We start from the raw sequence: 576,716 nt of genomic DNA, 5'->3' as shown, positions 1-576,716 counted from the left end.
TGGACAATTAGTTACATTTTGCCCATCTAAATACTCTCAGAAGTTTCATCTGGAAGTTTCTCTTCTCATCCTTCCTAAGCTGTAACCTACAGTTGCTTTCTACTGTTCAACACTTGGGACTAGGATAACGAAGTGTTTTAGGTGCCTAAGTCTAAAATGTAGTGCCTCAAAAACCCCACATAACCGTGGAGGCCTCTAAAGTCCTACATGCACCTGCATTTCTGGCAGTAAGCATGTGCAAAGCTACCTAAGTCCCGACACTTGAGCTGCTTGGTGCCTATCTCCCCTGCTGAATTCTCAAACTAGGTATTCCCTTGCCCATCTCACCTGCACAGCTTGATGTTAGAGTTTTAGCTTCTGTTATTTAATGGAGACAAATCTCTGGTCAGTCACTAATCTGTTGGGGATCAAAAGGTTGGTGAAGAAAATTGAATTCAACATCAAAACAGATCTTCTGTGAAATTTAATTTTCCCCTCTAGGGGTTCCTTTGAAGCTCTGTGAATCTCCCTCCTCCCCTTTCTTTCTCTCATTGTAAGACCCATACTGTGATGATGTGTGACCTTCTGGATGCGCAAGACTGGATGTCCAGAGCTCAACACTGAAAGTCAAATGAGTCCTTTCTGTTCAACTACAAAAATACTTCCCAAGACTGCAAAATTTAAAACATGTTTTTTTGCTGAACTTGGAGCTTTATTTCTTTGCTACTGAAATAGGTGAAGGACCTGGTGTCACTAGGCCAGAACCAGACAAAGGTGCGGCACTCTGAGCTATAGCTGCGGCTCTGAAGAATGCTTTTCTTAGAGCATCATTAATCATGAAAATTATTGAAAAGCTGAATCCAAAAAACCCAAAACAACAACAACAACAACAAACCAATTGAGCACCTGAACCTGCAGCTGTTTCACACAGTATTCTCAGTGAGAATTCAGTATACTTGTTGGTTTAAGATTCAGGCCTTGAAATTATCTGTCACAGGAAGGCAAATGATCTAGTTAATCTTTCTAGATACTCCTTTATGTAAACCAGAGCTTTGTCTCCTTTGGAAAAAAATGGTCCGCATTAAAATACTGAATAAGAGCCATACAAGAACCAGTGTGCTCAGATAAACATTGTATATAGTAAAAGTAATTCTTAAACTACCTGTATTGCTTACCCAAGAGACTACATAACCTTATTGTCTTCATGCTTTGCTCTCCTAACTCCCCCTCTCCCAACACACTCCATGCCTGGGGTTTTTTCTGTTGTTGATTTCTGTGGGACTACTTACAGTAGTAAGCACTGATGGTAAGTATCTGCAAGATCTAGCTCTCAGCTCTGATGAGAACAGAAGAAAATGACAAATACAGGGAGAGACTGAAGGTGAAGGAGGAGAAGAAAGACAATAAGAGCATACACACTCTCAGAAGAATAGTGCATTGGTTACAAGTCAGATGTGCAATGCTTAATGGATCTATCACCTCTTAATTATAGCTTTTCCACACTATTTTAATTATATGTCATTTTTTTCAAAGTAAGTAGAGCTCTCCACACTCAGATCATTCAGTTTGTTACATCATGTAGCAATTTCAGGACCTAATGCTTCAGTTTTTGTAGTGAAGCCAGTTGTACTACTCATGGTAGTAAATGTCAAGCCTGCTAGTATTCATAGGATCAGCTTGTTAGGCTATTGGGATTGAAGTTAATGGGACTATTTGTATATTTGAAGTTAAGCATATGCATAAATGCTTGCCAGATGAGGGCATTGGACTGTAAACTCTTAGGGCTTTATAGTCAACTTTATAGCATTGTAAAGTGACAAAAGGTGCACCTGGGGTAAATAATCGTAACGATTTTTTATGTTCCTCTTCCCTCCTTTTTTCCCCTCTTTTTCTTTTTATGCTAACATTCTCTCAAATTTTGCTGATGAAAATGTTCCTTTCATGTAATTTAGAAATGTCTCTTTTCTAAAAATGTATGCTGACACAAATATACTATCAGTATATGTTTCCATACAATCTACATCCATAAGATTTCCTAAATATCTCTGCCAGATCACCAATACTTACTCCTTTTCCTGAGATGAACTTGCCAATTGTTCTGAACTCTGTCAAACACTGGACTATTGAAATAATAATAAAATAGTAATAATTATAATCTGATACAGACCCCAACTGACTTACTGTTTATCAGTAGAATTCTTCTTTTGGTTACATTCACATTAATATTTGACAATTTGAAAACACTAGGGACAGTCCTTTATAAGTCAGAGAGAGAACATATGCTCACTCATACACATACTCTCTTGTTCTCTCCGCTTACACTGTTCTTCCTCTCCCCTCTTCCATGTTCAGTAAGGGATAAATCAATTCTTTTACAACAAAATGGTTTCTGATTATTGAATTTATTTTATGTTCTAAAACATTTGTTAGATGAAAAGACTTGAACTGGAAATTGTTTCTTTGAATTTTGGCATTTCATTTTTAGATGGTGGATGGCTCCCTTTGATAATCCTAAATGCTTTTTAGACATGTACTTTAACTGGCTTTTAGCACTTCATGGGTTCAGTAACCTAAGTAAAATGAGTGATCAAGTAACATGATGATTTCCAGTTCACTTTGTCTCACCTTCTATGCCAGATGTAGAACTTGTTATAAATCTTATTAGTGACAGTATTCTTATGTTTACAATTCCAAGCTTTCTAAATATTTATATATGTCCCAATTCCACCCAGATAAACTCCTACCATTCAGTTTCATACTAACAGATTCTTTTCCCCATCCTGTCCCACTCTACCACATCTCATTACTTCTTTTTTCCAGATGCAAAGAGCCTTCAGTGATGAGCAGTAAGCGAAGGCCTGCACAGTAACATATATTCCATTAAAAATATTATTGCAAGAGAATTACAGCATGCCAAAATGAAGTTTGCATGTGAAACCTTTATTCTGTCCCCATGTACATATATTGCTATATAGTTTTAATTACATTATCACATTTTATTTCTAAAATAATAAATATACATTTCCTATACATTTTTAGATATTTGTGTACTGTGTGCACACAGTCTATAGACATACTGTAGATAACACCTGTGTCTGTGTGCTGATGGCTACTTTGCTCATCCAGTCATGGTTTTTACCTTTAAATTATAAACCCTTCAGGAAAAGAATTCTCTCTTTTCTGTGATCATATGGTGCCTGCTACAACGGAGCCTTAATCCCCATCTATTACGTACTTCCAAATCAACTCACATGGCACTCTGACAACCAATCTTATCCAGCCACCTGCCATAAACTGAGTTGCTCTAGCCAATCTCCTCTAGTCATCTGACATTCAGTGATCTTTCCCTTATATCTGCCTTTTGTTCATGCCGTTTCTCCAAAGCTCTGGGTGGATGAGTCTGTATCTCACTTTCACATGGTCTCTCTGTTTCACTCACAGAGATGGGAGCTGAATCAGCCACAGTTGTGCTGATTCATACGCATAATGCAAAGCAGAGTCCACAAGGAAGGTCCTGAAGGCTGAGCTCCCGCTGCTCACTGAACTAATTGAAAAGATGAAGAATGAGTTCAGAGAAGGATAAAATGCAGCAGATTAATCCAAGCCTGAAGTAGCACCAAATGGCTTTGGATCATCCTGAACAGAACAGAGCATTTAAGCTGCTAGGAATGAAATGAGGGCTAAAGTTTACAAGATTAAAGGCTTTCTGCCTGATACAAAATCAAAATGAAAAGTCTTTTTTACAGTACATCCTGGGAGCTAAACTGGACCAGGCATATAACAAGGCAGGCTTCTAAGTTCCACCTCCTCATGTCCAATATATTATGGAGGACTATTGTGCTCAAAGAATTAGGAAGATCAGTCAGAATGCCTTGCTCAGCATTTTGGACACAGAGGGTGTGCTCAGCATGATGTAAATGAAGGATGATCAAAAACACATCTAGTCAATAACACATAAAAGCTATCTACCTCATGAATATACTGGGTTCATAAAATGTGCGAAAAATATATGCAGTTAAGCCAATATTTTCAAACTAGGAGCCTAAAGCTAGCATCCTGATTACAGCATCCTACAAAACATTGAGCTTTCAGAAATTTTCCCATTACGCATTGGGACACAGAGACATTTCAAACTTTTTCACAAAAATCAAGAGAGAGAGATGGTGCAAACACACACAGTAACCTTAATGCTGGCTTTTCCTAACTTTTGAGTGCTTGATTTTGCAACCTTATAATGTTCTCTTAAGGTAGTTTAAAAAAAAACAAAAAAAAAAATTCCATCCTATTGACACCCACCTCATGAGTCATCAGAGTAGGAAGCTTTAAACCCTCCACACAGACCTATGCAAACAAATTAACTGATAGAAGTTGGTTGCCATCCTCTTTGTGGCTTAGCACTAGAAGGTGATTAAACAATTTGATAGAGGGATTCACTGATATTTGCTAAGAGCAGAGGAATGGTGAGACTCAGGAATTTGGGGGTCCATTCCAGGCTGGAAGGGAGTGTGTTCTAGCATGCATAGACTGTTCTGTCCGTTCCCTGCAAACCTCACCATTGTCCCTTCCAGCCTGTCCAAGTGCTGTATCTGTCCTATCCCTGGCTCTTTGTCCACTCTCATTCTCCTCACCTACCCTGTCCCAGTCTTCACTCCTCAGGATTCTCATTCTAGTCCCACTCTCCTTGCCCAGCCGATCCTAGTCTCCTCCTACACATTCCCTATCCCAGTCCCCTCTAGCTATTCACAGTTCCCCCATCCCCAGTTCAACCCTTGCTCCCAATCTCCTTTCCCTGACAGTCCCATTCTACCTCCTTGCCTGGCTCCCTGTCTGATCAGTTTCTCTCCCCAATGCACTGGCCTCAAGTCAGCCCCACAAACACATTCCCCATCCCCACCAGTTCACAGTCTCAATCTCCCTCCCCAGGTTCCTCATGTAATCTCAGTGTTCCTCCGACCCACTCCCTTCCTTCTTGTCACTGACTGGCCAAAGAGACTGTGCCAGTGTCCCCCCTGCACCTTGGTTCTTTGTCAAATCTCTCTTGCCACACCACACTTTGAACCCCACTAGCCCACAGGTTTCAAGTCCCAGTCACTCCACCTGACGACTCATCCAATCTCAACCATTCCCCGATCCACTGATTCCAGTCCTCTGCCATTTCCCTCTCAGACTCTGAATCTTCTTGCCCAGCCAGTCCCAGTTTCCCCACCATGCCCATTCCCAGTCCAGGTACCCTCTTCCCCCTACCACCAACCTTGGGTCCCAGTCTCTCCAACTCCCAAGCTTCTGTTCCAAACTACTGTCCCCACCCACTCCAGTGCTTGTCCAGCGCATTCAAATTAGTCAGCTTCCTTCTCCACATTGCCTGGGTCCAGCAGAGTGGGCACAGACAGCACAGGAGAGGCAGTCTCCTGGTTCTCAGTTCTGGCCCCCATCAGTCCAGAGCTGCAATTTGAATGGCACGTCCCTCACATGAAGATCATTTCCTTGCCACATTTCATGTCCCTGTTCCAGTACACTGGGGCAAAAGCACTTCTCAGAAAAAAAGAAAGCAGAAATTTTTACCCTAGGCAAAACAACGTATTTTTCCTCTTATCTTGTTCTTGGAAATTGTTGAACAGCATTGGCTGACATTTTCAACCAATCAGCCTGGGGCATGTAAAATTTCAGCCCAGGTGGCCATCGTTTGGTAAAGTTATACGCAACTAAACACAGGGTTTTAATGGGGAATGTCTGGCAACGTAAGTAATAGACAATGCTACCAGCCCCAATTATTAGAATAAGCAAGAATGATTCCATTTTATGAGTCAGAGATATTTTTACAGCTATATTATCCCTTTGCATGACTGAGTCCTGCTAGGTTTATAATGGAGGCTACAGTATACAGCATGTACCTTCTTTTATTATGGGAGACAAGTTAATATTGACTTTTGTGACTACTCCGATAAAAAAGGGTTCAACTGCCACCTTTTACTTTCCTAGCTCTATGGAGTGCAAGAGAAAGTTAACATGGGATAGGAGGTTTCCAGTTGATTAGGCACCCACATATCATCTCCTCAAGGCCCAGCGTATTATGCACCATATTAGATCCAGTGTCTGGGTTCAGCCCTCTAGATGTATGCAGTAAAATTGCACAGAATTCTACAGCAAAATGGGAATTATGGCAACAATGTTAACCAATACAAAATAATTTGACAAGCTTAAATATTATTTTTAAATAATTTAAAAAATACTCCACAAATAAAAACTCCTGAGATATACTATTATTTATCTGCATTGTTGCTTAGCAACCCCACTGGAGGGGCTGAATGTTGCCATGGAAACTCCTAAGGCCCACAGAAGTTGAAATGAGAGTTTTGGATGGTAGCTGGACTCACCTCCAAGCCTCCTCTGGCTCCCTCAACTGTTTAATCTCCCTTTATTACAGTTAGCTAGAGGGTCTTTCAGTGGTTCTAGCACTGTACGGGAGCTAAATCCAGCCTGAATGGCATACCGTCTGTGCAGAGACACCACCTCCACTTCCTCTGAGAGAAGCTGATGTCTGGGAATGCATGTGTTCCGGGGACAGATCTTCACTTCTGCGGTCCTTAGCGCAGACCCTGTATTTCAGAAGACCCTCCCTCTTCCTTCAGTCCTTTCAAAAGGCAGCAGCATGGGAGCAGGCACAGAACACCCACTGAACTCACTTTTGTGGGAAAGATTCAGATCAACTTTTAGAAAGCAAACCTGTAATTATGCAGCAGCTTGTACAAAAAGCTAAATCATATGGCCATTTGCATATGGTCACATAACTACATTATAATGTATATGGTACCCTGCAACCCACTTCTCATGTTACCATGCATGACAAGAGACCTCATCTATCATAAATGATTTAAGAAAAGAGCCAGTAAAGTATGATTGTGCACTTTCTTAAAATTTCATCTGAGCAAAACACATTTAAAAGTAATACCAGCATTCTAACTTTTAGCAGCGAGAAAGCAAGGAAAGTTGACATTAAGGCAGAACTTTCATCCAATAAAAAGAAGATACATAGGAATATTTTAAGTTTTTATTGGCTTGCGTACATTCTATACAATGCAGTGAAACATATACTATAAAACCAGTGATAGGATGCCCTCAATTATATCAGTTAGTGGTTCTGCTCTATCTCAGAATAGTAACAAGTCACACAAGTGTTAATTCTCTGTGAAGTTGAAGGTAATTTTTAAAGAAAAGGAAAACTGTTGTGTAGCTTTTAAAAATGCTGGAATACAGTTATATTAATAAGCTCTACATATAAGTATATGCCATGTGATGGACAGCTTGTCTTTAGAACAAAGAAAGAAAGTCCACATGGCAAGAGAATATAAAAAGCTGCTGCAGCTCCTCCATCTTGTCTTCAATCCTGCTTCTTACCTCTGGAGGGACTTTGCTCCACTGAAGCTTTGAACCAAGGACTGAAAGACCCATCCCAGCTGTGGATGTACTCCAGAGACTTGATATGAACCTGCAGTTTATTCTATCACTACTGCAACCCTGAACCAAGAACTTTGCCATTTCTGTATGTAATTGATTCCATTTAACCAATTCTTGCTCTCATCTATATCTTTTTCCTTTTATGAAATCTAAACCTTTAGATTTTAGATTCTATAGGATTGGCAACAGCATGATTTGTGGGTAAGATCTGATTTGTACATTGACCTGGTCTGGGGCTTGGTGCTTTGGGATCGAGAGAGCCTTTTTTCTTTTACTGGGATATTGGTTTTCATAACCATTTGTCCTCATAACATGTTGCACTGGTGGTGATACTGGGAGACCGGAGTGTCTAAAGGAATTGTTTGTGTGACTTGTGGTTAGTCAATGGGGTAAAACCGAAGTCTTCTCTGTTTGGCTGATTTGGTTTGCCTTGGTGTGCATAAAAACCCCAGCCTTGGGCTGTAACTGCCCTGCTTTAAGCAATTTGTCCTGAATTGGCACTCTCTGTTGGGTCCCAACAGAACCAGCCTCATAAATGTATAATCTGAAATATCAGTTTAAGGTCCCTCCCACCATCATCAATCAGTAGCTTTAAGTAAAATGTCTTGTACATCTGAGAAAAATTTCAAAAGAAAACAAATCAAGTCTATGTGAGACATTCCTTATCTAGTTATAACAATTTTAGACATACAAATACATGTCTAGTTTTCCCCCCATTAACCAACGTTTTCAACATTTAGCTATATGTAGTTTTCTTCGCTTTCTTAAAAATGAAAGATTTAAATACAATTTGAACCCTAGAAAATAAATTTTGTTACCAAATTCTGCTGTCATTTATTTGTGAGAGCAGAATTTGGCCCTATAATTTCAAAGCATCATTGGGCTGGATCTGCACCATGTATGGTCTACTTCTCAATGCCATCAAGAAAAGCAGAGTGGTTTCACAATGTGACAAGTACTAAGCAGATGTATATGTATAATGAACTACAGTGGGAGTTTCCCTAAGGACAGAGTAAAATGTGAATGAGACCTTAATAAGGTGCACAGATATTATGCACAGATAAGACAAATCTCTTATTTGTAGTTAAATAACGTTTGCTGCAGCTGCATACCTGAAAATATTTTTTCTTCGTGTGTGTAGCTTTGCATGGCATTACCACAACTTGCATCCTTGGAATCTAGTCTGAAATATAGCTCTGTGTGCGTCCAACTACATTGCTCTTTTCACAGAAGTCACTCCCTTTGATTAATTATTCAGGCCAAAGACCTGCCCTCTATCACAATCCACCTTTATTCAGTTAATCATTACAATCATCTCCAAGGTGCATATCTCTGGTAAGTCAAAGAAAAAGTCACCACAGCACTCACACCCACACATCGGAGGCGGGGGGCAGGGGGATGCATTCTTCTACTTTTCCATGCTATGGATTTTGGTGTAATAGCAATTCCTCTAATGCTTTCTACCATATTCACAATAAATGACTTCTGAGACTAAATGCCTCCATTTCACTTTGCTATCTGATGAATCTCAACAGCCACTTATTACAAGTACACTAGAAAACAACAGAGTTTCTCTCTTAAATCAGGAGTGATCACATTTTGAAGCATAGCATAACAAGTTATGAAAAGTCAGTGAGGCACACCTCACTTATTTAAATGTTTGCACTGAAAATACACACTGTCAGAGCAAACAGGATGGCCAGAGTGAGCAGACAGAACATGATTGGCTGAGCTAGCAGTTAAAAAGGAGCTGCAAAGACTGAACTCAATGTAACTTGAGTACATGCTTAATGCTAGTACCATCTAAGCATCTAAATCAGAGAGCAAGTAATGAGCCACATTTCTGAATACCACAGGCTTCTAATTAGCCATCCCTGCACAAATAATCACAAAAGGTAAAAGTCCATATTTCATACCACAAAAAATCCTTGCCCATACCCCTAAATTGATTATTCAGTATTTACATAGCCTCTGAAAGAAAACATTGAGTATATACTCAATCCCACCCTAATATGAATTTTCCTCCTATTTAAAGTTGATCTACAAGACCAACAAGTCTTCTTAGTTTTCTTTAAAATTATCATAAAAACACAGCGTTGTTTCATATATTAACAAAAATAATAAAATTAAGTGATAACATTTCATAGAGACATGTATCAAATACCACGTCTTTACCCTACAATTTCCAAATATAAGAGACATTGATATTTAAAAAAAAGCTTTCATGAGAGTTGTGGATTCCATCATTCTGTAATCTTCTTGGAGCAGAGCCCATCTTTCCTGAGTGTTTTGAAAGTGCCTAGCACATAGTGGGCACTACTGCAAATAAATAGGAATAACTATTCTTGCCTTGTCATACTGAGCTGCGGTGTTACAGTAATGGATTTGGCAATCCAGTGAATGCACACTCTGTCTGGCATAAAGGTACCTACCCTAACAGAAACTCTATCTTGCAATGACTATGCTCGGACCAAACTTGCATTCCTGTTCACCCCAAAATTCCCAACCAAAACAGGACTGAACCCTTATTCCCTCAGCATTCCATTGGAACTGTAAATATTTCAAGCATTAACAAGGAATACTTTGGCCAGAAGATTCAATGCAGATTTGTGTGATGGGGGGGCGGTTGTGTTGCTTTTGCTTGGATTTGCAGGGGCACAGTGGGAAGGGCTTGGGTATATTATACCTTGTGCTCACCTTGGGCGTGGACCTATGAAATGAGAGATCAAAATGCTCACCTCCTCACACAAGGCACTTTTGCATAATTCACAATTAGATCCAGAATCAGGACAGAGGTAGAGTTTTAGCTTTTTTATCTATGTAGTATTTAACTCAAAACAAAAAACAAAAATGTTTGACTTTTGGATTTGTTTAGGCTCCAATCCAGCAAAGTACTTAAACATATGATTAGTCCCATGGGTCTATGGGTCACATGTCTAAAGTATGTGTTTGAGTGTTTTGCTGGATCAGGACCTTAATTAGCAAACAGATTTTTAACTATACTTTTTAAAGTATTTCCTAGTCACCATGACAACTGTGTAACTAAAGCAGAACCTCCAATTACAAACACATCAGAAATGGAGGTTGTTGGTTACTCTGAAATGTTACGCTGAACAAAACATTATTGTTCTTTCAAAAATTTATAACTGAACATTGACTTAATACAGCTTTGAAACTTTACTATGCAGAAGAAAAATGCTTTAAACTATATTATTTTAAATTTAAAAAGCACAGAAACAGCTTCCTTATTTTGTCAAATCTTTTTTTTAAACTTTCCTTTTATTTTTTTAGTAGTTTACGTTTAATAAGTACTCTACTGTATTCGCTTTTTTGTTGGGGTTTTTTTTTTTTTTTGGTCTCTGATGCTGACTGATTGCATACTTCCAGTTCAAAATGAGGTGTGTGGTTGACCAGTCAGTTTGTAACTCTGGTGTTCGTAACTCTGAGTTGCTACTGTATACAAGTAGGAAAAAAAGTACTCCGAATTTTCCAAAGTCTTTCCCTAGTGCCCCCAAATAAAAGAGATTTTTAGCTGCCATCTGCATGTAGGTTTGCTTTTCCAGACATATGGCCTTTTGGAGGGAGATTAGACAGTTCTCATAGTTTTTGTCTTTCCATTTTTGTTGTATAAATATATCACATTCACTACAAAAAAAATTTAAAGAGAAGAATACAATAAAAAACAGTCTGTCTGCCTATATAAAACAAAAAATACAAACAAAATAGTTTGGCAATGTCTTAGTAAACATTTGGATGCTACACTTTAATAATGTAGCTATAAACGTGTCAGCTCAAGTAAAAGTGCACTGTAGAACAGTATATTGTAAGGACAATGAAAATGAATCCATCTTCATTTTCATCATACGAAAAGTGAAATTAAACCCTGCTTATGTAGTAAGTATAACAGCTGCTTTGTTGCTTCAACGTGAGGTTGATTATTACATGGCAATAGCTTAGAGTTTAAATGAGAAATCAAATTGATTAGCATATAATTAGAGATAAACAAGCAGGCTCATATAAAATCTAACCTCATGCTAGCATTATCTGTTCAGATAAGTAGGGCTCAAACTGAGCTTTCCATTTATAAACATAAATTGGACTTAGAAAGCTGAAAATTGCACTATCCTCAGTGATATGATTCAACATATTTGATACTCTGTCATTGTGTAGTGACATTTAGAGCACTGAATACCAATATGTACTATGACAAAGCTATTTTTGCACTGTTCTTTCAATATGAGATATGATCAGTCTGCTGAACTTTACATTTGTGACTCAAGCTAAAGCCTTTCACCTACTATTATAATAAGAAAAAGCTTGATGGCTTAATGGATAAAGTGCTGACCTTTCTCAGTCCACATTCTAAGCACTACCCCCAAGGAATGGTAGTCCACATTGCAAAAGCAGAACACACAATTCCATACTATCAGCAATTACTATACTGTGGAGACTGAAAACTAACCTAGCATTGAATATGCATATTATACATTCATAAGACTACTTTATTGCAATAAGGCTGCTGGTTTTTGTCATATGGTTTTATATAACATAGCATTGTTTCTAATCGCCACATTTACTTTAATAACTCAGATCATCACTTTGAATTTTGCCTTATTTTAGCGTAGAATTTTCATTTTGATTTGAAGAGAAACTTGCAGTTAGTCTGTGCAGCTAGCTATGGGCTCAGTCTTGCAAGGTTTTGTGCATGCTGGCCCTGATGCAGTAAAGCAGTTAAGCATATTATTTGACTTTAAGCACATTAATAGTCCTATTGGTTCCAACAAGACTACTCATATGCTTAAAGTTGAATATGGGCTTAAATGCGTTGCTTAATCAGGACCAGACTGCTCAGCAAGTTGTAGAATCAAGCCTTAGCTATATATGAGCTGAGATATTTTTGTTTGTTGTGTGCACACGCATAAAACACAGAAAAAATGAAAATTGCAGCTTCCCCAAAACAGCAACAAAAAAAGCCAGAACTTTCCTAATGGACCCTGTCTGTAGTTATTCTCCAATTAGCGTATGCTGAAAACATGGCATGGTAATCAAAGTAGGTACAGATAAAAGAAAAGTCAAGGATTCTCTTTTGGGGGTCAAGTTGGCATGCTCAATGAAATGAAAATGTGTAGTTGGTGCCACTATTGACTGGAGGATGTTTGAGTGAACAGGTTCAGCTCAAAACCTATGCACCAATTAAGTCCTACTTAAGTCTATTTTAAATGGGCGGTAAGTGGTATAGGCTTTGGGCTGGCCTGCTGCAGAAGAGCAAAATTCATCCTTTACCCATCCTGTGTTAATATATTTTCTGAGACAAATGCTTTCAAAATGAACTGCACAGTTTTCAGTCTGGGAGTGGGGACGCTACTTCTATAAAGACTGGCTTCATCATAAATCACTGCTAATGGCAAAATAGAATTTCTATCAAGTGGCAAGCAGAGTTGGCTCCAACTGAGTGACGTTCGATTATAGATCTCAAGTGTGTTATTTCATTCCGCAAAGCAAGTTAGTGAAGCAAAGAGAACCTGGCAGACTTAGGAGTTTAAATGGAATCCATTTTGTATCCATATATTCGCAGAAACTGGACTTGGCCAAGGAAGTTTAAACCAATTTAAGAGACATTTGATCAGATAATATTAGAAATGCAATTGAAGATATTCCCACAGACAGTGTTCCTATAATCTGCTTATTTGGTTTAAATACATTTAGTTTTGTCCTTGTAACTAAGTGAGAAAAAGAAAACACTTGTTGAAAATATCTTAAATCTCGTTTATAGTATCAAACCTCTTATAAAGTGTGTGTATACAAAATAATTAATATATTTTAAAATCCTAGCTTCATTCAACTACCTGCTCCCTCCTAGGGTTTGTAAACCCATTTATGGGGGCTCTAAACCAAGGAGGGAAGATGGGCCCTAATTTTACTTTGTTTAGCTGGAACAACTGAATAGTTAAAATTAACCTAACCTTTTTGTTAAATGTTAGTGATACCTGATGGGAAGTTTGGGGGCCCACTATTATTAAGTTAACAATTTTGTTTGTGAGGGCAGGTGTCATATTGATGCTCAAGATGCCATCTTTTGTTATGAATAACCTAACCAATTATCACCCAATCTTTAACCTATCATCTTTTGAAGACGGTTATTGGGAAATAATTATTGGAGAAATTCTACTTGCAGCTTGATCATAGAGGCAGTTTGGCCCAGTGGCAGGGCACAGGACTGGGACTTTGGGTTCTATTCACAACTGGCTGTGTCACCTTAGACAAGTCATTCTTCATCTCTGTGCCTGTTTCCTCTCATTCCCCTTTTCTGTTTTATCTATTCCATCTGTAAGCTCCTCAGGTCATAGACCATCTTTTGCGATGGGTACGTCTTCCACTCAGACTGGAGGTGTAATTTTGAGCTCGGACAGATGTGCTTGTGCCAGCTTTGATCAAACTAGTGCACTAAAAACAGACATATTACTGTGGTGGCATGAACAGTGAGACAGACTAGCTGCCTGAGTGCCTACAGTCCTAGGCAGCATTATATTCGGAATGGCTAGCCCATCCTGCCACCTGCACCACTGGGGCTACACTCCTATTGTTAATGCACTAACTCAAAGATAGCATGCCTACATCTCTCCCAAATGGAAATTCTCTCTCCTGTTTGAGTGTAGATGTACCCGACATATCTGTGCATTGGTAGAGGCCTCTAGGTGGGACTGTAATACAAATAGCAATTTTGATCACTTTATTAATTTTATTATAGATACAGATTAGTTGGTAGATATGGATCTGATACTAGAGTTTTGGAGAGGGTGTCTGTGGGTGATGATTGTCTGTGATTGATAATCTTCTAACACTGAATATTGCTAAAGTGTTCATGTGATTTTGTTATGTCTATTAGTATGTGTCAATACCTTACACCATGAGTCTGTGTGGATTCACCTGTGTAGTTTTGTAACAATGGACTGGGCTGTATTTCAGTCTAAGAAATCTAAACGTGAGTTAACTGGTGCTCTCTCTTCCTCTCCCAGAGTACTTATCTGGGGCTTCAGAGAATTCTATCTTCACTGGGGCAGTTAAGTGCTAGATTTTGATCTCCAGCATCATCCATATGAAAATGACACTCACGTCTCATTCAGATCTACATCTTATTTTCATCACACCAGATCCTGCCGTTTCTTCTAGAACTTTACAGAGGTTGAGATTTGGATGGGAATTAACTACTCGTGTTCATTCAAGAGAAGGTGGGAACAATAGTGACGGTGAGGGAAAGGATTTAGATGAATGGGAGTGGATCATCAGTGCCCCTTCAACTGAAGATGTTATGCACAGCCTTTGCCAACACAATATGCTGTCTTGAGATCATTCTGGATGCATCACTTCTCCTAGATCAGCTCATAAAGGCTCTGGCACAAAGTGCCTTTTCAATCTGTTTTACCTTTGACTGTTTCTCTCGAATGCAGAACTTGCCACAGTGATCAAAGATAGATTACTGAAATGAGATTTACTTGGGGTCACCCTTGTAAAGGGATTCAGAAGTGCAGCTAGTACAGCATACAGTGGCTCATCTTTTAGGTTGTGTGAATGGCTATGAGCATAACAAAAATGCTTCGTGCTCTGCACTGCCTATCTGCTTCCTTCAAGGTGCCATTCATAGCTATGGTAATGATCCCTCCGTAAAGCATGAACTATACTCTCAGCTAGGCAATCTCAGAGACTGATCATCTCTCTCTCAAATCATGCTTGAGATGTGATTTGGTTGGGCATTCTCATTGTCAATTCTTGGGTTAATCTCCCACTAGTCAGTGACTAAACAGTCTCAGTGGAGGGCTTAGAATTTTGACTCCTGGTTCCTTAGCAGTCCTCCAGATCTAAAGACTGGGAGCTAATAACTTCAGCATTTTCTTGCAATCCACACTCAGTTTCTCCCTTACTCCTTATTCAAGCAAAACTCTCAGTGAAGCAAGTGGAAGCTTAGCTTAGCTTATGTGAAGACTTCAGAACTTAGACCTCTGAATACCCAACAAAAAGTGAAATATTTTCATTAGCTGTATGGAAAAAATAGTTGTAGATACACATAACTAGATATGGAAAATAATGTTGATGCATTTTATTCTGAGAGGAGAAAATAGTACCCAAAGAATTATTTTTTTTTAAATTTTGCTTGGAAATTAATAACTTTGAGGAATGGATTATGTGTTTTCTTTTCACAGAGTTAATTTTGGGATGCTCTTATCCAGTCACCTGCATGCTGGTATCCAGTAGGGTCAGTGTAAACTGGTCTTTCTCTAGGGTTCAAAAAAGAACTAGATAAGTTTGTGGAGGATAGGTCCATCAATGGCTATTAGCCAGGATGGGCAGGGATGGTGTCCCTAGCCTCTGTTTGCCAGAAGCTGGGAATGGACGACAGGGGATGGATCACTTGATGATTACCTGTTCTGTTCATTCCCTCTGGGGCACCTGGTATTGACCACTGTTGGAAGACAGGATACTGGTCTAGATGGACCATTGGCCTGACCCAGTATGGCCATTCTTATATTCCTATGGTGTAGACGAAAAATAAAATCTCAGAATTGTCTGTCATAATAATAGTTTGACCTTTTGGAAACTCACAGCATTTGCTTTTAAAAGTGATGAAGCAAAATATCTGTACATTCAACATTGATCGATCCATTTATATTGTTTGAGTTTTGAGAGTCATACAGCACAGACACAGGTCACTCCAAGTTGTGCAACCCTTTTTAATTCAGAGCACTGACCTGCCAATTTTGATCTGTTTTTCTGCCGTGTCACTTCAGGGAGCGGTTAAAGCAATCAACGGTTGAGCTGATATTTTAAATTTTATGTCATAGTAAAATAAAAGTAAAGATGTATTCACTATCCATAAGACATCTACAGAGGTCTTTAAACTATCTTTAAGGGTTTTTTTCCCCATCCTTAGCATTTAAGGGGGAGATTTTCAAATTCATAAGCGGCAGGTAAGCATCCAATCCTCATTTCAATGTAAATTGGGCACCTAACCTCCACTTTTATATGAAACACTTAAAGAGAATTCGACTGCACAAGGAAATGTACATTAGTTGAATCCTGTTCTGTTTCAACCATTCATAACTGGAGTGGGGAGAAGCAAAAGAAGCCAACTGCAGCTATAACTCCGAGTCCTTCATCAACAATTTCCAAATTGCTGAGGGTAGAGCAACTATTGAAACAACATGTGTCATCCATGGAGCTTCTACTCCAAACTGTAATGACAGATTAATGTCACTGTCAGGTACTTGGCAATGGAATAAAAGACCCTATAGTAAGGGGGTGACGCCTTCCTCAGAGACTGATGGGGAGGAACCCCACCCACTCCTTGGTGGGTGGAGCCAGGACAACCATGCCTGCCCCGCCAGAAGCAGAGGGTCAGGACTGGAAATATAAAAGGCGGGCCCTGCAGCTCAGTTGGGCTGGAGCCGCTGAAGGAGACAAATATTTCCCACCACCGCTGGAGCAGGAGCCTGAAGAGGACCTCTGCAGCACTGAGGACTCACCAGAACTGCCAGATGACCAGGACGCTGAAGAGCTACTGGGAATGCTGCTGGCGGTGTGCCCCAGGGAGATGGAGGATGACCCCGAGATACAGGCACACATTGAGAGGAGTGTAGGAAGTAGCCCAGGAATACCCTACTATAGCCCAGTTTTGTTGTTGTCAGCGAATTTGGGCTGGATCCCTGCTGATCTGGTGGAGTTGGGTGAGTCCGGGTCCCTTTAACCCCTGCTGCGAACCCCACCCCTGAGGTGGCAGCCTCCCCACCTTAGGCCAGGAGGCCTGCATTTGTCTGCTATCTGCCAGAGCCAGGGCGTGAGACTGTTTGGTGGTCTGCCCTGCCTGAGGGCCCAAGCTGGTTAGACTGCTTGTTTCTCTGTCCTGCTTGAAGCCAGAGCCCTGGACTACTTGCTGCCTAGCTCTTCTTAAAGGCCTCAGAGATTGCTAATTCCCCGGTAACCATTGTCATACCAAGGCCCCGAGAGTGAGGGGGTGTGGTCTCCCTCTGAGACTGATGGGAGGGATAGCCCCATACACCTACAGCTCTAAGGTACAATGTCTGGTGTTTAAAACTCAATGATCTATTGTATTTATGATAGCTGAGTTTTACTGATACAACCCCTTTAATAAAGCATTAATAATATTCTGATATCTTAAGAAAACTTTCTCTGTTTCTGAAATTCCTTGCCATTCTTAGTGAAGATAGTAGATAGCTGCATGAAATCCACTAGTGTATTATTTTCTAGTTTTACAGAGCTTCCTGTTAGGCCTTTGATATCACTTCCTCAGAAGGCAAACACGGAATGAAAAGAGAAACATTGACAACTCCCTATACCAACTAGTGAAGATGCAAAGAGTTTCCATTCAATAATTTATATTCTTTTATATAACCTAGCACTGCACATGACCTCTTTTGCAGGTTTAGGAATGGCTGTGCTTTTGTCCAATACACTTAAGCACTGGGCTTAATTATCTCAGTGTATCATGGAGATATGAGTGTTCAGTTGTGAGTTCTAAACCATATTACATTTGCACTTTCCTTCCAGGGGCCAAGATGATAGGAGGGGATGGCAGTTTCATTTTATGAAGTCAAACTATATAACAAGAAGCATTGCCTTCCTCCCCATAAAGACTGCTGTCTCCTTTTCTGTTCCTGGATTGGAGAAGTGATAGCCCAGGAAAAGAGCTTGCATTTTCCCCTTTTGCAAATGCTCCGTAGTATTATACGTAAAGAGTGGTTACACTGAAAGCACTGTAGGTAGGTAGGAATTCCATCCCTCAAATGTAAAGGGAAAAATTGCTGAACTGAAATAATGGAATATGTGTAGTATTGTATCACTACATAGAACAAAATAGGGTTTGCTCTCCTACATAGTACTAAAAGCTCCTTGCCTTTCAACCATGACTAGCTGTATATTTTTGAGGATACCATTATGTTCCATGCACTTTCCTGCTGTTAAAAGTTATACCAAAATGCTGACTAGTACAGCTTTGTCCCTCTTTCCTTAGTTGTTTGCAGTGTTACTGGAGCCTGGTCCCAGGATATGAGAGAGAGACACGGGGGTGAGGTAATATATTTTATTGGACCAACTTTTGTCTCTTTCGCCAACAGAAATTTGTCCAATAAAATATTACCTCACGCACCTTGTCCCTCTTTCCTTATTAGGTTTGCCTTAGTTCAGTAGTTGTGTTCATCAAGTTCACTGCAATGACTCGCTGAACTATTGAACACGCTGTTTCAGGTGACCCCATACAATTTCTATGGGGCTGGTATCTCTCATCAGTAAATGTGGGAAAAAATAGCTAATACACTGACCAATATAGAATTGGACAATATAATTTTGGAGGCAATTTGGGTTTTGTATACATGTGCTATGGGTAACAAAACTCACTTAAGATGATTGTACTTAATCTTGCAAATATATTACAGCATGATACTATCAATGCATTGCCTTTCTCCTTACATCTGCAATTCTCAACACACAGTCTTCATAACAGAAAAATATGTTAATCTCTCACAATGTAACTGGGCGTATTGTCAATTAAGACCAGACTGGGGAGATTTGGGGGCCAGACTAGCTTGCACAAGAAATTCTGCTGCAGACAAAGACCCAAGGAAGGACAGTGGCAGCCACATAGAGAGCAAGTAGTCCCAGGGTTCCAGGAGTCTGGAAAAACTCTAGGCTGATGTTCCATATAAGCTTAAATCAGGAGCCTTGTAACGTAGAGAAGGACAGGACTCCCCATGCTCAGACAACCAGATCAGATTCTAGGCATGAGTAGAGCACATAACCTGCCTGATCCCTCATTGTGGTAGAGGGAATATTCTGGTAGGAAGGCAAATGTCTATGAGCCTGTCCCACAGCCAAAATCAAAATCAAACCCATTCCTCAAAATCAGCCCTCTAAGCATTTTAATACTGGCTGCAGGTGCCAATAGCAGGACATTACTGTGCTACAATTATTATATGCACTAGAGTCTCATCCATGTAGAACTTCTCTGTTTAAATTAATGTTTGTTCTGATCCGTCCTTTTCCCTTTATTCATGCCCCCAAATTAAAATGCAGTGCATATTAGACAAAAGGCAGAAAAACAGCTTGTACATAACATAGTTGTGCTGTTTTGTGTTGAAACCATACAAAGTCATGGTAGGGGTTATGCTGGGAGCTAAGCAGAGACACTTTTCACTTATTGCTAATGTCAACTTTGAAAAAAAATCAGAATTAAAGGAGTTCTTTTGTGAGAAACATTGTCTGTACAAATTGGTCACCACAGATTCCTTTTCTGTCAAAGTCCTGGTCTACACTAGGACTTTAGGTAGAATTTAGCAGCATTAAATCGATGTAAACCTGCACCCGTCCACACGATGAAACCCTTTATTTTGACTTAAAGGGCTCTTAAAATCGATTTCCTTACTCCACCCCTGACAAGTGGATTAGCGCTTAAATCGGTCTTGCCGGCTTGAATTTGGGGTACTGTGGACACAATTCGACAGTACTGGCCTCCGGTAGCTATCCCAGAGTCCTCCATTGTGACCGCTCTGGACAGCACTCTCAACTCAGATGCACTGGCCAGGTAGACAGGAAAAGAACCGCAAACTTTTGAATCTCATTTCCTGTTTGGCCAGCGTGGCAAGCTGCGGGTGACCATGCAGAGCTCATCAGCACAGGTGACCATGATGGAGTCCCAGAATCGCAAAAGAGCTCCAGCATGGACCGAACGGGAGGTACGGGATCTGATCGCTGTTTGGGGAGAGGAATCCATGCTATCAGAACTCCGTTCCAGTTTTCGAAATGCCAAAACCTTTGTCAAAATCTCCCAGGGCATGAAGGACAGAGGCCATAACAGGGACCCGAAGCAGTGCTGCGTGAAACTTAAGGAGCTGAGGCAAGCCTACCAGAAAACCAGAGAGGCGAACGGCCGCTCCGGGTCAGAGCCCCAAACATGCCGCTTCTATGATGAGCTGCATGCCATTTTAGGGGGTTCAGCCACCACTACCCCAGCTGTGTTATTTGACTCCTTCAATGGAGATGGAGGCAACACGGAAGCAGGTTTTGGGACGAAGAAGAAGATGAGGAGGAGGAGGAGGTTGTAGATAGCTCACAGCAAGCAAGCAGAGAAACCGGTTTTCCCGACAGCCAGGAACTGTTTCTCACCCTGGACCTGGAGCCAGTACCCCCTGAACCCACCCAAGGCTGCTTCCTGGACCCGGCAGGCGGAGAAGGGACCTCCGGTGAGTGTACCTTTTAAAATACTATACATGGTTTAAAAGCAAGCATGTGAAAGGATTACTTTGCCCTGGCATTCGCGGCTCTCCTGGATGTACTCCCAAAGCCTTTGCAAAAGGTTTCTGGGGAGGGCAGCCTTATTACGTCCTTCATGGTAGGACACTTTACCACTCCAGGCCAGTAACACGTACTCGGGAATCATTGTAGAACAAAGCATTGCAGTGTATGTTTGCTGGCATTCAACAACATCCGTTCTTTATATCTCTGTGTTATCCTCAGGAGCGTGAGATATAATTCATGGTCATCTGGTTGAAATAGAGTGCTTTTCTTCAGGGGACACTCAGAGGAGCCCATTTCTGCTGGCTGTTTCCCTGTGGCTAAACAGAAATGTTCCCCGCTATTAGCCACGGGGAGGGGGGAAGGTTGAGGGGTTAGCCACGTGGTGGGGGGAGGCAAAATGCGACCTTGTAATGAAAGCACTCGCTCTTTGTGTGTGTGGTTTTCGGAAAAAAAAAGGGGGGGTGAGAAAACCTGGATTTGTGCTGGAAATGGCCCACCTTGATTATCATACACATTGTAAAGAGAGTGGTCACTTTGGATGGGCTATTACCAGCAGGAGAGTGAGTTTGTGGGGGGGCGGGGGGGCAGAGGGTGAGAAAACCTGGATTTGTGCTGGAAATGGCCCAACTTGATTATCATACACATTGTAAGGAGAGTGATCACTTTAGATAAGCTATTACCAGCAGGAGAGTGGGGCGGGAGGAGGTATTGTTTCATGATCTCTGTGTATATAATGTCTTCTGCAGTTTCCACAGTATGCATCCGACTAAGTGAGCTGTAGCTCATGAAAGGTTATGCTCAAATAAATTGGTTAGTCTCTAAGGTGCCACAAGTACTCCTTTTCTTTTTGTTAACAGCAAGGTTTACCGTGAAAGAGTGTAGCCACTGTTTTATAAAATGTGTCTTTTTAAATACCGCTGTCCCTTTTTTTCTCTCCACCAGCTGCATGTGTTTCAATGATCACAAGATCGTCTCCTTCCCAGAGGCTAGTGAAGATTAGAAAGAAAAAAAAAAACACACTCGAGATGAAATGTTCTTCGAGCTCATGCTGTCCTCCCGCACTGACAGAGCACAGACAAATGCGTGGAGGCAAATAATGTCAGAGTGCAGGAAAGCACAAAATGACCGGGAGGAGAGGTGGCGGGCTGAAGAGAGTAAGTGGCGGGCTGAAGAGAGTAAGTGGTGGGCTGAAGACAGAGCTGAAGCTCAAATGTGGCGGCAGCGTGATGAGAGGAGGCAGGATTCAATGCTGAGGCTGCTGGAGGACCAAACCAGTATGCTCCAGTGTATGGTTGAACTGCAGCAAAGGCAGCTGGAGCACAGACTGCCACTACAGTCCCTGTGTAACCAACCGCCCTCCTCCCCAAGTTCCATAGCCTCCACACCCAGACGCCCAAGAACGCGGTGGGGGGGCCACCGGCCAACCAGCCACTCCGCCACAGAGGATTGCCCAAAAAAAAGAAGGCTGGCATTCAATAAATTTTAAAGTTGTAAACTTTTAAAGTGCTGTGTGGCATTTTCCTTCCCTCCTCCACCACCCGTCCTGGGCTACCTTGGTAGTCATCCACCTATTTGTGTGATGAATGAATAAAGAATGTATGAATGTGAAGCAACAATGACTTTATTGCCTCTGCAAGTGGTGATCGAAGGGAGGAGGGGAGGGTGGTTAGCTTACAGGGAAGTAGAGTGAACCAAGGGGCGGGGGGTTTCATCAAGGAGAAACAAACAGAACATTCACACCGTAGCCTGGCCAGTCATGAAACTGGTTGTCAAAGCTTCTCTGATGCGTACCGCGCCCTCCTGTGCTCTTCTAACTGCCCTGGTGTCTGGCTGCGCGTACCCAGCAGCCAGGCGATTTGCCTCAACCTCCCACCCCGCCATAAACGTCTCCCCCTTACTCTCACAGATATTGTGGAGCACACAGCAAGCAGTAATAACAGTGGGAATATTGGTTTCGCTGAGGTCTAAGCAAGTCAGTAAACTGCGCCAGCGCGCCTTTAAACATCCAAATGCACATTCTACCACCATTCTGCACTTGCTCAGCCTGTAGTTGAACAGTTCCTGACTACTGTCCAGGCTGCCTGCGTACAGCTTCATGAGTCATGGCATTAAGGGGTAGGCTGGGTCCCCAAGGATACATATAGGCATTTCAACATCCCCAGCAGTTATTTTCTGGTCTGGGAATAAAGTCCCTTCCTGCAGCTTTTGAAACAGACCAGAGTTCCTGAAAATGCGAGCGTCATGTACCTTTCCCGGCCATCCCACGCTGATGTTGGTGAAACGTCCCTTGTGATCCACCAGAGCTTGCAGCACTATTGAAAAGTACCCCTTGCGGTTTATGTACTCGGCGGCTTGGTGCTCCGGTGCCAAGATAGGGATATGGGTTCCATCTATGGCCCCACCACAGTTAGGGAATCCCATTGCAGCAAAGCCATCCACTATGACCTGCACATTTCCCAGGGTCACTACCCTTGATATCAGCAGATCTTTGATTGCGTGGGCTACTTGCATCACAGCAGCCCCAACAGTAGATTTGCCCACTCCAAATTGATTCCCAACTGACCAGTAGCTGTCTGGCGTTGCAAGCTTCCACAGGGCTATCGCCACTCACTTCTCAACTGTGAGGGCTGCTCTCATCTTGGTATTCATGCGCTTCAGGGCAGGGGAAAGCAAGTCACAAAGTTCCATGAAAGTGCCCTTATGCACGCGAAAGTTTCGCAGCCACTGGGAATCGTCCCAGACCTGCAACACTATGCGGTCCCACCAGTCTGTGCTTGTTTCCCGAGCCCAGAATCGGCATTCCACAGCATGAACCTGCCCCATTAGCACCATGATGCATGCATTGGCAGGGCCCATGCTTTCAGAGAAATCTGTGTCCATATCCTGATCACTCACATGACCGCGCTGACGTCGCCTCCTCGCCCGGTATCGCTTTGCCAGGTTCTGGTGCTGCATACACTGCTGGATAATGCGTGTGGTGTTGAATGTGCTCCTAATTGCCAAAGTGAGCTGAGCGGCCTCCATGCTTGCCTTGGTATGGCGTCCGCACAGAAAAAAGGCGCGGAACGATTGTCTGCCATTGCTCTGACGGAGGGAGGGGCGACTGACGACATGGCTTACAGGGTTGGCTTCAGGGAGCTAAAATCAACAAAGGGGGTGGCTTTACATCAAGGAGTATTTCAGGCAGGACTTCACAGAGGGTTCCAATAAGAAATGGTGCACCTAAGTTATTGTTCTTATTGGAACAAGGAGGTTAGTCTGGCCTCTGATTGATATATGGCTAGATTTACCTCGCTGCACCTTCCCTGTGAGTGACTGCAGTGTGACCTAGAGGAATGAGTCCTCTAGATGGGGGAGGAGGCAAATGAGTACAAAACAAATCTGGTCTATTTCTTGTTTTGATACACTCCTTCTATCTTTTACATCTTTGGCTGGCAGCAGACGGTGCAGAAGGACTGCATGCCATCCACATCTCATAGCTGCTCGGCAGAAGATGGTACAGTACGACTGCTAGCAATCCGTATCGCCTGCCTGCTCACCATAAGACGGTTCAATAGGACTGACTGCAGGACTAAAGAGAATGACCTGGTCAAGTCACTCCAAATTTAGTCCCTGCACCCATGTCTGCCCAGGCGCTCGTGGCCGACGTGGCCAGGAGCACCTCAGACATGACGATGACGGCTACCAGTCGTACTGTACCGTCTGCTGCCACAAGGCAAGGGGTTGCTGCTACTGTGTAGCAATGCCGTACCGCATCTGCCAGCACCCAGGAGACATACGGTGACGGTTACCTGAGCGGGCTCCATGCTTGCCGTGGTATGGCGTCTGCACAGGTAACTCAGGAAAAAAGGCGCAAAACAATTGTCTTCCCTTGCTTTCACAGAGGGAGGGAGGGAACAGGGGCCTGACAATATGTACCCAGAACCACCCGCGACAATGTTTTAGCCCCATCAGAGTGCTCCATTGTGACTGCTCTGGACAGCACTCTCAGCTCAGATGCACAATTGTTTGCCATTGCTCTGACCCAGGGAGGGGCAACTGAGGACACGGCTTACAGGGTTGGCTTCAGGGAGCTAAAATCAACAAAGGAGGTGGCTTTACATCAAGGAGTATTTCAGGCAGGACTTCACGGAGGGTTCCAATAAGAAATGGTGCACCTAAGTTATTTTTCTTATTGGAACAAGGAGGTTAGTCTGGCCTCTGATTGATACCTGGCTAGATTTACCTCGCTGCACCTTCTCTGTGAGTGACTGCAGTGTGACCTAGAGGAATGAGTCCCCTAGACAGGGGAGGGGGGAAGCAAATGAGTACAAAACAAATCTGGTCTATTTCTTGTTTTGATCCACTCCATCTATCTTTTACATCTTTGGCTGGCAGCAGACTTTGCAGAAGGACTGCTAGCCATCCTCATCTCTTGCCTTCCCGGCAGAAGATGGTACAGTACGACTGCTAGCAGTCCGTATCGCCTGCCTGCTCACCATAAGACGGTTCAATAGGACTGACTGCAGGACTAAAGAGAATGACCTGGTCAAGTCACTCCAAATTTAGTCCCTGCGCCCATGTCTGCCCAGGCACTCGTGGCCGACGTGGCCAGGAGCACCTCGGACATGACGATGACGGCTACCAGTCGTACTGTACCGTCTGCTGCTACAAGGCAAGGGGTTGCTGCTACTGTGTAGCAATGCCGTACCGCGTCTGCCAGCACCCAGGAGACATACGGTGACAGTTACCTGAGCGGGCTCCATGCTTGCCGTGGTATGGCATCTGCATGGTAACTCAGGAAAAAAGGCGCGAAACGATTGTCTGCCCTTGCTTTCACGGAGGGAGGGAGGGAACGGGGGCCTGACAATATGTACCCAGAACCATCCGCGACAATGTTTTAGCCCCATCAGGCATTGGGATCTCAACCCAGAATTCCAATGGGCAGCGGAGACTGCGGGAACTGTGGGATAGCTATCCACAGTGCATCGCTCCGGAAGTCAACTCTAGCCTCGGTACTGTGGAAGCGCTCCGCCGAGTTAATGCACTTAATGCACTTAGAGCATTTTCTGTGGGGACACACACACTCGAATATATAAAACCGATTTCTAAAAAACCGACTCCTATAAATTCGACCTTATTCCGTAGTGTAGACATACCCAAAGTGTAATAAAGTTATTTGCTTGCGTTAACATTTACCTGAATTGTATTCATACTTTCAATAAAGAGTTAACTTTACACTTGTACCTTTTGACTTTGAGAAAGGAGTTCAGACAACAGCACAAATACTAACTGAAGTGACTTATGTGGTAGGCTCACACTGCTGATGGAGCTTATGGACAGAGATACATTCAGCACTTCTTCTGACCCTGCCTATATATGTGCTTACCGTCCTCAATCTTAAATTGAGATTCACTATCATATCCCATTATAGTCCCAAGTATATCAGGGATCCAGGCTAGCGACTCCCATTGCATGATTGTGGTCTAATTGGGTCAGCTCTAATAGTGCTACATAAAAATAAGTTTTACCAATATTTTATTAAACGGATTAACATTCATTGAGAATAGGTCACAGACAGTATATATTTTGTTAACTCTTGGCAGAATGTTATACATACAGAAAGAGGCTTCAATGTAAGAATAAATCCTGGGAAAATTTCTCTCTCTCACTTAGGCTTTATGATGGTAAATGATTTAGAGACTTTTGTAAAGATGCCAAGACATGAAATAAAAGTAGTTTAGACGTGAGAATTTAGATTGACTGGAATGTCAAGGAAAATAGAATTCCAAATGCCAGTGCTTTCAAATCCATGTTCCGTTTTAAGAAAAACATCAGTATAATATAAGAAACATTATAATAACTATATGACTAATGAAACTTTCATCTTGATTTGGAGAGACAACACAGTTTACCAGTGGAAAGTATGGTAAAGGTACTGATTTTCAAAACTGTCATACGGTAAATTCTATAATCATTTTAATTTAGTTAATTTAATCCAAAACTATTCAACTTCTGAAAATAAAATAGTCTACATTTTGAAAAGTAGTTATTTTGGATGCCAAATTTGAGACACCTTAAAGAGAGCTAATTTTCAGAGAATTTGTGATCAACGCTTTCTGAAAAATCAGTCACTCTTTTTCTTCTTACTTCACACTATCAAATGGCTGAACTTTTTTTGTTAAAACTACATGCACGTGTACACGCACCCCAGAAAAGGGTTAGCCTAGGATCACTGTTTTGCACCTAAAAATACTTTGGCAATTCAAATTTGTCGTCCCCCCCCCCACCAAAAAAATTAATTACACTCAAGACTAGGAATTCTAATCCCTTTCTTTTGGAGGGGGCAGAAATGGACGAGGTTGTAGATACAAAACAAAATTGGAATTTCTTAGGGATGTTCATCCATCAAGAGAGAAAACAGGATTGTATGGTGTGATGTGGTCTAATATAAAGATTTTATTGGTATGCATTTGGAATGGCTGGATAAAATGTTCATATTATACTATGCTATCTTGTATTCTCTACATGCCAGATATTTAACACTTTTACAAGATCAAAGGCCCTAATTATCAACTGTTTGAGGAAGGGACCACATAAATATTATGACTTGTACAGCACTCAAGCATATTGCTGGGACTTAAAATATCAAATCGAATAGATCCATATTTTATCAAAGATTTGAGATTCTAAATGTTGGGGCAGATTCTAATCCAATGTAATTCTGCATAGCTCCATTTACTTCAGTGTAGTTTCACTTACTTACATAATTTGAGGGCACGGGTCAGTGTTTTTCTCCATTGAGTAACGAAACAGGTTTATTAAGATTTTTTTTTAATGGACAAGAGTTCTTAGATGTGCTTAATTGTTCACACTGATAAGTCAATTATATACTCATGAAATAGGGGCAGTGTAAGGCAGACATACTTCAGAGAGTTGTCAAAGCTTCTCACCATAGCTCTGTCAATGCACTCAAGTCCTAAATCGTAATACCCTGAGTCCATTAGTGCCAGATCTTATTATAAAGTGTTCAATATCACTACAGGGGATAGAAGAGATACGAAATTCTTGAGGCAGTGCTGTCTAGTGGATAGACCCCTGGACTGGGGCTTAGGATACTTGAACTCTATTCCCACTGGCTTCAGGCCTGCTGGGTGACTATGGCATGTCATTTCACCTCCATGGCTCAGTTTCCACAACTTTAAAATGGGGATGATACTGACCTCGTTTCTAAACTATACCTACCTCACTTTGATATCCGGTAATGAAAAGCACTATACAACATCTAGTTATTATTAGAAAGTTAGATATAAGCCTGTTTGTTAGACTGGGATAGAATTTTGGTTTTGACTTTTGATACCCTTATATCCTTACTAATATGTGTGAACAAAGAGCAAAGATACTGAATGTTACATTTCCCACAACCAGATGGGGTTTATAGTACAATGAGAAAAGATAACGGATAGAGTTAAAAGTGTTGCTGTACAAAGTGGGAGTTTAATATACGGGCATACACTGGAAGGCTGTCTGACTCCTCTCAAGCCAAGGTCAAGCAACCAGTTAGGAGGGGCAAGGAGGTATGGGGGAGAAGGTATAGGAAACACTAAAAGTCAAAGAAAGTCCTGGCTTTGGCCAGAACACAACCTCACTCCTTACCTCTCCTATGGGATACAAAAGAGATAGTATCAAGACCCCAGATTGACAACCCTCCAAAACGGAACAAGACCATAAATTGTAAGGGGTGGGACCAGGGGGTGTGCACTGCAGGTAGATCTGGACCTGCTAAGAAGGAGAAGGTGGGAATACAGAACAGGAACACTGGGGAAAGGCTCCGAGGCATCACAGCTACGGATATGCTAGCTTGAAATTAGCCCCAATAAATATCTCATTGCCTGCACTTTGGACTTCTCGTCTTCTGCTTTCTGTCTGCATGACAACAACCAGGGGAGTGGGTAAAAGGAAAGCCCCTAACATTCAACCAGGCCACTGAGTGGCAACAAGTCTATTTCACAGCTGCTATTCTAAAATTGGTGGAAGGCACCACTTTAAAATTCAGTAATTTTTTGTAATGCTGCAAGAACTTCAGAATGCCATCACTACTGCATAAATTGCAATCATTTTATATTTCCCTAATTGAATGCTTGAAAGTTATGGAACATTCCAATAGTGGTAAGAAATTAACTAACTATGTCTTGTATTATATTAGCTGTTTGGGGGTCTGACACCCATGAAACTTGTTTGACTTTAATGGAGTTGCTCCTGATTTGAACTGGTGCAAGAAAAATTATACTATGGCTCTTTATCTTTGAAGGGGGAGACATGCTATGAGCTAACCACCTCATCTGTATGCTCAGATTCCACAGCATAAAGTGATCACTTTTGCCAAAGGAAGTTCTGTAATGTTGCCTATCTTCTGAAATGTAATTGAATATATCTGATATAGTGCTTGTGTAGTATACAAAATGACATAGTAGAAGTGTGTCTCTCCTTGAATGCAATGTTTACACATTTTCAAGCATTATTAAAATCTCATGCTTAGTCCCGACATACTTCATAAAAATGAAATAGAGAGAGAGAGAGAGAGAGAGTTTTATTTTAAATCAGAATATTACTGTTTTAAAAGGCCCTCTAATGCTAATGAATATTATGTGGAATTATTTGGTATTTTTAAACAAAAAATTAATATAGAAGCTCAATTATAATTAAACCCAGATCATTATAAAATGCAGAACAAAAGGAGATACATAAAAGTAACCATTTTATGGGAATTAACAGAAAAGGCCAAGGAAATTAAATATGAAGCATCATCCATGCTTTTCAACACCATGCTTTTTCAACACCATGACATTCAAGAACAAGATGATATTTATTTGTTCAGAAAAGTAAAGAAATGGTAAAGAAATGGTAACTATGCAAAAATGAGAATATTATATTGTGGTAACCAGCCCTAAAGACTTTTTGATTGAAGTGAAAAATAACTGATCAGTTTGCTATGGTAATTTAGAACGATAAGATTAGCATAGTGAATATAATTCAATCTATAACAGCTGGATCAGTCTGAAATGCATTAAGAGCCAACCCAATCAACTGGTTTTACTTCAAAAAGAAATCAGTATGCAATCAGGATAGTCAAAAAAAAGTGTCACAGGTTTAAATTTAACCAGGTTTCTTCTTAAGAACAAGAGAGAGATCTCCTAATTCCAATACTGAAATTGAGTAGCATAGTTAATGTATACAAGAGAGGTTCTTTGTTTGAGAAGGACATTCTTAATTATGATCAACATGTTTGCATTTTAAATCAAAGATTTTTTTTGTAGAATTCAAAGTATGAGACCCAACACATCCTCTATCATTTTAACCGGCAGTAATGACTGCATCAACTATTTTACTGTCATTGAGCAGAAATGACAAAAGCCTAATGAATTCTTGAGTTTTCATAAACTTCAAGAAATATTTCTGGTTTGCAATATTAGTACAAGTTTACAAACCTTCTTGTTGTTTAATTTAAACTTTTAAATTTTTGTTTCATGATTGAATCAGGTTTCAAAGTGTTTCTAGCTAGAGAGAAATCTGGGTTATATATTAGGGACAGGAAAAATCGGCTGTGGTCATGTAATTAAAAAGACTCTCATCATGTGCAAAAGGAGGTCAAATTAAGGTTGCACTTTAATTTAGCATTTCTTAACTTGAGTGTTTGACTTTGCAACCTTAACATTCTTTTAACACAGAGTGGGGCTTTTTGTTTGTGCGTTTTTATGTACAACTGTATATTTACTGTGTCATATCCTCAACTGCTGTAAATAGACATTACTCCATTGCAGTCAATTAAGCTATGCCAATTAATGTAATCTGGGGATAGGGCCCACTTTACAGAGTATACAACATAGGAAAAAGCTGGTATAAGTGCATGACTCTGTCTTTTTTGGAATTTCTCTCTCCCCCTCTCTCTCTCTTCCTCTCCTCCGCACTCCTGACTCCCATGGTCCCTTCAACATAGAATGCAAGCCCAACTTGGAAAGTGGAAACCTTTACAAAATCACCATGTATATGTACCGTTTCTGTCTACAACACTAAGTTATTATTGGTATTATAGTGGTGTTTGGACACCACAATTAAGATCAGGACCCCACTGTGCTAAGTGACATTTAAACACATACTAAGAGTCCCTACACAGAAAGTTTATAATTTAAATGGAAAACAGTCAAAGCAAGCATTGTTGTCATTTGATACATGGGTAACTGAGCAACAGAGGGATTAACTGACTTGTCCAAAGTCACATATGAAGACAATGGAAGACTTGAGAATTGAACCCACATTTCCTGCACCCTAGTCCAGTGCCTTAACTGCAAGATCAAGCAACCCTCTCAAGTGTCTAGGTTCTGTCAGATCACCAGTATTTCACCGGACTGTCCTTCTCCCTTCTGGGAGGGACAAATGTCACCTTAGAAGGGGCTGGTGGTTGATCAGATTGTCAGAAGAATGCCCATCACCTAGGGTCTTGGTCTGAGGGAGGGCACACACACACACTTTCCTCTGCTCATCTCCAGAACATGCATGGAGATCACACATAGGTAGGGCCAGGGGAGTGGCGTGCGTGCCTCACTCTAGTCACCAAGTGGCTAATTTAGAGGAGTGAGGAAACTCATTGGCTCCAATAATCTCCACACCTCCATTTGTTTAATCATTCCTGAACATGCAGCAGTCATTTTCCCTGCTAAAACTGATGTGCCCTAGAATTACTCTGTCAGTGCTGGCTGTTTCCAGACTTGCTGTGGGTCTAATCAGATCATCTCTGAAATCAGGAACAAATGTGTCCCTCTGGAAAAGACTGACAGGATGTCCAGTGGGTTCCCCCCTCTCTCTCTCTCACACACACACACACACACACACACACACACACCCCTTCCTCCCAGGATCCTAAAGCCTGGTAGGTGAGGATAATAAGGATAAAGGATTTCTTTAAAAATAAATAGAGGGGAGTGGGAAATAGATGCCTGTAAATATAGTATCACTGTGAGCTGTCAATGTCCAGTGATGGTAAGAGGCTTAAAGGAGCCAGGTCCTTGGGGTAAACGCAAGCATGGAGGGACTAAGCCCTGTTAAGACTGTGGGGTGAAGAGGAACCTTAAGTCTGCACAGTCTGAGCTCCCCTCATCTGTATTCTCACTCCTCCTAACAGTGAGAGAGTGGTGGGATGTAGCAGTGGGCTAAATCATAAAATCAGAAGTGGTGGTTTGGTTAAGGGGACCAACCCTCATTCCTTAGTCAGATCCCATGTGGCCATTTAACCCTGCACTGTACCAAGTTAAAGCCTGATAGTTCAGGAAGAGGTCAACCAGCAGCCCTTAGAATTAAAGTTAGTAAAGTTGTGATCTTACTGCTTTAAAGACCTTCATTCTCCTGAGTGTCATCTTCCATTCCCTTTCCCCATGCTGTCTGAGTGGTAGTAAAGTTAACATGTAAACTTTGCTACTTTTCTATGGAGTCTTAATAAATCTTGAGGAGAGTTAATGACTGACAAATGTTAATTCGTACATATCCTAACAAGATGTTTCTTATTCAGTGGAAATCAGGATAAACACCTACTTTATCAGGAGTCACGGGCATTGTGGGCTTGTATTCAAGCACCCTCTGGTATTATGCTGGCCATAATCACTTATTGAAACCATCTGGAATAATTTGAATATCAAATAGATTAGCAGTAGCGTCTTTCCTCTGTTCACTTCTTTGTTTCTGACCTTCAGGTTAAAACAAAGTAAAGCAGCTTAGATATTGCTTGCCAGTTTCCAAGTATCATTCAGCATTTCTTTGAATCATTTACCATGTTTAAATAAGAAAGTAAAACACTAGTGCTTGAAACATCCTATCTTCATTTTAATTAGTACAGTCATCAAATTGAATGGCAAAGAAGCTACTATCTACACAACAGGTAAGACAAAACGAAATATGAAATCAGATACTATTTCATTTGTAAATCTGTACTGAAGTTTATCGACAATTAAATGCACTACACTGTCATAATTAAAATTTTCAAGTGATTTACCTTCACATCATACTAATACTGAGTGTCAACAGAGGAGGTTTTGGAACAAATTGATCAACTAAACATAATAAGTCACCAGGACCAGACAGTATTCACCCAAGAGTTCTGAAGGAACTGAAATATGAAATGCAGAACTAACAAGTGCCTAAATCAGCCTCTCTACCAGATGACTGGAGGATAGCTAATGTAACAATGATTTTTGAAAAAAGACTCCAGAGGTGAAACTGGAAATTACAGGCTGCTAAGCCTACATTCAGTAACAGGCAAAGAATTATCAGACACATTAATGAACACAATACCACTATAAAAATCCAAAGTATGCCCACACTTTGAATACTGTGTGCAGTTCTGGTCACCCTATCTCCGAAAAGATATATTATCATTGGAAAAAAGTACAGAGAAGGACAACAAAAATTATAAGGGGCATGGAACATCTTCCATATGAGGAAAGATTAAAAAGACTGGGACTGTTTCAGCTTGGAAAAGAGATGACTAAGGAGAGATATTACAGAGGTCTATAAAATCATGACTGGTGTGGAGAAAGTGAACAAGGAAGTGTTATTTACCCCTTCACATAACACAAGAACCAGGGGTTACCCAATGAATTTATTAGGAGGCAGGTTTAAAACAAACAAAATGAAGTACTCCTTCATACAACACTCAGTCTACCTGTGGAACTCATTGCCAGGGGATGTTGGGAAAGTCAAAAGTATAAGTGGGTTCAAAAAAGAAGTTCATAGATGATGGCTAATGATGGATCTAAGATGGTCAGGGATGCAACCCCATGCTCCTGTATCTCTAAGCCTCTGACTTCTGGAAGCTGGGACTGTATGACAGGAGACAGACCACTCAAAATTGCTCTGTTCTGTTCATTCCCCCTGAAGCATCTGGCACTAGCCACATTAGAAGACAGGATTACAGGGCTAGATGGACTATTGGTCTGACCCAGCATTAAGCTTCTTATGTTCTTAATATAAATCTTTCCTCCACCTCTGCTAAATTTGATCTTACTAGAACTTATACACAGTTCCACCAAGCTATGAAGGACAAACTCAAAGCGTAGTTATCAATGGTTTGCTGTGAAACTGGGAGGACGTATCTAGTGAGGGTCTCACAGGGTCCAGTATAAAATCTACTGATGACACCAAGCTGAAAAGGGTTGTGAGCACTTTGGAAGACAAGAGGAGAATTCAAAATGACCTTGATAAATTGGAGAATTGGTCTGAAATCAACAGGTGAAATTCAATAAACACAAGCACAAGAAGTAATTGGCGTAATCTGCAGCAAAGGGAGATTCAGGATGGATATTAGGGAAAACTTTCTAACTATAAGGATAGTTGAGTACTAGAATAGTTTACCAAAAGTGTATGTATAATCCCCCTGTGATGGGGTGTGCTCCCCACACTGGTCCTGCAAGAGTTGAATTAGGCCAGGTGGGCCCAACCAGCTAATCAGGCTGCACAGAGAGGACATTTAGGCTGAAGGCAGATATTCAAAGAGAAGCTCACCTGTGAGGGACAGGTGAGGCTTCTACAAAAGACCGGATATTGGAAGCAGAAGGGGCTGCAGGGAAGGAGTCTGTAGTCACTCCTGGGGAAAGGGGATATTGTTTGGGGGGCGCTGCAGAGACAATTTGGGTAATGTTACTCTCTGAAAAGAGGGAGTAAAGAGACTGGCAAACCCAGAGGAGAAGGGAGGGCCAGGAGGTATAGAAGCAACTCAGGGAAAGGCAGCAAGGACCTTGGATGTTGTATAGAGGGTCCCTGAGCTGGAACCTGGAGTAGGGGGTGGGCCTGGGTTCCCCTGCCAGTCACTATGGGAATGGCACTGTGAGGCAGTAAAGTGGAAGACTACCTGAGACCGCTGAAGAGCAGGAACCTTGATGCACTTCCCTTTTCCCCTCCCCCAGAAGGGGAAAACACAATGGTGACCTGTCCAGATGGCTGAGTCACAAAGAGGACAGCTGCGGCTCCTGAGGGTGAGAGAGGGGCTGCAGAGGAGAAACTGAACAGGTGTAGCCACTGGAAGGAGTGTAGTTGTGACCAAGCTAATCCCCAGAATTACGGGGTGGCACGCAGGAGGTGGCACCATCCAGCAGTGAGTAGAGCAACCGGTCATACCCCCTCATTGGAAATCTTTAAGAACAGGTTAGACAAACACCTCTCAGGGATGGTCTAGATATACTTGGTCCTGCCTCAGCACTGAGCGGTGGTCTAGAAGACCTCCCTTCCACACCTACATTTCTAGGATTCTCTTATTGCTATTGAGAGGAGCATTAAAAATATGACATTAAGTTAGTAATTCTTTGAAACAAAAGAATTGTCAATTGCTAGAACAATCTACAATAAAACGCACTATTGATATCATATGTTGGATGATTCCACTATATCAAAAGACACTTGGAGCCTTCAGAAAAACAATGGTTTGGATAAGCAGACTGTGATGCATGGTCCATTACTATTGGAACACGACTTATTTTATTAACTAAGATGTAGTTAATCAGAGTTCAGATAAATTTAATATTGAAGAACCTTTAATATTACACTTAGGTATCCACAAAATGCTTTATAAAGAATGAGATTGATTTCATGGTGGTACAATCACAGCTTGAACAAAAACGGCGGCGCCTACATGCTCAACTGTGGACACTTGTCTATTTCATTGATGGGAGAAATATACATCTGGCACCATGGGAATGGAACGGCCTCAGTTTTTCCAAAAGTATCTCAACCATTTAAGTTTCACCACGCCAACTACTGTACATCACCGTAGAGGGGCAAAATGGTTTATTTTAAAATCTCATCTAAAACATTGATCAATCACTGCAGCATTCCTTCTCCCTTTTCCATATAGTTTGCTTAACTTTATTTCAATATGTATCAATAGGGCAAATTTTCGTATAGGAATCTAAAGATGAGTGCTACAAAGTGAGTCTTACAGACACCTGTAACATGAACAAATCAATGTTTTCTGGAAATCACCACAACATATTTAATGATTGAAACAGAACACATTATGCATACAGTTTCAAAAATGTGTGTCCTCATTCTGGCATGTAGCAAGGTTTAATTACTATGGTCAGAAAAGTAGCCATGAAAATTAATAGCTCTGTACAACAAAATCTGGCTAACCTACATTTAATTTCAAAAGGAGCCGTTAATTTAGATGTGCTGCAGCAGGTTTAAAAGAAGTGTAACTGCGTCAAGTGTCTAATGCTGGTGGTGTGTCACCTGCCTGTGACAACTTTCACAGTAATGCTTAAATTAGACATATAGCCCTGAGCTAACTCTCATACACTTTAATATAAACAGAATAGCAAAAGGATACTGTGGCCAAGTTTAATATATTTGAATAAAAATGTTACACACATAGCACAGGGTGCAGACTCACAAATTTAATGGGTCATTTTCTTACGCAGCTGTGGGATATGCATAATTAGACCTACCTTTCAGACTTCATTAGGTTTTTTTATTTTTCTTAGCGATCTTACAATAGTTGGGGAATTTTGATTAGTCATGTCTAAATTAAGACCCACTCTTTGGCTTCCTTTTCCACGTATTGCTGTTTATAGACTTCAGGTCATGTAGAGGTATATACCAACAAGGACAATCACAGATGGACTCCCAGAACTAGAGAAGAGCATGCTGGAAAGGAATGGAAGGAATAAAACAGGAAAAAAGATGAACTCTTTTGTATTTGAATCAAATACAGAGTAATATATTGCTGACAAACTGAAAGAGAGAGTTTAACAAAAATGCATAGACTGCAAAGTTATTTTCTGGGCATAATTGTTTTTCCCCTTTGAAGTTCTCTTTTATCAACTCTCTTTTGTCCATGAATAAAATCCTTTTGTGCATAAATTTTGAACAACACTGAAGGGATGACACAAACCAGTTAACTATTCACCTTGCCTTTATGCTGTTTGGGAATTCTAGGCCACTGGTAGTATTGAGAGCAGTGCAATAGAAATCATGTAGTCAAGATTCCCTCTCATCCCAAAGAACAGTCCTCTAGAATTAAAAGATCCCACAAGGGGACTTGTGCTAAGACTGGCTTAAGCTCTTAGAAGTTTTTAAGGTCAGGCTTGACAAAGCCCTGGCTGGGATGATTTAGTTGGGGATTGGTCCTGCTTTGAGCAGGGGGTTGGACTAGATGACCTCCTGAGGTCCCTTCCAACCCTGATATTCTATGATTCTACGATTCTTAGCATAATCAGCTGTGCTTGACAGAATGATTTTAAAGAGGGAGTTTTGTACATGGAGTGGAGTTAGGTTACTCACTGTGCAAATCTACTGGAGTTTGGCATATTATTTTTTTCGAACAGGTAGTGTGAAAACATGTTCCCATAACTGTAATATATTTGTTATATACACTCTACAGATAGGACAATAGCATGGTCTAATGCAGCATTTTTCAAATGCAGCCACCAGAGGCGTTTTGTGTGGCCAGACCTTCTGGGTATTGATTGAGAAAGCAAAGCATAGCCCCCTCCTCCTCCCTCCCTGTTGCTCCTGGATGTGCCACCCTGCACCACCTCTGGAGACAGGTGGGCTTCAGCCCTGGCGTGGTTGGGTGGCAGGCTCAGGTGATGGGACTTAAGGAGCCTGGCTGCATGGACCAGGGCTCCAGCCATGGGGCTTTGGGTACCAACACTGGGCTCAAGCTGCAGTGTTTCGGGCACTGATCCCCCAGCTCTGGCCACGCGGCCCCATCCTTCAGCCACGCAGTTTCAGGCTCCAACCCCTGGTCATGCGGTGGCGGACTCCAATCCCCAGCTCTGGCCATGCGGCACCAACTCTTGGTGGTGGCCGCTGACCCCCAGCTGTGCGCTCCGACCCCCAACCCTGGCCACTGGATGCAACCCCTGGGCTCTGGTGGGTGCTGGCCCTGGGCACCGATCTCTGACCAGACGGCAGCAGGTGCCAGCCCCTGGTGCTGATCACTAGTCCAGGCAGGGTGGCAGCAGGCACTGATCCCCAGCCACAGCTACTGACCTCCAGGCCCAGCTGCCAGTGGTGGGTGCTGATCCCTAGCCTTGGCTGCTGACTACGGCTGCCGACCCCTGGTCCTGGCCATTTGGTAGGAGCCAGATCTGGGTGCAGATCTCTGATGCTGGCCACATGGCAGAGGGTGCAGATCCCTGGCAGCGGGTGCAGATCCCCACCTGCCTGGAGGCAGGCTCCAAGCCTCAGCTCTGGATGCCTACCCTGGGCACTGGCCATGCAGCAGCAGCCGCTGGCCCAGGAACTGATCCCCACCTCTGGCCACTGACCACAGTTGCTGACTCCTGGCCCCAGCCATTTGGCAGCAGGTGCCAGACCCAGGTGCAGATCCCTGATCCCAGCCACGCAGTAGCAGCTGCAGACCCCCGGCGGCAGGTGCCGAACCCCAGCCATGTGGTGATGGGCTCTGACCCCTGGATGCTGACCTCAGGCACTGGCCCTGAATATGACCCTGGGTGCTGGCCGGCAGCGGCCACTGGCCCCAGGTGCTGATCCCCAGCCCTGGGTAAGCAGCAGCAGGCGCTGACCCCAGGCTCTGGCGGGTGCTGGCCCTGGGCACTGACCCCGGGCACCAACCCCTGGCCCTGGCTGCGCAGTGACAGATGCTGGCCCTGAGCTCTGGCTGTGCGGCAGCAGGCTTTCACCCTGGGTGCCTACCCCAGCTCTGGCTGTACCCCCATTGCCCTGGCCCTTGCTGCCTCACCCTGGCCCTGCATCCATCCCCTGGGCCCCCGCTGCCTCCCCCGGCCTGTATCCATCACCCCTGCCCACCCCCGCTGACTCTCCCTCTGACCCCCGACCCAGGACTTAATTTGTCTTGGGACTTGCTGAGAAAAGTGATATTAAGAAACATACATGTATCATTTTTCACAGAATACTTACTAGCTGGCTGGGAGGCTGTAAAAAGTGATACTTGTATGTTTGTTAATAGCACTTATCACTCTCAGGTAGCTATTAAGTGTCCTGTGGAAAATGATATTAACAAACATACAAATATCACTTTTTACAGTATTTTTATTTTTGAGTCTGCAAAAAAACCCCTACATAAATAAATTACACTGATTTGGACATGGATTTGTGCCTATTTATTTATTTTTCCTATAGTTAATAAAGTATTTTAGGAAAAAGAGCGAGTGTGACAGGGCATCTTCCAAGCACTCTCCACAACAGTTTGGTGCTGAGGTTATAAAAGAAGATTTGGGACCATCTTAATATGTGCAAACCAGTCATATAGAGTTATCTGGATTGCTTGGTGCTGGGTCCATTCAAATAAAATGCATTTTAATATAGCAAAATGCAAAGCTATAAATCTAGGAAAAGTGATTGCAGGAAATACCTACAGAATGGAAAACTATATCCTGGAAAGCAGTGATTCTGGAAAGGTTTATGCTAACAACTCAGCATGAAGGGCTAATGCGATCTTTGGAAGTATGAACAGGGGAGTAGGTATGTGCTTTCACCTCTCCATACAGTATTGATTAGACCAATTGTAGAACACTGTGTATAGTTCTGGTATCCACATTTATAAAAGGATGTTGAAAAATTGGAGAGGATGCAGGAAAGAGCCACAAAAATGCTTCAAGAAAAGGCCTTAAAGAAACAAAATTTAGAGCTCAATCTGTTTAGTTTATCCAAAAGAAGATCAAGAGATATCTTGATTATGGTTCTGAAGTATCTACATGGGGAGAAAATACTGGGTATAAAAGTGCTCTTTAAGCTAGAAGAGAGAGACTTAAGAACCCATGGCTGCAAGCTGAAGGCAGACAAATTCCAAATAGAAATAAGGACTTTTACAAAATGTAAACAGTGAGATTGATTAGCCATTGGAAGAAATTACCAAGTGAAGTGGTGGATTTTCTGTCTTTTGATATCTTCAAATCAAGCCTGAATGCCTTTCTGGAAGATACACTTTAGTCAAACACAAATTATTGCTCTCAATACAGGAGTCAGTGGATGAAATATAGTTTCATGCATGGAGCTAGCAAACAGGAGAGTTTTGCAAGGGAAATCTCCAGGTGAAGGATGAGTGACTATGTGACCATTGGGGTGAGTTTGTTGTCTGTCAGTTTGTTGTGTGCTTGCTTGCTTGAAGTTTATAGGGTTGTGTGTGCAGGGGCTCTTTGCTGAGTTTTGCAGCCTGCTAGGGCAAGGCTGAGCTGCCTACTGAGGCTCGAACCTGCCATCCTTTGATCCCTAATCCCTTTAGGATCCCTTGGCAAGGGGGTGGGGCTAACACGGAGAAAATTGGCATGTAAAATTAAAAAAGTCAAAGAGGAGTTTTTAAACTAAGAGCTGGTGTAAAGCTGACAGGTGCAGAGGAGCACACAGTTCAGACAGAGACATCTCTTAGGGAAGGATTTATTAAAAGGGATATTCTATATCCTACTGAAAAGGAGAGGATGGAAGTTGATGGTGTACAGGCAAGAACTGAAGGGAAACAGTCAAACGAAAAAGCATTCCATCCAATTACATCACATGAAGGCAGACAACTAAATTTGACAAAATTATAAGTGCGTGTATACGAATATTAGAAGTCTAAATATTAAGATGAATGAACTTGAGTGCCTGGTATTAAATGAGGATATTGATATAATAGACATCTAGGAAACTTGGAACAATGGTAATCAATGGGACATGGAACTACCAGGGTACAAAATGTTTAGGAACGACAGAGTAGGTTGTACTGGTGGGGGAGTGCACTGTAGGTGAAACAAAGCATAGAGTCAAATATAGTAAAAATCTTAAATGAATCAAACTGTACCATAGAATCTCTATGGAGAGAAAGTCCATGCTTGAAGAATACGAGCAGTATTGAATGCAGTAGGAAAATATTGCTGACCATGAAGGTGATGGTGATTCTGAAATTCTTGGGGAGATTAGAGAGGTTACAAAAACAGAAAACACAAGAATAATGGGGAATATCAACTATTCCCATAGTGACATTTCACCTGAGGATGGGATGTAGAGATAAAATTTCTAGACACCATTAACAATTACTTCTTGGAGCAGCTAGTCCTAGAATCCACAAGGAGAGAGGTAATTCTTGATTAGTCCTAAGTACAGCACAGGATCTGGTCCACAAGGTGAATAAACTGAACAGCTCAGTAATAGTGACCATAAGATAATTGAATTTAAAATATTTGTGGGAGGGAGGAAGTACCAAACAAACCTATCACAGTAGCATTTAACTTCAAAAAAGGGGAACTAACAAAAATGAGGCAACTAGTTAAATGTTAAGTTAAATTATATAGCCGCTTGTTGGTCTAGGGGTATGATCCTCGCTTAGGGTGCGAGAGGTCCCGGGTTCAAATCCCGGACGAGCCCTGTTTTGGGGGGAGGGATAGCTCAGTGGTTTGAGCATTGGCCTGCTAAACCGAGGGTTGTGAGTTCAATCCTTGAGGGGGCCATTTAGGGATCTGGGTCAAAAATTGGGGATTGGTCCTGCTTTGAGCAGGGGGTTGGACTAGATGACCTCCTGAGGTCCCTTCCAACCCTGATATTCTATGATTCTATGAAATGGAAATTTAAAGGAATAGATACAAAAGTGAAATGCCTGCAAACTGCATGGAAACTTTTAAAAAATACCATAACAGAGGCTCAAACTACATATACACCCTAAAGTAAAGGGAGCAAACAGATGTTACTAAGGTTAAACAACAAAGTAAAAGAGAGCGTTAGAGACAGACATATTTTAAAATTTGGAAGTCAAATTCTACTGAGAAAAACAGAAACGACCAAACTCTGTATAATCAAGTCAAGTATAGAAGTATAATTAGGCAGGTCAAAACAGAATTTGAAGAGCAACAAGCAAAAGACACAAAAGCAAACCGAAATTTTCTTTAAGCATATCAGAAGTAGGAAGACTGCCAAAAAATCAGTGCGGCCACTGGATGATCGAGGTGCCAAAGAAGCACTCCAGGAAGACCAGGTTGTTGTAGAGAAACTAAATGATTCTTTGCACCAGTCTTCACTGTACAGGTTGTGAGGGAGATTCCCACACCTCAGCCATGCAATTCTTTTAGGTGATAAATCTAAGGAACTTGTCACAGATTGAGGCATCAATAAAGGTATTTTTGGAACAAATTGATAAATTAAACAGTAGTATGTCACGAGGACCAGATGCTATTCACCCAAGTATTCAGAAGAACTCAAATGAAATTGCAGAACTACTAACTGTGGTAAATAACCTATTTCTTAAATCAACCTCTGTATCAGATGACTGGAGGATAGCTGACAATTTTTTAAAAAGGCTCCAGAGGTGATCCTAGTAATTGCAGGCCAGTAAGCCTAACTTCAGTAACAGGCAAAATGGTTGAAACCATCATAAAGAACAGAATTATCAGACACATAGATGAACACAATATGTTGGGGGAAGAGTCAACACGACTTTCTTAAAGGGAAATTATGCCTGACCAATCTATAAGAATTCTTTGAGGGGTCAACAAACATGTGGACAATGGTGATCCAGTAGATACAGTGTACTTGGATTTTAATAAAACCTTGACAAAGTCTCTCACCAAAAGCTCTTAAGCAAAGTAAGCAGTCCTGGGATAAGAGGGAAGATCCTCGTGGATCAGTAACAGGTCAAAGGGTAGGGATAAATATTCAGTTTTCACAATGGAGAGAGGGAAATAGTGGATCCCCCATGGATCTGTACTGACACCAGTACTGTTCAACATATTCATAAATGATCTGAAAAGTGGGTAAATACTGTGGTAGCAAAGCCTGCAGAAGATATAAATTACTGATGATTATTAAATACAAAGCTGAAGAGTTACAAAGGGGTCGCACTAAACTGGGAGGATGAGCAAAAATATAACAGATGAAATTTAATGCTGATAAATGCAAAGTAATGCACATTGTAAAATATAATCCCAATTATATATATACAAAATGATGGGATCTACATTAGATGTTACCACTCAAGAAAGATCTTGGAGTCATTGTGGATAGTTCTCTGCAAACATCTGCTCAATGTGCAGCAGCAGTCAGAACAAGGTTATGAACCACTAGGAAAGGGAAAGATAATAAGAGAAAATATAATGCCACTATATAAATCCATGGTACGCCCACACCTTGAATACTGCATGCAGGCCTGGTTGCCCCATCTCAAAAGAGATATATTAGAATTGGGAAAAATACAGAGAAGGGCAATAAAAATTATTTGGGATATGGAATAGCTTCTATATGAGGAGAGATTAAACAGACTGGGACTGTTCACGTTAGAAAAGAGACAGCTAATAAAGGATATGATAGACGCATATGAAATCATGTGGATAAAGTCAATAGGGAAGTATTATTTATCCCTTCATATAACACAAGAGCCAGGTTCCCCCAATAAAATTAATAGTAGTAGGTTTAAAACAAACACAAGGAAGTACTTCTTTATACAACACACAGTCATTCTGTGGAACTTGTTGTCAGGGCATGTTGTGAAGGCTGAAAGTATAACTGGGTTAAGATTATCTAATTCTTTTTCCATGGAGGACAGGTGCATTGTTGGCTATTAGGCAAGATGGTCCAGGACAACCCCATGCTCTTGGTGTCTCTAAATCTCTGACTTCCAGAAGCTGGGACTGGATGACAAGGGATGGATCACTCAATAAATTTCTCTATTCTGTCCTTTCCTTCTGAAGCATCTGGCACTAGCCACCGTTGGAAAGTAGGGTACTGGGCAAGATGGAACATTGGTCTGATCCAGTATGCCCATTCTTATCTTCTTATAAAATGTAATGGCCTGTGATATACAGGAGGTCAGACTAGATCATCTGATGATCCCTTCTGGCCTTAAACTCTATGAATGCATTGAGAGTTACTAATGTCTTGCTAAAATGAAGCCATTGTTTCCACAGGAAAGAATAGCAACCAAGAAGTTTATTCCTTATACATTCATTTATACACATTTCTCTAAAATCACATAACAATTGAGAAGACAAACTAGTAAGTCACCACTTCAGTTTCAGTGGGTATTTTCTATTTTAGGCACCTACTTCTTACTTTATACTAAGCTAACTTAAAATAATCACTTTTATCCTTTCCCTGGCCATTCCATAAGATTTCATTTGTCTTGAACCAATTTTGTTCTTATTGGGGAAAAAAATCCCATACAAGCCTCCTACTATTTGTAACTGTGAATGCCACATTCACAACTATGGCTGAACATTTGGCTATGCATAGTGCCTTCTAAAATGGTGTGTTCCTTTCAGGGTAAACGACTTCAACAGGAGTGATGTTTCTGTATATGCATGATTATCACCTCATCATTGTTCATTTTATACACACACCTGTCAGGGATCTTCTAGGTTTGCTTAGTCCTGCCTCAGCACAGGGGGCTGGACTCAATGACTTCATGAGGTTCCTTTCAGCCTCATATGTTTATGATTTTTATGATTCCCAGAAATACCCCACACCCACACCAAAGTCAGAGTTTCTAAAGAATACAGACAGTGGTCTGGCCATTCCTAACAACGAAAATTAATTTGTCCACATAAATCCTAAAAACAGATAAATGGTATTCAGCCAATGGGAATGCCTCATGTTGGGTGTGATATCATCTGCTAGAAAATAATTGAAATTTGGGATGCAAATCACCCAGTGTGGACTCCTAACTGTGGACAGATGAATACAGATTAGGGAGATGGAGTCCGTTGAATTTTTAAGATGGAACATCTATTTCTATTAATAAAATTAGCCAGATATGGCTTCAGGAAGATTCATTAAATATTTAAATTCAAATTCTGGTTAATGGGGGCAGAATTTAGCCAATATTTTTAACCTAATTTTGAATAGCCTTGGGACACAGAATAAATTCCTGAACAGAATAATTCTGTCTTATCTGCCTCTTGACCCTCGTTTAAAAAGTGTATTCTAAATCTTGTTATTGACCAGCAAGGAATGATGGACTTTTGTATGTTCTCTGGGCAAGTGCACAACTCATGACAAGTACTCTGTGGTTCAATTTATCCTTTATTTTTCCACCATTCATTTTAGCACTCCAAATGGTCTTCAAATCATTGGTTTCTCAGCCAGCCGCTGCAATACAGCCTGTGTTATTGGCAGTCAGAAATATTAACGGGTTTTCAAATATTCATTTTTCTCACATTATTTTCAACAGATGTCATCTACTGAAAAGAGGCCTGTGGTGAAAGTGTATCAGTGGTGGCACAAAGGAAGGAATTGCTGAAAAAAAGCTGTCACTTTTATTATTTTGCTCACTGCCCATTTGCAGCAAACCTATTATCTGGCACCTATGCCTTTAAGCAAAGTCTGACCAGCCTATTAACTGACACTGTGCTATCCTAAAAGATGACATGAATGGAGGCAGTCTATTGACATAGTACGTGCCTCAATCTGGCTTATTGAGGGCAAGATTCCCACTTCAGAATGTCAATATGACTGTACATTCTGAAAATTAATCACAGTTAAGACATGTTGTTATGAGTTGGATTGCATATTAAAGAAGAAATACCTTTGGAAATTATGGGGGGAACTATCAGAAGATGTGATATTCAGAAAATTCAGAGTAGAACGTGAATAATTACTTTTGCTATATGAAATTTATGAAATGAAACCACAAATGAAACCACAGAGCTACTGAACATACTGTGCTCCCTCACAGCTCCTGTGTATGATCTGACTGCACACGCATCCTCCCCACAGAACAGCTAAACATGTTCCACCTTGGGCTACAAGGGCTCAGAAGGACTTTCCTCTAATGCCCACTCCAGGCTGAGGTAGCCTGAAGCATTGGAACTGAGAGCAGGGAGACTCTCTCATGTGATCTCAATCACTCGCACACACACACACACAGTTTGATACCCAGGCAGTGTGGAATAGGAAGCAGTCTGATTTGAATGTAGAGAGTACAAAAGATGGACTGGGGAAAGGGAGAGAAATAGATTGGGACAAGGAGTCTGGTGAGATTGGGACAAACTGGACAAGAACACAGGCACTAGGGGCCAGTTGTCTGGGGGTGGGGGTGGAAAACACAATGTGATTTGCTGAGGAGTTGAGCAGAGGAGGAGTGGAGATAAGGACTGTTGGGACAAAAGACTGGGACAAGCAGCCAGGAAGGGAGTTGAGGGGGCCTGAGATTGGATGAGGAACCCATGGAGGGAGATTAGGATTGAGATTCTGTCAGGGGGAGAAGACAAATCAGAGGATAGGCTAGAAGGGGAAAGTGGTAATGGCTGGACAAAGAGACTAGGTCTGGGATGAGAAGCCTGAGGAGTAGAGACTGGGATTGAGGAGGCAAGGAGAAAGAGACTGGAACAAGGACAAGGAGTCAATGGTGAGGAACAAACAGGACTGAGAGGGACATGTTGGAGGGATCAAGGCAGAAGGGGTCAAATTTGGGGGGGAAATGCGTAGAACCGTCTGTGGCCACTGGATAACCAGTCCTCACCAGTGCCTGTAATGGAATCCAAGATTCCTGAGTTTCACCATTCCTCTGTTGTCAACAGATATTTGTGAAACCCACTTGCATAGTTTCTGCTTCATTGTCCCTTAGTGCTGGTCCACATGGAGTGTGACAACCTACTTCTCTCTATTAGTTACTCCATTAGCTCAAGTGATAGAGGTCTGACAATACAATGCCAGATGATGGAATTTCTGTTTTTTCAGTTTGCTTTTATAAAAACCTAGAGCATGATGCACAAATAAACTATGTCAAAAATAATATGATTAAAGTTGCAAAAAGCACTCAAAAATTAAGAAATGCCAGCGTTAAGGGTGCCTGTGTACTGTCCCCTGAGCAGGTCCATCCTGTGCACTGACTGAAGCAGGGGTCCTGCAGACAAAGTATTATATGAACATGTAATTAAGGACTGTATAATAATGCATACACACACAGGGACCAAATAACAGTTGCATATAAAATGATAATTCTAACACTCACTAACTTTTTAGTGCTTGACTTTGCAACCTTAATAATGTCCTTTTGAATTAGGGGTTTTGTGAGTAATCCATATTTCCATAATTGTAATCCACGTAATTGTAATGATGTATCCATAATTTGTTTTTACTTGTTTTTGTGGGGGTAGAACTAGTAAAAGAGTTTTACATTAAAAAAAAATTGTAGAAACTTCAGCTTTAAAAAATACCAGCTTTAGGTGGTGCTTGGAGCCTTCAATTTCAGAGATAAACATATTCAAAATGTCAAAGTGAAACTAATTCAATGTCCCAGGTTCAACCTGCCCCATATTCAGACAATGTGAAATTACTTTTTGCTTAATTTCAATTTTAGTAGTTTCTCTTCAGAATTTTTTTAAATAAATCGGCTCTGAGTTTTGAGACGCTAACAATACCACAAACCAAAGAAGCCTCACATAGTCTGAGTTCCTTTGCAAGTACACACAGCCTAAAGACAACTCCCACTAATGCCTCCCAGGAACACTCGTGTAAACTCACATTTTAAAAAAATAAATAATTAAATAAACCTTTTCTGCCAATAGAGATTTTTCATTTTATACTCCTTCAAGCAGAATTAGAACCAATGGATTTTCTATTAACATTGTTCTTCAATCCCTGTTTGGTAGTGACCATAAATCATTTCTTTTTCTTTAACAAACAGTGCAGAATGAACTATCCCTGTTTAATTTCTCTTGAACTCACTGGAGTTACATCTTTAACAAATCCAGCCGCAATGACTACCGTTCTGTGAAGTTGCTAAAGAGTATTATAAGCCAATGTTAGTGAAGGAAGTTTTTCTTACACACACCCTCCACATAAAGCTATTTCCAGAGAGATCCATCTACCAACAAATAGATTGCAGGATCTCCTAAAACACTATCACAGAAGCTAGAGATGAAGTATTAGGTGATATGGTTCTCCACTGTTCCCTTACAATATTTTCTCTAAAAAAGAAAAGGAGTACTTGTGGCACCTTAGAGACTAACCAATTTATTTGAGCATGAGCTTTCGTGAGCTACAGCTCACTTCATCGGATGCATACTGTGGAAACTGCAGAAGACATTATATACACAAAGACCATGAAACAATATCTTCTTCCACCCCACTCTCCTGCTGGTAATAGCTTATCTAAAGTGATCATCAAGTTGGGCCATTTCCAGCATAAATCCAGGTTTTCTCACGCTCCGCCGCACCCCCCCCCACACACACACAAACTCACTCTCCTGCTGGTAATAGCCCATCCAAAGTGACCACTCTCTTTAAAATGTGTATGATAATCAAGGTGGGCCATTCCCAGCACAAATCCAGGTTTTCTCACCCCCTCACCCCCCTCCAAAAACCACACACACAAACTCACTCTCCTGCTGGTAATAGCTCATCCAAAGCGACCACTCTCCCTACAATGTGCATGATAATCAAGGTGGGCCATTTCCAGCACAAATACAGGTTTTCTCACCCCCCTTCCCCCCCACAAACTCACTCTCCTGCTGGCAATAGCTCTTCCAAACTGACCACTCTCCTTACAATGTGCATGATAATCAAGGTGGGCCATTTCCAGCATAAATCCAAGTTTAACCAGAACGTCGGGGTGGGGGGTGGGTAGAAAAAAAACAAGGGGAAATAGGCTACCTTGCATAATGACTTAGCCACTCCCAGTCTCTATTTAAGCCTAAATTAATAGTATCTTAATTTGCAAATGAATTCCAATTCAGCAGTTTCTCGCTGGAGTCTGGATTTGAAGTTTTTTTGTTGTAAGATAGCGACCTTCATGTCTGTGATTGTGTGACCAGAGAGATTGAAGTGTTCTCCGACTGGTTTATGAATGTTGTAATTCTTGACATCTGATTTGTGTCCATCTCTCTGGTCACGCAATCACAGACATGAAGGTCGCTATCTTACAAGAAAAAAACTTCAAATCCAGACTCCAGCGAGAAACTGCTGAATTGGAATTCATTTGCAAATTGGATACTATTAATTTAGGCTTAAATAGAGACTGGGAGTGGCTAAGTCATTATGCAAGGTAGCCTATTTCCCCTTGTTTTTTTCTACCCCCCCCCCCCGACGTTCTGGTTAAACTTGGATTTATGCTGGAAATGGCCCACCTTGATTATCATGCACATTGTAAGGAGAGTGGTCAGTTTGGATGAGCTATTGCCAGCAGGAGAGTAAGTTTGTGGGGGGGGGAGGGGGAAGGGGAGAAAACCTGTATTTGTGCTGGAAATGGCCCACCTTGATTATCATGCACATTGTAGGGAGAGTGGTCGCTTTGGATGAGCTATTACCAGCAGGAGAGTGAGTTTGCGTGTGTGGTTTTTGGAGGGGGGTGGGGGGGTGGATTTGTGCTGGAAATGGCCCACCTTGATTATCATACACATTTTAAAGAGAGTGGTCACTTTGGATAAGCTATTACCAGCAGGAGAGTGAGTTTGTGTGGGGGGGGGCGGAGGGTGAGAAAACCTGGATTTGTGCTGGAAATGGCCCAACTTGATGATCACTTTAGATAAGCTATTACCAGCAGGAGAGTGGGGTGGGAGGAGGTATTGTTTCATGGTCTCTGTGTATATAATGTCTTCTGCAGTTTCCACAGTATGCATCCGATGAAGTGAGCTGTAGCTCACGAAAGCTCATGCTCAAATAAATTGGTTAGTCTCTAAGGTGCCACAAGTACTCCTTTTCTTTTTGCAAATACAGACTAACACAGCTGTTACTCTGAAACCTGTCAATATTTTCTCTCGTGATTTGTTCAATAAACTAGGGGTCTCCTAACCCACCCTTCAGTGTTCCTTATCTTTTCTCTGTATTTCCCCAAGTTATTCCTTCCTTTAAAATAAGAGTATTTATATCTGATATCATTTTACAACTGGTTAGACTTTGTCACTGAGAAATTAATACAGCTTGATGCATACAAAAAAGCATTTGATGAAATGTTGAAGATTTCACAATTATGCCTTTGTAACACGCTGACTTGATTCAGAGGCAAGACAGTTGAGTTGTTTGCCTGCCCTGTAGTAGTATTTCAGTTGCTTGGCTCATCCAGGTATGTCTCTCTACTTTGACTGGCAACATTCTGCTATTGCAAAATGTTCACATCTTCCCCATAGTATGCTATGTAAACAGCCAACACCCACCATTTGTCCCCACGCTATTTTTACTAGTGTAGAGCTTTGGGTTCTTTATAAAGTGAAGACAGACTGTGTAATTTATCTGAGCACTGTCCTTCCACTATGAAGGAGCTGAAGGACAGAGTAAGTATTGTTAACCTCCCTGAACAATGTATGGGCAGCCTCACTTTTGACAGACTCTAGACTTCTAGGAAAAATGCCAGATTGCATAGTCTGCTGATGTAGTTTTGCAGTAATCATTTACTAGAATGTAAATCACTATCATCTCTGTCAAATAGCTATGACTAGTTCCCCAGGTCTGAAATGTTAATTCTGATACATCTATAATCCATAGGATTAAAAAACAACAACTTTGATTTCCTGGTCAAGTTTACTCACTGGTTTATCCCTAGCAAGTATTTTCCTTTTTATTACCCGCATACAAATCTGGGATTAATTTCTTTCAGTGACACTAAGTCAAACTAAGACATTGGTTGCTGTAGTTTTTTCACACCAATTAATGAGTAGGATAATGTTCTTATCACCTCTCTCCAAAAAGAAATTGCATCTGCCAAATCCATCTTTGAGACTTGCACTGACTTTATGACAATTCACTGCTGTCAGAACATCCTATCATGTAACCATATGCTCTGCTAATGGATTGGTAATTTGTAGGGGAGTAGCCTATGTGGTACAGGCTGCTTTTCAGTGAGCAGTGTCTATAAAGTTGCTTTTAGTGGAGAAATATTTTGTAATTTAAGGATAAATTTCTCCTCCTCCGTCCCTTCCCCCCCATTCACACATTACATCAATAACTCCCAATTTACCCACAAGAGATTACTACTGGAATTTCTGAGCAGCAGCACAAACAGGACAAAGCCCCCTTCACAGATTACCTCACGTGTACAATAGATTAGGGATTTACCTTTTTTAGTATATTGGTGACCCACTCTATGTTACTTTCTATACAGGATTTCAGGGATAAAGGGGAATTTATATACTGGCACTTACAAGACTCCAAAACCAAACAATTTCATGCACAAAGTTGCTAAGCGTAAATGTAGCTACTGATCACACACTGTTTACAAAACTCAAGCATTTAAAAACAGAACAATATAATCAGTGTCTTTAAATCAAATTTACCGAGAATGGAACAGGTTGAAAAAAAGAGGTATATGCCAACGATTATCAGTTTTCTGAAGTATGGACTATGCATGATACAAGCTGGGTTGAGAGAAGTCTATATATGTTTTTATCCAGTTCATTCACATTTTTCTTGGTAAATGTCACTGCCCTTCCCAGAAGCAATATCAACAGCTATGATCATATAATCTCTGGTGGGAATGCATAAAATTTCCTTCAAGATAGCAATGTCATTCCGTACCCAGCTACCTGGGGATGTATCCAATCTGGCACCTGAAACACCCTCCCCACTCACTGCCACAAACACAATGCATCAGACAGTCGGAACAGCAGAGATCCATGAATGCTCCTGAATCTTTAAGTCTTTCATTGCAGCACAAATCCACTGGGGCAGCATCAGACTGGCCCAGAACATTAACACGCTTTTCTGAAGACTAAGCCACAATGAGAAAAGATATCTGCTGTTATTTTTCTCTCTGTTCACTAGTTCTATGTTGCTGAGTGATAAGGGGAAAAAAAATTTATCATATTGTATTTTTCTCCTGAGTATTTTTTCAAGACTGCCCTTTATTCTACCCTATAATCCTCCCAGATAAATCAAGTGCTAGCAGAGGGGGTTTTCTGCGGTTTTGGTTTTTTCTTTCCTCACGTTCAGGTAACTTACAGAAAGATTCAGCAAAAAAGATTAAATGAAATGTTAAGTGGTTAACAGATGTGAGCATATGAAACTAGCTATACTGTACATGTGTTTCCATGTAACAGAGCACCAAGCACAGCATTATAATTTTAGGAAAACATGTGGTCTCTAAGGCAAAATTCTTCCATTTCCTCAGAGATTCAGTTGTTTCAGCAGCAGCATACTGCCCATTACATTCAATGCACTTATTTAATAATACTTTGCCTTGGTCAGTCACTCAGTTGTGAGGACTGGTTTTTTGTCTCTACATTTTTTGAATTGGATCTTCCTAGTCTATAGATACTGCTGTCTACAATTTAAAAAGTTGTTTCTGCCTGCCCCCCACTCCCCCCGAGAGGATTAACTAAAGGAAGGGGATCAGTGTGAAGCTCAGGACATATTTTTGACTAGATGGAGGTGTAATTAGGTCAATTAGAAAAGTACAATTAATCTCATTCAGGGCACACATTTATCAGTTGTCCAAACTAATCGAAACTATGCTAGTATTTTGGTTATCCCTTCTCAGTCATGATAATCTGTTTGTTGCATTAGGAGTTTGGGATCTCTTATTTCCAGGCCACACTGTGTAAAGCAGAGGTTCCCAAAGTGACCCATGGAGCAGTGGTGGTCTATGGAACATTTACTTGTAGTCTGTAGAGTAGTGGAAGATCATTTAGTGATTGAGCTCCATGATGAAGCAAAGGAACTTTCTATGGCTTGGTACAATCATCACATGAATGCAGGTGTCCTGAAGGTCCAGAGCAGCAAACCACTCATTCTGAGACAACATGGGAAGTATAGTTAATAGAGTAACCATCTGGAACCTCATATACTTCATATATTTGTTGAAGACTTTAAGGTTGAGGATTGGTCTCTTCCCTCCCTTGGTTTTGGGAATCAGGAAGTACCGGGAGTAAAAACCATGCCCCCTGATGTCCTGGTGGAACCTCCTCCAAAGCCAACAGAGAGCTGACCTGCTCGAGGAGCAGTATCTCATGAGAGGGGTCCCTGAAGAGGGACAGGGAAGGAGGCTGGGAAGGAAATGTGGAGAAGAACTAGATGGCAAACCTCCACCTGACAGTGTTTAGGGCCTAGTTGTCAAAAGGGCTCGAGCTCCAAGCTTTGTGAAACTGGGCCAGCCTGTCCTCAAAAGGGCAGAGGAATGAGGAGGGAGGAGCAACAACTGGAACAGTGCTCTGGTCTACAGAGTCAAAATGGGCACTTAGACAGCCCGGGGAGTGGGTGCGTGAACTGGCCAATCCCTGAGTCCCACTGCTTTCTCCTGTGGGATCTATCCCTCTTTCTGAGGTAGTCCCATTGCTTCAGAGGGAAAGGCTGAGAAAACATGTGCTGAAGGTGATATTGCTGCTAATGTTGGATGCCACTGCAGTGCATCTGCAGCACCAGTGTGTACACCCCACCTGCCCTAAGGGTAGTCCTGGAGTCCTAGAAAGAGGGCAGTGTGTCATCGGTTTTATCCAATCTGACCTGGGGAATAATTCCATCTCATCCCCTCACGTGGTGATCAGTTAGACCCTGAACATGTGAGCAAGGTCCAATTATTCAACAACCTGAGAGAGAGAGAGAGAGAGAGAGAGAGAGAGAGAATGCTTCATGCCACCTCAGAGCCCAGGCCCTCCCCAACCTGTATCCCTTCCCTGACACTTCAGAGGAAGGAGATTTTTAAAAAAAAAAAAAATAGAATATATTGGGGTGGAGGAATCCCTTTCTGACTCCTGCAGGGGGTTGGACGAAACCCTGAAGTATGAGCTTTTAGGAATATGTAACAAACTGGAAGTGAGCTACTGAGCTCTGCCCTCCCCCATCAGAAGTAACCCCATCATACAATCCCACTCATAAATTTGTCCAGCTCTCTTAAAATTAATTGTTTGCCTCCAAAAACCCTCATCCTTTTGATGGTTAGAAACCTTGTAATTTCCAGCCTGAATTTGTTCGTGGCCAGTTGATATCCATTTGTTCTGGTGCCAACATTGTTCTTTAGCTTAAATAGCTCTTCATCCTAGCCGCTATTTATCCCCCTAAGGTATTTATAGAGGGAATAATCACATTACCCCCTCAGCCCTTTTTTGATACACTAAAGATGCCAAACTCTTCCAGTCTTCTATCAAAAGATAGGCCCTTTGCTCTCCTGATCATCCTAGTAGCTCTTCTCTGCAGCTGTTCTAGTTTAAATTAATCTTTCTTGAATACGGGTGACCAGTATTCCAAATGAGGTCTTACTGGTGCCTTGTACAATGGCATTAATATTTCTTTATCTCTGTTGGAAATGCCTTGCCTGATACACCCCGGGATCACATTTGCATTTTCGCTGCCACATCACAATGGTGGCTCATCATCATCCTTCAATTAACCAACATAACAGGTCTCTCTCTTCCTCTGTTACTTCTAACTGATGCACCCCCAGTTTGCAGCAGAAATTCCTATTAGGCCTTAGGTGCATGGCCTTGCACTTTATACTACTGAATTTCACTCCATTTCTGTCACTCCAGTCTTCAGGGTCATTCAGATCTTCTGTCATAAATATAAGGGGAAGGGTAAACCCCTTTGAAATTCCTCCTGGCCAGGAGAAAGCTCCTCTCACCTGTAAAGGGTTAAGAAGCTAAAGGTAACCTCGCTGGCACCTGACCAAAATGACCAATGAGGAGACAAGATACTTTCAAAAGCTGGGAGGAGGGAGAGAAACAAGGGTCTGTGTCTGTCTGTATGCTGTGCTTGGCCAGGGATAGACCAGGAATGGAGTCTTAGAACTTTTAGTAAGTAATCTAGCTAGGTATGTGTTAGATTATGATTTCTTTAAATGGCTGAGAAAAGAATTGTGCTGAATAGAATAACTATTTCTGTCTGTGTATCTTTTTTGTAACTTAAGGTTTTGCCTAGAGGGGTTCTCTATGTTTTTGAATCTAATTACCCTGTAAGATATCTACCATCCTGATTTTACAGGGGGGATTTCTTCATTTCTATTTACTTCTATTTTCTATTAAAAGTCTTCTTGTAAAAAACTGAATGCTTTTTCATTGTTCTCAGATCCAAGGGTTTGGGTCTGTGGTCACCTATGCAAATTGGTGAGGCTTTTTATCCAACATTTCCCAGGAAAGGGGGGGGTGCAAGTGTTGGGAGGATTGTTCATTGTTCTTAAGATCCAAGGGTCTGGGTCTGTAGTCACCTAGGCAAATTGGTGAGGCTTTTTACCAAACCTTGTCCAGGAAGTGGGGTGCAGGGTTTTGGGAAGTATTTTGGGGGGAAAGACGCGTCCAAACAGCTCTTCCCCAGTAACCAGTATTAGTTTGGTGGTGGTAGCGGCCATTCCAAGGACCACGGGTGGAATACTTTGTACCTTGGGGAAGTTTTGACCTAAGCTGGTAAAGATAAGCTTAGGAGGTTTTTCATGCAGGTCCCCACATCTGTACCCTAGAGTTCAGAGTGGGGGAGGAACCTTGACATCTTCCTACATAATATTCTCATCCTCCTCTATATTGATGATGTTTCCCAACTTTGCATCATCAGCAAATTTCTTTAGCACACTCCTACTTTTTATATGAAGGTCATAAATAAAAATATTGCTAAGGATTGGCCCTAAGACCAATCCGTGAGGAACTCCAATAGTAGCCTCCCTCCAGTCTGATAATCACTTTTCAGCATAACCCCATTGATTTTTGCCCTTTAGCCATTTCCTTATGCACCTTAACAGATCTTGTTCTGATCCCCATCTTCCCTAATTTAACTAATAATTTCCCATGTGGTACCATGTCAAAAGCTTTACTGAAGTCCAAGTATATTAGATATTCTGCATTTCCCTTATAAATAAAAAACCAAAACCAAAACAAAAAAGGTATGTTCTCAAAAGAAATCAGGTTAGTCTGGCACAATCTGCCTTTGGAAAACCTATGTTGCATTATACCCCATTTTCCCTTTACCTCCATGAATTTACTTATTCTTCCTTTTCAATTTGTTCTAATGCCTTGCATACTATTCAGGTCAGACTAACAAGTCTGTGATTTCATGAATTGCTTCCTCCCCCTTCCTTAAATATTGGTACAACCTTAACTATTCTCTAGTCATACGGTACTACGCCTGAATATATAAATATAGATTTTAAAAAAAAAAAGTCCTTGCTACTAGTCTAGCGATCTCATGTGCCAGTTCTTTCAATATTCTGGAATTGAAACTATCCAGTTAAACCCCACCATTTGAGCTCATTAAGCAATGAGTTTTTCTTTCACCTCTAATTTCCATTTCTATGTACTCTTTTTCAACAGGCATCCTGCCTTCATGCCCACACTCCATATTATCATCATTAGTAAAAACTGAGACAAACTATTCATCTCATTTATAATCTCCTCCCGATGCACGCTGTATTGAGGCCCAATCTCGTCCTTCCTTATTCTCTTTATATTTATATAAATAAAACTCCTCTTATTATTTATTTTGATTTCCTTGGCAAGAACTAATTCGGCTTGACTTTTAGCAATTCCCACTTTATTCCTACGTTTTCTACCCTCCACAATGTAGCTTTCTTTGCTGACCAACCCCTTTTTCCAGTCTCTGAAGGGTCTCTGCTTATGCCTTATAACCTTTTTAAGTGGTTATTTATCCAGTTTGGTCTGGAGCCTTTCCCTACAAGTTTTTTTCCCTTGCTTGGGATGCAAATTTCTGACAGTTTTTATATCACTGATTTGAAGAAATCCCAAGCATTTAAGTTTTTGAATTCTTCAGTTCTGTTGACTTTTTGAATTAATTCCCCCAAAAGTCTGCCTTTTTGAAATAAAAAAATCATAGTTGACAATCTGATTTTGAATATCCTTCCATTTAATTTAAACTGAATCAGCTCATGGTCATTTGATCCAAAGTTATTTGTTATGACCAGCTCTTCTATGATGTTCTTTCCACTTAATAAAAACAAGTCTAAAACTGCATCACCCCTTGTGATTCAGTGACAATTTGATGAAGAAAACTGTCTTCTATCACATCTGGGAATAACTGGGCTCCTACGAGTATTAGTAGCATTTATTCTCCAATCTATATCTAGAAAGTTCAAGTATCCCATTATGAGACAATTCCCAAGCGTATGTATATGTCCAATCGTATTTAAGAGATCACTGTCCATATTTGAGTCCAACCCTTGGGGGGGTCTCTAGCAGACATCAACATAAACTCTTTTACAATTCTTCCCCAAAGTGATTTTGACTCAAAACATATTCTGTTTTAAGAAAAAGAGTACTTGTGGCACCTTAGAGACTAACACATTTATTTGAGCATAAGTGAGCCGTAGCTCATGAAAGCTTATGCTCAAATAAATTGGTTAGTCTCTAAGGTGCCACAAGTACTCCTTTTCTTTCTGCAGATACAGACTAACACGGCTCCTACTCTGAAACCTGTCATATTCTGTTTTGTGCACACTGTCATTTCTCATTTAATTTACAGGTAACCACTTCATGTTAAAAACCCATGTTGCATTACATCCCATTACAATGCTACCCCACCACCTTTACTTTTATGTCTCTCTCCCCTAAAGAACACATACCCTTCAGTACCTGTATTCCAACCAGGAGTGCTATTCAACCATGTTTCTGTAATATCTTATTTCACTTCCTGCACCAGCCATTCCAGCTCCTCCATTTTATTGCCCAAATTCCTTGCACTTGTGTACAAGCATGTCAGTAGCTGCTCTCAGATCTCACCCAGTTTTCTAGCTTCTTGTGTTCTGTTAATTCTTACTGTATCTTCATTTAGCAGATTTTCGTCCTCCTGTGTGTTGAAGCCAGGCATGGAGATTTCACAAGTCTCTCCCAACTTTCTACCCTTATTTCCTAGTTTAATGCCCTTCTTATCAATCATGCCAGCCTTAACCCCAGAATATTAATACCCCAGTACTCAAGTAGAGTCCATCAGTCAAGAAGTCTTCTTTCCGTGAATGCCTCCCAGTGGTTCATCGTCCCCCAAATTTTCCTCATAGCACCAATCCTTGAGCCATCTGGTAATCTTGATTATCTTGCCATGCCTTCTCTCTCCTTCTCAAGGGATTGGAAGTATTCTGCTGAAAATCACCTGAGCTTTCATTTCTGTAAGCACCTGATCCTGCTGAATGTAGTCACTCTTGATCCATTCTAGAGGGAATCTAACAGTGCCACTCATCCTAACATGCAGCACAATCAGTGGATTCTTCACCTATCCCATCAGGACCATTTTCAGCTTCACATCTACATCTCATATCCTTACTCCTGGCAGACAGACTCTTGAGTATGAGGTTCCCGGTCACATAGACCTGTCTCATCTAGATGTTGGTATGAATCAGTTTTGTGCCCTGGTGCAGTGCCCTGTACATCATCCTCATTTTCTCTTAAGCTTCAGTTCCTGGCTATCTCCATCATTTTCTCCTCTCTTCTGCAGGGACTCGCTTCCCTTCTTTTCCTCCTCTCCATCCCATTCTCTGCCTCTTTTTCCTCCTCATTCTCCAGTGCAGCGAGGCTGTTATTCAACTCAATTTCACCACTGCTAGCTGGTCTCTTCCTCTTCATGATCACATGCTTTCAAGGATCCCACTCCTCTTCTGGCAGTCCACCTTCCAAGTCGTTTTGTTAAGCAGGTGTCCACAAATCTTGAGTTGTCTGTATTACCTCCTCTCCTGCATTATAGCTTCAAATACCTGTCTGAATTCAATCGCTGTCTCCAGCTGCATCGCTAGTCCTTGAATCTTGCCTGTGATGAGCTCTATCAGGTGACATTTAGAGCATAAGTAGCTTCTATCAGATGCCCACTCAAAGATGATGTGCATCCCACAGCTTCTGCATCCCACCACCTTTTGTCTTCTCTACTCCTCAGATCACTTATAATACTATCTCAGTAGCCATCTTCTCTTCCTAGTCCCTATGGAAAAGAAAAGGAAGGGGAGGAGAAAAAATCCCCCCAAAACTCCCACTTAAAAACTCCTACTGGAACTCTGCTATTAGCTGCTAGTTGTTCACATAACCCAAGCCCATTCAGAAGACTATATACTAGCAAAAGAAAGCAGTTTGGATGTTAGCTTTAAGGACGCTTCACTTCTTTGCTCACTGTGTGCATGCATTTCTGCATATACTTCCTTGCATGTCTTTCTTCCTATGCTATTATTTTGCATTTAACAGTGTAACAACAATTTAACTCTGTAAAACATTTCCAGACTGAATTTTGTGAAAGGCGCTATAAAAATAAAGGTTTTTTTCTTTCATTTTTTTTCCAGAAATTTTGTCGTTTGGCACATTACCACTTTTCAGAAAGTTTAAAGTGCAGTCACCTAGAACACAGAATCCCCAACCCCACCTCAAACATCACAAAACAACAAATTTTAAATAATTCAACATAATTGTAGTAAAATAAGTAGAAAATATTTCCACCCATGCTTAAACATAACTAAAGAAAGTCTGTGATCGTAGTTTTGCCTCAAACTTGAACTGTTTTCCATAATTATATTTTGATTATTTTGCCCAATTTATCTTCATAAGTCTCTTTTCCCTATATAAGTGTGCTGGAGTCATCCATTTGAATGGCATAATATACTATAATTTGATCTGTGTGAAAGAATTCTTACTGTTGGAAACAAGCATGAAAATCATGTTTGTGCAACTTTATTAAAAAAAAGCACTTATTTATATTGATTTAGGGATTTTTTTTTTGCACCAACTTCTGTGGAAAGAAAAGCCAGAGTGAGCTCTTGTGTGTTAAACTGCTTTGTAACTTTCCAAACTAGAGTGTGTCCCTCTGCTTTCATTTCCTGTGCCTGGTCTCACAGCCTGGTCTCTGGATGCTGAGAAGAACAATCACAGGAAGAGTCCTGCTAAGACTCTGCAGTGCCCGGATGGGCCATGCCCAGTGTAGATGGACTCCTCAGACAATTTAGCTGCCAAACTTGTGCAAGTCTCTACTGAGCTCATGTGAACTGCAATTTTCAGAGGCTAATAACTTTACCAACTTAAAATGTTTTTCCCCACAGGCTCAGCAGATGGCAACCCAAGTGTTAAGCATCAAGTCCCTGCTCCAAAGCACAGAGGAACTAGACATTGACAAAATGATTGTAAATTTGTTGGATTTTTTTTAATATGGGCAAAAAATATTTTCCCTTAACCTTGTTCTAAGAAATGGCTGAACCATTTTTGCTGGGAGGAAAAATAAAGTAAAAAGACTGAAGCAGACACCCGGCATGTAAAATCTCAGCCCAAATGGTTAAAGTTCAGCAAAGTTATAAGGAACTAAAAAACAAGGTCTTATAATAGAAAGTTTTTGGGTACTATAGATGTCACTGTCTATAATAAGCTTTCTTTCACATAGCTCCAAAGTCAACACTATTTTAATATTGCCACTGATAATGGTAGATCCTTTAAATGAAAGTGCCTGGAAAGCAAGCAAAGCTGTTTTGAGATACTGCTGCACTCCATAGGCCTGCCTTTTAAAATTAATTTGTCAGGACTTAAGTTATTGCTGGTGAGATGACAGAGAGACAGAATCCATATGTTATTAGTTTGCTTTCCTTTGTGATGCTTTCTAAGTGTAACATTCCATTTATCTTTATGGCTAAAAAGCTGATGTAACAAATAGTAACTACGTGCCTATTATGAGCTCAGGAAAGACCTGAAATGGATTTTCAAGCTATAAATCAACTTATTGCTTGAAAAAGGGACACTTGCTATTGATTTTTCAAGGTAATTTTGTTCAGACATACATTGAGCTATAGCATCGAGCTATGTAACAGTCCATGCTGCAAAACTACAAAATTAAATATCTCTAAGACTGAATTTATCACAAACCTTCAATTTTACTTCAAACAGAACTGTTTGCATGTAAAAAGTATTAATTTTAAATTTAAATGACTTTTGGATTACCAAAATTATACTGCATTTTACTTCTTCAGCGCATTGTGCAGATAGCTACATAGCTAGAATCCACCTGGGATTGGAGAGTTTAAAAATATAATCTAAACCAGTTGCTTGTGGCCCTAATAAAGTAGGAGAAAGTGCCCAAATGATAAGTGCAAGTTTCATCAAAAACCAACTACGGAGACACCATTTTTAATACCTCCCCTCCATTTAGCATTCATCCCAAATAGATTTTAATGAAGATATACTACGTGAGAAAATACTATGCAATGGGTATGTAAAGATGAGTGAGGGGAACAATAGCCCATCCACCCCTTCTCCCTCACTGAAAAGCCAGACCGAGTTTCCACTCACCTAACTAGTTTGGGGCATCAGAGCTCCACCATGGCTCCCCTTCCTCTTTGGCTGGTGTGGCAAAAGTTCTCGCTCCTGTTCTCACATACTTTACCTACTGACTGTACCAGCCACAGAAAAATCCCATACTAAGGCCCGTATCCTTGACACTGGCTCAGCTCTGCTTGGTGCAGGACTTGACATGGTGGGTGGGTGCAGATTCCTTGCCAGAGAGCTGATACTGAGTTATGGAAGCCTAAAGCCACTGTGACATCAGACAGGATGTACGGTCACCTTCAGTCCACTGACTGTGAGCAGTACCCAGGTCAGAATCAGTATTTCTTAAATTAAGAGCTTGATACTGCTTGCAGGCAAGGATAGAGGTCTAATTCTGATATTCACAGAATCATAGAAGTGTAGGTCTGGAAGGGACCTTGAGAGATCTTCTAGTCCAGTTTCCTGCATTCATGTCAAGACTAAATATTATCTAGACCATCTAACTGCTAACCTGCTCTTAAAAATCTCCACAACCTCTCTAAGCAATTTATTCCAGTGCATAACTACCCTGAAAATTAGGAAGTTTTTCCTAATATCCAACCTAAACCACCTTTGTTGCAATTTAAGCCAACTGCTTCTTGTCCTATCTTCGGAAGTTAATGAGAACAATTTACCTCCCTCCTACTTGTAACAACCTTTTACATACTTGAAAACTGTTATGTCATATGAAAACTGTTATGTCATAGAATCATAGAATATCAGGGTTGGAAGGGACCTCAGGAGGTCATCTAGTCCAACCCCCTGCTCAAAGCAGGACCAATTTCCAACTAAATCATCCCAGCCAGGGCTTTGTCAAGCCTGACCTTGAAAACCTCAAAGGAAGGAGATTCCACCACCTCCCTAGGTAACGCATTCTAGTGCTTCACCACCCTCCTAGTGAAAAAGTTTTTCCTAATATCTAACCTAAACCTCCCCCACTACAACTTGAGACCATTACTCCTCGTTCTGTCATCTGCTACCACTGAGAACAGTCTAGATCCATCCTCTTTGGAACCTCCTTTCAGGTAGTTGAAAGCAGCTATCAAATCCCCCCTCATTCTTCTCTTCTGCAGACTAAACTATCCCAGTTCCCTCACCCTCTCCTCATAAGTCATGTGTTCCAGTCTCCTATTCATTTTTGTTGCCCTTCGTTGGACTCTCTCCAATTTATCCACATCCTTCTTGTAGTGTGGGGCCCAAAACTGGACACAGTACTCCAGATGAGGCCTCACCAATGTCGAATAGAGGGGGACAATCACGTCCCTCGATCTGCTGGCAATGTCCCTACTTATACAGCCCAAAATGCCATTAGACTTTTTGACAACAAAGGCACATTGTTGACTCATATCCAGATTCTCGTCCACTGTAACCGCGTAGGTCTTTTTCTGTAGAACTGCTGCCTAGTCTGTAGCAGTGCATGGGATTCTTCCGTCCTAAGTGCAGGACTCTGCACCTGTCTTTGTTGAACCTCATCAGATTTCTTTTGGCCCAATCCTCCAATTTGTCCAGGTCCCTCTCTATCCTATCCCTACTCTCCAGCGTATCTACCATTCCTTCCAGTTTAGTGTCATCTGCAAACTTCTTGAGGGAGTAGTCCACGCCATCCTCCAGATCATTAATGATGATATTGAACAAAACCAGCCCCAGGACCGACCCTTGGGGCACTCCGCTTGATATCAACTGCCAACTAGACATCGAGCCGTCGATCACTACCTGTTGAGCCTGATGATCTAGTCAGCTTTCTATCCACCTTATAGTCCATTCATCCAGCCCATATTTCTTTAACTTGATGGCAAGAATACTGTGGGAGACCATGTCAAAAGCTTTACTAAAGTCAAGGAATATCATGTCCACTGCTTTCCCCTCATCCACAGAGCCAGTTATCTTGTCATAGAAGGCAATTAGATTAGTCAGGCATGACTTGCCCTTGGTGAATCCATGCTGACTGTTCCTGATCACTTTCCTCTCCTCTAAGTGCTTCAGAATTGATTCTTTGAGGACCTGCTCCATGATTTTTCCAGGGACTGAGGTGAGGTTGACTGGCCTGTAGTTCCCCGGATCCTCCTTCTTCCCTTTTTTAAAGATGGGCACTACATTAGCCTTTTTCCAGTCATCCGGGACCTTCCCCGATCGCCATGAGTTTTCAAAGATGTCCCTTCTCCGTCTTCTCCTCTCCAAACTAAGCAAACCAATTTTTTTTCAATCTTCTGTCATAGGTCACGTTTTCTAGACATTTAATCATTTTTGTTGCTTTTCTCTGGACTTTCTCCAATTAGTTCATATCTTTCCTGAAATGTGGCGCCCAGAACTGGACACAATTCCCCAGTTGAGGCCTAATTAGTGCAGAGTAGAGCAGAAGAATTACTTCTCATGTCTTGCTAACACTCCTGCTAATACATCCCAGAATGATGTTTGCTTTTCTCGCAACAGTTTTATACTGTTGACTCATATTTAGCTTGTGATCTGCTATGACCCCCGATTCCTTTCTGCAGTATTCCTTCCAAAGCAGTTATTCCCCATTTCATATGTGTGCAACTGATTGGTCCCTCCTAAGTGGAGTACTTTGCATTTGTCCTCATTGAATTTCATCCTATTTACTTCAGAGCATTTCTCCAGTTTGTCCACATCATTTTGAATTTTAATTCTACCCTCCAAAGCACTTGCAACCGCTCCCAGTTAGGTATCATCCGCAAACATTATAAGTGTATCTCTATGCCATTATCTAAATCATTGATGAAGATATTGAACAGAACCAGACCCAGGACTGATCCCTGCAGGCCCCAATTAGTATGCCCTTCCAGCCTGACTGTGAACCACTGATAACTACTCTCTGGAAATGATTTTCCAACCAGTTATGCACCCACTTTATAGTAGCTCCATCTAGGTTGTATTTCCCTAGTTTGTTTATGAGAAGGTCATGCAAGACAGTATCAAAAACTTTACTAAAGTCAAGATATACCACATCAAGATATACCACGCTTCCCCCCTCATCCACAATGCTTGTTACCCTGTCAAAGAAAGCTATCAGGTTGGTTTGACATGATTTGTTCTTGACAAATCCATGCTGACTGTTACTTATTACCTTATTATCTTCTAGGTGTTTGCAAATTGATTGCTTAATTATTTGCTCCATTATCTTTCTGGGTACTGAAGTTAAGTTGACTGGTCTGTAATTCCCAGGTTTGTCCTTATTCCCCTTTTTATAGATGGACACTATATTTGCCCTTTTCCAGTCTTCTAGAATCTCTCCCATCTTCCATGACTTTTCAAAGATAATTGCTCTTTGTCAGCTCCATGAGCATTTCACCAAGCCCAGGTGACTTGAAGACATCTAACTTAAAGTAATTTTTAACTTGTTCTTTTCCTGTTTTAATCTCTGATCCTACCTCACTTTCACTGGTGTTCATTAAGTTAGATGTCCAAACTTTTTGGTGAAAACTGAAGCAAAAAAGTTATTTAACACTTCTGCTATTTCCACATTTTCTGTTATTGTCTCCTCTCCTCCCACCGCCCCATGTTAAGTAATGGGCCTACCCGTCCTCAGTCTTCCTCTTGCTTCTAATATATTTGCAGAATGTTTCCTTTTTACCCTTTATGTCTCTAGCTAGTTTAATCTCATTTTGTGCCTTGGCCTTTCTAATTTTGTACCTACATATTTCTGTTATTTGTTTATACTCCTCTTTTGTAATTTGTCCTAGTTTCCACTTTTTGTAGGACTCTTTCTCAGATCACTGAAGATCTCCTGGTTAAGCCAGGGAGGTCTCTTGCCATACTTCCTATCTTTTCTATGCAGTGGAAATAATGTCCCTTAATTATGTCTCTTTGAAAAACTATCAGCTCTCCTGAACTGTTTTTCCCCTTAGACTTGTCTCCCACGAGATCTTACGTACCAGCTTCCTGAGTTTGCTAAAGTCTGCCTTCTTGAAATCCATTATGTTTATTGTGCTGTTTTCCCTCCTACCTTTCTTTAGAATCATGAACTCTACCATTCCATGATCACTTTCACCCAAGCTGCCTTCCACTTTCAAATTGTCTGGAAATTCAGGAAGAAAAAGTGTTTTGAGTAGGAACACCCCGCTGAATGCCACAACGTGTATGTACAACTCCATACGCACATATTGCATAGTCTGTTGCAAAATCTAAGGGAGATGAAGCCATAAATGAGTGATAGACCAGCTTTGGATCCTCACTTTGGGCAAGAGGGACAATGTGGTGCACATTGGACAGGACTTTAGGAACATCCTGCTCTGCAGAAGTCTAACTTGATTTTTTGGGGAATTGTATATATAATTAAAAGAAACACGTGCTTTACATTTTGAGAGCAAGAAAGTGGTTTTGCATATTTCAATATGAGAAACAAGCAGCATCCTGGAATTTTAGTGAAAAGTCAAATGTTAGGGATATGAGATCAAGTGATATGTATCCAAACTTTCTCAGAGTTGAGGCATATAGGGTTTTGGCTTGGCCTATTAGTGAGATATAAGCCCGCTGTAAAGTTTAAACCTTTATTTGAACTACACTATAGGGTAGAATGTTTGGTTCTAGAGCATTGGTTCAGGTAATCACTACTACAAAGTTGAACACAATATTGTGTTTTTGAAAGGGCAGAATATTGAACTTCACGCTTCCTTCAGCAGACACGAAATCAGATTCATAAGCTAACTTCTAATACAACATTGTGCCTAGAAGGTTTTTTAAATTAGTCTGCATGCTCATGCCATAAAATGCAACATAGTTTGAGACAGGATTACAGAATGGATTTGATGTATCAGCTGGTTTGACTGCCATCATAACTCTAATCCCATTACTGAGGGGATTTTCGGGGACAGAAATAATGAGCCTTTGCTTGCTGTGCTGCTAGTTAATGAAATGCATTATGTCACCAGAGTCAGTTACTGCCTATTATAATCTCAGAGATGGCTGATCATTTTGACTGTCTTTAATTTAATAACATGCTGTTTGTCAGTTTGATGGGACCCTCAATTAGCATCTACCAGGTCCACTCAATTCCACTCTTCCTAAACAAAATGATGGTACCTTAATTAAAAAAGAACTTCAACATTTATTAGTGTCAAAACAATGTAAAAGCCTGGCACATTTTGGTTCTCAGGGTGTAAAGAAAACACCAAATCAATTTATCTTCAGGGACATGTAAAACCATCCCGCCGCCCCAGATGTGGCTTCTATGGCTTCTAGATTGGTTTCCCTAGCTTAGGGAAGACGAAACCCATGGTACAGATCCCAAACTTAAATTCAGTTATGTGCAATGTTTTATTGGACTCAGTGGCTTGAGCCTCTTCTGTTGTGGAGGAGGAAACAGCACAATGTGCTAGAAGGGGGACTCAGAATTGGATTTAAACCATCTACGTTCTCCACCAGTCCTAGACTTGCTGCTTTGCAAATCTTGTCTCCTATATAACAAAGCAACCCCAGTGCTGCTCTAAATTACACTAGCTGTCAATAGCCCCAAGGAATTTCTATGGCAGTCAGGGACCACTAGTGTACAGGGAAGCACCCACAGTGCCTCATTTTCCCCAACCACTGGGTGTTTTAGGCCACTGCAAAATTGCTTTAGGGTCATTTTGCATTAGTCAAGTGGTGCAAAGGAGCCCTAATGCAGCTAAGACTTGGGACCAAAATCTTTTCCATCACGTTCTTATCTAGATGGTTAACTTTCATAATATCATCTCGAGATACATCTGCTATCTGCCAATGCACACCTACGGTATATGCTGTGAAAATGAAATGATCTTTATTGCAACTTTAAGCGTTTAGCACACAGTTGGTACTATACAAGTGTTAATGAGGTTGAAATGATAAACATATAAAAGTATTTTATATGTCTTTAGATAGATAGGCTATAGCATTTGATAGTAATTGTATGTTATTTGAGCATTAATAAGACCATTCAGTAATGTAACCTGTATGTATATAGCAGGAGGGCAGAGCTACAGTTTTCAGAAACCTTAACTCCCCATTTACTGACATCAAGTAAAGAACAGTTTGGGGGCTCAATAATGCCTTATGGCCCAGCCCTGCATTGTGCACAGTGCAGTGCTATGCAACCCTAAGGAAGAGATTAGAGGAATTCTGACCCTGAGTTCCCTAGCACACATACATCTCCCTCGGCATATTCTCTGTAGAAATAATGGGGATAGGACTATAGTGCTCCCCTCTTCTTGGCTCTCCTCCTCCTTTTTGGGTATCTTGTGCCCCTGGTTGCACACGGAAAGAATAGGGTATATGTTCCATGGAATACAGGTACTTCAATTAAGCCTCACTGTTGCACAAGGGTGATATGAAGACTGAGGTTTTTGAATCCTCTAGCTACCCCGTTCTCCCCACTCTATGCACCTGCAGAGGAGCAGGACACACTCTGGCTCACTGTGAGAAACGTATTCTAGCAAGCATTTGAATTTGGAACTTGTTTCAACTTATAGAATAACAAGTTGTGCACAGGGGGAGTTTTTGCTTGTAAATTTGATTGCTTATCTGTACAAGTGAGCATATGCACAAACTGCACATGCATACAGGTTTGCATACCAAAATCACTATTGACCTAATGTAGTATTTGGCTTAAATTTACATTGGACAGACATACGCACAGTAGCAGAGATCTGAGTGTGGTTTGATCACTTATTCATTTTCAAGAACAAACTGGAAGGGTTGAAAATGTTCCTTAATCGAGTATGGTGCCTTCCAGAAAACACAGGCACAGATATTATAATGAGGCACAAAAGCAAGTGCATTAAACTTGGGCAGCCGTGGGTTATGTGCACAAGATCTTAACTTCTGATTTTCGTCTACTAGTGGCACTATTTTTTACTGGAAAATTAAGAAAACATATAACTTGGTCATGAGTATAGAATCATAGAAATGTACAGCTGGAAGGGACCTCAAAAGGTCATTTAATTTATCTCCTCAAATATACCTAGACCATCCCTGACAGGTGTTTGTCACCGTCCTCTTTATAACAACCCTTAACATATTTGAAGACTTATCAGGTCCTCCTTCAGTCTTCTTTTTTCAAGACTAAACATGCCCATTTTTTAACCTTTCCTCATAAGTCACTAAACCTTCACTAAACCTTTTATCATTTTTGTTGCTCTCCTCTGCACTCTCTCCAATTTGTTCACATCTTTCCTAACGTGTAGAACAAATTGGACATAGTACTCCAGTTGAGGCCTCACCAATGTTGAGTAAAGAGGCACAATGACCTCCTGTGTCTTACATATGACACTCCTGTTAATACACCCCAGAACTATGTTAGCATTTTTCACAACTGCACCACACTATTGGCTCAGATTCAATTTGTGATCTACTATTACCCTAGATCCTTTTCATCAGTACTACTGCCTAGCCAATTATTCCCCATTTTGTATTTGTGCAGTTTATTTTCCCTTCCTAAATATAATATTAATTTGCTCTGACCTGCACCTGAGTTGTACCCAGGAGCACACATCAAAGCACAAGTTCACCAGCCATATTCTGTGTAGGAGTTATTTGCAAAGCTAAAAAAACTCACTATACTACTGTAAGAAACAGTTCTGTCTTCATCTGCAGTAATATAACTACCCTCACTTGCACCCTGGTTTCCCACTCCTTTGAAAATGCCCAGCGGCATTTGTTGTATTTTTTTATGTACGCATAAAATCCCAATTGCACTCCAACTCTTTGACAATATATTCCTTTGTCTGAACAGTGTAAGATGTAGTTGACTACACAATACAGACACATGCTTTACAGATCCCTTTTTCCCTTGGAAGTTCTCTCCCATCCAAATACTGACCAAGTCCAGTCTAGGGTTTTTTTTAAAATAATTAAGAAAGATCAGGCATATCAGGGCCAGTACACCCTCACTTTTTCATACATGCAACCACTGTTCCCTCTAAGCTGTGTGCGTGTGCACACACACAGATCATAAACCCTGCGCACATGGCAAAACACCGCACGCACAAAAATTTGCACAGAAGAAATTTTTTGTGCACCCCGCCTGTCAAAAATTAGACGGAATATTGCATGCAACTGCTGCCTCTTAAAATGCAAGATGTGTGGCTCCAGTAGACTCCAGGTACATTTCCTATATCATTATTTGAGTTTGCTATCGCATTAACTTTAACATTTTATAGGCCACTGCACAGGTGACAATTTAAAAATTGAAATAAAGATTATTGTTGCATGTAAAAGATATTGAGTTGTACTCATCTTTTAAAAGAGGTACATATATTTGCTTAGTGATACAGAGAAGGAATGCCAGGTCTAAAGCACCTCTTGCTGCTCTGCCAATAGCACCTGATGAATCAGTTAGGATCACTGCCATCCACTATTAGAAGATCACAAAAAAAACCAAAAAACCACCACCGGCCACATACACCAGAAGGTTGTTCTGAAATTGCTTTTTGAAAGGCTATTTTTTCAAAACATGCCTCTCTGTACACATGCAATCCTTTGTGTTTATATACACAAAGAGGTAGAAATCAGAGATACATGAATGGTGTATATATTTTTATGCATATAAATATTATCATTTGTGCACACTAGTAATAACATGCTCAATGTTGTGTATACAAATAGAGACCAAGTTGAGGCCATGAGTCATATTACCTGTGAACATCTGTATCATGGTTTTACACTGCTTGCTGAACAGTCAGTCATGATCTGATAAAGCCCTTGCAGTAGTATGCAAAGCAAGGCGTGTATTCAAGGTCCTTTCTCTTTTGCGTTCACTGTGGTAGGGCTTCTCTCAGTTGCAGTCCTTGTGCTTCGGAAGTGCAGGGACTGCTTGCTCAATGCATCACAATACACAAAGAGGGCTTGTAAAGAAAGAAAACAGGCTGCATCATTATAAAGAAAGATACAACTCACTCAGCTCCCCCTGAAATCCAGGAGCGATTGTACCTCAGCTATACACAGTCTCACCTCAAATTCCCCATGAGGTGATGCAACTTTGCTTTGCATCAGGAAAGTAGCAAACTGACACAATCTGGCCCTAGAGTCAGTAAGGCCCCTGTAGATGATACTCTGTGCCTAAAAAGATAGAGGTATATTGCAGGCAATTATATAGATCTAAAACCAGGGAAGCATATTTCATATGGCTTTACACAAAATCCTCCTCTTTTCTTCTCTTGTCATTTCTCTTTAGGCCTTGGTGATATACTGCAGACAGAAAAATCAAAACAAAACCCCATAATGTATTCTCAGCTTGTTTCAAAGTGTTCAAAATCTTCGTCAGCCAGCAGTGAAGTCAAAGCATTAGGTATTTTCATTTACTTCTCTAATGCTCTTCAGCACAGTACAGAGACCATTCCACTCTGCAGGGGAATACAACTAACTAATTTAAGTCCCTACTGCAGGGTTACCATGAAACCAAGCTATTCCTTTAAAAAAAACCCAAACCCTCAGAGATACTCAGATTCCCTTGAACTCACCCATAAATTTGCTGCCACTACTGTGCTGCAATTTCCCATACATCTGTCAAAATACTGGCAATATACATACAGCAGGGCAATATGCTTTGGAAAGAGTCTCAGTGGAGTCATCAGTCTAGCTCAGTGGCACTCCAGCCTCACAAAGGACATGACAAAATAATGCAGAATGGCTGTACCTTCATTTTATAACTTGTGGGTTTGTGTAGTAATTCTAACAGAAGGTTCTGAAAGCTGTTTGCTTACTTGCAGAGGGACAGACAGTTAATTGTCACTTGCTTTTCCCCAATTCTCTTCAGTTATCTCAGTTGATTTCCTGCAGATAGCCACTGAAAATCTACAATATCTGGCCAAAAACCTCTAGTCCTTACTCCGAAAGAACTCCCATTAACTTCAAAAGCATGCATTTGCTCTCGATTATACAATAAAATTTTCCTCATAATTGGTTTCAATGGGACTACCTATGGAGCAAGGAACTGCTCTTCCAGCTGGTTGGTGGCAGAATCAGATGATGTACTTAAGACTTCATATACCGCTTTGAAGCTTGATTGTCAGTATGCAGTATCTTACCTTTGCTAAACCGACAATGGGACTACCAGCAAATGTTCTGTACAATGTCAGTAGTTGTTTTAAGGATAAAACTGGGGATGTGTCTTCCCACTAATTTGTGACCCTTCTTAGCTCTCCTCTGTATTTAAAACAAAAACAACAACAATTTTGTTCATTCAATGTTAAGTTAGTTATTAAAAAGCTACCTATACAAAGCTTATGCCAGTTAATTTTAAGAATTCTAAAGCAAAGGACCTCTCCTGTTTTTTGAAAAATCCATGCATTCCTTTGTCAAATGCATCCCATGCTCACATGAAAAATCTCAGCATTTGGTGGCTCCCTAGAAAGTTTTCACAAACCACTTGAGGGCTGCAGTTTCCAATCTAAGAACCTCTATGTCACCAAACCCTGTTGTTCCTCAATACTTCTAATGTTAATTCCCATAATTGGAATTTGAATTATGTTTCTCCTCCTTCCTACTGCAACTCTGGACCCCACATCCTCTGTTCTCACTCTCCAGGGTAAATTCCTTGATCCCATTTCAAGACTCTCTAACCCTTTATTACTAAACTGAAAATTCCCTCAAATATCTGAAACTTTGCTTGGGAAATGCAATAAATTAAGGTGACAACAAGGACCCGTGCAGAGTCTTGCACTTAGGAAGGAAAAATCCCATGCACTGCTACATACTAGGGACTGAGTGGGTAGGCAGCAGTTCCTCAAAAAAGGACCTAGGGGTTACAGTTAACGAGAAGCGGGATGTGAGTCAGCAGTGTGCCCTGGTTGCCAAGAAGGCTAATGGCATTTTGGGCTGTATAAGTAGGAGCATTGCCAGCAGATCGAGGGCCGTGATCATTCCCCTCTATTCAGCATTGGTGAGGCCTCATCTGAAGTACTGTGTCCAGTTTTGGGCCCCACACTACAAGAAGGATGTGGAAAAATTGGAAAGAGTCCAGCAGAGGGCAACAGAAATGATTAGGGGGATGGAGCACATGATTTATGAGGAGTAGCTGAGGGAACTAGGATTATTTAGTCTGCAGAAGAGAAGAATGAGGGGGAATTTGATAGCTGCTTTCAACTACCTGAAAGGGGATTCCAAAGAGGATGGATCTAGACTGTTCTCAGTGGTACCAGATGTTAGAACCAGGAGTAATCGTCTCAAGTTGCAGTGGGGGAGATTTAGGTTGGATATTAGGAAACTTCTTCACTAGGAGGGTGGTGAAGCACTGGAATGCGTTACCTAGGGAGGTGGTGGAATCTCCTTCCTTAGAGGTTTTTAAGGTCAGGCTTGACAAAGCCCTGGCTGGGATGATTTAGCTGGGGATTAGATCCTACTCTGAGCAGGAGGTTGGACTAGATGACCTCCTGAGGTCCCTTCCAACCCTGATATTCTATGATTCTATAAACTGGAGAATAGAATTGAGAAAAAAATATTTTTCTCCCTCTTAAAAATAATGAACGCTGTGTATGAGTAAGAGTTCAGAAGCATGGGGACTTTAAAAAAAAAGTTTACTTTTTAAGGGGTCTCTTAAACAAGTGACATTGGGAGGAGAGGAGATGGAACCAAAATGGAACCAGATCACTGGCACTTAAAATTAAAAAGGTCATAGAGCAGTTTTTAAACTAAGGGCTGAGGGAAAGCCAACATGTGCTGAAGAGCACATGGTTTAGACAGAGACATCCCTTAGGGGAGCATCTATTAAAGGAGATTTTCTATGTCCTAGTACAGAGGAGAGGATGGAAGATGATAAAATATGGGTAGGATCTGATGAGAAACAGTCAATGAAAAAGAGTCCCATTCAATTACATCATGTAATGGTAAACAGCTAACAAGTGACAAGTTCTTAAAGTGCTTACATGCAAATGTTAGAAGTCTAAATAATAAGATGGGTGAACTAGAGTGCCTCATATTAAATTAAGATATTGATATAAGCAGCATCGCAGAAACTTGGTGGAATGACGATAATCAAGGGGACACAGTAATACTAGGGTATAAAAGATATCGGCAAGTCATGCTGGTGGGGGAGTGGCACTATATATGAAAGAAAGCGTAGAATCAAATGAAGTAAAAATCTTAAATAAACCAAACTGTACCACAGAATTTCTATGGATAGTAATTCCATGCTCTAATAATAAGAATATAGCAGTAGGGATATACTACTGACCACCTGACCAGGATGGTGATAGTGACTGTGAAATGCTCAGGGACTTTATACAGGCTATAAAATAAAAAACTCAATAATAATGGGGGATTTCAACTATCCCCATATCGACTAGGTACATGTCACCTCAAGACGGGATGCAGAGATAAAGTTTCTTGACACCTTAAATGACTGCGTCTTGGAGCAGCTAGTCCTGGAACCCACAAGAGAAGAGGCAATTCTTGATTTAGTCCTAAGTGGAGCACAGGATTTGGTCCAAGAGGTGAATATAGCTGGGCCACTTGGTAATAGTGACCATAATATAATTAAATTTAACATCCCTGTGGCAGGGGAAACACCACAGCAGCCCAACATGGTAGCATTTAATTTCAGAAAAGGGAGCTACACAAAAATGAGGAAGTTAGTTAAAAAGAAATTAAAAAGGTACAGTGCCAAAGTGAAATCCCGCAAGCTGCATGGAAACTTTTTAATGACATCATAATAGAGGCTCATAGAATCATAGAATATCAGGATTGGAAGGGACCTCAGGAGGTCATCTAGTCCAACCCCCTGCTCAAATCAGGACCAATCCACAATTAAATCATCCCAGCCAGGGCTTTGTCAAGCCTGACCTTAAAAACTTCTAAGGAAGGAGAGTCTACCACCTCCCTAGGTAACGCATTCCAGTGTTTCATCACCCTCTTAGTGAAAAAGTTTTTCCTAATATCCAACCTAAACATCCCCCACTGCAACTTGAGACCATTACTCCTTGTCCTGTCCTCTTCTACCACTGAGAATAGTCTGGAACCATCCTCTCTGGAACCACCTCTCAGGTAGTTGAAAGCAGCTATCAAATCCCCCCTCATTCTTCTCTTCTGCAGACTAAACAATCCCAGTTCCCTCAGCCTCTCCTCATAAGTCATGTGTTCCAGACCCCTAATCATTTTTGTTGCCCTTCGTTGGACTCTCTCCAATTTATCCACATCCTTCTTGTAGTGTGGGGCCCAAAACTGGACACAGTACTCCAGATGAGGCCTCACCAATGTCAAATAGAGGGGGACGATCACGTCCCTCGATCTGCTCACTATGCCCCTACTTATACATCCCAAAATGCCATTGGCCTTCTTGGCAACAAGGGGTCACTGCTGACTCAACTTAAATGTATAGCCCAAATTAAAAAACATAGTAAGAGAACCAAAAAAGTGCCACCATGGCTAAACAACAACGTAAAAGAAGCAGTGAGAGGCAAAAAGGCATCCTTTAAAAAGTGGAAGTTAAATCCTAGTGAGGAAAATAGAAAGGTGCATAAACTCTGGCAAGTGAAGTATAAAAATACGATTAGGAAGGCCAAAAAGGAATTTGAAAAACAGCTATCCAAAGACTCAAAAACTAAAAGCAAAAACATTTTAAGTACATCAGAAGCAGAAAGCGTGCTAAACAACCAGTGTGGCCACTGGACAATCGAGATGCTAAAGAAGCCCTCAAAGACAATAAGGCCATCATGGAGAAACTAAATGAATTCTTTACTTCAGTCTTCATGGTTGAGAATGTGAGGGAGATTCCCAAACCGGAGCAATTCTTTCTAGGTTACAAATCTAAGGAACTGTCCAAGATTGAAGTGTCATTAGAGGAGGCTTTGGAACAAACTGATAAATTAAACAGCAGTAAGTCACCAAGACCAGATGGTATTCACCCAAGAGTTCTGAAGGCACATAAATGTTAAACTGCAGAACTAATTGTGGGTTTGTAACTTATCATTTAAATCAGCTTCTGTTCCAAATGACTGAAGGATAGCTAATGTGTCACCAATTTTTAAAAAGGGCTCCAGATGTGATCCCGGCAATTACAGGTCAGTAAGTCTGACTTCAGTACCAGGCAAATTGCTTTAAACTATAATAAAGAACAGGATTGTCAGACACATAAATGAACATAATTTATTGGGGAAGAGTCAACATAGTTTTTGTAAAGGGAAATCATGCCTCACCAATCTACTAGAATTCTTTGAGGGGGTCAACAAACATGTGAACAAGGGGGATCCAGTGAATATAGTATACTTAGATTTTCAGAAAGCCTTTGACAAGGCCCTCACCAAAGGCTCTTAAGCAAAGTAAGTAGTCATGGGATAAGAGGGAAGATCCTCTCATGAACTGGTAACTGGATAAAAGATAGGGAACAAAGAGTAGGAATAAATGGTCAGTTTTCAGAATGAAGAGAGGTAAATAGTGGTGTTCCCCAGGAGTCTCTACTGGGACCAGTCCTATTCAACATATTCATAAATGATCTGGGAAAAGGGCTAAACCATGAGGTAGCAATATTTGTAGATGATATAAAATTATTCAAGATAAGTCCAAAGCAGACTGTGAAGAGCTATAAAGGGATCTCATAAAAATGGCAGATGAAATTCAGTGTTGATAAATGCAAAGTAATGCACGTTGCAAAACATAAACCCAACTATACATATATAATGATGGGGTCTAAATTAGCTGTTACCACTCAAGAGAGAGATCTTGACATCCTTGTGGATAGTTCTCTGAAAATATCTACTCAATGTGCAGCGGCAGTCAAAAAAGCTAACAGAATGTTGGCAATCATTAAGAAAGGGATAGATAATAAGACAGAAAATATCATCTTGCCTCTATATAAATCAATGGTATGCCCACATCTTGAATACTGCATGCAGGTGTGGTTGCCCCATCTCAAAAAAGATATGTTGGAATTAGAAAAGGTTCAGAAAAGGGCAACAAAAATTATTAGAGGTATGGAACAGCTTCCATATGAGGAGATATTAATAAGATTGGGACTTTTCAAATTGGAAAAGAGACACGACTAAGAGAGGAAACGATAGTTGTCTATAAAATACTGACTGGTGTGGAAAAAGTAAATAAGGAAGTGTTATTTACTCTTTCTCATAACACAAGAACTAGGGGTCACCAAATGAAATTAATAGGCAGCAGGTTTAAAACAAATAAAAGGAAGTATTCCTTTATAGAACGCACAGTCAACGTGTGGAACTCTTTGCCAGAGGATGTTGTGAAGGCCTAGACTATAACAGCGTTCCAAAAAAGAACTAGGAGGACAGATCCATCAATGGCTATTATCCAAGATGGACAGGAATGGTGTCCCTAGCCTCTGTTTGCCAGAAGCTGGGAATGGGTGACAGGGGATGGATCACTTGGTGATTACCTGATCTGTTCATTCCCTCTGGGGCATTGGCCACTGTCAGAAGACTGGATACTGGGCTAGATGGACCTTTGGGTCTGACCCAGTATGGCCATTCTTATGTTCTTATGGTGCAGATCCAATTGAGGGAGTTAGAAGTTTGCCAGTGTGACAAAGGAGCTTGTTCAAAACAGACAAAACAAAAGTTTAATACATATAGTAGATACTAAAAGTAGCTAGCTCACACTTGCTATCACAACTGTTACAGAAGAGCATACACTTGTACTTGTCTGTTCTTATTTTTGGGTGCCCATGTCTCCATGCACAACCCAGATAAAAACTATAACATTGTCTTCTCTCATCATTTGCGACAGGATATTGCTTTGAAGGTGCTCGGATCATCTTGTTTGCTCACTTCTCTCAGTAAAGAGTAGTCAATTATAATTGACTTTTTTCTAATATATTTTGATTTGGAAGTGATATTTTCTTTTTCTGATCACACAGGAAAAAAGCATCACCTACATAAAGAAGGAGAATACAGAGGTAGTCAGCATGTAGCTCGATAGTTTGCCAAAAATCCAGCTTATGGTGCAAGGCAGAATGAGAACAACAAAGCGTGCTGACACTTCCCATCTCAGCAGCTGCAAGAAGATATAATGGGCTTGTTCTTTTCCTATTTCCCTGTGTCCGCTACACTTTGCATTAGAACTACTTCCTTGAGACAGTCAATGGTAATCTCCATACGTTGTTGTCATGGGACTGAGTAGCAACTAAATGAAATAGTACTGTGGTTGATCTTGTTTTAGTCCATTTAGGAACATAACCATAGTGATCAGACCATTCATCCATCTAGGCTGGCAACATGCCTGCATCTGCGGCCAGTACTTGATGTTTTAAAGAAATGACTCCACGCTACACCTAGCTAATTGTGAAATACTGTTCATGGATGGAAAACAACTCCTTCCATTACCTCTGCAGTGATTAGCCTCTATACTGAAGCATGAGATTTTAATAGCTCTGGGCTAAATTCTGTGGTTCTTCATCAAGCAAAACTCGATTGAAATCAAGTTTTGCATAAATGACCTGCCAATAAATTGCACGAGTAAGTAAGTAAAAACCACATTAGTAGGAAAATTAAAATGAAAATACTAAACTCATACAGAAAGCTACCGCAAACAGTATTACAGTCCCCATCATTGCTCTGGTTTCTACTGCCCGTGTGATAGCATCATTCCATATTTTTTGTGTTCTATCCTAACAAATGATGCCCTTGCCCCCTCCACATAAAAGTAACAGTTTGTGAAACTGTAGAATCACTGAGCTTCAAAAAGATGTAGAAAAAAAATCAATACCTCACTAAGAAACTCTTTTGCTAAGCCTTCACCTTCTCCATCTCCACTTATGAAGGAATCATAGAACCCCAGCACATCTGCACTACCAGGTTTCAGATTGGACAGGAACTGGAGGAGAAGACAAAAAGACCCTTCTTTTTCAAGTTTTTCATACATTTCTGAAGCTGTATAACAATTCCAGGAAAGGAAAGGAGTGGAATGTTTCATTTCAAACTCCTCAAAACAAATTAACTTTTTCCATTTTTAAAAATCATGTGCCCCCCACACACACACGCACAATTAGGCAAAAGTGACACAAATTAGTGAAATATTTTGATATATCCAAATCCGCATTTTTCTCCAAACAAAGTTTTGACCAGAAAGTCTCACCCAGCTCTGGTTTTAACACATTAGCTAGTCAAAATAAACTATCAAGATCCTAGGGGATATCTTGCCCAGCTAACAGTCCTAGAAGCCACAAGGGGAGAGGCAATTCTTGAATTCGTTCTAAGTGGAGCACAGGATCTGATGCAAGAGGTGAATATAGTTGAACCACTCTATAATAGTTACCAGAATGTAATTAATTTTGACATCCTTGTATGGGGAGGAGGAAATACCAAAAAGCAGCACACCACAGTAGCATTTTATTTCAAGCAGGAGAACTACACAAAAATGGGGGTGCTAGCTGAATGGAAATTAAAAGAAACAGTCACAAGAGTGAAATGCCTGCAAGTTGCATGGAAACTTTTTAAAAAATACCATAATAGAAGCTCAAATTAAAATGTATACCCCAAATTAAAAAAAAAAACAAACAGTAAGAAGAACAAAAAAAATGCCACCATAGCTAAACAGCAGAGTAAAAGAGGCAGTTAAAGGTCAAAAAAGCATCCTTTAAAAACTGGAAGTGAAATCCTACCAAGGAAAATAGAAAGACACAAACGCTGGCAAGTAAAGTGTAAAAGCATAATTAGACAGGCCCAAAAGATTTTCGAGAGCAACTAGCAAAAGACACAAAAACTAAACAGAAAAAAAAATTTAAGTACATCAGAACTAGGAAGCCTGCCAAACAATCAGTGGGGCGACTGTATGATCAAGGTGCTAAAGGAGCACACAAGGAAGACAAGGCCATTGTGGAAGATTTAAATGAATTCTTTGCATCGGTCTTCATTGCAGTTAATATGAGGAAGATTCCCACACCTAAGCCTTTCTTTTTAGGTGACAAATCTTAGGAACCATCCTGGACTGAGGTGTTAATAGAGGTGGTTTTAGAACAAACTGATAAATTAAATATTAATAAGTCACCAGGACCAGATGGCATTCACCCAAAAGTTCTGAAAGAACTCAAATATGAAATTGCAGAATTACCAGCTGTGGTATGTTACCTATTACCTTAATCAGCTTCTGTACCACATGACTGGAGTCACATTAACTATTCTACAATTTTTTTTAAAAGGTTCAGAGGCAATCCTGGCAGTTACAGGCCAATACATCTAATTTCAGTACCAGGTAAATTGGTTAAAATTACAGTGAAGAAAAGATTTATCAGACACATATACGAACATAATGTGCTGGGAAAGAGCCAACATTGCTTTTTAAAGGGAAATCATGCCTCAACAATATATTAGAATTCTCTGAGGGGGGTCAACACGCATGTGAACAAGTGTGATCCAGGGGATATAGTGTACATGAACTTTCAGAAAGCCTTTGACAAGATCCCTCACCAAAGGCTCTTAAGCAAAGTAAGCAATCATGGGATAAGAGAGAAGATCCTCTCATGGCTCAGTAACTGGATAAGAGACAGGGAACAAAGGGTAGAAATAAATGGCCAGTTTTCTGAATGAAGACTGGTAAATAGCAGGGTCACCCAGGGATCTGTGCTGGGACCAGTGCTGTTCAACATATTCATAAATTATCTGAAAAATGGGATAAACAGTGAGGTGGCAAAGTTCGCAGATGATACAAACTTACTCAAGATGGTTAAGTCCAAAGCAGACTTTGAAAAGTTACAAAGGGATCTCACAGAGCTGAGTGACTGGGCAACAAAATGTCAGATGAAATTCAATTTTGTAAATGCAAAGTAATGCACATTGGAACACATAATCCCATCTATACATACAAAATGATGAGGGTCTAAATTATCTGATCAGCAATCAAAAAACCTAACAATGTTAGGAACCATTAGGAAAGTGATAGATAATAAGACAGTAAATATCATAATGCCACTATATAAATCCATTGTATGCTTGAATACTGGGTGTGGTTCTGGTCACCCACCTCAAAGAGATATATTAGAATTGGAAAAGGTCAATAACAGTGATTAGGGATATGGAACAGCTTCCATATGAAGAGAAGTTAAAAAGACTGGGAAAGTTCAGTTCGGAAAAGAGATGACTGAGAGGGGATATGATGGAGGTCTATTAAATCATGAATGGTGTGGAGAAAGTGAACAAGGAAGTGTTATTTACCCCTTCACATAACACAAGAACCAGAGGTCACCCAATTAAATTAATAGGTAGTAGGTTTAAAACAAACAAAAGGAAGTATTTCTTCACACAATGCACAGTCAAGCTGTCTGCGGAACTTGTTGCCGGGTGATGCTGTGAAGGTCAAAAGTATAACTGGGTTCAAAAAAGAATTAGATAAATTCAAGGAAGATATGTCCATCAATGGCTATTGCCAAAGGTGGTCAGGGACGCAACCCCATACTCTGTGTGTCCCTAAGCCTCTATTAGATTCTGGGATTGGACGCAAGATGGATCGTGCAATAATTGCCCTGTTCTGTTCATTCCCTCTGAAGGACCTGGCATTGGCTACTGTCAGAAGACAGCATACTAGGCTCGATGGACCACTGGTCTGCTAAAGCATGGCCATTCTTAAGTTCTCAACATGTTAAAACTACAGCTGCCTTGTCTATATTAGAATTTTAATAGATGTTTGTTAACATGTTTTAGCTAACACATAACCACACTTTTTCCTAATGAAGACAAGTCCTGAGACTTGATAGCAAGGTCTATAATTATAAGCTTTATGAAATTGTCTACCATATTTAGGTATTCACCTCAACTGTGAATACCTGAAGGGTCATCTCAGCATGCATTATATACAGTGAAAAACCTTAGGAATGATTCTCTAGGGACATCTTGGGGAGGAGGGGCTGGTGGGGGGACGGGGGACTGGAGGGGGGTTGCAAACACCTGAACAAGGATCTGGGCGGGATATTCCCAGCACATTGTAGTTATATTATGTTGATTAGCAGCAGTGTGGCAGGGTTACTTCTGGATAGCACTGAAAGAGGCCAGGTACCCACAGCATTAAAGCTAAAAAATATTAAAACAGAGAAAGCTACAGCAGTATAAAAACAGCAGTTGTTTAGGGAGCAGCAGACACTGCTATCACAAGTTATGTGACCAATCCGCCACAACCCCTGTACAAAAAGTCTAACTGAGGCCTATATTTCTTCGTTTAGCTTATGTATATTAATTAAAATTGTAGCAGTAGTATTATTCTTTTCTCCCTCTCCTCTTCATATAATCAGTCTGCTAAGTAATAGCCCTAAGTCAATGTTTTAGGTGGGGCACTTAGTCAATGTTTTAGCTGCATTTGCTAACAAAGGGCATTTTTAAAGGCCTGACAAATGAAGCAGGTGTGGCTGCTTTGGAACCCAACCCACCCTAAGGGAATGTTATCATGTACTGCTTACTTAGTGGTGAATTCAAAAAGCTCCCTGTAGTGCGGCACTGCAGCTGGTGGGCTCCTTAAGTGAAACTGCTCAGCCTCTGCTTGCATACATGAATGGGTACATATACTCACTACTTACTGAGGCTTTTGAACATGTCCCTCGGAGCTCTGCTGTGGTTACCGGGTTATTCAGCAAGTCATTATGCTGCTTAGGAACTCCCTACTGCAATGTGCACTAGACAGCATAGGGTATGATTGTAGTCATTGCCCTTGAATCTTTCTTGTTGAAGAACAATCTGTTCAATTAGCAGTTTTTAACAGCATATAGAATTGGGATAACATTTAATTTAATTTAAACTGATTTTATTTTTCTCACTTGTCTGAGGAGGGTAGTGCAAGTCACTAGTCAATGTTCAGGTACTTGATTTCAAGTTAAGTTTAAAATGGTAAAAGAATAGTGATTCTTATTCAGGAGGGTGGTACACTACAATCTCTGTAGTTAGAGATAAGGAAATGATCTCTGTGTTTAGTGGCATCTGTTTTTGTTAAAGAGTCAAAGATATAGTACCACCCCATTTGTTTAGTGCAAGTCTGCAAGACACTACTGCTGGTATTATGGATAGCTTTTTTTTAATCTTGACAACTTGGTTTTACTGTGACTTGTTTCAATAAAAAGACAATACTTGCTGTCAAACATGTCCGATTATCACTAGACATGGACATCTTTTGTTTGAGAAAAGACAAGAAGCTCCCTAAATGTTGGTCCATTCCTTGTACCTAAACATTTATAGTTTTGGATTAGCTCACAGGGAGGCCCTCATTCCCACTTCTCCCTCTGCAGTCTTTCAGCCCTTGATCAGGTCCACAGCAACATCCCATTCATATGGCCCTCCCTAGTTTTCAGCTACATTTCCAAGAAAATTTTATACCTCCATGTTATAGACTCCACAGCACCTCTTCATGCAGAGACCCAGCACTGCAGTCCCTCTGCCTCACCCTCCAGATTTTGGTGTTCTATGCAGTGATTTGCCCTCCAGCCAGGTCACACTAAGAGTCCCACCCCTTCTGGGGTAACAACATCCAAACACATTAGGCTCAATCCTACGTAGACCCTTTTCCTTGGCTCTGTAAAGTTCTTCCTCACTCTGTGACAAAATGCTGTCTCCTGGGGCTTTCTCCCTGACAGCTTACTTCCACCCAAGCTGTTGACCCTCACAGTTTCTTCCCTAGAATCTCTTATATAGACTTATAGACTTTAAGATCAGAAGGGACCATCATGGTCATCTAGTCTGACCTCCTACACATTCCAGGCCACCGCACCTTACCCATCCACTCCTGTAATAGACCCCTAACCTCTGGCTGAGTTACTGAAGTCCTCAAATCATGGTTTAAAGACTTCAAGTTACAAAGAATTCACCATTTACACTAGTTTAAACCTGCAAATGACCCATGCCCTGTGCTGCAGAGGAAGGAGAAAAACCCCCAGGGTCTTAGCCAATCTGACCTGGGGGAAAATTTCTTCCTGATACCAAATACAGTGATCAGTTAGACTCTGAATATGTAGGCAAGGCCCACCAGGCAGATACCTGGGAAAGCATTCTCTATATGAACCTAGAAGCCTCCCCATTTTGTGTCCTGTCTCCTGCAGTTGGGGATTTTTGTTACTGGCAGTTGCCGATGGGCCAAATGCCATTGTAGGCAGTCCCTTCATACCATCCCCTCCATAAACGTATAAAGCTGTCTTGAAGCCGGTTAGAGTTTCCCCCCCACTGCTCCCCTTGGAAGCCTTCTCCAGAACTTCACTCCTCTGATGGTTAGAAACTTTCATCTAATTTTGAGCCTAAACTTGATGATGGTCTGTTTATAACATTTGTTCTTGTGCCCATGCTGGTGCTTAACTTAAATAACTCCTCTCCCTCCCTAGTATTTATCCCTCTGATATATTTATAGACAGAAATCATATCTCCCCTCAGCCTTCTTTTGGTTAGGCTAAACATATTTAGCTCTTTGAGTCTCCTCTCATAAGGGAGGTTTCCCATTCCTCAGATCATCCTAATAGCCCTTCTCTGTACTTGTCCAGTTTGAATTTATCTTTCTTAAACATTGGAGACCAGAATTGCCCACAGTATTCCAGAGGTCTCACTAGTGCCTTGTATAATGGTACTAACACTTTCCTGTGTCTACTGGAAATACCTCGCCTGATGTATCCTCGAACTTCATTAGCCTTGTTCATGGCCGCATCACATTGACAGCTCATAGTCATCCTGTGATGAACCAATACACCCAGGTCTTTCTCCTCTTCTGTCGCTTCCAACTAATAAGCCCCCATCTTATACCAAAAATTCTTGCTGTTAGTCCCTAAAGGCACTTTGCACTATTAAATTTCATCCCATCTCCAGTTTTCAAGGTCACCCAGGTCTTCTTGTATGATATTCCGGTCCTCCTCTGTATAGGCTATAGTTCTGATCTTTGTGTCACCTGCAAATTTTATTTGCACACGCTCACTTTTTGTGCCAAGGTCAGTAACAAAAATGTTAAATAAGATTGGTCCCAAGACTGTTCTCTGAGGAACTCCACTAGTAACCTCCCTCCAACCTGACAGTTCACTTTTGCATATGACCCGTTGTAGTCGCCTCTTTAACTAGTTCCTTATCCACCCAAGCCTGCTTTAGGAGTCGTCTTCTCCCCAGCTGCCCTCTCCTTTCAGGAACACTTCTATTAACCATATCTTCAAAAAAAGAAAAGGAGTACTTGTGGCACCTTAGAAACTAACCAATTTATTTGAGCATGAGCTTTCGTGAGCTACAGCTCAGTTCATCGGATGCTGTAGCTCACGAAAGGTCATGCTCAAATAAATTGGCTAGTCTCTAAGGTGCCACAAGTACTCCTTTTCTTTTTGCGAATACAGACTAACACGGCTGTTACTCTGAAACCTGTCATATCTTCAAAGGTATTTAGGCTCCTTTGAGGTTCTAGGCCCAAGCTCCTTCCTGCAGGCCCCTCTGTGGTTCCTTTCCTAGAGAGAAAACTTCAGACTTCCTCTCCTTCCCACACCTCTTTACCATACAGTCTTGTGTTCCCCACTGAATCTAATCCTTAATTACCGTATTCCCTCCAGGTGCCCAGAATGGGCTAATTGGGTTCTCCAACTCTACCAGCATTGTGTTTATACTCCATCAAAACCCAAATAATTGTTTTAGATCCTAATACTTCATTTTTGAATACCTATATGTTCCAGATTCCAGTGCATGCCAGGTCACACAAATTCAAAATGGAAATGCTGATACTTAGCAGTGCAGATACAGGTTGGCATTGAGATTTTTAAAGAACTAAGGGAAAATCCAATGGGAATATGGTCTGAGTGTTCTAGACTAGAGTAAGGGTAGAGACTGACTGTTGGCTGAAGAAGGAGCAAACAGAAAGCCGGTTGGCTTAGTCCTTGAAAACACCTGCAAAAGCTTCTGGATCTCCCCAAGGAGTACTGTTGTCACAAGGATGAAGGAGAAAATGTTCCTAGTGAAGAGTTCAGGGCAGGGGATGGTTTTACAAATTTGATTAGTTCAAATGAAGCTTCATATCAACATCCAGGCTGGGATTTTTAAAGGAATTTAGGAGTTAGGTGTCCATCTCCCACTGAGATTTGAATGCTGAACTATTTTAGGATCTTTTGAAAAATCTCATCCCCAATCTTTTGAGTGTTTCTATGAACCAAACTTTTGAACTTTTGCCCACTACAAGTGCCATGCCAGGAATCTCTCATGCACTATATAATCTCCCTCAGTTTACTGCATGTCAAGAAGGAAGCTGGCTGTATTTTTTTGTTGCCCACTGCACGTTGAACTTTTCTGTATTTATTGAGCCTCTGGAGTTAGTTTTGCTATAATTTTGAATCACAATACGGCATCTCTTGAACCTCCCTGTTAGTATCTCTAAGGGAGATGACATCGGATTCTTGACTCACTTGTTAGGTGTGGTTCTTTAACTCCAATCTGATATAAGAGAGGAAAGAGACCTAGGGCAGAAATAATCCAGGAGGAAAGCCATAGGAACAGCCAAATTCAAAGAACTCCCCCCGTCAAGTATCTAGCCGAGGCTTAGATTTCTGTGTTATTGTTTGGTTATAAATAAAGCCAAGCCCCAGGAAAGGGGTGAGTTTAGACACTGACTTGGGATGCATAAACTGTTGAGGATGTGGAGGGACTCAGCTCATTGACAAGGCCTTAATAACAACAATGGAGATCCTGTGGCCTAAATCATAGTAGATTACTATGGTAAAGCACAGCTATGGCAACATAGGTTGAAAACCTCATGTACATCACACATAAAATAAGATCCATGCTCTCCTCCTTATCTGTAGTGGATACTAAACAAATGCAAATACTATCATTTCACTGTACACATTAAGCTTGAGTTTGAGTGCAGCTATATCTTCTATTAAAAAAAATCCTAATCTACATTCAGCACTTATGAATTCTGTGAAGGGACACACAAAACTCTAATTGACAGTTTGTTCTTTTTATAGTTATCCAGAAGAAATATTACTTGAGATTTGTTTCTGCCTAATTATCAGCATATGCCAGTTTTGGTTTTGACCTCACCTGTTCCCCTTCCTATTTACATTCTTCCTTATTAAACTGCTGCCTGTGTTCTTCAGCTGACTGCATTTAGAAAGGTAATCTTTATTGTTTTCAAGTGTTTCCCAGTGAAGCATTTTCTGTAGCATACATGTATAATTACAACATTCGTTATTTATTTTAAAGCATTTTACTATTGCAACTCAACTCTTCATTCAGGTGCTCATTTTTTAGAAAATCTTGGCTGAGACTATTTTGATTCAAAGAACTAGTAATAGTGTTTGAATGGGGTGGGGTCCCATAATACTCTAAGCAGTTAGTTTTAGGAGAAAATTTTGCAGGAAAAAATTAGTATTCCAGGCCCAGAATTAAAAGAAGCACTGTGAAGTTTTGCTGTATTCTGTCCTTTCATTTCTAGGGTTTTATTTCCAAGGGTTTCCCCCCTCTTCCTTCTTCCTCTTTTTATGTTTGCCCAGTCACACTGACATTTTTCTGTAAACTGATGATCTGTGCTCCATTATTATTCCACATTAAACTGCTGCAGAATGCCAGTCAGGCATTATGATTTTTTTCACTCCAGCTGTGCTGAATCACAAGGAGATATGAAGTAATTGACCTTGTTGTTCACTGAATTGTACAGTGCTTTGCTACCTACTGCTTTGTGCCACTTACTTCATTTCACACATCTTCTAAAGTCACAACCTTTGTAGTGGATATTACTCTCCAACACAGACAAAAACCACCTTTACAAAAGTAAAGCATTAAACATGATCAGTCCAACATCCTGGGAAAACAGAGGCCAAGCAAACCTGCAGTACTAAGATGCAGGATTCCAGTTGTGAAGATAAGCATTTGGAAAAACTCTATTGGGCAGTTAATCCCTGGTACTCTTTGGGGGAAGAGACTATGCCTTTTGTTATGTTTCTAAACTATCTAGCCCCATTGTGGGTGCTACCTGAAACAGATAATGAAAGCATAATAAAATGATGTTACTCCAGTCGAAGATCCATGACTGAAGTCAGTGTAGTTACCTCAGGGATGAATTTGGCCCTAAATGTTTTACAACCCAATTAAAAAAATGTATGGGGTATTTTAAAAGAGAAAAAATGAAAAGAAAAAATTATTTGAAGTTTTTTGACATAAAAACAAATAGAAACAAAGAACTCACTCTGTCCCCTCATTCCTACCCTCCTCCTTTCCAAGTTCTCATCTTCCTTGCTCTAGTTCCAATCCATTCTTTTCCTATTTTCTCCTAGTTGGTGATAGCTCTTGCATCTTAGCTTACATGTCCACTCTGCCTTGTCTGATGCAGGAACATTAAAAAAAATAGGGCCAAATTATACTCTTATGAAGTTGAGCAGCACTGTGGGAGGAATTAGTACATTAGCAGAGCAGTGGTGACAGGAAGCATTCGGGCTGTTAAAACATACTACCTCCTGTGTACTAGGGAGAGCATTATTTAGCATGCGTTTCATACCCTTGCCTACTTCAAGAAAGCAAAAATAATGAGTCAGATCCCCAAAGATGTCAGGAGATTGGCACCACTAATCATGAGATATTAAAAACATGATCAAATCAAATTTGTAGTCTATCCTTTGACTAACTCCTGTCTATCTTCCGGCTGCATGTGCGAGATAATTTCAGGTTGAGTCAATCTTTAATGCAGGCAAAAATGCATGCCTGTACTACCTCTGATGGAGATCCCACATACCCTCTCCTCACCCCTCAAATGTGGGAACTGCCACCCATTTCCTATTATTGTCTTGACACCCGCCCCCCGGCTCACTCACCCCCTATGCCCCCAGGTTTTCTCCTCTGCCCATATCGCAAGTAGATGAGAAGTACCAAGGCAGCACAAGGCAGGAAAGATTTGCTGCTGGGTCCAGGGCCCCAGACCCAGCAGCAGTTTACCCCATCCTACCCCTCCACTGCCTCCTGCTGCCCCAAGTCCAACTGACTGTAATAGAACCATACACTGAAGGGATAAGTGGCAGGGCAGGTCTATGTTCTCAGTCATGAGGTACCTGCACACCAGATCTTTCCAGCCCTGAAAATTGTGGGATTGGAGAACTTTCTCATAGGATTGCAAGAGCTCTTCCTGCAGGAGCCAAAATCCTGTGATCCATCATTGTACGAACAGAGTAGGCAACACTGCCTTGCCCTGGCTGCTCAGAGGGGACTCCCCTTTCTCATCACTGCCCCCAAGCTGGGGGAAGCTGCCATTCTGTCCTCTCCATCTCCCACACAATCACTGTCCTCTGCATCCCCAGCCTCCCTCCCACAGACCCCAGTACCCGTCTCAGCCTTCCTCCTGCCCAACCCCCCACACATCTCCTGGCACCCTGAAGCCCCTAATTCTGCTCCCTGCTTCCCACAGTGCCCTGCTCACTCTCCACATTCACCTTTCATAGTCTGCTGCATTTTACAGTCTTTGTTCCTTTTCTAGCCCCTTAGACCATCAAGTGGCAGCCATTGTACCTGTGGGCATGGCTTCAATTTCGCTGAAAACAATGGGAGGTGCAGCCAGCTTTATTAAGGGCAGCCTGACTGTTAGAAATATTATTGGAGAGAAGCAGACCCTGTTATCAGAAATCAACAGGCACAAACTTATGTACTTTGATCACATCAGACGTAGATATGGAAATAATCTTGAGAAAGTTATCCTGGAAGGAATAGCGGTGAGTCATTGTAGTAGGGGATGACCAGCGAGGAGACTGATAAGGTGGAGTCTGGCAGATCACTAGAAGGTCAACTTGCTGAGTGTGTTGAGTTAGCAATGGATTGAGAATGACTCTGAAAATTCTGCTACGATGTCACCAGTACTCTCACACAAATAAATGGACTTTGCATTACGTTCACTTTCGCAAGGAGATAGAATGTTGGAAAATGGCAGCCAACTTGCTGGCTTCAGCCCTATTGAAAGTAATAGAAAATGGTGGCCATTTTGAATAAGGGAAACGTCATGAGGTGGCACCTTTCATCAGATAAGCAAAAAGACACCCCAAACTCACTAGAGTAGCAATAAAATCATGAGAGTTAGCATTACTGATTTCTTTTTTAAAAAGAAACAAATTATTTACCCAGGACAACCATCGCAACACTGAGTGGCTAAGGTTATGGCCCTAACCATGCCCAAACTTTGAGGGCTAGGTAGCTACTAGTTACCGTAAGTAGCATGGGCTGAACTAGTGCCCTTCCACACTACCACACACATGCTGCACACATAGCAGCCACTGCCCTCAGAGTGCAAGAGCGGATCCAGGCCATGATCCAGTCCTCTTTGTTTCAACCAGCAAAGTTGACCAAGCACAGAGAGGAACGGGATCTGTAATATCTCGAATGACAGTGGAAGGACCGGGCACTCTTGTGCTTCCTAGGGGGATAGTGCATGCTCCAGGCACCATATCTTCTGAAGCTCCTGCTCGGTTTGTACATTTCCATACTGCCTCCCACCTAGGACTGTGCCTCCCAGGCAAAATTAAGCTTCTCTGCTTAAAATAGTCATATCGGTCATGGGTGTCGGAGTGCTTTGGATTGAGACTCTCAGTATTCAGACTGGAGGAGTCTTGGAGAAAGGTGATGTGAATTCCCAGATTTAAGGCTATTCAAGCCTGTTTGCCAATCCATGTCATATAAATAGAGTCTCAAAGGAGACTGCCAAAGTTTCAAGAGAAGAAAATACCATTTGAGAAGAAAAGAAAGGAATTTACTTATAGAGTGAGAAGAAGCAGCCAAAAGTGAGGAAAAGAATAGTCAATATTTAAATATCTCAGCAATCAACCACACAAATAAGAGATACTAGAGTATCATCTTTTACCAATATAAGGTTCCTGGTAGTTTGAAAGTTTGGGAGAATATTTTTAAACCACTCCCTTCATATTTTGGGTTAATTAAAAATAATTTTAAAAGGCCTATCACTCGGTTTTAGTTCATTTTGAAAAACATGATTCCCAATTCTAACTAAACCAATGAATTTAGACAAGAAGTTTGTTGCTAGACAACAGCAAGCCACAGAGAATATATAGTCAGATACAGTGTAATAAGAAAGGCAGAAAAATATTAATGTATTCTTTGTTCAGAATACTACTGTATATGCTCTAAATCACACCCTACATGACAACATGGAGAAATTAATTTCAGATACAATTTGAAACTTTTTTTTAAAAAAAATCCTCTCTGTTCACCACCAGCAGACAACTATTATTAAATGCAAAAATAAGACTTTTCTTGAGTGGGAAAGGATGTCTTATTTAACTGCCTTTTCATCTATGACCTAGTTGATTCTATAGCACTGGAAACTCTAGGTGCAGTAAGTAAAATTAATTGAATGATCTCAGTCCCCAGAGGTCTGCATTACTTAGAAAAGATCTACGATCCATACAATATGCTAGGCACATTTGTCAGTTTCCTTTCAAAGAGACCCAGAAGTGAATTAATTAAGGAAACACAAAGGTACTTGAATTCTCCTTTTTCTCATTTAAAAAAAAAAAAAACTTGTATAAGATTTAAGTGTTTTTCTACACTAAAAAGTTACTTTGTATGAATGGCATTGGGGGTTCCAGGTTTATTGTGTCTAAATAATTTCTATATGTAGTGAGCTCAGTTAAAAGTTAAAAAATGTTTTTCCCTTAGTCTGCCTGCCCTGCAATCTAAACCTGGACTCTGAGAGCCCACCTGGGTTCTTTCCATCTCATTCACCATCACCAAACAAACATGAAGCACATGAAATAGAATTTCAATGACATCTGTGCACAACTTCATTGTCTTCAGTGGGATTGCACACATATAACTGACTGGAACATAAACAACAATCTGGATGGTGATGCACAAGATGAAGCAGAATCTTCAGTTCACTCCTAGGTATTCTGTCTTTATAGGCTGAATGAGTAAAAAGCAGCAAAAGCTTATTTGTCACATGTCAGGAGATATGACTGAAGACACAGAGTGATTAGTTCTGGTGCTGAAGATAGGGTGCCATTTTTGCACAGCTGCTTTTCAGAATAAAACTGCCCTTTCATGTTAAGGTGATGGCAAAAGGCACTTTAGAAAGCCCTAAATAAATAGATGGGATGACATGCAGTAGCAAAGCTTCCATGAAACACTCTTCAGTAATTTGTATATCAATAAAAAGGAAATCTGAATCCAGACACAATGTTTTGGAAATATTTTCCCCACAATCACTATACCATACTGCCTAACATATAGCCTTGGTTATTGTGACCTGTGCTGTTATTTAACTTTTCAGTATAGTCTAAATCCTAGGGAGGAATGGAAGAAATTGTCCTACCAGCATCAGCACACTGAGGGGATCCACACACAAGAGGAAAGGAGACCTATTTGGCATTGTTGACTTGACTTTCAACATATGGAAGGTCTCTGCAACTCCAGGTACCCATGCACACAAACAGGATGGGATAGGGAGAACAGGAGAGCAAGATCACCATGCATTGTCTTCTCCCTCCACTCTAACCCCTAGGGGCGGGCATGAAATCCTATCCCATACTGTTATCCTACTAGGGCTATGGAATCTCCTGCACAAAGATTTCCTGCCAGCACAATTCCAGGAGAAGCAAAGAATCGTAGTGCTGATATGGAAGCCCAGGATCCCCTGTGGACAGATACATGTCTCCAATCAAATTCTCAGATCTCAGAAGATCCACAGGGCTTGAGGGCTGAGAATATTTTCTTTGTGTATGAAAAGAAGGGGAATAAATCCTGTCACATCCAAAATGGAAAAATTTGGAGGCAACCCCACTAGAGAAATTGCAATGGACCACTCACTTTTTGAGTACCTCCTAGAGACTAGATACAGTACTGCAGACCTTTTCTCAGCCCTGCAGTGCCCTGCAGACTTCTAGATGACCTTGTGGGAGGTCTTCAGTAGCTTGGCCCTCCGTCCATGTCACAAAGTCCAAATGAACCCCTTCTGGGTTATTAAAGAGTCCAGCACCTAATCATCTATTTGCCCTTACAAGGGTCTTCAGCCCCAACACTGGGTCCTTTAAATTTGTCCCTTTGTTCAGGCTCCCAAATAAGACCTCATCCCTTCCTGGGGTTTATGCCACCTTATCTGTGGCCAGCAGGGGAATCCTGGCCCACCCACTACTCCAGGTTCCAAACCTGGGACCTTATACACAGCAGCCACATATCGCTTACTCCAATCCTCTGCTACTATCTCCCTGGGCCTCTTCCTACCAGGCTCTTTTATTTCCAGCTGTCTCTCAGGACCAACATTCTCAGGTCCTTCTTCCTCTGCAATCTCAGTATAAGTGCAGCAAGCCATAAACTCAGTCTACATGTCAGGCTCCTTTGGCTAGAGAGAGCCCGCTTCTTCACTCTTCTGGTCCCAGCCAGCAACTGACCTGCTAAACCCCTATGACAGTCTGTATCCCTGTATTCACCCCTTGCACACTATTGTAATAATCTTTGTACAAAATATGTCTTATGAGGTATCATTTGAAAACTCATAATTTACTGGTCAATATTGTTCTGGTAAAAAATGTGTGGCAACATTGTAAGGTGAAGTTATAAGATTCCACTTTATGGTATTATTGACACATGTTCCAAACCACGGCCCGGATCAGCAAACAGAAGGTGGCAAACAGGTCTGTCTCAAACAAAAGAAAGTGTGCTCTGCTTAATTTGCATTTAATCAGTAAACAGAGTCATCAAGAACAAAGGGAGTTCCAACAGGTAGGGAAACCAGAATGCAATATCCTCCCCTGTAGACATTTTGTCTCCTGAATCTCAGCTGGAAAGGTTTTCAAAGAGGGAGACTGTAGTGAGGCGGATTGGCCTCCCACAGACCCGGAGTGGGAGGGGCCACTCCCCCCAATGGACGACAGAGACGGACACTATAAATGTGAGGGACAAACACTCCAAGGTGTCCCTCCTCCCACTCCCTCAGTTTCTGTCCATTGATTGACTACACTAGAAGAAACAAAGGAAGCAGCAATTACACAGAAGAAGGGGTCCTGGCATAGAAATTTGGCTAGTAAGACTATTGAGAGCATGTGGTGAGAGAAACTTTGATTTGACTTTAACATAGTTTAAGTTAGGCATTAGTTCTGCTTTATCTTATTTCTCTTCTAAGCATTTCTGACTTTTATGCCTCAATATTTGTATTCACTTAAAATGTCTCTCTTTGTAATTAATAAACTTTTTATTGTTTTATCTAAAACAGTGTTTGAATTGAAGTGTTTGGGAAACTACATTTGAGATAACAGCATTTGTGCATATCATTTCTATTAATAAAATGACAGACTTCATATGAAGAGCTTGTATTGTCCAAGAGAGGGTTGGGCAGTACAAGACATACATTTCTCGGGGAAGTCTGGGACTGGGAGTGTGCTGGGAGGGTCACCCTGCAATTATAGGTGCCGGAACTAGAGGTGCTGGGGGTGTGGAAACACCCCCTGGCTTGAAATAGTTTTTATCAGATACAGGGTTTACAGATTAGTTCAATGTCTCTCAGCACCCCCACTATACAAATTGTTCCAGTACCCCTGCTGCAGTGTAATTCAGGCTAGTGAAAACCTGAGTGTGACTGGCAGGTTGCCAGTGCACACAAGCATAGCTGGAACGACTTACATGCTAGAGGCTGTTTGAGAGCAGTCCTGGCGTAGAGGCAAAAACAGCAAAGCAGTATAAAGAACACCCCAGGTTTGAGGGACTGTCACAACCGCTGCAGCTCCTTTTATCTGAGCCTGCTGGGCACTGACTGGCTGCTTCCATGAGGCCTCTCTAGAGAGACCTGGAGGACCCACCTTTGCTTCTCCTTTCCTGTCACTTTGCTGCTTCCAGGGTCGGGGTGAAGTAGGACCGCAGGGCCTCCTGCAGGGAGTCACAAAGGCCAGCTACAGTCTGTAATGGGAATCTTATGAAACAGTCCTCACTCCTACAGCTTTTCCCTCAGAGAGACACAACCACTCTCTCTGTCCATTCCCAGACAAAACCTCTATTGAAGCATTAGGTCCTAGAAGTCTACTTTTTATAAAATTAAAAAAATGTTACACAGGCATCTCTTATATCTTTATCTCTCTTTCAAAATCCTGTAATATTTTTATGAAATGGAATCCATCTTGTGCTTTGGGCTTTTGTAACCTGAGGCTCTATTCTACCATTCCACACATTTAAATATAAGGAATTAATAAAGATATTAGCATAAGAAACACTAAGCTGTTTATTGTTCACGCACAAACTATTTTTCACAGCAGACAAGCAATCCATTTTTTGCCACTAAATGGAAAGCATTCATGGTCCTGAGCAACAGCTGAATTTTGTGCAGTACTTACATTTCTTCTGTTTTTCTCACACAAAATGTTATAGGAAGTTAAGCCTTGGTTTTGCCTTCAAAAGGGCGGGGGGGAGGCAGGATGAGGACTCCATCTCCCACATTTGTAATTTGAATTGTTGAGCTAGTTACCCATTAATTTTTCAAGCATTCATGTAGTTCTGATACTGTTTGGGCTGTGACATAATTGGCTTTAATAGCCCATATATTCACATTGCCATTAGTACAATCTGCATTAATACATTAACATAGAAACTCTGGCACCCAGCCAATAAGAAGTCTTTAGGAAGTGAAGGATATGCAGTCCCAGGAGAAAGGAGCCCCCTCCTAGTAAATCCATCAGTATATTCCAATGTTTGGTGCTAGAAATTTCTGTATCATAGTAAGCTTACATACCTAATTTCTTAACTACTAATTGTATTCCAATATATTTGGAATTCATAAATGTAACATCACTAAAACATAACATTTTTTTTCTCTAGCATTCCATTAAAAAACCAAAACATTTTTACACCAATTTTGACTGTACTCAAAGGGTTAGAAAAAGCACAAACTGGACCATCTCCCTTTTGTCATTTACCACACACCAGAATGAACAAAATTGACATGCCAAGGCACAGGGAATTCAGAAGTGAAAATAAATGAGTTTCAAATAAGCTGCTGTGCAGAATAATAATGTCTTCAAAACGATCCTAATCTTTAAAACCAAAGTAGTAATTAAATAAAAAGTAATGCAATCTCAACAAAAACTGCACTCATTTCAAATAACAGCACTAGTACCCCTTGGAGTAATAGCTACAAAATGTCCATCATGTTTATATATGTGAAGTTTATGCCTCACAAGTGCATCTTAATATTGTTTATATGGTGTTTTGTTTACAAGGTTATAAAAACTGATAGGCTCTTAGGTGTTAAAAATATTAACTGGAAGTATATGGTATATCACTCTTTGGATTCCCAGATTACCTTTTTATTTGGATCTAAAAAATTTAGTGGCTTTTTAATGCGAGGTTGTGAGTGGCAACCTACTGAGAGGAAAAACAAATCAAAAGCAATTGGTTAATAAAAAATTTAAAATAAATCTGCTATGAGGATATTTTCTTCCAGTCATGCAACCCTTTCCCCTACATTCTTCTCACCAGAATGGAACCTTGAGTTAACCTCCTCCAACAGAAGAATTCAATGAAGTCTGCTTTCCATGTGCTTTCTATTAGGCCTTCACCTAAGGATCTTTTCCTGACAACTTTTTTTAAAAAGGATTAGAGGTCATATACAACCATTTTATTTATGAAGAGTACTGGTAAGTTTCTTCTTCAGGATGGGTTGATGAATACTGCTCTATAGATATTTCCACAAAGAATTCCCTTTTCCAAAAAGGCCTCTGCCACCAATTGTTCACAATAGCACTAAAGACAAACAATTTTCTATCAAGGAAGATGGTGACCCCTGATAGCATTAGAGGCCAATATATTCCCTGAGGATAGTTTGACTTTCTTTTCATTTAGAACAACAGGAGATGAAAGTCCTCTAAAAAAAGGGGGAGCTATTTATGGAATTCTTTGTAGAGGAACATTACTCACCAGTCCCCACTGAAGAAGAAATGTTCAGTTATGAAGAGTAATAGCAAAAATGTCTTTAGTCCTAAAGAATTTCAAAATAACCAATTGCACCACATCTACTCAACAGAGAGGGCAGGAAGGGGAGGCTACAGGGGCATATGCTCTCGTTGCTTTCGTCTTCTCTAGAGTGAGGTAAAGCAGCCAAAGCATACTGGTGATTCTGGGTCTAAAAGTTAAGATAAGGGAAAAAAATGAAGATTTAAGGTTAATACTGTATACCTTCCTGTCATTATAAATATTGCATGGTAACATTCCCTTTCATTTCTTATTTACTGTTCATGAATGACATTTATAATCATTAAAAAAGCAAGAAAATTCCCAGATAAAAGTTATATTAAAATGGAATTTGAGAGTAAAATAAGATGTTGCAATTATCCCAAAAACAAACATTATAAACCTACTTGGTTGATAGTTAATGTTAACATAACAAGAAGCCCAAATATATTCATGCATGGAAATGCACAGCTAAGGAGCTGAAATAACCTCAGTTCCACCCTGTAGTGAAACTGAGGGGAAAATATGAAAAACAAACAATTTAATGCAGCTTTAAAATACAATTTCTTCTAATCACAGTGTCACTATAGGAAGGAATTAAAGTTGTTTGAGTGCATTAACTGTGCATTTCCATATGTAAAAATGTTTGGATTTCTTTTAAGGTTAAACTTAATTTTGAATTTTCTGCATTTATAATTAGATCTTTTGATTTTTGGTTTTACTCAATAAACATGGACAAAATGCTCCCAATACAAAAACAGTGAAATTTGTTTTTATCCAAAAAACACCTGAAATGGTTACTTGTAGCTAAGGGCTTGTCTACATGGGAAGTGTGATTTCTACACAGACTACAGGGCGTGTGATTTCTAAAGCGCACTAACATGTTGTGCATTGACTGGTACATGTAGACCCTACTAGTATGCACTAACGGTTCCCTAGAGTGCTTTAATGTAGTGCTGTTTGAAACAGCTACATTAAATTGCACTAGAGAATATTACAAAGATTACTCATTACAATATATACTACTGTAATGAGTGTGTATATAATGTACATTACTCATCACAGTATATACAAAAAGAAACCTCCAAAACCCTATTTTGGGGACTTCAACATAAAATTTAAAAAAAAACTCTGAAAAATAAAATTAATATACCTCCTCCCCCAAAACAGAAACCCTATTATAATATTCGGCATGAGGACAATCAAACAATCCTGTAAGGCAGTGGTTCCCAAACTTGTTCCGCCGCTTGTGCAGGGAAATCCCCTGCCGGGCTGGTTTGTTTACCTGCCGTGTCTGCAGGCTCGGCTGATCACAGCTCCCACTGGCCGTGGTTCGCTGCTCCAGGCAAATGGGAGCTGTTGGAAGCGGCAGCCAGTAAACTGCTTGGCCCGCGCCGCTTCCAGCAGCTCCCATTGGCTTGGAGCAGCGAACCATGGCCACTGGGAGCCATGACTGGCTGAACCTGTGGACCCGGCAGGTAAACAAACCGGCCCGGCAGGGGCTTTCCCTGCACAAGCGGTGGAAGAAGTTTGGGAACCACTGCTGTAAGGTATTTTACCCTAAATTATTGATACATATAGACAAACGTAACATAGCTGATAATACATAAAGATGGGATAAAACTATTTCCCAAACATCTTCTCCTCGTATTTGATGCACCAGTTGAAATCCAAGAGACAGATCCTCAGCTGGTGTAAAATGTAATAGCTCTATTGACTTCTGTTAAACTGTTTTTTGCAGCAGAGGGGATGATTTAAACTTCTGAAAGACTTGGTACTGTAGCAAGGTACTGGCTTGATCAGAAATAGAGAATAATAGAACGGTTATGAAAAGGCTGACCTCACAGAATTTACAAATACATTTTGCAGACTCAGTGTGTTTGTAAATGATTCAGATAATCACCCAAACTGTTTGATTTCTTAGCTGAGTTGAAATTTCAATCATATAAGGTTTATTCATCACTATTCATCATTCCTACTTAAGGGTATATTCCTCTTTGAGCTAGGGGGAGAAAGAGGATGAGTTAGCACAGGATTAAGACTGGTCTAGGACCACCCCCTCTAAGGAAATGATCAAAAGCAAATCTATGAGACAAGAATGTCACCAAGATGTCTTCCCTTTCAGCCCACCTGCTGCAGGTCAAATTTTAAATAGTCCTATGTAGGGCAAAAGTGGTCCTCATAAAAAAAAAAAAAAAACAACTACAACTTCTATCATCCCCTCCCCACTGCACATCCACTTCCTCCCAGCCAGGTTCAGGAGGGACCCTTCCCCTTCCCCTGCATGGCTATCCAGAAGCTACAGAGAAGCTGAAGCAGCATCTGCATGGCAAGCAGGGAGCTGGAGAGAAGCTGAATTCAGAACTCATTCCCCAGGAATCAGATGCAGAGCTGTACGTGGAACAGGCTATGGGGTTCTAGATACAATAACCGGGTGCTGGTCTGTGTTGGGAGATGCTGGGGGTGGGCAAGAAGCCCATGAAGATGAGCCCCCAATGAGAGGCGCTAACTGAACCTGGCTTGTAAACCTGCAAAAGCCTATTTGCCTGGAATAGAGACTGGCCTGGAGAAGGCACGGCAGGCACTTGCCCTGAAGAGCCCTGACTTATTATTGGACTGTCCTAGGGTTGCCAACTTGGTAATATTTTAAAAACCAGATACTCCAGCAGGAGTGCTGGAACCTCTTCTGCCCCGCCTCTTCCCCCTGCAGCCCTGCCTCTGCCCCGCCTATTACCCCCAAAGCCCTGCCCCTGTGCCACCTCTTCCCTTGAGGCCCTGCCCCATCCACTCCTCTTCCCCCTCCCCCCTCTCATTAGTGCTTTTCCCTTCCCATCCCTCACTGCTCATTTCAGGAGGGACTTGCCTGGAATGCAGGTAGGTGGCGGCCCTGGCTGAGCAGGGGCTGGAACCGGTGATGGCTACCACTCGCAGTAATCGGACTTTGGGTGTCCAGTCAGTAGATCTGACCAGACAGTGTCAGGTCCCCTTTTCGACTGGACTTTCTGATCAAAAATCAGACACCTGGCCACCCTACCAAGGACCCAAGAGAGAATTGCTATTGCTCCTTTGAACTGTAACTGTTTCAGTCTCTGTACCTAGGGTATTTGCAAACCTTCTCCTTCCTGCCAGCCCTAGTAAAATACCCTTTCCCTTAGTCATGGGTCTAAGTGATTATTGGGACCCACCATAGCTACTCCTACAAGGCCTAGCTTGTGAATCTCCTAAAGTGCGTTCTGCCAACCTGCATGCTACTGGCATCCTAGTGGTTTGGTGTACTGAGCAGTCTCAATCAGTATGATCATTTCATATTTTCAAAGATGCCAGCATTTCAAATCTCTCATGTTTTTGCTATGAAACTTTCTGCTGGAAAAACAATGAAACTTATAGATCATGAAGTGGACCAGTACAAAATATTGGAAATTTACATTTTTATCTGTTTCACAAAGCCTGTGTACCTACTTGAGCATTGTTCCAAATATGTACAATATGTTTTATGATACACAGAAAAGGACTGTTACCATTCCTATTGAAGTCAGCAGCAACATCCTACTGGTTTAAATGGGAACAGGATTGGAACCAAAACTGATAGTCATATTCCTAATTATTCATTTTCCCTGTGCAATGAGGCATCCATCTGTCTACTCATTTAGTTATACAAAAATAACAGAGCTTTCCATGGGGATTGCAGCCTTTTATCTACTTTAGGTGGCATTGTGAAGGTACTTTCCCTGGTACTGCAGAACTTGTTATATTCTGAAACCAGATTTTGAGATATTCCATTTCCCAGAAGGCTAGTTGGAAGACAGACAGGAGGCCTAGAAAGCCAAGCTCAGCTCTGTCTTGCAGTTTCTGAAGGCTAATTCAAGTACAAAATTTAAAAAACAGATAATGCAGATGTTGTTCTGCTGGTGATAAAATGGAACCTGATAGAGGGGAACATGCTTAAAGCAAAAGACTCATGGCCAAAATAAGAAGGCTAACATGAAGAATCAACCTGGGGTTTGGGATGATGCAGAATCATAATTGGAGCCTTATTTATCACGTTTTCCTTCACTTTTAATTCTGTTTAAAGAGAATAAGTGATGATACATAATATATACTGAATTTATGTTTATGCCACTAGCTCATAGCTCCAGGAGGAACTGACTAGTGATGACAGAACTGCCTGCAGCGCTGCCAGTTCCCAATTTACTATTTCCTTAGGGTTTCACTTTCTATCTATATTTCAAGGTGCAAGTTTTCAAGGAATTACTGTTCATCATATGCATATTTTAAAAGACTCGGTTTTACATTCATATTGTATATAACTTTTCAGCAGATTTCCCAAAAGGAAATTAAATAAAATCTAAAAATATAGAACATGAATATGTGGGAGCATGCATTAGCATGCTAGAGGAATTAAGGACTCAAAAAACTCATTTGGTGGAACAAAGACACACAGTTAATAGATTATAAGACCAGAAGCAATCACAAAAGCTTATGCTCAAATAAATTTGTTAGTCTCTAAGGTGCCACAAGTACTCCTTTTCTTCTCAGTTTTTTACAGGAGGTCAGACTATATCATCAAACAGGCCATATTTATATACTGTGATCAAGCACCCTTTAACCTTTTCTTAAATAAGATAGACTCAAGAAGTTTAACCTATCACTGTAAGGAAAGTTTTCCAACCTTTTAATCATCCTGGTAGCTCTTCTCTAAACCCTCTCCAATTCATCAGCATCTTTCTTGAATCATGGACACCAGAACCAGGCATAGTATTCTAGTAGCGCGCCAGAGCAGTGGTGGGCAACCTGTGGCCCATCAGGATAATCCGCTGGCGGGCCGCCAGACAGTTTGTTTACATTTGCACTGCTGCCCACAGCTCCCAGTGGCTGCGGTTCGCCATTCCTGGCCAATGGAAGCTGCGGGAAGCAGCGCGGGCTGCAGGGACGTGCTCACTACCACTTCCCGCAGCTCCCATTGGTCGGGAATGGCAAACCGCGACCACTGGGAGCTACGGACGGCTGTGCAAATTTAAACAAACTGTCTGGAGGCCTGCCAGCAGATTACCCCGATGGGCCACAGGTTGCCCACCACTGTTCCAGAGCCAAACAGAGACGTAATATAACCTTCCTTCTCCTGCACACTATTGGCCAATTTATACATCCTAGGATCACATTAGGCCATTTGGCCATAGCATCACACTGGGAGCTCACATTCAGTTAATCATCCATCATGATCCCTAACTGCTTCCCACGATAGAGTTCCTCATTGTGTAAGTATGGCCTGCATTCATTGACACATAACTTTACATTTAAACAAAAAAGCCTGTTAGTATGGTAACTGAGCCTCCTACACTATAATCACCTGAACTGCCAATAATTTACAACTATATACACCTCATAACATACCTCAATGGAGCTTGAAATCAAGTATATGCACTGCAATATAAGATTAAAAATATTTCATCTGCCACCATAAAACGGAGAGAGAGAGAGAGATTACACACTAGTAATTTCAGTATGTAACCCTTCTGCCAGGTGAAGCCAGCAACAAGAAGGGCCGGGTTCAGTATCTAGGGGTTCCTTTTCGACAATACAACACAAAAATCGTCTCGAGCCCCTACCTAGTGAGCTGGGACAATTACACACCACTCCCTGGGCGCCTCTAAGAGGCAATACTTCCCCTCTCACAAGCACAGAGTCTGAGTGTAGCAAAAAACTTTTAATAAAAGGAGGGAAATAACTCAGCATTAATTTGTGGAAACACCACAAACGGGGCTCATAAACATAAACCATGAGCGAAAGACGCACCCCCAAGTAAGTTGGCCAGTGTCCTTTTCCCCTCAAATTCTTAAGTCCAGCAACCCAAAAGTCCCTATAACGCGCCCGTCCCTTCTCTGCACCCACTCATAGTTATTGTCCTTGGACGGTGAAGACCCAGAGTTCAGAGGGTTATCCGCAGAGTTCACCTCCTACCCTGGGTGGAGGTGGAGGGGGGTGTAAGAAGGTACCTTACTCGCTCCACTGCTCAGGCACTCACTTGCCACCCCTCTCTGTGGGACTCTGCTCCTCTCTGCCAACCACCTGGCTTGCCGCTCACTTCACCTCTCTACCAGCCACCCTGCTGGCCACTCACCAAGATGTCTTCAGGGTCCACTGCATAACAGAGCTCTCAGTTATTTCAGCTGTTAGTGGGGGAGTCTCACTTCTGGTGCATACCGGGTAGTCTCTTGCATCAGAGACACTGTCACCAAACATGTCTAATACTTAGACCTCAGTATCAGTGATTTCAGCTCTACAGCATGTAACAAGACTCTCAGTTGAGTCTAAATTAGCTCTGTTGTTACACAGTAGAAAGAGGAAGGATCAGATGGTGTCTGGAGCCCTTAGGCAGCCCCCACCCTCTCTCAACTCACTGGGGTTTGGAATCCATGTCCGTTGCCGAACGAGTGCCATTTAGTTGAGGGGGAATCCTCAATTGGGAAATGCCAAATACAGTTCTGCTGCCCTGGATTCACACAGTAAGGATAACAACCCTTTACTACTCCTGCCCAAATAACAAGGAGATTGGGAATCCAACACTAGCCAAAAGTGACCATTTGGGCAAGCAATCCCACCATGCTGAGCACCTACACAGATTGTGTGTGCCCATGCAACTGAGATCAGCTCCTGAAGTCCTCTTCCACAGCTCATCACTAGATATCAGGGGAGAGCTCAGATTCTGCTTACCAGTAGAATATTAATATTGCCAGGAAATACCCCTTAACCATCCCAAGACCAGATATATAAAGCCAGATCCTGCTAACCTTACTCATAGTAAAAATCAAATTGCTACATACACTAAACCAAAAAATGGTGAAATGTTTTGGCTCCATATTATATAGTTCTTAACATAGAACCATTGTACATTTTGCACAGTTGTCTTGCATTATGGATGAGATTTTTCAGAAAGCCCTTAATATTCACCTAACAATTCTCATTGAAGTCAGTAGGAGCAGAGTTAGGCCAACACTGAGTGCTTTTGAAAATCTTACTGTAGAGGGGTACCATCCATGACTAGATATGATCGGATATAGGGATAGGTGGCATGCTTTAAAATTAAATCTCTCCCATCTCTTGTTGAGAGCACTTTAGTCCTATCTTGCTTTTGAAAAACTCTTAAACTGGATTGTGTTTCCCTGAAAAACCTGATGTCCTGGCCAAGGTAACTGAACTGCGCTCCTAAAATTCTGTTAATTGTTTTCAAACTAAATACATATCTCTGCACCCCAATTGTTAGGGCATTTTGGTTTGTTGCAGTCATTTAGAAGGAATAAAGAGGTCCAAAGAGTCAAAGGTGTTAACATAACCCAGTCAATGTCCAACATTAAACAGTTTTAAACACGATTCAGGGTTTGGTATACAGACACCTCAGCCTTCTTAGTTTTATGACAAACACCGTAAAAAAAAAATCCTTTTAACCTTTTATTAAACATACAAAAAAGAAGGAAAAATAGTTAAAGCATTTGAACTGTAAAGTATTAATTAAGGCTTTCATTTTAACTAAATCACCTTTTTTTCCCCTTTTTAGTTTTTAGAACAATCCCTCGATGGTCTGACAGTCTTTTAGATGATATTAAAGATGATAATAACTATCCGTTCTGGAAAAAAGAGAGGAAGTTAGTTGAGTTGGGCTGGAGCTCTTGTTATTGCTGTTGTTATTAAAGACCAATCCCATTTCCTAGAACACAAGACAAAACAAAGACACACACACCCAGAAAATAAGAGCAAAGATTAAAAAATGCAGCGTCTGTCTCTATAGGCTTCTGGCCTATTTCTAGCAGCCAGAAGAGAGAAGCCTACATTGTTAAAGTATAATGAATATTTTGTTTAAAGTTATTTCATAGACTGTTGTAGTAATACCATACAAATACTGGGCCAGATCCTCAGCTAGTTTAAATTGGCATAGTTCCATTAAAGTCATAGTTCCGATAAAGTCCATGCTAAGTCAATTTATACCAGATGAGATCAGGCCTACTTTTTAAAGTTTTAATCTCTTCCTACACTTATTATTCAAATTTTGTTTTAATTTGGGGGTGTCATGTTTTTCTTTCTTTTAAACTCATCACCCAGAAAATTTATTCTCTCCTTGAGAGCAAAACAAACCCATTCTATCTGTAAAATCATAAGAAAAAGACCTGCCTGTCTCATGTTAGCAAGACAGTTAATTTTTTGGCCAGCACAATCAGTTTATACTAGCAACAAGGATAGTGGGCCTGCACCAGCTAGATAAGGTCTGGCTGTTTATTAAGCATCCTTGTCAGAGCCTCAAGCTCTTAACTATCTCCAGGTGGTTTTTATCTAAATGATACAGGATCACTACATCAGTTCTTGCTTAAATATTAATATTTCAGAGTTATTTCTTCTGAGGTTTGAAAAAGTTGTAATATAGTTTATGAAGTTTTAAATTAAGTGGTTTCCACATCACTACTCAGACCATAAGTAAAAAGTAAGAATTTCTACACAGATCAGACCAGTGGTCCTGTAGTCCAGTATCATGTTTCTGACACTTGACAGAATCAAAGCAAGGGAGAGAAATCCCATAATAGGGCTGATCAAAAACCAGAATTTCCACCCTGCAGGGAAGTTCTGGTATTTTGACATTTGTTTTTATCTGGTATCAGAATGAAAAGTCAAAAACTTTTCACAAAACGAAAAGTTTCCCAAAAAAATGTATTTAGAAGCATCCAAATGTTTAATTTCAACATTTTCAATCAAAATGAAACATTTTGAGATACTCAAATGGAATTTTTTTGTTTCAGGTTCATATTACTCTTTCCATCCACATGAGCCACCACAGTGCCTCATGGGAAATGTAGTTCCATGTCCCCTCTCCCTCCATTTTCCCCTTTGAATCCTGGTTTCTGGATTACCCCTATCTCCTGTGATACATCATGGTCTTTCCTGATCGCTGAGTGGCACGGTTCCTCATGGGACAAAATATTACAACTCCGATGATACACTGCTTCGGTGGATAAATAGATGGATTTGAAACAAAACATTTTGTTTGAAAATTCCACCAAAAATAATTTTTTTTCCTGTGGAAAATGTTTATGTTAATGAAACTCCATTTTGCAAAGGGAAAATGTCTCATTCAACATTCTTTGATCTTCCCTACCCCATAGCAAACTATTCAGAGATCATTTACCCACAATGGAAGTTTCTTTCTAGACTCTAGGTTTCGAGGTTGGCTGAGGCCATGAAACGTGATGTGCCTTCTAATGTTTCTTAATCTTGCTCTGTGTTACTGTGGATTTTCTCACCTCAACTAGGTTTCTTCAAATTCTACTTTACGACACAATCTCTGATACCAATGAGTTCCGCAGATTAACTATGCACTGCATAAAAAAAGTTACCTTTATTTGTTGCTGCCCTTCCATTTTTGTTATGTCCCTTTATTTTATGCTAGGAGAAAGAGTAAATAGCAGTGCACAATTTACCTTTTCTATACCATTCACCATTTTGAATACTTCTATCATTCCCCTTCTTATTCAACTCTTTTTTCAATGAAATACTGTAGTTTCCATCTTCTCATTCTCTCTTCATAAAGAGATCTTTGCACACCTGTGATAATTTTTGTCACTCATCTCTCAGTCCCCTGTTTGTCTGCTATAGACAACAGTCTGGTTCCACTTTGAGTAAGGTAGAGTCCATGCCTTGAATATTGACTCCTCCTTACACAAGTGCCTAATAAATTTAAACCCCTTCTCTTTAAACCATCTTTTCATCCACATATTGAGATTCAGATGCATCCTTTTACCTAGTTTCCTGTACTTGGGTCCAGCCAGAACCAGTATCATTACACTTCCAACTGAGAGTGCCAATTCAGGACAAATTGCTTAAAATGGGGCAGTCACAGCCCAAGGCTGGGGTTTTTCCACCTCTAAGGCAAACCATACCAGACAGACAGAGAGGATTTCGGTTTTACCCCACTGGCTAACCACAAGTCATACAAGCAATTCCCTTAGACACTCCAGTTTCCCAGTATACCACCAGTGCCACTCGTTATGGGGACAGATAGTTATGAAAACCAATACCCCAGTAAAAGAAAAAAAAGGTTCTCTCTATCCCACAGGACCAAGCCCCAGACCCAGGTTAATATACAAATCAGATCTTACCCACAAATCACACTGTTGCCAATCCTTTAGAAGCTAAAATCTAAAGGTTTATTCATAAAAAGATGAGAGCTAGAATTGGTTAAATGGAATCAATTACATACAGTAATGGAAAAGTTCTTGGTTCAGGCTTGCAGCAGTGATAGAATAAACTGCAGGTTCAAGTCAAGTCTCTGGAGTACATCCACAGCTGGGATGGGTCTTTCAGTCCTTGGTTCAAAGCTTCAGTGTAGCAAAGTCCCTCCAAAGGTAAGAAGCAGGACTGAAGACAAGATGGAGGATCTGCAGCAGCTTTTTATAGTCTCTTGCCATGTGGTCTTTCTTTCTTTGTTCCAAAGACAAGCTGTCCATCACATGGCCTGGAAAAACCTCAGAGTTCTGACCATAGGCATGTCCCTACATACCTTGCTGAGTCCCAAGGCATGCCTACCTTCTCTCAATGGGTCAGTTGTATATCTGATGGTCCTTAATGGGCCATCAAGCAGGCTAGGCAGAGCTGAAACCAACTTGTCTGGGGTGTCACCCAGAAGCATAGCATAAGTTTGAAATATAGACAGTATAGTATATAGCCAATATTCATAACTTCAACCACAAAAAATGATACATATATAGACAGCATAATCATAACCAGCAAACCATAACCTTGTCTTAGGCACCTCATTTGACCCCCTTTATATAAGATTTGGTGCCACTATAGGACCTTGGTTGCAACAATGTTCTGTACGGTCCCAGTTCAAATCAAGTCAATAATGTCACAGAAAGTAACATCACTTCCGAGCAAGCAATCCCAGAGATTCTGAAGCTAAGCTTCTTTCATAATCACCTACATTTATCTTCCAGGACCTCTTTCCTATCGCTTTCTACCAACACAATCTCCTTCCCAGTGCTTTTCTACTGTCTCATATGCTCCGCCACATTTGCATTTGTTAGGAAAGTCAATGAACTTTTCTTATGGTTAACACATACGCAGCTATTGATATAGTGAATAATCAAATCCTGCATCACTGCAATCTGTCTGCATCTCACAACTCTAACCCCTTCTTGTGGAGTAGGCTCTTTGATACATGGAGGAATGATCAAACTCCTCTACCATGACTTGAAGATGGGTTCCAATTATATGAGTTTGTCCTTCCATTCCAGCATGATTCCCTCCTATCATAAGGATGGCTTCTTCAACTGGAAGATCAAAGTAATCAGCTTTGAGCAGGGTCTTCTCTTCAGTATCCTAAGATTTTTTCCTATAAATATTTTTTTCTCTCTTTCTCTCTGCTTCATTAGTTCAACACCTGTAGCCTCAAGATGCTTTTCTTGGTCTCCAAGTGAGTTGATATCACTGAATGCATACATGTGCCACTTGGCCATATGGCAAATAGTTGTGACTTCTACATTCTTTGCAGTCAGATAGGTCAGGCCCTTACCATGGATATTCATTAAATCCTTTGCTCTATACTTGTTCTTTGCATTATAGTAGCACCTAAATGTTCTCAATCAAAATTGGATCCCCATTGTGTTAGGTAGTAGAGACATGCAGTAAAAGACCATACCTGCCCCAAAGGACTTCTAATCTAAACAGACAAGACCAAGGGTATGTCTCCACTTTGAGCTGGGGGCATGATTCCCAGATCAAAGACACATACTTGCACTAGCTGTCATCAAGCTAGCACACTGAAAATAGAGTGTAGCCGTGGCAGGGCAAGCAGCAGGAAGTGCTAGCCACCTCGAATACATGCCCATCAGGGATGTTAAGTATGTACTCAGCACAGGTAGCTCTCCCTGCTACTTGTGCTTCTGTGGCTTCATTCTGTTTTTAGCATGCCAGCTTGATGACAGGTTGCACAATTATGTATCCTCAAGCTGGTAATCAGACCCTCAGCTGTAAGTGTAGACATACCCAAAAAGGGAGGGAAGGTAAATAGAGGTACAGTGACTTGCCCAATATCACATGCTGGGTCAGTGGCAAAACAAGAACTAGAACCAATATCTCTCAAGTTCCACTCCAGTGCGCTATCTACTGGCCCACACTGCCTCTTCAATGTGCATTGTAAACTGACACCATTAACTGGGGGCCTAGACTGCATTAAGTGTTATCTTTATGTTCAAGCTGAAATTAAGCTTTTAGTGCTTTACATAGTTTAACAGATCTTTACTTATTCCACTCAACTAATTAAACTCCCTACTCCTTCAACGTTGAACTCCTACTCAGTCCAGACTCCCTTGTGTCTATTCTATCAGAGCCTATCACTCTGTCAGGGGCTTCTGCTTCTCAGCTCAAGAACTGCAATCCCCAGTCATACCTCTAATCTATACGCACATCAGTGCCCCAGTTAAAATTCCTAGTGTCAGGAAATTAGTAATTATTTTCAACATTAAAATTCATTTTTTAAAAAAACTCAAGCATATGTATAAGTGAGGTGGATTTGGTAGCTTATTTGAAAAATAAGCATTAATAAGGCAAGACTATCTAGTTCAAAAATGGTTTTGTTTTAAAAAAAACTCAGTGAATAAAACACAATCAATAATATTTTTTTTTAAATTATCCAGAAGGGCAAATTAAATTGACTTAAGGGGCTATTTGAGTAAAAGCATACTTTACTTTGAATATTTTATAATATAATATATAAATCATTGCAGAAAAACCTGTATTGTAAGTTAACTCAGGGGATAGGAGAAAGGTTAAAGCTTAGATAAGTAATGTATGAGAAAGAAAATCTTCTTTACCTTGAGGAAAGGAACCATGGTATGATGATACAGATTTTTCCGAGAACAGATTTATTAGTGCCTTCAAGCAAAAATTTGCTAAGGATCCTGTTCATTAAAGAAAATAAAATGGACTCCTGTTGTTGATTCAAGCTGTTTCTACAATTTGCATCCCAATGTGTTTGTCCTAGTTAGGGGCTTACCCAGCTGTCCAAAGACAAGAGGGATTCCTTAATATACTTTGCCCTACTGAAATAACAGACTGAGGTGCTCTGAGGTTTCCACCAATCTTGAAAAAGGAAAACAAAATTATTCTGCTCTGCTAACATTTTTCTAGGGTTTGTCATTGACCAAAGGCAATTTTTGTAAATAAACAAACTTGCATGAAACAGCTAGACATTTTCCAATGATGAAGAACATGTAAAATCTGAAGAAATTGGCAGTCTGTTTACAGATCAAAAATGCAAGATTGTACAATTTTTAAGTTTCACTGAAAAAATTGTGTAGGAAACCTCAGGAAGTTTTCCAAACTTTAACCCTAATTACATGTGATGTCAGCTCTCTTTTAACATTATTTATAAATAGTCACACAAAGAGATCCCTAGAGAATTGTAGGGCTCAATCGTGCTCTAATTTACATGAGACTGTACATTGTATGTCACTGCAAAGTTTAGCATATCCCAAAAAACAGAATACTCCTTTAGATTCCATTTAGAGACAGAAACAAAATACAATTCAGACTGGAATATGGTGGAGGACTGGGGGCAGACAAATGAAGATGCTACTAATTCCATGAGTATGAAAACTTTTTCACTAAGAGGGTGGTGAAACACTGGAATGCGTTACCTCGGGAGGTGGTGGAATCCCCTTCCTTAGAAGTTTTTAAGGTCAAGCTTGACAAAGCCCTGGCTGGGATGATTTAGTTGGGGATTGGTCCTGCTCTGGGCCGGGGCTTGGACTAGATGACCTCCAGAGGTCCCTTCCAACTCTGATATTCTATGATTCTAAGTAAATCGCCCTAATGCCCGGCTCTGATAGAACATAAAACTGACAGTAAGAACTGTTATGATAATTGAACCTACAAATTTACCCTAACTGTAAGCTCAATTGTAAAAGTGTATTAAAGTTCATAAGATGTTTCAATAACCTATCATAACAAATGAGGAAAAGATGGTCAAGCTATTTTCAGCAATGAATGTTATAAACAGGTGCAATAGAACCAGACAGAGAGGCTAAATTACTCCAAACAAAAAAAGACCATGTTTATATGATACAAGGACTATGTTGAAATCATCCTTGGTAAAAACACAAAATGTGCAACCAGAAATGAATGAACCAAAATTGGTGTCAGATATTAGGCCACACCGGTGGACAAAATCATGAGGGGATGGGTTGTTCCATCCATCGCTCCCTTTTTTGGAATCCTTAAAGAAAGACTGTCATAAATATAAAGGGAAGGGTAACCACCTTTCTGTATACAGAACTATAAAATCCCTCCTGGGCAGAGGCAAAACCCTTTCACCTGTAAAGGATTAAGAAGCTAGGATAACCTCACTGGCACCTGACCAAAATGACCAATGAGGAGACAAGTTACTTTCAAAGCTGGAGGGGGCGGGAAACAAAGGGTCTGTGTATTTGATGCTTTTGCCAGGACCAGAGCAGGAATGCAGGTCAGAACTCCTATAAAGAGCCTTAGAACTTAGTAAGTAATCTAGCTAGATATGCGTTAGATTTCCTTTTGTTAAATGGCTGGTAAAATAGGTTGTGCTTAATGGAATGTATATTCCTGTTTTTGTGTCTTTTTGTAACTTAAGGTTTTGCCTAGAGGGATTCTCTATGTTTTGAATCTGATTACCCTGCAAGGTATTTACCATCCTGATTTTACAGAGGTGATTCTTTTACTTTTTCTTTCATTAAAATTCTTCTTTTAAGAACCTGATTGCTTTTTCATTGTTCTTAAGATCCAAGGGTTTGGGTCTGTGTCCACCTATGCAAATTGGTGAGGATTTTTATCAAGCCTTCCCCAGGAAAGGGGGTGTAGGGCTTGGGGGAAAGACATTTCCAAGTGGGCTCTTTCCCTGTTCTTTGTGTAACACTTTGGTGGTGGCAGCATAAGGTCCAAGGACAAAAGGTAAAAGTTTGTACCTTGGGGAAGTTTTAACCTAAGCTGGTAAGAATAAGCTTAGGGGGGTTTTCGTGCAGGTCCCCACATCTGTACCCTAGAGTTCAGAGTGGGGAAGGAACCTTGACAAAGACTTTGACGGAATAATACACCATCTTTTCCTGGGACCCCAGGGCTTCATCACCCTGGTTCTGAAAGATGTCCTGACCAGACCAAGTAAAAGAGAGAGGGGCCCAGTTAACATCATGACCCCCTACCAGCTCCAGCTGAGTCCCAGCCACCACTTGGGATTGAGCAGAATTGGACTTTTGCAGCAGCAGAAACAATAGCTACAGCTCATCTCAGCTAACTGCTCTTTTACCAAAAAGGACAGTTATTACCTTCTAACAGACTGACATGGTGGGTGAGGTAATATGTCTTAGTGGACCAAGTTCTGTTGGTCAGAGAGAGAAGCTTTTGAGCCACAAGGAGCTCTTCTTCTTCAAGAAGGGAACAAGAAATGTTAAAATGATGGCCTTACTTAACCCTTTACATTTCAAGTGCTTTACCTGTTTTTCTTTCTTTTCTGTATCTTTATTAAAAGGTTAAAAAGGACTTTTAATAGTGTGTTTGCCATGATTCTAAGCAGGCTGAGGTCTCTATATACCAAACTCTGAACCTTATTTAATGCTGTTTAATGTTAGATGGTTACTAGGTTATGGTAACATCTTTAGTGTATTTATTCCATTTAAATTAATAGAACAGAACCTAAGTAGAGTTTGGAACTCTGGCAGCTTGAAAGGCCATTGGATTTATAAACTGAGCAAGTTTGCTTGGGAATTGAACAAACACAGAATACAGGGATGAAAGTAAGTTAAAGGACTTACCGGTACTCCGGAGTCCTGAGCAGGGGGCGTGGCCTCGACCAGAAGAGGCGTGGCCTCAACCAGAACAGACAGGGTAAATCAAGATTTAAAGGCCCCAGGGCTCCGGCTGCAGCTGGGAGCCCCCAGGCCTTTAAATTACCACTGGAGCTACCAGCTGCAGAGGGAGCCCTGGGGCTCAGGTGTGATTTAAAGGGCCCTGGGCTCTGGCCGCCGCTACCGCAGTGGAGCTTCAGGCCCTTTAAATTATCGCTGGAGCCCTGCCGCCACTACCAAGGGGCTCCGGCAGCAGGGCTCAGGTGGTGCTTGAAAGGGCCCAGGGCTCTGGCTGCTGCCAGGAGCCTGGGACCCTTTAAAGTGCCAGCCTGGGGAAACCAGTCCGGTCTGGCACAGCGTCCTGGCTCTTGCCAGTACACCGGACCGGACCTGCTTACTTTCACCTCTGATGGAATACCACAAGTCTTTTTACAGCATCACATTTCTGACTACAGCCACGCTTTAAGAGAAATTCTTGTTTGCTATTGTTCATATTGGAGACAGAGATGACTGGAGAAGAGTAGTAACCAGATTGCTGAATAGGCCTGACAAGTTCTTAGAAAAGGCATGTACAGTGCTTACCTTTTATTGACTGTTAAACAAAATATCAGAGAATAGAGAAATAGACATGTCATATATGAATCACTGGCAGCAGAATAACCAGTTTCTAGCATAATGCTGTGCATAAAACAACAAAGCAAACAGAAATATTAAGCCTCTTCTCACAAGGCTGACATGAATTATTTGCCTATGTTAAGTCACTTTGCTTTGCTGGAGTTTTTTTCAGTGCCCAGTATGTTACAGAAATCCATAACTTGGTAACGAGAGAGAAATAGGTGGAAGAAAATAACCTCTGTCAATAATATCTGACTTACAGGCATAATTATCTTTCTGAAATGTAAAAAGCAAGTGTGGTCAAATGATCTTCCCACATGCTTCATGGTGGAGGCTCAAAACTCAGTCCCTTCCTGGGGCTTTAATAGATTATGTAAATGAACAATAAAACAAGTCTAAGCAAGTCTTCTCCCCAAACTTGAGTCCTCCTAGATTAGCTCCTTCTGAATTTGTTCTGAATCTCCTGTAAAAGGAGAAACCACCCTAGCATCTTGTGTCTGATTTAATACTAATTATGTTCTTTGGCCTAGCCACATACTCTAAAACTAGAGGGTCTGATTTTGATCTTATGTTGGTTTTACAACAGTACAATACCATTAACTTCCACTGAATTACCTCCAATTTACACTGCTAAAAGTGAAATAGGAAACAGGTCAAGAGGTGTTTTTCTTAAGTTTAGCAAGCTGGAAAAAACCCCAAACCATGGAACAGTATTTTCACTACTGTTAATAACTAACACATATTCGTCCTCTGTAAAAGGATAAGGTGTAATCTAAATGCAACTTTGATCAGCATTATAAATAGTTCAAACGTCTAATTTTTATATATATAAGAAGAGTCTCCCTGGCTGGCTAAACAGCTCTAGAAGAAACGCCAACGAGATTCTTGCAGACATGCCTTTGTTTAGCAATACATAGAGTAAGAATAGTGATGAGCCGTACCAAATCCATAATTTATGGAAAAGATGCAGAGTCTCCAGAATATTTTTTCCTTTCACCTTAGAAAAGGAATATTAATTTTGTCGTTCCTGCAGTGGAAAAACCATTTTTCTACTTTACCAAAGATCTCTTCATGATCAACCTCTAATGCATTATTAATCCAGCCTCACAAGATTCAAATGATTGCATTTTACTAACAATAATTCTCTCTTTGAAATTAGTGGCAGAGACAGATTCTAAAACATATTCAGCCTCTTATTGGATTCAAGCCCTAGAGGAGCAATACCACCCCCTTACCTGCTATGCCAGAAGTAGACATTGGATTTTTTTTGTTTTTTATACAGTCAAGGCTTACATTTTTAAAAAGGGCTTTCCTTAAATCAGACTCCATTAAGTTTGGGTAATATACCCAGCTTGCTATAGTCACTGCACAGAGACTGATCAAAAATCTTTAGTTTTCTAAATTAAAAAAAGCACATTTTCTGAAATGAAGTGAGAGCAACAAGTGTGATGTTGTGGTGAGTGTGTACAATAGACCACCAGACCAGGAGGATGAGGTAGACGAGGCTTTCTTTGGACAACTGAAGTTTCTAGAACACAGGCCCTGGTTGGGGCTTCAATCACCCTGACATCTGCTGGGAGAGCAATACAGCGATGCACAGACAATCCAGGAAGTTTTTGAGGACAAAACAAGGAGTGTTGGGGACAACTTCCTGGTGCAACTACTGGAGGAACCATCCAGGGGGCGTTCTTCTCTTGACCTGCTGCTCACAAACAGGGAAGAATTGGTAGGGGAAGTAGAAGTGGGTGGCAACCTGGGCATCAGTGACCATGAGATGGTTGAGTTCAGGATCCTCACAAAAGGAAGAAAGGAGAGTAGCAAAATACAGACCCTGGACTTCAGAAGAGCAGACTTTGACTCCCTTAGGGAACTGATGGGCAGGATCCCCTGGGAAATGAGGGGAAGGGGAAAGGAATCCAGGAAAGCTGGCTGTATTTTAAAGAAGCCTTATTGAGAGCACAGGAACAAACCATCCCAATGTGCAGAAAGAATAGCAAATATGGCAGGCAACCAGCTTGGCTTAACAGTGAAATCTTCGGTGAGCTTAAACACAAAAAGGAAGCTTACAAGAGAAGGAAATTTGGACAGATGACTAGGGAGGAGTATAAAAATATTGCTCGAGCATGCAGGGGTGTAATCAGGAAGGCCAAAACACAACTGGAATTGCAGCTAGCAAGGGATGTGAAGGGTAACAACAAGGGTTGCTACAGCTATGTTAGTAACAAGAAAAAGGTCGGGAAAGTGTGGGACCTTTAATGAATGGGGGAGGCAATCTAGTGACAGATGATGTGAAAAAAGCTGAAGTACTCAATACTTTTTTTGCTTTGGTCTTCACAGATAAGGTCATCTCCCACACTGCTGTCCTAGGCAACACAGTATGGGGAGGAGGTGAGCAGCCCTCAGTGGTGAAAGAACAGGTTAAGGACTATTTAGGAAAGCTGGACATGCACAAGTCCATGAGTCCAGACCTAATGCATACAAGGGTGCTGAGGGAATTGGCTGATGTGATTGCAGAGCCATTGGCTATTATCTTTGAAAGTTTGTGGTGATCAGGGGAGGTCCCGGATGATTGGAAGAAGGCAAACATAGTGCCCATCTTTTAAAAAGGGAAGAAGGAGAATCCAGAGAACTACAGACCAGTCAGCCTCACCTCAGTCCCTGGAAAAATCCTGGAGCAGGTCCTCAAGGAAATCATTTTGAAGCACTTGAAGGAGAGGAAGCTAATCAGAAACCGTCAACATGGATTCACCAAGGGCAAGTCATGCCTGACCAACCTGATTGCTTTCTATGATGAGATAACTGGCTCTGTGGGTATGGGGAAAAGTGGTGGATGTGATATACCTTGACTTTAGCAAAGCTTTTGATACAGTCTCCCACAGTATTCTTGCCAGCAAGTTAAAGAAGTATGGATTGGATGAATGGACTATAAGGCGGATAGAAAGCTGGTTAGATCATCAGGCTCAATGGGTAGTGATCAGTGGCTTGATGTCTAGTTGGCAGCCAGTATCAAGCAGAGTGCCCCAGGAGTCTGTCCTGGGGCTGGTTTTGTTCAACATCTTCATTAGTGATCTGGATGATGGGATAAATTGCACCCTCAGCAAGTTTGCGGATGACACTAAGCTGGGGGGAGAGATAGATACACTGGAGGGTAAGGATAGGGTCCAGAGTGACCTAGACAAATTGGAGGATTGGGCCAAAAGAAATCTGATGAGGTTCAACAAGGACAAGTGCAGAGTCCTGCACTTAGGACGGAAGAATCCCATGCACCGCTGCAGGCTGGGGACCGACTGGCTAAGCAGCAGTTCTGCAGAAAAGGACCCAGGGATTACAGTGGATGAGAAGTTGGATACGAGTCAGCAGTGTGCCCTTGTTGCCAAGAAGGCTAATGGCCTATTGGGCAGCAATAGTAGGAGCATTGCCAGGAGATTGAGGGAAGTGATTATTCCCCTCTATTCAGCACTGGTGAGGCCACATCTGGAGTATTGCATCCAGTTTTGGGCCCTCTACTACAGAAAGGATGTGTACAAATTCGAGAGAGTCCAGCAGATGGCAACGAAAATGATCAGGAAGCTGGGGCACATAACTTATGAGGAGAGGCTGAGGGAACCGGGCTTGTTTAGTCTGCAGAAGAGAAGAGTGAGGGGGGATTTGATATCAGCCTTCAACTACCTGAAGGGGGGTTCCAAAGAGGATGGAGCTCGGCTGTTCTCAGTGGTGGCAGATGACAGAACAAGGAGAAATGGTCTCAAGTTGCAGTGAGGGAGATCTAGGTTGGATATTAGGAAACACTATATCACTAGGAGGGTGGTGAAGCACTGGAATGGGTTACCTAGGGAGGTGGTGGAATCTCCTTCCTTAGAGGTTTTTAAGGACCAGCTTGACAAATCCCTGGCTGGGATGATTTAATTGGCGTTGGTCCTGCTTTGAAGTAGATGACCTCCTGAAGTCTCTTCCAACCCTAATTTTCTATGATTCTATTAAATGAACCATACAGTATCATGAACCCACTCTGGCAAACCAACCTACACCTCTTTCTATATTCCGGGCTCTATGTGCCTATACCATGTTTTTCCTGTATGGAGAACACAAACTCAATCCCAACTCATGCAGATTCTTCCTCAGGATTCTACACTAGAGTCGGGTCTCCCCAAGATCTTCCACTGCATAAGGGGTCAGGAGTTCAGCAACCTAAACTCATGGATCCTCAGTGATCTGCAAAAAGTCCCTAGCCTTTGCATTGCAATCCTTTTTTCACCCTCCAGTTTTCTGTGGCCTATTCAGAGCACCTCAGACTATAGTGATTGGAACTACATTTACACCTAAAATAGACACAGGAAAGCTCCTACAAGAAAAAGCCCTACTGCCCAGATCATTTAAGAATTTAGGACAACGCATCTGTGCATTTGGTCTGTAGTAACTTGCACGCCTTTGCTTAGCAGGTTTAATAAGAGGGAGGGGAAGGGTTAATAGAAAGAAGCCAAGTCCCAGCCCCACCAATCCCAGGGATCTGGATCCCAATGGAGCTTCAGTAGGATGTAGAGGTGACAAGGATACAGCCCTTCCACCACCTCTTCACCTTCTCCTGCCATATCTACCAAAGATGCTCCTCTCCCCTTGTGAAAGAGAAGGTAGCCTGGGGCAAATGCAGCTTGCTTTACTTAGATAAGTAAGGAAAGCAAGATTTGGTCCTAACTTTGTTTAATGATAACTATTACATCTTTTTCCTCTATTTCATTTCTCATTTTATATTTATATTCCAGGAAAATCTACTATTAAATAATGTGCTTGCTTTGTTGAGAATGAATATAAAGGAATATGAGAAACAAGGTGGGTGAGGTTATATCTTTTGTTGGACCAACTTCTGTTAGTGAGAGACACAAGGTTTCAAGATTACACAGAGCTCTTCTTCAATAACACTGAATATAAATGAATGCATCAGATAAGCATGAGGAAGCTTTCAAAGATAACTGAAATAGATTTCAAAGTAAAAATGGTATGGTGATTCATTTATGAAGAATCCATCCTTTGAAGAGTAGCAGTAGTTACATTTTATGTCCATCTAATGGTCTGGGATATGAAAAAACTAGTCTTCATTATAATTCATCTAGGCAATCAAAGATATAAAAATCATGTCTTGCTACACATTTTAAATTGAAGCCTTTGCAAATTCTGCCTTTTTTTCACAAGACGTTTGTATTCAACAGTGCAGACATGCCAAAGTATCAGACTAGTATACACATTTGCTAATCTTGTGTGCTAATGTCAGTGTTATTTGGGTTATCAAAGCCATTAGCTGCACAAAACAGGAATTGCAAAAACATGTCTATCAATTATTTTATCTTAATTATTTTTCTTAATGTCTAACATGAATTTTTAGTTCCATTTTCAGTGATTAAAAAGAAGGCATTTCATGTCTCTTTACTTAAAATTTAGCATATTTCATGTAATGTGATGCATTAAATTGCTTACCCACTGTAATTCTCTTTTTATAATGCAAACTCTGCCCCTAAGAGCTTGGAGCTATTATATCAGCCGTTCCTGACAGAAACATAAACCTGTGAATGTGTTGAAACTATTCAGTGTGGCTGCTGCCACTCTGGGCTCATGAACACACTGCGAGGCAAGCAGAAAAAGATTTATAAAAAACTCTTAACTTTTTTTTTTAAAATAAAAGCATACATCATCTTTTTATTGTCTATACACTGCATTTTAACAAGGCTTATTTACATGATAAAGCTGAGAGATCTGTTAAAAGATAATAGCAACTCTAAAAAGAAACTTTAGAGATGCTAAAAATTTCTCAAATATTAAGAATTACTGTATTTATTACTTCTTTAAAAAAAGCATGAAGGAACAAATTACCAAGTTACCCTAAAAATCACTAGCAACTATGGAAACAGCAGAAGACTGGAAAGCCAGTAGGCATAAAAAAACCTATAAGAAGATTCAATGAACTAACACAAAAATAACATAAAATATAAAGGCAAGTAAAGATAGATAAGCAATTTAAGAAATGTAAATTTCTTGACATTTGATTTGCTATAACAGAATTGTATGTAAAGATAAAAAATAGAACATGAATCTAACAACAGTGAATGTAATGTGATATTCCAGTAAGCTTGTCAACAAGTCAAGAGATATCTAGAGCATCAAATCTAGAAGATAAATTGTTGTAAGGCAATCCATTAGAGTAGTTTCGAATGCTTTTCTAGATAGATGCTTTAGCTGTAGGTAATAAATGAAACCCCAACAAATAGCAACAAAAATAACCACTTCCTTATAACAAAATGAATAATAATATATATACTGTGTAGCTCAAAGCATTGAAGCTCCTTCACAGTCCATTCATACAACTTTTATTCAAGTTAGTATGCCTTTTGCAAATAGTTCGATTTGCTTCAGTAGGACTACTTGCATAAGGATTATTTATAAGAGCACAGGCTACAGGAAGGCAACCTTTATTTCTCATTCCTTCATTATAGTGCATCAGGGCTTGGTCGTAATGATTGCAAGTGTCTCTTGTGAAGTATTGGGCACATTCAACTCCCTCTAATCTCAGGGGGAAGTGAAGTGCTCTGCACCTCAGAGGAGGAGCTGCTTAGTGGCTGGAAGGTTAATTGTTACATGATTGTAAATGTCTAGATATCAGGAAGTGATATCCAGTTGTTTACAGTTTCTTTCTCCGTGGTAATGTCTTAATATCATTTAGAGTATAAAAGTGCTTTTTAAGGATTGATTTAATGCACCAGTTTAATCTCATTTACACCTGTGTAAATATGGAGTAGCTCTATTTTCTGCAGTAGAGAGAGTTATAATTATAAAAATATGGACGGTCAAGAGCACCTACTCTAGGCACCTGGCTCCTCAGCCATCATCTGTCATGGGAAGAACCCACATCTTTCTCCCTCCTGACCATGGTTTTTTTAGGCTGCACAATTCTCTGCCTACACTGTGATATCCCCAGTAAGCCAGACTGCCTAAACAGCCAGTCTCTGCATTTTGCTTTCTCTCTGAAGGCTATGAATCGCTATAATTGCCACATCTATTTTTAAGCAAGCACATTTATTCTTAAGGCAAAATCATTACAGAGAAAACATGTTAAAACAATAAAAATAAAAAACACATGAGTTAAAAAGCTTACCAGAGGTCACCGCAACTCCAAGCTCAGGCTCTGGTAGGTTTCAGTCCTTCAAAACCCACACACAGGTTTTCCTTATAGTTACAGGTTCATAACTGTTTCAGAATCAGAACCATAACAGCCAGCTGGACAGTTCATCTGTTTCTGTATACAGCTCTGGCTTTTGATATCTAGTCTCAGGGAACAGGTAAGCAGACAAAAACCCACTTCTTATGGCATAGTTTCAAAAGATTGGGGTTTTTGCATAACCAGAGGTGGGAAAATTGCATTAACCTCTCCAAAAAATTCATTTCACATGCGTTGCCCCAAAAGTCCATTCTTGTCTGGCACATTTCTCAATATAATCTTTTGAACTCCCAGGACTCAAATCATATCTACCCCTAGAGAAGCTGCATACAGTATCAGCCCATAATAATACGTAAACCATTCATTTTATACACTGGGCCCCAAAGGTACTTAAAGGTCTCCCAAGGATATTGCAAGATATTGCTATATCTGTCACTTTGAGACCAACATCTGGGCCTATGACAATTACCCTTTTGAAATACAGTTACAAAGTTTTAGAACTACTGATTATATTTTCAGCCAGATTAATAGATTCCCAGGCCAGAAGGGACCATTGTGATCATATAGCCTGACCTCCAGTATAACAGAGGCCACAAAACTTCCCTAAAATAATTAGAGCATATCTTTTAGAAATAAATAGAGCATATTTTTAGAAACACATCCAATCTTGATTTAAAAATGGTCTGTGATGGAGAATCCACCATGATCCATAAATTGTTCCACTCATGAATTACTCTCTCACCATTAAAATTTTACACCTTATTTCCACTCTAAAGTCAGAATCCGCTGGATCCAGGGAATTTAGATGTGGCTAGATCCACTCTGAATTCTAGAGTCTGCTAGATCCAGGGATGTGGCCAAATTGCATACATCCCAGTGATATGAACCCAGGGTTCCAGGCAGGCAGAGCTCAGCTTGCATCCACAGCTTCATGGATATTGTTATTCGAGCTAGCTTTGATCTAGATAGATCAAACCTAGCTTGGGTATGGCTACATATGCTGCATTCACAGTTCCCGCTTACAATGTAGACATACCCCAAGCTTGCCATTGCATTCCCCTGATACTGCTCTGTGCAGGGCTGATCAAACTTGTGCCATGTTAAAGCAGCTTGAGTGCTTCTCTGAGTTATGCCAGACTTCAATGACCATAGTTCGTCAAAATACAGGCAGAAATCAGAATGGCCACTCTTCCTTCATCAGGTGTATTCTATGTCAGCATCATTCTTTCACTGAACTGACTCCCCTTTAGCCAGTTAAGCCAGTTTGGGGATGAGATTAATCCAATGACGTGGTGCAAATTGAACGTATCATTTCAGAGAATATTACCCTGTGACCATTAATAAGTGCTCAGTATTTAATGACAGATTCTTACAAAGACCTATCACATGCATCAAAATTATTTCTAAACATGAAAGTTTATTAAGGTGAAGAAACAAAGAAAGAAGCAGGAAAGGAAAAATTGTTAATTAAAATCAGCCATATAAGAAATTATAGAGTATTAAAATCACTTTGTTTCTTTTGCATCAATACTAAAAGTAGGTAGGGATGTAATGGAGTTTTCTATCAATGTTTCTCTTTCTTTTATTGTACCCTCTTAACAGCGATTAAAAGATAGAAGTGTTCTATAACAAAAGGTTTATTTAAACATATTCTACCTTTTTTTTCCCCCGTTTAAAAAGGGAATTTGAGATGATCTTTCGAGAAAAAATACCCTTTTATAGACAAATCTTTCTCCCCTTCCTAATCCAAGTAGTTTGGTTCACTAAAACTTTGATTTTGAAAAAATAATATTACCAGCTTCCATAAAAGTGGAAGCAAAGGCATATGTAATAACATCCAGATGGAAAAGAAATGAGAGGCCTACTGTGAAAAACTGCATTCAGAGGATATCCACCCCATCAGGATTCAACTCAGTGATTTCTTTAAATATATACAGACTTTTAAGATAGCAAGCATCTAAAAGTACATTTTAGAAAACTCAACTAAAATAGTCCAGAATGGAAGTGATGCTCTGTGCAGCAGGGAAATACCAGATCTGACACTTCACTAAAATATTAATAAAATTCAGCTAGGAAAGTCTTTGGGGGCATTTATTGTAACATGTATAATGCAGCATTTGGAAAAGTTGCCTGCCTCTATTAGGAGTGCAATTATTTTTGTTGTTTTGAAACCTGGTAAGATACGGGAAACTACAGTAACTATAGGGCAATTTTCTGAATTAATGCAGCCTGCAAAATACTCACACACGTAATAACAAAAATTATTAGAGTTGATCCTAACCAAAATCGATTCATGAGATTCAAACAGGATTCATAAGAATGAGGCACTCAAAAAATAATATGACTTGTCCTTGACCTCATTAGTATAATTCAGAATAAAAGTAATGAAGTGATAGCTGTAATACTGGATGCAGAAAAGGGGCTTGATTCACCACTGACTGGAGTAATGGAATGGCACCAGAGTAAAACCAGAAAAATGCAGCAGAAATCAAGTCCAGCCTGTTTGAAGAATATTTTCATAATTGGGCTAAGATGCTCTTTAATGACATCAAGATATCTGTTACCCAAGAGGGTCTCCTGGTGTCCACTTTGCTTTCTGTAAATAAAAGGAGCACAGCAGGGATTCCCATTGCCCTTGCAAGCTTTTAGTCACGCTACATAACTTTTAACAAAAGAATTATACCAAAAATTAAAAAGAGATTAAAGACGCCAAATAAGTGCCACATTCTGCCACGGTTCATACTCCATGCAGCCCACTGAAATCAGTGGAGCAGTACAGAGAAAAAAGGCCTGATCCAAAGCCCAGTGAAGTCAATGGAAAGATTTCCATCAACTTCAATGGGCTTTGAACAGGTTCAAAGTCTGCAGCTACATTGGCACAATGTGTTTACAGTCAGTGTACGCAAATAATACTGCTATTTACAATGGCACCATATAACGCAATTCTTGAAATTTTAGATCTTATCAGTTGCTTCAGCACAATGTCTAGTTACAAAATAAATTGAGGGAAATCAAAATTAATGTCTAGTAACTAGCAAGAAACAGTGTTATAGATTCTCAAATACAGTCTTTTCCTCTTTTTTATGTTATTTGCTTAAGAAACTGATAGTAACTTCTTTAGTTCTGCATTGAGAGAGAATATATTTAATTTGGAAAGAAATGAGGCTGCTGTTTCTGGAAACAGAATTACTCCAAACTCTTCAGACTACTTCAGCGCCCCTCCAAATGAGCTCCAAGGCCACCAAGGTGATGATTAATCTGCTGAATTTTAATTTTTAAAAGGTCTTTTTAAAATTCAGCTGTAACAGGAACTTCTTCCTGACACTTTAGGCTTTCATGGAAACTTAAAAAATTAATGGAGATAATCTCCTTCTCATAACTATTAATTAGTAGCATATCTATTTCTTTACTAATTCAGTTATGCTTTTCTATAACCACATGGTATTACTGTTATATTTAGTTTGTTCTAATAAATGTATCACACACACGGGCCTGATTCTGTCCTCATGTAAACTAGTGTAAATCAGGAATAACTCCACTGAATTCAAAGATACACTGGTATAAAATGTAATGTAAATGAGGTCAGAGTCATGTGAAGCTGAGTCAATTACAGTTTGTCCCAAACAAGTGAAATAAAACAAACTAATCTACCCTGCCAAGAACTACCCTGTAGTTTCACAACTACAAAGAAAAACTGAGTCAGTGCCACTTGGAGATGCAAAGGGCCTGGAGAGGAGCAAAGACGTGAGCTATTTAACTGAAGGGCACACAAAAGCCCCTCTTCAAAATCCCATTTTTGTGAGTGCAACCAAAATGTCGAAGCACACCCCAGACCTAGGCCATCCATGGCTGTATTCTAATTCTCAAAGCACTAAGGTGAAAACAGACACCAACCTGTAGACGAACTACAACCTCCTTTGTGGGTAAGTACAAGTAGCACTGGAAATTTGGTCCTTATTCATTTTGACATTCAGAAATAAGCTTAGTAGTAGTATTCAAGGCTGCAGAACGCTCTCAGGTCAATCTGATTGGCCTGTCATGGCCTGTTACTTTGTCACACTGCCTTACCTAATATGCTGATGTAACAGGGTGTGATGCGCTGTCAAGATGATTTGTCAAGCCTGGAAAGTTTCAAAGGCAACATTTTACTAGACTAGAATCATTATTTTTTAAATAAACTTTTAAACTTAAAAAAAATGTTCAACACTCTGTTTCGCATCGCTCATTGGACTTGGTGAGTATCTTCCTTGTTAGTATCTGCCTCTAAAAGAAACAGGCTTATAATATGTAGGGAACAGGCAGTCCAGAGTTCATTTCTGACTGCTTTTCTTTTTTCATCAGCTCTGGATTTGTTTTGTGAGAGAATGGGTATCGTTAGCTTCATAGCCTTTTCATTTAAAGAACATCCAGAATATAATACTGTATATGTGCAGTAGTCAAGGTTTGATTTATTATGTTCTTAATTTAAAATAAGATATTGTTCCTTTCATTTAAAAAGAGGGTTAACCTTCCTGTGTAACTTCTGCTCATCAGATTCAACTCTCATTTACTAAACACACTTAAAGCAGTATGTGCAGACACAAAGGATGAAATCTTGGCCCCACTGAAGTTAATGGGAGCTTTGCCATTCACTTCAATGTCACCAGGATCTCACCCAGTGCTGGAACCATTCATTGTGGGGTACACAGTCTGGTAAATACAGTTTAGGAGAAGTGTTGCAAGACACTGCTGCTGTTCATACAGTACTTGCCATCCTAAATTCTGTTGCCTTCCCATCATTTACATTTGGTGATGGTAGAACAAATGGGAGGATAGGCATAAAATTGAATGTTTGTTTGTAGCCCTCTCACCCAACCATTTTGTATGTCACTTGTCTTTTTGTAAGCTCTTTGGCGCAGGGACAGCATCTTCATGCCTGTATAGTGGTTAGCATAACGGGGCCCAGGCCCTGATCCTGGTTGGATTATCTGAACCCTACTGTAATATACATGTTTATTAATAGAGCTGGTTGACGTTTTTTAAAATGTGAAATTTCAACGTTTGTGTCTATATCAAATTTTGGCAAAGAATGAGGGAAAAGCTTGTATATTTCCCCCCGTTCTTTGACCAACACTAGTTGTTTAATAAATTAGCAAGCTAAAATGATAAATCTTCCCCTCAACCCCCATTATATAATTTTACTCTTGCTACAAGGACTGTAGGAAATACCACCAAGGAGGAAGGGGGTGGGGCAGGAACCAACCCCCCCCCCCCAAAATAAAACAACTCAAACCTGATTTAACTCTACATACTGTACGTGGTATTGCAGTATCCAACCACCACTACTGTTGAAATACATGTAGTAACATATTAATGAGTCCCAGCATTTGTATAGAAACACACATAAGGCATTCCTCATTATCGTCACTAGATGTAGAAAAATGCAGTCTGACTCATTGGCTAAATCTACATTATACACCACTGGTGGCATCAGGTATGGGATGTGTAGCTACACACTGCAGTTAAAAGCAAGCTGTGTCCACACTGCAGTGTGTAGCTACATGTGCCAGTGAAAGGCTCTGGCAGAGGGGAGGCAGCTGGGAAAGGCTTCAGCAGCTGCCAGGGCCTTTCACTGTGATGAGGAAAGGCTCTGGTGGGGGGAAACAGCAGGGAAAGGCATGCTTCTTTTGGTGGCGTGTAGAGTGCATGCCAGCATATCCCTGCCAGGACAGGTATAATCGATGTGGACACAGCAGCAAAATGAGGACAGATGCATACATGGAATTAAGTGGCAGGGTGCAACTTTAGCACGTGGGAGGGGTGGTACCCACCCATACTCCCCTATAACAGGCATTTAACTGGTTTGAGTGAAGGTGTTACAGGGCTTCCTACCATATAATCTGTAACTCAGCCTGTCCTTCAGAACTCAGGTCTCAGAGTCCTAGCACCCTCCTCTCCATAACAGGGACAGAGTGTGGGGACCTCAGCCCATGATGGCCACAAGGTCTTATCCTATCCCATTAGCCCAAGGCCCATCACCAAGTTTCAGGTCTTTTACCTCTGGGAAATGTTCATTTTATCCTTTTAACCACACTGGAAACCAGTCATAAGTTGTGATGAATAAACAACTCAAGCCAAGTACCTAAGGTACTAAGTGCATTCCTGCATAACCTACTGTGGCTTGCACGTGCTGCAAGAAAGGCAAATAAATCCCAAGTCCTCTGCCAATTGGCCCATAGGAAAGAGAATTCCTTCCTGACCTTCCAAAAGGGCAAACAGCTAGACCAACAACATCAGTCAGGCCAGGTTCCCATTCCTAGTTTGTGGTTAGTATGTTGGGGGCTGCTGGGTCAGAGCTGAAAGAGGCTCCATAGGGCCCCCAGTCCAGGTTAAATCCTGGGAACTGAGGAATGCTGGCCAATCAGCCTTTCTCCCATCCCCCGCAGCTGACCACTGGGTGCCAGAGACTCCCGGGAGTGGGGAGGACCTACCTGGTGTCCCTCAGTAAGTGTCCCCTCCCTTGCTGCTGGGACTGTCCCACTTCACTGCCAGCCACATTAAGTTCCCCCACCTATTGAGACAAGTAGGTGGCATATCTCAGCGTAGCCAGCAAGGGACTTCTTAGGCAAGAAGAGTAAAGACACAGATGGAGGATATGAGTATGTATGCAAGCCCATGTCCTGCATGCTCTCTAGTCACCAAGCTCTGCCTCCCTGTCTACATGTTATACCAATAAATTAAAAACCAGCAGGATCTTATTAAAGGGGAAAAGGCAAAATACCACATTTATTGTGAATACAGAAAGAATCATAGTAAGCAGTTAGTTATAGCTATAACATTCCATTCAATCTCATATTTATTCACACATTCATTCATACAAACACACACACAGGTTCTGCAAGGTTGTTATCATAGTTACCAGCCTTAGAGTTGCTCATGCCAAGCCACTGGCCAGGTGCCCTGGACATGAGGAGGGAGCAGGGCCTTGTCAGATGCTCATCTGATGCTCCTGGAAGTTGGTTTGCAGAATCAGACCCCCAAAGTTCTCACTTTCTAGAGTCCATTTTTATAGGAGTTTCTTCCTATGCCAGTCTATGGGAATTGCTTCATCATGCTGTTGTTGAATCAATCAGCAGATGGCACATTCCTGACGGCTCCGTGCTACCAGATGTTATCTTGTTCTTTGGTTCTCCCATTCTTGAGGCTGTTGGGTGGATTCCAGTCTGCCCTGCAGGGGTCATCTGGTTATTTCCACTTGATGCCTTCTTCAGCCGATGGACCCTGGAATCTTAGGCTGGCACCTCCCTGATCATTCAGTTATTATCCACGCCAAGCATCCATCCACATACATCCTCTATCTCTATTTTAATCACAATTGTTAATACAACAAAAGGGCAGGGAGTCTCTGGGTGCTGTTTCTGTTGTTACAGAGTATTGCTTTGAGTCTCTCTCTGTGTGAATTGCTTTGAGAACAGACTCTGTCTTAGAATGTACTAACACAATTAGCAGCTTGCAAGTTTCACACATAGAGGGAGAGAAACAGTACCAAAAACCAAGAGACCTCTTAATTAGTAGTACCCTGGAATTTAAAATATGGAGAATCCAACTCATTTGTGATTTTAATACAGAACTTCTTTAATATGATCCAACATACACTGCTATTTTTAGCAGTGTAGTGTCCCATTTCCTCCCCGCTACTGGAGCCCTTCCCCTGTTGTACTTAAAGGCTTCGGCAGCAGGCTCACAGTAATGAACATTTTGCCTTTGGGAGTACTCCAGATACTGAGGTAACTTTGTCTTAGCTAAAATTTACAAATTAAGGTCATCGCTCTGTGTGAGAAAGGGAGGGAACAAACCTCTAGAGGTAATATTCATGTGACAAATTATATTTAACACTCATCTCTGACTATTTTACCTCCATGCTGCCCATTAATCTATTTACCCCTGAGGCATCTTAGAACATTGCAAAATTCTCAGCTTCTTCAAACAGCCACCATTTTTATGAAGAGAGACAAAAAAATCTGGTGTCTTCAGATCCTACAGGATTAGTAATGGGAGCTTTTCACGACTGGAAAGGGGGATTTCCAATTTATGGGATTTAAAAGTTGCTTTAGTCCTAGAGCGAATGTACAACTGAAGAATTACATACAGACAATGTATTTCAGATTGCATATTTAAAGGTTTTTCTGATTCTCTCTGAGCCCTGTGTTAACTCCTGGTAGTAAAGGTACATGTTTTACAAGTAGGAGGCTAGGTTAAAAAAACAAGGGTTGATACGCTTTAAAAAAAGTTCTAAGACATGTCTAAAATATGTGGCATATAGTACTGTGAAACAAACTGGAATGAGAGTGTAGTCCACTACCTGGGTGTAGGTGGAAGAATCCAGAAACACTGTAAGTAGATACGCAGCAGCAACAAAGCGTTAGAAGTACTTCAATGTGCTTGGGCAGAAAAGTGAGCAGAATGAATTATTCTTATTTTTTCATTAATTTGACCCTCATTACTCTATCCAGCTCTATCAGACAACAGCTTGACCTAAGCACAGCACAGGAAACATCATAACATGGAAGCTATGCTTTCTGCCTTTTCAGTAAGGCCTGACATGATAGTTCTGGGCGGAGGAGATGAGATATAAGAGCAAGGATGGCTTTACACAGACTCTTTTATAGAGACTCTCACATTACTTGCAGACCCTATGGAGATGGGAAGGGAGAACTTATTCTGCCTTTCTCTCCCACTCTCCTGCCCATTCTCGTTAATCCTCCTGTGAACAAGTAGGCTCCTTGCTCCTCAACCTCTTAACCCTAGCCCTCTCTCATGTGTGGTTGTGTGGGCTAACCTCTAACTGCAGTGGATGGCCTAGCAGCCACTGGGGGTTAATGGAAGGCTACCTCTACCACCAGTTACTGGCTTTTGCCTGCCTAAACCAAAACTGTGTGGCAGTCTTAGCCTGAGTGGCACCTGCACTATTCTGAAAATATGATGTGTGCGCTCTCCAAGGTCACAACCAAAATACAACTAGATTTTTGCACATCTTCTCCTTTGGTGCCCGCACACTGTGCACAAGCCCGTCAGCTCCCTTTGAAGCTTCTGTGTGTTGCAATCTCCTTACATAGAAAACAAAGTGTTGATATAGGAATCTTAAAGGATTTGACAGTTTGGCCTTAATGGTATAAAATCTTAGGTACAATGGCCCTAAGTGCCGGAAAGAATGTGTTTAACTTCCACTGAAGTCAAAGGGTATGTCTACATTGCATCTGGGAGGGAATCTCCCAGCCCAAGGCCACAGATTGTGCTAGCAGATCTCACACTTGTGCTCTAAAAATAGCTTTGTAGCTGTTGCGGTTCAACCTGAAGTTCAGGGGGGCGAGATGGGTGTGGGATTGAAAGCTGTAACCACAACATCTATATAAGTTTGTAGACCTGGGCTGGGAGGCTCACTCCCAGAGGCAGTGCAGACATGTCCAATGGGTATTGAGCACATGCTTAAGTTCTTTCCTGAATTGGGGCTGCACGGAGGTCAGGCAACAAGCTAATGCTGCCCTAAATACATGAATGAAATATGTATACATACAAACACTTCTTTTTAGAATTTTTTCAATGTGTGTTTCAACATGTATAGCTCAGCAATTTTAAGGCAGAACTATGGACCCTCTGCTGGTCTTCTCTTTTTCTTAGTTTACCCAATTTGCAGAAAGGGGTGGTGGGGGGGGATTTAACAGATATACTCTTGAGAAAAAACTTATTATATAAGCAACTCATTTAGCCTCTTTAGAAACACATTTTAAAAAAAAAAAACTCATTACAGTGGGACTGATCCCAGGAAATCAAAGGGAATTTTGCCTGACTGGAGGACAACAGGACAGGTAGGATTCCTCTTAGATTATTTTCATTAAGGTATATATTCACTTACTGTGATTTCAGAAAGAAGAGGTATAAAATAAATTGTAGGCAAATATTTTGAAGTCAATGGGACTCCTGGATGGTCAGAAGCTCTGCAAATCAGGCCAGTTATTTATATGCCTAAATATATATCTATTTACCAAGCTTTAATCACTCAAGTTTGAAAATTCTGGCCTGTAGTTTTAAAATGACTAAGTATATCCATTTTTATCTTACATTGTATTTTATCAATACAGGGTTTATTTTCATATTAATACAAAATTCTGTCTTCAGAACACAGTCTTAAATTTCAAATCATGTGGTGATTATAAATGTTAAAGTAAAACTTAAATCTGTTGCATATATTTTGCAAGATATTTTCACAACCAGTTCATTTTTAAAATGCAGAGGCCTACATTTCCCCCTAGCTATAGCAACAGCAAGAAAAAAAATTACTGAGCCATGAAAGCTTCCTTTGTTAACATACAGATCACATTATTTATACAATCTGCATGTTTAATGAATGCATACAAATTCAAATGTCAATGGAGATAAAGTGAAATTACATTATATCAAGGAAGAATTAGCTTTTCAACTGAGAGAGAGAGAGTTTTGATTTTGAGGTGAAAAAGTTCTAAGATCCACCACAAGAGTTAGAAAAATGGGGGCGGAGGAGGGGAGAAATAAACCAAATAGAATAAACAAACGATTGTCTCAAATGAAGCCTTTGAAGCAAAGGAAACAAGCTGTTAGGTCACTGAATAATTACTGTGTGTTCAGACTTTAAAAAACAAATAGAATTAAAAGCAAGAATCTCCATTTACCTGCCCAATTTGTATATCTCAATATATGTGGGTATACTTCCAGAGTTTATACCAAAATATTAACATAAAGTTATCATGGTGAGGTTGTGTGCGATACAATTTAGGGACTCATAAAAATCTACCACATGTTCAGATTCATTTTTAGCAATGAAAAATTATTTCCATTTCTGATGTGAGATATTCTGAGATAAGTACGATGCAACAATGCACTCCAGGGACTGGGACCTTCAGAGCCTTACATCAGAGTTATAGCGTGTATCATAGTAGATAGATGAATGAGTAGCCTTTCTGTATGTCCGGGGCAGTTACAAGTTACAGAAAATGTCTGAAAATTGCTAGGCCTCAATGAGTAAGGATGGCAATTTGTATATGGAGCTTAATATATTTTAGATGAAAAACTTAATGCTGAGTTTTTTAGGTGAAAAACCTCAATTTTTGTCTAGCAAAAAATAAGGAAAGATTTCTTTATTCTTGGTATGATACAAGAATGAACCTTAAAAGTGGCAAGGTTTTTTCTGTTTGGTTGGTTTTTTTTAAAGCAGGGAATTATACTAGCAGCACTAGATTTTGCATTAATTTGAGCCTACAGTACAGGATGCCAATTGCAACCACACTGAAAGTCATTACATTGCACTAATCCACTTTGCAGGAAGTGTTTTTGTATTTCAGAGAATTTTTCCTTCACAGAGACCATGGCATCACTTTCAGATGTTTATTCGCATCTCTTTGGCATATGCTGAATTTTGGCAATCCTTCATTATTGTCAACAGAAAGGCAAAATGATATAAGCCCCTTCCCACATTTGCCACTCAGAAGAGTTTATTCATGTGGTTTACAGAAACACTTGCATTTGCCTTGTCTGAATGATTTTTTCCAGGAATACTGCCTCTTTCTGGATGATGATTTTCTAGGAATACTGTTCATATAGGATCCAGTTTAGTTAAGCAACATGTGTTTAGGGTTAAGAACATCCTTAAATCCCATTAATTTAAATGGGATTTAGCATTAAGCACATGATTAAGTGCACTGCTGAATTGGGAGTATAGGGTCTCATCCTACAGGTTGCTGAGCATGTTCTACAAGTACTGAGCACCTTCAACTTCCAGTGACTGCCGTGAGTATTGAAGGTGCTCAGCATCCTGCAAAATCAGGCCTCTGGGGCACACTTTGCACTGTACATACATTTTAATAAAAAGAAAAGGAGTACTTGTGGTACCTTAGAGACTAACAAATGTATTTAGTCTCTAAGGTGCCACAAGTACTCCTTTTCTTTTTGCCAATACAGACTAACACGGCTGCTACTCTGAAACCATACATTTTAATGTTTGTGACAGAGCTAACTATTTTTCCCTTTAATATTAACATATACCAATTAAAATGCATATTGGTCTTTCATTATTGCAATGACCTTTAAGTGTTGAAAATGAGACATTGCCCTGGGTAGCTTTCCTGGCATATTTTTGGAACTGCTATAATTTCCTTCTAAGTTTGTAAACAAGATGCGCAAAAAACTGTCACTTCTTCAAAACAACCCAAGGTGGGAAAATTGCCAGTGGTCTTCACTGCATCAGTAGAAGATGACCCAGCATTTAAAATGATGATTTACAATTTGACACCATAAATTAATAACCTTAGCATCTGTAGCTCCACTAATTTGACAAGTTTACAGCATATTGTCCATAAAAAGCTGGTAAACGCCTTAGTGTTCCAAAATTGTCCCATCACATTTTCCGTTTCTCTAGCAATCATGTTGCTCGAGAACTCAGGGTCCAGTGCTCCTCTCTGCATTGTTACAAACAGGAGTCTGCGCTAACCAACAGGGTAGTTCTGCTTAGCCCTTGATACATGCCCCCTGTACCAGAATTCCTTCCCTAGAGTTCCAGTTCCCTAGTTGGAGTACGTGGGTGGTGACAGTCGAGCCAGCCAGGCTTCTCCAAAATTCTTTCCCCAACCAAATCCGACAGGGGACCCCAGCAGAATTTAACAACCTGTGTTTGTAAAAAAGCAGGCTTCTCCCTGCACTGGGCTGTAGAACTCCCCTATTTCTGCAGAAGAAGGGACATCTGCAGAAGCACAGCGGGAGGTCATCTGCGGTATCTGTCCACAGTAGTGGAACTTTCTGTCATGAGAGTGGAAGGAGCCAAGCATGTAATGAAGGCAAGGGCCAGAATTTCTCCAGGGGTTCTGAGGCAGTGCATCCTGAAGCAGGAAAGGGTAGGCAACATAGGATTCCATGCGCAGTTCATTGTGCTAGCTGGTACAGAAGAAGGGCAGAGTCAAGCTATAGAACTACATTGTTCCTCCCTGCCCACTTTTTTGGGCTCCTAGTAACACTGGTAAAGCTAGCCTAGTACAATACTTGTACTCCCACCACCTAGATTGAGGCTGGCTCATACACAGTGTCAGAAGTGGAGGAGAGAGAGAACATCTTGGCCCAGCTCTTCAAAGTTATTTAAACACTAACTCCCATGCCTTCCCCACCATATTGCCATTCATGCAGGGCAGCCACAAAGTGGTCCACAAAAGGTATAAAATTTGGACTAACGGATGGATTACAGAGGGGAGATGAGAATGTCAACATGTTGAAGGTTCAAATCCTGAGTGGTTTCAAGTATCTCCAGGGATAGGCTCTGGAGAACAATATCATTTCAGTGCTTAAGGCCTCCCAGCTAAATACTGACACGCTGTGTACTGCAAGTTCCTTCCTTGGCATTGGAACTACATGAAGAGCTATGTATTGCTATTTGAGCATACTGCAGTAACAGAGCTAACATTTTTAAAAAATTAATGTTTTATGTAACATGACAGATTTTACTATAGGCTCAGATTTGTTGATTAAAGACGAACAATACATTTTACTTTACTCTTCTATGTTAAGAGAACATATACTACACAGATTTGACATAATATATGTTTTGCTGTTCAAAGCTTCAAAAAGGAAGAAAAATAACAATGACCTCAGTAGAAAAGACAGCAACTTTCAAGCATTGGGTAACAAGTTAAGATGACTAATTTTCTCATTCTGCAGTGACAACGCTCAGTAGTCATAGTCTTTCATAAAATGTGGACTTGGAATTAATCTTTCTAAAATGTTCTTTTAAATTAAATGTTCTTGAAGTTATATCTGGAAGGACCAGAAAGAGAAGAAAAGGCTTTATAGTTCCTCCAATCTGATCCACTGAAATAATCACAAATATCCCCAACACCATTCCCTACTTTGGGGCAAGCCAGGAACAAAGGTCTATTTAAGTACTCTGAACTTGTAGCTGGCAAAAGATCAGGCCACTGTTTGCATGTTAGAGAAGACTCAAGGCTGCTCTAATTTATATCTTCCTGGCTATGGTCCAAAGGGGCTAATCTGGAAACTGGCAATTTAGTAGGATATTTGGTAGAGCTGGGTGAAATAACAATCAAAACTTTTTTTTGCTAAAAAATGAAGATGTGAGTAGAACATTTTTTGTAAATATGTGTCAATTTTGGCAAATTGTTTTAGTCAAAAAAATGTTTCAAAACCATTGGGGTAAATTCACAAAACCAAGGTGGAGGAGGAGGTCCACTTATACACCACAGCCCAGTAGCTAGGGCACTCACATGAGATGTGTGGGACTCTGAGACATCTCCCCCTTTTCAGGTTAATGCCCTAATCACCAAGATATTGACTATTCTGGGTCTCAGTCTTTCCTATTGAATCTATTCCACTTTGTGTAATTAACTAAATGTTCATGGGAGCAAGGCCTGGAACCTGAGTGTCCCCATTCTGATGTGGGTGCCCTAATCAACAGGCTCTAGAGTCATTTTCACTCTTTCTGGCCTAATGAAGACTTAAGTATTTGATATAAAGTGGAACAGCTTTTACATAAGAGATTAAGAGAGACCCACCCCAAAATATCCAATTGCCTGGTGGTGGTTAGGATACTCAGCCTGGATGGGGGTTCAGAATGTTTCTTCAGAGTTGGGAATGGAACTCAGGTTTCCCCTCTTTCCATTAAGTACCCTAACCCCTGGAGTTTCGGGGGAACCACCTCCTCCTCCCTATTGTGTGAAACCTTTGTTTCTATATTTCATTTGCTTCTACCACAAAAAGGATAAAAATGCCCAAAATTGGAATGAAACATTTAGTTTCGGGATCTATTTTTTTCTGACATTTTATTTGCCAAAAATTCTGAAAAATGTTGGTTATGGATTGACCTGAAACTTTTAAAAAAAGACTTTCAGACCTGCCAGTGAATGAAAAAAACCCAGCTATTTGCACAGCTCTAGTATTTGGATTTTGCAGACACCTCTCCTCCCTTTCTCCTAGTCACCCAGATATCCACGTAGGATATCCAGAAGAGGTAGTGTATGAGCCACAACAGAGGCCCTGTGTCATCTGATGATAGAGGAGGAGTTCTCAGGAGCCAGATCTGTCAGATTTATGGCTGCTTTGCCCCACCAATGCAGAATGAAGCAACGAGAACAGAGGAGCAGGCTGTGGTTCTTTATGACATTTTTGGAATCCTTTTGTTTTCTCTACTTTTTCAATGCCCTTTCTAAATAGAAAAGACTAGAACTGCACCTGTTATTCTAGACGTGACTGTAGGAGCAAGTTTTTGATAGTCCAGAGACCAGTAACATGTATAAACCACTGCCAGCAGTTGGAATACTAGTTGTTATGCTTATTGCCTAAAGCAGCAAAAAGGTGGCCTTTCTGAAACCTTAGCACAACCAGCAGACTAGGAGAGGAGGGTGAAGTGAATGACCTCAAGGAGTAAACATGACGCTCTGCCTTTGCGACTTGAGTTATTTTTCTGAAGCATGTGGTTTTTGCAAGATGGAAAGTCTGACAATAGTTAACTATTGCTATACAGCTGGTTAACTGATGGAAAGTTCCTGTGCCTGATGGATGGAAAATTGCCCACCTTACAGGCTCAAAATCTCCACTCTTAACTTAGCTTGTTCATTAACAAAACTGCTGAGCAGAAGCTATGTAATACTAACCAGTTGGATATAAAAAGAGGACGAAATCTGAGCTGGATGGACACTTGGACAAATCTCAAGTTCCCTAGCAGACGGACGGACACTGGATGCTTGCAATTATCCACTTGAGACCTCCTCAAGAACCTGAGTAAATATGAATTTGGCATTTTTGGAGTGTTTTACTAACCTGTTGCAGACAAGTGTAAGTATAACTTTAAGTGAGAGCACTCTTGTATTGCTCTGTTTGTGCCAGCCATCTATCAGTCGGACGGCCGTGTCTCCATTGATTTATTTCCTGACACCCCCTCGCATGGAGGAAAGTTACCCAGAGCTTTGGGTTGAAAGAACCCCGGGTAACATGCGTGCATGCTGGCTATACAAAGTGGCACTTTCTCTTCCCTAGGTTTGCATGAAATACATTATCTCTATAGCCAAGAGCAGAGAAGGCAACCGATATGGGCTAGGGGTAAGTCCTAGGAAGAGAGATTCCTGATGAAAAAAAAATGAAGCCAACATTAGTGAAAAAATTATAAGATATGCATGCTGAGAAAGTGTCAAGTGTTAAAAAAAATTCTCCATGGGCCAAATGAACTAGACACAAAAATAAAGAGCCTGAGTGTGCAATGAACAGAATTCATCACAAACTCAATGGAGGAAGAAACTGATCTTAAGGGAAAAAAGCTCATGATTTAATAATGAAAAATCCCCAGACCTACAGACAAGTTGTATGCATAATTTATATGATAGAGATAAAGTTAAGGAAGATTTAAAACATATTACAGTTGATCTGGAAGGCAGGACTCTCTTAAGACATTTATCATAGAAAATGGGTTATTAACCATTTGGTGGAATTGGTACAATAATGTTTCCTTTGTCTTTATTTTCCTCAACTGCCTTACTTCTAAATATTTTATCTTCCTCCTTGCTGGTATATAGATTAGTATAATAGGATTAATTTTTTTAAAAATTTAAGTTTAATGGGATCTTTAACCTTATAGTTTGTGAATAAGCTAACAATATGGGGAAAATAAGACAGAATGTGAACTTTGGATAATATTTTATTTTTCTCATTGTGGTTTGATGAAAAATAAGTTGATACTGAACAAATATTAGGAATTCAAAAGTCACCACTTTTTCACTGGATTGTTTTTTTCAGACCCCTTTTGCAAGAAATCTGAAATACACTAGGCTCTCTACTTTGCTCCACATGTTGCTTTTCATATGCTGATTACTAAAGTATTAGTTATACATAGTAGTATGTACGTCTATAATTTTGACTATTTTTAAACAGCTAAAATATATTCATTACTGCAGTATTATCTTGAAACTTCAGTCATTAACTAAGATCCCATTTTGTAGTGACCGGAGCCGCCAGGGTCCCTTTTTGACTGGGCGTTCCAGTCGAAAACCAGACATCTGGCAACCCTAGATATCAGTGGACCTTGGAGTGAGACCAATTTGCATGATAGCCAAGCATCCAATCATATGTTTTGGAAGAAGACTCTAAAAAAATCACTGATTCCCCTATAGGGAAATGGCAAGAAAGAACTAAAAGACAGCATGACACAGGCTCCTTCAGGAATTAATTTGATAAATTACATCATTGCTGAATATGGAGAGTTTGTTCGTGCCATATTGTTTCAAAAACTTTTAAGCAATGCTAAAATATAATATAAACAAGGACTTTTCTTTGACATGCTCCAGCTTCACAGGCCCTTTAAGAAGGTCTTTAACAATGACTTCAGCAGCAGTTTTTTCCTCTGTTTCCCCGGGTGGTATAACCCTCCCTGGCCCTAAGGAGCTACCCACTGAAGTACAGCAGCTCTGGATATGAAACTAGGAAATTAACACAAAAAAAGCCCTCAGTTTAAGTGACAGTTAAGGTTGCAGCAGGACACCCCTCACCCCATCTGAAGCCTTAAAAGTATGGAGAAGTAGTTGTTTAAGGAAAAGTTTCCTGAATTCTTTGCCCCTTTTACATTGCCTACAATGCTCTTGATGCCACACAAGGTGATATCAGCAACGTTAAAGAAGATTAATTTCCCAAATGCAGGCAATGTGCAACAGTCTGATGTGTCAATTTGTTGCTACAAGAAGATCTGAGGTCATCATTAAGCTTTGGTGTTAAACTTGCAGTGTAATGAAGCTGGGGTACACCTTACTTTTTTGATATCTGTTAGAGATGGAAGTGAAAGCCTTATGGAGCGTTGAAGTGTGTTATTGACAGTGCTGTACGTAATGTTAAGATGGCAAAGAATGCAGGAGACTTACTACTTAACTTCTTATTTCCAGGTTTTAAGATTTTGGGTGGATGAAGTGTGCCCTGCTGCAACTATAACTGTCACAAAAGTTTGTATGTTACCATACAGAGTTTTACCTATTTTTCCTCTCTTCTTTATGACCCTACATGAGTTAATTACCATGAATAGTGGGCTATCAGGCATTCCATTACCTGAAGTCTGAAATGGAGCATTTATTTTCAGTGTAGATTGTTTGCCTGCTATTGCATAAGTTCCTTTTTAGACGTTTGTAGAATTTAGTTGTAAATACAGCTCCGTTTTCATACTTAGGTATCTCAACACACTTGACTGTATTAACTGTTGGATTAATCTTTGTCCCCCTGAAGTCTATAGGAGTTTTCCAGGCCTTACATAAGCAAGAGGAGGAATCAAAATGCACATATCTAGAGTTCACTAACAGCCTTAAAACAAAGGGATATCCCCAGTAGTCCTGGACAAATAACAGATTCTTTAGTCCACTGGCAATTCCAAAAAAATGGAAAACGTTTCTTTTGGCTTGAACAAAACATTTTTTTCAATCCAAAGCTAAATGTTTTGTTTAGATTTTGAGCATTTTTAAGTTTAGCTTTTTAAATAAAATAAAAAATTTCACCCAGCTCTAATCCCCAGAGCAGTTTGAACAGCCAGGATTTATACCAGTGAGAACTAGGGGGCAAGGGCAAAAAGAAATTCTCCCTCATCCCATGCTAATGGAGCAATGAACTCAACCACTGAGCTCCTAACCCTGCAAAGCCAGTGGCTAGTGACCTGTCAGTTTCATGGTTTATAAGTAGATGAACATCTATAGGACCCTTCAGGGATCCTTTCGAGTACTACAATGAAAGTTTTCAGTTTCCTTAGAAGAAAGTTCATTCCTTCATCTCACCCAAAACATGAAATCACTGGTTAATCTTTTAAGATTTTCTAGTAGGGGATTTAAAGCATTACATGAGCAAGTCAATTCTTTCTTTTGAACATCCTGGTGAAAACATGGTCTCCCTTTTATGATGCATGTGATCAGGTTTGAACTTGCAGCGAGAGGATTCATCCAACCCGTCTCTGGGATTTCTTTCATGTTGAACACTCATTCCAGAGATGTTCAATATTTTCATTATATGCAGTCAATTCTTAAACCATAGCTTTATAAAAAGTTTTCTGTGAGACTACTACAATAAGTCGCTCTTATTCTTTGTAAGGTTTACTGGTATTATATGATAATAAATAGGTAAAAGCCTTCGAGAATTGGAAACGCTTCTTTGTTTTATTTTTTTAAACTTTGAACCTAGCAAATTCTGAGCTTGTAAATAACTTATTTTCCAAAGGAAATCCCTTCAATTTCGCAACAGCAGCCAGTGACAGATGCAGTTATCTCTTAGAATGCTTCGTGTTACAAATCTTCTATATCTCACAACAAAAAGTGCATATCTTTTTGCCATTATTGTCATGTCCCAGAAACATTTAAGGTCCGATCCTGCAACTCCCCTTGACTTCAGTGCGAGGAGGGAGGGTTTACTGGCCTGGGCTTATAGACTCTAAGACATTTAGAACAGGGACCTTATATTAATCTGCCTATAAAGCATCACCTGTGAAACTATATAAATATTAGTAAACAAAACAGCAATCCTGTGCTTTAATCACACAACCATTCTTCTCTCTACAATCAACATCAGGGATTGTGTGAATGTTTGAATTGTTTGATTGACTAAATTCTATACTTTATATACAAAATATATTTGTACTTTATAAATAGACTCAGAGATTACTTATAGAATCATTTTATTGCTTTTTCTTATTGAAGTATACCCACTGAAGTAACTGAGGGAAGAGACTTTGTCTGAGTCTCTATTGACCAGCATCTAGCATAGTTACTCATACCAGTGCAGAATAGGGACAGCAGACTTGGTAATTTTTATGAGCATCCAGGAACAGAGTGGCCGCTGAAGGGAGATACTTCTGGAGAGATTGGGAACTGAAGTACACCAAGGGTTAACCTGCAAGGCAAAATTAGGACTGTCAGAGTCCTAAGGAATTTGTTGGACTGGCTAACAAACATGGGTGGCAAGGAACTGTCACACAGTTTAGCACCAACAAATCCCTCTTTTGCTAAGACAAAGGGGTAACAAGGTGACATAGTCCTGAATGTCCCAAGAAAGAGTCAGTCACAAAAAGGCAGACTTAAGGGGGTTTGGACCTTAACTATGCATTCCAGTACCTTAACGTGCTTGGGTTTTTAATATTAAATAAAATAAACCAGTATATCTATCCCATGCATGATATTTCAGTGTGGTTAACTATACTCAAAGTTTGAAAACTGTTATTTCATTAGTGAGATCATTTGGGACTAAAAGACCAACATAGAATGATAACATTCTTCAAGGACTCATTTAATTAACTTTAATGCAATTCATGAATTTACTTGTAGGTTCTGAGAAAATTCCTAGACAGTATGTGTGTTTGTACTGTGTGTGTTCCCAGACAGTCTGTGTTGCAACATCCCCAAACTTGCAACATTGATACATCCAATATCAATGTAAAAATTGCTAGTGATGAAGAATCCACCACAACTCTTGGTAAATTGTTCAAATGGTTAATTACTCTCACTGTTCAAAATTTGCTCCTTATTTCCAGTCCAAATTTGTCTAGCTTCAACTTCCAACCATTTGATCTTGTTATCCTGTCAACTACCAAGAAAAGCCCATTATCATGTAAGTTATTGTAGAATGTCACTGTGACCCCAAGAGCCACCCAGTGCAAAGGGTTCACCACTGCCATGTAACAACAACTCCTACCAGGCCTGACATAGTCACTACACCTAACACATTGCTGCCATAGTATTTATCTGTAGAGTGTCATGTGAAGTATCAGATGAAAGGTGGTGACACATGGGTCATTAATACCATTATGTGATGTATATTTGGATGGTATGTAAAAAGAGTTCTTGTGTGCTGGAAATATGTTCCTAAAATGTGTTTTGGGGGCAGAGTTGGCAAACAAGTTTGTCCTAGACAAAGGAATGTTGATTTGCCTGGGTCTCTAATGTAAATTGAACATGGTGATGCCAGAGACAAATTTATTTGCATCTGAGGTAAACCCAAGTTATCAGGAGGATGAAGAAACAGCGTGGCATCAGCATACTAGAGGACACGCTGCAGTCTGAACCCCAGGGGTTATCCTGACTCTTGAGACAAAGACAATGAACTTGGGGATTATAAGGAGAAGCAAAGGACATTTTGTTATTCATCACTGAGGGAACAAAGAGGTAAGCACTCTTTTCATCTGTGAAAGCCATGTGGGTTGCTGATGCTAAGACATGGCTGTAGGTGAGAAAACGGTCTTAGACAAAGATTGTAGCCTGTTGAATTAAGTTTTAGTCACTAGAAAACATTATTATACTTTTGCTTTATTTGTAAGCATTTCTTTTGCTATTATTTCTGCTTAGTACCACCTTAAATCTGTTCTATTAATAAATTTATTCTTCGTTTTATTATAAATTCATCTCAGTGTTGTTCGATTAAAGTAAAGTGTGAATACTCAACTGAAACAGACTGGCCTCAAGCTAATCCCAGAGTACCAGGAGGAGGCACCAGTCCGGCGGTGAATGATGCACCCTGTGACAGAAACACGATTATAATCTCTGGGCCAGCTCTTCATCTCTGATTTTTAATGGACCAAGGCCAATTTGCACCAAGTGAGTGTCTTGTAACAGAAAAAAAGACCTGTTAAAATACTTAAATTCTTATATAAAACACACATAAATGAAATTTGTGTGATCTCATCATAGCCAAGTTTAGACACTCAGGATCTAATTTTTGAGAGTTATTACCTTAATGGTGTAAAGATTCTAAGCAGACATAAACCTTGCCGAACTGTTTAGCTTGTGGAACAGTTGCATGATAAAAATCACCTCCACTAATCATGGTACATTAAAGTACTGACCAGAAATTTTATTTTCTTAAACAATGTCTGATAAATTGAGCTTTAAATATATTGCTCAGAAGAATACCAGTAGATATTGGTGGGTTGCTGCTGTGGAGTGAATGGTTCTCCTTTGTGCATGGTAGTAGAGGAACATGAACATAGAGCACATGGACCAACATCTTTCAAAGAGGAATGCCTAAAGTTAGGTTCCTAAATCCATATTTATCTATTTGGTGATCCAGTGGATTTAGTGTACTTATACTTTCAGAAAGCCTTTGCCAAGGTCCCTCACCAAAGGCTCTTAAGCAAAGTAGGTTGTTGGGATAAGAGGAAAGGTCCTCTCATGGATCAGTAACTCGTTAAAAGACAGAAAACGAAGAGTAGGAATAGATGGTCAGTTTTCAGAATGGAGAGAGGTAAACAGTGGTTTACCAAGGGTCTGTACTGGGAGCAGTGCTGTTCAACATATTCATAAATGATCTGGAAAAAAGGGTAAACAGTGAGGTGACAAAGACAGTACAAAACTACTCAATATAGTTAAGTCCAAAGCAGACTGCAAGGAGTTACAAAGTTCTCACAGCTGGGTGACTGGACAACAAAATGGCAGATGAAATTCAATTTTTACAAAGGTAAAGCGAGGCACACTGGAAAACATAATCCCAACTGTAAATACAAAATGACGGGGTCTAAATTGCTATTGCCACTCAAGAAAGATCTTGGAATCATTGTGGATAGTTCTCTGAAAACATCTGCTCAATATACTGCGACAGTCAAAAAAGCTAACAGAATGTTAGGAAACATTAGAAGAGGGATAGATAGTAAGACAGAAAATATAATGCCTCTATATAAATCTATGGTATACTCACACCTTTAATATTGCATGCAGTTTTGGTCACGCCATCTCAAAAAAGATATATTAGAATTGGAAAAGGTACAGAGAATAGCAACAAAAAATGATTAGGGATATGGAACAGCTTCTGTGTGAGGAGAGATTAAAAAGATGGGACTTCTCAGCTTGGAAAAGACATGGCTATGAGGAGATATGAAAGAAGTCTGTAAAATTGTGAATGGTGTGGAGAAAGTGAAAAAGGAAGTGTTATTTACCCCTTCACATAATACATGTACTAGGGCTTACCCAATTAAATTAATAGGCAACAGGTTTAAAACAAACTGGGCTAGATGGACCTTTGGTCTGACCCATTATGCCCATTCTTATGTTCTTATTTGGGTAAAGATTTGATAAAAGCTGAAGACTGTAGGCTGATCCTTTCCCTTTCCCAGCTTCTGGCGAAAAATTATCTATTTGTTTGGAAATCCTACATTGGCCTATAGCCCCAACAGAAGTACCATCTTGCCTGCTCCCCTCTTGCTTTTTCCCTCCTAGCTGGAAGTGCTTCCCTGGTGTCTTATTCTACTGTTGGATACACCCGCATAAATTTAAAGTTGACTGAATATTACTGACTTATTCGTGTTATACAGGATTTAAATGATCCTGTCACTGAAACAACATCTGTGCAGCTACATTCCTGTTAAATTCTGTCAAATGGTTCAGAGCAACTGTGTGATAAAGAGGATAGTTTTTCCTTTTGGGGTTTTAGTAATACACTGATTTTTGTCAGTACACGTATAATCCATGCAAATGCCATTTTGGGAAATACATTGTATTGAAGAGAATTCAGGCAACTCAATACTTTCATTAACATTTGTGCAATTCCCCTGAAGAGAATGAGGTTGCACTAGTGGCATAACTGAGAGCAGAATGTGCCCCAAGATGGTTGCAGCATATTTATTTTAGATTTTATTGAAGAAGAAAGCACACAAACATAATCTAACAATATCATCGAGAAATGTAGATGCCCTCTGCTTAACTGTCTGATGTTTTTAGAGAGACAAGATACGTGAGGTGATATCTGAAGAAGAGCTCTGTGTAAGCTCAAAAGCTTGTGTCTCTCACCACCAGAAGTTGGCCCAATAAAAGATATTACCTCACCCACCTTGTCTCTAATATTCTGGGACTAACAGGGCTACAACAACATTGCATACAGCAATGGCTGATGTAGTTATAAGCACCCCTGTGGAGTGACGCCTAGGAGAAAAGGGGGAAGTAACTGAGTGAGCTCTCAGCTGGTAGCTGTTGAAGACTAAGGGGAGTCTACTCAGCGACGCTGTACTTCATTTACATATTAACTGTGGATAATTTGGAGTAGAACTTGTCTGAGTTTGTACTTCGGGCTGCTGTTTTGGAGATCACCCTTTTGGGAACCACCTGGGCAAGATCTGGATAATGACTGGGCTTGGGTTCACCCTGATTAAGACTAATATTTACTGAGGTTGGGTAAGAAGCGTTGGACAGCGCCAAAGGGTGACAGGGAAAGATTGCATGCTTCTGGCTTGCAGCTGGGAGCATATCTCTGGGTGGTAGAGACTCTGTGTAGGCTACCGTATACCACTAATCCCTTTCTGAAAGAGCTGAGCTGAGGGTAGCAGCTGCATCCTGTAAAGAGAGCAGAACAGCAGATCTGATCTGCAACTGAGAGCTACAGTGTATTTTACTATTTTCAGTAGCACATATGAAACTTATGAGAGAGCTCTCCCCAAATGAGTGGAGTGGCATCCAAACACTGAATCATTATCCAGCTATTAGCACTATTTCCTCTGTTTTTCTACAGTAGAAGTCAACTGCAGTGTTTGAGGAAAAATACAGCCACAGTGGGATTAGCTACTGCGGAAGGTGACAGTTGTGAGCATAGCACTGATCATTCTAGTTGACTTACAATCGAATTACTTTTTAAGGAATGGCTGAGAGAAATATAAACCAGACGACAGACAGACCATATGTGATGCATACCCTGCAGTCCTGGTCTACTTACAAACTCTCACAAGTTACAGTAAAATAAAGATGTGATGTTAAAATGAACTAGCTTTCTTACATTGGTTTAAACTAGTTTTATGTTGGTTTAGCATGCCTCTGTAATTTAAATAAGGCAAGCTAAACCAATTATTTAAATCACAGGGCGAAGCGAAACCAATATAAGCCAGGTTTAAAACAAATGTAAGAGTATCTACACAGAAAGTTTCATTATTTCAGTTGCATTGGGTGAACATCTTACCTCTAGCTAGACTGGTGCAACTTCTGTGAGTAGACAAGTCCTTAGTGACATGTGTGAGGAGAGAAATGGTATATGAAAGATTCATAAACTTTAATGGTACTACTCATGGACCTACAGTTAAGCTTGTGCATAACTATGTAAGAGTATCCACACAGAAAGATGTGTCTCCCTCAGAGTCCTCCTTAAAAAAAGACTTCTGGAGAAATAAACTAGAACAGACTTCTTGTTCACAAATATTGAAGCTACAATACATTTTCCTGCTCAAGGAATAGCTTTATTGGGGAGAACTCAAGGATCTGAATGTGGAGGAGGCTTAGAATTACTTGAAGTCAAAGTTACAGAACTATCTGAAGCCTGCATCCCAAGCAGGAAAAAAATTGTATGAAAGGGATGCAGCCCAAGCATCTCAAACTGGTTTGAATGGTGGACAGGGGCTGGATCAGTTGATGATTACCTGTTCTGTTCATTCCCTCAGAAGTACCTGGCATTGGCCACTGTCAGAATAAACGATACTAAGTTAGATGGACCTTTGGTCTGACCTAGTATGGTCGTTCTTATGTAGATTATTAAGAGAAAGCCATTATTAAGGAATGAAAGATGGGATGGATCAGCAAGGAAAACTACTTGGAGGTCAGAAATTGTAGAGAAAGAGTGAGAACTGCAAAAATCCAAGTGGAGTTGGACCTTGCAAAGGGAATTAAAACCAGTAGTGAAAGGTTCTATAGCCATATAAATAAAAAGAAAACAAAGAAAGAAGAAATGGGATCACTAAACACTGAGGATGGGGTGGAGATTAGATAATCTAGGCATGGCCCAATACCTAAACAAATACTTTGTCTCGGTTTTTAATAAGTGTAGTAAGGAGCGTAGGGGTAGTGGCAGGGTGGTTAACGGAAATGAGGATATGAATGTAGAAATTACCACAGCTGAGGTGGAAGTCAAACTCAAACTGCTTAATGGGATTAAATCAGGGGCCTGGATAATCGCTATCCAAGAATATTAAAGGAACTGGCACATGAAATTGCAAGCCCAATAGCAAGGATTTTTTTAAGGAATCCATAAATCTGGGGGTTGTACCCTCTCACTTTAGGATTGCTAATATAGTACCTATTTTTAAGAAAAGGGAAAAGTGATCTGGGGAACTACAAGCCTGTTAGTCTGACATCAATTGTATGCAAGGTCTTAGAACTAATTTTGAAAGACAAAGTGGTTAAGAATATAGAGGTAAATGGTAACTGGGATAAAATGCAACATGGTTTTACAAAAGATAGATCATGCCAGACTAACCTCATCTCTTTCTTTGAGAAGATAACTGAATTTTTAGACAAAGGAAATGCAATATCTTCATACCTAGATCTCAATAAGGCATTTGATACAGTTCCACATGGGAAGTTATTAGTTAAATTGGAGAAAGTGGGGATTAATATGAGACTTGAAAGGTAGATAAGGAATTGATTAAAGGGGAAACTTACAACTGGTTATACGAAAGGTGAATTGTCAGGCTGGAGGGAGGTTACTAGTGGAGTTCCTCAGGGACTGATCTTGGGACCAATCTTATTTAACATTTTCATTAAAGACCTTGATACAAAAAATGGGACTGTGCTAATAAAATTTGCAGATGACACAAAGTTGGAAAGTATTGCCAATACAGAGAAGGACTGGAATATCATACAGGAAAATCAGGTTGACCTTGAAAACTGGAGTAATAAAAATGGGATAAAATTTAACAGTGCAAGATCACACACTTAGGGACTAACAACAACAAAAATTGTTATCAGGTGAAGACTTCAGTTGGAAGCAACAGAGGAGAAATACCCTGATGTATTTGTTGATCACAGGATGACTATGAGCTGCCAATGTGATGCACCATGAAGAAGGCTAATGCAATTCTAGAATCCGTCAGGCAAGGTATTTCTAGTAGAGATAGGGAAATTTTAGTGCCATTATACAAGGCACTGGTGAAACTTCATCTGGAATACTGTGTGCAATTCTGGTGTTCCATTATTTAAATTCAAACTGGAACAGGTGCAGAGAAGGGATACTAGGATGATCCAAGGAATGGAAAACCTACCTTATGAGAGGAGACTCAAAGAACTTAGCTTGTTTAGCCTAAGCAAAAGAAGGCTGAGGGGGATATGATTGCTCTTTATAAATACATCAGAGGGATAAATACCAAGGAGAGAGAGGAGTTGTTTATGTTAAGCACCAATGTTGACACAAGAACAAATATCTATAACTAACCAACAGGTTCAGGTTTCCAACGAGAGCAGTGGAGGCAAAAAACCTAACTGGCTTCAAGACTGAGCTTGATAGATTTATGGAGGGGATGGTATGATGGGACTGCCTATGATGGCAGATGGCCTATTGGCGATTGCCAGTAGCAAGAATTCCCAACTGCTGGAGACAGAACACTAGATGGGGAGGACTGTGAGTCACTACAGAGAATACTCTCTCAGGTATCTGCCTGGTAGTTCTTGCCCACATGCTCAGGGTCTAACTGATCACCCTATTTTAGGTCAACAAGGAATTTTTCCCCGGGTCAGATTGGCTGTGATGCTAGGGGGGTTTTGCCTTCCTCTGCAGAATACGGCATGAGTCACTTGCAGGTTTAAACTTGTGTAAATGGCAAATTCTCTGTAACTTGAAGTCTTTAAACCATGATTTGAGGATGTCAGTAACTCAGCCAGAGGTTAGGGTCTATTACAGGAGTGGGTGGGCAAGGTTGTGTGGTCTGCAATATGCAGGAAGTCAGACTAAATGATCGTGATGGTCCCTTTTGGCCTTAAAGTCTATGAAAATAAATTGGCTGTGTATCAAACCAAAACCAATACAAACAATACATTAATACAACATTAAGGTTCTGATATTCACCTACCAAAGCAATGAACTTTGGAATTTAGGCTCCCACAACACCCTTAACTCAGCCTTCTTACATTATTGTTATACCAATAAATTAAAAACCAACAGGATCTTATTAAAGGGGAAAAGGCAAAACACCACATTTATTGTGAATACAGACAGAATCATAGTAAGCAGTTAGTTATCTCATATTTATTCACACATTCATACACACACACAGGTTCTGCAAGGTTGTTATCATAGTTACCAGCTTCAGAGTTGCTCATGCCGAGCCACTGGCTAGGTGGCCTGGACATGAGGAGGGAGCAGGGCCTTGTCAGACACTCATCTGATGCTCCTGGAAGTTGGTTTGCAGAATCAGACCTGCAAAGTTCTCACTTTCTAGAGTCTATTTTTATAGGAATTTATTCCTAGGCCAGTCTTTGGGAATTGCTTCATCATGCTGTTGCTGAATCAATCAGCAGATAGCACATTCCTGACGGCTCCATGCTGCTAGATGTTATCTTGTTCTTTGGTTCTCCCATGCTTGAGGCTGTTGGATGGATTCCAGTCTGCCCTCCGGGGTCCTCTGGTTATTTCCACTTGATGCCTGCTTCAGCCGATGGACCCTGGATTCTTAGGCTGGCACCTCCCTGATCATTCAGTTATTATCCACACCAAGCATCCATCCACATACATCCTCTATCTCTATTTTACTCACAATTGTTAATACAACAAAAGGGTAGGGAGTCTCTGGGTGCTGTTTCTGTTGTTACAGAGTATTGCTTTGAGTCTCTCTCTGTGTGAATTGCTTTGAGAACAGACTCTGTCTTAGAATGTACTAACACAATCAGCAGCTTGCAAGTTTCACACAGAGGGAGAGAAACAGTACCAAAAACCAAGAGACCTCTTAATTAGTAATATCCTGGAATTTAAACTGTGGGAATCACACTCATTTGTGTTTTTAATACAAAACTTCTTTAATATGATCCAACATAATGCTTAAGCACAGAAGATTTACCACATATGTAAAACTAATACACTGACATAGGATCCTGTGAGCTGCAATACACAGAACTTAATTTCAGAAGTTTAGCTTTAGTGTATAATTTCTTTACATATCTATATTTAGGTCTCAACTTTTCTACTAATTTACCAGTTCCATTTTGGCATTAACAGCGTGTCTCTTCTAGAAAACACACAATACATTTAAAAATCAATTTAAATGTTGACACTCAGATGTGATCTACATTTTTATCTAACATACTGATACTATTTTACTTATAAACAAATTGTGGGATCTTCCCCAATATCTTGCACTGGGATTGTTCCCTTAATATTACATTCCAGAACATTTTTTGTTATCTCAAATCTAGAGGAGCTAATTCAACAAAATGTCAAGGGTGTATTTGAAAAAAATCAAAGCTATATTCTCGGGAGGGGATGCAAAGCAAGGGGTAAAGGGATGCAGGGGGGAAGATGTAGTATTGCAGATCAGACTCCCAGTAAGAAGGGTGGCCTAGAGGTTAAGACACTAGCCAGAGACATGGGTTCAATTCTTCACTCCACCACAGATTTACTGTTCAAACTACCATCTTCTTCAATCAAAGCTTTCCCTATCTATTTGGCTGAAAAATGCATAAAAACCAGTCAGTTATGCAAGTAAATATTGCCTGGCTGAAAGACCAGTTAATCACACAGCAATTTTCAACACAGGTAACCATTGTTTTAAAAACTCTTTTGACACCTCTGCTGAATAAGTATCCCTGAGTGACACAATCTATAATATTGCTGTAGATTGTCTTGGGTATACGAAACACCATCATCCTGACTGGTTCAAGGATAACAATCCTGATATATCAGAGCTACTTAATGTCAAGCGACAAGTGTCTTAGCTGGCCTGCTCTCGGAGTTGAAAGAAGGCAAGTTATGGGGCAGCTTGCCTCACGCTCCAGTGCGAACTCTGCCAAATGCAAAATATGTGGTTTGACCAGGAAATAGATCAACTATAGGCTGTGACGCTGTATAAAAAGGAAGGTGATAAAAATGATCACTGTTGCTACCACTGCTGTACAATTGCAATAAATCTTGCACAAAGTATGCTTGCAAGGTATCAATGGAAATGTTATAGTCTGGTAAGTATTATTATCCTGTTCATTATAATTGTATATGAAGATAGGAATCTTTGCTATTTGCCTGAATCTCAAACATATCGTGTATCTGGGTGTAGTGGTGTGGCAGTCATCCCTTCCACTCTGGGTCAGAGGGAGGCCACACTGGAGCACTATATGTCGGGATCACCACCTAGTGTTGGGGAATTAGCAAACAGATGTTAACATCCCGAGCAGTCTCATGGGGCTGAACGCCACAGTCAACAGGATCTGGCCCTGAGGCAGAAACAGGGCTTCCCAGGAGTCTGTATGCTCTGGCTGTTAGCCCGGGGCAGAGCAGCCAACAGTCTCAAGTTCCTGTGTCCTTTAAGCAGGAGCAAAGCAAACACAGTAGTCTATCAGCCCTGGGCCCTGAGGCAGAGCCAGAGCAGACAGAAGTTTTTAGGCTCTGAGCCCTCTAGGCAGGGGCAAAGTAAACCCAGGAGTCAGTTAGCTCTGAGCCCTCTAGGCAGGTGCAGAGCGGACACAGTGGTTGGGTGTCCTAGCTCTGACAGATGGCCAACAAATGCAGGCCTCTTGACCTGAAGAGGGGAGGCTGCCACCCCAGTGATGGAGGGCCCCAACCCAGAGCCCTAACTGCAGTGGAGTAGTCCACCATTGGGGAATCCAACTGAAACACACCGATCATGCTTCAGGCAGTGCTACTGCCAGACTGAAATTGGCTGTTCCTGGGCCACTTCCTACCCTCCCTTTGGGGTGTACCAGGACCAATGGGGCATCCTCGGTCTCCTCTGGGTAGGTGGCCAGCAGTAGTCATGGCAGATCCACTACAAACATAGGTTCCCCGACAAGCAGGGTGTCTCTGGGCTCGGCAGCAGAGTCAGCAGCCTGGAGCAAGCAGGATGTGTCTGTCTCCCTTGGTATCTCAGCTTCAACTGAGCTAGAGGCTCCGCCTTTTATACTTCCTGTTCTGCTTACCCACTTCCAGTGGGAGGGGTAAGGCAGGTCTGGCTCCACCTATCTTGGCACAGAAGGTGGTTCCTCCTCCTCTGGGTCAGAGGAAGGCCACACCGCTGCACTATACTGGGTAACACCCACAAGACAGATTTACTAGCCAGCCATGTGTCTATGGGCCATTAAAGAAAATCAACTTTTTTAATGGGCCCCTCTAAGGATGACTCAGAGCATATGGACAACAGAGGCCCAGTGACTCAGCAGGGCACAGAGTATGTGATCCCTGACTCCATATTTGAGACAATAACGTCCCATGTACATGGACTGAGGGTATAAATTGGAGACTGGGCCTCTGTCTTGCTCCACATCTCTGGACTATGATTTCTAAGAAAGGCAAGCTTTGAACAACTTACTGAGGACCCCCAATCTTTTGGGTGAACCAGAGAGACTTACTACAAGCTAGGAGATTTAACGTTACTGCTATTATCCTGATCTACAAACTATGAAATCAAGTGTAATGTACAAGATTCATGTTAGCCTTTTAATAACTCTTCTTTTTTATGTTATTAAACTGTGACAAAGTTCCTGCTCTACCTTGGTGGGTCTTGCACTTATTGGCGGATTTGCTCACCTTGGAGCTTCACAGCAGCCCTCAGCTTGGCCATTTTTCTGAACCCACAGTCCAAGTCGACTCCTCCTCTGTCTGACCGGGAGTTGGGAGGATTTGGAGGAAACCCGCGCCTGCCCTCTACTCCAGGTTCCAGCCCAGGGCCCTGTGGAATGCAGCTGTCGAGAGTGCCTCCTGGAACAGCTGTGCAACAGCTACAACTCCCCAGGCTACCTCCCCATGGCCTCCTCCCAACACCTTCTTTATCCTCACCATAGGACCTTCCTCCTGGCATCTGATAATGCTTGTACACCTCAGTCCTCCAACAGTCCACATTCTTGCTCTAGTGCCTCTTGCTCCCAGCTCCTCTCTCTCTCTCTCTCTCACACACACACACACACACACACACACACACACACACACACACACACACACACACACACACACACACCGAAGTTTGCACAAGCTCCTTTTTAAAACCCAGGTGCCCTGATTAGCCTTCCTTAATTGATTCTAGCAGCTTCTTGATTAGCTGCAGGTGTTCTAATCAGCTTGTCTTAATTGTCTCCAGAAGGTTCCTGATTGTTGTGGAACCTTACCCAGGGAAAAGGGACCTACTTAACCTGGGGCTAATATATCTGCCTTCTTTCACTCTCCTGTAGCCATCTGGCCTGACCCTGTCACATTATGCTCAAATAAATTTGTTAGTCTATAAGGTGAAAAAAAAAAAAAAAAAACTTCCCTGTTACCTTACCCAGGGAAAAGGGACCTACTTAGCCTGCTCTCCTGCTGCTGCCCTCTGGCCTCGGCTTTCCTTGCTTTTTGCCCCTGCTTCTGGCTTCCCCCCTGACCGGGCCAGACGCTCTCCCCACTTTCTCTTCTTTTTGTTGTTTTTTTTTCCTTTTCTCTACTGTTGCTAGAGTGCTGGCCGGCTGTTAGCATGTCCCCCCCAGCCCGCCTGCCCGCCCGACCTCGGACGCTGCTGCCGCTCCAACTGAAAACCCCCCCCCCGAGAGAGGGGGGGCCTGCTGACCCGCTCCCCGGGGGGGGATTGGAAGGACCCAGCCCCCAGACCCAGCCGCTTGCTGTTTGTTTGCGGACCCATCTCCAGTCGAGAGGACTTTTATCATTTGCTCCTGCATTTCTGGAATGCTACTGCTGCAAAAAAGAAAGCCCGGAACAGACAGAGAAAAAGCCATCCACCGGAGGAACACCACCCGGGGAATCTACAAATCGCCGTGGAGGAGCTCTAAGACTGAGTAACTTTCAAACTGTGCTCTCGTGTGGGGGAGGCCTTGACTGTGTCTTAACTATGTTTGTAGGAACACAGGGGGTGTGGCATGGAGCTGGCCCCCGATCCATCTGTGTCCTCCCAACCGCCACACTATGATCTTCACCCCCCCCACTCCACCATCTTTGCTGGCTGTCTAACATCTGCCTCTGCACTCAATTGCTCGTCCTGTTTCCACCGCGTGGGCCAGAAGCCAACCAAACAGGACTCTCTGGACAAGCATACGGTGGTTCATGTGCCCTCCCCCTGCTAAATTGTCCACCCCACAGCTTGTCCCTTTCTACCTGACCCCAACTCCTGTTAACCACCTGCCACCACCCCTACTGGGGCATCAGCAATGGAAGGCACTGGGGTGACCTCCGCCGCTGCCATGCCCATCGCCTCCCCAGGCTCTAGGCAAGCCCCCACAGCCAGCTGGAAAGGCCAGGGCAAGAAGAAGGGGAAGGGCCACACTAAAACCACCGGGCCCTCCATGGCAGGGGCCACTCCCACTGCTGCGGCCCCACCAACAACAGCGTCCTCACCCACTGCCCCCTCCACCAGCTCTGCGGATGTCCCTCCCTCAGCCCCCAGGACATATGCCCAGGCGACGGCAGCCCCCACCGCCTGCTGCCTTGTCATCTCTCCCGCCCACCACCTCTGCCACCATCAATAGCGGCCGGGGCCCCTTTCCAACCATGACAAGGAAGCACGGTGTCCGATACCTCCTGGTGCCCACCTCGCCCCATGTGGAGATCTACGTGCGGGTGTTGGCGAGGGTGGTGGGGCCCTCGGCCATTGTGGCAGCCTCCAAAATGTACGGAAAGATCATCTTCTTCTTAGCATTGGAGGCTGCCGCCCAGGAAGCGGTGGAGGGGGGCCTGGCGTGGGGGGTGTTTGTCCCCCTAGAGCCACTAGAGGACCTGGGTGTCCACCTGGTCCTGACCTCTGTCCCTCCTCTTCTCCCCAGTGGTGCCCTGCTACCCGCCCTTTCCACCCTGGGGAAACCTGTTTCTGTTATCAGCCCTCTCCCGTTGGGGTGCAAGGACCCCACCCTCTGTCACATTTTTTCCTTCCGCCGACAAGTGCAACTTTTACTGCCATCAGTGGTGCGTGACGGAGTCCCCTACCAGGGGGCCCGTTACTGGGTGTACTTTTCCATGGGAGAAGCCCGGTGCTACCTCTGCCGGCCGTCCGGGCATGTCCGGAGGGACTGCCCCTTAGCCCGGCAAGGAGGGGCACCTGGGATCCCCGAGACCCGGCAAGACATCAGCTCCATCATTGCCGTGCCCCTGGCTGCCCGGTACCCAAACCCGCCCCCCCCCTCCTCTTCGGACCACCGCTACTCCAGCTCAGGCCCAAGGGGCACCTCCCCTACAACGCCAGATGAGCAGGAGAGCCCCGCCCTCGCTACTGACAATCTAGTGGGGCCTACGGAGGAGGGTGTGGCAGAGACACCACCAGGCATGGGAGAGAGCCTGTCCCAGGGAGAATCCTCCCTCCCTTATGCTGCCCCACCGTTCCCCTCCCAAGTCCCTGAGCCATTGCCTTTACCCCCGACACAACCCCTGCTAACCAGCCCCCAGATGATGCCATGGAGGGCTGGGCCCTAGTTCAGGGGAAGCGAGGCAAGCGGAAGGCTCGAGCTACGCCTCATCTACCCGAGGCAGAGGCCCCCCGGAAGATCAGGAAGGGGGGCACCGATCCCAAACCTTCCGCTTTGCCCACAAGTGCGTCCCATCCACCGGTGTCAGCCAAGAAACACGTGGCAGCACCGGTGGGTAGTGTCTCCCCTCCATGGGAGACCCTCCCCTCCGAGAGCCTCGAGGAAGCCCCTTCTGTCCTGATGCTACCCAAAGCCCCCGTGAACCCCAAGGGAACCGTCGTGGTGGGTGCCAGCAGGGAGAACCCCGGGGCGGCGGAAAGTGTCCTCTCCTCTATGTTCGAGGAGATCGAGTCCTTAAATCTGACCCCGGTTGCCCAGGGGGAGGATGACCTTTTGCCAGCAAATCTCGATCTGGGCGACCTAACTCCACCCCTCTTTTCCCCATGCTCCCTCCCCTTAATTGCTGCTTCCGCTCCCACCTCCGAGGAGCCCCAGTACTCCTCCACCGACCCGGCCGCTGATGGCACCCCACTGACGACCACCGAGCCTGCTCAGGTGACAGCCGGCGCCACGCGGCCGGGACATGAGTCGCCAGGGGCACCCTCCGTTGGTGCAGAGGTATTGATTTCCTTCCCGGCTGGGGGCTCTACAGAAGATAATCCACCTCCTGATGCTGTGGCTGCTAAATCCACCACAGAGCGTGCGCCCAGTGTCACTGAGAGCTTCCTCCCCACCCCCTTAACCCTTGAGCCTGATCGGGAGGTGCCACCATCTAGCAGCTTGCCTCCCGAAACCCAGAACCTCGCCCCTGCCCCTGCCCCTACCCCTATCCAATTTACCTCCTGCAATGTCATTGCCACCCCGGGGCTGTCTCCTTCCCTTTCCCAACTGATGACCCCCAGGGAGCAGCCTTTGTGTTCTCCTGCCCCAACCCATTAGGAGCTGCTATTTTCCCTCCACCCCCACCCCTTTGCCCCAGAGCCTGAGGCGGGCCTAGAAGCTCCAGCCCATCAGGCACCACATTGGGGGTCCGCACCCTGCTTGTCTGTTTTAGTGGACTACAGAGCTACACCAAGGGCCCTGCCAGGCAACAACCCGGAAACCGTAACCCCACCCCCCCATGAGCTGCAAGGAGAACTGCGGAAGTTTTTAGAGAATGTCCATGGCTCCTGCAACAAGGTACAGCTTGCTCTCCAGCGATGGGGGGACTTTTTTCAAATCCTCCGGGCCACAAGGGCCCTCATGGGGGAAGGTAAAGGGACGGAGAAACAGGATGCCACGGCCTACTGGCGGGTCCGTGTCTTCCGAGACCAATTACTCACCTATGGGACGGGTCAAGGACTGTTGTGCGGCCCGCTGGGGGATGCAAGCATTCCTGCCAGTGAGGATCCCCCCCGGCCCTCCCCATGACACTTCTCACCATCGCAATGTTGAACACTCGGGGTTGTAGGATGGCTCTCCGCAGGTCCCAGGTGCTCTCCTTCCTTCAGGAGGGGGGTACTCTGTGGTTTTCCTGCAGGAGACCCATACGGATCCGACCGCCAAAGACAGTTAGCGGCTGGAGTGGAGGGACAGGGTCTACTTTAGCCATTCCACAGTTCGACAGGCTGGAGTGGCAACCCTGTTCTCTCCCGACCTATGGCCTGAGGTGCTAGGGGTCGCTGAGGCCATGCTGGGTCGCCTGCTGCATCTCCGGGTCCGTATGGAGGGGCTCGTGGTTAACCTCGTTAACGTCTATGCCCTGACATTGGACCCGGAGCAGCTGCAATTCTATCAGCAGGCATCCGCCTTCCTCGGCACCTTAGATTCTCACGAGTGCCTGGTCCTGGGAGGGGATTTTAATACCACCCTCGAGGAGCGGGACCGCTCGGGGACCGAGCAGAGCCCGGCCGCTGCAGACACCCTCCAGGAGATAGTCGAACATCACTCCCTAATGGACATCTGGCGTGACCATCACCCAGATGACACTTCCACGTTCACCTTTGTCCGGGTGGAAGCCCATCGGTCGAGCCACTCCCGGTTGGACCGCATTTATTTATCATGCTTCCCTCTCTCACAAGCCCACTCCTCCAGCATTCAGCTGGCCCCATTTTCTGACTATCACCTAGCTACCATGACAGCCTCCCTCTGTGCGAAGAGTCCGGGGCCAGCCTATTGGCATTTTAACAACAGCCTGTTGGAGGACGAGGGCTTCGTGATGTCCTTCTGGGATTTCTGGCTGGCCTGGCAAGGGCCTGGCGAAGGTGCGCACCCGGCTTTTTTGCCGTGACTACACCCAGGGCACCAGCCGACAGAGAAATGCGGCGATAGAGCAGCTGAAATAGGAGGTCTGAGAGCTGGAGAGGCGTCTGGCCGCCAGCCCCGAGGACCCGCTCCTCTGTGTAGCGTGCCAGGAGAAGCGAGAGGAGCTCCGGGCCCCCGAGGACCATCGGGCCCAGGGCGCCTTTGTTCGATCCCGCATCCGCCTCCTTTGGGAGATGGATCGCAGCTCCCGCTTCTTCTATGCCCTGGAGAAAACGAGGGGGGCCAAGAAACACGTTACCTGCCTCCTGGCAGAAGACGGCACCCCCCCTCACGGAACCGGTGGAGATGTGTGGGAGGGCCCAAGCCTTTTACGTAAGTCTTTTCTCCCCGGATCCGACTGACCCTGGCGCTTGCGGAGTGCTCTGGAAGGAGCTCTCTATGGTAGATGAGAGCGACCGAGACAGGCTAGAGTTGCTTCTCACCCTGGCCGAGTTCTCGGAAGCCCTCCGTCGTATGCCCACTAATAAGTCTCCAGGCATGGACGGGCTGACCGTGGAGTTCTACCGCGTGTTTTTGGACGTCCTTGGCCCAGACCTAGTCACAGTCTGGGCCGAGTCTCTGCAGCTGGATAACTGACTCCCTGCCTCCCCACAGAAATAGAAGTCCCTAGGAACCCTAGCTCCACAGCAACTTTCCAGGCAAGCTGTCAAAGAGCCAGGGAGTCCTGCCAAGTGAGCCACCAAGGAGCCTGGGAGCTGGAGCTTGCCCAGTGAGCTGCCCTGGGGCTGAGGACTCAGGAAATATTGCAAAGTTTCCAACTAGCTCTACTTTCCTGTTTCAACTTAGTTGAATTTCCTGGGTTTGTAACACTTGTTCTAATTACCCCCAAACATCCCTGGAATGAAGTTTACCCTAAATTAATGTTACTATAACTCCATTTTAATGTCTCTTTCCTGGGAATTAAAGTTACATGGCAAAATTAGTTTTATGTTTCAATTAAATAAAACAAGTGATTATCTATTCTCAGACAAAAACTATGTGAAAACAGATTAAGTTTCAGAGTATATATCAATAATGTAAGGTAAACAAATTATAGGTATATTGTAATGATCCAAAAATGAAGCATTGTAGACCCAGGAAATTCATGATAAAGGTTGCACATAAAAGAAATCCAAACCTTAGCTTTCCCCTATCATGTGACTCCATTTTGGATCACAAATAAAATGTGAATCAACAATGTGATGCAGTTGTTAAAAAGGCTAATGTTCTGAGGTATATTAAACAGAAATGCCTTAAAGACCTGAAAGGCTATTGTCCTGCTCTACTCAGTACTGGTGAGACTTCAGCTCCAATTCTGGTCACCACACATTAAGAAAGATGTGGACAAATTTAAGAGATCCCAGAAGAAAGCAACAAAAACGGTTGAAAGGTTTAGAAAATCTGACCTCTTGAGGGAAGGTTAGAAAAACTGGGCATGTTTAGTCATGAAAAAGAAGACTGAAGGGGGACATAACCGTCTTCAAATACATTAAGGGCTGTTATAAAGAGGACAGTGATCAACTGCTCTTCACGTCCACTGGAGTTAGGACGAGATGCAATGAGCTTAATCCGCAGCAAGGGAGATTTAGGTTAGATAAAATGAAAAACTTTCTAATTATTAGGATAGTTAAACCCTGGAATAGGCATCCAGGGGAGGCTCTGGAATCCCCATCATTGGAGGTTTTCAAAAACAGGTTGGAGAAACACCATCAGGGGTGGTCTAGGTTTAGTTGGTCCTGTCTCAGTGCAGGGGGCTAGACTTGATATCTCTAGATTTTTTCCAGCCCTACTTCTCTGTGATTTTATGACTGTGTAATAACCATACAGTTATGATTGGGGCATTTTAGGCCAACAATAATTTAAACTGAGTTTTATGAAAAAAATCAGTGTCTTAAATTTTCACCTCAAGCTCACTGTGCATTAGGAATCATGTGGTAATAGTATTTACAGATGATAACACTTTATAAAATTATAGCAACCCCTTTATTCAGCTTCTTTCTTCTGCCAAGATCTCTCTCTTTATCCTTTTATTATTTTGGCCAAATCTATGACTGGTAGATGTTCCTTGACATTATTAGGGAGGGTTCCTGTGACTGAAGGGAACATGGGGTATTGGTTCACCACTCTCAAGATTTTACTGTCTAGGGGGTTGCTCCAATCTTAACTACATAGGGTGCTTTCAGGTACTTCAGTAATAGATGCTATACAAACATCTTTACAAAAAAACCCCAAAAAAATAAACACCACACACACCACACAAAATATAAACAGGTTGGCCAACATACTGCAGTCCCAAAACAGAGTACTCCATATCTGTTAGTCTAGTATGGTCCCATCTCCACTGAAATAGTCTTGCCAAAATCAGTGGTGGGTTTATAATGTGCTTAAGTGGACTGCACATCCTAAGTTCTTTACTTTTGACCAGGGGTGGCCAACCTGAGCCTGAGAAGGCACCAAAATTTACCAATGTACATTGCCAAAGAGCCACAATAGTAGATCAGCAGCCGCCCATTAGCTCCCCTACCCTGCTCCTAGTGCCTCCCACTCACCGGCAGCTCCACCGATCAGCGTCTCCCACTCCCAATCAGCTGTTTCGTGGTGTGCAGGAGGCTCCGGGCGGGAGGGCGAGGAGAGAGGACACGGCAGGCTCAAGGGAGGAGGCGGGAAGGGGTGGAGCGGGGGCAGGGCCTGTGACAGAGCCAGGAGCTGAGCAGCGAGCACCCCCCAGCACACTGGAATGTTGGCGCCTGTAGAGTCCCGCCCCAGAGTCAGGGCCTATACAAGGAGCCGCATATTAACTTCTGAAGAGCCGCATGTGGCTCCGGAGCCACGGGTTAGCCACCCTGCTTTTGACCATACTCTAATTTGAACCTGGTCTCCTCAAATGAAAGGCTAATGTATAATACTAATCTTCTTTCACGCCTTTTCCTTCTATAAGAAAGATAACTACTACACTGTTTACATACTAAAGTCTTAATTTCTTTTTAATTTAAATTAATTATTCAGGTCATAACAACTCTCTCAACCTATAAATGTTAGGATGCTTCTCTAGGAAAAAGATCACAAATCACTCCTCCAAAAATAAAATTGATTTGTATTAATTCATCTACATTATTCATGGGGCAGGGGGAAAAGGAATGTTCTTTATTAGCTTCCTCACTGAGAGAACAAATGCCTCATTAATTTTAAAACACACAAGTCTGAGAATGCTATCCATGTCAGATAGAATAATGACTTACATTATAAGGAACATAATAAACTGCATACAAAATACAATCACCCATTATTCACTTTGAATAAATATACACTCATGTTTGTACTATGAAAACTTCAAGAAGAAGGAAATTAATGAGATGCACATAATAGCAGGTGAGGGGGGAAAGGGGGATTGTGTTCTTGAAAGATAAGACATTCATATTGAGACACACAGGAATACTGACATTTCTATATGTTTATGACAATACATTGGTTCTATCATGCTTGTGCTGAAAACACTTGGGGGTGTCATCTCAAATCTAGCTAGTCATTCAGGAGAACACCTAGTATTAACTCTGAAGAGCTCTTCTTTCTGTAACTTTTTGTCCACAACACTTTATTTGCTCACCAGTGTAAACGTCAAGATGCCCAAGAGAAATGGAAGTACTGAAAAATTCTTCTTATACAACACTCTGCCATGCCTAGCAGAGAACAAAGTACGCAGTTATCTTCCCCTACTTGAACACTGTACAAACCAGAACCTATCATGCATGATGCTGGTAAGCCTCAAAAGGGATAAAATGGCACTTTTGTCTCAAGGTCAGCAAAAGGAAGATTTTCCAGAGATCTGAGGGTACAATTTGGAAGCTAAAATAGATGGTGTAGAAACTGTAGCTAAGTCTATGTTTGAAAGCAAGTGGGATCACAAACAATATGGTGACAGATCACAGTCATGAGAGGAACTCTCCAGCTAAGCACCTGTGCCTGACAGTCTGAATGCAGCCCTCAAAAACAGATGGCAGTTACTAAAAATAACTGCATTTTGGTGATCACTATAGCAATTTCTAGCAAAGTGGGGTCTAAATTTGCTTCTATCTGACAGACCAGGAGACTGGCTGATGTGCTGGGTAGGGGCAGAAATAAAGATCTCCTCACACAGAATGGACTACAAAGTTATTAGACTGTATTAGGATTCTCCACCCAGGTGAAAGAAATCCTTTTCCTGTCTACTGATCTGAGTAAATCACCCTCCATTTTTAATCTCTCCATTGGCTCCTTCTCCACTGCATCAAAATTAAACTTCTTTGTTTGTCACCCTCTCTGTGAAGATTAAAAAACATACATGATATTTATTGAAGAGAGCTGCTCTTTCAATGATGAAATTATACATATATATATATATATACACACACACATATGGTGGAGCGAACATTTACACTGATTTGACTTAGTGACTAGAACATTGGACTGGGACTCAGAATACCTGGGTCCTATTCCTGACTCTGCCACGGGCTTGCTGTGTGAGCTTGGGCAAGTCACTGCTACTCTGTGCCTCAATTTCCCCATCTGTAATATGGGGATAATGCTATTGACCTCCTTTACAAAGTGCTTTGAGATCCTCTCATGAAAAGCACTGTATAAAACCTAGGTATTATTATTATGTAAGAACATTAGGTGAGGGGTTCTCACTCCGAAGAAAAACGTGGAATTAAAATCTGAAAGTCTTCAACACCCAAGTGGATGGAGAAAAAGCAATATTATGAATTTGATGCTAGAGCATGCTAAACTCTCATAAAAAAAAAGGAGTTCTTGTGGCACTTTAGAGACTAACAAATTTATTTGAGCATGAGCTTTCGTGAGCTACAGCTCACTTCATTGTACATCAGATGCATATGTAGCTCACGAAAGCTTATGCTCAAATAAATTTGTTAGTTTCTAAGGTGCCACAAGTACTCCTCTTCTTTTTGTGAATACAGACTAACATGGCTGCTACTCTGAAATCTAAACTCTCATGTGTCTCTGAGTCTTTTCTAGTCACTCTAAGGAAGAAAAATTGTTAGAATAGGTTTAAATGCTAACCAAGCATCATGAAGGCTTACCTGTGAACAGTGCACCCAACATCTCTATTTGGAGAAGAAATAGACCTTTCTAAACTACTTTCCAGTGAATTTTAGATTTGCCAAATAAAAATTTGCAGGTTAAGTACCATAAAAAAATAAGACATTACGAAAATCTTTTTCTAGAGACCTATGCATCTCAGAGTGACTGATCATCATTACTAGCAAACTGGCAAGTGTGTCCAGAGGTCCTATACAATTCCTAGAATGAATTTCATTTTAGAGACACATTTATCCTTCTGCAACAGAAACTGAAGGAGTATTTCTTTGCCTGGGGTGGCAAGTATATTCCTTTTGTGGATACGGTAACAACATTACGCACTCACTGCAATACAACAAGTAGCTTTAAAGGTTTAAACAGGAACTTGGATATATGGAAGTTGTGGAACCAAGAAAAAAATAGCACAAGTATTTTCTTAATTTATCCAGATATTGCCCAGGAAAAAAAAGCTTAGTTAGCAGAAATATCACTTTTCGCCTAGAAAACAGGTATTAAAAATATGCAAAGGCAGCTGCTTTCAGTTTTTGTAGTCCCAACTGAGACGTGTTTTTACACATCCCAACTTTAATAGTCACATTGCATTACTTGATTTAATGCAGCATAATGCAGGGTGACTAATGCAATCAGACGGTAAAACATCACTGAAAAAAAATCCATCACCTGGGAGATGTGAAAAATAAATGCAGTCTTCAGAAAACAAAGGTTAAGTAAACCAAAGTTTTCGAGGGAGAAAACTCAGATAAAATGTTTTATTCAAGAACAGTTCATCTCAATGTTCTGAGGTCTTTTTTCTCTGCAAGACCCTGCGTCATGGAGCTGCTGTCGCCTTTACGGGGAGTCTGGCCTGACAAGCTACTTTAAGGAACCCATCTAGGTAGTTAATTGGATAACGAGTACCTGGGCCTGCTAAAAGACCATCAGGGCTCAGTTGCAGGGAAGTGCTCATAGAGAGAGATGCTTTCCTAAGGGAGATAAAAGCTCTCTGGACTGAGAAAACACACTGAAATACGAGGATTTAGCAACCTGTAAACTCAAGGGGAGATTCTTTAGTTAAGTTATTCTGGATTTAATAAAAGAGAGTCCCAACAGATGAAGTTTGTCTTACAACTGGTTGGATTGAATCGAATTCTTAAGGGCCCTGAGAGAAGAGAAGCTAAGGCAGGGAGTGCCTTATTCTAGCACTACTCTAGCTCAGCAGGGCGCACACTGGGGCAAATCTCAAAAGACGCAGGGGTTCACAGGTGAACTTCTTTGGAGTGAAAAACTGAAATGGAAGCCTTACAGCGAGTTCTCTCCTGAGACTTCGCATGTCTGGTTAGGGTGGAAATGCCACAAGATACAGACATTTATACAGTTTGGCATTCTCTCTAACCTTATTTCATTACCACCACTTGCCCGGCCTTCCTCCAATACACCTGCTCCCTTTGGAATATCGGCTCCAGCTGAACAAAAAATAAAATGATACAGTGATGCTATCAAGATGGACACACGTCGCCCGATCCAGCCACAGAAATCAATGGGAGCCATTCCGTTAACTTTAAAGGGACTTGGGACATATGTATGAACCTATATAAATCACATTTTATTATTGTAACCTTCCTCTTTACTTTACCCTTTTCTAGCCTTTCCTCTCTGTTTATGGCTGTCGGCCTGTCTTGACATAAGTAACGTACCTCATTTCTTAGTGGGCATGATTGTGAAGGTGAATGGAAGGTTAAGTTGTAAATAGGGACTTGACAAGCAGTATGCTGGAGTCAGGATGTCTGTGCTAGCTAAGATAAGTAGCAACACCCTTATGCTAGGGACAATGGACAAGATAAATGTGGAATGTAAGGATTGAGTTCCACATGAACAACACATGGACAGAACATGCTCTACAGGGATTGGCTTGGTTACTTTGCAGAAACCAATCCAAAAACATGTGATGTAAGGTATAATATATGCAATGTAATGTGTAAATGCATATAAAGGAAGAGGTTTTTCTGTGTAACTTTGGATGTCTGGTATGTCCTCATACCCACCCCCTACATTTGAGTCTGATCAACTCAGTGTAGGTTTGCTGCATACCAAATAAATGAACTTAAGTGACAAAATCTGGATTTGAACTGAGTGTTTTGGACCCCAGTGAACTGGGTGAAGTGTTCTCCCATAGCTGGACAAGGTGTTCTGGATAAGCCAAGTGGAAAAGGTCTCTAAGGGAATCCCCAAAATGGCTCCCACTCATTGTGTCATGTCAAATAGTTCAAGGCAGGGACCATGTTTCACTTGTTCTGTGAAGCACCTAGCACTGCTAAGGCCCAATCAAACATTCATTGAACTCAATGAAGATGACTCCTCAGTGGGTGCTGGATAGAGGCCTGTAAATGCTGAATAAATAATACTATTGTAACATTGCAGAGCAATTGGTGAATCATATATTAAAAAATGCAAAGCAAAACACAAACACAGATATTTTAGTTTCAAGAACATTTTAAAAAAAATGAACATAAGAGATTCTAATAAGTTTTTATTCTTTATTTGTAGCAAAGCAACTAATATAAAGTCAATTTCCCTAAGGAAAACCACTTTAATATAAAAAAAATATTTAAAATGCAAAAGATGATATAGCTTACCAATAACGCATACAAAAATACTATTCAGGGAGCCAATTACACGCAACTAGAGACAAATCAATAATAAATGAATTTTTTTTTAAAACCCTGGCCTTTAGCAGAGTCTGCTCAGCTTAAGCTAGTAAAAGGATTCCTATCAGTGCACAGATCTCAGCTGCAGCAGTGAGAATGACCAATATCTTTGTACTATCAATGCTCCAAGGACCACTTTCATCAAGAAAATTCTCAAAACCTTTTTTCTATCAGTTATCCATTGTTATTCAGTTACTACTTTTCCATGAGCCTTTGAGTCACACATCAGTCAATAAAGTGAACACATGTTTTTTCCAGGGCTTCTTCAATTAGCACGCCTGTATTTTTTATATTAACTTTTTAGCAGTAGACAATTAGAGGTAAAGTGTAACTTGGTGAATTTAGATTGCTTAAATCAAATCTGAAGTGTAACTTTCTGAGCTTCTAGTCTTGTTTTACTTCTCCCTAAAAGACAAGTTAATGAACTACGGAAAAAGTGTTATGCACTTATTCTGTAAAACTTCACAGTTGATGTAGCACTAGGTTCATTGTTGATCGTCTGTTTAGAATACAATATTGAACTGCTTCCAGCTATTTTCCAGGTGTAATTTCGTTGTTGTTTGACAATTTGTGTTATGGAGCAATGCTTTTGCTTAGGGACATCATAGCCACAAATGCGTGCTTTCTTTGAAAACCTGAAATGAATTATCCTTTATGTAGTATCTCAGTTTCATAGGATTAACAAGATCTGTCAGACAAACTGGGAACATATACCCAATCATCCCCTCCTGCAGATATTGTTAGTATTTTGATGACTACAGGTTTACTGCAAAACGGGATTTGTGAATATCCTATTCACAAAAACACTCCGTTCCCTCTGCTGTTCTTTGTATAAAGTCCTAGAGTTTAAAGCCAGGAAGGCCCACCACAGCATGTAGTCTGACTTCCTGTATATCACAGGCTACCAGCATCCACACACTAAACCCAACAACCAAAATTAGACAAAAATATTACAGCCCAGAGGATACTAAACATATGTTCCACAGGCGGAGAATGGGGGGGTACATCAAGGCCTTTGCAATGTCAGGGAATTAAATCAAATATACCCAGATAATCCCAGCAAATGACCTGCACTCCATACTGCAGAGGAAGACCGAAAAAACCCTAAAGTCTCTGTCAGTCTGACATGGGGGAAAACTGCTTTCCAATCCCACCTAATCAGTTAAATCCTGAGCATGCAAGCAAGAATCAGACAGCTCAGCACTCGAGAGAGAGAGAATGCTCAGTGCACTGCCCACCGCAGTGTCCCCTAACTACAGCCATGGCCATCACCGATGCTTCAGAGGCAGAAGACCAGAGAAAACCTAGAATACCTTGGACGGCAGGGAGAAGAGAATCACTTCTTAATCCATGCAGGTGACCTGCTGAAGTCTTGATGCATGAGGTTTAGGGACATAAGACAAACTGGAAGGGACTATGATGCTCTCCTCAGAGCACGAAGAGCCACTGCCTCAGCAAGGGAGAGTTTTACTGGAGCTTAAACTGTGTGACAGCTCCCTGCCACACCAGTCTAGCCTCACTAGCAAATGTCACATGATTCTGCCAGTCTTAATCCTGCCGTACAGGTAACATTCAGTGTACCCCAGTTCCTGAATTGCCCAGAGACATCTCTCTGCAGTGTCCAATCCCTCTCACTGGACACTCACAGAAAGTATTACATTTGCTGCCTCCAAAGAGATGGTACGCACCAGCCTGTTAGGTTAGCTGAAGATCCACACTTTAATATAACAGCACTGAAATGGTTTATAGTAAAAGTAAGAATAGGTTTATTAATAAAGAACAGAGATTTAAGTGGTACTAGCAGAGATAGCAGAAACAAATGGTTACAAATAAAACATCAAAGGGCCAATAGGACTCACAGCTGCACACTTTACTTCCTCCCACTAGTGTAAAGTGAGGTGACCTTCAACAGCTGAGGGTCATACTTCTCAATCAACAAACCTCCAGGATGCTAATATACCATCTAGTTTTCAGATCTACTCAAGCATTTTACCCATTCTACACAATGCAGATTAGAAAAAAATCTAAATAAAGCATTTTAAAAATGCCAGTAAGTAATTACTCCCACTTCAGAGTGAGTCATATAACCCACTAGCACAGCATAAAGTGGATACATAAAAAGAACTAATAAGGAGAAAATCTGATCCCAAAAAACTCAAAGCAGCTCTTCCAGATTCCTAACAACCTCAGCATTCAAACGTGGGACCACAGCCAATTATCTTCCAGGATTAAAGGACACATGCATCTCTTCTGTAGTGTATCCACAACAAACATGCACAGTTATTGCTTTAAAGTTTCAAACTGTTACCTCAATTCCCCAATCCCTTTATGAATTCAAATGTATTTGGGGAATCTAACCAAGTCATCTTTTCATGTATGTAAGGTATATAGTCCTCTGAGGGAACACAAAATACAGTGTCTCAGATGAGAGCAACTGGTTTGTGTATGAATATCTAGGTCAAGCTTGCTGTTTCATTTTAAGGTGTTCTCCAAAAGGGGGCACTTCATATGCTTTTCATCCACACAAATGAACTGTAGCATGCAATCCCATGCAAGGCCTCCCTCTCACATTAATTGATACCTATATCTCTTTGAAGTATGGCTTTCTGTAGCTAGTCAAGAGTGAGAAAAACCTCTAGAGCTAACAAAAGATCCAGTGATGTATATCCAGCCCCCTAAGCTACATGGCTTCTGCAATCATGATGGGAGAACTCCAAAAAGAGTCATAGCTTGAGTTAAGTGGATGTTGAAATAAATGTGCAGAGGCATATCCTATTCTCATTTTAGTACTCTTTAGACACATTGATATTCATAGCCTACACTGACATATCAGTTCCTCCTTGAAATATTCCAGGCCTGACTCTCCCCTTACTAAAACTAGTGTAAATCAGATGGAACTCCAATGAAGTCAATGGAGTTAGACTGGTAAAACACATGTTAGTGAGAGGATAATTGGGCCCTTCCCTTCAAATCTAAACAATTATTATGTAATACAACAACAAACAAAAATATAGCAATACCAACTACCAAGCCCAAAATCAGATACAGTATAGGGAGCACAACGACTGCAACTGTGCCTGGCTGCAGAAGCACTGCTGTAATTGGTGAGGGGAAAGGTCAGCAAGCAGGGGTCTCAAAATTAGACTGGAAAATGTGCACAAGAGTAGAGAAGCCAAGAATAAGCTGCCCTTCAGAAGGGACATAACAGCATACAAATCTTTCAAAGATGTATACATTAAGGATAGAGAAAAATGATTTGCCAGGGTAACAGGGACTGTAACTATGTGTAATGGGATAAAATTAAGACAGGAAAGTATAGAGCGAATATCATGAAAAGCTTCCTGACAGTGAGAGCTACTGGCTGTAGAACAAGTCTCTCAGGGAGAGTGATGGAAACCTCAATGCTTGGCAATTTTAAAAACTAGGCTGACCAAAACACTAGAAATACATTGTAGGGAATATTGCATTTGCAAGAAAATGCACTAGATGATCTCATAGGACTTTTTGATCTCTAACGTCTATTTTCTATGAAATTGCCAAATCACTGCCACTAGTACACAGTATTTCATGATTCCCTTCTGCAATGAGATGTGTAGCCAAAATTCATTTCACAGTCACCCATCCAAAGCAAAGACAGGTTCTTGTGGTTATGGTAAAGAATTAATTTAACTGTAGTAAAATATATATTTCTGGAATTTGTGTGAACAAATGGTTGGAGATTAAATTATACTAGCCAGTTTGATACTAAAGGTAAAACTGACCACACTAGACTTTAAAAATGACAATACCACCACAATAAATTTTCTATTAAGTATTTTAAAATTAAGTCATGAATAGAAGACAGTGCAGATCCCCATCTTCCCTTAACAGCTCAGGAGAGAATCAAGAACACAAGCCATCACCAAGCTTTCCAATCTGTAAGAGGGGTTGATGCATCTGAGTTTACCTAGGCTTCTCTGTACAGTGCTGGGGGAAGGAGGAGGGAAAGGAGGAGGAGGAGAAAAAGGAGAAGAAAGTCTATGTCACACCTCCTCCTCCTTTCCCTCCTCCTTCCCCCAGCACTGTACAGAGAAGCCTAGGTAAACTCAGATGCATCAACCCCTCTTACAGATTGGAAAGCTTGGTGATGGCTTGTGTTCTTGATTCTCTCCTGAGCTGATAAGGGAAGATGGGGATCTGCACTGTCTTCTATTCATGACTTAATTTTAAAATACTTAATAGAAAATTTATTGTGGTGGTATTGTCATTTTTAAAGTCTAGTGTGGTCAGTTTTACCTTTAGTATCAAACTGGCTAGTATAATTTAATCACTATAGGAAGGAAGGAAGCACAAGGAAGCAGCAGTCCCCGTGTTTGCTACCGGGACTGATTCTCTCATGCAGTGTACAATGGATACCGAGAAGGGAGGTGTTCCTTGCACAGAGGCCAGTTACATTAAACATAGGCCCAGACCATACTTTGGGCTCGATATTAACATGAGAGGTCTCCATGTTTCTAAAACTCAAATGTATTTACAGAAATGCTGCAACTACAGCTTGCATTCAAGTCACGTGCACAAGATTTGGCTTCCTGGTACACATTGCTGAACTCCTTCCTCTGGCAACCTATGTGCCTTTCTCCCAGCTCCATACAAGCTGCTATACCCCATATGCAAATTTCTCGTACCAAACATCCAGCAAGACCCAAATAGTACAATAACCTTAGATTGCAAAGAGTTGCCTATTTTCACTTTAGCTTCCTACGTCATTCATCACTAAACATGTAACTGCAATGATAAACAAATATTCAGAGAGAGCGACAAGCAGGCCACTCTCTGACAGAATTTTAAGGACAGGGATCATCCTATTCTGCCACCACAAAGGAGCACAATTTCCTCACCAGCCCAATCCAATTGCCTGATCTGGAAAGAAAATGGTTTCCAGGAACAATGAATGCTCTCAGCATAAAACAGGAGAGGGAAGGAATTCAGCAACAAACATATATAGCCAGAAGAACCTCAAACAAACACTTTTCCCAGCATGTAAGACAGATGCTGCTGATCTGACATCAGGCCCATATAAAAGAAAACCTTCTCAAAGGGCCTGGTCCAAAAGCAACTGACTTAAATAAGAGTTGGATTGGGTCCCAAAAGAATGTTTTTTCTAATATTTAAAGTAATGGGAAACATGCAGTCATCTGAACATGGAGAAGAGGACTTGAGCTTCTAAGTATGAAAGTTGATGAACAGAATAAAGAGCATGAATAAAATAAGCTACACTGAACAGTGGGTAATTTTTAAAGTCAGAAGAATATTGTTTTTCTTTTAAAAATGGAACACATAAAGCACTATGGAAGTGGAGATCTGTCTGTTGCTTGAGCATGCTAAAGTGAGGCTTCCTTAAAATGTGGGAATTAATAAATTATGCCATTTCTTCCACTAAAATGGGAGTGGATAATTACCACTTGGAGCATGTGTTTGTTGTGAGATAATGCTAACACCTCTCTTGTGGGATATGATGAAACAATGGGCTTCAATCTCTCCCTGAAGTCAACTATTTGAGATATATCCTCTGACACTGAAAATCTCAGCCAGGTCATTACTCTCATTAAACACTTTAAATACCACCTGATCTCCCTAAGAAAAAAAAGAGCTAGTGGAAGGAAATATTTACAGTTATGCTTGTCCTCTGCAAGCAACAGCAATGGCAAGTTTGCAAAGGATATCACTTTTAACAATGTAACTATTATAAATTTGCTACTACCTTGAGTCTTAATTGTAGATTATCACAATTGCCACTAGATGTAATAGAGATAGATAACTGCAATACAATGCTGTTTGAAGAAAGTAAGTCATTTGAAGCAAACATATGCCATCCTCTATTCACTCTTTTCTGTCTTCGGTATCCTAACTAAGGGCATGTGTACACTATAAACTTAAGTCGACCTTTGTTCGGTCAACTTACAGCCACCGCAATAATTACTATGGTGGTTCATGTCCACACTGCCCTTCTTCTGTCAGTGATGCACATGCTCACACCAGAAGGCCGGTCCGGCTGCCCCATTCCCAGCGGTGAACAGAGAGCTCGGGCGGCCAGAGTTTGGTCGGCTGCTGTGCTTCCTGGGGGGAGGGGCAGGGGAAGAGGAGGGGCTGGGAGCCTGGCAGCAGCCCAGATCAGAGCAGGGAACCAGGAGACCATGGGGAAGCAGGGTTTCGTGTAGGAAGCCGAAGTGGTAGCCTGGCTTGGAGCGGAGACCAGACAGCAGCCCAGCTGGGGAGCCAGGAGCCAGCTTTCTTGTCAATTTCACAGCTCCTACTAGCCAATAGATGTAAGAAACACAATGTCTACAGGCACGCTTCATCGCCCTACCTACACCGACATAAGCCCTATGCCTCTTGTGGAGGTACAGTTATGATGTTGGTGTAGTAAGGTGCTTACAGCGACGGGAGCCAGGCTGTATTGTGTACAGTGACATAATTAAGTTGATGTAAGCTGAATTATGACAACCTAACACTGCAGCATAGACCAAGCCTCAGAGATATGGTCTTGTTGACACCATTCATAGGGCTTTCTCCAGCACATAATTAGTCACCCGATCTTAAAGGGTGGGGGACTATTTATGAAGTGAATACAAAAGGATAAATGTTCAGCTGAAGTGAATTCACTTTGAAATTCAAACAATTTGTATGTCCTTTTTCTTTTGCCCTATTTGCTTACTTCTAGTTCATTCTGACTTTGCAAGGATCCTTGCTGCAACTCTATTATCTTTCTGCTTGACAATTTTAAGAAAGACAACACCGTGAACAATTTAAGAAAAGGCATTTGGAGAAGTTCAATCTCAATTTTGGGGCACTGTTATTGGTTACTATGCATCTATAACGCATTGGCGGTCATGTCTGCATCCCTAGTCTGATTTTGTGGGGGAAAAAAATGTTTTTTATTTCAACTTCCATTTTCAGTGACACCTATGTTATTATAAACTGTATTGTCATGTTAGATTGCATCATTCCTCTTACATTACAGGGCGAGGGGGGTGGGAGGGTAGCACTTAGCTGTCTGAGAAGGCCATCAACAAATGATTATCCTTACCCTGGTGTGACAATGGGGGTTACTGGAAGAGCTGTTAGCTTTTGATGACCCTCTGCCAGCAGTTCCACTCAATGGAAAATCCCAGCATAAGATCTGAAGAGTAAAGTCACAGTCTGACTTTAAAAGAAACATACTTTCTAAGGCCTGGTCTATACTACACAGTTAGGTCGAGACAAGGTAGTTTACAATGACCTAGCTTGTCTTGACCTAACTGTGTAGTATAGACCAGGCCTTAGAATGTGTCTGCACTTAAATTTGGTTCCTGCAGATGTAAGTGCCCCGCTACGTTGATTTAGTAACACCACTTCTCCAAGCAGTGGAGAGTCATAGTCAATGTAATTAGGTCAACTCAGTGCTAGTGCAGACATTGCGTTACTTACATTGACGGTTACTGGCCTCCAGGAGCTGACCCACAATACCCCAAACTGACCACTCTGGTCAACATTATGAACTCCACTGCCCAGGGGTCAGATGAACAGGAAGCCTCTTCTCCCCTTTAAATCCCTGTGAATTTTTGAAATGCCCTTTCCTAGGTGCCCAGCTTGGCAAGTACACCTAGCAGCTCTCCATTCTTGAGTGTGACTGCCCCGCTGACCATGCCAGCTACACACTCCAGATGTGTGCCTGCCTGAAATAGACAGGAGATATTGCATCTCCTGGGCCTGTGGGGAGAAGAAGCTGTGCACGCACCCTCCAAACAGTCATAGAAACATGGACATCTATGAGCAGATTTCTAAGGGGATGCAGGAGAAGGGCTACAACAGGGACCAGCATCAATGCCATGTGAAAGCCATAGAATGAGTTCAGCATCTTAAGTTTCTATTTCCATCACGAATACACGGACAATGGTATCTCCATGTGTTGTATCTGCACCGGCTGCCCTTGCAGCCTTAGGGTCTCCCCCTCCACATCCATGGAACGCCTGAGCCAGATAAGGAAGAGAAAGAAGAGGACTCAGGATGACATGTTCCAAGAGATCCTGCAAGCCAGTGCTCTATCAGAGAATGAGCACAGGGCATGGAGTTTCACCCTTGCAGGCAGCATGGAAAAGGATAGAGTGGAGAGGAGAAAGGCGAAGGAAAAGGAGAGGGATGTGCAGCAGGACGTAGTTGCGCTCAGACAGTAAACACAGATGCCGCAGACTCTGGTGGGCCTGCAGATTCAACAATCCCATGCTCACCTCCCTTTGCAGCCAAGAGAGACCTCAATATCAGGACCTCCCTATACCCTCCCTTCAACATTCCTTGTGGCATCAGGGGTCACTGCACTACCCCATCACTCCGCCCAGAGGGACATTAAAGACAATCACAACTTCACGTACACTGACCTGTGAAAACCGAGGTTGGTATATGTGTACCTGAAATGGAAATGACTGTTCTTTCCCCTTCATAAGTTCTGGTCTCTTAATGCATTAAATTGTAATATTTTTTTAATTGCCTTGTTCACGTTACAGAATAAAATACTATTCTGGGAGCAAAATTCATCTGTATTAGTTTGTAACCTATGCTGGCTGGTGCTCAGCAGGTCTGACAGCAACCTATTTCTTATTACTGCACTCTGTCACAGAACCCATAACATCATTCCCAGACAATAGTAATAGGTGCATTGGCAATGTTATATTCCTACACACACAGCACTCACTGCAAGCTTCATACTGGGCTGCGAAAAAGCAAGGCTAGGGAGAGCACACTACAGCAACACACACTGCTCTGGCTCACGACTAAAATGGTCTTTCAAAGCCTCCCTGAGCCACATAGCTCTGCACTGACATCTTCTTATAGCCCTTGTATCTGGCTGTTCAAATTCAGCAGACAGCCATTCCGCCTCTGTCCTCCACCCTGGTGGAAACTTTTCCCCTTTGCTTCATAGCTATTATGCAGCACACAGGAGGCAGCTATAACCACCATTGGGATATTTTTTCTCACCGAGGTCCAATCTCGTAAGTAAAAAACATCAGTGACCCTTCAAACCAACAAAGGAACAGTCAACTGTCATTCTGCACCTGCTGAACTGATAGTTGAAGCGCTCCTGGGCACTGTCGAGGTGATCAGTGTACTGCTTCATGAGCCGGGGAGCAAGGGGTAGGCTGGTCCCCCAGGATCACTAATAGCATTTCATCATTCCCAACAGTAATCCACCAGTCAGAAAAGAAAATCCCTGCTTGCAGATTTCTGAACAGTTCTGTGTTCTTAAAGATGCGTATGTCATGCACCTTCCCTGACCAGCCTACACTGATGTCAATAAAGCATCCCCAGTGATCTGCCAGCACTTGCATAACCATAGAAAATAAGCCATTTCTGTTGATGTACTCTGTGGCAAGGTGGTCTGGTGCTAGAATATGGATATACGTGCCATCTATTGCCCCACAGTAGTTTGGGAATCCCATTGCTGCAAAACCATCCCCTATATTCTGCACATTGCCAAGAGTCACAGTCCTACTGTGGATTTCCCATCTCCAAATTGTTACCAGTCAGTCAGGAATCGTTCTGGTGTTGCAGTCTTCCACAGTGCAATTGCCACTCACTTCTCAACTGTCAGAGCAGTTCTCATTTTGGTGTCCCTGCACTGGAGGGCTGGGTCATGCTCAGTGCACAGATCCAGAATGTGATCTTGCACACCCAAAACTTCTGTGGCCCCTGCTCGTCATCCCAAGCCTGCATTACAACGCAATCCCACCAGTCAGTCCTTGTTTCGCTGGCCCAGAGCCAGCACTCCACCATTTACAGCTGGTCCATGAATGCCTCCAACAACCTTGAATTGTTTCTATGGACCACAGCAATCTAGCCTCTGAGGCATTGTCATGTTCCCTGCAGCTCTGCAAATACTACAGGATCATGCCCCCTGTGCTTGCAACGCTCATGAAAATAATGCGGAGTTGTGCAAGCTCCATGCTTCTGTCAGATGGTGAACAGCAAGGAGGGGTGTGTGGGTTTATGGGATTTTTAAAAGGTGAAAAAGTTATGGGATGCAGCTGAAATTATGGGATGGAGAACATTGCATTCTGGGAAGTTGATCCCATGCTCCAAATCACTCCTGCGTGACTCATTTCAGTCCCATCAAGCATTGCAAGAACTTCCAAAAAGACTCTGTGCTAGCTGGTGGAGAATTGCACAGTGCGATACTGAACCATGGTGCACTGCACTTTGCATTGATACAAGCATTCCTGGTGAGGACGTGCAACTCCAACACAAGGAGCCAAGTATGCATGTGCACAAGCAATGCAATAACTTCGGCAGCTGTACGGCAACATAACTTAGCGTTTTTTGGGGGGGGGGGTTAACATAACTCAGGTTGACGTAATTTTATAGTGTAGGTATATCCTTAGCAAGGGAGAGATGCCGTCGCTAGAATAAGACCAAGCAGGAGGAGCCTGAAGAACATTGACCAACACCAAAAAAGGCTCTCAGGAGTTGTGAGGAAACTGAGGGAGGGAATTTGCATGCACATTTCTTTTTTTCTCCCCGTGGATCTGAAACTGTTGTGCTTTTTAAATCAATAGTGTGTACAATTAAGAAGCTTCTTTGCAAAGTTTGTGTGTTTCTTGCTTTAACTGTCAGTAGCCAGGAGCTGGGGCTTGGGGACAGCATGCTTAAGGTACTGGGGTGACTGGGTGGGTTTGGCACTGATTTTAGGGCCTAGCAGGCCCAGCAGGCCCCCCCAAAAAAATTCAAGAAGCCCCAAAATATTGTAAAAAAGGTCAAAATATGTACCAAGTTATCACATTAAGCAGTGCAAGTGGCAGGGCTGTATACTTCCATCTCTGAGTCATTTTCATAACAGACAATGTTGTGTTTAAAATAATCACCTCAATGATAAAATCAGACTTGTCTAGATTAGAAGCTGAGAGGACAGTAGTTAACATTGATGTCACATCAGAGCTCTTATGTACATGCCATGGCCCAGCATGAAGTATCACTGCAAACTACTCACATTGAACTACAGGAGTCAGCAGGGAAAGACCTGCTGCACCAGCTACTTGCTGCTGGTTCTGCATTCATAATTCATTCATCTGACTTTGAGAATATATTTGAGGCATGGGCATGTGATCTCTTCACCAGTCACATAATTTCTTTAGCCATTTTATAATTACTGTTTAACGTATTAACAGAGACAGACGTCTACTGAGTTTAGGTAGGCCAACCCACACAGCATTATTGGGTAATATCCTGCTGGCACCATCTTGGTGATACTAGAATGCAGGCGGACACCATGTTGGTAAAGAGTGGCATGGTAAAGGGTGGGAGGTCATTCACTGTTAATATGGGAAACTTCAACCATGCTACCATCAACAACCAGAAATATCAATCAGGGGCTGAAAAGCAAAAATGCCAGGTTACCAGAGCTGAAAAACACAACATTAGCAGGCCAGCCTAGCAGGGTGGTTTTTGGTCCTGGGAACAGGAAGTAAAAAGATCATTTAGGACATAGTGTATCAATAGCCACAGTGGCTGTCTGCACTAAAAAATCAGAAGAGAACCTTATGAAATATGAGATGAACATGTTTGCAACTTCTAAAGCTGGGAGAGGTAGCACTGACAATTTAAATGAGCCATCTGTTGTTATTTGCCATGAAGATGAAGAAGAAGAAGAAGAATCGGTCAGCTCAGCTTCCTTAGCAAGTGTCCGGGAAGAAATCCCAAGTAAAAGCTCATCACAAGAGACTGGGGCAAGATTCAGCAGTGTGGCCACATTCCCAAGAACATTCAGACTCCATTCATTGTTATCTTGTTGAGAAAGGACTTATTCAGGCGACATCTGAAACTTTTAATTTTCCACAGTGGAATGGCAGATGTTTCTCTGATACAATCTTATTGAATTTACTACCAAATGGAGAAGTCATCAGTCAATGCTGGATGTTGTATTCCTGTGCAGGGAACAAAACATTCTGTTTTCCATGCCACATTTGCCTGAGCAGCTTCCAAGATATCTCAATATCATGCAGAAGATTTCATAAATAGTGTGTCCTACTGGAAGAAGTTGAAACCTAAACTAAGAAAGCATGAGGTATCAGAAGGTCATACAAACTGTGGCTTAGTCTGGAGAGAACTGCACAACTGTCTCAAGAATTCTGTGACTTGATGAAAAGCTGCAGCAGAAACATTGGCATTTAATACTTCAACGATGTCTGGGTCACACTATTTCTTGGTGAGAGAAATCTACCATTTCAAGGTGAGATTGAACACTTGGGAGAAAGACAGAATGGAAACTTCCTGGGACTGACTGAGTTACTGTCTAAGTATGATCCTGTTTTGTCATTTGGATACAGTAAAACTAGGTGCAAATGTGCATTATCTTAGTAAAGAGACCCAGAATGTGTTCATTCAACTGATAGGTCAAAAAATTAAACACATTCTGATGGAAGTGAAAACTGCAAAATACTATGCACTGATGCTCAACTGTACACCTAATTGTTCCATATGGAACAAATGGCTGTAATTCTTTGGTATGTAGAAGTCAATAAAGAACAAGCATTTATTAAAGAGTCTTTTCTTACATTCCTGAATGTCAAAGTCACTAGCAGAGCAGAACTTGCTGAGACTGGTTTTGAAGCAGCTAGAAGGCATGGGACTTATAACATTGAGTTCTGCAGTCTTATTTTGATAATGGTTCAAACATGAGGTGCAGGTACAAATTAGGAAAGTTAACTCCTATACCATGCATGTGCTTTGTTATAGTCACAATTGGAACTTGTTGCCATTTACTGCTGCTGCTGCTGCAGCTTCTCTACTGAGTCCAAAAATATTTCGTGTACTGCAAATATTATATGTGTTGTCTGGTGGATCTGCTAAAAATATCCCACCTTTTAAAAAAGCCTGTGGATATTTCCCTGAAATCCTGGTCTGAAACTACACAGACAGCAAATGTAGATGCTATAAAAGTTATTTGGCAACAATTTCCCCATTGTGATATGCTCCAGGAGCTATATTAACTCTACCTCCAACAGTATGGTTGGCTCACAGGTATAGTAATAAGAAAAACTGTTTTCCTATCCTGTCATGGTAGCCTTCACTGTGTGGTACAAAGTGCTGAAAGAAATCAGCACAATCAATAAGCAGTTTAAGGGAAGTGATAATGATCTTTGTGTGGCATGCAGATTAATAAAAAACCATCAGCAGCAACCTTTCAGGATTATCATAAGACAAGTTTTGACATTGCACTTGAGAAAACCAAAGTGGCTCATGAGTTGGATGGAGAACGAATATTTCCAGTTATTAATGGAGCTGCTGACAGTGAAATGGATACAAAAGACAAGTTCAGTACTGACTTTTTTAAAATTCACTTCTGGAAATTGTTATTACAGAAATTTACAGCAGATTTGAAGGAATTTGTAGTTCTGTATGGCTTCTTACATATCATTTCCCAAACTAGAATGAATCTGGAAAAGGGATTTAAAGAATTGGCTGCAACTGAAGCAGACTTAGCAGACCAACTGGATGAACTTGTGATATTAAAATGTGTTTCAAACACAGCTTAAGAAAAACTGTGCATGAAATTTTGAACTTTATCATAAGAACAAACTGCACTTAATATTTCCAAATACTTACATAGTTTATTGCATGTATTTTACAATTCCTATTACTCTGGCTTCAGCTGAAAGTTCTCTCTCTTAAGGCCGATAAAGACATATTTGTGGCTCAAATTTCACAGGAGATTGAATGCTTCAACCCTATTGTCTATTGAAAGTCAAGTTGGAAAGCAGTTGGATTTCACAGAACTGACATACTTTTGTAGTCACAAAAGCAGAAAGATTGTGGTTTAGTGATTCTATTTCCATGCAAATAAACTTTTTAAAAATATTCCTTTCTTTTAATTTAAGATGAAGTGTTCACTTTGCCTATTCCCAGCCAGGGATTGGTTTCTGATTTAACCCATTGCTTTTACATAACTGGTAACCTATAGTGAATTCTAAGTTATCTAATCCAGTGTTGTGCTTCAACTGACAGTATTTCAGCAGCTACCATCACCAGTCAGCATGTAAAGAACATTGGCAAGTGGTAAGCCGACCAGCTGATTCACTTCTTTTTATCAGTATTGTACTGGAAGGCCTTAGCTTCAAATATTGCTTTGTTGCGAAGCCTATCAAAAAGAGAAAATTTAATGGAACTTTCACCTTGTCAATCCACAGTTGTTTTTGAAGTATGTTGTTTTATTGATTGACCTATTTTGTGATTGTTTGTCTTCTTAAATGCTGAGTAGTTCTCAGCAAAGATTTTTACTATTTCAAGTCTTTCTAAGGTACTGGCTGAAAATTAATATGCTGGTATTTTGGTTGCTATATAACCAGCTTCCATTTGGATGATCTTCATAGCAAGAACAGTAAAATTTAACATCTTGTTAACATACTTTAAACCATGCCTTTGTATTAGAGTTAGATGAAATAATTCATAAGGTAGGTGCAATGTCTAAACTGTATCTCCCTTGCCTTTTAGTATGATAGACAAAAGGAACCAGTGTTGCAACACTGTCAATGTTTCATTTAATTCTATTTTCATTTTGGAATTTTTATTTTTGCAAGTCTGACAGGGAAAATTATACTTAAAAAGCAGCACTTTTTAAGCAGTCTTCATCCTTTCTATAAGTTATAAATTATACCAAAATTCTGCCCCAGTAGCCAAATTTTAAAACTTTTAAAATACAACATTTTCAAGGGCTCTAACCAGCCCTGGGACTGCTGGAAAGTTGTTTTTTTTAATTTGTGCTATCAAAGGGCCTCAAAATACCCACTTGCTGTCACACTCCTAGCTCTCCAATAATGGGACCCTAGAACAGCCCTGTGGCCTAATTGTGTCCCACATCCTACGGGGTACCAGACAGGGAGTCTTCACTCTGGGAGTGTGCCTGAGAAGCTAGACTTAGGCTATGTCTGCATTACAAGCTAGGGGTATGATTCCCCACTCGTGTAGACATACATGTGCTAGCTCTTATCAAGCCAGAGTGAGTGTACATAAAAGTGGCACTGGTGTAGTAAGGGGAGTGGTAGCAGAGGCATAGCTTAGCTGTGCCAAGTACATGCCCAGTTTTCTAATTAGAGACAGTTCTTGCTCAGAGCCAGTGGGCTTCAAAAACACATGGGATCCAAAAGATTGATTCAATACTGTAGCCCGGTGATAATCCATGAGGGGGGAGAAAAGGGCTTTAACAGCTTCCAGTAAATATAAGTCTGAACAATAAAGAATTTTCTCCCTTTATCTAATCTTGTTTTGAATGTAAACACACAAAAACTTTTCAGATGGCAACAGCTTTCTTATACCTGAAGCAGATGAATCAGGATGATTAACAGGAAATATATTTTAATGGCATCAACATTATTGCCAGGCTCAAACATAGAGACTATGAGTCAAACTTGAAAACATCACAGGATTAACTTAAAAAAAAAGATTTTAAAAATAATAATAGGTCACTGTTTCTTGCATACCTTTCAATTTGAGTTTGTAGAAGGAAGGTGCCTTCTGGTTCATGTGTGATTATTTCAAGTTTGAGATTCAGCCTGAAAGCACACGCAAAAATATGGGCCTCCATGCTGGCTGCTCAGATAGTGACCCACTTACCTACTCATAAAACCTGAGGAAAAAGCTTCCATTTTTATCCCTCCCCACCCTTCCAACCATCTCCCTCCCTACCACACCCAGTCTCTCAAATCTCTCACATTCCCCTTCCATGCTCACTTCAGTCCCCTGTCCCTCAACTGTCCCTCTACATTCACGTATTTATGCATCTTAAGAGTTTCATACCAAAGCACGAACTTAAAGTCTTTTTTATTTTCAGTGACATTAAGAAAGAATTCACATTGCACTGAATAAAGTGTAGACAAATGTTCTGGTCCAGTCTCCCTTTAAAAATATAGGTGTAACTCCCATTTGTGGGAATGGAAGTCACACAAAGAGTGAGACAAGTAGAGGCACCTCAGAAAGTACCTATAGCCTAATCATGTAGAAGACTTTAAATCATAGCTCCACATGTTCAGAAATACTTGGAATGCATCCAAAGGATAATGTTTCATTGGGATATGTTTTAACTGAATTTCCTGCTGTTGAAAACAGCTACACTGAACACATTTGAAACAACACTCCTATAACCACACAAGATATATAGCCAGGATTATCATAAAGAGAGTCACAATTCAAGCATCCTCTTGGTACCTTAACAAGAAGCCCCAATCCTGAGCCACAGAATCCACCCCTAGGAATGGGAATATTCAATCCCCATGCCAATTTGATCCTTGCCGGCTCTTCAGAGATATCCAAAAGAGGGGTCAGTGCCATTTTTGATTTGGACATCTCCAGGAAGCAGACTGAGAATATGAATATTTCAGATAGGCCACTCAGCAGCCATGAGATGGTAATGGCTATTAGTTTCTTTCTACTGATCTGGATTCGCTCTAGTGACTTTGGCCTCAATCCACAATCTCCTCACCCCCCCTCCCATTTTTGTGCACTACTGCTGAAGCATCAAGGGTGCAGAAAACAGCTCGATATACTCAGCACAGACTGCACCACTTCCTCAGTAAAGGGGGCATAGCCTAAGTGCTCTGCATTCCAGAAATCCCTGGCTGGCAATGGGTCATAACCACCCATCATAAATTACACCAAATTTGGGACTGCTCATATCTATGCCAGGGCAAGTGCTGATCCCACTTCTAAAAGTTGCAACTGGATCCTTTATATCTGTATGTCTCAGCAGTTCTCAGCTCCCCTGGAGTTGACAGGCCACATACCCATCCAAAGACATCTAAATCCTTTGTAAAAGGTATTTAGAGCAAATAGACTTGTAGAGGCCTACAATTTCAGTAACCATTACATTAAAGTATGACAATATGATGGACAAAACTTATGGAGTTTAAGTATTCTAGGAGTTCGTTGTATTAAAAATGCAAGTATTTATGTACTATTGAGGGTTTAAATGTAATTCCATAAGAGAAGGGGACCACCTCCAGGAACTAAGAAAATTGGAGAATGGTTAGGTAATGTACTCAGGTTGTAATACCTCCAGTAATACCTACCATCACCTGGAGAGAAGTTTGCATATAGTGGTTAAAACTGGATTCTCTACAGACCAACAGACAAGGAAAGGATTTTTGGATAAATAGCCTGAGTTTTAACTGACTCAGGGCCTTCTTTCTAAACTAGTAAATAGACAGGGCCTCTGGTCCAAGAAGAGGGGGAGAGTCAATCCTTATGAAAGGATTGGAAGGATTTTGGCGTACTGAGGCCCAATAATACCGAGAAAGCTTATTCTGAGCAGAAGCTGTGATGAACTTGTGACCACAGGAAGATGCCGGTGAGGTCAGAAGGACAGTTCACCAGCCAGAGCCCTTTTGGAGTCAGGGGATGGTCTCTGGTAAGCTCATTGGCATGCATGTAGGTTCTTATATTATTGTTAATATGTTCTCTGTAATGCTTTTACTTTAAAAATAAATGAACTTGCTTAGAAAGCATTGTGTGGTAGCTTAACTCTGGCAATTGCACTGTTTACTCTCTCTGAGGAGAAAAGTAAAGAAGGCCATTTTAGGTAGCCTGACATTGCTGGGGAGGTCACAGTAAAGGCAGGGAACTATGCAGTCTGGAAATATCCTGGTCAAGAGGGAGAAAGAGAAATGGGTCTCCTACTTAAGAGAGGTGATGGCTAAAGAGAAGGGAGCCTAGAGTGGGCACCCTTGCAGAACCAGAGAGAGGCAACACAGGTGCAGTTGCCCCCAACTGTGACAATGGTAACGTGACAATAGGTTTTAACATTAAACCTAGTACTCTAACAATGATTAAAGTCATTAAACTATTTAAGTCCTCAAGACCAGAACATACTTTAATGGATTAGTTTCAGTGGGTGTCTTCTGGCAGATGTTCTACAAAGTATGTAGGTAAAACGGTCTTCACTGTCGGATAAACCTAAAAAATTGCATTTGCTCATGCTAGGGGTAGCTTCTCTGTCAAATTAAATATGAGCTATCTACTCCACAGAAGCCTTTTCATCAAATGATGCTAAAGTTTGTTTTTTAAAGAAAGGTCTGTGGCATAAAAATCTGTCATCTTAAAAATGGGGATCTTTCAAAAAAAGAGTCAAAATACTCATCTGCAATCCTACATATGCTTTTTTGTTTGTTTTATTCTATATTTGGAATACATATTGAAAGCTAGCTGCAGAGAAAATTTATTTCTTCAGAGCTTTAGACTGCTTTTTTTAAAAAAAGATCAGAACAGGTTGCATTTTGCATTACCCTATGAAGGCCAGTGTGACTAATAATTAAAACTGTTACTATGTGTGAAGAGCACTATAATTAGTCACTTTTCACATAAATAAAATGTCAGAAAAGAGGGATAAGTCTTGATCAGCAGCATTAATTTTAGTAGAGTGTACATAAAAGGCAGTAATCATTCTATAAATTTTCTTCTACAGATACACATTTATGAAATTCTCCTACACAAAGAAGGATAGTATTTTCCTCAGTGTATTATTGTGTGTATATACATGCATATATACATATGTGCACAAAAGTGAAAATATTACCTATTTTGTATTATAAGATTTACCTTTTAATCATCAATCCTTATTAAACTATTATTTTACTTGCTACATTTATTGAAGGGGGGGCTGGAGAGGAAGAGAGGCATGGACAAAAAATGTTTTGCAAGTTTACAACGGTGATTGACCTCTCAGACGTCAGGTTGCCTCATTTCCCTCTTCCACCACAAGTTTCCCCCTTTATGTAAGGTAGTTAATTTGATTTAGCCTTCTGGGCAAACTATTAAAAGTCCTGCAGTTCCAGGGTGAACAAGAGTCCAATGAACTTTCACCCCTTGATAGAAGGGCTCCCTCTCTAGACCCAGACTTCCAAGAAATCCTGTCTACAAAAAACACACCTCTTCCCTCTGGTATATCCATAGCATGCTTCCCAGCCTCTTCTCGGGAATATCTTGAGGCTATTTTTCCACAGCCCCTTCAAGCGCTTTATCCAACTTCCTCACTGCAGGGAGCTCTATTACCAGTCTCTTGGCTCCTCATTGGTGAGGCCCATGAGTGGCTCTCTGGCACCCTCCTGGCCTTTCACTGTCTTTGCTTTCAAATCAAAGACCGCCCCTTCCTTGAGGTTGTTTCCACAGCCCTTTAACTGTCTCTGGAGTCATCTTTCCAGGCTTTTCCAAACAAATCCCTACCAAGAACTTTCCCTGGAGAGGCCTAACAACCACCATCACAGATTCTTCCAGGAGTCCTTCAGTGGAAAGACCAAAACCAAGTCTTGAATCATTCTTGGTTTCTGCCTTTCTTCTATATCTTGCCCCCCTTTCTCAGCATTCCTTGTTTTAGTCCCTATAGTTCCTCTGCTCCATGGGAGCTACAAGTCCCAGAAAGACTAGAACATGGAAACGGTACATGCTGAACCTGGGATTGCCCTTAAAGGGAGAGCAAATCCTATGCTGTAGCTCTCCCAAAAATGAAGTGGAGCTGTCCACACAAGAGTAATGCCCACTAGACAAGATGTTCTCATTCTAGATATTAGGTGGGGAATGGGACATTAGGGAAAAAAATAGCGCTTAGATTCTTACAAGAAGCTTATCTTCCACCTGGGGAACCTTCCTGAGAACACTACCAACAGCCTCCGAGGAATGGCTGCTAGGACTCTGCAAGGATATGTGATGAGACCACATGTCTCTAGACTCCATCTTGGGATGTCCATGTTTTTCCACAGACCAGTCTGGAAACCAAGCTTTGAAACAAAGGGTTCTCGCCATATGGAAAAGCTATATAAGGTGGGGAGTGATATTATGTGGTGTTCTATGCTCCCCATACAAGACGACTCCTAAAAACACCTGAAGAACAAAGACTGAACTGGGGGAAATGCTGGACCCTGGCTAAAGGGATTTTTAGCCTGTGAATGGAACACCTGTGAATTCCAAGCTGTAAGCAAGTGAAGCTTCCCTTTAAGAATCTGCAGGCTGCTTGTATCATTCTTAGGGTGAGAATCTGGTATTCATAAATAATCTATTCAGTATATTAAGTTTAGTTTGTGTTTTTGTTTATTTGCTAGGTAATCTGCTTTGATCTGTTTGCTATCACTTATAATCACTTAAAATCTATTTTTGTAGTTAATAAACTTATTTTTGTTCTATCTAAACCAGTGTGTGGGAATCATAACTCAGGGGCAGAAGGCTGTTGCATATTCCTCTCCACATTGAGGGAGGGGATGCATTTTATGAGCATATACTGTACTGTTCCCTGTGCAGCACCAGACGGTATAATTTTGGGTTTATAGTCCACAGGGGTTGCATGCCTGAGGAGCTGGGAGTAACTTTCCCCTGCAGGGGCTGGTCAGTGAGCCTGCTTGTAACTGCAGCTGAGTGTGTCCCTACCTGTAAGTATGCTGGTGAAAGAGCAGGCTGGAGGGCCCTGTAGCTTGTCACAGCAGCACTGTGTGATCAAGAGCCCAGGCTGGTGGGTCAGGAGGCTCAGTGGTACCCCAGTTCCAGGTGGCACCCCAGGGGGAACCCATTACACCTACATCATCTAGTACAGTGTGAGAAATATTTTCTTAACCTGAAATGAAAACACTGCCAGTTATCTAGATACACACAATAGAAAAAAATAAATGTATTTTATATACCTACCTCCAAGCCCACATACAGCAGCTAGAGGAGACCTGTCCATGGAACAAAAGAGGATTCACTCCCCCAACCAACTATCAAGGTCAAGAGTAGGAAGTTCATTTTGGGTAACACTGGTGTACATATTTGCAGCCTTTTGAATGGATGAGATCAGAAAGACATAGGGTGGTAAAGGGAGAAGGAAGACACTGTTGATGTCCTGTACCTTCTGCAGAGAGTGGGAGAGGGAATGAGGATTTTCCAAGAGAGATGATGAAGAACTTATCAGAGAGGAAGGATCAAGACAATTAAGGTCTTTTCTACATGCACTTTTCACAATCCTCCCACTATTTGTCCAGCAGTGTTACAGCATCACTCACTAGTCTATACGGTGAACAAATGTTTTACCACCATGTTCCCTCACCACACTCTAAGCATTACATATTTATCCAAATCAGACTAAGTCCTCATACAGTAAAGGGAAGAACAAATATTCCTAATAATGGAATACTGATAAGTCCTTAGGCACCAAATTCTGTTCCTAGTTACACTACTGTAAATCTGAAACAACTCAATTGAAGTCTGTAACACAACACCTCATTTATACTCGTGTTAACTAGGAGCAGAATGTAGTTTTAAATTATTTTAAAAGTGATAAAAATGGGACTGTGCAAGTAAGTCCTAAACAAGGTAATCAGTTAAAGAATCACAGCACTTCCCCTAAACAGTGATTGAAAAACATGGATTTCAGTAATCATAATAGCATTCTTAAGAATGCCTTTAAACCCATATAATTAAAAAAGTGACAGCTCCTTAATAAATGTTTCTTTGTCAAGCAGTTTTGTACAGTGTGATTGCATCATGGGAGACATGTCTAAGCCTTTTCTGTCAACCTTCTTTCCATTTCTATCATGACAGCTTTAAAAAAAAATCCATCTGGACACATACTGATGACTTGCAGTGATCCCACTGGCTTTTAAGCAATTAAAAGGGTACTAGATGAACCAGTTTTCTATGGCAAATCTTGATATGGTGCACTACATAAGCCTACAAAACAAAGTAAAATCATAAAGGTAATACTGTGCAACAAAATACAAGATTATAACAAAGGGTGTAAAATAATTACACTGGATATATGTTGTACACATGATTAATCTTATAAATGTGCAGAAAAGTCATGCTTTTGATGGTCACAGTGAAAGATAGGCATCTGTTTGATAGGTACGCAGTTTGATTCAGTCATTGATTGGTAGGATTGTGGCACTTGACTGCATTGCTGCTTGCTCTTGGGAAGGAGGAGAAAACAACACAAAAGTCTGTCATTGGGCGAGAAGCAAACCCATCTGGTGAAGTCATGAATGGCTGAGTTCAACAGCAGGGAAGCCTACTGTTAATCAGTTTTGCAGTCAATCGAGAACTCTGGAGGATTTATTAAAGGGATCAAGATCTAACAAAAAAATTGCAGAGGAGGATTTGGAATAAAAGTGAATTTTATTTCAAAATGTAAAATAAATCATAGGCCTATATGCTGCCTAGAATTGTGGGGGGCAAAGAGAGAGACCACAACTGCTCTACCACATGCTCCCCCATCCTCTTGAGTCTGCAGAAGCCCCTCCGCCCCCAGCCTGTGGTTTTGGTATTTATGAGTTGGACTGAGTATTCCAGATCCATGGAGACAGCCACATACTACAGCGTGCTTCTCTCTGAGCTGGAGGATATCCAAATAGATAGCCACATAAGGGGGTTCTTCATGCTTCACACCTGTTTCTCCACCCCCTGGAGAAGGAGTTTGCTCAAGAGTAAAACAAAAGTCAAACAGCAGCCTATGAGGAGGGTAGGCTGTTGAGAAAGGCAGCCAATGCTGGACTTTGGGGAAGGGGTTGGAATGGGGGCAGGGAAGGGGTAGGAAGAGGTGGGGCAGGACCTCATGGAAGGGGTGGAGTGGGGGCAGGGCCGGGGGCAGTGAGTGCGGGGGGTGTCAGTGATGCGGCTCTCGGGCCAATGCACTAGTCCTCATGTGGCTCTTCTTGTCATTTGAGTTTGAGACCCCTGGTTTAGAGACATCCAGAGCATTGGGTTGCATCCCTGGCCATCTTAGCTAATATCCATTGATGGACCTCTCCTCCATGAGCTTATCTAATTCTTTTGCCAACCCTGTTATACTTTTGACCTTCACAACATCTCCTGGCAATGAGTTCCACAGGTTGACTGTGCACTGTGTGAAGAAATACTTCCTTATGTTTGTTTTAAACCTACTGCCTATTAATTTCACTAGATGACCCCTGGTTCTTAGATTATGTGGAGGAGTAAATAACACTTCCTTGTTCATTTTCTCCATAACATTCATGATTTTATAGATCTCTGTCATAGACCTTAGTCATCTCTTTTCCAAGATGAACAGTCAGTCTTTTTAATCTCTCATTACATGGAAGCTGTTCCATACCCCTAGTTATTTTTGCTGCTCTTCTCTGTACCTTTTCCAATTCTATATAATTTTTTTTTTAGATGGATCAACCAGAGCTGAATGCAGAATTCAAAGTGTGGGAATACCATGGATTTATATAGTGGCACTTATGATATTTTCTGTCTTATTATTTATCATTTTCCCAATGGCTCCTGACATTCTGTTCACTTTTTTGACTGCTGCTGCATGTTGAGCGGATGTTTTTCAGAGAACTATCCACAGTGACTCCAAGATTTTTCTTGAGTGGTAACAGCTAATTTAGACCCCATCATTTTTTTATGTTTAGTTAGGATTATGTTTTCCAACATGTATTACTTTGCATTTACAACATTGAATTTCATCTGTCATTTTGTTGCCCAGTCACCCAATTTAGTGAGATCCCTTTGTAACTCTTTCCAGTCAGCTTTGGACTGAATGTTCTTGAGCCATTTAGTATCATCTGTAAACTTTGCCACCTCACTTTTTACCCGCTTTTCCAGATCATTTAGGAATATGTTGAACAGCACTGGTCCAAGCACAGATCCTTGGGGATCCCACTATTTACCTCTCTCCATTCTGAAAACAGACCATTTATTCCTACTGTTTGGTTCCTATTTTTTAACTACTTACTGATCCATAAGAGGGCCTTCCCTCTTATCCCATGTTTGCCTACTTTGCTTAAGAGCCTTCGGTATGGGACCTTGTCAAATGCTTTCTGAAAGTCCAAGTCCACTATATTGACTGGATCCATGCTTGTTGTCCCTTGTCTCCATGCTTGTTGATCCCCTCAAACAACGGTGAGGCATGATTTCCCTTTACAAAATCCAGTGACTCTTCCCCAACAAATGCTGTTAATCTGTGTGTCTAATAATTCTGTTTTTTACTATAGTGTCAACAATGGAAGGAGATTGGGGGGCTTGGGGTGCATTGCCCCCCCCCCAAAAAAAACAGGATATGTTAAAAGTGGGAAAACAACTAAAACCATCCTCAGAGAAAAGAGAAAACAGGCCCTTGACTGTCTTCCATAAAGCCGGGGCAGAGTTGGGGGCCCAGCTCTAGGGTTTCCCCACCAGCTGGGGCCCAGGGCCAGGCTTTGCACCCTGCACAGCCCAGCTCTGACTTCCTCTTGCAGCTGCAGTGATCGGTGGTGCATGGCTCCAGCTCTCTCCCTGCCAGCAGCAGCCAATCCCTGTGATGGGGTGGATGGGGCGCCACCAAGCCCAGCCTGGAAGACAAGAGCCGTGCATGCACTTGCTATAGCACTGGGACAGAGGACAGGATGGGCGCTAGCTGGGGGGCAAGGTGCTGCTGCCTGGCATGGGGCTGCCATGTTATAAACCTGGGCAGTAGAAAGGGCTGGTGGAGGAGACCTTTGCTGGGCCATTTCCTACTTCCATCCTGATTCAGTGTGACACTCAGCCTAATAGTAGAAACTTTCTAAGATAGTGCAAAAGTGAATAATGCTCTCAGACTCTATGCATTATGTCTTTCTATGCATTTGTACAGAACCGAGAACAGTTAGGTCCAAGTGCTGATTTGGCACCAGTGCAATAAATGTTAAACATTACAACTAAAACTGACAGTATTGTCCCAAAGACTTCCACCAATTTTGCTTGTCTTACACTGCAAGCTGAACTCCAGAGGCATCAATAAAAGGATCAGCTTCCCTGAAAGGGGTTAAAAAACTAGCAGAATTCCATCCTCCCCGTGTTGGATTATTTCCAGCAATAAAATTGCTGCTCAGGATTTCTTCCTGCATGGCTATACCCAGTCCCAGAAAGACAACAGCCTACACTGTGTACCAACAGACTAATAAGGACCCTGCACAACAACCTGAAGCTTTGGAGGGTTCCAAAAGACATAAATGTTATACATAAATAAATAAGTTAGAAAAAGAGGGTGGGTATGTTCTGTGAATATAGCTATTGGAAAAAATTGAGCTCTGTACGAAGCACACTATAAACAGGGAAGGGACACCAGGTGTAGCAGTGGTATAAAAATGCTGGGCACACTGACAAACAACTGCCACCTCAAAAATGCTTTCACAAGAGAGTTTCTGCTCCTGCTGCTGCTTACCGCATTTCTAGGACACATAGGAAACATCTCCTAGGCTTTCAAGCAAAACGCTAAAAGTGGACTATAAAACTAAAAGTTTAGATTTTATGTTGCAGTCTGGGGAGTGCTCTAATTCACAGCATACATTCAAAGGTGGCCTAAGAAGCATGCACTGGGGAAACTCCCCCTCAAGTCCTGACCCACACCGTCCTTCTGCCCCGCCACTTCCAGGGGTTCCATCAAGCTACTTACAGTGGTCCTATGCCGTGCCTGCACCATAGAAGTTCTCCCCCAGCCCTGTAGATCATAGTTGATCCTTCCATACTGCCTGAGTCACATATGAAGGACCATGGGCCAGAATCCATCCTTTGTGTTGATTTGGTTTACAAGAATCTGCCATATACATAATCTCATCCCATCTCTGCTTGAGTGGTTTGCTCCACACAGACACATGCTAGTGATGGGAGGTATCATGGGGGAGGAAACTGACCCTCATCCCCTCCTCCCATCACTCACCCCAAGGAGAAGGAGAAGGTTAATTTCATATAGGTGCCAACATTCAGATTTCTTCATTTTCAACTGTCTGTAATGTTAGACTTTCCAACCTCGTTTAAGAGCCCTGTTCCAGCAAATATTAAATGCAGACAACAGCAATGTTCACTTTGTCACCCATACATACAGTTTTGTCTCCATGTCATTTGGAGTAATTTTAACAAATGCATATATTAGAGCAATAGTTCTAGTTTAAACTGGATTAACAGTATTTTTTAAAAGAAGATCACTAAAAATATAGCAACCCCAGGAAACTAAACAATACCAAACAAAGCAATTGCCCTCCAGCAATATGGTCTAGCTTAGGAAGCACCAACTGATGCAGAAGCAAGAGTCAGCACAGCAAAAACTGTCTAACAAAAAGACACCAGCAGAAGGATCCGCAACAGTAGCAGTCATAAGAGAAGGTTGCAGGCCCAACACCTCCTCAGCAATACCCACTGCAGCTGCCATAACAGTTGTCCAGAATCATCTACTACCAGCTCCCACAACAGGAGCAACAACATGCCTTTCTCTAACACCATCCTCCTGTAACCTATTGCCTTGGATACTTCATAGATTCATAGAGTTTAAGGCCCAAGAGACTATGAGATCATCTAGTCTGACCTCCTGTGTATCACAGATTATGAAAATTCACCTTATTAGCCCTGTATTGATCCAACAACTGATTATGCTAAAGCATAATCACCCAGAAGGGCATCTAGGTTTGAAGACAGCAAGAGGTGGAAAATCCACCACTTCCCTTGATAGTTTGCTCCAGGAGATAATCACATAAGAATGGACATACTGGGTCAGACCAAAGGTCCATCTAGCCCAGTATCCTGTCTTCCAACAGTGGCCAATGTCATGTGCCCCAGAGAGAATGAACAGAACAGGTAATCATCAAGTGATCCATCCTCTATCATCCATTCCCAGCTTCTGGCAAACAGAAGCTGGGGACACCATCTCCACCCATCCTGGCTAACAGCCATTGATGGACCTATCCTCCATGACTTTATCTAGTTCTTTTCTGAACCCTGTTATAGTCTTGGCCTTCCTTGGCCTCTGGCAAAGAGTTCCACAGGTTGACTGTGTGTTGTGTGAAGAAATACTTCCTTTTGTTTGTTTGAAAACCTGCTGCCTATTCATTTCATTTGGTGACTCCTAGTTCTTGTGTTATGAGAAGGAGTAAACAACACTTCTTTACTTTCTCCACACCAATCATGATTTTATAGACCTCTAACATATCCCCCCTTAGTCGTCTCTTTTCCAAGCTGAAAAGTCCCAATCTTATTAATCTCTCCTCATACGGAAGCCATTCCATACCCCTAATCATTTCTGTTGCCCTTTTCTGAACCTTTTCCAATTCCAATATTTCTTTTTTGAGATAGGGCGAATCTTCATGCATGGGCATACCATGGTTTTATATAGAGGCAATGATATTTTCTGTCTTATGATCTATCCCTTTCTTAATGGATTCCCAACATTGTGTTTATTTCAACTGTCGCTACTCACTGAGTGAAGGTTGTTTTCAGAGAACTATCCACAAGGACTCCAAGATCTTTCTCTCGAGTGGTAACAGCTAATTTAGACCCCATCATTTTATATGTTGACTCCTCTGCCTTGGTGGGTCCTGTGCTTATTGGCGGATTTGCTCACCTCAGAGATTCACGCAGCCCTCAGTTTGGCCACTTTTGCAAGTGGCTCAAACCTGCCATTCACTCAGCTAACCTCATCACTGGCCAGAATGTGGAAAGGAAGGAGAACAATCCCCGCAGAGTCTGCTGATCCACCTAGTGGATTGTGGGACAGGCCAGGGACCTTCCCCTCTGGTGGGACCCACAGCCCAGGTCAACTCCTCCTGTATCCAGTAGGGAGTTGGGTGGATGGGGGGAACCCGGGTCCGCTCTCTACTCCAGGTTCCAGCCCAGAGCCCTGTGGATCACAGCAGTCTACAGTGTTTTGTGTAACACCTGTTTGACAGCTACAACTCCCTGGGCTACTTCCCCATGGCCTCATCCTAACAGCTTCTGTAACCTCACCACAGGACCTTCCTCCTGGTGCCAGATAGCGTTTGTACTCCTCAGTCCTCCAGCAGCACGCCCTCTCACTCTCAGCTCCTTGCGCTCCCCTCACTGACTGAAGTGAGGTCCTTTTTAAACCAGGTGCCCTGATTAGCCTGCCTGTCTTAATTGATTCTAGCAGCTTCTTAATTGGTTCCAGGTGTCCTAATTAGCCTGTCTGCCTTAATTCGTTCCAGCAAGTTCCTGATTGTTCTGGAACTGTCCCTGTTACCTTACCCAGGGACAAGGGACCTGCTTAACCTGGGGCTAATATATCTACCTTCTATCACTCTCCTGTAGCCATCTGGCCCGACCCTGTCACAATGTATAGTTGGGATGTTCTCCAATGTGCATTACTTTGCATTTATAAACATTGAATTTCATTTGCCATTTTGTTGCTCAGTCACTCAGTTTTGTGATATCTCTTTGTAGCTCTTCACAGTCTGCTTTGGACTTATCTATCCCGAGTATCATAGAATCACCAGGTTGGAAGAGACCTCAGGAGATGATCTAGTCCAACCCCCTGCTCAAAGCAGGGCCAACCCCAACTATATCATCCCAGCCAGGGCTTTGTCAAGCCGGACCTTAAAAACTTCTAAGGGTGGAGATTCCACCACCTCCCTAGGTAACCCATTCCAGTGCGTCACCACCCTCCTAGTGAAAAAGTTTTTCCTAATATCCAACCTAAACCTCCCCCACTACAACTTGAGATCATTGCTCCTTGTTCTGTTATCTGCCACCACTGAGAACAGCCTAGTTCCATCCTCTTCAGAATTCCCTTTCAGGTAGTTGAAGGCTGCTATCAAATCCCCCCCCCGCCCCCATTCTTCTCTTCTGCAGACTAAATAACCTCAGTTCCCTCAGCCTCTCCACAAAAGTCATGTGAACCAGCCCCCTGATCATTTTCGTTGCCCTCTGTTGGACTCTCTCAAATTTGTCCACATCCTTTCTGTAGTGGGGGGTCCAAAACTGGACACAATACTCCAGATGTGACCTCACCAGTCTGAAGAGAGGGGAATAATCACTTCCCTCAGTCTGTTGGCAATGCTCCTACTAATAAAGCCCAATATGCCGTTAGCCTTCTTAGCAACAAGGGCACAGTGTTGACTCATATCCAGCTATTTGTCCACTGTAATCCCCAGGACCTTTTCTGCAGAACTTCTGCTTAGATAGTTGGGCCCAAGCCTATAGCAGGGGATTCTTCCATCCTAAGCGCAGGACTCTGCACTTGTCCTTGTTGAACCTCATCAGATTTCTTTTGGCCCAGTCCTCCAATTTGTCTAGGTCCCTCTGGACCCTATCCCTATCCACCAGCGTATCTACCTCTCCCCTCATCTTAGTATAATCTGCAAAGTTGCTGAGGGTGCAATGCATCCCATCATCCAGATCACTAATGAAGATGTTGAAAAAAACTAGCCCCTGGACAGACCTCTGGGGCACTCCGCTTGATACCAGCTGCCAACTGGACATCAAGCCATTGATCACTACCCGTTGAGCCCGACAATCTAGCCAGCTTTCTATCCACCTTATCATCCATTCATCCAATCCATACTTCTTTAACTTGCTGGCAAGAATACTGTGGGAGACTATATCAAAAGATTTGCTAAAGTCAAGGTATATCACATCCACTGCTTTCCCCATATCCATAGAGCCAGTTATCTCCTCATAGAAGGCAATCAGGTTGGTCAGGCATGACTTGCCCTTGGTGAATCCATGTTGAGTGTTCCTGATTACCTTCCTCTCCTCTAAGTGCTTCAAAATGGATTCCTTGAAGACCTGCTTCATGATTTCTTTGGGGACTGAGGTCCGGCTGACCAGTCTGTAGTATTTCTCTGGATTCTCCTTCTTCCTTTTTTTAAAGATGGGCACTATATTTGCCTTTTTCCAATCCTCCTGGACCTCCCCCGATCGCCATGAGTTTTCAAAGATAATGGGCAATGGCTCTGCAATCACATCAGCCAATTCCCTCAGCACCCTCGGGTGTATTGCATCCGGCCCCATGCACTTGTCCATGTCCAGCTTTTCTAAATAGTCCATACCCTGTAGTAGTTTCATATCATATGCACATTTTGCCACCTCACAGTTTACCCCTTTTTCCAGATCATTTATGAATATGTTGAATAGGGCTAATTCCAGTTAAGACCCCTGGCTGACACCATTATTTATTTCTCCATTTTGAAAACTGACCATTTATTCATACCTTTTGTTTCCTATCTTTTAACCAGTTACCAATTCATGAGAGGACCATTCTTCTTATCCCATGACAGCTTACTTTGCTAAGAGCTTTTTGTGAGGGGCCTTGTCAAGGGCTTTCTGAAAATCGAAGTACACTACATACACTGGATCCCCCTTGTCCACATGTTTGTTGACCCCCTCAAAGAATTCTAGTAGATTGGTGAGGCATGATTTCCTTTTACAAAAACCATGTTGACTCTTCCCCAACAAATTATGTTCATCTATGTGTCTGACAATCCTGTTCTTTACTATAGTTTCAACCAGTTTGCCCAGTATTGAAGCTAGGCTTACTGGCCTGTAATTGCCAGTATCACCTCTGGAGCCCTTTTTAAAAATTAGCTATCCTGGAGCCCTTTTTAAAAATTAGCTATCCTCCAGTCAGTTGATACAGAAGCTGATTAAAATGATAGGTTACAAACAACAGTTGTTAGTTGTGAAATTTCACCTTTGAATTCCTTCAGAACTCTTGGGTGAATACCATCTGGTCCTGGTGACTTATTACTGTTTAATGTATCAATTTGTTCCAAAGCCTCGTCTAATGACACCTCAATCTGGGACAGTTCCTCATATTTGTCACCTAAAAAGAATGGTTGAGGTTTGGGAATCTCCCTCATATCCTCAGCTATGAAGACTGATGCAAAGAGTTCATTTAGTTCCTCCACAATGGCCTTATTGTCCTTGAGTGCTCCTTTAGCATCTCGATTGTCCAGTGACCCCACTGGTTGTTTGGCAGGCTTCCTGCTTCTGATGCACTTAAAAATAAATTTGCTATTACTTTTTGAGTCTTTGGCTAGCTGTTCTTCAAATTCTTTTTTGGTCTTCCTAATTATATTTTTGCACTTCACTTGCCTGAGTTTATGCTCGTTTCTATTTTCCTCGCTAGGATTTAACTTCCACTTTTTAAAGGATGCCTTTTGCCTCTCACTGCTTCTTTTACTTTGTTATTTAGCCACGGTGGCACCCTTTTGGTTCTCTATGTTTTTCAATTTGGGCTATACATTTAAGTTGAACCACTGTTATGGTGTCATTAAAAAATTTCCATGCAGCTTTCAGGGATTTCACTTTTGACACTGTGCCTTTTAATTTCTGTTTAACTAACTTCTTCATTTTTGTGTAGTCCCCCTTTCTGAAATTAAATGTTACAGTGTTGGGCTGCTGTGGTGTTTTTCCTGCCACAGGGATGTTAAATTTAATTATATTATGGTTAATTATTACCAAGCAGTCCAGCTATAGTCACCTCTTGGACCAGATCCTGTGCTCCATTTAGGCCTAAATCAAGAATTGTCTCTCCTCTTGTGGGTTACAGGACTAACTGCACCAAGAAGCAGACATTTAAGGTGTCAAGAAACTTTATCTCTGCATCCCATCCTGAGGTGACATGTACCCAGTAAATATGGGGATAGTTAAAATACCCCATTATTATTGAGTTTTTTATTTTTATAGCCTCTCTAATTTCCGTGAGCATTTCACAGTCACTATTACCATCCTGATCAGGTGTTCAGTAGTAAATCCTTACTGCTATATTCTTATTATTAGAATTATTAGAGCATGGAATTACTATCCATAGAAATTCTGTGGTACAATTTGGTTTATTTAAGATTTTTACTTCATCACTTCACTGCTAAAAGGGTTCTACTTCCTCAGATTCAAAGCTACTTACTGGTGTTGAGTGTCATCATGTAGGAGATGCTAGCAATAGATGCAGCATTTAGGCTCTCCTCCACCATGCCTGCCTGCTGCAGCCTCAATTTCATAAAACACCTGGGGTCTAACAGATGTTGGCCCAGTAAAATATAATGCGACATAAGCCTCAGGATGTCACCTTGAAGTCTGTTTCAGGAAGCAAGACATGTGTTGATCAGTCCCTTGCCTCACAAAATTTCAGTCAGAGCCAGATGGCCAGATAAAATATTGCTTCTGAAGAGCTGCTGGGTTGGGGATCCCTCAGCCACTTCTCCTGATAGTGATGGCAGTTGCACACTGCCCATAAAAGCTTGCACGCCACCTACCCATCACTCCTCCACCTCTTTACCGCTGCCAATTTATTTATTTAGTGTTAGGGCAGCTCGTCAGCCCCAGCAAGTGAGGCACAGCCTAACCAAAGAATTCAGAAGCTAATTCCCAATCCTAAAAGCTACATTTGTGTGTCTATATATTAGTATTAGAACAGTTAACTTATTTAATATATATGCCTAACATATCTAAGTCCACAAGGAGAGAGAGTGAGTAATCTGACAGATCACAGGCACTTCCTCTCCATAAACACAATGCTGCTGCAGGAGAGGCTCAGATCAGTGTATGGGTAATTGTGCCTCAGAAAGTTGCTCTGTTACCATGGCAACTTACCACACTCAGGTATCATTTTATGGTGGCAAGGCTGTGATAACCATGGACTGGTGAGGCTGTGGCAGAATTGCAGCAGTTAAAGACTGTTTTGACAGTGGGGCTGGCCTAGGAAAAACATAGGCTCAAGGAGCAGGGAAGGCTGCAGTCATAAGCCGAGCAGAGTACAAACCCACAGCAAGGATTGCAAGGACCACAAGTCCACAGCCCTGGGGGAGGCTATCTGCTGCTAAACAGCTCCTGGTCAGGGATGGCTCCCACACTCCTGGCTGGTAACTGTGAGGGAGGGAGTGGGGCCATGACAGCAGAGCTGCAGAGGGCTTCTAGACCCTGCACAGCCAGCGACACTGGATCCCTGCAAGCACAAGGTGTGAGGAAGGCTGAGGTTCTGGCAGAGAAGAGCCGAGACCCCCAACCAGGCCTGCAAGAAGGAGGCTACTCAGGGCCGGCCCACAACATTTTGGCTCCTGAGGCGGGGAGCTCAAATGACGCCCCCATCTCCCCTCGCTTCAGCCAAAACTTTGAAAGGTCTCAATTCTGCCTTCTTCCTGTTCTACTCCTCTCATGGTACTGCTCTGCTACCTACCCCAATAAAGGAAAACTAACAACTTAAAATGCCTTGTTCAAAAAATTTAAGTAACACTTAACTTTCAAACGGCTGAACAGCAAATGTAACTTTTCTTGTCTGCATAGTAAACATTGGCATTTTTATCTATTTGAATAATCAAAGTGGTGCTTTCCATGCCTTCTTGGCTTCATGCCTTCATGCCTTCTTCTGCTTCCTGCTGACAGTCCACAGTCTGGGCCAGCTCATGCTCTATTGAGATGGTTGCAAGGCTGTCATAAATATAAACGGAAGGGTAAGCCCCTTTAAAATCCCTCCTGGCCAGAGGAAAAATCCTCTCACCTGTAAAGGGTTAAGAAGCTAAAGGTAACCTCGCTGGCACCTGACCAAAATGACCAATGAGGAGACAAGATACTTTCAAAAGCTTGGAGGAGGGAGAGAAACAAAGGGTCTGTGTCTGTCTGTATGCTGCTTTTGCCGGGGATAGAACAGGAATGGAGTCTTAGAACTTTAGTAAGTAATCTAGCTAGGTATGTGTTAGATTATGATTTCTTTAAATGGCTGAGAAAAGAACTGTGCTGAATAGAATGACTATTCCTGTCTGTGTGTCTTCTTTGTAACTTAAGGTTTTGCCTAGAGGGATTCTCTATGTTTTGAATCTAATTACCCTGTAAGGTATCTACCATCCTGATTTTACAGAGGTGATTTCTTTACTTCTATTAAAAGTCTTCTTGTAAGAAAACTGAATGCTTCTTCATTGTTCTCAGATCCAAGGGTTTGGGTCTGTGGTCACCTATGCAAATTGGTGAGGATTTTTACCAAACTTTCCCCAGGAAGTGGGGTGCAAGGGTTGGGAGGATTTTGGGGTGAAAGACGTGTCCAAACTACATTTCCCAGTAAACTCAGTTAGAGTTTGGTGGTGGCAGGGGAGATCCAGGGACAAAGGATAAAATTAATTTGTACCTTGGGGAAGTTTTAACCTAAGCTGGTAAAAGTAAGCTTAGGAGGTTTTCATGAAGGTCCCCACATCTGTACCCTAGAGTTCAGAGTGGGGGAGGAACCTTGACAAAGGCCAACCAGCTTCTCCTGTGTCATTGTGGAGCGTAGATGTGTTTTTATTAACTTCAGCTTGGAGAAACTGGGTTCTCCACTGGCAACTGTTACAGGAAGTGTTAGAAGTATGTGCAGAGCAACAAAAGCATTTGGAAAGAGGGTGGTCATCTTATTTGTGCACATATATTCCAGAACAACCTTTGGAGTTGATCCTGCTGAAAGGTAACTTGAAAGGGCTTTCAGTTCATCACCTAAATCATCAATATCGTGCATTTCATCATTAGGAGTGAGGAATTTTGGAATATTATACCATACAACATCCCAAATAGACTGCTGTGTTCCTTGAGCTGCATGGAACGTTCTTCAACTGACTGTATGGCACAATCTAGCACCTCGTTAAAGAATTCAACTTTGAATTGTTGTTTGGGGTCTCTTATGGGTTTATCCCGTGCCTCGTAATCAAAATGTCATCTTTTTCAGTGACTCTTGTATTCTTGAATGGGTGGGAAAATAGCTTCAGTGTAAAGTTCCTCTGCCAACTTCTGTGCACTCTTCAGAATGTTTTGAAATCCCTCATCTGATCGATAAGACTGTAGGTATGACTTTGCTTTGTCCAGTTGTTCCATTGTTCCAGATATATCAAGGTCAACACCTTGGAGTCTCTTGCTTACAACATTTATTTCAAACAGTATGTCATGCCACAACACTAAGCCAGACAGAAATTTCAAGTGATGTATGTTTCTGGTGATTCCACTTCCCTCTGCCACTGTTCTCCCATGAACAGTTCCTGTCATAGTATTATCCTCCATAATGACAACAATGGCACCATCTATCTTCCCAATTTGGTGTTTGATAGGCTTTATTGCCTCCACTTGACTTTCCCATCGTGTGGCACTCAGTGGTTACAGTGTCAAAGAGGATGTTCCCAGATGTTGCTTCAAAATTTGCCATCGATGAGCTGACACAGAGAAAAATACATAGATGCTTTAAATTACATTTAAAAATTCAGCAGCTTCCTTAGGCGGGAGGGATAGCTCAGTGGTTTGAGTATTGGCCTGCTAAACCCAGGGTTGTGAGTTCAATCTACGAGGGGGCCATTTGGGGTCTGGGACAAAAATTGGGGATTGGTCCTGCTTTGAGCAGGGGGTTGGACTAGATGACCTCCTGAGGTCCCTTCCAACCCTGGTATTCTATGATTCATCACTGACCACCAAGTTCAATGAATGAGAACTGCAGGGGACAAAAAAAGCTTGAGGGTTTAACTCTTGGATCAGTGTTTGCACACCTCTGTTCTTTCCTCTCATGTTGGCACCATTGTCGCAGCCCTGACCTCTCATGTCAGCTATCGCAATTCCCATATCTTCCAGTTTTTTTAGAAGCCCATTTGTCATAGCAGCTCCTGTACTATTATCAATGTCAATAAATTCTAGAAAATGCTCTCTGACAGTCACCTTTGCAGGGATATTTTCTCTAGGTTATATTGTTGTTACAAAACGCACCATTAAAGTCATTTCTTCTGATGTCAGGTGTGCAGTCCAGAATAACACAGTAATATCTTGCTGACTTCAGATCTGCCACAATCTTCTGTTTGACTTTTGTTGCCAGTAACTGTAGGATCTCATTTTGAATTGTTTTTCCAAGCTAGTGGTGTGTGTACTTTTCTTGGGTGGTGACTCTTCTTAGATGCTCCTGGAGTACAGCCTCAAACTCAGTCATCAGCTCCACAATTTTAAGGAAATTTCCATTGTTTGGCACATATAGCTGATCTGAAGTGCCACACAGTGCTACGTTTTGGGTAGCAAGCATTCTCACAATGGCAATGAGCCTTTTCAGAACATTTTGCCAGTAAAGAGACTCTGATACAATCTTCTCTTGATGCTGATCATCTATGGTGGCCTTTAACCTTAGTCTCATCTCAAGCTCTTTCCACCTATCGAATGCTCTCTGGTGATTTGCTGCCTTCTCATGGCATGCCAGATTTCTAGCCAGCTTTTAACAGTCTTTTGTTCCTGTAGAACCCAATGTGGCTGGAACATTAGACTGAAAGAGTTTGCAACAAAAACAGTATGCAGCATTCTGAGTTTTTGAGTACATAAGCCATGGCCTCTCCACTTTATCACCATTGGGGATTTCATGCCAGTAATGTGTTAGATGGAAACTTCTATTTTCATTGTCTTTGGGGAACATGAAGTTTTTCACTTGCTCTGGCCCATGCAATATAAGGAAGTCCCTCAGGCTACTGCTCAAGTGGGTCCACAGTCCTGGATCATCTAGACTTAAGGAACTAAACTCAGTAACAGCTGTTTCTTGTGCCACCACCAGACTTTTCTCTGATCTGCACTTTTCTTCAGGAATGTGTATGGTTACATCCATTTAAGATGGAGATATGGATGCTGCAGTAGCTGCCAGGACACCTGTACTCTGTCTAACTGGAAGATCAGGCATCTCCTCATCACACACATCCTCACTGGGGCTGGAAGATTCACTGTGAACATTTGTGTCTATGTATCTCAGGAGAGCTCCTTCCTGCTTAGATAGAAAAGCTTCCTTTGCTTTCTTTCTTTTTCTGAATGCTGCCCCAGAAGGGTGTTTTCTTCTTTCACTCATGACTGCTGTTCTGTCCCAGCTATAGTGGCTCTCAACGCTCAATTGAAGGGGACAAATAAGCAGGCTGGTAGCAGGGCCTGAGTGAGGGAAGATACCAGCGTCTTAAGGGCCTAACTGGCTCCTACTACTTCAGCTGACTGCATGTTCTCCTCTAGTGGGTTCAGGGAAGCAGCAGGAAACAGGAAGCTCCCTGAGAAGCTGGTGTTAATCAGTCCAGGCTCCTGGGGGTGTTAGAGAGGTACATAAGAGACTCCTCCTCCTCCTCTCTCCTGCTGCTGCTTTCTGTTGTTCCCTCTCACCTTTTCTCCTGCCTGCCTGTTATGTCTCTTGTGCCCTCCTTCCTCCAGCACAGCACTCCACCATTTCTATGCATCTAGAGCAGAGAGAATACATATGCACCAGCAGCAGACACAATTTTCTATGCTCTGGGTCCTAGTGGCACCCCCACCACAGTCTGGCACCTGAGGCAGCCTCCTCAGTTTGCCTCATGGTAAGGCCAGCCCTGAGGCTACTCCATTTGTAGGTGGTCCCCAATGCACTGGCCTAGAGCTGGGGACTTTGCAGCCATTTCTTTCCATGACGCATGCCCTATTCCTGGGAAGAGCTGCTCCCTGGGGCTCAACCTCCTGGTTCCTCTTGCCTGGCAGAGGCTGCCACCACCACTGGCTGGGAGTGAGTGAAAGCACAGTTCATGCTGGTCGGGAGAGCAGGGGTATGATCAGGAATGGGTGCTGGAGCAGAAGAGTAGCCCAACAAAATGCCCTGGGGAAAGGACCCTGAGCCTGATCCCCCTGAAATTCCCTGGGAGCAGGGGGAGCCTCAGCCCAACCTGTCCAGGAGAGGGGAGCACTCCCCCATTGTGCTCTGGAGAAGTGCTCATTGTTCAATATATACCATTAAACTGCGGATGACACTAAACTGGGAGGAGTGGTAGATACACTGGAAGGTAGGGATGTGATACAGAGGCACCTAGACAAATTGGAGAATTGGGCCAAAAGAAATCTGATGAGGTTCAACAAGGACAAGTGCAGAGTCCTCCACTTAGGATGGAAGAATCCCATGCACTGCTACAGACTAGGGACCGAGTGGCTAAGCAGCAGTTCTGCAGAAAAGGACCTAGGGGTTACAGTGGACAAGAAGCTGGATATGAGTCAACAGTGTGCCCTTATTGCCAAGAAGACTAATAGCATTTTGGACTGCATAAGTAGGAGCATTGCCAGCAGATCGAGGGGCGTGATCATTCCCCTCTATTCGGCATTGGTGAGGCCTCATCTGGAGTACTGTGTCCAGTTTTGGGCCCCACACTACAAGAAGGATGTGGAAAAATTGGAAAGAGTCCAGAGGAGGGCAACAAAAATTATTAAGGGGCTGGAGCACATGACTTATGAGGAGAAGCTGAGGGAACTGGGATTATTTAGTCTGCAGAAGAGAAGAATGAGGGGGGATTTGATAGCTGCTTTCAACTACCTGAAAGGAGGTTCCAAAGAGGATGGATCTAGACTGTTCTCAGTGGTAGCAGATGACAGAACAAGGAGTAATGGTCTCAAGAGGTTTAGGTTGGATATTAGGAAAAACTTTTTCACTAAGAGGGTGGTGAAGCACTGGAATGGGTTACCTAGGGAGGTGGTGGAATCTCCTTCCTTAGAGCTTTTCAAGGTCAGGCTTGACAAAGCCCTAGCTGGGGTGATTTAGTTGGGGATTGGTCCTGCTTTGAGCATGGGGTTGGACTAGATGACCTCCTGAGGTCCCTTCCAACCCTGATTTTATATGATTCTATGAAACTAGGATTGCCAGCTTTCTGACCGAACAAAACTGAACACCCTTGCCTTGCCCCTTCGCTGAGGCCCTGCCCCATTCACTCCATCTTCCCCCCACACTCACTCACTTGCTCATTTTCACTGGGCTGGGGAGGGTCCCATTTTGACCAGGTGTTTGGTTGAAGACGGGACACCTGGCAACCCTACATCAAACAAGCTCCCACATACAAGCTGAGGAAGGGATCCCCCAGTTTGACACCCCCCAATAAATGACCTAGGCTCCTCTCTGCAATAGCCCAGCCTTCCCCACCCCACCTCTGCTACCCTTCACTATTCTTGGAAGGCTTCTCCCCACCCCAGTGCTCCTTGGGTGGCAGTGGTGTAACCCGACCCTGGTACTGTGTCTTCTCTCAGGTGCTTTCCAGGAGGACAAGGTCTTGGCCACAGAGGAGACCAACCCACTGCTGAAGGGCTCTTGCCAGTTGTTTGTCCTCCTCCTCCTTACAGTACTGGCCGGGTATCTCTGCTTTGCATTCTGCCGCCCCCCACCTTGCAGCTATAGGGATTTGCTGTCAGCAACCCTGCAGCTGTGCAGGGAGCCCAGTCTTCTGCAGCCCCTCTGTCATGAGAGCGAGCAAGCAGTCCTGGCAGGGCAGAGCAGAGACCCTCGTCACTCCCAGCTCGTGAGTGAGAGAGCAGGTCCCACCAGGGATGCAGAGGGCTCCTTACACTGCTACTGGAAAGTTCTTAATTGGTCCCAGGTATCTTAACTGACCTGGAGCAGCTGCCATTTCACTTATCCTGGTACCAGGGATTTGTTTAGCCTGGAGCTAATATATCTATCTCCCACTACTCTTCTCTAGCCATCTGGCCTTGGCCCATCACAATATCCATAAATATCTATATTTGTGGACACTTCTGTGAAAAGCCAAAGCATCACAAACATTATTGTGAATAAAACTTTTGAAAAATAAAAAGATGTTCTGAATAATACAGTGAAAAGGCTTTTTTCTTTTACAAGGACAAATACTTCTTTGCACTATTCTTTCTTAGACCTTATTCGTTTATCAGTCTGTGTATGTGGGGACGGTGGGGGGGTCAGTTTTGTGCCTTTAACCCTCTGCTATTTGGCCTTCCCTATGCAATGGTCAGGTGCATTGTGATCCTAATTTCCGCCCCCTTTTTTCTGACTCATATATAGGCTGATGCTAGATGAAGGATATTGCATTGGATCAGCCAATACTTGGATCTAGTATGATAACTCCCATTTTTTTTAGTATTGTTAGGCAGGCTGGGATAGAAACACACTTTACAAAAAAGAAGTTTGCTAATGGAACTGAAGTGCCTGTAAATGGTTCAGATCTTACCACTTTCTTACTGCATAACGTGCCAGATACCTTGAATAAGACATACCTGGTATGACCAGAAGCACTACAGGTATGTCACAACTTTCTATAGCATTCAGCTACCCATGCGCTGGATGCCTTAGGAAGGTCACCGATTCATAGGATTATTTGTTAAGCAACAACAATGTGCTCAGAGCTGGGCAAGACATACTAGACAATCCTTTCTTGGGGGCAAAGACTAATAGCTCAGATGATAGCTATCAATTTTAATGGAACGTCAAAAGAATGCAGCAGCACAGCTGGACATGCTGCAGTGAAAGTGGTTAAGTCATTCTTTGTAACGTTATTTATCTCTTTTTCAAATAGAAATTCTTCAGCCCTTCCTAGAGTTAACATCTCACAACCTGGAAGGAAATGACACTAGAGGCAGAACATTCTCTGGCTATTTTGCTTTCCTATGAAAGCTGCTATTTCCCTTTTCACATGCAATGAAGCCAGGAAGCTCTAACAAAACCATTGAAAAAACAACGAGGGGTCCTTGTGGCCCCTTAGAGACTAATAGGTGTATTTGGGCATAAGGTTTAGTGCGCTAGAACCACCCAAATACATGTGTTAGTCTCTAAGGTGCCACAAGGACTCCTTGTTGTTTTTGCTGATACAGACTAACATGGCTACCACTCTGAAACCTAAAACCATTGAAGTTTTTGTTGCATCAATGTCTTGCCTTTAAAACCTTGTCTCATTTTGTAAATTTAATCATCTTTGAAGCGTGCTCACTGTTTGCCATGTCTTAAGATTGATTCTTATCAGTGTCACCATGTTAGCCTTCAATAATATATATATTTATGCAGAAGGTGGGTGGAAGAAATCCAGGCTTACATGCTAAACCCGTTGCAGACCAAGATTTATATTGGCTTTACCAGAGAAATACCATCACTGCTGTTTAAGTATTCCATTGTGTATACTCTGAATCAAAGACAAAGCAAAGATGGACATGACTAATTACTTTAAAGCAAGGTTTTGGGGTGCTTTAGTTTAGGTATTAAAGAACAATGCCTTCCACCTTTTGAGTCCCACCTCCAGATAAACCAAGGTTGTCAAACAGTATGTCTGCACTCAGGCCCTGATCCAATGGAAAGACTCCCATGGATTTAAAAACGAGTTTTTAAAAACAAATGCTTGAAGGCAAGGCCTGAGAAGTCAGACAGACATCAGTTGGATAGTACTGTGAACAATAAGTTGCAATAAATGTGATAATTTGGAATAGACAATTCTTGCCTCTACGTATGGATATTGTCTTTAAGGAAGCTAAACTCTTTTGTTCCGGATAGGGATTGATCCTGCATTCCTTGTAGGTAGATGTGGTATACACAATCAAGCCCATTTGGAAAAACTTAGAACACAGCAATCCTGCTGGAGCAGCCTATTATGCAGTTGCTTTTAAGCAAGTCACCCAAAAGAGAGCAAGAAAATGGACTGTATACAGGGTCCCCCAAGATAACATCAAAATTCCTGCTGTGGGGCTGGACACACACAATTCCCTCCGAAGTCTGAAATGCTTAGTCTTACTGAGTCAGCCAAGAGAATTGCAATAAAACAATTACCTGCTCCCTTCTCCCATCTTTTTCTATTCCCAAGAACGCTGCCCCCACAGCGCTCTGAATCCCTTGCAAGTCTAGTAACTCAAGTAAACAAAACTCAGACTCCTATCTTCCTCATAGTATTACTTTGTGCTACCAGCAGGCCTTCCACTGATGCATGTCACATTTAGCTCTCCACATGTAATTAGAGGGAGTGGAGAGAGAATGAAGTCTGAGTGACAGGAGATTGCTCTTGGGCTCTCAACATGCACACACTAACAATGTTAGGTCTGCTCAGTGTTAAACGTGATGTGATCTGATGGACTCTTTCTTGACTGAATAGTCACTATGGTTGTCCCATTTACATTGTATTGATTAAGGATGTTGGACAGACCTGTTACATAAGAGACCATTCACATTCTTTCTCATGCTGCTCTATTCTAACAAACACCGTTCTCAATTAATACCCTATTTTTTATTTTAAGATAAATTCATTTCAAATAATGTATATATGCCATCTAAGTTTTGGGGTTTTTTTTAGAAACACTGACATGTAAGTCAGCAATGAGAAGACGAACAAAGCATGGAAAAACCCAACAACATGAAAGTTTTTTTTCACTTCTACAAGATATTTATGACAGCTATGACAATATCCTGGACCAACCTTTTGGAACTAAATTAAACTTTGTTGAACTGGGCTGAGGAGCTTAGGAGCTCATCGCATTGAAAATACAAACATTTGTTTGTTATTGTGGGATTGCATGTATGAGCTTCAAAGTACGTTCAGGGACAATGCATGTGAAGTGGATTTCCTGCAAAGCACTTGGGGTAAGAGGAATGTAAATGACCCACCTCTGAATCCATCTTTTTGAAGCTTGGCCTTAAGCAGGTGCAGTTATCCTGAACTGTGGCAACATTCATCCACCCTATAACAATGTAGAAGAACTACAAAACTTAAGCCCCAAATCTACAAGTTCAACATGAGTAGATCCTTATACCCTGGAAAAATTCCTTGCATGTTCAGAGTCTAAAATGGTCCTCTTTGCTATTGTCCTCATCTTTGGGATTTATTTTATGACAAATTTTATTCTTGTTACTAGACTCATGGGATGGTTAATATACTGTTCCTCCAACAATAAAAAATAGGGGTATTCAGAGTCCATTTGTAGATCTTGTTTGACTTTGGAGGATTTTTTCAAGAGTTCAAGTAGTGTCACCCCCACTGCAAGTGGGAAATGCATCTTATTGGATAAAGTACCAAAAATGCTTTACTAAAACTGAAATGTTATACAATGCGATGAAAGCTAAGAAGTAGCCTCTCCATCCATCATGTTTATGAAATGATATCTTCACTTCCTCCCCTACAAAAAGGGAGGAAATATGCTACTCATCTAAAGGTTATAAATTATTATTGCTTTAGTACCCAAAGGTATCAGTGAAGATCAGGGCCCATTAAATAGATGTCAATCCCTACTCTTAACATGAAGAGATAGAGGAAAGGTGGCACAACATATAAGCAGAGATTAAAGGTAATGACGGACATGTCTTCCTTCTTATGGAGCCTGGTATGTGGGGTAAGAGGGCGTGTCAAGCCAGGAGAAGTAAATAGAAGCACAGTAGTGGTGTGTCAGGAGAGAAATAGGTATATTGAGTGAGAACCAAAGAAGAAGCAATGAAAAGAAGGATGGAGGGCAGGGAGAACTTGCCTGGCAACAGGACAGAGAGGAAGGGGCAAACATGTCCAGAGTTTGTATTGTAAAGTTGTGTGCTAACATCTGTGGCATCCACAGCTGCAGCTGTGAAAGTCTGGTGGGAGATAAAGGGGGTACTCAACTGGCTTTTCTTTGCATCAGTGTTCCTTCTTCTAACTGTTGCTGACAAAGTCCTTGCTGCTCATGTAATCACCTCCATCCCAAAGAGTTCTGCTTTGTTTTGCCCAGCCCACATAGCTGTGAGAGTGGTACAGTGCAGCCTGGCTAGATAGCCTTATTGCTACTATTCTCAGTCCCAAATAATTATTGCCTGAGCTAACAGGAGCTGCGAAAGCTGTGAGGAATCCTTTAGGTACCTCAGATCATACTTCTCTGAATGCTCCAACATTTGATAGTGTGCCATATTACCAGTTAAGGAAATCAGCTATGCAGAAAAAAATAGTTAGGGGTCTTTTGGGATAAGAGATTGCTATATAAGTGTAAGATATTAATCTATATCTAATTCAGGCCATGGGCTGCTGATTGGCACCCTGAAAATTCCTCTGATTGGCAGCAATAGAAAGAACTGAAGTCACCAGATATAACTAGTATTCACTAAAATTCAAGAAGCAGGAGCAGAGACAAGCAAGCACAGAAGCTAGGCACATTACTGTGGGATGGAAGAAGCTAGAGGGACAGAATGAGACCACTCAGGTTCCCCCAGAAATGTGTGGGAGAGCTTCATTGCACATGCAACAGGCTCCATGCACTGTCCTCTCCCCCATTAATCCCACCACCACCACCACAAACAAAAGAAATTCAGAAACAAGAATTGAAAATTACATGATGTTTGCAGACCATCAAGCTGCTCATCCTGCATGCATATTATAGCCCCTCCCCCAAACACATTGTCTTGTCAATTTAATTTATAAGGGCTCCAGGGCAGAGCCTGTTACTCTGTACACAGTGCCTAGTACAGTCGGGCTCCGCTCCTGGTTGGGGCTCCTAGGCACTACTGTAATATAAGAGATATGTTAATAGACAAACACACTATTAGCATCAACAGAAGTCTGTTGCATTTCAAGAGAAACAACCATGCTACATTGATTTTATTAGTGAGAACCTCTTTGAAGGCATCTGCAGTGCACTTAAAGCTATACTTGGCTCCAAATCTGGCAATCAAGAGATCCAGCCATGCCAGAAACACTATGAATTGCTCATAGATGTCAAAGAGCTCAGTTTTCTGGCCAGGAAGCTGACAGGCAGGCTTCTAGCTTCAACAGACAACCTGGTCATAAGAACTGAAAAAGAAACCCTTTGAAATAAGTCATTAGCTCAAGAGGTTGAGAAGTCCTACATCAATAAGGTAGAACCTGCCTCTGAGGAATCTGCACAGGCACTCACAGGAAGAACAAGGTCTGACAGGGTTCACTCACCTCTGGGGTACCTCCTTGCGGCTAGGCCTGGGGATTAGCACCAATCAGATCTCACACTCCCTTCTTTGAATGGTGACCCCTCTCTTTGCAGGATGCTCCCTCTGTGCTAGTCAGCACTCCATCCAGGTCATTATGTTCCTCTCCTTCAAAGGTATCAAAGTCCCATTGGGTCAGCTGTCCACCCGCCATTCCAGACAGTCTTGCAGTTTGAGGCACGTTCTGTACCACTTTCCCAGTGGCTAGTAGGGAAACCTGGGCATACCCACTATTCCAGGTTCCAATCCACAGACCTTCTGTCCAGCGATTACAGTGTGCTTGCTCGCATATCCCATTGCTATTTCCCTGGACTCCTCCTGAATTCCCTGCTCTATCCTCCACCCAACTCCAAACTCCCTCCTCTCAGGAAGGAACTATAGACCACTTCCCTCTTTGACTTCTTGACAAACTCTGCAGCCCCAAACACCCCTCCCTTCTTCCAGGAGTGGCTACAGACAACTTTCCCTGCAATCTTTTTCTTTTCTCAACTTCCTCCCTTTATACAGGCTCAACCTGCTCCTTCCCAGCTGAGCTCCATCTTCACTTAGTTCTTGACCTTCAAGCCTAAATCTCCTCCCAGGTGCAGCCTACGATGTTACTTGACCTGATTTAATCTGCTCTTCCTTTCGCGTGAGGTAAAGGCCTCATCACATGAGGGTTTTTTTTAATCTATGCCTGTACAAGGAGCAAACACAGCAGCTGTTATAGACATTGTAAAGCATGTACAAATATTCAGCCAATCATTGTTCAATTGTTGTAAGTTGTGTTGGGTTTTTTTAATGAAATATCTAACAAAGAATTCCCTTGCAATGCTTGTTTTTTTTTAAAAAAAAAAGTTCATAAATTGCATTTGTATTTGTTAAAACATAATAGAGCTTATAATATTAAGTACTGGGTGGTCTTTCTGTACAGTATGGTAATGTATTGCAGGCAACAGCTGTCTATCAGACTGTGTGCACATTAAGGGTCTGCCTCAAATGCAGTAGGGCCCAAGATTGTGAAAGGCCTTTTGGTGGCTAGGGGATTAAAAAACAATCCTCTTCCCTTGTCCCACATGCAACTAGATAAGCCAGCCAGTCACCTGTGATGTTCCCTCTAAAAATTGCATTATTTCCTGCTAGCTACATATAGCTTGCAGGTCTGAGAAGGGCCTCTAAAACATTGTGCTCAAAGGACATGCTACAATATCAAATGCAAGAGACTATCTGAGACCCACAGGTACCAGCTGTGAATGTATATCCAGCAGACATGCTTAAGGAGACTCCTTAACAGATGGTGGTTATTGAGCGTTATTTGTACCAAGACGTTATGTGAATGATCAGCATTCTGATCAGAGCAACATTCTGCCCAGCTGGACAACAAAAGAGGGGACTAGTTGTTGTGATACTGCCAGAAAGATTGACTGCAGGAAAACACACTGGTCTAACACCACAAAGTGTAAACAGCAGTAGCTACACTTTTAAATACTCTAGAATTGGATATTCTTACCCTGCAGCGCCTTCCTTTATTCTCGAAGAGGTGATTTTAGGGGTCATGGAAGCTGTATAAACACTCTCTGCCCCTGCAGCAACAAAAATCCATTCTATATATTTTACCATCTCAGACTCCAGACTGTACTACAGTAGGATTAAATATTTCAAATAATATCTGAATGCACTCAATCCAAACATGAAAAATTGAAATGTAACACTCAGCTCATTAATTCTTAATCTAAGAGATATGTTTTTAGGGTATAAAATGAAGCATTGTACATTGTGATCTATTATGACTTCTTATGTTTTCTTCCAGCATGGCTAATGAAGGATCTTGTGATAACAAGGCTGATCACCACTAGATCCTTCATTAGACATGGAGGAAGAAAACATAAGAAGTCATAACAGATCACAAACTGCACAGGGCTGCACTATACTTTAGACACCTAAGGTACAGGTAAAATCCACAAGGAACATACTGATAGTACAGTCTGTTCCAATATTGCAATTTAGTCCTCTCATTTATCTCCTACAACAGTCAGTGTCATATTTCAAAGAGCGTCATAAAATCCCTCTAATGCTTTTAATTGTGCAATATTATTGAGTCATTGTCAGCTAATAGTTCTGTGATTTTCATCTTGCCTGTGAAATATTCTTTCCTTAACCATTAGAAACATCCAGTCTGAGCCAAAAAATTCATCCCTGGTGTTCACTTCAGCATGCTTACACTAAGGAAGAATATAGTCATACACAAAAATGAAACATTGTGCATCAGTTAAGGTTGGTCTATACATAAAATATCTAACAAAAAAGAAAAGCAAGAAAGTGAGGAGTGAAAGCTAACTGTGCATACCCTCTACTTCTCCATCCAAATACACAATTACCACACACCACAGACTACAAATCACAACCTTAATTCCACTTCCACGAGGATTCCTGGCTTCCAGAATTCTCCCCACACCTCACTTCCTTACCAAGGCTATGGATCTTTCCATCCCTGGTGGTTCACCAAAGCTTACCTTCAGAGCACATATTAAAACATTTTTCTGGCCAAGCATTTGCTTAGCTATGGTCAATTGCCAATTATAATTCCTGGGAAGGTATAGCTGTTTGCATTTTTCATTGCCGGCAATGTAACTTAATATAAAAGTGCATCTTAATTATGCCATATTCTCAGATGTTATGATGGACATAAAAAAAAGTCATTCCATTGATTCCAAAAGTTTAACCACAACTTGCTGACATGATGCTGAACATGATTTGCCCTTATCTACACTGATTAATTGATTGTGGTGAGCGTCATGTCAGCTAATTCCAGCTCTCAAAATTGTGTCTGAACATGGTAGATTTTGGAGGCAATATGCTCTAGTCTAGTGTATACAGCACTGGACCAGGTGTCAGGAGATGTGGATTCTGTTACCAGATCAGCCACTGACCTGCTGTGACCCTAGGCAAGCCCACACCAATGTACTGCCCTTTCCATTCCCACCCCTTGTGGGATATGGGAAGGTTGTGATTTGTGGTCTGTGGCAGTTGTGTATTTGGGCAGAGAAGTAGAAGGAATGCACTGTCAGCTTTAATTCGTCACTTCTTTCCTTTTCTACATAGATTTTAAGCTCTTTGAGACAGGAACTGTTGCTTACTGTGTATTTGTACAGTGGCTAGCACAGTGGAGCCTTGATCTCTTTTAAGGCCTTTAGACGCTACTATAAAACAAACACTTAAAACAGTTAAAATAGTTAAGCCTTAAAGAAATAGAGTGGTAAAGGTGACAATATTGGTCTTTACTGACATTACAATGACACCTACAGGAGAGGCAAACTGTTTCTGTCTTCCAAATCCTTTCCAGTCTCTGCTAGCTCTTTCTGCTCTTAAAACTATTTAGACTGCAAATCAACAAGCTACCCATAAAATATATGGTTTCTGACATAATGACTAATGTTTCTCTGAAAACAATTTACTCTGCTGTACAATACACAGACTAGTTTTGCCTCTTTTGAGTCAGAAATAGATTTAGTGTCATCTGGAATCTTGGGTCTGGATCAAAAAACTTTAATTGTTGAAATTAAAGCAAAAAAGCAGGAAGATAAGGTTATCAAGACTCAAAATAAAATCTGAGCTTAATTCTTTATACTGTACATTAAGAGTTAGAAAGGGTGGAAGTTTTTACATTATCAAATAATTTAATGACTAAATACTTCTGAATTTCTTGAAGGAATTATTTGAAAAGATATTCTCTGAATTCTTTGACTATATACATTTCCTCTTTCTATCCTGAAGATATTTCATATCTTATTAAACATCCTGTTGATCTTTAGTCTCCTCTGCATTTGCTGGAACCATAGTACTGACTTTGGCAATGCTGTTTGGCAGAGGGCATGCTGTGAACATGGTCTGGAAAATGAAAGGGAATGTACAGTTCTTGAATAAAAAAATTATTTGCATTTTCCCTGCCCTCTCCAGATCTAGGCAAAACTGAAGAAGAAAGTTATTGAAATTGATTCTCTTCTCACTTATCCTAATACAGAAGGGTCCTAAACTGTCATCCCTGGAATACTTGCTAGTGGTCTGCAGAAAGGGGCAAGTTAAGCGGCAAAAATAAGAGCCCAGCACCACCTGGGCGCCAAATTGCATTAAAAAAAATCTAACAATACATCAGATACTTTTCTTATTCCATATAAGTAAGTGTTGTAGTTGCCACAGCAATGTTATGTGATCATGAACGGAAGAGGACATGGTTCACATGCAGGGAGCCTTCCTGACATTGAGTAATATTTTACGTCACAAGCAGTCCCATTGCAATCAAGTATCAGAATCTGCTCCCCCCCACCACCCTCTTTATGTTGTGCAGAACCTCCACCCTACCGTAAACAACAAGTAGTTCCCGTCAAGACAATGAAGTCTGTGTAAGTGAGATCATAATGGTGACTTACACCTTCTGCATTATTCCCTGAAAATATCGTGTGCGGTAATTACAGTGGTGTCAATGCATTTCTATTCATCTTGTTTATGAAGCCAATGAATAACAGGGTCAAGACCCCAATGAAGGAGATAGCACCTTTCTTCTAGAATATGAATAATTTCTACTTTTGCTTCATCTTTCAAGATATGCCTTCATGAAATGGTCTTTGAGTTTTCACTTTCTGGTCCTGATTAGCAAGTTTAAACTATCTATCTGATATGGACTGTAGAGCTAAAGAATTATTTTAATTTTAAATCTGATAGCTCCTATTGCAGTTTATTTGGGGGGTGGGTAGATGTGGGGAAGTGAAGAAGGCTTGATACATGTGGGGAAGAACTTATACACACACTGGGTAATGGAACATAGGCCTGAATCAGTAATACTTACTAGTTCTCCTTTGGATTTTAAAAAAAACTATTTGCTTCTAAAGGACAATTAAAATTCTTCATTAAAGGAAAAAAACTGATGATCAGTGACATGGGGAGGGAAATGATACGGAGAACTTCTCTTTTGAAGGCAGATGGGACAGGTATTCACCAGAGGGAAAAAATGTTGAAAACCCTCCAACAACAGGTGCTTTGGCGTGCATTTAAATCCTTAAACAGCACACATTGGTTTGTATACCAGGACCACAATGTTTGCAGTGATATCTACCACAAGGAAACATGAAGATATCATTCAAAGGACTGCACGGCTACTGGTTTTTTGGTCTTGCATCAGGCATTGAAAAGGTTACAGATTTTTTATCTCCCCACACAGAAACTCTTGGCATATTCACCATTGTAGTGCCTCACCTTCATCCCAAAGAATAGCTAAGTGGCTATTTTATTGAACTGCTGCTATTCTTGATGGGGGATCAGGTGGAATAACAGTCTATTTTCGAACCCTGGAGATGCAGCAGACAACTTTGCCATGGGCCAGCCTATTGAAGCTTGGGATAGAAGATTAATGATCTGTTGAATTCTGAACATTTGGGGCAAACATCTCTGTAGAATTTGTCAATACTTGTTGCAGATTCATCTCATGATGCAGCTCTTCAGTGCATACATATAGTGTTGAGGAAATACTATGTGACAGTACTCGGAAAATAAATTACATACCATGCACAAATAAGTGCAAGAATTTACTACAAAAATACCATTACATCTTCAGCAACTAGTAACATTTCAGTAATTTTGCAGTAGTGCCAACTATGTTAAGACAAAGTATGTCTACTATTTTGGGGAGCATTGCCAGACCTGTAGAATTCAACTAACTTGGCTCAAAGAACAAGCATCATGTTACTAGCATAGGAGTGCCCTCTAATAATCCTGTTAAGCTTCTAAGTACGATAGGTGTATAGAGTTGCTTTCAAAAGCCTGAACAGACTGAGACTGACCCATATTACATAACACTGTTCTTCCTCTCCAACTAATCCTCTTCCTCCATGCTTTAACATTAAAATATCCGCTTATCAATACACTTATTTATAAGGCACCTATCACTCAAGTATCTAAATGCCTAAGACACTGAAAAAAAATGTCAATAGCGACTAGGACTGAGCAGGAAACTGTTTCTTATCCCATGAGAATTTTATGATTTTGAAAACTTCCCACTCCACTTTGGGACAAAACTGAAACCTTGAAAAAAAATGGAAAAAGATTTGGGTAGTAAGAGGCCATCCTATTACAGCCAGTAACCATGTTACTCCTGTGAAATGCAGGAGCCACAGGAAACGAAGGTTCAAGTCTTTGCTATGTCTGATTTAGAGCAGGAACTTGAACCCTGGTCTTTTCCATCCCACATGAGTGGCCCAACCATGAGGATATTGACTATTCTGGCAGGTGCCTCTTTCAATCTCTGGAGTTGGAGTTGCTCCACTTTGTGTACATAATTAAACAGTAACTGGGCCAGAGAGAAACTGTTGCTATTCCTTAGTGATTATGGCACTCAGCTGGGATGCAGGAAACATGTGAGGATGAGGGTTCAAGTCCCTGCTGTGAATCAGAAACAGCAGGGACTTGAGATGAAATGCCTTGGGAGAACCAGCTTTAAGCCCCTGTCCGACACTTCCCAGGTATACCCAGGATTGTGACACACCTGGCTACCACCCGCCCTTTGCATGAAGAAGCCTGGTCTGTGCCTGCCATGGCTCAGCTCCCCAATCCCACTGACCACTGGTAACAACACATGCACTCCCCTCAAGGCCTTGCAGGCCCAACTGTCGTTCTGGAAGTTATCAGTAAGAACACTTCAGACATCTGAGTGACTCCCTGGACTGTCCAGCCCCTGGTCCACTGGACAGTATTCACTGATACACTGATACTGTATCAGTGAATACAGCCCCACAGTATTCACTGATACACTTCTTCCAGAGAAACAGAATCCCCCAGTTTACCAGTTCCACCTAAGATCATTGCTCTGCTTTATTCACAGCACTTAGAACATAAGAATGGCCATCCTGGGTCAGACCAATAGTCCGTTTAGCCAAATATCCTGTCTTCCAACAGTGGCCAATGCCAGATGCTTCAGAGGGAAAGAACAGAACAGGCAATCATCGAGTGATCTATCCCCTGTCATCCATTCCCAGCTTCTGGCAATAGAGGCTAGGGACACTCAGAGCATTGGGTTCCAAACTTAGATTTGTTTGTAGTGAAATCAAGTACAAGTTTATTTAACAAAGCACAGAGAATCAAGTAGTAGCAATTACAAGTATTGGAAACAAATGGTTACATATCAAATAAAATCATAACATGTATTGTAGAGCCTCTCTAACAAAATACTCTCATATCTAATAAAGTATTGCTCACTCAATATCCCTACAGTACATTACAGCCAGGCAGGCTTAAGCCTTCTTTCATGAGACATGCACAGGATCAGTTTGCCTCCTAGGTGAAGGATTCAGTGACTTTGCACTACAAGATATATTAAATCAATCCCATGTCTTTATTCAAAAATAGGAACACACAACTCCCCGCCCCCTGCGCTAATTGTTTCATCTTCTAGATTTCACAATCTCTCAATTCACAACTGGTTCAATATGCAAGTTGGCATACAATGCACTAATGGGTGGAGAGAGAGAGACAGAAGTCAGTTACCTCCTGCCTGAAAGGAACATCTCTGAGGTATGTCACCTCCTGGGGACTTGTCTTAACTCCAAGACCTTAAAAGCATAATTGGCAGGATAGTTACATAACTCCTTAAATATTATTCGTACATACATTTCGTAATGATTGTGATGACCAGTGGGCTACTAACCCTCAGTAAAGACCTCACATGCTACCCATTGGTGAACTATTATGCACATATCTAACCAAGGAGATCCCTGTACAACCCTATGCACCCTCTGGGTACTCTGCCAATTGGCATCCAGGGGTCTGTGGGAAACACCATGCTCTGCCTGATTCAGAGCAGAGACTTGAACTTTAAATCTTTCCATGTTACCTGCAATGCAGGTAAGTGCCATAACCATTGGCTATAATGGAGAGTACTCTCTTCAGAGCACAAATTCCACCCTGGACCTGCAAAACCTGCTGTCATAAATATAAAGGGAAGGGTAAACCCCTTTGAAATCCCTCCTGGCCAGGGGAAAGCTCCTCTCAACTGTAAAGGGTTAAGAAGCTAAAGGTAACCTCGCTGGCACCTGACCAAAATGACCAATGAGGAGACAAGATACTTTCAAAAGTTGGGAGGAAGGAGAGAAACAAAGGGTCTGTGGGTCTGTCTATATGCTGTTTCTGCCAGGGATAGACCAGGAATGGAGTCTTAGAACTTTTAGTAAGTAATCTAGCTAGGTATACGTTAGATTATGATTTCTTTAAATGGCTGAGAAAAGAATTGTGCTGAATAGAATAACTATTTCTGTCTGTGTATCTTTTTTGTAACTTAAGGTTTTGCCTAGAGGGGTTCTCTATGTTTTGAATCTAATTACCCTGTAAGGGTATCTACCATCCTGATTTTACAGAGGTGATTTCTTTACTTCTATTTACTTCTATTTTTATTAAAATTCTTCTTGTAAGAAAACTGAATGCTTTTTCATTGTTCTCAGATCCAAGGGTTTGGGTCTGTAGTCACCTATGCAAATTGGTGAGGCTTTTTATCCAACATTTCCCAGGAAAGGGGGAGGGGTGCAAGTGTTGGGAGGATTGTTCATTGTTCTTAAGATCCAAGGGTCTGGGTCTGTAGTCACCTAGGCAAATTGGTGAGGCTTTTTACCAAACCTTGTCCAGGAAGTAGTGTGCAAGGTTTTGGGAAGTATTTTGGAGGGAAAGACGTTTCCAAACAGCTCTTCCCCAGTAACCAGTATTTGTTTGGTGGTGGTAGCAGCCAATCCAAGGACAAAGGGTGGAATATTTTGTACCTTGGGGAAGTTTTGACCTAAGCTGGAAAAGATAAGCTTAGGAGGTCTTTCATGCAGGTCCCCACATCTGTACCCTAGCGTTCAGAGTGGGGAAGGAACCTTGACACCTGCCCATTTAAAGTTTCATTAAAACTACCTCTTTCCCAAGAAGAGTTTTGCATTTGATTAATTGGTATTTTCCAACAAAAAACTGTTCTGTCAAAAAAAAAATCCAGCTAGCTCTAGCAGTTACTTGAACAGTATTGAATTGCCATGATGACCAACTGGTCACTTAAAGGTAAAAGGCTTTTCCATATCCCACAACCAGTTCCCTGAGCTATCCAATCAAGATTATCTACAACTAAAATTCAATTTGTTTCCTTTTTGGAGGAACTATCATTTTGATAATAGATTCTGTACATAGCTGTGACTAACTCATGAACCTAAAACACGTTACTAACCCATATTTCTATTGATTAACAGTCTTTTCTTATAATGGAGTAGCTGAAGGTTTCAAAATCATTGAACACCTAGTCAAACCACGAACTTTAGAAAATACATTAAAGTTATGTAAAAAATCAAACATCAAATGAATCTAGAATTTTGTTGGGCATTCAATATGAGCTATCAGAAAAATAAGATTAGTCAGAGCAGAAAGTGAGAAGTCTTACTTCTTCTATACACATACAATCAATAGTATTGATGTTCAAATGAATATTTCTATGGCGGCACCTAGTGGTACGCAATATATAATGGTATATGAAATAACTGATCATCAATTATCATTTAATGAAAATATTGCTCTCTTTCAGACCAGTTTCTAGTGCTGCATTACTTTACTGTTGTATCATACACTTGGCTATATGAGGGGGAATCTTAAGATTTGCACCGTAATATTTTCATGAAAACAGCCTTTAAGAAAAGGAAGTTGGCAATTCTGTTGCTGCCCTCAAATTGGCGTATTTTGCCCATATGATAGAAGAAACAGACTTTCCAAAATATATTTCTCCTTTTGCGTACTTTTTTATTGCTCTCTTCCCTTATATGATCCTGTGTGTTGGAACAGACACACAGGATCAGATTCTTGATATGTCCAAGCTGTGGACAAAGGCAGCAAGAAGTGAGGAATTACTTAGGAGCCATTTATGTCTCCCTGATTCTGATCTGCCCTGTCTCAACACGTTAGAGCTGCTCCCTTGCAGTTCTAACTCTCACCAGTGGAGATGGAGTTCTGCATTCCCATACTTGCCTCCTGCCACTGGAAGGCCCCCTCCCAGGGCCTACATCAAGGGCTAGGGCTTTCTGGTAGATGAGTGGCCTACTCTGACTGAGTGTTCCTCTACAGTAAGGGAATTCTTTGCTGGTCATGTCAAGTCCACTTTACACAATGCAAGGTTTGGAGAATCCAGCTCACCAACTTAAATAAATTTGTCCTTTCCTTCCTATTACTACTAGAGGCTATAACAGGTTTCCATAGCAATTACCAATAAATGGCTGATGTACTCAATTTTTCAGTTTAAACTTACACACATTCACACCCCTGAAGCTTCTGAGCCAAAATGTATACACTCCCAGGCCCACTACATCCCACAAGGGGTTCACTCCATAGAAAGCATGCAGCCAGCCCTCCTTTAGAGTATCTGTCACAAAAAAGCAACTTTCAGCTCCATAGGCTCCCCATTGGTGGAGAATTCAGAGAAGACTTATACAAAAGTCCCCTAGTCAGACACTCTCCACGCAGTACTAGCCACTGTTGAGGCTGCACTCGAAGTTTACAGGTCACCCCCAGCACAGGGTAAATTGTGGACTCCTTGTGCTGTCAACGCCCTGTATTTTCTGCTGCTGGAAACCAGTGCCATGTTCCTCAGCAAGAGAAACTGACAAAATTCCTTGATGACTGCTGACCACCCAGATGATGGCAGTGTTTTGAAATATCAATATAGGCAATCCTCTGTAATACCCAAGCATCCCATTTTACAAGGGAAAGAAAAAGGGATTTTTTCTAAATCATCTGCTTTCTGAACATATTCAGAAATTCAGGGAATAGAAAGTAGAATGGCAGAAGGCATGAAGGGGAATGTAAAAAAGTGAACAAATGCAATATCAATGCTGGCACATCACTGGCAAAGCATAGGGGATGGAAGATGGGGACGGGCAGTTATGTAGGGTTTTGAAAGTGATCACACTAAGCTTGAGCTTGATAGGGTAAAGAACACAAAGCCAGTGAAGGGTGGAGGGAGACAAGGAGAAATAAGACGACTCTCTTCTCATTGAGCTATGCCTACATTCTTCATTTCATTAATGAAGACAAAAATCCCAGTGTAGCTAACAGTTAAGTGTGATATAGATTCTGCAATGTCCCACGGTTACAAAAAATTCCTTACAAATGTAGAGAGAACACTAAAAGGTGAACATTGCAGTGAACCACAAATTACTTAATAGAAATTTTAAAGTTACATGATGTCTGGAATAATACTCATCTTCAGCCAAAATACTACAGTAGTCTCAAAGTTATCTCCCAACACGGTTATGGGTTATGTGATATTCCTGCTTTCCAAACTTATGACGTTTTGAGTCTGCTGCTTAAGAATAAATCAATCACACACACACACACAGAGGAATTCATCATGGGGAGTCATTCTCCCCTCTGACATACAAAGATTTCTTTTTTCCCCTTCATCAGGTATAAAATGAAAGATTTTGCTGGAAAAATTCCCTCTCCCCTTACTCCAACTATTCTGAAGCCAACAGTCACCTGCAGAGGGTAATTGGTTGCCAGTTTAATTGCCAGGTAAATAATATCCTATAAAATTATTGATTTTGCTGTTACATGTACAAGTCCTAGTCATGGACCTAAGCACTGTTCAGACAAAGAACAAAAAGATAGACCCTGCCCCCCAAAGTGTACAATCTAAGTAATTACCAACTTTACCAAAGTTGCTAGATGCTTGTTACTATAATTTTGATATTGCTTATTTCCTAGTATCACCACCTCCTATGACCAAAATAACTAATTCTCCTTGCTCCCAACTTTTTATTCTGATTTACAGATCATCTTGTTTAGTTTTTATTATTTTGAAGTAAAGCTACACGTACAATTTTAGCTGGTCCTATGTGACTGACTATTTAAGCCCATACTTATTCCTTTAACCAAAAAAAAAACCCCAGTTTACAATACTTATTACCATGAAGAGTTATTTCTCTAAACTAAACATGCAATTATTTACACAAAACCACTATGTGAAAGTGTTCTCAGTCCTTTAAACAACTAGAAAGAATTTACCTCTTTTGTCTTTTCCACAGGATTAATACATTTGATATACATGAATTATTTTAAACTTGTCCCAGAACTTCAGTGGTTTATATTAAATACTTTTTATGTAGCCAACTCAGATTCTTCAGGAAAGACAATCTGCAGTTCTGAACTCTAACAATAACTCTTCCACATTAAACAGGAATAATCTCATGTTACACACAGACAAACAAATTGTGGTCAGTGTCCTTCTAAAGAAAGCTCTACTGACCATCACAGTAGCATCAAAGACCAGAATGTGGGTGGTCATGCCTTGTGGACAGAGCAGGAGCTGCTTGCCAGGAGTCAGAGCCTAAATCAGGAATCTTAGCTAAGGGTCAGAGCTGGATTACGCCGAATGGAGGGCTAGGAATAAGGCAGGAGCAGAAACTGTCACAGCCATGACAGAATGCTTTGAACAGCCACCAAACTGCTACTGCTTCTGGGCTTAAGAGCCGATCTACTGACCCTTCCCACCAATCAGGCAGTATATCAAGCAGGCAGCCTACTACTGGCCAACTGTGCTCATTAAATTGCCTAGAGACTGGCTCTGCTGCAGGCTCTGATTCTTGACAAGTCATTTCTTTTATTTTGAGGCAATATTCTCATGCGAAACAATGAAAGTTCTCCCCTTTGCTGCAATCTGTTGCAAAGGTTTGTTTAAGAAAATCTCAAACAAGCACAAGCATGTTGATTTGCAAGTTAGTAAGTATTTTTCTTTGCGAAGTCCTCTGATAGAGCCATTGAAATGGCCATTGCTACTTAGCTGGTAAGAAAAGTGTGAAATGCGTGTTAAATGCATAAAAGAAGAGACATGAACTACTCTGTCTATGCTAAGCGCCTCAGTCACAGATGCCAATTCTGTGGGTGCTCAGGGTGCATTATGCTCTACTCATCCCCACATAGGGTCTCTCATGCGCTGTGGTAATAACCTTGGTCTCTGGTTGCATGCTCTGGGAACAAAAGCTTAGGGAAGTGCTGTAGGTACTTCAGCTGCTAAGGCTCTAGTGAACAGCACTACAACTGCCTGCAACCCCTATGTTCCTCCCAGAGCCCCAGACACGCTGCCTCTATACCCCACTCACATCCCTTCCAACTACCACAGAATCTTCCTGTCCTTGTCACCTGCTGCCCCCTTCTAAGCAAGAGGAAATTAAGAAGAGGCAGAACATTCACCGCACTGTCTTCTGCTGACCCATCACTGCTCAGCTGATTTATCATTTTTCCATTATATCTCATCACCAGTCATTCAGAGAGAGCCCAAAATGTGTTATGAACAATACACAGGAATCACTTATCCACATATGTGGTGGAACCTAACTCTACCCAACCCTTCATAAAGGTGTGTGAATAAATGATGTCTACCTATGAAACTGCAGCCATCTTCACGTGTCTCCTTAAACCCACTTAGTCAAGGAAGCATCCCCCTTAAAGCACCAACAATACTGGGCTTTTTTTAATCCATCAGAAATCATGGAACCTAACTAAATCATAATTAATCATCAACATTTCTCTGCATCATATTAGGGCATTAGTTCAGAAGAGACAGGGAAAATACACCACCCATTGAATCAATACTACTTCATATGGTATGTGCAATTTCAGATGAAACTCTCCCATCCAAAGTACAGACCAGGCTCAAGCCTGTGTGGAATTTTACAGCCCTGGTATGGCCACAGCTGAGTCAACATATTAGCATATACAAACACAGGGAAGGATTAGTCAGTGATTAGTCTGTTAGCCAACATGATGTGTACTGCTTATACAGCTGTGGGACTCATTTTCCCCATGAATGGATTGAGTATGTATGATATATACCAGCAGGCAGACACATTCTGAAATGCAGAGTACAAATATGGTGTAAGCATTCTACTCTGGTTTTGCCAGATGTAGAGATGACCCCTTCTGTAGGAATTTAGCATGCCTTTATTCTGGAATTTAAGATACTGCAATGGTAGTATTGTAAGTTTGTCAACCAATGACATGTCAAAGTGACCTGAAAAGTGCTGATTAATGCTAATACGTAAGTCTTTTCTAGCTCAAATGCACAAGAGATGGAAATCCTCCACGCTGGCATCAATTAAAAAAAACAAGATAGCTATGCTCCAAATATGAACCTGTAGGAAATGCATGAAGTGCAAAAGAGATGATGTACAAAACTTGCAAAAACCTGATGATGTAGTACCAGAGAGATAAATTTAGCCCCAGGGCTCCTTTCTGATATCATGAAAGAAGTTTCTACCATTGCTGACTCTTAATCTATCCTTGTCCTTTTCTGGATCTCGTTTTCTTTTAAACTATGTATCATTAACATGTAGTGCTCCCTTATTGCAGCACAGTATAGTAATAATGTTATAAAAGGTACAGAGTAGCAGCCGTGTGAGTCTGTATCCGCAAAAAGAAAAGGAGGACTTGTGGCACCTTAGAGACTAACAAATTTATTTGAGCATAAGCTTTCGTGAGCTACAGCTCACTTCACCGGATGCTGTAGCTCACGAAAGCTTATGCTCAAATAAATTTGTTAGTCTCTAAGGTGCCACAAGTCCTTTTTTTTTTTTATGAAAGGTACAGTTGACTTTAAATATTCATATAATACATGTCAATTACCTCCATCAAATGACATAATGCCATCCCTTCTTGCATTACCAGGGCCAGGGCATGAGGTAATGCTGCATGAGGGAAAAGCTTGGTCAGATTTGTCATTAGGATTAGAAAGTTATGGGAGATTGCCTATTATTCACGTACACAGACATGCTTTCTGGTGGTTATGCCAGAAGAGGGCTTGTCACAGCTGTTGAAACTTACTGTTGTCCCTCATGAACATGTGTCTGTAGTAGTTACCCTAAGAAATTGGCCAGGAGCTTAAAGAGTCAAAACTACTCCCCTGGTCAGGTTCCACAGCTCACAGGCAGGACAGTGTCACTCAAGCTATCATTTGTCTGACTTAGAATGGTTGCCATAAAAAAAAAACTTTACTATTTTGTCATTTATAAGGTAATTAACATTTTTACAGTTAAAATAATAGTTATGAGCAGCCTGTACCCAAACAAACACAAAATCTCCCATTGCAGGAGGGAAAATGAATAATCCAACAAATAAACAACTTTCCCTTTGCCAGGATGTTACCAGTTCAGATGAATATCCTTCCATCTGCACAGTTTATTCAAAGTCTTTTAAAAGAAGAGTTTGAACACACACACATACCCCAGTATGGTCAATCGGTTTCATCTTTCCTTAACACGATGCCTCCTCTACCAAATAACCAATTTTTATGCCCAGTATTTGGGTCTGGTAGGTTATGGATCCCATCTGTCTGTACACTACATCCTTTAACTTTTCTGTAAACAGGTTGGCTCACCACTAGCACCTCTTTGTGGCTAGATATAGCATAGCATCTCTCTTCCCATCAGGTACCTCCAGCCAATGGTTGCTCCACCTCTGTAGTGGTCTGCCTCTTCCTATGACTTTACTCTCCAGCCAAGTCACTTTAAAGTCTCTCCCCTTCCAGGGTAGTCCCTGAACAAAAAAGCAAGGGGAATTAACACAAATAAACTGAGTTCATAGGGACAGAGGAGAAGGATTCCCCTTCAAGATGCACTAGAATGTGGCCCTCTCCTCCCTCAGGGAGGGGCCATCAGGGAAGCTCCTACCTTCAGAAAGCCCTTTCCTTAGGAGCTGGAGGCCTGTTCTCTTCCCTAATCTTCCAGTAAATGAGTGGCTCAGCTCACCTTTTAAGCTCCTCCTTCAATCTGTACATGCCTTGCAGGTGTGGCGAGGTGAAGCTCCCTTAGTTCAGAGCAGTTCCTAAATTCCTTGTTGTCCACTGTGGGATTTGTATGCCTCCTCACACTCCCTTGTCTGCTCCTACATCCCTACAAAGCCAACAGAGATAATAGGTCTTTTTCATTTTCCAGTCTCTGCCTTCTACCATCACTACTGCAGGCTTTCCCACTGCCACTTCTGGGTATAATTAGTAGTTGGTGTCTAGAAAAAAAGATTAAAAAGTGCTAATCAGGGGAAGAACTAGGGATATAAACTCAGAAAGGCCAGGTTGTCTGAAATGTGTTGGGAGTGCAGAAGCAGAGGAGTCGCTGAAGGGAGTAGAGTTCATAGTATAAGCTGGAAGAATACTTATAAAGAAGGAAAGGATGAGGGGATAGGCTAGGCAAGGAATATTGTCTTGAGAAAGTGGTCCAGGTGAGGGAGGTAAGGGGGACACAGATTAAAGATTAGGAGAGGATCACAGATGGAGGGTAAACCAGAAGTGTGTGATCATGCCTGGAGAAAGGTGGAAAATAAAAGCACAGTGGATGGAGCTTTTTGGAACTGTTATCCTTACAACTCCTGCTCTTTTTCAAACTTTTGGTGGTTTTAGGCTGCTTTTGTGGGAGAATTACATCCCCAAAGGGAGATTTACTGGACTAAAAATGAGGACAGAGGAAAATTTGTTGCTTCAACTAGAAATTATCTGAAAGCTTTTCAGAGCAAAAAGTGCATAAAATGAGCATCAGAACTTCCTCTGAGCATGACTGTCCACTAAGACCTGCAGCACACTGAAGACAATGCAGGCTTGGGATACGATGGGGCAGATCAGCTTCAAGCAGGGGTAAGATGTTGACCTCTATAACCTCACACCTGCAAATACTTCACTTTGTTGCCATGTAAAGTCCCACTGAAGGAAATGGGCTGCTCAAAGTAGTAAAGTTAAGCACATGCATAAGAGTTTTCAGGACTGTGATCAATGTCATCCATCCAAAACACTCTGGGGGGTGAGGGGGGCTGAACTAAATTTTATTACCTGTAGAACTGAAGAAAACAGACTGGTCCTAGATGTTATGTTAATAATAAAATGCAGAACTACATAACCATATTCATATTAAAAAGCCTTACAAGAAGAGCTGATTGGAAAAGGCCAACTGATTTTTACTGGAAATTTCGTGGAGGGTAGGGGGAGAATTGTTTTTTCAATGAATTAAAAGTTTTAATTTTCAGCAAAGAAATGTTCAGTTTTCCAAAACTTAGCATTTTTACTAAACCCCAAGAATTTTTACAGAAATCTAAAAGTTTTTCAGTTTTCAATTTTTCATTAAAAAAAACGGAAATTTTCAAAGGAAATTTAATTTTTTTCAGGAAAATTTTCATTTGCTTCAATAAGCCATATTTCATCATTACAATGTTTTGACTAGCTCTGTTTACAAGCCTTTGCTTCTACCCTGCAAATACTTATGCACATGCTTAATTTTATACGTGAGTAGTCCTATTGAGTTCAATGGGACTGTTCATATGCATAAACGGTTGTGGGATCACAGCTTTAAATAAGTTTATTCATCTTCAAAATACCCCTAAGTAAGGTAGATTGGTATTGCAAATCTTCAAGTCTAACCCCCACCTATATATGCAGCAAATAGTTCCCCAGCAGATTATGTATTGAGGGTGAAAAAAACTGTTCTCCTAACTCCTACTTTTAATTTTGCTGCCTATCTCAGATGTTGATCTCTTCCATTTCTGGTTGTGGTTAAGCCTTGGTTCTACATTGCATCTTCTACATGACCCATGCTGGAATTCTTTGTGGGTATCTGAGAACCAGCTGCCAAACATAAGATCATTTCTTAAATATCAGTGATGATCTAGAACTACCACTTCGCTACTATCAGTAATAGAGCAATGTTTTAAATACATTAACTCAGAAGTCTAAAAATCATTGTGCCTCATGCTGATAAGATGTGGCCTTCTAATTCTTTACCTATAAAACATATGTCGTTTCTTGAATATACTTTTATCACAGCAAAACAAGCATTTAAGAAAGTTAGGTTATTTGTTATCCTTTCAGATACACGTCAGGTATACCTGTTAAAGTGCATTTAATCACCAATGGAGACTAGCCTAGATGAAAAGTTTAGCTAAATCACCATTCTGAAGGCTTCTGAAAAAAATAAAATTAATGCTTTATTAATATCCCAGCTTGCCCTCTTTAATGCACTTTTGGCAAGGCTCCCCAGCTCTACAAAACTACAGTCAGTGCAAAATACTCCAGTGTGTCTTGTCACTCATGCTAAGAGTTACAGACACATTATTCCAGTTTACTCTTTATCACTCCAACTTACCCATTAGTGAAAGGATTGATAACCAGAGTTTTGCTAATGGCGTATAAAACTTTCCATGGTCACTTTAGTCTCATTTCCCATTTTTGTGTTTGTTCTCAGAACTTTCAGATGAGATATAGCACCTGGCATATAAGTGTGTAGCGGAATATGTAACTGAAAAAGGACAATAAAAAAGAGGAATAAAAACTTGTGCTATCTTAGGATCTATTTGCACTTACACGTGTAACTCCCATTTTATTCTAAAAGGACTGACGTGCAAAATCCTTGTGAGAAATACCCTTACACCTAATACATGTCATGGGGAATGAATGGAAATAAAGGTGAGATACGCATTTTATGTACAGGACCAAAGTTGAAAGTTTCTCATTTAGTTTATTAACACATTTCCAAAAAGGATCCAACTTATAAAAGTTGCATCCAACTTATAAAAGGGCTTCTCTAAACACTAGCAAACTATTATTACTACATGACTCTGTAGGAATGACTTGTTTTAATGGGCCAGCATGGTCATGGAAAAATAGAATCAACATTTAGAGTTCCATTAATATTATCTCTCTCTCATAGGGTTTTATATTGCTGCCCATCACCATAGTCAGAGCTCCTTCCATGTAATGTTAATAGGAATAGCAAGTCCTTCGTGGACTTTAAGGAGGCTGTGGATGTCCTCTCTTTTAGAGTATGAAAACTGCTTGTGATTTTTGTTGTTGTTGAGTTGTGTGTGTTATCTGATTTTATTTTGGGATAGATGGGAGATGTCACTATAGCAAGTGTCATTCTTTCTATTGCACAAAGGCTTTTTCAAAGAGGAAAGTTTTATTACTTACCATTTATTTGATTAAAATTCTTTATTAGCTATTTAATAGCTCTGGGCAGCTGACAAATGGAGACGTGGTCCCCAACTGGTTGCAGTGGGGCTACAAATGGTAACAGAGTTAACTTAAGCATGTGATTAAGAGTTTGCAGATTAGGCCATGTTTATCATTTCTCATTGACTCCTGGTCAATTTTGCTCAGATTATGCTGTTTTTAAAACAATATTGTTGTTTTGTTAACCACCATCTCTGCAAACATACCCTGGGATCTGCAAGAGGAGTGGTGTTCTTTCTGCTCACACACCATTGCCCATCACTGTGGCGCATTATAGGCATAGTGAAGGTATAATTAGGATGTGCATCTTACCATTCTATAATATTTGTAGTTGCAAACCTACTGACAGATTCACTGGGAATGAACACTGCTCCTGTCTGAATGGGAGACTTCTGTCCACACAGTCCCCAGGCATTTTAGCAGAGCACAGTCAGGTTATTCAGGATATGCACTGGAAACAGGATTTAGCCCAGAGTTTGGTATAACTATGGCTGACATGCACCAGGAAAGAAACAATTTTTCAGTTGGTGGATGTAAATAAGTGGGGGGGGGGGGTTTGCAGGGTGGTTAGAGGTTACAATTTTTCTAAACAATGAATGATTACATCTCATTTTTGTAAAGCATATTCCTGAAAACGATTGCAGTGACTTGATCATAAAAAGCTGCTCTGCTTCTATACTCAGGATCCCAGTTATGTATTTTATCCACATAAGCATTGTGTGGGGGTGAGGAAGAGAGGGCAGAGAAGGTTGGTTTTGTTTTTAGTTATCTCAGTAGCTTTCTGACAATTCACTGAGCCGCTGTTTTATGTACTAGACTATGCAGACCATGTCAAGGCAGCTTGCAGACAAGACATTTTTAGTTAGGAAACGTATGCCTAATGGCTTTAGTGGTTGACGTTTCCTCTGAATCAAATTTTGTAGAGTGCCTGCTTTGGTTTCATTTCACTTGGAATTTGGCAGAAAAGAGCCATGAAGGGAAAAAATTCATTGTTTATATATTTCCCCTGTCCACAGCAGAGGCAGAATATGAATTAATTATGACTCTGTGTGAAGCCAATACCTTGGTGACTGAGCTTGCGATGTGTTTTGATATGTTTTATTACAGTATTATATTTGGTGATTGCATTTCTGTTGAGTTTTTTTTATGTACAGTGTTACAACAATGAATTTTTATTGGTATATTTTATTGATTCTTTGTACAGGTGGGCTACCTGAATGTGATTAATTTTGTTGTTAAAATGTGTTTATTTGGTACATATTCAAGCAGTAGTTTATTGAATCATACCTTAGTATAAAATCTTTTTCTAGAGTGGTTTATTTAGGTCAGAGTCACTGTTCCCCTGCAAATCTAAACAAACCCCAGGATCTAACAGTACCTTAATCTATGGGGATAACTATTGATACGTTACACTAATTATTGATGTGCTTGTAGGAAAGTATGGATCACAGGAATGCATACACAGGTAAGCATGTATTGATACTCGTTAAATATATTCAATCCTGACCCAGAAAAAATGTAAGTTATGTTATAACACTTTGTGTCTCCCAATATCACAAAAAAGAAAAACATTCTACATTTTTAAAGTGTACAAGTATTCATAATAAATACATTTGATACCAACACCTAGGCAGGCAAGAATCCTCACATGCAGGGATACCAGCTACTCACAAGCTATTCTTGTACATCACACAGGATTCTATTTGACAGTGTTCAGGATGAAAGGAGAGTTAAGATACTGTATAGCATTAGCCTTTTAAATAAAAAGGGTTTTTAAACCCATCTTAAAAGATGACAGTTTTGAGACTGTCCTGAAATAGAAAGGGTGTGCCATAAAGGTAAGCCCACGACGATGACAGCATGACGATGGGCTCTAACAGCCATATACCCCTTGATCTGAGGGCAAAGTGTTTCAGAGACTGGCAAAAGGCTTGCTCACTGAGATACTTTGAATCAGCCAAGAAGTGTCTTTGTATACAGAGATGGGCCCCTACAGAAGCTCAAATCTGAAACATCTTGAACTTCTGAACTAGTGGCTGTGGAAGGAGGTTTGAGATATGGAAACAAATTTTTCAGCTGTGTTTAACAGAGAAAACCAAGATCAAAAGACCCAGAGACTTTGGTTTTGTTTATTACTCCAATTATTTGGAATTAAACAGGAACACAAGATCAATCTGCATCCTTGAGATTCATGACAAAGTATAACTCTGTCTCCAGTTATACAGAGGCAATGACTAGTAGCTCATGTCTATGAATGCTATCACTGTAAACTGATATTTTTGAAGGTTTTGGTTCAGCAATTAACATTTACTTCCAGATAAAAAATTAGGGGCTGACTTTAGTTTTAAATTAATCTGCTTTTAAGATATAGTAACCCCTAAGTAAATGGTTAAGCATGGAGATGTCAGGAAATGCCACAGTTAAAGGTACACACACAAACAATCTTAACACTGCCTCTAGCTTTAGGTACAACCTTTTACTACGTGGTCACTTTTTTAAAAATACAGTATAACATTATACTTTTTTTCTACAACTTTTGATACACATGTGTACTATGCTTCCCTTAAATATCTGACACGTGGTTCTGATCAGTTGACAGTAGTTTAGGTGCTAATACAACAAAGGCCTCGCTACATAGATTTCATAGCCAGAAGGGACCGTTATGATCATGTAGTCTGATTACCTGCATAACACAGCCCATAGAATTTTATACAGTAATTCCTGTGTCAAGCCCAACAACTTTTGGTTGAACTAAAGAATCTCTTTCAGAAAGACATCCGGTCTTGATTTAGCGAATCCACCACTTCCCTTGGTAACCTGTTCCAAGTGTTAATTACCCTCAGTGTTTAACATTTTTTATCTTATTTCTAATTTGAACTTATCTAGCATCAATTTCCAGCATCTGAATCTTGTTATGTCTTTGTCTGCTATGTTATAGAGCCCTGTACTATCAGAAAATTATGTGTGTGGGTACTTCTAAAACATAATCAAGTCATCTCTTCACCTTCTCTTTGTTAAGCTAAATGGATTGAGCATCTTCAGACTCCCACTATACTGTCAGCTTTCCAGATCTCAGGTTATTCTTGTGGCTTGTTTCTGAACCCCTTCCAATTTTTCAACATCCCGTTTTAAGTGCAGGCAGCAAAACTGGACATAGCGTTCCTGTAACGGTTTCACGAAAGCAGTATACAGAGGCACTATCACCTCCCTACTCCTACTGAATATTTTCCTGTTTCTACTTCCAATGATAGTGCAACGCTGAGGCTAACAAGGCTGACACAATCAGCTCATGTTCAGCTAATTATCTACCATGACCCCCAAGTCCTTTTCAGAGTAACTTGCTTTTCAGGACACAGTCCCCCATCCTGGAAGTGTGACCTACGTGTCTTGTTTCTAGATGTATTACCTTGCAAATTGCCTGGACTAAAATGCATTATGGTCCTCTTGACTTCAATGGGACTGACTCAGAAAGGTACTCAAGCATGCCTATCTTTAAGCATTTTAACATACTGCTGTTTGAAACAGTATTACATTAAAGTGTACCTAGGAACATTTAGTGCCCATCAGCAGGGTCTACACAGACCAACTCATGCACAACATATTCATGTGCTTTAAAAATCACACCCCCTAGAATGCATTACTGTAGACAAACTCTTAGGCCTCAGTACTACAAAGACCTAGACACATACTTAATTTTACACACTGTTATGTAGTATGGGCATATTTGTGGTGCATAAAGTTAAGCATGCATGTAGATCTTTGCAGGATTGGGACCTTAGGTTACATAACCACTTCTATACAATCTCGGGTGAAATAGATGACTTTGTATTATTGCTTTAACTAAAAGAACAATCCATTAACGGGATAAAAAATATCCCAAGTAAATAGAAGTAAGGTGAGTCTAATCAAGAGCCGGTACACTTCAAACCTTAAAAACACTAAGGCAAAATAAAGCATAATAAAAATCTACAAGAAACACCTCTCTTTATTTCAAGAAAAATCTTAAATATTTATGACAGGTGATTGGGCTAAATCATTTGGGGAATCAATAATTGACTACTAGGAAGGTTTCAGATCCATTATAAATATTAAAAACTTTAAATAATTATTTTACAAATTCAAATTAGCACATACCATGGAGGCTTTAAATATTGTGGGAGGTAGAGACAAGTTGAGAAGTTAGGTGCTGTAGAACCCATAAAACTAAATTAGAAACATTACTTCGAATGCTGCTACAGTGGAAAGGAACTGCAATATTGTGACACTGCGTAACATGGTTGTAACAGGGCTTGATCCTTTGCTCACTGAGGCCAATGGCTAAACTCACAATGGTTCAGGATCAGAGCCATACAATGGTTGCTGCTGTGAATGATATGCAACCCAAGTATTGGTAATTGTCAGTTGAGGACAATTGCAATGGCAATTTTCCCTTTAGAAACTTGTAATGTGCTCTTATTAACTAGAAGTAAGCTTCTTCAGTGCCTGTGCTCATAGAATACAGTACTAGGTATGGAAAGGATACAGACTAATGGCCTAAGCTTATCACCATTAGAGCTGGGTGAAATTTTTTCAGTGAGTAGTAAAACCATCCCAAAAAATGAACTTTGGGGAGCACCAAAGCTAGTCACAAATCCAAGTCCAATTCGCCCAGTAATTTGGGGTGGAAAGAAAAATTTTAAAAATTGAAGCCAGGAATTTATCATTGAACCTTCCTTTTCCTGTTCCTGAAAGAGGAGGAGAGGAAGCAAAATATCATGAAGTTCATGGCTGTTGCCCAAGTACAGCTGAGTGAATTTAAAAAAAAAAAAAAGAAAAAAAAAGTTTCAGGTCAACTGAAACTATTCACAAATTTGACACAAATTCACCAAATGATTTCAAAGAAAATTGGGCCGGGGGGAGGGGGGGGAGCTAGAGTCACAAGGGAACTTAGGTGCCTTTTACAAATGCAGCAGCACAAGAAGTGGCAGTGGCCTAATACCAAATTGGTTCAGGCACTCACCTGGCATGTAGGAAACCTAGGTTCAACTCCCCATGTAGGAGCAGGGAGATAAACTCAGGTTTCCCCTTCCCTGGTGAATACCCTTAGCACCAGATTATTAAGTATCCTGAGTTGGGCCTCTCTCATTTTAAAATTCACTCAGCAGTTAACAAAAACTAATCAAACTTTTACATATTGTTCATATAATTTGGTAAGTAAAAGTAAAGTACCAATGCCTTCGGAGCCAGCCACACATCCACCCCGGCATAAGGTAGCGTGGTGTAAAGCACCATTACAGCCAGTCCTCCACTTGCAGCTGTAAACCTGGACAACTCAGGATTAGAGAGCTGCAAATGGCTCCCTTAAAAAATAATTGTTCAGTGTCAAGTATATTAACAGGGAAAAAATAGAGTGAATAAGAAAAATGTATGAACAGCTCTTGGAAGAATAGAAGTATAACAGCCAGTCACTGACATTTCAGGATCTTAGCATTAATTCTCAAGAGCGTCTTCTGAATAAGTTATTATTCCCATCAAACTAAGTAAAAGGTGATCCATCAATTAAGTTTTCTGTGAACCCTTACCAAAGTTGAAGATACACTTGAAGAATAATAAGGTACTTGTATTCAAATACTGTTGATATGGTATTATACATTAAAGCAAGAACAGTGCATAATGAAATTAATACAGTCCACATACATTGTATCTATCTGCACAGGTAGTTTCCTTTCTGTCTCTGAATTGTAATTAGACATTAGGTGTCAATCTGGATGACAAGTATGGTTCATTCACTCCAAAAGTTCATAACCTTTTCTCTCACAATTGGTGTGTATCATGCATGACTGCTAGAGGCAAATGCAGAGCATTGCTATTGACTCTAGACATTACCTGTGATCTCCTGCATTATGACAATTTCTGATCCAGAGACCCAGTTTCAAGATGAGGCCTCCCTGGATAAAAGCCCTAACTGGAGCTTAACAACATTAACATTTGTTTAAAAAGGGAGAAAGAAAGAAATAATTAGAACATGAAACACAGAAGTCCACGTTGCAGACATTGAAAGCCATTTGAATACATTTAGAATATCTGCTCCCTGCTACAGGCCTGCCAAGTCTTGTAGCTTGGATAGATACAAGCTGTTTCACACAGCTGATCCACTGTTTCACATGGACTATACCTGCCCCTGAATTTGGTTAGGATTCATATTTTTTCATGGTTTTCCATTGTTCAGACTAAAAGACAATGAGCTGTATCCAATCGCTCAATACCTGCCTTTGGAAGGACCAGAAAAGCCACCTGTCTTCAGTCAATGCAGATGTAATAAAATATAAAAGCAAAGAGATGAGTTGACGATTGTATCAGACAGAAGATGACAGCAATAATGTTGCTGGGTCCACTCTTCTACAGAGTGTAATTTGGATTTTCATATAATTTACATGAGAAGCATATACTGCAGATTTCTGATTTGAGTTCACAGATTGTTATTTCATCTAAGGCATATAGGGTGGACTACTTTACCTTTACAAAAAGAGTGTACATTATAAAAACAATGGTGAATGATCCAATAATGTCTAAAAATATCCTAAACAAGCAACTTCAATAAGTTTTTCTTATCTAAAAAACACAGCAAACACTAAAAGATTCGCAACGTAAATTAGAGCTGCCTTTTTGCACTCAAACCACTTTTACTTTCAATTGAGAAGGACGAATATATATATTCCTAAACACTGCTTACACAATAATTGGTCAATAGGCAGATGACCTTTAGCACAGGCGCTTTGCATCAAACAGCCACAAACGTGTAGGGAAGTCATAAAATCTGTTTGTCTCACACTCTAAAAGGTTTCCATCAGTTTTGAAATGAACTTCCTATCATACTAAACTGACATGTGGTAATAAAATGTATTTAAATATGCATTTTAAAGTAAAAAGGAACAAAACATTACTGAATTTTCTAGATGACTTTATCGTCTGTAAAGCTTCCCTCTTCATTTTAAGGTCTGAGTTTCTGTGATGAAGCCTACATTTTGTTAAACTATTCTGTTAGAACTTCTCCTTACTTTTTGTAACTAATCTTATCTGGATTCTCTTCCACTATTAGAAATACATAATAGAATTCTTCAATAACCTGGCTAACCAGTATTAAGCACAATTTTCTTCAAGATCTAGTTAATATTGGAGAATATTCATTATCTTAGAAAGACTGGGCAGGTCATTAACAATGAGAGCCAGAGCTACTCCCTATGAAGCATTTGATTCTTTTTGTTATTATTGCTGTTCCTGAGTTTATCTAAGAACAATATTCTGTGAATAATTTAAGTATAGTAAAAATGTTTTGAGTTGATGCATGCTTATACATTTGATTAGTTATGCCTTGTTGAAACTATCTGGGCTCAAATAGCCAATCTTGTGAACTATGGTTTCCATCTAATTTCCTCTTTGTTTCACACAGTGGGATGGAGTATAATAATAGTATGAGAGATGTGTCCATTTACATACTGGCCCCCAAAGCTACCAAGAAACTTCCCAAGAGGCTGCAGGACTGGGAAGCTCCTCAGTGTTTTTCTCTCTCTACATTGTGCCAGCAGGCCCCTGAAGAGAAATAGGACAAGGAGAAAGAAGAGAAGCTGAAGAACTAAGACAAGGAGGAGCTACTGGGAAAGATCAGAGGACTCCAAAAGGAGTTATCATTGAAAGTCTAGTGGCCTTCTAACCTAATGTATACATAAGGCACTATTTCTACAGAGTAGTGATCACAGAAGACAATGTAATTTAATTAAATGGAGTCTTTCCATTTCTGTGTGGATGTTTGTCTTCCCTCAGAAATGTGTGGTTTGACCAGGAGGAGTGATCATGAGGATTTTCCATTCAGATTTATTAAAAAGGCATGGCAATAATTCCTGCAGCTTTTTTATATTCAGTCACATGTGTTGAATTCATTTTCATATTTCCACCATTTTATCAAGCTGGCACAACCCACTGCCCTCCCTTTTTCTATACTGAGCATACTTTACCAGTTTATTAATTGAATGGACACTACTTATTAAGAGCTTCAGTAACTCTGGGCATGCAAATAATCCTAGAGTTACGCGCTTTCATTTTGAACCTGAAAACAAAGCCAAAATTAGAGGTACCTGACACTCTATATGGGATAATAGAGGAGAGGTTTTTAGCAGGGATTTTCTTTTGTTAAAGAACAGCTTTAGGAGTCTATTTAAAAGAAAAGATGCCAATAAAAGCATTTTCTCCCTATTTCTTTGGCAACAGATGTTAACAATGTACTTGGCATACAAGTGTAGGAAGCCAGAGGACTGGAATTTTACCTCCATGTGGTTAAAAATGGAGGCATTTCAGCAGGGCCAGCAGGAAGAGACTGTTTTAAATTTAAGGGAGCGAAAGAAAGTATGAAGAGTTTGGGGGAGAAAAATAAACCCACTGCACCTTTGCATCTATCTCTACCCATTCCACCTCATAAATCTTGCATTGCCCACAAAGACTCCAGCAGCAGCATTCAAATTTAGCCAGGTCCTATTCACTTCATCTTTGCTAGTCACCTGTAATCTCACTGAATCCAAGAGTTTCCTCACTAACAAATCTGTCTTCATTGCCAGTGCTATATTTGTAGTCTTAATTAAAGAGCATCAAACTGCATGTTGTTGGCCCTTGACTTCAGCCAGATTGTTTATATGTTTAAGTGCATTTGCTTTTTAAATTTTCCGACATGACTCATTTTCCAGATGGTAAAACAATGGTTATTTATGGAGTTACTTAAATTATATTTTCCTTCATTGTTGGCCCAACTCTGGTGTGTCTATTTTCGTTTTAAAATATCATTACTGCCTTGGGGGGCAATACCCATTTTGTTGGCCAGTAACAGGTCAGAAAACCATCAGGAGCTAAGAGGATTTGCTTTTAGGCCTGGATCCACAAAAACACTCAGGGAATTCAGATGCTGAGCATTGCAACACCTAATGTGTAGGCGCCTAGACAATCACATGAGCAACAATGCAATCCACAAAATGTGAGTTAGGTGCCTAGGTTCCCTATACAACAAATGGGGAGAGACAATTGCCTAGGAATGCAATCCACAAAAGCCATCACGCTAGGCAGGGAACTACTTAAGCTAACTAATGGGAGATGGTGATGAAAGGAGTCCTAAGTATCCTAAGATCCATTCCCTTACAGAATTAGGTGCCTAAATCTAGGCTGCAGGGAGGTGTCTATCTCTACCACTCTTCTGGACTCAGGCAGATTAGGCGGCTACATCATTTCTTGTGAGAATGAGTGAGGTGCCTGCCTCACTCTACGCAAAACAGCTGGAGGAGGTTAGAGCCCTCACCTAAGATGTGTGTGACCGGGGTTCAGTTCCCCCCACTGCATGAGGGAGAGAAAAGATTTAAACAGGGGTCTCCCAAACCTCTCACGACTGTACTCTAAGCACTGAGCTATGGGATATTCTGAGGTGGAGGCTCCCTCAGCCTCTCTTGGTGAAGCTGTTCCACTGTTGATAAATAATGAAGGAGTGCTTGGAGCAAGGTGACTGGACCCTGGGTCTCCCACCTCCCAGGTGGGTGCCCTGCCCACTGAACTACAGAGTCATTCGCTCACTGTGGCACAATGACTAATTAAATATTTATCTAAAGTGAAACAGCTTCAACAGGAGAACTTGAAGGAGCCCCAAATCAGAGTTTCCCATTGGGCAGCAGTTAGTGCACTCTCCTGGAGAGGTGGCAGATCCCAGTTCAAATCCTTTCTGCCCATCAGGCACAGGGGGGAATTGAACCCAGGTCACATCCAGGGTGAGTGCTTTAATCACTGGGCTAAATATAAGGTCACCACCTCCTCCTCTTGCCTGATTTTGAACAGGATCTGAACTCATAGGTGGCTTCTGAGCACACCTACTGGATCATGCTCCACGACAGCCTTTTGCCTATCTTCCTCCAGTTTGTGGATCACACTGGGTCTTAGGCAGCAGATAGGCACCCAGATGCCTAGAATGAGGCAGCAGTACTCTTGCCCAGAGGCAGAAACTTAGGGACCTAGGGAATATTTACCCTGAAAAATGTAGGCATTGAGTAAGTTTAGGGACCTATAAGGTTTTTGGAACAGGGTTTTGTGGATTGCAGTGGTGCCTAAAGATAACATAACACCGTACAACAGCTACTTATCTATAGTAACTGCTGTTCTTCATGACGTGTTGTGCACGTAGAAAGATTCCACTTCAGAGGGGGGGGTGTGTGTATGCACGCCCAATGCACTTTAATTTGATTTTTTTGCTAGCAATACCAGTGGGTGGCGTATCCTCATGTGCCCAGTTGAGGGAATAACAGAGGTGTTTCTACCACCTCTCTCTCCATTCCTTTTCACTGCTTGTAAAAGTTTCTTAACTTAACCAAAGTGGCAGGGAAGGTGGGAGGGTCGTGGAATGTATACGCACAACACATGTCAACGAACATCAGTTACTGGAGGTAAGTGACCATTTTTTCTCATACACATTCCACTATAGGTGACTCTGTAGCAGTTCCCTTTCAGGTGGTGGGATTTGGTATCATCTGAACAGAGATTTCAACATGGATATGTTGACGCTGGCATCATCACAAGAACCCTGAGTGATGGCATGTCGTCTGGAAAAGATATGCACAGATGAATTGTTATGGGAACATTGCTCAGAAAAGTTGAAGAAGTGGACCGAGTTCTGGTGGAGTGATCTTATTAATCTCAGTGGAGGAGAGACTTCTGCAAGATCATAGCAAAGTTTGCTACAGTCTTACTTATGCTGAGATGACATTGGTTGATTCTCTTGGCCTACTCTAAGAAAAGCTTAGTAGAGGCTCTGAGAAATGTAATGCAGTTAAGATAGAACACTAAAGCTCTACAAACATCTAAAGGATGAAGTCTTTATTCAGCTTTAGAAGAATGAGGTTTAGACTGGTTTAGGTAAAAAGCTGACAGCACCTTTTACATTAACTTAGGATGTGCTCTAAGAGAGGACTTATCCTTATTAAAAAAAATGTATAGGGCAGGGGAGGGAGGTGTCTTCGAACTACAAGCTTTGTTAACTCTTCTTGCTGAAGTAATTGCCACCAGAAATGCAGTTTTCATGGATAGCAGTAGTGGTGACATCCCCAGCGGTTCAGCAAGGAGGGCCATTAACCTGGATGGAACTAAGTTAAGATTCCATGTCAGTACCGGGTCAGAGACTGGAGGGTAGACATTAATTAGACCTTTCAAAATTCTGGACACCAGATGGTGAGAAAAAACAGAGAACCATTCCTTTGGTGAATAAACTTCTGTTACAGATGTCAGGTGAATTGTCACAGAGCTGACTGAAAGGCCCAATAACTTCAATACAAGAAGTAATCCAATATATGAATAATGTCCAGATGTTGTGATTGCACCCAGACAGAAAATGTCCTCCACTTTGCTGCATAGGTGGTTTTAGTGGCATCTTCCTGCTTTTAACCAGGATAACCTGGACATCTCTGACGCAGTTTTTCATGAGCGTTAAACCAGAGATCAGCCATGCAGTGAAGTGGAAAGACTGAAGGTGGGGTGCAGATACTGACCCAGAGTCTGAGAACCTTGAGCAGAGGAAGCCTTATTGGTGGCCTGATGGAAAGTTGATGCAGGCCTGTAAACCAACATGGCCTCAGCCAAGGTCCATTACTCAAGGTCAGCCTTGTCTTGTCTTGTCTCAGCTTTCTAATCACCCTGGAGGTAGAGGAACTGGAAGAAATGCCTATAGCAGCTGACAGGCCCATGGAAGGAGAAAAGCATCTGTAGTGGAATCCAGACTGCAGCCTCTCCTGGAGCAAAACTCCTGTATTTGTTGTTCAGGTCAGTAGCAAACAAATCTATTATTGGCTACCTCCATTGCTGGAAAATCTGGAAGAGAAGGTCCTTTCCGATGGACCACTCACAATGGTCTACAAAAACCCTGTTGAGGGAGTCCATAATGTTTTTTCTCTCTCGCTCTTAGTAGATGGAAAACTTTCAGGGAGACTCCGTTTCAGATGCATATGTTCTATAGGTGGATTGCCTCCTGACATAACTAAGTGGATCTCTCACCTCCTTGCCTGTTGAGATAAAACATGGTAGTCGTGTTATCTAGAAGGCCCTGCACTACCTGATTCTTGCTGGTGGGCATTAATGTCTCTCAGGCTGAACAAATGGTCCCCAGCTCCGGCACATGTATGTGGAGAGAGACTTCTTGGAGTAACCACAGACCTTATGCACTCAGAGTGCCAAGATGGGCACCCCAACCTGTCATTGATGCATCTATTACTCAAGTCAAGGTCAGCTGCGGGGACAGGAAGGGAATCCTGCAAATTTTCCATGGTTCTCACTACTTATCCAGGAACTGAAGCATTCATGAAGGTCACAAATATTCATCTCTAGAGAGTGTTTCATTGGACAATAGACCAAATGGAACCAGAGCTGTAGTCAACATAGGTGAAGCCATATGCCTGTGAAATTTTTGGCAGGAATGTATGGTTATGATTGGGTTGAATTTTAGGGTTTCAGCCAGAGAGCGTATCGACTGGAACAAGCCCATTGTTGTGATGGAGTGTACAGGTGAGCCCACACTCTGATCACTTAGATATCAATTAGTTCCCCAGAGAAAGCCCATTGAGGTAATAAGTTAAGCAGGCTGGTGGGGTAGGTGGGATAAAACGCCAATTAGCCCATCACCCTAAATTTGATAAAGAGGCTCAGGAAGGGGAGAGAGAGAAGAACTAAGCACACACAACTATATAGAACTATTTACAAGTTTAAGTTTGAAAGTCTGACTAACCATTAGCAAAAGCCATGGGGAGCACTCACTTTCACCTGGGTGGTGAGAAAGAACTGAGAAGGAGCGGTGGACACACCCTTTTTATGCCTTCGGCTAGGCTCATGAGGAGAGCAGGAACACAAGCTGCCTAATGGTACTGCTGGCAAAAGTCTCTCACTGGAGTGGATTGGCACACACAGACACACACCCCTAAAATGGAATGTATATGTGCACAATCACTCAAAGAAGAATTGGAACTTAGACGCTGAGCTATCTTTGTAGATCTGGGCCTTAACGCAGGGCTGTAATTAGGGTGAGGTGAGAGGGCCAGTTGCCTAGGGCACAGAGCCAGTGGGGGCACAAAAATGGGGTAGCACAGAATGGGGCCCAACAGCATCAGCTCCCCCACCTCTACAGGATTGGGCCCAGCAGTGTCGGCCAGAGTCCATGGGCATAGTTGGCAGGGGGGGATTCCCTCCCAAACAGAGGCCCAGGCTGGGAGCAGAGGGGCTGGTCCAGAGCTGCTTCTCCTGCTGGGTGCTCATTGCCTCTGCAGCTGTACACCGCCTCCAGGTCATAGTGGCGGTCGTCTGCACCTGCTACGTGTGCTGGGTGCCCTATATGCCCACCATCCTATTTTCTGTACTATGGTGAGTGCCTGCTGGGGGAGATGGATCAGGCAGAACGGGGGGGAGGGAGGGAACAGGGAGTGGAAGTTTGGGAAGGGGGTGAAGTGGGGAGAAGAGGCCATGGGGAAAGAAGGGGGATGGGATTGGGCAAGGGGAAGAGAAGGGATAGGGAATGGGGTGAGGCAGGGAGATGTAGAAGTGGTGGATGGGGCAGGAGACAGTGGGGAGAGGAAAAGGGATGGGGTGCATAGAGGGAGGGGCAATGAGGAAGGGGGATGGGATGGGGAAGAGACTCCTCCCCTCCCTGCAACAATGTCCTCTATTTGGGAACTTGAAATATGGTAACCCTAGGGGTCGCTCCGTTCTCACAGCCTTGGTTTCGGAGTTGGCAGGAGCGAGTCTGCCCTGTGAGCAGCTGCCTGCTGCCAGTAGAAATGAGTATTTTAGGGAGAACATAAGAATGGCCCTACTGGGTCAGACCAAAGGTCCATCTACCCCAATATCCTGTCTTCCAACAGTGGCCAATGCCAGGTGCCCCAGGGGGAATGAACAGAACAAGTAATCATCAAGTGATCCATCCCCTGTCACCCATTCCCAGCTTCTGGAAAACCGAGACTAGGGACACCATTCCTGACCAGCCTGGCTAATAGCCACTATGGATCTATCCTCCATGAATTTATCTAGTTCTTTATTGAACCCTGTTAGTGTCTTGGCCTTTGCAACATCCTCTGGCAAAGAGTTCCACAGGTTGACAGTGAGTTGTGTGAAAATATACTTTGTTTTGTTTGTTTTAAACCTGCTGCCTATTAATTTCATATGGTAGCCCATAGTTCTTGTGTTATGAGAAAGAGTAAATAACACTTCCTTATTTACTTTCTCCACACGAGTGGTGATTTCATAGACTTCTATCATATCCACCCCCCCTTAGTCATCTCTTTTCCAAGCTTGTCCAAGCAACTTGGGGAGCATCTCATGGCAGCCAGGCTGAATGGGCAGGGGCCAGCTCCAGGGGGTGTCACCAGCTGGCGCCAAGCTACTTCGGGGCAGAGGCAAGAGCATGTCGGGGCGCAGCTCGGAGCTGTGCCATCCGCCTTGATTGAGGTGTGCCTGACTGTGCAGAGGTGGCCTGCCTTGGGGAGCAGGGCTGGGAGGGCTGCTGAGCAGGGCCCCCCACAGCTCCCAAAAGGCGTAGAACCAGGGGCCGAGCGGATCAGGTGGCTCCCGCCAGCTTCCGATATGCTGGCTCCTGGGAGGAGGCAATGGTTTTCAAACTGTGGGGCACGTCTCCCAAAGAAGGCATACCCCATGGTTTGAAAACCTCTGTGATAAATGGGAGGTAGAAATCTGGGGGGGCACATGACCCTGCATGCCCACCCGCCACGTATCGCCTCTAGGGGGTGCATATATGATTGATTGCCCCAGGTGCTAAAATGCTTAGTTACGGCTCTGCCTTAAAGATCAGTTTTTCAACAGCAAGGGAATATGACCCAGTGGTTGGAGTAGGGAACTGAGATTCAGATTCCTGGAATTCATTCCTAGCTCTGCCATTGACCTGCTTGAAAAAGTCCCTTGAACCTCTTTGTTACTGACATTTTCCTATCTCTTAGGGGGGTATATGGTATTTATTTTAGTTCAGTGCAGTATTTCTAATTCCTCATTAGAGAATTCAGAGTTATCTATCTCCTTTACATTCCGTTTTGTATGGCAAGCATGGCAATTCTACACTAATAATACTTTGCACTTAACGTATGTTCTTTCATCCGAGAATTTAAAGGTGCCTTACAAACATTAGTCCTTTATTATGCCTCACTCCACCCGGTTCAGGTACCAAAGAGTTCTTCTAAAAGTGTTTACAATTTATCACAGTACTTGGTTTAGATTCAGTTTTGGATTTCCTGGCAGAAGCTGAAAATGTCCAAGGGCAGTCTCTTGGTGGCAGAAATTACTCCTAGAGATAGAGGGCTTGCAGCAATGGCACAAGTGCCTTCCACCCTCACATTTACAGAGGTCCCACAGCTGGCTGGCCCAGCCTAGAAAACGAGCAACTCTGACCACAGAGAGAACAGGGTCAAGCTAGTGTCTACCAGACAACTTCCACCAGTGGAGTTCCATATGGAGCCCTAGCTAGAAACCAAAGCAGCCCGTTCCTGGTGAAAAATGCTCCCTCAGTGGTACAGCTGCCCCTTGTGCTGCAGACGTGCAAATTAAATCTCCCTGGAACTACCAGGGTGAAACAAGTCCTATGTTTGTAACTATTTGTACTGCACATATATTAAGTTTGAGCTGCTAAATAGCTCCTTACTGGCTACCTTTTGTTTTCATTACTTTTATAGACATTTGCTCTTTCAGTCCTTTCCTCTTGTGTGCACATTTTAAAGGGAACCTGCATTTTGCAAGAGCTGAAATACAAGTCTCATTTTTCCTGACCCTGTAGTTCCCTGATACTAACAGTTCCACTTCTTGTGTATCTTTTGCGAGCAATGGATATCATACTGGGAAAATCCAACTCTTAATCTTCTTAAGGCTGAGGCTAGAGCTGTAGTGATAGTATAATAGCAGTCTGCTCATTCTCAGATGGAAGTTTAGACATACAGTAATACCGTTACAAAGATTGCCCATGGGGAGTCAAACTGAAGGAATCCTTGCAGTGCCTCTCAGACTGAGTGTCTAACCTCCATAAAGAGGTAGCAGCCTCTCTTAGGGGATGTTCAAGCAAGCCCAGGGAAAATAGGCCACAAACAGAATTCATTTCCTTTTCCTGTTGAATCATTCTCTCTCCACAAAAGTGAAATCATTTGTATATATTTAGTGAATCAATGGCCACAGCTAGTGTTTACAGAGCCCATGGCAAGATGTCGAAGTGTTCTCTCCTCTACCCCAAAACAGGGCTTCAAAGGCATACACTAGAAAGAAAGAACCTTACTTTGATCAGTACTTAGAAACTTAAATAAAAATTAATACAGTAGTAGGATTTTTTTTAATTAACAGGACCAACACTGTAACCTAACCAAGTTTTCATTTTCCATCTGTTTTCGCTTACGTATTCCAGTTGTTCTAGTTTCTCTTTCCCCCTCAGCTTTCCTAGCATGTACTTCCATTATTCTATCTTCCTATTTCCATAGGTTTTAAGGCCAGAAGAGATCATTAAGATAAACTAGTCTGATCTGCATAATACAGACCATAGAACCTCACCTAGTAATGTCTTCACGAAGCCCATAACTTCTCTTTCCTTACCTATTTTTTTTGAGTTTTATCTCCCAGTATTTCCCTTCCCCCCTCCTGTTTTTCTAGTCTCTGCAACCATTTCTTTATCACCAACCAATTGTAATTAGTCCTTTCTCTCCATCTTATTCCACATTTTCCAACTTTTACCATTTTTTCAATCTCCCTGCTTTTCCTCCTCCATGCCCTGAAGCCTATGCTCCTCACTAAAATATCCAAAAGGTTTCCCTAACCTTGCTTAAGAAAACAAAATATCTAAGAACTTCCCTCTTGCTGCTCAACCTGAACGTATTGCACTGTACATCCAAGCTCTTCTCCCTGGTCATGCTTCTGAGAGGAACCAGGTGACTGTTTCCGGCTGCTGCCTGTGCTATCGGGTGTTTTCTCTTTTTGCATTTTTAGGTTTACAGCACAGAGAAATCTCCCCTCCCCTAAAGCCAATCCCAGAACAATAGTAATACCTGATAGCGACTGGAGCATTGACTGTTTTAGAGATGGCTGCATGTTTTCCTTCGTAAAAAATTCTGAAAAATGTTGCCTCATCTATCTAATTAAAGTGGGATTCCACAATTAAAGTGACTGTGTAAGATGGCTCCTTCTTACTCAGTAGGTCTGCTCCCTGCATGTAATTAAAGTCAGTTCAGCTGAGTGACAAAAAATAATTCACTACTTTCTATTCATTTTACTACTTCAGAACCAACACAGCAAAGAGATTAAGTAAGATTCTGTTCCTTGTGCATCATGAACATGGTTGTTGTTTACTAATTTCTACTCAGTACACCAATGCACACCCTACTGAAAGCAATGGGGTTTGCACAGGTGTCACTAGGAGATTACTCTAAAGACGGGGGGGGGGGTGGAGGGAGAGAGGTTGTGCAGGTGTCACAGTGGGTCTAATTTGACCTTCATTACTGATGATGATTCATGAAGGAAAAAAAACAAAAAAACCTTGGCTTGACTCTCAAAGCTCAAGCTGAGTTTGCAGAGCTGGCAACTAGAAAAAAGACCAATTTTTACAGATATTGGCCAGATAAAAAACCTGGGATCCAACTATGCCTTGTTTACAGTCCCTTTCAACAGTAGAACTGCATTTATACAATCTTCTAACATGTGTAAGATACGCCATGGGATCCTTTGTAGACAGGTTTCCCCTTACAAATGCTTTTTAATAATGTTTCCTATTCTTTAGGGCAGGAATGCTATGTAAAAAATAGAGGGGTTCTGAATTAGAGATTAGCCTTTTCTGAGTAATGCCTCATGAGGAAATAATTTAAAGATATGATGCTTAATTTTAATTTAATAAAGCTTAATTTTCATAAGTATAAAAACATAAAGCTATAAAAACATCACTCTTGCGTTGATGTTTTATTTATTGAAACATTCCTCTTCATTATAAACAAGTACTGGGAAAAAGGGATTGAGGAAGGAACCTGATTGAACATGGTGGCTTAATCCACCAGGAAAATGAAGCCAGTTTAACGCATGTAATTTGTTCTAAAAGCAATGAAATGTGATGTTGCAAAAACCGAGATACACTACCAATTTCTTCACTCCTGAAACCTGGATTTTTAATACACTTAATTATATATCCAATCTTTCACTGCAGACCTGTCTACTATCTTTTTGTCACAATCTTTACCATTTTCAGCTCTTAATTAGCTGTTATATTACTATGTTTTTCTATATATCATATTTTCTTTTAATTTGCCATCCACTCACAGCACTGGCCTTACCTGATGGCAGCCCGTCACTGTTTAACATGCTGAACTCAGAGCACAGTTGGTATACATGTAATAGACAAGCCAATAGAACATGCAAATAATAAAAATATTGCAAGAGCCAAAAATGTTCAGCAGTTCCACACTGCCTGAATGCCTAATCTCTTAAAGACATTTTCAAGGCCCAACAAAAATGGGAACATTTAAATAAAACCTACTGGCAGTTTCATAGAAGCCAAATTAGTAAATTAAATCAAGGATGCTCTCTCTCAATGCTTCCTATTGATCTACACTGTTGACTAATTATATGTCATTCAGAGCAGCTATATGAGAAAAATATTAATTTTTACAATAAACAAAAGGAAACATAAATACTCCTTCACACAGTGTATAGTCAACTGTCCCGTGGAATCCAAGATCCAGGGCAGAAATCTGGGAAACGGTGGAGACACAGGACCCATTCACAATCTCTTGTCCCACTGGGGACCTAGATGGATGGTGGGGTCATAAAAGTGGGTGGGGTTGATTGGGAAAGAGCAGTTCAGGGCCTGTCTCTGCAGGAAAGGCATTAGCTCAGCACCTCTACTGGACAGTCTCTGTAGTGGTCCTCTCATGGAGCCCTAGACCAAATTTCAAGCTGCACTCCTGCAACAGAAGCCTGCTGGTAGTACTACTGCCTGCTTTCCTCACATGGTTAAGAATACAACATCATAACACATTGGAAAACATAATCTGACCTACTACTGATACACGTTAATGGATTCTAATTTACCTGTAACCACACAAGAAACGGACATAGGCATCATTGCGAACAACTCTGCTTGATATGCAGCATTTATCAAAAAAGCAAACAGAGTGATAGGATGCAAAAGGAAGGGGATGGAAAACAATACTACAGATGTAATGCCATTATATAAATCAATGGTACATCTTCACCTGGACCACTGTGTTCTGCTCTGGTCAGTCCATATCAAAAAGGGTTCAGAGACAGAACAAGAATGTCTGGGTCCCTGGAAAATGTCCATATATGGAGAAAGTGAAAAGACTGGTGCCATTTAGTTTAAAGAGCAGATAATTTAGGGAGGGTCTTTGTGATATATTTGAATGTATTGAATCTGCTTATGTGAATTCACAACTATAGTTCTTGAAGTAGTTGCTTATGTTGAATCTGTTATTATATAGTGGTTACTATGTTTCTTTCTTCTATATCACAAGAGAGAATCAGCTGTCAGAGCTCCAACCTTGTGCACCTGTCTGTGTCTCTAATCAGGGATTTGTGCTTGTAGTGAGGCAGGACTCACCAGCTTGGCACCTCCTGCTGGTTGTCCAGGGAATAGCTCTTGCAGCCCAGAGCACCCTCTGCAGGTGGTGTCCCACTTGCCTCAGGCCCCGGTTCCCCTTTATCTTGGGGTGCTGCCCCCTGGCAGTATACACTCTCTCTCGGTCTCCCTATCCAGGGGAACCCCCAACCCTCTATCCCCACCTCACCTAAGTCTATGGCTACTGCCAGTCACCATCTAGCCCCCGCACACTGGGGCAGACTGCAGTGTACAAGCCATTCATCATTGGCAAAGTGGGGTTTGGACCTACTGCCTTTGCCTAACTCCTGGGCTGCAGCCTCTGCAACCCCAGTACCTGGTTTGGGCTTTGACAGGAGCTCCCCAGCTCTGCTCGGTTGCCTGCACCCTCAGGTACCTAGGTCCTTCTCCCTCTAAAGCTAGAGGGAGAGTACAGCCTGAACTCCTAGCTAGCAGCCCTTTTATAGGGCCAGTTGCGTCCTGATTGGGGTGTGGCCCCAGTTGTGGCTGCCTTCCCCATCAGCCTAGCCTTTGGCTCACCGCCCCAGCCCTCTCCCAGGGCTGGCTGTAACCCTTTCAGGCCCGGAGTGGATGACCATCCCGCTACAGTGCTATATCTGCCATACACAATAGTTGGTGACAAGGATTTCAAGAATCTTCTGTGCATCAGAGTAGCAAAACAATCTATGACATTGCTTGCAGACCAGGGCGAGAGGCATCTGCTACCACTGTGTGTACTCCAAACTACTGAACTAATAGCAGTAAGGTGGAAGGGCAGGCTATATTGGAAAAATGGAGGCCTTTGACAGTGCCATGGAGCACTGGCTTGTGTACAGAGAGAGGCTGGAACAGTACTTTGAAGTTAATGAGATTCCCTCAGAAAAACATGTAGCAGCATTACTGAGTGTGACGGGTGGAAAAACATACAGTTTAATTCGCAAACTGATCACCCCAGAGAAGCCAGCAGGCAAAACCTCTAAAGAGAGAGTGCAAATTGTTCAAGAGCACTTGGCACCCAAGCCCCTGATTAGGTTCAGGTTTCATAAGAGGAATAAACTTGAAGGTGAATCTATTTCCTCCTTTACAATAGAGTTAAAAAGATTGTCAGAAGACTGTGCTTTTAAGGATGGGCTTAATAAGGCCCAAAGAGATAGATTTGTGTGTGGACTGCTTAATGAAAGCATACAGAAAAGGCTCTTAACCAAGGAAAAATCTAACCTTTAAACGCACAGTAGAAATTGGAGTAGCGATGGAAACTTCAGTAAGGGATGCAATAGAATTGCACGCCAGAGTTAAACCAAAAGTAGGAATGCATAAACTATCTGTAACTCAAGGCAAAAGCCAGTCCACTCAGCAGACAGACACATGTTATAGGTGGGGAAAAGGATTCCACGCGCCTTCTGATTGCCAAATTAAAGATGCATATTGCAGAAGCTGTAATAAAAAAAGGGCACATCCAAGCAGTTTGTTGCACTAAGAGAAACGTGGAAGAAACCAAATCAGGGTGTTAATGATGGTAACATAGTATTTAGGCCTGTTTACTTGCCGGAGATAGAATTTTGGGGTTTTTAAAATGCAGTTGTTTGTGTCTTATATTCTTATTGACATATGTGAACAAGGAACAAAGACAATGTGTGTTGCTTCTGCCTACAGCCAGATGGGGTTTTTAGTACAGTGAGAAAAGATAAGAAATAGAGTTAAAGTGTTGCTGGATATGGTGGGAGTTTAATATACGAATGTACAATTGAAGGACAGTTCTGCCCCGACTCCTCTTCCAAGACTAGGTCAAGCAACCAGTTGGGAGGGACAAGGGGGATGGGGGAGAGGTATGAGAAACACTAAAAGCCAAAGAAAAGGTGACCCTGGTCAGAACACAACCTCACTCCCTACCCCTCCAATGGGGTACAAAAGAGGTGGTCCCGAAGCCCCTAGACTCAAGACCCTCCAAAACGGAACATGACCATAAATTGTATGGGTTGGTACTAGGGCCAAGCACTACAGGTACAATTAAACCTACTAAGAAGGAGGAAGGAGAGAAGGAAGCTTTACTGGTGTAAAGAGCTGTTGTTATGTTTGCTTGTTAACCCCAATAAACATTGCATTGCCTTCACTTTGAACTCTGACCTTCTGCTATCTGTCTGTGGAACAAGAACCAAGGGAGGGTGTGGGAGCCCTGACAGAGGGTACAGAAAAAATAATATCAATGTTTGTTCTGTAGACACAGGCAGCAGTGACACAGACTGCAGGAGTGGAGTAGTCAACCTCAATATGTACAGTGTGAACAAAAATGACAAGTCAGCAACCTGGTTGACACTCCTGCTGGGAAAAATGCTCAAAATGGAATTGGCCACAGAATGCACAGCATCCGTTATCTCACGTTCAGAATATGAGAAAACTTTTAAAAATATCAAAGGGAGGGAGACACCAATGTTACATAAACGTACAGGAAAAAAGGCAGTGCTAATTGGAGTAATGCAAGTGAATGTATAAAATTAAGCAATGTTTATTAGACTTATATGTCATTGAGAAGGGGAAACTGACCCTTTGGGGTTGTGAATGGTTACATAAGGTTCCTCTGGATTGGATATCTATAATGATACTGCAGTCACTTTCAGCAGATCCCACTGAAACAGTTAAACAGCAGCTGGAAGGGATACTAAGTCAGGCACCAGGTGTATTCAAGGAGGGCACAGGACCTCTAAAGCACATGAAGACTAAAATAATCCAAGATGTGAAAGTGCAGGCCAAGTTTCACAAAGCTTAACTTGTTCCTTACAGGCATCACTCAAAAGTAGATGCTGAATTGGAACGTCTGAAAAGAGAGGGCATACTTTGAAAAGTGACCTGGAGTGAGTGGGGAACTCCTATCATTCCAATTGTAAAAAAAATATGGTCTAGTAAGGATGTGTGGAGATTTTAAGGTCACCATAAACCCTGTACTAAAAGTTGAAAAATACCCCTATCTCAAATTGAAGACACTTTTGCTACACAGGTAGGGGGACAATGATTCAGCAACACTGATTTGTCCCAGGTCTACCTACATGTTGCGGAAGAGTCTAAGGCATACCGTATAATCAACAAACAAGGCTAGTGTTTGGTGTTGCTTCAGCTCCTGCTATATGGCAATGGACCATGATTTGCAAGACATTCCAAGGATACAGTGTTATTTAGTTCAGTGGCTCTCAACCTTTCTAGACTACTGCACCCCTTTTAAGATCACATGAAAAAACAAATGTCACAGCACACTATTACTGAAAAATTGCTTACTTTCTAATGTTTACCATATAATTATAAAATAAATCAATTGGAATATAAAATATAAATAAATCATTTGGAATGTATTTCCTTACATTTCAGTGTATAGTACACAGACCAGTATAAACTATGAAACTTTAGCTTGTACTGACTTCGCTAGTGCTTTTTATGTAGCCTGTTGTAAATGTAGGCAAATATCTAAATGCTTTGATGTACCCCGTGGAAGACCTCTATGTACCCCAAGGGTACATGTACCCTGGGTTGAGAACCACTGATTTAGATGACATTATTGTGACTGGTGGATATAACAAAGAATTTTTAGATTCTCTGAAAAGGGTATTGAAATGTCTAGAATAATACGGGTTATGAGCCAATCACATAAAATGTGAACTTTTCAAGGACTCATTAGCTTATTGTGGGCACGTTATTGATGCACGAGGTCCACATAAATCTCAGCAGAAGATTAAAGCAGTCCTGGAACTCCACTGTCGAAGGATGTGACACAACTTGGATCATTTCTCGGACTTATTAACTGCTATAGACATTTGTACCAAACCTAGCAACTGTAGTGCATCCGCTGAACTGTTTGTTGCAGACTGGTCAAAAGTGGGTACAGTCTTGTGAGTGTCAAAATGGTTTCCTGGAAACAAAACAATTGGTCACATCTTACACACGTTAACGTGTGATTGTTACTCACATAGTGGGGGGGGGAGAAGGGGGCGTTATATTGCACTCCATGCCAGATGGCAGTGAGAGATCCACAGCATTTGCCTTCAGAGCTCTCACAGCAGCAGAATGTAACTGTAACACTGGCCTGTCCTCTTCCCTGCTGAAACCACATGGACTCCACTTGGTGTGCTTTTAGTGGAACTTTCCTTCAAATCCCCTTCACCAATATCACCACAGTCCCCCATGCTCCCACCTATTTACAATATTTACTGAGCTTTAGGCCCTTCCAGCAGGACTTGATGGGAATCAGAGGTCTCCCTACTCTGAGGTCTCTGTATGACTAGACTCAGCAAGCCCTGTTTCTCCCTCTCTCCCTTTGCACTCCCTTTCTGTGCCTCTTTTATCCGTGCTAGACTGATGGGGGCCAACTGAGTTCTTACCTCACCCAGCCCACCAGCCTGATCAGATAATTATCCCAATCAGGTTCTCTAGGGTCACTAATTGGCATCTAAAAGATCAGAGTGTAGGCTCACCTACTTTCTCCCTGCACTCTGTCACAGTAACTATGCACAGATAGACAAAAAGGCATGGGGTATGAGGTGTGACAGTAACTATGCATAAATAGACAAAGGTCTGAGGTGTGAAGAAATTAAACCAGTATCTACTATATGGAAGGAAACTCAATCTTTGTCATGGACCATCAACCTCTAGCAGCAATCCTTCATCCAAGGAAGGTAGTTTTTGTGACAACTACAGCACATCTGCAACTCTCGCCTCTGTACTTAGCAGTTACGTCTATGACATTGAATTCAAAAGAGCAGAAGTGCATGCTAATGGAGACAGCCTTTTCTGATTGACTTCAACCTATAATAGAGACAGAAGCAATCCCATTTGTCAACCTGTTTTCAGATTGAGCGTGCCCCAGTGACTTGTCATTTGATCAAGCAAGAAACCAAGAGGGAACCCACACTCAATCAGGTTTATGAAACCTTTCAAGGACTGGAAATATACTGACAGCCCTAATCTGGCACCCTTTTACACATGCAAAGGTGAGTTACCATACATCAAGGATGTGTCATGTGGGGAATTTGTGTTATTATACCTAGTAAACTGAATACAAGAGTCTTAGAAGACTGCTACATAGGTCACCTAGGGATAGTTAAAATTAAGGCGCTCACCAGAAGTGTCGTACAGTGGCCAGGTATTGACCAACAAATAGAGAAGCTCGCTAATCAATGTTTGGGATGCCAAAAAGCACAGAACATGCCTAAACCAGTGTAATTACAGCCCTTGGAATGGCCATCACCTCCTGGGCAATATCTGCATATTGATTTTGAAGGACCATTTTTGCGAATGATGTATCTAGTAGTGATGGATGCCCATTCCAAATGGGCAGAAGATTTTCACATAAAAACAACTGAACAGACAGTAGAAAAACTTGGAAGTTTGCTTGCAAGAACTGGACTGCAAGAACAAACTGCAACTGACAATGTTTTCCAGTTTAGTTGAGAAGAGTTTCGGTGGTTCATGAAGAAAAATGGTATTAGCCGTATCACCTCGGCACCAAAACGCCCAGCCACAAATGGCTTGGTTGAAAGGTTTGTACAAACTTCTAAATGAGTCCTGTGATCATGACAGATGAGAAGGAGTCAGTGCAGCAGAAGCTGGCATACTTCTTACTCACATATTGAAATGTGATACATGCCACGTCAAATCAAACATGGGCAATGCTGCTTGTGGGCCAAAATCTCAGGTCATTCTTGTACATATTCAAGCCAGAGCTTGTCTACAAGTCACAAATCATCAAATAAGTCAAGCTATGGTGAGAGGGCCAGTGCACCTTGTCAGCTGTGGGTCAAGTGGGTCAAGTAGTGTTGACGTGTGACTATCAGGGACCCACTATAGTTTATAGTAACTGTTACAAACGGGTCCTTTGACCTATACAGCACAAAACACCTATGTTTTGGTGCCACCACGTTGACCAATTGCAAAACGCTGTGGCTGACAAAAGAAGCAAAATTTGGGGAGTCGACAGTTGTTCCCACATCAGTACCCCAGCTTGAAGCAACAACCAATAACATTATAATGGAAAGCAGCTGTGCTGAGCAACCAGCGTCATCTGAGGGAACATGTGAGTCAGACATTGCTGCAGACACGGTACTTCCTCAGGGAAATGTTCATAATGTTGGCAGACACTCTCCAGAAAGAGAACGCAATCTGCCTGCAAGGCTTGACGTGCAACTGGACATTTGGCTGTTCCCCCACAAGTACTTCTAAGGGTGTTTTGCCTATTTCATTTTGGTGGACAAGATAGATGTTATATACCTGAACATATTGAGCAGAGTGATGAATCTGTTTATGTGAATTTCCTGTTATAATTCTTTAAGCAGTTTTTTATGTTGAATCTGTTGTTTTATAATACTCACTGTTTCTTTCTTCTTCCATATTAAAAGACAGAATCAGTCCTTCAATTGTGTGCATGTCTGTGTTTCTAATCAAGTATTTGTGCTATATTGTCTGTCATATTCAACAGCCATGACAGAGGTATACAAAATAATGATTTATAAAGAGAAAATAAATCAGGAGCTCATAGTTACCCTTTTGTATAATACCAGACAGAAAAAGGGGAGATTCAATTAAAGTGAAAGGCAACAAATTTAAAACTGATGAAAATAAAATAAATACTTTTACAAAATAAACTATTAACCTGTGGAACTAATTGCCACAATAGATCATTGAGACTAAATTTAATAATATTCAAAAAAAGGATTGGACATTTATATGAATTATAGAAACATTCACAGTTCCACTAGATAGGATGAGAAAAATATTTAGAAAGAGTACAAAACCCTCTGCATCAGGGCACAAGCCAGCCATGAGCTGAAAGGATCTGGAAGAAACTTCCCCATTGGACAAACTATTCCATATCTGTCTTCTCTGGAGTTGCTTGCATCTTTCTCTGAAGTATCCTACACTGAACACTGTCAGAGAGTGGATACTGGACTGGATGGACCACTGGTCTCATCCAGTATGGCAGTTCCCATGTTCCTGTGAATCCCTACTCTAGCACAGCATGCAGAGATTGCAAATGGTAGCCCCTTGAGCTCAAGAAGGTGAATCTGGCCAAACATATGCAATTCACAGCCTGAGGAGATCACTGAGTCAAATAATGTGGACAATTGTTAAAAACAGCTGCATAATTTTATGGCCAACCATAGCATAAGTGTACATTCAAAGAGAAATTATAATCAAATCTCCTATTTCAGGGCATCAGCTGTTTGCAACAGGGGACAGTAAGAATTACAGTGTCTTGCTGGGGGTAAGATATCATGTTCTACTGATGCCACTCCGAGCGCTCATCAGATCAGATTTTTAATACCAAACTAGAGAGATGAATAGTCTGCTCTCATATGACAAAACCTACATATCTATCATGCAAAACAAAACAAAAAACCAGAATTCTAGTCCAATAATACAAGTGTTCTATGCTGCTATTCAAATAGCTTTTAAATTATGTTAGTATACTTCATGCTAGCATCTTTTAAATAAAGGCTTTTTAAACAGCTGTCTCCAGTGTACCCACAGTGGGTTCATTCATGCTGGAATACACGTAGAAGAATCTGCTATGAATCACGGAGGAGCATTGCTTTAATATAGTGCAACACAAGGAAGAGCAAATAAAATAATGAAAACACAAAAGAGTTCAAATTTTGAGGCTGTTTATTCTGCAGCAATTTCAGCACAAGCCGTGCTGATGGCTTTTCTAATGCCTTAAATCAAACAGCAGGTATCTGTGGCCTTAAGGTAAAAAATATTAAACATCTGCCAGTTTTTAGACTTGAAACATTGCAGTCGTCTTGTCTGAGGGGAATGCTTAGTAGTGCTCCTCTGGGAAGCTCTGTCTTGCTGTCATCTGGGGTTGCAGACATTTTCACCTATGCACATATGGCTGTCACTTTGTGATAGTGACCAATCACAAACAACTGAAACTCATGTTCAACAACCAAAGTTTTCAGCCACCAGTCTGCTGATCAAATTGAATGCTCAAAATTCATATCCATAACAATAATGTAATTTATCACTTCGGAAAGATCTACCTTGCAGACCACCTGTTCTGACACCTTTTAGCAGCCAAAAAACCCTCCACACAGAAACAGCAGTTGCTCATGTAAATTTTTTCAACATTCTTGTTTTTCTAAGAGAGACAAGGTGGGTGAGGTAATAGCTTTTATTTTACTACCTTCTGCAGGTGAAAGTGCCAAGCTTTTGAGATACATGGAGCTATTCTTCTGGTCTGGGAAAAGTACTTAGTGTGTCACAGCTAAATACAAATTGGAACAGATAGTTTTGCAAAAGTAGCTAACACATATTCTCAGAACCCATTCAAGGTGAAGTTCAAAGTGAACAGCTCTGCTGTCACAGGACAAAAAAGTGGGGTTAGTGGGTTACAGATGGTTGTAATAAGCCATAAATCCAGTGTCTTTATTAAGACCATGGTTTTTATGTCTACAAAGTTATGAATTTAAGCTCACAGGCTTGTCTTTTGAAGATGTTGAGCACGTTTCCTTTGAGGACGAAAACTGAGAGGTCAGATATGGAGTCCTCATTTTGTGAAAGGTGTTCACCCATGAGTAATATGGTGTTTTTGTCTTTTCTCATTTTCAATGTGAGTTCATTTGAGAGTGTACTGATTATCTTGTTTCATACACGTAGTTGTTATGGGGCATTTAGCGGTATCATTCTGAGTACTTTTCCCAGACCGGAAGAAGAGCTCTGTGTAGCATAGGCGCTGAGTTTCACTTTTCCCCAGGGGTGCTCTGCCCCGAGGCTCCACCCCCACTCTACCCCTACCCCAAGGCCCTGCCCTTGCTCCGCCTCTTCCAGTCGCTGCTCCGCCCCCTCCCCAAGGCCCCTCCCACCAGCTGCTTGCTGCTCTCTGCCCTCCCTGAAATCCCTCCCCAAGCTGACAAACAGCTGATCAGCGGCACCGCCCAACAACTTTGGCTGGTGGGTGCTGGACACCCACTGTTTTTTTTTCTGTGGATACTCCAGCCCACAGAATACCCACAGAGTCAGCAGCTATGCTGTGTAGCTTGAAAACTTGTCTCTTTCACTACCAGAAGATGATCCAATAAAAGGTATTATCTCATCTGCCTTGTTTCTCTAATATCCTGGGATCAACAGGGCCACAACAATACTGCAAACAACATTGTTCCTAAAGCAGTGAATGATATCATCTGACACATAAGAACTGCCATTCTGTTGGACACCTGGTTATAAACTATCATTGAAATGATGCCAGACCAGTAATGCAAATGTTTATCTGCATGTTGATGGCATCAGATGCCAGAAGTACAAGAGAAATGTGATCTTGAAACATCACAAAAAAGATGAACTTACACTCAAAGCTCTAAGTCTCGGACCATAATGTACACCTCTGTGACACAATGCTGCTTTTGTCTCATTTCCTGTGGTATCACACAATTGACTTAACTCCTGAAGGCCAACAAAGTACATTGCAATCCAAAGTGTTCCTGAGAGAAAAAGTCTAATTCCCAAGATTAAACCACGAAACTGAATTCCATATAAAAATCCTACTGATTTTGTCAAGTTGCTTACCCTTGATAAGTAACTATGAACTACTCAACACCACGTTCAGAAAAACAGTGATGTCCAGGCTAGACAAGTCTATTCAGTATATGAAGTGTCAGCAGTCATTAAAACATACAATGGCCCACCATTCCAAAGTACCCAGTTTAACACAATTTGCTGTGTATCTTGGTTTCCATCATTAGAAAATCTTGCCACATTGGCCACAAACCAAGGATAAAACTGAACACTTCATTAGGACACTCAAGAACATTCAGTGTATCTCCATGATAGCTGGCACTGATGTAAGAAGTTGTATCCATTTCTTATTAGCTCCTCCGGTTACCCCTCACCGTTTGATTAGTGCTGTTGTCTACCATTCTGTTTGGCCTGCAACACAGAACCAGATTGCCCAAGGTAAAAACAACCACCTCTGATGAGTCCATAAGGGTATGCATCACACCAGCAGATGTAAAAATAAAAGAATATGCAGAAGCAATCCAGAAGATTCCACTTCTAAACACAGGTGATGTGGTGCTCCTCAAGAATACATAACTACACAACAAACTATCCACCCTCTATCACACTGACTCTCACTTTGGCCATCAAAATAAAAGGATGTTAACCAACAGAAGAAGTAAATATGAGGTGATTTGCTATATCTACCTTGTTAAAATGCATTTCTACACAAAAAATTGGTTCCATAAAGGCTACATAAGGGAGTTCCATTTTAATTGTTTCTCATGATTTATTTAGCAGATTTGCTCCGTTGTAACTCATCTTGAGATCTTGAGAAGTCAAGCGGGGTTTTTTCCTTCTCAAATATCAAGAACAATGCAGGCCAAATGCTGGACTGCAGGCCAAATGCTGCACTCAGGGAGCAATCTGGCCAGTTGCTAAACACTCTGACCTAAGCCAGCAAAACACATAGTCACATGCTTAACTTTTGGCATCTGAATAGTTCTACTGAGGTCAATGGGAGCACACAGCATCTTGTAGGATAAGCCCTTACTCCTAGGAAACACTACTGTCTTCAGATTCTGCCCTTCGTTACAACTCTACACCCTCTTTGCCCTCAGTGGGGTGGCAGAGTTTGGCCTTCCATTTGGGATGTAGTTAACAATCCTTAGTTACTAAGGTGCAAGCACCAATAGAATCAGGCTCACTACCTCTTGTCTGTGTTGCTTTTGCTACCAAGTGTAAATTTTAGGAAGGAGATCTGTTTGAGTGAAAAAATGTCCCCCATTTACAAAGTCCCTTTTCAGAGTAAAAGTGCACTTAAGCCATGATCACAGCCAAGACTTTCAATGAGAGATAGGCATCTAACCTGTTTAGGAACTTTTGAAAAATCCCACTAGGTGCTTATCTATACCTTTAGGTGCCTAAATACCTTTACAACTGACCCCTGCATCTTGACCCAGTTCTGGAAAATGGTGATATCATTACATTCCCCCATCAGACCTTTTTCCTGACAGCACTTCCACCTGAGCTGAGCTGCTCTGTGCCATGCCCAGTGAGTTGCCTGAGCTTCAATAAACAGATCACAGGCTACTGATTGGTTTTGGCAACTATAACACAAGAACAGAAGCCTGTTTTTACAGTTAGCAAAAGAAAGGATGTATTGTTCTGAGTAGGTTCCCTCCAGCTTTCTAGACTGATCTTAGAGAATCCATCTGTATATTGCCCAGTGTATGCCAGAACAGACCTGTGCATGTACTTAGCATTTTGTGCATTCAGTACAAAAATGATTAATATTATGTACCTCATTATCAAGTCTCAAGAAACTTTCAGTAACCTGGAACAAAATATCTTGCTCTCCAAACAGCTTTAATAAACCCAAGCAGGTTTTGACCTCACATTTTACTTCATTTGGAGGCAACACATGCAGATATGGTAACCTCTAGAACACACACTACCACTGTAATGAAACAAATGGATTTTCTCCATTGAAAGCTATCCTTAGTGGCAGTTCTCTATTGTGACTCTCACCTCTGTTAATACAAGTTAGGCAAGAGCATCAAGGCTAGAATTAGGCCCCAGAGTGCCCATTGTTCCAGATGTCTTTTCTTTTTTATTTGCAAATATTATAAATGTATCTTGTCTATATTTAAGTGCCCTCTATCACTCTGCTCTAAAATGCATTATAGTTACACCATAGTGTTTCAAAGTTTGTGCTTCACAGCAGTAAGTTTCCACGTATATTTTCATCTGCAAAAAATCGCAATGTCAAACTCATATGGGTCTGAATCTCAGTTTCCTTATTCTTGTGCTCCCCGTATTCTGGGACCATGCAGGGGTTGGCCTGTCCCCCTGTATACATTAAAACAGCCTTGGAGCTGCTCCAACTTGCACTTTCTTTCCCATAGCCCTCTCCAGGAGGCGATGGGTCCGGGGCTGATGCAGAGGCATTATGACAGCTCTACATCAAGGAGTGAGGCCCTCTCTACAAGTGGATTTGTAATGGGTCTTTTCCACTCACTTTAAACTCATGCCAAAGCAGCACAAAAGAGATTTTACTACAAATTGGCATCAGACCCTATATGTTGAAGAAAGTTAGTAAAATCATGTTGTTAGTGATTTGATTCCATTCCTGTGACTATACTGACCTCTAGTGACTACAGTTCTGATTAGACTTTTTCACAGGCAAATCCATTTGTATTTTTCTTAATTTTTATTTTTTTAAATCAAATATTTATATGCTGTAAAATTTGTACTAATGATCACCTCCACTGGAAGCTCACTGCCTTAAATCCCTATACTAACGTATCACCAAAGTTTCCGGTATAATTTTGTTCAAACTTTAAAGACCAGCTGTATAAGGCAACAAATTTGTGTTGGTCCTTTGGGTGTCCAATAAAGAGAGATTTTGATGTATTACTTATATATACAGCTTATTTCATGTTACAATGCTTTTATGCCCCTGGAGTTTATACCCCTGTTTATGCCCCTGGAGTTATTGCTCTGAAATGTAGGGTCTCAGGAGGGAGTTTTTACAGGTTTTTATAAAACACAGGTGATGGCATTTTTTAGTCTACTAACTATTTCAGGTGCCTAAAATGCCTAACCTGTTTTATTAATAATATAATTCTGCTTTGAGAAATATGATCTGGAAAACAGTGCAAAGTATGGGCCTGTTTGTGTGAAGTGCTGATTCTCCTCAATTCCCACTGAAGTGCTTAATGGGATACTAAAGACAAAGCCAATCAGCTATAAGAGGGTTAAGTAATACAGTAGGAGAGGCCCTGGTGATTTGGAAATAACAATACCAGACATTGTTCCATTTTTATTTGTTTGTTTGTTTTTTAATGAATCCTGAGACTATTTTCCAGCTGTGACAAAGACCTTAGCTAGGGATCTGATCCTGCAAAGTGCTGAATACTCTCAATTCCGACTGACTTTAGTGGTAGTTAAAGGCACTTAGCACCTCACCAGAAGTGTTCAGTACCTAAATATCAAGCTCTATATTTATTCTTTAAAGACGGTGTTTTTGTCACTAACTGAGACTTAACATGGTAATGAACATGGGGATCATGTTTGTAACATCTTCCTTTAGGTTAACATTTACCAAGGGGCTTGTACACACTAGCACTTACTTCGGTATAACTTAAGTCACTCAGAGATGTGGAAAAGTCACCCCCCTGAGCGACGTACGTTACACTGACCTAAGCGCCAGCGTGGCCAGTGCTACGTCGGTGGGAGAAGTTCTCCTGCCCACATAACTCCTGCCGCTCGGGGAGGGGGCGTAATGATGCCGAGGGGAGAGCTCTCTCCCATCAGTACAGACTGTCCGCACTAGCAGCGCCGCAGTGGTGCAGCTACATCGGTACAGCTGCACCGCCGTAGCAGTTCTAGAGTAGACCAGCCCCAAGTAATTACAGATAGAGTTTTATAGTCGATAACATTTTAAAAACCCTAGTTCTCGGTTAGGCTATGTCTACACTACAAGTGCTACAGCAGCACCGTTGCTCTAGCCGCTGTAGTGCGGACACTTACTGCAGAGACAGGAGGCGTTTTTCCACCGCTGTAGTAAAATCTCCTTTCCCAGAGGCAGTAGCTAGATCAGTGGAAGAATCTGTCCATCGAGCCAGCTGCGTCTAAATAGGAGTTAGGATGACTTAACTATATTGCACTGGGAATGAAAGTTTTTCACAACCCTGAATAATGTAGCCAAATTGAACTAACTTTTAGGTGCATATCAGGCCGTAGTAAAAATAAAATAGATTTTGGAATGCAAAGGGCATTGAGGGCCTGATCCAAAGCTCACTGATGTAAATAAGAGAGTAAGAGCATTTCAGAGATATGTTTCAGAGTGCTAGTCGTGTTAGTCTGTATCAGCAAAAACAATGAGGAGTCCTCGTGGCCACAAGGACTCCTCGTTGTTTTTCAGAGATATGTGGATCACAGTGGAGCCAAAACTGGGAATTAGGGACCTAAACCCAAAATTTAGAGGCCTAAACCAGGGGTTTAGGTGCTTAAGAACCTTTGTGGATCCCTAGTCCCCTAGTTTGAAGTTGTTCACAGACCCTATCATACAGATCAAAACTGTCTTTGCCTGTTTATCAAGACTGTCTATCTTACAGATCAAGACTGTCTCTGAACTGCTGCTCTGCTTCACTAAATCCAGCTAGCCACATCCATTCTCATTATTAAGAATGTCCTACAGCATTTGGGCAAACAAAATGGAAGGAGGCTGCATTCAAGGATCTTTTCCCTGTAGAGATCAAAGATCTGGTTTAGAATCAATCTGTACTTCACAGCCAGGATCACAGTTAAAAATGACTTGAATAGTCCAACTTTCAAACTAGGTTAAACTTCAACACTATACTGAATAGACTGCAGACCTCATAAATACACAAGCAGTATGTAGGTTTTTTTTAATTTGCGTTTTTATCAGTTTTGAAACCATACAGTGTACACTTCCTGCATCTTATTTTTAGAAATTGCATTTTATCATCTTTGGATCTCCAGTGTGAAGCATGTGATAATCTCATTTCTTGAATTTGCATTTTTATCATTTTTTATTGTAAATTGTATGATGGATTGTACTTCACTTCTTTATTTTCTCAAAGTCTCTTTCTTTCTCTTTTTCACTTGCTTCCATTTCTTCTTGGATCTGTAGCCAAAATACACACCATATTTTTGTATAATTTATTGTTATAAATCTCCATGTCCTTTTAAAGACTTATTAAGCGTTGGAGCATTTAGCACTTATAACAGTTTATTACAATAAAGAGAAAATATTCACTCAATATAACTGACGCATTTTCAAAATGCCACACAGATTTTTTTTCTCCAACATCTTTGCAAATAGATCTTTAAGCACTGTCTGAATGCGCGTGTGTGCGAGCGCATTAAAAATGCATATCACACATAGAATTTATGCAATAACATTTGGGAAAGCGTGGGCAGCTTTGTAAATGGGAAAACCTGAAGGGCAGAGATTATTTAGTAATTACAGTCAGACCACCACTGAAGCCTGATCCTTCACTGGAAACATTGATTCACTCAGGGACATCATTTCCAGCATTTAAGTGCAATTCAGTTCACCATGTCTGTGGGTGTTCGCAGACTATTTAAAAGATATCTTCTGAAACTAGCAATCTTGAGGACCACATAAGACTGTATGCCACAGACGAAGAAGAACCTGCCCTGCATCACCTAGCAATTTCCATGGCTGGGGACCATGGGAGAATCACAGAGATTCCACAAGCTCCAGTGCTGTATTGCCACTTTTGGATTGGGAAGGGCTCCAGGTCCGATATAGACACTGTAGTGAAGATGTATGGACTTAGGTTTCAGTTCAGCAAGGTACTTGAGCATATGCCTAACTTTAAGCCTAAATAGCCACACAACTTATGATCTTAAGCAGTTAGGCATGTGCTTAAATATCTTGGTGAACAGAAGTCTTAGAAAGCAAAGGGAGGGTGAGGAAGGATGCCAATTGTGATGACAACCTGCCATGGATTGTCAGAGGGGACTGAGACATCCTGCATTCAATGCATCAGCTCTACTGCTTGAGCTACAGGACTTAGTCCCCTAGCTTGCAGCTGTTGCATTCTCATTAAGAAAAAAGAAAAGGAGTACTTCTGGCACCTTAGAGACTAACCAATTTATTTGAGCATAAGCTTTCGTGAGCTACAGCTCACTTCATCGGATGCATACGTGGAAACTGCAGAAGACGTTATATACACACAGAGACCATGAAACAATACCTCCTCCCACCCCACTGTCCTGCTGGTAATAGCTTATCTAAAGTGATCATCAAGTTGGGCCATTTCCAGCACAAATCCAGGTTTTCTCACCCTCCGCCCCCCCACACAAATTCACTCTCCTGCTGGTAATAGCCCATCCAAAGTGACCACTCTCTTCACAATGTGTATGATAATCAAGGGGGGCCATTTCCTGCACAAATCCAGGTTCTCTCACTCCCTCACCCCCCTCCAAAAACCACACACACAAACTCACTCTCCTGCTGGTAATAGCTTATCCAAAGTGACCACTCTCCCTACAATGTGCATGGTAATCAAGGTGGGCCATTTCCAGCACAAATCCAGGTTTTCTCACCCCGCTCACCCCCCCACCCCCATACACACACAAACTCACTCTCCTGCTGGTAATAGCTTATCTAAAGTGATCATCAAGTTGGGCCATTTCCAGCACAAAATCTAAATCAGCCATAAAAATGTTGGCATACTGTGGGGCCATGCGGGTACCCATAGCAGTGCAGCTGATCTGAAGGTATACATTGTCCCCAAATGTAAAATAGTTATGGGTAAGGACAAAGTCACAAAGTTCAGCCACCAGGTTAGCCGTGACATTATCGGGGATAGTGTTCTTGACGGCTTGTAGTCCATCTTTGTGTGGAATGTTGGTGTAGAGGGCTTCTACATCCATAGTGGCCAGGATGGTGTTATCAGGAAGATCACTGATGGATTGAAGTTTACCCATAACTATTTTACATTTGGGGACAATGTATACCTTCAGATCAGCGGCACTGCTATGGGTACCCGCATGGCCCCACAGTATGCCAACATTTTTATGGCTGATTTAGAAAAACGCTTCCTCAGCTCTCGTCCCCTAAAGCCCCTACTCTACTTGTGCTATATTGATGACATCTTCATCATCTGAACCCATGGAAAAGAAGCCCTTGAAGAATTCCACCATGATTTCAACAATTTCCATCCCACCATCAACCTCAGCCTGGTCCAGTCCACACAAGAGATCCACTTCCTGGACACAACAGTGCTAATAAACAATGGTCACATAAACACCACCCTATACCGGAAACCTACTGACCGCTATTCCTACCTACATGCCTCCAGCTTTCACCCTGACCACACCACACGATCCATCGTCTACAGCCAAGCTCTGCAATACAACCGCATTTGCTCCAACCCCTCAGACAGAGACAAACACCTACAAGATCTGTATCAAACTACAGTACCCACCTGTGGAAGTGAAGAAACAGATTGACAGAGCCAGAAGAGTTCCCAGAAGTCACCTACTACAGGACAGGCCTAACAAAGAAAATAACAGAACGCCACTAGCCGTCACCTTCAGCCCCCAACTAAAACCCCTCCAACGCATTATTAAGGATCTACAACCTATCCTGAAGGATGACCCAACATTCTCACAAATCTTGGGAGACAGGCCAGTCCTTGCCTACAGACAGCCCCGCAACCTGAAGCAAATACTCACCAACAACCACATACCACACAACAGAATCACTAACCCAGGAACCTATCCTTGCAACAAAGCCCGTTGCCAACTGTGCCCACACATCTATTCAGGGGACACCATCACAGGGCCTAATCACATCAGCCACACTATCAGAGGTTCGTTCACCTGCACATCCACCAATGTGATATATGCCCTCATGTGCCAGCAATGCCCCTCTGCCATTTACATTGGTCAAACTGGACAGTCTCTACGTAAAAGAATAAATGGACACAAATCAGATGTCAAGAATTATAACATTCATAAACCAGTCGGAGAACACTTCAATCTCTCTGGTCACGCAATCACAGACATGAAAGTTGCTATCTTACAACAAAAAAACTTCAAATCCAGACTCCAGCGAGAAACTGCTGAATTGGAATTCATTTGCAAATTGGATACTATTAATTTAGGCTTAAATAGAGACTGGGAGTGGCTAAGTCATTATGCAAGGTAGCCTATTTCCCCTTGTTTTTTCCTACCCCACCCCCCAGACGTTCTGGTTAAACTTGGATTTAAACTTGGAGTTTGGTCAGTTTGGATGAGCTATTGCCAGCAGGAGAGTGAGTTTGTGTGTGTGTGTGTTTCTGGGGGGGAGGGGGGGTGAGAAAGCCTGGATTTGTGCTGGAAATGGCCCACCTTGATTACCATGCACATTGTAGGGAGAGTAGTCACTTTGGATGGGCTATTACCAGCAGGAGAGTGAGTTTGTGTGTGTATGGGGGTGGGGGGGGGTGAGAAAACCTGGATTTGTGCAGGAAATGGCCCACCTTGATTATCATACACATTGTGAAGAGAGTGGTCACTTTGGATGGGCTGTTACCAGCAGGAGAGTGAGTTTGTGTGTGTGTGTGGGGGGGGGCGGAGGGTGAGAAAACCTGGATTTGTGCTGGAAATGGCCCAACTTGATGATCACTTTAGATAAGCTACTACCAGCAGGACAGTGGGGTGGGAGGAGGTATTGTTTCATGGTCTCTGTGTGTATATAATGTCTTCTGCAGTTTCCACGGTATGCATCCGATGAAGTGAGCTGTAGCTCACGAAAGCTCATGCTCAAATAAATTGGTTAGTCTCTAAGGTGCCACAAGTACTCCTTTTCTTTTTGCGAATACAGACTAACACGGCTGTTACTCTGAAATTCTCATTAAGGTCTTCTTTGGAGAAACCACTAAAGGGGGATAAAGACCCACACTGTACTAATGTGGATTGCATAACCATAGTACTTTGTCCAGCACTGCAAGCCAACAGCTACTCCATACAGTAACAACAGCATAGTAGCTCCTGACTTTAGAGGAAGTCATGTATCTTGCCAAAAGTGGGAAACCATGAGATATTGGGTAAAAGAACGTGGTCTCAAAACAAAAGGGCAGATAACTCTCTCGGATTTTTCAGCTCCCCTTAGAAAACAGTTGTCTTAAGGTAGGTGCCTAGGTAAAAGCTTCTTCCAGATTCTAGCTGGAGAGAGAATTAAAACAGATGTGTCATCTTTACTATATTACATTGCACTGAAAGTAATGCTGTCAAATAGGTACCTGAATGGATTTTTTCAGATTTAGAGTATGCTTTTGTATGTGGGCTTCTTTTTCTCCACGCTGGTGAATTATAGGATGCTGCAGTCCATTTGTCTTTAAAGAAATATAATTCTTGATTTACATTTTCACTTACAATTACAGTAAACTGCTTCTTATTCTGCTACTCATGTTACAAAAATATTAGCTATAGCATCAATTGACACAACAAAAGCAATCTCCAAAATATAAAATAATTTAAACTTTAAACAGAGACTGAGGGCTTGTCTACACAGTGCCTTGGTTCACACCCGCTGGCATGTAAATTCTAAAGTGCACCAGCACGTTGTGCAGTAACTGGCTTCGGTGGCCCCTGTTGGCATGCACTAAAAATTCCCAATAGCATGTTATATTAATACCATTTCAAACAGTACTACATTAATATGCACTAGGGAACTTTTGGTGTGCGCCAGCTGGACTGGACATGGAGGTGGATTTGTGCTGCACCCTCTAAAGATGGGAGAACTACTGCTCAAGAGAATGTTGTCTGACTTTAATTGAAAAGGAGTACTTGTGGCACCTTAGAGACTAACCAATTTATTTGAGCATGAGCTTTCGTGAGCTACAGCTCACTTCATCGGATGCATACTGTGGAAACTGCAGAAGACATTATATACACAGAGACCATGATCGTATGGTCTCTGTGTATATAATGTCTTCTGCAGTTTCCACAGTATGCATCCGATGAAGTGAGCTGTAGCTCACGAAAGCTCATGCTCAAATAAATTGGTTAGTCTCTAAGGTGCCACAAGTACTCCTTTTCTTTTTGCGAATACAGACTAACACGGCTGTTACTCTGAAACCTGACTTTAATTGGCAACTTCCACAGAAGTGCATAAAAATTTTCATTTTTACCTGTAAATATTGCAATGAGACCTGCTTATTACGATTATATTGGGTCAAACTCTGCTCTTGGTTTTTCACAGACTCCAAGGCAGAAGGGAACATTGTGATCATCTAGTATGACCTCCTGTGTAACACAGGCTATAGAACTTCCTCAAAACAATCCCTAGAGCAGATCGTTTAGAAAAAAATCCAATCTTAAAATTGTCCATGATGAAGAATCCACCATGACCCTGGGTAAACTGTTCCAATGGTTAACTACTCTCACTGTTTCTAGGTGATGGAGAAGCCACCATGATGCTTGGTAAGTTGTTCCAGCGGTTATTTACTTTCACTGTTAAAAATTAATGCTGTATTTCCAGTCTTAATTTGTCTAGCTGGTGTGACGGGGCAAGGCCAGATGGCTATGGAAAAGCAGTGGGAGATAGATATATTAGCTCCAGGCTAAACAAATCCCTGGTACCAGGATAAGTGAAATGGCAGCTGCTCCAGGTCAATTAAGACACCTGGGGCCAATTAAGAACTTTCCAGAAGGCAGGGAGAAGGCTAGGTTGATTGGGACACCTGAAGCCAATCAGGGGCTGGTTGAAACTAGTTAAAAGCCTCCCAGTTAGTCAGGTGGATGTGCATGTCAGGAGCTGTGGGAGGAAGTTGTGCTGCTGGAGAGGCTGAGTAGTACACACCATATCAGGCACAAGGAAGGAGGCCCTGAGGTAAGGGTGAAGTGGAGCTTGAGGAAGTGAGGGCTGCTGTGGGGGAAGTAGCCCAGGGAATTGTACACGTTATGTTTCTAAAAGGTCAGCTACCATAGCTGATACTATTAGGGTCTCTGGGTTAGAGCCCAGGGTAGCGGGTGGGCCTGGGCTCCTCCCCCCTTTGCTCTCTGATTAATCACTGAGACTGGGAGACAACAGAGACTGTGCAAGGAAGGATAACTTCTCCTCACCTCCCTCGCTGGCTTATGATGAAAATGGCTCAGTAGACTGTGACTCTTGTCTCTAGAGAGAGAAGGGTTACATGGAGGGTCACAGTGAGCCTCTGAGGCTAGTGAAATCAGCCAGGAAATGCGTGATCCATGGAGGCAAGGACAGAGCTTTATCACACTGGTTATACTAATCTGGTGGAGTTGCACTGGCATAACTGAGGAACTTGACCAATTATATGGACGATCTTCTTCTAGGCAAGGAATCCTGTGTAATCAGGAGCTCACCTGTAGATGGATTCGGCTTGGATTCTTTGGTAACACTGACATTACTGTAGGTCATGTTTGTTGATCTTCCAGGTTCTGGAGAATTCAAGGAAATGCTTCTCCCAATGGCTCTTTGAGATGGAACATAAGAAGTATTTTCAGCATCTTTGCTTTGATCATTTTGTTGGCAATTTGCTTTACCTTTTGGATTCGAAGCATGCATTGCTGCAAAGGGGAAAAACAATATTATGCTAAATTTAATAGATGCTATTCAATGTTTGACATACTATGTCAGAGAGAAGGGCACACAGAGTATGTCTACACCATGTTTTGGAGCGAGCCTCCCAACCCCAAGGGGGGTCCACTAGCATTCTAAAAACAGCTGTGGTTTTCTAAAAACAGTGCTTTGAAGTTCCAGCTTGGGCCAGAGCTTGGGCTCTGATGCCTAGCGAGGGGGGTGAGCTTCTATGGACAGGGAGTTATTAACTTAAAACAAATTAACCAAACGATTTCTCAAAATACCTTTGCCTGCAAACATGCTGAATGAGTTTTTTGGTTCTTCAGAAATCCATTTCTTTTTCTTCACTCCTTTAAAGTGACGCTTCTTTACTGGCTCAGTGTGGCTCATTGCTAAGGGAGAAAAATAAAACAAATTTATTTTTTGAAAAAACACGTTATTTAGTATCTCATTATTATTTATTTATCTCATTAAAGTAGTAGAGTGTTGAATTAAAACAAGAATAACTTCCTCACATTTTACATACACTCTCCGTTGGATACAGACCTTTCTTTTATGTGCTAAAAAACTGATTCTGAAAACAGTAATTATAGTAAGAATATCAATAAATATCATCCCTAAGAGTAAAATCATAATGGTGCCAAAAAGTTATGTTGATTCAATTAGAAAAAAAAGTTCTCATCAAACCTCAAGCTTATTTTAGGAAACTAGGTGTTACTAGAGTACGTAACAGATATTTCTGGCCCAAATTCTGGCTCAAAAGGTGTCCATATATGCAAGCCAAAAAATCTGAGACAATACAACATATATTTTAAGGAGGGCAGATATTTGCTGTAATCCACACATATGTTCCCTGACTATAACCCATGGATTTTATGTAAGCTTGTTTGAACAGGAGGTCCTTTACAAAAGTGAGTGTGTTACACCCACAGCAGAATTTTATGCATGTTGACCCAAAACACAGCATAGCAACTATAGAATGAGCTATTGTGCAACATATAACTGACCCTCATATGTCCTTGGCCTTGTCACTCAGCTGGTCTAGATGAGACACTGGTAATTATGACGCTTAACATATGAAAGAAAACTCTTCCCTCTGTGCTTACACCAAGAGTAAGGAGATTGAGTAAGGGAAGGGCAGAATCTCACATCCTGCATTGCATGGCAGCTATCAAACTCTATGACCCTATGTCCCCTGCTCCACTACAGGAATCCAGGGCTTTGTCTGCTTTCACATTCAGCTGATCAGCATAAGCACTACCTTTTGCTCCTATCAGTTCAGGCCAAAATATAGGAGAAATTCTTTACTTGCACTTCAATGTATGTAGACAGTTTCATTACTTTTTAACCTACTTGTGATTTATAGCCAGAATTTGTCGTCTTATCTTTTAGTTCAACAACAGAAGAATAATATGCAAGAAATGATTTGCCCACAATAATCATATACGTAAAAAAAAGTATATTCAGATAAGGAAATTTTGTGTTCTTCCAAACATATTCTGGAATCCTGTAGTGCAAATTATGGTCCCAATTTAGCAAGGTACTTTACCATGTGCCTAATCTGAAATACGAGAGTAGTTCTTAGGTAGATTTAATCATGTGCTCAAGTGGTTAGCTGAATCAGGGCCTTACATTGGTATTCATTAGGGTCCTGATTCTCTGAGATGCTATGCGCCCTCAATTCTCATCGACTTTCACTGGAATTGAGAGTGATCACCTGCTCCCAGGATTAGATCTTTGGGCTTTAGGAAGATAAAGATAATTAGTAAGCTGATACTGTTTATATTGAAGTCATTGGGAGCAAGATTGCCCTAACCCAATAAAAGTGCTTTCATCATTTAGTATGATGAAAGAAACCACACTGTTGATGGGACTTCACCAATTCACTCAAAGTGTGTGGAATATAACAGATGTCATTTAGGTCCTGCCTCAAGTGTCCAGTGAAATTACAAAGAAAGCAAAAAATGTTTTCCAAAATTACAAAATGCAAAAATAATGATTCATACCTTTCACATCTGAACGTCTGGACGTAATTAATTCTTTTTCTCCAGTTAATGTTTCACTTTGCTTCCCTCCAACAAATATACTCCTTTGTGGTATATAACAATCACCTCCTGCAAAAAATTATGATGCATCATCAAATTATAAATAGAGACATGGTATGTTCTCATTTTAAGATGAACTTGATTGTACTGTGTTTAAAATGCAGAATCCAACCTTTTCACTTTATTCTTTTTTATCATTTAATTTGTGTTAGTTTTTGGTTAGAATAGTAAGAACATAAACATGAAAAACAAATAGAAAGCAGTTATGTAAAATGTGTATATAAAAGTCAGATAAATGAAAAATATATTTAATATTCTTTTAATTCATACCTCTCAATATGAATGTATATTTCCATAATTAATTCTCTCTCTGAATTAACTCTTGATTAACCAAATACAAAGCACCAGGACAACAGGCAATAAGATATTAAACATAAAAACAAACACATACATTGCTTATAATACATACAGGGCTCAGGAAAGTGATACAATTTATAAAATGCTACCAAAAACCCTATTATCTCTGCTATTACTTACATTTGATATGATCAATGATTTTTTTTGCAAGAAAAATGCAGTAAAACTAATCTATGTGGACTTCAGTAAAGCATTTGACATAGTACCACATGGGAAATTATTAAACTGGAGAGGATGGGGTTTCAAAAGAAAAGGAGATAACCAATGATAGGTAAATATAAATGTGTGTGGTGTCCAAGTTCATCCTTAATGACTGAAATCCAGATCCTGTACTGAGATCTCTAAGCAGACGCCTATGGCAATGGGCACAAGGATTTGCCCACATGGAATAGCTTGCAGGATTGGGGCCTTAGTAATTTCCCATGTGACTGCCAAAAACAAGTCAGTTCAGCTTTACCAAAGATATTCTCTCAAACATAGCAATTTCTGAAAGTTTAGTATACGCGTTATATCTGACTGTCATGCTTGTTTATGTTGAAGCTGTGTGAGCTTCTTTGCAGCCAGAGTAAGAAAACAAATCTAAGAAACATTTTTTTTTTCAAGATTAAATTAAAATCCCATTGAGTGGAGTCACCAAACTGAAAATATTTTTTCACTATGTTACTGAGATGGGTGGAATCCAAATACAACAGTAATATTTTTTATTATTATTAACAGCATTGAAAGAAAAAGACTTTACAGAAACTACAGAAATAAATTCCATGAAAGGTATATTTGGAAATTATTTTATCTACCAAAGGATATTAGATAATGAGAACACATATTTTAAAGTTTCAGAGTGGTAGCCGTGTTAGTCTGTGTCAGCAAAAACCATGAGGAGTCCTTGTGGCACCTTAGAGACTAACAAATTTATTTGGGCATAAGCTTTCATGGGCTAGAACATCATTTCATAAGATGCATGGAGTGGAAAATACAGGAGCAGGTATAAATACATGAAAAGATGGGAGTTGCCTTACCAAGTGTGAGGTCAGTCTAACGAGACAATTCAATTAACAGCAGGATACCAAGGGAGGAAAAATAACTTTTGTAGTGGTAATGAGAGTGGCCCATTTCAAACAGTTGACAAGAAGGTGTAACAGTAGGGGGAAATTAGTATGGGGGAAATTAAGTTTAGGTTTTGTAATGACTCAACCCTCCCAGTGGGTTCTAGCCCACAAAAGCTCACGCCCAAATAAATTTGTTAGTCTCTAAGGTGCCACAAGGACGCCTCGATATTTTAAAGTAATTACCTCCATTTTCAAAGGCACCAGGATCAGTCCTGGTGTTACCATCTAATGATGCTGTTACCTCTCCTTGTCTTTCTATAATATTAAACTTTGTTGGAACTGTAACACCATCACCTAGAAAGGAAGCAGAGGGATTTTTTGGCTTAGTTATGTGGAGTCAGTGCATTTGTGGTAGATAAATGAGCTTGGGAGAGTAAAGGAAGTTACGGATAGCACTTTGCAACATGGACATTTTTTGCACACTGATTTTATGGATAGACACATCTGCGAGCATTTCTGAATTATGAGCAAAACTTGCATGAATGCTTAAAGGCTTAATATAATTAAATCTCACAGTATAAAGTTGAGGGTAAACCCCTATCTCTGACAGAGGTTTTCAAAAAATACAATGTACTAAAACTTTTGAATTGTTTTGGTGAGCAAACCATGTTTATTGCACGTATATCAAACATATTTAATTGTACTGCCAATGGTTAGCCACTTCACTTCAGCATAATTAATTTAATTCTACTTGTAGTATTTCTTTCTGTAAACAATGACATATCATGAGCACATTTTTATTCGTCAGCAGATCTGGTCAAAATTCAGACCGACGAAAGGAAGCATCCTCACAGAATGCAACTGCTCCAGTCTCCTGGCGAATCCACAGAGTTCATATTCCACAGACACTCCACAGCCAGACCCAGGGAGGTGGGATCCCATTGTGGGGAATGTGGGCAGTATGTTTTAATAAATTCCCTGACTTTTGTCTTGCACAGATCATACCTGGTCTTAACAGGAAAGATCTGCCTAAGGCTTCTGGGGCCTCAGTGGGCATTTCTACACTGCCTCTGGGAGCAATCCCAGTCCTGGTCCACAGACATGTGGTAGATGGGCTCACATTAGAGCTTTAAAAATAGCTGTGTAGACATTGTAACTAATGCTGGAGCTTGGGCTCTGAAGTGCTGTCTACACAGCTATTTTTAGAATGCTAGCACAAGCCCCCACTAACCCAAGTCTGTGGACTCAGGCTGGGAGGCTCACTCCCAGATGCAGTGTAGACATACCCAGTGAGGTTAGATTAAGGGTCCAAGTTAGTGCTGCTTTTGCTAATGAATATCATAAAAGTGAACAGAACCTGACTGCATCCCAAGAAGTACAGTGAGATGTGATATTCATAACTGACTGCTTTGTGCCATTATAAACCTTCCTTTTTGAAGATAGTTACTCTCCTCCCACACCATTCTCCATGACTTAATCATTGGTTTAGAGTACATTTCCACTAACCTCTCCTTAAATGTTCCCCTTTCCACTTTTATTAGACATCTGGGTGCCCTGTAATGTAACTAATGTACATGAAATACACATTACACGATTCCTGTGAAGTGCCAGCACACGCAGGCTATAGGAGGGCTGCAAAGAGGTTAACATTATAGCTACTCAGTTCACATGATTAAGGGTTTATGAATATAATCTATAGTATTTCTAAGGGCCTATCACTGTGATATCTAAGCCCTTGAATACCCATTAGAAATACCACCTCAAAAGTACTTTAATGGAAATACCTCTACTCCCAAGACAGAATTCAGAGGATATTGTGCAGAGAAACTATTTTCTCTCTCTTCACTCCTATTAAAAAGGTTAAATTGGTAAAAACCAGAGGTCCAAAAAATCATACTTTTACCAGCCAATATTATCTCAGATTATCTCTATCTGAACCAAAATAATATAGGTTTCAGAGTAGCAGCTGTGTTAGTCTGTATCCGCAAAAAGAAAAGGAGTACTTGTGGCACCTTAGAGACTAACAAATTTATTTGAGCATAAGCTTTCGTGAGCTACAGCTCACTTCATCGGATGCATTTTGTGGCACCTTAGAGGTGCCACAAGTACTCCTGTTCTTTTTGCAAAATAATATACTCTCTTCATTATTGTTCACTATCTTCCTGCTTCAATTTTCTTCATGTAATTGCAGATCCAGATGGTTATCCATGAAGTTTTCCATTATGTTGTAAACAACTTTATGGCAATGATAAATGTGCTACTCTCACTTGTATACTAACATCTCACTTCTTTCTCAAACACTTTAATGACCAACGCACTAATTACACTAACGTCTAGGAATGTTCAGAGCATAAATTACTCTGTTAAGAAGCAGCAATACTATCACCTATTATAATAATAAAAGCTGACATTGATTTTTGCAGGCATACCACCTGGCTAAAAGGAAAAAAGAAAAGCTCTAAAATCTTGAGTGGGATAAATGTTCATTAATTCATGTCCCTTGGAGCTCAGATGTGTTGTAGCAGACCCAATAAAAAAAGAGACTGTAACCTTATTTCAAAAGATACTAGAAAACAAATTGTAGCAGAGATGCATGCCATGGAATTCAGGAAAGTACCAGATGTTAACCTTGGCTCTACTCAATTGACCTGGCCTTATTCCATCATGCTGTAGTCAATGCAGGTGTCACATCCTCATCACCATGTCTATGCTGTTTCCATTTAATTAAAAAAGTCACAACTATTTCTATTGATTTTATTTTGTATAATTCTTTTTTTCTAAATTTGCAAAACCTAATATTTGGATCTAAACTACCTGATAGTGTCTTTCTATGTAATTACATATATATAAACATTATTCTTAAAGTGAAAAGCATTGCCACTCAAGTACTTACCTTCTTGTAAGTCTCTGCCAGTTTCCATGGGTTTCAATAGCTCATTATTCAGTGTTGAAGACATGATTTTTGCTGACTGGTTCTCCTGAGGAGTCTGAATTCTGTAATATTCTCCTACTCATGCCCCCCAAAAGAAAGAAAAAAATGTCTTTACTCACTGATTATATTAATATTTTTTAAATTATCAATAATTAGATATTTACCAGATTTATAACACATCTCCTTTATTGCTTTTTCTTCCTCAATGTCTGCCGGAGTTTTTGTCAATAAATAAGAGGCATCTATAGGAAATATTTTTAAAAGAGAGAACTATACCTGAGTACAGACTCTTCAGGATTTGTTAATGCACTATTCATAAATATAAACAATTTCATTATAAAATGAAGGAACTTCCCCCCACCCCCCTTTCCTGTTGCTAGTTTATCCAAGCCCTCTGCTTTCTGGGCAGAAAAACTATTGCTTACTGACAGATATTTTCATGACCAATATTGTCTTAGTTACAATGAAAGTCAAAAAGTTGACCATTATTGATGTTTATTTTAGATGGTTTAAATTAAAAATAATTCAAAAGCCTTTCTTCAGTCCTCTCAAAACAACCATACAATCACACATAAAAGGAAGTGATCCTGAGTGAGCAAATAAATACTTGAGCTGAATGACCTATTCTCTGATAAGCTATCTGGAGATGCACTGAGCATATTTTGCACATTCATAAGACACTTGGCTAACACTTTGTCTACATAAGGAAGCTGCACAGATAATAATTAACAATTTGTTTTTTAACCGATTTAGTCAATTCAGTGCAAACACATGTTTGGACACTCTTATTTCAGTTTAAGAGTGACTTAGTTCAGTAGCTCAACCAAAATAAGATTATCTATTTTAAATCAGTTTCTCACCCCTACGTAAAGTGGTGGAACTTTCTTACGTAGACAAGCCCTGTGGCTATGACCCTGGCCCTAAGTTGAATAGTTGTACGCAAGCAAATGCAAGCAGCCTCTTCAAAAAGTAAGTACACACTAAAGGCATGGCTACACTTGCAGCTGTAGAGCGCTTTGAGTTAAACCAGCCTTTGTAGAGCGCAGTAGGGAAAGCGCTGCAGTCTGTCCACACTGACAGCTTCAAGTGCATTGGCATGGCCACATTTGTGGCACTTGCAGCGGCTTTGGAAGTGGTGCATTATGGGCAGCTATCCCAGCATGCAAGTGGCTGCAACGTGCTTTTCAAACGGGGGGCTGGGGGATGGGGTGGAGTGTGACAGGGAGTGTGTTGTGTGTATGTGGGGAGAGAGAGTGGGTTTTTGGGGGGCTGAGAGCATGTCAGCATGCTGTCTTGTAAGTTCAGACAGCAGCAGACCCCCCTCCCCTCCCCCTCCTCTCTCACACACAGCATTCCACAGTAATGGTTGCTTTGTCTCGGAGGAGATAAGCAGCTGGCTGTCAGAAATGGAGCTTTCAACGGGCATTTCTGCATTCCTACAGCTGATTCCAAACAATGACAAGAGTGGCCACTTGACTTAAGGGGATTATGGGATGTTTCCAGAGGCTGATTAGAGCGCAGTAAAGCAACACCTTGTTCAAACTGGCGCTGCGGTGCTCCAGCTGGGGTGCAGCAAACGTTATTCCACTTACCGAGGTGGAGTACCAGCTCTACTGCCTTGCCAGTGAGGACGGGTAGTGAGCTAGTGCACCCGGGGCTCCTTTATTGCGCTGTAACTCGCAAGTGAGCCATGCCCTGAGACAGCAACTAATTCAAAAGCAGCAGGTCAGGGAGTAAAGTGAGAAAGGGTATGCAATTTACACAGAATTTCTTTTACAGAAACGAATGTAGAGTAAAATCCCTGTCCATATTGGCAGTTCCTATCTCTTCAAGCAAATATTGCCATTACCACTCAAAGAATTAATCCAGTTCAACTTTAAATGGGGGAAATACAGCCCACACACCCCATTTTCTCTCCTTAAATGTCCCTGTTATAGACCGTTAAAATCAATTTGGCACAAAAAGATGGCAAAGGCAAAAATAGAAGCAAGTCAAATGTATTAGTTCAAGAGGAAGCTGCACACATCTTTAGAAGCTGGACTGCCCAAGGGCGCAGTCACAAACTAGACTTTTGGGTTAGATATTTTGAGCGATAGCATGGATTGTATTTACTAGAATGATAAAGAATTATGAGCTTCATATTTCTCCGCAGTTCCTTGATCACTAGATATTCTTTTCCTGCTTCTCATGCAAAACTATCAATACAGGGCCTATGATACCACCTTTCTCGAGTACAAGCAGTATACAGACCATAGAGGGCTTGTATACACAGCATGGCAAAACAGGCCAGAGGGATGTTATTTGTAAAACTAACTTGATGCGCTCTGACTGCCCCATATAGACCCTGCTGGCATGCTCTAAAAGGTACCCCTTCACATTAACACAGTCCTTCCTCTCCCTTACACCTTGTGGAGGCATTCATACGCATGCCAAATGGGTGTAAAACTCCACCACCGATGTGAGTGGAGGGATGGGATAAGGAGAAGATAAGTGAAGTCTCCAGCTCAGCAGCCCAGGGAGAGGCACACATTTCTGTGTTCATTAAAGGCTGACTTTTCAACCGGAAATTATCTCACATGCACATGGACAGAGAAATAGAGGGAGTTAAATAGTCATAAGACAGACTAAAAACCAATTTAATTTAAAAAAAAAAAACCTCATGATTTTTGGGCTAATCGCATGATTTTGAGGGTCTGACTCACGTTTTTGATCTCTTGAGGTTGGCAATACTATGTATAGCCACCAGTTATTTATTACAGAACAAATGTGAGCCCTAAGAATAGGGGTAATTTCATGGGCAGGTGTAGTCCATGAGGTTTGTACAACCACTGTAGAACAGCAAGCATGGAAATGATTTTAGGCTGGACAGAACTCTAAGTCTTCTTGTTTGGCATAAAAATTACTTCATCTCTGAATTGCCGCAGATGCTTTAAATTCTCAACTAAATGCCACCTAGCAACAGCTAACGTGTTTCTTGTTAAAGCTAAAGCACAAAATGAAATTAGCATCCTGGTCAAACCTATACAGTGATAAATCTAAGAGCCTTGGGAGAACCTTTTCAATGAGTAAAATGATCATTTAAATTACAGATGGAGCCAAATAAATCTGAACATCCCTGAACTCTGAGAAAGTTTGGATCTGTATCTGAATTGTTGTATTTCAATGCCATGTGAATTGTGGCACTTGCATTCATTTCTAATTAAGGAAAAAAGAGAATTTGAATTATATCAGTAAGAAAAAATAGATATTAGATCTTTTGAAAGTTTATTAATGAGAGTCTACATTTACTATGTGTTTTATATAATAAAATAAAGATAATTATAAAATATTCCCAAATATTTGACCGCTTTCCTCAAAAATGGCATGATTGTTGAAAACAGCCAAAAATCTGTTGGCAACCATTTTGCAAATTATTTGAGAAAATCCACTTTAGTTTCAGAGTTCAGAAAAAAGTCATATTTACAGTTCTCCTCTTCTTCCTCTTCCTCTTCCTCCTCCAGGCTGATGTTTATGATCAGTGGAGGATGAATGGGTCTTAAAATGCTTTCTTGACCTTTTACGGGTTCTTGAGTGTGGGCAGGATGCAGAGTTCCTTCTTGAACTTCCTTTTGGAGTGTGGCATCTATAGGAAAGTACATGAAGTTCGGTCTGTTAATAAGGCATTAGAACACCAAAATCAGGTTCTAATCAGTTTGTTATACATTTGAAATCATAATTGTATTTGACAAAGTCACAAATTGCCAAATTGTGTCTTTTAGGCGCTGTACTGAGAAGGAGGTTGGCAGAAATGTGTCTCCAAGGCAGAAGGAACATGGGGAGACATGGTGACTCAGGGACACACAGTGCCTCCCAGAGATTTTCAGCATGCAAGGATAACACATCATTGCACCAGCCTTGAGTAGTAAATAGTATGCAGTTCTTCCAGTGGCTGGCCATCTCTTCTGGCTGGTGTGTGTATGGGAAGGTATAAATAACCTTGTCTACTCCTGCCCCTTTTCAGGGGCATGTCTACACTGCTTGGGCTCTGGTTCAGGCCCAAATCCCCCTTCACCTACACACAATTCTGTCTAACTTGAGCCCAAACCCCAGAATCCCACAGAAATTGAGGGTTCAAGCCTGAGTCTAACAGAGGCGTGGGCCCAAACTCCATTGTTTTGCACTGTAGATGCAGCTCAGGCCTGGGGTCCCCAGATTCGAGTCCTGAGAGTCCACCAACCCCATCTCACAACCCCATGGGACAGTGTCCTTTGTCTTTCCTATCCCAAGACTGTCCAATTGACTCCCACGAAACAGAAGCATCTCTCCTGGTTCAAATGCAACTGCTCAGCATTTAACCCTTCCATTTTATTCTGACCACTGAGCTGCAAGCAGAGTGACCCATCTTCTGCATTTGTAATGGTCACCGCCATCAAGAAGTCTTTTGCCAAGAGTGCTGCTAACTGGTCATGGGAGCACCGCCACATTTTGCTTAATATCTGGTGCAAGGTGAGCAAACAGTTCAACTTTCCCAAGAATTCCAGGAATGAGCATGCATACCAGCTAATAGTGCAGAAGCTGGTGCTGGGGATTCACTGGACCAGTAACAAGTGCAGGGAGCAGATTAAGCAGTTCAAGACCAACTCCTGGAAAGCTAGGGATGAGAACTGGATCTCTGGGAACTCATTGTCATCCTGCCACTCTTACAAGGAGTTTGACCAGGTGCTGGGTACTGTGCCGAGCATTGAGCCACCAGTGCTTTATGGTCAGTCAGGAGGGCAACCTTCTCATCCCTGAATACAGTATAGGACCAAAAGGGAGCCAGCAAGTGCTGGCCGAGGCTGCCCAAGTGACTCTTGTACCCAGACCAGTTCCCTAGAGCAGCTGTAGCACATCCTGGGTCCCTACTCCAAAGAACTTTTTGATGCCTCTCTGGAAGAGCTGTCCACCACAGAACTGGCATCAGAAACACAAGGGGCAGAAATAGCCCCTGAGCCTGGTAAGTTTCTGGATCCATGTTTGTTGTTATTAATATAGGGATGGGAATGATTTCCAGGGATGGGATGATTTATGGGATGGATTTCCTGTTTATTACCCAATGCAAAATTTATTGCAAGCTCCAGGCAGCAGCATGTATCTGCTAATGTATCTTTGCACAAAGATTGTGAAGAACACAGCAAGCCACAATAATACAGACAGCTTTGATGACACTGGAATCCTAACATGTCTGTAAATAGCACCAGCGGGATTTCAGTCTGTTAAATGCACATTCAACCACCATTCCACACATACTCAGAGTATAACTAAACCTTCTTTTACTAGAGACTTTTATCAGGATATGGTTTCATAAGCGAAAGAAAAAGGGGGTACACTGGGTACGCTAAAATAACAGTGGGGATAGTAACTCCATTTATGACAATGTCATTTGGTGGGAATACTGTCCCAGCTTGTCCATGAATGTAGACTCCTGATCAGTGGAAAACCCTGGCATCATGAACTTTCCAGTGCAGCCCACACTGGTGTCCATAAATCAGCCTCTGTGGTCCACAAGGGCCTGCATAACAATGGAGTAGTACCCTTTGCAGTTTATGCACTCATGTACTTCTTGAAGAGGTCAAACTGTGGCCATATGAGTCCCATCTATGGCCCTGGCATGTTTGGAAACTCCATTCTCTCAAAACCAGCAATTACTTAAGGGATATTTGTTTACGCTCACTACCTTTGGGTAAATCATATGCCTGATTGCGTCTGAAACCTCTGTGACCACTTTACGCATGGTTGACTTTTCAATGCTGAACTGGTTAGCAACAGACTTGTAGCAGTCTGGGGTAATCAGGTTCCAGACAATTCTAGCAGCCTACTTCTGGACCAGTATGGCTGCCCTCGTGAGTGTCTTTACTCTGGAGCATAGGTGCGACCTGCTTACAAAGTTCCAGAAATGTAGCTTTCTTCATGCAAAAGTTCTGGACCCACTACTGGTCATCCCAGGTCTGCATGACGATGTGATCCCACCAGTCTGTGCTTGGGCCCCTGCTCCAGAAGCTCTGGTTTACATGGGGGGAATCACCAGCTACAGCAAGAGGTGCAAGCAGCATCAGCCAGTTTGATTCTTCCATGTCTGTATCATCCTCCTCTTCCACCAGGCACCTTTAGTAGGTCAGAAATCACCAACATCCACCAGTGTCTCATGGGTGCTTTGCCTGTTTGCTGAAACAGGCTTGGCAGGATCTATTGCTAACTTGGCAGACTGTGACAACTTCCTGTAACGTGTGGGGTGGACAATCAAGTTTTCCCACACTGCAACACTAACCAGAGGCTGGAGTGGCTACAGTTGGGGAGGGTGCTAGGATGCCTGAAAAATAGTGGTTTGACTTGGGACTGAGTATTGCAGTGTGGACATTGGAGCCCCAGATTTGCAGCCCAGGTCAAAAAATTCTAAAGCTAGGGTCACTATGCAGTGTGGATGCCAAGCCCTGGACTTGTTTGTAATATGTAATGACCTGCTCTCCCACAGACATCCGGAACTACTGTTGGTACGAGGAAGCCCTCCTCCACCACTGAATAAAGCTCCCTATTTAATACCATCATGTACATATAGCTGTGGATCACCTGTGAGTTTAGAAATTATACTTGCTAATAGCTCTTCCAAGCCGCACTCTCATTCATAATTTGGAAAGCTTTTTCAATTGTAATTCTAAAAACAGAGCTTCCTCTGTTAAGTCTTTCATGGGTTGCTCAGTGCACCAAAATGTGGTTGGCTTGGACACGTGTCATCATGTACAGTATGCATTGGACACACTCCCATGAAATAGCTTTGGCAAAGTCTGCATTCAGCTTTGGTTAGATTTTTCTCACGGATAGAAAAGAACTCCCTCCTTAAGCTACATTTTCTTTGTTCCTATTATTCTGGAACAAAACTGAAGCCTTTTGCCAATGCCTGTCCAATAACTATGCTTGGAAATATGCCATGTGATAGTCCGTGTTAATGTGACACCACTATAATGAGCAGTAGTGATCTAAATTATTGAGAAAGTATTGTTTAAGTTGTAATTCAATTTTTTTTTGCAAATTAGTATACATTAATGTGTTTAATATACATATTAAAGTACTTTATAGAAGTCTAGAGTCATACATAAGTCAAATATGAATTGAAGATTCATCACATATGTATTGTTTAAGGACTACATAACACACCCACTGTAGTTATTATTTCACTGACTTCAGCATGAGCCCGATACCTTTAACGTCCATATTCATCCAAATGTTGACCTCAATCAGTAGGGTCTGTGACATATTCACTAACACCATCCCATTCTATGAAGTTGAGTTGGTCTTTAATATTTTGCCTTAAGGCTACAGTCACTTTTCTTGGTTTACAGATCCATAAGAGGGAAACTGAGGTCTACCTTTACATGATACAATCTACTCCACAAAATACAACCTTGTATTCTTTAAGAATATCATATGCAGTAGCTTTGGCTCCAGAGTCTGGATGTGTACACATGGTGATCCCAATCCTGAAGACCTAACTCAGGCAAAACTTCATTAAAGTCGATAGGAGTTTTGCTTTAGGAAGGGTTGAAAAAGAACTAGCCATTTTTCCAGAAATAGTCTGGATTTTTGGAAATCAGAGAGTAAAAGAGAAATCATAATTAAGAAGTATTTGCTTCACATATTCTCTCCCTACCCCCATCCCCACGTGCCCAGCTTGAAAGACTTAACTGAAGTCAATTAAGGGGGGAAAAACACTTGAAAGTGACTTGTACACGTGATGCAGCATTAGAAATTATTTTTTTAACTGTCTCCAAATGAGGGTCATTTCATACATATCTAATTTAAAATTTGCGTGTATTGTGGACCCTGACTTGGTGTGATGTCCCATCATAGACTGCTGGTGACATCACACCCAGCAAAGAACCTTTTTCTTTTAAAATATTGCCTGGGTTTCTAAACTTTTTCATTATTTTATGAATAGTAAAAATAATAAAAAATAGTAAGCATTCTGAGTAAACCAAAATATGAAATAGTAAACATTTGGAGGTGTTGGTTTTGGTGAACATTTTATTGCTATTCCTATCTGCTAAATCTAATCTGTTCTTCATTTTGAGATTTTCTATTTTCATCACCACAGTTTCTATGCACTACCTCTCTTCCCCTCCTCAGACTGTTTAATAATTGAAGGCAATTGATGGAATCTAAAATTTATCTTTACTTAGCTAGCCTGTATTTGCAAGGGCAGAAATCAGTTCTCTCCTATTTCATTTGTTCATTGTATTTTAATTTCTGGAGTAGCATACACCATGTTGTGGCCACTGTGAATACTGTGTTTTACACCAGGAAAAGGTTTACATAGATTCTAACTCTCTGGTTCAATGTAACTATGAGGCAGTTGTCTCAAAAATATTCCCATTTGGCAAAGCTAACTATTTAATCAACATCTAATCACTTGCTCCATTACTGAATGGAATCTTAAAATAAAAAGTTTTCAACTCAGCCAGAACCCCACTTTGAAAACACAGTGGTCTCCCAAATGCCAAGAGAGCCTGTAAAACAGGTGCAGGGGGATGAGTTCTTATTTTTTCTATTGACATTCGGCTGGTTACTGGCTTTGAACTTATAAGTGGAATTTCTTACATACCCTCACCCTCTTCAGATGTATAAATTAGATCATTTGTATCAGGAATGTGAGCAGAATGGCCAACGGTTGACAGGAGAGAAGGAGAAAAAAATTGATTATTTCTTTCTATATTAAGATGGGTAGATAATTCCCACAGATGGAATGGATTATTTCAGATGTTGTTTTAGAAGGCACATTTGATTTGTATGTATGCGAGGTAATGGGGGGAAATTGAAAAGGATAGCGAGAGAAGGTATAACTGCTGCCCACACAGTTGCAATCCACTAGTCATGTATGGTTAACCAGTGAATCATGGCCATGCAGTAATGTACAGTATACATTCTTCCAAAATTGTGACTGCATAAATGACCTCAAATGAATACTATATGCTGTGAAGAAAGTACTGTACTGCTTTAACACTCAGCTCCTATGTTTGAGTGAAACCCTGAAGAGACCTCACTGTGAGTGTAGAGGCCATTATGTAGTTGGAAGTGGATGAGTGAGTGTCAGGAAGGCCCAAAGCTTTACAGAGGTAGTAAAAAGTACAGGGATTTCCTAAAACACAAACTCTTCAAACTAGATTTGACTGCTTATACACAAATCACTGCCTCACGTGACTGTCATTCAGCACATCAAGGATACACACAGCATGTAAAATATTACTGTGTATAATTTTTCACTTGTGAGACAAATGGATTAAAATTTGAATTGCTACTCAGTACATCACCTTTGATGTAACTGTTACCTACAGAAATTCCTCACACAATGGCCAAAGAAATTCCTATGGGAACCCTAGTCAAACATAACCATAAGTCCTTTACTAACCTTGACTTGAGATCATATTCCACCCAATCTGCAATGCTGTCTTTCTTCACCTACAAAGGTATTATATCAACACTAGAAGTGGACAATACATTTTTATCTATTTCAATGTTCAAATTATTGAGAAAATATTTTTACTCACTGCTACTAGGTGGCAAAAAAAGTCCATTTATATTACGAGGTTTGCTATGATGGAAGACACAACTGATCCTCACACAGCCTAAAGGCTGTGTTTCCCAGAAACATGAGATTCTGTTGTATTTTTGCTATAGGAAAAATAAAAAAGGGACAGTTTTCAGATATAATGATTATAACAAACAACAAAAAATAATGGACAGAACACTGATTAGTACAATATATCAGTGAAAAAAGAAGAAATATGGTATTGTTGTGAAGGCATAGGACTAGGATACATGGGGCCTGATTCTGATCTTTTACAACAGTGTAAATTAGGAATTTCTTCACTGAGATCAATGGAGTTATAATGGTGTCAGATCAGAATCAAGGTAATGGATTCTACTCCTGGCACTGCTACAGACTTTCTGAGATGCTTAGAAAAAAACATTAATTTTCTAATACCCCAAATTCACTTAATTTTTGTGTCTCAGGGCTTGTCTATTTGAACAGTTAATGCGCAGCAAGCTGGGGTATAAATCTACCTCACACTAACTGTACATGTGGACCCTGCTGCCACACATTAAAAGTTCCATAATGTGCTTTGATCTACTCTGCTTTGAAATGGGAACAGAATAAAGTGAATTAGAGAACTTTTAGTTTGTGGTAGCAGGTCCACATGGACAGTTAGCGTGCATCACACTAATGTGGGGTAGCATTATTTCCGCACTTACTGCACACTAACTGTTCATCTAGACAAGCGCTTGGTTTCCTTATCTGTGAAACAGGGATAATAATATCTACCTCACAGGCATGTTGTGAAGCTAAATACACTCATGTTTGTAATGTGCTTTGAGATCCTTGGATGAAATCTGCTGTATAAGTGCAAAGTATTACATTTTTATTCTTTTATTATAAAAATGATATTATTAATTATTATTATTATTATTATTAAAGGAAAATCAGAAAAGGAATTAACACCCGGTGACTGACTCTGAATCAATACAAGTTTTCAAGCTTGCAGTGCATGCTAGCTATGGATTGGAGTGGGGGCGGGGTGGGGGGGGAAGCTTGTATCTGGGTGCCACAATGTCTTCATATTTGAATGTGAACTTGGGTGTCAGATGTGAAGTTTAACAGAAGTGAGGGTCAGTTTTGCTTTAAGAATGAGTGTACTTAAAGAAACTTATCTACCTGTATTTCCATATGTCTAAATTGGCAAAGCTGATGTGAACATCTTCCCTCTCTCCATAATGAGCACACAATCTCACTGCCAAGGGCTTTTTCACAGTGACGGAATCGGCACTTGGAACCCTAACACAGAAAAAAGGCAAGTCAAAGTTGTATGATGTTAGATGTCAGTAGTTGGCTTACATCTTCTTTATTAATGAGGAAGTGGACAATACACTAGTCTGTATAGTACAGTATTATTGTTGTGACAACATACCTGAAAGCAATGGAAAAAATGTCGGACCTGATTTGCTGATGCTAGTTTAGCTCCATTATGCCCAATTCTGCTGCACAGGTGAAAATCCCAAGCCAATGGGAGTTACACCTGTGCGGTTGAGGGCAGAAGAGGCCATTTACCCCAATGGAACTGCTACTGATTTATGCCAGTGTAAATGGGGGGAAATCAGGTCCTGTTAATGTCACATGAATTATGCCACAATTGCTTTGTCCAGTCTAGTTTAAATGCCTGAAGATATGGGGCTCCCATTACTTACGAACTTGGGAGACTCAGTCTACTGGGTATTACTATCTTCCTGATATTTGGACTAAATTTCTCTTGCCCAGCTCTATCCCTTTACTTCTATTTATATCCCACTGGATTAGCCTAAGCAATTACTCACCCTCCTTGTTGTTCTCTATCTGTCCTCTCAGATACTAGCAAATGTTAACATAACTCTCCCATAGTAATCACTAAGCAAACTATATAGATTTTGTTCTTTCAGTACCCTATTCTCCACTACATAAGAGCTATGCTCAGAGGTAGTGGGCAGGGGCAGCCACAGGAAGCTGGCTGATGCTCAGCCCCAGCAGATGTTAGGGGGCATTTTCTAACATCTGCAGCTGGTGTAAAGCCTATAATGGGGTTTAAGAAAGCAAGAGATCAGGCTTAGAGAAGCGCAGCTCAATCACATCCCCAATGCCAGCCCCAGTCACCAACTGACACAACTCTTTCCTCCCCCTTACAGCAGGGTGTTATGTGGGGCAGCTGTTACAGCGGGGCAGCTGGTATTATGCAGCACAAAGTAAATTTAGCAGATTGAGAGATTGACCCTTAATCTTTTCTCATAAATCAAACATTCCAGCTACTTAATCATTTTGTTCTCTTCCTTTGATTCCATCCAGCTGGTCAATATCTTTCTGGTTCTGCAGTGCCTACCACTACATGCAGTTTTATAGATGTAGTTTCATCACTCTTGAAGTCCACCTGGGAGCATGGAGTGGTATGATGCATACTACTTAAATGCTCTCTTGTGTTAGCTAGCATTTGTCCAGGTTAAATTTATTTTCCTTCTGTTATTTCTCTACCATTTTTGGAGTTTGCAACACCTCCTAATTTAGTAAAAAGAAAAGGAGTACTTGTGGCACCTTAGAGACTAACCAATTTATTTGAGCATAAGCTTTTGTGAGCTACAGCTCACTTCATCGGGTGCATCACGAAAGCTTATGCTCAAATAAATTGGTTAGTCTCTAAGGTGCCACAAGTACTCCTTTTCTTTTTGCGAATACAGACTAACACGGCTGTTACTCTGAATCCTAATTTAGTAACATCTGTGAATTTTAATACCATTTACTCCTCTTTCCAGAGCATCATAAAAGACATTAATTATAATAGGGCCAAGGACTATTGTCTGTAAAATGCACTACTTTATTAAATAAAATCACTGCAACTGGCCAGACTGGTAACATATGCTAGGGATTTGTACTGAAAGTAATACCTAATCACTGAGGTCCTGATCCTGCAATTGGACGTACTAACATAGACTTCTGCATCACCCCATTGACTCTGCCTACTGGGCCCATTCTCACAAGCACTTCTTCAAAGGGTGATAACATCAGGAATGATGTGATTTCAAAAAAACAGTATGAAGGAAAGTCGGGCAGTCAAACTATCAATACCAGGCAAAGTTCCTGTTGTCTAACAAATTTATAAATGCTGTTTATCACAAGTTATAAAAATGTTGTTTAAACAAAACAGGAGAAGTGTGCTGAGTGATCTTTATGCAGTGTTTGCAAAAGTCCACTTTGCACAGTGCACATTTTTAATTAATTAAACCCCTTTAGAGTGTGAGCTTGATTTTCAGAACTAATGACCACCCACAAATCAATCTGAAGTGAACGGAAACGGCAGGTTCTCATCACCTCTCAAAATCAGGACCTATGTGTGTGTCAAATATACATGTATGGAGACACACAGAGAGTGACATATACATCCATATATAAAGAAGAGACATAAGTTCAAACTATAAACTCCTCCTTAGAGCAGGAAAATCAAAGATGCAAACCACTGTAAATTCTACAATATTTACCTTTATGCAGGTGGAATAAAAATAGAAATAGCAGTCATTCCCAACTTCTGCCATTGTCACCTCTTGTACTTCTACTCCACTGTCTTTATACAAGAAGGGTATAAACGTACAGGTAAGAACTACCAATGTGTATGGAAACAAAACTCCTTTTTCTGAAGACAGTGGTTTTCAGGATCTAAGCTCTATTTCCTTTTAAAAACAGACCTCCAATTATAGTATATCTCAAAATTATATTTAAACTAATTACAAATCAGACGGTACCTTCTCCAGGTTTGCCGAAGTGATGAAACATTGAAAGTGGTTGCTAGTCAGTGCACAAATTCAAACTTCCAGAATTTCTCTCATTGTTACTTTAGTTCTTATGACATCATCACAGATGACATCACATGACCGTTTAGACTGGGACTGCTCACTTATTTTCATTGCTGTTGAGTAAAATAGAAAAAAATGAAGTTGTTCCCAGTAGTCTGTTATCCTAGTGTTTCTCTGATTCAAAACTGATTGAAACATAATTCTCATGACTTAGAGAATATAGAACATTCACTTAACTGTTTGATGCAGGAACATATATAGTTTGTAGCCGTATCGATCCTAGGATATTAGAGAGACAAGGTGAGTAAGGTAATATCTTTTATGGGACCAACTTCTGTTGGTGAGAGAGACTTGGGTGACCAGACAGCAAGCATGAAAAATCGCAACAGGGGGTGGGGGGTAATAGGAGCCTATATAAGAAAATGACCCAAAAATCGGGACTGTCCCTAAAAAATCGGGACATCTGGTCACCCTAAGAAAGACAAGCTTTTGAGCCACACAGAACTCTTCTTCAGGTCTGGGGAAGGAACTCTCAGGTCACAGCAAAATGCAAGATGGAACAGATTATTTAGCATAAGTAGTTATTGTAAGGGACCACTGAAGGCAGAGTAGCCCATTAACACCTCTGCAGTGTTATAGAACATAGAACAAAAAGAGAGAGTTAGTGGGTTACAGATTGTTGTTTGTCCAATGACTGCAGGGGTGCTAACAGACCACTCTACCTTGACTGGTCCCTTACAATCTGTGCTAACTACTTATGCTAAAAAATCTGTCCCACCTTGCATTTTGCTGCAACACTGAGGCTGTGTCTCCACTACAAATTACTTCAGTGTAATGTACATTGCTCAGGGGTGTGAATAATCCACATCCCTGAATGACATGAATTATACCAACCTAAGCACTAGTGTGGACAGTGCTATGTCAGCTGGGGGGCTTCTCCCACCACCATAGCTACCACCTCTTATGGAGGCAGGCGTTATTAAGCCCATGGGAGAGTTCTCGCCTGTCGGTTTAGAGTGTCTTCACCAGAAGCACGACAGTGGCTGTGGTACAGCTTCACTGGTGCAGCTGTGCCGCTGTAGTGCAGACAGAGCCTGAGCTTTCCTTTCCCAGACCTGAAGAAGAGCTCTGGATGGCTAAAAACTTGTCTCTCTCACCAAGAGAAGTCAGTCCAATAAAAAATATTATCTCATCCATCTTGTCTCTCTGTTGCCGGAACAGTAATTTTAGCATTAAACCTGTTTTCAACACTCCCAATGTCAGTCTCCTAGGGTATGTCTACACTGCAATTAAAAACCTGTGCCAGCAGACTTGAGCTTGCGAGACTCAGACTAAGGGGCTGTTGAATTACAGTGTAGATGCTTGCGCTCGGGGTGGAGCCCAGGCTCTGGGACCCTGCAAACCCGACCTGACGCCTAGGAAAGAATTTTCTGTAGTATCTCAGTGCCCTACCCATCTAGTGTCCCATTACCAGCTACTGGGGATATTTGCTACTAGCAGTCGCAAATTGGCTACATGCCATTATTGGCAGTCATCATGCCATCCCCTCCATAAACATATCAAGTTCAGTCTTGAAGCCAGTTAGGTTTTTTGCCCCCACTGCTCCCTTTGGAAGGTCGTTGCAGAATTTCACTCCTCTGATGGCTTGAAACCTTCGTCTAATTTCAAGCGTAAACTTGTAGGTGGTCAGTTTATATCCATTTGTTCTTGAGTCAACACTGGTGCTTAATTTAAATAACTCCTCTCCCTCCCTGATATTTACAGAAAGCAATAATATCTCCCCTCAGCCTTCATTTGGTTAAGCTAAACAAGCTAAGTTCTTTGAGTCTCCTCTCATTAGGTATCCTCGGATCATCCTAATAGCCCTTCTTTGCACCTGTTTCACTCTGAATTCTTCTTTCTTAAACCTGGAAGACCAGAATTGCACATGTTATTCCAGATGAAGTCTCACCAGTGTCTTGTATAATTGTACAAACACTTCCCTATCTCTCCTGGAAATACCTCACCTGATGAATCCTAGGGACTGCATTACACTTTTTCATGGCCACATCACATTGGCAGCTCAGTCATCTTGTGATCAACTAATACACCCAGGTCTTTCGCCTCCTCTGTTGCTTCCAACAGATAAATCCCCAGTTTATAGCAAAAAATCTTTTTAGTCCTTAAGAGCATGACCTTGCTCTTTGTGCTATTAAATTTCATCCCATTTCTATTACTACAGTTTTCAAGGTTGTCCAGATCTTTTTGTTTGATATTCCAGTCCTCCTCTGTATTGGCAATACCTCCCAACTTTGTGTCATCCACAGATTTTATTAGCATACTCCCACTTTTCATGCCAAAGTCATTAACAAAAATGTTAAGTAAGACTGGGCCCAAGACAGATCCCTGAGGAACTTCACTAATAACCTCCCTCCACTCTGACAGTTCACCTTTCAGTATGACCTGTTATAGTCACCCTTGCCCCTTTAACCAATTCCTTATCTACCTTTCAATTCTCATATTAATCCCCACCTTCTCCAATTTAACTAATAATTTCCCATGTGGAACTGTATTAAGTGCTTTACTGAAATCCAGGCAGATTAGATCTACTGTATTCCTTTTGTCTAAAAAATCAGTTATCTCCTCAAAGAAAAAGATCCAGTTCGTCTGACACTCTACCTTTTGTAAAAATCATGTTGTATTTTATTCCTATTCCCGTTTATCTCTATGTCCTTAACTACTTTCTCTTTCAAAATTTGTAATAAGACCTTTCATGCAATTGAGGTCAAACTAACAGGCCTGTAGTTTCCCAGATCACTTTCCCCCCCTTTCCTAAAAATAGGTCCTATATTAGCAATCCTAAAGTCAGAGGGTACAACATCCAAGTTTACAAATTCATTAAAAAATCCTTGCTATTGGGCTTGCAATTTCATGTGCCAGTTCCTTTAATATTCTTGATGGAAATTATCCAGGCCCGCTGATTTAGTCCCATTAATCAGTTCCGTTTGACCTCCCCCTCTGATATAGTAATTTCCATTAACTACTCTGCCACTATCGCTAAGCTCCTTGGTACCCTTATTAAAAACTGAGGTTAAGTATTTATTTAGGTGTTGGACCATTCCTAGATTGATCTCCACACCATCTTTACTGCTTAGCAGTCCCAATTCTTCTTCCCTTGTTTTCTTTTTATTTATATGTATGAGGAACTTTTTATTGGCTGGCTGTGATTAGAAAAGAACTGAAGTAATTAGCTCTGCATAGCCCTTTTATAACCTCAGATCAAAATATTCAGAACTGTGAAAAGGTGTTTGAGGAATCTCAGTGGGTGCTGCTTTCCAGCAGATTTCTGAAGCTCAACAGTGCCAGTGGGTTCATCTCATAATAAGAAATATGCGCAGAGGCCAACTCCAGAACCAAATTAGTTTTAATAAATCAAATTAGTTTGTGACCTGAGATGATTCTGCTTTCTCTCTGTGATTTCAAATCACTCTAGAAACATTGAGTACTATTCCACTTTTTATAGATGTGGAAACTGAGGTACAGACCAGTTACTTCCATAAGGTCATACAGCAACTCTGTGGGAGAGCTAGGAATAGAACACAGAAGTCTTGACTCCACGCAGTCCTCCATATTAAAAATGGTATTGTTAACAATAAAAATAAATACATAAAATAAATAATAAAATGTCCTGGTACTTGGATAGGCCTTGTTGAGAACAGTTTAGGAAATTGGCACTCCACAAAGAAGCACCACACAGCACATGCTAGTTCTTGAGAAATTCTTACATGAAATAGGATAGGACCCTCACAATACATTAAGTTGGAACCAGCAACATTTTCCAGTGACGGATATTTAGTTTATGTTCTTTCTGAGAAGCCAGCCGCCACTGTTGTCAGTCCAGTCCTGTCCATTTGCCCAATGTCTCATTTCTATCTTTTCCCATAACCAGGGTTTCACTGAGTTTCATCCACCCTTCCATGCCTGGAAAGTCAGCAAGTAAAGAGGCGTTTACATTACTGCATGCAGAGGATAATGAAAGCCACGGACAACACAGATGTAGAAAATGCAGCTGAGCTACTGCAACAGAAGCAGCTTACAACATTGAGGTTGCTTCTGAGCTGAACCAAGGCCGAGGCAGACTGTGAAGGTCTCCGACTGCAACACAAAAGCGGAAGGCTAGCGCCCGCCCCGCACAACAGGGGACTGTGGGGCTGTAACATCCACATAACTACCCTCCAACCACCCCTAGGGCAGGTGATTGTGGGGCTGTAACACCCACACAGCTACCCCTCCCCCCCCCATCATTCCCAGGGCAGGGGGTGTGGGGCTGTAACGCCCAGAGGGCCACCCGAGGCAATGACCCGTCCCTGTGCAGCGGAGAGGCTGTAACTCTCGCACAGAAAACATCCGCCGGGCCCCGGGGGGCGGGACACTCCCACACACGCAGGGCGCCGCTGCAGGCCGCGAGGCCCTTTACCGGCTGCCGCCCCTCGGACTCCGTTTCCTAGCGCGCGCGCGCCCTGCGGTCCCGGCCCTGCTGGCGGGAGGCGGCTCCGGCTCCGCTCTCGGTCCCGTTGCGCGTGAGGGGAGCCGGGGCCATGAGCCGCCTGGGCTCGGTGCAGCGGAAGGTGCCCTGCCTGTTTGTGACGCAGGTGAAAGAGGAGCCCTCGGCTAAGCGGGAGCGCCAGGTATCGGGAAGCGCCTGGGCCCGGCCCAGCGATGCCGGAGGGAGCGCACGGCGTCCTGGGCCGGGCGCAGAGGGGCAGGGGCCGCGGGGGCAGAGGGGACCTGCCGCCCACGGGGGGCGAGCTCAGGGGTCGTGCTGGAGCCACTGGCCATGGGGGAGGAAAGGAAGCTGCTGGGGCGTGGTGGGTATCCGGGTGATGTTGAGATTGGCTGGGGGGGCTCAGGGTGCTGGGGAAGAGGAGGGGGCATGGTGGGTATCCGGGTGATGTTGGGATTGGCTGGGGGGGGGCTCAGGGTGCTGGGGAAGAGGAGGGGGCATGGTGGGTATCCGGGTGATGTTGGGATTGGCTGGGGGGCTCAGGGTGCTGGGGAAGAGGAGGGGGCGTGGTGGGTACCCGGGTGATGTTGGGATTGGCTGGGGGGGCTCAGGGTGCTGGGGAAGAGGAGGGGGCATGGTGGGTATCCGGGTGATGTTGGGATTGGCTGCGGGGGGGCTCAGGGTGCTGGGGAAGAGGAGGGGGCATGGTGGGTATCCGGGTGATGTTGGGATTGGCTGCGGGGGGGCTCAGGGTGCTGGGGAAGAGGAGGGGGCATGGTGGGTATCCGGGTGATGTTGGGATTGGCTGGGGGGCTCAGGGTGCTGGGGAAGAGGAGGGGGCATGGTGGGTATCCGGGTGATGTTGGGATTGGCTGGGGGGGCTCAGGGTGCTGGGGAAGAGGAGGGGGCGTGGTGGGTATCCGGGTGATGTTGGGATTGGCTGGGGGGGCTCAGGGTGCTGGGGAAGAGGAGGGAGCATGGTGGGTATCCGGGTGATGTTGGGATTGGCTGGGGGGGGGCTCAGGGTGCTGGGGAAGAGGAGGGGGCATGGTGGGTATCCGGGTGATGTTGGGATTGGCTGGGGGGGCTCAGGGTGCTGGGGAAGAGGAGGGAGCATGGTGGGTATCCGGGTGATGTTGGGATTGGCTGGGGGGGCTCAGGGTGCTGGGGAAGAGGAGGGGGCATGGTGGGTATCCGGGTGATGTTGGGATTGGCTGGGGGGCTCAGGGTGCTGGGGAAGAGGAGGGGGCGTGGTGGGTATCCGGGTGATGTTGGGATTGGCTGGGGGGGCTCAGGGTGCTGGGGAAGAGGAGGGAGCGTGGTGGGTATCCGGGTGATGTTGGGATTGGCTGCGGGGGGGCTCAGGGTGCTGGGGAAGAGGAGGGAGCATGGTGGGTATCCGGGTGATGTTGGGATTGGCTGGGGGGGGGCTCAGGGTGCTGGGGAAGAGGAGGGAGCATGGTGGGTATCCGGGTGATGTTGGGATTGGCTGGGGGGGGGCTCAGGGTGCTGGGGAAGAGGAGGGGGCATGGTGGGTATCCGGGTGATGTTGGGATTGGCTGGGGGGGCTCAGGGTGCTGGGGAAGAGGAGGGAGCATGGTGGGTATCCGGGTGATGTTGGGATTGGCTGGGGGGGCTCAGGGTGCTGGGGAAGAGGAGGGGGCATGGTGGGTATCCGGGTGATGTTGGGATTGGCTGGGGGGCTCAGGGTGCTGGGGAAGAGGAGGGGGCGTGGTGGGTATCCGGGTGATGTTGGGATTGGCTGGGGGGGCTCAGGGTGCTGGGGAAGAGGAGGGAGCGTGGTGGGTATCCGGGTGATGTTGGGATTGGCTGCGGGGGGGCTCAGGGTGCTGGGGAAGAGGAGGGAGCATGGTGGGTATCCGGGTGATGTTGGGATTGGCTGGGGGGGGGCTCAGGGTGCTGGGGAAGAGGAGGGAGCATGGTGGGTGTCCGGGTGATGTTGGGATTGGCTGGGGGGCTCAGGGTGCTGGGGAAGAGGAGGGAGCATGGTGGGTATCCGGGTGATGTTGGGATTGGCTGGGGGGCTCAGGGTGCTGGGGAAGAGGAGGGGGCATGGTGGGTATCCGGGTGATGTTGGGATTGGCTGGGGGGCTCAGGGTGCTGGGGAAGAGGAGGGGGCGTGGTGGGTATCCGGGTGATGTTGGGATTGGCTGGGGGGCTCAGGGTGTTGGGGAAGAGGAGGGGGCGTGGTGGGTATCCGGGTGATGTTGGGATTGGCTGGGGGGCTCAGGGTGCTGGGGAAGAGGAGGGGGCGTGGTGGGTATCCGGGTGATGTTGGGATTGGCTGGGGGGGCTCAGGGTGCTGGGGAAGAGGAGGGAGCATGGTGGGTATCCGGGTGATGTTGGGATTGGCTGGGGGGGCTCAGGGTGCTGGGGAAGAGGAGGGGGCATGGTGGGTATCCGGGTGATGTTGGGATTGGCTGGGGGGGGGCTCAGGGTGCTGGGGAAGAGGAGGGAGCATGGTGGGTATCCGGGTGATGTTGGGATTGGCTGGGGGGGGGCTCAGGGTGCTGGGGAAGAGGAGGGAGCATGGTGGGTATCCGGGTGATGTTGGGATTGGCTGGGGGGCTCAGGGTGCTGGGGAAGAGGAGGGGGCATGGTGGGTATCCGGGTGATGTTGGGATTGGCTGGGGGGCTCAGGGTGCTGGGGAAGAGGAGGGGGCATGGTGGGTATCCGGGTGATGTTGGGATTGGCTGGGGGGGCTCAGGGTGCTGGGGAAGAGGAGGGAGCATGGTGGGTATCCGGGTGATGTTGGGATTGGCTGGGGGGGCTCAGGGTGCTGGGGAAGAGGAGGGGGCATGGTGGGTATCCGGGTGATGTTGGGATTGGCTGGGGGGGCTCAGGGTGCTGGGGAAGAGGAGGGGGCATGGTGGGTATCCGGGTGATGTTGGGATTGGCTGGGGGGCCCAGGGTGCTGGGGAAGAGGAGGGGGCATGGTGGGTATCCGGGTGATGTTGGGATTGGCTGGGGGGGCTCAGGGTGCTGGGGAAGAGGAGGGGGCATGGTGGGTATCCGGGTGATGTTGGGACTGGCTGGGGGGCTCAGGGTACTGGGGAGGAGGGGATGCAGCGGTCTGGTTGGGGACAAGGGTATTTGAGACTTGCAGCCACATCCAGCTCTAACAGTGCCTGGTGCATCTTTGAGATTCTTGGTGGCTTCATGCATGTTTTCATTGTATAAAACAGCAATAGGGAACTGCCCACATACCAGGTTGCGGGTAAGCCAGGTGGAATAGTACTGATGGCTAAAACCTTATCGGAATGATGATTCCTTTTTCAGAAGTAATTGGGGTAATTTGCTCTTCTTTATCCCTGTTCAGCCCACTTTTCGGCGTCTTTCTGGGGAGGTCTTTGCTTGAGGCTTTGGTTGGTTGATATACCCCAGTGACTTCAGGGGTGGCCTGCTGGCATCACTCTTCCTTAACTCTGATGGAAATAATTGGTCACATAACACTTGTGATGGGTTCTCTTAGTCTCCTGTTAAAAGGATTTAGGAGTTTATAACGCAGCAAGCAAGTATTGTGAAATCCCTGCTCTTGCAGGATTCAGTCCTTCCTCTGTTTCAAGGAGTTATCTCCTGCAGACCCGAAAGATGGTGATGATATGGGTATTTGGTGTTTCACATTTTGTTTGTTTGAAGTTCTTGGGGCTAATGTTGTTTTGACTGTGGTTATGTTAGTGTGCTTTCTTCCTTAAATTAGTGTTTCTTACTGTTATAAGAAGCAGACAGAAGGTTAGGGTAAAGTAAGAACTTGTTACATGCATAACTATAAAAAATTAGTCAAGTATTATGTGGAAATACAAAAGATTAAGTATATGTGTACTGAAACAAAAAGGACAGAATCAAGTTCACACTTTTTTCTATCTTGCACCTTCTGTATTCATCTACACCAGTGTTTTGTGGGTGTACTAATCTGAGCAGGTAGCATTTCACACCCATAATGCACAGGTGTAGATTGCTGTAGAAGGTGCAAAACAGGGAGATAATCAGGCTCTTTCTTCTTATGTATTTCAATAACAGTAGTACTTAAAGGCTTCAACCAACATTGGGGCACCATCGTGCTAGGTGCTTTACCACACAGTGAAAGAGACAGCTCCTACGCCAAAGAGCTGACAGTCTAAAGAAGAGTAGGGGAAAGGATATTATTCTGCAGGAGAATATTTTAAAAGTAATCTTTACCAGAAATGATTTTTCTTCATCTAAACCTATTTTGAGAAGTCTTACCAACATCATCTCTCAGAAAACAAGATCAACTTCACGATGTCCACTGGGTGTCTGTTCAGACTCCTTGGAACACTCACCTCTTTATTCTTTAAGGAAGAAAGGTTTAGATGAAGACTACAATCTTTATTATGTTGTTCAAAATGTGTTTGCTTTAACCAGCTTCCATCACTCTGGTATGTTTATTATTATCACCATCATTTAGTACTAGTAGGGCTTCCATCTCTAAACTGAAGCTTAGGAACAGTTAGTCCCTCAAATGATGCATGGAACTTTTGTTGCCATAGTAATGTCATAAAGGCATCTATTGAAATTCTGTAGCACTAGGCTGGAACTCTTCTGCATTACACACACTACTTCAAAGTGTGGGAGCAGGTTGTTCCTAAAGATAAACCCCGAATGGAAAGGAGGGAAACAGCCTCATTAAATTATTCTTTATAAGACAACAGGTGTGAAAGTTTTATTCCTTTGCCTTGATGCATTTTCAGATTTGTAATATATTGTGAAATAGTTGCATTCTTAGGCAATATTAGAAACTAGGAATAAAAAAAATGATTCTGGGTTTGTGGATGTCAATTATAATATATTAGAGTCCATATAGGAAGTTATGGAGTGAGGTTTAAATAATTGTTGTCTTTTCAGTCATTTAAAGTTTTGGCAACTGAAACCATAAATCAAAAGGCGTTAGATGCAGATATATACAATGCAATTCCAACTGAGAAGGTGGATGGAACCTGCTGTTACGTAACAACCTATAAAGGTAATACGGAAGATTTGTATGCAGCCGTCTCATGTTGATTTGTACCCATAAGTTGTACATAATTTTCATTTTATTGCATTCCTGTATCTGGGAAATTCAGATTCATTAAAAAAATAATGGCTTTACTATAAAATATGCATTAACTGATAATGTAAGTTTACTGTAATTTTATAGAAGATACACCTATCTGTAAAATTGTTCTGGATTTTCGTATAGTTTGTGAAACTAAAGTCCAGGTGAAAATGATCCAGTTTAAATTAACCTGGTAGCCAAAGAAAACTATTCTACCTGGCTAGTCAGGTTGGCATTTTGTCATTAGAATTTTTTTTTTCTCAGAAAGTCCGATAAACAGTATTTTATTTGCAGAGGTGTGAGGGAAAAGTGTGGTTCAATGAATACCTGATGAACCCTTGAAAATTCCTCCTGTTCTCGCTTTCTACTGAAAGTATATTTTGAATATGCATATATCTGTTTTGTGGTTTTTAAATATATATTTCAAGCAGTTTGTGCATCATATTAAGCAAGGTACTGTTCATAGTGCTCTTAGGTTTTCTGACAAGTGAGCAAATTAACCTCAATTTAAATATGTCCTCTTTTTATATGACTTTTTTTTTTTTTTTTTTTTTGAAGGCAGGAGGAAATAGAATATTTACTGCTGGATATTTTACTTCTCATGTTAAACGATGGGAGAAATCCTGTCCTGCATGCTATTATCTAAACAAGCTGTTGTTTTCCTAATTCTGAAACCTGTAGGGCAGCCGTATCTTTGGGCCAGGTTGGATAGAAAACCCAACAAACTGTCTGAGAAAAGGTTTAAAAGATTCCTGTATTCAATGGAAGACTCAAAAGGTCAGTGAGGGTTTTTTTCTCTTTTTTTTCTTTTCTCTTGGTAATTGAAGCATTTCTTTAAAAGAGAAAGACCTTTGGTTAAACAAAACTAGTATTATGTTGAAATATTAGTGATCCGGCTCAAAACTTCTATATTTCATTTCAAATGCTATTATGACTTTACTTATCTCCGTGTACCATCGTTATAATTTTGGCTAATTGGTCACTTGTTCCTCACTCTTGGCTAGTATTAAATACTAAAACTTTTTCCGAGTGTATGTCTCCTTCATTGCTCCATGGTATTTCTTTTGCTAGAATGGAAATTCATGGCTAGAACAGAAAATTTCTTATCAAAAATTTCCTTTCTGCTAGCTGCATCTCCCACAATTCTGGATGTCTAGAATCATAGAAGATTAGGATTGGAAGAGACCTCAGGAGGTCATCTTGTCCAGCTCCCTGCTTCAAGCAGGACCAGCACCAACTAAATCAAGCCCATCCACCTTTGTCAAGCCAGGCCTTAAAAACCTCTAAGGATGGAGATTTCACCACCTCCTAGGTAACCCATTCCAGTGCTTCCCCACCCTCCTAGTGAAATAGTGTTTCCTAATATCCAACCTAGACCTCCCCCACTGCAACTTGAGACCATTGCTCCTTGTTCTGTCATCTGCCAGCACTGAGAACAGAACAGCCAATCTCCATCCTCTTTGGAACCCCCCTGCAGGTAGTTGAAGGCTGCTTTCAAATCCCCCCTCACTCTTCTGCAGACTAAATGAACCCAGTTCCCTCAGCCTCTCCTCGTAAGTCATGTGCCCCAGTCCCCTAATAATTTTTGTTGCTCTCCGATAGACTCTCTCCAATTTGTGCACATCCTTTCTGTATGGGGAGCCCAAAGCTGGACGCAATACTCCAGATGTGGCGTCACCAGTGCTGAATAGAGGGGAATAATCACTTCCCTTGATCTGCTAGCAATGCTCCTACTAATGCAGCCCAATATGCTAGTGGTCTTCTTGACAACAAGGGCACACTGCTGATTCATATCCAGCTTCTCATCCACTGTAATCCCCAGGTCTTTTTCTGCAGAACTGCTGCTTAGCCAGTCGGTCGCTAGCCTGCAGCGGTGCGTGGGATTCTTCCGTCCTAAGTGCAGGACTCTGCACTTGTCCTTGTTGACCCTCATCACATTTCTTTTGGCCCAATCCTCCAATTTGTCTAGGTCGCTCTGGACCCTATCCCTATCATCCAGCATATCTACCTCTCTCCCTAGCTTAGTGTCATCTGTGAACTTGCTGAGGGTACAATCCATCTCATCATCCAGATCACTAATAAAATGTTGAACAAAACTGGTCCCAGGATCGACCCCTGGAGCACTCTGCTTGATACTGGCTGCCAACTAGACACAGAGCCGTTGATCTCTACCCGTTGAGCCCGACAAGATGGCCATCTTTCTGTCCACCTTATAGCCCATCCATCCATCCAATCCATACTTTTTTAATTTGCTGGCAAGAATACTGTGGGAGACTGTATCAAAAGCTTTGCTAAAGTCAAGATATATCATGTCCACTGCTTTCCCCATAACCACAGAGCCAGTTACCTCATCATAGAAGGCAATCAGGTTGGTCAGGCATGACTTGCCCTTGGTGAATCCATGTTGACTGTTCCTGATTACCTTCCTCTCCTCCAAGTGCTTCAAAATGGTTTCTTTGAGGACCTGCTCCGTGATTTTTCCAGGGACTGAGGTGAGGCTGACCGGTCTGTAGTTCCCTAGATTCTCTTTCTTCCCTTTTTTTGAAGATGGGACTGCTGTCCTCCCTGGGTTCTCCTCCTTCCCTTATTGAAAGATGGGGCTGCTGTCCTCTCTTTGCAGCTCTCAGAGGCAGATCAGAGTTTTAGTTTTGTCGTCTGGCCACAGCCCTTCTGCTCCGGCTTGCTGCCAGATGAGTTATTCCCAAGATGAAAAATTTGCATAACATCATTATTAAAAAAACATTCAGGGAATAATGGAATAGCTATGTACATTAGACCAAGGAATATGGTCATATGGTAAAGATTCCACTTAATATCTGACCTTTGACTCATGAACTGTCCAGGGTGACTAGAATTTTGGGGGATGCTGCTAACAAAAAAGAAATTATCAGTCAGAAGTTTTCCATTCTGCAGCCTAGCATCTCTCACAGTGCTGGACATCTGGAAAGTAGAAAGCAGTGAACATATGAAGGGAGGTTATGAAACAAAAGTTTGGTAGGAAAGAAGTACCCCACTTTTTGTGAGTCTGTTTTTATTTCTGGGCCACCGGTTGCATCTTCTTCCTGCCAAAGGAGGCCTCTACAACATGGACCTTCTATTTTCTGCAATGCTAAATGAAGGGGTTGGCTGTAGACCAAGTGGCTGCTTTGCAGATTTCAGCAGTGGATGCAGTTGCTTGTTCCACCCAGGAAGTTGCTAATGATCTCATGAAGTGCGCCTTGATCTCTTCTGGGACAGGAGCCTCTGATGATTTGTAGGCTTCCACAGTACATAGTCTAATCCATCTAGTGTTGGAGGACTTGGAGAGCTCTGAGTACTTGACATTTTGGGTAGAAAGACATGAATAGGGAGCCTGATGTTTTTGTGGATTCTGTATGTTTGAGAGAGATTTTCAATGCTCTTTTGACATGTAAGATGTCGTGCCTTTTTTAGTTGGCTGCTGTTGTTTTGGACAGAGTGAAGGATGCCCATCCTCTTGTGTAGGCCTGAGACCTCATCAGTATCACTCTCCTCCACCCCTCCTCCACCAATATTAAACCAGCTTTAGGTGAAACTCAGGGAGTTCACCACTAAAATTGAAAAAAAGAATGTTCTGCTGCTGATAAAGCACCCACACCTCAGGAATGTTCCTAACAAGTGTTGTAGCCACCACCCTGGTAAAGTAGAGACACCCAGGCGCTGGAAAATTAGGGAGGATACAGAAAGAGATTCAACAAATGATAAGATAAGCTCTAACCAGCATTTTTATGCTGACCATCTTCATAAACGGAGAAGGTCACAATTAAGTTACAATTTGTGCATGAAAGATAAAATGTAAAAAAAAACTTGGGCAGAAAGGAGGACACATAGGTGCCAGTATGTAATTGGTAAAATTTTTTGTTATTTAGGGATGTGGTATAATGTGATAGGTTTAGTGCATTTGAAGGAGGTAGCTAGCTGTACCTATATAATATAAATGAAAAACGGTGCTCTTTGGGAACCATTTCTGGACTGCAGTTCAGCATCAAGCTGCTGGAACTCTGACCTCTCTGCACAACAGTGACATGCATAGGCATCACCAGAAACCCCCAGATGAGTGGATCCTGACTGGCGATCGGGTGAACTTTGTCTATATTGGGAGTGATGAGCATAAGAAGTTTGCTTGGTATATGTATTCTGTGTGTGTTGCTAATAAATAGATCAGGGGTCAGCAACCTATGGCACGTGAGCTGATTTTCAGTGGCATTCTGCTGCCGGCCTGGGGTTCCATCTGCTGGCCCGCTGCTGGCCTGGGGTTCCATCCGCTGGTCCAGGATACCAGCCACCGGTCCGGGACACCGGCCGCCGTCCTGGATGAATGGAACCTTTCTCTCCCCAAAGAAGATAATCTATTTGCAGACATTGGAAAACTCAGTAAGGAAAAGCAAGGGCAATGATCATACTAAACTTATAAGATCTGCATTTTAATTTAATTTTAAAATGAAGGTTCTTAAACATTTTAAAAACCTTATTTACATATAACAATAGTTTAGTTATATAATATAGACTTAGAGAGAGAGACCTTCTAAAAACGTTAAAAATGTATTACTGGCACACGAAACCTTAAATTACAGTGAATAAATGAAGACTTGGCACACCACTTCTGAAAGGTTGCCAACCCCTGAAATAGTTGTTTAGAGCACAGCTGTGTAAGGCTCTTTCACTGGGAAAAGATCTTGCAGATCCGTAGAGCCTTGATCCCCATGGGAAAGGGCAGGTACTTAAATTGGCCAGGTTTCTCCCTGAGCCCCGTGGGAAAGGGTAGGTGCCTTACACCCTGATCCTTTGGTAGGGAAAGTTGGGGTGCCTAAATTGACAGGGTCACATCTTGAGCCCTTGGAAGGATATAGGCGGGGTGCCCTATATTGTGCGAGTAACACTTGGGAAGTGTGGGAGGAACAGCTTACCTTCAAAGAAAGGATTCTGGTGTCCTGAGTATCGCCTTGTCCTCATGGAACATGCAGTAAGGCTCCTGTATAGATAAGGGTGCCAGCACAGGCACTCCCCTGGCAGATGTAACTGCTATTAAGAAATAAGTCTTATGGATAAATAAAAGGCTAACGCTGAAATCAGAGGCTTGTCAGGGCGCACAGAAATAGCAGAAAGTCTCATTTTGGGAAGAGTGGCCTGGCTAATCAGACTGCTTGAAGGACTCTGGCCACCCGTGGATTGACTGCAGAGAGTGTGAGGATCCTGTGAATAACATGCAGAGAAAGAGCAGAGAAAGTCTAGAATGATTGGAATTCCTGGATTTCTGAGATTTGCATTGTGTTCCTGGCATGAATTGTTGAATCCTGACCAGACAGAGGAGTACGCTTTAGTATTGAGACTCTGCTAGATGAAAGCAGTCAATGAGTGTGGAGGACAGACAGAAGTACTAGAATGTCTCATTCTCAATAACCAGGCTGTTAGCTGAAGCTGCTTGAGTACTTCAGTCTAGAGGTCCTGTGCTATTTGGGTCTTCAAGTGAGCTCCCCGGGCTTCTAGGCTGGAGTCAGTAGTAAGGACTAAAGGATCTGTAAGGCAGATGAGCATATCATTGGGGTTATTGCCATGGGCTGACCACCGCTGTAAGGAGTTGAATACATATGTTGGAATTTGTACTTGATATTTTATGTGTTCTGGGGAGTGGTCCCACACATTTAGTACAAAGGCTGAAGACTTCTGATGCATGATTGCACCTATGGAGTGTTCCTCATACACCGCACAAGGAGTCCTAGCAATTCAAGGCATAGAGATATGTCTGCAGCACTGGAGTAAGAAAATAAATTCCTGGGTGGAACCAGAGCGCTTTTCTTGGTGTTTATGATGAAGCCATGCACCTGGAAGAGATCTGAAGAGGGTCTGAAACATAGCCCTTGTGTGCTGCTGACTGCCGTGGAACTCTGATCAGGATGTTGTCCAGGAAAGGGTACAGGTGAGTTCACTGTGACCTCACTGGCTGTGGCTATTATCATCAACATCATCTTTGTAAAAACCCTGGGGCTTGATGACCAGCTGAATAGGAGAGTTTGGTACTGATAATCTTTCCTGCCATAGGCAACCCTCAGACGTCTGCAGTGACACTGTCTGATGGGGATATGAAAATACGTATCTGCTAGATCTACTGAAGTAAAGAAGTCCCCCAGGACAGCGATGACATTGGTGGGCAGGGTCTCCTTCTGAAACTTCATTTTCTTCATCCACTTTTGATGTCAAGAACAGCTTAAATACCCCCTGTGCACTTCTGTACAGTGAAGAAGACAGTAAAATCTGGAGAAACTTTATTCTGAGGGAACACACACTCACGCCCATGTCCAGAAGATAAGATATTTCATTCTGGATCAGACTTTCTGGTCATTAGAGCTGGGTTGAATGGATGAAGAATGGATGGAGTGGAGCCCACAGCTTGTGGGAGTATCCCTAGCTTATTATTTCCCTCATCTACTTATCTGTGGTTGATGAAAACCATTTGTCAAGGTTCCTCCCCCACTCTGAACTCTAGGGTACAGATGTGGGGACCTGCATGAAAAACCTCCTAAGCTTATCTTTACCAGCTTAGGTCAAAACTTCCCCAAGGTACAAAATATTCCACCCGTTGTCCTTGGACTGGCCGCTACCACCACCAAACTAATACTGGTTACTGGGGAAGAGCTGTTTGGACGCGTCTTTCCCCCCAAAATACTTCCCAAAACCCTGCACCCCACTTCCTGGACAAGGTTTGGTAAAAAGCCTCACCAATTTGCCTAGGTGACTACAGACCCAGACCCTTGAATCTTAAGAACAATGGACAATCCTCCCAACACTTGCACCCCCCCTTTCCTGGGAAATGTTGGATAAAAAGCCTCACCAATTTGCATAGGTGACCACAGACCCAAACCCTTGGATCTGAGAACAATGAAAAAGCATTCAGTTTTTTACAAGAAGACTTTTAATAAAAAATAGAAGTAAATAGAAATAAAGAAATCCCCCCTGTAAAACCAGGATGGTAGATATCTTACAGGGTAATTAGATTCAAAAACATAGAGAACCCCTCTAGGCAAAACCTTAAGTTACAAAAAAGATACACAGACAGAAATAGTTATTCTATTCAGCACAATTCTTTTCTCAGCCATTTAAAGAAATCATAATCTAACACATACCGAGCTAGATTACTTACTAAAAGTTCTAAGACTCCATTCCTGGTCTATCCCTGGCAAAGGCCCAGCATACAGACAGACACAGACCCTTTGTTTCTCTCCCTCCTCCCAGCTTTTGAAAGTATCTTGTCTCCTCATTGGTCATTTTGGTCAGGTGCCAGCGAGGTTACCTTTAGCTTCTTAACCCTTTACAGGTGAGAGGAGCTTTCCCCTGGCCAGGAGGGATTTCAAAGGGGTTTACCCTTCCCTTTATATTTATGACACACCCCCCAAATCTCAGCTAGGGTGAAACACTGGCTGGGATTTCTTCCTGGAGCTCTAGGAAAAACAGAGTTAATAAGACACATGCATCTCTAAATATATTACCAAGTACATAAAGACTAACAATATTTTCCACATCTCAAGGACGATTTTAACCAGTTGATTCTGGGAAACTTTCACGGGAGAGTGCATCAGCCACTTTGTTAGAAGCTCCTGAGATGTGTTGGATGTCAAAATCAAAATCTTGGAGAGCTAAACTCCACCGAAGAAGTTTTTTGTTAGTTTCCTTGACGGTGTGAAGCCACTTCAGTGCAGCATGGTCGGTTTGCAGGTGGAAATGCCGTCCCCAAACATATGGGCGTAGCTTTTCCAGAGCATAGACAATGACGTAACGTTCTTTTTCAGTGACTGACCAGTTGCTTTCCCTCTCAGACAGTTTTTTGCTGAGAAACACTACAGGGTGGAATTCTTGATCAGGTCCTTTCTGCATTAAAACTGCTCCCACACCACGCTCGGACGCATCTGTGGTTACTAGGAACGGTTTGTCAAAGTCTGGGGCCCTTAGTACAGGGTCAGACATGAGTGTTGCTTTAAGCTTGTTAAAGGCCTTCTGACACTTTTCGGTCCACTGAACAGCATTTGGCTGTTTCTTTTTGGTTAGGTCTGTCAGTGGGGCAGCGATTTGGCTGTAGTGCGGTACAAATCGTCTGTAATAACCGGCCAAGCCTAAGAAGGATTGAACCTGTTTCTTTGACTTTGGGACAGGCCACTTTTGGATAGCATCCACTTTGGCCTGTAGGGGGCTGATAGTTCCTTGACCCACCTGGTGTCCAAGGTAAGTTACTCTGTTTAGGCCTATTTGACACTTCTTAGCCTTAACAGTTAGTCCTGCCTCCCTTATGCGCTCAAGGACTTTTTGTAGATGTTCCAGGTGGTCTGCCCAGGAATCCGAAAATATGGCCACGTCGTCAAGGTAGGCGACTGCATATTCTCCTAATCCTGCTAGGAGACCATCTACAAGTCTTTGGAAAGTGGCGGGTGCATTTCGCAGCCCGAAAGGGAGTACGTTAAATTCATACAGCCCGAGATGTGTGATGAAGGCTGACCTTTCCTTGGCAGATTCATCTAGCGGTACCTGCCAGTACCCCTTGGTTAAGTCCAAGGTAGAGATGAACTGGGCCCGTCCCAGTTTCTCCAATAGTTCATCTGTGCGGGGCATTGGATAGTTGTCTGGGCGAGTTACAGCATTTAGCTTACGGTAGTCCACGCAAAAACGTATTTCCCCATCTGGTTTGGGAACTAGAACCACTGGAGATGCCCATGCACTTTCAGAGGGGCGGATTACACCCATCTGTAACATATCCTGGATCTCCCGTTCTATAGCAGTTTTAGCTTGAGGAGACACCCGGTAAGGTTGGACCCTAATTGGGTGAGCATTACCTGTGTCAATGGAGTGGTATGCCCGTTCAGTCAGTCCTGGGGTGGCTGAGAACGTTGGCGCGTAGCTAGTGCACAGCTCCTGGATCTGCTGTCGCTGCATACGCCCAAGGGTCATGGAGAGGTTCACCTCTTCCACACCACCAGCACATTTCCCTTCATAGTAGACACCTTTAGACCACTCAGCGTCGTCTCCTCCCTGGGCTGTAAACTGACAAACCTTTAATTCTCTGGAATAAAAGGGCTTTAGAGAATTAATATGGTACACCTTAGGCTTTCGGCTGGAGGTGGGGAATGCTATGAGATAATTAACAGCTCCCAGGCGCTCCTGGACCATGAATGGCCCTTCCCACGATGCTTCCATTTTATGGGCCTGGAGCGCCTTTAAGACCATGACCTGGTCTCCTACTTTGAAGGAACGCTCTCTGGCATGTTTATCATACCAGGCTTTTTGCTCTTTTTGAGCATCCTTTAAGTTTTCTCTAGCAAGGGCTAAAGAGATTCGAAGGGTGTTTTGTAGGTTGGTTACAAAGTCCAGAATGTTAGTTCCTGGAGAAGGTGTAAATCCCTCCCATTGCTGCTTCACCAACTGCAATGGCCCCTTAACCTCACGGCCATATACAAGTTCAAATGGGGAAAACCCTAAACTGGGATGTGGTACAGCTCTGTAGGCAAAGAGCAACTGCTGCAACACTAGGTCCCAATCATTGGAGTGCTCATTTACGAATTTACGTATCATGGCCCCCAAAGTTCCATTAAACTTCTCCACCATGCCATTTGTTTGATGGTGGTAAGGAGTGGCAACCAAGTGATTTACCCCATGAGCTTCCCAAAGGTTTTTCATAGTTCCTGCCAGGAAATTAGTCCCTGCATCTGTGAGGATGTCGGAGGGCCAACCTACCCTGGCAAAAATGTCTGCTAGTGCCTGGCACACACTTTTAGCCCTGGTGTTGCTTAGAGCTACTGCTTCCGGCCATCGGGTGGCAAAATCCATGAAAGTCAGTATGTACTGCTTTCCTCTGGGTGTCTTTTTTGGAAAAGGGCCCAGAATATCCACAGCTACCCGCTGAAATGGATCTTCAATGATGGGGAGTGGCTGGAGAGGGGCTTTGACCTGGTCTTGGGGTTTTCCCACTCTTTGGCACACCTCACAAGACTGGACATAGGTAGAAACATCCTTGCCCCTTCCCTCCCAGTGGAATGACCCCCCCAAACGGTCTTTGGTCCTGTTCACCCCAGCATGGCCACTAGGGTGATCGTGGGCTAAGCTCAAGAGCTTGGCCCGGTATTTAGTTGGAACTACCAACTGTCTCTGAGGATGCCAGTCTTCCTGGTGTCCACCAGAAAGTGTTTCCTTGTATAAAAGTCCTCTTTCTACAACAAACCTGGATCGATTAGAAGAGCTGAGAGGCGGTGGGTTGCTCCGTGCCGCCGTCCAAGCTCTCTGGAGGCTTTCATCTGCTTCCTGTTCGGTCTGGAACTGTTCCCTTGATGCTGGAGACATCAGTCCCTCATTGGATTGTGGACCTAGGCTTGGTCCCTCTGGAAGCGATATAGGGGATGGAGCTGTTTCTGTTGACTGTGAACTGCTCTCCGCTGAGACTCTATGTTGGGATTCAGTCTCTGGCTGAGCCTCTTGTGTAGGGTTATCGGCTGCTGCCAGTTCAGGGTCAGTGGGGCCCTCTGGTGTTGAGGTTGCAAGTACTGGATTCAGTGCTGACACTGGGTCTGGTGTTGGTTGTTCGGCTGGTTCCGGTTCTGGGACTGGTTCCGTCTGGGTCTCTGGGACTGGATCCACTACTGCTGTTGCAGACATTGGCCTGGGGTCCGGGTCCATCACCTCTGACTGGGTCCTGATAGAAGTTTCTGGAACAGAGCTAGGCCTCACGGCTTGTTTAGCCTGGCTGTGGGTGACCGTTCCCACCCTCTTGGCCTGCTTCACATGATTGGCCAAGTCTTCCCCCAACAGCATGGGGATGGGATAATCATCATAGACTGCAAAAGTCCACATTCCTGACCAGCCCTTGTACTGGACAGGCAACTTGGCTGTAGGCAAATTGAAAGAGTTGGACTTGAAGGGTTGAATCGTCACTTGGATCTCTGGGTTGATTAAATTGGGGTCCACTAAGGAAGCATGGATAGCTGACACTTGTGCTCCAGTGTCCCTCCACGCGGTGACCTTCTTCCTGCCCACACTCACAGTTTTCCTCCGCTCCAAGGGTATCTGGGAGGTATCTGGGCCTGTGGACCTCTGGTGTGATTCTGGTGCAATGAACTGTAATCTGTTGGGGTTCTTGGGGCAGTTGGCCTTTACATGCCCCAGCTCGTTACATTTAAAACATCGTCCAGCTGACGGGTCACTGGGGCGAGGAGGGTTGCTGGAGAATGGGGTGGTGGGACAATAAGGGGTCTGGAGGGTTCTTTGGGAGGTAGGTGGGGCTTTGGGTGGCCCCCGGTAATAGGGTGTGGTCTGGGGTGGTCCCTTCTGGTCTCCGCTCCAACTGCGACCAGTTTTCTTCTTCTCTGCCACCTCCACCCATCTGGCTCCAATCTCTCCTGCCTCGATTACAGTTTTGGGTTTCCCATCTAGGATGTATCTTTCTATTTCCTCAGGAACACCCTCTAAGAATTGTTCCATTTGCATTAGGAAGGGCAAATTTACTGAAGATTCAACACTTGCTCCTGATATCCAGGCATCCCAATGTTTCACAATGTGGTAGGCATGTCGGGTAAATGACATGTCTGGTTTCCACCTTAGGGCTCTGAACCTCCGACGAGACTGCTCGGGTGTTATCCCCATTCTGACTCTCGCCTTGGATTTAAACAGTTCATACTTGTTCATGTGTTCTTTAGGCATTTCAGCTGCCACCTCAGCTAAGGGTCCACTGAGCTGCGGCCTCAGCTGTACCATGTATTGGTCAGTAGAGATGTTGTACCCAAGGGAGGCCCTTTCGAAGTTTTCTAGGAAGGCCTCAGTATCATCGCCTGCCTTGTAGGTGGGGAACTTTCTGGGATGGGAAGTGGTACCTGGAGAAGGATTGCTAGGGTTTGTTGGTATATTCTGCTGGGCCTTTATCCTCTCCACCTCCTCCACATGCTTCCTCTCTTTTTCCTTCTCCTCCTCCACATGCTTCCTTGCCTCCATTTGCCTCTTGTGGGCAGCCTCCTGTACCTCCTTCTCCAGCCGCATGAGTTCTATCTGTCTTTCATGTTCCCTTTGTTTTTCCTCAGCCTGAAATTTGGCTAATTCCAGCTGTAGTCGAGCTGAGGATTTGGTCATTCTAACCTCTCTGTTTTTAACTAACTTTACACCCGAGGTTTAGAAATAAACAAACAAAACTTGGCTGTAAAATTTTGCTGTGCTGGAATAGAATACCTATTCTCTGATAGTGATTGTCAGCCTACAGGAAAAGACAATTCCCTTGTCTCTGCTCTGGGCCCAAATTAAAGCAAAAAACCTCCAACGACTTGGAAACCTGCTTACCCAGCCCAAAGAAAAAGCAAATGGGTAGAACACACACACACCCTATTTACTTTTAGGAAGAAAGAAAAAAAAAACTCTGGGTTGGAAGACTGTGAATTTCCCTGCAGGAGTTAAGTACCCTCCTCCAGGCAAAGAAAACCTGCAATTCACAAAGATAATCCCCTTTTGTGTCTGCTTGGCCACAGTTTCAGCTTTCAGTTTCAGCTGCTTTCTGGACTTCCTTTCCAAAGGAAAAAAAAATTTCCTTTTTAAAATCTGTATTTCTAGTTCAAAAAATCTCAACTGGATCTCAAAATGATTTCAGGTTAATCCCACCACTATGCCACCATGTCAAGGTTCCTCCCCCACTCTGAACTCTAGGGTACAGATGTGGGGACCTGCATGAAAAACCCTCCTAAGCTTATCTTTACCAGCTTAGGTCAAAACTTCCCCAAGGTACAAAATATTCCACCCGTTGTCCTTGGACTGGCCGCTACCACCACCAAACTAATACTGGTTACTGGGGAAGAGCTGTTTGGACGCGTCTTTCCCCCCAAAATACTTCCCAAAACCCTGCACCCCACTTCCTGGACAAGGTTTGGTAAAAAGCCTCACCAATTTGCCTAGGTGACTACAGACCCAGACCCTTGGATCTTAAGAACAATGAACAATCCTCCCAACACTTGCACCCCCCCTTTCCTGGGAAATGTTGGATAAAAAGCCTCACCAATTTGCATAGGTGACCACAGACCCAAACCCTTGGATCTGAGAACAATGAAAAAGCATTCAGTTTTTTACAAGAAGACCTTTAATAAAAAATAGAAGTAAATAGAAATAAAGAAATCCCCCCTGTAAAACCAGGATGGTAGATATCTTACAGGGTAATTAGATTCAAAAACATAGAGAACCCCTCTAGGCAAAACCTTAAGTTACAAAAAAGATACACAGACAGAAATAGTTATTCTATTCAGCACAATTCTTTTCTCAGCCATTTAAAGAAATCATAATCTAACACATACCTAGCTAGATTACTTACTAAAAGTTCTAAGACTCCATTCCTGGTCTATCCCTGGCAAAGGCCCAGCATACAGACAGACACAGACCCTTTGTTTCTTTCCCTCCTCCCAGCTTTTGAAAGTATCTTGTCTCCTCATTGGTCATTTTGGTCAGGTGCCAGCGAGGTTACCTTTAGCTTCTTAACCCTTTACAGGTGAGAGGAGCTTTCCCCTGGCCAGGAGGGATTTCAAAGGGGTTTACCCTTCCCTTTATATTTGACACCATTTCTTTACAAAATGAGAAATTCTCTCCCCTGGCTTCAGCTCTGGGTAAAGACATATGAGATCTTTGTCATAAAGTGGATTTCAGGGAGGCTGAGGTCACTCTGAACTGTTTCTCTCCCCCCTTCCCCCCGTAGGAGCAGGATTTTATATTTGCACTATAAGAATTAATGTATGTCTTGATTTCATCCTGCTAGCCCTCCCCATTTGAATAGCAGAAAAGAATGATCTATAATGAAGGAAGGGCAGATTGACGACCCTGAGGGGAAGGCTGACACCCCTAAAGACAATTGATTAAATCAAAACCACGACAGGATGACCCTCTCAAAGGTGTTTTGAAATGTTAACACCAATCAAGGAGTAACCGGTCAGAAACTGACACAGCAAAATCCATAGACTTCAACAGAGAAAAAAAGACTATAAGAACAGGGTGCTTGGCCATGAGACTTTGGGTTCATCTTGCCACACTCCAGGAGCATCGGATCGTGACCGACAGAACCCTGCTCCCCTCTGCGACCAATCTGGCTGGATCACTAGATTGATCCAGACTCTGGACTGGTAACTGTAAACATCAACTGGTAAGACTGTGTGCATGGTGTGTGTGTGTGTGTGTGTGTGTGAGATTGAAAAGCATATAAACAATAAACGCAAATACAACAGTTAGCATATGCTTTTCAGTCTCACACACCATGCACACAGTCTTACCAGTTGATGTTTATCGTTACTAAGACTAAATCTTGTGGTCAAAAACAGTTTACATTGTGCTCAGGCCTTCAACATTCCTTTAATCTAATTAACATAGACACAATACAAAATCCTGTCTCTTATTAACTAAACTTTATAACAGGTCCTACTTGTAATGCATATGGGAAAACAGAATCTCATAGTCCCAGAGGGTCATTCCTTTCTGCTATTCAAATGGGGAGGGCTAGCAGGATGAAATCAAGACATACATTAATTCTCATAGTAAAAATATAAAATCCTGCTCCTACACACCCCAGTCCCCAATTCCTCTGTTTCCTTTGGGGAATTTGTTGACTCTCTGTGAGGAAGAGGAGAGAAAGTTGCACTTCTTTCTGAATGCCAGTCTCTTCTTTTCTGTGAGCACTTAGTGGGGAAGGGAGAGAATATTTGGATTTAGCCACATTGTTGGCAACCACTGTATCCAGCTTTTCTCAAAAAAGGAGGGAGACTGTAAACTTGGCTTCAGCGTAAGACATGCTTACGGTTGGAGCCATAGGTGGCACCTGGCTACTAAGCTGGAAGTCACAGCTTGGGCTTGAGGACCTCATTGCATCCACTGAAGCATCAGTTACAAACACTGTTTCTAGGAAGAGTTCTTTTAAGTGGAGTAAAAGTCAAGGTTATCTCTGTCCTTAAAGGCCTTGAGATCTTACAACCAGGAAAAAGATGCTCTTGCAAAGCAGATGGCCACCAGGGGCACTTGAAGAGTGGTGGAGGAAGCTTCAAAGTCCATTTTAAGGGTGGCCTTCATTTTTCTATCCGTGGGTTCCTTAGGCTTGAACTCCCCTTCTGAGGAAATAATCATATCCTTGGTGAGGGACGCTACACTGGCATCAACTTCTGGTGTATCAGTAATAGAGCCCTTGGGTTCTTGAATGTTGTAGAGTCTGAGGTCGATGTTGTGAATATGCTTTCCTTTATCAGGCTTGTTCTGTTCATCCCTAATCACTTCCTCGAAGGGAGGAGCGAAAGGGTATTGCAGCCATATATGAGGATTTTGCGGGGAGAAATTTACTCTGAAGCTTACTCACAGGAGCATGCTTAGGTTTCAGAGTCAGAAAGCTCATCTTCCTCAGTGGGGGAGGAAGAGGAATCAGAGGACTCATAACTTCTGGATTTTTTTTTTATTGCTTTTTCTTTCCCTTTTTTGCTTTTTTAGATTTTTTTTAAAGCCTTTTGAATGTGCTTTGGGAGTGCAGAAACTCTGCTGTGGCTTTGGTGAGGTCTTTTGTGGCTTCCTTCCTTAAGACCTGAAGACCCTCTCGAAAGATCTGTCTCACAATCCTTCCCACTCAGTCCCATTGTTCCTCGGAGAAGGAACTCATTGTCAGCGGATATGTGTACACTGCAGTTAGACATCCGTGGCTGGCCCCTGGGACTTAACCCATGAGTCGAGTGGTCAGGGTCCACCTTGCTTTTGGACCCTCTCGCTGTTCTGCACTGAGGTTCCTTGCCTGTTTTTTCCTCTCTGGAGTCATGGTTGCCTTGGTCAGTAGGGACCCCACCTCCCTATCCAGCTTGTAGCACCAGGACCTAACAGAGTTAGAGATGGAAGGCTGAGTGCAAGCGGGGCACAAGTCGCTGCCTGTTTCTCAGGAGGCTGCCTCAGATATAGAGCACTAATTGGAGGAACAAGCAGGGAGACAATGCAGTGGTGGTTCAGGGAGAGTTTTACTCCCAAAGGGTTAACTGACTCAGGGAGGGGGAGGAATTCTGAGCAAAGAAGTTAAAATAGAGGTAGAAAGGGCAGGAGCAAAAGAACCTGCTACTGTCTGCTGCTGCAGTGGCAGAGAATCTGGCAGCAAGCAGGAACAGAGGTGTTCTGGCCAGACTGTTCAGCGCTAAAAGGCTGCTCTCCCTCCGTGAGCTGCAGAGAGGAGAGCAGCCCCAGAAGTCCAGGATTGTGGGAATGGAATGGAAATTCTTTGCCTAAATATCTTAGTAGACCAAATTAGTTAAAAAAACAAAAATTGAACAAAAAACAACAACAAAAGATTAGACCTCATGCTGGTACTCTTCCTATGTCAGATTATTTGAATGTTTACTTTGAAAGAAGGTCAGATAATAGAATTAGCTAAAATTTTGTCACAAAATAAATATTTAACATTTTTATTTTTAGAATTTATTTGGAATATTGAAGAAGACTTCAGACCTGTCCCAGAATGCTGGATTCCAGCAAAGGAAATCCAGCAATCGAGTGGAAACCCTTTGCCCGATGAAAACGGACACATTCCAGGTATATACCATACAGTCTGCCTTAAAGAAAAGGGGATTTTTCTCTGCTTCATTAGGCCCAGAGTTAAATACCCACAGAACAGGACTCAGTGGCACCAGACCCTGCCAGAACAACAGATGCAAAACCTGAAGACGCATCTCCACTGCTACAATGATCAACACCACCCACACCACACCTTTCAAGATTCGTTGATCCTACACATGCCTATCCCAAGATATGGTGTACCTCATCCAGAGCACTAACTGCTTGAATAACGATTGTGTGGGTGAAACCAATCCCTTCATGCTCTAATGATCTCACACCTGCGGATTAACCCTTTTCACGAAGTGATCACTCTATATCTGATCTTATCCATCCCTCATCCTCAAAGGAAACCTGCACAACACTTTCAAAAGACAAGCCTGGGAGCTTAAATTCATTACTCTGCTAGACACTAAAAATGTGGACTGAACAGAGATGCTGGATTTATGGCTTATTAGAACACTAACCCCCTCTCTTTGTCCTGTGACCGCAGAGGTGTTAACGGGCCACTCTGCCTTGAATGATCCCTTACAATTTGTGCAAACTGCTTATGCTAAACAATCTGTTCCACCTTGAATTTTGCTGTGACACTGGGAGTACCTTTCCCAGACCTGAAAAAAGCTCTGAGTGGCTCAAAAGCTTGTCTCTCTCACCAACAGAAGTTGGTCCAATAAAAGATATTACCTCACCGACCTTGCCTCTCCAATATCCTGGGACTGATATGGCTAAAACTACACTGCATAGCACCATACTCAAAAGTTCCTTTCTAACATGTCATTTACTCACTGTTCAGTCGTGCTTTGTTCTGCTGTCATAGAAACATTTTTTTCCTGTGGCATTTGGCCACGCTGGTTTGCAAAGCTTTGAGCCAAAAGACACAGTTGTTCCTGTTAAATTCCTTTGACACATTTCTTTGAGGTACAATGTAACTTTGTCCTTGGGATAAGTTTATTTTCCTTGTAAAAATATAATTAGGTATGTAGCTCTTCATATTAGTAGAATGCTATAGTTTATAGCTACTTTCTAATGCATGTACAGCTTTTAATGTGCCTTGACAAGAAGTAAAATGGAATGTTTTCTCATAGGTTGGGTGCCAGTGGAGAAAAATAGCAAACAATATCGCTGGCACTCATCTGTTGTTAATTATGAGGCAGAAATAGCCCTTATATTGAAGTGCCATGCTGATGATCCTGGACGTTTGGAAATCAGTTCCGTGCCATTATCAGACCTTTTGGAACAAACCCTGGAGCTTATTGGAACTAATATTAATGCAAATCCATATGGTAAGCATAGCATGTGTTGTTGTTTAACACTCATTAATACCTTAAATATTTTAATGTGTTTTGAGTGTGAAAGGTATGTCATTTTTTACTTGCAAAATAAGAGATTGGAATTACTTCACTAAGCTCCATGAATTAAAAGCAACTTGTACGTTGCCAAAATGGCTTATTAACATATTATAACCCAGTGGTTCTCAAACTTTTGTACTGGTGACCCCTTTTACACAGCAAGCTTCTGAGTGCGACCCCCCCGCCTTTATAAATTAGAAACACTTTTAAAAAATATTTAATCCTATTATAAATGCTGGAGGTGAAGCAGTGTTTGGGGTGGAGGCTGACAGCTCATGACCCCTCTATGTAATAACCTCGTGATTCCCTGAGGGGTCCCCGGTATAACTCTCTTTAAAAAAGAAAATGAGGGGATAGCTACAGTAGTGCCCAAAGGGTGGAGTTTAGAGATATTTTTAGATACTTCAGTGATTGGCAGTTTCCACATAATGCATACAGTCTTTTTAACTACCTCATTCTCCCCTCCCAACCTGCTGCATGTAATTCCAAAGGGTTGCCACTAAGGGTATGTCTTCACTACCCACCGGATCGGAGGCTGCGATCGATCCAGTGGGGATCGATTTATCGTGTCTAGTCTAGATGCGATAAATCGACCCCTGAGTGCTCTCTTGTACTCTAGCACTGCGAGAGGCGCAGGCAGAGTCAACAGGGGAGTGCCAGCAGTCGACTCACTGCGGTGAAGACACCACAGTCAGTTGATTTAAGTATGTCGACTTCAGCTATGTTGTTCATGTAGCTGAAGTTGCGTAACTTAGATTGATCCCCCCGCCTAGTGTAGATCAGGGCTAAGATACTTTTCTTCTCCTCCATGCAAGACTACAGCTATGTCTTCACTGCAGTCAATAGCTGCATTTTTACAGGTTAGCTAAGTTGAGACAGTACTGTAGTTTGTTACCTCTGCGTAGCTAAGTCTCTGTGCCTTCCACCTGGGTTGACCTTAATTAGTTATATTCAGGTAAAAACTACCCGAGCTATGTGTTCACTATGATTTTACATCAAGATAGCTATCATAATGCAAAAACACATTTTTTTTTTTCTTTTAGTGAAGACATAACCTTGAACTTGCAGGGACAATGTTTGCTCCACTTTCCAAAGCCAGTCAGTGATGTGCTGCTAACTTTTAATAAGAGGCATCCACAAAAAAAATTTCCCTTTGGGTTGAGGCAAACTGCTGCTGCAGTGAAGTTGGATGAATGACTGGGGCATATGCATTTGTTTTCCATTTAAACGGACCTCTTTTCTCAGAACCAAAGAGTGGTGCAACACCACTTGCGAAACAAATATTAAATTGCACTTCATTGGAAATACTTTGCTTTAAAAAATACACTGCGCATATACATAGAACAAATAGATCGCCTCCGATTTATAATTATGTGCTGAAGGGCTTTGGGGGGAGAAGCTGGTGCTCTTCTTTGAAGACTTTTTTTTTTTAAACACCTGCTATTTGGTGCAATTTTTTATGTTCCAAAAGCAAAACTTTTTTCTTCAGTAGCATTTTTATGAGCTCCTAATATTACTTATGTATGCCAAGGAGGACTTCATATTATAAAATATGTTGGAAATATTTTTGATCTCAGCTACAACAGGGTTATGACATTCTTTTAATAAAATCAATATTTTAAAACATCACTGTGTGATAGTTTACTGACAGGCAAAAAGACAAGGCCCATGCACAGTGGAACTTACTTCCTTTTGATCCTTCAAATCATTCTTGAATCTTTTATAACGCAGTTTAAAAATGAGCAGGTTAAATAGGCTTTGGAGTGTTACATGTGCTTACTTGTAACAGTTTATTCCCAGAATAACAGCTTTTGTCTTCGCATGGCAGGAAGAGTATGCTATAGTTCTACTACACCATCCCTATTATCATTTCAGTAACGACACATGAAGTTTGTTGTTTTCCTGGGGGAATTCAGCACCAAAGAATTAAACATTCTGCGCACAATATTTTGAAGTTCTGCAAAATTCTGCATATTTTATTTGTCAAAATAACAATATAATCCCGCTAGTCTCAATTATTTTGGTAATTTATTTCAAAATAGCTGCCAGTAATTATGTCTGTAACCATACAGACGACAAAAAAGATTCAGCAAATGTTTTTTTGACAGATTCCTGGCTAAGCATATTAATACAGAACTTTGAATAATAATTCATTTAAACTACAATACAGAAACACATTTCCCATACTCCTCAGAAGCAGTGGAAAGACTTGTGGGACTTAGGGGTAATGGAGCAGCTGAGGGAGAGAGGAGGAGTCTTTCCTGGGTGTCTGGCTGGTGAGTCTTGCCCACATGCTCAGGGTTTAACTGATCGCCATATTTGGGGTTGGGAAGGAATTCTCCTCCAGGGCAGATTGGCAGAGGCCCTGGGGGGTTTTCGCCTTCCTCTGCAGCGTGGGGCACAGGTCACTTGCTGGAGGATTCTCTGCACCTTGAAGTCTTTAAACCACCATTTGAGGACTTCAGCAGCTCAGACATAGGTTAGGGGGTTGTTAGAAGAGTGGGTGGGTGAGATTCTGTGGCCTGCATTGTGCAGGAGGTCAGAATAGACTATCATAATAGTCCCTTCTGACCTTAAAGTCTATGATTCAAGTGAACCTGGAGAGTCATTGGGTGTGGGTGGGAGAAATATGGAACAGGGTTGTTTTTCTGAGGGGAGGAATGTTGGGGAGCCTCCCCCATGCAGACCCCGGCTGACCCTAATCTCTCCCATTCAGTCAGGCAAATATGCCCATCCCAGTGTTCCCTGCACCTCCCCATTCAGCCAGGCATATCTGCACATGTCCCCATGTGGCCCTGTAGCCCCCCCTGCTCCTATTGAGCCCCTGGCTCAATGCTATCACCCTCCTAGTTCCTGTGACATCCCCCCCAGCAGCCCTGTGTGCCCCACTCTGTCCATCCCCCACCATATTCTGTGGCCCTGCAGGCAGGATGCTGTGAGAAAGGCAGCCTCTGACCCCTCCCTGCTCCAGCTTGTGAGCTAGCTGCCCTCTCTTCTGGTACCATAGCATTCCCTGGTGGATGAAAGGTGTAATTGAAACATTCTGCAGGAGATGTGCATATTCTGTCAGGGCGGGTAGGAGGGGGGAATCTGTGGGGGACATGAATTCTGCATGTGTGCAGTGGTGCAGAATTCTTCCAGGAGTATTGTGTCAAGTAGTCTTAACTTGTGGCTCTTTGGAGCATATTGAAGCAGAAATCTCGTAGCTTGCAAGAGACACTTTGTATGTTTTAATTAAATTTAGTATTCATTTGGTAACTGTAGATCTTAAATATATAAAGCTTATTGTTTGCCTATCTCACCACAGTAGTATATTAATGGTAAATCACAGTTTAAGAACTAGATGCGAAATTGAGAGAGTTTTTTTCTGTGGTAAGCATGTCAAGGTGGTGTTCCTTTGGATTCTAATAAGGTAGTAGTGCTGTCATGGGACCTATTTGGAGTCATGGCAAAAATCAAAGATATCTATCTACACACGAGTTTTCTTAAAAAAACAAAAAACCTTTGTTTTTTAGATGCAGCTTGCCATGCAAACTGGAGAGGTGATTATTTAATTTCCTAGAAGCTGTACTTTTTAAACTGAGATATGGCCTATATATACTTCTATACTTCTGTTGGCTTACATTTGTAATGTCATAATATTGCATGGGGCAAGAAGTTACAGTGGAATCAGAAGATTGTGAAGACTTGTTATGTCTCCCTAATATGAAAATAAAAATTAATATCCCACTTCACCCAGGACAGGAAATCTACTTCTGTTGCTGAAAAGCAGGGATGAAATCCTGTCTCTGTAGAAGTCAATGGAAAAATTTCCATTTATTTCAGCTGCGTCTGGATTTCACCCAACGTGTTTTATAGGCCAGCCCTGTGTATCTGACAGAAATCTTCTGTGACAGCATTCTTAATGTGGCTGTAATAAGTAATAAAAATAAGGGAAATTTTGACTTGAGTGACTACATGATTTAACAGGTTAATTTTTTTTTTTTTTATATAAAGGATTAGGAAGTAAGAAGCACCCTCTCCATCTTCTTGTACCACATGGAGCATTTGAAATAAAGAATCCACCTATGCTGAAGCACAGTGATATATTATCTTGGTTTGAAAGCTGCACAGAGGGTAAAATTGAAGGAATTGTATGGCACTGTAATGATGGACATTTAATCAAGGTAACCATTTAGAATGTCATGAGTGAATCTGCACTCCTCAAAACATAAAACAAAAAAACCCCACACTTGTGCAGAAGAAACACTTCAAGGACAAAACTACTAGTGTAAAAGGCACAATGGATTAAAACACAATATGCACTGCTGCTTCTAATTGGGTGAGAATCAGTTTAGCTACTTTGTGAGATCATGTTTCAAATTAGCACTTGACAGCTTTGATCAGCTCCTCACAAGCCCAGTTTGTGATAATTTTCAACATAAACTGTGAGTTAGGCACTAGTCACCTATCTTTGTTCCCAGTACAGCTTCTTACCCAGTTTCTTTCCAGGGGCAGGAGGGCTCCAGCACTCCACATACCACTTCTCGTTGTAGCCAGAACACATAGCTCTCTTGCCCAGCAGCTGTACCTTTTTGTAACTGCTGTGTGATGTAGTTTGTCAAACTGTATTGGACTCCTTACAATACTTACGGTATTTATTAACTGTTACAAGGCAGATTAACCTCCAAACTGCTCTAGTCATTTATGCTGAGGAAGGTAAATCCACCTGCCATTATCCTATACATTGCTTTCCATTGTACTTTCAGTAAAGGTTCCACCCCCCTTCAATGTCTCTAAGGTGGATGCCAATAAGAGCACACAAATGTCTTAGCATAATAGCAAATATTCAGTAATAGTGTATAAAACTCCTGCTTCCACCCTAAATAAATTATGCCAGTAGTTTGAACAGTTAATTGAAAACAGACAAAATAAAGGATGACCACGGTATTATCTTGTCCTGTGGCGGTAGCACCTAACAATTAAGGCTTGCTTTTTTTTAAAAAAAAAATCTCTCTCAAAAAACAACCCCAACAACCCTAAATTAATTTGCTTTTCATTTGTGTGTGGCCCATAATGGATTTTTTTCTGTGGGTCAGTGGCTTGAAGCCATGCACACCTGTATTGGAATGGACATATGCAAGTACTCGAAGAACAGTTCCTTATAAAACAAGGGATCACTTTATAATAATCAAAATGAGCTGGCATTGTTTCTGTAAGAATGGTCTTCAAACTCTGGTTTGTGGAGGACTACGTAGCGATGTAGTCTGCTTCTTTTCACATTCACCTGCTAAATCACATTAAAATGACTGCTAAAAAAATACAACACTGTCCTAGTTTTCATCACAGCAGTTGCAATTGTAGCTACCTATTTTTTTTTTTGAGATCCCCCTCCCCCTACTTTTCTTCACTTGGTCTGAATTCCTGCTGCTATCTAAAACACGTTGTTTAACTTCAGCTGTAGGAAAGTTAGTAGTTTTGAAGTGGTATATGGCAAACTTCCAGAAGCAATTTGACATAAGTTTCACACACCGTGTACAATAACTATGAGCTTTGTAAGTGATGTGACATCAGTGACCAAAGCAGCTAGCTGTTGAGATACCAGTGATGGATATTTGTCATAAGTGGTCAAATGTATGAGGATGTTTACACTGATCTCCTGTTTCTCTCTTCTTAGCTCCATCGACATCATCTTGGTATGTGCTGGCCAATTCCAGAGACGTATCTGAATTCTCAACCAGTTGTCATTGCTGTTAATGGGACCAAATATGACTGTGACTTTGAACCAAAATGTTTGTTTAACCATTTTTCAAAGCTGGATGGGCAAAGGTTCAGTAGACTCAAAGATATAAAGTTTGATGTTTAAAGAGAAAAAAGAATCTTGTCACATATGTACGATTGTACCTCCTTCTGCTTTGCCTACAATACAAGTGGATATTTTTGCAAATAATTGTGGCATAGGTAGCTCTGTAGCTACAATGCACATGATTGGGATAAATATTATCAATAATATGAAGCAAAAGAGCAGTAAAGGCAAATCCAAAATGGATCTCCCTCTCTTAGATTTCAGCACATTTGCTGTTTTGGTTTTGAAAGACCCTGAAATGTTGAAGCTGTTAGGGCTAAGAGGAGGACAGTGTTTTTAATGGTAGCTGCTTCCAGGGGCTTGTATAGCGAAGCAGATAGTGATGGTTTTAAAAACAAACAGAAAAGTCAACTAACTTTTAGAGTTTCTGAATTTTTACAGCCTGCAGTTTTATTCTGAAGTCAGACTGCAACTCAAACATTCTCAGGTTTAGGCTCCAGACTTAGGGCCCAATGCTTTCTATGATATCAGTGAAGTAACACATATTTAAATCAGTAACTGAGACCCATAATCAGGCCCTACGTTTTAAAAAAATGTTTAAAATTGTGACAATTTTTTTTATTTAGACATTCCACACTATTTGTATTCCCCCCCGCCATGCTGCAGTAGTGTACTAGGGCTTGAAAACCAAGTAGTGAAATTGTTTACATTATCCAGTCTCTTGGGACACACTGTTTTTTTGTTAATAAATTAGCATAAATAGTAAAATGTAAACTCGTTTTAATTATTTTGAAAAAATAGTCCATAACCGTTTAGAAAATAACTTTATCAAGAGCAGCATGTAATGTTTCAAATACTTAACTTAGAAAAATAGACAATGCAAATTGTGTATTCTCACAATTTGGTTCTATTTACATCTGTGCTCTGCATGTACCAAACATCCACCAACACTAGATCTATACAAATATTGACAGTTTTCAAATAAATTAAATTAGCTTTACATCTAAGTACAAAAAAAGTTCATTGCCTTGCTGAAGTATTACAATTCTTTCTGTTATGCAGCAGGTCTGGCTTTGAAGTCAAGGGCTTCCTCACCCCAGGATTGCTCAAATCCTTTGATCTCCCCTGCTGTCATTTCTGAACTAAAGCATAAAATATGCAAAACAAGTGGGGAAGTGGTAAGACAAGTTTTCACATTGATTGCTAGATCTATTGGATCTGAAGCACTAATGACAAGATTTTAGTAACTTTTTTGAAAAGTCTGCTGCTTCTCTCTCTCTGGTGTCAAACTATTGTAACTTTAATGAAGCTGGTCCTAATTCACAATGGTGAGAAATTAGAATCAGGCTTGCATATAAGTGGTATTACATATAACAGCCTACTGACTCAATTTAGGTGTTAGTTCTTAAAATACTTAACATGGATTTAATCAATAGACACATTGGCTGGAATATCCACTTTAACACCAAACTGTTCAGAAAGCTTCTTTAATTTCTCCTCCAAGATAATATTTTTTTTCACTTCTTCATTGTAGTTGTATTTCAGATCCTCAATTTCTTCAAAAAAGGAAGGGTCAAAGTTATCCAGTTCTCTTTTCAGTTGTTTGATTTCTTCCTAATAAAAGAATTGAATATTACCAACTTACTACAATTCAAGATTCTACATTCTGTTTTTGTGCCAAGGTGTATATAAAAGGACTAAATGACAACATTAATTGTGTGCCTTTTCCTTCATGGGAAATTTTAAAAACTCGCTTTGATTTGTGCACTCTGAATGTAAAGGTACAGGTTATCATTTATATACCTTAGTACCTAATTGCACCTGCAAGTCAGGTGCTTTGGTAGATGAAAAAGGAAGCGAGGTTAAAAAGTTTAGTACCTAACATATGTCAAAACAAATGTTTACAGTGAGACTGGAGTGCTTTGTTAAATTAATCACACAGTCAGTACAGCATAATTACATACTGTCATAAGAGGAAAGAGATTCTGGGGAAACACAGTGCTGTGATTCTAAACAACATATTCTTCTGACCCTAGCTTTAGGGCCTGAGTCTCAAGGTCCCAGTACATTCTGTTCTGGATTTCTCCTTAATAGTTTAAAGAGAGCAGAACTTCCCTTCCTCCCTTTTTTATTTCATTCTCTTGATGGCCCCATCAAAGTTGTGAACTAAACATGCAGATGTAAGAAGATTCTGATTGCAGTTTGAGTCATTTTGTAAAAGTGGATGGGGCAAAGGAGTGGCAGTTACTGGCTACTGAAACATTTGGGGAGTGTGTGGGGGAGGCGGGGTGCAACAAGCTGGTAGAGTGTTTCAGTATTTTTAACAATGCCAATTTCCATCTGTCGTGCACTACATGCATGAATCCATAAAGTAGGGATGTACTATAAACTTGTTTTTGGAGAGTTTGTACTTTAAAGGTCATAAGTCTGGCCGTTATATAAGACCTCAACTCATGGGTGGATGTAATCTTGTTTCCTAGCTACCCATTAGTTCATAAGATAAGTGAACAATATCACCGTGGTGGTATCCATACACTACTCACTGTAAGTTGCTGTTTTTCCAGATCTGAGGCTTGCAGCTGTGTCTGGAGATCTACTATATCTACCATTAACTTGTCAATTCTGCCTTTCTCTAAAAAAAATAATCATATGAAAAGCACAAACTAGATTACTAAATTCAAGATACTGCAAATCAATTAAAATGTTTAACCTATTCATAACTATTATATTTAATAAGCAATACATGGTGGAGAACATTAAACCCAGTTACCCAATCCTGCAATGTCAAAAAGTCATCCCCAACACTATTCTGGTAGCTCCATCTACTTCACAACATAAGCTCTCAATGAAAAATATTAAGTGGCTAGTCTTTGTTGTGAAGTAAATGTTTTGATTGACTGAGTGCGCTGCTATCCTAATGAGTCTGCCTGAAACATAGCTCTGAGAGGTTTGATATGCCCCATTTTTTAAAAATTAGGTCTTATTAACCTTCGTTCCTGGTAAGTTTAAAGACCAACGTTGTTAATTTCACTCTGACAGCTGAATGTTTCTGCTGAAAGTTTTTTTTTTTTTTTTTAAATCCAGTGTGGCTGGCAGTGCTAGACTGTTAAATACAGAAGAAAGCAATTATGTCATTTACTCCACTGCATTTTCAATCCACAGTGCTCCTACCACTTCTCTTGAGACTATTCCAAAACTAAATAGATTTTACCATTATTGAGTTTCTATACCTAATTGTTTTAAAATTTAATCCAGCTATTTCTAATTATACCACAGGGCTCAGAGTGAATCATGAAGGAAGGGCAGCAGCTGTAAGGAAGGGGGAGCTATGGTAAATGTTCTTTAGATGAAAGGTGCTTTTTAAAATTAATTTAATACCATAGTTCCACTGTTACGCGCCCATTCTTAGTCTCTGTCCTGACACTTGTTAGTGGTTACAAGTAGTACTAAGTAGCTGTAAACTTGCTAGTGGATAGCCTAAAACAGGATTTCTGGTAGCAGTTGTATAATACATATACCACTGAAAACATGCAAAACCAGTGTTGCAATAGTTGTCCAACAGTTATCTGCTTCTAGTGTGTACAGAATCCTGATGTGTGCATCAGGAAACTATGTACATGTTTTCAAAAAGAAAAGGTATTCTCTTCAGCAACTGCTGTTAACATAATCACAAAATTACCATAAAATATCCTTTTCTGAAGATAAAAATATATTTGTAAAGGATCTAGCTTTTCACAAGTATTTCTTTTACAACAGAGTACCTGCAGCTTTACATAGGTGCTCAAAAATTGAAGGCCTTATTGTGTTCTTACTTACACTAGTTTTACACTGGTGTAATCTAATTTACTGTTACGGAATTACTCCCAACTCTCACTAGTGTAGTAAATGAGAGCAGCTCCAGCCCAAATTACTGAAAAATCCTTATACTTTGGATACTGAAAATGGCTACCGGCTGCAGAGCCTTCGCTTGCATTGGTGCCTGTTTGATGTCGGTAAGCCTCCACCTGGTGAGCTAGTTTTGCTTTTTCCTTCTCCAGTTGATTACTGGTTAATCTGTAAGACAATTAATTTGAAATATTGTGAAGAGTAAAAATTGCTCTGGGTATTCATATCTAAGAACGTCTTATTCTCATTTCTGTACATAGTGGAGCGGGGGTTCATATTTTAGGGATAATTCTTGGTACTTTACCTGAGAAGCTGAAGCTCTCTGGCAAGGCCTTGCTCTGTGCTAGCACCTTCAGGAAAGTGTTTGAGAAGCTCAATCTTAGGTTTAAAAGAAGTATAAGGAAAATGAGGACATTTTACATTTGAAAACAATACCTATAGTTACATTTACTAACTCAAAGCAACTCAACTTGAGAATACCATAGCTAAAGTAATACAGAGAAAGGAAAAACAGAAGCCTAGTAGCAGAGAGAACTGTAGTATTAATCTTAGAGAAAAGGTAAACTGAACTTTTAATTGGACAAACAAATAAATTGCAATATAAAAACTTTCAGATGCGCCTTTGTAGATGCTGGTAATTCCTATAAAGCATCTGAAGTTTTATCTATAAGCCTACTATAGTAAATATGATTAGTGCTTCAACTGCCTTGTAGGAAGGAACAGAAAATACATAGTAATCTAGATAAAGATCAAGGGCCAGATATACTAAGGTATTTATATGCATAAAGATGCAGATGGACACCTAGTGGGATTTACAAAAGTGTCAAAGTGAGTTAGGCCTAACCTCCTTAGGTGCTTTTTGAAAGTCCCACTAGGTGTCTGTCTGCATCTCTAGATGCCTAAATACCTTGAAGTTTGGCCCTAAGGACCTGATTATGTAAAAAAAAAATTTTAAAAATTAAATTAAGGTAAAATATTTTAATCTCTATGAATTCCACTATTTTAAAGTATTAAGTTTTGTATTGTTTGAAGGTGATCATAACTAACATCTTTTAAGCAATAAAAGCAGAGGACCTGATCATGTGATCCTTATTTTTGTTAGAAAAAATTACTCATGAGTAAAGGTTGTAGGATCAGGCCCATAGTCAGTAGTTGAGGAATTAGTGTCCTTTATCCTCACATACTATTCTCTCTGAGAGGTTTTGGGAGAAGGGAAGTGGTCAGGAGTCAGAAGGAGTTTTGAGCATTATCAAATATGGAAGAAAGCAAAGTAGAGCTGGCAGTGGATATGGGCAGCAATCAGTTAAAACAAGGCATTCAAAGAATCAGTCATATCAAACAGCACAATTGGCAAATCACCTAGATAAATGCAGTCAAATAATTAATTAGTTGAAAATATGGTAGTCAGTTGAAAACAATGGAAGATAAATGGGAAATTATCAGTTCAAATATAATCAGTCCAATAGGGGACTATACAGAGAAGTCAAGAATGCTGGGACAAAGTGGACGCACTCCCTTCAAGCTTTGATCCTGGATAGGCTAGATGCAGCTGAATGGAACCTTCCTGTGGCAGCGTGGGGCTTGCACAATATGGCCCTAGCAAGAGCTCTGACTGTGTGGCATGGCTCGCTAGTGGTGGCAGGTCAGAGGGAAGTAGGCTCATTGAGGTGACTACTATACTATTTGAGTGAGCCCTAAGATTCTCTTGGCATGGGAAGCCTGCAAGAGAGTAGGAGTGCTGGATACACTCACTGATCCAAAGAGACAGATACATCAAAGAGTTTCTCCTTTTCTTGAGATCCTTCAGACAGGATAAATAACAATTCTTTACTCTCAAAGTGCTGTTCGTCTGTAGATCTCAAGGTGCTTTACAAAGCAAGGCAAGTTGTATTATCCGAATTTTACAGAGGGGCAAACTGAAGTTTGGAGATAGAAAGTGACTTGCTCAAAATCTCACAGCAGGTAAGTGGTAAAGACAGGACGTGAACTCAGTTCTCTGGATTCAAGATAAGTCTACATTTACAGCATCATGTAGAGTACAGACACTGCACATGCAACTAGCATGGGTACAAATAGCAGTATTGATAGGGAGGTATGGATTAGGTGAGTAGAGTACCCTACATGCTTGAACTCCTACAGTATATATCCGGCCCATGAACTGAGGATATAAAATAAGGGACAGTGGTATCATAAGATCACCTCTCTCTCCTCCCCGACCTCTGAAGGCAACAAGAATGTTGGGGAAAAAAAAGACTGAACTGGGGAGACTGGTCCTAGGCTGAGCAGTATTAAGAACTGTGAACTGCTTATAGTGCCTAGTGGGTGAGATGAAACGGATTGATTCAACCAACCCTTGCTTAGTCTGATAAAGTTTAGGATTTAGAATGCGTGTTTACTTTTTATTTCTTAAGTATAAAGGTCAGAGATGGTTACGTAACACAATCATTTAAAAATCTATCTTTCTGTAGTGAATCAACTTATTTTAATGTTTAATCTTAACCAGTGAGTTTGTCCTAAGCGCTTGGGGGTGTCTGCTGAGATTATAAAGGCTAGAGCATGTCCACTATCCTTTGATAAAATGGCAAACTAATTAATAAGCTTGCATTGTTCAAGAGGGTCTTGAGCAGTGTAACATTTCTGGGGTGCAAGGCTGCGTCTGGGGGGAATTTGCTGATGTTTCCCTGTGTACAGTTCATGAGTGGCTTGGTGAGCACTCATGCAGTTTAGCTGGGTGTGTCTCTGCATATTTTTGGCTGAGTGATAGCACCTGGATGGGTTTGCTGCTTGTCACTAGCATAGCATTGGAAGAGACAGTCCTCTCTGAAGAGTTAAGGGGGTACAGGGTCCCACAGTTCCAGATTTTACCCTGAGGGTATGTCACAGATGTACAGCTACATGTATAGTACCTGTACTATATATTTCTGTAAGTGTAGGCATAGCCTCTGTCTTGTGTTCTATCCTTTGCATCACAGTGTACTCTTGACCGAAGTCACTGGAACATTTTGTCAGGAGCAGGGTATGAATGGAATGTTCAAAGGAAAGCATTTATACATGGGAATAGGTGGTGAGTTAGTACACTGTGGGGCCTAGCTCTCACACTACCTTACTATCAGGTTAAAACAACGCAGAGCTTGGGGAATTTTGCCAGTTTCTCCCCAATGAACTAAGGCCCAAGAACGAGAATTCTGCGCAGATGGTATCTTTCAAGGATGAAATCGTCAACAGGGAGAGAGTTTAGAGGTAGTATTTTAATTAAGCAAAACTTTCAAATCAGTATTTCCTAAATAAAGCCTTTGTCTTTCTGTGCTAGATATGTTATGAATACAGTGGTTTATATTTCAATTAGAATAGTTTTATTCCAGTTAGGACATTTTAATGAACATGCTCCTCAAATTAATTGTAATAGTCAATGATCTCATATACTTTTGCTTTTTGTACTGGGTATTTTAATCTATTGTTGCCTTGCCAAAGTGTTTATTCTTAATCTCGTCCACAATTTCTGTTCTGCTGGTATAGAGTTATGTTTGATGAAGGACAGCTGCAAACGTTATTTGAGACACACAAATAAATTGCAAAGTGTCTTGCTCCAGATTGTTGATAAAAAATTGCAAAGTTTACATACAGATCTCTGCTGATTTTGCCCCAGCCCAGTGTTCAGATTACTGACACGTATTCAAAAACTATAGCAAAGAAGAAAATAGCACTTAAACTTTAAAAATTACTCAAAATAAGTCACAGCTCTATGCATTCTGACAAACTTTTGATTCCTCACATAGTGCTGGAGAAATGGCATATACACATTAAAACCAAGACAAGCCTGGGACTAATCTTGGCAAATACAGTCCTGGGGCTAATTACGCTGGGACATTTAAAAGAACTCTGTGTCAAGACTCGTGGGCCAAAAATTTGACTCAACTTTTTTTTTTAAAGATATGATTGAAAAATATAAATTAATAAAAACTTGACAATGTATTAAATACACTTATAAGCATCTTTAGGTGCTTCATATACAGAATATAACATTAAACAGTTACAAGTAAAATGATAAAATGTCAAACTGAAAGCCTTCCTCATATACTGTGTGGGAGTCCACCCTCTGAACCAACCCATGAAAGCAAAAGTCTGAATAAGGAGACAGTTCTTGCACTATGCTCAGAAAGTCAAAGTCAACAAATAGCTTCTATTGAATGAGTTAGAAGGAAATTTTAAGGCATATTAAAACAACCATACCTACAGCTCAGCACTTATGAACAATACTACAGTGATAAATGTTTAGATGTGTATAGTGGAGGAAAATCTACCTCTGATTAACTCCATTTTAACATAAGTAAATCGGAAACAAAGTTGAGAGTTCATATCAGAAATTTAGGGTAAATTACATTATAGGGATTATCCCAATATTAAGCTTTATTAACCAAGGAAATTCACCATTAAGGTTAAATGTAAAAGAAATCCAAACATGCTTAAGTATGGAAATGTATAGTTAGGGTACGCAAATAATGAAACACACTATAACAACAAAACCTATGGACGTGTACAAGGGAAGAAAAATCTGCCTTTTATTATTATAGATAGGCTACGTTTTACTCACCTGTTCCTTCAAGTCTTGTGTGTGTTTTTCAATGTTGTGTTCACGTTCTGTTGCCTTTTGCAGTAGCTGTTTAAGATCAGTAATGCTTTGATTTTTTTTGGCAACATCAGTTTCCAGTTCTTTCATTTTAGTTTCATACATCCTGAAAACAGGAAAGAGAATTAAGGCCATTCTGCAAATACTATGCCTAGTCCAGAAAATATTTTTTCCCCATCCTGCAAACCCGACACACAGTCCAAAGGACTATCGCAAAAACGAACCCTTTGTAAAACAAAGATGGTGACCCTAGTAGAAGCGTGCGTGTGTGCGCTAAAAAGAGAATGTAGCTAAGCAGCAGGACAGGCTAGTCACACTGAGTATGTACGTATGGTCTCCAACAGGTACTTAGGGTGTACCCATCACCCTGTCTGTGCCACCGCAATTTCACTTTCCCATCCACTACAGGTAAAAGAATTGACTGGCTCCAGGCCCAACTGTTTACTGAAAACATTATCTGGGAAAGGTAGGCAGAAGGGTCTGTGTAAATTACCTTCTATCCACTCCAATCCTTTGTAGGATGCATGGGGTTCATCTACCATCATACTCCTGGTGTGGGGAAGGGGCTCCTCCCTCCTCTCAGACTATTGTTTTGTTATTTTGTGATGGTGTAATTTTGAAGCAGCATAACCCCTCTCTTTATACCTCTTCCCATTCACCATCACCACCAGAGTGCTATTAACAAGTCAAAGTCTGAGAAATTCAGGTCATAGACCTTTCAACACTTCTCTGGGTGACTGCTGTTTGATCAATTATGGAGGAATTTGCCTTCATGGTAGGATGCTAAGGAGCTTGCTTATCATGCTTAGCAAATACCACAAAATTATTCTTCAAAGCCCAGTTACGATATTCTGTAATAGTACAGGGCAGAATCTGGAAGGTAGTCCCCTCAGTTTAACAATCCAGCATTTTCAAGCTGCAAGGGAGGGTTCATTCTCAGAACAGGAGAAAGAGTTTCTGGAGCAGCAGAGACTAACAGGGTTTATGGACACATGACTGAGGACGCTACATGTCTGCTGGATCTGGGTTAGAAGTTTGTATATTGAACATATGTAATATAGTAAATTCGTCAATGATTGCTATGAGGTCAGTAAGAAATGCTTTACAAAAGGAACTGAGAACTATGATCATGAAAATATCATTCATTTAAAAATAAAGAAAACAAATCATTTTGCCTGTTTCATTCTCAGTTCCTACCTTGTTACAACAATTGATTTCCAGCTTTTGCTGTCAGCTCCTTCAAGTTGTGGACCTCTGCTTTCAGCAAAGTTTAACCTCTTAACAGTGTCCTCCAGTTCCACAGTCAACTTCTCATTTATTATCTCTATGTTTTTCTTTGCTATTCGTAGCTTCTCTGCAGTGTCAGCCTCCTGTTGTCCAATGAGGCACAAAATTACATACATTGTGGCGAAGTGCCTTCATGCTTCTTTTATCCAAAATACAGAACCTCACGCAGCATGGAACTCTATAAAATTACACTCAGAAATTGGATCTGTACTGATTCAGAAGGAAGAGTGCCACATACTAGATCATAAACACTATTTCCAATAGCATCTGGGTATTTCTTGGAGGTCTCCCATCCAAGACACTGACCTTAGTCAATTCTGCTTAGCCTTTGTGATCTAATAGGACTACAGCACAAATTGGTATGGTATCAAGAATATCATAAATACTATCTGTTATGTATTTAGGAAACCCGTCAAAATAGTATCTGAGCGCATACAGAACTGTAAATTCAATATTCAATATGTATACTTCCAGCCAAATTAAAAGAAAAGATGCTTAATATATCCAACAATTTCCTCAAATGGCTGGATGCTATCCTATAACCGTACTTTTTTCAGCTCTTTACGTAGTCTCTCATTTTCAGCAATGATTTTTTCCATGCCTCTGGTTTTTGATTCATAACGCATACTCAGCTGGCCACCCAGATGAAGTTTCATTTTTTCCATTTCAGACTAAATATTAAACAAAAAACAAAACAAAAATATGTATTTACACAACTTAGACTCTTTCGAGTTCTCATTTTGAATGTTACAGTTATCTAGCACATGCAGGTCCCAATTCAGCAAAGCACTTTAGCACGTTTATGTCTATATCTCAAATACATTAAAAGATATTTTGAATATCAAAATTTCCCTTAGAAATTTATCTCTGTCACAATAACTTGCATTACATTAAAATTCACATTTTGCTTTAGAAGTTACTCTATTCAGTTATTATTATGAAAGAATACAAAACATCGATTTTGTTTGGCGGGTTTAGTACTTTGTGGAGGAAGTGCATATGTAAAGCTTTGCTTCTGTGTGGTACAAAGTTCACATTTGTGATTTTTTTTAACTGAAGCAAATTTTTGTGCCAAATAATGTCAATAGGTTTGATTATACATACTACTGAAGATATTTATGTTTTAGGTGAAACACTATTATTCATCAGTTTTCCTAATTAATTTATATAGAAGTTGCTACAAAAAATAATAACGAATGATAAATCAGTACCTTTAGCCTCTCATTTTCAAGTTCAAGGCTAACTAGTTTCTCATTAGAGACAACTCCTGGGGCTTTTTTCAGATCTTCGTTTTCTCTCTGCACTTTCTCTACAACCTTTTTCATCAAACCAATGGTTTTTTCTAATTCTGGAATGGTCTTTCCACTTCTACCAGACTACACAGAAAAGACAGGGGAAAAAAAGAAAAGAAAAAAAAAAGCATAATGAAGTAAATGCTTGAAATTTTAAGTGAGATATCAAATGTGTCTGAAGTCTTGGTTTTTTTTAATCGCTTTGTTGTAAACACACAAAATATGGTAACTATAGTTCGGGATTATAGTTCTGAATCTGAAATTTGTTACCTGCAGGTGGAGGACACAAAGGAGCCCCACTGAAGTCAACAGGCACACATGAAGTCTGTCCATGCACAACAAATTGCAGGATTGGGGATCTAAATTTTTGTGTTATTAAAAGAACTGACACAACATTTATACATTTGGTATGTAAATACATTGTGCTATGAAAATTCTGCATTTATACATACATATTAGCACGGTTGCACTATGCTAATTCCTTTGGAATGCAACACTTGGCCAAGCAAATATGAAGTACTGCATTTCAGTGGATTATCTACTCCCCTTCCTACTTTATTAATATTTTATTAATGCAGGAAAAAAGAGGGAAGGGGAAAAGACTCTACATACAGTAAACTCCAATGTACAATCACTTCAGTAAATTAAGAGAATTTCACTGCTACTTTCCTCTTATCCAGTAAAGGAGGAGGCAGACCTTGTTGCTGCTGAAGTCAAGAAGTGAAGAAACAGTGGCATAGTGTAGGAGGTTAAAGGAATGTGGGGAATCCAGTTATGGCTCCCTGCAGCACTATGCTGACTCCTCTTTACTTCTTGGGAAGCCCAGGGAGCAACAATTGTGGAGGCAGCACACTTCACTCCCTGTACAGTGTAGGAGGCACAAGTGTGGCTCTTACAGTGTTTGCATCTTGTAAGCGTCTCACTTATGGTTTCATGAGATGTTGGCAATGGAGGAGCAATGTTTCTGCTGCAGCATTTGCTTTCTGGTCTTCTGAGGAATGAAGAAGGGTTTACTTCACACCATTACACTTGCAGTGTACTTGTACTGGTGTGAACGGAATTGAAGACTACATCAATCACTAACATAGGCTTGAGGTAAACTGAAGGTCCACTTATATAAGCCTCTTGTATATTAAAAAACAAAATATTTCTCTAATTACAGGTTCCACTTTCTAACAACCTAATCCCATTTGGTTAGCTCTACCAAAAGATTTTCAAATATAGAACGAAATATCATTTTGCATACACTTATGGCTATATTCTCATATTGGTGAAGAGACAGTTTTGCAGGTAACTGTTGTTAATCCAGGTGGCAGACTAAGGACCTGATCCTGCAAAGATTTAAGTAGGTTAGAAACTTTACTAACAGTAATAGCCAATTGACTAGTATCTTTGGTTCTTTGATTAAAGTACCAAGATAATAAAATAAGGAGAGGTAACTAAGTGTAAAAACTAACATTTCCCATCTTCTTTCGCTTGATGATAAACATTTCAGTTGTAATTAAACCTTACTAGTAATCTTGTGTATTTCAATCATTTAATTATTCTGAAAAACACAGTAGCATTACTCACCCCTCTAACACTGCCTAGCTTGCGCTCGACTTCTGCTTTCTCTTTTTTGAGAAGCTCACACATTTCTTTCAAGTCACCTACTTGGTCCTAAAGAATACAAATAATAACCATTTTATTTAAGCTTTACTCAATTAACAGGTGAATTTAAACTTTTTTAAATTACAAAAAATTTTCATCTTCAGTTAGTTTACTTTGAAAAACATTAAACAAAACCAAAAAATAAGTTCCCCCTTGCCATATAATTCATCACTTGCTACTAACCACCCAGGTTACAAAACCCATGCCCTCTAAATCTGCCCCCATATTTTATTCTTTAATGGAAACATTAAATAATGTTGGTATGCTGCTGATCTTCCATATTAAGTGCATTGTAAAGATCTTAAAAAAAACCCAAACAAAGAAATTATTAGAGAGTATGTGAGAGTTCTGCATGTTTTCTCATAATCTAAATTCTTAGGGTACAGCACAATCTAGCTTCAACTCATATTTTATAACCTAGGAATAAATAAAAAAAAACAAACAATACACACACCTTTGTTGATTTTTTCCCAAATTTCCCAGGAAAACTCTACCCTAGTAGGAGAGCTGTCAGTCTGAAATTGGATTGGTTTTTTTGGGCGACAGAGGGTGGGTCAGAAGTTGGGAAAGGGCCAGTTTGAAAACAGGGACTGTAATGGGAAGCTGGCTTCAACTACACTATGGAACAGCGACTATACCACTCCATAATTTATAACATAAAGGGACAAATTTAAAAGGGACCTCTTACCCAGGCACATTTAATTATTAATTTTTAAAATTTTCAAACATTTACGTATGATAAACTGCAGGTACATATTTAGGTCCCTACAATGGGCAGGACTCTGCACATGCACAACTCCATTGACTTTCAAGTGCCTCTCTGAGGCTGCAGGGTTCTACCCTTGTGGTACTTATTGCAGGAAAGGGGCTTTAGAGTCCACAGCTATAAGCAAATATGTTTACTTGAAAGACTAGGCCTTACAGGTGGCTTCTGAAATCTGCCCCCAGTGTATTTGGTTTTCTATATATTTACATCAAATGTATATAGTATGTATGGAATATGTATTAGTACAACAGAGTTCACAGAAGTTTGGTTTTTTTTAAATGTACATTTACATTCTCAATGAGCCTTTAAAATGTGTTATATGCTAAAAAAATACCTTTAATCTTGGCAGATCTTTATTAGCCTGCTCTAGCTGGAATCTTAGTTCAACATTTTCAGATGATAATCTCAAATTTTCTTTCTGAAGCTCCTGTTGTCTTTGACACTGATCATCTGATCCTATTCCTGACGTCTTAAGAAAGGGAAGGAACAGAATAAAATATTATTAAATGTTGAGGTATTAATCCTTACATTAGTTACACTGGATAAAGATCAATAATCTGGGCAATAACATTACATTCCATATTGAAACAAAGTGTTTATACAGCAAGATACCTTCTTATAGAGTTCACCCTTCAGTATTTTTTTACCACATTAAAGTTAAAAAAGCAGATAGAGAAAGCTAATGTGGACCTTTGACTCAACTTCTTCCTTTAATTCCTTTATGAACATTTTAAAAATTTGCTTTAATTAAGTGAAGTGAAGGTATAAAACAGTATAAACTTCTGTTCGGCAAAAATAAACACTGATTTTTGAAATCTCAAAATCTAGTAAGTGAAAAAATTCCAGGGTTCTAAACAGGGTTACTGTACTTGTGAATAGCATCTATTTTAGAGCCACCTTCTGATACATTTAGTCACACTGATAGCACTTCACACTATAATCAGTCCCCCACTGAAGTCAGATCATTCAGACTCAAGTGTATCTCAACAGGAAAAGGGTATCTGAATCTGGTCCCCAGTAATACCTAGCTTTTATACATCACTTTTCATCTATAGATCTTAATAAAGGAGGCAAGCATTATTATCCGTATTTTCACAAAGGGGAAACAGACACAGAGGTGAAGTGATTTGCCCAAGGTCACCCAGAGCATCAGTGGCAGAGCCAGGAATAGAAGCCAGGTCCTTTGAGTACCAGTCCACTACTGTGACTACTAGACCATACTGTAACTATCCATCTAGGTATTTTGTATCAAATTCATTACCACAGAATTTGAGCACTGAGTAAGATGAACAAATGCAATAATTAATAAAAGATACATGTAATTATTTCTTGTATACTTTTACAGAGACTCAACTTTGAAACAGCTATAAATTGTCACTAGCCAAGAGACTCTGTTAGTATAATTTATGCGAAGTTAGTCTCAGAAGAAAAAGAAAAATCCCAAGAACCTTTTCTCTTTTTCAACAGGATCAAACTGCTTGGATTAAAAAAACCAAAAAAAACCTAAAAAAATCTGAACAAGGAAACAAAAAACTCCACATTTGGCCCCATTCTGCAAATATGTGCAAGGATCTTACTCTCACAAGATTACAACATGAGTAGAGATAAGGCAGTAAAAACTAAGGATGGTCTCCCTTGAAATAAATATAAAATAAAAACAGAAACCTGCAAAAATAAAATAAAGAAACTCTGATAATTTCACAAATAATAAGAATTAAGTTCACCAATAAAAACATGGGGGAATAAAGTAACTGCCTCACTAGTAAAATATATTCTCTCTAATAAATATAAAAGATATTGTCACAACACACACTGCTAAAGAAGCACAAAGCAGGAAGATAATAAAAAAACTAAATACATATCAGGAAACAAACTATTCTACAATAAACATTTTAGTCTATATAATTTATACATACAAACAATGCAGCTAATAGGGAAATGAAGGATTAAAGAACTGCTATAGTGCCAAACCTGGGGCATTTCACAAAGTCCTGGGGTTTGTTCAGTCCCCTCTGTAGCAGGTTGGTGATTTCCACTTGTATCTTCTTCAGTGTGTTTATCCACTCCATTATTAATTTTTAAATTTTCTGGCTCATAACCATTAGGTTGATTAGAAGGCTCCCCTGAATCAGACTGATTGCAGCTCATTGCATCAGCACAAGATTCTGCTCTACTTCCTTCATTGTTATTAGTTGATTGCTTGCATACTTTTTGCTTCCCTTCTTTCTCTCCATCATGTTCTTCATTAACTTCACCCTCTTCAGGGCCTGTTACATTTTCTTGGTCATCACTGATACCCTCGTCATCCGCTTCAGTTTTCAGAGAGCTACTCCTTTTGCCTTTTGATCCTACCCTAGAATTATTTGAATTCGCATGTTTTTCATAATGTTCAGGTTCCTGTTCTGGAGTTAATTCAGTAATTGCATCTCCAGCAGCCTGATGGCATTGATCAGTAATGTTTGCACCCTCATCTATTCCACTGCCACCTGTAATACTAATAGTGGGTTGGTGTTTTACTTTGCCCTTAGTTGAAGCAGTTTTCTTCCATGGATATTTCAAATGCTTGTATTTACTGACATTGTTAGCAAAAGAGGAATTAATCAATGCAGCTGTGTCATATGCAGCACTCTGTTTGAAGCAGAAGAAAAGAGTAATAAAGCATGAAAAGAAAAGAGGTAGACAGTAAAAGCAATAAGACAGCACACCTATATATAACATCATGTCCACTTGTGGCAGGTTTAATAAGAATCAGATAATTTGACATTAGGAATACAGAGAACCGTGTGTGTAAGAGACCGTGTAGCCAAAACCAAGCTCATTATCTCCTCCCCAATTTTCCATGCTGTGGACAACACAGCATCCTCCCAGTCTCTCAAAGCTGGATAATCGTTGACTCCTTGTCTTCTCCCTACACATTTAGGGTGTTAACAATAGTGCTGTTTCTATTTGCAGAACATTTAAAAGAGCTGGAGCTTCTTCTCTATCCTAAATACTAAAAATACTCTTGTTTATGCATGGTCAGTGTGTCACAGACATGCCCAAGCATGCGCTGTCAGGTGCATGACATCTGTGTCCAACCATTTTCTTGATATTACACAGACAGGGGTCTTGTGTGGTCTCTGCTGAAAGCAAAGAACTACCTGACTGTCGTGTTTATTACAAGATGTTTGTATGGTAAACAATTTTAGAGTGATATAATCTGTAGGATATTGTGTTCCAAATCTGTTGTGAGTGAAACCTATCACCTGTGGAGTGGGAGTCTGACAGCAGACTCAAGCAATATAAGAAAAATGAACATTCATGGAGACAGCCTATGGTTACTGTCAGGACTAGATGAAGGCTGGAGATTTGCAAAGACAAATGAACCCCGAGAGAGTTCTGAGAAGAGGGGGCCCTCTTGGTTAAGAGACAACCGCCTACTGTAAAAGAACGGGAGAAACGGCCCTAGCGGTTATCCATTATAGGAGAAAACTGACATCAGGAAGCAGAGGTCTTATGAACGGTGAATCCCAGCTTTATGGGCTGGACAAGACTGAAAGACTGACCATTGGATGCGAAATACCTTATTTAGACAGGAAAGTAACTTGTTAATAAGTATAGACTACAGATTGTGGTTTTTGTTTTTAATTTTACCTGTAAGGAGAGGTTACTCATCTTGTGCAATAGCTGGAATTCTTCAAGACGTGTCCGTAGGGGTGCAAGCCCAACAGAGGGAGGGCTGCAGCCACTCCGCCCTTTATGCCCTTACAAGGAAGCACAGGGCACATGTACAGCCCTGGCAGACATTGCTATTAAAAAAAAAAAAATCTGATCTTGCGCACGAGGTGCACGCACACGAACAGTGGGATCCACACTTATACACATTCAAAGAAGAATAATTTATTTCCAACAGCCACAGCCAGCTTTGTATCTTCTTCCATGCTGTGCCCTAAACTGTCCTCCATCTTATTGTGCCAGTTCCCTGTTCTATTCAAAAGGAAATCCCTCCTAAACAAGCATTTCTGTGAGGCTCCAAACACTAGCCAATGCTAGGTAATAAATAATGAAAGGGGGAAAAAAAAAAAACACCCCTACATTAAGCCAAGACCTTCTTCTGAGTCTCCCAGTGTGTCTTGCCTTTATATGTCTTTTAGACTGTAAGACCTCTGAGGTAGAGAGTGTCTGTCCTCTCTGTTTATAGCACTAAGCACATCTTTCTTCCTTCTAACCACATAATGTTTATGAAAAACAGTAACACATTTTAGTTCTTAGAATTTAAAAAAAAAAAAATGCTAAACATTATTGCCATAAGGTTAATAAAGGAGAAAAAAGTTAATTTTTTCAGATGCTGTATTGGATGATTGCAACCTAAAATAAAATGGACCAAATAATACAGAATAATAGATGGATGATAAATATGTCCTTGAGCAGGAGATGCATTCAATTTTCAATTTGGGTAATAACAAAGTTGGTTGCTTACCGAAGGTCTTGAAAATGTGTCTCTTGAAAACTGCCTTTCCAATGCATGAAGCTTTTCCTGCAAATATTGATTTTTTAAATGTAACTCTTCTACCACAGAATCTCGTGGGAGAGCTTGTTGTGTTCTGTATCAAAAATAAAGAAGTGAACGTTTGTTATTAATGCAGGAAAGCATCCTTTAATGTAAATCAAGTATGGACTTCTGCTTTCCTAGACTGAAGATTTTACTATCTTGTGTTAGATAAATGTAGCTATACTAAATCAATTTTATTTATATAAACTGAATTAAATAAACACCATAATCCAGGAATTTGGCATAGTATTCAGCCTTAAGAAGTCCTAAGAGTCTATATTCTCTTGATGTTTATGTGAAATTTCTGTTACCAATAATGGTGCATTATGCATATACACTGAAAATGTAACAGGTTTCCAAAACTTGAGAGAAAAAAAACTAGAGCTAAGGTGTTATAGTTGAACTAACGACAACTGTGTTTTCACTTTTATGCACAGGGAGCCAGCTTCTGTGAATTAATTCCTTGAAGAATAAACCCAAAATGTATTTAAGGGGAAAAATTGTAAGCTTTCCAAATGGGGTCTCTCCTTTTGAAACAACTCTTACCTCATATGAGCAATTTCATTTTCTAAGTCTATATTCCGTTTTCTTAGTTCTTCCAGCTCTTTCTCTGACTCTGACGCCCGCACTCCCACAACATGGTCAACAGTAATACTGCTGGTCTTGAGTTTCTTTTGTAAAGCAATTTTCTCTTTATCAGCTCTGCAACATTCAATTTGTTTTTACTAAAATCTTGGTACATTTGTTTACCAATCTGCTTCATCTGAAAGTGAACAGTATTTCATTCGAAAGATTCTAGACCTGCAATCCAATTGCTCATTGAACGTTTCTTGATATAAATGACCTTAAAAATGGACATTTTTCTAGTTTCTCATAAAAGAATATTGAGTGAATATTGTACATTTCACAAATCACTTGCAGGTTTTGCTTAAGCATTAATATTTTATATTTATGTAACCCTTTACAAAAACAGAAAGCCTAAGTAAAGCACAGCTAGTGAAAGGAATTTACAAATTTATATAATTCTTGTTATTCTTTTGTTACTTTTAATCTCTTGAATTCTAGGTCAGTGAAAATTTTTCTCTGACTACATTGAAAACATGGTTAAATGAAATAAACACATCTTTTCTGGAGTTTTGCTGAAAAAGTCTTGGTCATCACAATGCTGGAGGTGTCAGAACACTGCAGATTAACACAGCTGCTAATTCTAGCAGTCTGATGAAACTAAACATAAGAAAAGTCTGTCCTCACCTGCAGCTGGTGCTTCTTTGACTGTGCTAAAAACAAATTATTAATAGGGCTGTCGATTAATCACAGTTAACTCACACGATTAACTCAAAAACATTCATCACAATTAAAAAAAATAATAGTGATTAATCACAGTTTTAATTGTGCTATTAAACAATAGAATACCAACTGAAATTTATTAAATATCTTGGATGTTTTTCTACATTTTCATATATATTGTATTCTGTGTTGTAATTGAAATCGAAGTGTATACTATTTTTATTACAAATATTTTCACTGTAAAAATGATAAAAGAAATAGTATTTCTCATTTCACCTCATACAAGTACTGTAGTGCAATCTCTTTGTTGTGAAAGTGCAACTTACAAATGTAGATTTTTTTTGTTACATAACTGCATGCAAAAACAAAACAATGTAAAACTTCAGGGCCTACAAGTCCACTCAGTCCTACTTCTTGTTCCACCAATCACTAAGACAAACATAGGAGATAATGCTGTCCTCTTCTTATTACAATGTCACCAGAAAGTGAGAACAGGCATTTGCATGGCACTGCTGTATCCAACACTGCAAGGTATTTACGTGCCAGATACGCTGAACATTCGTGTGCCCCTTCATGCTTCGGCCACCATTCCGGAGGACATGCTTCCATGCTAATGACACTCATTAAAAAAATACTGCATTTGTGACTGAACTCCTTGGGGGAGAATTGTATGTTCCCTGCTTTGTTTTACCTGCATTCTGCCATATATTTCATATTATAGCAGTCTCGGATGACGACCCAGCACATGTTGTTTATTTTAAGGACACTTTCACTGCAGATTCCACAAAATGCAAAGAAGTTACCAATGTGAGATTTCTAAAGATAGCTACAGCACTTGACCCAAGGTTTAAGAATCTGAAGTGACTTCCAAAATCTGAGAGGGACAAGGCGTGGAGCATGCTTTCAGAAGTCTTAAAAGAGCAACACTCCGATGAGGAAACTACAGAACCCAAACCACCAAAAAAGAAAATCAACCTTCTGCTGGTGGCATCTGACTCAGATAATGAAAATGAACAGGTATCTGTCTGCACTGCTGTCATAAATATAAAGGGAAGGGTAAACACCTTTAAAATCCCTCCTGGCCAGAGGAAAAACCTTTCACCTGTAAAAGGTTAAGAAGACAGGATAACCTCGCTGGCACCTGACCAAAATGACGAATGAGGAGACAAGATACTTTCAAAGTTGGGGGTGGGGAGGGAAACAAAGGTTCTCTCTCTCTCTCTGTGTTGTTTTTTGCCAGGAACAGAAAAGAAATGGAGTCTTTGAACTTAGTAAGTAATCTAGTTAGATATGTGTTAGATTCTGTTTTGTTTAAATGGCTGATAAAATAAGTTGTGCTGAATAGAATGTATATTACTGTTTTTGTGTCTTTTTGTAACTTAAGGTTTTGCCTAGAGGGATTCTCTATGTTTTGAATCTGATTACCCTGTAAGGTATTTACCATCCTGATTTTACAGAGGTGATTCTTTTACTTTTTCTTCAATTAAAAGTAAGGTGTTTACCCTTCCCTTTATATTTATGACAACTGCTTTGGATTGTTATCAAGCAGAACCAGTCACCCAGCATGGATACATGTCCCCTGGAATGGCGGTTGAAGCATGAGGGACATATGAATCTTTAGTGCATCTGCCATGTAAATATCTTGCGACGCCGGCTACAACAGTGCCATGAAAATGCCTGTTCTCACTTTCAGGTGACATCGTAAACAAGAAGCGGGCAGCATTATGTCCTGCAAATGTAAACAAACTTGTTTGTCTGAGCGATTGACTGAACAAGAACTTGCAAGCTCTAAAATTTTACATTGTTTTATTTTTGAATGCAGGTTGTTTTTTTAACATAATTCTACATTTGTAACTTCAAATTTCACGATAAAGAGACTGCACTACAGTACTTGTATTAGGTGAACTAAAGAATACTATTTCTTTTGTTTTTATACAGTGCAAATACTTGTAAACAAAAATAAATATAAAGTGAGCACTGTACACTTACTATTCCGTATTGTAATTGAAATCAATATATTTGAAAATGTGGAAAACATCCAAAAATATTTAAAAATGGTATTCTATTAACAGTGCAATTAATTGTGATTAATTTTTTAAATTGCTTGACAGCCCTAATTATTAATAGAGAACTTAGAAACAGTCTTTGAGCAAAACTAATTTAATTAGTAAAATAATGTCAGCTCCTACAGAAAACAGGATACTAGAATAGCTAGAAACATAAAGGCAGCTTGCTGCTTGAAAATAAGCTAACCCTTGTAGTCTCAACAGGAATGTAAATTGTAAATTATATTTTTTTAATATAATAAAACTGTTGCAATATTTTTGTAACCAACAAACCAAGTTTTCTTTATTTTTATCATCAGTTTAGAAATATGTCTAATTAAAATCAACTCACTTGGAATAAAGTTCCTTTAATGTACTGAACTGTTTTGTTAAAGCGTCCATTTCCTTCTCCTTTTCTTTTAGTTTGTTCCGCATCCCTTCCATTCTGGCTTGCCATTTTTTACCCTCTTCCCACCTAGCTATTTCTTCTCTAGAGCTCTGTAAAACATTCAAAAAGAAGTAACATTTCCTTTTGGTCTAGTTTAACACCACAGAACAAGAAACAAGTTAGACTAGCACTATTTGATTAAAAGTTCCTGTTTCAAAATTTTAAACAAAAATAGATGTTTAAATATAGCAATTATTAGGAGGTGATTGGTGCATATACTGTGTGTTATGAAATCTGATGCACAACCTGGTATATCTGAATGCTACCAGAGAATCGTTCTGTAAAATTAAACATTCACTTTACAAGGAAGGACTGAAACATTTTTATGAAATCCAAAGTTAGGGATGCTTACACAATATATTCTCCCACTTTGAAACAAGTTAATGGAAGACAGGAGAAAAGATCATGATGTTATTCTGTTCTAATTATAATATCTACAGCAGACCTCTCTTTCCTCCTCCAACTCACCAAGAGCTCAGACACCCCTGCAGTAACATAGTTGCTGGTCCAGTGGTGATTTTAAACTCACTTTCTGTCATAGAAAAATGAATTTCTATTTAATAGTCCCAATTCAGTTTTTATAACAGAAAATGAGGTAAGATTTTATGACAAATGGTTATTGAAAAAGCTAAGCTAAAGTTTTTTTTTACAGGTGGCAATGAAGTTTTTTGTCCTGGAGTCCCTCACCTCCCTTAGGTGATCCTCTCTCCTTTCTTTTCCACATCCACTTTAAACTTTTACTGTTACCTACAAAAACAAATTGGGATCTGATTCAGAAGAAAGCAGGGGGGTGGGGGTTGATTATTTTTCCTAGCATTTAATAGGATTTAGTATTTTATTTGGGTCATGAGATCCCAGCTGTGCAATGTTGAGAGTTGGTGGATAGCTGTCCTAGCACAAAAAAGATCAAAGTGATTACCTGGAGCATGTCTTTTGAAAATCAGTGAACTGGATTCAGTGAATCAGATTTCATAGTGAGAAACAAAATCCTGAAACCTTAACTGTGGAGTCAGGAGTGTAAGTGGTTATTTAGCAACCGAAACAGTGATCCCCTATGATAAAGCCCCTACCCCCTGCAAAATTCAAAGTTATGACCAACGTTCCAATCCTGCGGAAACGTGTGCATGTGATGTGCATATGTCATTGCAGAATTGGCCACCAAGACTGAATCGGAAAGTGATGTTGAATAATATCAAACAGCATAAAATGTCTAGAAAAGTTAGGTATAATTTGCATTAGTTTGGATCAACCACTTCAATTACTTGTTGGAAATTTATTCTTCCACTGATTAATAATCCTCTCGCTACAAACATGTATAAGTAATTTCAAGAACTAAAAACATTCTTTACCATGAGGCTGGCAAAAGAGAAATAATTGTAAGAACTCAAAGTGGTTTTATACCCAAGATTCAGTCTGCAGAACCAATACGTAACATACATAAATATCTGCTCTGCATAGGCACACCCTTACTCCTTAAGAAACTCCCACTCAAGTCAATGGGCCACGGCATGGATACAAGGAACTACATACAGACAAAAAACAATGAGGAGTTCTTGTTTTTGCTGATACAGACTAACAAGGTTACCACCCTGAAACTTATATACAGACAGTCTCGCTGAATTCAATGGAATTCCATTTGAGAGTAGGGATCTAGCTGCATGGACTTAGTTGCAGGACCAGGGTCTAAGTATATTTGTTATTTTTAATTCCATACATACATATGTAGAACATTTACAAATACATTAATGCTATGGAAATTAAAATAAAACAAATTTATATATATATATATACACATTTGTTTTATTTTATACACACACACACACACATCCATAGTACAAGACAAAAATACATCTCAAACACTAGCAATTTACGTACAGTGCCTCAAACTTATCTAATGGGAATTGTAAGCTCTTGCTTAAAATCATCTTGAATATTTAAAATGACACTGAATGCAGTTTGAGAACAAAACATGTATTTTGCTCCAGTCTGCTTTACTACGTACCAAGACAAGACACTAATCTGCTACCATAACAGCAGAAAACAAACAAGAGACTGAACAAACTCATCCTTCGCCAGTCAGAATCTATCATCTGCAGAGATATCCATTAGGAAATGTATCTTTTTGAAGGGACACCATCCATTTAAAAAAAAAAAAAATCAATTTTTTGTCTCAAAATGCTTTTAAACTGCTATACTTACAAGCAACACCATAGGCTGCTACCATTGAAAGAAATTGTTTTTCAGTTTCTTTACTTTATGAATTCGACAACACTTTATATGTAGTTAGTTACTGTTATCTTGTACAGTCGAGTCAGTTTCCTAAATTTTTTGTACAGATTTTGTATTCAGCAAGAAGGGAAGGGAAAATATTAATAAAATATAGGAATATGTGATTATAACATCAGAAAAATTGGTAAGGGGAATCAGGAGCAGGTGAAATTTCTGAAGCCACTTCTGATTTGTTGTTTTTCTTAAACTGGGTAGATTTCAAGTTGATGGTGTCCCTTTCAATACCACAAATTAAATGATGCTTCGTCACATACCTTGTCTTCTTTTAAACTTTTCTTTTCTACCTCCTCACTCTTTTCAACTTCACTTTCAAGCTTTTTAATCTTTTTCTGAAGTTCATCAATACATTTTTGTTCATCAGCTTTGCTCTGAAAAATTATGATTATCTTTACAGCTTAATGATCATCATTTAGATACTTTCCTACTTTTTTCCCCACTGGGATAAATATAGAAACTAAATATTGACTAATTTATTCATTTTAACAGAAGTGCTTTGAACAAATGGTACAATTTAGGTTATAAAGTGTCTCTTTAAAGATTACAACTACTATTTAAGTGTTAGATTGTTACTTCGTATTCTGTCATGAGTAATGGACTCAAAAAATGTTTAACTATTGCTGTTTTAAATTTAATAAGGGTTAGGTATTAAATTGCTGTAAATTACTATGACTCTTTTGAAACAGATAAGTTCACACAACTTGGTTTAAAGCAGTGGTTCTCAAAGCTGGTCCGCTGCTTGTTCAGGAAAAGCCCCTGGCGCGCCATACTGGTTTGTTTACCTGCCGTGTGCGCAGGTTCGGCTGATCACGGCTCCCGCTGGCCACGGTTCGCTGCTACAGGCCAATGGGGGCTGTGGCAAGCGGCGTGGGCCAAGGGATGTGCTGGCCACCCTTCCTGCAGCCCCGATTGGCCTGGAGCTGCGAACCACGGCCAGTGGGAGCCGCGATCGGCTGAACCTGCGGACGTGGCAGGTAAACAAACCGGTGCGGCGCGCCAGGGGCTTTCCCTTAACAAGTGGTAGACAGGCTTTGAGAACCACTGGATTAAAGGACACATACCTGAGAATTTAATAGTATGTGAAATCTCTACTTGCAAATTTAGAAATGAAAAAAGAATGGATACTTAGACAGAAAAACTGTTACTTAGAACTATTTTTCTACAGAGCACAGACAATATACAGACTTTTTAAACATTTTAAGACCATGGTCATTTGACAAAAATAAACTAGTACTAGTACTTTCTGCTTAAATTTATGAGAGGAATCCAACTGGAGACTGCTGGGAACTGCATTACCAGTAGCAAAAAATGATCTACTACATATAGCTTGTATTGAGAAGAGGAGAATAGAAGAGAGTAAATAAAATGTCAGGTCCTAGAAAAACAGTATGTCCATGGAGGGAATACGTAATTGAAGTTGTGGATTGACCAGGGCACGTACAAAAACAAAACAAAGACAAAGGGAAATATTTAAAGCGGACTGCAACTTTGTTAATTTTTAATTAACTGTAACTGGAGGTTGAAGCTAAACCCTCTCAGAAAACCACAAAGCATTTACTTGGGTCTAGTATGGTATTAAATGATCTCATTACCATATAACTAATACCTAGGGTTGGACCTTTTCAGCCTATACACCTCGGTTTTAGCTCACCTTTGAATCTTCTTGACCTCCTACAGCGAGACGAAAGGAGAGTCCCCTCAGTTTGCAATAACTTAAGGTCTCCCCTTCTTCATACAGGCTGTGAGTTCTACAAGCCATCTCCTGGGTCTTTCATTCATCTTTACCTCAGGGAGCTGGTCTCTTTCAGCCTCTTACCCACATTTGACATCTGCAACAGAGAATGCCAGCCAATAGCTTGGTGGCACCCCCACTACACTGTCTGGTATCTGCTGCCTCCAATCTCAAAATTTTCCTCACCATGTATTGGTCCCTCTGCTTGATAATCATATTCAGTCTTCCAAAAACATTACAGCCATTAGAGAATATTTGACTGAATCCCTAGATTTTTACACTAATAAAAACTAAGCTCACCTGAATGCTATTTGTTAGTCTTTTTATCCGCTTTTTCAGTTCTTCATTTTCATTTTCCATTTCTTCTTTTTCTCTTAGCCCTTTAGTAATGGCTTTTTGCTTTTTTTGAAGTTCTTGATTTAAATCATCCATCTCATCTAATAAAGAGCGCTCTCTAGTTTTACTTACTTTAAGGGCATCTTTGAATTTTGTAAGTTGCTCATTTAATTCCTCTATATGAATCTATAAAAATAAATTTAAAAAAGTGTTATTCAGGGTTGCCAACTAATTAAAACATATTGAGGTTAAACAGGTATATTTCCTGGATTCCACAGACATTTCTCAAATCAGTTATTTCATATATTGTCAACTATATTTAAGTAATCTGTAAAGTAAAGTAAAATATGTTTAAATAATCACTTAGAAGATAATTTGTAAATTCCTATAAATCTGTTGATATGTTTAAGTAGCAAAAAGTCAGTCTGAAAAACATTTTTAAGTTTAAATTTAAATAAGTAAAACAAAACCAAAATAATCAACTTTTGGGGTGTTTTTTTTTTTTTAAATGGCAAAACCAAATTTATTTTCTGTGTTAAAAAAAAAAGCTGCCTTAGATTGAACCTTTATATATCATGTTTAAGCCTGGTGCAAGTGTTCTGTGCGTAAATTCTAAAATTCTGAAGAAAAAATGTAGGCTAAATAGCAGTACTGCATGTACTTATACATTTCATTTGATTATTTGTTTTAATATTGAAAAACAAATGTACACAGTGGGCCCAACCCAACTGCCAAAAAAGTCAACAGAAAGACTGTCATTGACTTCACTGCGAGTTGTGTCAAACCTCATAACAGTACAACATTCATTATTATAATGCTCAAAATGAAATTATAAACATTGTGTTCTCTTTTTAAATAAGAATACAATGTAGAACACAGTATAAGGAGGTTAATTAGTGCTTACCGTGAGCTCCTTTGTTTGTTTGTCAACAATCTGCTGAACATTCATGTATGCCTCTTTTTGTGATGCTACAGAAATAATCTGCTGTTCAGCATTAGCAGTCATTTCTGATCGGAGCTCCAAAAGCGCTTTACTCAAAGCCTGAAAATATCAACAAATTCGTTTGGTAAGTAAGCAAGTTGCTGAAAATGAATGTTAAAAAATTGCTAAAGGGAATTAAATTTTACTACCTTTTATGTTAAATTACCCATCTGTATTCCATACTAACAGCACAATTCATATCATCTTTTGGTCTGTTTCCATATGATTTACAATGATAAGCCAGATTCACTGGTATGCTCTGACTGCTTTACAATACTCTGGCAACACAAAAATCACTATAAATGCAGCTTAGTTGGCTAGTTAAACTAAGCTTAAGGCTGTTTTGCATCGCCAGAGTAGCACAAAACAGCTTAAGTATATCAGTGAATCTGGCTCCACAAATTACAGAGCAGTTAAATTCTATACCAAATTTCAGTCATTTTCTGGTCCTTTTTCTACAGCAGGCTACACAGCCCTAATGAATCTCCATAAAAGGGCATCTTTCAGGTATTCTTTGTCCATCTGTTAAACCCGACAGTGGCACTTCTGAAAAAAAGCTGTGGAAATGTTTGCTATACATAATTTTCATAGTTATTTGGTTTTACATCAACTTCTTGTCTTCATGATAGATGCTAAATAATAAAATAATTTTAAAATTACTTACTTTCTGTTGTTTCTCTTTTAAGGCTAACTGGTTCTTCAACCTTTCCACTAGGTTTTTCATTGTAGTTGTTGGCGCTCTATTATTTGCTTCTTTTTGGGCCTCTAATTCAGTTTTTACTTGCAGCAATTCCTTCTCTATCTCAGATAACAGGTTCCTCAATTCATTTGCTTCATCTTTCATTTTTTTCACTTCAGCTACATGCTTTTCTTCAAGCCTAGTACAACAAAGTAATAAATAGCAGTGTCAAGAAATACTTTATTTAGTAAGCTCAAGGTGGAATAGAAAAGGCTGAAAAATATTACATGTTTTTGATCATTTCAGCTAAGTTTTTCTTATACAATGGCCTACAAAGGCAAAAGCACACAGAAATCTGGAAATCACAAAAACCTTCTACAAAGTGTGTCTGCATAATCCAATAAAAAAAAAATCACCTAAAAGTGAAATTAGAGAATTATTGTGGTTCCACTTCCTGAATTAATACCAAACAGTGATCGAATGCACAGCACCAGTGGGACTACTCACATGAGTAAAGCACGCAAGATTAGATAATTTTCTTTTCTTAAACGTATCATTTGGGCTAAATTTTCATGACTTTCATCTCTGTTGCATAGCAAGCTCAATACGTTGTTTAAGATATACAAGAAAATATTTTTGACAGTTCAAAAAACTATGTTCAGTGCACCAAAAAATTCAATTAAAAAGGAAGTGTTCAATAAGGGGACAAATGCAACATTTATAATTGACCACTACATATTCTAAACAACAATTTTCATATGATAGCCTTGATGACAACCCACAAAATAAATATTTTCAAGTTACACTTGTGGGGGGTGGGGTGGGGGCACTGGGGCTCCCAGCTTCAGTCCCCCGCTGCTCCTGGCTTGTGGGTGTGGGGGAAGAGGTTTGCTGGCTTCAACCCCATGCTGCTCCCAGCTGGGGCTGGGGGGCTGCCAGCTTCAGCCCCGGGGCTCCGCAGTCCCCCTGAAAGGGCTCATGGATCCCTGGTTGGGAAGCGCTGGACTAGATGATCTCCTGAGGTCTCTTCCTACTCTAATCTTCTGTGATTCTAATTCAATAAATGGTCTTAATGACACAGGATTAAATTTTAGACTTGTAGCTGATTGGTCTAATCTAATTATTATCTGAATTGTAATAATTGTATATCTAAACACTTACTGAGCCTTGATGCTTTCAAACTCTCTGATTTTTAATAAAGTAAGTTGTTTTTGTTTCTCCAAATCAAATGATGTTTTCTTTAATCTGCCTAGAAGTAAAGCAATAGAGTTGTCCTGTTCTGCTACTGTTTGTTCCATCTCAGCCAGACGAATGAAATGTTTGTTGGTGGGAACTGATAAAGAAGGTTTTTTCATTAACTCCTATAAAAACAGAAAAATCATTCATATTAAATATTCTACATCTTATACAGCAAAGTGTTGCAATTATTTCATTATGTTAAATTTGATCCCAAACATAACCAAGCAGCAACATTTACACTATATTTTATAACCAGTGATGTGACTCAACACTGTACCCATATGTTAGTCACACTGAACGTTGGTAAATGGTCTCTGTATCTGAAGAGTAGTTATATAACTGGTTAAATATAGGTGGTCAGTCTTTGAGAAACAGTGTCAAAAGCAAACCTTCAATTAGGATGGAGCTTATTTTATTTACTGTAGGACAGCGATTCTCAAACTTTAGCAACCCAAGGGCCCCCATTTTGATTTAAAACTTTTCACAGACCCCCAAGCTCCCCACCCTAGGCTCCGCCCCCACTCCACCCCTTCCCCCAATGCCCCACCCCACCTCTTCGCTCTCCCAGCTCCATGCTTGCCCCTCCTCTTCCCTGCCTCTTTCTTTCCCCTCCCCCGAGTGTGCTTCATCCCCACTCCTCCTTTCCAGAGCCTCCTGCATGTCGCTGAATAGCTGTTCCCCGGTGTGCAGGAGCTGCTGGGGGGGGGGAGGGGAGAGGAGCAGTTGAGGGAGGGAGGGAGGGAGGAAGGAAGGAAGGGGGAGGAGTTGAGCAGTGAGGCCCGCAGATGCCCTGGAATACCCTTGTGGACCCCCAGGGGTCCGTGGACCCCAACTTCAGAAACGCTCCAGTAGAATATTAAAAAAGGAGAGAGAAAATGGAAGACATCAACCTCCCCATGGGCTCTCTATAGAATAGGACACGTTGAATTATGCACTTATATACACAAGTACCAAATGTGTTGATTGACCCTTATTTCCTCACTCATCTTTCTCAAATTCTTTCAATTTCATCTTCATACAATAATAGTGTAATGATAGTCTTACTCATTTATCTTCCTGTTTATACTATTTTGAACTGAAAAACTGCTCCTCTGGTATGGAGGATTAACATAATTTTCAAAATTTACAAAAAACAAAACATACAAACAAATATACAATACTGAACAAAACAATCCCCCATCCCAAACAAACCTACCAAAGCAGTTTGTTTGAATTTATTAAGTGAATTATCAGCTTGCAAATCTAGCTTCTGATGTAGAACCTGGAGGTGGTCTTCATGTTTCTTTGCGATTTCCTCTTGCTCCTATTAGCACAAAATGAACATATTTTCTTATTTCATGTATACATGCATGATACTCCAGAAATCCATGGAACTGCTGTACTTTCCATGCTAATTACTTGAGTCTTTGAAATAGAATCTGAGTTGAGGAAATCCCATCACTGGCAAGCAAATATAAGCACTAAGGAATTAAAGTAATTTCATTATCCTGGCAAATTTTTCTAGGAGAGAAAAAAAAAAAGTAACTGACCAAAACTACATGAATGCAATGTTAAATTAAGCCTCTCAGAATGTTCAGATTTAAGTCATAGTATTACATTTTTCTGGAAGTGTGCAAATACCCAGAAAGAGACGATTTTCCCTTCTTTAATTCTCAAACGGCAAGACAAAGCTTGGAGTTTGTAACATTTTGTACTCTCACTAGTGTTGTGTACATAGGCAGCACATCAATCATAGGACACTCCTTATTCAGTCAGGTTTCAGAGTAACAGCCGTGTTAGTCTGTGTTCGCAAAAAGAAAAGGAGTACTTGTGGCACCTTAGAGACTAACCAATTTATTTGAGCATGAGCTTTCGTGAGCTACAGCTCACTTCATCGGATGCATACCGTGGATACTGCAGCAGACTTTATATACACACAGAGATCATTGTTTCATGATCTCTGTGTGTATATAAAGTCTGCTGCAGTATCCACGGTATGCATCCGATGAAGTGAGCTGTAGCTCACGAAAGCTCATGCTCAAATAAATTGGTTAGTCTCTAAGATGCCACAAGTACTCCTTTTCTTATTCAGTCAGGCAGACCAAGGAGTATTTAACAAATTGATATGGTCATGCAGGAGTCACTGATTGTGGGTCTGACTAAGAACAAGACTCATGGAATCTCAAGGAAGGCTTTGAGCATGTTTGCCTCTCTGCCTTCTTTTTATACTGTTTTCAATGCTATTATACTCCCCAAAGAATCTATTCCTGCCTTTCCTGATTATTCTCTCTACCATCTCCTTTAATACTGTCATTCTCTTCACCGTTTCTGGTCTTTTCCCTCCTCTATTTATTCACCTCATTTCCTCATCAAACTGGCATCTTTAACAAACTTTAAATTCATCTTAAATAATTTTTTTTAAGTTCTTATATAGCTAATGAATAAAATGTTTTCATGACTGCAGCCACAGGTCACAATCCTACAATGAGACCTGTGCAACAGTCTACCCATGCCAAGCTTGCTGCATGATCTGGGCCATAATGATCCCCTACAGCACAGAATTCTGTATTTTTTTCAAGGAAAGTGCATGAAAAACAACCAAAATGTAGAATTATACTATTGGTTAATTTCATGCATCTATCACTGCAGACTTTGCTTCCTAGGCCTCTCATATTAAAGAAATTCCAAAGGAGAACAATCAGAAATTTTTTACATAAATAAATTTTTAAATACAAGAGGTTAAGAAAACCTGAACTTTGTGCAATGAGAAATTCATAATGAAGGTCCTGTTCTGCTCCTACTGAAGTCAATGGGAATTTTGCCATGCCTTCACTGAAAGAAAAACTAGACAAAAAATTAACTCAAACTCTTAAAAAATATATATATAATACAAGATAACACAAAAAGTGTATATACCTCTCTAGCTTTTGCAAGGAGATGCTGATACTTCTTCAACACTTCCTCCTTTTGATTTAGTCTTGCTTGCATATTTGTAATGGTTTGGTGGGCAACTTTCAGGGCATGGTGGTATTCTGGATCATCTTCTTTTCGACCTAGCTCAGCTATTATCTTCTCTCTTTCTGCGGTTACAGGTAATCGAAGCCTTAGTTCATTTATAACTCTGTCCCTTGTTAGAACATTTTGTTCTGCTTTCCACAGTGCAGTTTCTTTCTCTTTGAGTTTCTACAACAAAGGAAATTATTACTAATCTTATAGAAATATTATGCTTAAAAAAAGAAATGTGTCAGAATATGTCTAAATCGAATTATAAATCAAAAAATGGCTTTGTATTCTATTTTCCCTACTTGGGATTATTAGACACACTACACACCAATACAATTATAATTTGTATTTCACTGTGTGGAATTTTCACAGCACAATGTATTTACATACCAAATTTATTAATACAGTGTATATACATCCAATTACCTCTTCTAATAAGTTGCAGGTTGCCCGAGTTTCTAGGATTGTTCGAACGTGCTCCCTAATTTTCCTCAAAGCTAGCTCAAGCTGCTGTGCAAGGGGCAAACTAGGATCTGGAACTGAACCTGTAGCCTCTTCAAGCTGCACAGAAAAGACAGATATGAACATTATTTCTCTGACAAGTCTAATCAGCACACTTATTAATTTATTTAAAATAAATCAGTATAGGTACCTTTCGAGCAGTACTAAGTATTTCATTTTGCTGACGGTCATATATGTCTAGTTGACGTTCTAACTCTACTTCTCTCTGATCCCAAGCCATCTGCCGCTCTTCAAAAAACTATAAAAAAAAGTTTGATTAAAGAGATCTACATTGAAATCCTGACCCACTGATGTCAATGAGAACATTAATATTCACTTCAACAGGGCAAGGATTTCACCCCTACTTTAGAGAATTTGAAAGCAATTCCAATGTGCCAGTGACGGCAATACATCTTTAACTGTAACAGCCTGGGAAAACAGACATTTAAGTATCATACATTTTGTACATGTAAGTTATGAGTTTTTTAAATGTAACAAAAGAATTTTAAAAATCATTAAATAAAACAGAAAATATATTATTTTTACATCATGTAGAATTTTATACCTTGCTCTGCTGTACAATTTCTTCTTCCAGACTGCTGATTGTACGCTCATATTCAGAAATGATATTATTCAAATATTTCATCTCTTCTTTTTGTTTGACTAACTCTCGATTCAGTTTAAGGTCCTGGAGACGAAGTTCTTCCATTTTCATATGCCACTCAATTACCTGATAAATAACAACAGTTCGTACAGTTCATTATCAATATCATCTTAATCAGATAAAAATAGCATTTAGGGAATTTGGATGTCTTTTCCAAAGTGAAACTAAGTTTGCAAAACCACCCAGAAAAGTTGCATATAACGAACTATAACATTCAACTATATATATATACTAATAGTAGCAATATCTATCACTTGCATTGTAGAACTGATCAATTAAATTGTTTTTAATTTTTCACTTGATTAATATAACTTCATGAGCAAAGTTTATGAATGAAACAACGTTCATTTATAAAACCAGTTACCCCAATAACTGGCTAATTGAGTTTCACTGTCAATCCAACTGCTGCTTAAATTGCTGAAACTTACACAGTTTCAACATTGTAACTTCTGTTCACTGTTTGCCATTCCTTACACTTGTCCATATTGTAACTCTAATTCCATTTTAACTTGTCCCAAACTCCATTTTAAAATGCTCGCTTCATTTTGTAAAAGCTTGCTGCAACCTTCATTTTTGCAAAACCCTGCTGTAATCTTATTAGTTTAGTTTAGATGTGTGAATGAGGTATGTATGAATGATGGAATCAACCTCCAGCCCCAGCCTGTCCTGATGAAATAAAGTGTAAACACCCAACGGTTGAAGATGCAGACAACAGCTCTGACAAAGTAAGAGGAGCCCACCCCCAAAAGAAAAGAACAAAAGTACAATTGAAGAAACATTAAAGCCAGGTCCTAGGCTGAAAGTCATGTCTGCAATTGATGGGTGATCAATGATGCCAAACCCAGAGCCAGCGTGACACAGCAAGACCTATAGACTCTGGATTTAAACTAAAGCCTACAAAAAGGATGGGTGAGATGGAAGACTTTGAAGGGTAACATTCTGCTGCCAACATGGAAGGGCATCAGTGCATGCCCAACAGAGACCCAGCTCTTCCTTGTGCCTGGCTTTCCTGGCCAGTTAGCCGCCACAAGCTATGAACCCAAGCCATGAACTCAAGCTACATTCAGGACTGATATCTATACAGCATCTTGACAGGTTTCAGAGTAACAGCCGTGTTAGTCTGTATTCGCAAAAAGTAAAGGAGTACTTGTGGCACCTTAGAGACTAACCAATTTATTTGAGCATGAGCTTTCGTGAGCTACAGCTCACTCGATGAAGTGAGCTGTAGCTCACGAAAGCTCATGCTCAAATAAATTGGTTAATCTCTAAGGTGCCACAAGTACTCCTTTTCTTTATACAGCATCTGCAGAACCTGTGTGTGTGCGCATGAACGAACGTGTGAATGAATGTGAAACTGAATGAAATATAACAGCTATAACTGACTGCCTGCTATGATTCTTTTTGTATTCACAATAAATGTGACATTTTGTCTTATCCCCTTTAACAAGATCCTGCTGGTTTTTATTTTATTGGTATAACAACATAGATCCCAAAATGCTCAAAAAACTTTACAGACTGATTGAAAACTAAATATACCAAGGGCACTTTACCCACCATTGTAATACAAATGCTTTAAATAGAGAATGCAATACTATACAATAGTTAGGACAGAAAATGAGACTGTCTTATTCAGTTCAAAAGTAACTATCTAGAAAAGGAAAAATATAATTACCCAAATAACGATTTGTCCAGGATGCCTGACTAACATCCCTACTCTTACCAAAAAAAAAAAAAGTGACATGGGCTTTTTAATGGCCAAAAGTAGCTGGGACTTGTGCCAAAAGCGGGTAGCACAGTGCTTCCTATTTCATACTGAATTGAATCTCTAATACCACTTCCTACAGCATTTAAATTTGCTTTAGAGGCCTTCAATCAAAAGAAAAACCAAGTCTGACTCTGCTTAGATTATGGGCTGCTCTACACTACCACGTCAAGTTGACTCAAGTTATGCTACTTAAATTACAAGAATAACGTAACTGAGGTCGACGTAGCTTAGGTAAACTTACTGAGGTGACTACACCACGTTGGATCTACAGGAGACGCTCTGCCACTGACTTCCCTTACTCTTCTTGGAGAGATGGAGTACGGGAGTCAACCAGAGAGTGCTCTGCAATCGATTTAGCAGGTATTCCCCAGACCTGCTAAATTGACACCGCTACATCGATCGCAACAGTGCCAATCTACCAGTAAGTGTAGACAGGGTCTTATATATCAAGTAGTAAAGCTGTCCATTATCCTTTCTTTAAAAAACAAAACAAATTGATGTTACAATACTGCATATTCTGAAATCATGAAGGCACATATTAAAGCAGAAATTTTGAGTATACAGTAGATTAAAGTTTTAAATTAAACATATGTAAAATTAATTATTACTAAAAGCTATAAAATGTCAAACCTTTTGGGCTCCTCTTGTATCTTTCAATGTGCCTATTAGCTCTTCTAAACCTTTTACTTTTAATTCCATCTCCATTGCTCTGTTCTCTATGTTTCGACGCTCTTCCTGGGCATGCTGGACTTCTTCCATGACTTTTAGTTTGTCGTTCTGTAGCTGAATCATGGTTTTAGAGAATTTCTCCTGTTGTGTCAATGGCAGAGCACCACTAAACTGTCGTCGCAGAGATTGCACAGTCTGGCGTAGATGTTTGGCTCTATTTCTCCCTTCTAGTCGGGCGTAGTATAATCCCTGCTCTTTGTCGTCAAGCTTCTGTTCTAGGCGTAGATTATAAATCTCCATCTTTTGCAGTTTCATTGTAAGTGCTTCTAGCTTGCCCACAGCAGTGGTCTCACTAATCTGAAGAGCTACGATATGCTGGTGTAATTTTGCAATAAGTGCCTTTTCATCTGACTGTGCCTAAGCACCAAAATATATAACACAGACATTTTTTAAAATATAAAATCATTTGTTGAAAATTAAACGTATTTACATGAACTGTAAGTTATTACCACATTACAACACCTATCATACTCCCAATGAAGTTAATGGCAAAACTCCTTTGGGCATAAATGGGAGCAGCATCTGGCCTCATATCAATTCATGTTTTGTTCAGTATTACTTCTATAGCCAAAATAATAATAAAAAAAATTGTTTTTTCAAATACAGATTTTAAAAATAATATTTCTCCAAAATATCATGCAAGTACTTTCATAACCTAATATTAAAATATTCTATCCCTAACCCTCCCTCCCAAAACACATCAGTTAACTATAAAAAGTCTTAACAAAGCAAGGCAGTACTGACCATACCTGATAGTCTAAAACTTGCATTCGAAGGGATTCCACTTCCTTCTCTCTGGATTGCTGCCGTGCCTCCAGAGCTGCAACTTGCATTTTGGCAATATCAGAAAGCTCCCTTAACCTAATGGAGGGAAACAAGAATACTATCCCAATTTAAAATATTAAATAATCCTTCAAGCTAAAATGGTGTCCAAGTTCCTTTACCAATAAAATGTTAAGCTCTACTACACAAAAGATCCTGAAGAGAGGTGTTAAAGGCATCTCTCCCTCATATTAGGAGATTTAAAGTTAACATATTTTTCAGCATTTCCAGATCTTTTCCCCTCTCATATACAAGTATGGATCAGTAATTTGGATACTGTCCCCGTTATTAAAGCTCCTGCTAATCTCTTCTCATGCCTATTTTGGAAATAAGAGGTTTATTGATCTGATTCTTCAGTTTCACTATTTACGTCAATGGCAAACATCCCAATTGACTTCAAGAGTACAGGAGCAGACCCATTACAAGCATCTTATTAAAAATGTCTTTACAAAAGTTTATAGTTGCTCTATACAGAACAGAAAAAAAAAAAAAAAAAAAAAGCCCAGTAGAGAGGTGTACTGGAAGGGGTATAGACAGTTTACACAGAGAGACCACTGTTCACAGTCACATTTATATTTCTAGGCCACAAAGGTTAGTATTTCAATTCATAATCTTGTGAAGTCAGAAAGATGAACTATAAATATCTTGTAGCATCTTTATAATCTCTGCAATTATATGGCATTGCAGATTTGCTTTTAACTTTTGGAGATTTTGCTACACAAAAGTCTTAAGTGTATCTTCCACAACAAAAACAATAATTTTCTTTTCCTGCAAAAACAAAAGCCTAATATTACGTAAGAAAAATGTATTTAGAAACTATTCATTTTACAGAGTATATCATATTTGTTTTCATGTCACTTCCTCTGCTATTTTCTACTGCAGACATTCTTATGAAAAAAAGCTATTTGTTATGTCAGATGACAACTTTCAGAAGGGCACATATGGCAGAAGATCAATTCAAAGATCTTGTTTTGGGGCAAATATAACAACACTTAGGTAATGATATTTTAAATACTTTGTATAAGCAGGATTCTTTCAAAATACTTTTTAAAAAAAATACTCAATGAAATATCAATGGATCTTCCAAAAATTAATATTTTTGTTTTCCTGCAGTATTTTCACCAGTTTTCTATACACTTGATAAGGATTCAACAAATGGAACAAAATATTGTTTTGCTAATTTGTCTGAAATATTTTAATAAACACAAAAAGTTGTATCTAATTAAGAACCTTATGCACGAAAGCATTTAAGCACCTGCTCACATTCATACCTATTCAGGACAGCACATAAGCATTTGCTTAAGTGCCATCAGAATCAGTGTTCTTCTAAATCAGATCCTTTATGTAATGCTTCATCTGAAATTCCAGGTATAGAATATATAAAGACAGATGAAAATTGTTTTACTGTTAATGTAGAAGTAACATATATCTGTATAAGTCAAATTATGGAATACTTCCAAACATACTGTAATACTAAATTTGGTACTTCTGCACTTACTTTGATACCTCAATCTTCAGCTCCATTTCACTCTTCTCTAGCTCCATGATTTTTCGTCTATCCGCACCACTTATTGCTTTACTCACACTGTTTGTCAGTTCATCTCTTAATGTCTGTTCCACCTTTTGTGCCTCGAGGTTGATTTTAGTAAGCTAAAAAAAAAACCAGTATATTTGCTAAACGTATTTGGAATAGGCATACAATATATTTTTAGTCAGCACAAAATGTTGTGAAGTTGTATTTAGTGAAACTGTTTCCTCTCAGTTTCTTCCTTTGGTTTTCTTTTGTTCTACTCTGAAACATCCAACTTCTTCCTTACAACATTGCATGCACGTCAGAGTAGCTCTGTAGGCATCCCTACAACAAAGTATTCTAAATGAAAACCAATATTTTCAGTTTCTTGAAACAGTGAAAGCAAAAAACTAACTATAAAATGGGGTAGAAAAGTAGAACAATACTTGGACTATAAACTCTTCAAGACAGGGATTAGCTTTGTTATATGTTTGCACAATCCCTAGGACAAAGGGGCTGGTACTACAAATAATAAGACTCACTGAGCAGTGTATTTATATTACCATTACTAGCCAGCATTTTCACAATAATGTCACTAGTCATTTTTGTCGCTCAATTCGAGACATAAAATCATAAAATAATAGGGTTGGAAGAGACCTCAGGAGATACTCTAGTCCAACCCTCTGCTCAAAGCAGGGCCAACCCCAACTAAATCATCTCAGCCAGGGCTTTGTCAAGCCAGGCCTTAAAAACCTCTAAGGATGGAGATTCCACCACCTCCCTAGGTAACCCATTCCAGAGCTTCACCACCCTCCTAGTGAAGTATTTTTTTCTAATATCCAACCTAGACCTCCCACACTGCAACTTGAGACCATTGCTCCTTGTTCTGTCATCTGCCACCACTGAGAACAGCCGAGCTCCATCCTCTTTGGAACCCCCCTTCTCAAAAGGGCCAGAACTTAGGACAGTTAGTGCTCAACGTTTTCTGAAAATCAGGCCCCTTGAAGAAGTCTCAAATTGGGCACCAAAAATTGAAGCACCCAAGGTCACTAGTCACTTTTGGAAATCAAATAAGCTTTGGGCCAAGACAGATTTCTGCAGGGCCTGAAGCAGCACAGCAGAAAGCCCTGCAGACAACATTTCAAGCATAAGACACAACGTAGAAAAGGACACAGAAGGCTTGTGAGAGAGTCAAGATAGCATTATTTTGTGGGGAAGAAAGGGTGGAGGAGGATGCAAAAGCCAACAAGGTCCGAAATGTATGCAAGACCATGACAGTCACTGATGATCATGGAAAAAATAGCAGAAAACAGTTTATAATCAGTTAGAACTTGGGAACAGAAAGATCAAGAACTGTAATCTTTGCAAAAATCTGGTTGCCAAGGAACTAACAAGGTTTTGCAATATGCCCACTCTGTGCGAGTCATAGTATACCAGCATTAATTTTATAGTGAATAACTAAGTTCAGAAATAAATTACTGACAAATTAATATATTACATATTAAATATATCTCTTCAAGCAAAAATCTATTCACAAGCAGCTACATTTCGATAAGTAAACCTATCTATCAAAAATGGCACCAAAGGTAGGTATCTAATAGAGCAACACACAAAAAGCTCAAAGTGCATTTCTAGGATGTAATTGACAAATTATATAATTACATCTCTTTATACCTCAGCAAACTTTGTTTCCAGTTCAAAGTTACGTTCTTCCACTTGCTTTAAAGTATTTCTTAAGTGTTCATACATTCGTTGCGAGTGTTCAGCTCTCTGTCTTTCATTTAGTTCCTTCATTTCCAGCACAGTGATTTTCTTAGAAATAGAAACAATCTCACTGTTGGTAATTGCTTTTGTGGCCTTGTCCATGGCATTGTCACCCCCTATGTTCAATAATATTTTAATTAGGCTTAACAAGCTTTTCAAATTAGAAAAACAACAATGCAACTTCTTAAAGTAGCACAGGTACTTTTGATTTATCTCTATAAGGAACCAGAACACCTAAACAATTTTTGGAATTGGAAGAGCTAGGCATTTAACTAGTCCTTCCCCATCACACATCAGAAATCTAAAAAAATCTTATCCATTTTTAAGAAAACATTAGCTATGTAAGAAGATTCCAGGATTATCACACAATCTGTGTCACTCTGAAGTCTAGAATATTTGTTGAGTCCGTGTAAAATGATGGAAAGAGCTACAAGCATGGTTGAGAGCTCTTTTTGTTTAGACTAGAACAAAAGAATCTAAAAATAGCCATACTGGGTCAGACCAATGGTTCATCTAGCCCAGTATCCTGTCTTCCAACAGCTGCCAATGCCAGGTGCCTCAGAGGGAATGAATAGAACAGGGTAATTATTGAGAGACCCATCAGGTCCCAACTTCTGACAGTCAGAGGCTAGGGACACCCAGATCACAGGATTGCATCCCTAACCATCTTGCCTAATAGCCATTGATGGACCTATCCTTCAGGAACTTTTCTAATTCTTTACTGAACCCAATTATACTTTTGGCCTTCACAACATCCCCTGGCAACGAGTTCTACATGTGTGAAGAAGTACTTCCATTTGTTTATTTTAAATTGCTGTCTATTAATTTCATTGGGTAACCTGTGTTTCTTGTGTTATGTGAAGGTGTAAATGACACTTCCTTATTTACTTTCTCCACACCATTCATGATTTTATAGACCTCTGTCATATTCCCCTTTAGTCATCTCTTTTCCAAGACGACCAGTCCCATTCTTTTTAATTTCTCCTCATCTGGAAGCTGTTCCATACCCTCAGTCATTTTGTTGCCCTTCTCTGTACCTTTTCCAATTCTAATATATCTTTTTTGAGATAGGGTGACCGGAACTTTACGCAGTATTCAAGGTGTAGGCGTACCACAGGTTCAATCATCACTGGGATTTGCTGTCTGCTACTGTCCAATTTTTAAGTTCTCAGCCATTTTCAGCATTTTTACACATTATGAATTACATCCATATGAAAGCATGGGATTTCACTTTGTAATTAACATAACAGTCACAACAGCAACCATCATCAATTAGACTGTATAATCATTTTCAATGTAACCTCTCATTTTTACAGGTTTCAGAGTAACAGCCGTGTTAGTCTGTATTCGCAAAAAGAAAAGGAGTACTTGTGGCACCTTAGAGACTAACCAATTTATTTGAGCATAAGCTTTCGTGAGCTACAGCTCACTTCATCGGATGCATCATTTTTAGTTACTCAACTAGCAAATAACTGGCAGAAAATGAACAAAACGCTAAGTGAACAAACAAGGGTAGAAAAGATGACTACATAAGAGAGAAATCTGGGAAGTAAGTTTGACTCACACAATGTTACAGTTATTGAGAACATGAAAGTAGAATGTTGTAATTTATAAATCCAGGCAGAAGAAACCACTGTCCTGCAAACCACTTGTCTGGTTACTTGACTGATGTTCCAATCAGGACCCAGGGCCTCTGAATCAGATTCAACAGAGGTCACCTAAAAAGTCCCAATCCTTAATCCCACTTGAAGGGAGGGTGACTGAAAGCTGTTGACACCACTGAAGGCCAGCAATTCCACTGTGAGAGAACCAGGTGGTTCAGCAGCTGCTGGGTCAGAATGTATCTGCCCTGGAAGCATACTATCAAAGGGGAAGAAAAGCCAAAACTGGCCACCTCACCAAGTCCATTTGCCATCAAGGCAGTGAAAAAGCATTGTTAAAAATGTTTTCTGGGTTTCAAGCTTTAACAAAATAATAGTATAGCTAACCTAACTAAACAGTAAAAGTCTATTCTATTTGGTAAATACCAACCAAGAGGTTCTCTAAAAGACTAAAATATCCTAAACCTGAGTAAGGTTTTTGCATTAAAATTTTCTTAACCTCTGAATGAAGAGGAAATGAGGGAAATACATTATAATTTAATATAAAGTTTCCTAAAGGTATTTTGTTTTCAACCTTTATAAAAAATTAGTTTTTCAAAGGACATACTGTATGTTTTTACTGATATGAAATAGCTTTTATACTTGCCCAACTTAGTTGTTTGGTCCCAAGCTTGTTCTACAGTGTGAAGTTTTTCTTTTGTGATTTCAAGTTCTTTATTTAATGAATTTATCTGTTCCTTCAAGGATGTATTCTCACTCTATATGGCAGAGACAAAATAAAAGAGCAATACAAGAGTAATGTGGTTGATGGTTAAAATATTATGGTTTGGCATAAACTATTAACCCATAATAGAACAGCCTATGGTATCCAGTTCTTATACAATAATGTAAATGTTTGTCTTTGGCCCCTGTATGTTGTATGCTTCTATTTACCATGCATTTTTATCAATAAAACGTTAAACTCAAAGATTAACCTTTTTTGTTATAGAATACTAGGTACACGATACCCAAGACTTAAAAACCAAAACCAAAACCCTTTATTGGTATTTTAAAATGTTCCCTCTCCCCCAGACCAAATGATGGCTGAAACGAATACTTTAAACCAGTACAACAAATAGGATCTTTATGTTGCTTTAAATGTTCATAATTAATTCCAAAAGAAACAAAAAAGGAGGAAAGGATTGTCAACTGTTTTGTTTTAAAATACTCTTATTTTAATTGGCTTAGTTTTCAAACACATTTCACACAATCTGTTCATGCTGAGAACTGCTTCTTAGTTTCAGACCTTTCAAATTACTGGGAGAAGCAAAATAAGTAAACTTTTCTCTCAGTAAAAAAACCCCCAACACATCTTAGGGAAACACACATTTGGCAGTTACCAATTATACATTCAACAGCTTGAAAACAATGTCTGGAGTAACTGGCTACCTAGCACTTGTGGGCTAAATTGTCATCACCCTCAGAAAAATCTGTGGACAGGGTCATTACAAAGAGTTTTACCTCATGAGGATCTCCTTGAACTAGCCCCTCTGGTGGGATTAAATGGAAGGAGAGAGCATGGATTTTTGAAGAGAGCCCCCACTGCAGGAATAGGGGCAGTTTCATTGATCCCTATATCCCACTGTGACCATATTTTCTAAATCAGAACGTAGGTCATTTTTGCTGTAACATTTTTACAGCATTATCGTTTTGAATGGTTATTTCTCAAAAGTACATTTGAAAAATATATATGCTGGTATCACTACTGCCAGCTTCTGACTCAGGCATGTGTTGTTGTTCTTGTTCCATGGAGCAGGAGGAGATTGTTTCCAATTGTTTCCAGTGTTTGAATTTATCATGAAACATTGGATAAGAGTCATTAACATCCTTTGGGAAAAAGCATAGCTTTGGTTGCCTATACACATTCCACTTTTCTCATGTCCCCAAACACTACTGATCACACTAAACTATATTACCACTGGAGCGTTCCTGGTAAACAAAGATTTAGTTATATTTTGTATACCAGCATGATTTAAAACAATTTACAGTTACTAAAAACCCAAATGTTTTGATTGGTAAAATGAAAGAACAGGACATTTCAGGTGTTTTTCAAAAAAAAAAAGTTTGAAGGACACCAGGAGCTTCATTTGAAAAACAGGGACTATACCCGTTAAAATCATCTCTTTACCAACAAGACAGACAGTGGCTGGGTTCCCTTTGATTGCTCAATAACAATTACAGAAAGGAAACCTTTACAATTTCTTGCTTTCCTGCCTAGATTTTGCTCTGAGTCCCTGAACCAGGGGTGGCCAACCTGAGCCTGAGAAGGAGCCAGAAGTTACCAATGTACATTGCCAGAGAGCCACAGTAATACATCATCAGTCCCCCATCAGCTCCCCGACCCCGCTCCCAGTGCCTCCCACCCATCGGCAGCCCCGCCAATCAGCGACTCTCCCTCCCTCCCTGCACCTCCCGATCAGCTGTTTTGTGGTGTGCAGGAGGCTCTGGGGAGGGAGGGAGAAGAGTGAGGGCATGGCAGGCTCAGGGGAGGGCACAGGAAGAAGTGGAGTGGGGCAGGGGCTGTGGCAGAGCCAGCGGTTGAGCAGTGAGCACCCCCTGCATATTGGAAAGTGGGCGCCTGTAGCTCCAGCCCCGGAGTCGGTGCCTATCCAAGGAGCCGCATATTAACTTCTGAAGAGCCGCATGTGGCTCCGGAGCCACAGACTGGCCACCGCTGCCCTAACTCACTCACTCACTGTCTCTCTCAGGTCTTTCTAAAATTGCTTATCACTTTGGTGCTTAAGCAGAATATGACAGCTCTTTTACTTCACTCCCTCCAGCTCATATACTTTTCTCATAGCCACATGATTGCTTATTGCTGTTGCAGTTTCATTTGTCACCTCCAGTTTATCATTTTTGGTACTCACAAACATATCTTATAAAAATGCATAACTAAATTCCTTCCAATTTTTAAAGGTTTAATGCTGAGAATCACTTCTTACAGTTTATGAAGTTTGAAGTGTACTTAAAATTAAAATTGTTAGCTGAAATCAGCACTTCTGAGCTTGAACAGTGACACAGGCTGTAACAGAGCAGGAGATTCAATGTCAAATATTATAAACCTGTTTTCTTCTTGGATACCAATTTGAATACTGAGAAAAGCTGTATTACATATTTCCATGTATATGAATCTCTTACTGTGAGGAGCTCCAGCAATGGGACTTCCATAGAAGTGAGATAAGGGAAGAAGGCATGGTGTTACAGCTGCTACAGTGCCCTCCTCTTCTTAGGGCAGGTCTACAGTGGCAACTTACATCAGCATAGCTATATCTCTCAGGGGCACGAAAAATCCACACCTCTTAGTGACGTAGCTATGCTGACCTAAGCCCCGATTTAGACAGTGTTAGGTTGAAGGAAGAATTCTGGGGAGGTGGATTTACTACAGCAACAGAAAAACCCCTCCCATTGCTGTAATGAGTGTCTACACAAAAGCGCTACAGCTGTGCAGTTGCAGACATACCCTAAGTGGACCTAAGGGGGACAATCTGGCCCTATATATTTATATCTTTCTTCAACATAACAAAATGCAGTTATTTCCATAAGGGTCAAGAGTATCAAGTAACATTACCTCCATATGCTCCAAGTTAGTTGTTCTCTGGACAAGCAAGTTATCGTTTTGTAGCATATCCCTGTATTTAGCAGTTAACTCATTATACTGCTTATTAGCCAGTTCTACCTCAGACAGAGGCACACTGTCATCCAAAGCTTTTTGCAGAGCTGCAATCTTAAAGCTTGCCAGTTCCTATGAAAATAATTATATTATATTGGTTTACTGTATACTTGAAGCTTTTAAATTGCTATCATTCTCCTAAAACACTTACACACACACAGACACACAGACACACACACACACACACACACAGAGCTAAAGCAATGCTTGCTTCTTTTCCAAATACATCCAATACTAATATAAAAATAGTTTTGTAAGGACAATTATTTCACTATTACTTTTAGAACCTGGTCTGTCCCCACCCTTTTTTTTCTATTTAAGAGATAAATTTCAAAATAATTCAGTAACAATTTATTGTAACGAAAGAGAACAGAAAACTGTCTCACAGAGAACAGACATAAATTAAATATGGAACTATAACAATATCAGTTATGCCATTGCAAATCTAGCAGTTTGCCTAGGATGCTGAATACTATGCCTGACAGAACAGGGGTTATGTTATATCTCTCCCTTTTTAAAATCCCAGCATTGATTCCTAATTTTATATATCACTTGTTGGTGTAACATATCAATACCCAGTGCTGTGTTTATTTTTCTTATAACCACATGATTGCTTATTCCTGGTTCAGTTGCATTTGTCAGCTCCAGTTTATCATTTTTGGTACTCTCAAACATATCTTTAAAGATTTAATACTGAGAATCACTTCTTACAGTTTATGACGTTTAAATTGTATTTAAAATTAAAATAATTAGCTGAAATAAGCACTTCTGAGCCTGAACAGTGACACAGGCTGAAACAGAGCAGGATATTCAATGTTAGACATTGTAAACCCGTTTTCCTTTTTGATACCAATTTGAATACTGAGAAAGCTGTATTACAGATCTTCTTGTATACATATTAACATGCTATTTACATGTTAAAATATTTAACATCTAAATAGCAAAGTTCTTCTGACTGGTCAACCAGTATTATGGAAAGGTGTAATCTCTTTAATAATCTCTGATATTGTGCTTCTATTCTTCCAAAATCACAATCATGTCTTTTTTCCAATCAAACTAGCAATAGGAGACTCCAAAATGCCAATTTTAACTTAAATAAATAAATAAAATTCACAAATGTTTCCAACTTGGTGTTCACCTTTCAGAATGCCGTACAATGCAAAATGAATGAAATTTTAAGACAAAAGGTATACCACACAAGCCATACCTTGAATCGCTGCAAGTGTCCAATCTTTTCTCCAACTGCAGTTTCCACTGCTGTTAGTTCAGCCTTTTGTTTCTCATTTTCTTTTCTAAGGTGCCGCTCCATTTCAAGTAAAGTTGTATACTGCCTTGTCAGTGACCGTTCGTTCACTCTCAAGACTGTCATTTTTCTACTGTTTTCTGCAAGCAGTTTTTTGGTTTCATCCGTACCCAGCTGAAGTGCATCCAGTAAATTCTATAAAATCAATAAAATATTACTACTATTGTGTTCAAAACTTTTATAGCTTATGGAAGTACATGCCAGTAAATAAACTAATCAGAGCTCAGTTCTGCTCAAACTTTCGTTGTTGAAATATTTTTTGCTACTTAGTTCTACTAGCAAAAAACATTCTACAACATTTGGAAAAAGAAAAGGAGTACTTGTGGCACCTTAGAGACTAACCAATTTATTTGAGCATAAGCTCTCGTGAGCTACAGCTCACGTCATCGGATTAAGCTTATGCTCAAATAAATTGGTTAGTCTCTAAGGTGCCACAAGTACTCCTTTTCTTTTTGCGAATACAGACTAACACGGCTGCTACTCTGAAACCTGTCTGCTGCTGCTCTACAACATTTGGATAATTAATTGACAGGAATTTTGTATAAGGCAGGCATTTTCTAAGGCTAGAAGGACATGGATATTTCTCAACTCATTTCTCGTCATCAAAGGCTGGGTGGGAGAATTATTGTTTTTCTACCCCCTCACTTAACCTGTCAAAAGGGTCTATGATGTGGCTTTTACTTTCTGAATCAAAACATTTTTCTGTTTGATTGTTTTCTAAATCAAAGAAATTTCCCAGTGACACTTGCCTCTACAGAAACTCTTTTACAAGGAATTTTTCAGTTTGAGAGGTCAATAATACTAGTGCTGCATGGGGACTGGAATTTCCCACTCATGGAAAATTTCACATTTCTCAAAAAATAAAGGAGTCAGTGCTCCAGAAGCCCTGAGAATCCCAGCTCCATGGCAACTCACATGGTGGCTGCTGAGGAGATAGAAGCCTGGGAGCTGGAGGAGCTTGGGAAGTGGGTCTGTCATAGTTTCCAGGCTCCTGACTCCCTGTGGGTCGAAACACTGGAAGCCCTGGGAACCCCAGCTCTACTGCAGCCCTCCAGGCAGGATGCCAAGCGAGCTGGCAGAAAACTAGGCAAGTTTCCTTCAGAAAACTGCCTTATTCCACAGGAATGTGTTGATTTTGATGCATTATTGTCCTGACCATGCTGGAAGACAGACAAGAGGCAACGGATATGGTTTAATTAAGCCGCAATGTTATTCACTTAACATATCTGGGAATACCTGGCAATAAATTGTACAGTGAAGGTTACCATTATTTCCTTAATTGTTTCCACCTACTTAGGAGGCTGCCATCTGACCTCCCCTTTCCCAATTTTGTCCCAACCAGCTTGTTGCTGAGGCCTCAGCACCCACCCCTCATATGAGGTTTAACGGAGGGCTGGAAAAAGCAAGAGGGTTGTCTTCTCACTGTACCAGACTTTCGGAAACCTAACCCTCCCTTTCCTAGCTTCCTCAGAGGATGCTTTCCATTAAATCTACTTCATCAGAGAACTACATCCCCTCTCTACTAAGTACTTGCACTGGACACCTGCCACACGTTACTGAGTAAGTGGCAACACGTTGTCTGAAACTCCTTACCCCACTGGGTCCCTGACCTACTGTGGGGAAGACAAAAAGATAATAATAAAACTATCCCGTCTCAGCAAATTTGGCAGTGTGGGAAAAGTTCCTTCCCAGACCTGAAAGCAAAATGGCTACTAGCATAACATCCTCAGCAGATCATGAAAAATGTGGTCCTACTCTAGTCCCAGAGGTGTTGCTAGCTCACGTTTGGGGAGGAAGGGGGAGAGAGAGAGAGAGCGTGAGCAGGCTTTTCTGGAATTGTCTCAGGTATAAATACCCCTAACTCCCTCAGGTACCTGGAGGGGCAGTGTCCCTGATCTGGTCCTGCCTCTCCCGGTTCCTCCCAGCTCTGTCCAGGTACATTTCCACCCCACCCAACCCCAATTGCAGAGGGGGCCCTTAAAGAAGCAGTAACCTCTTTTCTTTCATCTGACCCACTGCATTCAGTTGTAGTGAGCACATTTTCCAACCAAAAAAAAAAAAGAAGAGGAGGTTATTTACCTGTAACTGTACTTTCTTCGAGATGCGTGGCCCCTATTTGTATTCCACTATGGGTTATGCATGCACACTATGTGCACAGAACTGGAGAATTTGGAAGTATTGTCTTTTTGGTCCAACGAGCACCCTGGCTCATCTCTGTGCCTCCAACCAAGGGGATAAAGGGCAGAGCAGACTGACCATCTCTCCAGTTCCTTCTCCACCATGAATCAGAGATTCAAACCAATGGGGAAGGAGGGCAGGTAGTAGAATAAAGATAGGGACCACACATCTTGAAGAATCTACAGTTTTTACAGGTAAGTAAGTAACAACTTCTTCTTCGAGTGATGGTCCCTATTGTATTCCTCTGTAGGCGACTTAAGTAGGAGGAGGGTGTGAGCATGAAGACAGTAGGGCTGAGAGAAGGACAGCTGTTCCAAAGAAGGCATTAGCAGAGGAGTCCTGGACTAGGCCACAATGTCTCGCAAAGGCATGAGTGGAGCCCTACATGTCTACTTTGCAGATATCAAGCAGGATACCTCCTGAAGTGACACCATGGTCCCCGCTTGCGCTCCCGTGGAACGAGGTGTTACCTCATGGGATGGAAGGGAAGGTTCAATAGTTGAGAATAAAGTAGAATGCAGCCAGAGAGCTATTTGGCGCTCCTCTGGGTGGAGACTGCTTGTCCCGAGTCTTTCTGTTATAGTGACAAATAGTCTTGGGGAGTTCCTGATTGGTCTTGTTCTGTATAGGTAAAAAGCCAAGCAAGGCCCAGTGCTTAATTTTTGCCAGGGTTAACACTGGCACCTCTAAGCTTGGCAGTTTATAGAACCGCACCTCTAGGCTTGCTGCATCAGTTATGAATGTAAAAAAATTGCTTGAGCCCCGGCACCTCTTTCATTACAAATTAAAGACCGCCAGGGCCTGTTGGACATCAAGGATGTGGAGTCTCTGATCCTCTGAGGAAGTATGTGGTTTATGGAAGAACACAGGTAAGTGGATCAACTGGTTCAAGTGAAATTCTGAAACAACTGTGGGGGTGAGTTTGGAGTGTAAATGTAACAAAACCTTACTGTTATGGAATACAATGTAAGGAAGATCCAACATCATTACTCCAAGCTTGCCAGCCCTTCTGGCTTAGGTGATGGGTACAAGGAATGCGACCTTCACAGAGAGAAGGGATACGGAGCAGGAAGCTAGGGTTTCAAAGGGTGGCCATGTGAGTGCTGAGAGAGCAAGATGCAAACCGCATAGAGGTGCAGGCTTATGAATAGGCGGAAAGGTTCTGATCAGGCCCTTCCAAACTCTGGTGGTCAGTAGGTGAGTGAAGACCGAGTAACCCTGAGAAGAAGGATGGTACACACTAATCTCTGCCAGCTGGACAGGCCTTTAGAGAAAGGATATAATCTAAAATGAGAGGGATTTCTGCTTTTTCTGTGCCCCAGAAGAAAAACAACTCCACTTAGCCAGGTAACCTCGTCTAGTAGAATCCTTCCTACTATTAAAAGTATGTCTCATATGGCTGCAGAACATGAGCATTTTAAGGTCAATGCTCATCCAAAAACCAAGCCCTGATGTGAAGCAAATGCAGACTGGGGTGCTTGATCTTGCCATTCTGCTGGGTCGGGAGCTTGGGAAACGCTGGGAGAATGATCAGAACTGTGGATGACAAGCGCTGGAGATCTGGGAACCAAAACTGTCTGGGCCAGTAGGGTGATCAGGATAATCCGAGCCCTGTCCTGCCGGATTTTGTGTAGAAGTTGTGGCAGGCGCAGTAGCAGAGGAAATGTGTAGTTCAGGTGATCTGACTAAGGGAGAAGTAGAGCGTCACCTTGGAAGTGGCAACCAAGGCTCTTGAGCAGTATGTGATGCATTTGCTATTTGTTATGAAGATGAACAGATCCCTGGTTGGGATTTCCCATAGATCAAAGATACTGCACAGTACTGAGTCATGAGGTTCCCACTTGTGGTCAACTGCAAAATTTCTGCTGAGGGAATCTGTGAACATATTTTGATTTCCGGGAAGGTAGGCTGCTGATGGGGAGATTTGGTTGCTGATGCACCAGTTCCACAAGCTGACCGTTTCTGCACACAGGGAGATGGATCTTGCTCCTTCCTCCTTCTTGATGTGGAAGACAGTCGTAATATTGTCTCACAGCATAAGGACATGGTGAGAGCACATTGTGACAGGTTTCAATTGGTCCACCAAGCCGCTGGGGGGCGATGGGGAGCTACTGCCGCACTGGCACGCCTTGGTCACACTTTTCTGTCACTAGGGAATTAGCAGAGGGATGTGCACCAGCCAGAGTCAGTGGCGTGCCCCTCAGGCAGGGGGAGCACTGGCAAGAGTCTGTAGCGCACCCCTTAGGCAGGGGAGTGCTGGCAAGAGTCAGTGGCGTTGTCGGGATTCTGCTACCCAAGGCGAGTTGGCCAGGGTAGGGAAACTCAGGCCCACCCAACTCCACTGTGTTCCAGCCCAGGGTCCCGCCACTGGGTCAGCGAGGAGCCATCTGCAACACGCTGACCAAACAGACCCACCGCACTGTGCAGTTCTGCCCCTGGTCTACTTCCTACCTGGTCTCTCGAGCGGGTCCCTCTGGCCTCTCCAGCTCGTCCGGGTATTCAGCTGCTGGCAGCTCCAGCTCCCCGTCCACGTCAGGCTCACGCTGGCCTGGGTTACTGCCTGGTTCCTCTAGTTCCTCCGGGTACTTGGCAGCTGGCAGTCCTGGTAGCCCCAGTCCTTCCTCCAGGTCAGGTTTCTCCTGGTCCAGGGCCTCCCCTGGCTCGGCAGCAAGGTCTGAAGGGAACAGCCAGCAGTCTGTCTCTGTCTCCCTCCCTGGTGCTGCCCTGACTGGGCTAAGGGCCTTTGTACTTCCTGTTCCACCCCTCCCCTTCTGGGGGTTGGAGTAAGCTTGGTCTTGCCCCGCCCACTCAGGGTCGCTCTTTACCCTCTAGTTCAGAGGAAAGCCACCCTGACTCCCTACATACTCCACCGCTCAAATCCAGCTCCCGACCATCGAAGCCGGCGTCCTCACCCTTCCCGAGGTGGGATAGAAAGTCCACATTGGGGTTGTCCCTTCCCGCCCGATGGTGAATCATGAAGGCATAGGGCTGCACAGCTAGATACCACTGCATAAGCCTGGCATTTGTGTCCTTCATTTTATTCAGCCACTTCAGGGGTGCACAGTCTGTAACCAGTATAAAGGGAGCCCGGAGGAGGTAGTAGCGGAGGGCATCGACCATCCACTTAACTGCTAGGGCCTCTCTCTCCACAACAGAGTAGTTCCGTTCTCTGGGGAACAGCTTCCGACTGAGGTAAACAATAGGGTGTTCCTCCCCATCCACCTCCTGTGAGAGGACTGCCCCAAGCCCTACCCCTGAGGCATCGGTCTGAATGATGAAGTCACGACAAAAGTCAGGGCTGAAGAGTACTCGCTCGCTTACACAGCCGTTCTTTGATAGTTCGATAATTTGATACTTCTCACATTCGTAAGACCAACACACTTGGCGGGGGCTGTCTTTGGTCAGAAGCTCCGTCAGAGGGGCAGTAATGCTTGCGAAGTGGGGGTACAAACCGCCGGTAATAATCAGCTAAGCCCAAGAATTGATGCACCCGTCTCTTCGTGGTCGGCACCCAATATTCCTGGAGTGCTTGGACTTTCCCGATGACGGGACTTACTTGTCCCCGGCCCAAGGTGTACCCCAGGTAAGTGGTTTCCTCCCACCCGATTCAGCATTTTTTTGGATTGGCCTTAAGCCTGGCTGCACGGAGGTCCCTGAGGACAGCCGTTACTTGGTTGAGATGTTCTTCCCAGTTGCTGCCATAGATGACCACGTTGTCCAAGTAGGCCGCGGCGTACTTGGTGTGTGGTTGCAAAATCCGATCCATCAAGCGCTGGAAGGTTGCTGGGGCCCCATAGAGGCCAAAAGGCATCCAGGTGAAATGGTACAGACCTGAAGGGGTGGCAAACACTTTCTTCTCCTTGGACCTGGGATCCAAGGGTATCTGCCAGTACCCCTTTGTGAGATCTAGCGTGGTGATATAACAGGCCTCTCCGAGCCGGTCGAGGAGCTCATCGACGCGGGGCATCGGATAGGCGTCAAACTTTGAAATGGCGTTTACCCTTCAGAAGTCAATGCAAAACTGCTGGCTCCCATCCGGCTTTGGTACGAGGATGACGGGGCTCCACCATTTGCTCTGGGAGTGCTCAGTAACACCCAGCTCCAACATCGCCTGGACTTCCTCCTCTATGGCCTCCCGCATTTGCCTGGGCAATGGCTGGGTTGCCTTTCGGAACACCACCTCGGGTTCATTCTGGATCACATGGTAGGCGAGCGTAGTCCGCCTGGGTTTAGTGGTGAATGTCTTGGGGAACGCCCTCACTAAGCAGAGGGCCTGTTCTTGCTGCTCAAATGTGAGCATTTCTGCTAGCGGGGGCTCACCATTATCTGACTCCTCTGGAGGTTGTGGCCCTAGGTCCGGTTCGGGAGGGTATGGGGCAATTAGCAGTACTTCCCATTCCCTCCAGGGTTTTAAGAGATTTACATGATATATCTGTTTTTCCTTACGGTGACCAGGTTGCTGGATTTCATAGGTGATAGGTCCCACCTGGCGGAGGACCTCATATGGGCCCTGCCAGCGGGCAAAAAGTTTTGATTTCTCCGAAGGGAGCAGGAGGAGTACTCAGTCCCCTGGTGCAAATGATCGGGCCTTGGCGCCCCAATTACAGTGCTGCTCCTGGGCTCTTTGGGCTGTGTTTAAGTTCTCCTTCGCGAGCTCGCCCGCCCGCCCATGCCAGCCACCCCTGCAGCCATAAGATGTACTGTAAGAGACTCTGCCTTGCAGACGGGGTGTGTTCCCAAGTCTCTCTCAAGAGGTCCAACACCCTGCAGGGTCGCCGCCCACAGAGGAGCTCAAATGGGGAGAACTTCGTGGACGCCTGTGGGACTTCTCGAATTGCCAGTAGTAAAGGAGGGAGCAGTTGGTCCCACTGGCAGAGGTCCCGGATGGTAAAGCATCACAACATTCCCTTCAGGGTCCGGTTAAAACGTTCGACCAACCCGTCAGTCTGGGTATGGTAGACCGAGGTCTGCAGTTTCTTAATCCCTAACAGGGCACATACCTGACGGAACAGCTTAGAGGTGAAGTTGGTCCCTTGGTCAGTGAGTATCTCCTGTGGGAGGCCCACCCTGGCAAAGATCTTCACGAGATCTGCAGCGATGGTGTGGGCAGTGATACTTCTTAAGCGGACAGCCTCGGGGAAGCGGGTGGCATAGTCCATCAGGACAAGGATGTATTGATGGCCCGCCTTACTTTTTGGAAAAGGCCCCACCAGGTCCATCGCTACCCGCTCAAATGGTAAACCTACGACTGGTAAAGGGACGAGGGGGGCCTTCCGAACCCCCGCCAGCGCTACGTGTTGGCAGTCCGGGCACGACACACAGTAATCCTTCATCTCACGGTGGACACTGGGCCAGAAGAACCTGGCCAGGACCCTAGCCGCAGTTTTTTCCTGCCTTAAATGGCCTGCAGCCGGGATGTCACGTGCAAGCTTCAGGACAGCCCGACGATGAATGCGGGGAACCACAAGTTGGGTCCGGACCTCTTGGGTCTGGGGGTCTTGATCAATGTGGTAGAGCCACTCGTGATTGAGTTCAAACCTAGGCCATTGAGTGTCGTGCTGGGCATCCACGACCTCACCATCCACCCAGGCCAACTGCTCATAGGCAAATCGGAGCGTAGGGTCCTCCCTTTGATCTCGGCTAAAGTCCACAAGGTCAGGAGGGGGGCCAGCCGTTTCGAGGCCGTCCTGCCTGGGTGTGGGAACTAGGACAACTCCGGGGTCGGACCTCGCGTCGGGGCCTGTCTCCATCTCAGGTGGAGCTCCCTTGAATGCCTCTTCTGTGGGTAGGGATCGGAGCACCTCAATGAAGTCTGGCCAGTTGCGGCCCAGAATAACTGGGTAGGCAAGGGATGACGCCACTGGCACATTCATTAACTGAGTTGCTCCATTCACCGTGATAGGGACCTGAACTGTGGGGTATGGTTTCACATCTCCATGTATGCACTAAATCCGTACCTCCCCAATGGTCCGCTCGACGTCCGGGAGGAGAGCCTGGCGGACAAGGGTCTGCCCAGAGCCCAAATCAACTAGACCAATAACGTGGGTCCTGGCAACTTCCATGGGCGCTGTCAATTTGGCCGTGGAGGGCGGACAGGCCCGTCGCTCCCCGGTGTACACCAGGCCAAAGTTCTGTCTGTTATTACTTGGAACCACTTAAATCCTACTTTTTGTAAATAATAAAATCACTCTTTACTTATTAATTAACCCAGAATAAGTATTAATACCGGGGGGGCGGGGGGGGGGGAGAACAGCTGTGCATATCTGTCTATCAGTGTTATAGAGGGCGAACAATGTATGAGTTTACCCTGTATAAGCTTTATACAGTGTAAAATTGACTTATTTGGGGTTTGGACTCCATTGGGAGCTGGGTATCGGAGTGCTTGAGACAGGAGCACTTCTTAAGCTGTTTTCAGTTAAGCTTGCAACTCGTGGGGGACGCGATTCAGACTTGGATCTGTGTTTGCAGCAGGTGAGCGTGTCTGGCTCAAACAAGGCAAGGTACTGAAGTCCCAAGGTGGCAGGGAAAACGCGCTCAGAGGTAGTCTAGGCACATCAGGTGGCATTCCCAAAGGGGTTTCTGTGATCCAACCCGTCACAGACAGTGCCGTAGAAGATGGTGCCATGGTTAGGCGGTGAATGGTCCTCGTCGATGCCAATGGATCATGACATTTGGGAGGTGCCAAGGATGATGGTAAAGACAGATCACGTTCTCGTACCAATGGAGCCCAATTTTTATGGGATTTCTTGCCAAGCCTCTGGGCTGCGGACATACTAAATGCAATTGGGCTGAGGTACTGGGCTTGCTCAGAGCTGAATCCGAGGAAGACTTAGCCTCATGCTTAGGAGAGTGCTTCCTGGGTTCCCGAGAAGATCCTGCCAGGGAGCCTATAGAGGTAATTTTCTGCCACCAGTGTCAGAATTAGCAGAAGGAAGCTCACTCCTTGCTGAGTCAGGCCGATATGTGGGGGCGGGAGGAATTCCCCGGCGTGGCCCTGATTGAGGACTCCTAACCTTTTCCATGAGGTGTTTTCGAAGGCACAGTTTTTGTCCTTTTCAGGTATGGCTGGGGAACGAGCGGCAGATACTGCACCTCACTGCAGTGTAAGCTTCCTAGAGGCAGTATAGGCAGAGCTGGTGGTTGTCTTTGACCAAGAAGGATTGCGGGCACGAAGCGTAGAGTCTGAGGCCCAGAGTCCTAGGCATAGTCCAGTACCCGCACAGGGTACTGTGGGGGAGGGGGAAGTGTTCCCCCAAAGTTTAATCTAGTCCTAAAAACTGAGAAAACACTTCAACTATTAACTGTACAAGATGCTAAAAACTATTTATAAAGTTAAATCTTATCTTAGGGGATCAAGCTGAAGCTAGGACACAGAGAGGTTCCGACCCATATGATGCAGCGGTGAGAAGGAACTGGAGAGGTGGTCAGTCCACCCCTCCTTATATCCCCTTAGTTGAAGGCATGAGGTGAGACAGGGTGCACATGCGGACCAATGGATACCACTTTCAAATTCACGGGCTCCAGGTGAATGCATAATCCACAATAGAATACAATAGGAACCATCACTCGAAGGAGAACATTTTGTTGGAAAACTTCTGACCACCTGTAGTCAAAACTTCATATGTATAAACACGAATATTTTAAAATACATTAACATACCGTATATACTTGTTCATTAGCCCATTTGTTTATAAGCTGACACCCCAAGATGGATAGGTAAAAATAGTAAAAACTGTATGACCCTATATTTCAGGGGTTGGCAAACTTTGGCTCCTGGCCCCTTCAGGGTAAGCCGCTGGCGGGTTGGGACGTTTTGTTTACCTGGAACGTTCACAGGCATGGAGCCCCTCAGCTCCCTGTGGCCGTGGTTCGCCGTTCCCAGCCAATGGAAGCTGCAGGAACAGCGAACCGCGGCCGCAGAGAACTGAGGGGGCTCCATGCTTGCAGACGCTCCAGGTAAACAAAACGACAATGTATTAGATATTCAATTCAATGATTTCATAGAGTTTAAAATCATCAAATTTTGGCGTAGCCCCTTTTATAAGCCGAGCCCTGCTCTTTGATGCGTCACTTTTTACCAAAAGTATTCGGCTTATGAACTAGTATATACGGTACCTCCTCTTCGAACAGATTTATGTGCTAGTGACTCTGGAAATGAAAGATAGCTGGAAAAACAGATTCTTCAAAAGAAACAAGTAATTTTTGGATAGCACTATAAATGTATCAGGTGCTTAAATATGTATTTAAAGATTTTCCAAGAGAAAAATTCAAAATATCCTAATTTCACTGCTGTGTACGCCAGAAATTCTAGAGACTCAGAGTGGGATATTTAATAATTTAGTTACGCTGTAAATTTAGTTACTTCTTTTAAAGAATTTTTACCTTTTCCCTATTACCCACAAGAAAGAGACCTAAAATTCAGGCTTTTGCTTGTGCTACAAAGGACAGAGGATTTTGTCTTTTGGGGTTTTTTTTATGACGCAAGTGAAAATGTTCAGAGAATGAATGTTCTAGCTTTTGGATATACATTTAGGTCATAGTTGCTTCAAAAAAACTTAAAAAAATCAGTCAAGGATCTACAAAAATGACTGCAAGTGATACAGTGGGAGACAAGCAGTCTTCTGAATTTCATAGTCTGATATAGTGCTTAATTTGTGCCAGGAATTGCCAAGGCTAAGCCCTGCTAGGCTTGGCAGTTCATAGCCCTGGCACCTCTGGGCTTACCGCGTCAGTTATGAAAGTCAAAAATTGCTTGAGCCCCGGCACCTCTTTCACTACAAATTAAGCACTTGCTCCTAACATAATACACTGGGTCAAATTCAGCCATGATATAAGCAAGTATGACATCACTAATTAAGCAACAAGAACTTGCAGCCTCTTAAGGGGCTGAATTTGGTCTATTATTATACTATCCATGCCAACAGTTTAAATACATTAAATTAATAAAACACAATGTGCATAAATAAGATGAACATGTGAGTAATATTACAATTCAAGATAGTGTAGCTGTAAGTCATACCACACTCTAATTTCTTTCTCCCCGTGTGCCAAGTAAACTTTGGACATTTTTTTACTCCTGCATTAAAAACTCTAAAATTGTGAAAAATCTAACACATTTTCAAGCAAAGTTAAACAATTGAAAAAACAACAAAAATATCCCTGCTTACATTGTATTCCTTTATTTTCATAGCATCCTGTTGCTTTTGATCTTCTAGCTTCTTCCTTTCTTCTTTCATTTTTTCAGATTCTGTTTGCCAATTTTCTTTTTCACTAAAAAAAAATATATTTAAATAAAAATAGTTCAACATTTTCATTCAGAAATATGAAATATTGTAAAGATTTTTCAAAACTGTTTGTAAATCATGTTGCCATTACAATCTTATTAACTGAAATATGATATTTTATCATTAAAACATTTTTCAAGTTTTTTTAAATGAGTTTGGAAAACTCAAAATTAACTTCACTATTAAAAGTTATAACTGTGTTTTGTAGTCTGTGGTGAAGAATGCATACTAGTCTAAATTTGAAAATATGTTATTAAGAGAAAAATTCCATCAAACGTGAACATACGAAGTATGAGATACTTCTTGCAGAAAGCCCAGATCTTCCTGTTGTGAAAAAGGAGATGCAAAAAGGGTGCCAGCCTTCTTACCAGACTGTTACCCTGTTATGATCAGGTAAGGGAATCCTGGTGTCTTTTCCTTCTGAAGTTTATTAGATCAGCAGATTTGAAAAGATATTTGAAGTGACTCCAAAAGATTCCAAGGCTTGTCTATAGGGCCCTGAAGTGTGAACTGCAGCGCACACTAAAGTTTCGCTCTGTAAGTATCCCATGTAGACCCTGCTAGAGCAAACTAAAAGGTAACAAGTTCACATTAACACAATCCCATTTGAAAGCTATCTATTCACGCTAGCAGGATTCACTTAGGGCTGTCACCGAGCAACACTTTAGTGGCCACAGCAACTCACTTTAGTGGGCCCTGCAGTCTGCACTGTGTGGCCAAGCCCCCACATCAGTGAGGAAAGTGTGGTCTGTTGGTACTCAAGAACTGAAGAGACTGGTCTATCCTTGGGGAAGTTCTCTCATACAAGTTTCAACTGGTTTGGGGAGATGAGGAGGCTCCTATAAGCAGTCCAGACTCTAAAATGTTTCCCTGGTCACAGTGAGGTTCTGTGGGCTGGGAGCAGTTGTGGGAGAGCTTCTCTTCTTTGGCTCCCAAGAGGGTCTCCTCGCAGACAGACTACATCTACAGCTTCGCTTCCATCATGATGGGGAGAAGGAGGAAAAAGGAGAGAAGAAATTTGACAGTGGTTCTATCTGAGATGCAGAGGCCTGGAATCTTTGCTCTCTTAAGTGGGTGGCAAGATTCTGCTCACTGCTACTTCAAAAAAGCTTTTACAGATGGAATGATCTTGTCAATAATTTTGTAATGATACAGAGTTTAGTTGGAAGATGCCAATTTATCGACTGCAAAACATTTTGTGGAAATATCGTGTGTTCAGCAAACTTTCATTGAATCACAGTCAGGTTTCCTGGCAAGCTCCTGGGTAGCTCAGGCTTCCAGGATCTGCGTCAGCTGTGCCATAAAGAGTGCCCAAAGGCTGAGGTTACTACGCCTTCCTGGGTTCACATATCCAGGGAAGCTCTGCCATACAAATTGGAAGCTTTGTAATAGTGGGGCTGCCTCAGAGTCACAGACCCTAGAAGGCAAGGGTCCTTGGCTCCACCATGCAGACTGCCCCAGGACTAGAGACCTCGGACTTCTAGTATCTGTGGCTCCAAAGTCCCTGTCGTGGTCCTGGGAACCTTAAAGATTTGGGAGGCTCATGAAGCAGGGCAGTCCTGGGGGCACTAGCTCAAACCAGGGCTCTCAGGATTTCCCAGGTCTCTGCTACACAGCAGAGTGCCTGGAAACTTTGGAAGCTGTGGAGCCCCAGCTTGAACCAGGGCTCTCACGGCTTCTAGGCTGCCTGCTTCATGGCAGGTGACTTCCCAACCATGACAAAGTCCTGAGGCTTCCTCCAATTCCTACTGGCGGATGTGGGGGAAGTCCAGGTAGTGCCTTGCAAGCAGGGGAGCCAGCTGCTCTGTTTTGTTTCAGGAAAATCTAAATGAAATGGTTAATTTTTTTCTTGAAACAAAAACTTATAATTTCCTTTCCATGAAAATTTAGAAATTTCCAGTTTTTGTTCCAAAATGGAAAAAAACACTTTCAAAATTTCAGAATGCTCAATGGAACAGAAATTCCAAGTTTTGACCAGCTGTACTTGAATGCATCAGGGAAGGTGGGAGCACTCAATCACTATTTTTTTGCCTGGCTGGAGGCAGAGACTCTAGTACATAGGCAGAAGAGGTGTGGCCAAATACCAAGGCTCCATGCATAAGACTATCTGCCTCTTGTACTTGCAGGAATAGAGGTGCAACCCAAACGTCACAGACTGACACAAAAACAGGATCCAGAAACTGCTAGTGAAGTTAGTCAACAAACATAAATCCACAGAAAACAAAGGAAGCTCTTTTGTCTCAGAAGCTGCCCAAATGAGCCTCCAGGCCTAATTCAATAGTGAAATATCAATCTGGGCAGCCCCCAGAACTTGGAATCCAAATTAAGAGACTCGCGTCAGGGGTGGCTCTACCAATTTTGCCGCCCCAAGCAGCGGCAGAGCTTCCGCCGAATTGCCGCCACGCCTGGAAGAGTGGTGGAGTTGCTGCCCAAAAGCCACTGCGGCTGGAAGAGTGGCGGAGCTGTCGCCAAATTGCCGCCGTGGGACACTGACTGCTGCCCCATTCTGAATGCCGCCCAAGCACCTGCTTGGAAAGCTGGTGCCTGGAGCCGGCCCTGACTCGCGTACATTCTCCGATCTAAACAATTTCTGTCTTAACCCTCTGGTGGGAAAGGAGAGGAATTGGCTTAGGAACTGGCTTTACATGAAGGTCCAGAGACACCCCTGGAACTGACATCTCCAGTCTGCACTTGTGATCCCTGGATCCAGAGCAATGTTTCCTCTTCCTCGTTTGTAATAACACTGGGTCCCTCAGAACAAGATTTCCTCTGAGCTCCAATTTTTCCTACTCTTATGCCTGAAAGCAGAGAAGACTGGAAGTGAGGCTTCCACAAATGTCAGGTACAAATGACAGGTTTCAGAGTAGCAGCCGTGTTAGTCTGTATTCGCAAAAAGAAAAGGAGTACTTGTGGCACCTTGGAGACTAACAAATTTATTTGAGCATAAGCTTTCGTAAGCTACAGCTCACTTCATCGGATGCATTCAGGTACAAATGAGTTTCCAGATGCAGATTCAAGGGAAGCTTGACAGAGTCGCAATTTGCAGATTTCCCTGGTGCTAAAAATGATTTCTGTCACTGTGAAAATTGTACAGGATAGTTCTTGCCACAAAGCAGGCAACAAAATGTGAGCGCAACAGACACTGCTTTTCTAAAAGGTTTTTGAAGCACAGCAGCACCAAGGGGAATATACAGAGGCCACCTAAAAGAAGAATGATTATTTCACACAAGTCTCCATGATGCTAATAGAAATAACAACTTGAACACAGTGAGGAAATTATTAATATTTTCTCTTATTTAAAATATTTAAAACACTTTGAAAGTTTAAGGTTTTATCACCCTGACCATTTCAAAAGGAAGACCCCAAAGGATTTGTACCTTTGATATTCCTTATATAGCAAGCCTTGTTGATGGCGAATTACTGCAAATTTTCGCTTATATTCTTCTACTGCTTCTTCTAATTTCTGAAGTAATAGTTCTTTATTTTCTAGTTCCTAATGATCATTTTCAAAATAAAAAATAATGATATAATTAACAATGTATGCTTCAAATCTGAAAATATTCATCAAAGTCATCCAATGGTCATCCAATGGTACTCTCTCGCGTAGACCTTTGCGCCAATGAGATCAATGCATTGAAGAAACAGAGCCTGCATCTTTATGCTAAAACAACATATCAAAAACAGTCTAAATAAAAGTAATGTTTAAATATTTGTAAGTAATAAATTAATAATAATTAATTTTACACATCACAGACCAAAAGGAGTTGAGAATTACTTGACATTTTGGGAGTTGTCCATACAGACTACTAATGAAACTGCACACCTGGAAAATGTTAAGCATTTCTCCCACTGCCAAATGCATTCATATTTCATAACTATACAATATAAACAAATCTTTTCTGATACAAGCAAGCTGATCGGGGTGATGATAGGCACACATCTTATTAGTTATGTTTAGTGTGCCTGATTTTAAGTCCCCATCCTCCCATTTATGTTTTGTGTGCTTGTTTTTTAAGTCCCCATCCCTCCATTTATCACTTTATCTTTCCCTTCATCCCAGCAAACAACAGTTTTAATTCAAGCATATTTATGCCCTTCTTCTCAACATTCAGACCATTCCCCCCACACAAATGAGCAACTAACTCACATGAGAAATAAAATAAGTAAACAGAAGACTACAAGGAGCTTTGCACAGAAGAAGTGTGTGGCAGAAGAAGTAGAGAATTCAATGAGGATGCATGACTTTGCCGACCAGTATTCAGTTTAAAAAAAAAAAAAAAAGCAAGAGAATTCTTTTAAACAACATAACCCTTACATATTAACTTTTGTGTATTTCTTGATAAATGCCTAATCTAGAAAAATAATAATTACAGGTTTCTAAAAAAAATGCAAAAGCTACAAAGGCTATAAACACTTTTTCATGACAGAACATACAAATATTTTCAGTACTTATATATTTATTCCAGCTAGATTCACTCTGGCAACTTTCTGGGGGAAAAAAATCTTCTAATATAATCTTGGTAAAACTATATTTATGGCATTCTGGTAATGAAGAAATTGACCCATAGCAAGCAAAGGAAACGGCTTTCTTTATAAATTCATACAAAAGCCCAACTTCCCACTGGCCAAATTGGGAAGATTACATCCCTCACCATTTATTTTATGCTTGAATATGGTCTCCTAACCTTCTGTACTAAAATTCTCTATATAAAACAGGCATGGGAATTTAGATGAGAAGAACAATAGAACAGACATTTTTTGTTGATTGTCCTCTGGCTTTACAAACATTAGACTTTATGTAAAAATGTAAAAACAGTCCACTCCTTTCCATACGTGCTTTTCTCTCAAGTGTATTGTATAAAGTCTATTTGTGATGCTGGGAATGTATAGTTGTTTAATAAACTCTTTAACATAACTCACAAAGCACATCAAGCTTAGGAGCCCAAAAATGAAAAAATTGAGTACCTCAAGCTGTCCAGGAGGAGCCAATACATACTGAGTGTTCTTCCAGACATACTGAAATATTCCTGATTTTTGGGATCTTTAAATTGCATTTGATGACTACACTGCATATGAAACAATGCAATTCTAGGCAAGAAGTCTTCTTTGTCTTGTTGGGTACAGGAGAGGAAAAAGGGATTGGCCCTTCCTTGCAGATTGCTTTGGTGGGATTAGAAATTAAATAATCTCTAGCCCAGAGATGTGATACAAGGAAGGTTCAGGCAACTGTATTCTATTACAACAATACACATTACAGTTTTTAGGAGCCTCCCCAGTTTCCACATATGATATAACAACAGATTTGGAAGGAGTCAATACATGTTACAAATACCCCAAGTATGCAGGTTAAATCAGTTACCTGTAAAAGATGTATTAAATATTCGTTCTGAGAATTAACTATATTAGCACTTGAAGGAGTCATCCCTTCTGGACGGTTTACTCCTCTGAATACTATATTGGCGCCTTCCGATTGACGTAACAAACAAACTTCATCTTTAAGTTGTGCAATCTAAAGAAAATAAATAAAGAGAATAGAAGCAGTAAGAAGAAACTTCTATTATTCAGCCAAAAATATGGATACAAAATGTAGGGATGTCCAGTCTTACACTGTTTTGAGTTATAAACATTCCCAATTATTTTTTATATGTTTTAAAGTAAAGTTTTCTATTTTTAAAATTACAATTCCACAAAAAGATTAAAACACAATACTTTGAGTCAAATGGCTAAAAATGATCAAGCATCCAGAGCAGGCTCACACAGCTGGAGATCCATCTCAATTTTACTTTAGCTGCTCAAGCATATAATTTGTAGGTTATTTTCTTTCTTTTTACACACAAACATTCATATGGAGACTGAGCTAAGCCTCAGTGTCCAAAACTGCTAGGCTCAGATGGCTATCCAGCACATTTACTCTAAATTTACCAAGTCTTTCTTTTTTAAACCCTTCAAAGAGCTTTGACTACAATCTCTAACGACAATGCCCCAGAAAATACTGTTCTGTAATGCTACAGATACTAGGAAGTCATACTGGATCACACAGCTGTCTTAAAGGGTTCATATAGAGAGTCTGCCTTTTTATAAAGATGTCACTTTGAAGATATGTTTAATATTAATATGTTATAGCCTTTGGGACATATAATATAAACATTTGGAAACATTCACAGTTGAGCTAAAATCACCAGCTATTATTTCAGTGGCCAAAAGGGAAAATATTTTAAAATCAATTTATTTGTTGAATCCCCATTAGCCTTGCTATTTGAATCTCTCACATATGTAAGAAGTGTAAGATGATTATTGCTCATTTTAAGAAAAAAGAAACAAAAATCTTTTTGCAACTCAGATTTAGCACAGCTCTCCCCAACAACTCGCCTAGTAGACCAATTCTATGATGGGGCCTTGGTATTAGGGTTTTTGTAAGTATGGAATAACATTTGGATTATTTGGATTTTAACTCAGTGAGAACAAGTACATAGATTATAATCTATAAATACAGTAACAAGTATGTATGATTGTATCTCTTGTCAATTATATATGAGGTTTTACATATTTTCAAAATGTGTAAGTAAAATAAAATGTGTGAGTTACATTAAAAAAACTGACAGCAATATCTAGTATTTAAAAGGATTTTAATACAAAATATTAAGTGTATTTTGTTCTATGTTAGTCATGGAGACAGCAAATTATTCTATATTAGCACTGTAAAACAAATTAGAATATATACCTTTACATTAGCATTTGCTAACTGGTTAGAGAAATTTGTTGCCTCTTTTCGAGATCCTTTCAGCTCCTGCCTCAATTCTTCATTTCGCCCCGTAAGCTGGTCAACTTGAGCTTTCAAATGCAAACTGGCATCAAATATTCCCTCTGAATTCTTTGATTCGATTGCCTATCACAATAAGAATTAATTTAGTAAATAGAAAAACAGGAAACAAGCAAAAGAAAGCAAATACTTTTCCATATTTCCCAATAAACAGGAGCTTTCCAGTGTGCATAAGTGGGGCTCAAAATTGCAGCTGCTGTGACAGAGGGAGTACAGGGACTAATACCATCCAATCATCATAAAGGGGAAGTGAGAGACAAAAGTAGGCAAAGCCATAACTCAACCCCATCCTCATGTCAGCTCGTAGAGCTGGCTGTCTGTGCTGAGGGGAGTTCCGACAACCCAAAATGAGCGTGTCACTGCAATCCTACCAGGAAACCTCGGGAGCACTGGGAAGCATTCTGCTTTACGTAGCCATGACTGTGAGCTGGGCGCAGATCTAGCCGCTAAGTGATTAAGAAAACTAAATCTAACAGTACAAACACTTTCATGCATGAACATCATCATGTCTCAAGCTAATATTTCAGTGATCTGATCTCTACCATGACAACTCAAAGTAGATTACTTTTAAAGTCATATATTTAATACATTATAAGCTGCTTTTATGTAAAATACTACATCCATTTTTAAAGTATTCTGCAATGCTTTAAAGATTGACTATTCAGTCAAGATGAATTTTATTCTCATTTGTCATTTGATTTGTGTTTTTAAGATTTTAGGAAGTATTTTGAACATATAACAGCTAATGTTCAACACTGGAGCAGTCAAAACAAAGAGAACTCTATAAGTAACTTCTACAAAGCCAAATAATTGAAATGAAAGAAGGTTTACATTTACTAATCGCTCCAGACTAGGGATCATTAAGGCTGTTTCTCCTCCTTTCACACTAGGATCCTTCTGCATTTCCTTGACAGCTTGTAATATCTCTTTCATTCCTTGCTCAAGCTGCTTGTTTTCTTCTGATAATTCTTTTACTGCAATACAATAATGTATATTTCTAAAATTACTAAAATATTTTAAAATACTCTGGAAAAATACAAGTCCATCTCAGTTTCTGTTAGTCTGACATATAATAAAAATGGCTCATCTTATTCAAAGAAATACACACTCACCTACAGAGTTCAGAGACTTCAGATTTCTGTGCACAAGTAGTAAATGCGTCATTCTGACTCCCCAACCCCTTGTTTTCTAATGATCTGATCCAGCAAAGCACATAAGCACATGCCTAACTTTAAGCAAGTGAGTTGTACCACTGTCTTCGATGGGACATTCATGGGTTTAAAGTTAGGCATGTGCTTAAGTGCTGTGCTGGATTATATCTAAGCAATTTATTTTTTTAAATACCAACCATATATTAAAATAAATAAAATGTGTTCCATATAGTGCCACTGATGTTAACTTTTAAGTTTAAAATCAGGAATATGTACCACACAATAGAAACTCTTTTATAGAAGATATATGAAAGTTTAAAGTATTTATTGAAGTTCTAAAGAAATAAGAGACCTTGGTAAATTAACAGACATATTGGAGCATAAGCTTTCATGGGTGAATACCCACTTCGTCAGATGCATGCATCTGATGAAGTGGGTATTTACCCACGAAAGCTTATGCTCCAATACGTCTGTTAGTCTGCATTCTGAAAAACACCAAGTAAACTGTACCTTGAAATATTAAAGGAAAAATTAGATTTCCAAGTGTAACAAAATAAAGCAGGAGAATATTAGCCCTCTAAAAATTATACATAAAGATCTGACTATCAGCAGCTATTTATAAATTTAATCATGGCCTATACTAACAAAGAATTACAGCTTACATTTAGATTGAAATTTGGCTATCGCAGTCCTGTTCCATTCCAAATCTTTCTCTCTCTCATTTAATTCTTTTGCAAGGTATTCATTCTACCGGCAAAAAAGAAAGAAACAATCTTAAAAACTAGATTTTCAAGACATAAGATTTAGAGTCTTTTAGTATGAGAATACTTAAGAGCATACCATTGAGTGATGGCTGTTAAATAAAACTAGATGCCTGAAGAAATATTATTAAATCATACATATTTGACAGTACAATTATATTATTGTAAGAGGACAGTAAAAGAAATAGTGTCATCTGCACAACAACAAAACCAGTAAGAATTGTTTATTAAAATAAAAAGAAATAATGTTTGCAAGCATTTAAAGTTTCCTCTCTTCATAAATATCCTTTGAAAGCCTTGCACTACCTGCACTGCTTGGCTTCTGTATCTCTCAAGCGCAAGTTCTGCATTTCTATATAATGTGTTCTTGGCCAACAAATCCCTGGATATCTGCTTATTCTAGAGGAACAATCAATAATTAGCAAGTGATTTGATTTCCATTTATGTATGTTATCTTTCCAAGACCTTTTCTGTGATATGAATAAAGAAACAACTATTACATTTTAGCAGTAAATTAAATGAATTATATTATTTGTTTTATAATTTTGTTAACACATAAGTTAAAAATGCCCTGTTGGAGCAAAGCATAAGAGACAATAGTTTAAAAGACTGACTTATACAGACATGAGTCCCATTTATCAATTATGAGTATCAAAAAGAATACTTTAATAAATCTAGAAAATACCTCTCATAGTTGTTACTCATTGAAGTTAGTGATGGGAAAGAACTCTTTAATTAACTTGTCCATTCTTGTGCTAATGATTTTCCCCACTCCATATTCTCCAGGGTTTCTTTCAGTCCAATTTTAAAAGATTCATGCAATAGAGACTTCACTACTTCCTTTGGAAGATTATTTCAGCAGTCTAATGTAGAGTTCCCCAAATTTTTCATATTGTAGACTTCATGTCATGAACGCCGCCCATCCGATTCATGATCAAGTGGGCCACCTCCCCTTCCACTGGAAATCCAATAAAATCCCTTTGGGAAGTACAGCAGTTGCTTACACAGACAATTAATGTTAGGAAACTATTTAGTGCATAGAAAAATAAATATAACTTTGCGTATGTGACCAACTATCTCCTTTCTGAATCACTGGAAAGCGTTCCATATACCACCATCTAGGAACCACTAATCTAACAAATTTCACCACTTGAAATCTTTTCCCAATATTAAATCTACAGTTTCTTTGCCACTAGATGGAGAGATGGGAGAGGAAAGTAATTGAAAGCCAGCTCAGAAACTTCTCACTAGCTGGAGGATGACTGAAAGAAAGGAATCTTTCATTTCCTTAATACCTTGGTTCTTTTCCTTGCTATCCTCATTGGTAGCAGAAGCTTCAGAAGCTACTTCTCCCCTATGCCTTACATTGGCTAAAGCTGCGGCATCCTTTCACAGAGGACACTGCTCTGATATTCCGCCAATCACAGACTCATAGAAATGTAGGACTGGAAGGGACTTCAAGAGGTCGTCAACTCCAGCTTTCTGCACTTAGGCAAGACCAAGTAAACCTAGACTATCCCTGACAGACATCTGTCCAACCTGTCCTTAAAAACTTCCCATGATGGGGATTCCACAACCTCACTCGGAAGCCTATTCCAGTACTTAACTACTTATATAGGTAGAAAATGTTTCCTAATATCTCATCTATATCTCCCTTACTGCAGATTAAGTTGATTACTTCTTGTCCTACCTTCAGTGCACATGGAGAACAATTGATTACAGTCCTCTTTATCAACAGTCCTTCACATATTTAGTCTTCCTTTCTTGACTAAACATGCCTATTTTTTTAACCTTTCCTCATAGGTCAGGTTTTCTAAACCTTGTATCACTTTGGTTGCTCTCCTTTGCACTCTCTCCAATTTGTTCACATCTTTCCCAAACTGTGGAACCCAGAATTGGACACAGTACTTTAGCTGAAGCCTTATAAGTGCTGAGTAGAGCAGGACAATTACCTCCCATGTCTTACATAAGATACCCCTGTTAATACACCCCAAAATGATATTAGCCTTGTTAGCAGCTGCATCACATTGTTGACTTATATTCAGTTTGGGATCCTCTATAACCCTCTGGTCCTTTTCAACAGTACTACCACTTAGCCAGTTATTCCCCATTTTGTAGTTTTGCATTCCTTCCTAAGTAAGTACGTTGCACTTGTCTTTACTGAATTTCATATTGTTGATTTCAGATCAATTCTCCAAACCGTCAAGATCCTTTTGAATTCTAATCCTGTCCTCCAAAGGGCTTGCAACCCCTCCCAACTTGGTTTCATCTGGAAATTTTATACGAATATTCTTCTCTTCATTATCCAAGTCAGTAATGAAAATATTGAATAGTGTCTCTCACAGGACTGACCCCTATCGGACCCCACGAGATACATCCGCACAGTTTGACAGTGAACCATTGATAACTATTTGAATATGGTCTTTCAACCAGTTACGAACCCACCTTATAGTAATTTCATATAGACCACATTTCCCTAGCTTGCTTATGAGACTATCAAATGGGATTGTGTCAAAATACTTGGTAAAATCAAGATAGAGCAGTAAACAAGTAACTCTGTCAAAGAAGGAAATTAGGCTGGTTTTTGTTCGTGACATATCCATGCTGGCAATTCTTTACAAGCCTATTATCCTCTGTGGAGTGTTGTTGTAGCCATGTTAGTCCCAGAATATTAGAGAGACAAGGTGACTGAGGTAATATCTTTCATTGAACCAGGTTCTGTTGCTGAGAGATACAAGCTTTTGGTCTACACAGAGCTTGTCTTCAAGTCTGGGAAAGATACTCAAAACATCACAGCTAAATACAAGATTGAACAGATAGTTTATAGAATAAGTAGTTAGTGGTCTTGATATACACCTTAACACACTCAAAATTGCCTTCACCAAACAAGGATATTCCACCAGAGAAGTGGATCACATCATGGAATCTGCATCAATACAGAAATAAATCCCCCTCTGACCACACATCCTTGGGTGTCACTTACCACCCCACACTGAAACTGATACAAGGCATCATCAAACAACTGCAAGTCATACTCAATGGGGACCCCACACTGAAAAAAATCTTTCCTGGCCTTCAAACAGCCCCACAACCTCTCCAAGCTCATCATCAGAAACAAGCTCCCCAGAGACCAGGACACACCAACTCAAAGTAGCACCACACCCTGCCACAACAACAGATGCAAAACTTGCAGACATATCTCCATTGCTATAATGATTAACACTCTCCACAATACATCCTTCCAGACCCATGGATCCTACACATGCCTATCACAACATGTGGCCTATCTCATCCAGTGCACTAAATGTCCCAATAACAATTATGCGGGTGAAACTAGACAATCACTACACTCTCGAATGAATTCAAACAGGAAAATAATAAAAGACAAAAACACCATATCACCTATGTGTGAACACTTTTCACAAAGCAATCACTCTATTGCTGACCTACGAGACCTCATCCTCAAAGGAAACTGCACAGCACTTTCAAAAAAACAAGCCTGGGAGCTTAATTCATAACTCTGATAGATACTAAAAATCATGGTCTTAATAAAGACACTGGATTTATGGCATTCTGTAACCCACTAACCCCCAGTCGATTTGTCCTATGACTACAAGGGTGTTAACGGGCCACTTCACCTTGAATGGTTCATTAGAACACGTGCTAATTACTTATGCTAAACTATCTGTTCAATCTTGTATTTAGCTGGGACACTCTTAGGCCTTGTCTACACTGCCACTTTACAGCGCTGAAACTTTCTCGCTCAGGGGTGTGGAAAAAACACACCCCTGGCGCTGCAGGTTTCAGTGCTGTAAAGTGGCAGTGTAGACAGTGCACCAACACTAGGAACTGTGCTCCCGGCGCTGTTAGCTACTCGCCTCAGCTCCCAGCACCGGTGCTACAACTACACAACCACATTAAAGCGCTGCTGCAGAAGCGCTTTAACGTTGCTAGTGAAGACATACCCTTAGTACCTTTCCCAGACCTGAGGAAAAGCTCTGTGTAGCTCAAAAGCTTGTCTCTCATCAACAGAAGTTGGTCCAATAAAAGATATTACCTCATCCACCTTGTCTCTCTGTTACTCTCTAGGTGCTTACAAATTGATTGTTTAATAATCTTTCCAGGTATTTCGGTTGACTGGTCTATAATTCCCCAGGTCCTCTTTTGTTTCCATTTTTAAAAACAGGCACTATGCTAGCCCTTCTCTAGTCCTCTGGGACCTCACACAGCCTCCATGAGTTCTCAAAGGTAATTGCTGATGGTTCCAAGGGTGCTTCAGCTAGTTCCTTAGGAACCCAGGAATGAAATTCATCAGGCCCCAATAACTTGTATACTCCTAACTTATCTAAATATTCTTTAACCTGTTATTTTCTGTTCAATTGACGGGGTACCTGTCACCTGAGGACGGGATGCAGAGATAAAGTTTCTTGACACCTTAAATGACTGCTTCTTGGAACAGCTGGTCCTGGAACCCACCAGAGGAGAGGCAATTCTTGATTTAGTCCTAAGTGGAGCACAGGATCTGGTCCAAGAGGTGAATATAGCTGGACCACTTGGTAATAGTGACCATAATAAAATTAAATTTAATATCCCTGTGGCAGGAAAAACACCATAGCAGCCCAACACTGTACCATTTAATTTCAGAAAGGGGAACTACACAAAAATGAGATTAGTTAAACAGAAATTAAAGGGTACAGTGACAAAAGTGAAATCTCTGCAAGCTGCGTGGAAACTTTTTAAAGACACTATAATAGAGGCTCAACTTAAATGCATACCCCAAATTAAAAAACATAGTAAGAGAACCAAAAAGAGCCACCGTGGCTAAACAAAAAAGTAAAAGAAGCAGTGAGAGGTAAAAAGGCATTCTTTAAAAAGTGGAAGATAAATCCTAGTGAGGAAAACAGAAAGGAGCATAAACACTGGCAAATGAAGTGTAAAAATACAATTAGGAAGGCCAAAACAGACTTTGAGAAACAGTTAGCCAAAGACTCAAAAAGTAATAGCAAATTTTTTTTAAGCACATCAGAAGCAGGAAGCCTGCTAAACAACCAGTGAGGCCACTGGATGATCGAGGACGATAAGGCCATTGCAGAGAAACTAAATGAATTATTTGCATCCGTCTTCACGGCTGAGGATGTGAGGGAGATTCCCAAACCTGAGCCATTCTTTTTAGGTAACAAATCTGAGGAACTGTCCCAGATTGAGGTATCAGTAGAGGTGGTTTGGAACAAATTGATAAATTAAACAGCAAAAAAGTCACCAGGACCAGATGGTATTCACCCAAGAGTTCTGAAGGAACTCAAATGTGAAATTGCAGAACTACTACCTGTAGTCTGTAACCTATCATTTAAATCAGCTTCTGTACCAGATGACTGCAGGATAGTTAATGTGACGCCAATTCTTAAAAGGGGCTCTAGAGGTGATCCCAACAATTACAGGCCTGTAAGCCTGACTTCAGTACTGGGCAAACTGGTTGAAAATATAATAAAGAACAATATTGTCAGACATATAGATGAACATATTTGTTGGGGAAGACTCAACGTGGTTTTAGTAAAGGGAAATCATGCCTCATCAATCTACTAGAATTCTTTGAAAGGGTCAACAAGTACAGACGCTCCCCGGGTTACGCAAGACCCGATTTACGCAAATTCTCACTTACAGGAAAAGATCCGTAAGCTACAAATAGGAGTTGTTTTTTTCTTTTTCAGGGAGGGGTGTATGTTTGCGTAACATTCGGGTATACATTTCCGACTTACGCAACATTCGAGTTACGCAAGGCTTTCTGGAAAGGAACAATTGTGTAAGTTGGGGAGCTTCTGTATGTGAATCAAGGGGATCCAGTGGATATAGCATACTTAGATTTTCAGAAAGCCTTTGACAAGGTCCCTCACCAAAGGCTCTTATGCAAAATAAGCTGCCATGGGATAAGAGGGAAAGTGCTCTCATGGACTGGTAACTGGTTAAAAGATAGGAAACAAAGGGTAGGTATATATGGTCAGTTTCAGAATGGAGAGAAGTAAATAGTGGTGTCCCCCAGGGGTCTGTTCAAGGACTAGTCCTGTTCAACATATTCATAAATGATCTGGAAAAAGGGGTAAACAGTGAGGTGGCAAAATCTGCAGATGATAAAAAATTACTTAACATAGTTAAGACCCAGGAAGATTGTGAAGAGCTACAAAAGGATATCTCAAAACTGGGTTTTGTTGCCTCAAAACCGGGCAACAAAATGGCAGATGAAATTTAATGTTGATAAATGCAAAGTAATGCACATTGGAAAGCATAATCCCAACTATACATATACAATGATAGGGTCTAAATTAGCTGTAACCACTCAAGAAAGAAATCTTGGAGTCTTTGTGGATAGTTTTCTGAAAACATCCACTCAATGTGCAGCGGCAGTCAAAAAAGTGAACAGAATGCTGGGAATAATTAAGAAAGGGATAGATAATAGGACAGAAAATATCATGTTACCTCTATATAAATCTATGGTATGCCCACATCTTGAAAAATGTGTGCAGATGTGGTAGCCCCATCTCAAAAAATTGGAATTGGAAAAGGTTCAGAAAAGAGAAACAAAAATTATTAGGGGTATGGAATGACTTCCATATGAGGAGAGATTAATAAGACTGGGACTTTTAAGCTTGGAAAAGAGATGGCTAAGGGGAGATATGAGGTCTATAAAATCATGACTGGTGTAGAGAAACTAGATAAGGAAGTGTTGTTTACTACTTCTCATAACACAAGAACTAGGGGTCACCAAATGAAATTAATAAGCAGCAGGTTTAAAACAAATAAAAGGAAGTATTTCTTCACACAACTCACAGTCAACCTGTGCCAGAGGATGTTGTGAAGGCCAAGGCCATAACAGGGTTCAAAAAATGGAGGATAGGTCCATCAATGACTATTAGCCAGGGTGGGTAGGAATGGTGTCCCTAGCCTCTGTTTGCCAGAAGCTGGGAATGAGTGACAGGGGATGGGTCACTTGATGATTACCTGTTCTGTTCATTCCCTCTGGGGCACCTGGCACTGGCCACTGTCGGAAGACAGGATACTGGGCTAGATGGACCTTTGGTCTGAGCCAGTAGGGCCATTCTTATGTTCCCTATTTTGGCTTGTGTTCCTTCCTCCATGTTGTTAACATTAATTGTGTTGAGTATCTGGTCACCAATAATCTTTTTTAGTGAAGACTGAAGCAAAATAAGCATTAAACACCCCAACTTTCCTGATGTCATGAGTTATTACCTCTCCTTCCCTGCTAAGTAGAGAACCTACACTTTCCTTTGTCTTTCTTTTGCTTCTTATGTATTTAAAGAACCTCTTCTTATGGCCTTTTATGTCCCTTCCTAAGTGTAACACATTCTGTGCCTTAGCCTTTCTGATTTTGTTCCTGTATGCTTGTGCTATAGTTTTGTACTCCCCCCTAGCAATTCATTAATGTTTCCATTAATATCAAAGAGCAGCACTGTCTCAGCCCCCACCTCATCCAGACAAGAGCTGTAAATTACTGGACTTTATCTAAATGTAAACTAATTAACAAGTTTCAGAGTAGCAGCCGTGTTAGTCTGTATCCGCAAAAAGAAAAGGAGGACCTGTGGCACTTTAGAGACTAACAAATTTATTTGAGCATAAGCTTTTGTGAGCTACAGCTCACTTCATCAGATGCATTCAGTGGAAAATACAGTGGGGAGACTTATATACACAGAGAACATGAAACAATGGGTGTTACCATACACACTGTAACAAGAGTGATCACTTAAGGTGAGCTACTACCAGCAGGAGAGCGGGGGCAGGAAAAACCTTTTGTAGTAATAATCAAGGTGGGCCATTTCCAGCAGTTGACAAGAACGTCTGAGGAACAGTGGGGGGGAAGAGGGGGAGAATAAACATGGGGAAATAGTTTTACTTTCTGTAATGATCCATCCACTCCCAGTCTTTATTCAAGCCTAAGTTAATTGTATCCAGTTTGCAAATTAATTCCAATTCAGCAGTCTCTCGTTGGAGTCTGTTTTTGAAGTTTTTTTGTTAAAGAATTGCCACTCTTAGGTCTGTAATCGAGTGACCAAAGAGATTGAAGTGTTCTCCGACTGGTTTTTGAATGTTATAATTCTTGACGTCTGATTTGTGTCTATTTATTCTCTTACGCAGAGACTGTCTAGTTTGGCCAATGTACATGGCAGAGGGGCATTGCTGGCACATGATGGCATATATCACATTGGTAGATGTGCAGGTGAACGAGCCTCTGATAGTGTGGCTGATGTGATTAGGCCCTATGATGGTGTCCCCTGAATAGATATGTGGACACAGTTGGCAACGGGCTTTGTTGCAAGGATAGGTTTCTGGGTTAGTGGTTCTGTTGTGTGGTGTGTGGTTGCTGGTGAGTATTTGCTTCAGGTTGGGGGGCTGTCTGTAAGCAAGGACTGGCCTGTCTCCCAAGATCTGTAAGAGTGATGGGTCGTCCTTCAGGATAGGTTGTAGATCCTTGATGATGCGTTGGAGAGGTTTTAGTTGAGGGCTGAAGGTGATGGCTAGTGGTGTTCTGTTATTTTCTTTGTTGGGCCTATCCTGTAGTAGGTAACCAGTCAGGGAACCCTTCAATCTCTTTGGTCACTCGATTACAGACCTAAGTAGCAATTCTTCAACAAAAAAACTTCAAAAACAGACTCCAATGAGAGACTGCTGAATTAGAATTAATTTGCAAACTGGATACAATTAACTTAGGCTTGAATAAAGACTGGGAGTGGATGGATCATCACACAAAGTAAAACTATTTCCCCATGTTTATTCCTCTCCCCTCCCCGGGCTGTTCCTCAGCCATTCTTGTCAACTGCTGGAAATGGCCCACCTTGATTATCACTACAAAAGGTTCTCTTCCCCCCTGCTCTCCTGCTCGTAATAGCTCACCTTAAGTGATCACTCTCATTACAGTGTGTATGGTAACACCCACTGTTTTATGTTCTCTGTGTATATAAATCTCCCCCTCTATTTTCCACTGAATGTATCTGATGAAGTGAGCTGTAGCTCACGAAAACTTATGCTCAAATAAATTTGTTAGTCTCTAAGGTGCCTCAAGTCCGCCTTTTCTAATTAACAGGTGACTCACCTCATGCCACAGACCCTTCCTCCAGGCCCCAGGGGTGCTCAGCCCTTCCCCCCACCCCAACTCCAACCCTAACCTCCCCCCCAAATCTGCTCCCCCCCAAAGCTCCCCCTCCACCTTACCTCTTCCCAACCCCGCTACACCTCCACCCCATCCTCTTTTGCCCCAGTTCTGCCCCCTCCCCTGAGTACACCCTATCCCCACTCCTCCCCCTCACTCCCAGCGCCTCCTGCACACCACAGAGCAGCTGATCACAGCGGGCGGGAGGCGCTGGGATGGAATTGATTGGTGAGGCCACAAGTGGACAGGAGGTGCTAGGGAGGAGGCAGGGAGCTGGCTACCGATGGGTGCTAAGCACCCACTAATTTTTTTCTGTGGGTGCTCCAACCCTGGAGCACCCATAGAGTTGGCACCTATGCCTCATGCTACTGTGGCTTGTTGCTTAACTGAAACTAAAATATAAGAATGGAGGGAACACTACAGTCATGAGGGAGTCTGAAAGATAAGATTGGAAGGGGGAGAAGTTAAACTTCTCAAAAGTTAAACTTCTGCAAAAAACAAAACTGACCACAGAACTAAAAAGCTCTCTAATCTTGTTTTCCATTTAAAAAAAAAAACAACAACTCTTTTACACTTTTGCTGTCTACATATTGACTAAGAAGCAGTTGTGATTCTGGTGGCTTTATATTTAAAGAACTTTCTATGTTTTATTACCGAAACCTTAAATGTGCTGGAATGGAACGGTCTTATATACTTTAATCAAGCTGAAACACAGAAAATAAGAAATGTACTTTGTCTGTTATCTGTTACTGAATATATTTCTTTAATAATTACAAAAGGTAAACTTACAGGTATAGTGGAGAAGCCTCACCTGTGATCTAAGAAAAAATAATTCACTCCTCAATTGCCCTATGAGATTTTCGACTGGATCTACCTGACATACGTATTCTGATGGTCCACCTTCAAGTCCACTTTTCAAAATTTCTGCCTGCAATGATTCTGGAAAGGCTATCTGTTCTTTGCTGACATCATGAAAATCAGTTAAGAAATCAGAATACTTTATTTGAGAATAGTTCTGTTCATCTTTCAGCTTCACTGCTTGTGATTTGTATGGTGTTACTGGCTTTCCAAGAATAGACTGACAAAAAATGGCAGATTTTTGACTAAGAGACAGCCCTCCCTGGAAATCTTCAGAAAATGTTTGGTCTGAACCAGAGCATATTGCTGTTTGTTTCTGAAAAGATGCTTTTTCCCCATAATTTTGGCCGTTCTGTCCTTGTATCTGCTGGCTTTTGGAATCCTTTTGAATTATTTGTGCAGCAGAAAATGAACATGGATGGTCTGATTTTAAGCCTTTTGATAGCTGTCTATTAGTTGCATAGCCTGTTGTCCCTAGTGTCTCTGTAGATTGTAATCCTGATGATCTGTAAAGTTCTTTTATAGTAAAAGTTTCTGAACTATGGCCATCATCTTTTGGCTGCATCTGTGCCAGGTGTCTAGAATCTAACTGGACAAAAATATTTCCACTTTTTTCTGACCGATTTAGATTATGGAGTACACTAGAAATTCTTCTTGATAGATTTCCCAAAGCCATGGTATTTTCAGATATATCCTTCTCAGATTTTAACACATTAAACGATGCTCGTCTAATTGAAAGTATGTTTTTCATTTCCATGTTATATGAATTGTTATCCTGTATTCATAGAAAAGTAAACAATGCTTATTATTGTTACATCAGTAGCTAAAGACAATTCATTTAGGATTGTTTCTTTAGATAGTTCCATATAGTTATTAATTCTTAGTGTAAGTCTAAAAACTATATACTCAGACACTAACAGTTCCTATTTTGGGGCCCAACTCGTACAGAAAAAAATACAATACGCATTCCCATATCATGACCCTACCTTTGCTTTAACTTCATCAACATTAACTGTGCTCATGAAGTCTGATTTCCCTTTTTTTATCTTCAGATCCTCAGTAAAGCTATCAATCAGCTGCAGGTCATCTGCATCCAATCCTAATTACCAATACATGTATGAATAACAACAAATTATTATGAATGAATTTATCTATCTCCTGACAACAAAATGAAATGTTCCAAACAATGGGCTAGATTTCTGGTCTTGTTCTGTGATGCAAAGGAGTCATAAAGTTGCTCCTGGTAGGCAGCTGATGATTCCCCTGGGGTGGATATATTTCTGGCTGGTGTAGAATTGGCATAGCTAGCTCTTTGCAATGTCTCTGTTACAAACATTTGTCTGAGGAGAGAGGGAGGGTGCGGCTGGAGCGTTCTGCACTCTGATAACTCTTCAGAAGCCATTACAAGCCAGCACAAGTTAGAACACACAAGAGGCTGGATGATTAGTGAAATAAAAAGCCAATCCATCCCTTTCCTTCAGATACACCAACTAGAACTCTGGTGCAGCTGAAGATCTGGGCCACTATCTATACTCAGCTTCATAACATTTAGATACATTAGCAAATGCGGCACATTGTCAAGTTATCCCAAATATAGCTACACAGAACCACTTTCAGTGGCTGGTCTGAAAACTGACAAAATCTAAATAAACTGCCGTGATTCTGTCCTACCTAACATTGCCGCTCTTTTTCCTTTCTCCTGAGCCAGTTTACGAATCTGTTGTTTCAGGGCAACTCTTTCTTCTTCCAGTCTTTCAATCTGCACATTAATCAAATATTAATATTTATTTCTGTTCAGTTTCATTTTACAAAATATGCCTAAACATAATTTATCACTTGCCTCTTTTAAAAGGATCTGGTTTTCAGCTCTGTACTGCTGCTGTTTTAGTGCCTTGCTGTTTTTATATTCAGTTAAATCTATCATTGTCTTTGGCTCAAGACCTGAAACACAATCCATGCTGTGTAATTATTCATTAGTTAGATAAAATAATTCTAACTTTACAAAGCATTAACACATAACCCATTTAAATAAGAATACTTTAATATTCAAGTAGGATTACAAATAATTATACAGAAAACCAATAAGGACACTTATTTTCTTCATATATAACAGCTCTTCCACGCCTAATATAATCTGGAAAAAGGACAATATTAGTTGACTTACCCATAACTAAAAGTAATATACTTAACTTCAGGTAGTAATTTATCTTTTGCTATAAAAGCCTACACAGACTAACTCAAGTTTTTTTCTTTCTGCATTTTTCCATCAATATTATGACAGACAACACTATAATATTTTCTTCACAAATATCATAGTGTTAGAATGTACTATGCTGCATGAGACGTTCTGGAATCAGGAAAAGTTAGATAGCATCATAGAAATAAAAATGAAGGTTGCAAACACTACTTCCTCTTGTTCTTCTGGAGGAGGAGGGAGGAGAGAAATGTAGCTCAGTCAAGAGCAACTTACTGACCACATTTGTTCATGAACAATCCTACAGCTAATCATTTCTTCCTAATAAATAAAGAAATAAATTAATCATTTAATTTTTAGTAAGAAAAATAAAATAATTTACACACCCTGAATTACAATAAGATAAGATATTTGCATTAATAGAATGTTATTTGAACTCTATGACACAGTGAAATCTTTGTAAAATTTCATAAATGACATACCTAAGCGTTCCCTGAGGTCTTCATTTTCATCAAGAAAATCACTGATTTTAAGTTCAAGTTTGTTCACTTCCTTAATCAATCCTTCAGTCTCACGATCTCTTATTTTAATCTGCTTTTTTAAATCCTTTATTTCAGCAACAGCGTCTTCCAAACCATATATTCCCTGAAATAGTCCCAAAAGTGAATTTAAAAGGACTTCGTCAATTGTCCAAACATTATACTAAAATGAAAGACTCATGACAGGTAAGAAGGTTATGTGTAAGTGGAGGGATTCTTTTGAAAGAACATTATAGGATTAAGTTGAAGTAATCCACCCCCTTGAAAGGCCTGATCGAAAGTCCATTGAAGAGCAAGTATAATCATTTTTCTGATCATGGAAAATAGCACTTTGTAATCAGAATGGAAGTCTTAATTTACAATACTTTACGTCTCTTTCCTTTTTTAAATTTTTGATCAAAATTCGCATATGACTATAAGTGTTTGTAAGTAGTGTCACCATGACAATGCATGCAGTTTTACTGAATTCCAGCATACCTTTGTCAAAGACCATACATACAGATTTTACATAACGTCCCTGGGTCCAGAGATCTTCTTTTAGAACTCTGAAGTGTCCTATTTTTTTATTTTATCAATCAAAATATACGGGGTTCTTTAATAATTAAAAAAGTTTGCTTAAGACATATTGCTATTCCAAACAGCTTTTGCAGTGAAAAGTTGAATGAGTACGAACACAAAGGTGTTTTTTGCTCAAAGTAAATGTTAACCATACTTGTTCAATGTTTCATAATAAACTGATTCAGAACACTGAGTTATTTTAAAAAATCCTCTACCTTTGAGAAATACACATGCCTCTCTGCTGAGTCTGAGTCTAGCGCACATTTTTAAAACGTACTTTTGCATGAATATTCTGCAACCCTAAAAAATGTTGCCATAAAAAGGTTCTGGTTTTTTTTATTTTGAAAATATGGTAAACAAAAACCTTCCATTGCATTGTCAAACAGAATTGTCACGTGATCACCCTTTCACAAGTATAGCTCTAAAAAAACCCAAAAAACGTAAAGCTTATCACTGATAATCAGATATCATCCGGCAATGCGACATTTACTATTTAACAAACAACATAATTCATGCAATGGAAAGGAACTGCATCTTTTTCTTTACCCTGAGATGTACATGTGTAACATGCACATGCTAAGTCCCTGATCCTGCCATGAGCACCACACACACAGAACTCTGCAAAGAATCAGGGCCCAAATTTGCAGAGTATTTTACGAATGTAAAAATTTAAAGCACAGTTAGGATCAGGAAAGTGATTATCTAAAAATGGCATCTTTTCATTCATCTTACTTCTCCGACAAATTTTTTTTTACTTGGTGCTGCCAGTGATTCTCAGAAATGGTTTTCCCACCATCTGCAAGATGGAGTTCTGTTACTAGCTTAAGTGTTGACCCTTCAGAAGTTCATCATCTTGGCTATCCAACTTCTGTTGTCTCAAGACAACTATTCTGGATGCTCAAATAGATGCTTTATTTACCTTGCCAAATATGGCTAACTTAAGACTCAATTCACTCATCTACCATTTACAACAAGATCAAGGAATGCATAAGAATGAGAGAAAAAACAACATGGGAAGTTGTTCATTTGACATTTGTTTTTGTTTTATTTTTCAGCTAGGACATAGTAAATGGAAAAACTGCAAACAAACAAACAAACAAACAAACCAATCTGTTGAAGATATAGTCAAAAACTGCTCTTTCCATTTTATCAAACAAACTGTGTACCGTTTCATAGACTCTCATTTGCTTCAGAGCCTCAATGAGTTCTTTGTCCTTTTCCCTAGCATCAGACTCTGCTAATTCTGCCACTCTCTCAGCCTCTTTAGTTCTATGTTCTAGCAGTTGTAATTTTTCCTGTATTTCTCTAATATGATTCTGCTGAGCAAGAGATGAGAAACCTGGAAAGAAAAGCAAAATTTTGCTGTTATATTTTCAATGATTAAGAACATTAAGCTATTTCTGATATGAGGTAACTGAGTGCTTTCACAAAAAGAAAAGGAGTACTTGTGGCACCTTAGAGACTAACCAATTTATTTGAGCATGAGCTTTCGTGATCCGATGAAGTGAGCTGTAGCTCACAAAAGCTCATGCTCAAATAAATTGGTTAGTCTCTAAGGTGCCACAAGTACTCCTTTTCTTTTTGCGAATACAGACTAACACGGCTGTTACTCTGAAACCTGAGTGCTTTCACTTTGCTTGAATTGAAATCTAGAAAAGTTGCCTCAAGTAAATTATTGTTTTGTATTTGAGTTTTGGTTTTCACAAATCTTTTAACTTCATTCTGAAATAAATAGTTTTACACTGGTTTATATTATGGCCTTTTTATTTTAACCGTTACGGCAACTTATGTGAAGTTAGTTCAGATAATGGAAAATAGCATTCCATTTGAGTTCAATGGCACAACACACATTTCAGGTGTGTAAGACTTTACAGGATCAAGACTTGAGGCCCTGATCCTGCAAAGACTTATGTATATGTTTAATCTTATGCATTCGGATTACTTCCATTGAAGCTGAAGGAAGTGCTCACAGTAAATTAAGATAAGCATACATGTAAGGGCTTGACTACATGGGAAATGTATCTAGTTATAGTGGTATAATTATACTAATGTAGTTAAACTGTTACATTTATACTGGTATAACTCCTCTACATAAAAACTCTTATTCCAGAAAAATAATTTTTTTCCCCCAGCTCTTCTTAAACTGATTCCAAAGAGACATAAATTAAACCAGAAAGAGGCATTTTATACCAGAATAACTGTCCACAAGGGATATTACACCAGTAAAGTTACAGCAGTTTAAATTCACACCTTATACCAGGGGTGGGTTCTTCAGAAGTTAATATGCGGCTCCTTGTATAGGCACCGACTCTGGCGCTGGAGCTACAGGTACCAACTTTCCAATGTGCCAGGGGGTACTCACTGCTCAACCCCTGGCCCTGCCACAGGCCCTGCCCCCACTCCACCCCTTCCCGGCCCATACCCTGAGCCTGCCGTGCCCTTGCTCCTCCCCTTTCCCCCGCCCCAGCCCAGAACCTCCTGCATGCCACAAAACAGCTGATCGGAAGGTGTGAGGAGGGAGGCGTAGGCACTGATCAGTGGGGCTGCTGGTGGGTGGGAGGTGCTGGGAGCAGGGGGAAGAGCTGATGGGGGGCTGCTGATATATTACTGTGGCTCTTTGGCAATGTACATTGGTAAGTTCTGGCTCCTTCTCAGGCTGGCCACCCCTGCCTTATACCCTTATAACTTCCCTATGAAGATAAATAAGGCCTAAATCTATGCAGAATCAGAGCCCAGCTTCATTTCTTTGCTTCTGGAGGTCTAATAAATGTTCTCTTACTCCAGTTTGTATTTGAATTTAACTTACTCTTTTTAAAGGTAATTTTTCACAGAGTCACAGTGAAATGATCTACTTTTAAAATTGGTATATAGGCAATCTATTACTGTTTGTATATATAACTATGCAAGAGAAAATGTAACTGTATATTTCTGAGTAAAACTTACATAAGTCTATAGAACTTGAAGAAATATGACAAGTATTTATAAAACAGACGTTAATACTAGATACTTCAATAACTATAAACAATTAATCTGATCACACCCACACACTGAAAGTCAGTCCCCAATGTTTGTAAAATGGAAATAGTGAATCAGTAAGAGAATAAATTTCATTCATAATCTTTAAAAATACCGAAAACAATGTAAAGTTTTAAAAAATGCTCATTACAAGTTGACAACATATATCTTTAAATAAAAATTTCAACTTACCTTTATCTTTTTGGAGTTCATTTTTCAAATCCTCAATAATCAATGCATTTTTTTCCATTTCTTTTGTATATTGTTCAACTTGCTCAGTGAGCAACCTGATCTGACTGTCTCGTTCTTCCACTCCCTACAAAAATGCAATTATGTTAGAAAAGTAATTAACATTTAATAAACTACTAACACAGAGTAACTTACTACTTTGAACAGAAAGAAAATGAAGAGATGTAGAACAATTAATACAAAAAAAAATCTGAAAGAAAGAAACAGTAATACTTACAACATAAAGTTCAGATATTATCTAGTAGTTGGGTATATAAACGCAAAGCAGTAAAAATAAAAGAAAAATAGTGAAAAGTAAAATATACAATTAATACTAGCTTGTAAAAATAGTTCTTAAAGCAATACCCTTTAAATACATATTTATTAAGCTGTTTTGAGATATATATCAACTTCAGTGGACCAACCAAAGTTAAGCATGTGCATGTTGGCAAGATTGGGGTCTTTCTTGCAAATTCCTCATAAGCATCTGGTCCTGGCTACTGACAGAGACAGGATTCTGGACTAGACAGACCACTGGCCTGTAGGGCAATTCGTCTGTTCCTGGTTGCATGTGTCTTTCAGAGGTTTAGTGAAAATTTGGTTGGGATTTCTCAAAGTTAGAGGTTTAAAAAATAAAAATGTACTTTGTACCATCTAGTTCTATATGTGCAATGTAAGCTCTTAAAAGTATGCCACTATTCTACAGATTCTGTGCATGCATGTACAGCTTCGGAAACTGCATACAGAGTATAATGTGTTTCTCTATGCTGAGTGGAAGGAGAACAGTTCAAAAGAAGTCACAGAAAGACTGTATAACAGGAAAGTCTCAAAAACAACAGCTGAACTGATTTGATAAAAACTTTGCAGAAACAAAAGTTCAGTCTTTGGCAGAAATCAAACCAGCCATATTTCAGCTGAAAGGTAAGAGACTGACACAGTTGCATATGGTTTTACAATTCCTTATTTCTAATGTCAATAATTTTCTACAGCAAAAGTGAAAGGACACCAAATTTGTGTGGAACATGAATAATGTTGGGACTAAAATGAGGGACACTTGAAAGAAGGTAAAGCTTTGCATAGATCTGAAACAGATGCTCAACTGCCCAATGACATAGTGTTTGACACATGGACTGTACAGGCAGTTGTTTAAAACAGAGGTTATGACACATGCACGTTTGCATAGACTGTACCTGCTGGAGTGCCATAACGTTGTTTTTGTCTGCATCAAGTTGAGCCATTTTCAGTTTCTCTCTCAAGTTAAACAACATCTGCTGATATTCTATGATTTCATCATCTTTAGAAGCCAAGATTCTCTGCAAGGAACATAAGCAACATAATAAGGAGAGACACTTACAATAATTCCTAAACGTAACATGCAATCAGAAACTACTATAAAGTACCTTCCATTCTTCAACTTTTGCATTTACAGCTGCTATGAGGGGATCATCTTCTTCATTTTTTGCTTTAAGTTGGTCTGTTAGTTCCTGGGTCTGTAAATTGACATTGATTAATTCCATAAAAATTTACACATTATATTATATTATACACACACACACACACACCCTGTAAATACACTTATTACATTAATGCTATAGCAGTGATGCAAACTTGTAATACACTTAGAGGAATGTTAACATTTTATATGAAGCTTTTTTTCTATGATTTATAATCAAGTTCTCAACATTTGTGCTGGGTTTCAAGTAGGCTCTCTAGTCAAGAACCATTTTTTTGTTTTGTTTTGTTAAAGAAAGTAGCATTTTTTCTTATTTGGAGTTGAATAAAATAAGCTGAACATTTTTTCTCTGCTAGAAAGAAAGCTGCATTTTTAAAACATTAAAAATATCGTGTCTTAGGTTTAAGGCAAATCGCCACTGTGCAGCATTGTCCAGAAAATTACATACCCTTCAATAATGGACAAGCCATTTATTACCTGAAACTTATACTGTTCATTTTCCTTTCTTAATTGGTCCATAACAATATCAGACTGCTGCACAATAAGTTTCATTTTGTTATACTCATCAGTCATCTTCTCCATTTCCTGCACTGATTCTTCCAAGTTCTTCCTCATTTCCTGGTTTTGAGCTTCTAATTTCTCATTAGTTTCAGTCAAACTCTACAAAGTTAAAGAAAAAGTTACTTTTAAAAATATATGGTTTGGTACTTCAAATCTTGTATCACTATATAACTGTTGTACTAAATGTAGGGTCTGGAAGGTTTAGGGTATTAATAATGGGATACACTCTAGATGACCACTTGCAATCCAGCCCAGTCTGTTAGGCACTGAAAGGTTATGCCAAATGACAATAAAATGATATCATTATCATTGTACTAAATTGATTAAGCATCCATAAACACTACCTGAATTTCATCCAGATATTGGACAAGCTCAAAGTTCTTTTTGGATAATTGAGATCTATAATCAGACTCATCTCCTCTACGTGACATATGCATTTCCTTTTGTGAATCTATTTGTCTCTGGTAGTCAATTACATCCTGGCGAAGTTGTTCATTCTGCATACAAAGAAGCCCCAAAATAAAGAATTAGTAAAAATTAGAGGTTGAAAATCCTATTTTTCTAGAAAGCTACCACATGCATTTAGGACAGTAAAAGCTCATTCAAATTCCTACAGTATGCTTTTGAATACCTTAGATCCTCACCTTTTTCTTTATTCGTTTTTTCTCCAAATTAAAAAGGACAGAACAAAGTAAGAAGAAAGGAGATGAAAAGCAACACAGAATTAGAAATAATACATTTAAAAAAAATAAGACAAGCAAAAAGACAAATTTTTTAAAAATGCATATCTTTATATACATTAACAAAGAATAATGGAACTATATATTAGAAATTAAAAAACTACCAAGCACATAGCTTCTAAACTTAAACAGGTGAAACTCATCAGTTTTGACAAGGTAGGGAAAAATTAGTTTTCAAAGTCTCAAACTCACTGAAAGTTCACGATCTGGAAATTTCTCAGCAGATAGAAAAAATACCAGAAACTAAAAAGGTTTGTAAGATTCTTTTGAATGTCCTTTAAAACTTGCTCTAAAAGGCAGCCAAGTGACATTTCACACAGCCAGTCAACAGGAATATAGAACACTACAACCAATGACATGAGAAAGGAGCAGTGCAGCAATGGCATTGGTGGAAGAAGTGCATCTTGGTAGCTGTGGCCTGAAAGAGGACCTAACTGATGGATGAATGTTAGAAAAAGAGAAGGGAAAAACTGCAAAAGTTCCCACAAACAAGAAAAGAGAAGTGTCCAGTTGCCTAAAATACCCTATGAGTATCACTAAATAATCCACCCTGAGAGATCAGCCTAACCATTATTTTACTTCATTTTGGCATCTGTTAAGGAAAAGTTAGCACATGTGACTCCATTTTGGTTTGGGGCCACCATTATCTAAAAGCAAGCACATCATGCACCAGGAGGAGTCTGTCTTCTGCATTCCTGTGAAAATCCTCCTCCTTGTCTCCAGCCCGCCTTGACTCCCAGTATCTGGTTTTTTGTCGGTCCTTAACTCCCTATCTCCTGGCCTTTGATGTGAGGCCTCCCATCCTGATAATAAAAGTTACTAATGCATGGCTTTAAGACCATGCTATGTAATTAATATACTGGTTTAGCACAAGTAATGCACCAAGCAGAAATAGGTGGTAAATAAAAAAAGGGTTTGTTTATTGGCTAAGGTTTCCAATGCACGAGGGCAACATGCTTTGCTAAAAAGTATATAACCTTTGTATAATCTGTATTCGGGGTCCCCTCCTGGCTAGCAGGGGGGCACCACGCTCGAGCGTAATAAACTTAGTATTTTTTGGGAACTCTGCAGTTGTGGACTTTGTTTATGTGCCTCAGCCTAGATTCGAACTGTGTGTGACCTACCAGGTGTAATCCGTAGCATTTGTGTGCGTGTCCTACCAGGTATAATTCGCAGCAGTTGTGTGCGTGTCTTATCAAGTATAATTCGTAACACATCTAAAGTAATGCAGTATATTTAAATTTAAATTATTTTATATTATGACTCTAAAAAAACGGTTTTTATTATTTCATATTTTTATTACAGTAGACCTCAGAGGCTCAGTCAAAATAATGGCCCCATTGTGTTATGGGCTATGCAAATTCAAAGACAGGTGCAGTTCCTACCCTCGAAGAGCCAAGTTTCACCAAACATGTACTTCTTTTAAACGAGAGTCTTAAAATCTTAAAATCTAGAACTTAACGTTTCCCTAGTTCCAATACTTGATAAATGTGCCAAAATAAAATTAGACTGTTGCGTCAAAAATTAAAGAGAAACATATATGAAATAAATTAAGTCAGTCCATTAATTCGATAGGTATTATATGAAACACTTTTGTACTAACCTCTCTTCTTAACTTGCTGTTTTCATTTTCTGCATCCTCATTTCGAAGAGCAAGCTAGAATGACAAGAATAATGTCTTTATATATATTTTAAATAGCTTAACTGTCATATGTTATGGAATCTCAGAGCCAAGTTCTATACTTGGATACATACTGGAGAAGACAATGGGAGGTACTTCATTTGGTCTTAAGTTTAGAATTCCTCAGGAGAGTAAGTAGTGCTGGCACAAACCACTCAACTACATACATAAGGACTAAAAGCCATCTAAAACTCAATTTGATTTTCTACAATTAAATGTATCATATATATAGTGTTTTTACAGTTTTAAAGCACCATAAATACTTTAACCATCACAGCAACCCTGTAAGATAGGTGATACTATTATTCCATTTTAGATATGGAGAAACAGACACACAGATTAAAGGTCACAAAGTGAATCAGTGACAAAACTAATATTAGAACTGAGGAGTTCTCAAACCCCACACCATTCATGTTCCCCTACTTCATGCAGGCTCTCAAAAGTATGCATTAGAATCTTATGATAGTTTTAGAGATGTTGAATTGAGAAATTTCTTACCTGATCATTTTCTTTCTATTAGCAGCTTCTCTCCAAATTAATTACTCATGGACTAATTAATTCCTCCACCTGGGGAATTCACAGGTAGTCCAATGTTGTTGCAGGAGACTTGAGGGCTAAGCTTCACCCTTCAGCTCAGGCCACCAGAAGAGTTCTTGCACCGTCACAGAAACATTCCAGCAAACAATTATTAGCTTTAAGGCAACTATACCCTTAAGACAACATATGTCTAAATCTTCCTTTAGAGAAAATTTTCAGTTATATTCTGGTGAATTACCAGACTACTAAACTGGATGAAATTCAGAGAGAAGCTGCTAACTGAAAGAAAATTATCAGATAAGAAATTTCTCATTCTGTTGCACAGCTTCTCTCCTCATTTATTACTCATGGGAAGTAGCAAGCAGTGAATCCCAGTAGTAGAGAGGGAAAGGAGAAGCAGTTTAATTATTATAGTAGAATAATATGCAGGAAAGAAAGATCCCCGCACACAAAGCAAGAGCTTTATAAACTAAGGAGCTGTGTGGGAACCAAAGCAGTAGCATCTTCCTACCAAAGGCTGCAGAGGTCAAATGGTCATATGGTCAAATGGTCATATGGGAAACATATGCAGAGGTCATATGGGAAACTGTTTGTAGAAGTCCCTAAAGGCACTGGGGGAAAGTGTATGAGCCTCATCTCAGGAAGATTTACAAAGTAAGTAAATCTTTGTAAATCTTCCTGAGATGAGGCTCATACACTTTCCCCCAGTGCCTTTAGGGACTTCTACAAACAGTTTCCCATATGCCTAACAACTGATGCAGGATTTTTACATCTTGCCTGCAGCAACCTCAAGCTCTTGGCATTTTGGATAGAATAGGATGAACCAACTACAGTTGGTATACGTACTCCATATGCTGGAGCTATACCTTTAGAGCTCCAGGAACGCGCATTTGTTCCACAAGCTTCCAAGGGTTCATACAAAATGATGGAAGAACTATTTCCCAGGAATCATGGCAAGAGGAACTTACCTTGAACAGAAAAATTTCTGGAGCTATAAAAATAACCTTTTCCTTATGACAAAGTTCTTGTATGGATATGGGAACTAATTCCAAAAGTTGCCTTCAGAGGCAATGGTGATGAGAAAGACCAGGCAAGGTATGTCTAATTTGTCACTGTGATTAAACTTGGCACCTGATGCTAAGATGGAGTTTACAAAATGCTGGTATGGCTGGTATCCACGTTTCTAAGTAGGACTCCAACCAAACCTCCTGGAGAAACTCTAGTAAAGCTAAAATCGCCAGAACTTTGGGATTATTATTTGCATCACATCTAGTGGTAAAGGCCCCACTGTGCTGAGCACAGTGCAAACACTACCCCAAAGAGCTTTCTGTTTCCCCTCACACCAGAAATATAAATTTGACCAGATCAATTAATTATTGTGATTGACTTCTGTCTGGATACCAAACTGTATTAGAATGAATGGAAAATCCATGCTGAACTACACTTCTCTTCTGATACCCAGGCTGTTAAATGCAGATGTTCCCAATCTTAAAGGAGGAGTCCCTGCTTCAAGAGCTCTGGTGTTTTCTGCAGGTACAATATGGGGTTGTTGGCTGTCTGGCATGTCTAAAGTTTCTTCTGGGCCACTAGAGCACTAGAGCTGGAGCACTAGAAGGAGGACCAAAACTCTCCCTTTTCTTCTTTTCTGTATCTTTTAGGTGAACTCTCTGGAAAGGTAGCAGATTCTCCTCTACCCAGGACATTATTTCCATTGCCATAGAGAAGCTTTGACCTTTTGTTACGCCTAGTTTTGGAAGTGATATAAACACTCATGCCTCAAACATAAGCAAACCCCTTACGGAAAGTAGGAGGAGACTTCCGAGAGTACCATAATTGCCCACTATGTATTTTCTTGCATCTTCTACTAATGCGGCTGGTACTGGTTGCACCATAGACAGTATAGGGGACTTGATGGACGGCTGGTATGAACTCCTAGGGCCATGTATGTTATGTATTTTTTAAGATACACCCGGACAGAGGTGTCGAAATGAACTAAAAGGATGTGTACTATTAGATTTTGGAAATCTTGTATGCTTGCTTCCATAGTAAATATGCAAAGATCTAGATTGAAAACTGGGTTGGCTTTCCACATGTTATTTGCACTTACTGTCGCAGTTCAGGAAAACTGCACCTCTATTCTCTCCCCCATGGTCGCTCGAGGGCACCCACTCTAGGCTCTTGGCTTCTCAGCTGTCACCTCTCTTGGTTGGAGACCCATGTCTCTCTCCATCGTGGGCAGGATTTTGTCCAGGACACAGTTTCCTGCCTACACTGTGATATCCCCAGCAAGCTAGGCTGCCTAAACAGGCCAGTGTCTGTGCTTTTCTATTTCTCCGAAGGCTTATGGAACATGTGATTGCCAGGAGTCATAAGTTACAACACAGCCTTTTATAAGCAAGCACATTTATTCTTAAGCTGAAAGCATTAGAGATATTAAAAATATTAAAATAAAAGTTCATCTATGCATGCTAAAAACTTACAAGCAGTCACTCATCAGTCTTTTGGGGCCTCAGTAAGCTAAAGTCCTTCTAACTCTTCCCAGAAAGGATTGGGGGCCCTTGAGCAAAAGGTCCTGTCCATTTGATTAAACAGAAAGAAGGCGCTAAGTCAGTTTAAACTCAGGTTATTTTTTCAGAAGTCCTTTTTTGTCTGTTGGTCTCTGGAGAATCCAGTTTGAACTAGTATATGCAAGCTTCGCTAGGTACTTCTCTGGAAATGTCGCAATCTGAGTGAATTTGCCCAACCACTCCACCCTGTTCTCAGTTCCTGGAGAAGCTGTGGTCACTCTACCCCATGAAATTATATACAGTCTCTTGCCCACAATAATACATACATCTAATACCATAACGTCTTTCAAGGATATTGCAGGAAATTTCTATATCTGTCACACTTAGCGGCCCACAAAGGGGTATTTGGATATCATCTGAGAATGACACCTAATTTACATTGCATCAAGTGCATCGTTCTATGTCCTCAGAAGGATTTTTAGCAGGTATATTTTGAGAAAACCCACTCATGGGATGAAGCTAATGCATGGCACCAGCAATCCTAGCCATTAGAGATATATGGCTATTGATGATCCCTCAAGAAGTGATTGATGCAATGAAGTTTTAGATCTTTGCAAGTCTTTACCATTATGGTAAAATTACAGCCAAAGACATGTCTCTTTTTGACACGTTGGTGACAAATTCTCTGCATTGGGATCAAAAGATCTTGATTATGAAGAACTGGTGGCTATGAATCCTTTTCAGCAGCTGTTCATTTATGAAAGGGTCCATTTCTCTGGACAGGGTACTGATTGGCATGTTATCTATGCATGGGTACAGGTGTGTAACATGTCATCTGTGCCTTGCTGTGACTACTTTCACCACTTAAGATTCTGGGTACAGAGGACAGCTCAGAAAGAAGAGTCTTGCACAGGAATTGTGATCTCTTGTAAACAAACACTTTATGTCTTTGTCATTGTGATGGTGTATACAAACCCCATACTGGGTCGGAAGGGGTTAAAGGACAGCATTGGGCCCAGGTAGCCCCGCCCTTCCAACCCTGCAGAGCATGCTCCAACTGCAGAAAAGGTTGAAAAGGGAGCAACCCAGCTCAGAAGAGGGGAGGAGGACACACCTATCCTGAAGGCTCCTGTCAAGGTCACCAGAGAAGCCTCCCTGAGGGAAGTGAGACTATATGCTGAGCCGGTTGGCACTGACAATTCAGTTATCTGGGACTGAAAGCTGTGAGAGAAAAGCAGCACTAGGAAGCAACCAAGGGAGAGTAAACTCAGGGGGCAACTTTGGGGCCCAGTTACTGTTGACCCTTCTACAGCCCTGGGTCAGAGCCCCCCTAGCAATGCCCCCCACTACAGGAAGAACTCCGAGTCACGTGTACCCCTCACTGCACCACTGAGTAAAGGAGGACCAGGACTGAAAGACTGGGAGGAAGGGGGCACCATGTGTTCTAACCGCTAGGCCACCTAACCCACCAAGGACTCTATTACAGTCATGCTGAAAATTTTGTTGCTTTGGAGGAAAACTTCTCTAGGTTTCTGTGACACTCTATACCTCGGGGGAGCACCCTGTAACCACCATACTCCTCATTTGTATATAATTGTGATATTGCATATAAACCAGGCCATGTGAGGTATCAGGGGAAAGGTTATGATCCGCTAAAACCCACTGTTCCATCTAAATATATACATCATTAATGCATATGAAGTTAGGAGAATGTGTTGTATGATTCTCACTAAAACATGCTGAGAGTTGGGGAATCGTCCAGGTATTAGATCCCCAGAGACAAGGACAAGGGGGCTAACCAACACCCAGGCGGGTGTCAAACAACCATCAATAGCCATTGTCCTGCAAGGGTTACAGTTCAATGACTCATTTGCACAAGGCCACACCAGGGGAATTGCTCAACCTTGACTGGTGACTCAGCAATGCCCATAAGTCCAGGCATGTCTGGTGTTCTGCAAGCAAATGGACTTAGCCCTGGTCTACACTAGGAGTTGAGGTCGAATTTAGCAGCATTAAATCGATTTAACCCTGCACCTGCGTCCACACGACGAAGCCTTTTTTTGCGACTTAAAGGGCTCTTAAAATCGATTTCCTTCCTCCACCGCCGACAAGGGGATTAGCACTGAAATCGGCTTTGCTGGGTCGAATTTGGGGTACTGTGGACGCAATTAGATGGTATTGGCCTCCGGGAGCTATCCCAGAGTGCTCCATTGTGACCGCTCTGGACAGGACTCTCAACTCAGATGCACTGGCCAGGTAGATAGGAAAAGGCCTGCGAACTTTTGAATTTCAATTTCCTCTTTGGCCAGCGTGGCAAGCTGCAGGTGACCATGCAGAGCTCATCAGCAGAGGTGACCATGATGGAGTCCCAGAATTGCAAAGAGCTCCAGTATGGACCGAACGGGAGGTACGGGATCTGATCGCTGTATGGGGAGAGGAATCCATGCTATCAGAACTCCGTTCCAGTTTTCGAAATGACAAAACATTTGTCAAAATCTCCCAGGGCATGAAGGACAGAGACCATAACAGGGACTCGAAGCAGTGCCACGTGAAACTTAAGGAGCTGAGGCAAGCCTACCAGAAAACCAGAGAGGTGAACGGCCGCTCCAGGTCCGAGCCCAAAACATGCCGCTTCTATGATGAGCTGCATGCCATTTTAGGGGGTTCAGCCACCACTATCCCAGCCGTGTTGTTTGACTCCTTCACTGGAGATGGAGGCAACACGGAAGCAGGTTTTGGGGATGAGGAAGATGATGAAGTTGTAGATAGCTCACAGCAAGCAAGCGGAGAAACCATTTTTTCCAACTGCCAGGAACTGTTTCTCACCCTGGACCGGGAGCCAGTACCCCACGAACCCACCAAGGATGCCTCCCGGACCTGCCAGGCAAAGAAGGGACCTCTGGTGACTGTACCTTTTAAAATAGTATACATGGTTTAAAAGCAAGCATGTTTAATGATTAATTTGCCCTGGCATTAGTGGCTCTCCTGGATATACTCCCAAAGCCTTTGAAAAAGGTTTCTGGGGAAGGCAGCCTTATTCCATCCACCATGGTAGGACACTTTACCACTCCAGACCAGTAGCACATACTCGGGAATCATTGTAGAACAAAGCATTGCAGTGTATGTTTGCTGGCATTCAAACAACATCCGCTCTTTATCTCTCTGTGTTATCCTCAGGAAAGTGATATCATTCATGGTCACCTGGTTGAAATAGGGTGCTTTTCTTAAGGGGACATTCAGAGGAGCCCGTTCCTGCTGGGCTGTTTGCCTGTGGCTGAACAGAAATGTTCCCCGCTGTTAGCCACGGGGAGGGGGGAGGGTTGAGGGGATAGCCACGCGGTGGGGGGAGGCAAAATACGACCTTGTAACGACAGCACATGTGCTATGTATGTAATGTTAACAGCAAGGTTTACCGTGAAAGAGTGTACCCATTGTTCTATAAAATGTGTCTTTTTAAATACCACTGTCTCTTTTTTTTTCTCCACCAGCTGCATGTGTTTCAAGGATCACAGAATCTTCTCCTTCCCCGAGGCTAGCAAAGATTAGAAGGCGAAAAAAACGCACTAGTGATTAAATGTTCTCTGAGCTCATGCTATCCTCCCACACTGACAGAGCACAGATGAATGCATGGAGGAAGACAATGTCAGAGTGCAGGAAAGCACAAAATGACCGGGAAGAGAGGTGGCGGGCTGAAGAGAGTAAGTGGTGGGCTGAAGAGCGGGCTGAAGCTGAAAGGTGGCAGCAGCGTGATGAGAGGAGGCAGGATTCAATGCTGAGACTGCTGGAGGATCAAACCAATATGCTGGAGGATCAAACCAGCATATGGTTGAGCTGCAGGAAGGGCAGCAGGAGCACAGACCGCTGCTACAGCCCCTGTGTAACCAACCGCCCTCCTCCCCAAGTTCCATAGCCTCCTCACCAAGATACCCAAGAACGCGGTGGGGGGGCCTCTGGCCACCCAGCCACTCCACCCCAGAGGATTGCCCAAGCAACAGAAGGCTGGCATTCAATAAGTTTTAAAGTTTTAAACTTTTAAAGTGCTGTGTGGCCTTGTCCTTCCCTCCTTCACCACCCATCCTGGTGCTTCTTTGCTCCACCACCCATCCCGGGCTACCTTGGCAGTCAATCAACTGTATAAAAACGCTTTCTACAAAACCAACTTCTATAAATTTGACCTAATTTCGTAGTGTAGACATACCATAAGGGTATAAAACAGAACACAGTAGACCCATGTTTTTCCTTTTCTCCTCCTGCTACCTACGCTGCAAGCAACAAGAATGCTCAGAAGAGTGAAGACTTCAACGGAGGAGACTGCCCCAGGTTTAAGAGACAAACCTGTACATTAAGGATTGTAAGGTCCAGTGGGGTGAGAACATTGCTTCATCTAAATACTGTCTAGTGTGATAAGGGTTAAGGTTTAGACTGCATGCTTATATTTTATTTTGGTAGCCATTCTGACTTTTTGCCTATCACTTGTATCACTTAAAATCTATCTTTTGTAATCAATAAACTTGTTTTACTGTTTATCTTTACCAGTGAGTTTGCCTGCAGTGCTTGGCAAATCTGCTCAGGTCACAGAGACTGGTGTATATCCACTTTCCATTGATGAAGAGGTGAATCAATTAATAAACTTGCATTGCTCTATAAAGGGCCTTGAGCAGTGCAAGACAGTATATTCCTGAGGTACAAAGCTGGGAGCTCGGAGGATTTGGCTGGTACCTTTCTCTGTGTGATTCATGAGTGGCTCTGGGAGCATTCATGCAATCTAGCTGGATGTGGGGCTCCACATGCGATTATGCTGAGTGATAACAGCATCTGGAAGGGTTTTCTGCTTGTCATTAGCAAAGCATTGTGAGAGACCGCTCAGGCTGGAGAGTTAAGGGGTCCCAGTGGTCCCACAGTCCCAGGCTGCACCCCATGGATCCCGTCAGTTTCCTTGGAAACTTCTGCTCCATATTTTTCTCTCTTCCATGGTAATAGCCCCTTCTTGGATGCCCTTCGGGTTGGTAGCAAACAACGGATTGCTATGCTGGCTTTGACAGTGAGCGTTGAGGTCTCTTTGCAACCTCATCTGATAATTTCTCTGTTTCCCGCCACTAGCTCCTCACCTGTAAGTCTGCATTCATAAGATAGCCATTTAGGATAAATGATGGCGATTTGTGGATGTAACATGGCTTCCTTTTGATCACCAAGTTAAAACCCATTGCTTGACACAAATCATATCAAGGGCTTGACCAAGACAGAACCAAGACGTCTCACTCCAAGCAAGAATCATACCCCAAGTCCATGGGCCATTCATTTGCCATAGAGTAGGCTTTCCTTGCAAAGTATATGAAAAACCTTTGGTCTGAAAGGCGATAGCTGAGGGTTTTGAAACTGATGTGCACTGTGTCATCACTCTTATGGTTTATAGCACTGGTTCTCAAACTTTTTGTATTGGAGACCCCTTTAACACAGAAAGCCTCTGAGTGCGGCCCTCCCCCTTAAATTAAAAACACTTAATAGATTTAACACTATCTTAAATTCTAAATTTATATCCCTATTGTTTTAAATGAATATTGAAATTGTTTCTCACTGCTTTTAAATTAAGACTACTGAATTATTGTTAGAAGCACTGAAGTTATTTTTAAATTACTATTAAGTAGAATTTCATTTTAATACTTAACAGCAATTAATCACCTTAAGCATAAGCATCATCATAAGCAGAAAGAAAATCAGTGAGATGGATGATGCTGTTTATTTGACACAAGAAGTTTTATTCTTGGCGTTGTGTTAGAAAAGGCACATCTGATGTTGTCCTTTACATCAGACTGGTTTCGGGATTTTGTCTTTATTGTGAGAAGGCTGCAGAATCCACTCTCGCATTCATAGATAGTGGGAAATGGCAGAAGGGCTCTCCAGACCATTTCAGACACCAGTGAGTATTCACTTGCAACTGAACATCAGAACTGGTTTGGAGGCAGCTGTGTGAATTTTGGTTTCACTTCGTCATAATTGATCATGTCGATAAACTGTTCCTGTGCATGAATATCCTCAGTAGATAACTGCTCAGCCATCACACTGAAAGGGTTCTTCACCAGGAAATGAAGTGCTTCTGGTAGCACTGGGAAGTAGTGTGAGAACTCTTCGTGAAGGGCTTTCAGATGTTCAGTAATAACTGACTTGAGAGTGCTATCAACATTGACTTCCTTCTCCTCGCTGAATGAGGAAAGTGTGAGAAACATGCCATATCTGTCTGTGTCCAAATTACTGCACCACAGATCCAACTTTATCTGGAAGGCTCTGATTTTATTAGTCAGGTCTATTAATATTGAACATTTTCCCTGAGGTGACAGACTGAGGGTCATTAAGACTACCGAAGATATTGACTAGGTATGCTAAGCAGAGAAGCCATTTCTTGTCACTGAACATTTTGTTCAGCTCTTGTTTCTCTTTTTGCAGGAAAAACTCCTCCATCTCTTCATGAAGTATAAAAGCGTGCTTTAATGCGCGTCCTCTAGAAAGCCACCCGACTTGAGTGTGGAAAAGCAGAACTTCGTATTCACCACCCATTTCCTTGTAGAGCTCTTGAAAAAGATGACTATTCAAAGCATACAACATCCACCATAGCATTAAAGCACATTAGCAATGTCTTTGCAGCTAGGACTTGACAATGGATTCCACGAGTGACAATCACATTAGGTGACACGCACTTTATCTTCTGCTGAAAGCCAGACCACACACCCACCATGGCTGGAGCACCATCAGTACATAGACTAACAAAAGATTTTTCTACTTATTGTCACTGCTTTCGGAAAAGGCATTCACCTTATTGAAAATGCCCTGTGCTGGTGTGGTTGTTTCAAGTTGTTCACAGAATAAGAATTCATCTTTAACATCCAAAGCATTTACATATCGTAGGAATGCAGTTAGTAACATCAGTAATTTCATCAAGTTGAGGCTGAACATACTGGTTTTAGCAGTAGATGTGGCTATTATTTTCAGGAGAAAATGTGTGTCTGTGTGTCTGACTTAAATTATACATTTTTTTTTTGGTGCCTATCTCAGTGTTCTGATTGGTCTGTGGTTTAATGCAGCTTTTCAGCCACTGAATCATTAAGCCCTCTAATGTTGTCTCAATCCCAGGGCCAGCCTTGGGGAAAATGGCGCCCTGAGCGAACTTCTATTTTGGTGTCCTTTCTTTGGAGGCAGAGCAGGGCTGGAGGCAAAGTGGGGCAGGCGGTGGAGCTGGGCTGTGAGCCCTGTGCATGACGGGGCTTGGGCTGTCAGCCCTGCAAATGGCAGGGCTGACAGCCCGAGCCACACCACTCACAGATCTGAGAGCTCAAAATCCGCATGTAATAACCTCGTAACCCCATGAGGGGTCACAACCCCCAGTTTGAAAATCCCTGGTCTATGGGGTCTTTTGGAAGAAGTCCCCTTCTGACTAGGCTGTTGACTAGCAAAGCTATTGTTGCACCAACCTTAGGCTCCTCAAATTTATGAAATTTCTATGTTTTATATAAATATTTTAGTTTCACATTTGGTTTAATCAGGTGTCCTCATTTGGATTTTATGATGCCTTCAAAGGAGGCATCAATGGGAAAATATAGATCTAATAATGACTGAAAGGAAAATATTTAATATTAATGAGTTATTTGAAAGCCACTGACATAAGTCCGAAAAAGTCCCGTAGATTTTGTTTAGTTTGTCTGTGATGTACTTGTGGTACTTAATTCCCTAGCCATTTACCGGGGGAAGGTAGTTCACTATTCGTCCTGGCATAGGGAACACACACCGGAGAATGGTACTGTACACATAACTTGAATGTGGAAGTAGCTTGCTGGATGTCCCAGGAGGCTCAGGGCAAGTCTACACAACCCGCAGTAGCGAGCCTCCCAGACTCAGGCTTGCGCTACCACACCAAAAATAGCTGTAGAGATGTTGCAGCTTGGGCTGAAGCCTGGGCTCTGAAGCCTCGGGAGCGGAGTGGACTTCAGAGCCCAAGCTATAGCCCGAGTCACAACTATAAAGTGCTGTCTAGACACCTATTCTAGTGTAGTAGCGCAAGCCTAAGGCTGTGGACCCAGGTTGGGAGGCTTGCTGCTACAGGCTCCATAGACGTACCTGAAAAGCTGCCTGATTACTCCCCCCATGCTGGCTAGCACTCAAGTAAGTATTCTAAGAGCAACTGTGTACGAATCAGGGCTTTACTCACTAAATCAGGATAGTTTTGAACAGTGGGAGGCATTTCTCACTTACCCTTCTGTAATCCCATGAAGTTGCAGTTCATGGTGAATGCAATTCTTCTGTGCCTCTGTTCTAGTCTGACTGTCTGAAGTGCTCCTAATATGGAGTCAGTCTCTGGAGCAGGTGAGGGGTGGGGAGAGAAAGGCAGGCCCATCTCTGCCGCTCAGAGTCTGTGCCCCTTTCCTGGGCAGAGCAAGGGTTTATGGTGGATGATCAGAAGGCACAATTCCCATTCCTAAACTGCCTGAAATTTGTGCTCCTTTTCCTGGCTCTGCAATGGTCCTTGGGCTGAAAGCCAGACACCCACAATTCTCATTAGGCTGCAGCCCGTGGTAGGGCTGCACAGGAACAAGCTTCCCTGCAGGCCCAGACATGCTGCAGGGTGGGAGAGGAGCAGTGACAAGATACAGAGCACTGTGAGAGCCTCTGTGTATGGGAAAAGCCTCGCAAACACTCTTGCAGAGGAAGGCAAAGGAGAAGAGGTTCAACTCCTGATTTTCACCACACTTGTTCATTAAAAATATGAATTACTGCCTTGGGAAGGACACAATTGCTTTTGCCTTTTTGCATCTGGAGTCTCTGCAGTTTGCAGGACCTACTCTGAGTATTGTTGAAATTCTCTCAATTCATATTGGGAAAAAAGGGAACTGAGTAAGAGCCTGCTTCTTTCCCCAGGGGGTTGAAGACCCACTTCTGTATCTGAGGGAGGTGCACTCTAACTTTTCAGGATTTTTCCCCCTTCAGTCCAGGTCTCTTGAGGGACTCAGCCCCTGAGCTGGCCGGGTAGCTTTTCCTTGTCCTTAGACTCTCACCCAAAATGCTCCTGATTGGGCTTTTCTGTGTTAGAGTCACAAGGTGGGTACCAGACATGCCGTTTGACTGAGTCCCATATCCTATTAGTGCCAGGGTTGGCTGGCTGAGAACAGGCAGGGTATAATTTACCCTCTTAAAAGTAAAGATTTCTACACAAATGGTTGGAAGAAACTGAACTGCCAAATTGTTCCACTTATGGAGGCAAAAATCTGGTGGCCGGAGCTGAAGGATGGAGCTTAGGCCTGGAAATTCCAGCAACAACATTGGAACCATTCCGAATTCCAGGTGGGGGGATTCATTAGCCCGTGAGTAATGAATTCAGGGAGAAGCTGTGTAACGGAATAAAATATTTCTTACCTGTTCATTAACTTTCTTCTCTTTTTCTAGCTCCTTTTCCATATCTGTTAATTCTCTGTCTTTTTGTTCCAATTGCTTTTCCAGCCGACGGATCTCATCACGCAAAAACCGAGTATCACGACCACCAACAGCTCGCTGTGCCATCTTATAAGAATGTTAAAAACTAACAAATGTACATTTTTTCTTCAAATTAAAAATGCAGGACAGCTAGTGAGACAGATTTATTTGCATGGAAGTAACAACGTTTGCAAACAGTTTAAAAAAAGTAAGATAATGGGTGATGTTTCCATCTAATGTTTTAGTAACAACAAAAATTACTTGAGCACAAATCTTCAGAGTTATTAAAATAAAGATCTCCCTAGAGATCTCCATACGTACACAGTGCTCTGCCGACATGTACTTGGTGCATATTCCAAATTAATACTGAAATTAACAACCATACATGTCAAATACATCTCTTTCAGCAGTGGGCACTGTTTTTATTTGTGAAACAAATTTCTTCAGGCATGTCAAAGGCATTTACCCTCACTGAGGCCTAAGTGTCTGATCCAAAGCCTAGAGAATCGGCAATGAGAGAAAGAGAGAGAGTGAGTGTGTGTGTCTGTGTGTGTGTGTAGTTGAACCTAAACAGGGGATTTGCCACTCCCAGGGGGATAGGAGAGAGGAAAGCACAGGTTGGAGTCAGGCCCCTCTCCCTCTTTGGGTTTGTTCCATCCCACTGCCCAGTTGGGAGGAGGACTGGTATCCAGTTGGCTCTCATACTCCCCTCTCTTAAAATTTAAATTTTTTCCGTGCTACACAAGTCTCTTGCTTCTTCGGCTGTCCTGCCCACCCTCCCTGTAGGGTAGATAGGGAGCTTTATTTCCTCAACATATCATGGAGGCATAGTTGGGGTAAGAAATAATAGGGTTTAGAAGTCTGATACTAAGAGATAATATAAAAATGTGTCATTTGTCACAACCTGCAGTCAGTCTCCAGTGTGGATAAAGGTTAATAGAGCCAGCTTCCAGGAGGTATATGAGACCCATGATTTTTGCTAGCTTTGCTTGTGCCTGTACACAGAAGCGGAGGCCTGAATTCTTTCCGACAGAGGCTTCCCCTTGGTACTCTCTATCCCACGTCGACTAAAGAACTCAGACATGAGCTGAATCCAGGGAGTAGACTGAAGGGTCTACAGGATTATAGGTTAGAGCAGGCCCATGCCGCTTCCCAAGTTCACAGAGAATAAATACCATTGGAGCTCTAGAAACTAATTTAGTTTAAAAACAAACATACCTCTAATTCATTTTCTAGTTTCAGAACCTTTGCTTTTAATTGATTTTCTGTTGAAATAAAAATAGGACATACTGGGTTATCCAAAACCTCTAAGCAAAGGAAATACTTATGAGAACTACAGTAACAGCAGCAATCTTCATTCCCATTTATCAATATCGGGATGAAATCCTGTCCCCATTGAAATAAATGGAAATTTTACCATTGCTTTCAATGTGGACAGGATTCCACCCATAGTTATTAATTAAGCCTAATGTTTTATTAGTTATAGACCCGCAGGTAATAAGTCACTTTGTGCATAGCTATTTTTTTTAAAATGTTTATTCAGAAGAGTTACTCACCAAATTTGGCTTGCTCCTCCCCAGCTTTTTCAACTTCTTCTAAAGCCAGCTCTACCTCTTGGGCTTTCATCTAGCAAAAAAATATACATAGTAAGAAAAAAGATTTACCTTTAGACGAATTTATGAGATGGTGATAATCTCCACAAAATCTCATTCTAGAACTAATGGAATATCATTCAAACCAGTGGTCGAGTCAGGTATAGAACCAGATACCCTCCAAGCACCAGGCAGGTGCTCTATTCACTAGGCCACACTAGGTATTTTTTCACAGGAATTATACTAACAATAAAGAAACCTTACGTACTCAAAAGCACACACCCTGAAAACTATAGAAAAGGTCCCTACAAAAAACAGACTTTGTAACCTGGTTGGCACTGCCATTTTCAATACATCTATGATAGAATACAAATAGTGTGATATAAAGATTTCACAAGCATGGTTTTGGGATGGAGCGAGATACCTCAATATTGATGCAAAAAATGACAATAATAAATTATAAAATAATTTTAAAGTTGTTACAAACTTGTCTGCACCATTACTGAATATTAAGATATAGCTACAAGAATGTTATACCCAGGATGCTTGAAAATATAAGAATACATATGTTTAGTTAGTTATGTTTCAAAATGTTAAAACTACTCTAAGAAATTCCATAAGATTTCTGTTTCTCTCTCCCAACATCAATCATACCTCAAAAGCACAGACCATGTAAAATAATGTTTTAAGTAGAGGGCTAACTGTAAAAATGAATGTAGGGTATATTATCAGAGCAATAAATCTAGGTACAGTGAGCTCTAATAACCCCCACCCTCTTGCAAGAAAACCTGTGTTCCTAAAAACTTTATAGAATAACATGTGCAGCTGGAGATGTTTTAAACTTTTGTTTATTTCTTAAAATGTTGAAATGAAAAACACCTTTGTGAAATGGATAGTTGCAAATATGTTAGCTAAATGCAAAGCGCCTAATACAGCTCCTAATGTCATGTGCAATGTGTGACGCTGGGCCAGAAAGGGTTAAGCAACTATCAGCGTAAATTCTACCTTTAAAGACATATTAGGAAAGTATGTAAGTGGTAATTAGGGCTATTCCTTACACGTAGCTAACAAAGCAATGTTAGATAGACTACAGCTTTGAAATGTAAACTTCTATTGTTAAAGAACTGGAAGAAGACAGTAATTGTAGTAGTCTATGTTTACCTATATATTGTTAGAAATTAACAATGTAATCAGACGGTTCCTGTCTATGTTGTATTCTGTGAATTGAGAGATCAAAAGGAGATCTTAACATTTAAATGAACTGTGAATATAGTAATATCACTGTATCGATTTCTCTTTTAAGTATATAGCAGATCATCTGTGAATGGTGGAAGATAGGCAACTGCCTTATGTTAATCCGTGTATCTAATTACAGGTGATGCTTAGGAAATAGGTCTATTTCAAAGTTGTGATGATTGCCTATTGGTCACCTGAGGACTCCGTGCTGTCAAAAGAAGGCCTGGAACTGTACACAGGACTCTTGGGTCCTGATCCTTTTTATCTCAGATCTCCTTGAGCTTTATTCAGGGGAAGCTTGAGTCGTAAAACTGAGATCTCCAGTCCCACCTGGATCATCCTGGATATGAACATTGGATTATAAGCTATGGACTAACTCGGAAAGAACTCTTTGCAGCTCCAAAGCTCCCAATCTCTACTATAAAAAGAACAGGAGTACTTGTGGCACCTTAGAGACACAAGTACTCCTGTTCTTTTTGCGGATACAGACTAACACGGCTGCTACTCCGAAAGCAATCTCTACTATGAAACTGATCTCAGAACTGTACTCAGGTCTGTATGTATAATGTCCTTTTAACCAACACTCTCTTTTCTTTATTAATACATTTTAGTTTAGTTAATAAGAATTAGCTGTAAGCATGTATTTGGGTAAATTCTGGAATATTCATTAACCTGAGAGGTAATGTGTCCGATCCTTTGGGATTGGTAGAACTTGGCTGTCTGGGAGAGAGCCCAAAGGTTGGGTTGCTTTTAAGGGAGCTAGCATTTTGGCTTCTGCATAACCAGTAAGATATTATAGAAGCTGTTTTGTGGCTAGCTTGGTGGATCTAAGTATTGGAATAACCACCAGCTTTGGGGATTGTCTGCCCCATTCTTTGCAGTTTGCCCTAATTGAGTAACCTCAGCTCGGCCCCCCGGGACCTCGGTCACACTATGTAAATGATAAAATGTTTTATGTTCCAACATGGAATCAAATGATCTTGCAAACTAGAGTAAGAAGCCATTTATGTAAACAATGTTTATACTAATGGATAATAAATTAATTACTGGCAGTGCACAAGCAAACCCTCAACCAACTCAGGAAGACAAGAAAATCCATCATTATAAAAACTGTCACATAGAATCAACAACTTAAGCTAAAGACTTTCTCAAAGTTATTTAATTTTAAAAGACTTTTAAGAACCCAAAACTCTCATATAAAAAACAAGAATATTTGGACTTTTTGAAAACAGACTTTCATTTCCTGTCAAACTTTCATAAAACTGAAAGACTATCTCAGAGAATGGACGAATAAAAAGAAACAAGCTTTGAAAAATTATCTGATGCTTTCCTGCCACAAGACAATTAAAGGACATTAAACAGACTGCACTGTCAGGAGTTGAAGAGTGTCACCTAAGCCAGTCCTGATGGAATGAAGTCAATGAAAGGGTAAGCAGCCAACTCTGAAACGAAACAAACCTGAAAGAGGTATGTTCTCTATAATTTCATGAAAATAGGAAGAAGGGTATAGAAACTCTGAAGTGAGCCTCCATCACACACCCCCTCTGTCACCCTGTTCAGACACAGCTCTCCATAAGTAAGTTGCTACAGACAGATAAGAAAAACAAAGACAACTCAAGAAGAAACCAACTCAAGGAAGATCTCCCGAAGACTTCAACATGGATTGGTGAGAGCAAGTTCACTAAATACACTGGTAAGTGATTAGATTTAAAACTTTTGTACTGATTTTGTTGAAATACTGTTGTAACTTAGAAAACATAGGAGTGTCTATACATACAGCTTAGAGAAGATGTTAACTACATCGACGGGAGAGCTTCTCCTGTCGTCTTACATACTCCACCTCCCCGAGAGGCAGTAGCGATGTTGATGAGAGAAACCGTCCCATCGACATAGCACTTTCTACACCGGGAGTTCAGTCCGTACATCTGCATTGCTCAGGGGCATGAATTTTCCATCCTTGAGAGATGTAGCTATACCAACATAAGTTCATAGTGTAAACCAGTGCTAACACCAAGTTAATCACCAAGTGGTTAGACTCTGTATTTCTGGAGAGGGTGAAACAGAGAAATAGTGGGATGCAACTGGATCTAAAATTCTTAATTTTCATAAGTGGCCTGTTTTAAGACAGATCCTTAAATGGCTTCTTCTGAGTAACTAATTTAAATATCTTCTTCAATTTCATAGGATTTAGCTAAGATTGCTTACTTTACCCAACTATAAACTGTTTAGGTTATTAATAATTAACAGGCTTCACTTCCTTTAACAAATTATTTTGTTCAGATGAACTGTTTTAAGTATCTAATAAGATGCTAAAACTTAATTCACAATAATTTGGGAAATAATATACTTTGGTCTTAGCTTACCAAGAGAAAAGCGCCCCTGCCCCCTGAGATGGCTCACGCACAAGGGTATTAATAGCTTTCCACAGAGAGACATGCAAAAAAGATTGTAACAGAAGTAACCAGTTTATCATTTGTGTTCAGTCATTTGTGCAGTTTGGTTTATTTTTTTAAATCTTTCTTTAATAATAAAATAGCCATGATTAACAACTGTGATTATTTTGCTTGGTCTTGATCATGGTGTCCTGTAAGGTATGAAAAAGAACCTCTGTGACTACATAAGGGGGAGCCAGACCCCGGAACTGACAATAAGAGAAACAATTAGTAAGAGCTCACCTACAATTCCTTGTTTCTCTAAACTAAATATTGTTAGCAATTTTTCAAACAAAATTACCTGGCATCCAACAATTTAAAACTATCCCTTTCAACCTCACACCACCTTCCTAATGAGTAGTGCTGACACTCAAGTTTTGAAGGTTATTCCAAACTAGTACCAATCAAACTGGCACCACATCATCATGTATTTTTATGTGCCACAAATGTTACAGAAAAACAATTTTTAAGATATTTTACAGCACCTAAAAATTGTTTGAGATTTGTGTTTGTATTTCTCTGTCTGGAAAAGCAGGCTCTTTTAATTACACAATCTGTTTTTACATTCATCATACACACATAGAACTCCCAGAAGCACTTATGTAAAGCAACAAAGTATGTGTATCTTCCAGTACATATGGGAGTTACATGTGTAAAGATGTATGAAAAAAGAACTAAGCCCTGAGCTTCCACTTGAAAATGGAAACAAATACTTTTATCTAAAAATAAATACATGAATGCATTTTAAAAAGTCATGTTGTTTTAAAAAATAAGATCAATACAAACCTTCATTAGTGACTGTGTAATTTTAAAAAGATGTACCACATGTTCAAGATTTTCACCTTTTAAGTCATTTCCTTCAACCTAAATACAGACGAGAATATGGTTTAGTTAAACATCAAGAAAATTAAATAAACACACTTAACACTACACACGTACTATACCAGTTCAGGTTAATTAAAGATGAATAATAAAACTATTAAAGTTCACTTAAAGTACCTTGGATACAGTCACCAGCAAACTATCTGCCAGTTCTTCTTGACGAGGCAGATCGTCAGCATCAATTCTCATAAGCTTCTTCCAATCTAAATTGGGTGGCATCTTGAATTTAAAATAGTTTTTCCTGTAACAACAAAATAATTAAACATCAGTACTATTTACGAACTTGTAGCTATGATTGTCAAAAGCAACCATGTGAATGGCAGAGACTGATGCTAAGAACCATCCACCAATCTCATAATGCAGTACATTGTGTTTCTCAGTGACCACATTGCGATCTTTGAAGCAGATATTCCAGAAGGCAAATCTGCCTGTGGCAACAGAAAATCTCTTATATAACACCCAAGAATTGTACTCCGAACATCTGATTATCCAGCACCCATTTCTGTAAGGCAGCAAAATTCTTGTGCTGGCTACGACCCTCATCTTTTTGCTTACTGTGCCTGTATCCATAAAATCCAGTAGTTGATCTGAAAGCTGGCCAGTCTATTGTGAGGGTAATAAGAATGTGAAACAGTAAGTCCATCTACATGGAGCTTCTCTCCTGTCTATATGTGTCACAGTGGCTTGCCATTGTATTGGACATGGTGAGAAATGTCTGTACTATCTCCATAAGGGGGTTTGAGTTTGTGGATTACATTCACCGTGGCTGTTCCTACCATGCACTGACAATAGCCCCAAAACAGCAGTTAGGCCCTGCTAAATTTAAACACAGAACAAGCATTTTTTTTAAAATCTATTTATTGCCCTAAGTTAGAAGGATGGCAACAATGCAGTAAAAAACAAAACAAAAAAACCCCCAGAACAGTCAGTATATTTAGTCCACTGCTGTGAACTAACATACGGAATTGGGACAGATATTTTGTGCATGACAATCACCCTCTCAGGGCTGATCTCCACTTACAGGGGATTGACGTGTGGCTGTCGATCCCCCAGGGGTCATTTCACCAGGTCTAGTGAAGACCAACTAAATCAACCGCCATTCGCTCTCCCATCAACTCTGGTACTCCAACGGAACAAAAAGCATAAGGTAAGTCAACAGGAGAGTGTCTTCTGTCAACCTAGCATGGTGTAGACACCGCAATAAGTCAACCTAAGATATGTGAACTCCAGTTACTTTATTCACATAGCTGGAGTTGCATAACTTAGGTCAACTTCGCCCTGTAGTGTAGACCTGCCCTCCAACATCCAACTTCTCCTATGTGCCCCAGCCTACAAAAAGAGAGGACTTTTGATGTCTTTTTAGCTCTCATACTCCCCACACCTGAGGCTGTCAGAATCTCATGCATACTTCTGGGAATTGGCACAACTTGCTCTGCATTACCTCAGCCCAGTCTAGAGTTTCACCAACTTAACCTCCCTTTTTATACTCCACAGCCACACAACCTCAGCTGCCACTGTCTTCCTCAAAGCATTCCTAGAATTGTCTGTGATGACAACATGAAAACTTTTCTCCTCCAGTTGTACAATTAAGTTATGAGGCAAATCATCCTTTCCTAGCCTCCAGTGAAAATGTAAGTGACCTGCCAGCTCTCTGTACTTCACATGTATTATCTCAGTTATATCATTTTTACAAGTTTAAATCCAGTTTTATTGGGGAATCCTTAGACACTGAGCAAAAGTACCTGAAGAGAGGAAAAAGAGATATATTAATTACTGCAATATCATTCAGAAGCTCTACATTACTTGATTTTGTATATTGGCCAATATTAAAAAGCCTTTAATAGCCCAAATGCATAATATGACATAAAAAAGAAAAATGTAGGAATTGTGGGAAAATATATTTACCATAACATTCTACAGTAGTGGTGGGCAACCTGCAGCCCACACGCAGCCCGTTAGGGTAATATGCTGGTGGGCCACGCAACAGTTTGTTTACATTGACCATCTGCAGGCACCCCGTCCGCAGCTCCCAGTAGCCGCGGTTCACCATTCCCGACCAATGGGAGCTGCGAGAAGCGGCGGCCACCATGTCCCTGTGGAAGCGTGGCCACAGAGAACTACGGGCAGTCATGCCTGCAGACAGTCAATGTAAACAAATATGGGCCGCGGGTTGTCCACCACTGTTGTAGAGTCAGTTTCTCTGTGTTTACTAAGTGTTCTGGAAAATATATATTCTATGTAATCAATCATCTTCCAAGGATGACACTACACTTGCATTATGCATATATTTCTGATCTTCTGCTTCTCCTGGATGACAGGGAGACACAGCTGCAGTATGCCATGCAGAAGAAATTCAATGATCTTTTGAAATGCTAGTCCTGCCCAGTTAATTAGGTGAAAAGAGGGAAAATATATTCTAAGCAGAAAGAGAAGATGATGTGTCAGAGTAGCAGATGACCAAGGAGAAGAAGAGGCTGAGACTGCAGATTAGGCAAATAGGCTATTGGCATCATGAAAACATGGGCCATGAGATGTCAACAAATAGTACTGAAATGGAACCACAGGCCCACTTCCACAGACAGACAAATGATTGAGGGTTTTACTGTCCCTTCCACAGCAAGGACACATCCAAGAATATAAGCACAGAATTATCTTCCAACAGCCCCACTCTAGCAACCAGTCCTTCACTGTCCTTCCACACACCTCTTGTTCTTCCTAATCCTTAATTAGCCAATGACTTCGGCATCTCAAATCCCATTTATACAAACCTATAGGCTACTTCATTTCACGATACCAATTTTATGTTTGACCCTGTAAGCAGGGTCTGAATTAATTCTACCCTGACATCTAGTGATGAACTAGGGAAGAAGATTTCCGCAACTGACCTTGTTTGCGTAGACATTCCCATTTGGCCTAGGTACACAGCATGATGGAGCTGCTTTGCCCAAATGATCACTTTTAGCGGGTGCTGGATTGCAAGTCACTTTGTAATTGGGTGCAGGGCTAATAAAGTGTTGTTATCCTTGGTTTGTGGGAGCAGAACTGTGCTTGGCAAGCCCTGATTCAGGGTTTCACCCTCAGCTGAACTGTGCTCGCTAAGCGAGGGGTAGGAGCAAGGAGAACAACTGAGAGTGGGATGTGGTGGAGGGAGAAAGGAGGAGTATGTTAAAGGAACTTTTGATTGTCAGACTTAAGAGGCAAAAACACTGCCCAACATACTCTGGGATGGGTGTGTTGCTCATGATGCTATGAATTCTGCTGTGACGTTGCACTCCATATCTTTTATGGAAATATGCTTATGAGTGTAAATATGCTGTAACTGGAATATTCTTTAAGCAAAAGGTCTCTTATGAAGTATCATAACAAAGGTTATAACCTACTGAACATATTCCTCCTATTTGTATGCATGTATCATTCTTGTATCTGAAGCTAAAAATATGAAGTATAACTCTGAGGCCCTATTATAATTATGCAAAGTGTGGGCCATTAATGGTGGTTTAGAATCTTGATGGCTCCCATTGACCTAGTCAATTTGTTGTAAATGGTTATTTACATGCAAAACTTCCTGTGTACATGTGGGCCAACCCAGGAAGAATGGAGACTAGGGTTTTACAGTGACATGTCACATGACCCTGGAATCCATCTTAACCCTTGTATTTTTCCATTGATGAGGTAGGGGTAGGGACAAGCACAGACAAAAGATTCCTGCCTTGTGCCAAAGCTATAAAAGGGGGTGGAGCAGGACACAAGGGGATGCCAGCTATGAGAAAACCCCTGCTTACCACCTGAGATGTCTGCTGGAACTAACAAGGACTGTACCGGGGAAAGGATCGGGCCCAGACTAGGAAGAATTCTAATCTGTGAAAGAAGTTTATTGGAACATCTCTGAGATATTACCTGTAATCAGTTTCTTAATGTATTAGGCTTAGACTTGCGTGTTTTTGCGTTATTTTTCTTTGTGATTTACTTTGTTCTGGCTGTTATTACTTGAAACCATTTAAATCCTACTTTTTTATACTTAATAAAATCACTTTTGTTTATTAATAAACCCAGAATAAGTGATTAATACCTGGGGGAGTAAACAGCTGTGCATCTCTCTCTAGCAGTGATACAGAGGGTGAACAATTTACAAATTTACCCTGTATAAGCTTTATACAGAGTAAAACGGATTTATTTGGGGGTTGGATCCAACTGGGAACTGGGTGTCTGGATGCTGGGACAGGTAACCTACTGAGCTGTTTTCACTTAAAGCCTGTAGCTTTGGGGGTGTGGTCCAGACCCTGGGTCTGTGTTGCAGCAGGCTGGCGGGTCTGGCTCAACAAGACAGGGTTCTGGAGTCCCAAGCTGGCAGGGAAAACAGGCTCAGAGGTAATTTCAGCACATCAGATGACAGTCCCAAGGGGATCTCTGTGACCAAACCTGTCACACCTGCCTGCAACATTTTCCCAAGGTAAAGCTGGGTTACTTTTCCCCTCTTTATTATAAAAATTATTTTCCATGCCAGACTCAGTGCTTGCAAGAGGGAAGTATTGCCTCTCTGAGGTACCCAGCGAGTGATATATAATTTTCCCAGGTTACTGGGATCGGGGCTCTGGTTCTTGTGGTATTGTGAAAAAGGAACAGCTAGATGTTGAACCCGGCCTTGTCACTGCCAACTCCGCGTGGCAGAATGGTTACAATTGTTATTAAAAGCTTTGTTAAAACAATGAATATATTTTATAAGCAATGAGACACATGAATATATTTATTAAGCAATGATACCCTAAATAATGTACTGAGACTCAAAATTCTTCAAAAAGGAGTACTTGTGGCACCTTAGAGATTAACAAATTTATGTGAGCATAAGCTTTCGTGAGTTACAGATCACTTCTTCATCAGATGCATTCAGTGGAAAGTACAGTGGGGACATTTATATACATAGAGAACATGAAACAATGGGTGTTACCATACACACTGTAAAAAGAGAGTGATCACTTCAGGTGACCTATTACCAGCAGGAGAGCGGGGGGGGGGGGGGAACCTTTTGTAGTGATAATCAAGGTGGGCCATTTCCAGCAGGCTCATTCACTGGCACATCTACCAATGTGATATATGACATCATGTGCCAGCAATGCCTCTCTGCCATGTACATTGGTCAAACTGGACAGTCTCTACGTAAAATAATAAATGGACACAAATCAGACGTCAAGAATTATAACATTCAAAAACCAGTTGGAGTCACTTCAATCTCTTTGGTCACTCGATTACAGACCTAAAAGTTGCAATTCTTCAACAAAAAAACTTCAAAAACAGACTCCAATGAGAGACTGCTGAATTGGAATTAATTTGCAAACTGGATACAATTAACTTAGGCTTGAATAGAGACTGGGAGTGGATGGGTCATCACACAAAGTAAAACTATTTCCCCATGTTTATTCCCCCCCCTCCACCCACCACTGTTCCTCAGATGTTCTTGTCAACTGCTGGAAATGGCCCACCTTGATTATCACTACAAAAGGTTCCCTCCCTCCCCCGCTCTCCTGCTAATAATAGCTCACCTTAAGTGATCACTCTTGTTACAAAAAGAAAAGGAGTACTTGTGGCACCTTAGAGACTAACCAATTTATTTGAGCATGAGCTTTCGTGAGCTACAGCTCACTTCATCGGATGCAACCGATGAAGTGAACTGTAGCTCACGAAAGCTCATGCTCAAATAAATTGGTTAGTCTCTAAGGTGCCACAAGTACTCCTTTTCTTTTTGCGAATACAGACTAACACGGCTGTTACTCTGAAACCTGACTCTTGTTACAGTGTGTATGGTAACACCCATTGTTTCATGTTCTCTATGTATATAAATCTCCCCACTGTATTCTCCACTGAATGCATCCGATGAAGTCGGTTTTAGCCCACGGAAGTTTATGCTCAAATAAATTTGTTAGTCTCTAAGGTGCCACAAGTACTCCTTTTCTTTTTGCGAATACAGACTAACACGGCTGCTACTCTGAAACAAAATTATTCAAGCAACTACATGATCTTGTTGTAACTCTTATCTTACATTTACCTTCCCAACTGTTTTGTTCTTCTTATAACCACTTGTTAACTCCTGTCTTTTATATAGGCATCAATCTTGCAATTGGTCAAGTGGAAAGACCTCTGTGTTTGCATGAATGACGATTAATCCAATTATAGGATTGGGACTTTAAACTGTAAATTCTTAGGAGCACTGACTGGGTCTTCTATATGTTCTGAAAATGCAATGGACACTTTTGGGTGCAGTAAACCAAATAATGCTATAAAGTATCAGTTTATTGACGATGGCACAGTCAAAAAAAACCAACACTTGCTTCCTCCACTTGCTAGAACATGCTGTGCTGGTTGTATTTGTAGATGATCTCTTTATCACAATGGATGAAGCTTGTGGGTCCATGCTGATAGTATTAGATCTATCTGCCGCTTTGCATACTAATGATTGTGAGCTATTGTTGACCAACTTGCCTGCGGATCTATGCGGCAGTAGATGGGGCTGATTTTACATGACTTGGGGTTCTCAAATGGTTTCTGTTCCCTAAAAGTCATCTCATACAGGGCTCCGTTTAGTTACCCCTCTTCTTCAGTGTACAGTATGTATAGGATCATTGAGAGGGTATATTAGGAGATATGGCTTGTGATGCCATCAGTATGCTGATGACACACAACTCTTAATTTTTTTCATCTCAGCCAGCCAGAGTGGTGAACTACATTACCTTGTAGCTATTTGAAATTGGAGCATGGTTGAGATGTAGTTCAATCCAATATGACTTGAATATAACACATTATAGTTTATATAGTCCAATACATTAAGTGAAGTGTGACAAGTGGATAAGCAAGTTCTATTAATGGCACCATCTATGACCTAGGAACCTCTGGGTGCCAACTGGCAGAGGGCACAAGGGGTGCAGATACTTTTACAGGGATTTGCTGGGTTAGATATATGCATAATAGTTCACCAAAGGGTGGCATGTGAGCTCTCTACCAACAGCCAGTATCACACTAGTCATCATAATCATTGCCAAATGCATATCTGGCTAATATTTCAAAAATTATCCATCTATATTGTAAATTATGTTCTTAAGGTAAGGCAGATCACCAGAAGGTGACATGTCACAGACAGGTTCTTTGCAGGCAGGGATAATAGATGCTTACGTCGCTGTCTGGTCATTGTATACCAGTGGTTCTCAACCTATGTACCATTGTGGGCTGAATATACAGCTCTCTATTTGTTATGTGGGCCACATCCACAAAATATGTATGCTATCTATATGGCCCTGAGGATGTCACATGGGCCACAGATGTGTGCTGATTGGGCCACAAGCGGCCCACGGGCTGAGAACCACTATTGTATACTGTCCACTTTATAATAACGGTGGTCTATTTGCATAGTGACGGTGATACCAGTGGAAAGATTCTGAACATTTATTCTTGTAGATTTCACAAAGAAATAAACAGCAGAAAGGGATCCCGTTTTCAAGTAAAGACAGTGGATTGTGGGGGCACAGCCGAGAGTGAAGCATACCTTCACGCCAAGCAGACAGTGTGTCATCTCTCATGAAAAAGGGATCACAGCCCACCTGGCTGGAAAGTGCCGGTGAACAATATTTTATTAGGCATGAGAGTATCTTGTTAATTAAAACTAAACCCTAGAATGTGTGTTATGATTTTATCTTATGTGTAACCCTTTGTTTCCGATACTTTAACTTGCTATCCCTGGAATCTCTATACTTAGATAAATCAACTTTTGTTTTCACTTTAAACATAACTATAAGTGATGAGTGTTAAGTGGAGTGATGTAAGGTAACCAGTAAACTGAAATGTACTGCTTATTTGCAAGCAGTGAATCTGTGAATAATGCAAGTGCCCAGTGGCCCTGGGGCTAGACACTCTAGGAGATGCTCAGAGGGTTCCAGGGCTGGAGTGTGCCTATCTCTAACCTGTGGAAAGCAAAGCATAGGGTCTGCACTAGGCTGAGAGGAGCTGGCACAGTCAAGGCTTCCTCATGCTCAGGACAGATGGCGGTGACCCGGGGTACCCAGGGGAGCATCACACCATCGCAATTAGCGACCCGATGGCTTCACATCCTTTCTCTTTGCCAGGAACGTTTTTAAAGGCTTGACACGCACCCCATGGTTCCCTCACACGCCACCGGCCCCGCGACCATGGCTGTGGCTCTTCCCCATCAGCGTGTGCCGGGCGCGCACCGCAGTCTCCGCTCGCACATGGCCTCCACCAGCAAGAGCCGTGCTCCTGCCCACGCGGGCCCAGGCCCCCCCACGGCGCGTGGCCGCGCTCTGCAGGGAGGCAGCTGCCCTCTCCCACCGGGCCACAGCCAGGCTCCTCAGCCGCGCAAGGCGCTGCCGGCGGGAGGCTGCGGCGCGGCTCCCTCGCAAGTGCCCGGATAACGCGCCCCGAGCCTGGGCCCCGTGGAGGCGGGACGTGGGGAGAAGACGGGGGCCACCGCTACCACCCCAACTGCCCTCCAGGGCCACCGGCGGCCTCCTCCCTGCCCGGCAGCTCCCCTCCTCCCCCCACCGCCGCGCCCTCCTGCCCTCACCCGTCTCCGTTGAAGCTACCGGAGGCAACGGCTGCTGCTAGGCGACACCATCAAACATCACTCCGTGGCTGCGTCAGCCCGCGCAGGGCGGGACCCGAATACGCGTCGACGTTGGTCGAACCAAAACTCCCGCGAGCCTACAAGCCCCAGCGTGCATAGCGGAGACTATCACTCCCGCCATGCAACGCGCCACAAAGGGTAAGGACGGCTCTCCATGGCACAGAAGATCGCTCTTTGTGCAAGGGGAATCCGCCAAGCCTAAATCCAAGACTACATTTCCCAGCATGCCTTCCGGCCTCGCCGAGACGTCAGGTCCTAGTGCCCTAGGCTACCTCAAGCCAGTCGGCACGCTGGGACCTGTAGTCTGGAGGGACAGCTCCCGGCATTCTTCGGGCCAGCGGAGGCTCTGCGCTTGCGTAGCGCAGAAGGGAGCGTCCCGGGTACTCCCAGCAGGGGCTCGGTAGCTGCGGAACGAGTTATGGGCGTTTGCAGCAGGGAGAGAGCGTTACCCCCGGGCGCCAGGTAGGGGAGCGCTGGAAGGGTGGGGCGATGCGGACGGCCGGGCTGGGGCCTCCCCCAGGCGAGTGGGGCGGAGGGGTCACGACGTGGTGGGTGATGCCGCCCGCGCTCCTCCGGCGGGGAGGGGCTGCTCCGCTCCCCTCCCCTCCCCCCCCCCCCCCCGAGCCGCGACGTGCTCCCGCTGCCCTGTCCCGGCCCCTGCTCGCCCCTTGCCGCCTCGCGATGGGCAGCGGGGCGGGCCCAGCCTCGGAGCTGCCTCTTCCCTGAGCCTTGCCTCAGCGTCGGCTGCGAGGCCCCTGGACCACCACGGGGGCGGGTCCTTTCAGGCCTGCTTCAGCCGTACACCCCTCCCAGCCTGCAGAGCAGGGGTTTGCCCCGGCCCCCTAACGACCTCTCTCCGCTGCTCTGCCCCCGGGAGAGGCTGCATTGCAGTGCTACTGTCCGCATATAGCTGGCGTGCTGTGACTGGGGGCTCCTTGGGGCAGGGACCAGTGTCTTGTGTTTGGTTTCAGAGTAGCAGCCGTGTTAGTCTGTATTCGCAAAAAGAAAAGGAGTACTTGGGGCACCTTAGAGACTAACCAATTTATTTGAGCATGAGCTTTCGTGAGCTACAGCTCACTTCATCGAATGCATCCGATGAAGTGATCTGTAGCTCATGAAAGCTTATGCTCAAATAAATTGGTTAGTCTCTAAGGTGCCCCAAGTACTCCTTTTCTTTTTGTCTTGTGTTTGTGCAGTGCCTGGCACAGCGGGGCTCCTCTAACTCAATCCAAATAAGGTATAGAAAATATGAGGATATTCTGGGAACTGGGATTGTTTAGTCTGCGGAAGAGAAGAATGAGGGGGGATTTGATAGCTGCTTTCAACTGTCTGAAAGGGGGTTCCAAAGAGGATGGATCTAGACTGTTCTCAGTGGTAGCTGATGACAGAACGAGGAGTAATGGTCTCAAGTTACAGTGCGGGAGGTTTAGGTTGGAAATTTGGAAACAGTTTTTCAGTAGGAGGGTGGTGAAACACTGGAATGCGTTACCTAGGGAGGTTGTGGAATCTCCTTCCCTAGAAGTTTTTAAGGTCAGGCTTGACAAAGCCCTGGCTGAGATGATTTAATTGGGGATTGGTCCTGCTTTGAGCAGGGGGTTGGACTAGATGACCTCCTGAGGTCCCTTCCAACCCTGATATTCTGTGATTCAGCAACAACAAAAAACCCAGTAGCATACAGCCCTGAAAGCTGAGCTTGTTTTTTCTCATTACTGTTCCTGCCATGTGTTCTTCTTTGCAAGTGGATCTGTAGCTGTTCATTTTTCCATGTTCTTTGTATGTACTGTTGCATTTTGATGCTCAACCAAGCCTGGCACATTTTAGGATATTTGACTCTCCCTATGTGTATACATGCCTCAGCCCTATTGTAACCCCTTTCATCCTTGAGGGAGTGCTCAAATTCTAATATAGCTTCCTCAGGGGTCACTTTAACTTTTTTCTAGGCATCCAGTTGCAGGAAACTAATCCCAGTTTAAATAAAAGCAGTGCTTAGGCCATGTCTACAGTACCACCGCTATGGCAGCACAGCTACAGCACGGCAGCTGTGCCACTGTAGTGCACAATTTTTCACAAACCCAAGAGATATAACTATGTAAATCTAATTTTTAGTTGTATACTCAGTCTTATTTAGCAGGGTTGGGAAGGCAGGAGTGACTATACAGAAATCCAGAGAAGACTGTAACAAACTTCACAGTGACTTAACCAAGCTAAGTGAGTTGGCATGATGATTGCAAATGACATTGTATGTAGGTAAATGCAAAATAATGCATATTGAAAAGAAATATTAAACTGTTCATATGCTCTAGAGTGTTCTGAGTCAACTATCTACTCCTGTGGGAGTTCTGTGCCTAAAAATTCTGCAACAAAAATTTACACACACCCCCACCCCACCCCCCGCTGCTAACAGAACTATAAACCGACTTTCAATAAAGATTAGAAATGCTGGTTTATAGCACTTCCTGATTGGTATGGGGCCTGATAACAGAGTTCTTATTGTATAAGGAACAGAATGAAGAATACTACAGCAAATATCCCATTACGTAAATCTATATGTGGCCTCATCTAGTAAACTGCAGTACTGGTCCCCCAGTTTCAAAAAGAATGTTGTAGATTGAGGGAGAGTTTGGAGAAAGGCAAAGAAACTATCAGAAGGATGGAAAAACTTTCACGAGAGATTGAAAAGACTGAGATTGATTACCTTAGAAAGGAACTAAACAAGAACGAATAAGATAAAGTATACAAAATAATGAATGGTACAAAGAAGATGGACTGGAAGCTTCTGTTCTCCATGTCTCATAATACAATGAAAAGAGGGACAGTCAATGAAATTAAAAATGCCAAATTTAAAACCAATAAACACAAGATATAATTAAACTTGTGGAACTTGTAGCCACTGGCTGTTGTTGAAGCCAAAGGCTTACAACAGCTCTGCTTCTTTTGAAAAGAATTAAAGTTACTGTTTATTATTAATGTTTTCAGTTGAGAGCTTCTGAAAGAAAGAGAGAAAGAAAATTGGAATATATCTGAACCCTCAGAAATATTGAGTAGATGTAAATTATTTGTAATATTTTTCAGGAGTTAGAACTGTAGCACAAAAACTTGCTACAGGTTACTTCACAGTCCTAGTGTCTGAGGAATTTTAATGGAAACCTATTCTTGTCAGGTTTCCACACAGTTTTGAAAAAAGCTAAGTGAATCAAACTGTAATTCACCTATGTAAAAGTGCATGTGGTGTTGCACCATGAACTGTTCTTAATGCACTTCTTCTGTGTTGGAATTACTTTACCATCTTTACACAGAACTTGAAAAGATTTATTAGAGCAGTAAAGTATTCTGGGAATAATATAAAATGCATGCTATACAAGACTTATACACTGTATACAAGACTTACACAATCTAAACATATTTCCCTTCTTCTATTTGAATATGGAATAACCAAAGGTGTATAATATACATGTGTAAAATAGTTATTGTGTGAAAAAATGTAAATGTTACACAGCTAGTAGAAGAGGAATATTCAGTCCACTTCCATTTGTATAAAATTGGCTCTCAATTAATGAGAGGTCTGTCTGATCAATATAAGCCCAATTCTTTTTTTTCCTGCAAGATTCCATGATAGGAATGAGGTTGCAGAGAGCTTGCTTCCCACGGGATTGCTAATTATGAAACAGTGAATAGCTGTACCATACTTCAAGTTACAACAGCATTTCTGTCTAAACATGAATTTTCTAACTTCTCCGCACAGGTAGTCAGATCATCTTGAAAACTGACCTGCAAATTCAGGCTAGAGTTTATGGTTTTATATTTAGAGCTGCTTGGTCTAGGGGTTCCTGGTTACTCTCAAAAGTCTACTCCTTATTCCCCTTATGGCCTGTTTTCTAAATTCAATTTTCTTAACCATTTTTGTTGGTATGAGGGGGGAAAAAAATCTGTGGGCAACAACCACATGAAATTGTATCACTGGCTTGCCCCACTGAGATCTGGTGTTCACTACAAACAATTTGTGAAACCTTATAAATAAAAATGTTGTTCAACTTTATTTCTGTTTCTAGAGTAATATACCAGAAACGTTGTTCTAGCATAAAATGCCAGCACTGTACATGGAGGTAATTGAGATCCCTTGCACACAAAATTCCCACTAGTTTAGGGGAAAGTAACCTGGGTGAGAGCCAGGAGGCCATGAATTAAAGTCTCGTCTTTAACTGGCAATATTTCTGTGCTTCTCATGATTCTTATTATTGGTTAATACCCCATATTCTCTGCTTCGGATAGACAACTATCATATCCCACCTGTCTTACCAGTAAGATAACTGAGATTGCGTCAGCTTTCTGTGGCTCGTGCAGTGAGTAGACCCTAGGTCTTTAAGGTATAAGACTCAAGTCTTCCGCATTCAGCCACCCTGGGTTTTGAAATGACTGTATCAAATCTCAGTGCTTACTTAGTCTGTCAGTAACAGCTTCCCTAACGACTAGATCAGCGATTCTCAAACTGTGTGGGTCATGACCTCATTTTAATGGGATCATCAGGGCTGGCTTAGACTTGCTGGGGTCTAGGGCCCAAGCCCGAGGGCTTCTGCTTTGGCCTCCCAGCCTGGGATATTGTGGCTTTGGCTCTCGTTTTCCCCTTGGTCCCCCCTTCCTGGGGTTCTGTAGCAATGTTTCTTGTCAGAAAGGGGTCGCGGAGCAATGAAGTTTGAGAACCCCGGCACTAGACTACAGTTCCTTTACCGAATTAGGAATAGAACCGGGGATCCTGATTCCCAGCATTCTAATGATGTCTTGCAAAAAGGTTTGCAACGTATTTGGAAGGTGTGTTAGCTCCAGGGGTAGAAGATTGTGGTGTGGATTTAAATGTCCCTAATGCTGAGGTGAGTCAGTATAATTCAGCGTATTGTAATTTCTGTCTTGCCCATGTAAAGTTGCAGCCAGTTTTCAGTTTATAAATCTTCGCATGCTCTCCTTAATTCACCAAAAAAGTCAAATAGCTTTGGCCTGACAAAGATTTTACAAGGTAACTTCTCACAGAGTCATAAACATAATCCAGGTTCTTCAGATAGCAAAACCTACTCATTCGCTAAGGGAATGTCGACACGGTAGTTTTTACCCCTATAGTTGGAGCCCCGCAAGCCTGAATTAACTGACCTGGGCCAGCCACAGCTGTGCTGTGGGTCTTTTATTCCAGTGTAGACATACCCTTAGTTACATTGCCTTTACAAAGATCTGTGAGACACACACACATGTTTGCCTAACAAATAATTGTATATAAAGATATTTCTGTATTGTGAATGAGAGAAGGAACTGCAGGGAAAAGGGATGATACTGAAGTTGAGGAGATGGGCTGGAGCTTAGAAATCGGTTTTCTCCTGTGCGCTGCAACAGACATCCTATGTGATGGTGGGCAAATCACATAAATCAGGATTTTCAGAGGTGACCTCTAAATTTGGCCATAATCTCCCTTCTCTAAAATGGACACCATGATATTTTCCTCTGTCACAGAGGTAATATGCAGATAACTATGGTAATATTAAAGGTACAAAACAACCAGGAGCTGTGCAAGGAGAAATGAATGGTAAGAAGGATCAGGACTTAGAGGTATATTAGGAGCTCCAGTAACATTGGGAGGATTGGAACTGGGTTGGGGTAAGTGGGATGGCCAACTTGGATTTTTGCTGTGTAAGGGAAGGAGGGCAAGGCTCAAGGAAACATAGAGTGAGATGGGGAGCCAGGGATCAATGTTGGGCAAAGCCTTCTGTGTAAAGAACTATCCCCAGTGAACTTGGCTGAGTGCAGGCACTCGCTCAAGTGCTATGCTTGTGTGACATTCCCCAATGTGCAACCTGAACTGCTGTGTCTCCTCAGTTCTCCAGCCTGGGATGCCTTTTACACAGTTTTGCTAGTGAACAGTAAAACCCCTCTAGGCTCTGCTCACTCATAGCAACGAGCATGCGACGAGCATTTCCTGGGGGTGTTTTGGGTTTTGAAGCTTATGGTTCATGTTCCTCCACAACCCGAACAATAACAATCTTGGCCACCTTAACTGAGCCTTTCCTGGTTTTCTGACATTTGAGTTTGGGATTGTGAAGTGCAATATTCCAAAAGGGTACTGGGAAGCAGAAGACCCCTCTTCTGCACCAGCCTTAACTTCTCCTTAAAAGAACTTTCTGTAAGTGATGTTCAATTATATTTGACACATTTATTTTTTAAAATTCAGTGACGTATTCTCTTTTTTTAATTACAAAGGTATTTTTAAATTTGAGGAGAGGATCCCTGCGATAGTTGAATTGCTCTATTACTCTACACTTGGAGTACTGAAAAAGTCTTCTGTGCTATTTGTAAAGAAAACCCCTTCCAACTCTCACTTTCTTGATTTCAGTTTCTTCTGACTGATTCTTCTCAAAGCTACCGGGCTAATAGCACATCTTATATCTCATGGTCTTTTCAAATGCATACTCCCTTAGGCCCTGGGCCCCCAGCCATCACCTCTATCTAGCAGTGGAATCATGGAATTCTCTTGCCCTCAGACCAGACCTGGGCTTCAGTCCCCTGTGATGAATTGTAATGATTTGATCACACCTGACTTATCTTCAGTACTTGAAGTTTTGCTCCTTCCAGGAGTAATGGTTAGTGGTAACCAGGGACCAAACAACCTCCTTAAAACAAAGTATTATTTATTTAGGAAAAAAGCTTTTAAGAGAACTCAAATAATACAACACTAAAACAGACTATGCACATGTCTAGTTTACCAGGTGTCTAACCATCTGTGACACTTGCTTGGAGTTCTGTGGCTTGAGAGTCACCTTATTATGCCCTCCTGCTTTTGACCTCTCCTCTTCGTCCAGCAAGGGGGGGAGAGAGAGAGAGTAAACTTCCATTGTGTTGGCTGATAACATTTATTTTCCATGTGAACCAAAGCAGATGAGTGAATATACATCCCTTGTCTGGCCAAAATCTGTTTGTCAGCCCTGTCTGGGATACTGGCTGTGGGATACGCACATTTTCAGTGCATATAAACAGCTCCTTAAATGTCAATTGAACATACATCTTGAAATGATCATGATGACCAGTACAACATGAGCTTTTATTAGAGACCACACATGACCTTTTTTGCATAAATACTATGAAAGCAATGTGTTAGGTGAAATGAGTTTATCAGGCCTGAAAGGAGTTGCTGCTAGAGAACAGTGGACCCTTTGCCAGTTGGCACTGAGGTGTTCCTAGGGTCACACCATGTTCCACATTAGGATTATGGTAGGTCTAAGCTTCCTATATACTCTCCAAGACCCCTAGGGTCTGGCTGCCATTGTCTGTTCCCTAATTCATGAGCCATTTCTTTCTCCAGCTTCATCTGCTTAGTCCTTTGATAAACACCCCCTTTCATAAGGGCACGTCTTCACTGGCAACGTTAAAGCGCTGTGCTCTTTAAAAAAACACCTCCAAGAGGGGAGTAGCTACCACTCTACACTGGCACTTTACAGCACTCAGGGGGGTGTTTTTTCACTCCCCTGAGCAAGAAAGTTGCAGCGCTGTAAAGTGCCAGTGTAGACAAGCCCTAAGAGCAGGTCACTTTTTAACCGTTTATTGCCGTGTGATCCGTTAGATCCCAGCCTGGGCAGAACAGCTGTGTCACTTTGCCCTGTAATTGCCCTTTTGTTTGTTCTTCCCTACACCCCCCTGCTAATTAGAACAATACATTCATACAGGAAAGTCTTATAACCCAGTATGCAGTAACTTCACCTCACTGATCAGGTCACATCAATGTTAATAAAATAATAATTTCACAGTATTCTTAGACTATTGCATAGCAATTTAATGACTGTTTCTAGTGCTTGATGAGTTTACCAGACAACTGTGGAAGATGAAAATGAAAGAGGGGGTTCAGTTTTAGTATTTTCCCTGAATATCGTTTTTCATCTTTATAGAAAATTCCCATAAGCATGCTGTAAGTGTGATCAGGAGTAACGCCAACACAGTTTGCATAATTAGAAAAAAATATTACGTTCACCTCTTCATGAACTTTCTACTGAGAATGCAGATAGACAAAGCGGTCACTTCAACAGTAAGTTAAACTTCTTATCATTACAAATCATTACTTTCTTGCTGTTGAGCATCTAAGGTACTTAACTGAAGCACTTAAGTTTTATATAGAATGTTTTCTGTATATTCCAGAAGGTTGGGTTTATATGATTTAGTTTTCTTTTTAGTAGCTGTTTTCCACAAAAAAAATATTAAAAATGCAGTTTTAAAATTCTGCAAAAACATTAACAGTACAGTCCGCGCCATTTAGGGTAACGCTGTATGCTGCGAGTGTCCTCTTATTTGTGATTAGGATTTGAGAGCACTGGAGTTTTATGGTTCTGTTGTTTATACTAGAGCTGTCAAATAATTAAAAGAAACCTCAATCATGAGTTAAAAAAATCCTGATTAATCACAGTTTGAATCACACTGTTACATTTAAATTGGTATTCTATTATCATTTATATATATTTTGGATGTTTTTTACATTTTGAAATATATAGATTTCAGTTACAACACAGTACAAAGTGTACAGTGCTCACTTTATATTACTATTTTTAAATTACAAATATTTGCACTGTAAACAAAATAAATAGTATTTTTCAATTCACCTCATACAGGTACTGTAATGCATTCTCTTTATTATGAAAGTTCAAATTATTATATATTTTTTACATAACTGCACTCAAAAACAAAACAGCGTAAAACTTTAGAGTCTACAAGTCGAAGCATGAAGGGGCATATGAATGTTTAGCATATCTGGCACATAAATACCTTGCAATGGTGGCTACAACAGTGCCATGCGAATACCTGTTCTCACTTTCAGGTGACGTAAATGAAAAAACAGGCACCATTATCTCCCAGAAATGTAAACAAACTTGATTGTCTTAGCAATTGGCTGAACAAGAAGTAGGACTGTTTGAGGTGAATTGAAGAGTACTATTTATTTTATCTTTTTTTACTGTGCAAATATTTGTAATAAAAAATAATATAAAATGAGCACTGTACACTTTGCATTCTGTGTTGTAATTGAAATCAATATATTTGAAAAAGTAGAAAAACGTCTAAAAATAGTTATAATAAATTTAAATTGGTCGTCTTATTGTTTAACAGTGCAATTAATATTGCGATTAATCATGATTTTTTTAAAATTTAATTTATTTTGCTATTAGGGTAACTCCGTATTAATTGAATGCATTAACTGTGATTAATTCATAACCCTAATCTATACCATTCATAGGGCAGTGCTCTGACTACAAGTGTCTCTGGCAGCAAGGCTTATGGTATGTGATGGCCACTTCTGAGTTTTTTATAAATTGAAATAAGTAAATGAAACACAGCAGGAGAGAGGTTTGTTTGGATGTAAACCTTCATTAAGGGGAGAAAGTTTAGTCATAACATTATTCTTAATGTTGGGTTTTGTAAAATTTGTTTTGAAAACCTCAGTTTTAAGCTTAAATTTATTACTGTGACCTCGTATGTATAAATTTAGTTTTGAATGAATTTAGTTTTTTAGTGCTTATACCTTTCTAATATGGATTGTTCTAAATCTACGTTCAACAACTGAAGTTGAAATAAACTAAAATTGAAATCAATAAAATCTGTGTTCATGGATCTGTCCATTTTTCCAGATTTAATCCATGAAAGCTTGCGGAGAAGATGGCTGATGTTAGCCTGAAGGAAATAGCACTAATAATAGGTGTGGTGGCAGCCTGTTACTGGAACAGTCTCTTCTGTGGCTTCGTTTTTGATGATGTTTCAGCAATTCTGGACAATAAAGACTTGCATCCTTCTACTCCTTTAAAAAATCTGTTTCAGAATGACTTCTGGGGGACTCCTATGTCTGAGGTAAATTGGCCATAAGATATATTTAGTCTCAGAAATACTGTAAGTTCTTCAAAGTTCTGCTTCTTATGTTCTCCTTTATAATTTCATTTTTACAGAATAGTTTGTTTCATAGTTGGTAAATAATACCCATTTCTAACCTGTTTGTTTTATAAACTCGTTTGGTTAATCAACAGCCTATTGTTACAAAATATAAACTAGTCCTGTATCACATACCATGCTTTTGTCCATCCAGTCTTATTTTTATATTAGAACTTGTAGTATCTGAACACTACCGAAGAATTAAAAACAATAACAACAAAAAACCCTAATAGTAGACCATTCTATAGAAACTGGAAGAAAAGATGGTCTTGTAGTTCATACAGTTACCTGGTACTTGGGAGAGCTGAGTTCTCAGCTCTGCTATCAGCTTTACCTTGGGCAAATCGCTTCATCTCTCTAGGTGAAATCCTGGCAAAATTCCTTTTGACTTCATTGGGGCCAGCATTTCACCCTCTGTGCCTCACTTCCAAATATTTCCCCATCTTACATAAGAAATTCGTTAATGTTTTGGAGGCACTCAGCTACTACAATGGGCAGGGTGGGGTTGGGGGGGCATATAAGTACCTAGGAAAGCCTATGTACACGGTCTGTTATATCCTCAGGTCTGATATTAGACATTCTGAGACCTTAGTAGAAATACAGAGATTAAATAAAATATGCATGTATATATTCACAGCTATAATCCAACTGCTGAAAAGTAAATGGTCTCACATATACAAAACTGCCAAGCTATTTAGTTGTAATGTTTCAGAGTAGCAGCCGTGTTAGTCTGTATTTGCAAAAAGAAAAGAAGTACTTGTGGCACGTTAGAGACTAACAAATGTATTTGAGCATAAGCTTTCGTGAACTACAGCTCACTTCATCGGATGCATGCGATGAAGTGAGCTGTAGCTCACGAAAGCTTATGCGCAAATAAATTTTTTAGGTTTACATTACAATTAAAGACTAACAGTTGAATATTGAATTTTTTTCAGTTTGAAAGAAACCCAAAGAACTATTACAACACTTCAACCATTAGGAATGTGCTTTACTAGTAAACAAATCTACTCTCATTATTGGTTTAATTACCTCTGATACAATCTTATTATTTTACAGTTCATAATGACTGTACCCTGAAGTAAAACAAAATTTCAGATACATCAAATGTTTACCTATGTTGTTTAGTTTTACAGATCACCCAACAATTTAAGAAATGTCAGTACAATCCATTTATTTGTTGATGAATATTAATTTATTTTTCTCAGTTTGATAACTTCCTAAGATTTAGTATCACAAAAATAAAATAAAATGCCATAAAAGTAGTTTGGAAACACTTCCATATATTTTAAAATATCTTTTTATGGCTGTGATATTTTATCATTTTAAGAAACGGTCCTCTGACTATATAGCCATGAGGTAGGATTTGGGACTTTCTTACTAGCTGGCAGTGTTAGTATATAATACTGTAGATGCATTTATAATTTCTGGTGCCTATATTAATAGCAATTGAGGTACCTTTCAAGGAAGAGTTCTATTAATATCCTACTTATTGTGACTTCACAGTCTTATGTCAATGCACAAACTCATTTCATATCTAAGAAAAATTATCTTTATAATGACATGTGGCAACACTACTAACTCCCAGTAATCTAGAGAGAGTTCTCACCAAACTTTATGTTCAGAATGTCTAAATTACAGAATTTAGTTATCAATTAAACAGATTAATAATGTTTGTGAAACTATCCTACTCGTTTAATCTCAGATACTTCTTATTTAAAAAAATTTGTATTTTTAAGACATGCCAGACTGGAATGTTATAAATAGCATGGATGATAATGCGTAATACGATACACATTTTATTTTTATTTTTATTTTTATTTATTTTTCTGGTTAAACTAGCTTTGAGTACACATTTATATAATTCAGAAGTGTGCTCATGAGGGCCAGATAAGAATGTAGATAGATACAAACTTTGCTCATATATCAAACTAATACATCTATTAAAAATAGTTGAATTTTATTTTTATATTTTTGGCCATTTTTATTAGTGCTTTATCTAGTAGAGCACCAGCTACAGTAAGTAGTGGATCAGACAGTATACTTGAAAAACATACAAAACCCATTTGGAAGCTGGGGAAATGGTCACAATTAACTCTTTACATTTTTCCTATCTTATAATTTTTCCTGTTGTCCTTAATTCTCCCTGGAATTTTAAATGGATGTCAGTCTCTACTTTCTGTTCTTAACTGCTGTGTAGTGCTGCTCTGCACTGTTAACCAACTGGTGTTTTCATCTTAGGTAGATGCACTGCAGTAATGGAAAAAATACTTGTGTATAGTTTAAATTGCTTTGGGGTTAAAGGCCCTGTATAAGTGTAAGCTGATGATTATTACTGTTTATTTATTTCCCTGTAGGAGAGGAGTCATAAGTCATATCGACCTCTTACTGTCCTCACATTTCGTTTAAACTACCTGTTCAGTGAGTTAAATGCCGTTTCTTATCACCTCCTAAATCTGGTTTTTCATGCGGTGGTTTGCATAGTCTTCCTCAAGGTCTGTAAGCTTTTTCTGGACAACAGGAGCAGTGTAATTGCATCCTTGCTATTTGCAGTGCACCCAATACACACTGAAGCGGTAGGTAAACCTGAGAAGGGCACATTTCATTCATTTATTAAAATGTTTGGCTCCATTTAATTTCATATGTGTATATGGTGTGTGTGTGTGTTAGTATATTGTAGCTTCTAAAAGTATTTATACTGCTGAGGTGTAAGAAAAACTATCATAAAGTAAAACACATTTTAACAGTGAGGATTTGATAAGGCTTTTGCTATTGTGCAAAAAAAGTTCCACAGTTTAAATCTATCCCAATTCAGTAAAGCCACAATTTTCTGTTTCGCGTTCAATTACTTTTGTGATCTCAATCCGATTCATAGTGGACAAGTAGCTGCACTGCAAAACTAATAATTCAACACAATTAGAAATAACTGTCAATTATAGCACAAAAGTCAAGGATGATCCAGATCCTGGTTGGTTGGTTGGTTGTTTTTTGTTTTGTTTTATTTTTAAACAAAGTTGTGGAAGCTTTTCCTGGAGGCAGTTAACTTAGCTCACATAATGAGTGAACTTCTGGTTCTAGCTAATAATTCATTTTACACTAAGTTCTACAAGGATTTAGGTATTGCTGTGGTCATAGTTTAAGTCCCTTCTGAAAGTGGTAATGGAGTTCCACTCCAATTACACCAATCATCCTGCCAACCTTTTTTCATTACTGTACAGCCATCAGAATAAGGCCTTTTTCTACAAGTTTGATGTGAAAATATCTGTTTTATATCTGGAACATACAATAAAGCCCTTAGGAACATGGTGATTGTCATACTAGATTAGACTTGTGGTCCATCTAGTCCAGTGTCCTGTCTTTGACAGTGATCAGTACTGGAAACTTGAGAGAGATGCAAGAATTTCCATAGTAGACATGGTATACCCTGGCCATACAAGATATTTTTCCCAACCTCAGACTGAGTTTGGTTATGCCTGGAAGGTTAAGGATTTATATCTCCTTGTTATTTGCGTTCTCTCGTGTAATCTGTGGATGTTATCAGAATCAATTTATCATCCTCTTTTTGCCTCCTACTGATCTCTTGGTTTCTGGGATATCTTGTGGCAGAGAGTTTCACAGGTTATTTATGCGTTTTATAAGAACTATTTCCTCGTTTCAGATTTGAATGATTGCTTTCGATTTCATTGGTTGCTCCATTGTTCTCTAATTTGGTGTATCCAGTGGAGTCACTTTATACTGTTCATTATTTTCTTATATCTCCATCGTGTCTTCTTTTAATCATTATGGAAGTATTTTCCCTGCCACATTCATTGTCCATCATTGGACTACTGTTTCTGACATTGAGTGTCTTTCAGACTCACAATCTATCTGTCTTGTTTGACACCAAAACAGTAAACTTCGTTATTGCCAAGAATACATTGTCTACAGGGCTTTTTGATTGTATTTTTACTGCTTGAGCCAGCCAGGCTGGTAGCTTGGTAATGTCACAACTCCGTTCTTTTTGGAACGGAGCAACTCTGGTTAGCTAGCATCAGATCTGTTTCTATCCCAGAGATTTGTAAAGCAGCTACATGGTATTTTCTGTACATATTTCCAAGTGCATCTTTGCATAGATTGGGTTTCCATCCAGGATGACATTGTTCACAGACCTGTTCCCCAGACACTCCTAATCCGAAGAATTGTATTTGTGTCAGGAATTCTCTTTAAATTGCCCACTTTTGGAAATTTTCTGAATATATCTTAGTCCTCCACAACTTTTTGCATTGTAAAGGAGTTATCTTTCATATACACCAAAAAGAGAAACTGTTCCTGTTTTTTACCTTTTAAGGCATGGTTAGATTTGATTTTTCTCTTGTTAATCTTTATTTCTTATTTTAGAGATGTATCTTTAGCTTTAGTGCCCGAGAGTGGGAAGCATATGTTTGGGGAAAATAATACCCATTTATAATTCTTGTTCTCTAAACATACAGAGATCTCTGCATCACCACTCAACTTTCCCACTCAGAATTTGAAAAAAATATTTAGAATATTTTTACCTTATTTTTAATTGTTTTTTGAGTCAACATACTTTCCTTTGAAAACATGCAATCTTAAGTATCTCAAACTTCCAAAAATTTAAAGACCTGGGAGTTCTTGCCCGGTCTTGTGCTTCCAAGCTGTCATGGATCCACAGATCCAGTGTTCTCGCACGGCTCTGGAACAGCCCCTGGAACAGGACTCATTTAGAATGTTAACCCCCTACAGGGTCACACACTCACTGGGGTAAGCCCCTTGGCTTCATCACCTCCTGGGATCAAACCCTGGAGCCTTCTGCACACCCAAAGGGAGCAATGTATCCCCCAACTTCCTTAGACTGGAATGACTCTCAGACAGCATTATCCAAGCAGAAGAGTTTATTAGATGTCTGGAACACAGCATAGAAAATTCTTAGGTAGCATCAAAGATAGAAAGTTACAACACAGTCCGTCTGGCTCAGTCCTGACCTTCCAGAGCTGCCTCCTTGCCCCAATCCAGAAGCGTGTCTCCTGCTTCCAGTAGTCCACACTATACTCAAGGGCACCTCCTCCATTCTTTGTTCTCATTCCCGGACAAAAACAGGTAACCTGGTTATCCTTCTTAGCTCTTTGTTCTCCCGCTGGCCAGAACTGACTGGCTTCCTGCAGAGAGGGAATCAACAATCTCAGGTCTTTTGTTGCTAGGCCAATGTCTGGGCCATTATCTTTTGGGTTCATCATGGGCATGGGACCCCAGACAGCCAGGTGTCAATCCCACCTGGGTTGGTACAAAGAATAAACCACCTTTTACCACCACCTAGTTAACCATTTAGTACTTAAGGAAAACTGAGGCACACACAAAATGCATACAGAATGTTAAAAAAAATTCCCGCTTCATCACACAAGCACAAACCCAAGAGTGGCAATTCAGAGAGACATATCTTTGAGAAAAAGAATTACCAGTAAGTAGTTCATTTTCTTTTCTCCGTCCTTTTATTAATTAATGTAAGGATTGACTTACCTCTCATCTTTACAGAAGCAGCTACTTATGTTAGTTCTGTTTAGCTAATAGTTTCTATTCGTGATTCATAACTTGACCAAGTCACTCTGTCATTTTATCACTTTATTTCATTGCTGGTGTGATACATTGTTCCTTTATCTCGCCTATTTACATACCCTTCTGCAATGTACAGAGGAGATGTCTGTACCCTGTTGTTTTAAAGTTATACTATAAAATTACAGTACCAATAAATTTAGGGTAAGGGTCATGCTACCCTCATGCAGCACAATGAACTCCCGCTGAAATCATATTGTATGTTCTTTGCAAGAGTTATTCATGGTAAATATTGAAGTAATTTAATTAAATGGTACATGAGTAATTCCAGACATTTGCCACATGGGGGCACTTGAGGACTGTATATGTAATTATCAGCAATGGTGGAAGTAGTTAAGCCGCAGTCTGATCTCAGATATATGGGTGCAGTTCTTAGTGAACTCAACAGGAGTTGCACTTACATACCTGACGAAGATTCAGGCCCTATTTTTCTTTTCTTGTTTAGTTCTGTCTCTGGCTTCTAATTTCTGTAATATGAGCAATTTTCAAGACCTAATTCTGTTCAGAGGTTAACAGTGTTAACTTTTTTGCCCCCATCAGGTAACTGGAGTGGTTGGCAGAGCAGAGCTTTTATCATCTATATTTTTTCTAGCTGCTTTTTTGTCATACACCAAATCTAAAGGGCCAGACAATACCATAGGTAAATATCTAACATCATATATACATAACTTTTTTTTTTATTATTTTACTATATTGGTTTCAGGTAGTTAAATATAAACATAAATATTCTGGTTAACCAGTTAGTCTTAAAATAAGTCATCCTTAATTCAGACTGATGGTGCCTTGGTAATAACATAAATAATACTTTGTACTATAAAGTACCTTTCATCTAAGGACTTCTGAGTGCTTCACAATCATTAACTAAACCATACAACTCTCTAGTAAAAAGGGTTACTATTACATTCATTTTTATAGAGGAGAGTGTACTGGAGTACGTAGGCTAATTGACTCTCTGAAATCAGTAACAGATTTGGAAGTAGAACTTAGGAGTTAAGAATCAATGATTTTCAACCTTTTTTCATTTGCGGTACCCTAAAAAAATTCAAATGGAAGTGCAGACCCTTTTGGAAATCTTAGTCAGGGGGGTTCACAGATCACAAGTTGAAAACCATTGGCTTAGATATACAGATATGAAAAGAAATTTTGAAAAGCTGGTAAAAATTATTTTCTTTTCATTTTCCTATTTGGAATATTTATATAAGTCTTCACACCTCTTTTCTTTTTCACACATTTCTGCTTCAAAGAGATGACAGAGAAACTGAGAAGGTACTTTAATGTAAAGTGAGGAAAAGACAGAACAGGTGGTAAATGTGTAGGTAAACTGCAACCTAATAGGGATCTTGTTGAAATACTGGAAAGTGAAAATTGTAGATAGTTAACTTTAATTAGTCCAATTATGTTGTTCACATGGGTGTCCTGTAAAATAGTGTGTTTTTATAGTGTCTGTCTTTTTACGTTGCAGTGTGGACTCCAATTGCAGTGACAGTGTGTCTAGTAGCCGTTGCAACATTGTGCAAAGAACAAGGAATAACAGTGGTGGGGATATGCTGTGTCTATGAAGTATTTATAGCTCAAGGTGTAAGTTATTGTTGTAAAAATTTCCATTTTAACTATTTCTTTTGTCAAGCAGATCTGCAGTATTTTTGTAACAGAGTTTTAAATAACCATCACATACTTGTGTGCTGAGTATTTTGTCTGCTGAAGCAAACTGTATTTTTGTGAACTGGGAAAAAAAATTCATATGTACCCCCTCACTGTATCATGTAAATACAAAAGAACCTGTGTTAGTAGATATGCAGACAAAGATATTAGCAAAAATGGAAATAAATTAAAATTTGACATCTCTTTAATTTGAGTACAGACTAATGCTTGCAAAGGCCAGAATTATGTATATAATGTGGTTAAAGTGTAGGGTACATACAAATTAATTTTCCTTTTAATTTGTTTACATGAAATTAGAGAAGGTGCTTTCTATGGAGACTTTTCCATCAGATGTTAATGAACTGCCAAGTGTTCTGGAGTATCACATTTGAATCAATTAGCATTTAGATTTTTGTGAAATCTCATCATTCTGTAAAGACTCTAAAGTCAGTTTCTAAATAAAATATATATTAAAAGGTAGGGTTTCATTTTACCCTTTGAGAGTTAAAATTTGACATGTCCGTAATTTAATATTAACTTTCCTTTGTCAAGAGAGGGTGATATTCCTAGCAATTAAAATGTGTTTTTCTTAACATATCTTTCAGTAGTATACTTTGTATAGTTTAAATATATATAATTACGCATTTTAAGAAATTTTATTTTTAGAAGTTATGCGCCAAAACTGCAACAATATTTAGCCAAAATAAAAATAAATTATCACTCACATGCTTTCAAGGCTACGTTTTCAACTTTGTGCCTGCAAAAATTTGCATGTGCATTTTGTATGTGCAGTTTATGCATGTGTCTTTTGACTTGCCCCTGCCTTTTAAATTTTGGTCTGGAATTTCTAAACTAATTCAGTAGCATTTCTTTATACAGTGGATGACACTTAATAGCAACCCTGATATTAACAACTTCTTCTCTAATGGCATTTTTCCAGGAACCCATCTCATGCCATTGACATTAATGTTAATATAGGTTAATGGGATTCAGATATTGGCAATGGCATGCTTTTTGAAAACTCTTTTTGAAAGAAAGTCCCTGCCCGCAGGCAGGTTTGTGGGGTTGCAGCCAGGGAACGCACATCCTAGCACTTCCTTCCTTGGCTGCAGCCCTGCCAACTTGCTTGCCCGCAGGGATCACACAGGAGGTAATAGGCTGGGGCACCCACATCCCTGCCCAAAGCAGAAGCCCTGCTAGAGTCCTGGGGTTGCTGACTGGGTGAGGAGGGCAGTGGGCAAGGCGGGAGCAGGGAAGGTGGGTCTGCAACCTGGATGCCAGGGCTTTTACAGGGCACTTGAGGCTCAGAGCTGTATGGTACCTCTCCCCACTGCTATCCTGCACTAGCTGGCCCATAGCCTCCTCTCCTTGTGGAAAGTGCCAGGCTGCAGACCCCCTTCCTGCTGCTGCCTTGCCCCAGACAGGTTTGCAGGGCTGCAGCCAGGGAAGGCACCTTGCAGTGCTTCATTACTGGGCAGATCTCCACAAACCTGCTTTCATTTATTAGTAACTGTTAGATAATTGCAACTTCTTGCTGGCAACCAAGGGGTTGTTAATAAGCAGAATCTATTGTATTTTCATTATTTTGTCATTGCAAAGTCATGGGTCATCTTCATATGCCCTGTTGGAGCCCAGTGTGGCACTGCAGAAGTGCTCCAGCTTAATTTCCCCATCTGGGACAGCAATAGATTCACTTTAACAGCCCAGGGCCAGGAGAAGCAAACACCATAACAAAACAGCACGTCCCCTTTTAATAAGGTTTGAGGACAGAAGCAATTACATTACATAGTTCATAAGGTCATCACCTCAGGGCCTGGATCAGAGCTAGCTCCCTATATTAAAATGCACAAAACAAAGACTCTGAGTTTGGTTGGGCTGATCTCCTAGATCCTGAGAGAGAAACTGAACTCAGTATGGCTTCTACTGCCTTCTGTCCTATTCAATTTTCTGTTCCTGTTTAAACAGCCTAGCCGTAGGGGCAGGGCCTTCTTAATTATATATAAAGCTGTCCACGACTGTCCCTTAAAGAAGCAGTTTATTTTTTCACAGTCTATAAAAGTTTTTATTGAAACCCAGTACAAAAATCTTACACTCAAGGTAAGGGAATGCTCACAGAGCCTTAATTCTGTCCACTTGCACATGTGTTACAATAGTCTAGTTATAATCCAGACTATAACTATAATAGTCCTTTTAAATAATAAAATTGAATATACTGATTTTTTTTTCTATAATCATATACCTTAATGAAGCATCTTGGAGCATACTGTTTTATGCCTGAGTTCATTGAAATTATTTATATGAAAAATATACAATAAACAGAGTTTACTTTGTATCTGTTTATGCAACAGTATATTAGTGAGAATTTATTGACATATGTGGGCCATCTGAATACATTGCTAAGTTGTATAGTGTGACAGGGTCAGTCCAGATGGCTACAGAAGGGTGATCAAAGGTAGATACATTAGCCCCAGATTAAGCATATCCCTTTTCCCTGAGTAAGATAATGGGCTGTTCCAGAACAATCAGGAAGTTACTGGAACCAATTATGGTAGGCAGGCTAATTAGGACACCTGGAGCCAGTTAAGAAGCTACTAGAATCCATTAGGACAGGCAGGCTAGTCAGGGCATCTGGTTTAAAAAGGACCTTACTTCAGTCCTTAACTTAGTGAGGTGCGTGTGAGGAGCTGGGAGCAAAAGGCGCACAAGGAGTTGAGAATGAGAAGGCATACTGTTGGAGGACAAAGGAGTATAAGCATCATCAGGAGGAAGGTCCTGCAGTGAGAATAAAGAAGGTGTTGGGAAGAGGCCATGGGGAAGTAGCCCAGGGAGTTGTAGCTGTCACGCAGCTGTTACAGGAAACGCCGTAGACAGCTGCGATCCATAGGGCTCTGGGTTGGAACCCGGAGTAGAGGGCGGGCCTGGGTTCCCCCATCCCACCAACTCCCTATTGGATAAAAGAGGAGGTGACCTAGACTATGGGTCCCACCAGAGGGGAAGGTCCCTGGCCTGTCCCCTCACCCACTAGGTGGGTCAGCAGAGACTGTGGAGATTGTTCTCCTCCCTTTCCACATGCTGTCCAGTGATGAGGTTAGCTGAGTGAATGGCAGGTTTGAGCCACTAGCAAAAGTGGCCAAACTGAGGGCTGCTGTGAATCTCTGAGGCGAGCAAATCCGCCAGTAAGCGCCGGACCCACCAAGGCAGAGGAGGAACTTTGTCACAATAGTTAATTGCTTAAGCCCTTGAATTGCAGCTAAAGAAACCTAGTTGCTGTTTGAAAAGAAAATGTGTAGTCATAGTGCATAGCTACTGGTAAAATTAATAAAATTCCATAAAGAGAGGAAAACTCCTTATTTAAAAAGTTTTTCAATAAAAATGTATGGGACCATTATGATAGTGAAAATAGTGTTAATGTAAAAGAACAAAAAAATAAGATGTATCTACAATTGTCATAAAAATTGTGTTTGAAAATGGTGTGATCATGTAATATGGCTGTCTTCATGCATATGTGTGCCATGCAGATTTAAGGTTGCACATGATACCTTAACTTTGATATTTTTTTGACTTTGGGGATTGATTTTTTTTAAGAGAAAACAAAAAGGAATTTCATTCCTTTAGAACTTAAAAGCTTTTCTGTCTTGACAAAAACTAGTAAGTGTGTTGTTTTTTTAACTCCATAATCTGAAACTGACTAGACACCTGTGGAATGTCCTGTTCCATGCATCTTCAGTACAGTTAGTTGTTAGCCTCAGTGAGGCCTAGTTAAGTTAGCCTCTATGAGGGCTAGTTCTGCGTCATATTACAAGCTGTTTGGCTTTAGTGCTGTTCAGAAAATGTGCAAGACTTTTTTCATAATGGAGGAACGTGTGTCTCCCTTCCCCTCCTCCCCCCAATACACAGTTTTGTATACAAAAACGTGAAATATTTTTGCTCTTGTTTATTTAAAACAAAACAAAAAATTACTTTGGGCAGAGACAAACTGTGTGAAAAACACTTGGATGCTTTTGTTAAAAATATTAAAGCTTTAAAAAGTTGTTAGTTACTGGACCCAGGTAGGCAACCTTAACTTTAGCAGGCACTGACAGTCCCACTAGAATAAAGTTCATATTGGTAAAGTATAGTGAATGGTGATTAAACAAGACTGCACTGTCTGATAACATAAATAATGTTCTGTTTTCTAGTATACTTTGCCTATGCTGTTCGATGCCGCCATGCAGATTCTCCGAGGGAAATGCAGTATTCCTTATTCTATGCTTCAAACACTGTTAAAGCTTATTGTTCTGATGTTCAGTACACTGCTCCTTGTTGTAGTCAGAGTCCAGGTCATTCAGTCTCAGCTTCCAGTGTTTACCAGGTAAAAAACAAAAACTAATTTAATAGGAAAGTTTGTTTTATTTTAAAAGATAGTAATAAATCAAACTGGCCTCATTAAGTCACAATTAAAAAGGCTAGAAAATACTTTAGATTTAACCTACTTTATTATCATCTTAGGATTCCCATACAGTCTTATATTTATATGTGATAAATCAACCTATTATGCTACAGCAATAACTGCAGTTGTTAAGCACCAGTATCATAGCAGTGGCCAGTGAGCACTCATTGAATGGTAAGAACATTTGGGCACTAGTATATTCAAACTTGTAGGCAGAAGGTGAAAGCCTTCATTAATGAAGCATTTTCACTATATATAGTAGCAATGCGTGTATAATAAACCTCACACACGAATAATTTAGTGTTTACAGTAAGTAAAACTGCAGTCCTTCAATTCTAATACCACTCTTCAGCTGCATTTCTGATTATCAAGCATCAATACTTGGAACGTATAAAGCCTCCTGTATCATCTAAAATAGCTAGAAAAAGATAAATTATTTCATGTTTAGATGAGAAACTATTTTTAGTAATATGTTTATTAAAAGAATAAGGCAATGGAAGCTGTGATTTCATTTGAGAACTCAATATGAAGTAATCTGAAAAAATTAAATGATTGAAGCTAAAATATTTAGAATCTAATTTTCACTGTTTAGGCTGCATCTTTGTATATCGGATCAGACCCGATCCTCCAAGTGCTTAGCCCGCATGCTTAACTTTAACCTCAGTAGGATTACTCACATGTTCAGAGTTAAGCACGTTGGTCCCATCTTGATGGACAAAAAGGGTGCGTTATCATAATGTGACTGAAAAGTCCCATTAGGATGAAAGCTAACACATTTGAAGCAGTGTTAGCTGGTTGTGTTTTAGTCTAGATATATAATATTGTGTAAGTACATATTTATAAATCTAGCCAGCTATCACTGCTTCAAACATATCAGCCTCCTCTTTTTTATTTTACACTAATTTGCCTGTATTTTAGACTGCAAACTTGAGTTTTTCTCTTGTAAACATGTTCGTCTATGTACTAACATTTCAGTTTGAATAGAAATGTAATTCAAAACTACATGTACTGCTGCAGTCAAAACAAAATAATGGAGTAAAATAATGAAAGACTATGCTGTTTAATGAAACCTGAGATACTTGTCACTCATTATGTAACTCCATTCTTCAAGATATTGGTTCTTTATTGTGGCCAGGCTTTGGAAGACACATACCCTTTACTATTAATTTCATTGCTCTTACTATTCATAAATTTGGAATTTTGTATCATTCTTGTGAGTGATATGTAAATGTAGTCTACGAGCATTTCCCCTGGGAAATTAGGCCTAAATATTTAATTATGGCCAAAGACTGCTCACAACAAGGGTTTTAAAAGTAGTCTGTGTGCTAAGCTAGTTGTGTCGCATCCCAGCCCTCTGAAGAAACTTAGAGCATACTCTGGCCTACTCTAACTTATGCCATCTGCCTGTGGTACTAAGGAGCTGATATGGCAAGTGATTACGGAAGCCCCAGCCAATTCTCCTTTCCCTAGCCATGCACATTATAAATGCAACGAAGATAAGATGGCTTGGGAGTTCCTAATCCATCTTTATCCTGCTGCAGGACTCCCCTACATAGGCGATGGTTTAGGTCCAGCATCTGGCTGTGGTGTGGTGCAAAGTGACTGCATTGCAGTGCGGGGTCTAAGCTGTAACTTTTTTTCAACTAAAAGGTCCTTTTCTTTTTCTTCTCTTCTTACTTAGGTTTGATAACCCAGCTGCTGTAAGTCCATCTCCTGCAAGGCAGCTGACTTTCAACTACCTCCTCCCTGTAAATGCTTGGCTTCTTCTAAATCCCTCAGAGCTATGCTGTGATTGGACAATGGGAACTATTCCACTTGTGGAGTCTTTCCTAGATATAAGAAATATTGCCACCATTACGTTTTTTTGCTTTTTGGGATCTTTGATTGTCTTCAGTCTCCGATACCCTGGGGATTCCTCCAAGACTGTATTGATGGTAGGAATGATGCATGTTTTTAGTGCTTTTGGTTACAATGAAGTGGCCTATGCTGAAAGTAGTGAAAAACTCCTGATATTCCCTTAGCTCTTCCTTACATCAACTTCAGCATCATTTTTAAGAAATAAAAGGGCTTTTCCTGATAAGGAATCTTGAACATTGAGACTCCATAGTGCCAGAGAAAATAATCAAGTTCAGAGAGAAAAAGGATTAATAGAATTTTCACCACAAATAGTCAGTTAAATAGTACTAGCTTATTTTAAAGAGGCCTTTTTATTTCGAGTGTTTAAAATGTCTGCTTCACTGATTGAAACATCTCTTTTTATAATAGAATGTTCACTGCAAATCTCCTCATGTAGCACAGCTGCATACACATGTTTTTTTTTAAATCCTTTTAGCTGTTTGATACTGATTCTTTGGCATGAAATCTAAGTGCCTGGAGCCTAGTTTACCAGAAAATGGGGATGCATTACTATATATTAGATACAATTATCCTCTCAAGTACTGTAACATGTAAACAACAGTGTAGGTCAGAAAACTGCTTCTAATCTGCTGTCTTTAGGGATATTAGTACAGTGAATTCCTTGTAGGCGCGATGTAGGTGGTCCGGCAAACATGACTAAACATTGACTTATATGTCTTCTAGAATATTCCATTTTCAAACCTTGATCAAAATAGCTGCTACCATGCAACTTTCTTTTCCTCCTAGATGTTTACCCTATTAAGAAACATCACACAACAGTCATTAAGTAAAATGGGTAAACCCAGTTTTTGTCCAGTGAGACTATTTGCAATGTACATCTACTTTGTACTGATGTATAAAAATCTACAGTATAATTATGCATCTGTATCACAGCTAATTTTGTAGGTGAAATCTCTTTTTTCACCATCTGGTAGTACTTATTATCTAAATAAACTAGGTAAGCTATAAATGCTGCCTGATAAAGGTATAAGACAGTTGCTGTTGAGATATCTTAATTGTGATTAGAAATCTTTTTCTAAAGTAATCCACAAAAACTGAAATTCTTTTCACTAATTGGCTCATTTTGAAATAAAAACTCAGTGACTTCCAAGTGATACCTGTTCTTAGCCAATGGATATAAGATGTTTTCTGCCATTAAAAGTTTTGTTGCTTTAATTTATCCAGCATAGTTAAAATGGCAGACACCCTCTTTCACTTACACACCAGTTTTGAACACAGATTTATACTGGTATAAAAGTGTTTATACCTATATAGCTCATTCTGATTCCGCAATGCAAAATAAGCTGTATAGTATCTTATACCTGTAGAAGCGTGCCCACACTTGGTCTTTTACCAGCATAAGTGTATCGGCAAAAGATCATGCCTTTGACTCACATACTTGTTCTGGTAAAAAGTGTAGACTGTGTCTTCATTGCCCATCGATGGGGCCCCATCTGTTGTCTATGAAGAAAATTTGGTGTTATGACTTTTTGTGTACCTCTTTATTTTTAACTAATTTTTTTACCTCTCCATTTTTACAACACGTTGCTTATATAGTGCTTGTTAATCTACCATCCACAAGATAGGGAGTTAAAATAGGGTCCCAAAGCCACTTTCTAATTGGGTATACTGCGTGCTTTGGTGTAGAATAAGTAGTTAAGACATCAGGCCTAATTGCAGATATTATTGTTCCCTGCATCAAGACAGAAAATGCTATCACAGCTCCTGGTATTGAAAACTGCCAGAGAACCCTATTGACTCTGGTTCAAGTTTAGCTGGGTTTCTGCTGCTCTCCTTATCTGTTTTGATCTCCTAATTAAACCAAAGTATTTATAACCTGTAATTCAAGATATTCTGATGACAGAGATATTTTTAATTTATGATTTAGCCTTAAATTTTCCAAGATGAGTACTTTGTAGTAGTAAGCGAATGGCTATAGCAACTTCCTTTGAATTAGGTGAGCTTTTCCCCTCTTAGTTTTTTGACAGAACTTTTTTTCTCACCTTTAGTTTAGTTACATCTCTCAGTAACCAAAGAGAGCCGTAGTTAAGGTGGCACTTTATGCTCTAAAAAGCTTATGCTGATATATTCATCTTAGGTGTTTCCATGTGTTCATCACTGCTGTATCTACTAACAGATTTTTATTAAATGATTATATCTGATTTTAATGTACTTTCCCTGTGAAATTGATATGGACTGGGAAAACAGGTTACAGTATATGGTTAAGCAACAATTTTTTCTTCATCCCACAACTTGGTATTAGATAGATTATTTTAAAGTGCAGTTCTGCTCCGTAAGTCCCTGTGAATGTGACACCTAATTACTTAATGGATTAGCTCCATGTGTGTTCACTAATATCCATTTGGTTTAGTGACAAAAATAAGTTTACTGCTTGTTACTCCTGTCAGCACTTCAGAACTACAGCAATTGAGAGCGCAGGCTATATTTTTTTTTCCTTCTTGTACATCACCAACAGAGGAACCTAAAGAAATTAGGTGTCCAGATCCCACTGAAATTTGGGTTCCTACCTCCTTTAGGCTCCTTTGAAAATCCTGATGAGATTTATTTACTAACACTCAATGAGTTACACTTGAGCAAGCACGCTGCAGGGAGTGAGGTGTCACTGCTGGCACTGAGGGCATATTTTGGTCTACAGATGATGATGATAAGAAAAGAACCCACCTCATCAGTTGGATCTCAGGTGGAGTTTGCAAGTCTGGCAGTTGAGTGGCGAATTCTAAACAGACATTAACTGTGCTCATTTTACATATACCATATTAAATGTGGAATCCCGCAATGCCATTTTACAGACCCTTTTCAGAATAGAACAACATCTTAAAAGAAAGCTGCCATTTTTGCTTGACATAAGCAGTCTGAAAATCTTGTTCTTGGAAATAGCTCTCCAGAGTCCATGTCAGTACGTACAACTGGGTGTTATGATCTCTGTAATAAAGCTTAGCACCTTTTAAGTCATTTCGGTTTTTCTTGTTCCAAATTTCCTTTTGACTTCTAACTAGTAACTCAAGCTGTTGACTTCAGGTAGGAGACTGTTGTTCAAAATCCTTCTTTCTGAAGTGCCTGACAGCAATTATAGAAGGTGCAGCAGTATGTACATCCAATTCCAGCTGCCTTAAACAGATTTAATTGGTATACTATAGAAAACACACAGTAAAATTGGTTTCACAGCTTTTTATTAACTCAGTATGAAAGATCTCCTTAAACAGATCCCAAATATTACAAGTATTTAAGAAAACTGAACACAGTTCAATTTATACTGCTATTGAACACAATTGGTGAACAGTTAGGGCATTTAAATAGCTCTTAATATCAATGAGACTTGATAATTAGCGATTGCATCCCCGCCTTGTATTCTTACCCTGTTCTCCTTGTTAGTGCAGTTCTTGTAGTAATTTCTGACCACGTTAACTCTGAGCATCATTTTTTCCCTAGACTCTTTACACTCTAAACAAAAAAAATTACTACACAATTCCATCCTGGGCCACTACCAAAAAGTCACTGTTATACAGGGGACCAGTGACAGTTCTCATGTCCAGCACCACTAAAGCAACGGTTCCCAACTTCACGTTGCCCATGACTATGAATTGGTACCTAAACTATCTTCAAAAAAGAGTACACACCTTTTTTAAAGGAAATCGTCCACTTTCTCCTCTCAGTTCCCAATAAGTAGTAATATCTGACAATATTATTTCCTACCACCACATCTTTGGAGAGTTGGTTCACTCTTCTAGTAAGGGAATTACTTGAAAAAGGGACCAGGACTGTGCCATAATAGACTTGCAAAGAAAAGTGTATTAATTACATTATGTGTCTCTTACTAAACTGTATACACAAGTAACTCTCTTGCCTTTTTCCAAATAAATTGGATTACACCCCGAATGCTTTACTTATATATTTTATACTTCTGAAATTTTTTCAACAGATTACAAAAATAAACATGAAAAAGACAGTTAGGCTTAATATTAGGAATTATGATTTTAGAGCAAAACAATTTTTTAAGTTCAGATATAGGTTATTGCAATAAAACTACTAGCTGCTAGTGGTTAAGTGGCCATAAATATGGCAACGTTTATTTTATAGCATAAAAGGGAAATTCAGGTTATATGGCTGTTCGTTAAAGATGCATCTATTACAGTATGAGAGTTAAAATATATCTATGGCAGCATAACTTATTTCCTATATGAAGCTATATTTATTCATCTTACTGCAAATGTCAGAGTATTTGAAATTCAGTATTCATGTTTGGTCAGGTTTATAAAATACCTCTTTCTTTTTCAATATGGGCTTGTAAATTTACTGAACTGTCACATAAGTAGATTATTGAAGATTTCCAGCCAGTTGGCTTCACTTGAGAGATTTATGCATCCAAAAAGCCCCAAGAAAAATGGAAAATGTAAGCAAATTTAGTTAAATCAATTTTTTTCAGTGCTTCATGAAATCATTTAATGGATTTAGCTCTTGAGTGTCCCTAACAGTGTAATCAACATAAAGTTAATTTAGGCCTTGTCTACGTTGAGCTTTCTGATAAGTTACTGCAAAGTAGCTCCACCAGCATTAGCAATGCAGGGAGTGCTAGTGTAGCTTGGTTGAGGGCTTTTTGTACTATCACTTCTCTGGGAGGAGGAGTATGATTCAAAGGCAAAAATGCCAGCAGCCAGTCTACACTTATGCTCTCATTTGTAGAGCTACCACTGTGCAGTGGGAGAAATTGACCAAAAAAAAAATTTAATGCAGAAACAGCCCTAGAGTGGCTCAGGACTATGAGCAGGCTTGTCTAAACTCCTTCATAGTCTGAATGATGACTTTGCCAGTTTCTGTTTTTGGGTCCACTATATAGTTGTGAGCTGTAGCAAATACAAATGGTCTTTGTTTCAATAACAAAACCATTTTTATGGAATGAACATGCACTATTTTGGAGATATTTGGCATGCATACACTCCATGTGTAATTGTAAAAGATGTACATTGGTTAAAATGCTTTTAAATCGAATTGCAGTTTCCAAAACTTGCCTTTTTATTAGAATGTCAAATGTCTTCTTAAATATACTGGATTAAAAATACTTTTAAAACCAACCCATACATTTTGTACTGATAATTTTGGAGTGAACAACATGTGGGTAAGAGTTGTGAGGGAAATATTTTAAAATGGACAAGAAATGTTCACAATAATTTTACATTCCTATTGATAATAGGAATTCAACTAGCCACATGTTTGAATATGAATCCAAACATAACTGGATCTAAATCAAGTTTGAAAGTACCATTAAAGTGTCTTGGGAAGAGTTTCATTCTCTTCCTTTAAATATGACAAAAGCATCTGGGATGGATTCAAAGGGCCATATTATGGTTCAGTAACCGATGCAACTGGATTCTAGAACTTCTCTGATAGAGCTGTTACATTATACAATTCAGTTTTGTGTAATGTATAAGAAAGATAAAATTAAATCCCATTTCAAACCATTGGCAAATAAGTTCAAGGCAAATTAAGAAATTCATTTGTGGTTCTGATGTTCATATGTCATACTAATGCACAAGTTTAACAGCACACAAGTAATCTACATGGATAAGGGGCAAAAAAGAATAGTTGTAAGAGTCATAATGTTGAAAATTCTGACTTTCATGTTCCTGAAACATGGTGATTTAGAACCTAGGACCATCTCATGTCACTTTTTGTATGCAGAATTCCTCATTGAAATCAGTGGGAAATTCTTTAACATGATGGTATAAAGTTGTTCTTGATGTTTTCCTATTGTTTTTAATGCATTATGAGAACCGTTGTTTTAAAGAAACGTTAGCAGGTGGATCTTTTTTTCCCACTTCCAACTTGTAGGCAACCAAATAAGTTAATTGGTAAAGCTTCATAGGTAACTAAGCAAAAATGGGTTCTTTCTCTTTGTAGACTAAAAATTACCTCCCATGTGAAAAAGATCCATTCTTAGTGTAATGTAGAAATTACACTTGAGATTTGTTAAGTGTACTTAGTCTTCTTAGTCTTTCATAAGGATTGTTTATTTTTTTTATTATTATTATTTTTCTATTTGTTCAGGTGGCAGGCACAATTTGTAACTCTAGTTTTGATTACTAGTTCATGTTTGCTTTTGTTTTCTAGGCACTCTGTTTAATAGTGTTGCCATTCATTCCTGCATCAAACCTCTTTTTTCCTGTTGGGTTTGTAGTAGCAGAACGAGTGTTGTATGTCCCTAGCATGGGATTCTGCATTTTAGTAGCACATGGGTGGAAAAGATTATCAAACAAAAGGTAGGTCAAAAAATAGAGGGTTTGGGGGGGCGGGGTGTAATTCTATGAATAAAGATAGTAGACAGAAACCAGGCACAATTAATTAATATCTGTAAAGTGCTTTGAGATTGTCTGATGTAAGTGCTATATAAATGTTAAGTATTACTGCATATTTATCTCTTTGTTCATTATAAAATAAAGGTAGATAAGTGGCTCTGCAAGCTTCTCCTAAAGAGCTCTAACCAGGTGTGTTTCTGTCTTTGTATGTTATATCAATTATTCTAGTCCAGGTTGCCTCTTGAACAAGGACTGCCAGTCAGGATTAATTTTTGGCAGTTTCGTGATGCGAACAGATGTCCACAAGGGACTTGGGAGGAGGTCCTCAAATATATTGTCAGGCTGTACTAGAAGGATAGGAGTGGTTTAATTAGGCCACAACTTCATTATTAACTGTCTGGGAGTACCTGGCAAATAAGTGTACAGCGTAGGTAACTCCATGATCATTTCAGTATCTACCGGGGGCTTCTGTCAGTCTCCCCACATTTTCCATCCTGGTCCCCAGCCAACCATCCCCCTATTCCCTGCAACAAGGGTTTAGGTGGGGCTATAATGGGGGATTTGGTGCCCTGCTGTACCAGTTATAGGAGCCCAAACCCTCCCTATTTCTAGTCTTTTAACAAATGCCTTCTTTAAATCCTTTACCAAATTATCTGATCACTGTATCCTTTGCCTATGGAGTACCTGCACTGGACATCCACTCCACAGAATTGAGTTGCAACCTCATAGACTAATGCCTGTTCCTTGCTTACGCCAAATAAGCTTCCCCTTCCTCCCCCGCCCCGAACCCATTACTTTGCCTCGGTCAGTCTGGCAGTGAGGAGGAAATTCCTTCCCAGTCCCCTGAGAAAGCAGCACCTATCGTGGGAGCTCACAGTGGATCATGACCAAACCTAGTATTTCACCACTTTCAAGGGTGGGTGCTGCTTCGGTTGGTCCAGAGGGCTTCCCCCACCCAGCTTCTGCCTATGTACTCTCCCCCATCTTCTGGTCACCGGGGGCAGAGACAAGTTAGGATCCTCACACTGATCTGCTCTGCAGCTACAGCAACATCCTTGCCACTTCCCCACCAAGCCAGACCATGTACCCCAGCCCTCCCCGCTTAAGATGCGGTGCAGTAATTTTAACTAGTATTCAAAATGTTATTTGGACCTATAATGTCATTGCTTTAAAATGTGGTGTTCATTTGGCTCTTGTAGATTCTTGCAATGAGAGAGCCATGAAATTCAACCTTTCTGCTATTTTTAGGTGGTAATGAGTCTTTTGTTTGAAAACAAATTTTGAATAGGGAGAAACATATTTACTCACCTGCTTATGTTGAAATCTGTCTTTTTTTCTATTAAAAAATGATCACCAGTCAGAGGAACCAATGACATCTTGAAAACTGTCTCAGATTAAGGGCCTGTATGTAATTTTAAAATTACTTTTGTTTTAAATATACTTCTTGAACTAAAACTTGGAGGTAAAAGAAGCTAGTTTTGTTGGTTTATGTGTAGGATGAACATAAATCCCATACCATTATCACAGGTGCTTTCAAAATGTTGTTCTGCCTTGTGGTAGTGTTTTGCTTTTCAAGTGTCTGCACTGTACATATGCAAATATGAAAGGCTAATGTACTTAATCCCATTGCATCACTTAATATTACAGGTTCAAATATTGTGAAGCAATCGTGGAATTCATATCACCACCTTCACAGAAGAGTATTTGGGTTTTTTTGATATTTCCCTGATTAATTCGCAATCCTTTATCCTGAGCACTTTATTAGCTTTTAATATTTCTAATTCTTTGTGCCTTTGCACATCTGAATTGAAAAGATATTTTACAGTTGTTTAAGTATAGAATAATTGGGTTAAAATTTGTTTTGAGATTTGAATTTGGAAACTGAATCAAATGTTAAGAAAGGAAGGTAGTCCTTACCTCCCTCTTTCTCCTGATCCACAAATTGTAAGCTCGAAGGATTTGACTTGTGTAATTAAGTTTCTATAATGTATTGGTAAAAAGCAAATTGGGAGTGTCTTTCAGGTGATAGCAGAATTTACAGTGCAGGTAGGCTTCCATCTTGTAACCTGAGTGGTGCTTTCAATTGAGTGTATGGTTCACTACTGAGCATTTCTTCATGATTTTTATATTCTCTGTGATTTATCTTTTTCCAAAGGGTGTTAGTGTCAATAAGTGTCTTTTTCTTTAATAAAAATTTTTTAAAAATAAAAAGATTCTTTGAAACCAAATATTTTCTATTGCAGTACAAAATTCTTTATTTCAAGTTACATGCTAATGTTGCTGCTAAGTAGACCTAGCCTTTCTAAGCCTAATAATTAGTCCCATCTGTTTTTAGATCAAAGAAACACAAATGTTTAATTTTGTTTTCCTTAGCATTGCTATACATTTTCTAAAGATTACGCACAAAGAAATATAAATTAAGAATTTGTTCTAAGGAGAATATGTTCAAACTTGACTTATACTTTATTTAAAGGACAAATACTCTCACTTGTGTATATTGAACTACATAGTTTATATAATGTACATATAAAATATATTTCAGTTTGCTGTATATTTAAAAATGTTGATTACTGGTTTAGTTTTATGAGATGCAGAGCTAAGGATGGACAGTGGCAGCTTCTGTGTACAGGGCCACCCTATAGGAGACATTGCACAAACTCCCAGTCTCACTTTCACAGCCCTAGGACTACAGTGATATGAGAGCAAATGCCTTATAAATGGACATGAGATTTCCTGCTGTCTGATACCTGCCATCTGCAGAGCCTTTCCCCTGCCCCCTGGACACTATGTTCATAGGAAGGTCTCAGGTGTCCCTGGACCATTTGCACAGGCACCTAGAGGGTCTTGCGTAAAGAGAGAGACCCCATTGTCTCAGGAAGGTGTGGGAATAGCATTAGTTCTCTTTTTGAAAAGAGAACTAATGATGTCTTGGTAAAGGGGCAAGGATTGATTATATAAATAAGGCATGTGCCAATTGCCATAGTTTTTCTGGCCTGTCTTCCTCATAGGTCTGCACAATATCTAAAACATTTTAAATGCTACTGTAGTATAAAAAAGACGTTTGTTTTCATCATGCCCCCTGGGGAAGCAGTAGTCCCTCACTCTTATTCCAGAAATACAGCACACAGGGAACAATTATTATAGAACATACAATATAAGAAACAACTGACAACGAGCCACTGCAAGTTGTTTACATTTACATTCTCTGTTGCATAAGAGAAGCATTTTAAAGCTTTCTTAAAACCAAACAATTTTTAAATGTATTTACCAGAAGGTTACTGTGTCCTTACTAGTTTTTTCCCAGTGGATGGATTGGGATTTGGGGTCCAAATGATCAGGCTGCTACCATATTTTCTATATCTGTCTCAGATAAATCAAGTAGCACCCCCCAAAACACCCAGTCTGGATAGAAAATAAACTCTAGAAAAAGAAGTTTCATTATTTCAGGCCAAAAGTGACCACTGTGGTCATCTAATCTGTATGACACGGGCCTTAGAACGTCAAAATAATTCCTTGTTGATGAAGTTGTATTGAGGAACAGGCTGGTCACCTAATGCTGAATTTTCCTCATTATTTTCCGTTTTTAAAACTGATTTAAAAAGCTAAAGATACATTAAAACTTTCTTCCGTTTAAGAAATTGTAGTGGCCCCAGGCTGTTATGTGATTGTGAATAGACAAGTTGGTCCAGGAGACAACCTCTCCACTAAGATGATGTCCAAACTATGTAAAAGTTAGAGAAATTGTGCATTAAAAAGCTTGTATAGGATGGTCCTGTATTAGACAAAGATGATGGAATAGATCACCTAGTAGGCATTCTCAATATCTGCTTTTTAAAATACTTAAATAACTTTTTCATTTGACTTCAGGATCCCATTCATTGCCTTAATTTTGAATTGGGCTTTTGAGTTTGTCATATGTAAGGACCTCCCACATTCTTATTTTAGTTTTAGAAAAGTGTTGTGGATTATTGTAATAGACTTATTTATCAAATGGACATTGTGACATTATAATTGATACAGTAAATAAAAAAAGTTTGAGGCTAAATATTCTGTTCCTCAAAGTTCAGAGTTTAAATTAGTTGCTAGTTTTCAATTGGAATAAATTACAGTATCAATTGCAAAATGTTCCCTTTTCTTGCTTTAACTCACCAATGAGTAACAGTTATACCTACTCTCTGGAAGGAGGTAAAATATCCCCCTTAGCATAATATTGAAATAGTGTAGTGGGCCAGTATTTTTACACCTCTGATTTTAATTTGGTTTTGGTTTTTTTTGTTTAACAGTGTGCTGAGAAAGCTGTCCTGGGTTTGTCTGTCTGTAGTGCTATTCACTCATGCCTTAAAAACACTGCACAGAAACTGGGATTGGGAATCAGAATACACCTTATTTATGTCAGCTTTAAAGGTACAGTATTATGTTTCAAAGTGGCGTAGGGCAAGTAGATAATGGATCATTGGCTGCACTGGAAGAAGGACAGGAGACACTAGATGTGGTTTAATTAAGCCGCAGTTTTATGCTTAAATGTCTGGGAGTAGCCAGCAGGTAAAAATGTTCAGTTCTGGTAATTCCATAATTGTTTCAATAAATATACCCGGTGAGCTTCCATCAGCCCTCCCCCTTACCCATCCTGGTCCTCAGCCAACCTGCTGATCGGACCTCGCCATCCCCCACCTCAAATGAGGTTTAAGGGGGGAGGGCTATAAAGAAGAGGGGATTGGGTCCTTGCCATTCCAGTCATAGGAGCCACAACCCTCCCCCTGTATTTCTGCTCCTTTAAAGACTACTTTGTTTAAATCCTTTGCCATTTCTGATCACTATCCATTCCATATGGAGTACCTGCACTGGACATCCACCCCACATTTACATAATTAGTTGCAATATCATAGCCTAAATCTCATTTCATGTTTGCCCCAATTAAGCTCCCATGAACCTGCTGTGGGGGAGGTGGAAATAAAAAACCGTTCTCTTTGGCCAATCTGGTGGTGAGTGAAAAATTCCTTCCCAACCCTTAAATAAAGTAGCAACTAGTGCAATGCCCACAGTGGATTCTGACAAACCCCCATATTTCACCACTTATGTTGGAGCAAGGGTGGGCGCTGATCTGCCTGGTCCAGGTAAAACAGGGCTTTTCCTGCCCTGGCATGGACCTATATAATTCCCCCTCTCTTTCGGTTAGGAGTTAGGATGGGTCAGTGTCCCAACAGTGGCCTGGTGTGCAACTGCAGCAGAAAATCATTCCCTGGCTCTCTAGCCCTTAAAAAGGGCACACACCATTTTCCAGCAAGCCAGACAATGGCCCCCCACTACTTACTGTGCAGTGAGACCTTTTTAGCCAGTTTCTTCAAAATTCTAAGTGCAGCTGGGCAAGATAATATTGGAGAATTGCAGTGTTTGGTTTACAAGTTGTTACATCATGGGAATCCTTATGCCCAAATAATTGCTTCTGAGAATGTTTTAAAACCAGTGTGTCATCTCACATTGGAATTAATGTGCAAAAAAAAAATAAGGTATTGGGGCTTTTTCTTGATTGTGAGTAAGCACAATAAGCACACATTTGAAGGTGTTGTAGAGTATGGTTGATCATTTGGATGAACCCACAGATGCATTTATTCTGTTGAGGACCAGATCTCTGAAAAATGTGAGCCCCAAAAATAAGCCATCTTTGAATTAAAGGTGAGATGGAGGAGTCTGTTTACTCTTGGATGCCCATTTCCCTTTAAGAATTGTAATACAGATTGGATGGGTTTTGGACTTTTATAAGGATTGAATTTGACAGAGCCTGGTAAATAAAACAGATCCTGGGCAACAAGTTTACTTTACTTGCTGTAATTCTCCCAATCTGTGATTTGATATTCTTTTTACATAGTAGTTTCATGGAATTTATGTAACTTTCTAAATTATTTGCTTTGCTTCTTTAAATGTATTCAGTATAGTTAAAAGCACTCTAAGCGATATATACTTGAAATTTAATATCTGTATGCCTTCCATATTCAGGTAAATAAGAACAATGCCAAACTGTGGAATAATGTGGGTCATGCTCTAGAAAATGAAAAGAACTTTGAAAGAGCTTTGAAATTCTTCGTACAGGCCACACAAGTGCAACCAGGTAAAAGTTATCGATGAGTTGCATTTACTCAGGTGCATTCAGTGGTGTTGATGATTTCTTCTTAATAATTTGATACTTTAAGGGAATCTCTCTTTTTGTAGTCTATTCTAAGTGCACTCTTTCAAGAAATTACTTCTGCATTAATTATGTTTGTTTCCGTAAGTGAACTTTAAATCATGTAATATATTTAGTAGGTTGACTATAGCGAGATTATTCTCTGTAAGAAACGTGGACAAAATATTATCTTATTGTAAACTTTTCTGAGTGAAGTTTTGTGGATCTACAGAAATGCAGGGTTTTTAATCTCTTAAAAGGAATACAGTCTAAGTTGTAACAGAGGTTAATGAAGCTTAAGTACATATGCAATATTAATACTAAATATTCCTTATACTTTATGTATTGTTAATACGGTATTGACACAAAGGATGCAGGTAATACTGTTATATTTTTTTTTAGTTTTCAAACCTATCTGAAAGGAAAAAGTAAATAACTTACAGTTTAACATGCATATCATATTTGTGGAGCACTACACACAAAATTTGGTGTGCTTTTTGACATTCTATACAATGCACAGTACATGTTTTATTATGTAGGAGTTGTGGTTTTGGAGTGCATTATAATTAATTGTATGGGTGGGTGTTTTGTTTGAAATCCAAAGTCAATAGAAGTTTTGATTATTTTTTTTGATGCAGTTACAGCTACAGGGTATTAGCTGTTTAAAAACAAAGGGGAGAGAGTGAAAAAGGATTATTGTCACCCAAGGTACTTTCCACTTAAGCTGCCATGGTGAGAGAAAAATTGCTAACCAAAAACCCTTATGATCATTTAGCTTTTGTATGCCACACTCTTTTTCTGTTTTAGTGGTTTGTTTGTGGTTTTGTAGTCTCAAAATGACTTCAAACTGCTAGTACTATTACTGTTTTCAAAAAGCTTTAGAAATAATTGTTTTGCTTTGATATTTCATCTTGCCATTACTCAATTATGAATTAACCTTTTAAGTGCTGTGTATTAAACTATGGGGTCACAAAGCTGTTATAGATTGCACTCAGTTCCTTTATCAATAAAGATATCTGAGATTAATATGTTCAAATAACTGTGTAAATTTAGCCAAAAGAAAGGAAAACAGAAATTTTCTAAAGAGAATTGGAAGTCATTCCTGGCTTCTTGAAAGGTAACTTTGAAGAGTGGTTTTGTATTTTAGTGAGGTGGTTAGTATTCAGATCCATTTGCTGCTCTTATCAGAATCAGACTTTTAGTCTTCTCCATCATGTAGGGTTTATTTGATTACTTCCTCTGCCTTATTCTGTAAAGAAGACATAAAAAGCTCCATTGGGTTCTGTTTTGGGATGTCAGTGCTTTAAGCCCAAAGGGTATTTAGTTTGATTCAAGACGAGCACGTAAGGTCTGCCTTCGTCTGTAAAAGAACTTTGTAAAAATGCTTATAATCTGTTCTTTGAAAAGTCTCTCACTAGGAAGTCATATAAAAACATTTATCCATGTGAGCCGATTTGTCATCCTCTTGTCAATTCTACTTGAACTGATCTGCTGGATAGCCACGTAGAAAATACTGCAGTCGTTCACCTCAGATTCTTTCCTAGATAATGTTCTCACATATGGAATCAAAATGTATGGGATGATGTACAAAGTATGCTTAGAACAATCTTGTTCAGTGTTTTAACATCAGCTTCTGAACATTGAGTGCTTTTAGCCAAGAATCGATTTTTACCGAGTTTGAAAACCCTAAAAGGGATCTACTGAGTTCTTATGAATAAATAACCTTGGCACAATTCTGCTTATAATGTTTTCCTGTGTTACTTTTTCTTTTGTATATTGTGATACAGCAGGGCAAAGGAACAGTGGGAGAGGGGAGATATAAGCTCTAGGCTAATTAAGGCATGGTTCTCTGTACTCTAGGGAAGATTACTACAGGTTCATTGGAGCACCTGTAGCCAATTTAAGGCCCTGTCAGGAACCTAATAAATAACCCCTGCTTCAGGCAGACAGTGTGTAGCGAAGATGGAGAGAGGACTGGAGTTTGGAGGTGTGTTGCTGAGAATTGAAAAACCAGAGAATTGGAGTAAGGGAAACCCTTCCCCAGCGTCAAGGACTGAGGGTCACCCTGCCCAAGGTGGAAGAGGGTAAGAAACCCACAGGGGTTGAGAGGGGCTGAGGCTCAGAGTGAGGAGCAAACCCAGACCTCTCCCCCACTTCCCTCCTCTACCACCTGTCCAGACAACTAGTAGGGCCCTGGGTGCCCCAAGAACAGGGTCAAAGGGTGGCGTCCAAGCCCCTCTGCCAAGAAAAGCACGGGACCTACCGTACCAACATCAGCCGTTTTGTCACAATACCCATGTCTTTATAAAAGAGAAACTCTTAATTTTTATCTCCTGCTTACTCTTAACCTAAAGTCATAATTTTTATATAATTCTTATGCAGTGTAACTTGTCCCTGTGCAGAGGCTTGTACACCTTTTTGGTTCACCCACAGTTAGTTATTGTGAAGACTTTTCGTTTATTGTCACAAACAGAACTGTGATTTCAGGTGAGAAGTGTCGGGAAAAGTTAGAACTCTTCAGCCATCAGATGTATTTCAATAAAAATTCCTTCTTTAATAAATGGAGAAAGGGGAAGATCCACAAGAAGTGTAACCAAAATCCAATTCATTTAGAATATTTTATCAGTTTTCCAGCAGGCATCAATGACTCCTTAATATTCCTTTGGCTTACGTTTATAATGGAGGCATTAATATTTAATATTCATGAGGCATAGATTTTTAAAGACACTTACTTATATGAGACATGAATGGAATATCAAATTTTTTTTAAGATGATATTGGTGCCCACATGAATGTAGGAAGAACTTATAAAAATTTAAACAAAACCAAAGAAGCGGAAGAATCATACATGATTGCTAAATCACTGATGCCACAGGTAAGTAGTAATGTTTAACTACCATCCTTTGAAATCTTTCTAGGTATGTCTACAGTTATGATGGTCTCTAGAGTACTGATGCTGCATACCCAGCTAGCGTGAGTAGGGCCCTACCAAATTCATGGCCTATTCTGGTCAATTTCACAACCAGAGGGATTTAAAATTGGTCAATTTCAGATGTTTACATCTGAAATTTCAGGGTGTTGTAGCTGTGGGGGTCTCAAACTCAGAAGAAGCCCCAGGGAAGAAGCCCTAACTGGGTCACCCTGAGCCCCAGCAAGAGCCCTAGGGGAAGAAGCCCCGAGCCTGGGTGCTCTGAGCCCCGACTTCAGCTGCAGGGCTGAAGCCTGAAGCCCAGACTGCCCTGAGCCCCGGCTGGGGGCTGGAAGTCCCAGTCCCAGGCTGCCTTGGCTGGGGTAGAGGAGAGGCCCTGAGCCTGGGCTACCCTGGCTGCAGTCGGCAGGAGCGGAAGCCCCCAACCCAGGAGCCACTGGCGGAAGAAGCCCCAAGCTCGGTGCCCAGTGCCATGGTAGGAGTCCCAAGGTATGGCTTTTTTTTTTTTTTTTTTAATAAGCTTCTTGGCATATCAAATTGCACTCTCCTGTTTTTTTTGAAGGGAAGGGATTTATGATGTTTTAGAATTTATATTATCAGTGCTAACATGGCATTGTAAGTTCAAGTTGTTATATATCCTATTTTACCTTGATGATAGAAGAAGTTTGGAAAGCAGCTTCATGCATTTAACTATATGCGTTCTTTCTGATTTTTGTTTTTAACTTTCCACTGGTTTATTTTTTATTTATTTTTTTTTTTTGGCCAGATTATCCCAGGTAAAAAATACGCAGCACGAGTTGCTCCTAACCATCTAAATGTTTATATAAATCTTGCAAACTTGATTCGGACAAACGAATCTCGCCTTGAAGAAGCAGATCAGTTGTATCGACAAGCAATTAGTATGAGGCCAGATTTCAAACAGGCTTACATTAGCAGGTATTTTTGTTGATTTGGGGAGATGTTTATTCTTCAAAATATACTAAAGTTTTGTTTAATATTACAGAACGCCAATAAACAACTTAATTTATTTACTCTATAAGGGAATTAGTTTTGAACTGTTTAAGAATAGGGGGAAAAAGTCTGTCAGTTTACATTTGAAAACAAGATACAGTTTTGTTGGTTGTAGTCAAATATCGTAGTTCGTTCCCAGTTTATGAACTTCTACTACTGGTAAAATTTGCCTCCAAGCTTGTTCTACTTTGTAACTTCATATGTCAGTATAAACCATCCTGCTTTAAAGAATGCTTACTCACAACATTCTTTTCATATCCTCTGGGGTTGGGGCTCCAAACTACATCCTGTTCAAATGGACAGTACAGCAAGCTCTGCCCTAAATTCCTGTGTCTGCAGTGCGGCCTTTTTAAAGCCTCCTGACTAGGTCTTAATAGGATTTCATATAAAATGATCTGATTATTTAAAGTTTTCTTTACTCCTGCACCACAGCCTTCAAATTTAGGGAAACAAACTGTTAATAACTTTTTATTGTAAAATATATGTGTATGTTTCTTCGGCATGAAAGTTAAACAGAAATTTGGTTCCTCGACAGGGGTGAATTACTTTTAAAAATGAATAAGCCTGTGAAAGCAAAGGAAGCTTATCTTAGAGCCCTGGAATTGGACAGAACCAATGCAGACCTGTGGTACAACTTGGCAATTGTTTACATTGAACTAAAAGATCCAACAGAAGCCCTGAAGAACTTCAACCGGGCATTAGAACTTAATCCTAAACATAAACTGGCATTGTTCAATTCTGCGCTACTCATGCAAGAATCTGGTATGTTGGTTTGCCTAAAATATCTACTCTATATTTGTATTTGGGAGAGAAGGTGGGGGTAGGTACTTGGTGGTGTGGGTGTTGTTTAAAGGTCCCAAACACCATTTAACCCTTCCTTGGGGGAGGGATAGCTCAGTGGTTTGAGCATTGGCCTGCTAAACTCAGGGTTGTGAGTTTAATCCTTGAGGGGGCCATTTAGGGATCTGTGGCAAAAATTGGGGATTGGTCCTGCTTTGAACAGGGGGTTGGACTAGATGACCTTCTGAGGTCCCTTCCAACCCTGATAGTCTATGACTTACACACACTGTGATTAAGCTCCTAATGATGTCTGATTTGTCGTCTTTAGAAAACAGTCACATTCTGTTTTTCTCAAGAACTGCAATTTCCTCTCATCATTGCCCCTCTAGGCTTTTCTAGACCCTATGAAACTTCTTTAGTTTTACCAGGGTTTTACTTGTGCATGTAACCCATCTGATGTTTGTACTTGTTTTTAAGTCTGCATTATTTTTCTTATTTTTAAGGTATCTTCTTATGCATATAGAGCAGGGGTGGCCAAGTTTATTGACCCTCTGAGCCACATATGATGATTTTCATAACCTCAAGAGCCAGGCGCACCTGCCAGGGCTCAGGGCTTCAGCCCCTGTAGGACTCACCTGCTGGGGCTTTCGGCTCCTGCCTGCAGCCGGGTGGTGTGGCTTGAGGCTTCTTCCCCATGGGCCTCCAGAAGCCACGAGCTCCCCTCCCTGCCAGTCTATTAGGCAGAGAAGTGGGGGACATGGTGAGCTCTGGGAGCTGCACTTTGACTGTAAAAGAGCTGCATGTGGCTCACTAGCCACAGTTTGGCCACCCCTGGTATAGAGCATACATAAAATCCTTGTCTCTAACCAGTTTCCCAAAATGCTTGTAAATGTTGACAACTATTTCACATACAGTGATTATCTATTCTTCACTGACTAAAAGTTTCCATTGACTTCATTGGGCTTTAAAGCTGATGTTAAAGAATACCTGCCTCTTTCTATATGTTGCCTTGTAATGTCAGTGGCTAATGTAAATCTACATCAGTGTTCACTTATTTTGCTTAATTTCTAGTAGAAGTTTTTGAAAAGTATGGTTACATAAACCCTGTATATGCACATTGGCAGTTACTAAGATTATGTGGCAAAAGTAACTAGTTACAAATTTATTTTTTACTGTGGAGAAAAGAAGAGTGAACTGCCTTCTCAATAGGCATAGTGTGTATTCTACGTAAAGTTGAGCAAAATCCCATGCTAAAATATATGTAGTGGAGTGTCGTAAAACGGTGCAATGAGCCGTTAGTTAGTTTTCAACATAACCTGATCAGACGGCAACCTCTTTGCAGTGTGTGCTCCAGTATTTAAACAAAAATCATACCTGACAAAATTTGAAACACAAGAACTTTAAAAGGTGTAAAATAGATTACATGGGCTGTCTGTAATTGTGGAAGATTCTATGATCTCGGATTTGATATGCTGTTGGAAGATATTTTAGCTTGGCTTTGAGGTCAGACATGATGATCTAATTGTCCCTCCCAGCCTTAAAATCTATTCTTTAACAGTAAAATGAGGTCCTTTCACTCTGATTGCCTTTGTAAGAGCTAGTTGTCTGAATTGACCTTTTCTCCTCATTCTGTTCGCTCACGTCTTCTCAGACTTTTAGAGATCCCATTATTTGGATCTATCATATCAAAACTAAATCTTCTTCTTCAACAGGGAAGAGCACTATGATATGTTTATATCTTTTATAGCCTTCAAAGATATTAAGTAGCATTTGAGACCCCGCCATTTCTGCAGCTTTATTTAATGCTAAGCATATATAATATTAAAGAATGTTACTTTTTAGTTTAGGGGTTATGTTAACATTTTTCAGGGCTATTCTGAAAATGTTTGCAAAAATATCTTTAATATATTTTCTGTCACTTTAGGTGACCCTACACTTAGACCTGAAGCCAAGAAAAGGCTGTTAAGTTATGTGAAAGAGGAAGCACAAGATGCAAATGGCTACTTCAACTTGGGTATGCTGGCGATGGATGACAAAAGAGATGCTGAAGCAGAGTCTTGGATGAAGAAAGCCATAAGGTTACAACCAGGCTTCCGAAGCGCTTTGTTTAATTTGGCACTGCTTTATTCTCAGACTGCAAAAGAGCTGATGGCTTTGCCAGTCCTGGAAGAGTTACTGAGATATTATCCTGATCATACCAAAGGTCTGATTTTAAAGGGAGACATCTTAATGAACCAAAAGAAAGATATAAGTGGAGCTAAAAAGTGTTTTGAAAAAATCCTGGAAATGGATCCTAACAATGTACAAGGAAAACATAATCTTTGTGTAGTTTATTTTGAGGAACGAGACTTAATAAAAGCAGAAAAATGTCTTGTTGAGACATTAGCATTAGCACCGCATGAGGAATATATTCAACGGCATTTAAATATAGTCAGAAGTAAAATTTCATTGCTCGGTGCTGCAGAACAGTCAACATTTCCAGCAGATGGGACTGCAGCTGTGGGGGAAAAAAAAATTCCATTTGAAAACTTGAAAGAAGTAAAAAATGAACAGAAAGCCACCCAGACATTGAATAGTAACATTAACAAAGGACAGTCAAATAGCAAGAAACGAACAGGCAAAAATAACACAGACAAAGAGACTAAAAAAAAATCTACAAAAGAAATCAAAGACATTGAAAAAAAAAGAGTTGCTGCTTTGAAAAGACTAGAAGAGATCGAACGGATTTTAAATGGTGAATAGCCTTTATCATGTCACAATAGAGCAGGGGGAGGACGCAACTTTTAATTATTGCATAATGTTTGATCAAACTGGAAATTAGACTGGTGCTTTGAAAGTGGAAAGAATATTGACAGCATATCATTTAACAAGCAGAAGAGGGCTGCTTTACAACACAGAGTATAATCTGTCGAGAAACCTGTAACATTTAATCAGGTTTTTTTTGAGTGGGGGTTGAGTATGAGAAGAAAACATGGATCTTCTAATGGTGAAGAATGGCACTCTAACACTAAAATACTGGTGGCCAGAGAGACCCTGTAACAGTATTCTCAAGGAAGCATAAAAAAATCTCAGTGGAGAGTTAATGGGGTAACCCAGATACATTGCAGCTTGATTCTGTATGATTCTATTTTTATTAACTTTTTCTAAATTTCAGTATGTGTCAGCCATTGAAATCTTTCTAGATCTTCACTATGCAGTAAACTTTTATTTGCATTATTAGTGTTCCAGAGCTTAACAAAGAATAAACAACACGCACTGTCACCAGTGGTATTTTTAAGGTGACTTTTTTCAAACAATATACACTGATGAAACAACACTCTAAAATAATAAATGCAACTGTTTTCTAAATATGGGATGACACAATAATGTTTTAATTGTTCTTCATTTCCTATAAAAATAATTTGTACTATTTTATCGAATTGATAAATAGAAATCGTGTGGTGCTCTCATGACATTTTACTGTGGTTTTTCCTTTTGAAAAAAATGCATATGCATCTTTCTCTACTACCAGTCACCAAGTTGTAAAAAATCATTGTACATCAAACCTTTGGGGGGGTTGGTTCATTCGCTCCTGAGTTCACTGGACACTGACAAATGCATCTCAGTAACTAGTATGCTGTGCAGTGGTCCATGGAGCATTTATATCAATTGATTTCATGGTGTAATAAATTATTCATTATGTATAGTAAACTGGCTTTATTATTTGCATTCATCGAACAGTATTTTAGTCTTGTGACTGTCAACATAAACTAATTATAAAAATGATTTACCTACTCTTTATGGCAGTGTTATAATAATTAAGCCACTAATTTCAGCGCTGTTTAACATAAGGAAATGTACCTTCTGATTTACTTCCAAGCACCAAACTCCTCTATTGTTTGATATTTTGTCACCGAGTAAGCATGATTTTTTTATTAAATATTTATTTTGACTACTGAATTTCTAAAAAGTTTCCGCTAACATGTCTGTCACAATGCACAAATGTAATTTCTCACATGAAACATTTTGTTTGATAATTTCAACATTCTTTTTATCCTTGTGGTTATGCATATGTTTTTGTTTAAATATACCATTGATTACCTAAAATTGCCTATTTGTCTTGCTTTACTGTAGATATGAAACATGAAAAGAATCATGAGAATCACAGTATAATTCAATAACATTTTAATTGATACTGAAGCCTTGTTTCTTATGCAGAGTCTCCTTATTTATTTCAAATTATATTCACATTAGAGTGAGCTTAACAATAACCAACAAAAATAGCTCTTAAAAAATCTGGTTAGGAGTCCTCCTATTAGCTTAGTTTCAAGTAGCATCGATCTAACATGTCTGACTTAATTAAAACTAAATCAGTGAAAACAAAATCAGTAATTTTACAGGCTGAATTAAAAATATATATATATCCTAAATAAACATTTAGTTTGGCAAATCATCTCTTATTTTATTAACATGTTATTTCAGCCTTTCATTTCAAACAAGGAAGGAAAACAATTCAGGAAGAAATTAATATTCACATTTAGATGGTGGACTCTAGATAAGATCACAAAGGCCGACCCTGAACGTCCTCTTTCTGTACATAGTTAAAGGCACTCTGGTGCCTCCACTGCACTGTCTATACCACTATATTCTCCTTCCTCACCCAAAAAAGACCTTGTGGAGGCTTCTCCTTGAAGTCCAGGGTTGATGCTATAGGGAGATAGATCAGTGTGGGGAGGGGTCAAAGTATACATATCTTCCATCTGGCTCCATGGAAATTTGGTGAAAAAGATACTATGGGTTGCATTATCTTTTCCACAAATGGTTTTATCTCCCTCGTCCTTGTAATCCCACAGCTAAGGAAAGGATCACAGCTCTAACCAAGCCACGGTGGGTATACAAATACAGGGCTCCTCTGCAGCTGACCCAGGCTTTCAGGGTCCTCAGGGATTTTCCAGGCTTGGGAGAGAGGGGTGTGGAAACCTCAGCCTTCTTCCCTTATGCTTTCTCCCTGTTCTCATGGGATTTTCCATGGGAGGAGATGATCTGGGCTATGACTGCCTTATCTAGTGTAACTATATTGCACCACATTTGCAGCAGGAAAATAACTTTTACAGGCCAGTTGATGTATAAAATCTAATGTTATGTATATATTCGTTACATGAGAAACATTTTCACTAAAGCCTTTTAGGAGGAGAGGAATTTTAGTGTGAACCTATCAGTAGCCAGTCTGCTTCCTGGCATTTTAGTTAGTCTTCAGATCAGGTTCTTTAGCTTCTGGTTAGGATCTTAGTAAGTCACCTGCACAGTCAAGATCCATTCTGTTACTGGGCAGACTTCTGCCTCAAGCAACAGAAGCAGAAATTTTGCTGTATCAGGACAATTATGTGTTAATCTCAAAATTAGTCTGGCATACTCATTCATCCTCTCCTGGAGGGCTCTCAAATGTTTTTGGGTGGGTCTCAGATGCCTCTTTGGTGCTACAGCAATTGTTTACTTGGAAAAGTAATAATCTGGAAAGTAGTAATATATTTGTTTTTTAAATGTGATTTAACAAGCTTAGAGACAAGGAAAGCAGCACCATGTGAACAGCCAGCCCTCTGCACACCACTATCAAGTGCTCTGTGGATCACAAATAGTCTGCTGATCTTAGTTTGAGAATCACTGTTTTATTCTCTAACTGACACAGTTATGGGAACTGGCTGGTGATACGGAACTTCTTGTGGGTACTGACTTGAGGGTTGTCTGCCCTTTCCCTATTCACTTTACAAACAGCTCAGCCAATAACAAGCCTGAGACAAAGAAACATTAAACCCAAAGGTTTCAGAGTAGCAGCCGTGTTAGTCTGTATTCGCAAAAAGAAAAGGAGTTCTTGTGGCACCTTAGAGACTAACAAATTTATTTGAGCATAAGCTTTCGTGAGCTACAGATCACTGTCAAGGATCCTTCCTCACTCTGAGCTCTAGGGTACAGATGTGGGGACCTGCATGAAAACCTCTTAAGCTTACTTTTACCAGCTTAGGTTAAAAATTCCCCAAGGTACAAACTATTTTACCTTTTGCCGTTGGACTTATCGCTGCCACCACCAAATGTCTAATAGGGATATAATTTGGAAAGAGCCTGTTTGGAAACGTCTTCCCCCCCAAAAAATCCTCCCAAATCTTACACCCCCCTTCCTGGGGAAGGTTTGATAAAAATCCTCACCAATTCGCATAGGTGACCACAGACCCAAACCCTTGGATCTTAAGAACAATGAAAAAGCATTCAGTTTCTTAAAAGAAGAATTTTAATTGAAGAAAAAGTAAAAGAATCACCTCTGTAAAATCAGGATGGTAAATACCTTACAGGGTAATCAGATTCAAAACATAGAGAATCCCTCTAGGCAAAACCTTAAGTTACAAAAAGACACAAAGACAGGAATCTCCATTCCATTCAGCACAGCTTATTTTCTCAGCCATTTAAAGAAATCAGAATTTAACGCATATCTAGCTAGATTACTTACTAAGTTCCATTCCTGTTCTGTTGCCGACAAAAGCATCCACTGAATGCATCCAATGAAGTGAGCTATAGCTCACGAAAGCTTATGCTCAAATAAATTGGTTAGTCTCTAAGGTGCCACAGGTACTCCTTTTCATTAAACCCAAAGTTAGGATATGTTCTATCTGCCCAACATCACTCATAGGCACATCAGAAAAGTAATTCTGCCTGACCGTCCATGACAATCAGGGTTCAGACACCCCAGGGGCAGGGCTAAATTAATTCTCCTGCAGGCCTGGGACTATTGGATTTGGTGGGGCCCCGGGGGGGTTGGAGTGGGTTTAGGGCTGGGGCAGGGGGTGAGGATGAGGTTGGGGTACATCAGGAGGTTTGGAGTGCAGGAAGGGGCTCGGCTGGGACAGGGGGTTGAGGTGCAGGTGGGAGGTGCAGGATCTGGGTGGGAGTTTAGGTGCAGGAGAGGGCTCCGGTCAGGAGGTGCTTACCTCAGTTGGCTCCTGCTTGGCAGCGCAGCAGGGCTGTGGCAGGATACCTGCCTGTTCCGGCTCCATATTGCTCTGCTCCCCGAGGTGGCCGGCACGTCTGGTCCCCAGACAGAGGTGCTAGGCCACTCTGTGCAGTGCACACAGCCCATGGCTGCAAGCACCACCCCCGCAGCTCCCATTGGCCGCAGCACCTGGCATGGGAGCTGGGGGTGGGGACGGGGGCAGAGTGCTGAGCGCCCCTCGCCTAGGGGCTGTAGAGGCACAACAGTGAGCCAGCACTCACGGCTCCAGCCCTGGTGGGGAGGCGCTGAGGCTCATGGACCGGTGTCCAGCCCACAGTGTGGAGACTTGCCACGGGCTAGATGAAAAGAATCAGCGGGCCATATGCAGGCCTGCGGATCCCACCCTTAGCCCGAGCTCCTGGGCTGCAGTCCTTAAAGATTTCTTCCAGAGGATGCCTTTTTTTACCCTACCCTTCAAGGATTACATAGTTATTAATGAGTTGTGCCTGGGTGTTTTGTAATTATTCTAGAGCAGCATAGCTACCCTTGTCTACGCTGAAGAAATTTACAAAAACATTCCCACCAGTTATCTGAAACCAGTGTTAGAATCAGTGCAAGCCCTAGTGTAGACAAGGCTCCTTCAACCAGACCTGATTTCACCATAATGTTAGCTAAACCTGTTGAAAAGAAGGCTTAACTAAGGCCAGGTCTGCACAGAGATTGTGTACAGTTATAACTAGGGGTGTAATTTTTTCTTACCAATATAGCTACACTGGTAAAACTCTAGTGTTTATGCAGTCATACCTGTATAAAGGTGTGATATAAGCACCTTTATGTAACTGCATCTACACTAGATGAATTGCACTGCTTTAATTATACCAGCATAGTTAGAGTGGTTCATTTTTTATGCTTAGTGTGATACAGGAGGGCCAAGGAGCAGTGGGAGAGTGTTAAAGGGGAAATATATAAGCCCTAGGCTAATTAAGGCATGGTTTTCTGGAGACTAGGGAGGGTTGCCACAGGTTAATTGGAGCACCTGTAGTAAATTAAGGCCCTGTCAGGAACCTAATAAACCCCCCTGCTTCAGACAGTAAGGGAGGAAGAGGAAGGACTGGAGCTTGGAGGTGTGTTTTGAAAAACCAGGTTACCAGAAAAACCAGGGAGACCCTGCCCCAGCAGGGGAGGGAGACTTCCTTCCCCAGCCTTGAAGGTACCCCATCCAGGGGGAAAAAGGGTAAGAACCCCAGGGGTTGAGAGGGGCTGGGGCTCAGAGTGAGGAGCAAATCCAAGTCCAGACCCCTCCCCTGCTTCCCTCCTCTTATCACCTTCCTAGGCTACTAGTGGGACCCTCCGTGCCTCAAGAGCAGGGGCAAGGGGTGGCATCTTAACCCCCTTCCAAGAAAAGTGCAGGACCCACCACACTAACGATGTCTATCTTGTCACACTAGACAGACCCTTACAGTGGTGAAAAGTCACCAGTCTCATGTATGCTGGTGTTCTCTCCAAACAGTTGTGGAAAGCTTTTGTAATTTTCCCCATTATAGATAATGGCCTCTGTTATCTACTCAGAATTCACATTTTTGTACTGAGTTAGAAAAATATCAGCTAAAATCAATTTATCTGAGTATTAAAATAATGCAAGCTGATCATACTAGCCACAGTTACTCAACATGCATTTTTGGTTCCTATGTGCCAGTATGTTCAGTTCTAGGGTGTTACCTTTTTAAATTATGTTAGCTGTGTACTTTTAATTATATGTTCATTCATCCACAAACAATAGGGGTAGGTGGGGAAGGAAGTGCAAGAATTACAGGATATTTTATACAAAAAGAGTAGTAACAATTTTGATTTTGAAATGCATTCTCACCTTTATTTGAATTGCAATTGTAAGCACAGTCCTATAATTTTGTTGCACAAGATTATTCTCATCAAAAAAATTTGAAGAGGAGAAAATGTACAGCTTCCGAAGAATTAGTAGGTCTACTGTGACAGTTGACTATGTTTATTGAAAGGGAGTTTCTTTGCATGTTGACTATTGACTGCTACTTGTCTTTGTCATTTTTCCCCAGCCCAAACCAAATACAGGGGTAATGAATAGGGAGAGGGGGAGGAGTTGTATGTTTAGTGGTTTTATGCCAACTCCTTTTCTTTATTTGCATACTTCCTGTTTTTAGTGCGTGGGTGCATTTCTGTTTATCAGTTCTAAGAATATCAAAAGACACATCTGCCTGTGCCAGTTCTGGTGGCTTTTAAAGACTTCTCTGGAATTAAGTGTTTACCCTCTCATTCACAGATAATGAGGGAAAGAGTAGGTGATTGAGGGAATGAAGGAAGCAAAAGTATAAGAAATAAACTGCCAAGCATTATTGAATTCCAGGGAAATGAAAGGCACACAATTACTGCTTTGTTTAAACGTGATATAAAACAGAAAAAAATCTCAATTATTCTACAAAAGTAAACAATTGATAAAACAAGTACAAAAGAAGACATTGAATACAGCCCTTTTCTATTTTTTCTAAAGCAAGCATGCAATGAGTTTTGTTCAGTACACTGTTCAAACATTTAGCACGTTCACAGAATAACTTTTTTTTAAATACACAAATGAAACGGAGAAGAAGAAAGCTGCCATGTAAAAATAAATGGGTAGGAAATGCAGATGCCATGCAAAAGCACATGAGAGGCAGAATGGACTATTGAGAGTCATTATCCTAATAGTAAGTACTTTGTTGTAGGTATTCAGACTTGAAAGATGAGACCTATTAGTGAGCTTTAATGGGATACATATTACACAATGCATTTCTGTTCCCTAACATAGTACTTAAAATCAGGGTTCCTGTGCAACTATTCACATTTTTAAATGTTAGATTCACTGTCCATCATAGGTGCTGACTTCTGCTTCCACCAGTGGGTGCCTGACACCCCTCCAACCCTGTGCCGCCACTGCCCTGTCCCCATTCCAACCTCTCCCCAAAGTCCCTGCCCCTATTCTGATTCCTTCCCCAAATTCCCGCCCCATCCCCATCTCTTCCCTGCCTCCTCCCCTGAGCACACCACTTTCCTACTCCTCCCTCTCTCTCCCGGAGTTGCTACGCCACTGAACAGCTGTTTAGCGGCGGGAAGTGCAGGGAAGTAGGCAGAGGAGCAAGGACACAGCATGCTCAGGGGAGGAGGAGGAGTGAGAGTAGAGGGGGGAGGGGAGCTTTCTCTCAGAGCACCCACACCTTTTTCCCCATGGATATTTCTTATCGTTTCTTAGCGTTTGCTGTTTCCATGAACACTCCTGATCAATTTGGTGTAATATTTATGGAACGGAAATGCTAAACAGGCATAAAAAACACTGGAGTGAATTAGTCTGAAACAAATGCAAAAGCATTTTTGCTTATTTTCTCTGCTTCATTTTATTTTATTGACAAATTGACACATTCCCATGTCTTGCATTATGTTCAATTTTTCCTCATTTCTAGTGATGCATTGCACATTTTCCCTAAACACTCCTTTTTAAATTAAAAAATAAAATTATACAAACCACAGAACAGGCTAACTACTGACCAATTTTTTTTTATTCTATTGAAGGTTTAAAGACAGTTTGTTCTCTTCATCTATTTTCTAGTTCCTCCCATCTTCTCTTCTCAATCCCTTATTTTTCTTATATGTTTGCCACCTCACACTCTTCCCTCCTTGCAGCCTCTTTTCCGTTGAATTAAAATAGCTTGCTTGTTGACATTGTGAGAATAATATTGGCAGAGCCGGACTGTGATCTTTCTACTAGGAACAATGTAAACCACTCCCACTTATGCAATGAGGAACACACTTAAAGTGCAGAAAACAGCTGTTTTGTTTGAGTTACCTAATAACAAGGGAAAAAAGAATACAGCTTTCTCAAATATACTGGGCATCAGCTCTAAAATCCTTTGGATGCTTTCCACCCAGCTCTGCTGTCATTAGGAAAGTAATTAAACTTTAAACCCCATTTACTCAAGAAGTGCCTGATTACTGTTAAACTCCTCTGGGTTGAACCTCTTATATGAGGTTTTCCCCAACATGCTTGTCTGTGGCCCTTTAACTTTGGGAGGGGCAAGCAGCTGCAGCCTTAGGGTAGCCATACTGTACCTGAGTGTATTAAGTATGTTTAGCCCCTGTTTTGTTTCCCCTGGTTTTTCCTTTCTCTTGTTTCTATGGTAGTAGCACATTTTCACATCAAGGTTATTCTAAGGAGGACAGTGAACCAGTAGGGAAATAAGGGGGACATGGAAAAAGGAGAAGGAAGAAAGTAAATGACAGTGTTTAAAAGCTTTTTGTAATATATAGTCTCCTATTTGTTGAGGTGGGGGTGACAACTCCTTCCGCAGACACCAATATCCTGTAACTCACAATCAATACTGCCTTCAATTGCCTCTGGGCAGCTAAAGGTTTTTTACGCACCATCCCCTGCTATCTCACTGGGCTGGGGGAGCTTAGACTGAAGGGAAATGGCAGCCATCTTGCTGGCTTCAACCTAATTGACAGTAATAAGAGATGGAGGCCATTTTGAATAAGGGAAAATTTGTTATCATGACACAGGTTAAAAAGCACCCCAAAATCACTAGAGTCATAATAAAATCAGCAGGGTTGCCATACTGTTCCATGTACCGCAATCGATAGGGCAAATTTCTCTTTTGCAGGAACTCAGAATAGTTTTCTCTGCAGAGCAGTAACACATCAGCATGAATGGATGATTGGGGCCTTAGGCAAGACCATCATCAGCGAATACTCCCATGTATGCAAATGCATAACTATGTGCACAACTTAAGCCCTTAGGTGTACAGAAGCAATCAAGTTAAAAAATTGTGGAGGATGGGGGTAGGAAGCGGTCAGTGGAGCACATCTTGATTCAGAAATTGAGGGGAGAACAAGGAGATGGTTTCACACATGAGCTCAATCTCCTCTTCCCAAAAGCTGTTATACCAATAAAATAAAAACCAGCATGATCTTATTAAAGGGGAAAAGGCAAAATGCCACATTTATTGTGAATACAGAAAGAATCATAGTAAGCAGTTAGCTATAGCTATAACATTCCATTCAATTTCATATTTATTCACACACACACACATACAGGTTCTGCAAGGTTGTGATCATAGTTACCAGCCTTAGAGTTGCTCATGCCAAGCCACTGGCCAGGTGGCCTGGACATGAGGAGGGAGCAGGGCCTTGTCAGATGCTCATCTGATGCTCCTGGAAGTTGGTTTGCAGAATCAGACCCCAAAGTTCTCACTTTCTAGAGTCCATTTTTATAGGAATTTCTTCCTATGCCAGTCTATGGGAATTGCTTCATCATGCTGTTGTTGAATCAATCAGATAGTACATTCCTGATGGCTCCATGCTGCCAGATGTTATCTTGTTCTTTGGTTCTCCCATCCTTGAGGCTGTTGGGTGGATTCTGGTCTGCCCTCCGTAGGTCCTCTGGTTATTTCCACCTGACACCTTCTTCAGCCAATGGACACTGGATTCTTAGGCTGGCACCTCCCTGATCATTCAGTTGTTAGCCACACCAAGCATCCATCCACATACATCCTCTATCTCTATTTTAATCACAATTGTTAACAAAGCGAGATAAATACAACAAAAGGGTGGGGAGTCTCTGGGTGCTGTTTCTGTTAGAGTATTGCTTTGAGTCTCTCTCTGTGTGAGTAGTTGTTCTTACAAAGAACTGCTTTGAGAACAGACTCTGTCTTAGAATGTACTAACACAATTAGCAGCTTGCAAGTTTCACACAGAGAGGGAGAGAAACAGTACGAAAAACCAAGAGACCTCTTAAATAGTAATACCCTGGAATTTAAACTATGGGGCATCAAACTCATTTGTGATTTTAATACAGAACTTCTTTAATATGATCCAGCAAAGCTCCCAATGGTATCATGTTCTATATTAATATCAGGGGTGTGGGTGTGTGTATGACTATGCCTATATTGGCCTGCAGCGCACATGTGTATGCGTATAGTCCTGTGTTTTGCCAGTGTCTCCCCCAGTCAACACTGATGTGTCCTCATGTCCTCCTTCTCTTTGTATCCAGGGTGCCCTCCATGTGCTGCACTCCCATGTTTTATGCACCTACTTGTCCCCGATTATTCTGTCTTCCCTACTGTTCTGTGATACCCCCCCCTCATATCCCTCCACTGTCCTCCCTTCCATGTTCTGTGACTCCACTCCCCTTGAGTGCAGTCTCCCCCAAAAGGGTGCCCATCCCCCTTCCAACAGTACCTTCCTCGCTCCATACCTCCATTGGGAGTCTGGGAGGAAGGGAAGGAGCAGTGGGTGGGTGTTCTCTGCTTCCTCCCATATGTTTTAGGCCTGTGGTGGAGGGTACTTTATTCTGACTTCCTCGGAGGGTAGCCATCAGGAGGAAAGCTAGGCTCTTCCCTCTGTCTCCACCTGCTAGCTTAAACTGACAATGCCTTTCCTGCCTCTCCATCGCAGTCTTAAAGTTAGAGTGCGGAGAAGTATTCCTCCTGATTGAAAGTGGATAAGGGAAATGTCAACCCCCAGAAGCTGTGCCTGTGCCTTGATGATTTCAGTGTCTGATGCTTCTGTTTCATTGTATCCACTGATTCACAACAAAGTGTAAATTTTGTTATATAACAAAAAATTTACCAGGATACTCATTGTGAAGCTAGATCTTCCGCCATCTTGCAAAGGAAGGAGAGAAAGAAGAGCGAAACCCTAGCCTATGGGCAGTGGCCTGCAGAGAGCTCCTCCCCCTGAAAAAAACTGATGACTGGGGCATAGGAGGGGGTACACAAAGGACAGTGGGACCCCAGGGGGGTCCCAGGAGCCTGTCCCCCCCCCCCCCACACACACACATCTTGTCATAAATATAAAGGGAAGGGTAAACACCTTTAAAATCCCTCCTGGCCAGAGGAAAAACCCTTTCACCTGTAAAGAGTTAAGAAGCTAGGATAACCTCGCTGGCACCTGACCAAAATGACCAATGAGGAGATAAGATACTTTCAAAGTTGGGGGGAGGGGGGGGCGGGAAGAAACAAAGGCTCTCTCTGTCTTTGTGACGCTTTTGCCGGGAACAGAAAAGGAATGGAGTCTTAGAACTTAGTGAGTAATTTAGCTAGATATGCGTTAGATTCTGTTTTGTTTAAATGGCTGACAAAATAGCTGTGCTGAATGGAATGTAGATTCCTGTTTTTGTGTCTCTTTGTAACTTAAGGTTTTGCCTAGAGGGATTCTCTATTTTTTTAATCTGATTACCCTGTAAGGTATTTACCATCCTGATTTTACAGAGGTGATTCTTTTACTTTTTCTTCTATTAAAATTCTTCTTTTAAGAACCTGATTGCTTTTTTCATTGTTCTTAAGATGCAAGGGTTTGGGTCTGTGTTCACCTATGCAAATGGGTGAGGATTTTTATCAAGCCTTCCCCAGCTTGTGTGTAGGGTTTGGGGAGGATTTTTGGGGGAAAGACGTTTCCAAGTGGGCTCTTTCCCTGTTTATATATCTGTTAGACGCTTGGTGGTGGCAGCAATGAAGTCCAAGGACAAAAGGTAAAATAGTTTGTACCTTGGGGAATTTTTAACCTAAGCTGGTAAAAATAAGCTTAGGGGGTTTTCATGCAGGTCACCACATCTGTACCCTCTGTAGAGTTCAGAGTGGGGAAGGAACCTTGACTCACCTGTAAAATAAAAATACACTTTTGTTTGACAACAATCTATTACTTGTATAGAGCCATCCAAGTAGAGTGTAAGATATGCAAACACCACTCAAAGAATATAATGTTTCCCATGTGGTAAATCACAATATGTGGGTTGTCGCCATGCTAGAATATATAAAATGTTGGCATTTTTTTAATGAAATAGTTTATTTTAATTATCTCCATCTGAATGTATCAGATGTTGCCATCGTTGGTAAAACTGAGTGAAACCAGTTCCGAGAGAGAACAATAGCTGTAGCATTGAAGTTAGAGAGTGTACAGATAAAAATAAAATAAGGTTCTGTAGAGAGATCCCAAAGCTTCTTTCTTATATTTAGCGAGCACATTTTTGGAAGGCTCACACTAATATGTCTCCAAATTTTGTTTTCCTCTAATGACCCTTTCTCTTCTTGATTCTGAACACATTTTATCATTGATCTGGGGAATGTAACTTGCACAACCCATTTTTATCATTAATTTTAATCAAGTGGATTGTAAAAAGGACCATATGTAAAACTAATTATAATTTATCATTTTTTCTCATATGTTGAATTTTTCCTGCAAACAAAATTCACTGTATTTGAAATGTTTCAGAGTAGCAGCTGTGTTAGTCTGTATTCGCAGAAAGAAAAGGAGGACTTGTGGCACCTTAGACCAACAAATTTATTTGAGCATAGGCTTTTGTGAGCTATAGCTCACTTCATCAGATGCATTCAGTGGAAAATACAGTGGGGAGATTTATATACACCAAGAACATTCTTGACGTCTGATTTGTGTCCGTTTATTCTTTTACATAGAAATTGTCCAAATGGACACAAATCAGACGTCAAGAATTATAACATTCAAAAACCAGTCGGAGAACACTTCAACCTCTTTGGTCACTCGATTACAGACCTAAAAGTGGCAATTCTTCAACAAAAAAAAACTTCAAAAACAGACTCAAATAGAGACTGCTGAATTGGAATTAATTTGCAAACTGGATACAATTAACTTAGGCTTGAATAGAGACTGGGAGTGGATGGGTCATTACACAAAGTAAAACTATTTCCCCATGTCTATTTCCCGCCCCACCCCCCACTGTTCCTCAGATGTTCTTGTCAACTGCTGGAAATGGCCCACCTTGATTATCACTACAAAAAGTCCATCGCCCCTCGCTCCCCACCCCGGCTCTCCTGCTAGTAATAGCTCACCTTCCCTGATCACTCTCATTACAGTGTGTATGTAACATCCATTGTTTCATGTTCTCTATGTATATAAATCACCCCACTGTATTTTCCACTGCATGCATCCAATGAAGTGAGCTGTAGCTCATGAAAGCTTATGCTCAAATAAATTTGTTAGTCTCTAAGGTTCCACAAGTACTCCTTGTATTTGAAATGTCAGGTGTGATTCAACTTCTAAATTTTTAGTACCAGACAGGCATATCAACATGTTATGTTCATGCTAAAACAAGTTGTTATATTTAATTTTTTATTAAAGTTCTGACAGTATGCTCAGACAGCAAGACAGTGCAGAAGACATTCTAAATTAGAAGGAAATAAAAATAATGTTTCAATGTATGTATGGCTGTGACATACCAAGATACCACCCAGACTAAAGAGTAGCTGTGTCACTCCTGCCCTGCAACCTGGGGTGCCTTACCATTGCCTTACTGAAGTAGCTCTCACTTGGACCATTCACAAACAGCCTTCCAGCCTGCAAACCACATGCTCAGGGTATGTCTACAGTACAAAATTATTTCAAAATTATTCTATTCAAATTTTCAGAAGCTATTTTATACTTTCAGTCTTCTGTGTCCCCACTAAAGCACGTGAATTCAGCAGATAGTGTCCACAGTACCAAGGCTAGCATCGAATGTTGGAGCGGTACACTGTGGGTAGCTATCCCACAGTTCCTGTAGTCCCCATCACCCACTGGAATTCTGGGTTAAGCTCCCAGTGCATGATGGGGCAAAAACATTCTTGCGAGTGTTTTCTGGGTGTGTGTTGTCAGAAAGCTATGGCAGACAATCATTTCATGCCTTTTTGGCGTGCAGACGCCATACTGCTTTCAGCAGACGGTGCACTGATGCTCTCCTGCTACTATGAATCCACCTCTCCAACTCAACTCTGCTCGGCCATCTTGAACTGAACAGCACCGCTTCCACCACCAACTCTCCTCTCCCACTATTGCCACGCTTCGGAGCTTCCCCATGTTTGTCTGTCCTGGGCTCCCACCTCCGTGAAAGCCACAGAAGACAACCATTTTCAGCCTTTGTTCGGCTACCGTGAACCAAACAGCACAGTTCCACTGCCACTTTGCTCTCCTATGTTTTGTGCCCTTTTTCCAGGATTACCCGTGCAGGCGCCACTGCAGTTTTGACCATTGTAAATTATCCAGCAGTATGTGCAGTACCCGCAAAACCGGGCGAGGAAGCGATGACAGCGCGATTACTATAGTGATGAGGACATGGACACAGACGGCATGGCATGTGGCGATTGGGAGATCATGGTGCTGTTGGGCCAGGTTCGTGCTGTGGAATGCTGATTCTGGGCCCTGGAAACAAGCACAGACTGGTGGGACCGCATAGTGTTGCAAGTATGGGATTATTCCCAGTGGCTGAGAAACTTTCATATGTGTAGGGCCACTTTCAAGGAACTTTGTGACTTGCTGTCCCCTGCCCTGAAGCACAAAGACACCAGAATGAGAGCAGCCCTCACAGTTGAGAAGCAAGTGGCCATAGCCCTGTGGAAGCTTGCAATGCCCGACAGCTACCGGTCAGTCAGGAATCAGTTTGGAGTGGGCAAATCTACTGTGGGGGCTGCTGTGCTGCAAGTAACCAACACAATCCTTGACCAGCTGCTATCAAGGGTAGTGACTTTGGGAAATGGGCAGACCATTGTGGATGGCTTTAATGCGCTGGGGTTCCCTAACTACAGCGGGGCAATAGAACGCATATCCCTATCTTGGCCCCGGAACACGGGGGCGGCCAGTACATAAACTGCAAGGGATACTTTTCCATGGTGCTGCAAGCCCTGGTGGATCACAAGGGACGTTTCAGCAACATCAACGTGGGATGGCCGGGAAAGGTGCATGATGCTCGCATCTTCATGAACTCTGGTCTGTTTTGAAGAGCTGCAGGAAGGAATTTACTTCCTAGACCAGAAAATTACTGTTATCCTCAGGGACCCAGCCTATCCCTTAATGTCATGGCTCATGAAGCCGTACACAGGCACCCTGGACAGTAGTAAGGAGCAGTTTAACTATAGGCTGAGCAAGTGCAGGATGGTGGTAGAATGTGCGTTTGGATGTTTGAAAGCACACTGGTGCAGTTTACTGACTCAGTTAGATCTCAGCACAACCAATATTCCAATTGTAATTGATGCTTGTTATGTGCTCCACAACATCTGTGAGAGTAACGGGGGCGAGACCTTTATGGTGGGGTGGGAGGTTGAGGCAAGTCACCTGGCGGCCAGTTTCGCACAGCCAGACAACAGGGCAATTAGAGCACAGCAGGGCATGCCGCACATCAGAGAAGCTTTGAAAGCCAGTTTCATGACTGGCCAGGGTACGGTGTGAAAGTTATTTGTTTCTCTTAAAGTTACCCACCCCCTATATATATGAAAGGAAATAAAGTCACAATTGTTTAAAAACCATTCTTTATTATTTGTTGCACAAAACATTGAGAGAAATCAGATGCTAGACTGGGGAGTGGGGGTATTTGGTTAGGGGGGGGTGGAGGAGGAGGGAAGGACAAGTCCAGAAACAAAATCAAAATTTAGGATATGCCAGCTTTCTGCTGCTTGTGCAATCCTCTGGGGTTGACTGTGTAGGTCCCCATAGCCCTCTTTCTCACCCCCCTCCACATATTCTTGGGCATCTGGGTGAGGAGGCTATGGAACTTGGGGAGGAGGGAGGGCAGTTATTTAGGGGCTGCAGCGGCAGTCTATGGTCTTGCTGCCTTTCCCACATTAGATCCACTGTACAGCAGAGCATGACAGTTTGTTCCCCCATGAGCTTGACCATAGCATCCTGCCTGCTCTCATCGTATTCATGTAACACTTTATGCAACTCCACAATTGTTAGCCCCCAGTTGAATACGTGGAGGCAATCAGTGCGAGAGGACTACATGAGCTCGGCAAACACGGTGACCCAAGTTTGTTTTTTCTGCCTTCTAATCTGGACCAGCCTCTGGGACGGAGTAGATAGGGGCCACATTGAAACATTTATGCCTGCTGCAGGAGGAGAAAAGGAGGGTAGTATTTTAAAAGATACATTTTAGAGAACAAAGGGGACACTCTCTCAGTGAAACAGGCAATTCATAGTACACAGCACATGTTCTTTCTGTACAAGGTCTCATTTTACCTCTTATACTGAAGTGCCTGCCACTTTGGTGTGAGTAAGCCATCACATGAGGCCAGGCAACAGAATTCAGCTTGCAGGCAGCCTGCTGGCTCTCTAGGATGATCGCTTCACACAACACCCTCCCCCCACCCACAGCAGGGCTCCAATGAGGCTCTGAGCAGGGATGAGCCCTTTAAACTAAACATGAACAGCCCAGCGTGGCTAGGGTTTCCCCCCCCCACCGCATGACTCCAATCAAGCTCTCACTCACCAGAAGTGCCTTCTTCAGGGTCATGGTCCAGGAGCATGCTTTGGGAGTAGGGGGAGGCTATTGGCTCCAACATTAAGAATAGTTCCTGGCTGGGGGGGGAAACAGATTCCCCACTTGCCACCTGTGCACTGTCCTCCTCCTTTGTCCTCCAAAAACTCATCCTCCTCACTCCATGCTACTCCCCCCCTTGCAGTTGTCCACAGACAGTGGTGGGGTAGTGGTGTCATCACCCCCCCATAATTGCATACAGCTCACGATAGAAGTGGTATGTATGGGGCTGTGACCCAGAGCACCCATTCACCTCCCTGGCTTTTTGGTATGCTTGGCTGAGCTCCTTGATTTTTGTACGACACTGCTCTGTGTCCCTGGAGTAGCCTCTTTCCGTCATGGCCCTGGAGACTTTAGCATACGTATTTGTGTTCTTGTTTTGGAATGTAGTTCTGCCATAACAGATTCATCTCCCCAACATGCAATGAGATCCAGCACCTCCCACTCGGACCATGCTGGAGTTTGTCTGCAAATCCGGGACCGCGTGGTCTCTTGAGATGGTGGACTCTGGTCATCAGCAGCACAGGTGACCATACAAACAGGAAATTCAAAAGTTCCCAGGGCTTTTACTGCTTACCTGACTAGTGCATCAGAGTGTTGTCCAGAGCAGTCACAAAGGAGCATTCTGGGATAGCTCCTGGAGGCCAATATCATCAAATTGTGTCCATAGTACCTGTAACCCAAAACTGCAATCTCAATTTTAGCCCTACTCCACTTGCTGAGGTGGAGTACAGAAATTGGAGTAAAGAGCCCTTTAAATCAAAAAAACTGGTTTGGTCATGTGGACAGAACCAGTTTTATTTTGAGGTAACTCAGCTAATTCCAAAATAACCACGTGCTGTAGACCAGGCCTAAGTGTCTGTGTACAATGGCAGCCTGCCAGCCACACTTGGGTTTTATTCTGGCTCTCACCAGCCTGCGTTATACATACCCCGTCTTAGTTTTATTTTTCCCCCAAAATGTATGTCTTGTAGTGCCCAGCTCTCTCCTGGGCAATACAAGTTATATTAAGTCCATTATTTCTTTAATAGAAATAATATGCTATGCATACAACTTGTCACTCCAAATAGAGTTTCTCAGACACTTGAATTTAAACTTGCTGGATTAGATAACACATTTAATAATTACAAAGATTTTAATTGAGTACAAGTAATGAAGCATAAAAGTCAGAGAGGCACAAGAAAAATAAAGATAAAATACAACTGATGCCTAACTTAACTTTGCTTTGAATTTAATATAATTTGTTTTCTCCCCACATGCTTTCAGCAGCCTTACTGGTCAAGCTTCTCCCAGAGTCCAACAAATGCTTCCTTTGTTGGTGCAGGCACAGTGAACATGATAAGCAGTGTGTGGGGTGGAGGGAGCCTTGGGATGTTTGTCCCTCCTTTTTATAGTTTTAGTCCTCCTCTTGAATAATATTTCCAGCTAGGTAGCAGGTGGTAAAAGGCTATGTAGAAGGATGTTCCCTGCAGCTTTTTTCTCAGCTGTTTGTTTCCTTTTTTTCCCCCCTTCCTGCTTGATGACTGTTTATTACTTAAATGTAAATTAATCAGAACACATATTCCTTTGATTAAGACAGACCTGTTTTTCAGCCTTAGTTTGGAACATGTGCTAGTAACAACATACAGTGGGATCTTATAACTTCACATACAATGTTGCCACACACATTTTATCAGGATGATACTGATCAGCAAAGGATGAGTTTTCAAATGATACCTTACAAGCCATACTTTGTTCAAAGATTATTAAAATAATGCATAGCATATGAATACAGGATACATTCTGTCACAATAGCATCCAGCAGAATGGTGCCCAAAACCTGACTGAGGCCTCTAGGTACTACTGTAATATTAAAAATTGTATATCGATAGCATAAATGAGGAGTCCTTACATGACTACCACTTTGATACATAGCACAAGTATCCTGATAATATGCAGACAATAGTTTTCCCTTCTTGCCTATAATTTTCCTCATAAGCAGCAGTTTCATTAAGTTTGCAGGATATTTGGAAATACATACTAATTTGTTTCTTTCTAAACATTGGCGGCTATTAAAACTCATATGCAAAAATCTTCATTTGAAGACAGTTAGGATAATTACATAAAGAAGATACCTGATACAAATTCACAATAGCAAGGAAATGAAAAGTTAAGCCACCTAACAGTACATATGCTTTACTTTTCCATTCACAAGCATACACCTTCCAGTTTCCAATACTATATAACAGACCATGGACTGCAACCTTAGTGCTGCCCTCTTTCCCCCTGAAATGTCTGTTCCTGCAACATAATTTCCTGATGCATTGTTTCATTATGGTGATGATGGAGGTATTGGGAACTTACCTATAGGTTGTTTAGCTCTAGGAAGGCTGGGGGTGGGCTCTGCAGAAGAAGAGATAGTTGGAAACTGTTTTATTGAATAAAGAGGATCTGTCAAGCACCTTGGGACCAGTGTGATTAATGAATACCTCAGTGATAACTGCATGATAGAAGAAATAATATGGAGGTGTCTGACAAAGCTTAAAAGTAGTCTAGTTTAGTAAAACACAATTCCACCCCCCCGAACCTCTGAATTGCCTGTGTCATTTTGAATGAGCCACCTTGTCTTACCATACAGCAGTTCATATCTAACATGCTGGCATATAAGCAACATAGCAATTGGTAAACAAGTATGTTTGAAGTCTTTATGCAAAACCCTTTCACTGCTTTTTTTCCAGGTATACAGAGCCAAGATTGACATTTCTAGCAATCAATCCAAGTTTGCTATAACAAGAAAGCACACATTTCATCTAGTCCTGTCCTTCTTCCCTATGACCTTCTCATATCCTGTTATATGTCTGTCTAAAATAATTGTAGGTGGTATGTTTTAGGCACCAAGAGACCTCAATCTGTGTTTTATTACTCCTCAAAAAATTGGCTCTAAAACAGTCTCATTGTGAGAGTCAGAGTGGTTAGAAGCAGCAGGGGATGAGGCTGCATGAGGGAGAGGGAGGCTGTTAGCCAGGACTCTGAGGAGCAGAAAGTGACCTCTTAGTTGTGCTGCCAGAGAACTGCTCCTGCCCCGCAGCCACTCCTTGCTCCGGTGTGGGTAAGATCGCAGCTACAACTCATGGGCTGAGTGCCTCAAGGCTGCTCCTAGTGGCATTGGGAGCACTGCTGGGGCTTTGTGCACAAGTGCAGCAACCCATCTGGCTCCATGTCAGCACCCCACCTGCACTTACTGCTCTGCACCTGGCCCTTGTAGGCCCTGCAGCCCAGGTAGTCTGTGGCTCCTGCCTTGCTGCCACTGCTGCTTCAACCCCACTGTATCTGGGCTTTGGAGGTGCTGAGAAAGATGGAAAGGAGCATAAACTCTGGAAATTCAAGTATAAATATATAATTAGACAGGCCAACAAAGAATTTGAAGAGCAACTAGCAAAAGACACACAACTAACAGAAATTTTTTTAAAGTACATCAGATGCATTCCACCTGCCAAACTATCAGTCTGGTCACTGGATGTTCACAGTACTAAAGGAACACAAGGCTATTGGGGAGAAGCTAATGAATTATTTGCCTCTGTATTTGCTGCAGAGTGTGTGAGGGAGATTCCTCTACCTGAGCCATTCTTTTTAGGAGACAGATCTGAGGAACTGTCCTATATTGAGGTGTCAGTAGAGGAAGTTTTGGAACAAACTGATAAACAGTCACAAGTAACCAGGGCAAGATAGTATTCACCCAAGTGTTCTGAACGAACTCAAATATGAAATTGCAGAACTACTAACTGTAGTATGTAACTTATCACTTAAAATTAGCTTCTGTATCAGGTGACTGGCAGATAGCTAATGTAACAGTGTTTTTTTAAAAAGGCTTCAGAGGTGATCCTGACAATTACAGAACAGTAAACCTAACTTCAATACCAGGCAAATTGATTGAAACTATAGTAAAGAACAGAATTATCAGATGAACATAATATGTTGGGAAAGAGCCAACTTGGCTTTTGTAAATAGAAATCATGTCTCACCAATCTATTAGAATTCGTTGAGGGGGGTCAAAAAAAAAAAAACACACACACATGGAGAAGGGTAATCCAGTGGTTATAGTGTACCTGGACTTTCAGAAAGCCTTTGCCAAGGTCCCACACCAAAGACTCCGGAGCAAAGTAGGCAGTATTGGGTTAAAAGGGAAGGTGGTCTTAGTAACTGGGTTAAAAGACAGGAAACAAAGGATAGGAAAAAATGGTTGGTTTTCACAGTGGAGAGAGGTAAATAGCAGGGTCCCCTCCACCTCACCCTGGATTTGTTCTGGGACTGGTGCTATTCAACATATTCATAAATGATCTGGAAAAAAGGGCTAACTGTGAGGGGACCAAGTTTGCAGATGACACAAAATTACTCAAGATTGTAGTCCGCTTTGGACTTAACTGGGAGTTACAAAGGGATCTCACAAAACTGGGTGACAGGGAACAAAATGGCAGATGAAATTCAGTGTTGATAAATGCAAAATAATGCACATGGGAAAACATAATCCCAACTAAACATAGAAAATGATGGGGTCTAAATTAGCAGTTACCACTCAAGGAAGAGATTTTAGAGTCATCGTGGATAGTTCTCTGAAAACATCTGTGTGCAGCAGCAGTCAAAAAAGTGACTAGAATGATAGGCTCTATTAGGAAAAGGCTAGATAATAAGACAGAAAATATAATGCCACTCGAAAAATCCATGATACTCCCCACACCTTGAACATTGTGTGCAGATCTGGTCAACTGATGTAAAAAAAAATATTAAAATTGGAAAAAGTTCAGAGAAAGGAAACAAAAATGATTAGGGGTATGAAACAACTTCCATTAAGGAGCGATTAAAAAGATTGGAACTGTTCAACTTAGAAAAGAGATGACTAAGGGAGGACATGGTAAAGGTCTAAAATCATGAACGGTATGAAGAATGTGAATCAGGAAACATTTTTTACCCTTTCACATAAGAACTAGGAGTTACCCAATGAAATTAATAGACAGCAGCTTTAAAACAAACATCAGGAACTTGTTCCCAGGAGATGTTCTGAACGCCAAAAGTATAGCTAGGTTGAAAGAATTAGGTAAATGCCTTAAACCTCTGACTACCATATGCCAAAACTGGATGACAGGGGATACATCACTTGATATTTTGCCCTGTTCTGTTTATTCCCTCTGATGCATCTGGCACTAGCCACTGTCAGAAGACAGGATACTGGGCTAGATGTACCACTGGGCTGACCAAATATGGCCACTCTTACGTATTGCTATTAATCAGGGCCCTATAGGCTAGGAACTGACCCCTGCCAGTGCCTGGGTGTGGGACTGTTCCCATCCCATGAGGTCTGTCACTGGGGCCCACTGGCCTCTGCAGATTGAGGCTGGGATCTGCCCCTCAGCCTCCAACCCAGCTGCGAGGCTTGAGGGTGGAGGTAGAAGCAGTAGGGGATGTGCTGGGGGTGTGTTGTGACTTGTAAGAGGTTAAGAACGGTGTCACAGACTGAAGTTTTGCCCAGGTTGGCAGATAGTCTCATCAGAGGCTGCCCAAGACAAACTCAGTGCATGCCAACCCCCTTGTGTTTCCAGCTATCTAAACTTTTCTGAATTGGTTTAGCCCATGGTAGACTTTGGTCCCCCTATACTTGTCACTCCTAATGGTTATTAGGCTTTCCTGTGCTCCTTATTCATCACAGCTTTGCCTTAAACCTTGGACAGAGTGCTCCATATCATTTACCTCTTATAGCACTTTTATGACCGTCTGTAGAGAAAATTTGTTTTCCTGGTCTCCATAAATGGCTGGCAGCGCATACTTGAATAACAGCCTAACTCCAGAAAAATAGTATATTAGATAACAGAGAAAATCAGAAAGTAAATACAATAAAATAATCTTATCTGAAGACTGGATAACTGCCTTACTTTAGTAGCCTACACTCTTGTAGATGTTGCTGAGTCAAGCTGAAGGCTAAAATTTAAACATTCATTGTGACTGTTTCCTAGCTTGTCAAAAGGCTGAGGCAGTAGCATTACATACTAGAGTGAACAAATCTCTGTCTTCAGGTAAATTAGGTTTCTTTTTTCATTCTTGGTACATGATTTTTGGTCTGTATGTGAGGATTTACTCTACTCTCTTACCACTGGGCTTTTCTAATATATTGGATTGCATTCAAATCTCTCCATAGAATCATAGAATATCAGGGTTGGAAGGGACTTCCGGAGGTCATCTAGTCCAACCCCCTGCTCAAAGCAGGACCAATCCCCAATTAAATCATCCCAGCCAGGGCTTTGTCAAGCCGGACCTTAAAAACTTCTAAGGAAGGAGATTCTACCACCTCCCTAGGTAATGCATTCCAGTGTTTCACCACCCTCCTAGTGAAAAAGTTTTTCCTAATATCCAACCTAAACCTCCCCCACTGCAACTTGAGACCATTACTCCTTGTCCTGTCCTCTTCTACCACTGAGAATAGTCTAGAACCATCCTCTCTGGAACCACCTCTCAGGTAGTTGAAAGCAGCTATCAAATCCCCTCTCATTCTTCTCTTCTGCAGACTAAACAATCCCAGTTCCCTCAGCCTCTCCTCATAAGTCATGTGTTCCAGACCCCTAATCATTTTTGTTGCCCTTCGCTGGACTCTCTCCAATTTATCCACATCCTTCTTGTAGTGTGGGGCCCAAAACTGGACACAGTACTCCAGATGAGGCCTCAACAATGTCGAATAGAGGGGAACGGTCACATCCCTCGATCTGCTCGCTATGCCCCTACTTATACATCCCAAAATGCCATTGGCCTTCTTGGCAATAAGGGCACACTGCTGACTCATATCCAGCTTCTCGTCCACTGTCACCCCTAGGTCCTTTTCCGCAGAACTGCTGCCTAGCCATTCGGTCCCTAGTCTGTAGCTGTACATTGGGTTCTTCTGTCCTAAGTGCAGGACCCTGCACTTATCCTTATTGAACCTCATCAGATTTCTTTTGGCCCAATCCTCCAATTTGTCTAGGTCCCTCTGTATCCTATCCCTGCCCTCCAGCGTATCAACCACTTCTCCCAGTTTAGTATCATCCGCAAATTTGCTGAGAGTGCAATCCACACCATCCTCCAGATCATTTATGAAAACATTGAACAAAACCGGCCCCAGGACCGACCCCTGGGGCACTCCACTTGACACCGGCTGCCAACTAGACATGGGGCCATTGATCACTACCCGTTGAGCCCGACAATCTAGCCAACTTTCTACCCACCGTATAGTGCATTCATCCAACCCGTACTTCTTTAACTTGCTGACAAGAATACTGTGGGAGACCGTGTCAAAAGCTTTGCTAAAGTCAAGAAACAATACATCCACTGCTTTCCCTTCATCCACAGAACCAGTAATCTCATCATAGAAGGGGATTAGATTAGTCAGGCATGACCTTCCCTTGGTGAATCCATGCTGACTGTTCCTGATCACTTTCCTCTCATGTAAGTGCTTCAGGATTGATTCCTTGAGGACCTGCTCCATGATTTTTCCGGGGACTGAGGTGAGACTGACTGGCCTGTAGTTCCCAGGATCCTCCTTCTTCCCTTTTTTAAAGATGGGCACTACATTAGCCTTTTTCCAGTCATCTGGGACTTCCCCCGTTCACCATGAGTTTTCAAAGATAGTGGCCAAAGGCTCTGCAATCACAGCCGCCAATTCCTTTAGCACTCTTGGATGCAACTCGTCCGGCCCCATGGATTTGTGCACGTCCAGCTTTTCTAAATAGTCCCTAACCACCTCTTTCTCCACAGAGGGCTGGCCATCTACTCCCCATGTTGTGATGCCCAGCGCAGCAGTCTGGGAGCTGTCCTTGTTAGTGAAGACAGAGGCAAAAAAAGCATTGAGCACATTAGGTTTTTCCACGTCCTCTGTCACTAGGTTGCCTCCCTCATTCAGTAAGGGGCCCACACTTTCCTTGGCTTTCTTCTTCTCCAATTTCATAGAAGGATATGAATAATCAATCACTCAGCATCTTCGTCCACTTCTCAGCGTGATGTAACCTTCATCATGGGATACATCTTTCAACATACTTGGCATATAGAATTTTTTTTAACCTTTTAAAAATGAGCATTCTATGCAGCCTGTGAAAAACTCTTTACAGCCAGGGGCTGACACCTCATCTTTGTAATGAAAATCCGGTAACTAGTTGACACTTTTCAGAAGCCTGAAGACTTGCTATGTTATTTCTTGGATATCTTGTAAACAACTCAACCTTAAGAAGCCTAAAACTGAGCTTGTTTTAATTCCTAAAGCATCCTCCTCTTTCATTTCCCATTGCTGTTGAGACTACCATCCTCTCCATCACCTGCCCTGTAGCTTGGAAGCTACGTTGGTGTACCATATGAAGTTTAAATTTGCCCTCACCTTCAGGGTATTATATAAATGCCTTTCCCACTTCTTGCCTCATTCCCCACCCTTCTTTCACTTATGACACCAGCCTCAACACTTCATTTGTTTCTTTCTCCCATTTTCACAACTGTGTTTGCTATATGGACTGTAAATTCTTTAGAGCTGACTTTCGCTTTGTTTCTCACGTACAGTATACAACCGTACATGTTGAGGTTAAATAAATAGATGAAGAGAATCTTCATGGCTTAAACATATGTATTCTTAACTGCAGTTTAACTGCTCCTTATATTCTCTCTGCTGGGAATTTAAGCCTGGTTGATTTAATTCTTCAAAAGAAAAAATCAGGATAAGTGAGAATGTTTAGTGTCAATTCCACCTGAGCTGAAGGAAGATCTGTGGCAATTCAATTATAGCCTTTTAAAACATAAAATTAGATTACCTTCGACGTTTGTGAAACATTAAATATCAAATGGGCACAAGATTGCCCTTCAAACTATCAGGAAATCCACAGACCTTCTGGTCTTTCTTGCTGTAAACCTGCAAGAAGGAAAATGTCATTTATTTTATAGCTATTGCACTATATAATATTTGTGGCAAGATGGCAGATTTTAGTTTGGTGGGTCCTGCACTTTTCTTGGTGGGGAGCTAAGATGCCACCCTTTATCCCTGCTCTTGTGTGCCAAGGGCCCCGCTACTAGCCTGGGAAGGTGGTAGAGGACTGAAGCGGGGGAGGGGTCTGGGTTTGCTCCTCGCTCTGAGTCCCAGTCCCTCTCAACCCCTGTGGGTTTCTTACCCTCGTCCCCTTTAGGTTGGGTTACCCTTGGTCCTTAGATGCTGTGGGGAAGGGAGTCTCCCAGTCCTGCTGGGCAGGGTCTCCCTTACTCCAATTCTCAGGTCTTCCAAATCTCTCAACACACCTCCAAGCTCCAGTCCTTTCTCCTTCCTCCTTCTCCTCTGTCTGCCTGACTCAGGAGGTTTTATTAGGTTCCTAACAGGGCCTTAATTGACTGCAGGTGCTCCAATTAACCTGCAGCCACCTTCCCTAGTCTACAGGGAACCACACCTTAATTCGCCTTGAGCTTATATATTTCCCCTCTAGCACTCTCCCACTGCTCCCTGGCCCTCCTGTATCACATATCCCCCGCTCAACACCATGGGGTTGGGCTACTTGGGATGAGAGACAGTGTTGTCATGACAGGCTGCCCGCATTGCCATGTTGGCTTCCGGCTCTATGCTGTATCCAGAAGTGGAAAGGTTGTAGGGATAGAAACCATCTAGTCATTCGTGCATTCCTCTCCTTGTTTGTGTGCATCCACTGGAGTGGGGCACGAGGGTGAACCGCCGCCCAAGCAGGTAGTACGGTAGAATCTCCATGGCCCATTTAACCGCTAGGCATTCTTTTTCTACTATGGCGTATCATTGCTCCCTGGGCAGGAGCTTTCGGCTAAGGTAAAGGATTGGGTGCTCCTCATTCCCCTGTGAAAGGATGGCCCCAAGTCCTACCTCCGAGCCATCTGTTTGTAGGATGAATTCCTTTTTAAAATCTGGGGCCGTGAGCACTGGATGACTGCAAAGGGCCATCCTTAGGTCTGTGAAAGCTTCTTCTGCCGCTTCAGTCCACTTAACTATCTCCGGGCCCCGAGCTCTTATCAGGTCTGTCAGAGGTGCTGCCCTTGTGGCGAAGTGAGGGATGAACTGGCGATAGTACCCCACTATCCCTAAAAATGCTCTGACTTGCTTCTTGTGGAACGGATGGGGCCATTCCTGTATTGCCTTCACTTTGTTCCACTGGGGCTTCACCAGGCCCCTTCCAACTACATACCAGAGATATCTGGCCTCGACTAACTCTATTGCACATTTGGATGGATTAGTGGTGAGGCCAGCCTGTCTAAGAGCATTTAGTACCATTTCCACTTTCCCCAGATGCGTCTCCCAGTCAGGGCTGTAGATTACCACATCATCTAAATAGCGGCAGCATACTTGGCATGGGGTCGAAGTAATTTGTCCATCAATCATTGGAAAGTTGCAGGGGCTCCATGGAGCCCAAAAGGGAGGCTGGTATATTGGAAAAGCATTTTTTTCCTTGGCGTCCTCAGCCAGAGGGATCTGCCAGCAGCCTTTTGTCAAGTCCAAGGCAGTTAAGTATTGGGCCTTACCTAACTGATCCACCAGCTCATCAATATGTGGTATTGGGTAGACATCGAATTGGGATATCTCATTTAACTTCTGGAAGTAATTACAAAACCTCAGGCTGCCATCAGGCTTGGGGACCAAGACAATAGGACTGGACCACTGGCTGTGTGATTCCTCAATCACCCCAAGTTCCAGCATCTTCTTTACTTCTGCCCTAATTTCTTCTCTTTTTGCCTCTGGTATGTGATAGGGTTTTATTGTCACCCTTGCTCCGGGACAGGTGACGATGTGGTGCTGGATCAGGGTCGTACGGCCTGGTTGTGTGCAGAACACGTCTTGGTTCCTCTGGATCATTTAGACAACCTCTGTTCATTGTTCTGGGGCTAATTTGGGGGATATCTTTATCTGTCCTTGTGAGCCATCTGCCTGGGATGGAACTGGCAGGACAGCCAGGCACATCTCCCAATCATGCCAGGGTTTCAGTAAGTTGATGTGGTATATCTGCTCTGGCCTTTGGCGGTCTGGCTGCTTCACCTTATACTTCACCTCCCCAACGGCTTCCACGATCTCATAGGGTCCATGCCAACTGGCCAGGAGCTTACTTCATTGTTGGTATCGGCACCAGCACCTATTCTCCTGGCTGAAATTTCTGTGTTTTTGCCTGATTGTAGTAGGTTCGTTGGGACTCTTATGCTTTTTCCAAATGCTCTCGTACTATGGGGGTCACTTGGGGTATTCGTTCTCTCATCTGGGCTACATGTGTAATGATGTTCTTCCCCGGGTTGGGTTGTTCCTCCCATTCTTCCTTTGCGATGTCTAATATGCCACGTGGGTGGTGTCCATACAGTAACTGGAAGGGGGAGAATCCAGTAGATGCTTGGGGAACTTCTCATATTGCAAACATCAGGTATGGGAGGAGGGTATCCCAGTCTTTTCCATCTCGGGCCACCACCTTTCGGATCGTGCTCTTGAGAGTTCGGTTAAATCACTCAACCAGACCATCTGTTTGGGGATGGTAGACCGAGGTTCGCAAGGCTTGGATGTGGAGCAGGGTACATAAGTCTTTCATTACTCTCGACATGAAGGGAGTCCCTTGGTCTGTCAGGATCTCCTTAGGGATGCCTACCAAGCAAAAATCTGCACCAGTTCTTTTGCAATCACCTTGGATGTGGGGTTTCTTAAAGGAATGGCTTTGGGGTACTGTGTAGCATAGTCCAGAATGACGAGTATGCTTCGGTGGCCCCGGGCCATTCTTTCTAGTGGACCCCCTAGATTCATTGCTATCCTTTCAAAAGGTACTTCAATTATAGGCAAGGGTACCAATGGAGCCCTTAACGGAGGTCGGGGGCTATGCAGCTGGCACTCTGGGCAGGAGGTGCAATAGTCCTGGACTTATGCCCGTACCCCCAGCCAGTAGAACCTCCTTAGGACCCTATCCAGAGTCTTGTCTACCCCTAAATGTCCCCCAAACAGATGACTGTGAGCTAACTCTGATACAGCCCTTGTGTGCTTCTGTGGCACCAAAAGCTGTTCTATTACTTCCCCCTGTATTGGCACTACCCGGTACAACAGATCCTGCTTGATTATATACTAGGGCCCTGGGCCTTTGGTTTTCCCTTCTACTTGCACACCATTTACCTCTACTACCTCCTCCCTCACGTTTGCATACAGTGGGTCATCGGCTTGGTCCTACCCAAAACAGTCACGTATGGGACCGATCTGGCCTGATTCTATTGGAAGGGGCTCCCCTCCTTCTCTTGGGGTGCCTCCGCTCGTGCTGGGGGCCGTTTCTAGGTCTCCTCGGGACCTCCTCCCAACCAGGGCAGCTCTTTGGTTTGCTGCCAAAATTCTGGTTCCTAGTCTTTTGTCTGCCCTCCTTTCCCATCTGGATTTCCGAGACTTCCCAGGGGTGAAAATAACTCTGGGGAAAATCCAGCAGAAATTGTGGTAGGGTCATCCATGGGCACCTCAGAGTCTGCTCGGGGTTTACTTCCCTCCCCTAACTTGATGGGGGGGAGTAAGCTCTCGAACCCAGGAAAGTCCGTGCCAATTAAGACCAGATGGGGAGCTTGGGGACCACCCCTGCAATCATCTTGGTAGTGTTTCTCTGGAGCTCAATCCATATTGGAATTGTGGGGTAGAAATTTACTGTACCATGGACACATGTCACTTCAGTGCTCTTGGCCCGGCTCAACTGGTCTTGCCCCACTAACTTCCCTTGGACCAATGTGACAGCACTCCCAGAGTCCACCAAAGTTATGGTCTGGATGATGTTCATTTTTACCGGCCTGGTGTACTCATGTGGGGCCGTTGTGACCCTTACCAGGCTGTTTAGTCCACATTTGGTCCCCAGGATTCCCCAGATTACATTGCATGGGCTCCTCTCTATTGGGGCACTGGGCTGCTATATGCCCCAACTCCCCATACTCATAACAGCGATATCTCATCCCAGAGGTTGCTCTCTGTCTTAGACCCTCTGACTCGCTCCCCCAACTCTCTCCCCCTGACCCACAGGTACTCCTGGGGCTTCAGGCCGCTCCTTGGGGTCTTCTCTTCCAGCTGTGGCTTTTCTGGAGTTCTCAATGATCTGGGTCCTCAGGTTCAGGACTGATTTCCTGAAATGCTATGTTCCACCTCCTGGGGTTTCGAACAGTTCACGGGCTGCCAGTTGTCTCTTGATGAGGGTGACCAGTTAATCATAGGTGGAGGGGTCATTCTGGCCTACCCAGCTTGGAGGCCCGAGGGTACTCCCCTCATATAGTGGTTCAGCACAAGGAGCTCCATCATTATTTCTGAGCTGAGAGTCTCCGGGTGTAACCACTCCTAGGCTAGGTGAATTAGGTCAAATAGTTGTGATCATGGTGTCTTGTCTTCACAGTACTGTCATTAATGGAACCTCTGGGCTTGCCAGGCCATCATTACCCCTGCCCTGGCCAGGATCTCCACCTTCAGTCGGGGGTAATCTGCCGCCTCCTCTGCGGTCATATCATGGTAGGCCTTCTCGGCCTCCCCACACAAAAATGGGGTGAGAATGCCTGACCACTCGTCTCAGGGCCAGGCCTCCCGCAGGGCTGTCCTCTCGAAGGCCAGGAGGTACACCTCCACATCATCCTCCCCGGTCAATTTCTGCAGATGACCATCATACCCGTGGCTCCTCTCCATAAGGGCCTTCACCTGGTTCACTAGTTCCTGCAGCATGGCCCGAACTCGGGTGGTGTGGGTCATCAGCAGGCATTTGGTGTCTTGCTGCAGCTGCATGGAATCCTGCTGGGCAGCTGCCTGGACCCGGGTAGCCTCCTGCGGGGTGGCAGTGGCTTGCACCAGTGCTTTGACCACATCCTCCATTTTGAGGCAGGGTGGTTGTGACCCCCCTGGACTATGTTCACAGCACAGAAATCCCACTACTGACACCACATGTGGCAAGATGGCTGATTTTAGTTTGGTGGGTCCTGTACTTTTCTTGGTGGGGAGCTAAGATGCCACCCTTTGCCCCTGCTTTTGGGTGCCAAGGGCCCCACTACTAGCCTGGGAAGGTGGTAAAGGAGGGAAGCAGGGTTCCTTGCTCTGAGTCCCAGCCCCTCTCAACCCCTGTGGGTTTCTTACCCTCATCCTCCTTAGGTGAGGTTACCCTCAGTCCTTAAATGCTGGGGGGAAGGGAGTCTCCCGGTCTTGCTGGGCAGGGTCTCCCTTACTTCAGTTCTCAGGTTTTCCAAATCTCTCAACACACCTCCAAGCTCCAGTCCTTTCTCCTTCCTCCTCCTCCCCTGTCTGCCTGATGCAGGGGGTTTTATTAGGTTCCTAACAGGGCCTTAATTGACTGCAGGTGCCCCAATTAACCTGCAGCCACCTTCCCTAGTCTACAGGGAACCACGCCTTAATTCGCCTTGAGCTTATATATTTCCCCTCTAGCACTCTCCCACTGCTCCCTGGCCCTCCTGTATCACATAATATATAAAAATATTAACACAGAGACTTAGTTGGTGAAAAGCAATTTAGTTCCACAGACATCAATGAAACTACTGCAATTTACACCGTTTAACTCTGCTATAGTTAAGCCTTAGAACTTGTCCACATGGATATTTAGTGCATGGCAAGCAATCTACAGTGGCCTACCCTGCCGTGCACTAAGTCACTGTGTGGACTCTGCTGCCACACATTAAGTTCTGTTGTGCCCTTTGACCTACCACTGTTTGAAATGGCAGTAGGTCAAAGCACACTTTGCAACGTGTAGTGCCTGGCACCAGGGTCCACCTGGCCAGTTACTGTGTGGCAAGTTACTGTGCTGTCAATTTTCACCCCAGCTTGCGTATTGAGTCACCACGTGGTTGAACCCTAAGACTCACTTACTGTTTAGCAAATTACTTTTTTAAATGGTCTAAAATCCACACTGATTCAGAATTGTCTTGAAATTTGCTGTGCCTCCAGTTTATCTGGTGCAGAATTTGTTATGGTCAGTCTCTATGTAGCTGTCTCTTGTTTTCAGAGAGTAAGTGTGTAAAGCTGGTTCACATGATACATTTTGTTCTGCTGGCTGGACTAATTTCTCTGTTAGTAATTTCAAACTCTAAAGATGTTTGCTTTTTTTAATTTGAAATAATTATGCGTAAGGATAAAGTCCAGAAAACACTGTCCTAGCCACCATGGATGTAGCAGCTCTCTACACAAACATCCCACACACAGATGGAATACAAGCTGTCAGGAACAGTATCCCTGATGATGCCACAGCACAACTGATTGCTGAGCTCTGTGACTTTATCCTCAAGCACAATTATTTCAAATTTGGTGACAATACATAACTCCAGACCAGTGGCACTGCTATTGGCACCCGCATGGTCCCACAGTATGCCAACATTTTTATGGCTGACCTGGAACAACACTTCCTCAGCTCTCGTCCACTCACGCCCCTTCTCTACCTATACTACATTGATGACTTCTTCATCATCTGGACCCATGGGAAGGAAACCCTGGAAGAATTCCACCACAATTTCAACAGCTTCCACCCAACCACCAACCTCAGCCTGGACCAATGTACACGGGAGGTCCACTTCCTAGACACCACAGTGCAAATAAGTGATGGTCATATTAACATCACCCTATACCGAAAACCCACCGACCGCTATGCCTACCTTCATGCCTCCAGCTTCCATCCCAGACATACCACACGATCCATTACCTACAGCCAAGTGCTGAGGTACAACCGCATTTGCTCCAACCCCTCAGACAGAGACCAACACCTACAAGATCTTCACCAAGCATTCTCAAAACTACGATACCCACACAAGGAAATAGGGAAACAGATCAACAGAGCCAGATGTGTACCCAGAAGCCTCCTGATGTGAGACAAGCCCAAGAAAGAAACCAAGAGAACTCCACTAGCCATCACATACAGTCCTCAGCTAAAACCTCTCCAACGCATCATCAGTGATCTACAACCCATCCTGGACAATGATCCCTCACTTTCACAGGCCTTGGGAGGCAGGCCAGTTCTCTCCCACAGACAACCCACCAACCTGAAGCATATTCTCACCAGCAACGACACACGGCACCATAGTAACTCTAACCCAGGAACCAATCCATGCAACAAACCTCGATGCCAACTCTGCCCACATATCTACACCAGTGACACCATCACAGGACCTAACCAGCCACACCATCACCAGTTCATTCACCTGCACGTCCACCAACGTAATATACGCCATCATGTGCCAGCATTGCCCCTCCGCTATGTACATCGGTCAAACTGGACAGTCCCTACGTAAAAGGATAAATGGACACAAATCAGATATTAGGAATGGCAATATACAAAAACCTGTGGGAGAACACTTCAATCTTGCTGGACACACAATAGCAGATTTAAAGGTAGCCATCCTGCAGCAAAAAAACTTCAGGACCAAACTTCAAAAAGAAACTGCTGAGCTTCAGTTCATTTGCAAATTTGACACCATCAGCTCAGGATTTAACAAAGACTGTGAATGGCTAGCCAGCTACAAAAGCATTTTCTCCTCTCTCGATGTTCACACCTTAGCTGCTTAGAAGAGGGCCTCGTCCTCCCTGATTGAACTAACCTTGTTATCCCTAGCCTGATTCTTGCTTGCATATTTATACCCGCCTCTGGAAATTTCCACTACATGCATCCGACGAAGTGGGTATTCACCCACGAAAGCTTATGCTCCAATACGTCTGTTAGTCTATAAGGTGCCACAGGACTCTTTGCCGCTTTTACAGATCCAGACTAACGTGGCTACCCCTCTTGTGGTACTTGTGCTTTCTTGTTAAATCATGTTTTCTCTTATTGCTTCAAGGGTTTCTAAATAACTATTAATTTTTGGATTATCAAAATTTTTCTGTTATAATTGCTTTGGGTCTATGTGATCTTTCTACATATTACTAGATCTGAAATTCAGATTGTGTTGACTGAGAGACCTGTAATTACGAACATTATTAAAGGGAGTCAAAAAATTTTCATGATTTAATGCCACAAGCAACGCCTTCATACAATGAACAGTTTTCTTTAAAGGCAAAAGATGCATGGGAAAAATGTTCATGAAAAGGAATTTCTAAATTTCAAAACAGCCTGCTAACATTCAAGATAGATAACTTTTGATTCCTTTGTTCTATTGAGAAATGTTGCTCAGTCTTGTGTGTTACATTGGTGACCTATAAAATCAGATACTATAAATTCTTTACATAATATTTTGGAGCAGAAACCATGCAAAAATTTAAGGGTAATCTGCTCTTCAGAATTCTGGTTTAACATTTTTTACCTCCATAACTATAATTACTGTGTGTCTACTATCTATTCAATTACATTTCCAATTTTCTTCTTAGGACATAATTAAAGCCACTTTTAGGAAAGATTATATTTTTTGTCTTAGTAAACAAGTCCAAAATATTTAAAATAGAAAAGTTCACATAGATTCTTTGTCTAAGGCAAATTAGAAGCAGATTCTTTTAAAACTCCTGGGTAATCAGAATCTATTTACATTTATGATATGGAAACAAATTCCTTTGGGTCAAACAAATTACACTCTGCCAAAGCTAAAAAGTATCTTCAGTGAATAAAAATTGTTCTGTTTTCTCAAGGTATGTCTTCCTGCTTTTCAGTTGATATTCACTCATCTTTAGCAATCAAGATATATCCAATGATGGTCGCAGAGAGTTTACAACTGGGGTGGCCAACCTGTGGCTCTGGAGCTGCATGCAGCTCTTCAGAAGTTAATATGCGGCTCCTGACTCCGGGGCTGGAGCCATAGATGCCAACTTTCCACTGCTCAACGCCAGGCCCTGCCCCCTTCCCTGAGCCTGCTGCACCCTTGCTCCTCCCCCCTCCATCCTAGAGCCTCCTGTACACTGCGAAACAGCTGATCACGGTGGGCACGAGGCACTGAGAGGGAGGAGGAGGGGCTAATCGTCAGGGCTGCGGGCAGGGTGTGCTGGGGGTGGGGGGTAGGGGCTGATGTGGGAGCTGCTTGGCAATGTACATTATTAAATTCTGGCTCCTTCTCAGGCTCAGGTTGGCCACCCCTGGGTTACAATAATCTGGCCTTACTAGTGCTGGCAGAATAGATTCTGCAATGAAGGTACTAACTCAGAAATAAAATCTTTGTCAGGATTCAGAGTAACATGATAATCAAGGTGGGCCATTTCCAGCTGGTTAAACTTGGATTTAAACTTGGAGAGTGGTCAGTTTGGATGAGCTATTGCCAGCAGGAGAGTGAGTTTGTGTGTGTGTGTGTGTCCCTCGGGGGAAAAAAAAAGGGGGGGGGGAAGGTGAGAAAGCCTGGATTTGTGCTGGACATGGCCCACCTTGATTACCATGCACATTGTAGGGAGAGTGGTCACTTTGGATGAGCTATTGCCAGCAGGATAGTGAGTTTGCGTGTGTGTGTTTTTTGGCGGGGGGTGAGGGGATGAGAGAACCTGGATTTGTGCAGGAAATGGCCCACCTTGATTATCATGCCCATTGTGTAGAGAGTTGTCACTTTGGATGGGCTATTACCAGCAGGAGAGTGAGTTTGTGTGTGGGGGGGTGGAGGGTGAGAAAACCTGGATTTGTGCTGGAAATGGCCCAACTTGATGATCACTTTAGATAAGCTATTACCAGCAGGACAGTGGGGTGGGAGGAGGTATTGTTTCATGATCTCTGTGTGTATATAAAGTCTGCTGCAGTTTCCACGGTATGCATCCGATGAAGTGAGCTGTAGCTCACGAAAGCTCATGCTCAAATAAATTGGTTAGACTCTAAGGTGCCACAAGTACTCCTTTTCTTTTTGTCAGGATTGAAAGCTAGCAAATTCCTTTCCCACAGGAGGATATTTTTAAACTTAGAACAATCTTTTTCTTCACTTTTGTTTAGGCATGTAAAGGGCTTGAGATATCTGTTTTCCTATATGTGAATATAGATCTAAATTCGACAAGCCTGATTACAGGTGCCATAATAGGGATAAGTGAAGTTTTGTTCTTAGGCATGAAGCCTTCAGTTACAGTGATCTTTAAAAAAAAAACCTTACAAATCCTATAGTTCTATCATTAGCATGCTTCAGTATGTGGAAGTCCTGCTGTCAGTGGGAGGAATTCTTGCATCCATTATTTCTTCTTCACAGAATCTCTAGGAGAAATACATATTTATTAGGAAAACTTCCACCAGAATTTTCATAGTCCAAGCTGCCTTATGCTAAAAGAAGTCCAACTTGATATTGAAAGACTACAATTTTTGGCAGTATAAAGTGAGATAATGGGGGGAAAGCAATGATTGATTTGATGAAAATATAAACAAATTCTGAGGATGGGATTTACTCCGTGCCATATTAGTGACCTGGAAACTTGTGGGTCCTGGAAAAAAATGGATTGCTGTTTTGTCAGGTAATCTTGATTGAATGAAAGGTTAAATTTGAGCTGTTTGGTTCTGGAATAAGCACAGCACATTATTGTACATACACACTTGCCTAGGACATGGGAGACATTCTGAATAAATCAATTTCTTCCTTACTCTTCTTCATGGTTGGTGCTGACTGCTGGGATCTTTTCAGTATGTTTATGAAACTTTGCTAAGATTCTCATTTAGAGATTATACTTTAAGACTGGATCTGCTCTGATGGGGACGCTCTTCTCTAGGAGAGAAGGGAATCTCTCTCTCTCTCTCCCTCTCCCTCTCTCTAGGAGACATCTAAGTATATTTTTCCCAAAGTATATCTTTCCCAAAATCAGCAGTAAGTTCTTTCTTAATGTGTCAGAAGCCACTAAAACAGTTTATAGATGGGCAAAGGAATTTCATTTAAGTGTTGATGAATCCTGCGACCTTCAGATTCGCAAGTAATTCCTCTCTGTTGGTCAGAATCAGTTCTCAAATGGCTGTCCCCTTGATTACTTCCTCCACTTTCTGAAACAAAAAGTAGTCCCTAGTACATTCCAGGAACTTACTGGACATTTTGCTTTTTGCCATATTACTTTTCCAACAGATAGCTGGGTAATTAAAGTCATAGGTACCGACTCCATGGGGTGCTCCAGGGCTGGAGCATCCACGGGAAAAAACAGTAGGTGCTCAACACCCGCTGGCAGCCCCATGGATCAGCACCTTCCCCTCCCCACCCAGTGCCTCCTGTCTACTGGCAGCCCCACCAATCAGCTTCTCCCCCAGCACCTCCTGGCCACAGCGGGTCAGCTGTTCAGCGGCATGCAGGAGGTGCTGGGGGAGGGGGAAGAGCAGGGTCAGAAAAAGGCAGGGAGAGGGAAGAGGCGGGGTGGGGACTTGGGGTAAGGGGTGGAGTGGGGGTACAGCTTGGGGTAAGGGGTGGAGCAGGGTCGAGCACCCATCCCTCCCTCACCACCCCCCCCCGGGATCTGAGTAAGTTGGCATCTATGGTTAAAGTCCCCCATTACTACCAGGTCTTGTGTCTGGATATTTGTTGTCTGGTGTCTCGTAAGGCAAGAACCCCATGCATCTAAAACAGTGGTAGTCTACATCCCTGAATTGGCATTAAGGGAGACAATAAGGATTTGGCTTACCATTTCTTGTTTGTCTAGATTATAAATTTTCCTAATTTTGGAGATAAAATTACTTGGTGCTCAAAACATCCCTTTCTACCCCAGTCTGATAACACTAACGTCTGTAAACACAGAGTCTATACAGTATATAATACACACAAATGACAGTTCCAAGACAGGCCCTGGCTTTTATCACATTCTTACAGGAAATGCACATTGCATGACAGGACTTGTTTTGATTCAGTTCCCAACAGATGTGGATTTCTAAGCTTTGCTGCTGAGATTTTGTTGTTGTTGGCAACATTTTTCCTTCTGCTTGAGTCACCACAGACGTATTTGCCCTCTTCTGCTGGAAATTCAGAGATGATCGTATGTTAGGTTTACAGTTAAAAAAATTTCCCCACATAGGTTTCTAATATATCCATTCTCTCTCAGGGCTAGGCCCACAGATCCTCAGTGTGGGTTGTCACCAGTCTGTAGCTGTAAGGGGCAGAATCAAAAGTAATTGGATAGCTGATGAGGGACCAGCCATCACTTTCTGAAGCCCCCATCAATTTTGTTTTGTGTCCAGCACCTACTGGAAGAGAGTGAGAGAATTTTTGTTATTTAGTGATTTGGATAAAATTTGATTTAATTTGGACATATTGGTCACACAAAAACCAAAATGTGTAGGGGCTGAAAGAGGCAGTTTGTCTTCTGCCTGAAGTTACCAGAATGCCCCCACTTCTGGCCCCTCTGCTCAGGTAATAGGCTAAAAGGATGAGAGAGAAGGATCCAAAGAAGAGGAGACCCAGGTCGTATTCCTCCTGCTCTAGTTTGTACCCCTACCAAAGAGTGCTAAAGGACAAGTTTGTGCTTTGTGCACTCCAGCCTCTTCATCCACTTGGACCAGGAAGGGTTTGCTTTGTCCCCTTCTCTGACTCATGAGCCCAATAATACTGTTCTCAACTATTCAGACTTATTTTAAAATATTTTATTTTCAGTAGTAAAAGGGTAAGGCATTTGGAATCGCAAAAGTGCTAGAGCTGGACTTTGATTGCATTCCCTGTATCCTATTTTATTTTATTTTGCATCGTGTGTTGGCTAGTGCTTATCAGTGCTGATAAAACTTCAAATATAGTAGGAAATGTATTTTGTAGAGGTGCGGTGAAATTTCTCCACAGATGATTCTATTCAAAGAAAAGAACAGAGCAAATATCTATCACTAATGTTTATGCAAATCAAAACAGAAATATTTCTGTTAATTGTAGAGTACTTACAGATGTTCCGGCAGTCAAATTTTCCCATTGGCTGACAAATTGATTGTAAGGCTTATACTGAAAAGGAAGTCCAAAAATAATATGAAGTAGTAATACTTGGCAATTTGTGTGCTAGGTATATAATATCATCCACATTTCATAAATCTGAAACAGACAAATTAAATGACTTGCTCAAAATCACCCAATGAATTGGTGGCAAAGTTGTGAACAGAATCCAAATTCCTGTTCAGCTTGTGCTCAAACCATAATGGATGTTGATAAATTGGAGAGGGTTCAGAGAAGAGTCAGGAGAAGAATTAAAGGATTAGGAAACATACCTTATAAAGATAGATTCCAGGAGCTCAATCTATTGAGTTTGACCTCTCTCCCCAGCCCCCAAGATTAAGGGATGACTTGATTAGAGTCTATAAGCACCCACATGGGGAACAAGTATTTGATAATGGGCTCTACTATTTGTTAGAGAAAGATATAACATGGTTTAATGGCTGGAAAGTGAAGCTAATAGGGCTGTCTATTAATTGCAGTTAACTCGTGATTAACTAAAAAAAATTAATCGCAGTTTTAATCGCACTGTTAAACAATAGAATACCAATTGAAATTTATTAAATATTTTGGATGTTTTTCTACATTTTCATGTAGTATTGTTTTGTAATTTAAATCAAATTGTATATTTTTATTACAAATGTTAGCACTGTAAAAATGATAAAAGAAATAGTATTTTTCAATTCACTTCATATAAATACTGTAATGCAATCTTTGTCATGAAAGTGCAATTTACAAATGTAGATTTTTTTCTTTTTGTTACGTAACTACACTCAAAACCAAAACAATGTAAAACTTCAGTGCCTACAAGTCTACTCAGTTCTACTTCTTGTTCGGCCACTCACTAAGACAAATTAGTTTCTTTACATTTACAGGAGATAATGCAGCCCACTTCTTATTTACAATGTCACCAGAAAGTGAGAACAGACATTTGCATGGAACTTTTGCAATCAGCTATTAGGGGGCTTATTCCTTCACCCACTTACTTCCCTGGTCCTTCTTGCATGAACAGAGAGCAACAATACCCGAAGTCCAAAGGTGCAAAAAATTCAATGTTTATTGGGGTGAACTTCCAGCAAGCATGATTCCAGTTTCCTTCCTTAGTGTCCCCCTTCCCAGCTCTGACACCACAGAGCCTTACTTGTGTCCCTATTCCCATTCCTGCCCTCATCAAAACATGATTCCAATTTCCCCACCCCCATTCGCTGTTCCCATTTCCTACCCCACCCCCACACACCCTCACTTCCTGATTGACTGCAGACTATATAGTAAAACTTGAGTTCTGCTTAGCTATACCTTAACCAATCATTTTCCTGAAATTTAATTAACCAACCCTAACATATTGTAACATGATTATGTAACCAATTATATCCCAACACCTTAATTAGTTTACACCCAGCAAAATTACTTATACAGCAGACAGAAACAATCACAGAACCAGACAGAGATTATACAGACAAACAATAGGGAAATGGGGACTACAGTGATAGAACAACAAAGAAATGAAGATTTCACATCCCAACTATTGATAAGTGAGTTCTTGCCAGACAGGATGCTATCAAACTAAGTTTCCTTTTACATCTTCTAGGCTCTTCCCTTTCTCTGGAGATGATAGGCACTATCAGGACAAGACTGTATTCCTAACAGCCCAATAGCACCTTCTTTCAATATGACTAGTTTGGAATGTGAGGATGTGACCATTTGCTTCCCAGCTTATGGCTGCCTCTGCTGCTTAGCCAAAGGCCTTAGCCTAAGCACAGGGCCTCAGACTGTCCTAGTAAGAGAAGGACCTTACACCGGCAGACAGTGATTTTGATTCTTTCTTTTATGCCTCTATAACTAGCTAAGTGATAAGAATACACCTAAATTCTTAGAGTATAGGCCTTTACAGACAGGCCTGAATATCTATATCCTAACACTTGTCAACTGCTGGAAATGGCCCACCTTGATTATCACTACAAAAGGTTTTCTCCCCCCCGCCCCCTCTCCTGCTGGTAATAGCTCACTTTACCTGATCACTCTCATTACAGTGTGTATGGTAACACACATTGTTTCATGTTCTCTGTGTATATAGATCTCCCCACTGTATTTTCCACTGAATGCATCCGATGACGTGAGCTGTAGCTCATGAAAGCTTATGCTCAAATAAATTTGTTAGTCTCTAAGGTGCCACAAGTCCTCCTTTTCTTTTCGTGGATACAGACTAACACGGCTGCTACCCTGAAACCAAAAAATTTAGACTAATGAAAAAAGAGGAAGAAGGTTTTTTGAAATATGCCCTGCAGTTGAGGATAATGACATACTTCAGGGCCTGGACAGAACTAATAAGTGCTCTTGTTTAGAATACTGGCCATTGTGTCTTAAACAAAAATCTTTTTTGAATAAATAGACACAAAGATGGACTATGGATCTGTAAGGCAGAAGAAACAATTGGTGATCTTTTTGGGGTATGTAAGAGCTTTGATAAAGAAAGGGAAAAGCTTTCTGAGGAATTCAAATATCATACGGTAACAAAAATTACATCATGGTATTTAGTAGAAATATCAGGGAAATTGGATGGAGTTATTACATTATCTAAAGGACACAGAACAGAGTGAGAAAATATAAACGGCTAAGTATTTAGGAATTATAGTTGATGGCAGGTATAGACTCTTCAGATAAATCTGCTTCATCATTTAAAAAAAAAGAAAAAAAACCAGGAGAGACAGCAATAGGAGCATACCTGGCTCACCCCTCAGCCCAGGGAGGACAGGGACTGAACTATAAAGGGAGGCAGCTGGGGAAGAAGCTGGTTTTAATGTTACAGCTAGCTAACTGAACTAATGCAGACCCCAAGAAAGAGAGCTGTGTTGCTCCTGAATGATGGGGGATGGTGGCACCTGTGCGGTGAAGAAATGTGTGTCATAAATATAAAGGGAAGGGTAAACACCTTTAAAATCCCTCTTGGCCAGAGGAAAAACCCTTTCACCTGTAAAGGGTTAAGAAGATAGGATAACCTTGCTGGCACCGGACCAAAATGACCAATAAGGAGACAAGATACTTTCAAAGCTGGAGGGGGGGAGAAACAAAGGTTTGCTTTGTCTGTGTGATGCTTTTGCCGGGGACAGAACAGGAATGGAGTCTTAGAACTTAGTAAGTAATCTAGCTAGATATGCGTTAGATTCTGTTTGTTTAAATGGCTGAGAAAATAAGCTGTGCTGAATGGAACATAGATTCATGTTTTTGTGTCTTTTTGTAACTTAAGGTTTTGCCTAGAGGGATTCTCTGTGTTTTGAATCTAATTACCCTGTAAGGTATTTACCATCCTGATTTTACAGAGGTGATTCTTTTACTTTTTCTTCTATTAAAATTCTTCTTTTAAGAACATGATTGCTTTTTCATTGTTCTTAAGATGCAAGGGTTTTGGTCTGTGTTCACCTATGTGAATGGGTGAGGATTTTTATCAAGCCTTCCCCAGGAAAGGGGGTGTAGGGTTTGGGGAGTATTTGGGGGGAAAGACGTTTCCAAGTGGGCTCTTTCCCAGTTATATATCTGTTAGACACTTGGTGGTGGCAGCAGGTCCAAGGGAAAAGGTAAAATAGCTTGTACCTTGGGAAGTTTTAACCTAAGCTGGTAAAAATAAGCTTAGGGGGTTTTCATGCAGGTCCCCACATCTGTACCCTAGAGCTCAGAGTGGGGAAGGATCCTTGACAGTCTGTGTTTTGGAAAAGAACTAAATTAATAAGACCTCACAAAGGGAGAATCTTGTTTGTATCTAAGAGTAAGTCATTACAAAGAACTAAAAGAGCTGAGGGAAGGTGCCTGAGGGTTACCTTAGCTTAGCCCATGAGTGGGTGGGGTGGGGATGCTCTAGGCTGACACATGTCCATACCCGCAGACATTTTGAAGTATGGAAATTCAATTAAGATAGCTAAACAACCATAATTTTGCACCATGAAAATCAGAAACTCATCTACTACTTTAACCATCCATCACAAAGAACGATCAGTGACCAAAAATGTAGAATACATTAACTTTACTTGTATAGTGGTTGTACGGGTCTATGGCCAACTTTATGGTCATACACAATGTAATATTGTTGATTAGAGAATAACTGAAGCCAATCATTTGCCCTTTTTTCCATCAGGGGCCCAATCTGGAAGGTGCTGAGGGCATTAAGCAACTCAGAAGAGGTATTCACCACTGTGTATCAGAGAGATATGTGTATATAGGAAACAAATTATAAACCTGTATTTTGTGATGCATGCTTCTGATAATCTACTGCAGTGGTTCTCAACTCATGGCCCGCGGGCTGCATGTGGCCCAATTAGCACACAGCTGCAGCCCAGTTCAGCTGTATGCTAAAGGCAGCAGGCTCCGGGCTGCCGGCTGCTGCCGGCTTCATGTGGCAGGCTCTGGGGTCCAAACAGCCAGCAAGCTCTGGATTCTGGGCAGCTGGCGGGCTGTCGCCTGGCCCCACACAGCAGGCTCCAGGGTCCAGGCAGCCAGCAAGTTGCTGCCCGGCCCCACGCAGCAGGGTCCAGGGTCTCGGCTGCCGCTCAGCCCTGCATAGCATGGTCCAGGACTGTGACGGGTTTCATGGTCTGGGTCCTGGCTTCCCTCCAGCCCTGCACTGTGGTGTCCCTGCGCAGCAAGGTCCGGGGTCAGGGTCCTTACCCCTGCCCTGTGCCTGGCTCTTCGCTCCTGGTCCCACTCTGTGTTGGGGTCTCCTGGCAGAGGGCACTGGGCATAGGGTTTGGGGCGGAGGATAAGGTGGGGGGCACTGTGGTTCTCAACCTGTGGCCCAGGCAACACTTTGTGGGCTGCATATGCTGCCCACAACGATAAGTAGGTTGAGAACCACTGATCTACCTAGAAAGATGGAAGGCTGGCCTCTCTATATAGGCAGAGCTTAAGTAGTTGGGGTATCTTAATTATGAACTTCCATTTATTCAAATGAGCTTTCTGAAACACTGAATTTTCTAGGTTTACCTCTTTTTTTTTTTTTAAGTTGTGAATGATTTTGAAAGGTACTATGTACTCAAATCACTGCTATGTGATTGTAACCTTCACATCACCTTCACCTCTCCACAGCTTGTTCCTAAATTAATGCATGTAGATGACCATTCTTTAGTTGTATTACAGTAGTGCCTAGAGCTAATATGGAAGCCCCATTGTGCTAGGCACACAGTAAATCAGTCCCTATCTCAGAGCTCACAATCTAAATACACAAGAAAAAACGGTGGAAGAAAGAGTATTATCCTTATCTTCAGATGGGGAACTGAGACAGAGAGATTAAACAACTTGTGCCAAGGGTAGCTAGGAAGTCTGTGGCAGGGCTGGCAATTGACTCCAAATTTCCTGAGTCTTAGTCCACTACTTTAATCACAAGATTATTTAAATGTAGCAAAAGATCCTATTAATATTGAGAAGTCTTATCACAGCACCAAAAGAGTTGTACCCAAAAGCTCTGAACTAATGAGTGCTAGAACTATTGATTTTAAATTAATAGACCTGTTGGAAAATCAGAGAGGCTTACTATCAGCTAGACAAACAAAGGATTCTTTATAAAAATTTATTTTGATTTTTCCCCCCAAGACTTGAGTCTACAAACTTGGATGCAAAGATGATTGCTCAGACTAATTAAAAATAAATGGGTATTAATGAGACAGCTGAAGTTTTCCTCCTTGTCCATGCAGAACATACATTTTATTTCCAGAATTCCTGATCTATCATTGGGATCCAGAATCTGTCAAAAAACTACTGGCAAAAATTACCCAGACTAACAATGCTCAGAACCTCAAACTAAAATGAATCTCTTCTGATACTGACTAATTTCTATGGTTTCAGTAAATGCTTTTGATACTTTTTAATATTCTTATTTTTTTAATGTTTAATGATACACTTTCCCATTAAAATCACTGGAAGGATTCCCACTGACTTCAACAGGCATCAGAAAAGGCCCCAAGTTCTGGAGAATATAAAGTTTTTGGATTTGCCTGTTTAATATTTTTATGGAAAAGTTATTTTGGAAGGCATCAGTGGTTTGTTTATTCGAATTCCTGTGCTAAAGTAAATTGGTATGAATACAGGTTAATGTGATGAATGCATCAATATAAAAGTAATTATTTTTGCTTTAAATCAAAACTGACACCCATCATGGATGTTGGTTAGTTTAATATTCTACATTTTTATTACTAGTCTAAAAGTCTCCTAATATTCTCCTACATAAAATCCTCCATACTTTTTGGAGCATTCCTGTGGGGTGGGAGGAAAACATTCAAATGTTGGCAACCATACACTGAAGCTAAACCACTGGACTTCACTTCTCCTGTGTCAGGGAGGACTTGTGACAGTGCAAGGACTTCCCTTCCACATTTCTAAATGACCTTGAAACATTTAATCTCTCTGGTCCTCCCACATATCTTTAAATTAATCCTGTTGATGTCTGAGAACTTGACTCTGATGCAGCAAACAAATTGCAAAAGCTATTCATGAGCAACACATTTTCCTGTTAAAGACAAGAATTAGAGCGAATATCTTCTTCTCTATTTTACACTTACTTAGACATCTCATTGAGACAGATACCTTCATTATTAGCTAACATCAGCAGGGTATGCCCTGACAAAAAAAACCTCTCTTTGGGATCAATAGCAAACAATAGTTTGAGCTTAACTCCTGGCGCCACTAAACATGATGTAATTTGAACATTTGACCCTATCTGACTCCATTGTTCAGAAAAAAACAAGTGGGTACATAGAGGTATAACTTGACTTCTCAGGAAAAATTAGTAAACCCAATCTTGCAAATACTTAGGCATGTACTTTATGCAAGTCAGTAATCCCATTGAAGTCAATGATGTTACTCGCCTAAGTAAAATTACTCACTTGTCTAAATGTTTGCAGGATTGGGTTTACAAATTTTTCCTGAGAAGTGTGTATTACGAAGTGTAGCTATGTATAGCAGTGCCTGACAACATGAATGTACTTGCTAATTCAAATGAATAATTCTCCCACATCAGAGGACTTTGGTGACCTCAGTGTTTTACTACAGTATATTGATCTATATAAGTTCTTATGAGAGCCACCAGCATAGTATGTGAGTACTTCTTAGAGATAACCAGGCTCACAACAGATCAGTAATATATACTGGATATTATACTTTTTAGCTCAAAATATATTTTAAAAGTTATTTTAGGAGTGTACAGTAAAGTAAACTTTGATTTTTCAAGCCTACAGTCACCACAGCATTTTAAAAAAATGATTTACTAATTAAGTTCTTTTCCTAGGGAAGACTCATCTGTGTGTCTTGGGTTTCTTTTTATTTCCCTTTAAATTTCCTTTTCCCCCAATCTTGCTACTTCTCATTGTTCCAAAAGTTGCTGAATTGAGATGCCAATGGGAAAAATAAGAACATTAAACAAAAGAAATTCCAATAATAAGGGTGATCCTTTATTTTAAGGGATAGAAAGAAAGGGTGAAATGCACAAAAGGGACTTAGACATCTAGCTGCCACACAGCATGCCCCCAGCCACTGCCATGGGACCCGGGTTGCGGGTTTGGCAGGGAGGAATTTTTTACTCTTTATGATGCCCCATGCAGGTTCTGGGGTGGCTGAGGAGGCAGTATGTGCTATTCAGCTTCTTGGGTTCATTAATATCTCCCTGGACTCCAGGGAGATTACTGATGAACCTGGGATGCTGAGTAAAACATACCACCTCCTTAGCCGCCCCGGAACCTGCATGGGGCATAGCAAAAGCTCAGGTTCTTCTTCCAGAATAGAGAAAGAAGGGGGGCTCAGGCTGCGAGAGGGGCAGGGAGTCTCGGGGCTCTGGCCACGGCAGTTGGGGGCGGGGCAGGCAGGTGGAAGGGGCAGAGCTGGAGGCTAGCTTCCCTGAAGTGGGGCTCTACCTGCTGCCCATATAAATAGCCCTTAGTCCAAGCCAGAGTCCTGGGTGTCTATTTGCAGTGTAGACCTACCCATACACCCCAAGTGAGTGCTCTAACTACTGGGTTATAGAATCAATCTGTCTCTGGCCCAATGGACATTTAAGTATTTCATACAAAGTGGAACAGCTTCAACAGAAGAGAGGATCCTCTCCCCCAGTAAACCATCCTCTAGTGACTAAGGCACTCATTTAGGAGTGGGGAGATTTGGTTTCAAACCTGCTTAACATCAGAAAGAGTGGAGATTTGAACCTTGGTCTCCTAAATTCTGGGTAAATGTTCTAGCCACTTGGCTAATAGATAAAAGCAGCGAGGGCACTTCCACCTCCCCCTTCTGGGTTTTTTCTTGAAAATGGACTGACCTGGCTTAGGCACCTAACTCCACAAGAGAGTTCATAGCTGTGAATTCCAAGCAGTCGGAGGCACCTAACTCCCTCTTAAGGGTGGGACTTAGGTCATACCCTTCTGCATAGCATTTCTCCTGGCTAACTTAGGTGGCTTCCTGCTCAGCATTCTGGCATCTATGAATCCTGTTTTTAGGCACCTAACTTTTCCCATGCATTTTATAGGGAGCCTGGGTCTCTAATTCAACATTGTGAATTCCAGTTGATAGTCGGCTGCCTGTGACAGAGTTCTGGGCAACAGCAGCTAATCCAGCACTCTGATCACTGCAACTTCAATTAGTTGCCCTGAGCACACCTAAGTATGGAAATTGTGCCAAATTAATAGATTGAGGGTAAGCTGGAAAGAGCATACTATCTCATTAATTCAGAAGGTACAAAGACACAAGAAGGAAGTGCAGAGAGGGAGAGAAAGTGAATGACCTGGTTGAGCCAAGGCCACAGGAGGTCTCTGCTGGGCTCAGGTTTCTTATATCCCCATGATACTGTTAAAGCTGTTGCACAACCTGTAAAGATGGTGGGAACAAACTTTGTAAATAGATCACTGTGTGTTTTACCGAAAGGTTTCCAAATATCTTGTTTGTCTGGCAAGTGGCAGGAGTGGAGTGCGCCCCTGCCAGAGTGCCTAAATGTAAGGTGCTGTAGTGCTCATCCTAAGTCCGTTGTGTGTATTCCGTCCATAGAGGGAAAATTCCTAACTGGGTCCCAGGACCTTAGGAGTTAAAGATGCTAAGAAGTTGCTCAAAGTACATCTTTCTCTAGATATTTGAATATTATCCAAGAGGCTAGAAGGGCCCCTGTATTGTTAAGGTTCCTTTTCCTTGGATATGTTGAAATTTCCTGATTCTAATGGTGTCCTGTGTGACCTTCTCCTACTCACCAGGAATGAGGTTGTTTGTCAGAGTAGGAGGGGGCATAGCCAGTTATCTTTCCCCACTTCCAGTTAGGTACTGCATAAACCACAGCTCAGGTGGTCCCAGAGAATTGGCTCATCATTGTTAGCAGATGGACCAGACTTCTGTGATGCTTTGTAGATGCTTTGTATCTATAATCTTTTGTACTCAGGCTAAATATCAATATGGTGTTGAGTGATGGATTGTGTGTGACCTCTTGCTCTGATCCACTGACCCTTAGAAAATATGTCCAGGAAACCAAGAAAGGGAATGCTTATTACAGATACCTTCAGGGTGTGATGAGGTAATGATTTGTTGAACAGTGTCTTTAGCTTATCAATTATATAAATTGAGATATCATGAAAGGAACTCATGGGTTGAAAGATCATGAGAATGGAATTTCCTTTGTCTTTTTTTTTGTAAGTCTGATATATAGAGGGGTGAGTTTCTGAAAGATAGTTTGGAATGGATATGGCTGCAGGACTGCTTCCCAGGACTGCTGACATATTTGCCTTTCTTTATTATGCTGACTAAACTTCAATTTAAAAAAATGATTGAGCCTGGTTATCTGCCCTCTTGTTAATAACAGAATTGAACCTATACCTAACATAATGTTACAATGACAAAACAGCAGAACTCAAGAGCATGGTATGGAAAACTACCAGGGATATGGGGAATGTCTTCTTAGGTGTCAAAAGAAAAGGAGTACTAGTGGCACCTTAGAGACTAACCAATTTATCTGAGCATAAGCTTTCGTGAGCTACAGCTCACTTCATCGGATGCATTCAGTCGAAAATACAGTGAGGAGATTTATATACACACAGAACATGAAAAAATGGGTGTTATCATACACACTGTAAGGAGAGTGATCACTTAAGATGAGCTATTACCAGCAGGAAAGCGGGGGGTCGGAGGGGGGAGAAAACCTTTTGTAGTGATAATCAAGGTGGGCCATTTCCAGCAGTTAACAGGAACACCCGAGGAGCAGTGGGGGAGAGGGGGAATAAACATGGGGAAATAGTTTTACTTTGTGTAATGACCCATCCACTCCCAGTCTCTATTCAAGCCTAAGTTAATTGTATCCAGTTTGCAAATTAATTCCAATTCAGCAGTCTCTTGTTGGAGTCTGTTTTTGAAGTCTTTTTGTTTTAATATTGCGACCTTTAGGTCTGAGATCGAGTGACCAGAGAGATTGAAGTGTTCTCCGACTGGTTTATGAATGTTATAATTCTTGACATATGATTTGTGTCCATTTATTCTTTTACGTAGAGACTGTCCAGTCTGACCAATGTACGTGGCAGAGGGGCATTGCTGGCACATGAGGGCATATATCACATTGGTAGATGTGCAGGTGAACGAGCCTCTGATAGTGTGGCTGATGTGATTAGGTCCTATGATGGTGTCCCTGAATAGATATGTGGACACTGTTGGCAACGGGCTTTGTTGCAAGGGTAGGTTCCTGGGTTACTGGTTCTGTTGTGTGGTGTATGGTTGCTGGTGAGTATTTGCTTCAGGTTGGGGGGCTGTCTGTAGGCAAGGACTGGCCTGTCTCCCAAGATTTGTGAGAGTGATGGGTCGTCCTTCAGGATAGGTTGTAGATCCTTGATGATGCATTGGAGAGGTTTTAGTTGGGGGCTGAAGGTGATGGCTAGTGGTGTTCTCTTATTATCTTTGTTGGGGCCTGTCCTGTAGTAGGTGACTTCTGGGTACTCTTCTGGCTCTGTCAATTTGTTTCTTCACTTCAGCAGGTGGGTATTGTAGTTGTAAGAATGCTTGATAGAGATCTTGTAGGTGTTTGTCTCTGTCTGAGGGGTTGGAGCAAATGCGGTTGTACCGTAGAGCTTGGCTGTAGATGATGGATCGTGTGGTGTGGTCTGGGTGAAAGCTGGAGGCATGTAGGTAGGAATAGCGGTCAGTAGCTTTCCAGTATAGGGTGGTGTTTATGTGACCATCCGTAGTGTCCAGGAAGTGGATCTCTTGTGTGGACTGGTCCAGGCTGAGGTTGATGGTGGGATGGAAATTGTTGAAATCATGGTGAAATTCCTCAAGGGCTTCTTTTCCATGGGTCCAGATGATGAAAATGTCATCAGTGTAGCTCAAGTAGAGTAGGGGCGTTAGGGGACGAGAGCTGAGGAAGCGTTGTTCTAAGTCAGCCATAAAAATGTTGGCATACTGTGGGGCCATGCGGGTACCCATAGCAGTGCCGCTGATTTGAAGGTATACATTGTCCCCAAATGTGAAATAGATATGGGTGAGGACAAAGTCACAAAGTTCAGCCACCAGGTTTGCCGTGACGTTATCGGGGATACTGTTCCTGATGGCTTGTAGTCCATCTTTGTGTGGAATGTTGGTGTAGAGGGCTTCTACATCCATAGTGGCCAGGATGGTGTTTTCAGGAAGATCACCAATGGATTGTAGTTTCCTCAGGAAGTCAGTGGTGCCTTGAAGAGAGCTGGGAGTGCTGGTAGCGTAGGGCCTGAGGAGGGAGTCTACATAGCCAGACAATCCTGCTGTCAGGGTGCCAATGCCTGAGATGATGGGGCATCCAGGATTTCCAGTTTATGGATCTTGGGTAGCAGATAGAATGCCCCAGGTCGGGGTTCCAGGGGTGTGTCTGTGCAGATTTGTTCTTGTGCTTTTTCAGGGAGTTTCTTGAGTAAATGCTGTAGTTTCTTTTGGTAACCCTGAGTGGGATCAGAGGGTAATGGCTTGTAGAAAGTGGTGTTGGAGAGCTGCCTAGCAACCTCTTGTTCATATTCCGACCTATTCATGATGACAACAGCACCTCTTTTGTCAGCCTTTTTGATTATGATGTCAGAGTTGTTTCTGAGGCTGTGGATGGCATTGTGTTCTGCATGGCTGAGGTTATGGGGCAAGTGATGCTGCTTTTCCACAATTTTAGCCCGTGCACGTCAGCTGAAGCACTCTGTGTAGAAGTCCAGTCTGTTGTTTTGACCTTCAGGAGCAAGGCGTTCCTGTTAACTGCTGGAAATGGTCCACCTTGATTATCACTACAAAGGGTTTTCTCCCCCCTCCAACCCCTGCTCTCCTGCTGGTAATAGCTCATCTTAAGTGATCACTCTCCTTACAGTGTATATGATAACACCCATTTTTTCATGTTCTGTGTGTATATAAATCTCCTCACTGTATTTTTGACTGAATGCATCCAATGAAGTGAGCTGTAGCTCACGACAGCTTATGCTCAGATAAATTGGTTAGTCTCTAAGGTGCCACTAGTACTCCTTTTCTTTTTGCGAATACAGACTAACATGGCTGCTACTCTGAAACCTGTCATTTTTACGTGTCTGCACTATCAGTTACCAAAACCTAATCACATTATAAAAGTATTTTTTTAAATAGTGATCTATTTTTTATGTGTGTTCAAAAGCAGAGGGTGAAATTATCTGCCAGATATTGAGCTTTATTTAGATAGGTGCAGAAAGATTCTTATTAGCTTGTGGCAATCATTAGTTTTATAATAAGCCTTTCTTTTGGCACAACATTGGCATTTTTTTCAGTAAAAGTGGAAGTTTCTCAGAGATTTGAAGTGGGGAACAAACAAACAAAGCTCTGTTTTAAAGAAATGGAATGGTATGGAGCCAGCTGGCTTCTGAATGTGCATTTGTTAAACTTACTGCAACTTGAAAATTAAAATAATACTCCGTACTCGTAAAGACCAAAGACTATGTGACGATAGGACCAAAAAGAGATCTTAGAGTGAAAGACAGTTTGTTCTCTAATTTACGAATTAATTTGAGAGGTCATGCAGAGAGAGGCATGGCTGGATGTATACTTGTTACCTAACCAAAGTTCGGCATTAGATTGCAAAACAAAATTTTCTTTGTCAATGTGTCTTTTAGCTAACGACTTTCAGTTTTTTGCCAAAAGTACTTAATCTTCTATTGGTAAATTGTTAAGCATTACTTCTTCTAACAAAAGATTTGTTGTTAACACTAAGTGTTTTAATTCTAAATTTTATTAATATTTTCATTGGCAATCTGTCTTCACTCAATATTGTCAAATCATAAAATGATATATGATCTGGCACAAAATTTTGCTACTGCCTATTCCTTTGTTCAGAAACTCTTCCCAACTTAGCAGCATGCTTTTTTCCTTTTAGAAAGTAATGGTAATTTAATAGTCCCTGAGCTGAGTGTTTAGGGGCCTGTGCTTCTGGAGCAGGCAGAACCCAGTGTAGGCCAGTGGACTAGTTTGCCTTTATTATATTCACTGCTTTGCATTATATTCTGCTTTGCATTATATTTAGCAGTAATGCAAGAAACCTACAGGCCTGTATCCTGTAAGATATTAGCTTCAGCAAGTTAGTATAAGGCTAGAGACTTATGAACTTTGAACAGATAGACTTTGCACAGATAAACAGCCCAACAGAAAACCCCAAGTATTTGGGGAGCTGAAAATATAGTTTAAGGGGAAGTTCTGACCACAGGTAAATAATTCAACCACACAAGTGTCCTGGCAATGAACTGACATACATAATGGTACATGATTACATTTAAGGCTAGCCTGCTTGCTTGCCTATATGTATATGTATGTATGTGTATATATATGTATATGTATTTTATAAGTTTCTTATTTTCTTATGGATTTGATTATTTGTTTTATTATTATAGGTTTCTATTAGAGTATATTTTGGCTGTAACACAAGGGACCTGCAGGCCACATACTGTGTGGTGAGCTAAGGCAAAGTTAGCATACATATGTTTGGGACCTTTTATTTAGATAGATGGTGATGAGCTAAAGCATAAGGTCCATGTATGACTGCAACCTTTAACATAGAAGATACGAATACATCTCGTATTACATCTCGTATTCAATTCAATTCAATGCAATAGGGGCTTTCCTAAGTTCATACCCTTTTAAACTTAACAGGTACACCACAACTTGGAACTTGGAAAGAACTGAAATAACCTGTTTGGACAGAAATAACAAATGCGATATATAACCACAAAAGGGCCATGGTAATGAATGGACATATATGATAATAAGTTGAGATCATTGGTATACTAACCTATAGGAAAAAGACACTCCAACATTAGTAAGGTTGAGGAAATACAAATAACGAGAAGGGGAAAATCCCCTACTGTATATGCATTGAACATAACGGCAGTAGCGTAACATATTATAAAAGTGGCATCCCAGCATAGGGGCGCTAGGAGAGAGAGATGTAGTCCTTGGGAGGTGCCAGAATGATGGCCACTAGTGATGATTGGGAAGATGATGGCTAAACTTCAGGTTGTTCTACAGGAAATGGTGTGCAGATGTACATTCTGTAGTATCTCTATCTTACTAAGTTGGGGTGTTTGTGACCGTGCTAAATCTATTAATAAACTATATTTGTAAATATAAGAGTTCCTATAGTGTGAGTGGTGCAACTGTGCACATCAGGGTTCCCAACTGTAGAATTATTTGAATAATACTGGGCCTGATCTTGGGGCAAGACCCTGGCAACCATCAAAGTGATTACTTAAGAAACCCCAGTTATCAATATAATTAATACATAATCTAAAGATCAGGCAACACTGGTGACCCTGCCGACACCATTAGGGCTGTTTAAAAGTTTTACACAAGTCTTCTCTCTTCCTCAAAAAATGGCCTTTTCTTAAAAACAAAAACTGTCATCATCAATCAATCAATCATCATAATCATTTTTTGCCAATTTTCTAGATATTTTACCGAAATTTTTACTAAAATAGTTTTTGAAATCATTATTGAAAATATTAATAGATCAAATCCCATATTTTCTTACTGAAAACTAGGTTTTCACTAAATGAATAATTTAGACAACAATTTTAATACATTTCTGTAAGAAATACACCAGAAAATGTCATAAAATGGGTCTATTTTGAATCAATTATGTTCCTGGCATAAAAACAGAAATTAGATAAAAATATAAAAAACTCTTGCTGGAAAGTTGCAGTGTAATGCTGTTTTATTTCTTAAAATCCATAAACTTAACACACAGGAACACACACACACACAAAGAGAGAGAGAAGCAGGCTTCTTCCAAAGGCAGAGAGGCACAGCTCACCCGACCTTGCCCTAGGCTGATTTTTGTAGACTGACTTACGGCTGCTAGACCTCCATCACATGCTTCCCCTACAGAGTCCCCTTATGCTACAGGCAGGTCCAGGAAAACCCCTGACCTGTGTAAAGTGTAAAAATTGTAAGCTCTCAGTTTTTAATATACTGCAGAACTTTGCAAAATGGGAATAACTTCAAAATTTCAATTTTTTTCATAAAATTGTTTTCCTGTTTTTTGACCAATTCTAGTTACATGACATTTAAATTGTTCTGCTCTGCTGGGGCTCCTAGTTGGCTATGGATCAGTTAAAATTGTTATCACTATTATACAGATAATGGTAGTGAGAAGGAATTAGGCTGAGAAGAGATTCAATGAGTTCTCTAAGGAATTCAATTTCAGAACCAAGTTTTAAATTGCAGGCCTTTTGGCTTTATCAGTGGATTGAATGACAGAAAACCAACTTTTTGGGGGGGCGGGTACTTGCAAGCGGAGGAACGCTAGTGCCTTAGGGCCTGATTTTCTGGAAAGACATCGTGTACATAAGGGAAAGGATCTCAGCTTGCAACAAAGAACAAAGACAACTAATTCTACAGCAGCATTCCCCTTTCCCTCAGACTCTGGAGTTGGGTTCTCCATAGTTTGGGGATCCAAGTCGGTAAGCACACTGCAGCACCACTATGGGAGACAGAATTAAAAAGGAATAAGTTAGGCAGTCAGGCTCTTTAAGGGGATTCTTTACTAAAGGTACTGACTGTGGAAGCCCTGTCAGTATAGTTCTGTTAGTACTCTGCTGACAGAGCGGGTGTGTATAGAGTCATTGCAGAGGTTCAGGGCTTTCTAATGACGCTTTGGGATGCATTTTTTGAATGCAGATCGTTGAACTTTCAATTCTCTTTGGGCTGGAAATTCTCATGAGTGTGAGTACATGGAGAATCCAGCAATTGAAATGAGAGGTACTGCTTTCATATGGAAAGCCAACCCAGATAATGTAGATGCTCGGGCTTAAATTTTTAGAGCATTTGTAAAAATGTCACATGTGAATTGCTCATGCAAAAAACCTGCATAGATTTGTGCCTAGATATACCTTTTTAACATATAAGCAAAATATTATGGTAATAAGTTGTGTAGAAATACCTATAGTAGATACAAGTTGTGTTATTTGAAAAAGTTAATTAACATCTCAGCAAGATTTATTGCTTTAAAGTTCAATACTTAATTATTTTTAAAAATAGGCTTCTCCTGATGAACTTCCTAGAATTGTATCCAACTTCTTTAAAAGCACAATTGATTTAGTCAGTACCTTGTCCTGTGTTTTAAAAGTTAACAATGTTATTGTCATTATATTCAGAATGCATATCCTTGTCGCTTCTAGACTCTGGTTAAGCAGTGATGAAATTTAGAGTTTTTTGTAGGACCAGAAGAAGTCCATAGGCCTTTCATGGCTGAATTTTTTGCAGTGTTCTACGATCTCTATCCTATATTACACACAAAAAAACTCCCATGTTAAAATAACATTGGGTATGTCTATACTAGAAAGCCACAGTGGTACCACAGTAGTGTAGATACTTACTACAGTGATAGATGGACCCTGCTCCACACTTCCTGGGTGTGAGCACTGGGGTGGTGGGTGGCAGCTGGGTGTCACTGAGAACACAGGAAAGACAGGCTCCATGATTTAAATTCCAGGGCAAGGCCCCAACGTGGCCTGGTGCAGCCATTATGGGAAAGTCTGATTTTGCCCCAGTAAGCCTTGGGATAGAGGGAGCATGCTCAGTCCAGTCCAGACTTGAGCATGCTCAGTGAAGATGGATTTTTTGGAGATTTTAGCCACTAAACTTGAAGAAGTCCCTACTGCCCACATGCAAACTGCAATTTTTCAAAGGCTTATAACTTGGTCAAATTTGGGCAATTGTTTACAGGGACAGCGAAAGGCACATCCTCTGCCAAATTTCAATTTCCTGCTCCAAAGCCTGGGGATGTTGGAACTGTTCAATTAAAAGGTTGCCAGAATTTGTTAATGTGGGACAAGCAATGTATTTTTCCTCAGCTTCATTCTCAGAAATTGTTGAACCGTTTTGGCTGAAAATTTCCAGAAGAGTTCAGCCTGAAGCAAACACTTGGCATGTACAATTTTAGCTCAAACAATGTGACAAAATAATAAGCAACTCAAAACAGGATCTTAAAATGTGTTGGGAAACCTTAATAAGCAGTGCTACCAGCCCCATGTAGAATAATTTTAAACTTAATATGGTAAATATTTAACTAAGGGAATACTTCTTTTTTTTTGTCCTCTATTTGTCATCCTAGGTAGCACCTTTAATCTAAAGATCACTTTACAATGTATTTTACAAATACTAATTAAAACCTTCCAACACTATTAACTTAGGTGTGTAAAGATGCAATTGGAATAGCCAGAACATAATTATTTGAGTTGGAATTTGGTCAGGACACCAAGATTAACACCCACAACTCTTATTAATTTCACCAGGGGAATTGTATTCCTCTGAAATTTCACTCCACCCCTAGTCAGTATAAGCCCTCATTAAGGCCCTCATTCTGGAAAGCATCCCTATTCAGGAAAACACAAACATATGTTTAATAGCTTGAAGCATGTGCCATTGTCTCACTGAAGCTTGTTTTTAAAAATCTTTTAAAAACAGATTTAAGGATATTTTACAAAGTTTATCAAATATATCAGCTTTGTCAGTCTCCACAAATCATGGTAGCCCAAGGTCTAAGTTATGTCCTGATATCTAATGTATACCTGTAGTCTTAGCCGGACAATTCATATGATCTGTGTGGTGGGTGGGATGGAGAGGGTAGGAAGGGTTGGTGCAAGGCTTTTGATTAATGAGCCTCTTCTCCCATCCAAGCAATGGATGTTCAAGGCATTAGAATCTCTTCTCATCAGTCTTCTTTTGTTGAATAAAACAACTTCCACATGGACTGCCCTAAAACTAAACTCAAGCTTGCAAACTTTAATAGCATTTGTTCTATTATTTATCAATGGGATGATTTCCCTAACCATCCTTCCTGTATAAGTGCATGATCCATAATGTAAAGAAATTGTCTTAAGAATATAATGACTGCACAATTTGAGTATACTTTGGTCTGTTAGTCATGTGTCACTTGGTAACTGAAGTTCAAGTAAGCAGTGTAAGTAAGAAGTTCAAGTAAGGCATAACTAGTTGGAGAGATAAGGCCTACTTTACTCTGTGTTAAATCTATATATGCTATTTTTTCCTCCCTGTGTTTAAATAATGTATGACCTTTATGCATGTCAGAAAAATTTAAAAACTGCTCAGATTGGATGCATCTCCAAATGTTACCCATCAGATATTTCCATGGGAAAAAGAATCCACTTATGCCTCACGCGATCATCTGAAGAGGTTATACAACACTAACTAATATAGAAGAGAAAACTGTGGAACACGGAGACTGAAATAATGTATTTTATGTGAAGGTGAGCAGATCTGCAAATAGGAGAGCTTTTTATGAAATGTTCATTTGCAACTTGGTTTTGTGATGACATTGCTCACCCAACCTCACGCTACATAGAATCAGGAAATGCCTCCTGATGTGTTCATTTCAAGTGATATTCAGTGGATGGAAAGAACTGGTTCTCGGTAGGGAACCTTGGTAGGGAACTTTATTTTGGGGAGTTCAGGCCACAGAGTAGGACACAGAGGTCTATTACATCCCATAAACATACTAGCAACAACCTAATGTTGCTTTGGATCCAGTTTAGAACCTCCATACACTCCAGGCTGTCTTTGAATATTCATTTCTCAGCCCACTTTTTCTCAGCACTAACCATCCACCAGGAAACTTTACAGGCCTGTAGGACTCTGCCACTGATCGACCTGTACTACCAGCTTCTGAATATATTGATGCTGGAGTGAATCTAACCAATTGGCTACTTCAAATCACTGGATGCTGGAATTTAGTCATCAAAGCTTGCTCTAAACTATCTCTTTTTGAATAGCTGGTAGAAAGTTTTCCCCACTGATGAAATACATTTTAATTCTGACAGTTGAAGTGCCATCCAACTGCCTTTAGCTTAAATTGAAAACTACATAGGCTTTCCTTTGAAATCACTCAAATGTTTGCAGATCTTGCTGGCTGAATAACCATACTACACAGGACGTCGAAGCAAGCGTGCACTCTGGTCACAGTCTTCAGCCATGCCAGTCTTTAGAAATTAAAGCTAATCATTGCATTGTCTAAACTGTATATAGACTCTCCAAAATTGAACATCTTTGGTAGAACAAGTTTGAATTTCACAAAGATTTCAGAAATTTTAATGGTGAGACCTTTAGCAACCCTTAATTACCAGCTTTACAAAACCATTACACTCTCCATTGACAGTTATTTTGGATTTATTGTTTCAAGCATTTATTTTTGGCACCAAAGCAAGTACTATTTATTTACCTCTTACTTTGTGTCAATTTGTTTTATTTTTGAGCATGAAAGTTTGCAGATTTGATGGTCTTTCAGCCAAAACATCTTCCTTCCTATAGGTCAAGAGATCACCAAGGCAGGAGGGGTGAGTTATTTCCTTTTTCCTGACAGCACCTGAAGCAAAAGGCTGCCACAGCTATTGCAAAATTATATATTTAATAGAAATAAAAATGCTTACAGTCCAAAAGATTCCTGGCAAGTTAGCATTCTATAAAATGTATTATTACCTACTTTGGGGCTAAAAATGAGTATATTGATCCAAAATAATTAGGCATGTGTCCTGAGCCACAAAGTTTAATGAGTTCTAATCCAGACTCCCTATCTTAAAGCTTAAAAAAAGTGACTAGATAAAACATTTGGACCCAGTTATGAGATTGGGGTATAAAGTGGATGTTGTGTCTGCATTTCTGTGGATGATTCAAATGTGAGTAACTTCCACCTCTCAGATTCTCCAGCTATCCTAAATGATATATCCACTGATGCAATCTGGAGTATACATTGAGGAGAGGTGGTAACAGGAAAGGGCAGGAAGTATTACCATCACTCTGCCCTGTTGTAGAGTCCCAGACCTGGCCCTCATTTCAGCAATGCTAGGGAAATGCACTGATCTCTGAAAGAAAAACGGGGTCCTAAAGTTACAGAGGAAATGGATTTAACTGTCACTAAACCTGACTATATCTGTGAGAATCAACACAGGCTTAGTCACAAAATGCCTCATACCGTACCCATGTAAGGGCCCCTTGATTCACAATGTAAATGGTACATGAAACATAACATTCCAGCCTGGGGTTTATACTTGGATCTTCAGCATACTTCCTTGGGTGTAAGTGGATGATTTCTTAGCAAGCTATAAAGCCTGTAATAGTGAGTTCAGAGTGTCAGTATTTTCCATTGTGGTGTACAAATTCAGGTGTTTCTGTAAATCTTTTACACACTAGAAATAGTCTGCATTGTTACTGTTTACAAGCCACTAACTCAGATGTGCTGTAATGTCATTCTTATCCAAACTCATCTATTCATGTATCACAGAACTTGTGAAAAGAGATTCACCCTGGGAGATCTTTTCCTTACTTTTAAAATCTGTGTCTTTTAGAGAACAAATACGTCTCATGTTTTGTCCACAATTTTTGTAGTTTAATTAATTCAGTTTGAATTTTCCCCCAATCTTTACAACAGTATGAAAAGTAAAAGGAAAAACAATGTTGTTTTAAATGCATTGGGATCAGTAATTGAGACCTGATTTTAATATGGCTCCTCAAGAAACACTCTGGGTTGCATCCACAAAGGGATTTAGGCATTGCAACAGAGCATCACGGCTTCTAACTTTTAGACACCTAGGAAATTACAGGAGCAACACAGTGATTCATGCACCTGAGTTAAGTGCCTAGGCTCCCTATATGATGAATGAGGAGAGGTAAGTGGCTAACAATGCAATCCACAAAAACTACCAAGCTAGGTGGGAGCCGCCTAAGCTAGCCAATGGATATGTCAACCCGACAGGTGTGTGCTAAGCCCTGCTTCTCTCTCAGAGATAAGTGCCTAAATCTGGACTGCAGGAAGGTACCTTCAGGAAGGATTCCCTCAAAGGGGAATCAGCAACCTGCAGTTAGGCAGTTGAGAAGCCCAAGCCACTTCTTGAGGGAAGGAGTCAGGCATCTGCCTTGTTGCACACAAAACAACTGTTCCTCTCTCTCGCTCTCTGGATCAATGACTGTTTAAGGTATTTATCCAAGTGGAACATCACAGGACCAGAGAAAGAGTGAAAGAGTATGAGTGCTTCTGTGCATGCTCACCTGGAATTGGCCCCAGATGTGACTTTAGGGAGCTGAATATCTAGCTTCCCCCAGTTTTTGAATCACTCTGGGTCTCAGCTAGAAGTTAGGATGCAGCTAGAGGCTGCTAGCAGTACACATTCCCAGATGCTGAAATATAAACACTGAGGGAACTTTTACTTTGAAAACTTAGGTGCCAAATGAGTTTAGGCACCTACATCTTTCAGCAGTGGTTCAGTTTTGTGGTTCACAGTGATATCAAAACTAGGACTTAAGCATCCTTGTGGATCTGGGCCTCAGTGGCTTGGTGTATGCTACCAATTTATGTTAGTATAATTACATAATTCAGGGATGTGGAAAATCCACACCTTTGAGCAACGTAGTTGTACCAACCTAACCCACCGCGTAGACCGCCCTATGTTAATGGGAGGGCTTCTCCCATTGACATAGCTACTGCATTGTGTATGTGTATGTGGGAGGAAGACAGCCTCATATGCTTCTTTTGAACGCTAGTGCTAAGTGGAAGAGACCTTTTTACTTTCCAGGAAATTCTTCTTAAAAATCTTTTAAAAATGTAGATAATACTAAGCGTTATATCTTCCCTTACCAAGGCCATGGAGTTGGTCATACAGTGCCCTGTCTGTGTTAAATCATGTCAGCTTTATAAGACCTGACAAGAAGAGATCAGATTGCCCAGAGAAGAATCAGGAGCAGTAAACAAACACAGGTGAGGAGCTTATTTGTATGAGCTCACCTTTCATGGTCAACTCTTCTATCTTTGAACCATACAAATCTATGAAGATCATGAATGTCGACTTCCTTACAACCTTGTCACTTTTAACATTCCAGGGCTTACTTAGCTTGTGTTGAAATAGGACTTATACTAAGTCCTATGGAGCCATTGCTATGTATACGCTAAAAGTATACTAACTGCATTATTCGTTTGTTATGGATCCAAGATAATGCAAAGTAAGTCTTTTATAAAAACAGGTTTCAGACTAGCAGCCGTGTTAGTCTGTATCCGCAAAAAGAAAAGGAGGACTTGTGGCACCTTAGAGATTAACAAATTTATTTAAGCATAAGCTTTTGTGAGCTACAGCTCACTTCATCGGATGCATTCAATTCCACTGTATTTTCCACTGAATGCATCCGATGAAGTGAGCTGTAGCTCACGAAAGCTTATGCTCAAATAAATTTGTTAGTCTCTAAGGTGCCAAAAGTACTCCTTTTCTTTTTGCGGATACAGTAGTTCTTTGAGTAGTGTCCCTATGGTTGTTCCACTCAAGGTGCACTAACTCCCCCTGTACCTTTGGTGATTTCTCATAGCCGTGTCCATTTGGCCTGTGCATGCGTGCTAGTCAGCTGCATGCCCCATTATGTTGTTATATACCACTGCATGGGCAAAGCTCCCTCAGTTCCTTCTCAACTTCCTTGGCCTGAGATGGAGCTCTAACCTCAACTGAGACGACCTTAACTATGTCCCAGTTTCTTATGGTAGTAGTTATTAGCATTACTGTAGTTAGTTAGTAAGTAGAAGCTGCTTTATCTTACTAGTTTAAAAACTTATACTTTTGTTTGTTCATATGTATGATATTTTGATAGATATTAGTTAGTAGAAAAGGTAATTCTTGATCACTGGGAGGTTATTCCTGGTTCTCCTCATTTCAAATGTCTGCCATGCTGGGAGGCAATCCCAGTAAGGGATAGGCACTCCCGCTACATCCGTTGCCTTAGGGATTCTGACATTGTCCAGAAGTGTAATTTCTGTCTGGCATTGAAAAGTAGAGTTCGGCAGGGGGGCCGTGCGGAGCAGTTCGTTCATGTACACAGGGATGTCCCTTGAATCCTCCTGAGAGATCTCAATTAAATGTTCATAGAGGTACTTTGCAATCCTCTCCTGAAGGTTTCTAGGAATGTCAGCTTTATTTCTTCCTCTGCGGTAGGACACTTCCCCATGCCAGTCTGTGATAACTTCAGCAGGCAGCATTGCAGTACACAGCCTAGCAGCATACGGGCCCGGGAAGCTTCAGGATGCCAGCAGCAGCTGTGCTCTCTGTGCCTTTGTTACCCTCAGGAGCGAAAAATCAGCTAAAATCACCACTGCCTGTAGAAAGTGGTGCTGGTGATCAGTGCCATTGCTCTACACTCATAGTTTCATGAAACTGAGCAATTCCCTCCTCATTTCCCTCATCCCTAGTGGGCCATACGCACCATGCACAAGCACTCTGAAGCAGGTGTCAATAAGCACGTCATGGTTAAAATTTGAGAGGAGCAAGGGACAGGAGTTCTCAACCTTAATTTTCACTTTCAGTTGTGACTGCACTGACAATGGTACCTCTGTGTTTTATCTGTAGTTGCTGCCATTGCAGCCTTGCGGGGTTTGCCCTCCACACACCCCAAATGCCTGAGCCAGATGAGGAGAAAGAAGAGGACTCGGGATGAAATGTTCAGCGAGATCCTGCAAGCCAGTGCTGCATCAGACAGGCTTGGAGGATGAATATTGCAGAATGTATGGAGAGGGAAAGAGCAGACAGGAGAAGGGCCCAGGAGTTCAGCAGGAAAAGGAGAAGGAGAGGCCCCAGGACAAAATGGAGCTTCTCTGGAGCAAACACAGATGCTGCAGACTCTTGTGGACCTACAGGTTCAACAATCGCGAGCTTGCCTCCCTTTGCAGTCCATGGAGAATTCCAGGATAGCACTTGCCAACACCTTTCCCCCAACATTCCACATGGCACCAGAGGCCACCCCCGTATCCCTACCACTCCACACCAGGGGACATTAAGGACAACCTCAGCTTCACATACACTGACCTGTGAGAGCCACATGTATGTGTATCTAAAATGTACATGCATGTTACTTTCCCTTCTCTAAGCTCCATTACAAAAATGTATTAAAGTTTTAATGAATTTGCTTTAAACTTGAACAGAATGTTTCTGAAGTGTTCTTATTAATCAATGAAACTCTATTATTTCAAAAATAATGCATCTTTATTAGTTCCCAACATATGCTGCAGAATGCCTGGCAGGAATGAAAGCACCAACTTAGTTATTGTACACTGTGACACAACTCATAGGATCAGTGAGAAACAGTGTATACATAAATGTATAGCAAACCCTACAAAATTAATAAGTGCATTGTCAGTGTTATATTCATAGATGTGTACCACACAATCCCTAACAGGTTGCTGAACTGCAGGGCCAAGTAAAGTACAGTACACCACAATGTATCACCGTGGCTCACTGTTGAAGGGTTCTTTCAAAGCTTCCCTGAGCCATATAGCTCTGCATTGAGCTCTTCTGATAGCCCTTGTGTTTGGCTGTTCAAACTCAGCATACAGCTGCTCTACCTCCACCCTGACAAACTTCTCCACCTTTGCTTCACAGATATTATGCAGGACACAGCAGGGAGCTCTAACCATTAGGATATCTTTCTTATTGAGATCCAATCTTGTGAGTAAACAAAGCCCCTTCAATCTACCAAATCAACCAATCTATCAAAAGCACATTCAACTGTCGTTCTGCACCTGCTGAGACCGTAGCTGAATCTTTCCTGAGTGCTGTTGAGGTGGCTGGTGTTCAGGAAGGTGTGGGACAAAGCAAAACCAATTCAAGCTTGTCAGAGATGGGAGACAGTGACAGGTCCCACGTGGGTTTGTGGGATTTTCAAAATAGGTGCAAACATTATGGGATAGAGGCATTATTGAGTAGAGGAAGTTACTTGACCCCGCTGTCTGAGTCACCCCTGTGTGACTCATTTGTGCCCCACCACGCCAAACTTCCCAAAAGACAGTGCGCTGGATGGTAGTGAGTGAGTTGCATGCTGGGATAACCACTCATGGTCGGAACCCCCTCCCGCACCCAAACTCCTTTCCAGAGCACACACCCTCCTGCATGTCAACCCCCTACCCCAGCCCTGAGCTCCCTCCAGGAGCCTGCACCCCGCACCCCCTCTTGAACCCAAACCCCCTACCCCAATCCTGAGCCCCCTCCCACACCCAAACTCCCTCCCAGAGTCCGCACCCCCTGCCGCACTCCAACCCCCTATCCCAGCCCTGAGCCCCCTCCTACACCCCAAACCCCTCATCCCGGGCCCCACCCCAAAGCCCACCCCCCCCAGCCAGAGCCTACATTCCCTCCCACACCTCAACCCCCTGCTCCAGCCCTGAGCTCACTCCCACACTCCAAACCCCTTGGCCCCAGCCCGGGCCTCCACTTGTACCCCAGAACCCTCATCCCCTGTCCCATCCCAGAGCCTGCACCCTCAGCTGGAACCCTCACCCTCTCCCACATTCCAACCCCCTGCCCCAGTCCAGTAAAAGTGAGTGAGGGTGGGGGAGAGCAAGCGACGAAGGGAGGGGGGCTGGAGTGAGTGGGGGGACTCAGAGAAGGGGCGGGGAAGAGTGGGGCCTCGAGGAAGGGGAAATGGTGTTCAGTTTTGTGTAATTAGAAAGTTTGTCGCTCAAGACAAATCTTCCATTTGCTGGTGGGGATTGCAAGATGTATCCAGAGGGAAAGTCCAACTACCTCAAACTTTTCCCCCTTATTTATACATTAGTAATAGAATGACATGTCCCTTAAAGAAAACTTGTTAAGTAAGCAGTTTCAATAATCAAGCAAGAGGTTCCATCTGATTATCGATTAACCAGGTGTGGGTTTTTCCAGAGTTTGCAGCCTTGAGGCCCCCAATAGACATTCCTGGGGCACATCCTGCTCTTCTAAAATGCATGTATCAGCCATTTCAGCACAATTCTTATCAGGAAGGATGCGGGGTCAAGCTGCTCTCTCTGTGGCACCGAAAGACCCCCCTCCCCTCCTGCCTTGGTTAAGCTAAGCCTGCTGACTTTGCCAGTTTACAACCTGCTGACTTGACTGCTTTTAGTAATAAGTCATAGTGGTTTCAGGCACTTTACTGGTTTGCCAAAGTCTCCCCATACACCTACATCTATACTTTCCCCTGCCCATCATTAAATCCACCAACTGCTTTCATATCCCACCACACTACTGACAATACCCATGGCAAGAAGACCCCAGTGCCCTGCTCTCACAACCTACACAATTCCATAGTGAAATGATGCAGACCAGGACTTCAAGGTACACATGCACCTCTTTCTTTTGATAACAATGGCAAGAGGAGGGGGAACACAGACCCAGACCCCCTCATATCATAGTCAGAGCTCTTCCAAGCTAGTCCAGCTTATGTCTCCACCATTCAATACAGCTACATCTAACACAGTGAATGCCACTGGGGGGCAGAGTCAAGGTTCCATGGGTATTTACCTTAACTGTGTTTTTCCTGGTTTTCACCTGTTTTAAATTAAGTTTTTTTTTTGCCATTTAATAAATATAAGATTAGAAAGCAGCTTTACATTGTTCACAATACTGTTGATTTCATGCATGTTTGGCAGATATTTAATAGCAGATGTGCTTAACAATATTGTGGGCTATTTTTATAGCTTCTTCTAGCTTTTTGGAAGCTGTTGCTTCTGCTGTATTATTCAATTTAGAAACATGCATCATCAGTTGATTGCACCCACATTTTATAATGAGTTTTGAAGACACCTGTTTGATTATTTATGTTGTGGCAGCATCCTAAATCCATAGTTATGATTAGGGTATTGTGGTCGGTTATTTGTAATATTGTAATATTGTCATTTACTGCAAGTCCAGAATTGGTTTGGCATGAAGTGGCAGGAAAGGTAATATTTAAATTGCGAGTGATATGTACATCAGATTTAATCAAATGTTTTTATAAACTATGGTTACTCCTTTCCATTCTTAACTGTTGGACTCCCATGTAATGAACACTTCATCTTAGCCAGAAGTTACAAAAAATCAAGAATATTAATTTATTTCAATCAGTTATTAAAAAGTTTGAAAATTCTGGAAAGGATCTCTAAACTTTTATATGCATCCAGCTCATAATTTTCATTATTAACATCAGAATAAAATTAAGAATGCAGTTTTAACAGCTTTCTAGTCTACAGTACAGGATGAAATTTCACCTGATTCTACAGTTCTTAAACTTTGAGGATGACAGATGTTAATCCATACACTTGAACATGGCCGGAGTTTGAAGAGGAAGGTAGTAAAGTGTAGGGTTGGAGAGGAAGTGTTAGTAGAAATTTAACCTCACTCTGAATCTTTTTATGGATTTGACAACTCTAATCCAAATAAGTAAATGCATATTACCAATTTGTTACAATGTTTGATGATTCATTTTGATCAGCAACAAAGCAAGACAGGGAATGAAGAGGTCAAAGGATGACAATGTCCATTATATGCATGACAATACCCACATGATTAAGGGGGACTGAAAAAAATTGACATATAGGCACAAATTAGAGATTTTTTTTAACAAATTTTGATGCCCTTTGATTGCAAAGGGGATAGGCTCTTCTTTTAGTTAACAGGGATAAGAAACCTGTTTACAAATCCCAAAATATGTTGCATTGCTTTATGCAAAGGAAGGGAAAAGAGGACAGAATATGTATAAATAAAGGATTGTTCTCCCAAATATCAAAGGGAAACTACAGGGCAAAACCTCTTTTCCACTACTGATTTGTTGTAATTCTGCCTTTGTTATCTGTTTTTACCGGCTCAAATCATACATTCCAAAGGACTCCATTTAACTGAGGATGAGGAACTGGAGCATGCTTTTCCAATGATAGAAATGTACTATGACAAATTTTGGCATTGAAGGGTTAAGAGCTAATGGAGAGCATAGTAGTGAAATATTTCATAGTTACAAGGAATCAGAAAAGCTGCTTATTTGTATTTCTTCATATACCCAAACGTTAACTCTTGAGACTGAATTAGTTGGTTAATGTTGAAATAGTCCCTCCTATGTACTGAATCAGGAAACAGGGCTTTTCAACTCCAAGTAAAAGTAAATTTGTCTTATCTGAGTTTTTGCTTCTAATGAATAAAAATAGAACAGAAGAGGAAGATAAAACAAGCATTCACGATGCTAATCTGTTTTGTTTTTATACTTTAAGTATGACAAGAAAAGTTACAGTAAAAGTAGAGAGCAGTTATCTTTGGATACTTCCAGGGAAATTCTGCTTTATTATACTGATTTACATCTGTAGTCAATTAAGTTTTACACTAGCATAGATCAGAACAGAACTAGATCCCCTAAATTCAAAATGGACTTTGCTATAGATAATAATAATGGTTTAGGGTCAGATTTTTAAGGTATTTAGATGCCTAAAATGCAGATAGGCATCTAGGGCTAGATTCTCAAAGGAACTTAGGCGTGATGATGTTGAACATTGTCATGCCTTTTAGGTGCATAGAAAATCATTGAGATTCACAAAGCTTGAGTTTGGTGCTTAGGCAGGCACCTCAGAATGGGATTCACAAAAGCCAGCATGCTAGGTGGCTCCTCACTTAAGCTAGCCAATGGGATATGCCATGGTGAGAGTGTGTGCTATGTCCTGCCCCTCTCTCAAGGCAAGTCTACACTGCAGCTGTTCCACTGTAGTGCATCTGGTGAAGATGCACTATGCCAATGAGAGAGCACTCTCCCATCGTCATAATTATTCCACCTCAGCGGAAGAAGTGGAAGCTGTCAGCAGATGATGCTCTCATGCTGACATAGCAGTGGTGTGGAGAGCACAAAACTTGCGTCACCCGTGGGCAATGCAAGTTAGATCAACTTACGCGGTAGTGTAGGCCTGCCCTCAGAGATAGGTGCCTAAGTCCAAGTTGCAGGGAGGCACCTCCCTCTGCTTCAGATTCTCAGCTCCAAATCCGCTCTTGGGGATGGGCACCAATACCATTTTAGGAAGAAGAAGAAGAAGAAGGTGCTCCCTCATAAGTTTTAGCCCAGTGGTTATGTATTCAGCTAGGATGTGGGAAACCCACAATTCAAGCACTGCCTCTGCCTAAAAGGGGGGGTGGAGAAGGGATTTGAACTGGAATCTGCTCCCTTTCAGGTGAGTGTGCTGGCTATGCGATATTTGGATGTGGGGGTCTCTCCTGTTGAAGCTGTTCCACCGTGAATAAATAATTTTAAAATAGTGACTAAAACAGGGCCATTGGATTCTGGATCTTCCACTTGCCAAATGAGTGCTCTAACCATTAAGCTTCAGAATCATCCTCATGCTTGCTGTCTCACATTCTCTGGCCCAATGGATCTTTCATTATCTATCTAAATGGGAACAGCTTCAATAGCAGAGACTGAGTATCATAATATCCCATAGCCCCATATCCTGTATCAGAATATCCTGTAGCTCCAAGGTTAGGGTATGCATCCGAGAGGTAGCAGATCCTCCCTTAGGTAGAGGGGGGACTTGAACTGGGGATCTCCCACATCCAGGTGAGTACCCTATCCACTGGGATAAAAGTTATGAGGGAGATCCTCCCCCCACAGCCATTTTTGTAAGCTTGTTTATAGGAGCCCAATCCATTATTCAAGCTCTGTCCACACTTACTGGATTCAGGCCCGCAGGTGAGTTAGGCAGAGGAATGCCTGGTTCATGCATCTCTCTGGGCCTCAGGGACACCTGGCATGGGGCTGCAGTGCACATGTGCGGAGGAAGAAACATAGGCACCTAGGGAATTTTGACTGCAAACATTTAGGCATTGAGTGCGTATAGGCACCTCCAGGATTTGGCAGCAGCTGAGCAGGGGTTTTGTGAATCTCAGTGGGGTCTGACGCTGCCATTTAGAGGCCTAAAGTGGCAGTCAGGTGCTTTAGTCCTTTTGTGACTCTAACCCCTTGTAAGATTTTCAAAAGTGCCTAGATGCACAACTCCCTTTGAAATCAATGGACATTAGATGCCTAGGCATGTTTTAAAATTCCACTAGGTCCCTATCTGTATCTTTAGGCTCCTAAATACCTTTCAAAATCTGACTGGAAGTGAATGAGATGCTACACTGGGTGTCAGGAGACTTGGGTTCTATTCCTTGGTCTGCTATTAATTTAATGTGTTACTTTACATAAATCACTTCACCTTTCTGTGCATCTGTTTTCCCCTAGCCTTTATTTGCCTTGTCTATTAAGATTTCAAGCTCATTCAGACAGAGACAGTTTCTCACTGTGTCTATGCAGTGTTTAATATAATGGGGGCCCAATCTCATTGGAGTCTCTAGGCACTACTGTAACACAAATAATAAATACAATGCTATAAGAGTTAAAGTAGTGAATTAAGCTTATTTTTTTAGGCAGGAGTGGGGAGGGGTGCAGTTCTTTGTATCTATAGACTTCCCAATTTGGATGTGGCCCATTATATAGGTATACCCTTGAGTGTGAAGTAGCAAGGATAGTACTCACTAAATTTCTTCACCCTGGAAATGACTCCTGGCAACAGCATGAAATACGAGCTATATTTTCTAAGATTTCTTGAGAATAAATTTGACTTTTGGATTCTGTCATTCAAACAAATACTTCTGCCATGATGTTAGAAAAAGTAATAGTATTGTATTGCATATTATGATTGGCCCAGCTGCAGGATGTCACTGTAATTAGAAGTACCTCAGAAACTGTGGCATGTTTGCAAGCATGCTCTACATACGGCAAGCTCTGTAGGTGCTCCAAGCACTAGATTTGAAAGGCTCTAGGTCTTGGCAGTTTCCTACTAAATACGTGGACTTTGAATAAATGAAGGTTTTTTTATTAGAGTTGTCAGAAATAAAAAGATGCATATATCCTAGTCACCATTTCTGCTTTAATAGCTGTAGAAATGATCAAACCAATAGCTCTTCAGTCATTTCCTAGGGCAGTTGCTCTATAGCCAGCTATCAGGATGCTGCTACCAGTCTCTTTCCTGCTCCTGCTTTCATGTTTCCTCTGGCTGACACTCTCAGTGTCCCACACTGGTCTTTTCTGATCTTCAGAAGTCCTTTATTTCCTGAACTCTGGGGGTTAGCCCTTTCCTGGCTGGATCTTGAGCTGGGGCAACAGTGTACAGTAATTAGACAGCAGGTTCATTACAATATTTTTTGAGTAACAGGTTCTGATGCCACACAGCTGTACAAAATAAAAAGGTCAGTAAAAAAACTGCACAAAATCCTAGATGAGATAATAAATATCCTTCAACTGAATGGAAGGAATTATCAATTTGTCATCTTGTTGAGGTGCAATCATTCTGCATTTTTGCATTCAATATGCTTTCTCAATTGTTGAAAAATATTGCAAATGCATTAGACAGTTTTCAGCTATGAAAGCCATTTGTTACAGTCTTTTTTTTTTTAAAGCAGAGAACTGTTCCAGAGAATGGTCAGTTACTTGTTAGGAATCAAACCTTTCCAGACTCTGGGGCACATCTGAATAAGCAAATCTTTCCCTGAAGCAAATATTACTCAGAGCTAGACAAGAGAAAGAAGTAAGCTATATGGTACTTCAGAAATAATGAATGAGGTAGCATAGCTGACCAGAATAGAAGTTCTTGGCTTAGGAGGTTTCAGAGTAGCAGCCGTGTTAGTCTGTATCTGAAAAAAAAAAAGGAGTACTTGTGGCACCTTAGAGACTAACAAATTTATTTGAGCATAAGCTTTCGTGAGCTACAGCTCACTTCATCGGATACATGCAGTAGAAAATACAGTGAGGAGATTTTATATACACAGAAAACATGAAACAATGGATGTTACCATACACACTGTAACGAGAGTGATCAGGTAAGGTGAACTATTACCAGCAGGAGAGGGGGCGGGGGAAACGCATTTGCTCCAACCCTTCAGACAGAGACAAACACCTACAAGATCTCTATCAAGTGTTCTTACAACTACAGTACCCACCTGCTGAAGTGAAGAAACAGATTGACAGAGCCAGAAGTTACCTACTACAGGACAGGCCCAACAAAGAAAATAACAGAACGCCACTAGCCACCACCTTCAGCCCCCAACTAAAACCTCTCCAACGCATTATCAAGGATCTACAACCTATCCTGAAGGACGGCCCATCACTCATAGATCTTGGGAGACAGGACAGTCCTTGCTTACAGACAGCCCCCCAACCTGAAGCAAATACTCACCAGCAACTACACACCACACAACAAAAACATTGACCCAGGAACCTATCCTTGCAACAAAGCCCATTGCCAACTGTGTCCACATATCTATTCAGGGGACACCATCACAGGGCCTAATCACATCAGCCACACTATCAGAGGCTCGTTTACCTGCACATCTATGAATGTGATATATGCCATCATGTTCCAGCAATGCCCCTCTGCCATGTACATTGGCCAAACTCGACAGTCTCTACGTAAAAGAATAAATGGACACAAATCAGACATCAAGAATTATAACATTCAAAAACCAGTCAGAGAACACTTCAATCTCTTTGGTCACTCGATTACAGACCTAAAAGTGGCAATGTTTTAACCAGAAATCTTCAAAAACAGACTCCAGCGAGAGACTGCTGAATTGGAATTAATTTGCAAACTGGATACAATTAACTTCAGCTTGAATAAAGGCTGGGAGTGGATGGGTCATTACACAAAGTAAAACTATTTCCCCATGTTTATTCCCCTTCCAGAAGCTAGGTGTGGCAAGCTTGCTGGGCTTTTTAGCCTAGACCAGGGATCAGCAACCTTTGGCACATGGCCAATGGGGACTGCGGGAAGCGGCATGGGCTGAGGGATGTGCTGGCCGTCGCTTCCCACAGCCCCCATTGGCCTGGAGCAGTGAACTGCGGCCAGCTGGAGCTGCGATCGGCCGAACCTGCGGATGCAGCAGGTAAACAAACCTTCCACGTGCCAAAGGTTGCTGATCCCTGAACTACCATGTAAGGAGCTAGGGGTCTAGAACCTGTGCCTGCAACTTCCAAAGGAGGGAATAGTCTCTGCCCTGCCACATAATAGCTTGGGCCAGTAGAAACACTCGGCGGGTCATGAGCCTCAGGGGCCACGCAACACAGTATGTGACACCCACACTGTCCCCGACTGACAGGGCATCTCGACTCCTGATTGGCCTGGGCATACTATTTAAACCTGGGGATGATTCAGGAAACATGTCTGTGCAAATTGGGGGAGCTACTGCAACAGAGCCTACTTCCTCATGCTGCTTCTGAACTCTGTTTCCTGACCCTGGCTCTAGCTTGTGGCTCTAATACCTGGTTTCTTACTCAGCTTTGTCTCTTCTGCTTCCTGACCTTGGCTTTATCTTCTGGCTCTGAAACCCAGTTCCTGACTTGGCTTAGCCTCCTGCTCCTGGTTTCTGACCCTGAATCGATCCAGAACTCTGTATTCCTGACAGCTGACTCTGGCTTTAGCAATTAGGCTGACTGCACGTGACCCACCCGTGACGTGCACATGCATAAGTCTTAGCAGTTCCATCTGCAAATTCATCTGAGGCCAATTAGTTTTGCCAATGCGAATACTATCACTTGTGCTGACACAAGTATCAGAGTATTTAAAGGTTACGCACAAGTGGTAGCATATATAGCTGGTGGTTGGTTTACATACTGGTGAAGAGTGAGTAGAGACCTGGCTGAAAATATATTACTATATTTACAAAACAGAAATGGGTTTTGCTTGTGTAAATGCTTTCCTTTGTATGTTGCCGTAATTGCATATTGAAAGTTTCATTAATGAAGAGGCCAGGTTGCAGCTCCATTTCAAATGTAGCTATGCCACCAGGATGCACATATAGCTTGTACACCAAAATGGTAGAAATTCCATTGAAGACGTAGGCCAAGCTTTCCAGAAACTGGTACCTAAATTAGGCTCTCAGGTCATTATTTAGGCACCTCAACCATTGGCCTGATTTAGAAGAAGGGCTGAGAACCCAGCAGCTCCCATTTGAGTCACAAACCATAAACTGAACAACATTTATGATGATATGTATCCTCCAACAATGGTAGGACTCAACTTGTATCTCTCGTGCGTGACCTTAACTAAAAGGGTGTTGTGCCTGGTCAAGAAGTATCTCTGGGTTTCATTAGAAAATTATTCCATTAAGACAGTGGTCTTCAACCTTTTTTACGCACAAGATCACTTTTTGAATTTAAGTGCAACCCAGGATCTAACCCGCACCTTCCCCAAGGCCCCACCCCACTCACTCCATCCCCCTTCCCTCTGTTGCTTGCTCTCCCCCACCCTCACTCACTTTCACTGGGCTGGGGCAGAGGGTTGGGGTGCAGGAGGGGGTGTGGGCTCTAGGCTGGGGCTGAGGGATTCAGAGTGTGGGAGCAGGCTCCGGGCTGAGCCTGGGAGAGGGGTTGTGGTGCAGGAGGGAGTGAGGGGTGCAAGCTCTGGGAGGAAGTTTGGGTGAAGGAGGGGGCTCCAGGCTGGGGCAAAGTGTTGGGGTGCAGGAGGGGACTCAGGGCTGGAGGCAGGGGTGTGGGAGAGATGTGGGCACCTGCCGGGCGGCAGTTACTTCGGTCGGCTCCCGGTTGGCCACGCAGTGGGACTAAGGCAGGCTCCCTGCCTGCCGCGGGCCCACACCGCTCCTGGAAGCCGCCAGCATGCCCCTGCCGCCCCTGGGCGGGAGGGGTCTCTTCGCACTGCTCCTGCCTGCAAGCACAGTCCCCACAGCTCCCATTGGCCACAGTTCCCTGCTCCCTGGTAGGACTTTTAGTGGCTGGAAATCATGATTGACTGTCAGAGACTCCAGGATCGACCAGCCGATTGCGATGTACCAGTTGGTGATGACTGCATTAGGACATTGTCTATTCTCCATATCTGCAGAATAGGGAGGAAAGTGATGACATTTAAGGAGTGCATTAGTCTGTTTTAGTGAGTTTCAGTATGGAAAGAGCATATATGTGACAACCATAGAAGATGGATGTTTAGAAACTGAGGGCTTGATCCAAACCCTAAAGACTTTCACTGACTTCATGGGTTTTGGATGAAGCCCCAAAGCTGCATCAATCTAATAAATAAAAAACAACAATACATGTGTTTTGTTTGATCAAAATCATGGAACATAAATATCAGATAAGCTCCATTGTCGTTACATTTTTGGTTACTTTGGTGTTATTTCCTCACCCATGTGAGACAGTATATCCAGGACCCGGGAAACCAGTGCATACTGGTCAGCATGAAAATGCTAAAGAGGAAATCCCAAACGATCTATTACTTTCTAATTCATTTTTAATCTCAATTTGGGAAGTTCAGCCAAATTAGCAAAGCTCTTAATCCTACTGCATCGTTGTTCCAGCCACTGAATGTTGCACTCTTAATCAACTCTTCCCCATTTAAATCTCTACAGGGTTTCCTGTGAAGTTTCTGTAGTGTCCCCGGTGGTGTTCCTCACACCCATCCTGCTAGCAAAGAAATGCTTTCATCCATATGGATGACAAAGGAGGTCTTATTCTTCCATTTCATAAATACAGTAAACTCCAAGTCTGTAAACAGTCATAAATTAAACATATGTTTTGGTATTTGTATGGGGAAGCTGTTGTGTTTAGAGACTGAGAATAGCCAGGGTGAGCAGAGAAAACTCTGGTTAACAAATCATATGCTTCTACCAAAAGTCTAAATCTCTGTGAAATAAAAATAGTGGTCTGTCCGAGAGTTGCGTTCTCTGCAGAAAAGAAGAAACAGTCAATCTCTCTCTCTCTTTTTTTTTTGGTAGAACACCAGCCATCTATCAATTGTAAATTAGCTCGTGAGCTATTCAGTAGCTTCACTGTCTAAAAGTTCACATTTTTTTCTCTACCCAGAGCACTAGAAAATTTGCAAATATAAAAAGACATTCCACATTAGTTTGTTCTCAAAAGAAAGCACGGCTCATTGTAGGGTGCTTACAAAAGGATTCATGAGTATCTATTCACTAAGGTAAATCTTTGATTCTATATATTCAAAGGCAGCATTTTGTGGAGTATAGCTTCTCTAGATCTGATTGAAATCACAGTACAGTAAAAGGGACGCTGGGGTTAATATTGTCAGAACCCCAGGTATCGGAAATGAAAGATTTCTCCAGTGCTTCTGCTTTTGTTATGACAGAGAACTTCACACTCTAGTATCATGAATCTGACATCATTCATGAGCATAAGAATTCATGTTAATGTTAAAAAAACCTTGGTTGATATCTGTCCATACAGTATATCCTATTGAATAGTATGTACTCTAAACACAGTGCACCTGTTATATTCACAGAGATTAAAAAATAGTGGTAAAGTAGTGTTTATTTTGGTCTCTGCCTTGTCAATTAATCCAGTGTTTCCCAAAGTGTGAGAAGCACTGTCCCCACACACACTCCGGGGGCACGAAGGAGTATCCAGAGTCTGGACACAGATAGACCTCTCAATTGTTGCCAGAGTCTCAACTTACTTGTATAAAATGAAAGTCTGTAGTTGTTATGCTTGTACAGAAATGTAAACTAATGCAGTGATGTCTGCCTGACTTTGCAGAGAGCCTGACTCAACGGGACTGATGTGTGAGCTGCCCCATTTGTTTGTTTGGGTGATAACTCAGATACCAGTGATGACACTTTAAAATGTTATAATTTCACTGCTCATCAAAGGCTGTAAGAAAGAAGAGAAAGTATTATATTATGGAGATCTGCACAATCTGCTTTCAGTGAATGCTCACTTTTGTGCAATGAGTGCGTGGACTTTGGTGATACCACTACTTACTTTTTTCCCCCAGTCAAGAAGGAGGCAAGCTAAAGGAGCCCAGCAGGGCAGCTGAACCCCAACAAACGTAAGCCAAACCTGAGGACCCCAGAAGAGGCCTTGGGTGTGAGATGCTTTGTTAGAGAAATAATTAATGTTTCCACTTAGCGATAATAACTATAAAAATCACTGTTAAATAATGCTATTGTAAATTTGAAAAGAAAGTCTTCTCTTTTAGATTTAAATAATAAATCACCTATATTCAAACATTTCTGTATATCCAATGTTGAATGGATGTCATGCCATTAAATAAAATTTTAAGGATGTGTTTTAAAACTCAACCTAATACTATTTAATTAAACATTGGAAAAGAGTGATACAGTCTGTATTATTATAGGGCCTGACTGAGCTCACATAAAAGTCCATGGAAACACTCCTGTTGACTTCTGGGAAGAAGCGGGGCTATTCCGAGCCCAACACTATAATACAACTTTGTTTAAAACAAAGGAGTAAATTTCCAAGGATAATGTGAATAATTAATCTGCATTTATTGCCACTAGAACTTGTGACAAAAATGGAGAAAAATTAACTGAAATTTCTACCTCTTAATATTTTTCAAAATTTTAAATTTTGGTGAAATTTCAACATTAGATACATTTTGACTAGCTCTACTTGTCACCAGTATGTAAAATTCCAGATTGAAATGCTTTCTTGACATATGGAGGACATATTCTCTACAAATTTAGGCATAAATTCTTCAAAGCTAAGAAATTAATTGGGAAGAAAAATCTCACAAAATACATTTGTAACTGAGAGCATGTTTATTTGTTGATATGCTAATATGGTTATTTGGAGTACAAACCTTGGTTAGATTTATACTGAATAAAGGGAATTTTAGCTGTTGCAGCTCTTATCCTCTAATCATAGTACATAATATAACATTATTCATAGATTTTTAAGGCAAAAAGGAACCATTGTGATCATCAAGTCTGACCTGCATAACACAAACCATGCTGAAGAGGTTGGGATGCTTATCCATTCACACTTCACTCTTCATTTTTACTCTTGTTGGGTTATTCACTATTGTCTATTAAAATTATTTTTGTGCGTTAGATACTAGATAGCTTGGAATAATTCACAGCCAATGTAAATACAGTCCTATTCCCTTTGCCTTTCCACAGCTGTATGCTAGCTTTCTATAAAGTGCTTTTTGGCAATAAAAAATAATTTTAAAAAGGTTTTGCAATATCACAATTTTTTCTGTCCTTTTGATATTTAAATCTGCTGTAATAAACTAAAATACAGTAACTTGAGCTGGAATCAGTTTTTGGCTGGGAGGCATCTTTTTTCAAAGGATTGAAAGGAACATAGAATGTGTTTCCTGTACTAAAAGACCCGATTTAAATAACAGCCTCTTCCTTCAAACTCATCCCCTTCATCTGTAGGTTGTGCTGGGAAGATCTATAAATAAATTTAGATATGCATAGGAAGCTAAAGATTTTCTTCAAGAGCTTGCATAAGTCCTTCAACTACATGTGTATGTGCCTCGTGCACTGCTGTTGGAGACTTTTCCCTAGCAGTACATGTAGGCAGGGCCGCACCGGTGTCCCGATTCCCTCATGTTCCAAGCAGAGGGTTTAATGGGCAGACCCACCCAACCTGTCCTTCAGTTCCTTTTTGCAGTCCCCGGTTAGCAGTCAGAGCATTACAGATGAACATTTTGGGAAGGGGGAATGTAGGAAAGAGAAGCCAATTTAAAAATTGTTCTTGGGAGTGAGAGATTATATCTACATATGACAGGACACTGACTATATCACTCAAAACACTGATAATGAACCAGTTACTTTTTTGTTATTCATAGAATTTAATTTTAAGTAAAAAAAGGTTACTCACTTCTTGTAAATGTTCTTCCTTGAGATTACTTGTGTATGTTCATTGCACTAGGTGTGCATACTTCATGCATTGGTGCTGAAGACTTTTCCCTAGGAGTTGGCGGATGTGATTACAGAGCCATTGGCCATTATCTTTAAAAACTCATGGTGATCGGGGTAGGTCCTGGATGACTGGAAAAAGGCTAATGTACTGCCCATCATTAAAAAAAGGAAGAAGGATCCAGGGAACTACAGGCCAGTCAGCCTCACCTCAGTCCCTGGAAAAATCATGGAGCAGGTCCTCAAGGAATCAATTCTGAAGCACTTAGAGGAGAGGAAAGTGATCAGGAACAGTCAGCAAGGATTCATCAAGGGCAAGTCATGCCTGACTAATCTAATTGCCTTCTATGACTGTTAGGGGGCTTATTCCTTCACCCACTTACTTCCTTGGTCCTTCTTACGTGAACAGAGAGCAACAATACCTGAAGTCCAAAGGTACAAACAATTCAATGTTTATTGCGGTGAACTTCCAGCAAGCATGATTCCAGTTTCCTTCCTTAGTGTCCCCCTTCCCAGCTCTGACACCACAGAGCCTTGTTACCTGTGTCCCTGTTCCCATTCCTGCCCTTAGCCAAACATGATTCCAATTTCTCCACCTCCATTTGCTGTTCCCATTTCCCACTCCCCCACACACCCTCACTTCCTGATTGACTGCAGACTATATAATAAAACTTGAGTTCTGCTTAGCTATACCTTAACCAATCATTTTCCTGAAATTTAACTAACCAATCCTAACATATTGTAACATGATTATGTAACCAATTATATCCTACCAACTTAATTAGTTTACACCCAGCAAAATTAATTATACAGCAGACAGAAACAATCACAGAACCAGACAGAGATTATACAGACAAACAATAGCAAAGTGGGAACTATAATGACAAAACAATACAGAAGTGAGGATTTCACATCCCAGCTATTAATAAGTGAGTTCTTGCCAGATAGAAAGAAAAGGAGTACTTGTGGCACCTTAGAGACTAAATCAATTTATTCAAGCATAAGCTTTCGTGAGCTACAGCTCACTTCATCGGATGCACTGATGAAGTGAGCTGCAGCTCACGAAAGCTTACGCTCAAATAAATTGGTTAGTTTCTAAGGTGCCACAAGTACTCCTTTTCTTTTTGCGAATACAGACTAACACGGCTGTTACTCTGAAACTTGCCAGACAGGATGCTCTTAAACTAAGTTTCCTTTTACATCTTCTAGGCACTTCCCTTTCTCTGGAGGTGATAGGCATTATCAGGACAGGATTGTATTCCTAACAGCCCACTAGCACTTTCTTTTAATGTGACTGCCTCTGCTGCTTAGCCAAAGACCTTAGCCTAAGCACAGGGCCTCAGACTATCACAGTAAGAGAAGGACCTTACACCGGGAGACAGTGATTTTGATTCTCTCTTTTATGCCTCTATAACTAGCTAAGTGATAGAGGCATAAAATTCTTAGAGTATAGGCCTTTACAGACAGGCCTGAATATCTATATCCTAACAATGATGAGATAACTGGCTCTATAGATGAGGGGAAAGCAGTGGACGTGTTATTCCTTGACTTTAGCAAAGATTTTGATATGGTCTTCCACAGAATTCTCGCCAGCAAGTTAAAGAAGTATGGGCTGGATGAATAGACTAAGGTGGATAGAAAGCTGGCTAGATCATCAGGCTCAAGGGGTAGTGATCAATGGCTCCATATCTAGTTTGCAGTCAGTATCAAGCACAGTGCCCCAAGGGTCAGTCCTGGGGGCTGGTTTTGTTCAATATCTTCATTAAGGATCTGGAGGATGGCATGGACTGCACCCTCAGCAAGTTTGCAGATGACACTAAACCGGGAGGAGTGGTAGATACACTGGAGGGTAGGTATAGGATACAGCGTGACCTAGACAAATTAGAGGATGGGGCCAAAAGAAATCTGATGAGGTTCTACAAAGACAAGTGCAGAGTCCTGCACTTAGGACGGAAGAATCCCATGCACTGCTACAGACCAGGGACCGAATAGCTAGGCAGCAGTTCTGCAGAAAAAGATCTAGGGGTTACAGTTGACGAGAAGCTGGATATCAGTCAGTGTGCCCTTGTAGCCAAGAAGGCTAACGGCATTTTGGGCTGTATAAGTGGGGGCAATGCCAGCAGATCAAGGGACGTGATCGTTCCCCTCTATTCGACATTGGTGAGGCCTCATCTGGAGCACTGTGTCCAGTTTTGGGACCCACACTACAAGGAGGTGGAAAAATTGGAAAACGTCCAGTGGAAGGCAACAAAAATGATTAGGGGACTGGAACACATGACTTATGAGGAATTGAGAGAACTGGGATTGTTTAGTCTGCGGAAGAGAAGAATGAGGAGGGATTTGATAGCTGTTTTCAACTACCTGAAAGGGGGTTCCAAAGAGGATAGCTCTAGACTGGATGCTCCAAGTCTGCCCTTTTCCCAAAACTCCAATTGTGCAAAGACCTGGGTATCACAGTTTTATAGTAATTGCACCTGTATTCCCCCTACTGTGGTCTCTCAAGGACATCCACTTAAAGTTTCTGACTCCCAGCCGTCACCTCTCTTGGGTGCAGACTCACGTCTCTCTCCCTCATGTTGTGCTGCCCAGTGCAGTAGTCTGGGAGCTGCCCTTGTTCGTGAAGGCAGAGGCAAAAAAAGCATTGAGTACATTAGCTTTTTCCACATCCTCTGTCACTAGGTTGCCTCCCTCATTCAGTAAGGGGCCCACGCTTTCCTTGACTTTCTTCTTGTTGCTAACATACCTGAAGAAACCCTTCTTGTTACTCTTAACATCTCTTGCTAGCTGCAACTCCAGGTGTTATTTGGCCTTCCTGATTTCACTCCTGCATGCCCGAGCAATATTTTTATACTCTTCCCTGGTCATTTGTCCAATCTTCCAATTCTTGTAAGCTTCTTTTTTGTGTTTAAGATCAGCAAGGATTTTACTGTTAAGCCAAGCTGGTCACCTGCCATATTTACTATTCTTTCTACACATCGGGATGGTTTGTCCCTGTAACCTCAATAAGGGTTCTTTAAAATATAGCCAGCTGTCCTGGACTCCTTTCCCCCTCAGTTATTCTCCCAGGGGATCCTGCCCATCAGTTCCCTGAGGGAGTCAAAGTCTGCTTTTCTGAAGTCCAGGGACCGTATTCTGCTGCTCTTCTTTCTTCCCTGTGTCAGGATCCTGAACTCAACAATCTCATGGTCACGGCCTCCCAGGTTCCCATCCACTTTTGCTTCGTCTACTAATTCTTCCCGGTTTGTGAAAAGCAGGTCAAGAAGAGCTCTGCCCCTAGTTGATTCCTCCAGCACTTGCACCAGGAAGTTGTCCCCTACACTTTCCAAAAACTTCCTGGATTGTCTGTGCATCGCTGTATTGCTCTCCCAGCAGATATCAGGCTGATAGAAGTCTCCCATGAGAACCAGGGCCTGCGATCTAGTAACTTCCGTGAGTTGCCAGAAGAAAGCATCGTCCACCTCATCCCCCTGGTCCGGTGGTCTATAGCAGACTCCCACCACGACATCACCCTTGTTGCTCACGCTTCTAAACTTAATCCAGAGACACTCAGATTTTTCTGCAGTTTCATACCAGAGCTCTGAGTAGTCATACTGCTCTCTTACATACAATGCAACTCCCCCACCTTTTCTGCCCTGCCTGTCCTTCCTGAACAGTTTATATCCATCCATGACAGTACTCCAGTCATGTGAGTTATCCCACCAAGTCTGTTATTTCAATCACATCATAATTCCTTGACTGTGCCAGGACTTCCAGTTCTCCCTGCTTGTTTCCCAGGCTTCTTGCGTTTGTGTACAGGCACTTGAGATAACTTGCTGTTTGTCCTGCTTTCTTAGTATGAGGCAGGAGCCCTCCCCTCTCACACGCTCCTGCTCGTGCTTCCTCCCGGTATCCCACGTCCCCACGTACCTCAGGGCTTTGATCTCCTTCCCCCGGTGAACCTAGTTTAAAGCCGTCCTCACTAGGTTAGCCAGCCTGCTTGCGAAGATGCTTTTCCCTCTCTTTGTTAGGTGGAGTCTGTCTCTGCCTAGCAATCCTTCTTCTTGGAACACCATCCCATGGTCAAAGAATCCAAAAGAACCCCAACACCAGCTTCCCCATGACTGAAGACTTGGGTCTCAGTAATCCTTTCCAGCAGAGGGGAGATGGATGAGGGGTGTTCTACCCAACCCCATGCTTTTTTAGTACTCCAGTCTCACCCTGATCCATGGGTCATTCCCTTACACAAATATGATATCTTGGCCAGGTTCTTTAATTTTGCTGAAGAACAGAAGGAAGATGAGACTTTAACCTGGGCTTCTGCACAAATGGCCAGTGTTAACAGGGAGAAAACTGGCTTGGGGGTCCAGTGATTTATTTTCCCATTATTATTATTATTATTGAGTTTTCTATTTTTTAGCCTCTCTCACTGCCCTGGTCAGGTGGTCGGTAGTAACCCACTGACCTTTGTCAAACACTGTGCCTTGGACTCAGCTGCTATGTCAGATCCCAAGTTAAAGAGGGCGGTATGTCAATTACTTTTCTACTGATGCAGCTAGAGCTCATCATTCCTATCGACATCTTGAGAGGATACTGCCTGTCTGTCGCCTACAGTGCTACCCATGCTGACAAATAGTCAAAGAGGGGAGAATGGTTATTCACCATACAGTAAGTGAAGTTCATTGAGATGATGTTGTGGAATCCACACTGACTACCTGCCCTCCATCCCCACTTTTCTGAGTCCTCCGTCACCATGGGCTTTGAATTTCAAGGGAATCGGGGGAGGGTTGTGGCCACTCTGTTCTTTGTCCTCACACAGAAGAGTGCGGAGGCAAACACCACATGGACAGCCCTGACAGACACTGATATTCAAAAAAAATCCAGTCTCACCTGTATGAGGCACATGTGCACCTACAGTGGGATCCAGCATCTCAAAGAACCACAGTTACTGTATCATAAGTAACCATTATTTTTCAGCCTTGATGAGAGCTGGTGACCACTCTAACACAACAGTGGCCATCTAAACTTCATGCTATAGACAAATGAATGCACTTTCCTAATTAAAATAACTTTTTCACAACTGCATTTCATTATGATTGCTGGATGCTAGCAAACTCCACCATTCAAATCTGTCCAATAAATGCCTGAATTGCCCAAATTCTACGGGGCTTGATTTGCAGAACTGTTGAACACCTACATCTTCTGTTGACTTCAACTGGAGTTGTAGGTATTCAGCACCTGTAAATCCTCAAGCCTATAGTGTATTTTCTCCTCAGTTTCTGCTTTCTTCTTTACCTATATGCAGGCTGCTTTCTTGTTTTGTCCCATTTTCAAGGGAGGATACTTTTGGCATAATTTGTGTGCGTTTAGTGCACTAAATATGTAAAAGGAAAGTATGTAACCACACACATTCTATTCTCGGACATCACAACAGGTTTACTGCTAAATAAAGATAGGGTGACCAGATGTCCCGAATTTATAGGGACAGTCCCGATTTTTGGGTCTTTTTCTTATATAGGCTCCTATTAACCCCCACCCCCTGTCCCAATTTTTCAGACTTGCTGTCTGGTCACCCTAAATAAAGATTATCTATCAAAGTTTGGTTGGAGTGATTACTTCTCCTGGGGGCATTTAATATTATGTTGGAACACTCTCCACAGCCAGATTAATTGTACTTTGCAGATACATGTTATAATTAGCCATGATTGAAGAAAGTTACTTCCAAATATTTTCATATAATCTGATTTGCTTACTTTACTAACTACAATGTTTTGTCCTTAACTGTTTTTATTTTATCTTGTGCTCTACCTCTTCAGCTACACATAGAACAGAAACTAAAGGTGAAAAATAATTTTTAAAAAACTATGAAATATTAAATTGCACCTGGTAAGATCTTTGAAAACATAGGAATTGTAATACCTGCTTCTTTAACAATTATAGTGACTAGGTTCTGGGTTAATCAAATTAATTTGGTACATTAAGTAAAATGGTGAGGAATTAAATACGCTTAAGTGATCCCTATTCCACCCTGTTAAGTGTATTAACATACGTTTTAATCATTCAGAAGTAACAGAGTGAAATGCTGAACTCATGACTGAATGAAATGTTAAACATCAATTGGCACAGTAACATGATTGACAAATACACAAATCTGACTGGTTTTAGATACTGAGCGTATTATAAAATTGAAGATTTTACATAATATTCTCATGCACACACACTGAATAGACAATAAAAAATTAACAAAACCAATTTTCTCTCTCCTTTCTGGGTAAAAATAAGAGCTCAGATCCTTGTGTCCAGCTGCTCTGTGCTCAATGCTGGGAAAAGATGCAGGGGGAAAAGTAGTTTTAAGTCATTTGTATATTTTTTGCTGATTCTAGGACCATCCAGGAACTGATCAGTCAAAAGTGCTAGACCAGACTTGGAGCTGCTCTAATTTATAACCACATACCTATCACAACATATGGTTTACTTCATCGAATGCACGAAATGCCCCCAAACCAACAACGTTGAAACCAGACAATTACTACACTTTTGAATGAACTTATATGGAAAAATGATAGAAGACAATGCCAAGCTGTCTGGGGTGGCTCAAGAGTGGGGGTACCAACCCCAGGGCAGATGGTTAGGAAACAGGGCACAAACCCCAAATTGGTTGAGAGTTCTATAGTTAGATTTCAACAGCCAATATCAAGTGTAAACTCCTCAGACACTATAACTAGGGCCCTACCAAATTCACACTTCTTAATGGTCAATTTCACGGCCATAGGATTTAAAAATTGGTAAATTTCACATTTTCAGATGTTTAAATCTGAAATTTCACTGTGTTGTGACTGTGGGGGTTCTGATCCAAAAGGGGACAGTGTGTGTGGGAGGGTCTCAAACCTGTTGTTTGGGGGGTTCAGAGGATTGCCATCCTCACTTCTGTGCTGCCTTCAGAGCTGGACTCTGAAGGCAGCAACCACAGGAGGTTCCCAGAGGTGGAGGTGGGTCTGATCTCCAGAGGAGGTTCCCAGAGGTGGAGGTGGGTCTGATCTCCACCTTGCTGCTGGGAGCGCCCCAGCCAGGGCTTCTAGCCGCTAGTACTGGCAGGACTTGGTCTTCCCTTGCACAGCTGCTCTCGGGGGGGGATATCAGCCCCACCTCCAGGTACCTCCCCCTGCTGCAGGAAGTTCCGGGGCTGGGCATCAGCCCTGGAGGTTCTTGCAACAGCAGGAGGCTTCCAGAGGTGCAAGTGAGTCTGATCTCCCCTGTACTGCTGGGGGCGCCCCAAGACTTCCTCTTCCTCTGCACGGCTGCTCTTGGGTACCTCTCGTGGCTGCAGAAAGCTCCGCACCCCACACATTCACTTCCTGCCCCCATTGCTCCGCAGCCACAGGTGGAGGGGTCACTGTACAGGGTGCGCCACCCCTTCCAGATGCAATTATTAGCTTGTTTTGATAAAAAAACATGTGAACTTGACAGGATTTATTGACTGACACTTTACAGCAGCAAACACTCAGGGCTCAACTCTCTGACTGGTAGATATGAGCATCTGAGACGGTTTTGCATGGTAGTGATCTCAATTGGTAGCCACAAACTTGAGAACCATTGCCTTAAGTTAACAAAAACAAGTGGAAAAAAAAGTTCTGGTTTCAAATGTAATTAATTGAACGTCAGCGTGGAGCATCCAGCAACGGTGCCTTTCTTCATTCCCTGTCTCTGTGCTGAAAACACCTGTGTTTAGACACAGCTCTCTCTGCATCCATGGAATTCGTTGGAATTGTCCGACAGCGCTGAGCTAGCCTTGCAAGATGCAGGATTCTGCCTTCCACTGAGTTCCAAAACTGTAGCACAGGCAAACTACAGTCCACTTCTTTTGCAATATTTTTGTAAGTGGACATCTCCAGCCTACAATTCTTATCAAAGCCAGGAATTGCATTTAGCAAGGTTAAATCCACCATCCACGAGTGCATTTCTGCAGGGTCAAAAATACGCACAGCTTTTAGGACCCCTGCTGCAGGTTGTTGAAACTTTCAAGCCATTTTTGCTACATCACTTGAATCTTCCCCATAGCTGTAGTATTGTCTGAGCTTCTTTGCCATACAAGAAAACACCTGCAGAGCACTGGCATTCAACTGAGTACTGTCAGGGTGATTTCTCATTTGACTGTGCTTCAGCCCAGAACAGTACATCCATTACTTTGTTGTACGTTGGGTGGATTGTGACATGTCAAGATTCAGACCAAGTGATTAAGTCCATCAGTCCTGTAGCATTCTTGGCAACAAACTGAAGTTCCTCATTCAGCTCATCATCATTCAGAAGGATTGAAAGTTCTGTTAAAACCTACATTTTTGGTGTCAGTTCTTCTGTGACTAACTCAGAGTAATACTTCAGGTGAGGTGCATGGTAGTCATAGAATTATACAATATCAGGGTTGGAAGGGACTTCAGGAGATCATCTAGTCCAACCCCCTGCTGAAAGCAGGACCAATCCCCAATTTTTGCCCCAGATCCCTAAATGGCCCCCTCAAGGATTGAACTCACAACCCTGGGTTTAGCAGGGCAATGCTCAAACCACTGAGTTATCCCTCTCCCCTTCTTATCACTTGAGAAACTGTAGTGTAGTTAACAGCATCCAAGTAATTGTAGTTGGCAAGCACTGTTGTTAGCTTTCCTATCTGTACATCTTTGGCCCTGTCAGAAATAAAAGCAAACAGAACACGCACTACATAGTTGTCTTGCTCATCTATGGACTCATCCAAAATAATTACAAAAGACTCACATGAATTAATTTGAAACTTCATCTCCTCAAGATGTGTAGCAAAAACCTTTGGAAGGTAGTCCTGTTGTAGCTTAAAAGTAACTGGCGTTTTGTACCATTCCATTGAATGAACTCACATAACTTTGGGTGATCAAGTTTTTTCAATGGTATATTAGCACTTGCAAATACATACACATGTTCCCTTCTACCTAAATGACAGATCTCAGAGCTCTCTGTCATCTTCTTAAAAAGAGAATTAATTGTTTTTTGTTTTTTTAAACTTTTCGTTTCCCAGCAATGCACTATCTGCCGCCCTCTTTCTGCTTTGAAGGGTTTCTGAGACTAAGTGGTGCTGAATCATTGCCCGACATGTGATCCAACAAAACATTGGAGCTTCTGCAAAATAGTTTGTCACCATTGGCATGTAGAATTTGGCTTCCAAATTCTTTCACATGATCCGCTGCAGTAATTTTAGAGGTTTTTTTATTTACTTTGGACACTCATTTTACAGTAATTGCACTTGTCTTCTGGCACGCAGTCAATTGAGATCACTATGCTACAAAACCTCCCCAATGACCATATCTACCAATAAGTGAGTTGAGCCCTGAGTGTGATTTGCTACTGTAAAGTGTCAATCAAAAAATTCTGTCAAGTTCCTCACCTCTCTTTTCTTTTTATTGAAATAAGCTAATAATTGCATGGGAGGGCGGGGGGGGGGGAGAAGTTCCCTGTACAATGGCCCCTCCCCAGGCAGCTGCAAAGGGAGCGGGACAGGAAGCAAGTGGGGAGGAGGAGGTGCAGAGCTATCTGCAGCTGGGAGAGGTACCCAAGAGCAGCCCTGCAGGAAAAGAGGAAGTTGTGTCCTTCCCCAGCCCGGACTAGCAGCTAGGAGCCCCCTGCTGGAGTGTTCCCAGCATCACAGGGAAGATCGGACCTACCTCCACAAGCCTCCGCTACCTCCAGGAACCTCTGGGGCTACTGCCGAGCCCCAGAGCTTCCTACAGCAGGGGGAGGCACCCAGCGGTTGGTCTGATCTACCCTCAAGTGTAGCCATGAGGGGGAAGAAAAAGTCCTGTCCCTCTCCTGCCCAGCTGGAGCTAGGAGCCCCCCTGGCTGGTGCACTCCCAGCAGCTGAGGGATATCAGATCCACCTCCACAAGCCTCCTCCAGCTGCAGGAACCTCATGATTCTATATTCTAAGATTCTAAGTGTGGTCCAATGGCCAGAGTCAATAGGACTCTCCTTGAGTACAAAGAAGTGCAGTCTAATGGCCAGAGTTAATTGGAGGGGGTTGCCAGGTAGGGGAACACAGGCCCTCCCTGCTCCACTGGTCCCAGCCCAGGGCCCTCGTAGTGGTGAATGGGTTTGCCATTAAATTGGCAGGAAATCCATCCGCAGCATGCCAATAGCTGCAGGGACACCAGCTAGTCCCACCCTGGACTACTTCCTACCATGACTCCTGCAGTTGAAGTCAGGGTGCCTTTGGAGTCTCCAGGCTCCTCGGGCAATGACTGCAATCTCCCTGGGGCATCCGCAGGTACCTGGGCGCCTGCCGGGGCCTCGGCATCTCCTACTCCCGCCGTCCGGGATCCTGGCTACTCTTTGGCTGGAGATGGCAAGGTACATCCTTCCTCCTTGGCCATCAGCCCAGACTGAGATACGCTGCTCCCTTTTATACTGCAGCAGCAGCTGGAGCATGCCCAACAAGGGCAAGGGGGAGTGGCTTCCACCACCAAGAGTGCTGTCTTAACCCTTTCGTCCCCAGTGCAGGGCAAGTCACATGGAGCAGTGATCCTTGTCCCTCAAAGTCCAAGCAGCATAAAGGTATAGTTCCTCCTTGTTAGAGCTTTTTATTCCTCCATCCACTCCCCTTCTGCTTCAAGTTGCAAATTTAGCGAATGGGAGGAATTCAGTTGCACATCTCCTCTTCATGGGCATGAAGGAGAAAAAAACAACAGTGTTTTGTCCTCTGATGTTCCATAATAGTTCGTCTGGTGTCAACAGGCCTTCTTTCTCAGGCAGGACATAATACCTTCTGTCTGAGACTGCTATTTCACACTAGTTAATACTTCTCCCCTGTCTGGTGGTTTATACAGTTACAGCGGTTTACAATGCAAATGCTCAAATATTACCTAACAATGTGGGATACAGATGTTATAAGTGAGATTAATGTATGCAGCAACTTACAAGTGTTCCATAAAGCCTAAACACTAAGCATCATTTTTATACTAATATCTGTTTTACCAATAGTAATGCCCAGATGAACCAGATTGCTTCCAGCTATGTGTTTGTCAGTATTCAAGTGAGGCATGGGGACCTTGGCACAAGCTGGCACCTGGTTTGCCAATGTCACAGAAAAAAACCACCATATCACTTGTGGCGAACATCTCTCACAAAATGATCCCTCCATATCAGATCTCTCAATCCTCATCCTCAAAAGGAAACCTGCACAACAGTTTCAGTTTGGGAGCTTAAATTCTTAACTTTGTTAGACACTAAAAGTCATGGTCTTAATAAAGACACTGGATTTATGGCTTATTACAACAATCTGTAACCCACTATCTCTCCTTTCAGGCCTATGACTGCATGGTATTAACAGACCACTTCTCTCTGAATGGTCCCGTAGAATATGTGTTTTCTACTTAAGCTAAACAGTTTGTTCCCCTGCCCCGACTCTACCTGTGTCCCGCCACCATTCCAACCCCTTCCCCAAAGTCCCTGCCCCAACTCCCAACAAGGGGGCAGAGAGCTTGGCTGCCAGTGGGTGCAGAGCATCTACCCATTTTTCCCCGTGGGTGCTCCCCACGGAGCACGGAGACCCACGGAGTCTGTGCCCATGGCTCTACCCCCTCTCCATCCTGAGGCCCTGCCCCCATTCCTCCTCTCCCCTCAGTGCCCCACCCTCAGTCTGCCTCTTCCTACCCCTGCTCCGCCCCCTCTCCCAATCCCTCACTCAGCCTCTTCCCGCCCCTGCTCCGCCCTCTCCCTCTCCAGTGCCTCCCGCCTGCCACCAAACAGCTGATCGGCAGGGGGCTGTTGGGTGCTGAGCCCCCACTATTTTTTTCTGTGCGGGCTCCAGCTCTGGAACACCCATGGAGTTGGCCCCCATGTCCAGGATGACTATGCCACTGCTCTGGAATCTCCTTATTATCTCTAAAGTAGCTTCAAGTATTAATAGATTCATAGAACTTAAGGCCAGAAGGGACCATTATAATAATCTATTCTCACCTCTTGCATAACAGAGGCCAAAGAATCTCAAATAATTTCTGCGCTAAGCTCATAACTTCTGTTTGAGCTCGTATATCTTTTAAAAAGAACCCAGTCTTGATTTAAAGACTTATGTGATAGAGAATCCACCACACCAGGGTAATGGTTAATTACCCTGACTGAAGAATTTGCACTTTATCTGTAGCTTGAATCTTTCTAACTCCAGCTTCCAACCTTTGGATCTTGTTACGCCTTTTTTATAGATTAAAAAGAAATCTGTCAGAAGTCCCTTCCCCATACAGGTACTAGTAGACTGATCAAGTCACCAATTAACTTTTCAAACTCTCATTACATAAATGTCTATCCTAATCATACTTTACTCCATCTCTTTTTGATTTGTTTGTTTACCACTCTGGAAAAGGCACTTTTATTTTTATTCTTTTTTTAAAGGGAGCACATGTATCTTTCCTCCACGTGTCAGACTGGTTTCAACTGCTATACTGCTGCCAGTCCATATCCTCAAATATTTATGCAAAATATAGAACTGCAAAATATTTGAAAGATTCTCATTCCCTCAAGCAATGGTTACTTCTGTGGCAGTTTATCATGTATACACAAAGATGATTCTATTTTAATCATTTCTGAATTTCTTAGTGCTTTGATTCCACCCAACCTCCAGTAACCATATTGGATTGTTGCCAAATGATCTGCAAATATGTTGTGCATCCAAACTTCTGACAGTGGAGACTGAACAAACTCTTCCTGAAAACCAGGCAATCAAAAACAGAAGTGAAAAAATATGTAGAGATTTACCCCTTAAATCCTAAAACCACTGTCCATTTGGATAATAAAAATAAGAATTATTTATTGTTTATTGAGCACTGAAAATGTACTTACCACTATGCCAGACACAAAATAAAGCTTACAGTCAAAGTAAGATGTTTCAAGCTACATAAATACAACTAATTTCCTGTCCTCCAAGCTAGAGTTTTGCATAGAAGAAGAAACGGTAGGCAAAAAACTAGCCATCTGGACCCATGGAAAAGAAGCCCTTGAGGTATTCCACCATGATTTCAACAATTTCCATCCCACCATCATCCTCAGCCTGGACCACTCCACACAAGAGATCCACTTCCTGGACACTATGGTGCTAATAAGCAATGGTCACATAAACACCAACCTATACCGGAAACCTACTGACCGCTATTCCTACCTACATGCCTCCAGCTTTCATCCAGACCAAACCACATGATCCATTGTCTACAGCCAAGCTCTATGATACAATTCCTCAGACAGAGACAAACACCTACAAGATCTCTATCAAGCATTCTTACAACTACAATACCCACCTGTTGAAGTGAAGAAACAGATTGAGAGAGCCAGAAGAGCACCCAGAAGTCACCAACTACAGGACAGGCCCAACAAAGAAAATAACAGAACGCCACAAGCCATCACCGTCAGCCCCCAACTAAAACCTCTCCAACACATCATCAAGGATCTACAACCTATCCTGAAGGACGACCCATCACTCTCACAGATCTTGGGAGACAGGACAGTCCTTGCTTACAGACAGCCCCCCAACCTGAAGCAAATACTCACCGGCAACCACACACCACACAACAAAAACACTAACCCAGGAACCTATCCTTGTAACAAAGCCTGTTGCCAACTGTGTCCACATATCTATTCAGGGGACACCATCATAGGGCCTAATCACATCAGCCACACTATCAGAGGCTTGTTCACCTGCACATCTACCAATGTGATATATGCCATCATGTGCCAGCAATGCCCCTCTGCCATGTACATTGGCCAAACTCAACAGTCTCTATGTAAAAGAATAAATGGACACAAATCAGACATCAAGAATTATAACATTCAAAAACCAGTCGGAGAACACTTCAATCTCTTTGGTCACTCGATTAGAGACCTAAAAGTTGCAATTCTTCAACAAAAAAACTTCAAAAACAGACTCCAATGAGAGAATGCTGAATTGGAATTAATTTGCAAACTGGATACAATTAACTTAGGCTTCAATAAAGACTGGGAGTGGATGGGTCATTACACAAAGTAAAACTATTTCCCCATGTTTATTCCCCGACCCCACACCCCACTGTTACTCAGACGTTCTTGTCAACTGCTGGAAATGACCCCCCTTGATTATCACTACAAAAGGTTTTTTCCCATCCCCCCGCCCCCGCTCTCCTGCTGGTAATAGCTCATCTTAAGTGATCAGTCTCATTACAGTGTGTATGGTAACACTCATTGTTTCGTGTTCTCTATGTATATAAATCTCCCCACTGTATTTTCCACTGCATGCATCCGATGAAGTGAGGTGTAGCTCATGAAAGCTTATGCTCAAATAAATTTGTTAGTCTCTAAAGTGCCACAAGTACTCCTTTTCTTTTAGCTACATTGTTCATTGAGCAATGTACCTAAACCAACCTAATCCCTGATGTGGACAGAGCTAGGTTGATGGAGGCTTCCTGGGGAGGTGAGTTACCTACACTGACAGGATAACCCCTCCTGTGGGCCTATGTAGTGTCTACAGTGGAGACAAGCATTTCAAGTGTAGACAAGCATGAAGGCATTTGCAAAAGAATTTAAAACTTTATGCAATCAGCTATGCTCTGCTGAAGCACTTAATGACGAGGTGGTTCTGATACCTTTTCTGAGAATCACAACTGCCACATTCTCCCAAACACAGAGACAGATGCTAGACCAGGAACTTTCAGTGGAGGGTCTGCTATCTACTCAGGTATTAGTAACTGAACTTTGAAACCACAATCTTCACCATGGCATCTAGTGCCTAGTCAGTCTCCAAGGCCTGCCATTAGCTATACCTCTGTTCCTTTTGATATCATCTCCTACACATTTTCAAGCACCTTGGACTTCTACAGGAATACTTTTGTTAGGGACTATACATTTGTCATAAATATAAAGGGAAGGGTAAACCCCTTTGAAATCCCTCCTGGCCAGGGGAAAGCTCCTCTCACCTGTAAAAGGTTAAGAAGCTAATGGTAACCTCGCTGGCACCTGACCAAAATGACCAATGAGGAGACAAGATACTTTCAAAAGCTAGGAGGAGGGAGAGAAACAAAGGGTCTGTGTGTCTGTCTATAGTCTGTCTTTGTCGGGGATAGACCAGGAATGGAGTCTTAGAACTTTTAGTAAGTAATCTAGCTAGGTATGTGTTAGATTATGATTTCTTTAAATGGCTGAGAAAAGAATTGTGCTGAATAGAATAACTATTTCTGTCTGTGTATCTTTTTTGTAACTTAAGGTTTTGCCTAGAGGGGTTCTCTATGTTTTGAATCTAATTACCCGGTAAGATATCTACCATCCTGATTTTACAGGGGGGATTTCTTTATTTCTATTTACTTCTATTTTTATTAAAAGTCTTCTTGTAAGAAAACTGAATGCTTTTTCATTGTCCTCAGATCCAAGGGTTTGGGTCTGTGGTCACCTATGCAAATTGGTGAGGTTTTTTATCCAACATTTCCCAGGAAAGGGGGGGTGCAAGTGTTGGGAGGATTGTTCATTGTTCTTAAGATCCAAGGGTCTGGGTTTGTAGTCACCTAGGCAAATTGGTGAGGCTTTTTACCAAATCTTGTCCAGGAAGTGGGGTGCAAGGTTTTGGGAAGTATTTTGGGGGGGAAGACGCGTCCAAACAGCTCTTCCCCAGTAACCAGAATTAGTTTGGTGGTGGTAGCGGCCAGTCCAAGGATGACGGGTGGAATATTTTGTACCTTGGGGAAGTTTTGACCTAAGCTGGTAAAGATAAGCTTAGGAGGTTTTTCATGCAGGTCCCCACATCTGTACCCTAGAGTTCAGAGTGGGGGAGGAACCTTGACAACATTACACTTATTATATTGCCTTGATCCTTTAGAATCTGAAAAGTCTACAGTTAAGCAGGTTGCTTTATGAATGTTTCAGTGCAGACCTAAAAATAAAAGAATCTTGTGACCTTTATATTTGGACCATCGAGCAAAATATTCTAAGGGCTAAAATGTGGCATTTAGTCATGGTGCCTGTGTAGAGGGTGGTACAGTGCACTAGGAGGGCATGTACCTCCCTGCACTCTCCAGTTTGCAGTAACAGTGCAAGAGCTACATCATACAGTCATAGAATATTAGAGTTGGAAGAGACCTCAGGAGGTCATCTAGTCCAACCCCCTGCTCAAAGCAGGACCGATCCCCAATTAAATCATCCCAGCCAGGGCATTGTCAAGCCAGACCCTAAAAACCTTAAGGATGGAGATTCCACCATCTCCCTAGGTAACCCATTCCAGGGCTTCACCACCCTTCTAGTGAAATAGTGTTTCCTAATATCCAACCTAGACCTCCCCCACTGCAACTTGAGACCATTGCTCCCTGTTCTGTCATCTGCCACCACTGAGAACATCCTAGCTCCATCCTCTTTGGAACCCCCCTTCAGGGAGTTGAAGGCTGCTATCAGATCCCCCCTCACTCTTCTCTTCTGCAGACTAAATAAGCCCAGTTCCCTCAGCCTCTCCTCATAAGTCATGTGCCCCAGCCCACTAATCATTTTTGTTGCCCTCAGCTGGACTCTCTTGAATTTGTCCACATCCTTTCTGTAATGGGGGGACCAAAACGGGACACAATACTCCAGATGTGGCTTCACCAGTGCCAAATAGAGGGGAATAATCACTTCCCTCGATCTGCTGGCAATGCTTCTACTAATACAGCCCAATATGTCGTTGGCCTTCTTGGCGACAAGGCCAGCTTTCTATCCACTTTATAGTCCAGTGGTTCTCAAAGCCGGTCCGCCGCTTGTTCAGGCAAAGCCCCTGGTGGGCTGGACTGGTTTGTTTACCTGCCGCATCCGCAGGTTCGGTCGATCGCCGCTCCCACTGGCCAATGGGGGCTGGGGAAGCGGCGCAGGCCAAGGGACATGCTGGCCGCCCTTCCTGCAGCCCCCATTGACCTGGAGCCATGAACGTTTGTGTTCACAAAAATCTGTAGAACATCTTTAGATAGTCCCTTTGAGATGAATATTCATCAAGCATAATTTTTGTTTTGATTTTACTAAATCAAAAGTCATAACTAATTTTACACTGTTCAAGAATTGTTAGTGGTGCAAGTTATTATACAAGATAATTGCATCTGAACTGTATATTAAGCATGTTTCAATTCTAAATTTCATACTGCAAATAAAGCCAAGGATTTCTGTCTCAGGCAGAAATCTGTGTCTTCTCTCATTGCCTCATATTTTATGAAATTTTGTTAGATTTCACATGCTTGAATGGTAGCACAATGTTTAAATATAATATCTCAGTACTGGACATTTTGTACACCAGACATCATTATGACCGGTGACAAACCAGCCATTGGGATTTTATGGCTGAGAGAATACTACATACTTTTTAAAATTAAATGCAGTTTGCATATTTGACTGTTCTTGATTAATTTGTTTTTAGGCTGTCTTACTATTTCATATTGACTAACATAGTTATGTTTTAGTGGTTAAGCAAGTATTAGCTCTTAAAAGCTTACCCAATCCCTTTGATTACTAAATAAATATATTTAAGTTAGATAACCTGAATATTTGCAGTCTTCAAGGTGTTTCCTACAGCAAGTATAGGGAACTAGAGCTGGACAAAAAAATTTGGATAATAGTTTATTTGCCAAAAAATGCAATTTGAGGTCAACCAAAACAGTTTGCAAATTTGTCAAGTTTGCTGAATAGTTTGTCTCAACTAAAAAAATCAACACATTTTGACAGTGTCAAAATGAACTGTTTTGCTTCAACTCAAAATATTTCATTTACTGTCCGACATTTTGACAAAAGTAAACAAAGGATTCACACAGGTGGTGGTGGAACTATTTCACTTATAACCCCTGAGATAAAATGTATGGCACTCAGCTAAGATATGGGAGACCCATATTCAATTCTCCCCTCTACCTGATGTGGAACAGGGACTTGAACTTCCAGCTACCAGCTTTCCTTCTTGATACTTGTGCACTAAGCCCTTCACAGCTCATTAGTTTGTTGTGAAATACTTATTTTACTTGTTTTATGGACCAAAATTAATGAATTCAAAATTCCATAGGGCCTAATTATTTTGTGGCTAATTATATCCCAACTCAGCCTAATATGTCTTCAAATAATCTTTTCCCAAATATAATAATGCAGTTTCAATCTTCAGATTCCCTTGCGAGTTAATGATTAAGTTACAGAGTAACAGCCGTGTTAGTCTGTATTCGCAAAAAGAAAAGGAGTACTTGTGGCACCTTAGAGACTAACCAATTTATTTGAGCATAAGCTTTTGTGAGCTACAGCTCACTTCATCGGATGCATACTGTGGAAAGTGTAGAAGATCTTTTTATACACACAAAGCATGGAAAAATACCTCCCCCACCCCACTCTCCTGCTGGTAATAGCTTATCTAAAGTGATCACTCTCCTTACAATCTCAGGCATTGGCACCCTGACAGCAGGATTGTCTGGCTATGTAGACTCCCTCCTCAGGCTTACGCTACCAGCACTCCCAGCTATCTTCGAGACACCACCGACTTCCTGAGGAAACTACAATCCGTCGGTGATCTTCCTGATAACACCATCCTGGCCACTATGGATGTAGAAGCCCTCTACACCAACATTCCACACAAAGATGGACTACAAGCCATCAAGAACACTATCCCCGATAATGTCATGGCTAATCTGGTGGCTGAACTTTGTGACTTTGTCCTTACCCATAACTATTTTACATTTGGGGACAATGTATACCTTCAAATCAGCGGCACTGCTATGGGTACCCGCATGGCCCCACAGTATGCCAACATTTTTACGGCTGACTTAGAACAACGCTTCCTCAGCTCTCGTCCCCTAACGCCCCTACTCTACTTGCGCTATACTGATGACATGTTCATCATCTGGACCCATGGAAAAGAAGCCCTTGAGGAATTCCACCATGATTTCAACAATTTCCATCCCACCATCAACCTCAGCCTGGTCCAGTCCACACAAGAGATCCACTTCCTGGACACTACAGTGCTAATAAACAATGGTCACATAAACACCACCCTATACCGGAAACCTACTGACCGCTATTCCTACCTACATGCCTCCAGCTTTCACCCTGACCACACCACACGATCCATCATCTACAGCCAACCTCTGCGATACAACCGCATTTGCTCCAACCCCACAAACAGAGACAAACACCTACAAGATTTCTATCAAGCATTCTTACAACTACAATACCCACCTGCGGAAGTGAAGAAACAGATTGATAGAGCCAGAAGAGTTCCCAGAAGTCACCTACTACAGGACAGGCCTAACAAAGAAAATAACAGAACGCCACTAGCCGTCACCTTCAGCCCCCAACTAAAACCCCTCCAACGCATTATTAAGGATCTACAACCTATCCTGAAGGATGACCCAACACTCTCACACATCTTGGGAGACAGACCAGTCCTTGCCTACAGACAGCCCCCCAACCTGAAGCAAATACACACCAACAACCACATACCACACAACAGAACCACTAACCCAGGAACCTATCCTCGCAACAAAGCCCATTGCCAACTGTGCCCACATATCTATTCAGGGAACACCATCACAGGGCCTAATCACATCAGCCACACTATCAGAGGCTCGTTCATCTGCACATCCACCAATGTGATATATGCCATCATGTGCCAGCAATGCCCCTCTGCCATTTACATTGGTCAAACTGGACAGTCTCTACGTGAAAGAATAAATGGACACAAATCAGATGTCAAGAATTATAACATTCATAAACCAGTCGGAAAACACTTCAATCTCTCTGGTCATGCGATTACAGACATGAAAGTTGCGATATTACAACAGAAAAACTTCAAATCCTGACTCCAGCGAGAGACTGCTGAATTGGAATTCATTTGCAAATTGGATACAATTAACTTAGGCTTGAATAGAGACTGGGAGTGGCTAAGTCATTATGCAAGGTAACCTATTTCCCCTTGTTTTTTTCTACCCCCCCCCCCCTCAGACTTTCTTGTTAAACCCTGGATTTGTGCTGGAAATGGCCCACCTTGATTATCATACACATTGTAAGGAGAGTGGTCACTTTAGATAAGCTATTACCAGCAGGAGAGTGGGGTGGGAGGAGATATTTTTTCATGCTTTGTGTGTATAAAAAGATCTTCTACACTTTCCACAGTATGCATCCGATGAAGTGAGCTGTAGCTCACGAAAGCTTATGCTCAAATAAATTGGTTAGTCTCTAAGGTGCCACAAGTACTCCTTTTCTTTGTAATGATTAAGTTAGAGCATTCCCAGTTTGTAATGAGAACTAACAAATAATTTTTAACAAATGTTATAGTCCAACTTCTTGCAACATCTAGGAGGCAATAAAACAACATGGCTTATGCAGCAAAGAGCAGGTACTATCCAACTATTTAGTAACACTCCTTGGGGCTGTTA

General features: G+C 41.3%; 4 protein-coding genes across 9 annotated transcripts; 2 read left to right on the top strand and 2 right to left on the bottom strand.

Moving 5' to 3' along the window:
- Positions 1 to 261,101: 261,101 nt before the first annotated feature.
- C1H12orf50 (chromosome 1 C12orf50 homolog) lies at positions 261,102 to 291,983 on the bottom strand. Of its 2 annotated transcripts, none has more exons than XM_077832542.1 (12): positions 291,320 to 291,983; positions 284,902 to 285,021; positions 283,736 to 283,859; positions 277,642 to 277,800; positions 274,343 to 274,420; positions 274,140 to 274,253; positions 271,490 to 271,600; positions 269,745 to 269,852; positions 268,023 to 268,130; positions 267,522 to 267,725; positions 265,433 to 265,525; positions 261,102 to 261,297 (listed from the first exon to the last, which is right to left on the bottom strand). In XM_077832542.1, the coding sequence occupies exons 1-12, from the start codon at positions 291,347 to 291,349 to the stop codon at positions 261,272 to 261,274; spliced, it is 1,275 nt and encodes a 424-aa protein (XP_077688668.1). In that variant the 5' UTR covers positions 291,350 to 291,983; the 3' UTR covers positions 261,102 to 261,271. The 2 variants fall into 2 exon arrangements, with proteins under 2 accessions (XP_077688668.1, XP_077688676.1); XM_077832550.1 differs by lacking the exons at positions 261,102 to 261,297; positions 291,320 to 291,983 and adding exons at positions 287,505 to 287,668; positions 287,793 to 287,935 and having other exon boundaries at positions 265,368 to 265,525.
- Positions 291,984 to 291,991: 8 nt separating this feature from the next.
- On the top strand, positions 291,992 to 322,472 carry RLIG1 (RNA 5'-phosphate and 3'-OH ligase 1). 3 transcript variants are annotated; one of them, XM_077832570.1, is made up of 7 exons: positions 291,992 to 292,186; positions 296,924 to 297,041; positions 297,795 to 297,890; positions 313,551 to 313,667; positions 314,774 to 314,971; positions 319,034 to 319,203; positions 320,694 to 322,472. In XM_077832570.1, exons 1-7 carry the CDS (start codon positions 292,133 to 292,135, stop codon positions 320,880 to 320,882), a joined length of 942 nt encoding a protein of 313 aa, XP_077688696.1. In that variant the 5' UTR covers positions 291,992 to 292,132; the 3' UTR covers positions 320,883 to 322,472. The 3 variants fall into 3 exon arrangements, with proteins under 3 accessions (XP_077688696.1, XP_077688687.1, XP_077688703.1); XM_077832561.1 differs by having other exon boundaries at positions 291,992 to 292,222; XM_077832577.1 differs by lacking the exon at positions 291,992 to 292,186 and adding an exon at positions 295,250 to 295,350.
- Positions 321,630 to 428,109, bottom strand: CEP290 (centrosomal protein 290). The gene is made up of 53 exons (XM_077832587.1): positions 428,086 to 428,109; positions 427,182 to 427,305; positions 426,969 to 427,046; positions 422,479 to 422,548; positions 422,141 to 422,187; positions 420,866 to 421,009; positions 408,345 to 408,398; positions 406,346 to 406,498; positions 405,918 to 406,100; positions 405,388 to 405,477; positions 405,178 to 405,300; positions 403,952 to 404,075; positions 401,911 to 402,083; positions 400,130 to 400,292; positions 399,294 to 399,394; positions 399,125 to 399,212; positions 398,440 to 398,552; positions 387,340 to 387,424; positions 386,358 to 386,500; positions 385,428 to 385,592; positions 384,066 to 384,215; positions 382,084 to 382,199; positions 378,590 to 378,692; positions 367,149 to 367,379; positions 365,840 to 366,013; positions 362,879 to 362,990; positions 360,542 to 360,747; positions 358,856 to 359,007; positions 357,285 to 357,396; positions 356,437 to 356,892; positions 353,943 to 354,107; positions 353,529 to 353,636; positions 353,303 to 353,437; positions 352,790 to 353,056; positions 351,090 to 351,197; positions 349,817 to 350,016; positions 348,641 to 348,854; positions 347,899 to 348,036; positions 346,959 to 347,180; positions 345,184 to 345,297; positions 342,545 to 342,690; positions 339,407 to 339,562; positions 338,789 to 338,912; positions 334,664 to 334,798; positions 333,486 to 333,572; positions 331,833 to 331,997; positions 331,170 to 331,292; positions 330,532 to 330,704; positions 329,299 to 329,440; positions 325,012 to 325,085; positions 324,772 to 324,875; positions 323,366 to 323,454; positions 321,630 to 322,436 (listed from the first exon to the last, which is right to left on the bottom strand). Exons 2-53 carry the CDS (start codon positions 427,281 to 427,283, stop codon positions 322,248 to 322,250), a joined length of 7,389 nt encoding a protein of 2,462 aa, XP_077688713.1. The 5' UTR covers positions 427,284 to 427,305; positions 428,086 to 428,109; the 3' UTR covers positions 321,630 to 322,247.
- Positions 428,110 to 436,037: 7,928 nt separating this feature from the next.
- On the top strand, positions 436,038 to 480,473 carry TMTC3 (transmembrane O-mannosyltransferase targeting cadherins 3). 3 transcript variants are annotated; one of them, XM_077832530.1, is made up of 16 exons: positions 436,038 to 436,152; positions 443,607 to 443,743; positions 444,941 to 444,983; positions 445,332 to 445,548; positions 447,981 to 448,199; positions 451,771 to 451,870; positions 452,693 to 452,808; positions 457,050 to 457,222; positions 458,982 to 459,234; positions 465,323 to 465,471; positions 469,791 to 469,911; positions 471,502 to 471,613; positions 474,439 to 474,542; positions 475,363 to 475,532; positions 476,143 to 476,369; positions 478,312 to 480,473. In XM_077832530.1, the coding sequence occupies exons 4-16, from the start codon at positions 445,360 to 445,362 to the stop codon at positions 479,127 to 479,129; spliced, it is 2,751 nt and encodes a 916-aa protein (XP_077688656.1). In that variant the 5' UTR covers positions 436,038 to 436,152; positions 443,607 to 443,743; positions 444,941 to 444,983; positions 445,332 to 445,359; the 3' UTR covers positions 479,130 to 480,473. The 3 variants fall into 3 exon arrangements, with proteins under 3 accessions (XP_077688656.1, XP_077688654.1, XP_077688661.1); XM_077832528.1 differs by lacking the exon at positions 444,941 to 444,983; XM_077832535.1 differs by lacking the exons at positions 436,038 to 436,152; positions 443,607 to 443,743; positions 444,941 to 444,983; ... (1 more) ...; positions 447,981 to 448,199; positions 451,771 to 451,870 and adding an exon at positions 452,525 to 452,542.
- Positions 480,474 to 576,716: the final 96,243 nt, after the last annotated feature.

This window comes from Eretmochelys imbricata, chromosome 1 (genome assembly GCF_965152235.1).
Source record: "Eretmochelys imbricata isolate rEreImb1 chromosome 1, rEreImb1.hap1, whole genome shotgun sequence".
Taxonomy (NCBI): Eukaryota; Metazoa; Chordata; order Testudines; family Cheloniidae; genus Eretmochelys; species Eretmochelys imbricata.
The sequence above is the reverse complement of the archived record's forward strand: the minus strand, read 5'-3'. Positions and strand labels throughout refer to the sequence as shown.

Bases quoted from the DNA above. Each gene is read 5' to 3' on its own strand.
- RLIG1 (XM_077832561.1), top strand. From the start codon at position 292,133: ATGAGCCGCCTGGGCTCGGTGCAGCGGAAGGTGCCCTGCCTGTTTGTG. The intron at 297,042-297,794 runs GTAATACGGAAG...TGAAACCTGTAG, and splicing joins TTACGTAACAACCTATAAAG to GGCAGCCGTATCTTTGGGCC. The intron at 314,972-319,033 runs GTAAGCATAGCA...TTTTATATAAAG, and splicing joins TATTAATGCAAATCCATATG to GATTAGGAAGTAAGAAGCAC.
- C1H12orf50 (XM_077832542.1), bottom strand. From the start codon at position 291,349: ATGTATTGTGAGGGTCCTATCCTATTTCAT. The intron at 283,860-284,901 runs GTAGATAAGTTT...TTTTTCCTATAG, and splicing joins TTAGACATATGGAAATACAG to CAAAAATACAACAGAATCTC. The intron at 274,254-274,342 runs GTAAATATCTAA...GGGCATGAGTAG, and splicing joins GGAGATGTGTTATAAATCTG to GAGAATATTACAGAATTCAG.
- CEP290 (XM_077832587.1), bottom strand. From the start codon at position 427,283: ATGCCACCCAATTTAGATTGGAAGAAGCTTATGAGAATTGATGCTGAC. The intron at 422,188-422,478 runs GTGAGTAACTCT...TTATTTCAACAG, and splicing joins GGAGGAGCAAGCCAAATTTG to AAAATCAATTAAAAGCAAAG. The intron at 360,748-362,878 runs GCAAGTATAAAA...TATTGAACATAG, and splicing joins GGACCAAACAACTAAGTTGG to GGGGTGACAATGCCATGGAC.
- TMTC3 (XM_077832528.1), top strand. From the start codon at position 445,360: ATGGCTGATGTTAGCCTGAAGGAAATAGCACTAATAATAGGTGTGGTG. The intron at 459,235-465,322 runs GTAGGAATGATG...TTTGTTTTCTAG, and splicing joins CCTCCAAGACTGTATTGATG to GCACTCTGTTTAATAGTGTT. The intron at 469,912-471,501 runs GTACAGTATTAT...TTCCATATTCAG, and splicing joins TATTTATGTCAGCTTTAAAG to GTAAATAAGAACAATGCCAA.